The 504,285-nt window shown below is 41.7% G+C and overlaps 2 protein-coding genes across 6 annotated transcripts; one reads left to right on the top strand and one right to left on the bottom strand.

Annotated features, from left to right (window-relative positions):
- Positions 1–224,419: 224,419 nt before the first annotated feature.
- NAV2 (neuron navigator 2) lies at positions 224,420–460,832 on the top strand. 5 transcript variants are annotated; one of them, XM_064452868.1, is made up of 38 exons: positions 224,420–225,362; positions 291,541–291,658; positions 298,617–298,669; positions 315,393–315,465; positions 324,128–324,383; positions 329,221–329,378; positions 346,595–347,693; positions 350,434–350,546; positions 353,971–354,079; positions 355,986–356,375; positions 370,938–371,060; positions 404,268–404,406; positions 409,612–409,903; positions 410,837–411,539; positions 415,413–415,880; positions 416,947–417,012; positions 418,251–418,295; positions 420,473–420,633; positions 422,828–423,016; positions 427,580–427,632; positions 429,698–429,721; positions 429,842–429,916; positions 434,324–434,407; positions 435,010–435,121; positions 435,622–435,770; positions 438,302–438,474; positions 441,192–441,345; positions 441,880–442,039; positions 442,533–442,633; positions 444,420–444,515; positions 444,672–444,840; positions 446,850–447,085; positions 448,332–448,486; positions 448,966–449,037; positions 449,522–449,718; positions 450,176–450,294; positions 455,812–456,015; positions 457,101–460,832. In XM_064452868.1, exons 1-38 carry the CDS (start codon positions 225,105–225,107, stop codon positions 457,224–457,226), a joined length of 7,272 nt encoding a protein of 2,423 aa, XP_064308938.1. In that variant the 5' UTR covers positions 224,420–225,104; the 3' UTR covers positions 457,227–460,832. The 5 variants fall into 5 exon arrangements, with proteins under 5 accessions (XP_064308938.1, XP_064308934.1, XP_064308935.1 ...); XM_064452864.1 differs by lacking the exons at positions 416,947–417,012; positions 418,251–418,295 and having other exon boundaries at positions 224,425–225,362; XM_064452865.1 differs by lacking the exons at positions 224,420–225,362; positions 416,947–417,012; positions 418,251–418,295 and adding an exon at positions 262,980–263,159.
- An 11,338-nt stretch (positions 460,833–472,170) lies between these two features.
- On the bottom strand, positions 472,171–476,956 carry DBX1 (developing brain homeobox 1). Its single transcript, XM_064453338.1, has 4 exons — positions 476,421–476,956; positions 475,843–475,944; positions 473,972–474,174; positions 472,171–473,589 (listed from the first exon to the last, which is right to left on the bottom strand). Exons 1-4 carry the CDS (start codon positions 476,770–476,772, stop codon positions 473,215–473,217), a joined length of 1,032 nt encoding a protein of 343 aa, XP_064309408.1. The 5' UTR covers positions 476,773–476,956; the 3' UTR covers positions 472,171–473,214.
- Positions 476,957–504,285: the final 27,329 nt, after the last annotated feature.

Raw genomic sequence — 504,285 nt, 5'->3', positions numbered from 1 at the left:
CCCGGTGCCGATTTGAATTCAACCCGCTGAGCCGTCGCGGGAGGGGGGGGGGGGCGGCCTAGCCAATCACCTCGCAGCTCTCCGCCCCGCGCAGCCAATCGGAGCGCGGCGTTCCCCGGCCGTTCCCTCCTCCCGCCGGCGTGCAGCCGCCGCTGCCGGAGCGGGGAAGTCGGGTCTCGCGCCGGGCGGGGGCTTTGGCGGGTCGGAGGCGCGGGAACCGGGGCGCGCGGAGAGGGCGCGCGCTGCCTCCCCCTCTCTCCCCCGTCCCAACGGCTGCCGGCCTGAGGGGGAGCGGCGGGAGCTTGGGCGAGGGCCGCTAATCGCTCTAACGGAGCTAATTATCTGCCGCCGCTTCTCCCTGGTTGTGAGGGGCCGAGCTCGTCGGTTCTCCCTCACGGCCGCCGCCTGCGTTCGCGGGGTCCCGTGGTCTTTGCACTCTTTAAAACAACGAAATACATCGCCGCGCCCCAGCCACCCTCTCCCACGGACCCGCTTTGGCTCTGGGGTACTGGGGGTGCCCCGCCGGCCTTCTAGACTGAGCTTAACCCCGGGCCCAGTAGCCCGAGGCTGGGACAGCCCGGGGAAGGCTGCTTCAGCGAACGCGGGTACATCCTGTGGCTGAAAACAGACTCGAGTAACCCCTGTGCTCTTAACCATGAGGAAAAGCACTTACTAAAAAGAAAAAAAAGCTTAATAACTCACTGATTTCATGGCTTATTGTGGGGTGGGATCACTGACTATTGACCTTCTGGCGAGGGGGTATTCTTAGTGCCCCCGAGATAAGATTCAGTAGCAGTCTGGTATCAAGACAGGCTGTATGGCTTATCCCAGGTGTTACAACACTTCTATTTTGCAGGTAGACATTTGGGATTCAAAACCACTTTACTTGGCATACATGTTTTTTAATAACAGAGCTAGGATTGCATAAAGACAAAACCTTTTAATGTAACTTTCTGAAAGGAAGTCTGAAAGCGTGTAAATTCAAATTGAAAAATTACCCAAGTAACCTTCACTCGTTGGTATCACCAGCCATGTAACAGCCACAGTGCATTATCTTGCAGTACGTACATGCCTCACGTTAAAAAGCGACGTTTGGGATTGGGTGGACATTTGCCTTTTTTTCCTTGTTTGTGCTTTGATATGATTACTGTATATTGGCTTCTTTTTGTAAAAGGTGCACTAGGAGGTGGTGTTGTTACACGTTCTGGTAACCCAGAATTGGTGCGTGACTCGCAAGAAGTACAATTTTAAATACTAAAAAATAGTGGCTTTACTTTTTTCCAGGGATGATCACATGCAATACCATGTTTGCTGGAGTTCGAGTTACTTAAATGAGGAGCAAATGCATTCATGTGTTTGAAAATCAGACTAGGAGGGGGGTGAAATCAGGCTTTTACATTCAAGCTGTAGCTTGATTACTTTTTTTTCATTTATGCTGAGCTTTGAAAATTACCCTTATCCCCTAATCAAGAAGCCATTATCTCTGTTCAAACACATCGTAGCAGTATCTCTCGTGCCCTTTGTTCAGGGGAGGTCTTTCCTGGTCTCAAAGTCAGCCTTACAATCTGTCTGTTTTGACAGCATCAGATACCTTAAAATAAAGGTTAAAAGAATTGCTGATGTTATTACAGTTATTGAAATAATTATTCCGTTGGTAACTTGTGTGCTTCTTGTGGTCTTCCTTACTGTGCTACTGCCTTTGCCTTTTTGAGGTGATACAAATACATGGAGCAGTCAGTCGGTGTGTTCAGCTGCAGTCATCAATTTAAACTGTATTTCCTTCTGCTTTTGCTTGAGTTGTTCTCTGTAGCCCTAGGTGTAAGAAGCAGCGCTGATGTTCTCTGCTATGTATCTTTTAAAGAGAAAAGTGTAAGGATTAAAAGTTATATGACCCTGACTGGGAACTAGAGGCACTAATACCAAGTTATGAATAGGTCTTTTAATGTATAACCTTGAAGCATTTGCATGATGATTCTCCTGTGGGATGTTTGCTAGTTTCAAGTGATGTGCTGAATCAAGAAACCACCTGATGCCAGAAATCCGCGCTGGCAAGTGAGATGTAGTTTTATCTATGCTAGGTCAGCTAAAGAGTTACTTGAAGCATCGCCACGTGGATTAAAGAGTATGTGTGATATATCCTAGTGGCTTAGCCAAATCCAGTGAGTGGTAAACTAGGATTATATGTAAGGTGGTAAATAAGTCAAGAATATGTAAATTGAAGTGCTTCTAGCGACTGTATTCTAGTTAACTATGTCTCCTTATCTTGTCTGTAGATATTTTCTTCTTCCAGCAACAGCATTAGCTATGCACTACGCTAAAGAAAGCACTAATCCAGTCTGCTTTGCATGCTCTGCTCAGGGTTGTACTTCTTGTATGAACACGCGTTGTCAATAATGGATTTGTTTTAGCGTGATGACAGGGCAGCAAAGTTCAACATCTTGTGCTTGTGTGCTTCGTGGATGCGATGCTGTACTTCTGTCAAGGGGGATTGTAATTAATGGCTCACATAAAACCAAACGTATAAAGGGTTTTACTGAAATCATTCTTATCAGGTAATTCCATGTGCAAGATCACTGATAGGTTGCCCAGGGAGGTGGTAGAGTCTCTGTCCTTGGAGATATTTAGAAGCCGTCAGGTTGCTGTCCTGAGCAAGGGGCTTTAGGTGGCCCTGCTTGAGCAGGGGTTTGCACAAGGTTCCTTCCAGCCTCAGCCGTTCTGTGATTCTGTGAGATGCATAGTGATCGCATCTCTGAATGTAATCTCTTGTCAAGTTCAACAAAAGCCACTGATGGTATGTGAATTTAAAGGGTTCTGTGGTTCATACAACCTTCAGAAAACGGAAATTTCCATTGCTTTCTGCCCCGCTGCCTGATTGCTTAGACTGTGTCAGGCTGCTTTCCTCAAGGAACTAGTTTGCGATTGCTCATTCTAGGACTGGAATTGTGAATATTTAAGCAAGAGGTGCCTGCCGGAGCTTTACAGGGAAGTGCCCTCAAGCATATCCGACTTCGTTGTTGAAATACTGCTTGTGGGAATCCTTGTGAGTGCTGCTATTGGTTGCATCCGCCTCTTTCAATCGTTTTCTTGTGATCTTCCTTTTATTCAAGTGAATTTTAAAGGCAATAGATAGCCCTATTTTTTTATACCTTAATTTTAATATTTGATGGGTATCGAGGAGAAACTGCAGCCTTCTGCAGGTATGTACTTAGAGTCAAGAAGTTCATGATATAAGCAGACCCTGAAATACCTCAGAAATATCTTGGTAGATGGGGTTAAATATTTGGTATACTTAAAATATAAGTATAGGTAATGAAATTATTTTATTTAATAAAAATGAAGAGAAGCCAGAAGTACAGAAGTTCAGAAGTACAATGTGGTAGTCAGAAGCCACAGCTTTTTTCCTTATTCAGATACTTCTGAAATGTTAATCTCTCCAGTCACTTCAAAATTCTGCAGTAATTTGGATCTTTCCTTCCGTTGTCCTTGTCTTTGCTCTGGGTTATGTTATAACAAAAATACATCTTCCTTTCAGAGCTATGAATTAAGTTTTCCAGAGCATGAAGGTAACTTAAGGCTCTGCCTCTCGCAGAAGTGGTGTAAGCACTTGGGTTCACTAGAGGTCAGACTTCTTTTGCTCCTTGGTATCTATGAGACGAGACTGCTGTTAAGTCATGGAGGTGTGCTGGCGGGCTGTATTCATGTCACATTATTTATCCAGCAAAATGACGTGTCTAATTTTGTACAGCCTCTAACGATAGTAAATGGCTTTTAAATTCTTAAAAAAAAAAACCCCACTTTTAAAGATTAAATATATACAGTAGGGAAATGATGGCAAATAAGGTGATATGTGGCAGACTAAAAACCCTGCGATATCTAAAAGTGATCTCATGTATTTTTGCCACCTGATATTTTCACAGACGGCAGTGTGGTGCCCGCGTAGGTGGGGCGGTCAGTAGGATCAGCTGTGCAATAGACGTAAGCGGCTTTAGCTGTGTGTTGATACCCAAAGGAATCACTGCTGCCCCTTGCCTGCCTGGGAACTGGTGTGATTGCAGGGAGAAATGATGGGGGAGAAATAACTGGCAGACCCAAATCCGGGTGCGGGAGCAGCGCTCGGTGGCACTGCCTGGCCCAGAAGGCGCTGCGGTGTGCTTTGCTCGAGCCTTACTTAATTTTGTATTCATTAGTCTGCATAAAATTAAATCATGTTAAGGCATATTATTGAATGAGTCGATTCAATTTAACTTCAGTTTATTTGCTTTCAGTTGTTACATTATCTTTTAGAATTAGGCAAATTAAATCAGCTGGTCAAACTGTGAGGTGAAGTCTGGGGAGGAAACAAAAAAGCTGTTATAGAAACGTGGATTCCTAAACAAACACATGCCTTTTTTTAGGCATGCTAATTTCAGAGAATGCTAATTAAAACTTGCATGCACCAGAAACTACACTCCAAGAATATTAATAGCATGGTACAAAGAGACATAGAGATGTAGTGTTTTGGTGTTTCACTTCTGTAGGTATATCCTTTCTGTTAAGAGGAATTATTAGGAAAAGAAGATAACGGCACAGAAATTTGTATATATTAAAGATCAAACACATCTGAGGTCCAGCAGGGCACTTTGTTAGCACTGGTGCTGAGCATATAGAGCAAAGAGTTTAGAGTACTCGGTGAAGAGCATGTTTCTACTTCAAATGCATTCTACTCTTTGTAGTCAAACGTCTTGCAGGTAATGGCATCGAAACTATTTTAGTGTATCGTAAATTTCGTTCTTTCAACCTCTCAGAGATAAGCCACCTCTCCTAAGAATTGAGACATGTGGCCCCTTGTGAATCAATATTTTTGAGAAATGAAGAGGAATTCTGCTTGCCAAAGAGAAACATTCAAGTCTTTCATTGAGATGTTTCCTGATCAAATTCTAAAGTGTAAGTTGGAGCAAAGGCCTGTTTGCTTGATGTCCTTGAACTAGAGGATTAGATCTATATTAACTGCTTTGTGTGCTTTCCACCCAACTTACTGAAGTCAGAAGTTCATGGGCCAGCTGAAACACAGGGTCAACTCTGTTCCTGAAAAGAGATTATTATAATAGTGACAGAACCCGCATTTTAGATATTTACATATATATAAAAAACAAAAAAAAATAGCATTTCTACAGAACATGCACATCCATTGCACGTTGCATGCCTCGCTCTTACGGGGATCTACACTGCAAGCTTCGGTGTCCATCGGCCCAAGCGTCTTTGTATTACATATTCTCCCAGCACTGCCTTGTGCTGATGATTGAAAGGAAGATGAGAAGATGAATGCTCGGAGAGGATGTGACAGGAGCAAAAAAGATGAGGGGCGGATAAATGTCTGAGATGAGAAGAGAAGCGTCAATAGTGCTTGTGTATGAACCAAGCAGTTACGAGGGGCTGTGATGGTATTCGCTCTCAATTCGGATCTATTGAAAAGAGGTGCTCTGTCGGTGCTACTTGGATAGCACCAGGCAGTGTTGTTACAGATAAGGTCACGAGCTCTGTTGTGATATCGCAGGGGTTACTGTGGCGTATGGGTCAAGCACACATGATAGTATTTAGTATCTGATATTACTCTTTGCCCCAAAACTTGGAATGATTGCACAATAAGGGAAGATAATTCCCTGCCAAAGTGTTTTATGTGATGGATTAAAAAAAAGCCTGCTATTAAATTGTTATTTGCAGGAGCCTTTGGAAGATCTTATTTCCCTAAGTAATTGTGCTACTGAAACCGCTTAATTTATTTTGTATTGCTTCTGTCATGTATTTATAGTGGAATCTAGTGTGGATTCTTAAAGCAGCATATGAAGCATTTTTCGTAAGATCTGATTTCACAAGGTTTTTGCCAACAAGCAGCATCTAAGTTCTTATTCAAAAGGAATCTTACTGCACAGACACCTCCAAAAGTTAATGTTTGTTCAGAATGCAGTGTCTTACACAAATTCCACCCCCACCAGTGCTTAGCTGAGAAATGACACATGTAATGTTAAATGGCACGTCTACAGCAGAATACTTTGTACTGTAGGATTAACAAAACAGTCTACCCTGACGTTGCGCAGACATACTTTACTCCTCTGGTTCAACTGAATAGATTAACAATATTCTTGTGTTGAATTGCTTGGCTTAACTCATTGAGTTGGAAGAATGTTGCATTCACACCAAGGAATAAATTTTCCTCTAGTGTAAACTGACTGGTTTCAGAGGAATTACATCAGGAATGAATTTGGTTCAAGAATACTAACAGTATTTTCTATTTGGAGATTTTTCTCCATTTTCATGAAATTCTCCTTTCCCTGAATTTTTGTCCCATATTATTTGAAAGCTGTTTCTTTGTGTTTGTTCTTCCCATGTCTTGCCTTAAACCTTCTGGCCAGCTTTGCCTTTCTAACTTGAGGCACCTTTTTATCTTAAGGTGCTCCTAGATCCCTAGGTACTCTCGCTCTAGCATTTGATAGCTCATTTGTTTCACATCAACTCTCTTTTAAGCCTGCTCTCGGGTAATCCCATCCACAAGAGGTGCATTCTTGCAGGCTGTCAGGTACCGCAGCCGTGGGCACATGATAGGCAGCGGGACATGTGTGCACTGTAATTATCTCTTTGTGATGTACTGACAAACACGTTGAACAGGGATTCAGCACTCCTCTTTCCTTCTTTCTGCCATCTTTGTAGCTGAAAGGATTACTTACTGAATGACCTGCAATCTGAGAAGTCTGCCTTTTTCAGAGGCACTCGGCACCATGCGCCCTGTACCCAGGCTTCCTTGAGGTAAGGATATCTGAAAGTCAGACTATTAGTTTGTCTGTGCTGTAGATTCCACATTGTGGAATGGGTAATAAAAACGCCTTACTTCTTGGAAATGGCATGCATTATAATGGCATAAAGGGAATAGGGGATTCGGAGTTTCTTCTGTGTGCAATTAAAAGCAAAATTCTGTTATGAGTTGAAAACAGACTTTTCTTTCCATTAGCTAGTTTTCCTGTGTCTTTTGTGTGTGGAAGGAGTTACTCAGCACTACACAGACAACCTTTTTCTTTCTTCTCCCCTAAGAGAATGTTGCTTGAGTGCGGTAAATCCATCACAAAGCCTGTAATATCTGAAATAAACTTTACTTACACCTGCCATCTTCTGTTCCAAATGCCATCTCTGTTGAAACGCTCCTCTATATTCTGGGTATAGCATCTTAACCAAGCTGAATTATTTCATCTGCCGCAAAGGGGGATTAAACATGTCAACAGTAATTATCTTTGCTGTATTCTCTGGCAGTTGTTTTTCCTTAGATATGCTCAGAGGTTCATTATAACTTTCTCACTAAATCTCTTGCTGCATAAATCTATCAAGGTATCATTTGCTGGCATAGCAAGCGCTGACACATGTGTCCAGTCTTGCAAACAGAAGACGGTCAGGAAGGTTTTACTCATAAATTCTAGTCTGTGGTGTTCCAGTTAAAATCCCAGCTGAGCTTATACTCTGCCTGGAAGCCTGTTAGGCTGCTGCTTGAAAGAGATTCTAACCTACGAGAGGACTTTGCATAGTTTTGTGTTATTAGTAGAAAATAGTGCTTTAAATTCTAATGGCAGTCAAGCTGTACTTTTAACTAGAACTGGCAGAGGTGAGTGAAGAGAGGAGAGCAAGCAAGAAGAATGACTACATTGATTCTTAAGTTTCATAGACTTTTCAAAGATATACCCCGCCCCTCCCCCAGCAACAGGCTCCTGAGCCCTGTGTGTTTCAGTTTATAAAATAACTGAATAATGTTTTGTAGACTAAGTATTTTGAGTGCTATTTTTCAAAAGCTAATTGTAATTCTTATTGTTAAAATAGATTTAATTTCATGCTGTGATTAACAATTTTTGTTACATAAAATAACTGTAAATTATCATTTACCAAAGCCTTACAATGAAGGTTTTGATTAAAATATCACAGAAGTCAAGAGAAATGAAAAATTTTGTTAGTACCAAGTTTTTAAGGGTGTTTTTTTTTCTAAAAGATTAAAGCCATGTTTCACTCTTTTGAACTATTTTTATTGGAAGAAAAGTATATAGTCAAATATACATTAACCTAAAACTGTATGAGAAAATAATTTACAGTCCTCTGTTATTGAAGGAAACTTGAGTTTAGTACCATTTCACTGTATTCCAGCTGAAAGCCTAGCAATTAAGGCTAATAAGTAGACAAATGCATTTAGGGTGCTCTCTGGGCATTATAATATTCCAGATGAGGCCGTTGGCATAGACAGGATAATGCAGTAATTCTCATGCTCCAAGAAAGCACAGAGGATAATAAATACACATTGCAGCATGCCCGTCAAAATAAAATCCAGTTTGCTTTGCTTGGCAGCTTCCACGATTCTTCACAGAAACAATAATTCTCTGAGGATATTTTCTTGTGAATATACAAAGGGGAAAAAAAGAAACTTAAATGCATTTGAATATTCGTTTCGTAGCTATCTTGTGTTTTGTTCCCCTCCTTCCTGCCTCAGAGAATGCAGGAAAACGTGTGGTGCTCTAACAAAGAGCCTTTTTTCTTCTAAATAATCTGACACGTGAAAATTTTGCATCCAGTGAAGATTATGATTAACTGGGGTTTTCATTGTGAATCCGTTCCTGGCTGTACTCCAAAACCTGGCCTGTCAGTCAGGTATACACGATTTGCAGAGTTTGCTCCTTTTTCCCCTGGAGGGACTGATAGAGTGTTTAGCCACAATGGAGAGCTGTCCATTAAAATGACAGGGGCTGGAAAGACGCAACGCACTCGTGAGATGGTATAATAGGCTGTTAAGAGTCATGTAGGCACCTTTTCCAAGGGCCATTTATCCTGAAGGAAGCTTGCCGCGCGTCCTCTCAAGTAAGGGACGCCTTTTTGTTGTTAGTTTAAAGAAGGGGAACCTCCTCTTTAGAGAGCTTTGTCATGTGAAATCCTCTTCAGCGGTGTGTGTACGTGCTCCTGGCAGGTCCAGCTCCTCCACAGCAGTGGGAGGCTCCTCTGTGGTGTTACATCCATTCGCTAGTGCTGTTTCTTGTCCGAATTACAGAGGAATCCAGGAGCATCAGCTGAAACAAAAACTCTATTTTGACGTTCTGTTCACAACCACAAAACACATGACGAAGGATTTTCCAGCGATTAGGGTGTTTGTTTGAAAACGGGGCTTAGATTTTTAAAACCCTTACTCAACTCACAGTTGATTGTAGACTTCAGATGCTGAGTCCCTTCCCTCTCGCCAAGCCTATTCCAGCTTCCTCAGGCGCCCAAATAGCTGCCTCTGGCTATGCCTGGGATTATTTAAATTTTATGCATGATGAATACTATAGATTTATTGGGCCAAAGAGGGGAAAAGAACCAGAATCTATCCCAGCATTTGCATCTGCGAGAAGGTTCTCCTAATGCCTCCAGTAAGTATCTCACACAAAATACCTGTATGTTGTTTGGTGTAGGGCAAGAATGGCAGGTGGATGCCCTCACTTTTCAATTGCAATGTCTGCCTTTCTCTGGCCTAATAAAAAGTCAGTTACACTCTACAAGTGAAAGAGCATCAACAGAAGAATTAGGAATATTCCCCTGGTGCTTAGGGCCATGCGAAGAAGATAGGACGCAGAGGTTCAAATCTCCCTGTGTTAAGAACAACTTCAAGCATCTTACTAGGGAGGGTTTCCAGATGAATTTTGTGGGATGGATGAGAGGTAGCTACTTAATGCTGGAAGATGGTGTAGACTAAAAAGCCTGAGGGAAAGAAGGTGCTACTTATCAAAATTAGAGGCCTGAGAGGGGTGAGGGTAAAGCTGTTTGAAGATGTTAAATGTTCAGCTTTTAACTGTCTCTTGAGTTTGTAGGCACAAGAATATGGCCCCTTTATGCATTTAGCCAGCACATCTGCTGCTTAGTCTAGTCAGATGGCTATCTTTATATTAAGTGAAGGTGAACCCTGGGGTCTTTTTTGTCTGGGGGAAAAAAGGCAAGGTTCCGACACATTCCCCCAGGTTCAAGAAACTTACGGAAAAATAGAAAAGCCAGCACTGCTGCTGTTTTTTATTTCACTTCTCGACAGCTGGATTTCATATGAAAGCATGACTGAAGACACGCCATCAGGTAAGTAAGGTTCAATATTTTTCCTTTAGAAATTACAGTATGCACAAACTAGCACTGACAGGCAAGTTTTAAGCAATTAAATACAGGCAAGGTCAGGTTCATTCAATTACGGAAAGACAAAGCCTCCCCATCTGGGGAATATTGGCATTGTTGTTAACAGAAGAGGGACGCGGCCCACAGAGACAATGGATTCGGACGATGGATGGGGCACTGGCATGGAAAGCTGCTGTTGATATTGGAACAGACACGATGGAAGCTTGTATGTACGGGAAAGCAGATCTCTGCAATGACCTTGGTGGCAGCGTGAGTAGTGCCCTAAGTGGCCTTTACGTACAGGCCAGATTGCTCTTGAAAATTTTGTTTTTCTTCACATAATTGCTTGCAAGAGGCTGAGGAGGTACAAAGCCAGTTCTCTGCTCTTGACAAGGGGATGGTTTGCTGGGATGACTGACAGTGTATTGGGTTGGAGATAAGCGCGTTTCTCCAGTTGTTTGCAGTAAGTCCTGCCTCATGTTAAGTCATTTATCTCTGTAATCAGTGAATCACAGATCGAGATAAACACTTGTGCAGAGTCAATAAACCTAATTTCTATTTTTATAATTGAATGTTAAGAGCCACCTGATTTTGCATTGAATCAAGACTATAATTTCAGCAGTAAACATCTGATATTGTAATGAAGAAGCTAAGAATGAATAGAGCCACATTTTTGATTAATTGGGATTTTGTTGCCAAGAAATTAATCTGTTTTCCCTTCTCTGTGGAAAAAAAAAAAAACCCTCTCTAAAATGAGTTTCTCAGCAGGCTTAATTATAGAAATGTTGAGTGAACTCCAGCAGCAGATCTATTTCAACATGTCTTTGTTTTCCTGGATTAAGGGGGCAAATGTAGAAAATAGATGGTCGTTAAATACTGAACATGGCTATTACTTTTCCTGAACATAAAGTAAGAAAAAAGCTAGCCCCAGACCTAAGACCTCCTGGTCACTAGCTATTTCTGGGTGAGATAAGAGAGGAAGTTTAACTCCAACTATAACAACTCAGACTATAGTCCCATAGAAATGGCTCCAGGGTGGAAGTCTATACTAGTTAGCTGTTGCTGTATCAACTGAGGAGCTGCTGTAGTAATACCTTATACGACTGTGCTTCCTTAGGCAATCCTTCGGACCGATTCCCATCTTCTTCTGAAGCAATGGGGGGTGATGCTGACAGAACTGACAAGCCCCAAAAATGAGTTAACTCTACTGCAGTAAACTTCACTGAAATCCTTGCGATTTATAGATGTGAATCCATTTGTGCATGTGGCAAGCTAATATGTAATTTCCGTGGGTATGAATAAATAGACCAACCACTTAGTATTTTTAAAGGTTGCTTTCTGTCATTACTTATGGCAGCAGGGGATGCATTTCATTTCTTCTAAGTTTAAAGGAAGAAATGCTTTTTCTTAGCTAAGAAAAGCTACCACACTTATGTGATTTGTAATAAGTAATGTGTCAGTTGTCATATTCCTGCTTTAATATGTCTCTTTAGGGTGCGGAAAGCTGTGTTCAAAATAATGATAACCAGACAGCATTAGAAAATTCAAAAGGATACTGCCTCTATATCAGAAGCAGGGATCCAAATGCCGCAGTTCAGACTCATCAATATCAGTAAGTGTTTTAGATGTGAGTAATTGAAACTTGCCGCTACTGCGTGCTTCTAGCAAAGTGTGAAATCGAGGAACCAGAAGGCAATACCCAAGCACGTGGATGCATGACTGCATTTTGAGTGCTTTCCTTGTGGGTGACTGAAGCATTTTATTGTCTACTTACCTCAGAGTAGAGAGTACAGAAAGACTTTGTGTTGAGAGCACTTTGGGTCCTAACCTCACTTCTTCATTTTACTGTCCACACACAAAAAAGCCCCAACCCCAAAGCCCTGTGTAAGACTCATTAATGGTATAATAAGCAGTTAAGTCTTGCTATTAGCATAGTTGACACTGTACTGATGATATTTTTAAATTACGTTCTCTGGAAGACATGTAGTGTAACTTCTCTTGTACGAGTGATGACATATACCGATTAAAAACTCGACTACAATGATATGGGCTATTCCCTAAGAAAATATTTGGGTTATTTTGTTCTCCAGCTCATGCTAAGCAGTGGCTGAAGAGCTCTTCCCACACAGAGGAACTTCTTTTAGGAAATTGTCTCCTGTATTAATTATCTCCCCAGTTGTAGGGAGAGGGATGAAGGAGTACCTTGTCCCTTTAAAAGCCATGTAAAATAGCACTAAATAAGTTTGCTCAATAACAGAGTTCCTGTCAATAAGATATTAGTTCTTGTGCACTAGGTTCTTAAATAATGGATGGAAAATCTAGTATCTGTATTAAATGGTAGTAAACTGTTTTGTGTTAGTAAGGTGCTCATATAAAACTCAAAAAATGAAAACTGTTTCCTGAAAGCGACTCAGTGTGCAGAGCCCTTTCTAACTGGGAGAATCAGTTCAGCAGTCCTTATGTCAGCATGATGAAAGAGGAGGAGAGTGAAGAGAGGGTGTAGCTGAGCTGGGTGGTATCTGATCTTCCAGCTATTCAGGGTAGAAGACTCTGAATTAGAGCAACGTGGTGTGAAGTTACCCCCAAAGACAATTTATAGCTTGCCTATTTGAACAAGCAGACTATGGTATATTTTGAGCTAAAATTTTTTGTGTAAACCCAACTTCGTATCCTTGTAGGATAGGCATAGCTATTTTTTAACCTGTCTGGGGAAAAAAGGTCCATTTATGTCTCATGATTGTATAGCTGTTATTTAAATTAAAGTACCTCAATATATACATTTTTCACTAACATGAATTACAGAATTACTTTTTAAAAGAGAATAAAATGTTGTACACGTATGAGAAATTTTAGCCAAAGAGTCTTTTCACTTTGAGAGGAAGCAGTGAACACAGAGAATGCAAATTTCTTTGGGCTTCTTTTCTGGAGAGAGAGAGAGTCAGTTGAAAATTCAGGTATTCCACTCGAATCCATAGGCTCCCTTAAGTCTGAAACCTTGTAATAGCCAGTTAGGAAGTGAAACAAACAGTAGGTTGAGCTTGACTGCTAACTCACGGATATATTCTTTCTTTCTTGCCTTGATTAGTATCCTATTTGTTAAACAGTGCTGCAAACACCACTGTGACTATTTTTATAGGAACTATATTATGAAAGAATGTCAGATTGTGGGTGAGGAGAACTTTTGTATAAATCATTTCCCTTTGCAATGCTATTTTTCTCTTCCGGAAAATTGGTAAAAATACTATATTTATCTGCTACTAATAAAATTTGTAAAGTAAAGGAATTCTTTTACTCTAGGCAGTGACATTTAATCTACCAGCCCTCAAAACAGGGAAAAAACCAAAGTATCAGAAGCTTGAACTGGCATCCTTTCTGGCTGCTTCTTCCCCACTTTCATCATAGATATGGGCTTTAACTTCTCCAGTGCTAATATTGAAACTGCTATTTCTGGTTTAAAAAAACCAGAAGATACTTTCGGGCTATTAGAGTGTTAAAGTATCATTTCATTTCACAGTCTACCTCCTTAAAAGGTTGTCACAGCAGCAGTAAACCAGAGATTAGTTAAAAGCCATGACAAAACTGTAATTTTATTCTTAACATTCCTATATATAAGAAAACAGGTGACAAAAGATTTCCACCTCACTGAAAATTCCTCTTCTCTTACATCTTCTTAACTGACACTTAGTGCTTGGATAATAGTGAGAACATAGGAAAAAAGATTATAGCTTTATGTTAGTGTCACTAGAGTTAAGGCTGAAGAGGTGCTTTCATTCCAAGCCTTCATTTTCAAGCACTTACAGCTTTCTGAATATATTACCCTTTGGGCTCCCATTACACATGCTTGCTTTCATCCCAAAAGGTGGTTTGTGGCTTTTTTGTTTAGTCTTTTTCTTTATCCTTTCATTAGATATTTCTTGGCTGTTTATTTGAGACCTAAATATATGGAAAAATATCTTAATTATTTCATCAGTAGTTCAGATTTGGTTTTTTCTGCACATTGGTGTTGGTGCTTCTGCAGAACTTCTGCCTTTGATACAGGAGAGGAAATTTCTTTTACAGATATCTGTCCAAAGTTCTTAAAACCTGCCTGCTCTGTTTAGGTTTTTACTTCTTGAAATAACCAGGGAATTCTTCCTTAAAAAAGAATCCTAAAGTGTGATATCATGGTTAAAAATGGAACGACGTACTAACTTATTCATGAAATTGCTCTGTGTGAATAGTGTCTACACGTATCTGAGTAATAAGAATAGATGATTTCTGATGGTTTAGAGCAGGATTCCACTCTCCTTTATGATGTGATGGGAAAAAGCGTCTGTTTCAGCAACAAATGCCACAAATAAAAGCCAGACTTTCATACACTGCTTCAGTTGTGACTTTCCTAACACTCATGGACAATAAAACCCCCTTTGTTTATGTACAGTTTAGATTAGCAGACTTGACGTGGGAAAATGATGAGGAACCAGGAAAGTCAAATCCACTGCCACGGCTTCCTGATGGAGCCCCTAACTGTCAGCCCACAACAATAATAATTCCAGTCTCTTGGCTTTCAGTGTAAATGGATTAACTCAAAAGATGAATGAACATTGAAGGTTTTGTATTTCAGTGAGAAACTACTCTGCGTGCCTGTGCACATGCACAAAAAGAATGAAAGATCAGCAAAAAGAACCAAAGATCTTTAAAACCAAGCAAAATCCAAATCCTGGGTGGGAATTTTGTCTAACACAGCCATTCTTAAGTTATTTAAGATGGTGAACGTTGTTCATTTGAGATTAAGGGCATATAGGTACTTTATGATTTTAAGTACCATTAGGTGCAAATCCAAGAGTGTATCAATGTTGTCCTTTGTAATTCTGAAACGAAAGGGGTTTTGTGGAGAAAAAACAACTTTAGAAAGCAAACAGTTACTACGTGCACTATCTGTGTGCCTAGAGCCAACCTTGCTCTGGTGCACAGCTGTACCAGCTGGTACTGCTAGTAGCATCTCGAAGTAACACAAAACTGTACCCCGGCAAGGTGGTGCTCACCCTCAGAGTCTCTCTGAGTCCAGAATTTCACAGTGAAATTGGTCCTGGTAATGCTGGCTGCTGCTGATCTCATCAGGACTGGGACTATGTCACGGGTTTTTTTCCCTTAGCTTTTTTAAAATAAACTTGTGTAGATTTCAGAATTCAAACAGTGGCTTTTTACTGAAAAGGTAGAGCCCCTGAAGAAGGACATAAACTGATACTAAGATTACAGAAATACTGTCTTGTTTTTCAAAGCTACTGTAGGACATTATAAGGAGAGACAGCTCAGGGAAAATCCGAGGCTATGTAGCACTGCATGCTGTGAGCAAAAATCCTGCAGTCATAAGCCTAAGTGTGCCGGCTGACTGCCGCTAAAAACAAGCTGCTTTTTTGGATCAAGGGTTAGTTACTGTAGAGATGCATAAAAATGATGGCCTTGGAAATATGTGGTTTTCTTTTAAAGGAAGTAAAGTATGAATCTAAGGCACAGTTTCATCCTTTCTCTTCCTTCTTCTCCATCTTTTTTCCCCTTTCCCCTCCCTCAAATCTCTCACAAAAGCTTGGTCAACAGCATTTTCTTGCTTCATTGGTTTTGAAAAGGACTTGCTGTTCCCTGCTGTTAGATTATTTCCAGGAGACTGTCTCAGGTCAATAGTCATAACATTCTTTGCTCAACTCCCTCGTTCCCCCACCCAGACCAAAAAAAACCCCAAAACATAAATAAATAAATGTTGGGAGGGGGAAGCATGGTTTTATTTACGTGACTGATCCAGAGTATTTTTGGTATGGAACTTTCTTTTTCTTCACAGGTACCTGGTCTCTGCATGCAATTCCCATAGAGAAATTTCTGTTATGCAAGGCATAAGCAGGAGCAGCTAGATTTCAGGTGAAATTACTGGAAAATGTAGGGGCCTTTTATTAGTATTAATTTTATTGCAATTTTCAAAAGAAGATTAATTGCTCCAAGAAGTCTAGGAGACATTGACTGTAAAGAAGAAACTACCCAAAATAACGTGATCCAGTTGTGTTTACCTTGGATATTGGTTCTTCAAGTCTTGTTTCTGCTCTCCTTCAGCTTTATTTTAACAGTTTACAAAAAGGTGTTCACCTGAGGTGCGCGTTGCCACCAAACTGATGCCTCTCTGGGCTCACCCGCAGCAGCCAAGTGCTGCAGACCAGCGGGGCTGGCTCACGCTGTTTCTTGCCTCGTTCGTTCAGTGGTTATGGTAACAGCAAAGGTGTGAGGTGCAGACGTTGCAGCTGTGGTTCATCTGCAACCGTTCTTCCCCGTCTTCTCCTTCCCCTGAAAATATTGTACGTATTTAAAGGTGTCAGGTTAGGACTGCCAAAACCATTGGGTTTAGTTTGCACTCCAGTAAATGTCGGCTAATGTTAGGATGGATTCTAATTTTCTGTAACTGCTTAAACTGATTAAATTAGCATGAGAGCAGATACTTGCAAACAAAGTAAAGACAGTTCCTGTTAGCTGCGATGAAAATTTGTTTGTGTGATGTTTAAATAGGACAATATGCGATAATTAGCAACTGTTGACAGTTTTACAGAGTACAAAATGGAGAGAGACCATAGCAGGTTGCTTTGACAACGGTAGTGAAGAAGACAAATCAATATTGTGCAAACCTGTCTTGGGAACAAACATGTTTCCTGTATTCCTCATGGGGTGTTTGTAAATCTGATTAAAACTCTCTTCCGTGTGCATCTGACACTGCTATTATTTTTCACGTGCCACCGTAGAGTCATGCAGTTAGCCAGTGGCCAGGCCACGTGCCTCCCTGAGACCCTGAATGCCTCTGTTTGGACTGAGAACCACCTGAATTCTAATCTTAGCTTTATTCTTACTTTTCTTGAGTTTGCTTGGCCAATGTGGGGCACCCAAGCAGAAGAGGAACTTGTAGTGTCAGGTGTATTTTAGGACTAGTATTTGAATGAATACTTAGTAGTGTCAGTGTCATGGAAATAATTAAATTATAATAGAACATTAGCTCTCTGCTTGAATAGTACAAGCAAAGCCAGTCCATGTTCATCAGCTCCCTAAAAGTATGGGCTAACAATGAAGCCAATCTTAGTAATAAACAGAAGCATAAACTGTGGAGTTAGAGCTTGATTTTGAATGTGTTACGCAAGATACGCTGTTTTTAATCTGGAATTCTGATCTTCCCAGTGTCTGAACGTTTGGATTTGGGAATTTGGTTTAAACTCCTTTTTAATAATGTAATACAGGAAGAACATGTTGCACTTTGTCAGAGGAGACACTGACTTCTTGGATAGAAGTAGCTTCTGTCAAGCAGGACATATTCAGCCATCCTTAGGCTTCCCTACATATTTTTTTTAATAGACGTTTTTCAGTTTAGATGCATGGTTTAAATGCATTTGCTTCAGTGCTTGAGGGGAGAGACTTTGAAAGTGGAAAACATAGGCAAGGGGACAGCTTGTCAGAAAGTAAGAATTTAGCACTGAAACACTCCAGAGGCATTTCCATGTATGAGAACAAACCAACTACAGTTGAGATCTAAGAGTCTTCTACTTTTAATGTTTTTCAGCTCTGGATGAAAGAGCCTTCCTGAGCTGATGGGGGGGTCTGAGTTCTGTTGGCATGGAATAAGCGGCATCTTGACCAAAACTTTTGGGTACTGAAACGTAAAATGCAGTGGCACATGTACAGCATATAAAGAACATTGAGAGCGCCCTGAATTCTATAGGAGTTTGCAAACCGACTGCCTCTGCTTTTCAAAAGGAAAGAACTATATGTATCTTGATGCTGCACATCATTATAGACTTTGGGTTAGAAAGTAAAATTCTGCCGTTCATCCAGATGCATTAATATTAACTGTAATAAATGCCACCTCTTAATAGCTAAGCCATGGAGAAGATAAGGGCTGTTGCTACTCATAGAAGATAAAATAACCTTCAAATGAGAGAAGCCTGTGCTGAGAAACCAGAGGTTTAAGCTCTTAATCTGATGTGTGCATGAAGATTTTTGAGATGAAGCCCAGACTGGGAGCTTGAATTTTGCAGACCTGTTAAATGCCTCAATGCCTTCTTTCTGAGATGCATGACCCCTTGTTTTGGCTACTTATATAGCGCAGAACCAGCGAGGTTGTTTTGATCTTGTATTTGTTACCAGTCATTAAAACTGTTCAAGTTTTCACTTTTACTTTGGAGCTGAAAAATTCAGGTTCTGTTGATGAAAGACTGTTAGAGACAAGCACCTGTGACTCAAAAGGATAAAAAAAAATACATATTTTTGCTGGGACAGTCCCTATTTTAAAGTTAGCAGCACTCTTGCTGTTGACTTATATGGGAGCTTGCTCATACAAGACAACTAACGATACTGTATAATTGTCTTATCCATATATTGAGGGAATGTCTTAGGCATTCTCCATAGCTTAACAGTTAAGTGTACGTGACTCCTTCTGGTCTGCAGCAGACAGTTATTCATATAGAATACTAGAGTCTGGGCTATAGAAGATGAAGTTTCATGTCATGCTTCAAGCCAGGAAGAACAGAAATCCTTTGGGTCTGGATCTTTTGCAATACACTACTAGCTAATCAAGGGTATTTCACACAATCACAGAGCGTCTGAGGTTGGAAGGTATCTCTGGAGATCACCTAGTTGAACCCCCTGCTCAAGCAGGGTCAGCGACAGCAGGTTGTCCAGGATTGTGTCCAAGGATGGAGACTACACAACCTCTCTCGGCAACCTGTTCCAATTTATCACCCTTCAACTGAAAAATAAATTAAACCTGAATAAACACAAACCTCTAAAAATGTTTAAACAGAATTTCCCGTATTTCACCTCATGCCAATTCTTCCTGTCCTTTCACTAGACATCATGGAGAAGGGCGTGCCTTTGTCTTCTACCTGCATCCCTGTGGGAATTCATACACAGTTTTACCTATTTAGCACAAACAGATGAGGAAATTGTGTGGGATTCTGGGGTGCCCGTGATTGCCCAGGTGTTCATCTTCAGAGGAAGACTTGGGAGTCTCTTCTAATACAAGAGCTAGACGGCAGCACCTGGCTCAGGCTCATGCCACAAATTGCTGGAAGCATACAGTACAGAAATACAACTCCGTGCTTGGTTTGTTCTCACATCTTTTCACAGAATTTAGTTATCGAGCGCTGTTAGGGAGAGGATATTGAAATAAACTGGTTTTTGGCATGACTTGGTACATCTGCTTTTACTTTCTAAGACCTTAGAGTAGTTTTAGAGGGATAGATGCAGCTGGCTTGCTACATTACTGCTATTCTTGGTTAATCTGCCCAGTCATGTTGATTTTGGGGTTGGACATCTTTTCAGCTTGCCATACTCTCTGAAGAGGCAGAGATATGCAGCAGCACAAGGGGAGGATGACCTTTAAATGATGCTGCTTTTTTGAGCCAAATGGCTGGTGACCAAAGCGACTCAGCAGCCCTTGTAGTTGAATGCTTAGAATAGCACCCTCCTGCAGGGAAAATTACTCCTAGGTGTTTGTCTTGAAGTTTGATTATCATCATTGTAAATAAAGGCTGATATGCATGTATTATAACTCGGGTCTTGTTTTCTTTTTATAGACTGTGAAATGAGCTTCCACTTGTAATTGCAGGTTTTCTTGATTGATATGAAGGTACTTTCTCTGTAAGCAGATAATTCTCTGTTTCTAGCTCTGTTCAAAGTATAAATAATCAATTACAAAAAAACCTGGAAAAGAAATAAAATTGCAAAGAGGGTCATCTCCTAATGCCCCAGGACAGCAAGAACTTCTGAGCTAGGCTATTACATGCCCTTAACATGACTGTTGACTCTTCCACTGAATGGAAGCTCTACATCAAGAGAGAGAGATCTCATTACATGATTACAGCACATATTCTTCCTGGAAGATACACGGCACTTTCCCTCTGGGTCTTGCTTATGAATTTTTGCAGCTTGGAGAACTGCAAATATGCTTGAGAGGAAAGTGTATCTGTGACCAATGGAAACATAAAAGGGGAGGAGAAGCTGCAAGACTTCACAGCATACCTGCTGACCTCCTGAAATGCTGTGTCCCCATGCATCAAAGGCTTTGCTTCCTTTCTGAAAGATACTGTTTTTATCATTCCACACGATAGTGCATCCTTTGGGATGAATTCTGCTAACTATCAATAAATTATTTATATACAAAACATGTCAGGTTAGCAAAGGCATGGGAATTTGGCTCGTCATTACAGATGTAAGTGCACTTTAATGTATTGTATACTGGGCTTTTTCCTTGCCTCTGTTCCAGCGAGTGCCAAGACTCCTTCCTTCTGCTGTGGCCTCTGTGTTCAGACACTGCATTTGACTCTGAGCAGAGCATTCTCTAACTACTGTCTTAGTTAAGTTATTTCATACAGTCCTGAATGGTGTAATTTGTAAAGCAAATCTGTTTCAATGCAGAAGTATTCTGTAAGATCTTTTACCTCTATAGGTTGAAATTAAGTTTAACATGTTAAAAACAACCCATGTTTTTTGCAATCTGATCTATTCCCTGTTTATTTTGCTACTACTGTTGTCATTGTATCCAAGCTACCTGTGTGTAAGCAGTTGTAAACACTTCTTAACAATTTTTCCATTACTGTAAAGTGCCTTGAAGGCACAGGATATAAATGAAGAGGAAAGTAGCAGATTTTCCATATGGTCTAAGAACTGTATGAAATCTTAGGAATGCTGTTTGCCATTTATATCCATTCACCTCTTTGAATTTCAATCTTTAAATCATTACCTTTTCTCTCAGGACTGCTGTGAGGCTTAATTCATTAATGTCCGTAAAGTGCTTTGAAATCCTTAGATGAAAGAGATTATGGAAGTGCAAAATATTAATATTAAAGCAAAAATGTGAACCCACTGCCTCTCTCCTTCTCTCCCTTAGCTCACCTGTTTATGAAGAACTTTGTAATCATATAAACTTACCTTAGAATCGAGGCAAATACTTTTTCCTTTGATGTACAGATAACGTGAGGTTGTAAATGCCCATTTTTTAAAAGAATCTTTCTCATATTAACAAAGTGAATGTAACAATTTCTTAGCAGTGTTTTTAATCTTCTATTCACAGTCTTTGGGCTTCCCCAATTAAAAGGTGGTCCTGGTTAAATCCAGCTGAATCTTGTAGGACTGCATCATCGTTGAAAGATTCATACTGTTCTCTATCAGATTTGAGTAACTTCAGACTGTAAAATAACTGGCATAAGAGAATCTTTTCAAAATGCATCATTTGTTTTCTAGAGGGGAACCATCTTCTATGTCCTAACATCTGCATCGGTTTCTGTAAAGCATATTCTCTCTTTTTGTAGGATGATAGGATAATTCAGGTTGGAATGACTTCAGGAGATCTCTAGTCCAACCTTCTGCTCAAAGCAAGGTCAGCTATGAGATCAGACCAGGTTTCTTTGGGCTTTATCCAGTTGGAGAATACCTTAGCCTACTAGCTTCTATCTGGAGCCGCTAGATCATCCATGAACCCATCTGCTTCTCTTTCCATTACAATCTAAAACCTATGGAAGCCTTTACTAATGTTACTGAAATTAATGCCCCAAAATCCAACACCCCAGAATAGCCTTCACAGAAAGTGATGCGGATGTTACTATTGGGACACAAGGATTTTTTTTTTAATCTTAACAATTTATCTCTGTAGCCACAAGATTGTCTAAGGACCTTCCCAGTAACTTTTTTTGCTGCGAAGAAAATCAGAGAGGGGATAAGAACTGCAAATGAGTCTGTGGGAAATAACCCGACAGCCTTTCCAAGACGTTGGAGTGCTGCATATTTAAGGACAGAGTTAGAGTAAGGAAATTAGGGCTGCCTTCTCAGCTTCCTCGTTTGGATATGGAAAGTCCCCCTTTCCTGGCCTGCTAAGATAAGAAATTCCCCTCTGCTGTAACCACTAATTAAAATCTGTAGAAAGTTGCTTTTCTTGGGCATTCATGATTGCCCTCTTAATCCATACTGGGCATCCCGTACTGTCTTTCAATGTCTCCAAGGGGAAAGGCTCAGTTTCCTGACGTCTCAGTCAGTGTGAAAAGACTGACCTTCTGCAGAAGGTTTCCGTTTTCTCTCCAGTGCTGGTCTTAAGGCTCTCAGCTGGGTAATGCTTTGTGTTATTGCAGTCTTTACTGACACTGACAAGTAGGATGGAGAACTCCTACCAGTGGGGAAAGCCCCCACTAAGCCTGTATTCAAGGCTCAGTTACAGCATACATGATGTCCAGATCATCCAAGACAGAACAGCTAGTCATGTTTTTAAAAAGATACCATTGTAGTGCCTCTCATCATCCCACCTGAGTTCAGGTGAACCTTTCTGACAACAGCCGGTTTAGTTCGGAACTAGCTCTTTCTGCCCTGCCATTATCCTGCTCTTCCAGTTCAGCCATTTAACGCCAGCAGAAAACTCTAGTGATCTCTTTATTTGCCGACAGGGCAGATATCTACAACCCAATTGTGGAGAGTTGCTAATTTGAATCTGTATTTAAATATTCAAATTAGCACATGTTTATTCAGATTTCTCTTTAAAGTTTAGGCTCTGAAAGTTTCTCCTATAGTACATATGCATGTGTTGATATAATCTGCAATTTTTAGTTGATTGTAATATTGTTACTAGATGTTAGACTAGAGCCGTTTTACAACCACTTCTTCCTCAAAGGAGAATTAATCACTGACTTGACTAGAATGCTAATATGAGTGATTGTGTTCTTATACATATGTTGATTTATTTCATTTTTTCAGCCTTCTAGGTCCCTTTTGAAAACGAGCTTAGCCAACCAAACTTAACAAGCTTTTACTTGAGTGTGTATAAATGTTAAGTAAACAAAATATTTTTGCTGCTTATGCTTGCAGTATTCAGCTTCATTAAACATGTTTATATGCAGTCTATAACCTTTTACAGTATACATGACTAACTTGTAAGACAGATTCCGTTCAGATAAGAGAAGACGTGGAAAATGTGTTTTAGAGAACTTGGTTGAATGTAGATCTCCCGAGACACTCTCAAGGTGTCCTGTTCAAGCAAAGCACTGATCTCAAATCTTGAACATTGTGAGGTGTGTAGCAGGTCAGGTTGGCATCTCTTAGATGGCCTTTCCACCAAATGCCAATGAATAACCATTTCACACCGTGAGGTCGCCCCTGGTTAACAGCGTCCCTACTGCCAAGTAGGAATCCTCCGGTTACACCGCAGTCGCGGGCTGAGGCGAGCATGGTGTGAGGGTTAGTACATTCCACTTCCTTTGGCAGCCTGAGAAAGGGTTTGTTTCCAATTAGGTGGCCGGGCTGCAGAAGCCGAGGAGACAATAACAGCAGGGATAATTTTAAGAATGCCACCACATCTGGCAGATGTTCGGGGAAGTCCTTGGGAATACAGACAAGCAACTGAGGTCTGCTCTTAGCCTCACCTGCCAAAGCAAGGATTAAACAAGTGTGATCAAATTGCTTCTTCCTGCCTCTGTTTTATCTTAAAGCCATCTTGGTAAGTCAATACCAAGATTTTGATGCCATTACGCGAAGTAAGTACTTGCTTGTTCTGAGGATAATGCCATCGATAGTGATGGAATCGTAGTGTAGCAAGATGCCACTTACTAAGATATCCAGTATCCTGAGAGAACAAATATACTGGTTAAAGGAGAGAGCAGGTTGCTTTGGCAGTATGGGGTACTGGTAAAATCTCGGGGTGATGGCTCGCTGCAATCCTAACTAACCCTTGCAAAGGTTTTTTATCGTAATAATGAGGGACCATGGAAGACACTGGCTGTCCATGGATACAAGCCATGGATGAAGTCAGCTACTTCGAGGAGACATGTATTCTAGCCATGGAAGCAGAGTGACAAATCTGAGGATGAAAGAGATGCTAGCTAACAATAACAAAAGTTGATAGAGGGTAGTCTTAGAATATTTACACTGTAAATATAAGGCACTGTGAAGCAAATCCTTAGTTCAGGTAAACTGCTGTAGAGACGTGGTTTTGTGACGTCTTACTCCATCTAAGCAGCTGTCCTTACGAGCCATGAGCGAGGGATCTACGTATTTCTCACCAAAGAGGTAGGGGTACCCCTTTTAGCGAGTACAGGGTGGACATAATTCTTAGAGAACAGCCGAGCTGTCCCTTTTCTTTCAAAACTGTCACTTCAATGTAGCATTTGAACTTTCTCTTTAGTCTAATGGTTTTCAGATCACAGGAGAGGTAAATGGGTGAAGCAGCTTCTAAGAGATTATATACATGTCTTGTCCCATTGATCAAATGAACAGTTGATGTCATCTTCCAAAACTAAATTTTCTTTAAAGAAATCTTTGGTATTTAATAAACAAAACAATCCCCACCCCCACTCCCCCTGCCAAAGAATACAACGAAGAATGACAGCATCTGGCTGTCCTAGAGGAAGCCTATTAGCTATCTCAGAAGTTAATCTTTCAAAGATTATATTGGATTTTATAGAGGTAAATAGATTCTCAAGATGCATTCTATCCCCAAAAGCAACAGCTTTTCTTAATGTACATGCATTACACAATAACCTCTTAAAAATGCAAAATAAGACATTTTTAAGAATTCATTGCCTGCAGTCAGAACTTATATGAACATTCAATTCGATTAGCTACAGCCAAAAGCTAAAAGGTACATAACAGAGCCTGAAAAATTAATGAAAGCTTTGCTATTTTAGTTTAACATCCCTGTTATTCTGCTCTCTGAACACTCCTACCATTGCAGCCATCAGTTTCATAACAGAATATTTTACCAGACCCTGCAGCAGACACGCAGACAAATGAACTCAAGATTGTCCTGAAAAGTCTGTGAAAACACCTCAGGAAATGTTGACTCTTACAGTCTAAGGATCAAAGCTGAATTATCTGAAGCTAAATGATTTAAAGTCTTTAGATAATGAATTGCATGTAGCCGTTTATGAATGTTTTGTTTTCTAATTATGAAACTTTTCACTTACTATCAAATATAGTTCTTTAAGATTATGAATAATATTCAGTATATTTAGGCATCTTTTACTGTTTGAGAACTGAACTTTCTGTGACATTTTGTAGTGTCAGAAAATAGGCACTTGCAAAGGAAGCTTCATGTTTTCTAATGCTTATGGCAAAGAGTGTGATTATGGCATTGTGGCTTTCACAGCATTTCAGTAGCCTTGTATTGCAGCGGTAATTAAAATGCATCGGGCCAGATCCTGCTGTCCTCGCTGAGATCACAACTCCAAAGCATGTTCAGTATTAGCATGCCCTTTATTATTGTGGGCTTGGTACCTAGGACTTCCAGCTAAGATCAAGGACTCATTTTGTTAGAATTGCTATGGAATTTGTGGTAAAAGGAAATCTTTGATTTAAGCCATTTACAATGCATGGCTGGCATTTAGATTTTACCCTGTTGGAATCCGGTGTGCTGCCACAGTAGCTGGTGCGGGCTTAGCTGGCAGAAAACCGACAGATTCAGGAGTCCTGAGTCCCAGGCTGGCGCTCCTACCCTAGCATTGTTTCATTTCTGTGAACGTACTAAATGGCTTTTTCATAGGAATTGCGTTGGGATTTGAATGACATTATCCCTAGGATAAAGGTGTGCGTTTCAAGTGTTTCATTACTGATTTTTATAGGACAATGACTGCTACCTGTTGTTCCATAAGGACTCTTAGATAAGAGAGTTATTACTGTGTTAATGTCCAATGAAGTCACCAAATTGCTCCCTGTGTCAGTTCTCATCACTGAGATGAGAATTTGGTCTTTGATCATTATCTTTTTAGAGTCCAAGCCTGTAACTTAACACATTATTACTTTTACCTAGCTAACAGGCTGGAACACACCAAAAGGATAAGAACCCACAAGAACAGGAATAGCTTGTGGTTAAGATGCTGATGTTAGTTGGGAGACCTGATTTTGGCAAATTCCTCTTATCAGCTCTGTGCCATAGCTCTCTGTTTCTAAAATAGAGATGAAAATGCTGTTGTTTTTTCTCTTGCCTTTTATCTGTCTAGATTGTAAGCACTGGCGAGGGTACGTAAGTGCAACACCTTGTATGCTAGTGCTTCTTGCTACAACCGTATCGTTTAATAAAAATATACCTTATGCTTCTTTGATTTGTAAAATTATGAATGTCTCACTAATCTGAACTAGAGAGGAACATGTACTTGCAGATGACCTTTAACTGGGAAGAGTAGAAGATCACTGTCCTTGCCTTTCAGTTGAGGAGTATGAAACCAGTAATGCAAATTTTCAGGCTCTCGGCATGCAAATAAGCAGAAGAGGTGGCGGTATACCTGTCTTTTCAAAGCTCAAAGCATCGCATGTGCACAGGAAAAAAAATTAAAAGGTTACACTTCTGTAGTTCTCTACAGTCAAGCATTCTTTCAAAGGGAAAATCCATCGCTTTGAAGAATTTACAGAAGAAAACCTCCACAGCAACCAAAGCTGCAGGCAAACGAGTGAAAGGCAAAATGCAACTGCTGAGGAAAATAAATAAGGGCCTTTACAGCAGTCCCACTGAATCCGAATTTTCCTTTATTACAGACTAGGCTATTGTAATCTTCTTTTCTACCTCTAACATATTTTAAAAGAAGATTTTCTAAATATAAAAATGTTACAGCAGAAGCAGAGATTCTTAATAATGTATTATAAACCATCTCTTTCTGTACTAAAACGCCACCTGAATTTGCCAAAGAACCGATTTGGCTTCATTTCTTGTCCCTGTTGTCTGCATGAGAAACATGGATCAGATATGGAAAATGGCAGTTGAGTTACAGAGCGACAGAAATGTCATTTTCCGCAGGAGCTGGCATTCGGGAAGCGCACCGAATGCTTGCAAAGGCCTTTGAGCACAGGCGAGACTGAGTGTCGCAGCGAAGCCTTCTGCAAGCCACGATGTCCTTAAAGGTCCCAAGAGCCGCAGCAGCCCAGGCGTTTGTGGCAGCTCATTCTTCCAGTAAGTTTAAACGAAACCTCAGGCAACCAAAGTTCATAGGCTTCTTTTTACAGAAGCCACATATTTTAACAATTTAAATTAAAAGAAATAGTCTAAATGAGATATAAATTTTATTCACTGGTGTTTCATGTTAGCAGATGACCGAATACTGGGCTGAAAGCTGTAGCTCTGATGCATCAACAACCTTGAGGATAAAGCTAAAAGCAAGGTCAGGCTGTAGTTGTAATTTTATTTGGGGGGAATTAAATTTTCTTTCCCAATGAATGAGGTGCCACAGAAAGAATCACGTATAGGACTCATGGAAGTTCAGACAGAGAATGAGGAAAATGCCTTGAAATCCTCGGCTGGTGGTGGGATAGGAAGGGTAAAGGCTGGTGCTGCTCCCAGACACATCCTCCTGAGGAACAAGGACCATTTCTCTTCACGCTGGCCTCGCTCGAAAGGTGGTAGGCAGTAGCCTTCCTGGGTTTCTTGGACCGTAGACAGAGCAGGCAGTGAGCCGTGACCAGCTGATTGCCTTCAGAAATCCATGGTTGCTTGACACCACCTACTTCTGTGGCCTCCAGCCAGCCTTGACTTTGACAGTTATGTTCTGCTCTAAACGCAGTGTGTTAGAGCACTGTGTCTCACTATTAAAAGCGTGTTTCAGTTTGAGGTTAAATCTTTCTGCTCCCAGTAACCAATTTTTTTTTCTGTTCTAGTTTTGCATCCATGAGGACATTTGGCAGAGTTTTCTTTTGCTTCCTCACAGAAGTTGTGTGTGGGTCAGGCAGGGCTAGCTCAGATCTAGGGTGACTGAAGCAATACGTTGCTGCTTGAGGCCTGCTGGCGCCCAGGTGTGTGCCAGCACAGCTACCGGCACAGGCTTCTGCCGAGCCACCTGGAGCGCATCCATACTTCATTTCCAGAACCGGTGTTGAGCTGCCTAAGTGGTTCTTCAAGGAGTCAACTTAGATCCAGCCTGCCTTGTTAGCGCTGACCTGTTAAACCTTGCGAGGCTCCAGCGCAGGCTGGCTCTGTCCCAAGTAACTCCAGCCTCTGCACCCATAGGAGGCTGATACCGTGTTGATACTGTGTTTTTGGAACACATACCTCATCAAGACGCATATGGTACCAACAACACACTGCACTAATAACGCTGTGTGAGCGATGCTGCCCGTGCGTCACCTCTTGCGCGGCGCCCCCCGCACGTGCGTGCCTGTTTCCCATTGCTGGTCCCGCAGCGATGGTTCCTACGTCCCAAGGCACGCTCTGACCCCGCGGGCTGGGGGACAGGACGGGGACGTGACACCGTCTGTCCCAAACCCCACCGCCCAGCTGTACACGGTGATGTTCTGAGGGGTTCTGAGGGCGGGTCACGCGAGGCAGCCCAAGGGTGCTGGTACCGGTGCCTGCTTGTCCTCGGGCGACCGGCCCGGCCCGGCAGCGCACCCTCCCGCCGCAGGCAGGTGGCCGGGGACCGCCCGCCGCCATCTTCCGCCGCGGAGCCGCGAGGCAGGCGGGGCGGGGCGGGGCGGGGCGGGGCGGGGCGCGGCGGGGCGCGGTCCGGCCACCGCCCTCCCGCTGAGGGCCGCTTCCCGCCGGGGCGGGGCGGGGCGGGGCCGCCGGGGAGCGGCTCTTCATTGACTTTCGCCGGCCGCAGGCCCCGCCTCCTCTTCGGTCTCCCATTGGTCCTCCGGTCCCACGTGTGCACGGCGGGCCCCCTCGTGGTTGGCCGGCGGGGGCGGTGTTGTGAGAAGGGCGGGGGTAAGGCGAGGGGGCGGGAGGCAGTTGCCCGGCAACGGGAGAGTGAGTAGTGGCGGCGGCGGCGGCGGCGGCGCGGAGCCGAGCCCAGCGGAGCCGAGCTTAGCCGAGCCGAGCCGAGCCGAGCCGGGCGTTCAGGGCGGCCGCTCGCCCTGCCCCGGGCGCATGGGCCGCCGGCCTGCGGGAGGACCAGCGCGCCCCGCCGCCACCGCAGCAGCAGCAGGTACCGGCGGGGACGTGCCGCCTCACGGGTGAGCCCGCCCGGCCGGCGGGAGGGGTGCCGAAGTTTGTCCCGGCGGGAGAGCCGCGGAGCCCGGGCGGGAGGGAGGGATGGGACCCCGCGCCGTGCCGGCGCCCAGGCGGGCCCCGCTGGTGAGGGGGCTCCTGCCGCCGGGCGACGGGGGAGCTCCCGGTGGGGCTGAGCCGAGGCGGGAGCGGCTCCTCCGCTCTCCCTCTCGCCGGAGCGGGGCGGGGGCCGGCGGTGGGTCCCCAGCCCCTCTCCCGCGGCGCCGGGCTGAGCCCCCGCGGGGGCGGGAGCGGGAGCGGGAGCCTCCCCAGCTCCGAGCCCGCCGCTGCCCGCCGGCGGGGTCCTGCCGCCGCCGCCGGCCTCTCAGCGTCGTTATCGTTATTATTATTGGTTTTATATTTTATTGTCTGCCGGGGCAGGGGGTGCTCGCCCCTCCCGGGGAGCCCACGCGAGCCGCGGGCGGCGGTGTCCCCGCGGGGGTTTGTCTTTCACCTCGGGCTGTGTTAGAGACTGGGGAAACTTATCGCTGTGCTTTTATTTTCGTTTTTTTTTTTAAAAAAAAGCCCAAACACCCCCCCCCCCCCCCCCCGAAAAAAAAGACAGAAAGGAAAAAAAAAAAAGGACTTGTGGAGAAAGACCCGCGAGTACATTTTGGTTTATTTTTTTGCTCTAACATATAGTCAGTTACAGCAGTGAGGAATTTCCGATGCTGTGAGGTTGTGTATATTTTTTAATAAGGAAAAATTAAAGTTATGTTTGTTTATTGGCTCTGCTTTTCACGAAAGGATAGGGACCAGGAGGCGTTGCTGGGGATGCCCTTGCCTAGCGGGGTGTTCCTGGGTGGTGTGTTGCGCAGGTGTGGAGCGTCCTGGGGCTGCGAGTGAGGAGGGACCCCGCTCGGACACCTCCGGTTACAGCCCTTAAGGCTTAAAGCTAAGAATATACATTCATCTGCGGTTCATTGAGATTGGTCGTATGCTTAAGCCGTGGTCAGGTTTAGGCTCTGGGCTCTTAAAGCTGGTGTCTCGTGCTGGTGTACGTAGCCCGGTGGGATCCGGAGCCTGACTTGGGGCCTCTGGATGTTGCGGTGGTAGGAAAATGAGATAACAGGGATTTTTGATCACTTGGCATTTTGCTGGTCTTAGCGTGTGTGATGGCTGTGTGGTGAAGTCCCCAGCAAAGCTTGCGTTTTTTCTTATTGTTTCTATTTCACTTTAAATTCCAGTTTACTGTTAACGAATCCATCTCTGCACTTAGGAATGCACAGAGATGAAAAGTGAAACTTCTTTTTGTTGGAGAACAAAAGAAATAAATCGATCTAGGTGCTTAAAATATTTGTTTTGTGGCTGATTTGAAATAAATGGTTCTTCAAGCTTCAGGATACTTCTTTTTTTTTTCCCTTGTTGATGTAATTTGTTTTATGTGAATATATAACGCAGCTAACTCATGCAGTGACGCTAAATGCCCGGTAAGGCATGCTTTAAGGTTGCAGGCATATACTACTGCTCTATGCAAATAGAAATTTGCATGTTTCCCCAGAGAGTCTGTTTCCACAATGGTTAAAGCCGTAACAGAGGAAGTTCCAGAGAGATTGCACTTTTTCCTCTTCTTTTCAATTTTTTTCTTCTGGTTCAGGGGACTTCTTGTGCAGTGAGACGTTGTCCTTAGTTGCACTGGTTATGTCATGCTATTCCAGCGTGGCATTACACGATGTGACTGATGCAGTCTCATGTGTCACATCACAGCGAAATCACTGGAGGGAAAAAGTTTTTGTCGCTGGGACTTAAGGATATTTATAAAAGTTGGCTGCTTTTTTTCGTGTGATACTTAGTAAAGGGTCTTTGACCCTAGCAACGCCTTCGAGCTCCCTTTATGGTTTCTGTGGATATCAGCAGGTGTGAAACCACAGGTCAGGAGGAGATTGTCCTTCAAAATAAAATTTGAAACCTCTTGTTTCCCGATGAAATGGGTTAGGTGTGGTTTTTTGGTTATTTTCAAATGGCAGAGCATGGCAGCGTCATGGCAATCAGTCATATTCTTTCCTGTGCTCGGCAGAAGGAAGAACCCGATTAATGACCTGCTCCATAGTGAGGAGCAGGAAGAGAGCGTTCGAAGCCACAGGCAAGAGTGGGATTTCCACCTGTGGTCTTGTCAGTTTTGCCTTGGACTAACGAGGCACCTCGGCACACAGAACAAACCTGCTCATGCGTTTGACCAGAAATCTGCCTTGTATCTGACTTGGGTATTTGATGGAGGTATTCGGTTCAGGTGGAGCTGAAACTCTGTAGAAAGATGCGAGTGGGGTACAGATATCCAGTTTCTATTACGTTTATGGAAAACCTGTTTTTCGTGCTACACATCCTTTAGTGATGGGAGAATGTCTGATTCTTAGGATGATTTTTGTTATTTTCTTTGTTTACGAGTGGTGCTTGTCTCCTGACCAGAGCTTATAGCAAAAACATGCAGCTAAATATGTGTTCTTATGCCATGCTAAGCTAAGGTCTCTAAAACGGATTTAATATTTAGCTTTTTTAGATCTGGAATCCAGCTTAATAAATGTGCTTTTTCTGGTGCCTGCATATTGAAGCCTGCTGGTATTGATCCTACCTTACAAATTCACTCGGGAAACGATTTGTCTCTATTGTAGTAAACTTGCGCTTCTCGGTACGAAAAGAACAGCATTATAAGGTGGTTGGGTTGTGAACCCGCGATTTCAGGTGCCGCTTTCTTTTCCAAGTAATAACGTAACCTGCTCGTTCACTTATTCTTGTCCCCAGGAATTTAGGAGGTGGCACACAATAACCTTATAAACCATGGAGAAAGGTCCCTAGAAGCATAATGAATTTGGCTTTAGATCCAGGACTTGAATCCCGGAAGACTGAGTTTTGAGTTGATCCTTGCAGGCTTCAGTCGGCGTCGAGTAGGCTCGGTTCCGATGTACATCGCTGTCGTTCTGGGGTGTTTTTATGCAAGAAACCCCAAAGGCGGGGTAGCGCACTAAACAGGCATCAGAGCATTTCGATGGCCTTAGATGAAGGGTGTAGTATGTACAAAATACATAATTATTGTATCGGTTCTGGCTTGCGGCTCGTGGTGGTGGGCAAAGAATATCAGTGGCGATGTTTTCTTTCAAGCTGGTAAAAATGGCTTTTTATTTTTTTACCCCCCCTTTTAGGTATTTGTTTGAATACACAGAAGATGATGACAAGCGTGCATGGATGATTTTACGTAATTAACACCTGCTAGATTTGCAAAAGGCAATTATCGCTGAGAAGTGTTTACATTGATTTATGGGAGGAAGGTGGCCCAAGAGAGGGATGCTGATAATATCAACACAGTGGATTAAATGCACATTTACACCTTTATTGACGTATAAATTATCTGTGCCAGGAATGCACTGAAAAGGCTGCTGATGGAGCAATAATGTGGCACAAACTACTGGGTTTGGATTCAGCTCTATCATCCTTCTCTAAGGCACGTAAATGGAAACCTACATCTGAGCTAAAATAGGATATAGAGGCTCACAGAATGGCTGCTTGTTAAGATAATGAGCAGTGATGGCAAACAAGAATTTGGAAGGATGATAAACATGGACGAGGTTTGAAGGAATTCGCTTGCCTTTTTTAAATTATTTTTTTGATTTTTGTTGTTGTTCGTACTATGGATTCTTAGAGGAAGCTTAAAGAGGCTGGAAGAGTCTTTGTAGCTGGGAAATGGAATCTGGCTCTGAATCCAGCCAACATCAGAAAAGAAAGCCTGTGACACATGGACTGGAAGATCAAAAAAGGGTAAGTGACAAAAAGCGGAATCACTTTCTGCTTAAATTGCTGGATGAAGTGGCAGAAGAGCTCCTTATGATGCTTTCATCAGTTGCGGTTGCTGCTCGCTATGCTAAGCCAGCTGTAGATCTTGTCTCCTGGTTATATATTTATTAAAAAAAAAAGCTTGTCTTTCTCTTCAGGCTTGTTGCAATGTATGGAGCAAAGAGCTGAGGGAAGGGAAAAATTGTCACATGAGTCAAAGAACGGCAAAATCCCCAGGATTTTGGATAGTTGTTGATGAAGAGACTTACAGCGGCAGCAAAGTATACTGACTCCTACTGAGTCTGGCCAGATTATTGATTTGTTGGAACTTTAACTTTCTCATTGATATCATTAGAGCGGTTAAAAAATTGCTTTCTTGGCGTTTGGTGAATAAATTTGCTGAAAACGTTGTACGTTTGTCAGTAGCCTCATTGTCCCGATGGCAGCGTTCGCATTTTACTGTAGTTTCCAGATGTGACTTTGACTTGAAACATAACAAAAGGCACGGTGGAATGTGCTTAATGTCAGCTGGTGGACCTTGTCCTGTACAGGTGCTTTGTGGAAGCTCTCGGCGTCGTGGTAGTATTGTACTGGTTAATCCTAATGGATCGGCGCGTTAAGTTGACCTAAATGAAGTTGCCGTCTCAGACAAACTGTGGCTTGTGAACAACTGGGACTTTAAAGCTGTTTTCTTGGCACCAGTCAAGCAAACTGTAAAACTTGACATGTTTCTGCTGCATAAATCATTTATATCGTTTTCCATGCAGATTTGATGGGTGATAGAAAACACTGTGTGTTCAGCTTTGTGTGGAGAGATCCTTTTTCCTGTAGCTTTTACATATGATTTCTATTTCAGTTGAATAGTGAGTTGGAAAAAAAAAATTGACCGTCAGCTATTAATTTGCTGTTGAACAGCGCTGTCTAATTTCAGAGAGAGGGAGGCTTGTGTCACAATTTCATCACGCCTGCTGAAGAACAAAAGTGGTTCTCCTGTCACACCATTAGAAATGTAAGCAGCCTAGAAAACTTTCAGAAATTGGAAAAAATGCGAGTGTTTCCCTCCAGAGAATGGACATTTAGGGAACCAAATAGAGGTCCTATGTACATTTTAATTGCACCAGGTGTGATATATTAACTGATAAGCCGTCCAAGGTCTTCCTCCTGCTTTTTTCAAGGAAGCATTTGGGACTGAAGTAAATCAGTAAGGGTTGAAACAAAATCCTTCTATTGACTCGATTTCTGGAGGCTGCTAGTACGCTCTTCTTCTCCGTAAGTGCAGAACACTATACATCATATAGGGCATGATGGGAATAACATTTGGGACCTGTGACACCGAAGTACACTATAATTGTTTTGATGCACCAAAATTAATATGCAATTATGTCTGTGTCTCCTTGCTGATAGGTATAGAAGCCTACATCTCCCATCTGCTCCTGGCGCTGGGTATTTGGTGCACATGTAGTGTGGGGCCTCTGAATGTATAATGTAACCCCAAGTGAGGCTCAGTGGCAGCTGGGATAACATCAATTGGTCATGCTCTGCCGACACTCATTTTAACTTGAACTCTAGCCGTCATGGAGATTATTAAATTTATAATGATATATGTAAGATCCATTTTAATGACTCCGCATGCTTGGGTGATCTCTCTCACTTCTGTTTGCAAAACAAGTCTTAATAGAGTATTACATTTCATTTCCTATTGAATTTTCCAGGGGAAGGTTCCTGACGAGAGCTTTGCTTAGACTTACGTTTACTGGGAAAAATCTATTTGGAATAGAAACGTTGATGCAACTTGGTTATTGTGTTGTTGAATAGTAATATCAACTTTGGTGTTCTCAAGCTTAAAATTCTGAGGCTTCTGATTGGGAAAAGTGGGTATGTGATCAAAGGCCATTAAAATTAATCATCAGTAGACACTTTTGTTACTGGAAATGAGGCTTGGGCTGGAAGAAATAAGACCAAGCTCATTTTAAATTGGGCGAGAGCATTCTCCTTTTTATAACAACATATTTTATGGACATAAAATCAACCGTTGTTTAGTGGTTTTGAAGCAAGAAGAAATCAGTATGTATATGTACACCAATCAATGACGCATCTGGCGTGTCTTGCCCAAGTAAAATAATAGAATGCTAGCTTTGCATTTGTGGTGGAGAAATAAAGCTTAATTTGGCTCTTTTTTTTTCCTTCCTCTGGTAAGTGTATTTCTAGGTATCTACTTAGTAGCTATATTGATTAAAGCAAGACAAGATTTATTATTTGTGCTTATTTTTACATGGTATAAGGTTTTGCTTTTTTAATTTTGGCTGATCTTCAGGAACTAGAAACTGGGCTGCGTCTGACATTGCTGAGATCGGTAGAAGCAGGTTCTTCTCACTCGTTGCTGCGTTAGCTTTCCAGGCCGAATTTAAGAGGACTCTAGTATAAACGTTCGGGATAGCATCGCACCTACCTGCATAAGTCATGTTAGCTCTAGGGGGGATTACGTGGCCAAATTCCACACAACCTGTAACACAGGAGTGAAAAATTTGGTCGGGTTTAAGAACCATGTAAGTGGACCAGGTGAAGGTAGTAGGGTTACTAACATGGGTACTAATGTGGATAAAGTGAGCCAGCTTTATGCCAATATACGACCTAGGCACCAGTTCTTTAACTAGCAGAGTAGCGTGGGTGATACTGTAGACTTACTGTGTTTGCGTGTAGGTTATTATTTTGATACCAAAAGTGGATGGTTGCTCATGACTAATCAATTAACAGATTTTTCTTGAAGAGGACATTTGAGGAAGTCACTGTAAAGCAGGAAAAAAGTGCTGCTAAAATTACCTAGTTGGGCACATTTCCAGTGTCCTGTGTCATGAAAAATTTAGTACTGCCCTGTGTTCTGACTAAACACGTTTTCTGCCAGTGAGTGAAATGGAGTATTTCTCCAGTTGATTTCCATCCTTCATTCCTCTTCTTCCTGATTTCTCATTCAGATGAGTAGCTCTAAGTTACTGGGACACAGTAAAGAAATGTGTATGTGTAATAGTGACAGAAGTGTCTTCTGCTCTTCCTGAATGGGACCTCTTTGACTGACAATGAGTGAAATATAATTGCAAAATGATTTTAGGCTTTGGAAGGATCTCTGTAAATGTGTATTTTATATGCTTATAAATGCTCTGTTGTCCAGCTAAACCTTTGGCTCCAATAAAAACTGAAAATTGCAAGATAAGCAGAGGTTTATTTGTGCCTCTCTGGTGTATTAGGCTAGTAGGTTTTTGGAAGAACTGTCGTCGCCGCCAGCGGCACAGAAAGCAGCATGCCCATATTGCACCTCATAGGCTTTTAGGTGTTGCTTTTGTAGGGGGGCTTGTGGGGTTTTTTTGACTGCAGAAAAAATTGTCACCCTGGACTTTGAGGTGTCAGTTCAAGCTACCTGCACGTGCTCCCACAGAAGCACAGCAGGTCTGACCCTGGACCTTGTAAAGCCAAACTGATGGTGGTCTTCAGTAGTGGGTTTTTCTTTTCCCCCTCTCTACTTGATAGAAAACTCTCATCTTTTTTTGTTGTTGTTTTTGAGTGAAGAATGTGTGAGTTGCAGTTTTATAGTGTCAAAAGCAGACTAACACTTTTTCATGGGGCGTCTTCTCTCTTGACTTGTTTTTATTGGCTGAAGCCATATGCTATAAGCTTTCTCTTTGGTTTGTGTTATGTTTTTCCTGGGTTGTTATTGATACACTTCAGGTTTCCTTGAGGATGCTTTGCTGCTACATTTCTATCAAAGTCAGTTTACAGAGCATAAGTGATCTCGCATGTATTGACCCTCTCATACTGAGAACTTGTGTTGTTTAAAGTGGGGTAATGATGGCTAAGTACCATATTTATTAGTAGATTTTTTTTTGTGCTGAGACATTAATGCAGTTGATGGGTGCTGTGCCGCTGAACCAGTGTGAAAGCACTCAAGTATAACCACTTATAAATTCCAGCAAGTCTTACCTTACAAAATTACAGCAAGCTGCTATGTGATGTTTTAATAATGTAGCAAACTGGGCTTTTATGGATGAAGGAATGCGATAATAATCCACTAAGCAAGAGAACTGAGAAAATGTCATAACCCTCCTTCTTTTTGGAAATAGATAAAACCTCCTGTAAACATAACAACCTCTGTAATATGTTAGTTCCTAGCTAAGGGGTGTATGCTTTTATTCTTGTAATTAAGATTGTTAATAAATCTACTTTAAACCTGACATTCACAGAATCAGATGTGGGAGACTTAGATGAGCCGTGGTGATCTGTCCAAGGCTTGGCTTCTGCTTTAAGGTCATACGTCGTCTGCTTTTAAGATGCTCCTGAAACCCATTTTGTGGGTGTGCTGTCTGTGACTATTTTAAACCACACCGTTAAGAAATAGGCTCAAAGGAACAGGTAGTTCTCCTCATTTCAGCAATGCAGATGTGAACCTTGAGGATTGTTATGAGGTGTTCTGTTCTTTGTTTTCCATCTATTTTCTTTCTGTAATGGTTTTAATGAGAGAGTTGTTTGACTGGGAGATGACTCGCAATAATGAAATCATGCTCTCTCAGACTTTGGTCTTAAGGAAATTTCCTGGGTGAAGAAACAGGGCTAGCTAGGATTGTCTGAAATATTTATATAAGGTAGACAGTGAATCTTACCCGTTGAGCTGATGTCTGTTGTAAAATTTGTCTGGTTAAAGGAATTTTGCAAGCTTTTTTTAAAATTATGGCTTGATATTTCTTTTTTCCCCAACTTGTGCAAGTTTACATTAGGATGTGATACAAAGGGTCTGTGGTGATGTAGGCCAATGGAGGATTAGACTGCGTGAAGTTCTTGTGCTTGAGGTCTCCGTGGTATAGTCTCATCTAGAATTGACTCGAGTGTGATACTGAGGCTTTCCATCTTTTTGCCCTGTCCTTTTCGCCCAAGTCTGTGTTACTGTAGAATGAATAAAGCTTGTGTGTGATTTCTTGAGGTCTTACACTTGCACAGATTGTTGGGTTTTACCCTTGTTCTGCTTCATGGAAGTAAGTAAATGGTGAACAGCGTACATACGTATGTTATGACTTGTTAAGCATTTATGTGTATGGTTCCGAAAACAGAGAGATGGAATATGGATGGATGGGATTTGTAAGGGAGGTGTGCTGGGCTATTTCTGTTCCTATTGGTTGTCAGCTTAACGTTAAGACCTCTCAGGTGAAGGTTTCTGTGGCCATGCAGGTAGCTCTTTGTATCTGGTGTTTGGTGATCCATGTGAGAAATGAAATGCCAGCTTCATTTGTAGTTGAACCGGAGCAGATCTCTTTGTGTTCATGGACTAGGAGTGCTGGCATACAAAGCCTGAAAATAAGGCTAAGGAACAACAGTGACTTCCACTTGTGTCTTAGTGATGTAGGTGTTTACTTGGGATGTGTGAAGTATAACCTTGACTTAAATTTTTGATCTGCATTCTCCCATTTCACAGGAGAGTGTCCAGATAGGCCTATTTTGTCATAATCGTGGCTTGTGAACCTGCCTCATATTAAATATTTTTTCCTCTATCTGTGACTGCAGTTAAACTTTGGCGAAATTCTTCATACAAACTGTCTGTTCTCTCCCAGTGAGTGAGGCTACTTTTGCGACAATGTCGGGACCTATTCAATCTTCTATACTGGGTATGATTATTTTTTTCAGTTGTTACTGTTCTTGAGCCCCCTTCCAAACAATTGTCCCTGAAGGAATCCATCCCATGACATCCTAGATGATGTGAACTGTACGATACCATTGGGATACCTCAGTGTAGATAACAAAGTTCAAATCCTGATTTCTGCCTGGTCGGGAGGGCCTATCTCACACCTGTCAGTTGTCTGTATTGCTAGGTTATGCAGTTTCGGTTGAATGACGTGTAAATCAAGCTGTAAAACGTTTTTCCATGTTGAGTAATTCCAGAGTAGCTGTATTAGCATGTTTCTATCCTCTCTTGGACTGGGAATGCTAAATTCGACTCTTAATTCAAGTTGGTTGATCCAAGATAACACTTCTTTTTTTCTTATCGAACAAGAAAAAAACAATGAACAAAAAGTCCTGTAGTCACTGGCTCACCTATAGCTCTTCCTAATCTCAAGTGAAGTTTGTTATCTCGGAAATAAGCTCTTTAGTCAAGACTAAGTTATCTGAAGTTCGAAGGATGTAAGGAATACCCATGTATAAGCATGGTGGCATTGCAAGACAACGTACCGTACCTTCCTAAATCATTTGGGCGTGCTTTCAAAATTCTGGCCTCACAGATGGGTTAGGTGATGGACGACAATATTGGCTTTCCTCATTAACAGCAACTTCAAGCCTCTGTTCGATGGAAAGAAGTAAAGTTGATCGGGGGGCGCAACCAAGCGGGCAATGACATTCAGAAACAACTGCTGCTTGTGCTGTGGCTATGTATTAATGGAATAAATATGAGCGAGGCATTACACTGCAAAGGATGAGGCTTTGGAAGCAGCTATTAAAAATGTTTATAATGCTTTTTATGAACTTGCTGATGGCGCTGTTTTAGCAGAGTGCCTCATTCTGGGTCTTTACCTTAACCAAAAAAAGTAGGGGATGAATTACATCATGTTCAGAAGAGCCTGACCCCACCCCACCCCTCCCAACACACATGCAAAAAAGCAGAAAAATTCTTCTTAGTTATTTTTGTAGGTTTACTCTGGAAACCTAGAAAGCATGCCTCTGAAAATGCTTGTACAGAAGAGTATTTACAGAGTAGATGAGCACAGATGTAATTTAAAATGGAGCTGCACAAAGTCAGGTAGAAATGATTTCTGTGTGCTGAAACTGTGTTGGACAATATGGAAGAGTTGACGATTTGCAGTCCCAAGGGAGTAAAAGTTAATGCTGACGAGTAGTTTTATAAAAAAGCCACCTCTAACACTGCTCTTGCCTGCAAGAGCTTCCCTGCCTGCATGTGTTCCCATCTACGTAGCACCTCGTTTTAAATGGGCTTTTTTCCCCTCTTCTCTGGTAGATTAAGAATACACTGGTGTGACCTACCCGCGCAAATCCTACAACAGGCTGTCTGGTGTGCTGCATCGCCTGTGGCACTGATCAATATCTGATATTTCAGAGCTGGAGAGGAACCCAACAGTATGATGCATCAGCTGGTTGCCTTGTGTGTAGGGAAGAAATGCAGCTCCGGCTCCTGCTGACCACAGGCTTTAAGCCCTAAGGCATTAGGTATGGTTGTCGTTCATGTCTTGGATGGCTACAAGTATTAAGGGTCTCAAGTTAGCTGGGGTATTTTAAAATTCAGCCAGGCACCTTGATCAGGAAAATCTCCGGCCAGCAGTGGATTGTGTGGCGAGGTGGTGCTCTGCACTGAACGCCGTCCTCTTTGGTGGGCTCCCGGGTTCCTTGTCGGGGCTGGCGAGCGCGGGCTGAAGAGCGGAAGCTCCGAGCCTGGACTCGGTGCTCCAGCCCTCACCCAGCGCGTTAGTGAGGCTGTTACTTGGGTTCTGCACATCTTGTGGTATGAGTGAGGATTTGCTAGCTAAGATCCTAGAAGCTTCATCCATCTAATTTCAACGGTGATGAAACCAAAAGGCTCAAGCAGTAAGTGCTATGCAGTATCGTGTATAACCTGGATAGCATAAAGAACAAAAATCAAGTGAGTTTCAAACGTTGCAGAGGAAAAGCCTGCTACATTTCTATCAAACACGGGCTGTAGGATGCTGTGGCAAAATCCCTGCCTAATAAGAAATTTTCTTCCATGCTGGGCAGATTGTAAGAAACTTACCTCTGACTTGCCAGATTCCAAATTGTTCTTGGAAACGTTTCTCCAGCGGTGAAATGCACCTCACTTATCCTTCCCTGCTTTTACAGTGATTTAGCAGAAATGGCTGTATTTCCTTCACTCTTTCTGTGATTGAGATGTAGCAAACCCGTGTTTTCTGTGCCGGAGGATGCGTTTCCCTAGGTGCACAGCTTCAGAAGCCAGCCCACCCCTGCAGTCCTTAGACATGTGAACAGTCCAGTGTAAACTACTGAATTTTTTCAAGTGACTCGGTATTGCAAAAATTACTCCTATATGTTTTTGTTTGTTTAATAGGACAGGTGTTTCTCAGTCTGCTACATAAAATGTACAAGTAGGTAAACATTAGAGGTTGTGTTCTTAATTGTTTTTATAAAGCAAGTGTGACTTTCAGGCAAGATACCCTAGAACTCATTAGCCTGTAGTTTCCTGCACACCTCTTCAGAAAAATGTTCATTATTATGCAAATGGATAGCCTCTGGCTTTGGAGTAATTGTCATAAAGTAGGGGCCGTGATATTAAATTCTTCAAAACCTAAATAGCTGGGAAATTCATACTGGACAGTCAGATATTGCCTCTCATGATGTCTGTGCCTGGAAGCAAATTTGATATCCCCGAGGTCCACTATTTTGATATTACTGGTGAAGGGAGTGGTAGGAAAGGGAATGGGGAAAAAAGGGGAAGGCGTTTAAAGGAAATAGTCTCTGATAATTCTGACTGACTTACTAATTTTAGGGCATATTGCAAAGCTAAGAGTACCTCAAGGGTTTGGCAGGAAGGGAGGCATTAGGGAGAGACAGACATGCATTTGTCAGTATTTATTTTTAGGCACTCAGTGTTAGGGTTTTTTCTGCTTGATTATAGTCTAGTTTGACAGATGTGGTGTAGATGCTTGCATACTACAGCAATTCATAACAACTCTGAGAAACATCAGTGGCAAATTCCAGTAGCAGTAAAGCTATGGTATATTCCTTAACAAAGAAATTAGATTAGATTAGATTTTGTTAAGGTGTAGATCCAGTACTACAGGCAACTTAAAATATATTTACTGGTGCGCTTCGTGGCTCTATAATAGGTTTCAGTGCAGATGAAGGAGCTTTTAGTGAATAGGAGAAATACGTGTGTTTCCTAGCTATGTGTTTCTCTTTTCAAAGCATTACATGTCTGTGTATACTTTCAAGTTCATATGTTATTTTTCAAAGGATTGCTAAAAGGAGTATTTAGAACATAACAGAACCTGACAGTAAAATAAATGTTACAGATGAAAGCTGATATTTCTTCTAAAATTGTTCAATGTTACGTTGGTCTAACTCTAATATAACTTAGTCCGGCAGTCGCCTACCAGCTATCTTAACTTCTTCTCCCAGCCTGAAGCCCCCTTGTAGTGCAGCATTTTACTCTTCTTTGTTTTCTAGATCAAGTCATAATTTCCTTTTCCTTTGCAGAGGAAAACTGGAAGGGATATTACATCTACGAGTTTCTTGCCTTTCTTGCGCTGAGCTTTTTGCCCCTCGGACAGTTGGCTCTAGTCCCGCTTTTTTTCTGGCGACACGCAGTAACCTGGAGGTAGGATATGAGAGAGAACTGTTGTGTGAGGTGGAAATGTTTTGTGTATAGCATTACAGGGGAGATGAAGCTGGTGTAGATACGCAGACCTTTCTCCTGATCCTCAGGTGCTCGCTGCGGCTTCTGATGGGAACCAGACCTGTCTTTGGGAGTCTACCGAGAGGCTCCTGCAACGCTGCCATGGCAGGAAGGTGGTTGAGAGGATGGTCTTTGTGTTTTGGTTTTTTTTTTTTCCTTTGCACAAGACTGTCTTTCATCCTGTAGAAAGGAATGATCTGGCTTACAAATTAGCTTGTCCTCGCAGCATTAGGGAAAAACAGCATGGTATTGAAGACTGATTCCTTTTCTTGCTAACAGAATATGATGCGTGGATGTCTCTTGAGGCTATCGCACATTGATGGTAGTAAATATGTACTCAGACTTGTGTAGCTATTTTTCAAGTGTTCTGCACTAAAAAAAGGAGTTGTATTTGAGGGAGCTGAGGGGCAGGGGAGTAACTTCTGAGGTCTGATAATTAAGTAAGCTGAGAAGTCGTTGGAGACAAGGTAAGCTTGTTATGAAAAATCTCATTTGTACGTGGAAAATGAGAGCTCTGTGTGCTGCAAGTGTTCAGCTTGCAGTTTATTTTCTAAAGTCTTTCAGTTCTTCATTGTGATGACAGTAGTGACTATCAGATCTTCAGTAACTCGGAGGATTTGTTTTGGATAAACAACATGCATCTGACTACTCCAAAAATGTAACAAGGCAGATGGAATTGCCTGTATTACTGGAGTGTCTCTCTGAATTTTTCCAATGTACATGACTAGTTTTCTTCATTGTTTTTTTTCTGTTTTTTTCTCTATCGCGTCAAACAAGGTAATTTTTAAAATGCTTTGAATTTAATACTGTGATAGTCAAAATTTCTAAGCAAATCCCGTGAACGCAGTAGAAGTGAGAGAGGTTAGAAACTAGACAGATCACAGAATTGCTAGACTTGGGGTAAGGGAAGTTGGATTGTAGTTAAATTTTCTGTGAGACGGGCAGGAACTGTGCTTCGGTTCATTGTTGTTCCATTGGTCTACAACATGAATGTTAAAACAAGCAAACAAAACCTAGACAGCGTTAGTTCTGTTATCAAAAGAACAGAGTCTTCTGCCTATCAGTCTTGGTCAAAGTCAATATAAGATATTGGAAATGAGTGAAAGCTGCATTGGCTGTTAGTTGCTTAAAGTAGTGCTTTAATGTTGTGTTATTTAGGCTGATAGCTTACATCTCAGTCAGTGGGAAACCCGTCATCAAACAGCAGAAGAGACCTTTCTTTCAAACGTTGATTTTAGCAGCTTTTAAGTGCTTACTGCACTCCACTGTTGCAAAACTCATGTTAATCTCACGTGCTGGGTTTTTTTTTTTGTTGGTAGCGTGTGGTTTTTTGGTTTGGGTTTTTTTAAATTGGCCTTTGAAACCTGTATCATTTCATTTAATACACTGACTTCTGGAGCTCAGGCTTGGCTATAGGAGTAGCCTGTCTTCAAACTCTTCTTTTCCTTTAAGATGCCTGACTAAATAAAAGGAAGATTAGTTACAGCATGTATGTGTTAGGAATGGATAAAATCTTCATAAATATTTATCAGGAGGGAAAAATAAATACACGGATGCATCATTTTAAAACTCAAATGATACGGCATAACAGACCAGCTGGTAGAGGATGAAAGTTGCGTATGGGGGAGAGTTTCCACCTTGTATAAACTACATGTGAACTTCGAGTGCAGTACAGCACGCTGACGTGCTAAAAGAGGTGGAAGCATGTACAGACAAGGGTCTTCCTAGATAGGCAGATGCTTGCTTTTGTAAGAGCTTGGAACTTCAAATCTTGATGGTGCATGGTCCAGAGTCGTTCATTGTATTTGCAGTAGCTGAATCTGAAGTGAAGGTGTTCAGTGCTTTGACAGAATCAAAATGAGCCAGAAGATGCATAGTGCGTTATGATAGTGTCAGAACTTGTCGCTCATGTTGTTTGGGGAGGCCATATTGGTGACAGATAAGGGCTAAATACAAATCTACATAGTTCTCCTTGCTCACCTAGCCCTCAACATGTTTTTGTGGGGGAAGTTCATAAGATAATGTGAAACACTTCTGTCTCTTGGAGCTTCCTATCTGTAACATGGGGAAATAGTCACTTTACAAAGCATTTTGGGACCTCCAGATGATGGAGTTGAGTGATATTAGCAGAAAATCCAGTTTTTTTCAACATACCTTGTAATGACTTAAACACAATGTCTTGTTGATAGTCTTCTGTACTTATATTACCTGCAAGTCAGATAAAGACAGATATTTTCGGCTTGTAGACGTAGCTCTTAGATTTTTCTCTCTGTATAAGCATCTCTCTGTATAGAGCAGAATATTAGTTTCTGGCAATCAGAAAGAATAGGAGGAAAGATGTAACTCTTGTTCAGGAGCGGTATGTAAATTGCTGAGGTGTAAAAGCAAAACCTAGCTCCCTCGCTCGCTGCGCCGTTATCACAGGATCTGAACTTCAAGCACTGCAGTCAGACTGTAGCAACCAGATCAACCTGTGTGTGTTCCAACAGCAAGAGGCATCTCTGGAGCTTTACTAAAATATTCAAACAAAAAAACCCTCTTAAGAAGCTGAGCGTGTGTAACATGGGTTGGACTGCTCGTTTTGCTGCTGCCTTGCTGCCACAGATTTGCATTTCAAGGGCTAACATGTCCTTTGCTCTACATGGATGAGAATATCTGACACACACAGCCCCCAGGATTGGATTTCCCCTTGGATTAAGACACTTTTTTTTTTTTTTTGGAGGGGGGCATTATTTTCAAATGAATCTGTCTGGCAGCATGGCTTTTAGGCAATGCGGCTTCAAGGTCCTCAGCTGATCTTGGGTCAGGGAGAATGGGAATGGGATGGAGGATGGGGAGGTGGAGAACTGTGGCTTGTTCTTGCTTTTCCTCTTGTTCCTGCAAGTTCTTGGAGTGCTGGTTTTGGTTTTTTTTGTTTGGGTTTTTTTTAGCTGTTGCTATAAATAAAATGGAAGTTAGAAATGGATAATCTTTATGAATGATGACAAATACTTTGTCCTGGTTTCAGCTGGGATAGAGTTAATTTTCTTCCTAGTAGCTGGTGTAGTGCTGTGTTTTGGATTTAGGATGAGAGTCATGTTGATAACACACTGACATTTAAGGCACTGCTGAGCAGCGCTTACACGAAGTCAGGGACTTTTCAGCTTCTTGTGCTGATGGAGAAGGCTGGAGATGCACAAGTGGGGAGGGGGCACGGCCAGGACAGCTGACCCCAGCTGGCCAAAGGGATATTCCGTACCATACGGTGTCATGCTCAGCATATAGATTGGGGGAGAGCTGGCTGGGGGGTGGCTGCTCGGGGACGGGCTGCGTGTCAGTCGGCAGGTGGTGAGCAATTGCATCGTGCACCACTTGCTTTGCATATTCTATTAATACTATTACTATTTTATTTCAATTCTTAAGCTGTCTTTATCTCAACCCAGGAGTTTTCTCACTTTCACTCTTCTGGGGGGGAGTGACTGGCTCTGTGATGGTTCTTTGCTGGCTGGGGTTAAACCATGATGTACTTGTTCTAGTCTTGCAGACTAGAACACAAGGTAAGCAACATGAAAGCAAATATAATGCAAGCATTCACCTCATATGACGAAATCTGCTTAAAAATTGTCCTTATTTCTTGAAAAACCAAAACCAAAAAACCAAAACCCACCCAACAAAAAAACCCAAACCAAAAAACCAAACCCAAACCCTGAAATACTCTCTATATAGACTGTAAATGATTGTTACTGTTCCATAGGTGGCTTTGCATTTGTGTGTTGAAGTACAGACACTTCCTGTATGTACAAAGTTTTGGGTGTTCTGAAAATAGCGACAGGGCGATGGATGCATTGAGGGAAATGTCCTGCAGAACCAGGGACCTGTGCAGATATGGAGGTGAGCCCGCTCTCGCTGCCCTGTGCTCTTGGGGAGCAAGGACAGCTGAAAAACTGCCTCTAATCTGCATCAGTTGTACGCGTTGTCAGAGATGATGAAACAGTAACTGCTCTCCCTCCCTCCTTCTCTCTTCCCTTTCATTTCTTCTGCCCTAAGGTGATGTTTCAGGACTAACAATGTTTGCTGTGCAATGAAAGCTAGTGACTGTGAAGCGCAGGAGGACTTCTTTGTGATCAAGGCTTTGGTCCAAGATGTTTTGAATGTCTTTGAAGAGGTGCATGTATGAAGCAATTAAACATGCTAATTAGCTTATCTTACTAGGTGCCTTCAAAGTAAGCCTGTAATTTATTTAATGGATTTCATGATTTTGGATGGGGGAGTAGCGCGAAGGTCTCTGGCGTCCTGCCTCTACGAACAGCACTAGTGGCTACAATTGCAACTTTTGTAGGCAGCCTTTTCGCTAGGTGTGCTTAAAATATTCAGAGCAGAGAAAAGTTACTGTTTTTCACAGTGTATTTTGTCTGAGGGGGAGGGTATCAGCTAGAGAACGGTTAGAGGGGGCAGAGTCTATTCTTCCTCACCCCTGGCAAGTACTGCGTGCGCCGCAGTCAATGCTAGTAGATGTTTTACTTCCCTTACCTAGTAGTTTATTGGGCTTGCATCTGCTTCTGGGGTCCTGGGAAACCAGTCAGGATTCAGCAATTTCCCTGAACAGGGGACAAGGGAAGTAATCCCTCTGTCCTTGCCACAGCGCGTGCTGAATGCGGGAAGACGGGCCCCCGTCCCTGGTGAACCGCAGTATATACTATTAACAACCTCACGCAGCATGAAGTGCTCCAGAGTGTATTGTAACGGCTGCCCTAGCTGACCGGCTGGGGATGTGCCTTTTGAAGAGAGGTAATACAAAGACTGTTAGTGTGGTCCTTGGAGGATACAACAGGATGCAATTATGTTCCCTTAAAGCTTGCACGTGTTTTTAGCAAACTTAAAGGATGTCCAGATATCATGCCCAGATTCTTCTGGGAGTTTGGAATGACCAATTTCCTTCTGAAAGAGAAGAGTATGCTGAAGTTATTTTATTGCAAGTCAATTCCTAAAATGAACCTTAATGATGTCTTTTGTTGGCAATTAAATATCCTCATCTAGAGTGCTTTTTACATTATTACAGCCAATTTCTATTCCTATATAAGTTCTTACGAGACTAGAATGTGGATTTCAACTTGAGACTTTTGTGGCATCTAAACAATGAAAACAGTCAATCTTGATTTCTATTTAATGGCTGGATGAAGACTGTTCTTTAGTTGGAATATAGTGTCTTCTCCTTTGCAGATAATGTCAAAGATAACATAAAACAACATCGTGATGTTTAATAGCTTAGTTTCAACCTTAACTCATGAGAGGAAAACATGACCGTGCGCTTCAGCATGTTGTTCAAAATCAAGTCTTAGACTCCACTATCTTAATTATAGTGTTAAGCATGTTGTCAGTCATAACGCGTTGCCACATATGGTATGTTAGCAGAGAGCGTCGTGCAGCTAAACCCTTTTGAAACCAAGGCTTTCATGAGGCAGTATGTCAGATGTTTGAGTATTGAACTTTGGAAGCCAACAATTATACATAACCATTGATGATAACTTAATATCCATGGTCTTTTTTTTCTGTTTGGCCACTGGCCCAGATTCGGTAACGATGAGTAGTTATCTCTGCAACCTTTCACATTGTTGACAGTGATTAATAACGTGTTGTGCACACTTCCATTGCATCAAATATCAATTTCTTGGGTAACGGGAAAAGAATATCTAATTAGGAAACGAATGTAATTCACTTCACATGTGATAATTCGAGTATTGCTTTTGGAAAAGCAAGGATGTGAGGAATAGTTCACATCCTGATTTTTTTTTTTAATGTAGTTATGGGAGTTAAGTATTAGTCACTTAGGTTCACTTCTCTCAGTTTCCTGGTATATAGTGACTGAAACATGATAATATGAACATAGAAGCATATTTTTAAGACTTTACTGTGAGGAAGAAAATCATCCCTTAAATCACTAGATGCCTCATACCCTTTTTAATGTTGAATCATAAAGTGATAAAGATACCCAATGCTTGTAAAACTGAGATGATCATAGCTCTGAAATCTTGTTTTTATAGGCAAAACGGCTTGAAATTGCCAGTGTGTGCACTGGCAAAGCACCCAATACTAGACAATCGTGTCTCAGGCATTGTGTAAAACTGATGACTGGAAGCTAAAAGATGGGTTCTATTCTCATACGTGTGCACCTTTCATCTAATTAAACTTCCTTCAGTTGCTGTAATTTTTTTTTACTGATGGCCTTTAACCTGAACCTGAACTCTTCCCTTTCTGATAGTACTGAAGTAGATTGTGCCTCAGCGTATCCACTCAAGATAAACTGAACTGTAAGTTAGGTCACCTATGCTGATTTTTCTGCATCAATTTTTATCCTGAAATGAGGTTAACAGTAGCTGTTCTGCTGTTGTGTTACGCTCCTCTACCTTTTGGGATCCAAGGGGTTTTTTTTGTGTTGTTACAGCTGCACTACTTACTAATGCGGAGCCTGTAGTTATTTCATTATTTAGATAATATCTATGCATATATATTAATTTCTATTGATGTGGCTAAGGCCTGACATATTTAACTTGTATTTTATCTAGTTTGTGTCATGGTTACTTCATTAACAGTGTTGAATTACGCTATAAACATTTGCAGGAGCCCAGTCTTTGTAGTAATTCTCTGTGGGGAATTTGCATTGAAACTGATGGGGGATCAGAGTGTGGGAAAGCCATCAGAGTGGGCATCATCTGCTCTTCCAGGCAGGCAAGCTTAGGTGGTGGAACATATGTATTTTTAACTGCTAACGTACTGTTAGGGCAATCAAGGGGATGATTCCTTTGGTGGTATAAGAGAGGGGTGTAAGGGAGGGGGGGATCTATTCACGCGGAAACAATGGAGATGTATATCTAGAAAAGCTCTGGATAAAAGCGGGGGCCAACAGAAAAGACGCAGGAATATTCCAGTAAAATTAAGTAATGTGGGATGATGACGGAAGGGATGCAAGTACAATGAAACAGGATTGTGGCTGCATAAAAACCTTTCATTTGCTCCTTTGTCTTAAGTCTTTTGAGCCTATTATGAAAATTGTGCTGCAGCTACCACGTTCTAAAAGTTTGCTCTAGAGTCGCTGTATGCTGGGTTATGAGCTTCTGTAGAGCTACAGGAACAGAGGCAATTATTTTTGAAAATAGATCTAAACAAAACTCACACCACTGCAAAACTTTTTTGTATAAAGAAATGCAAATGATAAGGAAGAACAATATAAATTTGCTCCCTTCTCTCGCTGCAGCCTTGGAAAAGAAAGGTTAAATAACAAATCTTGTGCCACAGGGAGAAGAAACATAGTTGGAGCAAATTAGTTTTGTAGAGAGACAATAACAGCAGAGGAGTAATACAGTGGTCTCATTAAAAAGGATACAAATTGTTATTTACTCTTACATTGACTATGCGGCTCTAACCTGTGTTTTGAAAAGCATACACACAAGGAGAATAAAAACCGGTATTAAATTGCTGAACAGTCAACCTAAGAGCCTGCATGTGCGTTCCGTTACATCTTACAACCTTCATCCTTACGCTTGTCTAAATAGATGGAAAGACCTCTGGGACAGAGGTTCTGTTATTTCCATGTGGAAAGGTACATAGCAAACTTAAACCAGAAATAAAAGGTGGTGGTTTTGCCTGGATCTTTCTGCCCATAAAGATGCAGTAAAATTTTCTTGTAACAGGAATTGTCTCAGTTCCTTCCCTCTCCATTGAGGCTATGAAAAAGGAGGAGCAAGAAGCTTGGTGCAGAACAGCTTTGTGATGGCTTCCTGTATTTGTGGGTGTACTCCTTCCCATTTTCAGGTCAGGTAGGTGAGCTGTGTTTATACCGCACTACCTCAGCGGCCCATCCAAGGCTCAATGACGAAGCACAGTAACTAGTGACAAAAATGAAAGAGGCAGGGGAATTGTTGTTTTAGTTGGTTTTCGGTGGAGGAAAGGGGTTTATAGTCTTTTTTCACACTCTAGCTTGCATTTTATTGGAGACTGTCAGTAGGGATATTGAGGCCTGTGTTATTTCTGGGGGTACTTGGAATTCATATGTCCGAGTTAGACCCCACCTGCTCCGCTGTGAGTTTCCCTGTTGTAATCAATAGAAGAATTTTTTGTTTAACAAAAGTCAAGTCTTGCGATTATGCTAATATACTCTAAAGAAAAATGTGTTTTTTTTCTCCTTTGAGGCCTTGTGTAAGAACTTTATCTCGCTCTTTGTTCTTTTTATACTGGTACTTGAAGCATCCTTGCCACTTTAGACCCAGGGTAAGATCCTATAGTATATGTAGAGAATACTGAGGAAGGTGATGCACAGTAATCGGTGCACGTGCTTGAAGACCAGCTAGTATGCAAATAGGAAAAACATTTTCCATCAAACACTAGGTTTTTCCAGTCCTGTATTTCCAAAGATTTACTTGCCCCAGCAGTTCTGTCATGTGCAATTAAGAGCTTAGAGGCAAGGAGTGAAGTGCAGAATAACATGAAAAGTCCTGTGAATATCAGCCATGAAACAGTGCATTTCTCTTCCATCAGAAATACTTAGATTTTCGCTGAAGTGCTTACAGATGAGTACTGTTGTGCATGGGAACAAGTCTGAAAGTGGTGTGGAAACCAGAATTGGCCTATTGCACCCTATTAGCAGATTACACGATGGTCACATTGCTTTGAATGTGATGCTAGAGGCTTGGTATTCTTAGCCTCGTCAAGTTAATAGCTTAGTCTGAAATACTCAAACTCAGCTGAAAAGATTCCTTATCAGATAGGGAATTGCTAATTTGTGATACTGATTCTGACAGTTTTTTTTTAAAAATCTTTTCTTTCGTAGTGAATCGGAGGAGTGGGTGTGATGCTACTGGAAAATGATCCAATTTGAGCATTCAGGTGGTTGTACTTGAGGCAACTTTCTTAGGAGAGAAGCTTATGTGCATTATTGTTCATATTATTTCACCACATAAAGGAATCCCTTTTAGTACTATCAGTTCATTTAAAATATACACTGGTGAGAGTGTATTGGAAAAGCCAGTAGAGAGAATCAAGTCTTTTCTACTTGCTTAACTTGTGTGGTTGGTAGCTGAAATACCTGTCTTAGGCAAGAACAACCTGTATGACTTGTCCTTGAACATGCATTTCGAAAATTAGCCTAAAAGTTTAATCAATTAAGGTATGTTTTGATCATGTACTGTCATCAGGCTCCCCATCAGCTTCTTGTGGCTATTCTCTCCTGCTTTAACATGCAGTCCTTGCACTTCTGTTGTTTAGTTTTCAGACATAGTATAGTCATAGGGCCAGGGGTTGTAGGCTGCTAGGAGAACACCGGGAAAGGTAGTTTCTGGGCTGTCTGTTACACTGCTTGATGCAGACTTTGAATATTTTGAGATTAGATTAAAACCTTCACCCCTCAGATTCTTTCCTAATTGTATTTTGGTTTTATTGGATCCTCATTCTAGACCTTTGAGTGATGAGAATGAATATTTAACTAAGTAGCATGGAAAATACTAGGATAATGTATCCATAGGACCATATCTAGAATTACCTTATGTGTGATTGCTGCTGCTCAGGTTCACAGTGTAACCATTACTACAAGGTTGGAGCCTATAAATAGTCTGAAATAAGGTTTTTGAGGTACCTCTGATTTCCATGGGTCAGTTGATCCTGTAATTCCATGGTTAGGTAACGGCAAGGGGAAACCCCATCAGACGGTAAATGGCACATCTCTTTGTACATCCTTTCATTTAAGCCCGGTAGACGCTTTGTATGTGTCAGGGTCCTGCGTTCAAGAGGGCAGGCTCGTAAGTGCGCTGAGCCTGGTTTCATAACGAAAGTCTAATTGGTGCGCTTGTGGACTGATGGGCAGCATTCCCTTAATCTTTGCATCAAGTAAGCTCAGCAGAATTCGGAAGTGTTCACAGATAAGTTGTCTTCTAGATCGAAAGAAAAGGTGCCTTGCCTATGCAAAAGGCACCTTCAGCCAGAGGTCTACCTTGTACACACTAGAAATGTTAACCCCGAAATATGAATGAGTGGGAAACTGAATGACTGTAGTTCCTCTGCTCATGAATGTTAATACAAATAGAGTTTTGGTATGTTGTGAAAACAATGTGGCTGAAGGCTCAGCTTCTGTGAATGAGGGGGTGGGGTTGGGGTTGGAAGCAGCTCTCCTGACCAGTCGAACTCTCCCCTGACCTTCAGTCTGACCATGACCTGAACCTACCTTTGCATAATTTAGTGCCACCTGAAGGAAAGTTCTGGCCTCCACAAGAAACATCTGTAAAGCTATTTGGGGTGCTATAAAGGGACTCATTCTTTCCAGAGATGACTTAGTGCTTCCAGCTGAAGTGAAAAAGGTTGGCTTGTTGGATGAGTTAATGCTAGGCTAAGTTCAAAGTTCTGAGGATGAATTTACTTAAAATGGGTCACAATCCACTTAACAGTTTCGTCTTTGAAATGCCTTTTCTCAAAACTGGATGCTCTCAAAGAATTATTTCTCATCTAAATAGGGGTGGAAATTATTTGGGCTTTGGGGCGAAAGATACCTTTTATCAGTAAAGTAGTTCGTCTCCATTTTCTCCACTTTTGTCATTTACAGAAATTGGGGGAGGAGGGGGGAAGTGAGTGAGCACAGAAGCAGGGGAAGCAAAGGAGGGAACCCAACAAACTGTTCCAAAATCTTGTGTTGTAAGACCAAGCTGAAAAACAGAGCAGTACTTTGGAAAAGGAAGTGCAACAGTCTGAGCCCTTGGGAATATTCACCTTGTCAGGTTTCATCGGAAACACTAATGCTGATCTTAGTTTTAAGCACAAGGGACACTCATGTCTTGTGAGCATCAGTACTTGGAGAGGCTGTGTGCTTTAACGGCCTGTCCTACTGTCCCCCAGCTCTCTTCTGTGTCCTCTAACGATGTGAGCTCTGTTCTGGCCATTCTGGGGTGACTGGCCAAGCAGCACACGCTGCTATTGCCTTCTGTTGGCATCTGTCCTAGGTCTTTGTTTTGGCAGTGAAACTCAAGCCTCTTAGTGGTTGGTATGGTTTTTCTGGTGGGGTTTTTTGGTGTGTTTTGTTCTTTTTTGAGGCTCTTGTTTTTTTCTTTTTGTTAAAATTGAACTGAGGGGTTAAACTTTTTCAGGGAAGGAAGGGGGGTGATCTAGGCTGAGTACATGCTTACAGAAGTTGTCTTTCTGCAAGAAATAATTGGCGAAGTCTTGGTGGTACATCCAAGTCAGTCAAACCTTTTTCAATACTCATCCGAACTAATGAGACGAGACCAGGAATTCCAGAATGAACCATATGTTATTAGCAATACTGTGTTTTCCTTGATTGGTGTGACAAGGATGTATTCCTGGAGGGAATGTTGTTGAAGAAATATTTCTTTCAGTGGACTTCTAAGAGCAGGAAAACATTGTACTTGTGATGTTCCACTGAAGGATGAGCCCCTAGTGTTTCAGTTCATATCTAAGATAACCGTGATAGGCCTCCACAGTGGGGATGGTGCCTCTCTGGGTCGGAGTTGGGAGTTGAGGGACTGTAGAAGGATGTGGGTGTGCGGGTACCCGCGGACGTGGCTGGCGGGCTGTACCCTGAAATGCAGCTTTGCCTGGGCACGCCTGCAGAAGCATGCATGGGTCATAAAGATGGATCACAGAATCATAGAGTGGTTTGGGTTGGAAGGGGCCTTTAAAGGTCATCTAGTCCAACCCCCTGCAGTGGGCAGGGACATCTCCAACTAGACCAGGTTGCTCAGAGTTAAATACAGGAGTATAAAATGAAGGGGATATGTTTATGGCACGCTGACCTGATGTGAGTGGTGTGTGTGTATACCCAAATACATTAATTGCACCATTTGGAAACATAAAATCCCCTATTCTTTTATAAATGTGTGTACGTTTCAGCCTTTCATTTTGGTTTAAAGGATGTAATCTACCGTGGCAAATAGACTTTTTTTTTTTTAGCCCTTGACAGACCTTGCCAAATGATTACTTTCACCAGCTGTTCTAACCACTGGAAGAAATAATGAGCTTTAAAAAAAAAACCAAATAAAATCGTAGCATGTTGCTTCCTCATTCAAGTGTCACTAGAAGATTTGGACAGCTGCTCTGTAATTAAGCACCTTCTTACTTTAAAGGTTATAGTTGCAGTGAAAATAATATTTGCCATTTCAGTTTGTACTTCAAAATATCTTGCATCCTTCTTTTGAGGGAAGACAGTCATCTCAGTCATGTAAACCACATGTACAGTTAAGAGACAAATATGTGCTAAAAATACAAAAATTTACCCCACCCCCAATTTAACAAGATCTAGTATTCTTAATGATAGTTTTCATATGTTTCTGCTGTGCAGTCTGTTTCCTGAGGCTTTGTTTCTATTAATTTTAGTGAAGATCTAAGGATCTGTCCTAAAAGCATATGTGAATAGAGCCCACCTTTGTGAAGAAACGCAGTGATGTTGTGCTGTGACCTTTTCTTAGCTTGTACTTGTAATTTAGAGACTCTGGTGGGGTGTTTGGGTTGTGGCTTCCCAAAAGTTTGTGGCTTTCTGAAACTTCCTTCCGTACTAAATTAACCCCTTACTTTAAATATTAACACCAGCTGTATTACTGTTCATTGAGAACATCACCGAGTGTAATTGGAAGCTTATTTGGCTGCCACAATGCTTGCTTTCTGGTTGCAGTTATATGCGTGTGTTTGCAGTGTGCTTATTCATAGTTCCTTTTTTAATGGTGTGTGTCATAAACGCCTGTAGTAGCTTACACTTATTTCAGCCCCCAGCAAGGTGTAAGACTTTTGTCTTGCCCCTTCTGTGGAGAATTTCCCCCTCCTAGGGGAAAATAAGACATCTATTCCTCCCTGGATATCTCTCTCACCTGAAACTGCCACTCCTGATAACTAACTGTACAACTGTGATTGTGGAACGGGGACTGGCCTTGACGACAATTGAAGGATCCAAGTTTTATCTAAAATGTTTCTTCGGTGAGAGAGACTCCTAGTCAGACCTGGACTGGTGCATTTGTTGTGTATTTTTTCATCCTCTTTCCAATATGGGCTGAATTATGAATTTGGAGCACATTTAGTATTCCTCTTTGTGCAACAGTGGTTTTAAAGTAGGGTAAGTGCCCGACTTCTGTCTTTTTATGCTTATTTAAGATGAATTGTGCTTCAGTCTGGCATAATGGTGGACCTGAAGATCAAATACACTGATTCAAGAAACCTTTGCAGCTGCTCTTAAACTTGGTAACTGTAGTCACTCCAACTGTCAAACTAAAATAATTATTTCTCCTCACAGGAGTTAAAATAGCTTTGCTGGTAGAAAAACTATGAGCAAGAGCAATATAATTGGTTTGGCACCCTGAGGTCTTTTATTTAGCGAGCTTTCCCAGTTATGCCTCTGCAGTAAGGCTTATCTGTTAGATCCTGAATGTGGAATGAATAGTCTTTTGTGTAAACACAAATAGATAAAATTTTATCATGGAGTACAGCGATTTTCATGTAGGGAGTTGTGTCTGAAATCCAGAAAGACTGATTAAGGAGAAGATAATTTTGAAGATGTTAGCAATAGCTTATGTGTAAAAACGTTAACAGAACACTGTCGTAGTCAAGGACTGTAAATAATAAGAGGGTTTAGAACTAAACATTAACGTAAAAAGAAATGGGAAACAAGGGACCTGGTAATAATATTGGAAACACATAGCCTTGCTGCATTCTGTTACGTGTTGTGCGTGATGGGACCCTGGGAGTCCCGCTTTTCCCATCCTAAATATACCTTTAGTGATGTTGCTGTCCTTTACTCTCTCTTCATGGCGTTTGAACCTATCACGCTTGCAATTTTAAGATGCTGCCTCCATGTTTGACTTGTTTTTCTGTTGTGGAGTGGCCGTATACCTGAAGAAGGAAGTGGTGTAATCTCCTCCACTGTGGAGAGGTCGGTATGGGTTCCCATCATTGGAAGATCCTGCCTGGTGGTGCAAAGGAGAGCATGATCAATCACAGTATAGCCCTGGATCGCTATGATTCTGTTGGCAGCCAGTGGAAGATGTATTTCCTGGGGTAAAAGGTGGCAGGATATGGGACTATCAATGTTCTTTGAATATGTAAAATCAAAGTATCTTGTGCATGTTTACCCCAGAACAGAGATGTGCAGGCATATGGCTACTGGTACTGATGGTAGGGGAAAGATAGTCACTGCTTTGAGATGATTTTCAAGGGGCTGCGGTGGTTGTAGTTCACAGGTCTGGATGAAGGGACCCCTTTCTCACCACAGAACAGCTCCTCCCAGTCCTTTTTCTAACCTTACCCCCATCAGCCCCAAATAATCTTAAAGCACATGCATTTTAGTCAAAGTGTAAACAAGCATTAGTTTGAGAAACACATTTCTTAAAGCTATTTCATGCTGCTTTGGTTCTGTCTTGGCTGTGATGAGGCAGGTAAATGGATGGGTGCAAGTTCGCCAAATACTGGTACTTCTTGGCCTTTACCATGGTCCTTCCTAACCTGGCTCCCCACTCGTGATTGACACCTGGCAAAGGAAGAACCTTAGAATGTCTCAGCATTTGAAAAAACTTACGAGTGTTTTGAGGCATTCTGTAGCTGGTGCGAAGTTGCTGATGAGGATATGTGTCCAGAAGCTGGACTTGGCACTGGGGATACTCCATATGAGTTAAGTTAGTGCGAGTGCCTAGTAGTATCCACTAATCCACTACCTGACGGCGTGGACACCTGGGCTAGTGTTTGAGGTGGAGGTGCTTCTGGGTAACAGAGCTTTTTCTCCGATTTACTGCTGTGTTAGCTTGTGTATTTCAGATGTGTACATAGGTATTCCCCACTGAACTGGGAATTTACAGCCCTGCAGAAATATTTATAAAGCACTTGAATTCACTGCTCTCCTAACAGCTTGGCACAAGCTCCAGGGAAGTACTGCTGCTTGGAGCAGGAGGCTGCCTCCTTTCTCGGATTTAGAGTGATTCACTAAATGTCTCAAATCGATGTTGATTGTATTAATAGAAATGAAAATAGCAATCCTACCTGCCTTCAAAAGTTTTTTTCTCTCCTGTTGGTCTCGTAAATACCACTGCCTGCTTCCTGTGGGTCAAGCAAAACAGCAATCCTGGCTCTGTACAAGAAATTATTCTCCAAGTCCTTTCTCTTGTTGCTGTCTAGATGTGTACTGATTTGTTGGAAAGTCTGTGGGTCTTCCTAATATTTTAGACAAAAAATCTGGGTGTTTTTTCTGCCTTTAGCTAATTTTTTTTTTAGAAAACAATGCTTTGCACTTTCAGAGCACTTAAAAGAATGAAGGTGAGAGTTACCCGATGTTTCAGATGTCCCAAGCTTTCCTGCTACACATGTGTGTAAAAGCAGCACCTTGCCCTTCTGAGGGGAAGAAATTAGTAAAGATGTGGGTAAGTCCAATGGTACTAATTATATCTGAGGTTACATGGGGATGGAGGTTAGACCAGTGATGAATTGATCTCTGGCTTGTGAGCCCCGATTGCTTGATTTAATTGTGTGTGTTTAGAAAATATATATACAAATCCTCATTTAGAATAAACAAGATACACCTGCTTTTAAAAACTAAACCCCAGATGTGTTTCTTTCCCACCAGATGGTACTTTTGTGTGACTTCTCCCTCTGCAAAGAAGGGCCTCGAGCCTGTCTATATCTCGGAGCTCTCTGTGCGGGACCTTGCCTTCCCTCTTGCGTGCCATCTCTCCTCTTCATGCTGCCCTTGCTTCGAAGGAGGAGCCCTGCCTGAGTAGCCTCGCAGTGCTATTAGCGCGACTGACTTGACTCTTCTTTTGTGTTTTGCTGCCAGCTGGATAAGTCAGTATGTCTCTCAGGAGGACACAGAAACCTCTTGGTCCGAGTTGCAAAGGTTGCAACAACATACCTCTCACTTTAACCCAGGCAATACTTAAGCTGAAATTTGGTCCTACTCTGAGGTCTTGCTATAGGTGGGAGTTATAGTTGTTTTGTTGTGGTAATACGCTGCTTATTCTTGCTTTACTGTGATAAAGGGTGACTATGAATTCAAAGTGACTTGTTTCAGTACCTTTTGGATATTAATCTTATCAAGATAGATAGTGCTTGCTATCAGTCCGCTATATTGCATTATTGAAAACAAACCCAGTTGTACCAGACTGCCCTACCAGTAATTTGGAACAAGCAATTTTGTCTGGTTTGGGTTTGGTTTTTTTTTCTGTTGTGTGTGTGGGTATTTTTGGGTGTGCTTTGTTGGTTTTTTATTTTTATTTTTTTTTAGGTGGTGGGAGGTTAGCATCCTCTCCTTGCACTGCATTGCGAAGTGTTCTCCTTTGCCTTTCAGTAAGATAAACCGAGCAACTCTAGGGGAGATCCTTCACATGGAAGTATTTCTAACACATTTCTTGTGCTTTGGGGTTTTTTCCCAATCCTAGGCTGATCTCGTTATTACCAACTTGCTCACGCTGTCTTTTTTTTTAGTAGGGAAATCACTTATTCCTCTTTCCCATGTTGGTAAAAGTGTGAGATTACAGGTTCTCTTTCATCGGAACCAGTAATCAATTAGCTGTAGATCAGATACATAGCAATAAGGGCGTGAAGACTGTACCACTCAAAGTAATGTGGCTTAATTTTTTTTCCTAGTTGCTTTGTAATAGTCCTTCCAGAATAATTCTTGTCTTTGGAAGAAAGGTGTGGGGGTTTTGGTGTGGGTTTTTTTTTTAACTTTAAATCAATATCTTTTCACTCAGATTTTTTCTTTTGCATTCAAAAGACTATTTTGGGAAGTATACCCTCTTGGTTTAATACCATGTACAATATACAATCTTCTATGGGTAAGTAAAAAGGCTTTATATAGAAAAAAATCCAGCTTTTCAGATACCTGTGCTTACAGTAATTCCTTGTAAAGAGAAATAAGGAAAGGCCTTCCAAAGAATTATTGTTACTGAGATGCTCACTGAAGCCTTCACTGAAGGTTTGAGAGAGCTAAACCCTGATGACTTCACGTGGCTCCCAGTAAGGCAGGTGGCAAACTTTCTGTTCTAGTGGGATTTGGTTTGCACCCCTGGGTTGTGTTTCATGGCATGTTTTTAAAAAACAAACGAACCACACAGCCCCCAAAGAAACAAAACCCCCCAAATCCAAACCACCAAATCTTCATTCTCTTCATTCTTCAAGCACTTGGTTTTGGTCATGCGAAAAGAGGGGCTTTCATATATCATTTGTAAGACTAAATACTTACCGGGTCAAAGCATGGACAATAACTGCTGTCTTTGTTTTTTTCCAAGGCATAGAGCAAAGAAAAGTTATTTTGCATCCAGGAGATTTCAGTAACAAGTTTCATGCATGTACTATATTTCTTCTTGAACTGAATGTTGGAGTGAATATGAAAGGAATGATGTGACTTTGAGATATTCAGCATCTTCTTTTGAAAGGATGCTTTTTTGAAGAAGTAGTAGTAGTTTGGTGTTGATGATTCTTTGCTAGGTGGAAATGCAGTCACTGTTTCTTCCTATTAAAAGTAAATATTGGGGAATTGGTAGGCAAAATGTAGTGAAGTGCCTGTTACTTCATCCCAGTTGTGCAATGATCTGGTTTTGCTGCTGGAAGCAAACTTAGTCTTACTTATAGCAACTTCTGGAAGAAAGTAAGCAGAAATGACACAGAAATCTCATGTCATAAAATTTATGGTCGTCTTTTGGTCTATACTTCTGTTATGAACTGGACTCAAACATGTTTAAATCAGGGGGGGAATAAAAAGGAAATAAACACAATCTTCTGGACAAAACTGTCCTAGCAGCTGTTGCTTACTGATTAGTGGCTTCAAAAATGCAAACTTCATTATCAGTAATGATAACTGCTGAAAATTGCTCGTTCTCAAAATAACAGTTACCACTTAGAGATATCGGCAAAGAGATACAAGCTAGCTGTTTAAGATCAAAATAGCACTTAATGGGTTTAAGTAATCAATAGTCCCAAAGACTTCTGAAGATCTTAGCACATAAAATATTAATAGTTTATATTTGTCTCTTAAGAATCTACTCTGCATTGTTAACACATTACAAAGTGCTAAGATGGCAAAGTGCTTCTATTAAATGATGTTAAAATGCTTACAACAAGCACAAGATGCTTGTTTTATGTATCGATGTAAATAAATGCTATTTCCAGTCTGTTCAAGTACAGAGTTACTTTGAAGTTCAATGCTGAGTTTGATTTGCTGACAGGCTCGTTTTACTACAGGATGGAAAGGTACATCTTCAAAAATGTCCTTTATCTGCAGTCTTTATATTTGAAACTACATCATATTTCTCGCCTAAAAGAATTTCTTTAGTGCACTTACTGGGCACGTTCACAGAAAATACCTGTTCAACTCAATTTTATTTAATCAAGGGGCGTGAGGAAGGTGAACAGTGAATACCCGTGGCTGGATGAGGCACTAGGAGCTGAGTAGAGGGAGAAGTGTTAGCTGGAGTGCAGGTGGATGGATATTGAGGTACGCTTCTGAAATCCCACAGCAACTCAGAATTAGTAACTTCTTCCAGCTACCAAACATTTCAAAGGAAATGAGAATTTCAAGCGGAATTTAGGAATCCACTTGATTTTGGCAGATAATGGGTGATGCTGTGCCTGCCCCTTTGATGCTAGAAGCGACAGCCACACCGGAGGGCTGTGGTACACGTCAGGGGACCGTGGCACCCCACTGCTGGCAGGCAGCTCACTTAGTCTGACTTCGCAGAGTCCACTCCTCAGCATTATTTGGCGTGGTAACAGTCTGCTGTTACAACTTCTTTTGCTGTATTCGGCGGTTATTTAACCAAAGCTGAATGGTATGTGCCTGGCATGTAAGTAAACAGAAGAAAGAACCAAATTGTTCTGAAATTCCCTGTCTGTGTATGAAAAGAAAACCGGTAAGTGGTATAGAACTGCTACAAAGGAATGGGCAAATCTTAACTACAGCGAGGAGGCTTTTAAGAAACAAATGTAGAGTGGCCCCTGTTACGGTTCAGGTGTATTTGTGCATTTTCATTTGGAAAGGTAGATCCCAAAATGCATTTAAGGGGGGGGGGGAAAAGAAACTCAGGACTTGACTGTAAAGGAATATGTATGGGTCTCAACCTAATTGTCTTACGGAGTCAGTGTGACGGGTCATCGTCTCAGATCTTATGACAATGAACTCAAACACTTTCAAATCCCTTTTAGCATTCCATGTCTAGTAAATGAGACTGTTTACACGCTACTGAAATGAAATAGCCTGTTTTCTCTACTGGAGACTGAGCATCTCAAAGAAGGGTGTTCTTGTTAAAAACAGACATGCATAAACATTCAAGGGGAAATTGCTATTGATCAAGAGCAAGATGTTCTATCTGGTCAGCTTTCTGCATGACTACAACAGCTATTTTAGTCTCATTGGCAATTTTAATTTAATTGGCTTCTTAATCTTCATGCTGTGTACAGTAAATGAATGTGATTATGAATTTTTTTCACGGATATTCAACTGCTTTCAAGGTGGAACTGGGGATGGGGGGAAAAAAAAAGATAATTCTCAGCTCCTGCCAGACATGGCTTGACTGCGGGAGTATTTGAAGACCTTTACTTGGAGCATATGGTATGAAATTGCTGCTGATCTGGATGTCTTGAGTTTAAGCATAGAAACAGTCGGGTACTGTCAGTCAGTACCTGCTGAAAATGGAAACGGAATGAAGCAAGCTTTAACTTGCATACCCAGTGAGTACCTGCCTCTCAAATGTCACCTGCGTACAAGATGAAAGATTTTTTTTTTCCTAGTGGCAGATATGTAGTGAAATCCAGTAGACCCTTTAAGCTTCACATTTTTCCCTCTTCAGGCAATTGAATAATATTATTTATATTAAATTGCACTTGGATGGGAAGAGTAAGGGAGGGGAGCTGACAGACTGTCCCGTCCGTCTTCTGAGGGTAGCCTATTTTGAAAGGCAGTCTGATGTTTTAAAACAAGGTCACTTGGCTCTGCAGCAGTCATGATGCCAAGTTACTTCTGAACAGCTGTTTCTAGGAAACTTTAAAGGCACCAGTCAATTTTTGTTTAATCTGTCTGCTCTCCCCACCCCTTAATAAGGCAAAAAACCCCAGTTATAGTCTGCCAGCTGAATTTCTGTGCTGTAACGCTTCCCTTGCTGCTCCAGATTGTAAGCACCAGGGTTCCTGTTATCTCCTTCCTGCTGGCAGTGCCATTAGAGAGGTTTTACATAGCACCAGCGAGATGCTGGCTGCTGTCGAGATTCAGAAGCCTGTTATGACTGTAAACTGTGAACCGTGAAATATTGGAGGTTGGAGGTTGAGAGAATATTCTGCTTATCTACCTTGGATCTGGCTTTCCCTTTGCCTTGGAAGAAAAAGGCTGGCTCTTCTAGTTGGAAAAAGGTGTGTGTGGGGAGAAGGGAGAGGAAAAACCATGCATGTGTGCGATATAGAAGCAGATTAAATAAAGCCTCTAACAAATTTCTTGTGTACTAGTGCATTTCTGAGTGACGTAAAGAGCAAACATAATTTTCTGAGCATAGCTGTAAGCACTGCAACCTGTTCTGTTGGTGTCCAGGAGCAGGACTCTTATAAAACAGTTATATTTTATAACCTGGCCCACCCTTCCTATTTTATGTGCTCAAAGGAGGTCCCTTCCTTCCTAGCTGTTGTTGTGGTTTGCCTGTCTGTACCTGTAGGGAGATAATTTAATAACACTGTGTGGAGGCCTTAGCTCTTATTTCTGCTGAGAAAATAATAGAATGATAGAATGTCCTGAGCTGGAAGGGACCCACAAGGATCAAGTCCAACTCCTGCCCCTGCACAGGACAGCCCCAAATTTACACCATCTTCTGTTCTCTTTTAGGAGGATCTATGCAAAAGGCTTAGGCTTGTCTTATTAAATGTTTTCATTTTTAAACTCTGATTTAGCTGGATAACTGTACATCCCCAATGATGTAAAAATTTTTTTAACCATTTGTGGTTTTCTTGATAGCGCTGTGTATTGCACTTTGGCTGCTTTTCTGGTGTTTTTTAATGCAGAGAGAAGCAGTTGTTAGTGCCTCTGCTCTGCTGTCAAGTCTTTCCGCCAACCCGTCTGGCTGATGAGAATCTCCTTCAAACCAGCTCGGTGTTTGTAAACAGGCTTGATGTAAGTCATGTCATAGTAAAAATAATGAAAACCCCTGTATTAAGTGCTGTGCCAGTCCAGTGATCCTGGTAAGATTGGTTAATCCCTACATCAATGCAACTCAGAGAAATAGCTGCATTGTGAATGGAATTTAAACCAGAAGTCTCCACAGAAAAAAGGATAGTTAAATTAAAATGATGTTTAAATGACAATAGCACGGAGAAGGCATGGAATATAAATCAACTACATTAATGGAAAACAAAGTTAATTTTGTGAAGCATGGCGTAAATGAGAATGTCCTGCTTTGGTTTTGTTTGTACCTATGCATTTGTAATATGTTGATAGTTTAATTTTTTTCCCCATGTGAACTTGATGTCAAGATAAATAACAGCACATCTTTTTAAGTGTCAGAAGTCAATTTAACCACAAAAGTGAAATTTAAGAACTACTATAGTGCAAACAGAGGAGGGGGAAAAAATATATACACTAAGAGTTAGGCAAAGAAACTAGAGAATCTTTAATTCTGTAATATTTTCATTTCTTATTTTTCTTATTCAGGTATTTTTATCTGAGCAGAGAGGTGACATGAATTGTTTGGGTTGTGAAATAAGTCTGTACTGTATCTTTAAGATAATATGATTCCCTGATAAGGAACAGGGATTTGTCTTGGTTGTATTGAAGCCAAGTGAGACAGAGGGATTAGAAAGATAGGTGGAAAATATCTGCAGCAAGAGAAAGTGTCCCTTGTGTCTGCCGTGACACGCAGCTTGCAGCTGCGCATCGCTAGTGAAGAAGGATGTGAGGAAGGACTGCTTTGATAGTGTGGACCACCCAGACAGCTTCTGCTTGTCCCTCTGAAGCCCTGGTCATAGCTTCTAACTTTATCTGAGGGGATCACTATCACTGCACATCAATTCCTGCCTCTGCTATGTTCATGGAAAGCTTCCTCTCCACTCGCTGGTTGAAATGGCTTGAGCTAAACAACGTACATTAACCAACAAAACTTGCCATTGACATTTTTGGCCTGGTTGTTTTAAACACAAAGTTCAAGCCAAGCAGGTGGAGCTCCAGCTCGTTACTGATCAAGTCTTGTCTTGGAAGAGCCTAGAAATGCTGGGCTGCTGCTCCTGTTGTGCTGGAGAAGGAAGGCTACTTTGCACAGCTCGGGGGTCTCCGGGGTGCCACTGGAGGCGCTCGGCTCGCCTTATGAGCCTGCATTATCCTGACTTGCAAAAATATCTTTAGGACTGGTCTTTAGACTTCATCTTGCAAGTGGTATGGGATCAACACTTAGGACAGAAGACACACTGTACGCTGAGGGAACAGGGTGTTTTTGTTCCTTTATTCCTTTCCCGCTGTTTGTTGCCCTATGGCATGAGTTATTAGATATACAGTACCTTACTGACTGGGGGGAGGAAGGGAAAGAATGATCAGGTATAAAGATAAATGGTAAAATTAATAATCTGTGTGTAATCAATGCCGAACTCTCCTATGGTTGATTAGATATCCAAAGGCTGAGCTTGAATTTTACACATACTTGATCTACTATGGAAATGCAATGCAATTGGATCAGAAATGCAAATGAAGTGTAATTGCAGCTGAAGAGCTCTGACCTTGGAGACTGAATATACTGTCTTGAGTCCTTTCTCATCAGGTGAGAGCTGAGGTTTCTTAGTTTACCAGTCAGGTGACATTTCGCTTTGGAAACCTGGCTCTAGACTTGGTATGCTCTAGGTTTAATGGTGCATCAAGCTAATATTTTGTACTGTGGCTGATCAGAAGCATAACTTCTCAGCTGGATATCAATATTTCAGTGAATAACAGTTTAAGGCACTCCAGGAATCTTTTGGTATCCTGTTGGCTCAAAAGGATTTTATCTAGCCTGCTTTAAAAGCTTTTTTTTTACTTTGTGATTTGTAGTAGAAACTTCAGTTAGAAATATTTGTGCTTTTAAAAATAAAAATATTAAAAGCAAACGGCCATCCCAGGACTCTCCAACGTCCTTCAAGCCGGTTACTGGTTTATCTATCTCGGTACATTCACGGCTTTTTATCCTTAGTTCAGTTTCACTCATTTCTGTGCTCCCATCTTCTCCTGATGGTATAGGGTCATCAGTACCTTCCTGTAGGGAAAACTTGCTCTATTGGTGCCAGTCTCTAGATGGTCAGAGGGGCCACTGCTAAGCACTGGTGCAAAACACCTTCCCAAGGACTCCAGGTCTCCTTATGCTTGAGCCTCCGTGTGCGTGAGGCTTTACCGTGAGGTGATGTGTGAAAGACTGTGGAAAGCTTTGGTGCTTTTAGAGGAGAAAATAAGGAATAAATACTTGTCAAATGTACCCTTCTGTAAGTTAAGACTGAAACTCACGCCTCAAGAAATGACTGTGTCCCTAAGAAGCCTCAATGGCATCCTTGTCTGTCTGGCGCAAGGCAGGAGAACGACCTGAACTACCAGTAGGAGGCTCTGATAGATTTTACTATTCTTTCAGTACAGTGTTTAAAACGAAAGCAATTTAAGAATCCAAATCTGCCTTACCTGAGTCTGAAGGACCCTAAAAGTCTTAATCGCCAAAGCCAAGAGTGGGCACTGAGGCTCACAAGCTGGTGGCAGCTAGAGGCAGCTGGCAGCAACTTCTAGAAGGACATTGGCAACTTGGAGTCCTCATTCATCTTTGGACACTTAACCTGTTCCTTTGGTGAAGAACAGAGATGTGGCTGCAGAGGATATTTATAATCATCAGCCTGTCAGAGTTTTCATGCCACCCTGCACAAAGGCTGAAATCTGGATGCTAGCAACTCGCTGCCCTGGGAACAAATAGATAATGAATGAGCTGATCCTTCATTTGTACTTAGGTGTTTTGTTTATTCATGAGGACTTAATTTCTCACTTCAGACTACATCTAGGGAATGAATCCCAAATGCCCAGCCTCTGGCAAAACAGCTGAGGTGGCCCTGCTCTGGGTGAGGAGAGGTTTTTGTGCCAGTCTTCGGGTGTTCAGTCCACTTTAGTTTAAATGAAATCTAGTGACACCTTTCCTAGAGCACCTCATGGTGTACTCGTGAGTCCAAACATAGGAGTTTCTGGGGAAAGTGTACTATTTTTTTCTGGGCATTCCTCTATGATGTATTTCCCATTAATATGCCCTTTTAGATAACCACAAATATTGCCATATGTTGCCATCTTAATATTTTACACTTTCATATGGTTATGGATCAGTAACGTTCATTATTCACTCAAACTGTAGAAGTCACTGCAGTAAGTTTGAACGCTTGCTGTTGGACCTTCACTTACTTCTTTTTGGAGGTCTCCACAAGTTTTCTGATGCTGACTTTGAGTTCTTTGAATTTTTAAAGCCTTGCCAGCATCCTTTATGTTCTTGTACACTTGCTTTACTGTGTTTTTCTACGATTCAATCAATGGATTTTTTTTAAAGTAAGAGAATGCTTAAATTAATTTAAGCTATTAAGACAAAAAATAAGCGGTAAAAATGAACGAAAAGTACCTTAGGCCTTCCAGGATCCCAAGATCTTTTCCACTGAGATTGTGATGTGGGTTGTGTTTAAAAACGCACAAGTAGCTTTCTGAAGGAGCAATCCCTGAAGTTCTGCCTTGCTGTGATGTACTCGCTTCCTAGAAGCGTTGAATGAGCTTTTCCTGGTCATTTTTATGTGTAGTGGAATATAGAGTCGAAACAGTGAGTAGCTTAACTCTCTAGAGCTGTTACATAAACTTGCTGTCCTGAGTAACCTGATGGAAGAAGCGTGAGAGATACGAAACTAAATATGGGAGTATCTGAGTGTTTGTGCTCATGTTTTGTAGCCCTCGCCGCAACCCTTCCTTCTTCATTTTTGGGAATTCACTGTTTATAAACAGTGTGTGTTTCCATGCACTGGAGAGTAGGGACTATATCTTGGCAGAAATGGTTGGGAGCTGTTGTTGGAGGTCAGGCTTTAAACTCCTCTCTGGCTGCAAAGATAATTGCTATTGGTGTGGATAGTGTTTTGAGCCCATGTATTCCTGAAAAGCTCTAACCAAGCTTCTGCAAAATAATCCAGCAGGATTTTCACTTTACCTCTGCGGTGCATGCTGAAGGAGCGCTCGGGAGTGGAATTTAGGGAGAAATAAAATGCATTAAGTGTAGTAAGTGTGCTTCAGTTGAGGTGTCACTTAGTCACAGTTGTTTCTGCCTTTCTCCTTTTTGATTTCTGAAAATTTGGAGGAGAAAAATTCATGTAGTTAAGAACATGACTCAGTCGTTCAGTTGTCCAAGGCTTTTAAACTTAGGTTAATTGAATTTGGGATTTTTGAGCCTTGGTCAAGTGTTCTTTTCCTCTGACTATGACAGTCAGAATGAGAACCTTGCTTACTTTGCTTTGTTCTACTTAAAGAGGAATTTAAAGTCTCTCTTATAGTCACAAGAACCTAGAGACAGTGATCTTAAGAGAAGCCAAATACTTCCTTCAACAAAACTATGAGATTTAGGGGGAAACTGGGTGTACTAAAAGTCAAAAACCCCTCATTCTCACGTGACTATAATACAGGTGCAATTGAAAACTATCCTGATGTTAATTTGAACCTTTTCTTTCGGATTACTTCTGCCAAAATTCCTGCCTGAGGAGCAAGGCAGAGCTGGCATGGCAGTAGAGAGCTTGGGCGGGCTGACAGAGCAGTGGAGGAGAGGATGCAGGCAGCTAACATAACTTATGCCAAAATAGGTTCCCAGGGGACAAATCCTCAGCTGGTATGAATTATCATAGCTTCATTAGTGCTAGTGAGGGATGTCAGGCAGTACCCAGCTGATGATCCGGCCTCATGGCTGCGAGGCCTCTGGTGTACAATATGGCTTAGCGTTTGTGTGTTCGTGCATGTGTCACGTATTAGACATGGGAGTTATAGACTTTCTGTGTTTTGGACTGCCCTTCTGTGATGGTACAGAGTTTTTTTGTGAGCATGGCTTTAAGGCAGAGCAGAAAGGCTGCTGCATGTGCCTTTTCTTGAAGCTCTGGCCTGGCTGGTGTGCTCAGGCCCTTCTCCAAAAGGTCCAGTGCTGCAACAGGGAAGAGCCTAAGGTTATAGTGCTTCCTGAAGCCTATGTTTCAGGCTGGATGCTATAGGAGTTGCTATATATGCCTACCCTTTGACAGCACCCCATGCATACTTTTGACTTGCTGTTGTGATAAACTGCTAATGGCTTTGACTTGCACCACAAAAACCCAAACTCAGGTTGTGGGGTGACTTCAGCTGTCCCAAATGGGACATACCTTCCTTGCTACATGCCGGTAGATACTGCTGAAGGAGCAGCAGGCCGAGACCTAATCTGGCTGGAGCTGAAATGCTTTGATGAACCGTTTCCCTAGAGATGGCAAGCTAATGGTTTGCCCACAAAGCCATGCAGCTTTTCCCATTTCTTTTGGAAATGAATAGAGCTGGAATGGAATCATATGCTGCATTGTGATAGCCTAATGCTCTTACAGAGCTCTGTGTTATTACCCAAGCTGCTTTAGTGGACAAATTAGACATGCAGAATTTCCAGATTTTGCCTTATTCAGATTTTAATTAACTCAGTGTAATAAGCTGTAAGCACATTAATATCAACAAACTACTTTGTACTGTATCTGTTAATATTCAGATGACAAAGCCAGAAGTAATTTTTCATACAAAGACCGGTGCAGCTAGAAATAACGGGGATCTTCTTAAGGAACTTTGAATGTGTTTTTGAAATACTGCATTTTCAGTGGCCGACCTCAAATAATAGCTGTTCAGTGGAAGGTGCTTGTATGGGAATTTTAATATCACATGCATGGTTTTTTAAGTTTATATTTTAAAAATTGATAGATTCATTTGCATTCACAAGCCTGGACAGATGGCATGATCAGTAACAAAATACTCAACAGCATACTAAAAAGGATCATTTCAGCACCTATCCCCTGCAAGCAGCTTTCATCCAAATAATGAGGGTAAGCTTTTAAAATACCACATCCTCACAGAGGCCTTCCTAAGGTAAGCAGGTTACCTGAGCGATCACAGGTGGACATGTGCAGTGGTTCTGCATAAGCTGGTGTTCAGGCTGCAGCCACCCACCCCGGTCCCTGCCCTCTGCCATCCGCACATGCACATTTGCAACTGCTTGGGCATCGTTATTTGGAAAGGTTTGAAAATACTACCTGAAAAAGAGCCTGCTCCTGCATTTGTTGAAAAGAAAAAAAAAAAATAAAATATTGGGAATACAGAGTTCCTCACCTGCCACGGGGATCGCTTCCAGATCCGGTTAACCCTGTGGCAGGAGATGCTGCAGTGCGCTGCTGTGTGCAGAAATTAGTAACTGAGAGGGATCAGGGCTTCCTAAACTGCTTCGAGGCACTGTACACCAGTGTGGGTAGCTATGCTCCATCTTATATCCTGATGGGAACATGGCCATCCTTTGATCAGGTATTTTGGCTGTGTGTATAAAGCTAATTTTATGGAAATGCTATAAAAGTCCAGCGTATTTTTTTATTTAAAAACATCACCTTCCTGTTCTGATTAAAAGATAAGCGAAAAAAAGTAATTGTTGTGCTTTCTACCATCTATTTACTCTAGCATGGTTTAGTGGTTCTTAACATTTAGAGACCTTGGAATAATTAAGTCTGGAACTGGTCTTCATTCTGTCTCATTTGTGTTGTCTTTATCTTACATAAAGACCAGGAAAGCCTGAACATCAGAGGATTTTTGACGAAAAACTCTTTGGAGAGGACATTTATTTTAGCAATAATGGGAACTTATTTTAGTAAAAATACTACTGGAATTCTACTAAACAGGACATCTGTGGTTGCAAATTAGGGGGAAAAAAGTGTTTCAGATACTGCCAGTTGAGCAAAGCTGCAATATGTTCTGAAAGTCAAGCTGTGTTTCCTCATCTTTGCACATCATAACCAGTAATAAATGTCTTCGGGGCTAAATTAGGTTCTCTGTTTCACTTCTGAAACCTCAGTTGCTTTCCTATTGTCAGCAGCAGCACCACTGCAAACCAGCCTAGAGAAAACAAGATTTCGCCAAGGTTCAATGCAGAGATAATTACAGAATCACTTGGAAAAGTCCCAGCAGTACAGCAGTGTTTCTTAAGGGTGACTTTACTCCTCCAAAAATGCTTCTTACCACATTGCAAGCAGAAAAAGACCTTTAAGGTCTCAAAGTGTTCTCTTAAAGAAATGCATTGTTTATTATTAAGGTATAAATCACCCCTGGAAAACTGCGTGCTCACACAAATATACATTTTCGGCATCAGGTGGGGTGTTTTTTTGTGAGGAGCGGTGGGTTAGTCCCCAAATATTTGTTGTGCCACTATTTGAGGAGAATTGGCAGCTGTCGCTCATCTTCCAGTTCAGCCTGGCATTTACGCTGCTAAACAAGGCGTGTCATGATGTGCACCCTGAAGGTTTGTGTGGTGCTGGATCCGTATGCAGGGAGGGTTATATAGGTGAGCTGCCCAGTTCAGCTGGAGCAGCCTATGGCACATGTGTTTGAATGGAGAAATGATGGCCAGGTTGTTGCTGCTGCTCCGGCTTGGCTGGTGGTTTTTTGTTAGTTTGTTGGTGGTTTTTTTTTTTTGACTACATGATTCTAAAAATAGTGGTAAGCTTTGTGTTTTCCAGCTAAGTAATCCTAACCAAAAACGAAGGCTGCGATTACGCAGATCCTGGGGGCCTTTCAGATAGGAAAATTACAAGATCATTAAATGGGGTTGTTGTTTAAGTTCTGTAGTTAGCAGACCAGGATTTCTTAGTGGTAGCTTGAGATCAGAAATGTTTTACTTCATTAGGAAGGAATTGTCTTCGTGCAGGAATAAATACTTCGTGCAGGATAGTTAGTAGTTATTAACCTATCCATTTAGCTTGCCTGAATAACTGCTAATGGGAATGTAACTGCCTGCAGTTTTGAGCAGAAATACTGAGGGTTGGGAAACAATTGTTCTATGGATGTACAGTTCCATTACAAAACAAAGCATTTAGGTTTAGGAGGGAGATCTGGAGAAGTAGTTTATTCTTTTTAATTTTCAGGAATGTGGGTGCAAAAACTGAGGAAGAAGCTAACATTGAGCAGTGATTTGGGTTGGTATTTGAAAAGTAGTTCCACATGTATAGAGGTATGACACTTAATGATTGTTTTGAATGATGTAATTTTGGAGTCTTAATTCTGGTCCTGAAGTTGACTCTGTTTGTAGCATGGGTGCTTCATAGATTTGAGGACTTAAAGCGATTGTATCCTAACAAGAAAGTGATGATAGCTTTTGCCGTTCTGCAGGCTCGTGCTCTCTATCTCTTGCTTTCTCTGGTTGTAAGTTGGAGCTTGAGCCACTTGGTTGATCCACAGGTTCCTGCTTGTATGCTTTAATTTTAATGAAGTGCTTTGGCAACTGAAACACTTAAGTCAGTGCTAGGTACTAATTTATTATGCAGATGTCATCAGCTTGCTGTACGTGCAAATATAAAAATTAATCTTGCCCTTGCTGTGCAAAGACCAAAATCGCAAGGCTTGTCCCAGGATATTCAGTGCTGTGTGGCTGCTCTAGGGCTTGTCCATGCTCCTCAAAAGCCAGTCTTATCATAGAATCATTTAGGTTGGAAAAGACGTTTAATATAATGGAGTCCAACTCTTCATCACACTAGTCTAGCTTCATGTAGCTTGAACTTTTTTTTTTGTGACATGGTGTTCATCAACTGTTAAAAATCTAATAAAGAGTCTCCTTTCTCTTCTTTTTTCTAAGAAAGGATGTTTTTGTAAACGAGGATGATAAAGATGGTCTCTTGAGTCTCTGCTGGCTGGCCCTGGTATGTAGGGACTGTTGTGAAGTTTCATGCGCTGTGGATTTGTTTCTAGGGTCCCTATACTTTGTCAAATTGCCTTTTTATCTAGGAAAAATACATTTTTGTGAGATAATCTCACATTAAAGTATCATTCTAATAAGTTACAGAATATGAAGCGATCCAGTTTTTGCCCAGTTCTGAGTCCTCAGCTTCAGTTTGGCTGAACCAGTTTCTGTAAACACACGCATTACCTTCACGTCTGATGCCCAGAACGGTTCTTCAGGCTTTAAGACTGGGACCAAAACTCAGAGTAGAAATTACATCTAAATATAAACTTTCTTTTTTGAAACACCTCATAGCCTCATATGAAAGATGACAGCTATATTAATGATATTCCATAAAGATGAAAGGGGGGCATTGGTCATGCTATTGAAACTAGATTGTATTAAGCATTTGGACTGTTCAGTTCATTAATCGTTTGGTCAATGAAATCTTTGATTAATTGATTGCTGAGTTCAGTTGAGTTGCGTAAGCTATAAGAATATTTGTTTTAAACATAAATATCTAATTTTTTCCTATTCAAATCTTGTACTTGTATTCAGTTTGATGTAAGAAACTTGAGAACTCAGCATCTGTCCCAGTGTTTTCAGTGTTAGGGTTCGGGCAGTGGACGCGGGCTCCGGGTATCTGAGTGCATTTGCTCCTTCTGTTGCAGACTTCTTGTATGACCGACCGAAGTGCTTTATCCTTCTGCACTTCAGTTCCCAGTAAGCAAGCCACATACCATAACACTGACTTTCCTGTGCTTCTATGCATTTTGACATATTGTGAGATGTTTGGCTGGGGTTTATTTTGCCACCGTTGGATTACCAGTAGCTGATCCCTTCTGGCCCCGATCTGAGACCCCTTCAGCCTCTGGCCTTCAGTATAGCCAGTAGTAGGAAACAAATATGAAAAACAGAAATCTACAATCTTCATCTGCTCTAGTACTGTCTAGAGTGCTTTTAGGCTACTGTTAATGATTTCTTATAATATTAATAATATTTATTAAGTTGGCTATTTCTGGTTCTTTTCTTGGGCAAGCACATGGCTTTTCTTTTTCTGTCTTCTCCTCAAAAGATGCATGTTTCACTGTTGCTTCACCTGTGTGATGTTGCTGATATAATCTGTCTTTGAGTTTTGACACAATTCTGGCTCACAGTATAAACCAGTTTATTTCTTTTTCAGAGTATCTCCTTGGTAATAGATTTGCTAATCATTTGGTGGTACATTTCCAGATGAACATATTGAACAGCTCTTAATTTGAAAGCCCATCTAGGTCATCTGTCATCTACCGCTGATACATGCATCAATTTTCTTTTTTTTTTCTTTTGTCCTTTTAATAGTTGCAGCTGCAGCTCCTGAGAAGCACAGTCAGCTAAAGGTTTCAGTGTTGCCTCATGCCACCCAAGAGTAATAATTTCAGACTGGTACAGCAAGCCATAGAAGAGCCTCCCTGCTAGGGGAGGAGAGGCTCAACATTGAATTTAGCCTAATATAAAGGCAGAACAACTTCTCAGCTTTTGAAACGGTGTATCTGCAGATAGAAGCATCAAGTTATTGACCATAGCTTTGTTCTTTAGTGGTTGAACTGGCTTTATGTTGAAGTGGTAGGTGGTTCATGTGTTCGTGAGTGGGCTGGTGAGTGTCAGATGTGGTGATCTCCTGCTGGTTGCCATCGTGGCTGCTGCCCTGGAGAGGCAGGCAGCTCAGCCCTGCCAGCTCCCAGGTTGATGACAAGGCTACTACTGAGCCATAGTGTCATTTACTGTGCCTGACTGTGACTGAGGTGACACCGGCTTATTACTGTAGCATATTATTATAGCAATAATAACCTGGTGATTTTGCCATTGAATGCTGTGGGATTAGTACTTCATGTGAAGAAGGGCTATCGTGTTAACAAAGTTTTATAAAGTCATGGTTAGGCTTACAGTTTCCTCCCCTGAAGGGAAGGAGGCAACTATACTGTAGCCTGGAAGCATGTGAAAACCTGTAACTCCCACCCAAGTACACCTAGATTAATTACACTGTCCTATTACGATTGGAAATAAGAATCCTGTATGCATTGACTAAACAACATGTCAAAGATGGGACTGGCTTCTTGCCTTCTCAAACTCTAAATCACTGAGGTAATTCTGCTTTATCCTCTGGTTTCTGTGTTACTTTTCTCCTCTGCAAGCGCTCAGCAAGGAAGGTCTTCGTGTATGTCGACTTTATTCCTGGCTTCTCTGCAAAATGCACTGTGGGAAGTAAGAGATGCTCGGTGCCCTGTAAAGCTTGCCAGGGTCAAAAATCGATGGTAATAAATTATCAGTTGACTTAATGGATATACCAGTCAGGCAATTCGGGATCTTTAACTTCTAATTAGTGACCCTGATCCAAAAGGGAACATCTAGGTTAAAATGAAACAAAACATCTGTGCTTTTCCTTTCTTAACATAGGCAGAGTTTGTTTCTCCCCCCATTCAGCAATACAGAAAATGTACATGTCGGGCTAAAACGCCTTCAGAGGAGCTGGGATGAACGCGGTATTACACTTGCTAGTAGCAGCAGAGCATAAAGACTGATTCGGGCAGTTATTCAAGATGGATTCAGATTATTAAGTAATATATGGAACAAACATCAACAAAAATAAGATGGATATCTATAGGAATATCCTGACAGTGATTTATTAGACCTTCAAGTGTAGGAGACTGCTATTAATCTCCCACGGGGTGGTGGACTGATCCCTCTTTAGAACATTAGCAGGTGGGTCAGTGACAGCATCAGCAATTGTGCTGGAGATCTCGTGCCCTTGTGTCTGCTTGCCAATGTACCTTAACTCTAAGCATCATCCTGACGTTAAATGGGGTGCTGGTAATAATAATAAATATTTTAACTATTTTTCCATAACTGTTGTCATCAAGGTGAAAGTAGCCCCGCAGATGGCACAGGTGATGCAACCACAGGGCTAAGTTTGCTTCTTCAGGAGATCTAAAGGATGCCTAAAACATGCTCTCTGAACCTTCAGTAAAAATTAAGCATAACTTGAATAACATTTTAAACAATACATTCACTTGAATTCTCACTGGCTTTGAAAAATTAGAGTTTAGAAGGGTGGTTTACATGGCAATCCTCAAAATGAGTGAGGCCTCCTAGTATGGATTATAATAATTCTGAATTGTAACCACAGCAGGGATTTTTGTTTTGGTTTTAAATATTTACTTTTATTATTTTTCTCAGGAGAAGACCTAGAATGTAAAAGGTGTTTTCACTGCAGTCCATATCATAAGCATCAGAGTTTGTGCAAGCATAAAAATATCTTGTGTTTATTTATCCATGGTAGTTAATTCTTTTTGGATTAAACCTTTCAAGATCTTGGTGTTTGTGGAATGCAGTGTTTTGGGTTGTCAGAAGAAAAGCGAGAAACGCATCCTATTCTTGAAGAAACAGCAAGGTATTTTCCAGATCCTAGGTTCTTCTTGTTATCAGTAAGACCCTTCTGTAGTTTGAAGCTCTAGTAACTAGTATCGGTGTTCCTTCTATAGAGGATGGTGTGGGAATCGAAAAACACCTATTTAAAGAGTGAACCCCTTCTAAACCTCCCTCGCTGCCGCATGTATTAGCAAGGACTAATGGGGAGATGGACTAATAGATACTCAAAGTTGGGCATAAGTCTTACTGGTGAATTAAAGTCATGGTTGTGATACTGTAGAAGGTGTTTTTAGCAAGCCTGAGGCTGTCTGTGGATTTAGAAAAGCTGGAGTATCTCTAGACTGGAGCATCGGGTGCATGTGTGTGGGTAGCAGAGCCTGCTGTTGGGAGATTTTGAAAATCATACAACTGTAGAATCACCTTCAGCTCTGTTTTGGAAGGCATGGTTGACCTTGTCTCATCAGTACGGGCAGTAAGCTCTGTTCATCTAACTTGGGCACAGCCAGGGGTGCCGCGGCTGCGAAGTGTGGGGTTGGTATTTTTTTCCCAGTAGAAGGTTTGTGGTTTGAGACTTGAGGTTTGGGTTGTTGCAAAGAAAAGAATTAGTAAAATCAAGCTTTAACAAACGCTGAATCTTGGAATGTAATACAGATTTTTCTTCTGCTGGTGCTTTTCTGTCAAGGACATTCTAGTAGTGAGTATAAAATTTGATTCCATGCAATGTAGCTGTTCCCTCTTTCGGTTAAGTTCAGTAAGACAGTGCTTTTCTAGTGTGTGTTCCTGGGTTTTGCTATCTTCTTTTTCTTTTCCCCACCCCTGCAGTGTGTGTGTGTCAGAATTAGGAAGAATTTTCCTATCTAGCCCTTCTTTTCCCCAGTACCCCATCTGAACCTGCTTTCATTGGACTCTAATGTAGTCCTGAGGCATCAAAGTCCTCTGTAGCTACTAGTGAGGGAAATGGCATCACTTCCAGTAACATGGTGTTTTATATGTAGTTTTGCTGACTCCTAACAATTTCTGTGAACTAGATTATAGCTAGTTACTGTATTTGATAAATCCCTCAGTTTTCAGTAACTAAAAAAACAAGCCAAACAAAATCAAACAACGAAACCGTATCCAAACAAAAAAGATTTAGTCTGTTTTCCTTCACAAAATGTGGCTTAATTCAGAGCCAGATACTTGCTATGTTGCATGCTGTATTTATTGCTAATTCAACCCATCCAGGAAACCAACGTGAGGTGCAGGGTCCGATTCCGGTTATCTTAATTTTAATGTTACTCTTGGGGATGTGGTTACTTCTGTGGCTAAATACAGCCCATCAGAAAAGAAAATGTTCGCCGTGTGTGGGCGAACGGCAAAAGCTGTGCTTTTGCATGGCTGTAATTAGTTGGGGGTGAGTGAATTCCTGAAGTAAATAACATTTCAGAGGGAGAAATGCAAAATAAGTCGTCTGTCTTGTACAGAAGAGTATGGCCCATCTACCCATGGGCTCGCTGAGAGCTGGGGAGGAACCTGGACCTGCAGGAGTTCTGTTACCTCTAGCAGAGTTGACAGCCTCTAACCTTTAATTCCCCCCATCTCCTGTAATGTGCTTTTATTCTCTTCCTGCTGGCAATGTAGATTTTCAATTTTTTTAGCTAAATCTGTCTTGCAAAACATGATGGTTGGGTAAGATGCAATTTTGCTTTAATTATGATTAAATTACTTTATGAATTAACCGGAGGATCTCATGGGACTGGAATCTTTTGACACATGAGAAAATTGCCTTTCTTTAACAAGCTGCTTCAAGCATGCAAGGTAATATTAGCATTTTTCAGTTATAGCTTCAGGGGATTAAATAATAAGGGGAAGTATTGTACCTGCAATTATATCATGTGCATGTGTGTGTAAAAGTCTTAAAACCAAGTAGGCACTGAAGAAATCAGTTGAACTGCTGAACCTGTGACATTTTGCGGTGTGAGTAGGGTGGTTTTTTTTCCTTTATGAAATGGCTTTTTAAGAAAACCTGCAGGTCTCTGAATAATTTCATTTCGTAGACTTGCAAAGGTTGGTTGTCATTTGAATACATATGGCAAAAAAGAGGCATCCTGAACTCGATACACCTGTTTCTCCTTAAGGATAATGACCTGAATGCAACTTTCAAGGGAGCGAATGGTAATTTTCATACAAGTTACTTTGTTTTGCTTAGTGGAGGTAGCAATTATGCTGAAGTCAGTAATTTGTTAAAAGATGTATTGCACGATTAAGCTTCTCGTGAAGTATATGTAATAGTGCACGCTATCCATACAGGTCTATAAATAACATAGGATGCATGTGATGTAGTCTCCAAACTACTATATTCTTTGGTTTTAATGCCTCAAAATCCATGCTTGAAGTTAAGCACGTTTTTAGATATGCTGTGTCTGATGAGGTGAAATTGTTCAAGACTCTGCAGAAATCGAAGGTGTCAATTTAAAAAAAAAAAAAAAGGGGGGGCGGGGGGAAGAAATAGTAGCAAATTGAGAAGGAATGGGACAAGTTAAATTTTATGACCTCTGTGTATGTTGTATTCAACGTGGGCTTGCACCTGCATGACCCTCTTCGGTTTCAGAGGGTTGCCGCAGGCTTGTGGTATCAAATCCAATGAAGTGGGAAATTGACAATAGGGGATTTAAGCTATTGTCACTGCCCCAGCTGTTTGGTGGTTGTTTTGATGACAGGATTCATTTGTGTTATACATAAATCCATACGTTAACAGTAATTAGTGGGATGCATAGAAGTTGGCAGGGATTATACAAGGATATGAAACCATATAGCAAACAGAAATTGCCGAAGTGTGGCAGCAGTCCTGTTCTACAAAGAAGGTATATGCCTAATACGTACCTTATACATTGATAAACATGCACTGGAAAAGGCAAATAGTGCTATTTAAAAACAGTCAGTGAAGAAACCCAATCTCTAGATTTATTTGAAATAGAACCCTGCCCATGCAATAACAACCAAAACTAATGCTTGTGTGCAAATGCTCTCAGTAAGGCAGGAATTTTTCTCACATAAATTTGTTAGGTCTTATTTTGATCTAAGATTAAATGCATGCTAGCTGTTACGACTATTGTACCATAATATAACTAGCCTCACTACATTCACAGTCCAGAAACTAAACGTGGTTGCTAATTTTAAACCGAAGCCCATTCTGAGCTGACAGAAGGGTACAGTAGGCAATGCTCGCAAGACAGTGTAAATTACAAGCTTAGGCAGGCAAAATCAATTCGGTGTTGCTCATCTCTTGATTGCATGTGGCGGACATTCATAAAAATTTTAGAAATTGTTTAGAAGAAAGGCATGTTGTCTGATGTAATTTTTTTATGGTAACTGTAGAGATTACTGAGATAATTCATATGGAGGAAGAACAAAGCCCTGTGCTATGGTTGTAATGTAAAACAATTGTTTCCCTTTCTTGTTTAGTTGTTTTCTTGAGAATTTCCTTCCATTTGTTGGTTGCCACTAAAGATTTGCTTGATGCTGAAGGGACCTTTATGTTTTGTACAGATTCAACCAAGAGCTCCAGAAATTTACAATCAACAAAGCAAATAATCTGTTACCTTGGATAAATATTAGCTCTGACAAATTAAAAATGCATTTTTCTGGTGTACGTTACACTCCTATCTCACAAAATGGTAATTGTTACTGTTATTGATCTTGCTTGTCATGAGGCATCTGTTTGTCATCTAATTGCTAGCATTCAAATCCCAGTCAGTTCAAAATAACTTCTCAGGATTTTAAGATAACGTATCCAAAACATCACAGGCACTCCTGATTCATACTTTTGGGGTTTACTTTTTGATGCAATTGCATTTAAAAAAAAAAAAATATGCGGTGCTTGGGCTGAGATTGGTTGTGCTTCGTGCTGTAATGAAAGGCAGTACTCCACTGAAATAAAAAAAGATGGCAAGGTGGTTCAGCTGGTGACCATCAGTGACTATTCAACCTCGGAGCCTGGCTATAGGTTATGGAACCTGGAATCCACCACTGCCCCTTGATAGTCACTTGAGGCTGCAAATGTGTTAAATGACTTTATACACTCTGACATGGCTTTGCATGATTTACGAGCGACCAACTATTTGTCTTTCTGCCTCTTTGACAGTTCGTCTTGATTATTTTTTCAAGCTGGAATAATCATCTTCCTTCATGCTTGTCCCCTGCAGCTGGTCCTGCTGCTCTGCTTCTCCATGTCCCTTGGCTGTTGTTTTAGAAATCATCTTCAGGGTTTCAAGACTCTGTACAACCAGTTGGGAGCTGTATCTTTTCTCAGTCCTCCTCGAAGACCAAATTCACGCACCTACTGAGAATGTAATGATGATACAAACACCAAGGCACCAATTTTCCTGGATTCTCTGGAAATGAGCATGGGGATTTTTAAACTTCCATTAGTGTAATCTTTTTTTCCCCTCATTTCCCATCAATAAAACAAGAAAATGTGAAACATAAGTAATAAAATTCCCATTAGAAGAGATGAAAACATTTCTAATACCCAGATGAGAAACACTGGGGAGCATGGGGGGTGGCGGTGGCGGTGCATGTGTGTGTCTGCCCAGAATGAAGGGTTTGTGTCTTTATTTAGACATTTTCCAGTGATAACGTACTGACTGTAGTGAAACTGCTTGTCAGTTTTCTCTCCAGGGGATGGAGGATCCTGTTCAGAGATGGTTCCTACACAGCTTCTGGAGGACACCCCGTGGTCTCTGCAGCTCTGGCTTGAATCTGCAACTTGGCTGCAGGGTGGTCGCCTCGCTTGCTGCGAACCCTTTGGGTTGCCTGTTACCCGCAGCAGTCCTGATGCTCTGACTTTATTCTCATGCCTGCCACGTGCTCCTCTTCACATTTCCCTGCTGCTTTTGCGTTCCTACCAGGCCAGTTGTAATCTCTTATGCTCTCGTCTGTTTATTCATTAAGTACTCCAAGTCGATTCTGGTCTAGCTCTGGCTATTTCCTTGGAAGGGGCAGGCAAGGATGCACGGTCTCACTTAAAAGAAAAATGCTTTCAAAATGCCACATTAAGCCTCGGTTCTCTTAATATGGACTCGTCTGAGTAACGTGCATTCTGGTGCAGCAGAACAGTGTTTTGGTTGGCAGGTGGTTGCAATGGTGCCTTGAGCAGTTTTCCATAGCCATCGCTTGACGTGTATGTTGTTACTGCTTTAGGATGTTTGTTCCTAGAGATACATTAAACTCCATGTGACCTTATGGGAAAACTTTTACATGTATTAAAATTTATACTGAAAATATGACTAACTTAGTGTGTGTGCGCGGGAAGGCATGCATACATGTGCATTTGTTTGTGTTAATGATGCATTGTGAGAGATGAAAGAGGGAGCAGTGGATTGCCAGGCCTTGAGAGCAGGATTTCTGTGGTAGCTGGCTTTCCAGTGCTGGTGAAAGCCTCTTAGTGTGAGCCTAACGGTTGACAGAAGTTGGTGAGAGTTTTCTCTCACAGGTGAGAAGTAACATGTTCTCTATAAACATGTATTCCTTGTCCATTCCAGTAAGGCTGCCCGCCAGGATGCTGGAGAAAAAATAGATTTTAACTGTTTGGTAATGACTACTCTGAAAGCACTCGCCCACATCACTTGTTACGTTTACCCCTTAATAGTCCTGTGACTGAGGCTAGGGCAGAAATTCAGTTATTGCAAAACCTTTTCTGTCCTTGAACTGTCCTTTTCTTAATGTTTTTGTGCTACTATTGACTTAGTTGGAACTATTAGCATGAAGTATTTTGTTTCCAGTAGGAATTTTACAGTTGGGGGGAAAAAAACAAAAGGAATTGAGGGATAAGACTTCAATTTTAGTTCATGCTAAGAACTTATGGACCTCTTTTGGAATTATGTAGGAAATCTGCAACAGCTCTTTCCATCTTCATATGCAGCAGCCAGCAACACATGGGGTGTATCTAATGGGGGTGTCACGACCTCCAGTACTGGCCAACATAATCCTTCAATAGATTTTGTTCTTTCCTTCCCTTGATACTGGTTTAAGCATAGAATCATTAAGGTTGGAAATGACCTTAAAGATCAAGTCCAGCCCTTAACCTAGCACTGCCAAGTCCACCTCTAAACCATGTCCCAAAGCACAAGGTCTACATGTCTTTTAAATACCTCCAGGGATGGAGACTCAACCACTTCCCTGGGCAGCCTGTGCCAATCTCTGACAACCCTTTCTGTGAAGAAATTTTTCCTAATATTCAGTCTATCCCCTGGTGCAACTTGAGGCTGTTTCCTCTTGTCCTATCGCTCGTTACTTGGGAAAAGAAGCTAACATCCACGTCACTACAACCTCCTTCCAGGCAGTTGCAGAGGGTGATAAGGTCTACCCTCAGCTTCCTCTTCTCCAGGCTAAACACCCCCAGCCCCCTCAGCCGCTCCTCATCAGACCTGCTGTCCAGACCCTTCCCCAGCTCCGTTGCCCTTCTCTGGACACGCTCCAGCCCCTCAAGGCCCTTCTTGTCCTGAGGGGCCCAAAACTGAGCCCAGCATTCGAGGTGGGGCCTCACCAGTGCCGAGCACAGGGGCACCATCCCTGACCTGCTCCTGCTGGCCACACCAGTGCTGATACAAGCTGGGGTGCTGGTGGCCTCTTTGGCCACCTGGGCACATGCTGGCTCATGCTCAGCCGGCTGTTGACCAGCACCCCCAGGGCCTTCTGCAGTAGGCAGCTCTTCAGCCACTCTTCCCCAAGCCTGTAGCGTTGTCTGGGGCTGTTGTGACCCAAGGGCAGGACCCGAGCAGTACCGATTATGCACCTTAGCAGAGAAGTCTTAAGAATTTGGTAAGCATGTTCCTGAATTAATAGCTGATACAAATATAAGCTGTGAATTATTTCATAAAAGGAGTAGCAATTGGTTTTGATCTGAAGAAAATGGGGACTGTTCTCTCCTTACCTGTGTGCTGTATGATGGTAGACTATTGAAGAATTTCAACATTTCCATCTCCCCTAGTGGAAGCTAAGAAATACAGATGAAATGCCCTGTGTATTAGTTCTCTGAGTATGGAACAGAAGATGGCTTTTGTATCGGCAGTAAGATATTGGCCAGTGATAGATGTAAATACTCATCCAAAGTTCACTGGATGCCGCAGTTGAGCTCTGTTGGCTTTAAATCAGGTCAGAGGGGATAAATCACTTCTTCATTGCAATTATTTTCATGGCTGTTAAGTGTACAGGCAGGCTGCTAAATCTGCGTACAGAATGACAAATTGCCAGGAAGTGCCAGAAACACTTTATTAGCCAATGTGTGTTTCCAGTGCTAGAGCAATTGGCTTATTTGGCAAACAGCCGCTTGAAGTGAGGGCTGGACAACTCTCGGATGTGATGTGACTTAGTTTCTTCTTCCATCGGTTTCATATGCTTCTGGAAGGAACCGTGAAATTCCATCTATACTCTAAGCTCACATAAACTTAATTAACCTTCCTTACCCTCAAAATGTTTTTAACCTGGGTGAATTCACGGATCTAATTTGCTTTTCAGCTGTGTAACGCAGAAAAGGAAAAGGCGTGAGTAGCAGCAACAAACACACGGCAATATTAGCAAGGGTAGGCTGCTCCCTTTGATGGCTATGCTAGCTTTTGCTGCCTTAGACTTGTAGGAATGTATGGCAATACTCGCAGCTTGCTGTTCGTATGGGACCGTATTCTATGAGACGCAGTTCTGAGGTTGCATAAGGGATTCTTGAAATTTCTGTATGAAGAAACCAGAAGCACTGCTTAAGAGCTATCAGGCATCAGACACTTGTAAAACAGGTCCTGGCCCTGTGGAAGGTGTCTTTCATTTGGATATTGAGAGCAGTTTCGTGGTAATTCCATGGGGTGTATCAGTGATAAAAAAGGCTCGAACTGTAGCATGATGTATAGAACTGTATGCGAAGAGCCCTCGCCATTAGTACTTGAGACAGAACTGACCTACGTCAGAGCAGTGTTCGGTGTACACTTGTAACGTGGGTGTTGTTTCCCAAGACACTTTCTAGTGTTGGACAAATTAACGTGTTTTTAGTGTTTGTAGTGCCTTGGATTCTGGTGGTCAGAGAAAGACTGCCTAGAGCTTCTGCCATAGCACCTAATAACTGTGTGTTTCCATTTTAGACTTAGTCCAAACCATCTAACAAACCACAACTTGCATTTTCAGACTAATCATGGTCACTGCCAAGTAATGACTCATGTGCTGTTTTACCTGTGCCTGAAGGAGCTCTTCCCTCCTTGGGTTAATCATCGAATTAGATTAATTATGCTGATAAGACACCAACCCTGATTCAAGTAACTCATCACTTCCATTGTAGCTGTCTGGAATGGGATGATCAAACCCTTTCCAAGCTCAGCTGGAACAAGTTGAGGTCTTGCAGCAGCAGTCACTACCACCCTTGAAAACTGCCTGCAGCTGTAAAATTTTGCTGAAGAAAAACACGGTATGTATAAGCCCTGTGTATTGATTTTTCCAAGGTATGTCTCTCCTATTGCCACTTTTCTCTATTACACCAGTTTAATCAAATTGCTTTCTTCCTACCTGACTGTGGTTATGGTGCTTGGTCCTGGTCAGGCTTTGATGTTTCTGGCCCTGGGTTGGTTTTGAATCCCTGTACAAGAACGACACCTACAAGCCTGCTTGGACAAACAGATTTGGGTTGTTTGGGGTTTTTTTTGCCCCCAGCCTATGCATGGAAGTGTTTTTCAATTTAAGTTTGTTTGAATGAAGGCTCTTGAAAACCAATCCCTGAATTTCCAAGTGGAAGTCCCCAAGATCCAGTAAAATGTGTGTTGCGTTGTGACTGGCACCGGCGGAGGTGCTTCTGCTCTGTCCTGCTGCCGGGCTGGCTGCCACCCCCCTCGCGGGGGCACAAGCCACCCTTTGGGGGCATATGGAGAGCTGGTCTTTGTTCTTGTTCTCAGCCTGTCTGCATGAACGTTGGTGTTCAAAGGGTGGGAGGAGCAGGAATGAGCAGCTGAGGGCTCCAGTAGCTCCCTGTGGCTTTTGCACCCTTGGAAGACTTTGTGCCAAAAAAAAGTATTGCTGATGCCAGGTTTCTGAAAACGACTGTTTAGAGCATGTGGTGTATCTCCCTGTTTTTCAAGACTACTGCACGGTACTGAAATGTTACTTAAAAAGAAAAAAAAAAACAACCCCCAACAAAAACACTGAAGCATCCAGAGGTCTTTCTGTTTGCCTTCCAAATCGTGAATCACAGGAATCCTGTGTGTACCTTCAGGGTATGAGCTGGTGCCAGGAGGCCTGTCAGCCTGGCTCCTTGCTCTGCCCCTGGGTGAAATCTGGTGTGTTCTCAGGATTTTTTAAAAAAAAAAAAAAAAAAAGGGGGGTGGGGGTGGGGGGGCGGGTGGAGTGTAGAATTTGTGAACCCTCTAAATGTGGCAGGACTTGCACTTAAAATCGGGAGACTCAATGCTAAAGTAAGCAAATAAGGAAGCAAGCATATTCCCTAGATTTTTCTGTGGATTCTCTTCCCTTCCATGGACACATTCCTTCTAGAACTAAAAATCCTCTGTTAAAAAGGAAAACCAATATATGTTTCAAAAATCAGTTCTTCACATATATCAAGGTGTGCATATGTAATATCTAAACTGGATTCAGGTTATACTATAAAGCTTTCATATATCTAAATCACTGTAGGAAGAAAGCAGAGAGAAACTATGAAATAGCCATATCTTCACAGATGAACAGGTGTCCAAAGTGCAGTTTGGTGTCTGCTTTGTTTGGTTGCTTTAGCTTGCGTGGAAGGTTTATTTACTCCAATTCCTACCTGATCATCTGTTTCAGTCTCTTACTGAATTAAGTTTTGATAGTCTTGTATCTTGTCATCTTAGTCTCGTTTTAAGTCTGGAGGAATGGAGCCCTAATAAAAGGTACCTTGAAATAACGGCGTTATGTGTGTTTGCCCTAATTATTCACAGTAAAACATATGCCAGATTTCTCTGGGTAAATGTGCCAGACAGGCACAGACTGTTGTTATTTGCACACAGGATAGTATCGGGGTGTAGCAGGCTGCGTGACTGCTGATCCATTGCTTGTCCAAAAAAGGTTACTTTTCTCTTTGTGTCTGTGCCTTGGATACCCTGGGAAGTGTAATTAATCCAACTTGCATTATCTGCTTTGCTGTAAGTTGATATTCCTTAACGTCAAGTAACGAAGAGCAGCCGTTCATCTGAGGGATGAAGTAGATCCGGGGGGAAAGGTTTAAGCTTGGAGTGTGGGCATAAATACGGGATAGTGGGAAGGAGTGGGAAACGTTTCTGCTCAGGGAATGTCACCAGCTGATGGGCACCACCTTAGGGACTGCTGAAAAGGCAATTGTCTCAGCTTTTCTCAGAGGTTTTGGCTAGTAATTCCCCAGCTCCGAAAAGAGATGCTAAAACTGCAAGCCCCTCGCTCTGTTCCACAAATGTGAGGCGTAAGTAATATTTATATTCATTAAGATAGTGCAGCAATGTCTCTTCACTTACCTCAAGTGTGTGTATTGGATGGCAAGTTACGTTTTACATTTTGATTTTCTGTTAGGTTATTTTTTTACACTCATGTTCCTCTTCCTAAAATCTCTATTTTCTAATCTGAGGTTGTTTTACTGCTGTGTGGCAGACGGATGTTTATTTCTTCAGTAGATAGCAGCATTGTGTTTTTACAGTTCATAGTCTCTTGCTATTCAAGTCCATAAAGCAGAGGAACAGCAGAAACCATCCATCTGGCCTGATGCCAAAGGCTGGTGTCCAAGGATTGGCATCCTCGCTTGGGAACACATGGAACAGGAGCACGTTTGCTCCGCAGCTATGGAAAACGCTGCCAAGAGAGCAGCGGTGATGTGGCTGGCAAAAGCAGATTTACCAGATGAGGGCAGCTACGAGGGCTGGAGCAGTGGTATCGCTGGGAGCGGAGTACCAATACCTACGTATACCATATGCTGTGGTTCAGCTGTGGGGAGGCGGAGCGTAAGGAAGGTACTGCTTGCAAGGGAGTGGAGCAGTTTAAGCAGATAAGCCTTGTTTCCTCTGGGGATGCTTAGGTGACTGACTACATAAGAACATGCCATTTAAGTTGTGGAAGGACTTCTGTGCTCTGCTCATGAGGTTTGGTGCAACATGAAATATCACATAAAACTGTGTTCTTATCCTGCCTCTTGCTCTCTTACTTCTTTGTTAGGTGTCATTTGGGGTGTGATTTTAGGTTTTTGGTCTGATTTAGATTAGGAGGCCTTACCTGAGGTAAGGATATCTGTGGATGCTGTAGGCGCTGTTGCTCTACAGCACTTGATGAGTGACAGATGCAAAATATATTTTCTTTCTCTTTAGAAAAGATAAACAAAAAGCCAGCAATGAGTTGTTGTCCTTCCCAGTGTTTGTTTCAATACAAACATGGCTTCAAGGCCATAAGCTTCCCTTAATATCTGTGGGGAAGTTAGTACCTGACAGCTAGATATTAATTAGTCAAATAGAATTTATAATGACTTTCAGATGGTTTAACTGTTAAGGTAAAAAGAGTGAGGGGAAAGAATTGGCTGCAGTCCTTCAAAAAACAACTACCAGCTCGGTAGCTCTTTGAACTAATGTCTATAACATTGCTGCTCAATAATCCGTAGCATCCTATTTGAACGTTCGCTGCTGGTGCTTGGGGTATCCCTTCCTTGGGTGGAGGCAGTTGCTCACTGCCATGAATGAATGGCATAGACCCTGGAGCTGCAGGGATCCCAAGTAGGGTTGTTCTGGGGTTTTTTCTCCCTATTTGGAGGCAGTTACAGTATTCTGTATTAAGTTATTTTGTGATCAAGGTGCTTTCTGTAAAGTCCAAAAGGTAGAGACAGGTGATTAATTGCTAACCGAACATCTACAAGAATCATCAGTCCAGACTCAGCAGTGTAAAAGAGCACAAAGAATGAGTGGTGTTATACTGATATATTGTAACAAAAGGAAGGACAAAGAAGATGGTTGCTCTTAACTGTAAACACAGTTTCTGTGTATTGCTTACATCCTTCTTTTTGTCTTCTGTGGTGCTTTGGAAATGATGCAGATGTGTACATGGATCATACCTAATTCTGTGATAGCTAATCCTATGATAGCTAATCCTGCTAGCTTGATATGAATTCAAGAATGGAGCAGATTTATTTATAAAACACAAACCTTTTTTCTTTAGGGAAAATAACTATTTTAGATTCCCAAGATAATAAATTAGCTTTTAGGTCCAATGTTCATAGGTCTGAAAGTTAGTCCTGCAGCTCAAGGACTGAGTACTTCTGAGGCTTCCCCCTGTCATTGTTTTGCCTTTTCTTTTCCTTCAGTTCTTAATTGCTGCTTCATCTCATTTACTTTGGTATAAATCAAGAGCAAGTCTTCTGAAATTGGCAGGCTGAGGCTGGTGTAAGACTTGGCTAGGAAATGTTTTAATCAGGGTAGGATATGTTGCCTCTAATGGGAGCCCTGATAGTAATAGGGGAGGAGCAGCTGGGACCTCAGGGAATCTGGTGGCCTGCTCTCCTGCCAGCTGAGCAGTTAATCTGGCAGCAAGAAATCTGCCTATTGGAAATGACTGTGAGAGAGGGTAAAGGAGGGTGATGAGTGGGCCAGGTGTGTTTCTAACGGTCTGCATTGAATTTTTCATGTCAAATGATTCCTTTCTGCTTGAACACCAAAAGTATTTGGGCTTTGCATAGGAGTAGTACTAGAGCCATACTTAAGAGATGTAAAATAACTGACGAAGATGATCAGGAATAAAGACTGGTAGTAAGGGCTGAGGTTTCTAGGGTCGTTGTAGCTGGAGACTGAGTGGCACTCCTGTGGCTGGTCAGGAAGGGAAGTGCTCTCCCGACTGAAGCCCCTTGTAGACACAAAGGGGACCAGCTCTGCTTTCTGTGGTGGTACAAGAGCCAGAGAAGTCCTCTTCAGCTTGGCTTCCTCCACCACCTGCCTCACTCAAGCTCTAAACCCCACCTGTGCACATATTCCTGCTGCTTCAGCACCTGATTCCATTCATGGGTAATTCTGTGCTTTCTCCCTTCTCTTCCACTCCATTTCTGCACTTGCTGTATGTCTGTCCTAGGGCACATCTTACCCCTACTCCTTCACTGCCCTTGTATGCTCATCCTTACGCTCCAGACCCCTACAGTCAGAGCTCCTTTTCCCACGCACATCACCTTGCTCCTCCCTGTCGTGCGTTCTCCTGCAGAAGAGCATCTCTTTGGCAGAACTGGCACCTCTTATCCCTGTGGTCTCAGGAAAGCTATGAGAAGGCTGTTCTGGGCATGATGTTTTTGTCTTCATTGTAGTGTACTCTGGAAGGAAAGAGTACAAACTTGCACTTCAGTGATGGAAGAAATTATTTCCAGTTCTAAGCATAAGGTTTGTGTCAGTGGCCAGGAGCAGACTAGGGGCTGGATGAAGCCCTGGCTTGTTGTGTCACACGGCTGGGATCTTCCAGCCCTTAAGTATGGGATTTGGTACCCTGATCAAGAGAGGTGTGATGCTGCAATGGCTCCGTTCAATCTCAGTCTTTAGAGCTGTAGGCCAAAGAATTAAGGACACCTTGTGTGCACTTTTTTGGCTTTTAAAAAAAAAAAGGGCAACTGATCTCCTCAGCATGCTTTCATCTTGCTGTGTTATGTTCCAGTGATCTTGCGTTCAAGATGTGGGCTTCGAGCTTCCAAAACGTGAGCAAAGTATGGATATTGCCTTTGGCTTTCTAAGTGCTTACTTTAGAGACGTGCTTCCTGGGTGTGGAGTGCTCAGTCTTGTAAACAATGAGTCCCAAAGCCATTTCTACAGGCATTAGGAAATAGTTCGGCCTTTTGAGAAAAAAAAAAAAAAAAGAAAACGACCCCCCCCACACACACAAAAAACAAACCCCCAAAAACCCACAACCCCCAAAACAAAAAAGCTCCAACTCCATAACAGCTGAGTTAGATCTTTTCTTCTAATCCCCCTCCCACTGGCCTTTGTGGGCTTTGTTTGGAGTTTGCTGCGCTGGTGACATAAGATCAACTTATTCAGGAGGTCCCAAACCCAGCTGGTCTTTAGATGATGCCGTAGCAATACCATGTGCATACTGAGGGCATAGTAAAACTAGTCATTCGTACCTACCTTTGCTTTTAAGTCGGCTTGATTTTCTAACTTTCAAGTCTGAAGGATGAAGCCCCATGGAGAACTCTTCTGCTGGGGTAGTGGCTCGGGCGAAGTTTGGAAGAGCGCTGGTCCTCACACGAGACGGAGTTGGGAGGCTGCAGCTGCGAAGTGGGTGGGCGGGCAGTGAGCCCTAACCCTTTTGACGGCAGTAAGATACTGGATCTAAGACCACTCTTAATAGCATAAGAAGGTGGTTAGGCCTTCTCCTCTTCAACTACATGATCCCATGGTGTTCCCTGGGCCACAGCTAGAACCTGTGTGCTGTTAAAATCCACGTGGGATCTTACAGTGACTTCAGCTGCTTAAGAATCAACTCTTAGCTGGATTTTGAAAGTACAGCTGAACTGACCTAGTGGCAGGCAGCTGCCAAAAATGCTGGTATTGATCTTTTCCCCCTGGCTAAAGACTCCTCATGAAGGTTTTTAGCTCCCGAGTAAAAATCTGAAGCCTTGGGCTGGTTTAGTTGCTTAGGCTTGGCACCCATAAGGGGTCAGGTGAGTGCCCGTGCTGGCATAGGAGAGGATGTGAAGGTGTAGCTGGGGTTGTGGGAACAGGACAGCCTCTTCTGGCAGCACCCACCTGTGTGTTTGTATGAGAATTTGATTTCCTACCCCTTTAGCCAGGTGCCTTAATTTGACTTTACGGGACAGTTCCATTAAAAGTGGTTGGCTGGTTTCTTTTTCACTTTCAGATCTGGCTCCTTCCATGGAGCTGCCTTGCTGGAGCATTAAGGTTAGGGGCTTTTGTGCTGTAGCCTTCCTTGCAGGCAGGGTAGGGGATAGATGGAGAGGCTTTTCATTCTGTGGTTGCGTTGCTGCTCTTTGAGGCATTTGTGATAGAGCACGTGCGTGAAATTAGGAAGAATTCAGAAACTGTACATATGCAAATTCCCTCAATCACTTATCTGTGATTTTATTGTTTTAGTGTTGTGATCTCATGGCTGAAAATCCATTTTCCCCTGTCAGTATGGTTTTTCCTCCATGTCAAATGCCACTTCTGTGTGGCAGAAGGCCACTAATGCGAGTTAGATATACTGAACCTGTGAAGAGATAGTATTTCAGGCAAAGCAGCTTAACGTTTATTGGCTTTGTTCTTTTTAGAAACCTTATTATTATTTTTCTCTAGAGCTGTCGAAGAGAAAGTGAAAGATTCTGTGCAGCTTCCATGAGCACGGTCATGCTGAGAGCAGATGGTCCGTTCCTGGAAACAGTGCCAAACGATGGATTACTCATCTGATGCAGAATGATACACCAGAAAATTGCAGATTCATTGGGATCAGTCTTTGACTCCCTTAAAGCTTTGATTCTTTTAACTTCTCAGTTTTACTTGTCTGCCTGTTTCATTGCTCAAAAACACTAAAATAAGTTCAGCCAGACTTTTCTTTTTAATTTAAAAATAAACAATACAATGGATCTGAATTGAGGGGAGGGAAGATTTCAGTATAGTTTCTTGTATTGTGGGGTTTAAAACAAAACGATCTATTTCAGTTAGAGTTGCCAGTGGAAAAGAAGCCACGCACGAGTATAATAGACTTCTTTTGCACTTGTAGTATCACTTACTAATATTTCACTTACTCGAACCGACCGTCAGGATCATTTGTTATGTAGGCATTATTTCATGTTTGCATGTGATCCTCGCTTTTAAGTCATGTTAACAGAAAATTACGTGTTTGATGAATCCTGATACTGGATTAAGGAATAAAAGAAAAAAGCCATAAGAAGCTGAGAAGCTGATTATTATTCGTTGTAAATGTATTCAGCGAACCAATCGTTTTTGGAAGGTGGTGGCTCAGGGTGTTGCAGACACTAATCTGGTAGGAGTGTTTCTAGCAAAGTCCCTGACTGATGCTGAAGGATATTTTTTTTTTTTTTTTTTTCCTCCCTGCCTATTGCTCTCCTTTGTCACACTGGTTCTCAGTATTTCCTTCTCTGCAGACAGCCCCGTACCTAGAGCTCACCGTGCAGCTGCCAGTAAAGCGTCCCCTAATCCACCTCGGAGAGCGAAGAGCTCCCTTTGTCAGCCACTCTGGTGTCACTAAGCGATGTAAATGGGTGTCTTCAGCCAGATGGAATTACTCCTTCAGAGTACATTGGGTTTCCACTGGCCTAGGAGGGCAGGGGTAAGGTTTTTATGAAAACCTGATGAAATCACAGTTTCATGCCAGCATTAGGCGGTGGAAGGAGACGTGTAACTTAATATTCTCTGCAGTCCAGCCTTTGCTGTCCTGTGGTTTGATTGCGCTGCTAATACTCCTGTGGAGTTGTTTAGAGGGTGACATTCTTAATGTGCTGAGCAGTGGATGGGAGCCAGGGTCCTGTGCCCTGCTTGAACACCGTCCATGCAAGAGGGGTCTCAGCTGTTGGGGACCCTGTCCCACAGGGGATGGTGTGAGCAGGGCAAGAGTTAGTAAGGTTTTGGTCCCACTGCCTTCACACCTGTCTCCTCAAACCATTTTATTGATTTATTCAAAGGTATGAAAAGACTAATGGTGATCTGGAATTGTTCAGTGTTGGTTTTCTTTTCTTGCTTCCCCATTCATTTAATTGCTCTCACCTTCTTCATCTTTGGAGACTGCTTTACAAGAGGGATTTTACTGGCTTTCCTGAAAACATCTTGTTTTCCCTGGAGCTGGGCAGTTGAATAGTTTCTGTTAGTGTTGGGACGCAGGCTTTGTTGTGCCGGCACAAACACAAGCGAATGGGCCTCATTTTACTTTGATGTACCCCAATTTAACTCCATTAACTACAAGAGAATTGACTCTTTCTTCCCTCTTTGTCAGAAACAGATTTAACTTTACTACTTGTAATCCAGTGAGAAATTGCCCTGAAGAGTTAATGTGTGAATACCACTGTTCGTAAATGTAAGACGCAGGAGCAGAACAGGTTGAAATGAGTTAATTATCTTTAGCTGTAAATGTTCACAAACACGTTTTAAAATGAGCTACAATGTTGTTTGAAGCTGTAGCTTCCTGTTAATCTGTACCATTCTTTCTAGTATACTACAGGAGAGGTTGAGGCATGTGGGTTTGTACGTTGTATGCGTACATTTTAAAATTCTGTATATGAAGGAAATGAACTTTTCAGTCTCTTCTAGTTCTTGTTGTTAATATCTCGGTTGGCTGTGGCGCAGGAAGGGATTGCTCTCACTTAACTGAGTTCCTAAATGTTTATGTAGAGCTAATTTGGTAAATGGGTTTGAAGTCTTAAAGTTGACTTCTTGAAAGACCACGGTTTCCAGCTAACAGACTAGTAGTGGGACAAGAGCCGGGACGACTACGCATCCTGCAAACCGTGAGGCTTGTATTGCAGTGCCTCCACTCGTTTAACCTAAAAGAATTTTAGTTGTTAAGTCACGGGGGGTAAGGTGTTGGGGAAGTAATCGGGCATGTATCTTACTGGCCGCTGTTTAGAATTATCAGTTTACATGCCACAAACAGAAGTTTGTGAAGGGCATGTATTTGAACAAACATTATAATTACTTGGATATTTTAGTAAGACCTTTATGAGAATTTTTCCTTTTTTTGAGCTTTTGCTCTATACCTTCTTAATAACATATCCAGAAATCGTCTTATTATAATCAATCACATGCTTGTGCCCTTGGCAAGAATTGAAGGATGGTGAGGGCAAGGCTATTTTTCAGGACTAGGGTTTGAACGAATTTCATCGTTAATGTTTGAATCTATACTGTATGAGATGATGCATATTGCATGAGGTTATATTACACTGTGTTCATACCGTGCTAGATGCAGAATAAAAAACCCTGTAGGACTATTGGAGGAAAGCAAAGCTATGCTCATACCTAGCAATGAAGTTTACTCATTGGCATGAGTTAGTAAAATGACAACTCGCCATCTTTCGTAGCGGCCCTGCCCCTTCTGCAAACCTGATCAAATATTTTTACCTTTCTTTCATATTGAATAACTTTAAGGTAAGTCAGATCCATTATATAGCCATTTTTCTTCAATTAATTTCCAGTTCATTAGCTGCAGGAGGAAGCTGAGCTGACTCAGGGACTTGTGTGCATATGATCGCTACAGAGGGAATGGTAACGGTGTAGGTGACTTGGAGCAAGGGCAAAACTCTTGGGTTTTTTGGTGGCGGCACAGTACCATATCTTAAAAAATAGTTATGCACTCTAACAGTTGAAGTCATCCAACCCTGGGGGCAGGGCGGGGAGGAACATGCAATATTCCGATTGAATTAACAAATTTGGTTGAATTTTTGTTACTTGTAATAACCAATACTTTTAGGAAATGCTTATAGTTCAGATAGGATCTGTGGTGGTGTTATCCACAAACTGTGGATAAGCTAAAATCTGCTCTTGCTAACTTTGAAATGTATGTTATAAATTATTTATGCCACATTATTCATCCAGCTTCTGTGAGTGAGAAAAGTCATCCCAATATTTAATTCCTTTTGTTCATACTGCTTAACTCATCACCATATTTAATAAAACTGGAAACATTGGTTTTCCATGCTTTCATTAATTCTAGCCAATATAAGTGCAAATAAAATGAGCAGTATTTAATGTTTCCTCATATGCGCTTATAATTGTTTGGTTGAGATGTAGTGGGATGCTCCTATCCTGTTCTGTGCAGCTCAGTGCTGCGGGCTGCTGGGCTTTTTCATCTAAAAAAGAAAAAGTGGATAACCAAGATCAGCAGAGAGGAAAGATTGGAATTTATGAAGTATGTATTGCAAGTGGCTTTTGAACCGGTTTAGATGTGGGGCTGCATAGTTACATTAGCATTTTAGGCCTTGATATTTATAGAATTTTTCTCTCCTTAAAAAAAAATAAAACAAAATCTTTGTATGTTACCACCCAGTTTTCTGAGGGATAATTTGTTGAAGGTTTATTTCCCCGAAGGAACTATTGAACACAAAGTGGTAAAGCACAATTCTTTTTGTTCAGAAATGTCTCGTGCCTGGACTTTTTGATCCATGAAGTGGGCTCTGTGCCCTGCTACTGACATTGGCTTGTTCTTGGGGTTTTTTTGTCTTTTCATTGTTAAACCCAGAAGATATGTCTCCTTTCACACTAGAGTGAGGGAGATTGTGACAGCTGAACTACAGTAAAGAAATGTGATGGGGAAACACGATAGGATGTATATAAATGTATAATTTCACTTCAGGGAGTAAATGTCACTTACGTCTCTACTGAAGTTGGTTACAAAAACTAATATATATTAATATAAGTCTGCCTGCTGAAGGAAACGTTGTTATAGGTCAGGTTTGGACATAGACAGGTTTTAGACTAGACATAAGGAAGAAATGTTTTACAGTGAGGGTGGTGAAACACTGGCCCAGGTTGCCCAGAGAGGCGGTCGATGTCCCGTCCCTGGAAACATCCAAGGCCAGGCTGGACGGGGCTCTGAGCAGCCTGATCTGGCTGGGGATGTCCCCGCTCACTGCAGCGGGGTTGGGCTGGATGGGCTTTAAAGGTCCCTCCAACCCAAACCATTCTGTGATTCTACATCTGTGTCTTGGATCTGTGGTATATCCACAACAGGTAGTAAACTGAAGTGTTCTCCAGGGCTGATTTTGGGGGATGTGTGAGGGCAGGGTTGTACCTGCCCATTCCCCTGATGACTGTAAGGCGAGGGAGGGACCCTGCTCCTCCACAAACACAACCAAAGAGCACCCTGTCTTCTCTAGCTTCCCTCCAGCACCCTTTAGGACACCCTCAAAACCAGGAGCATCTGCCTTTCTTGGCATGTTGCTGCTGCAGATCTTGGACTCAGAAAGACAGCGGACGGCATCGTTGCATAGACCAGTGGGAAGCATTCAGCATTCAGAGAGTATTCTTCTGAGTACTGCAGGGAAATCTGTGTGTTGGAAGTGGGACTGAGGGGTTCTCTTTTAGCTGGTAGTGAAGTCAAAAGATTTGGCATTGACAAGATACATATGTGTTTACTATTCATTTCTATTGCTGTGCAGAATAGATTCAGTGACATTAGCAATATTGGCTGAGTTTTTCTTCAGTCTCTGATATATATGATGACATGGACTGTCATTAAAAAAGGCACAAATGAACTGCATTAAAAGTTGGTGTTTTGCCTTTTTTTTTTTTACACCTTGAAATGATGATTTGTTGCAGCAAATTCCTTTGTTAACAGTAACACAGACTTCTCTGCTTTCCTAACCTGGTGGGTTTTTTTTTCTTTACGATTATCTTATGCTTAGACACAGGCAGAAACATTGCTGATAGTTACTTGCTTTTTTTCGTCTGCTGGATGTGCTTCCCTTGTCAGACCAGCAATTCTCACTTAGCTGTAATGTCATCTTTAAAAATGAGATTATGAAATGAGGTAATGACACTGGTGACCAAGGCAGAAGAGGAGGATTTTGTTTGGGTTAAAAAGAATTGTTTTTAATTACAGCCAAGTGCACATTCTCAGAAAAAAATTCATATTAAAACCGGTAGTGATTGTGAGGTTATTAAATTCAACTGCAAGTCAGCATCGACAGTCAAGTCTTTAAATAAGTGGGAAGGAAATCAGAGATATCATGTTTGCTGATTATTTTAAACTAAGCCATAAATAAAACCTTGTGTCTCCTTTCAGCTATACTATTTACTTCTCTCCTGATGGGTATAAATTGAAGTCGCTGAATCCCTGCCTGAGCCCAAGTGAGCGTGCTTCTTTGTAAGATGCTAAACTGGCCAGTCCTAATATTTTCTAGGGCTGTTACTTGTAATGGATGTGGACTTCACATTATTTTCTTCCATGGCGAAGTATGTTTCCATTTGTGTAAGACAACTGCATCTTTCTATGGCTCAGTTGTTTCCATGTCCTAAGTGGAAGAGGAATAATAACAAAAAAATGTCTGCTTTAATCAATATCATCAGACATTATGGGAATTTAATTCTACCTTGCTGCTAATATACTAGGTATATTTTGCTTTATCTTCTCTTGCAGAATTGATTTGCCGCTATTCAGTTTGCTTGGCCGTTGTCATGCAAATTGTGGCATTTCTCCCCCATTGACTGCACAAACCGAGATTAGATTTGAAAATCGAGTCTCACTGACCAGCTGCTGTGTTATTTTTCATTTGGTTTCTCCCTGCTTCCTTTACCAGTCCCGTTCCCTTGTTTTCACCTTCTCGGCTGGCAAGGCGCTGATAATGCGGTCTCCGGGGAGCGGGGTGGGAAGCGGCTGTGTGCAGCTGGGGCTGAAGCCCGAGAGCAAGCCCAGGCGGGTGCTGGGATGTGCTCCCTGCAGTGGGATCCGCTGCTCTTTTGAAGTAGCTCTTGCTCATGTGCCTCTAAAGTTTGAGGTAAGGGGAGAGGAGAAAGTATAATTGTTCTTTGTATTGCAGTGGAGCGTAGAGGGTATTCAGGATGGTAGGCTAGGTGGTGAGCGGTGCATTTTATTTTGTCTCTGCACATGGAGGTAGAGTGAAGACTTGGAAGAGCTTGTTCTCTTCCCTGTATGACCTGGCATGTCAAGCAGATAATTTTAAATCAGTAATAAATTGAAATTGTGGATGCCCCCTCCTTGGAAGTGATTGAGGCCAGGTTGGATGAGGCTTTGAGCAGCCTATGATCTAGTGGAAGGTGTATCTGCTCTTGGCAGGGGGAACTAGATGATCTTTATGGTCCCAACCCGAACCATCCTATGAGTCTAAATTAAGACAGGGATAGCTGAATGCAAAATAGCATCACAACAGTGTCCGTGCTTATAAAGCTTTATTGTATTTTGACTGCTTTGTCAGAACATCGATGGCAGTGTTTAATATCAATGTTCTCACCTAGTGGTTACTGACATTTAGAGTAGATGGCAAATAAAATATTTGGCCACAATTACCATAGGCTGAGTTTGCCATGACCTAAGCTTTCATTAGCTCTAGAAAGCAGCGGTCAGTGTTTTAGTGGCATGTGATGGTAGATCTTGTTTCCAATGCGTGAGGCCAGGGAAGGGAGAGAAACCAGGTGTGTTTCTTTAGTTATATGCATGTTACTGAGGTTGTTGCTTCAAGAGAAATGTTAGAATAAAGTAACTTGAGGAAAGGGGTGGGGAGGAAGAGGGAATTGAAACGAAAGAAACAAAAGGGCAGATGAGAAGAGCAAGCAGGACAACACTTCTCATTGTGCTGATGAATGCTACTTTTCGCTTTAGCTGTGTTTGGTCACTTACTGTAAAATCTGAACACTGCAGAACCCTTTGTGTGTGTGTTCTTAGTGTTTCTGCAGGGCAGGGAAAGAAATACTTTTTTTTTTTTAAAAAAGAGGGACGCTAAGGTTGTGTGAACTGGGGCCAAATTACTTGCTTTCCCCCCCCCAAAAATACAAATATTGTAAGTCTGTAGCGATTGTAGACTTAAAAATACTTACATTAATACCAAGCCCTAGTGGAGACAAAGCACAGATTGTTTGTACTTGAATTGTAGCTGCTATAGTTGTAGTTGCTTGTAATGTTATCGTTGGTGAACTTAGAAGTGTAATGTATTTTGTATCGTCTTGGGTTTTAATGCAGAGTAGCGAAGTTGTGTTGGTTCGTTCTGTGTACTGTGCTTCCTGGCATTGAAGGTACAGTCTAAGTAACTTGACGGACACCTGAAGGCAAGAATAGCAGGCAGAAGCATATCTGCATCTCGGTGTGTTCCCTCTTGCTGGCGCAGCCTTCAGGCAAGCTGGCTGGGGACACCCACTTCACGTAGGAGAGCTGGATGCAGCAATACCTGCAACGGCGCTTTGCTGCCCTTTTTGTACCTCCTTTTCTGCTTCTCAAGCGAAGTGGGACTCTGGTGGCAATGTATTGACTCCGATCTGAAGGAGGAGTTCAGTAAGACGTGGTACTCACCCTGGTGATTCCCCGACCCCAGTTTCAGCAATAGCTACTTGAGGAGTTAGGGTCGTGGCTTGAACACTCTTCATCAGCATGCGTCTTGGCCTTGGTACTTCACTGTCTGGCACTACTTGTTTTTAGCCCTTAATATTTGTAGTCTCAAAATTCAGCTGATGTACAGAACACTCTTTTACTGTTGGTTTTTTTTTCTTTTTCGTTATGGCATAGGTAGCAGCATGACCAGTTGTAAGAAGTGGAAAGAATGTCTTCTTTCACTGGTGAAAACATTTCACATGGGAACAGATTTGAGATCTAATACTAAATTTCATAGAAGGCGTCTCCTAAAATGCTGTTAATCATGAGTTTCTTTGTAAATTAAAAGAAAGCACACTCAGTACACACATAGTAACTGTTGCCATTTAGATGAGAGTGTATTTTTCTTATATAAAAAATAGATTGGATCTCTGCATAAAGTACAATATAATTCATTCTTCTACTGAGGGCAGAGCAACGCATGCTTTTTGCAAGGGAAATAGTAACTGCATGTAAGGTGCTACTGCTCTACGTCCACTTTGAGATAAGTCATGTGTCCCCTGGCTCATTCTTGGATTCCCTTCCAGCAAACAGGTACCTGCGGTGCCGCACACAAATTAAACGAATGAACAAGTCTGTGTGGGTGCAGGCTACGCAAACCCTTGCGACTCAGAAGGAAAGAGTCATCTTGACCCAGAGAGGCCAATGCCCTGCTTGCAGCATTGGCAACTACTTGGCTTAAAAAAACCTGGGCTCCAGTTAGTCTTAGACCAGTGTTTGTTTACCCTTCTTTCTCCCCAGGAAAGGGTCACCCTGTAGATGTTGAAGGCAAAGTGACTGGCACCACCGTCTCCCCTGGACTCTCTGCTCCTGAATTAACAGTCCAGAAGTTGCTTTTCACTTTAAAAGATGCTCATTCAGGTTTCTAGGCAACAGAGCCCATTTTCACTTCCCCCCACTGAGAGATAAGAGCTGACTCCTCACGCAGGGAGGCGCGACCATGATGGATTTCGGCAGCCTTTCATTTGAGCTGAAAATAAAATGTAGCCCTTGAATGTCGGAGCAAGTCAGCTTTAACAAAAAAAAAAAGAACAAATAACAACAACCCCTCACCCCAACCAAACAACAGCAAAAACCAACCCAACAGTGGGCTGGGAGTGATAAGGAACAAACCGCCACTGCTAATTAAGCAGCGGTAGGAGGTACCTACAGGACCGGTGCCTTTGAGCAGAAGCTCGAAGAAGGGCTGTCGTGTCTTAGCTCAGGTGTCCAAGGGAGGTCGGAAGAGAGCCATTTCTTTCCAGTTGGACGTTTCTCAGCTGGCATTTGGATCAAACAAAGGTGACTTTCCTCCCCGTCCCCGCGGTCTGGTGGCCAACTGCTGGTGCTCCCTTGTTTCCCATTCACCCATGCAGAAAATGCTAAAACCTGGCCTGCCATGGCATCGCAGATCAAACAGGCCATGCTTTTTATAAAACACAACAAAACCTTACTTATGGCAGGATGAAAGAGGAGTTTGAGAAGACCTGGACATCTCACAGCAGCATGTGGGCAGTGGCGTGATAGATGTTTAAGTAGCTTCTAACAGTCGAGTTTGGAAGAGGAGATTTGGCACTGTCCCTTCCTTAGGGAGTTTTGCAGGCCAAATGGTTAGTGTAATCGACGTTGGAGGTGATAGCAATTTTACTCTTGGGGACGTTAAGGCAATTCAACACTTAACCAAACTTTTGCCTGTTCTGGACTCTGTCCTGTGTACTGATGCTTCACCCTTAATTGCCGTCAGTCTGAGAATTTCCTTATAATATTGTGGTCTTTGTACTTGTCCTGAATTTTACAAATTCTGCTGTGTCTCTGTTGATGAAGGGAAACTGGACTGGCTGTCTGGCCTGCCTTCTACCCAGCAATTGTTTCTAGGTAAATGAATTTATAATCTCAAACTAGTAGCCGCATATGTTCAGTTAATGTCCTGCATATTTTATAAATCCTTCCTTAACAAGGACTTCTTTTATCCGTGGCAACTGCTGTGTAATACAGCTGCGGCGGTGACAGATATTGGCTTGGTGCTAGCAAGCAGATTTTTTGTTATTTATTTTTTTTTTAAAGTGCAGTGCCCTGCCTGGCTGCTGCGGAGGGAGAGCAGATGAGCCGCAGGCGCAGGTGCGGTGGCTCTGTCGGCTTTAACTCTTCCCCGGTAGCTTTCGCCTGCTGCTTAAAGACTTCTGATTCCGTGGCTTCTCCTGTAGTCTGGAAGACAAAGAGGGATTGATGCTATTAGGGGCAGGGGGTTTGTTGTTCTGTCTGGGCTTGTGTTTGTCCTGGTTTATTGACATATTGGTATTCATTTAATGTCTTAGAGAGTCTAAATTGAGGGCAGAGGGTTAAATGTTATCACAAATTGTAGCTGTGTTCCAGTATTCATCACCCTTCTGAGTTCCTCCTCCACCCGCCCTCTTCAGCTCCTGCCGTTGTGTGCATCCCTTCGCTAGTATTCCTCTGGATGCATCTCGTTTTATTTGTCTGGGCTGGATGTTCTTCCCTCTAATGAGAAAATGGTATTTTGGTGTTGCCCAAAACGAATGGTTTAAATTCACTTTGGCCCTACAAGATGCAGCAAGACACAAATAGCTGTGAATAGCATCAATATTAACTTAGTGCATTTGTAAGTCTTGCGTTCCCTTGTACCTGCAGACAAAGGAATTGTAGCTGATATTCTTGTGTAGTTGAATTTTTATTGACAAGTGTTTTAGTTACTGTAGCTTTGGAATTAACTGAGTCAGCTACCTTTTTTTTTTTAGATCCTCATGTGTTTGTTTTTGATGCTGTGCTGCCAGTCTAATTGCCAAAACATTCACAGAAAGATAGGCTATCTTTGTTAGAGAAGTTGTTTTTACTGTGATGTCTCTTCTTGGCTTTAATGTGGACTATATCACAGTTTTTGAAGCTAAACGAAGCCACCCTTTTTCCCCTTTATCAGTCAATATTTCATTATGTCTCAGGTAAACAACTTTCTTGTTTTAGCCTTAGCCCTTAACTTTTACTGAAATTTGAAATGTAATTCCTACATAACTTTGTTTTTCCAAGGATACATTGAATAACTGAGTGAAAAGCATTGAATCTGATACAGTAGTAATATTGAAATAAGATCTTAAAAGTAGAATTCTCATGTTAGCACAGATAGAGGAGTCTATTAGTCTATTTAAATTTTCACAGCAGGAAAGCAAATGGAGTTAGGAAGTGGATTGTGCAGAAAGACCGGTAGACAAAATTGGGCAATTAAATGCTATGTGTGGGAATTGCTTTTTACTTACCTGTTTTGTAAGTTAGTTTTGTTTCATATCACTATGAAGCTGGGAAAAAGTAATGCAGAGGGAACCAGTGTAAGATAGCGCAATGATATTTCAAATTACATTTGATATTCAAGATCACACTGTAGGAATAAATAATTTTTCTTATATTTCAGTACGGTTTTATGCTGTTGTCAGTGGTTTTGGTATTGAATGAACTTGAAACTGTGTGTTTGGCAGTTGGAGTGACTTTTAGATATGTATTTCAGATTGGTAGGTTTAATTATTTATACTTACATCTCTCGTATGTACACTAAATCATTATGACAGCGGAACTCTTGATTTCCAGTATTACTTTATTAATCTTAGAGTAAGAACACAAGAAGTGCAACTTACTGAGACACAAAACTTAATGAATAGCCCTTACATCTTACATCTGGACTTGTGGGCAGATGCCAGCCCAAGATGCTCCCCTGAATGCGAAGTTTGCAGAAAAAGACAGACTGCTGGGGTTTGTGTCAGATATGTGGAAAGCAGGTTGAAAAAAAAAATCCACCCATAGCTCATTATGACACAAATTCTGATTTATCAGAATCGCGGGGTTCTTGCTGATGCTGTTGGACTGCAGTGGAGATCGGATGACGCCCAGGCACAAGGCTGAAAAGGGCTCAGCTTCCTGGCAGCACCTGTATCTGCCGGCTTCTCTGATTCTTGACGCTGATGTTTTGGTTGCTTGCATTTTTTTTTTTTCTTAGCTGCCAAATAGGGCAAGTAGTTGCGTGGGAGACTTCGGAGTCCTTTCGGGCAGCATCACGGGGGCTGCGCCAAAGCCACAGCTCCATTGACTTCTATAGGAATACGAAGTTTTGCGCTTTTGCAAGTTGACAAGCTCAAATAGTTGTGCTACAAAATGTCTACAAAATAGAATTCTGTTTTTCTGCGGGCCTAGCAAGCATATATAATCATGGTGAAAACTGCTTGTTCTTTCAGTTTGTCTCTTCCGCAAAAGATGCAGCTCTGCCAGTGCCTGTGTTCTGTTGTGTAGCTTCAGTGTAGATCAAGTTACTGAACACACTGTTTCTGATGTGCTTATATCTGTAGGCATTTTGCTTGGTCATATATATGCACGCTTGTATTAAGTTTGATTTCATTAATCTCCTATTAAATTTAATATAATTTAATGCTGTACGTGTGGCCATATAGCAACGACTGATGCTGATGTTGCACTGGTGATGTGATTGTAGCCCTTTCTGAAAAGGACTGAGATGCCATTTGATCCAGCAGAGGGGATGGGCAGGTCTGTATTATTGGTGTGCAAACCATATTAGTATTTTAAAATTCTATTTCTGTTCACACTTTCTTCCATTTCTACCTTTTATTAGTACCTTTCCCCTTCCCTGATCACAGCTATTAAATGATGGGAGTTGGAGGTAATACATCAATATCCTAGAAATACTTCCTTACTCCTCCCCTCTTCAAGTAAACAGAGTGGAATAATACTGAGACAGGGTTTCTTGTGTTTTATCCCCTTCCTTAGGGTTTTTTTTTCCTCTCCAGGAGTGGTAAATATACACTGTTGCTTTGCTGTTTGAGATCTCAGACCCACTTTTCAAAGCTTTGCCCGGAGGTAAGCACTGAGTGCACCTCTCATACACTTGCTACTGCTAGTGACAAGATTGGCAACAAGACTTCTGAAAATTACCCATTTTTATTTACAGCTACAAGTACCTACTGTTGCAGTGAAAAATTTTATACGGTGTTTCTTTCATGTGGGATTCACGTCACGTTCACGAGAGAGCAATCTCAAAGGCAGTGACCGAAAAATGGGTGCACGGAAGTTTGTACTTTCTCCTGCCGTTTTATTAGTGTTGGGGGAAAATATGCTTTCAGCATCTACTATTCTTCAATTTTCCCCAGCTTTATTAGGTAGGAGGTGATAATTCAAGGCTTTTCTTTTGACAAAAAGCTGGACTGTATTCTGTACTTATGATGCAAATGTCCTTTTTTTCCCCTTTCTCTGGGCAGAGAAAAGCGCGTGGGTTGGTAACGCAACGCATTCAGCGAAGACTGCAAATCCTATCTGCACACAATGATAAAACATATCCCTAAAAATGTAAATTAGCCCTCTTAGTCTCTAAGCTAATTTTCATGTGTATAGTGGAAACAAAAACATAATAAGGAAAGATGTAGCTGTTTAACCAGATTATCTTTAAAAAGTGACAGAGATATATGCTGGCTAATAGCCAGCTCCTGGTGAAATGCCTGCCTTACAAAGCACATTAAGGCCTTTCGTTCTCAGAACAGCACTGTGCTTTGTAATCAGGGAAAGACCAAGAGTTTAATTCTGTTTTGTTATGCTGTGATAAACTGGACTGTAGGATTTAGCCACCCCGTTCTTCAGATGCCTCCAGGGGCCATTTGGCTGCTTGTATAGGAGCTAGAAGAGGTCTTACCGTGTCAGGACCTCTGCTTACAGTGGAGTTAACAAAGGTTATGATTGACTGCTCTTCTTCTTGGACAACAGTTTCTCTTCATTCCCTATTAATCAAGGTATTTCTAGATGTTTAAAATATAAAAAGGACTTAAGAGTTTACCTTGGCTGTGGGCTTTACTGACTGAAAAGAACACTTAATATTTTCTTTGTTAATGAGGCTGTGACAACTTCTAAGGCAATTTTGCTTGGATAGGTATAGCTGTATTGCTTCTGGTGGGGATGATGGAGGGATTCTTTGTGTTGACTAGAAGAAAGGAGTCTCCTCCTTGTTGTAGTGCCCTTTGCTTACAGCTAAAGCGTTATGTTCCAAAAAGGGCCCATCCCCAGTGCCGGCCTAGCCAGGCCTGACTCAGCAAGCATTTGCGCACCGCTGTAGTGGGGAACAGCGTTCCTCTAACTTGGTTGCCTTCTTATGGAGACTTTGCAGCACGGAGTGAACAAACTCACTTGACTGATAACTCAATACATGCATTGCCTTATGCACGTCACGTGCTATTTAAGTATAGCATGCAGGTATTAGTAATTAACTTAGGCTTATCTAAGAGTAAGTAAGTGTGTAAGGGTACTTTGTCCCACAAGAAGGCAGTCTTTACTTAGAGATACTATTATCATGGCGCTTGCAGCCAGCTACAAAAACTGGCCAGTGTCTGCTCCAGAACATCAGCAGTGGTCAGCCTACAGCCATTTTATGTAAGGGGAGGCAGAAGAAAACTTTCCTGATCTAAATCATGCAGAGTAGGGACCAGGACCAGATTCTGCCTGTTAGAGTTGTTAGCTCTGAGGCTCCAGCCATGAGTATTTAATTGTTCTGGCTGGTGGGTAATGTATTTTGGATCACGTATGTTTTAATGAGGCTGGAACAGGAGAAGTACAGGTATGGAAAAGAGTTGATATGAAGTGACTGTTGTAGAAATAATTAATACCTGCTAGAGCCCCGAACTGTAGAGAGTTACCTAAAACCACTTGTATCTGAAGATCTCTATTTTTTGCAGGCTTTGTACTACTGGCATTAATGCGTTGCTGACATCTTCTTTCCTCCGCATCTCGCAGGGTACCAAGGGTAGAGGACAGAGCTATTAGGATCCTCAGTCCTTAATTGCACACAATTGTCAGAATTGTGCTAGACAAGGGAAAGCTCACATATCGTATCCCTTTATTTGCTACTTTTCAGCACAACCAATGCTTTGCCTAGGGGTTTCTTTTTAGCTAATCAAATTGGTTAAAATATATTTTCGGTATGTTGTTTGTTCAGATGAATTGTTAGTTGATTTGGTAGTTTCTGGGTATTTGTGGACTGGTTTCATTTCGGTCATTGCTAGTTTGGGTGTCTTCATGTCCTACTGGATGCCAGAATGACAAACCTGGTTAAATTGAAGCAGGGGTAGAAAAAACCCCAAAACTTCATACTCTTAATCCTCTGAATCTGACATATCCCTATCTTGCTAATTTTGACATGAGCACCCTTACTTTCATTTCTGTAGTTCCATATCAAACTGACCTCATTTTAGATGTGTTTTTCTAGCTTTGTTATGGTAGATGATTTTTGAACCAGAAGTGGAATAAAGGTTTTGGAAGGGTGTTCAGGAGAATGTTGATCTGTAACAGTGTGAAGGTACTATTAATGCTAACTTGTATACAAAATATTTTAAATGCTTGTTACATCTTGCAGATTTTGCACTGTTTGCAAATTCTGCTCCTTTTAGGCTATCCATAATATTTTCCTTGCAAAGCAGGCCCTACCTGACTAATCATCTCTGTAGATCATGAACTCATGACTCAATATTACCTAAAAAAAGGTCTAAGCTATTAATGTGCTTGTACATTACCCACATTTATAAACCGGGGAGTGTCAGTCTTTCAGCCTTTGATAGGCTCAGCTTAGATTTGCTTAAAAATAGGAAAATTAACGTACTGGAACAATTTTGAAAGGCCCGTAAATAATGAGCTGAGGACCAAAAGCTTTAAACATATCTAAGGTTATGTTAATTATGATAAATGACTTTGAGAGGTTTGTTAGAAGCCTTTTAGCAGCTATGAACCATAATAATTGCACATCACTGAAAGCACAGAGGCTACAAGCGATGTGTATCTTCCTGCGGAAGGTTTATCCTTGCAACTTTTGTGGTAATGTGTCTTAAATACGGTACATAAACACCTAGTTCTTGGCTATATTGTGTCATTTGGCATATATACTCTCATAGGAAGACTTTCATAATTGACTATGAGAAGTGGATCCAGCCGCGTCTAACGTGTAGTGGTAGATGTACGTGACAGCTGCTGGTCGAAGACCTTGCAGTCCAAAGACCAAATCCAGCCTGGTGATGCTTCACTTTGATCTGTTGTCTGCCTCCTCAGAGTAAACTGAAAGGAGTTGGTTTTTGTGTTGGTTTTCTTTTTTCCTCCCTTATTTTTTTGAGGCCATTAATGTGCACCTCGTGTGTGTGTGTGTTTCAATATGGCACAAAAGCTGTGACCCCACGAGAAAACTACAGAATATCAAAACTGCGACTGGGTTCCCGTGATTATGGATGTTAGGGTGGTCTTGAACAGGAGGGGAGGAAGAATAATCTGGTTTTTCTGAGTTGTGAGCCAGCACACCCTGCAGCTGCCAGAGCGAACGGGCTCACGTTCAGTCAGCTTGACTTGAGGAAAGCCAGCTTTTCATAGCCGGCTTCATCTCTGCAGAGACTTCACTTCCCCAAGCTGCGCTATTCTCTTCTTAACTAAAGGCAAGGCACTGTGCCAGAGACCGTCAGGAAGACATAGAAGAAAAAAGATTCAGAGCTGTCATTCATTATTTAAATAGCAGTAACTCCAATCCACATGTATGAAGAGCAAGAGGTGTTGTGTTTTTTTCCCTTTTACACCAGTGTTTTTTAATCTTCATCCTCACCAGGGAGTTGCTCTGGTTTAACTGGATTGGTTCTTTTAAACCAATTGAGTTAAATTGGTGCAAAACTGTTTATTGTTAAGTCCTCTTTACGTCACAGAAAGGAGCCATATAGAAACTGAAAAGAAGGGAGATTAGATTGGATGTAATTTATGGTGGTGCAGGAGTTGAGTCGTATAAAAATGCTAAATTGTACCTGAAAAGCAGATTACCGGAGTCTTAAAATTTACCGCTACTAAAAATGTAATTCCCGCATGTAAAATGTTCAGCCACGGATTAAAGTAATCCCACTACCAGCTCGTGAAATGCTGTCTTTTCTGCAGTGCCAGCGCACCTTTCGGGGATGCGGCTGTGCATGGTATCGAGGAATCAGCTGTTCAACACCTCGTGCTCTCCCAGCAGAGGGGGTGATGAACTACGTGATCTGGTGGAGGAAAAAGGGGTAGATGAGGGCAGGTCAGACATCTCTCATACTGGTGTTGCTGCTAAGCTCTTTGTGATGAGAACCTGTGGCTTAACATGCGGTTTTGGGTGTAGTTTTACTGTAACTGAGTTTAAAATAAATGCTGCTATTGCATACTTACCACAAACAAGATGGTTATAAAGCAGCCCTGTGGTGAAATGATATTCTGCTCAAAGAAAAGTACGAGTATTATTATATTTTGTTCCATTAAAGCTTCTGTTTAGAGGTGCCTATAACCAAAAAAGCAAGTAAGATGTGAAGTTGCGGGAGGTGGAATAGAGCACTTAGTGTTTCCTGGGCTGTTGTGTGGACGGGTGATGAAGCTTTGTCTGGAGTTGGATGCTCGTTATTGCATGTGTCTCAGAAAACAGCTAGAAAGGGTAAAGAAGAGTTGAAGAGAATAATCGAAGACATGAAAAATCTCTTCAGAAGGAAACTGCTGAAGGCTGGGATGCTTCTGTTTGCAAAGCTGGAAATGAGAGAGTCGGGGAAAGGTCTGTGAGGCACCTATAGAGAAAGTAAACTTAGTAACCCTGGTTCTCCCTCTCACAACACGGGTCCAAAGGAGGATACGATGAAATAAAATGGTGGCATCTTCAGAACAAATACAGGGAGGAAGCTTTTTTTGCAGCCAGTTATGAGGCTTGAGGAATTCATGTTAAGCTCAGAAAAATAACACTACAAGAGACTATCTGCCCCAGGAGGCTTTTCTATCGGGTGCGTTGCCTTGAGTAATTCAGAATGGCTGTTCAATTCCAGTCCAAGCAATAAAATACTCCTAGGCTGCTGCTTTCTGGGTCCAGATAGAGGGACCTTGGTTTCTTTCTCTGTCTAGAAATCTGCGGAATTCTGTAACGTAGAAGAGGGATATAAAATACCAGAAAATATTTCCATGTTATTTTCATCAGGGTAATATAGGGCATCTACCATAGCATTTCCTTTCTTCTTCAGTTTGAACAGTATTGATGCTTTTATTTGAGCATACTTTATTCTCTTCATATTGCTGGTGAAGGTAGTGAATTTGAGTGAAGGTGACTACAACAGAATTAAGAAAATTATGCAATTAATTGCTTATTTTTCTTAGTGTCATACTGTAGGACTTTTTTGACACTATGACAAAAGGCTAAATATTAAAGTCAGAATACGTGACTTCACAAATGAAAAGTAACGGAAAGCTTAAACTTCTCCAAGTACAGTGTTATAGACTACTGGTCTGTTATCAGAAATGTCATGCATAGATACTAATGTTTCCCTCAGCCTAGTGGGATGATGGGGGTCAGGAAGGAAAACAAGTTTCCTTTTAAGCTTGGCTGTGTATTTAAATGCTGGGTTGAATGCAAAATAAAGTGTACAGTATAGAAGGGGAAAAAAAACCTGCTAAAGGAGGTTTTCTACCCCAGCTGTTGTGCTTTTCGTGAGAAGGTGGCCCAGAAATTGTCTCTTGGTGACTGTGGCAAAATTCTGCTTGGTCAAAAGGGAGTTAGGATGCCTGGATTCATTGGTGTTGTCAGGACAAAAGAACTAGGGTTCATAAAGTGCTTTGACTTCTTCCACATAAAAAAATACATTATGGCAGAAAAAAAATAATAAAAGGTGGTATTTTCTGTTGAGAAGTAAAGACTGAGAAGCCAGATATTCTGCATTTAGAATTTACCTACTGAGCTTTTGTTTCTATAAAAAAGGATTAGCTGAGTTAATTGAGTTGGGATCTAAAACTTTTTTCCACCAAAATTAATGGTAACCTTTTAAGTTTTGCTTCTGATGGTGGATTTGCTCTTACAAGCTTGTTTCAGCCAGGTGTCTTTGTGATCTGTAAGTAATTCCCATTAATGTTAATGGGACTTAAATGAGTGAATCCCTTGGCAACCGATGGGGTTACAGGTGATCTAGTCACATGCTATTTGCTAGCCTGTGATATGAAAAATTAGGGATTGAGAGCAGCCCTGTGGAGAAGGGTCTGGGTGTACTGGTGAACAGAAAGCTGGACACGAGCCGGCAATGTGTGCTCGCAGCCCCGAAGGCCAACCGTGCCCTGGGCTGCATCCCCAGCAGCGTGGGCAGCAGGGCGAGGGGGGGGATTCTGCCCCTCTGCTCCCTCTGGGGAGACCCCCCTGCAGCGCCGCCTCCAGCTCTGGGGCCCTCAGCGCAGGAGGGACGTGGAGCTGTTGGAGCGGGGCCAGAGGGGGCACAGAAATGCTCCGAGGGCTGGAGCCCCTCTGCTGCGAGGCCGGGCTGGGAGAGCTGGGGCTGTTCAGCCTGGGGAGGAGAAGGCTGCGGGGAGACCTTATTGCGGCCTTTCAGTGCTCAAAGGGGGGCTATGGGAAAGATGGGGGTGACCTTTTCAGCTAGGCCTATTGTGACAGGATAAGGGGTGATGGTTTTAAACTAAAGATGGGGAGATGTACACTGGATATAAGGAAAAAAATTTTTACTATGCCGGTGGTGAAGCGCTGGCCCAGGTTGCCCCGAGAGGTGGTCGATGCCCCATCCCTGGAAACATTCCAGTTCAGGCTGGACGGGGCTCTGAGCGCCCTGATCTGGCTGGGGATGTCCCTGCTCACTGCGGGGGGGTTGGGCTGGATGGGCTCTAAAGGTCCCTCAGACCCAAACCGTTCTGTGATTCCGTGACGGCGTTTCTGATGGTGTTAGGTAGTCCCTTTAAATGAGTGCACCAAATGATGACTGCAGTGCTCTTTGACAAGGTGTCCCCTCTCCTGTGGACAAGCAGAATGCAGAGGTGCCTAGTGGTGGCCCGTGCTGCCTTTGCAGCTTGGCTTGGCAAGGGCTGTTCTGCCAGACACCCAGCAACAGTGGCTTCATGTGACAGCGGGAGCCTCGAGGCAACGCATCTGAACCCAGGGTGGGAGTCCTCCAAAACTTAGTTTTGTTGGCACCATGAGAGAGAATGTGATATTTCACAATACCATGAGGTTGGGAGACTGCTGGGTGATGGAGGCTATGGAGGAGATGATCTGCACCATTATCCACTGCAGGATGCACTGAACTTAAACGGGTTAGTTTGGCAAAAGGAGAGGGAAGCGCATCGTTGTCAAAACAACAATTCCCTGAATTGTATTATAAGTAATACATTATCATCACCTCCACATGTATATATACATGCGTGTGTATGTGTGTGTATATATTCTCCTGTTGAACCTAATTCAGTGTACTTACAGTAGGGTTGCTATGGTGACCCAAGGTGACAGCTGTTATTTTGTGCTTTTTGGAGGTCTGTGTGATAATGATGGTCATTTTCCCAAGGGGAACATTGGTTGGTATTAGAAAGAAATCTGAAAAGAAATGAACAGGTAGCGTGTAAAAATTCATTCTCATTAGCAGTAATTAAACAAGCCCTATGGGATTCTAATGGGGGGGGGGGAAAGCCAGTTTTAGATAAAAAACATCTTGTACTCCATGAATCTGAACGAGCATTGCATTTCTTGTGAGGAGGATGCAAAAACCTTCATGTTTCATTATGGTAATTTTCTGCTTATACTTGACTGCCCAGTCCCAGTGTAGGGAACGTTTCTCCTTGGGCTGAATCCTGAGGCATTCAGAAGAACACATTGTCCTTTCTGATGAGGTTGACTGAAAGAAAGATTTTTTTTTTTTCTTAATATAGATCTACTATTTTTGAGCTATAAATACATATACATAGACTTGCAAACTTTTATCTGCTTCTCAGATATCACTGAAACCCGAGTGTAGAAATCCCCAAACATCACAAGACTGATGACTGAAAGCACTGTCACTAGTTGCTGTGACTGCTTGATGTCCTCCTCCTGAAGGAAACCTAAATATTCTTGTTACCTGGTTCTTGGTCTTCCTGCTGTTGATTAAGCATGTATGAACTTCTGAGTCGAGAAGAATCTCTTACTGGGGCTGGTAGCAAGGAAATGTTTGATGCTGTAAGTAGCTGTAATCTCAACAAGAAACCCTGTAGTGTTGCTTGTCTGTGTTATCTCGTCATGCACAGTCGTTCTGCATCATCTGCTCGTGGGTTGTCCTGCCTTGTAGTGATGCTGCATCCCCCAGTTAGCTCAAGCAGAGCTACAGAAGTACCTGTTTTGCCGCCTCTGTTTTAACTTTACAGCTATATCCAGCTCCAGCCTTGCCTACAGGCTTTCACGTTTTTCCTAGCTGTGTGATTCTGGCAATAGGGTTGTCCCCTCTTTATTTCTCTTAGCAAAATGAACTCTGGCAGGCTAGAGGCCACCCTGGCTAACCTGGTGCTGCTCCTCCTTTCTTGGCCATCACCATTCAACTTGGCAAGGAGATGTAAATGAAGGGTGTGTAGAAGTTGAAAATACCTTTTCACAGAATCATAGACTGGTTTGGGTTGGAAGGGACCTTAAAGATCATCCAGTTCCAACCCCCCTGCCATGAGCAGGGACACCTTCCACTAGATCAGGTGGCTCAAAGCCCCGTCCAACCTGGCCTTGAACACTTACAGGCAGAGTGCATCCACAATTTCTCTGGACAAACCTGTTTTAGTGCCTTACCACACTCGAGTAGATTTTCTTCCTAATATCTAATTGAAATCTAAATTTTCCTTCCCTACTGGTACTTGTAGAAGGTCAACAGGGCCAGGGAAGTGACTGAGGTCTGCAGGTGGGCATTTCATTGCACTTCTGCTATGTGGGTCGGTTTATTGTTTCCTGCTGGTTGTTCTTTTTTTCCCTTGCTGCAGTTTCAGGCAAGTAATTTATATGGGGTTTCAGTTTCTTTGTGTTTTGGAGCTTTTCTGCCTATAGATCAGCTGTTTTGGGTGTGTTTTGCTGTATTGGAGAACTTTTAATTACTTGTAACTGAACTGGCTTATTTTTAAAAGCTGCTGTGTAAATGTGGTTGTAATTTAATTATCTATTGAAAGCTTGCAACCAAAACTATGAGGAAACATTTGAAACCACCTGTCAGCTGTTGTATATAGATGCAAACTGAACAAAACAGCTACAGCAAAACAAAACCAAAGAGATCTTTTGGAATGAAAGCAAATAGGGGAATTATGCCTTTACCTTGCAAGATTTAAACTCATTTTATACAGAGATTAAATTCAGTTTTCAGTTAGTTCCCAGTGAATATCAGCCCATTTTCTGTATTAAAGTGCTAACAAATTTTGACTCCTCATTTTAAAAGATATAAAACTAATTTTGCTGTAATGCAGGTGCCACATACGCGCCCTTATGTATCCTAAAGCAGAACTGGTTTGTCATGGCTGTAACTTGAATCCAGGGAAAGTTTTGTCCCCGTCAGGTGGCATTAGGGTGAACTGGGCAGAATTTAAGCATTGTACCTTACTCCATCAGTGACTTCCATGAATCAGCTAGGTGGTAAGGCAATTCTCACTCTCCATAGTGTTCTGGTAATGTAATGATTTAATTAATTCCATGTTGCGACTCTCTGCTGAGATATGCTACCATTTTATAGAGGTGGGCTGGTGTCTTGTTTGGTGTAAGCCATGACAGTGTTGCTGTAGCTCTCGCTTCAGCTTTTCTGGGTGCAGAGGTTGTCACTAAGGTACCTGTTTATCAGATATCCTCAGTGCTACCAACTAGAGCACTAAAATCTGCCGAATAAAGCCCTGGGGGCTCGGGACTTCAGTGTAAACTGGAGATCTGCAGTGCTGTTTGGTAATAAGTTTTGGTCATCACTGTCCTGTCAATGGAAACACCAGATGCCCGCTTCTATCTTGCCTGTGCTTTAATTAATGAATGACATCATCTAATGGTGAGAGGAGCAGTTTAAGCTTGATGTCCCAGCTAGCACGTAGATGTTTGAAGTTATGAGTTCATTTATGAAATCTAGACTTGCAGGACAGGCTAAACCAATAAACAGATTACTGTTGTGCCTCCTTGTCATCTCAGCAGGATTTCTTTCTAGCTGTTTTACAAAGGTTGTTATATATTGCGTCATGGCTTCTTGGCTATTACAGTGTGTGGAAGTCCTGAGTGACTTCCTAGCCAAGTACTACTGATACCCAATGCTTGCTTAGGCTTCAGGATGAAATAAAACTGTGCACCTTGCTTGATGTGTTAAGAGGCATCCAGAAGCAGGGCTGCAAAAGCTAGATGGGTTACTTTCCTGTGATTCATGACAGAGGTGAACAGCCATCAGTGTGATGACTTCTGGAATAACCTGTGTTAGTGAGGCTGCTGAACAGGAGAGGAGGTCAAGGGGATCATGGAATCACAGAATGGTTTGGGTTGGAGGGACCTTTAGAGCCCATCCAGCCCAACCCCCCTGCAGTGAGCAGCAACGTCTTCAACTAGACCAGGCTGCTCAGAGCCCCGTCCAGCCTGAACTGGAATGTTTCCAGGGACGGGGCATCGACCACCTCTCGGGGCAACCTGGGCCAGCGCTTCACCATCCTCACTGTAAAACATATCTTCCTTATACCTAGCCTAAATCTACCCTCTTTTAGTTTAAAACCATTATCCCTTGATCTATCATAGCAGGCCCTACTAAAAGTCTGTCCCCATCTTTCTTATCAGTATTAAGAGGCCACAGTAAGGTCGCCCCGCAGCCTTCTCTTCTCGAGGCTGAACAGCCCCAACTCTCTCAGCCTGTTCTCACAGGAGAGGTCTTCCATCCCTCTGATCATCTTTGTGGCCTCCTCTGGACCTGCTCCAACAGGTCTATGTCTGTCTTGTACTGATCTCGTCACCTTTGCACATTACCCTGATGTTAGGTGGCTTGGTGCGGTGTGAGTGGAAGCATTGCTTGGAGCTGCTGTAGTGCTGTGATCCCACCGTCAGCATTGCTGCTGCTCTCCCAGGTGTGTCCCGCCTGTGCCTGGGATGAAGAACTGTTTCCACGAAGGTGGTTTTCATAGCTCCATCAGACTCCTTAGCGTCTGAGACATTTGGTATGTCACCTTGTATAAATGGCTAATAAAAAGACTAAGGTTTATATTTATCTGAATTGGAGCTGGGAAGCTTACAGGTCTAATAAAATATTACTGTACCCAGTTCTTGTCCCCCACAGCTTGTGTTCCTGTGCAATCCAAGGTGTGAATGAACGTTTGATTGTAACCAGTTAACCTTCATTTATCATTATGAGTATTGTTAAATATTTTATGTGAACAGCGATGTCAGAGATACTGGTTTACTGTGGAGTTGGTATTTTATGTGAACAACAATGTCAGAGATACTGGTTTACTGTGAAGTTGGTAAAAGCTTCAGTGTGATCACGATAAAAAAGAATATGTTAATTTTAGGCCAAAATATGTAGACCTTCAGATTTAAGTTATGCAAATAACACAGTGGTTATCTCTGTTGAGCGAGATGAGATAAACTATTCTTCTCTATCTAACCTGTGAAGTTTTCAGTTGATGCTGGGGATGAAGTGATGGTTGTGGATTGTTTTGACAGGTAGATTTGATGTTCTGCCTATCAAAATGAATAAATAAAGGTGGCTTGATTACAGTATACTAATAACTTCACTGTGAGAAAGCACTGAATAGCAGAAAAGCTATAACAAATATCAACCCCTGGAAGCTGAAGCCAGGTAATCCAAGTGTGAAATGAAGAATGTTTTCAAAAGCGAGGGTGTTAAACATGGCAAAGTCTTGTCAAAATTTGCAGCACTCTCTTGGTGCCCTTAATTCAATACTTGGTTGGTTTTGAGAGAGTTAGCTTTAATCAATTAGAAGTTACTGGTCTCAGCTTGAAACTTAGTGGCCAATGTTTGAGAGGGGAAACAGAAAGGCCAGTGATCCCTTCTGTCCTTTAACTCTGGGCAGCCCCCTCTCATTTCAGTTTTATGCCCCATACTGAGAGTCACAGCGTGGTTTTGAGCTTTAGGTTTTTGCTCAGTACGGAGTACGCTCTTTTCTGCTGAAATTCATGCTTTCGGCATCTGCTGGCATCCTGTTTCTAAACGATGGAGGGAAACTGTGCTGAGCTTCGTTCTCTTCAGAAAGGGGAGCAACTACTCACAGGAGGTTGTTGCTCAAATATTGTAAAGATGGTGTTCGCTACATGCTTGTGAAACAGGAAGTTCTTGGTGCTATTTAAAAACAAACAAACGAAAAAAACCACCCCAAACCCCTGTAATGAAGCCTATGAAAATGAGCAAAATAATCATGCTACAAATGCTAAGGCCAAAATCAAGTGGGAGAAGTTACTGTTGTCTCCTGGGATGCAACTGCTTGCAGTCGGTGATGTTCTTGATAACGTATTTACATCCTGACTCATGGCTATTACGCTGGTGTGGGGGCTTTTGCCTCAAAAAGCACAATTGTTTGAGGTCATAACTTCTCGATACCTACCCTAGCACTAAAGGAATTCTGGGATAACACAACACCATGAAACATATATTTGAGACACAAGCTGTAATGCAGAGTTCTAACTTTATTTTGGTAAGGTAGATGAAAAGCCAAAATCACTGACCTTTTTTTTTTGCTATTCTTTCTTAGATTAATTTCGTTGAGACCGCTCAACAAGTTTGAGTATTAAATGCCTTCTATTAAGTTAGGGAATAGTGTTTCAATTAAAAAAAATAATTCACAATCAGCTGTGAAGTCTGTAAGGTGTAATGTAGCGTCATCAGTCTATAGCACTGTCTTAAATACTTGTGATGGATGATCAACACCACCAGAGAGTCTTTTCTTTGAGTATAACCCAGAGCTTCTAGAGAAAATGGGGGTTCCTTATGGCTGAGGAGCAAGGCCATCTGATGGCAGGTGGGGTTCATGCAGCAGCAGTCTATTTATGTGGCATTCTCCTCAACTTTCATTTCTGGACAAGAAGTTGACAAACGTCCTGCTTAACTACTTACCAGCACCTCTGTAAAACACTTTGCTCATCAGTTTTAATCCCATGAATAATATCAAACCAAAACAAACAAGTAATTTATTTGGCATTTTAGAAGCAATAAAACACTGACGTAATACTTTAAAGGAGAAATGCTACTGCTTGGCAGTGTGGGCGCCTTAAGGTTCGGTTCCATGCATTATAGGCTTTTGACTTTGGAGGATCTTTCTCCCTTTATGGCACTCACAGTTCCACTGTAATCTTAATTAGATGTTGTCCCCGTTGATTTTCAGTTAACCAGGGGCACCTGTTTCTCTAGCTGAGAGACAATTTACAAGGGCAGCCAAAAACCTTTTTAAACATGTGGAATTTGCCTGTTAGGCAGCAGCTGCCTGTGAGGAGCTATCCTGAAATCCGTAGGTGGCAACTTCATAAGTGAGCATTTTATGCTTTATTACAATTCAGTGCTTTATTGAGCAATTTAAACTACCTATTTGGTATTTCGCTTGGTTTCATACCTAAGAGCTTGCAGCTAATGGGCAGAGCTAAAATAAAAAGTAAAAATAAAATTTCACCCTTGTCTCAGTGTGCAGAATCAGTCACTGGAAGCATAAGAATTTCCTTCATCGGGGATGAATAACTATATTTTTTTTTTTAATAATTACTGATTAGGCGCTTTGGGAATGAATAGGTACAAAATTTTCTGGAAGATGAAATAAACAATTAGAAGAGGCTGAATTGCAGTGGATAGCTTTTGATTTAAGAACTAAAGGGTTCGTCAGTGCCAAAGAGGGTTTTTGTGTGTTTTATTTGTATATAAAAAAGGAAGTTAACTGCAATGTACACTAGTGTAAAAACTTAACAGGAAACTATGAGAAACTGCAAAGCTTGTGATATACAAGGGTTCCTCTAGCAAGTTTTATCATTGTCTATGTTGCATGCACATTCAGGAAATTATGGGAAAATTAAGTTGCATGGCATAGTGCATGAGGTATGTAACAGGCATGATTAAAGTTCCTCCAAGAGCTTCACAGTTCTAATGTTTTAACTTCTCTGTGCCTAATTTCTTCATGTTAATGTTGACTAATGTACGTTATTTTGTAAGTATCTGTGACAAGAGGTTTGTATCAATCATTATCTTTAATTGTCTTGAAGTATTATGTAAATCAGTAAAGCTTGCATTGTAAATGCTGCAGTTGTTTATAATGCTTTACTGATTTACAATTATTAAATGATACTGCCAGGGGAGGAAAAGGTTTTCATTCTTCTCAACATCTGACTTCAGTAAATGTGCAATTGTGTGTGGAGTGGAGCACTTGATCCTTTGCCGAGGGAATACCTTGAATTTTCAGAGATTTCAAGGGACTGTGCATCATTTAGGGTGCTGCGAATATTTCAGAATGCATTGCATGAGTAAATGTCTTTTCTGGAAATACACAAAATAACTGTTACTGCTAATTTTCCCAGACCTAATTTGATGTGTTCTTTTTTTTTTTAATAGTAGCTAAACCTCCGTCTACGTCAGTGTGAACTGAGGAGTCTGTCAAAATGTTTTGGCTGTTCCTGCTTGGCCACGGATAGTATGAAAATATTTTGGTTTTTTACATGTGCTAGCTTTTTGTGGTTAAATCAATACGTATCTTCAAACAGTGATTTACAATCTAATTTTTTGAGAATTGTCATACATGGTGATCATACCTACCGTATGTCTTAGGGCTTAATCCTGCCAATAATAATGTTATCCAGCTGCACTTTCCTTATCGTAATAAGGCAATTCTTGAAGAGAAAAGCCAGTTGATCAAGATGGGTACAGTGTTCCCGGTCGCTCATGGGCTATGTCTGGCCGCTAACTACAGGGGTGGGCGGCTCAAGCGGCAGCGGCCGCGGTCTCTCTGTTTCATTGCTCATCTGTTGATTGTGGCCAAAGGACAATTTTATAGATCCCAGGGTACCTGCTTTATGAAGTACCAGCACATAGACGGAAAACAGAAGATCCGAAGAAACGTCTTGTGTTGGGAGAAAGAAATAGGTACGCCCCAACTCTTTAGGAAAAATCCTGCTCGCTTCTTTGAGTCGCAAATGCTGTTGAACGTGACGGTGAACACTGCCTACTCTTTGACTGGATGGGTGGTAAATAAGATCAGTGGCCCATGAGGAAGGGGCTCAGATGCAAAGCCAAGCTATGCTGTATTCCTGTATTCATCTCAGAGGAGAGAGAAGGCAAGGGGCTGTGAGCTACCGCACTGGTTTAAAATGGACATGGGATTTATCTTTTCAAGCAGTGTTGAGACAATATTGTGCAGAGACCAAACAAGGGTCAGTTCTTTTTTTTTTATATATATAATAGGCAGAAAATGTCCACAGGAATATCCATGTTTCTATGGTTACAGGATTGTGTCCTCTTGCGGACTGTAAGGATGATGATAAATGAATATGATGATCCAGTACGACACCTGAAATGCCATAAGGGAAGCTGGAACGTGTTATGGGTTTACAAAATCCTGGGTGCCTTGGACCAGGGAGCACCTTTAGCCCTCCCTGCTGTTCCTGGACTACTTTAAAGTACGAGGTTTTTCATAAAGGATGTAAATAACTAGAAAAAAACCCCACATAAATAGAAAAAGCTAATAAATGCATTCTTTCTAAAAGGTTACAGTTTTGGTAACTAAATAAAAAAAGTTGAGGTTATTTTGTTTGCTATTAGCTTAAGTGAAATTAAGAAAAATCACTAGAAAAAATGATGGAAATGTGATCAAAACCTTGGAAAACTTAAGTTTACCTCCTTCATATATCTTGTACTGGTTTCTTAGCCTTCCAAAGATGAATGTATTGGCTGCAGTCTACTTAATGCCCTTTTTTCTTCTTTCTTCCTTCTGGGAGTGGCAGAAGGAATTAGCAGTTAAAGCTTATTATTTTGATTTCTGCTTGGTGGCTGCAATGTTTCAGGGCTTGGGAATACACTGTTGCATGTTCCAGTCAGGTACAGTCCATCAGTTAGCTCTGCACAATACATTAGCTGATTTTTCATGCCTGAAATTCAAATGTTATTTGTTAAGCTTCCCATTAATGAAGTCTTGCCAACGATAGAGTTCACCGCTTGAATATATACTTTTTCCATTTGGCTTGGAACAACAGGATTAGAGCCGGGACACTTAAATGTCATAAGATAGTCACAAACAGCGTAACACTGTGTGTGGGTACCCAGTCCTGTAATGCTCTGAGGGAACGTTGGTTGGATGGCAGCCTGGTGCAGATGACGACGTTAGCGGTGTAACCTGGTTCAGGAGGGTTTGGGTAGCTGCTGTGTCCACGTAGCAGAAATTCAGAGAATCTGGTGTCGTGCCTACTTAAAGCTGTGTCTTGCCCTGCCCAAGCGTGGTTCAGGTAAAGAAGGCGACCTCACAGCACAAATCCATAGATGATTTCCTTCAAAATTACCAGGATTATGCACAAACAGTAGTAATGCGTCAACAGCTGTGTAGCTGGGAAACTGTACCATGGGGTATTTGCTTTATGGGCTATTTACTACTTCCATAAAAATAGGGCGTGGAGGAAGAAAGAAGAAAAATAGCTAGAAAAAGAAACCCAGTTGCAGGTCTCTGGCTCTGGGGAGTATCTTTACAGTTTCCTCCAGTATAACCCAACTGAATTTTTTTTTTCTCAGCTAAATTAGAGGTGTCAACCAAACTACATTACTGTCTTAATTACACCAGGTATTTTATTTCCTTAGAAACAGCTGGATAAGTTGAGTTTCTCTTTTTACCCCATGTAAGATGAAGGTATGTGGAAGATACAGTTGGTCTGTCTAACGTGGTTAAGACAATTGAAGGTGAATCTGGAAAAAAACCTGGGTCAAGGGTAGGAATTAAAATTTTTCCTGAAGTGGGAAGTAGTGCCGCTCTTCGCCAGAATGAAATATTACAGGGTTACCGTGTTGACAGAGGGAGTTGACATGATGCTGCTGAGGTTGATTGGATTATAAAGGGATTAAGTAGTAATGGGATTGGAAGATACTTCTTGAATGAAAAGACAGCTGTAGAGGATTTTGAAAGGAAGATTTATAGGGTTGAGCAAGTTCAGTCTTGTGGTCATAGCCTTGCCTTGAATCAGGGGGCTGTACGGAGGCAGGAAGCCCAGAGCTTTTAAAGCCTGAGAAGTAGAAATACAAGTAGAATCGGAAGCCGAGCCCTTCATTCAGGGGGTTACATGGACCTTAGCAGAAACGCTTTGATATAAATGCTTAATTTAAAAAAAGCCTGGCCTATGAAGTTCTGTTTTCTAATCAAGTGTGAGAATGTGAAATGTCATACAGTAATGTTTTGGAGAAGGTCCGTGGTAATGATATATTATCCCGCTTTCACCTTTGTAATTGCTAAACATTTGTAGTAATATAAAAAAAGTTTATTCCTACAACTAGACCATAACTAAATGCAGTTAACCAAGAAAAAATTAATCTCCAAAATATATGCACCATGTACATGCCCTTTCTCTGGAAAGGTTTGAGTGGGGCAGAAAAAAGCCTTGAAAACGGGAGGTGAAACTCCTTTTAATCTAACCCTGCACTTGCAGTAATCCCAAATGTGTCTGACTGGACTGAATTTTAAGAGAAAAGGAGGAAATGGTGTAGGGGCCAGGTTTTCAAGCACCGTGAAGAACTAAAATTCACGGTTTCTGAACATGGTCCAGATGGTGGGATGTGGAAGAACTGGTAGACTATTTGACTGTGTGGATAGACACCTTTAATTGTGCCTGGAACCGAACAGCATCAGCCAGATGATAAAACACGTGTGAGATTATACATCCTAACCCAGGAGAAAGATGGACAATTGCAGTGTGGAGGAGACCTTCCAAAGGGAAATAGATGTCGCCTTCTGTACTTGGCAATGGTCAATGTTATGACCAGTAGGAGAAAAAATAAAGTATTTTAAAATATTTTGAGCTGTTAGAGGCCTCAGTCTGTTGAAAATGTGAACACTTAGCAGATACGTGGATACATGCCCTAATTCCTGTTAACAGCTGTTAACCTTTCTTATTCTTCTCTGTTTTCTCCTTTGGACCATCTGGCATGGACTGAGTTTGTTACTGGCCCGTATCCTTGTTGGTTGGTATTATAAGCTTAATAGATGCCAAAATACCATGGGTATCCTCATTCAGGGAGGTGCTTACATGATTTTGAAGGAACCTGTCGCTGTCAGTTCTCTTTGGGTAACTGACAATGTGAGGTTCAATTTTTCAAGTGATTTATTGCATTCTACTTGAATCATAGCTTGAAACCACGTGCAATTTTTGTCCACTGGAGACACAAGGTATCTCCTTTCCAAGGCCAGTGCTCTTTTTAAAATTGCTCCAGATTGGATTGATTTTTCAATATCAAATAGGAGATCACACTAGAATGGGAAAAGTGGTCATCTTCCACATTAGCTGGAGGCTGTGGTAACCGAATTAGCCTTCTGTAAAGAAAACTCTGCTGAACAGGCACCTAGGTTCCTGCGTGATAAATCTCTGAAAAGTCGTGTTTCTGTTGCTTATGTACTTCCTTACACCCATGTTACCAGAACTTGATAATACAAAATACTTCAGGAACCTAATTTCCAGTGATAAATGTCCTACTAAGCACAATTCAAGGAATTCTGTCATATAGTATTCCTACTAGTTCAAGTTAGCTAATTAATTATGTGCCATAAATGCTTTTTTTTTCTTAATAGAGGTAAATCTACTGAATTGAGCTTGGGAGATGATAAAATTTGGCACTGTATATCAAGTTTTTGATCTTGGTGACCCACTGTGGAGAGCAGTACTGTAGGTGGGATCTGTTGTTTAAAATCTCGCGTTAATTTTCACTTTTATGGTCTTTGAACTTTACCAAATGTCCTTCTGTATATTATAAGAGGGTGAATGGTGGCACTACATTCTGTACACAAGATGCTGTGTATGTTCTCATCGTTCGCTTCTTTATTTTCTGTTTCTCATAAGGAAGTTCACTCTTTCAGAAACAGTTTTGGAAAATTGACTTTACATATACAATGCTATGATAAGTTAGAGAAAACATCGCGTGCGAGCCCAACTGTGATATGCAGCCAGGGTTTTGGAGTGATCAGGGCTGAAATTCCTACCGCTGAACCACAGCTGTAGCTTGGACACCATCGTCCACATACTCTGACTTATTTTTGGTTTAGATGTGCCGTCATTTTGAATAATAAAAATACGTTGATCTGTTAGTAGTTCTTTAGTGATGTGTCCTTATATTACAGAAGATAAGGTTACTGGGGTGTCATATAGGATGACCTAAAAATAGCAGAGGAGGTGTCTACCTGACAGCCATCGTTGCTATTAGCTCAAGGAGACGAAACAATGATGTCTTGTGGTTGTTTAATTGACAATTGAATCTTTGGCAGCGCTGGCAAGATGGCGATGAAACAGAAGGAGAGAATAGCTAAAGCCCCCTGCTAAATGCAAGGTTTAAGTAATACAGTTGGTTTAATCAAGTACAGTTGCATCCGTGTGTCTGTTCTCTTTTAATGTTTCTCGGAATATATCCTTACCTCATTTAATTAGTGTGGTGAGGTTTGGGTTTTTTAAAAGAAAAAGAAGCCTGTAGCCTTACACAAAATGACATTTAGGAATCTTTTGCTTATACTCCCCCTGTGTGCGTTAGGGGCTTGGTTTTTTGTTTTAACAAACATATTCAATACCTGGAACAGGGGGTTGCAGGCTAATTGTGACTTAACTGAAGGGTTTGAAATTATGATTATTTCTGTACAAATCCAGAGTGTGTGGATGGAAAAGGGATGAAAAAATGTTTGCCACCTTTCTGACAGATTGATGCATGTCTCACGTAACCTTTAGGCCAGACAGCTTGGAAGTCTAATGAGCCTGAATTATTCAGAAGCCAGTGAAGATTAGTTTGATAGTGAGAGTATGTATTGATCTGCCAGCATTTTCTGCAGTGTTGAGCTTCCAAAATATTTAACAACTTTAAAAATAGATTTTTATTTTTACAAGAAAAGAAAAAAAGGCTGGCATTTTTGTAGAAAAATTGCAGTTCTTAAATCTTTGCTACATGCTCATCTTCAAAAAACAAACCAAACAAAAACCCACCAAAAAACCCCAAACCACAAAAGCATCAGTTATCAGAGCGGCTAACAATACATCTGACACTGTCTTATGTCCTTCCGCAACAAGATCCATTTCTTTCAGGCAATTACCGGCTTCTCTTTCAGATAAGATATAGGTTTATTGAGTTTCCCACTGCGCAATTACAGTTCTCAGGAACAGATTACTATGTACAAGCAGCCTGGATGATGGACTTGATTGCAGTGGAAAGTAGAAGAAAGTGTGGTGGGGTATTTTTGGTAGTAATCTGGAATATATAGGGATAAACTTCAGTGTTGTTACTGATTGATATTACTACATGGCCAGACAGAGACAACCTAATTCTGGCACAAACTAGTGATGTGTGGAGCTGCAAAATGAATTTCTTTCTTTAATATGGAAAAGACGAAGACCCACACTTTCAAATTTCCAGCCCGTAATGAGAAAGACAAATAATATCCATTTCTACAGTGCTTTTTGCAAAATAAATTTTTATTGCATAAACTGCTGACATTTGAGAAAATGTGTTTTAGACTTCAGCAGCGTTGGACAAAATGCTCTTGCTCATTGCATTTATCAAAGATTATTAAATGTTAGGGACCCAAAGAGGGGCTCATTCATATGCAGACACTGTGCTTCCAGGATTAGCATTCCATTCCCAACACCAACTGCCTTGTGGGATTGTTGCGTTTTGGAAGGTGAGGACTATTATTTTAAAGCGTCTAGCAGGCTTATATATTTTTTTTTTAAACTCTGTCAGCTTAAATGACTTCTCAGGACACGTATCTTTTTATAATTAATATGTAGCTTTGTGTTTTAGAAGAACTGTCTCGCTGAGAACTGCTTTGTATTCCCATGCTTCACCCATATTATGCTTGCTCAAGTTACAGGCTTATGCAAATATTTTTCATTCTGTCATTACTCTGCAAGGCTGATGATTTAGTCAGGCTTTGGAAGCCCAGCTTAGCTGGTTGTATGGGAGGTATGCCTCCGCTATGCGTAACAGCAAATTCCAGGGCAAAACACATTTTTATATGCAACGTTTTCTTGTAATTTCAGTTTATGCTATGATGGAGTATAGTTGTACGTGCTGTCTTTACAGAAGGAAAGAAAAAAAGTGTCTCTCCCAGCAAAAGGGTGCTGCAAAAGGAGTCTAATGCCATTACGTTATGTAATATGAATCTCTTAGAGCCAAATGGCCTTAAATTAATGGGCATTTTTGCTAGTAAAATAAGCAAGACTGGATAGTTTGGGAAGATGGATATTGTTGCACAGAAGTCAGCTGTACTGTGCTTTAATTAAAAATAAGGCTGTCGAACAATTTTATCATGTGTTGGCACCCTTATTATTTCTATGTTGTTGAAGCGTTAAATAGGTACAAAATTACTGCTTACCCCTACTCCAGGGTAGGCAATATTGCCAATAAAGCTGTAAATGTGACTCTAGTCAATTATAAATGTCAAATATAATGACTTTTACATCTACGATATTTCAGGCATTTTAAAAATGAAGCATAAATGTTAAATTTATATAGCTTGTTCAATATTAATAAAGCAGGTTGTTTTCCATTGATCATGTTTTGTTGTCCGCAGTTCTAGTTGAGCCCAGTTGGATGTTAATGCCTACGCAGCCAAGCATGCTGTACTATCTGTGGTGGGTTGGCCCTGGCTGGACACCAGGTGCCCACCCAAGCTGCTTTGTCCCTCCCCTCCTCAGCTGGACGGGGGAGGGAAAGTATAACAGAAGGCTTGGGGGTTGAGATAAGGGCAAGGAGAGATCACTCACCAATTACTGTCACGGGCAAAACAGACCCGACTTGAGGAAATTTAGTTTTCTTTATTACGAATCGAATGGGAGTAGGGTAATGAGGAATAAAACCAAATCTTAAAACACCTTTCCCCCCACCTGTCCCTTCTTCCCACGCCCAACTTCACTCCTGAAGTTGGGAGTCACAGCCTCCTTCAGATACCCGCCTGCTCTGGTGTGGACCCCCCCACGGGCTGCAGGTGGATATCTGCTCCCCCGTTAACCTCCCTGGGCTGCAGGGGCACAGCCTGCCTCACCATGGTCTTCACCACGGGCTGCAGGGGCATCTCTGCTCCAGTGCCTGGAGCACCTCCTCCCCCTCCTTCACTGACCCTGGTGTCTGCAGGGCTGTTCCTCTCACATGTTCTCATTTCTCTCTTTTGACTGCTGCTGGGGTAAACAGGTTTTTTCCCCCCTTCTCAAATATGTTATCCCAGAGGCGCTGCCACCACTGCTGATGGGCCCGGCCTTGGCCAGTGGTGGGTCCATCTTGGAGCCGGCTGGTGTTTGCTCTATCAGACTTAGAGGAGGCGGCTAGCAGCTTTGCACAGAAGCCACCCCAGTATCCCCGCCACTACCAAAACCTTGTCGCACAAACCCAATGTATGTCTTAAAGTAACTTTTCTCTGCAAGGGAAACTTGTAGACATGGACATGACATGTCATCATTACTGCAGATCTATATATCAACTGGGTATGGTATGACCAGTCTTGGCTTTCTTGTCGTATTTGAAAAATGTCTTGTTTTCAATAATTTCCAAATCTTGCACTGTCATGAGGTCCTGGCGATCAGCGGTGGTCACAGTGCAGGTCTCTTCTACTTCCAGCTGCGTTTTACAGCTGCCCCGCAGGCACGGGCAGGTGTCCCATTAGCCAGGCAGTTCCTTATCAAGCATAAGGGTATGTTTCCCATCCATCACCCATAGGACTTCCTTTATTTTGCCCCTCAGAAGGTTTGCTGCACTGGCCTGTGTCCCTCACCACCTCCCTACTGCTGTCCATCGGTTTGAAGAGGAAGATTCTTCCAAGTGGTTTGCACAGCTTGTTCTGTCAGCCACATGAAAAATGTGAGTGGCAAGTTTCTTTCCTTGAAAATAAAGCCCACACACGTTGTTGATATTGGGTTGAGTATGAAGTCAGTGTTGAAATGTCATCGTAACATAATATATTTGTGCGCTTTTTTTTTAAAGAGGAGAAATTATCTCAAGTACAGGAGGTTGTCATTGTTTCTCCTCACTTTCTGGCCCAATTGCTCTACTCAATAGTAAGAGAACTGATGAAAACTGTAGGTCTGAATCATGGTATAATTCAATTCAACTTCAATACTACTTAAACACTAATCAATCAATTTATCATCTTGTTAATGCCAAGGCTGGCACTTCTGTAGAGCAGCTCTTGTGTGTTGTAACCCTGAAGATCCCCATTATCTTTTTGTAAATACGAATTCAGTGAACAGTTTTAGAAGCTGGTAAATACTGTTTGTGTTTCCACTAAACTTACTCTGTTTAAAGATTATTTTTTTAAACATGTATCCTCTGTATATAGGCTAATATTGGCTACCTAGCAATGATTCTATGCCTCTCGACTAAGAAATATTATCATCTATATGAGCCGTGGCATTTTCAGTGTGAGCTGCAAAGAGGCACAGCAGTGGTGGTTTGGTGATTAGTCTCTAATTCAGCAGAAGGCAAAGTCTCCTGGGGGCTAGTGTTTTTGTTAAAAGTATGTCCTGCTGCAGAATTCTTTATGGAATTAGTTCCAATACAAGGGAAAGAAACTTAATATTAGTCCACTATGTATGCTTTTTTGTCTACTTGGTTCCACTGAAGTGTTTCAAAACACCTATGGGTACCCATGTGGTTTTTAAACCATCCTGGGCTGAGAGAGAGCTCACTGCAATTGTCAGGGAATTTCTTTGGGTTCTGGTGTTTGGTTTGTTGTTTGTTTTTTTTTTTATTGTGTATTGATGATTTTTTTCCCAACTTTGTTCTGAATTGTTGGGGCTCAGTGTCTCCATGGAAATACCTTAACATGAAATCAACATACAAGATGCCCATCTTGGTTTCTGTGGAGGAGTGTTAAGACTGACCAGATGAACAATTGCCTTTATGAAATAGCATAGTGCTTAAAATTAGATGCAGGCCTAATGTCTCAGTCAGTCAATACCTGGTTGGTGGAATTCAAATCAATACATAAGTTTTTCCTGAAATAGGCAGTATATGTGGTTGGACTTGTTTTCCCCTCAAAGTGCTATGTTTCAGTGAATATTGAGATATCTGCTGCTGCTCTGAATGCACGTAGTGCCCTTGTTAATCACTGACAAGTGCTGCTGAAATTGGAGGGATTTATCCTGTAAAACTAGGTGCCCAACTACAAACTTTCCTGAGTTGGCAGTCTGGATGCCACAAAAATGGAGAAGAGACTTCAGTAGGTCTTAGCAAGTTTGCAGCAATTAGAGCTGGCTCTGTGAACCTTTCTACTTCAGGATGGAAAAATGGGCGTTGTTGAAATCTCTAATGTAAATCACTTCTATATTGCTCTGGTAGACAAAACTTTCTTCTACATGTAGACAACACAGCGATGTGATCTTCTGACCATTTAGCACTGCTGGCATGCCCTAAGCATACAGCTTCATCAACTTCTGAGAAATTTTTCCAGTTTCCATAATGAAAACACATAATTATTTTAAATAATTTTGCTGCTTTTGGAAGCAGATTCTTTCATGAGTTAATGATTTTTTGACCATAAGTAGAATATGTGAATGCAGAATAAATTGTTGTCTGATCTATCAAAAAGGATAGAAGTGATACAGCTGAAAAAATAGACATCATGCACCGTCGTGTGAGATCCACAAAGAGCCCAGTGGAGGGAAGTTAGTGGGTGTGCGAGGGCAGCGTGTCAAATGGGCTCTGCTAGTATTCTCCATGGATAGTATGGAATTGTCTGAACTGCTGTAGATGCTTTGTATTTTTAGGTTCAGCACAAGCCACCTGACGACTCTGCTGCTGACAAATCAAGCATGTAGGTGGTGTTTTAAATGTTAACTGCACTGAAGCTGCCGATCAGGCCATTTGTGTTTGGCTATGTGTTCCTAATTATATAGATAATCATTTGAACATTGCTGAAAGTTTTATTTTGGGAATTTGGCTCTTACAAGCCCCATTTTATAATTAGTTTATTTGCATTCTCTTTATTCCTTATTAATAAATCATGGTTCAGTGTTTTCAGCCGACTACTTTGATCGCAGTGTCTGGTGATTCACAAACAGTTTCATTCCCTGTTGGCATTTAAAATGCAGCGTTGTGGCAATGCGAACAAGCACGCGTGGCTACAGTTTGAAGAATTAGCAATTCTGCGTATCGTAACATCCTAATGAATGACTCGCTCCTGGTCATATGTGGTTGTTCATTAAGTGAGTGAGGTGAGGTCATTAGTTGGCAAATCCCTGGTGGCATGACCTCATGGTAGAACTCTGGTGGTGGATATCAGTGCTTTATGGCATCTGTTAACAGTTATTTATTGAACTCCAGGAAAGATATTTCAACCAAAGAAGAAGGAAACAAACATTTTGCTTCTAGGAAACTGCAATTTGGGAGGTGCTTTTCTAATGAGGGAAAAATATAAAAAAAAACAAACAGGGAATTAATGAGAATCAAAGAACTTAATGAGAAACATCGATTATTGTTGAATAAGTTGACATAGGCTTTGACTTTTTTCTGGGTATGTATGTGAGCACTGAAATTTCAGCCTCTTCTTTTGGACCCGTCTTCTTTCCTTAAGGTTAGCTGACCTGAGGTGCTTCTTGTCGTCTGCAATGGGTAGGATTGAAACCTCCTCTGAAGAGAACTGGTTGCAGTGGAAATAGGGTGCCTTATACTACTGCAAGTTCCTTTGCTATCCGTTTTGGTCCCACAGAAATGCCAGGTACATGGTTGAAACATCCCTCCCTTCAGCTGTAGGCAGAGGGGCCCATCTTCTCAGTAAGCATACTGCAATAACGGCAGTAGAAATGAATTCTTTTCTTTTCCTTAGATTCAACTACCACCACTTCTACTGGAAGAAATGGCTCCAGTCAAAAGGTCTCTGTAGCTTGAGGGAGTTTAAGGCCTGTAAATCCTTTAGGGGTCAGGTTCATTTATCTGAATATACTCCATACTTAATAAGAATTGCTTCATAACACTTGCACTTGAGGCAGGAGGAACATGTAGGCCTCTCTCAGCTACATCAATGAACTTCTGCCTGACCTTTGATGTAATCTTTCTTTGCTATAGCTTCATCATATATGGAATAGGGAAAAATGTCAAGTGCTGCATCTCATTCACGGAAGCACTTTGAAGTTAAATTCCCCATTATAAAACATTTTTAGATCCCTAAAGGGAAGACAGTAGAACTGCAAGCTGCTAGTCGCTTATATATTGCATACATGAAGGAGAAGTAAAGTTACATATACATTGTAGTATAATATACTTAATCCTATGGACTGAGTCTAAATATAATAGGTGAACAAAGATGTGCTAGCTCATTAGGGTTCAATGGTATAAAACCGGCTTTGAAGTAGGTATTTTTCTGAAAGAATTTGAAATAAAAATACTTCTGAAAGAGATGTTGATCAAATAAAAGGCCTGAAACAAGTGCAGAATGGTTTGTATGTGCGGACACACAGGACGTGCCTTTCGTGTTACGTGTTCTATGTCAAAACTATTTTCTGCAAACAAGTTCACAAACCCTGTAACTGTATCCGGGTGCCTAAAACCCTGGCTACAAATATTCTCAAAAGGCGGGGACTGCATTTCACATTTTCAGTGTGGCAGCTAAGGTTTATCAAGGGATTAGGGCAGTAAGCAGAAATGAAGCCTGCTTCTTCCTTGTTCTGAGACTGTGCTGTCTGATTTTTGTGCAAATTGGGTAACCTGAAAGCCAAGAGAATATCTGAAAAGTGATGTCTCCCGTACGGTTATTGCAAGGCTCTGTCGTCTGACTTCAGCAGTAAAATGTAGGCAGTTGTGCTTACCATCCCTCTTAACTTCTGCATCCCCATGAGCCAGTCATAGCCACGGCTGGAGGGGTGGGAGAAACGTCAAATTTCAATTAAGTTTATGCAAGTTCTGTACATTGGTGGCTTGACAGAAGAAGTAGACCCAAATCAGCCCCTCTGTTGAAGAAAGGCAGGGAGAGTGCAGCTGCCATTCATTTTGTCTGTACTGATGGAGCAGAAATCAAGGGTTTGGGCTTGCCTGTAATGACACGTGTGTGTAGCTGCAGATGATGGTGCCTGTTGGAGGATACAAGGAAGACAAGGTGAAAAGGCAAGGGCATGTTTAGCACAAATCCGAGCAGGTAATGTGATTTGTACAGTTAATCAAATTCACATTTAAAATCACTGAATAGCACGTTCTGTGCAAGGAGGAGGTTTTGTAATATCTGTAGCTGAGCAGGAACAAAAGAAATAGTGCAGCCTTGTTTTAATCTCCTTCCCTCGTTCCTGCCTGTATCCTAATGGCTTTGAGCAGCTTCATATGTTAATGCTAAAATGAGCAATGGAGCAGTATGAACAACTTAAATTTAAATCACTTAAATGATTAATGTTTAATTTGTTCTTGCAATTAACTCATTCCCAGTGGCAGTGGCAATGGTTCTGAGATAAGACTTGTTTGTATCATTGAACTGTTGGTGTTTGTTGCCATAAAATGCAATAAGAGCTGATGTGTTCTTGAGTAGAAAAAGATTAGCTAGACTCTGCATACTGAGAAAGTTCAGTACAATTGCAATATTATTTTCTAAACAGGAACTAGCTCTCAGAACTTCTGTTAGCTATTTAATGGATTTATTGTCAGGGAATAACAAAATTAAAATACTGACTAGCATGTATAATCTCCAAATAATGACCTTTTTTTCAGTAGCAATCAATTCAGGGCTTTTTTTTCCTCAGTCTGATTTCACTGGGACTACTTAAGGAAACAAATTATCTGGTGATAGAAAGTTCCCCTTTGGAGACAGTATGAGTGTGAGTCACTGGTAGAACTAAGGTACTGAAATTTGCTCCAAACCAGGCCTTGCTGCCCTGCCACGTAGCAAGACGACCCTCTTTCTGTACTGATTTAATAATTTTTTTAGATTAAGGAGTAAGTCTGCTTTTTTTTCTCTTTACATCAAATTCTATATCTGTTCTTTCCAGTCTGTATCAGGAAAATCTTAGTAGTGCCAGCAGCCGTTACCTACACCAGTGACGAGCCGGTTGACCCCCGCAAAGTGAGGGATGTAATACCCTGATCGTTAGCTCTGGATATTGGTGCAAAGGTAAATTGTGGCCTATGATATTTTTTTTTCCTCATCTGATTCTCAGTCAGCTTCTACCAACCTTAAAATTTCTGGAAAGGGCTTTAAGACCCTTTCAGTTTGACTTATTTGTGCTGTACCTTGGCATGAATTTTTCAATTTGTAGATACGCATGAAATTTTTCAGGCTATTTGAGCAACTGCCCATCCCTTTATAGCAGAGACACATAAAACTTTGAAGCATTTCATATTACGTGCCTCCAGCAAAGAGGGATTTCATAGCCACGGAAGCAAGAGAGAACTACATTATTGAAGGATCATCTACTTTCCTGGAAAGTAGAGGGGCAGACTATGAAATGTGCCTGTATATGTAAGTATCCTGGGAATTTAAGCACATGATGTATATATTGTATCTCTGAGAATTTCAGCTGGTACACAGGAAGGGCAGTTGTCAGCTTTTTTCATATTTGTAAATGAAATTAAAAAGCAGACATGCTGTAATGATGGAAGAAATTCGTTAAACGTCCAATTTGGTCATTTGTTTGGAGATGGCGAAAAGAAGCCATAACAAATATGCATAATACGTTTACTCGCAAATTTGTAGGTGCTTTCAGCAGATGAGTATCATCTGTTCTCATGCAGGAACGGGATGGCAGGTTCATAGTAACATTTGTATGGACTTAAAATGCAGAACATGCCGGAAGAAAACATGTCCTTCTGATTTGTGGTGCCCATGGGAGCCATTTTCTTCAGTGGGTCATTTTATTTTGTAATAATTGGATGCTATCATTGATTTGAGCTGCAAGCCACCTGGTATCTTACTTAAGGACCATGTTTACTGTCTTAGATGACACAATCCTTCCCAGTTGGGCTGGTTAGCTTATGCGAGAAAGCATTGCTTATATAAAATGCCTTTGCAGCTTAGTGTTCTCCTAACAAAATTGTCTTACATAAAAAATATAAACTGTATGGCTTTAGTCATTCTTGGAATGTTTTCCCTCTACACAGAAATACTATTCTTGCTGTAATAGAATATTAAAAGAAAAAAAAAACCTGTCCTCATATTAAAGGTCTGTGAGAAATTAATATGGCTTACGCTGGTCAAACACTTTCTCCACAGATATCAGGCCTCTTTAGTTTATCCTTGCACAGTACCCTTTTTCTGAAAAAGAGTAGAAATAAAGAATTTAAAGAAATACTGAAATCAGTGGATTTTGTCATGGAATGAAATGCATGTCGCCTCACTTGATTTGGTCTGTAGACCAATAAATGACTTGCTCTTTGAAACTATGATGATAGATGTGGAAAGTGATTAGCCAGCTAATTAACAAGCCGTCATACTTATTAATCACAGAAGGACTTAGTAAGTCACCAAAAGGTTGGCTTCATGCTGCTTATGAAAAACAGCATGGTACATTTTTAAAACATTTCTTTAATTGATGAAGAGTAGGATTAATGTATGTAGGCTGAAGCAGTGGACAGCCACAGATCTCTCTCTCTCACAGCTGACTAGTTGGGTAGCTGTCGTGGCAGTCGAGTTGCCAGATTTATGTGGATCTAAACAATTTCAGATATGGCCAAATGAAAACTTAATAATAAAAAGGAATTCAGCTGTGAAATGAACTTCCAGAAATGAGCTAAGCTACAGTTTCCCTGCCTTCAAGTCCGTGCTGCAGCAACCAGCGCTTCTCTTTGTGTGATAAATCCTTATTTATGGATTTCCAAGATAGAGGCAAGAGTTGATGACCCAAACGTGCACATGGATTAGAGGATTTTTCTTTGCTTTGCTTTTTTTAATTTCATCTCGTGCAATAATTTCAGGAAATATAAAGAAATAAAATTTAAAAGGCAAGAAACAAACATATACCTTTTACAGGTGTTCTCTTTTAACGTGCGTATGGCATGAAGCAGTGTTCGGTCACTGAAATAGAAACCCCTGTGAGCAGAACCAAAAGGAATTACTGGTTTTGTTTTGTGTAGCACAAACCAAAAGCTTTGTCACTTCTGGTGTGCTACAAAGTAAAAGAAATATAATTATAAAATTGTCTAGGCATTTTGCTGAGCTGAGACATGGCACTTACCCAATCTTATACTTAAAGCGACTCCTTCCTGTGGCTCCTGCAGGCTTTCAAGGTCAGCTGCATTCATTTGATGTTAATGGGCTTTGGAAACCGATGCAATCAATATTAGTTCACATGCTTATCTCCTGCCAAGGAGTACCCTATGCAATTTCCATTCCATTTTACTTTTCCTGAGCTAGTTGAATGCAAACCCAATACATATTGTGGAAAAGCGGATGCATAAAGAAACAGTCACTGACTAATTCAGTAGTTATCTGTCTATTGTTTACCATTCTGATAGCAATCATCTGTTTAACAATATACACAGCACCACCGTATACAAAGAACAAAACCAAGCAGTTGATGGTGCCAGACTAATTTATGTTAGTAATGTTACTTTTTCAAGGTACCTGGAAATTGGTGAAGACAGACTTCATTAAAAGTGCCCTGCATCTTTTTAAAAATACATGTTTAATGACCTCAGATACTCAAGGCCAAGATCATTCTCCTGACCTGATGCTCTGCCAGCAGGAGAGGGCTAACCTATTTAAAACCTCCCAGGGAGTGTTTTACCTGGTTCCTTAGAGACCGAGGCCCCTCAGAACAAGTCAGGCATGAGATATTTTGCAGGGAGACTGAAGATCCAGAGCCTGGCCAGTAAAATGCCTGAGGCACTGGCCAACTCAGAGTAAGGCTTTCCAGGGAGCTTTATCCTGGTGTGGTTGGGAAGATCCAGTTCCCACCATGGGGTTTTGGGGTTTTGTATGTGTACAGCAGTTCCTAACTGTGGCTCTTTTCAAAGGGAAGGACGAGGTGACAAGAGCAGTGGGTGCTTATCTCTGCCTACCCCTGCCTCCTGTGCTGGGTGCACGTGTGGGTGTCCTTGCCTGGGGTGCTGGCCAGAGTGAGTCAGGGGACTAGAGAGCTGCTTACTGCCCTAGGTCCTTGTGCAGAGTACCTTCATAGAGACCTCCAGCCTCAGCCCCAGGCTCTCTGTTTTCCTTTCCACAGCAGAGTGAATTAATTATCAATTCCAAAGGGTTAAATTGGACTGGGTTCCTTATAAAAGGAACAATAAATGACCAGAGTTAAGTTGTTCAGCCTCGAGAAGAGAAGGCTGCAGGGAGACCTTATTGTGGCCTTTCAATACTTAAAGGGGGACTATAGGAAAGATGGGAACAGACTTTTTAGCAGGGTTTGCTGTGATAGGACAAGGAATTATGATTTTAAACTAAAAGAGTGTAGATTCGGACTAGACATAAGGAAGAAATATTTTTATGATGAGGGTGGTGAAACACTGGCCCAGGTTCCCCAGAGAGGTGGTCGATGCCCCGTCCCTGGGAACATTCAAGGTCTGGCTGGACGGGGCTCTGAGCAGCCTGGTCTAGTTGCTAACAAATAATACAGATCAACTCCTGGTTACGTGGCTGGTGTCAACGTGAGGGTTTTGGCTTTTATGACAACAGGATGTTCTTCAACAACCATATGCTTCTAGGGAGGGATGGACTCCACCGGTCAGCAAGGGGCAAGGGCAGCTTTGGCAGAAGACTGGCAAACTTGGTGAGGTGGGCTTTAAACCGAGGAACTCGGGGGGAGGGGGACAAACTGGCAATGCTAATGCCATCACACACAATGGGGGAATAAGACAGGACAACCTGAGCAGTGATAAAGGTGCCGTGGCAGCCTCATGCGATGGCAACCAGGAGACCAACCACCTCAAGGGTGTGCATGGCTGTAGTGGGTCCTTGTACACATCTGTGGGGAAACCTGTGTGCTCAAGCACCTTTCTGAAGTGCCTGTACATCAACGCACGCAGCATGGGGAATAAACAGGAGGAACTAGAGGTCTGTGTGCGGTGGCAGGGCCATGATCTCATTGCAATCACAGAGACATGGTGGGACAGCTCGCATGACTGGAATGTGGTGGACAACAAGCTGACCATGAGCCAGCACTGTGCCCTTGTGGCCAAGAAGGCCAACAGTATCCTGGGCTGCATTAAAAGGAGTGTGGCCAGCAGGTCATGGGAGGTTATCCTCCCCCTCTACTCTGCCCTAGTGAGACCACATCTGGAGTGCTGTGTCCAGTTTTGGGCCCCCCAGTTTAAGAAGGACAGGGAACTGCTTGAGCAAGTCCAGCGGAGAGCTTCCAAGATGATTGGGGGCTGGAGCATCTCCCTTATGAGGAAAGGCTGAGGCACCTGGGTATGTTTAGCCTGGGCAAGAGAAGACTGAGGGGGGATCTCAACAATACCTATAAATCTGAAGAGTGGGTGTCAGGACAATGGGACTGGACTCTTTTCAGTGGTGCCCAACGACAGGCCAAGGGGCAACGGGCACAAGCTGGAGAACACAGGAAGTTCCACCTGAATATGAGAAAAAAACTCCTTTGCTGTGCGGGTGCCAGAGCAGGGGCACAGGCTGCCCAGAGAGGCTGTGGGGTCCCTTCCCTGGGGACATTCACACCCTGCCTGGACGCGGCCCTGTGCCCCTGCTCTGGCTGTGCCTGCTCCAGCAGGGGGTGGGACGGGATGATCTCCAGAGGTTCCTGCCAACCCCCACCTTTCTGGGATCCTGTGAAGGTGTCCCTGTTCATTGCAGGGGGGTTGGACTAGATCTCTAAAGGTCCCTTCCAACCAGAACCACTCTGATTCTATTAAAAGCTGTGTGACCAAAGGCAGCCAGTGGATGTGTCTGGCATGGGTCCCTGGCTGGAGGAAGTAATGTGTGAAATCTGGTACTGCTACCAAAGGTAGATTAGTTTTATGCACTCTGGATGTTGTATTGCAGTACGATTTTTAAGTCCTAAATCTGTTAAAATCCTAAAGGTCAGGTATTGACTACTAGACTAATTTGAGGGTGGTGTGAGGAACATCTTGTTGCAGTACAATGCTGTGTCTGTCGTCTGCCTTGCAACACGGGTTATTTCAGAAAGCTGCCTAACCTTTTGAAAGGCCTAGGTAGTAAGGAATCTGAAAGAATATCTGTTTCCATCCGTGCTATCAGTACATAGGCATTTTAGAGGATATTACATGGTGGGGACAGATTTTGGGTTTATCAAATAAAATCAGACTGACTATATGATTTGCTCACCTGTCAGTTTTACACAGCATTGCTCTTTTGCAGCAAGCCATTTCCTATGGAAAACTGCTTCTTGACTGAATTAGTTCTATCTGCAAGAGCTGAAAGATTTGGCTGCTGTAGAGGTTAGAAGATAATTTTATCCTGAAGGATTTGCTGGTATGCCTACGTGGATATACTACTGTAAAAGCTTCCTTATAACTCTTTGTAATCCATGTCTTAAAGATGTTTGACTCAAGGATGCAACACATACTGACGTCATGCGTGGACATTTGGTCACTGCTCGGAGGGAAGCGTGCCATCTGCTGAAGCAAAAACAATTTCTCCAGGTTTTCTTGATGGTCTGTCATGCACGTAATAGTTGAGTCCAACTCTACTTAGTACAGCAGATCTAATGGGATCTGCGGGTCATAGCCTGTAGCAATCTTCCAAACCCATGTAATTAAAAACTAAACATTTGTGTTGTCTGTAGTTTCTAGTTGCAACTGAGGTGTCACATTTTCCTTTTCCCTGGACTGTCATCTCTGGCAGTTTGGAAGAATGTCCTAGCCAGCCTAATTAAATAATCAAAACTGCTGCTTCCCTTTCCATAGCTTGTTCTCATTGCTTTAGCTGGTATTTTCTAGAACTTAACAAAGCAGTAAAAACAGTAATTAGGGCTCTAATTGGTTATAAATAATAATATAACAGACTTACTGTCAAAATAACAACCACAAAGCAATCTGCTCTTTGCGAATCTTTCAAATTCCCAGCACTAAGGCATTCAAAGTAGTAAATTATATTACAGTAATTTGCTTCAAAAAAAATATACCCTGTAAATTTATTTTATCCTGACAGCTGTGACAAGCTGCACTCCAAAGTACGTATCTGTTTCAGGGCCGGTTGCTCATATCTATTCTCCTGATCTCTAGTGCTGACTAAATGATTGTGTCTTCTCCTAATTTTCTATTTTTACTATTTCCTATGTATCAAATTCATAAGCTCTGTGTTGATGTTTTGGTTTTGGTTTTTTTTTAATTTTCTTTTTTTAATTTCTTTTCTAATACTACCACCACCTTTACAATCCTGGCAAAAATCTTATCAGCCCCAATGTAGTGTTACTAGACTGTTTTCTTTGTCTCTTGCAGCTGGTAAATTATTAATGAAGCCGCTAAAGGGGAGCGGGGTGGTCAGGCGGAGCGAATGGGGTTGCTGGTAGGAAGAGATGGGCAGGGGGAAGTTGGGGGAGCCGCAGGCAGCTGTCGTGGGGTGCAGATGGTAGGAACACACAGTTCAGTGACCACCAGGTTTCCCCACGTTGATTTTATTTTTCTTTTTTTTTTTTTTCTGCCTGAGGGCAGGACAAAAGGGTACTTTCCAACAGCAATGACGGAAAGAAAACAGATGGATGGAATATGTGAGAAGAGCTTGTGGCAGTGAGAATTCACACTTTATTGATATCGGTAGCTTAGCATTCATAATCTTTTTATTCTTACTTAAGCTCCAGAAGATGGTTTAAAATGTTATTTGGAGTCTCCCCATAGAAAATTAATAGAAAAGCAGTGGGGAAACACATCTACTGTTTAATGCTTGCATGCTAGTTTAGATGCTGTGTAGTGCTAATGTCTTTTATTGACATGCACCGTTCTCTGTGATTCATGAGTAATGATGAGGTAATCTAGAGACAGGTCTCTTTCCACCCGCCCAAAAGTGATAAATACAACCTTTGGCAGAATCCTCAGCTTGCTCATTTGCCATAAAACCCTCGAGAAATCTCTCATGTATGAGAGACGCAGCTGCAACAAACACCAATATTCACTACATATTTTTTTGTATTTTCTTTTTTTTTAGAGAGAGGGTGACAGTGCTTACTGAATTATTTAATGCTGTAGGGGTCTTATAAATTTATAGACCTTTCTGGTAAGCTGATAAGATTTGATAATGTGTTTGAAGGGTGGTATTAGTCTAAAAGTGTCATAGCATATCATGCAATCTACTAGGAAAGGGGAGGCTTTTTTCCTCCCTCATCTCTTGTAGGTGCTAGCACGGAATCTCTGGTCATTTTGGCTATTACATGGGGAGGGGAATAATGCAGTCGGCAGTAAGTCATAGCTAAAAGGCGTAATCTCAGGTTAGAGCTGTTTCTTTTTCTGAAATATACTGATTCAGGAAGAAATGTGCCCAGGAAGGTTGACTCAGCTCTTCTTTCTTCCAAGGCAAGATACCCCAGAGGGTATGCCACCACAATAGGATTTTATTCTCAGTATTGAAACTAAGATTTTTGTTTGCTCAACATAATTATTGCGACTGTCTTGGCGTGCTTCCCAAGGCTTCTCGAAGCTGGAGTCAAAATGTTCTGACTTGTCTGCTGAAGCATGTGCTATCACTTTCTCCCCCAGCCCTGGTAGTGGCTGCGTTTCAGTAACGCTGCAGGTATTTGCAGATACTTTGGCATCTTTTTTTTTTTTAAATTAAATTTATTTTTATTTTGTTAAAAAAAAAGCAAGTTATTTCTTTTTGGAATTTGTATGCAAAGACTTAACTGAGCATTTTTACAAAACTTTTTTTGTCAAAGTTTAGAAACTGCATTTGAAATTGTAGAATAAATATTAGCTCAGGAAGAGGGTGCTCGCTGCATGGTACTGACGCTGGGAGGATGACCCAGGCACCCAAAATAGAGAGATCTAGAGTGGCAGATTTGATCCAGTGGATTTGTAAAACACCTTTGTATTTTCTGTGCGATGCTTTTTCTCGATAACACTGTTCTCAGGATGTTCAGTGCTTTTATACATGCACAAACGGCTCAATAAAGGCAAAGCGTAGTGAGCAGCATGTGTCAGAGGGAAGGTATATGACAGGTAACTTGAACAGGCTGGATGAAGTCGCCCCTCTTGGTGTATTTGCTTTCCTCATGTCGTAGTACACAGGCTGTAGCATATGAGGCATTGCTGAGATAGGTGGATGCCTCCTTAGACAGATGAATGCCGCAAAGGTGGCTGTGAGGAGATGAGCAGGGCTCTTTAAAGCATTGATTCTCTTTGCTGTCACCATGTACTCACCCTATGCGTATCTAACCAGAGGTAGTCTTTCCTATAAAATACGTTAGCTGCCTAATGAATGCTAAAAATGCTTTAACTGTGGTTGTGTATGTCAAAGATGATCCCTTCTTGCTAAAGGTGATGGGGCAGGGAAGTGTGTATATCCTCCGTCCTCTCCCCCTCCAGCATTCTTGTTGAAAAGGATAATTAGCGAATGTATTTACAGTTAGAATTTGGATGTATCGTTTGTCCGTGTATCAGAGCTGAATCGTATGGTTAACTGCATTTGTAGTTATTTGCTTGGTTTGACTCTCAAGCCCATTGAAGTGGGTTGATGATAAGCAGTTGTCTTGTAAATTGGTTAGAACGTAGCTCCGGGTGGATATTGAGCTACAAAAGGAAATTTTAAATTGCTAGCTTTTTTTGCAGTCCCTGCTGAGGTGTGTGTATGCTGATCTGCGTGGTGAGGACATTTTCTATCTGAATCACAGGAGACGGTGCTCAATAGGATTTCGTTGCTGTTTGGAAGGACAGAACCTGCCCTCTGCTGGGTTGTGCAAGTATTAAGAAACTGATAGTTTACAGATCCTCACATAAGGCCAGTAAATTGAATTTGGAGCTTTAATACACTTTTGCTAGTCTGTCCCAAAGCTACCAAGTTGTTCCTCCTGTGTTTCAGCACGCTGACTCTTTTAAAAACGTATTAAACTACCTCACTGAATATAAGCAGGCAAAATAAAGGGACCATGTGCCTCAAAGCTCTTATAAATTGAAGATTAAACCCGGATATTTGAGCTTTAACTAGAATGCATTGGTGGCAACTTGAGAGAGCAGTCAGTGGTGAGCTTTTAATGTGGTTTTGGATTGAAAGGTGTTGTATAAAGCTGGAGTTAAGAGTCTCTTAAGAATTTATACAAACCAAAACCAAACCAAAGGAGTGGATATGCAGAGCCTGACATACAAATGAAGCGTTAGGAGCAAAGAGCCAGTTGGAAGTAGATCTGGTGATTGTCCCATCCTGCGGCGTTATCTGACCAGTAAGGCGTTTGTGTGAGCAGGCTTCTATTTATTACATGAAAAGGAGGGTTAGGCTCATTGCTGAAAGCCACAGAGGCCGTTGAAAAGTGAAAGGGGGTTAAAAGGGGTAGACTGGACAAAGGCTTGAAGAGCAAATAATCTCTATGGGAAAGAGGTTTTCTCTTCAGGAAGAAACCTGGGCATGGCTCCCCTGTCTCCTTGAGTGCTGCTTTTCCAGAGGTGGCTGATTCACATTGCTCACTTGGCTTCTAAGCAGAAATCTTTGACCTTTTAAAGTCAAACAGAAGAAATAACTTTTGGCTGCTAAATCCAGCCTGGTTTGATATAGTATCATCAGTATAGGATGGCTCTCGAGGCATGCCACTTGGCAGAGTGATGCAGAGCTTGAATCTTCCTCCTCTGCTACATCATATATGAAAATTTTAACTCAAATCAATAAAACAATTTTTAAATGGCTTCTATAACCTCATACACAATGTTGCCCTCCTTGGCCTTTCATAAATGAGCTCCGTAGTGCTTGTTCAACAGAAATCCTGGGAAGCGACCCAGGGCTTTATCCAAAAGACGAGTGCTCTGGCTGTGGTCTAGCTAAACCCGAGGACCTCTGTATGGCAAAGCTTAAGCATGTCCTTGCGTGATCCTCTTGATGGGTCGGAAGATGTGGCACCTTAGAGAAGAAAGCTTTGTTTGTGAAATGTGGTAAATTTAAGCTCCTGGAGAGTTACAGAAGGTTATGGGTGGCTGGAGGATTGAGTTGGGAGGCAGTTGACTGGTCAGGGATGCCAGGATGTAGCGGGTTTCCTCAGTGATTTAATTGCGTGTCACGGGTCACATCACATCTGAGGTGAATTGCAATTGTTCAAACTCAACCATAGATTTTTACGAAGACTTGAAATCCCAGTGGTGCTGGATGCTAAGAATTTTCAGGGTTTTTTCCCCCCCCTTGTGTATTACTAGAGGGAAAACAACGAAGCAAACAGTGCTACACAACCGGCTGATGTCTGTGGCTAGCTGTGTGACTTATGGTATCACATATTAAGACTTCTATTTACATAGATGATGGGAAGAATTAGGGGCTTTCCTGAATGCATGGTACCTTTTTCTGCTCCCCGAACAGCACTGTTTGTTTTTAGTTTTAGTTCAGCTGATCTTGGAAGAGATCATCTAAGCAATTCATTACATCAGTGTCTCTTTACAACGCCATTATAATTACTTTAAATGTATGTGCACTGTTTATGTACTTCTGACCCTGCATCTTTATGGTTAGATGCCTCAATCTTTGCATTGGTCCACGCAGATGTTTGACTGGTTGAGGATGAATGCTCGTCTCTACAGGACTGAGGCAGCATTTGCTAATAGCAGCGCAAATGTTTCTTGTATCTAGCTGTGGGGAGAGATAATAACGAGGCAGTCATTTCCTCTGCTTGCTTCTGTGTTATTCCCAGGACAGAAGTTAATGACTAGCAAACAGCATTGCGGGGGAAAGGGAATGTAGAAGTCCTGCCTGTGTGTATCTGTTGGGAATCCCATCTAAAGCTATTCTGTTGAGTTAATTCCATAAATACTTTAGGAAATTACAGTTGGGAAATTACAGTATACTTAATGCCTCTGCGTAACACACAACGAGCTGGGTTTGACTCTTTGTCTGTCTTTGGTGGCTACAGGAGCAAAAATGTGCCCTCGGTCTGGTTTCCTTTCCCTTTACTGAAGCGGCTCAGAAACGCGATTGAAGGGCCTGCCAGGCAAGCTGGCGTTAGAAATATTTAAAAAGAATATCGAAGTATAGATGAAAACATTGAGGGAAGGTTTTGAACAAGTAAATTAATAAATATATTGGGTTAATATACTTCTAATCAAAACCAACCTATCACCTGGAAATACCCGATGGTTAGATTTCTGAAATGGTTAGATTTTGTCCTGGACTCACAGGATTACTGGAGTGGTAGACGTAGATCACAAAGTGTAATAACAGGAGGTTTGGAACCAGCTTTAAAATCTATTTTGATTTTACATTATGGTTCCTGTACGCTCCCCATCCTGGAAGCTGTAATGTGTGCTTTGCTTGCCTACAGTGAATTTGAGTGAAACCTATGGTGAGTCAATGTATCTGCTAATGGAACCGGGCCTAAGCGTGCGTTGTAGCTCTGGGGCCTTGCCTCTGGGAGGGAGGCAGGCAGGAGGGAATGCAGCTCCTTCACGACTGAGCCACCCTCATCACTAGTCTCGAAGGAAATGGTAACTCTTTGTCCATCCGCACACTCCTTGCAGAGGCACTTTTGCTTGTCCAACCCATCATAGGAAGTTAAACGGGCAGAAAATGAGCTGCAAAATGCAGCTGCGGGAGCGGGAGCTTGAGGCTGGGCCAGAGGCAGCCGCTGGGCCAGTGCTGCCTCTGGAAACTGTTAACTCGGCTTAGTTGGGTTGTAAAACTGCTGCCAAAGTGTTAAAATGTCACTTTTTTGGCTTTAACTGGTGTGGAAACAGAGATTTCTTCAAGTCCTGATTTGCATGTGTTAGCGGTGGTGTGTTAAACTAAGTTAAAGGAGTGGTAGCGGTGATCTTAATGTCAGTGTATGTGATGCATGAGAAACCTTATAGGAACCAGCAACACAATTTCAAAACTGATTTTTTTTCCTCTAACAATGTGCAAATGAATGCAGCCAACGAATTGGTTTTCAGCAAACAAAATCAGAGGTGTCTCTTTCTCATTCCCTACTTAACGGTGTTGTCGTTCACCTTTTCAGTCCGAGTGTCTGAAAAAAGAAAACCCAGGCAGGGACTTGTGTGAATGCTTTCTTGCCAGATTCATAATGCAGATTTTAGGGCAATGCAGATTTTAGAGCAATTCAGGTATTTTGCAATTAAAGGTAAGGATTGCCTGTAATTAAGGGATATCTGCTAAATCCTCCTCCTTCATAAACCCTCCTCTTCCTCTGCAGCAGCTTCCCAAAGTTAAGCTTATAGGGAAAGGTTAATGTTTATTACTGGTATCAGGCACAGTTTGCTAAATGCATGTTTTACAATAGGCAAACGAGCAATGCGACAGAGCGGGATTATTGAGGAGCTCTTGCCTGTTATGCTGTGGATGTTTCCTAAATGTGCATGGAAAAGAGTATATTAGCTAAAAACATATAGAGGAGAAGAATCCTCAGTCCTTATTCAAACAGTGGACTCGAACATAAATGTACAGATCCCATCTCCACTCTCTTTTCTGGTCAGTGAACTGGAAGGTGCTTCGCCTCTGTCTCCTGCCAGGGTTTATTCGAGATGGGGAAATAAACACCACAACTGCTACTGAATTCCGGATGTTCAGAAGGGAAAAATTATATGCAATGCTTAGAGCAATAGTTTTCATATTTATGAACCCTTTAATAGAACAGGCAAAGCCAAAATATGCTTCTTGATGATACTTCAGATTACTCCTGTTCTCACGTTAGAAAACATTAAAACTCAGAATAAGTTGTTTAAAAGCAGATATTCATAGATGAATAGAAAGTAGGTATTGGTAACTCCTCCAATGTGATTTCATTTTGTTTAATTTTCTAGGATTGTGGTGGTTCTTGTTTTTTGCTAGGTACAGTTTCACAAACAAAATCAAAAGTCACTGGTCAAAGGGCAACTAGTGAGGGTGTTTGTAAATAAATATACGGAGATATTAGTCCCGCTCTGGAGCACGCGCAGGATTTCACAGCAAGGAATTCCAGTGGCTTTAAAATAATATATTGGTAAAATTTAGAAGTGTTTGCAGAGAATGGAGGTTGAATACTGAAAGTAAAATAACTTGCAACCGCTTCCAAGGTGGAGGAATGGTAGCTGAGGGGAAAAAAAAAACCACCTGCAATATAGATTCTGGGGCCACAAACAAGCCTTGATTTTTAAGATAGATATAACTGATTTTTGAAGGCTCAAGTGGGCTATAAAGTCTCTCTCCGTTTGCACCACCTGAAAGCCACAGCTATCCCCAAACCACGTAGTGTAAGCTGCTTGCAATTCATCTGCTCTGTCCTGGAGAGGAGAAGGGCACGTTGACCCCACTGGCATTTAAACCTGTGGAGTTAAGGAACATTTTACTCAAGATTAGACCACTAAGCCATTCTTTCTGGCTATTTATACAATTTTATTCTAAGGAGGACACGGGAGTGCAACTATTATTGTTAACTGTACTTGGAGGTAGAAACTGTGTGTTTCTGTTGCTGGCGGGTGTGTTTGGTTTTGAAGGGATAGCAATGTGTTGGTCAGGAGTGCCTTACGGCTGCTGTGAACTAAGATTTCCATTATTCCTTTTCTGTTGGACCATTTTTACTGCCAAAAAGTCTTATTTTCCCTCTTGGTTATCATCTTCTCCCCCAGGTGCTGGGGAAGGTCGAAGTAGCTCAGAAGCTCCGCAGGCAAGAGAAGCCTGGGAAGCTTCCTGCGTTGTACTAATGGGTGCAGATCTCTCTTTAATCTCCTCACCACAAGTTGGCTACAGCAAATTTGCATGATTTTGTGATATGGACAATATCAGCCACAGATTGTTGCATTGATTTCACTTATCGAAACTGGGATATAAGCTCATGTTGTAGCTAAGGAACTAAATGGCTGAACTCATAGCATTGGTCTTTGCCTTATTCGGTATAAGCATTCAGAGGTAAAGGAAAAGAAAAGGCTTCTCAACCTTGATGAAACTTCTCTTTAATTCCTTCAAACATTTTTTTTTCCCTTCCTGGAGCAGCTAGTCTTTTTTAATATCCAAAACACTGTCCATTTGTATACATTTGGTTTTATATTCCAGGTAATATTTTCCAAAAACAATAATATACTGAGCAGAGAAAATAAACTGCCTCAGGCATGCAGATAATAATTCAGGAACGTTTTTCACTATGTGGCAACATATTCCTAAAATACCTTGGTGGCATGCTGCCTTTTGTTTTAAATAATTCTTGATATTTCAGTCATTCGGATCCTGCTGTTTGCCTGTTGCTGCAGGGTACGAGTTGTAATTTGCTGACAACAGGGGGCAGAGTGAGTTTATGTTTTAAAGGAAGAGAAATCGCTGTCAGAGGAGTCAATGATTTTTTTTTTCTTTCCCTCAAATGTAAGCGTCATCTTATTGAAAGAGATAATAGCAAGTACTTTGTTTAAATCTGCTGTGCAGAACTTGTGGATGCCTAAGCATTTCAAGGGTTCGGTTGCTGTCTTAGATTCTCTTTTATAAAGCAGATAAGGCAGTTAATCTATAAGTTTGTATTTATTTAGGTTGATTCAAAATCTTTTTTATTAACTGTTTATTTAATTTTAGCCACCCAATATGGCTCTGGCAAGCTCTCAGCATACTTCTGGCTGCCTTGACTGTCTAAAGAGACTTTTGGCAGGGTCTTAGGTCTGGGATTTGCACGCTTTTTCCATCCTAACAAGCATGCTTGAGGCGCCTAACCATACTTAGAAAATAAAAAAGGAACAAACTTCACTTAACCATGAAAGGAGTAGGAAGGGAATCTGTTGCTGCTGTTATTACCTCCGCACGCCTTGATCTAATTTGGACTTTGATGCTGAAGAAGTGGCAACCTGACTTCTGTTGCACATAAAGAAAGGCACAAAAGCATCCTAAACGGTCTTTGCAATTACTGCTTTCTTTTATTTAAGGTAGTAAAGCGGAGCTTTGAGGGTAGAGTTGTAATATTTTTCAAATGGCTGTAGTTATCTGACAAGGTAGCTTCAGGAACAGACTGCAATCCTAACTGCATATTTTAAGGCTTTTTCTAAAATTGTTAGTTGTTTACTGTGGAGTCAGTGCTATTGACCCGAGTTTCATATTAATACGTATATGAACTACCACCTACGGAAGGTATTTGCAGGTCCCATCAGAGCTGTAAATAACAGCTCACAGGTAACTCAGTACTTAATAGTACATGGTCTTGAGTTTTCTTTCTCTTCATGTTGGAATTGGGTTTCTCGATACACCTGACATACAGTCAGAATGTAGACTTTGTTTTGAGCTGACCCCAAGCGAATTATTAGGGGCATTGTTAAGCCAATGGCTAAGGGCAGTCTCCATTTAGAATAAGACATTGGAAATTCCATGTACGTTCTTTATATGGAAATGTTTATACAATATAAACTTCTGCTTTGTAAAGCAACTCTTTTTCATCTGGACAGTCTCTCCATACAATGCATCATGCCAGACAATGGATGAAGTGTTTTAATGGTGGTAAGCAGTGTGTGTGCGTGTATGTATATACATGTTAAAAATATGTATTTATAAATATTGAACCACATGTGAAATGTCCTTTCATTTCCTGCCTTTTAAGGGGAGATTGTATCGCATAGCTACCTACCCCCAGTAGGATGTTTAGCTCCCACATTTGAATGCCTCAGAGCTCATTTTTTGAACTGGGAGAGAGACAAATTACCTACATGTTCTGAACAGACCAATCTATCCCTTAGAAATTGTAACTAAAATCCACAGGTTTAGCTACGTGTTGCAAAAACCACAGGGAAATCACTTCGAAACGGTGATAGCGTGTGTAGTAGCTGTTAAAAATACTGCTACTAATAATAAATTCGAGAAGACAATATTCATCTAATGCATAAACTTTTGCATGGTCTCTGTGTAGTGGCGGAGACACAGTGTTTCCCAAAATAAGTTTTACTGTTTCAAATGACTGCAAATAAAAATGGCAAACATCTTTGTCATTTGTGCTTACGGACACGTGATCGAAAAAATCTATTCTAAAGCTATTTATCGTACAGTTGCTTTTGGGGATGAAAGGAAAGCGAAGGCAGGGCAACAGAATGCTCTTTCTGTAATATTTACAACTGTGATGTAAATAATTTAGTCTAGATTATAGTCTAATATTTCCTTCTCGCTTTAAAGGAGAAATGGAAACAGCGTATGCCCCTTACCTACCGCATGCACTGTCCAAATGTGGAATCTCTTTATTTAACCGTCAAGTATCCAGCTCTCCGTTTCCCATGTTATGAGACGGCCGCCTTTCTGCATTTCACATCACCGATGTACCCAGGTACTTCAGATCCCACATGAACCTTCATTAAACCAGTGCAACATGCATTGATTTGAGCAGTTGGACCGGCTCCTGCAGCTCAGATACGCAAAAAACCCACTGAAGTATTTGAAATAAATATATGCTGAAGTGTCACTGACTTTGGCATGACTTAGTATGTGCTTAAGGATTTCCCTGGATAGGAACGTTTCTCTAAAGTAGGCAAAGTTATCATGTAAGGGACAGCAATAGCTAGGCTAGAGCTGAAGTGGCTACAGACGAGCAAAGCCACCCTGGCTATTCAATGCCTAGGTAAGAGCTGCTTGTCCCGCAGTTCTCTTTCAGCTTTCACTCCAATATTAATTTTGTCCAGAAAATGCTTTCCAGTTTTATACTGTTTTACTGATGCACTGACACACTGAAAATTCAAACGTGGCTTAAAGACATATACTGTATTACACTGTAAGCTTAAATTGTCAGAATTGGTTCTATAGGGCCATAGCCATTAGCTTGTATCTTTGACGGGCGTGCATTCAGCTCTGATTGTTTTTAGTTCAAAGACAGTGCTAGGTGAAAAGGTTTCTTATTAATTTCTCACCAAATATTAACGGACTTAGCTGTGAATTTTGAATGTGTGCCTTTCCAAACAATTTAGAAATGCAATGTCTTTTTTTGACTTTTGAAATAGAAATGCCAAATGCAACTAGAGGAAAAGGATGGCTTGATTTCTAGATGCACAGTGCTGCTGCTCACAAGCTTCCTTCTGAGGAAGACTAGAAGAGTTCTCAGCAAGTTGTAGCAGGACTGGGCGATGGTAGCTTTTGTTTCTGCTGTTGATCTCGTAATAACTAAAGTCATAGATTTGGTTGTGTCTCATAACCTCATGTTATGATTTGAAGCAAGAGGGACATTGAGGTGCTGGAGCGTGTCCAGAGAAGCTGGTAAAGGGTCTGGAGAGCAGGTCTGATGAGGAGCGGCTGAGGGAGCTGGGGGGGTTTAATCTGGAGAAGAGGAGGCTGAGGGGAGACCTTATCGCTCTCTGCAACTACCTGAAAGGAGGTTGTGGTGAGGTGGGGGCTGGTCTCTTCTCCCAAGTTACTAGCGACAGGACGAGAGGAAATGGCCTCAAGCTGCATCAGGGGAGGTGTAGATTGGATATTAGGAAAGGTTTCCTTACTGACAGAGTAGTCAGGCATTGGCACAGGCTGCCCAGAGAGGTGGCGGAGTCACCATCCCTGGGGGTGTTCAAAAAACATGTAGATGTGGCACTTTTTGACGTGGTTTAGGAGGCCTGGGGGTGTCGGGTTCACAGTTGGACTTGATGATCCTAGAGGTCTTTTCCAACCTTAATGATTCTGACTCCATGTTGGGGTAGTTTGAAAAAATGAAGGGCCAACGGAGTCACAGGTGAAGTCAATTGCCCATGGTTTTGGTAAGACCTGGTCATGTATTTGTGAGTTTTAAGTGGATGCACAACTTGCTGCGCTGGTTACTGTGTGTGGCTGGTAAATGAGTAAAACTCCTCTGGGCTTCATATGCATTTTGTTATTGCATTGTCTTGTGAAGACGCAGCTGAATGTGGATAATACTGACCTGAAAACAAGCAAATGAGATGGCAGTGTTGTGTCATGGTGTTTGAGTGGCCCTTGGGCCCATCATGCCCCTGAACAGAACGGAGCAGATGCCTTGCAGACACACACACACACACACGAAAAAGGATTGACACTATGTGTAACTGCAAAAAATTGATGTCATCATTATGAAATCTTTACCAAAACTGAGCCTGAGCTTTTTTCTTCCCAATTTTCCTTCCACATACTCTTAAGCTAAACAATTTTTACCTTCCTCATGACTTGGATGCCATTTCATTAGTTATTTCCTTGGTCTTTCTGCAGTGGCATGTTGGAAGCTGTGGCTCTCTGCACCTAGGATTTTATGAGAAAATACGTTGAGGTTTAGGAATAACTTAGTAGGGTTGATCTCAGTCTGTGGGCAAACTGGACAGGCTGAAGGGTTGGGAGGGATGTTTCCACAGCTTCGTTTAGCAGCTTCTGATGAGTTGGCACAGTCCTTTCTTGAAAGAAGTAACTATCTTCATCTGGGATGGAAAACTAGCAAAGGCCACTTTTGTGTCCGACCAGAGCACGTGGTGTACGTTGTATAATACAAAATGTCTCATTCATAATGCTGGGCCTTTCCAAAAATATATTTTATTTCAGACAGTGTTTATTGATGCAGATGTAAGTGAAACTCATGGAATCTGTTTTCACAGAATCTCAAAACAAATACTCAGAATGACTGCCTCTTAAAATATTACCTATTTTCTTGTGCATGTCTGCATACAGTACTTTCACAGTCAGTAGGTGGTATATTTTATGCACTTAATTTTCTCTTGCAATATGAAGGCACCTTGCCATTTCTCTTCCACAGAAGTAAATCTTGCTGTTGCTCATGGAAGGCGTACTGGATTCACCATTTTCATTTTTACCTTTAAAAAGTCAATGTTAAAAAAAGAGAGGCAAAAATAATCTCTTTTGGTTGCCTGATATGGGCATGGATATTATTTAATTGGCAAAATAAGTAATTTAGTTTCAGATAAAGTAAGCACCTGTTTCGCTGTCCCTGTACTGCTGGGTTGGGTTTCTTTTCCTGTTTTAATTCTTTCCCCTCAGAGGGCCTGACTGCCAACAAAAGTAGCCTAAAAGGGTATTAATGTTCTTCATAAGCTATCATAGCCACAAATGTGTTTTATTTGAAATGAATAAGTTTGCCTAACGAAGCTCTTGGGCTGTAACAGAGACCAGAGCACATACATGGGTTTTATTGTGCATCTCAAAGGTAGGTATACGTGTAGTTTATTTTGACCTGCTCATTCTGGGAGCAAAGTGAATGGGAGAGCTATGTAAGGCAAAGTCTCAGCAATAGGCCTTCTGTCAAGGGGAGTTCGCTTGCTTTGGAGCTGGACCAGCCATCAGTATAAACTGCAGTATGTGAGTGCAGCAGAGGAAAAAATGCATCGCCTCTGCCAGATCTCCTGCTGCACCGAGAGGAATATTTCCCCTCTTCTGTGCCTTGCTCCATGTTCTATCTTCTTAACAGCTTCATTTCCTTTCTTTTCAACATATCTATCAACAAAATGCTTTCCATCATTTCAGGCTATTTTTGTCCTCTTATCATAGTTATTTCCTTGGGTAAATAGTTTCCTGGCGTTGCTGCTGGAGTATGCTGCCGGGAGCTGGAACGTGCGTTGTGGTACAGTAGGTACGGGCTGTGTGGGAGGTGAGAGGCAGCGCTACAGCAATCCTTTTCTTTTTGTGCCTGCTTCAAATGAAACGGCTCCCACATCAGCAGCATGGTGCCTTGAAGGAAGGAAAAAGGAAAAAAAAGGGAAAAAAAGAAAAAAAATTGAAAAAAAAATCCCAAAACAAACAACAAACCCCCCAAACCCAACCCAAACCCAGAAGACCTATTAAATTTTATGGATGTAAAATATATTCAAGGAGTCAAAAGGCAGAATAACTAATTTTTCTAGTTTGCCTGGGTGTGCAATCAACTGTGTGCTCTTTGCTGGTTTTTAGATATATTTCCCCCCCGCAGTTGATTTAGAGTGACAGTGCCTCTTATCTAAGTACCTGGAGGGAGGAGGTTGCAGGGCATGGGTGGAGGCGGTAGCATGGACCTTTGATTACTATGTTTAGAGATCCTGGTATTTTGTCTAAAAAACAAATCTGTGTAAACAAGTGGGGCTCGAAAATCTCCACTATGCGCAGCAGGAGCACGGAAACATGGCACCTGTTGTTCAAGCTCTTAAAGCATGTGATCCCTGTAAGTGCCTTTTTATGTGCTGTTTGTCATGAGCATATTCCGACGTGGCCTTTTTCAGTTTAATTCTTTTGAGGGTTCTTGCATGCTGTCTCATCTAGAAGAAAAGTAGTTCTCTTCCCACGTACCTTTTTTGGGGGATTTTTATCAAGATTCCCTGGCAGCATTTGTTCTGTGTTCTTACTGATGTTTACTGAATTTATAATCCCTCGAAATTTAGTAGGGGCGTGGAGGAGAGAATTACATGTGTCTCTGCACATCACTGGAATGAGCAGTTCTTGAAGCCTTGACAGCTTTTTCTAGAAAATGCCATCATTTTTTTCCCTAGATTTTATCCAAACTCAGTACATTAAGTAGTAGCAGAGCAGGGTACTGATTTAAAAGAATGCATATCATATGTCAAACTACTATTCAAAGGGAAGAAAAATACATAAGCACTTTTTTAGTGTCTTAAAAAAACCCCTCACTTTGTTAAGGCTTAAGGTAGCACAGAAATGCATTAGCTGTATGACTTCTTAGCATTCAGTTAAAGACATTTTACCCACTTCGGTTACTGGATCATTTCTTGTGTGAGCTATATTAAAAATTTTAAATTTAAAATATTAAAAAACTTCTTGACTTCCTTAAACACACAGGAGATGACCCGAAGAAATACTTACTGATAAGCTTCCTTAAGACAGAAGCAAGTTTTTTAGGTTGTCTGTTGTTGAAAAGGGTTGCCTTGAAGTGACTATAGACTCCTACGTAATACAGGCGTTAAAATTGTTGAATTAGAAATCCAACCTTTGTTGTGTTTTGAATCAGTCTTGTGGTTATTCAACCAATCTTGATATTTCTTTTTTTCACCCCCTATGTTCCTAGGAAAAAAAAGAAAAGAAAGAAAACATCCTGGGCCAATTGAAAAACAGATGAGGCAAATGCTTTCTAGAACTTGCCTGGTAACTTCCTTGGAGCTGCAAGATACATCATATTTGTTATTAAGTGCTGTCTGTGAGAAATGAGTTTCCAAACTAGAAGACATGAATCCGAGTGAGATCACAGGAGCTAGGAGTGGTGGTGTGAATCTGACAGAAGTTAACTTGATTGTGGTAGTGTTTGAAGGTCATTTGAAATAACCTGACCGCAGATAAAGTTACTCTTGAGAGAAATTGAAAATTAGATCTCTAATATATATTAACTTCAGTGAGAGTTTTGTTATTCAGCAAAACGTGGCTGCACTAGTGTGGTAGTGAGATATTGCTTCTCCATGACAATAGTCAACTGTATCCATATTTAAACTGCAACTTCCGTTTTGTTACTACTTTAATTTGTAACTTGACGTTAACTTTGGAAATGTTACGTCATTAACCTAAGGAGCTGGTATGACATCACTGCAGTTCACACAGAATCCCAGGCTGGAAGGGACCTCAGGGACCATCTAGCCCAACCTTTCTAGGCAGAGCACAGTCTAGACAAGATGGCCCAGCACCCTGTCCAGACGGCTCTTGAAGGTGTCCAATGTCAACCCCTTCCCTGGGGAGATTATTCCAACAGTGACTGTCCTCACTGTGAAAAATGTTCCTCTCGTGTCCAATCGGAATCTCCCCGAGAGCAACTTGTGTCCGTTCCCCCTTGTCCTCTCCATGGGACTCCGTGTAAAAAGGGAGTCTCCGTCTTCTTTGTAACTGCCCCTTAAGTACTGGTACATGGGGATGAGATCCCCTCTGAGCTTCCTTTTCTCAAGGCTGAACAAACCCAGCTCTCCCAGCCTACCCTCATATGGCAGCTTCCCAGTCCTTTGGTCATCTTGGTGGCCCTTCTCTGGACCCCTTCCAGCCTGGCCACATCCTTCTTGTATAGCGGGGACCAGAACTGCACACAGCGCTCCAGGTGTGGCCTGACAAGCGCTGGGTAGAGTTCCCCCATTTTCAGGGTTCAGCCTGGTCTATCCCCACAGTGCAAAAAAATCCATTGCTGTTCGTTTTTAATTTCTTCCCCTTGATTCATGCCTTTGAGTTATGCCATGCTTTTACTATCCAAAATTAAGACTAAAAGCTCCCTTTTATCTTTGATCGCAGCATTCTCATATCCATTTTGTGCTTCTTTTTTAATTGGATTTTTAACAATAGGTTTCACTTACTAATTTTGTCTTCTATTCTTCTAGATATAATAGCATGGATTACCTGGCTTGACTTAATGAAATAATGATCATTACCTAAAAATAACTCTGCAGTGGAAATGTCTAGGTATCACTTCTTTGCCTTTAGGCTCACTAACATTTGGTGCCTTTTTTTTTGGAGGGGGGGGCGGGTGGGGGTGGGTATGTGGCATTCCAGTATTAATATGTTAGAAATACAAGCCATAGAGTTGTCCTTGCCTGTTTTTGATTGCAACAGGATTATGGCTTTGAAGGATTATTACTTGTAAAGTTAGGCTGCTCTAATTGGCAGATGCTATTAATTAATAGCGAGCGTTCAAAGTAGGAGGATCCTCGGTCTGTACCGTTGTGTTCGGTTCACAAAACCTCTTCAGGTAGGTTGGGGCAAGTCTGTTTTCCCTATTGATCTCTTCCTAGTGCAAGTACTGGTAAGGAAAATGAAGGCTTCCTTGTCTTTTGCTGCCTCTTAGGGCTTCAGCAGCACGTAACTGCTTTGGGAACTCAAAGCTTTTATTTTAAATCCTTAAGCAGGTACTGCTATACTCTTCCTAGATCAAGCCTGTAGGATATTATGGATCTTCAAATCAAATGTGTGATACTCAATGGCAAGAAACCACAGCAGGGTTGTTCAAATTGCTTTTAATTAAGACTTTCCCCCTCTTTCTCAAGCAGGACAAATCAATTTTAGACAAATTTGAACCAACCACTGAATGAGCTTCAATCTGTAGCAAGAATTTTGGATATTGTAGGGCTTCTCATTGCATTGAGTACCAGGTCACCACGCACGTCCTAGCCCTGGGTGAAATAAAAAATGATTTCGAAATGCTGTTGTGTACGCTGCATCTGAAGGTCTGCCCCTTGCTCAGTATGACTAACCTTCAAATATCAGTGGTTTTCTTCTGTCAGGTGACTAAAAGCTTTGCTTGTATTTTTACCTTTTTACTGATACTCTGGTGCTTTGTCATGTGGACTAGTTTGTATCTCATACCACAAAAAAAATCTCTGCAAATGATATTTGACCTGAAAGCGTTACTAAAGGGAGCTGTTACACCTTAAAATGCATCCTACAACTCACAGCGGTCACCCACGTTTTGACATCACCAAACACGCCAAGCTGAAGTGTGGTAAGAATCAAATTAATTAGCAAAACTATGAGGAAACTGGATGTTTCTATGCTTTTTATTTTAATTTCGGCATTAATCCTACTCCAAAACTCTAATTATGCCAGTGCTTGAGTCTAATGGAGGCTCACTTGCCAACTTTATCACTGTTTTGCACTAGCACGTGTCTCTTATTTAGAGCGTGAAAAACAACGCTTGTTTGGAAGAAAGCTGACCACCTTTGTACCATGGGGTATCAAATAAAGCAGATTCTTTTAGAACTGCTTTGTGTCAAGTGAGGGAGGGCAGGGGACAAAGAGAAAACAAGATTCAGCTTTCTCTTTGTTAAATACATTGCCTTAATTCCACCTCAGAGATCTAAACAAATGGTGGTATAACCACCGTTTTTCGTAAAAAAGCAGTGAGGTGGAACAGGAGATTGCCAGTCACCACTCTAGCAGTTAAGATGCTTACCCAACATGCGAGAGAAGCTGGTTTGGCGCCCCATCCTCAGGTGATGAGGTACGAACCCACATCTCGTACTGGAATGGCCCAAGAGCATTCGGATGCAGTATTTAGCATTGGGTTACCTCAGCCTCTTCTCCTCTACAGCCCTGTAAAACAAACAAAAATCCGAGGTGCTCCTTGGCACGAGAACTTACCGCCTCGCCTCTGGGTGAATGCCATAGCCAGCGGACGCACGAGTCACTCGCTGCCTTCTGCCCAAGGCCTGGGTAGGCATTGTGTACAAAATGAAATACTGCCAACAGAAGAGGAGCCGCCTTGGCTTGCTGTAAGAGCTCGTGATTGCAGCATTCAGCAGGCTTGTGCAAGGACTCGGTTCGAATAACGGATTGGGATGGGGTCAGCAGAGAATTTGAACCACGATGCTGCTGTGAAGTCCCAAACTGCCTCTGCCTCACTTTTCCTTTTCTAGATTTGCCCGTGAAAAAACATGGGTTTTAATTTATGTGATTTAGTATATTCAATTCAAACTCATTACCAGGGATGGCTTAAGCAAAATTAGGTTTTAATGGATAATTTATTTGCTGAAAAAATCATGCAGCTTTGATAATTGGAATTTTCCAGTGATTATGAGGTAACATGTTTGTGGCAATGAGAAGGTCTGTGCAATGACAGTTTGTCTTTCTGGCACTGATGTTGGCTAATGTTTTTGCACTTATCAGAAAATCTGCATGTATCACAGCTGTGGGGTGAAAGAGCAGCACTGTGTACGAGGTTTGCAACTCGAGTCTTTCTATTAAAAACTTGTCAAGAAAGCATGGATAAATAGAAAATCCTGTTGTAAATGGAGCATGTTGGTGTATCCGGTGTTCTTAACTTCTTAGCACTCCAGGAAACGCTACAGAAAAGAATATCAGTGTTTAGTAGAAAAACGTCTGCCAGTACCTGAATTGCTATATTTAGTATTTAACATTACGAAGAGACAAAGTTTTGTGGTTCAAGACCAAACTGCTGATTTGCAAGCAAAAATTATCTGTACATCCTATGATCTCCCTTTGTAGCCAAATGAGTGATATTGTTATGAAGCTACTACAGAAGCACTGAGTGGGGTTCTTTTGCCTTTGTTTATTGGCAGCAAATTGTGGAAAATCAAATAAGCAAGAATTCTGCTTTGGATAAGAAATTAGTTTGGAAGTAGGTAGGTAAAGAATAGTAATTTTAGCCAAGTTATTATGAGTGATTTCAATCTCCTGTGTGACTTCCAAGCAAAATACCGTGTAAAGGAAGCATTACAGTTACGTGATAGAGGTTCTGAAGGTTCCGTACCAGACCAAAGGGAGTAATAGAGGACTTACACAAATGTGCTGTAATATTAAAAATGGAAATGGTGATCCTCCGGTATGTGTTTTCAACACTTAATTGACAACTCTCATTTGATTTGGAATATATTAGCAGTGTTGAATCCCAGGTACAATCTAACAAGAAAGATGGCAAACAAGTTATTAAAGTTGCTGGTTGCCATCAGTGTATTTATTTTCAAAGTAGGTCTCTTAGTCTGTTTCCCATCATGATGTCCTGAGAAGACCTCGCTCTAGGTCTGTGTTTTTGTTTTGTTTTGTTTTAAAAGCTTTGGTATGTGTTCTTTGCACAACACATAGAATTATTTCCATTAGAGTCAATCAATCACCACCAAATAACAAATGCTTTTACCATTAATGGGAGCAATGGGTGTGCGAGGAGGACAGAACCGTGCGTGTAAAGGCAGCATAAAGAACAGGAGGAAGCGCTGTGGGGTGTTTGCTGCTTGATAATACCCCAGGCAGATCTCGTGTTGGATTTGTATGGTTGCCTTTTGAGATGGAGCCAGATTAGGGGTCATAAAATATGCGGCTTGTTTGCCAGTTGTGGACTTTGCCAGATAATGGGAGTGGGAACAGGGTACTGCTTAAAATATATAGGGATGGGAGGAAGAGAAAAAAATAATTTGTTTAAGAAACATCCCATCTTTTTGCATTTATCAATATAACATACCAGATGCATGTTTTCAGCACGCTCCACCTGGAGGCATTCTGCAGTACTTGGTAGTTTAAACAGCAATGTCCGCTTTTCATGTGGCAGCGGTCAGCTCTAGTGTATTTGCGTATCTCTAATTTAAGCACAAGGAGGTGTGTAATTAGCTGGTAACACTACCTACCTTTTTGAGTAAACCTGTCAATGATAAAAGGCCATGACACATGGAGACCAATAAGTGCCTGTCTTGAAGTGAAGTTCAAGGCCGAGGGAACCCTACCTGTCATGTTTTTAACTTGGTCTGTCTTTTAGCTTTTGAGGCTGTCTCAGCTAGCTGCAGGGTTCGAGGCGAGAGGCAGGGATGGTTGTGTATTTCTCATGTCGCTCCGGCATGCGGCTCACCGCTGAAGACACGGGCATTTGCCGTAGCTGCGCCTTGGCAGTTCACTGTATGTGGCCCTCTTGGTTTGCTTCCTTCATGGCAGGGGAAAGGGGCGATGGGTAGAGCCAAATAACTGTTATATATATTATTCTATTAAAAAAAGTGTGAGGAAACCATACACCCAGCATGCTGTCCGATACGCCCGGCTTGACACATGGAGGCCAGCGTAGGCGAGATGTTTGCTGTATACTTGGCAGACCTGGTGGGTGCATGAAGTCATGCAGAGCTCCTGTTGCCACCACAACTAACTCTTGCTGCATGATGTTTAGTGGTATGAGCGTACGTGGGTCTTGCCACGGTAAGAGATGACTTAAAATATGTAATTTATGAATCTGTGGTGTTCCGCACGAGCAGGGACGGGAAACCGGTGAGTTGTGTGTTGACAGCTCTGAGTGATGGCCCGTTTCATCTGCTGCTTTGTACCCATGCCTCCTTCCACCAAAGCCCAGGCAGTGGGCCCTCACAGGGTAGGTGTGGGAGAGGGTCAGCCCCATGAGGAGGGGTTTATGCATCTTATGCCTTGCATACAGTGGGTTATTTTTCCAGTCATGTAATTTTGTTCTATTTTCTTTTAGCTGAGAGACTCCCTTCAATACAGTTTGAATTAGTGGGCACTTCAGCTTTTCTTTGACAGTGGTGAGGTGCAAGCTTAAAAGCAGCTAATTACATGTCCTTGGGATTAGAGGACTTGTATATACAATTATATTGCCATTTAGTCCCCTCAGAGTTTGGCCTCTTTCCTCCAGTACGATTCCTAAACGGCCATCCCTGACAAAGTATATGTGCATTTTGCTTAGCCTAATTTATAGCCGGTTCCTCAGCGTCGTTGGTGCGCAAAGGAAAAATGAATTGGTGTTCAGACAGTGAATGTTTTATTTTTTCAATTGTTATTGCAGCATTCAAACAAGTCCCTGTCATTTTATTTATACCAAAGTGTTTTGTTTTATTAAGTATTCTTTCAAAGAGGTAATAAACTTAGCGATATAGTATGTATATTTTTTAAAATTATCTCAAGCTAATGCATTTTTTGTTTAAAAAAATGTGACCTTAAGAAACAAATATGTATATTAAGAACTTGTTTCTTGAGTTTCGCTATGTAATATTTTGTCTTGGGGAAGAAAACTCTGCAAGATTAGACCACATCTTTTAACTATATAACCCCCAGTTTTAAAAAGTTACAGCAAGTACTGGCTTTTTTTAAAGGAACTACTATTTCCCATTATAATGAGGGTAATTTTATTAATATATTTCACTGTGAAATTTTATTGATTAATTCAATTGACCAGGTGAATAAGAGTCTTTTCTTAGTTATTTAATTCCTGTCTCAAATGAGGGAAAGATTTCCTGTGGAGCTCTTTTTGATTCAGGTTAAGCTGAAACCGCATCTGAATTTCAGGTCCTTTCCTATTAAGTAAACACTTGTGCATTGTTTCATTGGTATAGTTTTGCCCTGAACCGTCCATGACCTATGCATGGATGACTTGAACAGAAATCTCACACACGATAAATATCTGTTAAAGATTGTAAGGAGGTCCTCTATGATCTTAAGTAGCAAATTCTTAGAATGGGATATACTGTATGACGAAAAAAAGTCACTGGCTGAGTCAAGGATGACAGTGTGGCCACTAATATTTTAACTAAATTCACAAAAGAGCCCTTTCCAATTTATTTGCATTAAAAGGAGTGTGGCCAACAGATTGAGAGAGAGGTTATCCTCCCCCTCTACTCTGTCGCAGTGAGACCACATCTGGAGTGCTGTGTCCAGTTTTGGGCCCCCCAGTTCAAGAAGGACAGGGAACTGCTTGAGCAAGTCCAGCAGAGAGCTACCAAGATGATTGGGGGCTGGAGCATCTCCCTTGTGAGGAAAGGCTGAGAGACCTGGGTCTGTTCAGCCTGGGCAAGAGAAGACTGAGGGGGGATCTCAACAATACCTATAAATATCTGAAGGGCGGGTGTCAGGAGGGTGGGACTGGACTCTCTTCAGTGGTGCCCAACGCCAGGCCAAGGGGCAACGGGCACAAGCTGGAACACGGGAAGTTCCACCTGAACATGAGGACAAACCCCTTCCCTATGCGGGTGCCCGAGCAGGGGCACAGGCTGCCCAGGGGGGCTGTGGGGTCCCTTCCCTGGAGACATTCACACCCCGCCTGGACGCGGCCCTGTGCCCCTGCTCTGGCTGTGCCTGCTCAAGCAGGGGGTGGGACGGGGTGAGCTCCAGAGGTCCCTTCCAACCCCCACCATTCTGTGATTCTATAACTGGTTTCTGTGATTCTGTTTCACAGACAGATACTGATATTTTGTGCAGTTCACAGCAAATGAAACATGGGTCTAGAAAGGTTTTTCACTTGGCAGAAAAGCAAACATTTAGAAAAATGAATTGTATTTAAAAGACCCAACAAGGCAACTGGAAAACGACACCCCTCTGCCCCTAAACTGGGGAGATCTTATTAAGCACAAAAATCTGGCTGCTGTTGAGAGTTTTTTTTCAGTAACCTTAAATGATATAGGTTCAAAAGATATGCTGTGGGCTTTGGTGAATGTTTTGTAAATTTATCACAGGTTAAATTTTCTGTGAGTAGTTCAGATTTACTTGGGGATTTTTTCGTTCTTGGGACAATAATTCCCGATGGGATAGAGCCCCATTATTAATACTTTCAGAGGCGTATGTTGGCTTTACCAGGCTTCCAGGTGAGTGTGAAGGAAGAAGGGATGAAAATCTCTTCTCTTTTCCTGTTTTCTTCGTGCTTAACAGGCTACATACATTTCAAATCAGGTTTGCAGATGTGAGTTTAAAGAAAAATATACATTCAGAGTATTCCTCAAGTGTAATTAATAACAAACATGAGTCAATTATTGTTTGCAAAGGCATTGAGACATTTATTAGTGTCACATTTTACTAAGGATTTAAGAAAGAATAAGTTAATAGCTCTGAGTTATGACCCATAGGTACTATTGACTCCTTTAGTATTTTGTAATGTTGACTTGAGTGTACTTACGTAGTGTTAAATGCTCTGGCCTGGATCTGATATAATCTTCACACACGTGCTTAATTTGGGAAGTTATGAAGAGGCTTATTCCTATTCACACATTTGTGATTGCTGCGTTTGCTGTGGGGCATCATGCAGTCATAATTGGAAGCATGTTCATTAAGCATATTTCATTAATATATAACGCGCACCATAAATACAGTGACCTTTGAGATAATTGTCATTTACATGTTTCGATTCATTACTGCATTTTCCTCTTGTTTATTCATCAGGCATGAAAATGTATGAATTTCTTAGCTACCTGATGCCTAGCAATATATCATGTGTTTTATGATAACTTGTAAGGGATTTTATAGAGAATCTCCTGCTAGCTCTGATTTAAAAACAAGAAATGACAGAAGCACTTCAATTAGTGTAGCAGTGACTACCCAACACTTCGTCTTTATGAATTTAAATGTAAATATGTAAACAGACTTTCTATTCCTTACAGACACGTAGATTCATGTAGACATACCCCAGCCTAACCTGATGCTCTGTAGCTCTCCCACTGCTTCATGAAGAGCACTGCCAGCAGAAGGCTCACAGCATCTCTGCCGCTGCTGGGGTGAATATGGTGGCCCAAGCTTATCTTTGTGCTGCTGATTGCTACCGCGCTGGTTTAAAGCCAGTTTGGGCATGTCTGCATGAGCTGTCGTCACAGCTGATTGCCAAGGCAGACGTTGTACGTAATTCCCTGTTTAACTTGGCAGATGTGTATACTGTTGCATATACTGAGAAAAAAAAAAAGGCAAATCAATATTTCTAATACTTAAATTTATAAAATAACAGCTGAGGTATGATACTTTCAGTTTAAATCATCCTCAAGCCATTTGCAAAGCTGGTTTATTTTTCTATAGCTTTCTTTTCACGACTCACTAAATGCAGAGTCTTCTAAAGATTTTGAGGTCAAGTTTAATTTTACAGTATGAAAATAATTTAAGGATAATATTAAATTTTGTTTTTGTTTTCTGATGGGGGTTAGAGACGACATAAAATAGTTGAAGAACAAGGTCTGTCAGGTACCTGAGGAATGTACCTAGTTCATTTGGAGTAAACGTTCAGTTGTGATAGGAATGTTTCCATCCATAAGCAATACGCAGTTGCTTCCTCTTAAACATCAAATTATGATGAAACAAACCTCAAGGACGTGTTGTTCAATTTGCTGTTATAATGGCCTGAGTTATAAAACGAAACTTCCATTTTCTTTTTTAGACCTTTTTGTATTAAGCTTATGTGTACCCAAAGCAGGGAAATGTTTTAATCGAAAGACCAAGAGGCCTTTTTATTTCCACTACCCCAACAACTTGAATCGTTTCCAAGCTATTGATTGATAGTAGATCTTTGTTAAATCACCATGTTGACTTCTTCTAATGGAGAAACTACCCTCCTGATGCTCTGATTCAGCAGCCGCGTCTAATGCACACGCATTCCTTTGATTTAATTTCTCTGAAATAAAAGGGCAGCTCTGTCGGTGAAGGTTTTATGTCTGTCACTGTGGTCTTGTACTGATGAGCTCTATGAGCAACTTCAGCTCACAGAGTCCTTTGAAATAATCCCTGGAAGTTGTGCTTCCCTTGTTACATGAAGTGCTTTGCTGAGCAAAAAAGTGGGGTGTGATCTGTTTTTATCTGTAATGCACCCGTAAAACTCATCTAGAGGAGCAGTGTCAAGCTGTTAAGGACACCTTCAGTCTGTTCTCTGCTTGCTTGTGGCTGAGCAGAACCCTAGTCTCCATGTGTACAGCTTCTGGAAAGGACCTTCAGCCTTTTGAAGATCTTGTGGAGTTCAACTTATTACACCAAGGAAGCAATCACAGGAACGAGAATCAAGAGGGTGTTGTTGATTCTTATTGTGTTTTTTAATAGAGTATATGGCTAAAATGTTAAGAGACAGCATATTGAAGTCTGATGTACCATGAATGAGAAAAACCCAGAATGAGAAAAAGGGATGCAGAGGGACAGAGTCCACCACAGAGCTGGATACCTTTCTTAAGTCTCCAATCATATTTTTCACTGTATATATGTACCTAAAGTAAGTTCTTGCAGTCTTACTGGCTGCCCTTTCCCTCTATTACCCTTCCCCCCCCCCAAAAAAAACAACCCACAAAACCACAGAGCTTTTTTGTTTTTAGTTCCCCCACTATAGCAGCCTTTCCTTTCTTTCATTTTGTTTCTTGTGAGCCTTAATCTGAAAATCCGTCCCACTGAGCCCTTTGAAGCGTCTCTTAGAGAACAGTAATTATGGGGTTTATGATAATCTGTTCCAATATTAGTAAGTTCCATTGCAAGAAATGAAGGTGATATTTTGACTCGTAAGACCAAACCCTGACAGGCAAATGGGTTCAGATTGGCCTTTAATCTGAATACAGTTTTCTGCGTTGTCTGGCCCCTTCGTTCTTACCCTACGTTGGTGACTAAGACAGTGATTCCACTTTTAGTGGGAATAACAAACTTTTCTCAACAGCAATGACTTCAGAGATATTCCAAGAATACTGTTTTTGTGCGGTTGTTTTTTTTTTTTTTAATGTCATTTTATCTACGAGAAGGTCTGAATTTTCAGGAAATGATAATTAAAATGATGTTCACTTTGTGCCTTCCTTAAAGTGCTGATTCATACCCAGACTTAATGAGAGTCTGGATGCAATAAATGGTCAGAAAACTGCTGGAAGCTCTAAGTGATGAGGTGGACTAGCCTAGCCTAGAGTTTTCTGCAGTAAGAAGAGAATTTTCTGTCTGAATCAAGGAGGAAGAGAAATACGAGCGAGGGGATACATTGCATCCTTTATAGAGGAAGACTTGGAATTAAATCCCATTTTAAAAACTCAGTTTACGACACAGTATCAGGCTACTCCATATCCCTTCTAGGATTTTGCATCTCGTGAAGGTAAATGTTGACTTTTTCTTTGTTTTTGAAAGTCTGTATTCTTGGATCAACTTTAGCATGTGTTCTCACACAACAGCAGGTTTCAGTGCCTCAGAACAAAGCCTAATGGTATTTTTTAACTGCTGGTGATAGTATTTACCAGACAGAATTGATTTAGAAGTCTAGAGCAGATATGAATTGTTTTGAATCTGAGTATCTTTCCATCAGAAATTTTTATACCTTAAAGCTATTCCTATGCTAATCTATAATCTATTGGTACACAAATAATACGATATTTTTTCACACCATCATTATTGAAGTTTCTGTCAGTGTTTTATGGTTGATGGAAAACTGGCAGAGCTAGATCTGGCATAGCTAGGCTAGTTTAAACGATTATCAGTTTGCATGTTTGGCATTCTTGGCCTGTTAAGTGTTGTTTTTTACTCTTAATGCTTCAAGATTAGCATGATAGATTTGTGTGCTTAGTTAAATGTTTTTACAATTTATGCTCTTATTAACTGTTCTGTTGATCCTAGGAAATGTGTCTTTTTCTTTTTCTTGATGGATGTCACACCACAGTAATACCTCAGCTTGTAAATCAGGCATTGCTTTATGCTGTGGTGATGTTGGGTTAGAATCAGTTTCAGATTAAAAGTACTGAGAGATGCATGTATATCTAAACATCAAGAAGGGCAAAAAAATCCTTCTGCGGACTTGTGATATAAATTCACAAACTGCTGTCATCTGCCTTGCAAACTTTGTTACCATAATGTTATCTACAGGCATGATTAAGCTGAAAATTAAGGAGCCTGCAAGTCCAAGAGGCATCAGAGTTCAAAACACACCAAGAGCTCAGGCATCCTTATGCTTAACACCAGGATGTTTGAAACTCAAGATCATGAACAAGCAGGGCTGTAGAAGGGTACAAAGCTTCTGTTTAACTCTCAACCTAAAGGCTGTACATGATCCCGTAAATATATGCATACAATATGTGAGGGTTTGGGTGCTATCTAGGATACTATACACAAGAATAAATTCTGAGATATATACATACATACACACTATGCAACATCTGTGTTTCTTTTTCAGTCCAGATATTGGAATATAGTGTCCCTTGGAAAGCAGCTGGAGACAGTGAGAGAATTTTGGATGGTATTTCCTTCAGATTTTTTTCCTGGATGCTCTGGATTCCTCAGTTTCTTCTCATGCCAACGATCTCTCTCATTACTGCTAGTCAAGTGATAGAATCACAGAATCACAGGATGGAGAGAGATATATATAAAATATCCACAAGGATGTATTTGTGTTGTTCAGAAAACTAAAGGCTGTGCTCCACCTTGATCTTTTAATATGGTCACTAAAATTTCAATTCTCTTCCAATAAAAAAGGTCATCAAATCTTTATTGCCAACCATCTGTATAAATTACTTATTTAGTTACGTATTTCGTGATTTTTCAGAGATAACCTTTGGCTTGTTTTACCCCAGCTCTGAGCTGATTAAGCATGAGGCAGATGCAACCCAAAACTTACGTATAGCTGCATAGGCGTATTATTGTACCTGAGCTAGTTAGCCAAGGCTCTTAGCTTTGAAATTCAGCTGGCACAGGCAGATATGGCTCTAAACATAAGCTGAATATGAAATGCAAACACTGATAGTATAAATCTCACCCTGTGGGACCTCGGATCACTCTACTCTTTTAAGTGCCAAGCACACAACATTTTTATGTCCTTCAAAAAATCCTTTTTTAACCAGCCCTGATTCCAACCTTCACCTCAAAAAGAATATTACCAAATACAAGTTAAACAGTAGTTCTGAGCATGAAGTAGAATAGGAAACATTGGTTGCTGAGCTTGTCTTTTGAAACGGAATTATTGAATGATTAATTGCTGTTCTGCACTAATAATTATGGATTTATTAATATCTTTAACAGAAGACAACTCTACAGATTTTCTTGTGAAAATCTGTAGCGGGTAGCTTATAGTTAGAAAAGAGTGGTAGGAGTCTGTGGATCTCCTTGTTCTACATGTTCGACACCTTGTTGTTAGATGTCTAGAAGCTGTCACTGGCACCTGAAGAGGCTCCATTAGAACCTCACTGATACCCAGGCTAACTTTGCTTATTCTCTACTGTGTAGAAAGAAATGTTAGTTGAGATTTATACTAGATCTCTCCGAGACACTTTCAAAATAACCCAAACAGTTCCCATAAATATATTTTTTCTCTTTCTCTAGCAGTGATTTTTTTTTTGTTAACTAAAAATAGATTTTGATGTCAATATCTTTCTCAGACTGAGGAACTAAAGATCTTATTTACAAGGTTAGGTCCTTAGAAGGAGTAGATAAATCCTCTAAGTGCTGTGTCGGGTAGGTATTTGTAAGCTACTTTTTCAAATATCACAGTGAGGGGTTTTGTGGAATTGTATACTGTAGTTTTCTTTGCTCTCTCCATTCTGTTTGCCCTCCTCCTTTCCATTCTCCTAAACAGTAATTAGTGCCTAGGATCAGCATGGTTGCTGCTGCCATGAGAATATACTGCAGGAGGAACAAAAGAATGACGTACATTTTGAAAAGGAGCCAGATAGTGAAAAATGATTACAGCCGCCTTAATTACGGGCTTTTCAGAGCAGCAGGTTTAGTTATGCATCACTTCAAAAACTAATCGTTTCATGGCTTTTTAAAAACAAGATAACAAAAAAAAAATATTCTGATGTACACTATAAAAAGAATAGCAATTTTTTTTTAGTGTAATATCTGGAAAAGTTTAGGCTGCAGAATGGCTTTAAGTAAATAATTTCAGAATAAGAAACAAATATCACTTAAAAATACAGACTCTGTGATTCACCATTTCCACTCAGCTAGAGGTGTTTGTCGGAGACGGGTCCCTTCCTGCTGTCGCAGCCATTACCTTTAATTTCAGTGGGAGCAATGGCAGGCTGGGTTGGGGCAGCAGCGTTTACCTACACCTATGGTCTTTGGTCCTCACCACCTTATTTAGCGAAGGGGCAATGTTCGTGCTTGGGAGGGGAGGTTCTCCATCTTCTGAGGTCTGTGCCTGCTCATCAGGCAGTGCACAGGGTGGCTGCTCACCGCATCCCTCTTGTGCTCAGGTTTACATAGGGTTTGCACGGTCTCCATTTCTATTGGAGCACAGCTGTCGGAGGGCTGCTAGGGCATCGTACCCAGCCGATATAAGTTACAGCAGTTGCCCATCTTCCCTGCATTTCAGGGACGCTCAGCTGCCCTGTGGCTTGTGTACAGAGAGCCTGTCCGGAGCAGGACCAACTTCAGCTCAAGGAGAGCCCACCTCTCCCAGCCGTGCCTGTGTTAGGAGCAGCTGCCATCCCTCCACTGCTGCCAGTGCCTCTTGGCTTGTGCTGCCTCCTCCTCCCAGAAATAAACTTGCCTTTAGACTCACAGATGGAGCAGGAGATGACTTCTCAGCTGCCTACCAGATACTCTTCCCAAGTGCTTAGTCGTCATCGTACCCAAAAGACATACCAGCATGTGCATTAAGCTTGCTAGAAAATTGCTTTCCAGATTAGAAATGCAAAAGAGGGGAAAAAACAGTACAATTCTTGAAGTATAATGGTTCCCAGGTAGAGCTATGCTGTTCAGCTGGATCAGAGATTGTATCTCATCATTGTTGAACTTGTGTAACCTAATCTTCTTGAGGTGGGCTCGTAGGCATTCACATGTAAGCCCTTGTTCCGAGTCCAACATCAAAGCCATGAGCTGGCAATTTTTGCCTTGCCCTAATGGAGCAGATGTCAGCAGGATAATGCTGAACACGCACACACACATACACCAAATATGCACCCACTGGGGTTTTGTGTGCACGTAGTATAACTGATCAACCTAAACGTGACTTCGTAAGTGAGGTGCGCCTTTTAGAAATACCCTGGTTTTTATTTTTAAAACCAGTTGTTGACTTGGAACATCTTCAGTTATCCTCTCTGTCCTGTTAAGAAATGTTAAGCCTTATTGTTATCCGAATATGGGTTTTAACAAGTCTTGCCTTTGCTAATATCTGAATCCTAAGGTAGCATTTGTCTTCTATTAAAAAAGACTAATGAACCGCTCTCACTGTCATCAAAAGCTGAACTTCTATGTTTCACACACCTTGCTTGGAGGTCTGCAGGCAAGCATATCAAGTATGAAACTACTGCTTTTTCTGTTAGTAATACCATTTTAATATTGATTACCTGATCAGATTGATTGTGTGCACCATGACCTAAACCAAATAGGGTGTATTTCAGACATGAGTTGGTTCCAAATTTGTTCTAAAAATGATGGAAATAAAATTATCTGAGAGTTGATAGGGTCCTTATTTTGATAGCTGTTTTAATTGAGGGATTTTCTCCTATTTAGTATTAGCATCTGAAGAACACTTTACTAAAGGTTGGATGAGTATGGAGGCAGTTCAGTTTGTATTTGGTAACTTGCCTCAAGGCTTTTCAGGAAAAGTTTCTGTTAAGAAGGTTTCAAGGGAAAAAGTAGGTGGGCTAGACTTCCAATACCTGATATTTCTGTGGTAAGGGATGAGAGGGGGAAAAACCTAGCCAAGTATCTCAGCCTTACTCCTTAAATATCATGAGAAGAATAAAATTGCAGCATTTGTCCTGTGCCTCTGATGCTTTTTTTTATTATTCTAGACTTTGATTTTAATAGCTCTGCATCTTGTTACCTACTTTTGTCAGCATCCAGCATGTTTTCATGTATAGGGAAGCCCCAATTTTCCTTGTACTGTGCAAAAACGCTTATTTACACTGAGCTTATGTTAGGTGATTATCATGATAGTACTAAGGCACTTCCACACTAGTTCTAAAATGGCAGGTCAATTTGCATGTTTATTTTTATAACAGTGAGAGAAAAAATAGTTAAATACCACTTTTATATGCAAGAAGAGACTACGTATGCTTCGGTTTGTCATGTGAAAGTCCTTAAATTGCTTTTGGCAAGTAGGTAACTTAGAAAGAAATTGCTTTAGTGATAGAAGTGTTTTGAAAATAAACCTTGAAAGTGAGAATATGAAACCTGTAATTATCTAATGGAAGACTCAAATGGTTTTTAAAAGCAAAACAAAATGTAAACACTAGAGTTGCTGCAGTTATCTGACCTCTCCACATGCTGTGCCATATCTATATATCGTAGATATGTAGGGCATGATTTTCCAGATTCCCGTTATCTGCAAAATGTTTTGGGTGAGGCACTGAGGTCATGCAAACAGCAGAGAGCACTCGTGCAGGAAACATGTTTGCTTTGTGGGTAGCAGTGTTGTGGAGGCAGAGATGAATTTAGTAATTTCTTTCTGAATTTCTTTATTGCTTCTGTATTTTTTAGGTTTTGGCCCTACCCATTGCCTTTCTGCCAGGGATCGAGGCATGTATTTCATGTCAGAGCCTAATGCGTTGTTGTACGCAAGGGTTTTAGTGCGGCTAAATGCACACTGAGCGCTCGGCCTTGGCCTGGGACAAGCTGTGGCTGCTGGTAGGACTTGGCATGCTAGCGTCAAACCCATGTTCTTCACACGGCTGGCTAACGGTAGAGTTTCGGTCTTGTTCAAAGTGGGTCACAAAAGATCTTTCTAATGAGAAGAGTTTGGGTCACAATTAAAGGAAGGTAAAGGTCACTGAGATCTCTAGGGCTCCGGTGTCAGAAGAGACCTCCCACAGCCCGCCCATCCTCTTCTTTGACACTTTGGCTGCAAACTTCCAGTCCTTTCTTGTTTTTCACGGCTGTGGCTCACCGGTATGCAACATTAGCACTGCAAGTGATGAGTATTTGCCTCTTTATGCATGAGAAACTGTTATTTTGTACAAATAACGTGTGACCTTTGACTTGGATCCTTGGAAAACTTTGGTAAGAAAAAGAATTAGAAAGGGAAAATGTTTGGTGGATCCTGGTTTTGTTCATGTCCAGTGTAATTTGGCGTTTTTTTGAAGCTGCAAATGTCACTCTCGACTGCAACTGAGACTAGATGATGACCTTGCCTCCCTGTTTCTGCCACCTAAAAAAACTTACGTCAATCTGAGGAAACACAAAATGTGTCTTCGCTGTTGCAGCACAAGGTTTACACTCATTGCTATGGCAGTTCAGCAAACGTGCCTATTTCTGTGGGCATCTAGCTACATCATGACAAGTTGAGGTCACGGTGTCAGTACGGCTGCAGGGGAGTGGCTCTTGCGTACGTATCTGCATAGGAAATACTAGTGTCAGGAAGCTGAGTAAATCCTTATTTGAACTGATATATAGCTTTAAAAATGACTCTGTCTTATGTTGCTGAGGAAAATGGTAAGAATTTTTGGCCTGTGAAAGACATGAATTTCTTTACTTCCAAAATGCCACTGATTCAGCTAGAGATAGGCAGCTACCAGTGATTGCAATGATAGAGTATGGCAACACCCAGAATAAAATGTAGATGAGACACAAAGAACCTTGTTAATCTGTTTTGTAGTCCTATCCAGGGTAAGGCTGGGATCAGTTTCTGCTGCTACTCTGATGCCAGATTAATCCTTTTGAACAGTTAGCTAACAGCTCTGAGATGCTGCTGTCATGCTTAATATGGTATGAAGGGTCCTTTTTGGTATTGGAAGTAATTTAAAAAGTAGCTGGGAAAATTTGCTGTTCATCCTCAAGGCATCCTACCGAGGAAGTTGTATGGAACATAAGACTGACGATGATGGCACATCTGACTTTAGAGTAACTCAAGGGAGGAGGACTCCAATGGGTTATTTTTTATTAAACTTTGACTTTTGTATTCTTTTGGCTAAAATAATAGTAGAAAAGCAAACAGACACATAACAAATAATACTTCAACTTGCAATTATTATGGCCCTGAATGATAGTTGCTTTTAACTGGCATAAGTTGGCATTGTGGCCAAGAGAAACAGTCCCACCTTCCCCTGGCAGCCTGTTCACATTCTTCCACTGTTGCCTCCTCCTCTGTGCCAGCGCAAGGGTATGCGCAGCTGTGCATTGACATGGGCTGAGGAACCGGCACAAGGTAACGTTAATCTAAGAGAAATTGCTGCATTTTTGTTTTTTGGTTTTATCTCAGATGAGTTAGCTGCTCCAGCTTGCCGCCTGGCTCCGCGTGTGCCGGTGCAATGGGAGGAACAGCACAGGGCAGGAGCAAGGGACAGAGAAGAGCAAGTTCTGCTCTTTGATGACAGTGTGGCACCACAGGAGGGTTGTGCTGGCCTAAGTGAGGGGAGAATAAAGAATTAAAAGGTGAAGTTCCTGGATTTATCACCTTTTAAGTCTCATGTTTCACAGGACAGTGAAGGGTAGTAGCGACCAATGCACAAACTGCCGTGGTGCAAGGGAGTGAAGCATTATTGTTTTTCTGTATTTGAGTCATCAGCTCTCAATGACGTTATAATGCTCCACAAAGGTCTTGTAACTTATCATTGGATGAAACAGCCTTTAATGTCCCACTTCTGGGTAGGTGCTGTACGTGGGATCCTATTATACTGCAAACTCAATAAAACTTCTCTGTTTTATAGAGGTTTTTTTTTTCCACAGGTTTCTTCTGGTTTTATGTTGGTGTATAATTCTCTGTAAAAGTACTTTTTTAAATGCTTCTGCAAAGTAGTTGATGTGCTACTTTTAACTGCAAATATGTACAGATGTCATCTAAAGATCTTGATTTAGTCGAGCAAAGATTAATACTATCTCTGAAGCTGTTTTCTCCTTGGTCAAAGAGAAAACAAAGTGAATTATGTGTGAGTGGGTGTAGAGAAGCTACGGAGAACTTTCTGATAGGCCCCTGTATATGTGTTGGATGATGTTTGCTTCCTTGTGCAACCCTACTGACTCTCATCCAATTTTTTTTTTATCATGAAGTGAACTTGTACAGGCATATATTTATTTATCATAAACAACTTAGAAGCTTTAAAATCTCTTTTCTATCTGTCATCTATTTGAATGAAGTATCCTTTCATAAACAACTGTGCGGTCTTCAATACATGGTGTCATAATCTGCGTATGCAGCTGAATTGAGGACAAAAATGTCTTTCAACACATTTAGGATGAATGGAGAATGCAGCTTTATTGTCCTTATGAACCCACCCTCTGGTTTTTCTCAACAGCATTAAAAAGAAATGCATTGGTAAAATATTAATTAGTAGAGGTGCTCCTGTCTTCAGTTCCTACTGTTGATGATGATGGCAGCTTCTGCCCTGTTCCTGGACATCCCATGTATGCAGAAGGATGCTTGTCTTCATCCTTTTTCCTTCTTTCTTCTGATGTCCTGGGCACAGCCTTCCTAAAGGGGCTGGTGCAACCTCCTTTTCCACCTGGAGGCAAAATATTGTGGGGTCTCTGGGTCCCCTGCAGCCCCTCTCACAACAGCTCTGGGTCTCTTGGCAGCAGCCCTGGACTCTGTGCACCTCCAGGGTGCCTCGTCCCTCCTCACTGCTGCTCTTGTGATCCCCTTCTTCTGCCAGAGGTGCTTTCCAGAAGCAAGAACAGGAAGGAAAGACGGGGAATAGAGTTGGAGGGATGTTTTGTGGGGTGTGGAGGAGCAGTTTCTTAATAGGAAAAAAGAAGATAAATCATCCCACTCTCACAAACTGGGGTCCCAGCCTCACCCGTTGGGTCCTCCAACATCTGCTGTGTTACCAGCTCTGATCTCCTTATCTCCAAGGGACTTTATTTCATTTCTTTGACCAGTGTTGGAAGAGTCAGTCGGGCCATTACCTAGTTTTGGCAGACACTTTGGAAAACAGCGAGGGAACCTTGGAGCTGGGAATTCCTCTTATTTGCAGGAATAAGCTACGGCCAGTCAAGTCTTAATGCCTGTTTTAACCTCATTGCCCAGCTGAGAGTCAGGGGTTGCTACAACTTCCACCCAGCACAAGCAGAGCACGTTGCAGTGCTCCGCACAGTCAGTGCGAGTGTTACAGCTCAGGAACTGTGGTTTGTAACGTTCCTGGGAAAAGAGAATGCTAAGTTGGGTTCTGAGGGGGCTAAAGAGATGCTCATGGCTTCTTCCCAGCCATAATCCTCTCTGGAATAGAGGTAACTCCCAGTGCCTGCTCCTGCATCTGCAGAACTGCCTACATCGACAATAAATTTTCTAAACAGTTATGAGGATAAACGCAACAAAAATCAAAACACAGAATGAGTCTTAGTCTGTAACTTGAGAAAAATCAAGGTTTGAGATCTTTTTGTGGTTTACGTCCGTTTAATTTAAAATTAACTGTTAAAAATTGATCTTAACTGTACTGGAAGCATCTTCTCTCACAGCAGATGTTCAATAAAATATAAGCTGGGCTTTCAACATCTACATTTCTACTTGAGATGTCTTTGTTGTGAAAAGTTGTCGTCGGTCTGAACACATCATTTGGCGAGCCACCTGCCTTTCTTTTTCTCTTCTCTTACCCACTCCTTTCCTTTTGAGGCTGATACTGAAAAGCATAAACCTGAAGAAGGCCTCCCTTCTAAAAATTTGCTTCTCTCATTGTGTTCTCCTGCTAATGCTTATTTTATTAGCCCCCTTCTTACTCTGGCAGTGAATACAATGACGTAGCATTCAGGGCACTTTTCCAAACTCTGAAATTTTACAAGCAGTACACAGTGGAAACATTTACAAATCTGTTCCAAGATACATATACGCTGGGTGTATATATCACAATGTAAATATCCAAATCTGTTTGTTAAATTTTCGTTTTGCTAACTGGTTAAAGGTTTATATTCGTGTGTCCGTGCAGAAGCTTTTCTTTTGTGGTCAAAATGACAGCAGGTTCCCTAGGGGGAAAAACAGCCGTTTTCTTATCTTGATGTTCCCCACAGCTTATCTGGAATCCCCAAGCATCCACGTACTGGATGTTGACAATGAGAGAACTGGCAGCTCGACCAGTGATCTATTTGAAGTGATGGGTTGCCACAGGTTTGAGGTGCCAACTTGGGTATTGAGCCTTTTTCATCTCTGAATGAGACTGTTGCTGCCATTTTGGTAAATTATAACTTTTTCTGAAGGGTTGGGGTTCTCCTGAAGTCCATCGCTTGCTGGATGGAAAGCTATAGCTCTTAGGTTCTTCAGAACAGGAGGCAGTGACATTCGTTACGATAACTAACGCTCTGTCCTCCACAAGGGAAAAATGATACCGTTTTTCCCTCTACTAGGTTAGGGAAATCTTTATTGTTTAAAATTTAGGCTTTATTGCTTGCTCTGATTGAACTATTCACACAGAATCACGGAATCCCAGGTTGGAAGGGACCTCAGGGATCACCTAGTCCAACCTTTCCAGGAAGAGCGCAGTCTAGACAAGATGGCCCAGCACCCTGTCCAGATGACTCTTTTCTAAATTGCAAGTGAGATGTTGACATGTAGGCAAAATCCACTTATGATAGTTAGTAGGTGGTCCTTAAAAATGTCATCTTCCAGTATGTAAATTCCATGGCTGATCAAAGACAGTGATTAAAACCTGTGTCTGAAGAAAACCCAAATTTTGCGAAACTTCAACATCATTAATGATTTGCATCTAGATTTGATTTAAATAGATTTTTGTAAAAGCAAACATCTCCTTCAAATACTGTAACCAAAAGTTCATCATTTGGTAAATTTCTGGTCATGTTTTTCATTCTTAGGTTTATTCCCATTCCTAAGACTTAGTATGGGAGAAATTCTTAACGTTGAGTATCTGGTATAAACCCTTTTGATTTTAATCATCTACCAGGGAACGTCCCATCAAATGACAGTGAAGACAGAAGTACAATCTTTGAGACAAATGTCTTGGTTTAATGATTTTTATTTTTTAAATTTAACAATCATTTAATTCAAATCCACCAGTGGTAAGGAGATAAATCTTGCAGCATCTAAATAAATGTTTCTTATCAGAAACCCCCTAATCGATGTTGACATGCTTTTCTGCTTAAAGTCGTTACCTGTTCTGTGCCAGTAAGTCTGTGCTTTAATGTTACAGTAAATTCAAAATCAGATAAACTTTGAAAGATTTAGAAGTTACATTAACAATGCTTAGCATGTTTGTGCAGTAACTGTTTCTCAATTTCTGTTTTATATGCTGAATTTAATTTGGTAATGCATTTCAAACATGCTGCGAAGTGTTTGGGGGTGGTGGTTCGATAACGGGATGCTACGTGATGTTGCCTGCTTCTCAGGAGGAAAAGCTTGGCCATCCAGCATCAGTCCCTAGGTCTGTGGTTTCATAGTTGGGGTGAGCCAGGCTAAGTGCATGGGTTGCCTTTGAAGAAGGTCATCTGGTCCCCGGTGAGATGCTTGTGCTACCTCTGGTGATAGTGTGAGCAAACTGAAGAATAACCTCCCCTTGCTAGGCCGCATTTCAGCTGGATGTAGTGCTCTTTAGTGCTCATTGCGTGTGATGCCCAGTTCTTGGTAAAAGCCCTAAAGAGGGGCTGGGATCACAGGATTTGTCTCTTCATGACAACCTGCACTGATGTAGACTTAAAATGCTTGTGAAACCTGAGAACCATTGGGTTTAAAACTCCCTGAGGGCAGGATTATCCTTCCATGTTCTGGGATGATACAGGGCCTGTCATGGCAGTGCTCCGCTTACACCCCTCCGTGCTACCAGCATATGTTGTATGTGTCTTAATAACACTAACGTTATTTTTCAGATTACTATATCTGAATCTTATGATATTAGACTAATATCTGAAATATATCTGCAATTACAATGGCAATGGCACCTTACAGAAGTTTGCAGGTATGCTAAGTTTGTATTCCAGCTCTTCACTTTATTAAATTTTTAAGTGCAATTGCCTGAAAAAATATTTGGTACCAGTGTAGCAAAAGAGCATGAAAAGGACCAAACCTGACCTTTGTCAGGTTGGCTGAACCTGGGGAGGAAATATTACCCATGCTTGATGAAGCACGTGTCTGCGCCCTTTGCTTCCTCTTGACTGAATTGGTATTTGAGTATATACTTAAAAGTAAGCATGTGCTCAAATACATTCCTGAATTGTGGCCTCACCTCTGCCTCAGAAAGAGGAGCGTGCTCTCTTCTTGCCTATCGACCTTTCTAACCATCGCAGAAATGCTACACCTAACTCTGAAAAAGCAATATTTGGCTTTTCTGCCTGGCAGGCAGGTGAATCTTAAAGGTATTTCTTGGAGAAGCTGTTTTGGAGAACAGTGGGATGAGGCAGAGCCCGGAGCCCGTATGTTTGGCCAGACATCCAGTTGGACACGCTATTCTTGAGACACAACTGTGTTGCAAAATGTTTGCGTAATTTATCCAGCTGTAAGCAAGATCTACTTTTTCTTACTCTTTTCCTAATGTTACATGCTGTTATTGGTCATGTATTAACTCTTACTGCAAATACAGCTGGTGGAGGACACTATTAGAAGGATTTGATGGAGAAGAAACTACAAATGAGTAGGAACAGAACAAGTCAGTAAAAAAAAAAAAATATGAGGCAGTATTTTTTACATCAAAGACAAGTTATGTAGAAACACAGCGGTCTGGTGACCCAAGTAGCCCAGCTATCTTAGCTTCAGTTTTCCTATGTAACTGCTATTTGAACTGCATAATACTTTGTAGTAAGCTTTGGAAATGTTAGTAAATCATTTGCAGATGGATAGGAATAATATGTCATTAGGTTAGTAGGATTCAAGTTGAGCCTCCCCAATTCAGTATGAAACACAGTGAAAAATTAAATTCTCTGTCTGGGTTACTGTCCCTTTACCTGAATAGTAACAGTTGCATTTTGTTTCATATGAACAAGTAAAACGAGCTGGGAAGTACTGGATTTTGCAAAGTGAATCGCTGTAGTTGCCACAGAAATGAGGAGATATTAGGATTATGAGGAGCTACCGAGAAACAATTTCTACTGAATTCATCTGTGTATGACTAGCATACAGTCATGGCAAAGAACATGAATTTACCATTTTCTTAGTTAACAATTCTCAGCTATAACTTAGGTAGTTTTATACAAAGGAGTAAAATATTTTTGCTTTTATCAGATTCAGTTCTCAGTAAAATCTTTTTTCCTAGCTGGCTTCTGTTCCTCTGAAATGGCTGTAATGCCTAACTGTAAAACTGCTGCTTCTGATGCGCAAATCAATAGTGTCTTATTAGTGTGCTCTGTTGCCTCTCTGTTGCCGTCCCTGCTGCAGTGCCCTTCCTTTGGTGAAGGAATGCTGGGACATCGTGTTCCCAACGTCCTCTGATTTGTGGCTAGTCTGGTAGGAAGGTGAAAAGGGATACAGGATCTGAATAGCTCAAATATCCTTTGAAAACAAGCCCTTCTGTGAGCAGCAGAGCAATGAAAGCCTGGTTCCCCCTGGATTCGCCTCGTGTTTAGATTTTCTGGTGCCAAATAAGCCATCGGTTTCAGCTTTGCTGTTTTTGAAGCCTTCACAACTGGTGAGGGTGGCGGGTACCGGTGGGCTCCAGTGGCAGCCCTGTCCTCGGTGGGAGTGTTACTCTGGTCCATGAACCCTGTTGGAACTTGGTATGTTTGAGACTTTGCTAATACAGCAGCTAAGCCTAGCTGATGGCGTTCAAAGTTGTTAGAGAGGAAACAAATACACAAAGTGAGTGGTAAGATTCGCCTTTTCTTTTTCTTCTTAATTGAGGCAGACATTCAGGAGCTGGCAAACCGCTGCGTATATTAGGGAATACTGGTCCCAGCCAGGCTGGTACCAGCGCTAACACAGCTGTTTTCAAAAGTTACAGCAAGTTTTGTTTTTATATAAATTTAAGAAAAAAATGTTGAATTTTAGATACAGATCACTTGGGGTCAGGCTACCATAACAAATAGCAGAGTATGCTACCCCACTGTGCCAGATAACAGAAGATATATCTACTGGAAACACCAACAAAAAATACTCCTAATAAAACCAGAAACAATAGTCCTTTCTGATAATCCACGTGATCCTAAAGTTCATCTATTCAAAAGAAAAACACATCACCACTTGTAAACAAAGTGAGTCTTAAAATGTCTTTATCAGACCTTTACCTTTTAATGAATAGCTTCTAAATATAGCATCACACAAATACTCGAGCAGAGCATTTGTGTTCCACAGCGGTGTTGCAAACTTCAGCCTCCTGTTCCTTCATGCAACCTGTGTTTTTGGTCTGTGCAAAACGTGTTACTAATAACAATGCTTTTTATTTATGAGATGTTCTTCAGGCTGGTCGTTTGGCTCCATTGGTATCAAATTATAATCTCATTTTTCCAGGTGCTGCAGTAAAAGATGCGGCTCATGGAGTATTGCAGGCTCTGCAGATAAACTACCGTTAGTCTTGATTGTTGGCAAATTGTTTAAACCGTCCTCCAGGTACAGCGTCGTTGGCACAGTCTGTGGATGTTATTACCAAAACAGGGATAATGGGGTGGGGAGATGCACCAGAAGGTGGAGGCTGATGTTTAAAACCAGAATTTTCTGCATAGGATTGTACGTTTTAATAGCTTTTGTCTCAGAACTCACTAGTTTCATAAGGGTGCAAATGTTTCTGAATGCAAATACTAGCATTTAATTACATATTAAGTAATTTAAAAGGAAAACAGTAAAAAAAAAAATCTAGGGGATGTGAAATTATGAAGTCAGCAGATAAGAGTTTTAAAATAATGAGGAGATGATTTTTAGCCACAATATGTGGTTAAACTCAGGAACTCCTTGCCAGATGATGCAGCAGAAAACTCTTCAGGATTATTATGTGAGTAGCAAATACCTCCGTGAGCTACAAATCCTGGTGAGCCGGGGAGGTGTGACTGTGCTTGTCCTGCTCTTAGAGTCTTCTCTGGGCAGCTGCGCGTGGCACCGTTTGGGACAGGAGATGGGACTGAAGTGACCCGTGCTCTAACGTGGTATGCCAGCTCTGTATTATGTGCAGTTCTCACTTTAGAGAATGGGAAACACTGAAATGGAGGGGACGTGTTTTTAGCTGATAACTGCCTTAAGACTAATTAGGGAATGAAAATAGAGCATTTGTAGTCAGCCCTGGGTTACTGCCAGGGCTATTCTACGTTGTGTAGAAGATAGAGGTGACTGTAGCCCACCAACAACATGATTACAATATGAATTCCACACACTTACCTTAAATTTCTCCTCCTTCAGTCATCTTCCATTACAGCTGAGGCAGCTGGGATCCAAAAAAAAAAGGTACCCAAAAAGAATCCTGTTAGTAGTGCTCTTTCAAGGGGTATTTACCCAGTTCTATAGGGAATTTTCAGTGTACTAAAAAGATGGGCTGAATTATGCTCTGGGTTGTCGTAAAACTCCTGAGATTTTCTTCTTTTTTCCCCTCTCTCAGATGATGAGTCATCATGTTTATCAAAATCATACATCACTGCCTAGAAATCATATAATTTATTTAGAAATGCTGACTTCCATGTTTTATCTGCTAAACTAAGCAAGTACTAACCTGGCCTTGATCGATGTACTTCAGTCAAGGGTGCTGGCAATTTGCTGGCTCTGACCTTCCTTGCATGTTTAAAGAGCCTAAAAGACAAGGAAGGTTAATGGCAATTACACCATTTAAGAAATTCATGGAAAGTTAGGCAGCTAAATAACTCCAAGGATTTAGACCAAAGCTTGATTTATTTCTTCTTTTTTTTTTTTTTTAAATATCAATATTATCACTTAGCAGCCAAAGGTTCATTCATTTGTGGTGGATGAATAAGCTAGATCTAGCAGTAGTGAGTTCAGATAAATTAACTTTGCCTTTATGCTTCTGAAAAATAGACTTTTTGGCTCTCTAGAGAATGTTAATAAAAATAATTACCTAGTCACTCTGAAACCGTTAAAAGATCCACATAACACTAGTACAGGCTGCGATACTGGTCCTCATGTATTGGACCAGCCTAATAAAATGTAATCGTATTTTGTCAGTCCAAAACTCTAATAATGTCTAATAATGTTGGATGTTTTCATTTCTGAGTGTCTAATCTGAGATGCTTTTAAAAGTCATAATATCAAGAGTGCGCTCTACATGTGGCCTGGAACTGCATTTTCAAGGTATTTCAAGCTGAAAAATCAGAACCAGAAGGAACCAAACTTCGTTAATTATGTTGTCCCCTAAGGTACGTGAGATGCCCTTAGAATTCAAAGCGTTGCTGGTTTTCAACATGAAATGAAGGAATCCTTCCAAATGCTTTGCTCATCGGTGGGGGGTGTCCTGGGGGATTCCTCAAGACAAAGGACACAATATGGAGAAGAGTTGATGGGACAAAATTGTTGCCAGTTTTGTAACTGACACTGTCAAAGAACTGAAGCCAAACGGTCCTGGGCAGGCTTTTTCTGTTTCAACCTTGTGATATATACACATCCAGGCCAATCAATGCAGTGCACCATGACAGAAATAAAATTAAATCCTGTTTCAGCAGCTAGAGTAATTTTTTTTTCTTAAGCCTCTTGGCAAAAGATCACTTTCTACTTTTTCCTTACCTGCACCGTGTATCTGCCGTGTACTCAATTCTTAGGTGTAAATATTGTGTATAACTGTACATCATGAAGAATTTTGGTATCTCTAGTCAGACTTTAGTTTAAAAACCATTATTTTGCAGTCAGGCAGAAATTGCCTTGTAGGGGTAACATCAGGATGGTTGCTACTTTTGCCAAGTCACTATGGTATTAGCTAAAAATCAACATTTTGTCATCGGAAGTGCTGAGTTAAACGCACATCTTTGTGTGTGGCTGGCACTGTCACACGTAACTGAGGCAGCGGCATGTAATGCGATGGCATTTTGAACTGTAAGGCATTATTTGCCATGGGGTAGCTGCTGGCGTGGGCGTTGTGTCGTCTCCCGCCTTCTCCGTGCTCCCCAGCGATGACAAACTGAAAAAGACAGTCATTATCTTCCACTCTCCGGTTCACAGAACGGAGCAGGATTTACAGTCTGGTATTTCTCTAAGATGCCTTTGTTCACTCGAAGGACTTTCATCGTCTGAATATTCATTTATGCATCAAATTCACATTTCTTGAGAAAGATGAGGATTGAAGCTTTTCAGTGCTGATTCAAAAATGACTCATAATCACTTGAAGAACTCTGTCTTTACATTCCCCTATTGCAGTTGCTGTAAGAACATGTATTTAAACAACCATCATTGGTGTTTTCTAACGTAGGCCACACTTACCACAGTGAAACTGTGGCCACCTCTATGAAGGAGATGTACAAGAAAAAAATGTTAAACATAATTTGAGGTGCTGCCCTTCTACTATGTAATTTCTTTGAGGTTTACATTTGCAGTGGGATCTTCAGGAGCGAGGAGGACCTGGGGTTTATGTTTGTTATTAGGAACTGTACTGGGGCATCGCCTTCAAATACCTCATTAAAACATGGTTTAATTTAAGTTTTTTTTTAAATTTTTAGTTATGTCGTTACAGACTTTCTGTATCTGGTCAGTCGTAGAGATATATAAATGGATCTTTGCATTCCTAATACTGGCTTTATTTGTATGAGCAGTTACAGTCCCATGCCAACATCTAGCTTTTATCTCGAGCCTAGATACCTTAGGGAAACTCAAGATAAAGACAGTGAGAGTGTTTTTTCCTCACAAAACATACAGCACAATAACTTCTAAGTCCCGGGGCCGGTACTGCTTAGCCTCTTCTGATGTCCTTGAGGTCTGAACCCAGGTGTTGGTGGTGTCAGGGTTGGTACCAGAGGTGAAGCCCTTTGGGCAGGGTCACACGGTGGAGGCTCAGAGGCAGAGTTCAGGACCCACCCTGTGGTGGAGGTTATGCAGATGGTGCCCTTCTCTCTAACAGCTTCTCTGCAATAAACTTTCAATTTTTCTCATACCAAATGAAAATATAAGTATCTGGTCCGGACATCTGGGACTACAGTTTTGTTGTGCACGTGTTCCGTTTAACTACGCTGTGAACACTATTGAAATTTCTATGGAAATAGTTCTACTGTGGAAGTAATTGACTGTAGTCTGGAATGAGTGTGCATATGTATGAAGAATGTGCCATCACTGGAAAGACACGTTCTTTGTATGATGAATCCTATGGCTTTTTTGAAAGGTATGATGAAGATGAGGCAGAATTATTCTGCTCTTATTTGCTTCTTCTGTTAGTGCCATGAATGCATCTTTCTTTTATTAAAATGCCAAAAGTGAGTTCTAATAAATCAATTTCATGGATGCAGAATACTCTCTAGCGGACACCTGTTAATGTATGGAAAATAATTCACTTCAGTATACGCGTGCTTTGGAAAATTATGGGTGTAAAGTGGTGCAGAAGTAAAACCAACTTGCACAGTTACCTGTGAACATCAAAAACATCTCGGTGAACTGAGAAAGTAACTTAAATGGAGCTTTGATCCCAATAATTTACTTCCGATGGGAAATAACCTGCAAGACAGTTAATTTCAGGTGATGGTTAAAGTTACTGAAGAAATGGGTGTGCCTGGCCTGGCAAATATTTGATTGGCATCTTTTCTGGTAGGCACGGTGGAAAACTGCGCAGAGACAGTTTTGTCTCAAGCCTGTGAGGTTCACGGCCTGCAGGTGGTGAGTTTTTACAGTGAATACAGGTGGGGGAGAGAAGTGGAAGCAGGAATCTGCTGTAGGAAGGAGATGATTTGCAGGACATCAATAACGTGAGTGCATATCAAAGACACTCCATTTAAGGAGGGAAGATATAGAAAAGCATTATTGGTATATATTTGAGAAAACCAAAACTTGTTTTTGTTGTTTTGGGTTTTTTAAAATTTAATTCTATTTTTCCATGAGAGAGACGTAACTTTGTCCCAAAGAGCTTTTCTTCCATTCATTTCCAGATGCCAGTTGTCCTCTGGCCTGCTGGCTGTTGAGCTGGATGGTATTTTGGGATTTTTTTGGTATTTCTTAAGTAGCGTGTTTATTGCTTTTTGCATTCAACTTGAAACGGTAACAAGGGCATAAACATTTAGGTCAGGTTCAGGCTGAGGTCTTTTATTACTTCTTAATATTCTGCCTCGAGTAGATGCATTCTGCTTTTGTGTGCTGCCTCGGAGGAACCTCTTGTTGGTGGGAATGAAAGTGAAGCAAAGCCAACGGGTTTTTTAAAGGAGGCTGATTAGACTTAGACAAGAGAACTGCTTTGGGAACCCTAGAGAGAAAGGATTTAAATTCTGTTGTCTTATACTGGAATTCAGTAGCAAAGCCACGGAGAGACGATAGGAGTATTGAATCCTCTTCAGTTCTTGTAGCCACATGAAGGAAAGCTTTACATCTCAAAGCTTGGAGGCTAACATTTAATATGCTGCTCTGTTGAGTGACATCCCAGTTCCAAGAAGCAGTATGCCAACTGACAAATTTTGAGAGAGAAATTAGTTCAGCCTATTAATAATCATGATTTAGAAGACATTTTTCTGTACTCTTTATGGATTGTAGTCATCAGTGACACATGGTTTTGATATGTCTCCTTTAGCTTTCTCCATGACAGCCTTTTCTTCCTTCCAAAGACATGCATTTTCATCTAGGAAAGTGGGACTTGCACAATTTATTTCAGTCCGGTGGTCTTTTCCCCTGCTTGCCTACCCTTTCCAGCCTCATTGCCCCAGTCCTCTTCACAGCTTCTGAATCTTCTGACCTATTTCAACCATTATCTTGGTGGTGGGCTGTAAGGTTCTTGCAAGTTTTGTGAATATTGCCACCCAGATGGAAGAGATAAATTGGATTAGTTCTTTCGCCAACAAAAAATTTACAGTAGGAGCCCATTCTCTCCTAAACCTGCAAAGGAAGAAATGCTGTCGATGCCTCTACCACACACACAAAAAATAAAAAATTCAGAGGAAGCTCATGTTTTACTAAACTCCAGTGATTCCAACCACTAGACAAAAATCTATAGGAAACCAGCTTCATTAGTGCTTCATTAGCTTTACTGAACAGACTCAAAGGGAAATGAGCACTATACACAAGATGTGAATACTGTTCAAATGTTCCAGATTATTTTCTAACTTGTATTTCTCATGAGCTGCTTAAATTGGCCAACATCTGCGAAGATATTATAACATGTTTCTGCTACTGGAAAATTAGAATATTCCCCTTCCGCAACCTGCTTCATTGCTTCTCTTCTCTTCTGCCCTGCTGAGCCTGCTTCCATCTGCTTTTAGGTGACGTTAGCACAATTCAAACTCTGTGAAACTGCTGAAGTTTGTCATACGTGGTAATCAGTATGAGCAAGACGTTCTTTTGAGTTGAAAGTATTTATATATATATATGTTTATATATATATATAGCTTATACCAGAACCGTTGGATAGGCACATAACATGGTGGTTTTTCCCCCTGCTAAGACTCTTGCATATTTATGGTTGTTCTTAGCTATATTTCGTTTGTGTGATCGAGTTCGTTCAATTTAAACAAGTGTTTAGAAAGAAAATATTCCAAAGTGGGCCATGTGCTTTCCTCTTGTATGGTATTTTTGTTCGATTATACGGCAGCTGGTGACAGGTATGTAAAGAAAATATACATTACAAGCTCCAGTGGGTATTGATTTAGGCAGCAATGCTAATACTTAACAAGTGCCTTTCCTGGTTACAAGTAAATAGGACTCAGGAATTTTGGAGATCTGTGTGTAGTTTACAACTGCAGAATATATGTGATAGTGCCCCTTTGTCCTACACTGAATTTTTGTAAAGAAAGGAGCTGTGGCTTTTTCAAGGAAAGACATAATGAATTCTGGTACTTAATTTTATATTTTTAGATCACAAGGGATAATTTACGTGCCCTTTTCTTATGGCTTTTGTCAGAATTCATGTTGCTTAATCTCCTTGCTCTGCTATTAAAACTCACCTTTGTATTTTCCACAGGCTAGGAGAGACTAATCTTCGCTGCTGGTAATTAGTGCTAATTTAGTTCTTTGTGCTCTGTGAGTGGGCAACAAAGGCATAATACAGAATGTGCATATTTTACCTTCACAGTAAGCTAACAATCCAATCAATGGGAAGACTTTTATTTTTTTCTCCATAATTCCTACCTTGCCTCTTTTTCGCCCCCCCCCCCCCCCCCCCCCCCCCCCATCATATAAACCTGTGGATGTATTGAGGTAATAACGCTAAGAATCAATTTAACCATGCTACTGTAGCAACAGCAAGGAGCAAGAATCAAGAGCAAGAGTACGTCTGCAGAGGCTGAGCAGAAGGTTGACAAAAATGTGTTTTGAAGGAACAGTGTTTTCATCTGTTGCCAGAACGTAGCTGTTTCCAGGGCTGTATTTAGCAGCTGCTAATGCAACAGGGAAAGCCACCTCCCGGGATGGCATCTGAAGAGTGCATCCCCACGGAATGAAGACAGAGCTTGGACTCTTGCCTCTGACAGCCCTCTCTCCCCCACAACCCCAGCCACATCAATAGCCTTCCTGCTTTTCAGAAGCAGGCATTTTAGAAACACAACCCTCAGAAAGAATACACTCCTTCCTTTAGGTTAGCGTGTTAAACTGGTGATGCCTCCACTGGATGAAGCCACCAGTCTCACTTCTGTGCTCGCAGAAGTCTCCCATCTCTTCTGGCTGATGACTGTTCAATGATCAGATTGAAAATAGCTTGATATAGCCTGCCTAGCAAAACAAGCTGCTGTTGGGGAACTTGTGGTGCTATATAGGGATATATACGGACCGCAGGCTTATAACCAAGTTTAGTGCACCCTAAAGGTAGAGCGGATTCACGTGAATTCCTGTATTATGTAAGTCAATGTGGTGGGACCATTTTTACCTATATAAATTCTTAATTTAAGAGGCGGAGCTGGGGATCAAAGTGAGAAGTAAACAGTTGATGCAATCTGGGGATACATTTAAAGTAGTAAGTTTACTGTGTTCTAAGGCATGATGTTCAGTTTGCTGCTGCATTCGATGTTAGATGTAGATCTAAACCATAGGTAGTTAGTTTTAAGAAAGATGTGCAGGACCCCAGCTTTAATCCCAGACAGCAGTTATCAAACATCAGTAATGGCTTCCTGCCATTAACAGGGAAGAATTTCTGCTGTGGTTTTCTGCCTTGGAGTTCAAAGCCTGAACGCCTGTGCTCTGAAGTCAAACGGACGGGGAAAGCGACGAGCGCTCCAGGAGAGACTCTGCTTAATTTTTGAATTTCATTTCCCTTTCCTGTACTGCTGTGAACGCCCAAAAACGTTCCCATTGTTTTAATGGGTTTCGGTTTTCAATGCCGGCAAAGGCTGAACTGTTTCCTGAGGTGACTCCAGTACTGCCTTTGGATCCCACAACCGAGGTATCTGCTAGTGCACAGAATCCCACAGACAGACAAGTAGCAGATAAGCCCTTGTATTTTACTTGCCAGTAAGCAAAGAATGGAAATGGCACTCTCGCCCTTCTCTTATCGGCAGTTGCATTTTGTGATGTGAAACAGGTTCAAGAGCTCGACTTCCTACTAATACGGCACTTTGGCAAAGATTTACGGGATGCCAGGTTGTGGGATCTCATGAGCCCTCTCCTCGGGTAAAAATCCTCTCCTCAATTCATAGGCACAATTGTAAAGACTAAAAAAAGCCATGTAAGATAGGCCCAGTCCACTGTTGCAGAACAAAGAGGCTTCAACGACAAAAAAGCGGCAGAACAAGCTGAATATTTCGTGGGAAAAACCTGCAAAGTTAGTCATTGCAAATACTGATATTGAGTGTTTCTGGGTTTTGCATGCATGGAAGTACAGCAACACCTTGCTAAATCTGGCAGAATAAGGTGGGAACCATAGTGTTTGGGCAGTCGATTTGAAATATCAGAAAATATTGTTTCTGAGAACATCTCAGTTCTTCCTAGGCCTGCACCCAGGGAGTCCCCCTTCTCCTGTTGTGTTTTTCTTATACTGGGAAGTGCTGTGTTACTGCCTCGCTCTCCCTTTGTGTATTTAAGCTACTTTCCTAAGGAACTGAAATGTTTTTAATAATTCTGTTGGTCCTTTTGTCTGCTAGTTCACCTTTTCTCCTCCAGCTCCTTCCAGTGCCTTTTGAACCCATTTACCAAATTCAAATCCATCCGAAGGAACAGCAGATGCATTGAATCTCTCTAAATGGCTTGGTGAGATTAATGAAGATGGCTAGCTGTCTAGAGGGAAGGCATTCAAACTCATCTCATGGAGGGAAATGCAACCTCAAGCTGTGGTGAGGACACGGGAGGTTGTTCGAGAGCATATGGAAGAAACTGTATAGTTTAGGGGAAATAAAGATACTGCCAGGGAGGGGGATGGCAACAGGAGTTAGAAAGGTAGTAGCGAAGCGTAAGTGTTCGGGGACTTGGGGGAAATGGGGTACGTGGTGGTGCGAGTGATTACTGGGAATATGTCACTGAGAAGGGCAAGGAGCGCGGGCTGTTCATGATGGATGGAGGTGCGGGTACGGGATGTAGGGCACAAACCCACAGGAGACACTTTCTTGTTCCAGCGTGGGCAGGAGAACTTTTTTCTGGTGGCACCCAATTAATTGTGGTTCTGTTTGATAAATGTTAATATATTCCTATCTCATAAAACTGCTGTGTTAGCATGTGTCTGGCTGCCATTTGTGAATTCAAGCCAGCAGTTTTGCTGTGCAAGTAGGTCTGCTTTTCAAAGGATGGTAAGTGAACTTGCGCTGACTTTTTCACTGCAGGTCAGCCTGCGGCTGCACTCGTACAAAAGCATTATGTCGGCAAATCAAGAAATTATTTCTCTCCCTAAACAGTTCACTACCACAAAGAAAAAAGGGTTTGGACATAGCTGTTTTTAGGATGGAAGATTTCTAAAATAAATACATTTTTCCCTGGATTTATTTCAGGTACTGCATCATCCTCATAGGTTGTACAATTCCATTTCTATATATGTTTTCATGGCAGTGGCTGCTTTGGCTGCTAAATATTGATTAAAGCTTTTCGACATGAAGGTGAGCTGCCAGCGAATCTTCTGTATGCAAAAATTAAGTATAATTAAGCTTAACTGTATGAAGTGAAGGTGGCCGTACTCAGTCAACCTACGTTTACAGACTAACCGTGCTGCAGTACATATCTCTAGAATGTGCTCACTTCGTTTCATAGTGCAGTAAAAAAAGTATCATTTGGTGATGGCTTAAATAATTTAATCTTGCAGATTTGATAAATCTTTATTAATGGTACTACTTTGAAGCTTCTTTCGTTGACTTTGTCAGTCAAAAGCAAAAATAGGGCAAACAGGACTTGCAGATTTCAAGCTGCAAGTCATTAAGTAGTCGGTGCACATAATTGATGGACAAATGGGAAAAGCATATATCTGATAAATAATATATGCCTAGAAACTGAGCCTGCCTACAAAGAACCATGAAACAGAACTGAATAAGCAAAATTGGAAATATATTCAGCGTTACTTGAATTATTTTTGTGAGCATCCAAGCTCCGTAAGGGTACAAACTAGAGATTACAGCATTACATTAGTAGTAATAGAATGTCCTTCAGTTTATATTTAAAAGTAGTTGCCATATGCTTACTTCTGAGTCCTGCTGTGAATCTGGTTTTGATGAAGCATATGTTTCTGCTCCCTATCTCCTTTGCTTAAGCATGTAGCAAACCGTACTTGTTTCCTAGCAGCTGGGTGTGTCTCACTGGTATCTCAGCAGGGTGTCGTGCCCAAGGACTCGTTATATTACCTGATGGAAACCTCTTAGTTGTTCACAGTTCTCTTTGGTGTGAGCGTTCTTTTGAATATCTGAGTGTTTCTGCATCAGGTGAGGAGACCACAAAGGTATTCTTTGCTTGGGTGCATTACTCTGTTCACAGTTCTTGTGCCCCTCATACGCCTTTCCATTCAGTGACCTTCTTCCAGCTCTTCTGCCCAAGGGACAGGTGAACACAGCTCGTTCCAGAGTTCGTTAGCACTGCTCCAAGCATCAAACAGTAGCCAAATAAGAACACAGTAGTAGTTGTAGTGGGATAGCGGTACTTGTGCAAAGAGAATAATTTTCATCCACCCTCAGGGACAAGACAAATTGCCTCTAAAATCTTCCACTATAAACTCGGAGAGATGAAAGCACTGATCTCCACCGTACCAGCATGTACTGCAGTAACTAAATCACCTGCTTAGTCTAGGCTGTCGTATCTGTAACGGTTAAGCAAGAGTAGGCTGCGGAGGCCCTGAGTACTATTGTAAAAGAAAACAACAACAAAAAAACCCTCTGACAAACCTGGCCTCCAAATAAAGAACACAGATACAGAGCTGCGGCGTTATTTTCCAAATGCAAGTGAAGAGCCCTGTAGTTAAATTCCTGCATTTGAAGTAGTATTGGATGTGAAAGCTCGTGCAGCTGAGTACAGGAGGAGTCTGACTGACTGTCAGCTTTCGTTTATCAGTCAAAGGATATTTCTCTATTCATGTAGTATAGATCAGAGTGGCTGCAACCCAGGGGGCCCGCTTTAAATCAGCCTGGGTATTCATGACAGTATGAGAGTGTGCTGTGGAGGAATGCTTTTGTTCAGCACGCGATGTGGGTTGGTGCCAACCACTGGGTGGGGGGAGTCGCCCTGGGTCTCCTCTCACTAACAACACGGTAAAAGTGTTCAGAGGATGAACTTGGGTGTAAATATCTGAAAGTTACGGTACTGGACATATAAAATGCAAGTTCTTTTGGATGGTGTTTTGGGTCATGCTTGCTTTCTGGCAAACACTAGCATGAATGGTTGGTTCTTCCATTGACGTGAACTTTTCAAGGTCAATGGTTTTCAGATGGCTTTTCTGCACATCTCAAGTCACTGTATTTCTCGGTGTCTCAGTTCCTTGTCTGTATAACAGGGACGTGTATCTTGCATTTCCATCCCTTGTCTCTTGTATCTGTCTATATGGCATGCTGTTTGTGGCAGATGCAATCTCTTGTGAGTATGTGCAAGACCCACCTGGATCTCCAGGTGTGACTGGGGCCTGGAGATGCTGCTGAACACTACTAAAAGGGCAGAGCAAAACCATTTCTATACTTAGGGTTGAGGCTGTGATCATGTGAATTCCCCTTTGAAAGTCTGCTTTCTATAAAGAAACTGGACTGTCTTAGTAAAAACAGGCAAACCCCTGCGAAAGATGATGCCCAAAAATGTAAATGTGGTTATTTATCAGTTTTGGTTCCTTTTCAGAAGACCTTACAGAGAGTTCCGAATAGCTGTCAACACAAATACAGTTATGGACAAACAGCCAACTCCAGTTCCCCCAACCCATAAATAAATTATTTATAAATAAATTCCAGTCCTTCTGGAACACAGTGAGATGCTGAACAGGAGGAAACTGAATCCCATGTGCTACTTTGTGGGGTTTCTTTGGTTTTGTTCTTTTTTTCAAAAAAGATACATCCTAATTTTATGTACTAACAAATGTAGGGGAAAAAAAAGAGTTGTCCCCAACATACAGGAGACTGGGGATTAAGAGGCGCTCTAGTCTCAGCTCATTAATTGTGCAGTCTAAGGATATACAAGCAGTGTTTTTGTATCTTGCCTTCCCCATGCTGTGGACTGAAAGAGCCCCAATCTACAGTATGTGGCAGGTGTTGCAGACATTCTTTAATATTTGTAATATGCATAGAAATCTTGGGCAAATTACGCCTCAGAAATGCCGAACATCTTACGGTATTTCAATGAAAATTTAAATCAATTGAAATTGTTCGTGTGGTTTGGAAGGTGATGGTCTTGATTGTAAGGAGAGATAGGTACAGTACTTTCATCAAGTAGATTACTGCACTACCACGCTTGCTTGTTTGTTGGCAAGAATTAAGAATTATATGTGAGCATACTTAAAAATTAAAAATGCATCAATTAATCAGAAGTGATAAAATATTTAACGACTGTACTGCAGAGTGCAGATTGTTCAGACTAAGGCAATAAATGTGCTCCCAATTTTTAGTTTTCATACCCTGCTGAGGATATCGGGAGGACCTCCATGCCAGGCTAGTCCTGCCTCAGCACCTTGCGGGGGGTAGGTGTTCAAGCTGGGCTTTGGCTGTGGGCCATTTCTCTGCTCCCATGTGTGAAGAGCAACCCCTGCTCCTTTCCTTGTTAGAGTAATGCTTTCTCCCTTTTCACAGCAGAAAAAGCAGCTCAGCACAACAAACCTCATCCCCACCCCAGTAAGGCAGTGGCCCCTGGTGACCTCCCTTCCCAGGGTCTGCGGCGGAGGAGCTGGATGGTTGTGGAGGTGAGGTGTGGGAGGAAGAGGCAGCCTGAGCCAGAGAAGTGGGTTAATGCAGCTTTCCCAGGGAATGGCTGAGACGGCCGGCGTGCTGCAGGTGCTACGGTCGCGGCAGCAGCACCGTGCCTGAAGGCTGCCCCGGTTTTCTCCTACCACTTGCTTTTACAGTGAAGGATCATGTTCTGCTGAAAACCAGCATGTAATTACTTCAGCTATAAAAAGAAGAAAATGATATTGTTAATATAAGATGTAGAGCAATAAAATAGTAAATACTATACATAGAAAAAACTGTAGTAAATAGAGATGATGGAGGTAATAATAATAATGTATTCCTGTGTTGCATCAGGAATTTTTAAAAATTACTAACCTGTTTTGTAACCGGTCAGGAAAGTCAAATATCTGATCTCTGTCACTGCCATGCAGTGAAATGCCTAATTATTAATTGCAGGAAAGTTTTTGATGGCTCACATTCAAAAAACCTTTTGTGTTTTGCCAGTCATGGTGTGGGCTTTTAATACCACAATCACGTCAGTCCTAACAAGTTCCCTGGAAAGCGTTAGCCTTTCTGTAAGACTGAGCTTTGCCTTATAAGCTCTCCATGAGTTGTGATGCAGCCTGTTGACCATAGCTGTCAGGGTGCCCCAATTTACTTGTGTATCAGTTGGCTGTATCCAAGCACCATCTGCTTGAAACCTTCTGCTGCAAAGGGAATTTTACACTTGAAATGGTACTAGATCAGATCAACACGTTGCTGTGCGTCTTGATCGTTAAGTAGTTAGGAAGCAGAAGGAAAAATAGTGGGATATTTTATTTTTGGATGCAGGTTTGCAGGTAGATTAATATTAGTCTTCCGAAAAAAGCATTTTTTGCATATATAGGCTAAAATACTATGTCTCTCTTTCTCAACACCCTAAATGTTTGTCTTTTATTATATACTATAATAATTTTTAACTCAGAAATATCTGAGATTTTGAAACTATATTCTAGGCTATGCTGACTGTGGATTAGCCAAAACCAGTGAGAGGAATTGTGCAGCAAAGCCAATTAATCTTCACTTTTTGCTGAGTGGTTTAAAATAAAAACCCCAAACTTTCCCATGATCTTGAAGAAAAATTCTCCCACATGAGGGACTTCAGAAGGAAAACTCTTATTGTTAGCTCACAGCGGGGGATCAACTCCCAGCAAGCCAGGAGGATAATACTATTGGTAAATTGAGCAAACGTCCTTGCCTCTCCAGTCAGCTAGTATTTGAAGGGTATTATCCTTGCTAAACTTGTCATCCACTTTAAATGGAAGTTGGACTGCAAATGTACTCTACTTAACATGACTTTTGAAGAGTTGCCTCTGCAGTTTAGGGGTTAGATTTAATTCTTGAAAGATGTAACTCTGCTGCAGCTTTAGTTGATCTCTTTTTATTTGCTTTACCATTCTCCAGTTTATAATCTAGTCAGTGTGTAAGGAAGCTGCTGATGAATAAGGAAAGTAAATATGAAACATCTTGGAGGAAAAAAAAAGCTGAAAAGCTGAACATCAGTCAGGTTCAGTAAATTTCTATCTTGGAGTAATCAGAAGATAACTGGCACTACTGTATGTCAAGTCGCAGAAATAACCTTTTTGACATGGAATAGAAAGAGTGATATAATATTTAGTGAAATTGTGGGTCGTCCTCTCTAGCCAATGCATTCCACGTAATTAGAGCTTGAACTGTGAAAGCTTTGTTTGTTGTTGCTGTTGGTTGCCCATTTGACTCCTCTATTTTGTCCAACTGTAATCATTTTAAAGCTAGATGAACCCAAATATTTGTTAGTGTCAAACACCGTTGCTTCCTCATCTGAAGACTTGGCTATCCAAATCTCTTGCAGTCATTAAATAGGAACCACAGTCTTCAACAGCTTTAGCTGAAGTCAACCGATTCAGCATACGAGGCACATTTTCCCCTTTTAACGTGTATATAATAAGCCTAACTCTAAGTATGTAAATATATACATTATATATATATATCTCATGTGAGTGGAGGGAGAATGTGAGATGTGTACGTGTGTGCTGAAACGATCTGATGCTTTGATGTAGTTGTTGTAACAGACCAGAAAATTATTTCTTCGTGAAGTCTTTTATTTTACCATTCTATTGACATTTCCCTAAAACGCAGGTGGAGACATCTAAAGATCAAAAGCACGACGCGGAGCCTGCTGTGGGCGTACTGCATGGTGCAGGGGTAGTGTCTTAGATTTGCTTGTGGTTCCTTATTGCTCATTTCGCAACTCTAGGATATCAGCTCTCTTTCTCTTCTAGCAAAACACATGCATATTTGATCAGTTTGCATCAGGAATTCATCCTTTCTACTTCAGTATGCATAGAAAGACTGGCAGCTGGGGATTTCCACCTATGGCCTGTCTTCCCACCTAACCGTGCATTACAGATCGGCAGTTTATCACGAGGTATTGCAGTATAAAACTGCAGCTTTATGAACCAGAAAGCAGCGTACATCTGAACCGCAGGTGATTTACTGAATTAGTACATAGTGCTCCTCAGTTTCAAAGTAAAAATGAGATTCTGTGAAAGAACTGACTTAAACTGAGCTAAAGAAATTTACCTGTTTAATAACTCAACTGCACACCTGCAAACATGTCACTCTGGGTTTCATCGTGTTGCCGTTAGCAGGCTGGACAGGATGAAAGCCCAAAGCTTTCAGTGGCTGCTGGAAGTGGGGCAAGTGCTTAACCATGGTCTGTTCTTCTTAAGATATGAAGGGAACCAATATCACAGCTGGAAATAGAGACAGTGACATTTTGCTTTCCTAGAGCATCAGTTCTGACCAGGTACAGTATTTCTCTTTACTTTGCATTTCAAGTTGTGGAACCCTCGAGGAAGACGTGGATTATTACACAGCTGTTGAACATCATTCTGGAAATGGTCCTGTATCACTTAGGGCGTTTCTGGGAGTGAATGGAGAGCTAAGGAGAGAGAAGGGAAACCAAACAATTGTTAGAATTTCTTCTCTAAAATCTCACGTGCCAGTTCTAAAGGACTAAGATACTAACAAAATATCTTTGGCTAGTCTTTTGAATCAGAAAGTAAAATAAATTTTTAATAGCTATTCTTCCCTTCCTAGTAGAATGTGACTGACTTTGTCTCCTACCAAAAGATCTTTGACAGTGCTCATGTATTAGTGAGTATTTTTATTGCTCTTTGTACGTGAGGTGATTAATAATTCCCATGTTTCCAAACAGAAGCCTGAGTAAAATCAACCCTGACACGAAATACTGTCTGAGCTCTCCCTATCAAGGGATCAGCCTCCCTTGAAACTGATATTTAGCTCTGACAAGGTTGTCTCTGGTGTTCTTTGCATGTGTAGGATGATCATAATGATCCAAACCTCTAAATATATCATCATACTAAACTCCACTAAAGGAAGAGTCTGTTCTTCAGCATTTTCAAATCTTCGGACTTAGCAGGTGAGAGGCAATAATGGACAGAAAGAAATGATGAGAAACACTTGAGAAATGTCCTAGCTTTTAAGAAACAATCTCCTAATATTTCCAGGTGGCTCAGCAAAAGACATGAAATGTTAATTTTCTTCTTTGGGATTTGGGAATTTGTGCTTTGTGGAGAACTGGAATGATAATCTAAACTGACTGGAGTCTGGTGCCATGCACTGATTATGATAAATTAATGAAGTAGCTAAAAGGGAAGTCCAATTTTAAAAATGAACAAAGGAATTATCTCTAAATCCTGCACATAGTGTTGTTTTTTTCTCTTCAGGGAGGACGAGTCCGATGCTGCTGTGGGAATCGCATCATTAGGCATGACACCTACAATGAGGGCTTTTGCCCATTAGTTTAATCTACTTTAAAAGGAAGAGAAGGGAAAATAAAAATTATGGCAATATCGTAAATATTATGTTGTTTATATCTGTCATGCTGTCAGTTCAGCTGTAGGGGTGGATGTAGTGTCTGTTGAAGGCAGTGCTGAGGAACTGGCGTTTTCACCTTGTTCTACGGCAGCACTGTTGCTTTGGTGGTCTGTCGGCCTGGCTTGCTTGCGCGAGGACAGTGTCAAGCGGACACTATAGCACGGGCCACTAATTTCTTAGTTTCTCATTGTCAGAGCAAGGGGGATATGGTTCAGGGTATGAACAAACATTTACAGACCCATATAAAATATGTAACTCTATGTGAGGTTTTATTAAAAAAAAAAATCTATCAATACACTTTTTATTAAAAGTAGTTATATCTTTATGTGAAACCAATGGTTCTCTAAAGCAACAGACGACAGGAGAGGTTTATTGTGGGGATGTCTGACACGTTAACTGTATTGAGTCTTGTGAAAATATACCCAAAGGGCAGTACTGGAGACCTAGTGACCTAGAAATTGTAGCCGCTATCCTTTGACAAAGTCAGCAAGTACAGCACTGTACAGCAAAGGGCTTTGGGGCTTTTAAATAAAAAGTGATTGAAACGGACTTGCCCTCAGACGACCTGGCTAACAATGTGTTCAGAAGTCCCCGTCGCTCCATGAGAAAACACGTCCTATTTCTGGCGCTGCGGATGGAGGGAGCGAAGCGTGCAGCTGCGACAGCGTGCCCGCTCTCTAGGAAGCGTGTTCGCTTGCTCTGCTGTTCGTGCCTGTGGCAAAGGGAGGTATTAATCGGGTGACTAAATTTCACACTTAGTACCGCTGAAAACAGGCTCAGCTTAATACAGTTACTGCCATTCAGACAATCTTAAGGACTTTGTGAAGGTATTTAATTCAGCCGTTGTAGGCACTGGCTGAAATAAAGGTGCAGCCGTCTGGGAGGACGCCTCAGCCTGCCTGTGTGAACCACAGAAGGGGGGGGGGGGCATTATGAACCTGCAAGAGTCGTCTGATAATCCAAATAATTCTTTCCAAAAATATTTCAGCAATGTGCACCTTGCAAGTGTGCTTTTGATAGAACGGAGACCCTCAGGCTGCGTTTTCTTAACCAGGTCTAGAGAGCTATGATACAGCTATTATACATAGCTATTTTTATAGCTATAGCTGTTGTGTTTCTCCCAACAAACAGCAGAAATGCACAGTGCTGTGTGGAAAATGAGTTCATAACATGAAGTGGATTTTGGAAAATATCAGTTGAAGAAGAGTTTGGTCTTTGGAAGGAGAGTGTTATAAAGACAATTCTCAGGTAAAGTGTTGGCACTGGATGGCTTACCGTGAAGTTAAAAGTTAACTGCCTGATTGAACCAACAAGGAAAGACATATTGGAGAGAATATTGTGTGAGGCACTCTCGCTGTCACAGTGCTCAAGCAGTTGAACAGCAAGATGCAAGAAGATGCCCAATTACAGACCTCTCAGTCCAGTACAGAGATTTGAGTTGGGCTTTGTGGTTGGTCTTCTACAGTTGGCAAAGTTACGCTCACTCCTCCTCCATGTAATCTGAATACATGATCACTCCGAACAGTCTGGATGATGTCCTAGAAGATTTTATCTCTTGATATTGCAAGAAAAGACTTTCACATTTCTCTCATTGCAGGTAATACTTGTACTGCAACAGTTTGGGAGTCTTTTACTTGATGGAGCCCATGTTTACATGGGGAGATTTTGGTTAATTTAGTTTGCAGCACATAAAACAGTGAGCTCCTTCTGGTGAACGTGTACTGCTCCCACTTGTACAAGCACTGCGATCCAGAAGCAGTGCTTGGTTTATATAGGCAGTACATGTCTTCTGAGCATCTCAAGTGTCAAACGTGGCTGTCACCCACCACGCGCTCTAGGGTGGTTTTCAGGAGCAAGTTAACTTCCATGCACCTGCGTAATTGCAATATGCTCCGGTCACAAATAGGTCCCTGTGACATTTAAGCAGGATTGTTTTTCTTTATAGTTAGGTGCTTGGCTGAGAGTGACTAATTCAGTATGTTACCGCGTGATCTCTTGCTTCTAGAGTGGGTGGATTTAAACTCATGTTAAAAAAGAGAGGAATCAATTAGTATTCAAAATTATTGTGTCAGCCTCTTCGCAGCGGAGTGATGGCTGATCAAAGTACAACACTGACAGTCTTAGGTCTAAGTTTGAAAACTTGGAAGTGTTCCTGGGGAGGCAGTTGTTACTGCTGGAGGCTTTTTTTTATATAACTCTACTGTTTTGGTTGCGGGTCAACTCCATTCTCTGTTTGAAGTCCCAAGATTGAACGCTGAGCTGAAAGAAAACAGTTTGCATACCACCTTGGGATTGTTGAAAGGAAGCGCTCTCCTTCTCCGACAGTTGCATTTTATAAATATTGCACTGAGGTCAAACATAGGCAAGCATGCTGTAAAAATATATGGCAAAGATTTAGAGATTTCCTGGCAATAATTTCAACATGTCCTGTTTTATTAGTTCTCATGTAGCTGATTCTCGAGAGAATGCTTCATTCATGCAGTACTAGTTTTCTACAGATACAGAATTAATTAGGCGAGAGCAGTGTAGGGAGGCTGTGTGTGACTTGCTCTTAGGAATTCGTTTTCCTCCAAAATCCCATTATAATACTGCTTTCCTGCTCTAAGGCTTTACATACTCCTTTTAGTCTGCATAAAAAGACTTACTGATGTGAACGGTTAGGAGGATGCATCAGTAGGTTTCTTCCTTTCTCTTTCAGTTCATGTTCACTGAAACCTAGGAGTTAAGCAAAAACACAGTTTGCCCTTCTGGCTTTATTTGAAATAGGAATAAACTAGTCAGCTTCAGAACAGGAGGAAATACAGTCAGTAATTTTTTCCCTTTTATGATATGAAAGCTGATTCAGTTGATTATTTCTTGCAGGGAGGGGTTGTTGTCACCTCATGTTTTTGAGACTGTTCTTGATGTGTCTTTAAGTAGCTGAATGAGACCCTGTAACTGAAATTAAACCGAGGCATCGGGCGAGGCTTTCTCTACAATGGGAGCTACTTACTTAACCCAGCAAGCAAAAGTAACTTTGGGGTTTGGGGCGCGAGGTGTTGATTCAGAAGCCAGGTTTTCATGGCTGACTGTCACCTTTTCGCTTGTGGGACTTGGTGTCCCCACATCCACCAGCTCTTATCTTCAGACACAGTACTCTGGGGAAACGGTCTGGTTTTTTGCGCTCATTTAGGCTACGTTTATACTGCTAAATAAGATTAAGGGAGTGAGCTCAGCTATGGTACTGCCGATTGTCCATCCCCTCTGTTAGCAGGTCCTGGGGCAGTTTATTCCTCCCATGTGCTGGGGCAACATACGCCAGGGACCGTTCTTCCTTGGCTCCCATCGTTCCACACTGTCGTCTAGCACTATCTCGATGCGTTTTGAAATCTCAGGCAGCCCCTGATGCCCTTTATGCCAGGGCACGAAACACACATCCCGAAATTCCCTGCCATAAAACTTACTGGCTGCAATGCAGTCATCGCGTTATTTCAGGCACTTAACGGCCAGCGAATGATTCCTGGCCCTGTTTTATTTAACTGTAGTCAAGGAGACTAGAAGGATTGGGCCGTGATTCATGAGTGGAGATAAAGCTGGCAGGATCTGGTTTTCCCTCGTCCCCAGGGAAACAGAAAGCAGCTTAAAGTGAATGGGCAATTTCTGCTCAACATGGAAGTTCATTGGTACTTAAAAACGCAGCATTGCTGAGTGCTGGTCACTAATGCTGGGCACTGACCTTCAATCCCTGCGTTGCAGTCAGGGCTTCCACGCTTCCACCGTGGCCCTTTGCACGGCAGCGACAGTCACGGCTTTTTCCAAATCATGTTCTACCACAACAGAAGTTCACACCATTTTGGAGGGTTGGCAGTGATTTCTACGAGCAGCCCACAGCAAGCTGGGTTTGGAAGAGCTTGAAATAGAAATAGGAGCTTATTGCTTTGTAGCCCATGCAGATGTCAGGGAAATCTCACCTCTGTTTCCTTGCCTAGTGTCGGTGTGCTCTCCTGCTAGCCGCTGCCTGGGAATTCCTGGGAACAGGGGCTTTGTGTGATGTGACTGAACTTGGCCGAGGCTCCCCAAATCCTGACTGCCCGGTACAGCAAAATGTCCCTGTCTCTGCTCTGTCAGACCCTGCAATGAGAGAGCTAGACTTTCCATTTGTCTGTGTGTGACATAATTTTTAACGCTGGTAAAAGAGAAGATATTCTGGTCAGTTCATAGTCTATTGTTTTGAGGGAATGCAAGCCTCTTCCACCCTTTCCTTCCTCCCCCGAGTAGGAAAGCTTAAAGCAAACTGCTTAAGGTGAGACAGGTCCATAGAAGGGAAAAGTCCTTGCTCATGGTGGAGATTTGAGCAGATCCCCAGGCCGAGCTTAGTTAGCAAGCCTGACTTGATATCTGTAGGCTGACTTGTCAGAAGGCTGCTGGTGGCCGTTCATCATTTCAAGGTTAATGCTTTTGATCTGCAGAGGCTGGATGCTTTTCCCTCGTGCAGCATGACAAGTCCTGTGCGTTTGATGAAAACGAAAGCCTGCGCTGCCTGTCGGCGCGGTGACTCCTCGATGAGTCAGAGGATTTGCTGGTTAACTGACAAACCGAGTGCGTGCTTCTCAGATGTTTCCAGTTCAGTTTCTGTCTCAATAGCCTTCCTGAATAATTGTTTACTTTTGAATTACAGGAATATGCTTTAGCATCCAAAAAGTAGTAGAGAGGGGCAGAGTTGCTGGGAATTAACCAAGCACATGCAGTCAATGCAGTGTATTTTTTTTTTTCTTCTTAGTAGTATTTTTTAATTATGCTGGTACTTAGGAAATTTAATGCTTGTGAGAGTTACCAGGCTTGGAAGCTCTGCAAACTGGTTTGAAATATGCAGCACAAGCAGCAGCAATGTTCTCTTCATGTTCCTTGGCCTTGCTGTAGAGCAAAGTGCCTCAAGTTGGGTTCTGTTCACTTCTTAAGCTTTAATCAGTCTGTAATTATCGTGAGGTGGGCAGTTTTTCATTAAGAACTGAATTTTTCTTGAAGAAATAGTCAACAGCTTTCTAGAATGTTGTCTTATTTTCTCCTTTAAGACTTCTATTTGTTATTTATTTTGGGAGAGTGAAAATGGTAACTTCTCTGTGAGAATTTCCCTTTGCTAGAATCAAGTCATCTGGTTCCTTGTATATTGGCCATTGCCCTTTTTGTACAGTAATGCTGTGATAACTTAATTTTTTTAAACATGGAGGGAGGGACTGGATAGCTATTTGTATTATCAAAAAAGTGGACCCTGTTTCCAGTCTCAGTGTAGTAATTTCCTCAGATCTCTCACCACTGCATGATTTTAAGGAACATTCTGTGGTTCTGCATAGAATCTCTTTTAATGAGAAATTAATTCATCTTTCTTTAGTGTAGACATATACATTTGAACCGATTGCCTTAGGCTCCTTTTATAGCTGAAGGGCAGAAATAAGTGTTTTTAGGATGTGATTCACCTGAACCGTTTCAGGTATACACTGTGGGATGAGCTCAAGTATGTTGTAGCAGTGCTGTTTCTCCCCTTTGATGGCAGAGCGGGTTCTGGCTGGTCCTGGCTTTCAGCATATCATCGTCGTTCTTCCTGTGTACAGCATATGCCTCATATGGATTTCTGTAACGTGCAAGGTGATCTTTTGTCAAGCTAACTTCTTGACTGACACAGCCTTCAAACATCTTGAGCATCTATTGTGCTTGCAAATACGGTTAAGACTGTGCTATTTTTCTTCTTTTAATACTTTTTATTACTTTTCTGCTTTTCACACTTGTATTCTCCTTCAGCAATAGGAGGATTATAGACCAGCTCAGTCTGCTTTGTATGACTGAACCCTGCCAGTTCCTTCAAACCACTGAAATTCTAGTGTGGGGTTGCCTTGGAAATAGCAGATAGAGAATGATGTGTAGAAACTGCAGAAAATATGTAGAGGAAAATGTCTTGAGCGGTTGAAAGTAGTAGTCATGCCAATAAAAAATACGGGAAGAAATTAAGTATCTATGGTGCTTTTTCATTTTTAGTGTCAGTTTTGCCTAGTAACAGCTGATGGTAGGTGAGATGAAATCATGTGTCTGCCTGGGCTGTTGCAGATTTCCTGTCTTAATTAACCTGCTAGATTCTCCTCAAGGAAACAGTGTATTTTTAAATAGGGCTGCCCAGCTGCTTCCCTGTAGGCTGGGCCATCAGAGTCTCTCTGACACTCGTCTAAGTAGACCAGAAGATCTTATCATGCCCATAAAACTCTGAAAAACACTGTAATTGGTACAAAGAGGTGGCCCAGTAAGGCTGTTTACATTGTATTGCAAAACTTAGGTTGGGTTTTGATGGTGGGTTGGTTGTTTTTTTCAAATCCATGTCTCATGGAGCTCTCCATTTGTTTCTTTGTAGAAGGGAACATCTGTACAGCTAGAAATGATAGGCAGGCTTCTAACTCTGCCTAGTAAAGATGAGTGAAGAGGCTTTGTGGTCTCAGAATAACTGAAGTGTTTGGTTTGGCTTTAATAATCTGCATATCTAAATGCTGATATCATAAAATGGAAAGAATGATGATAAGAAAATGTCTTCTCTGCATGAATGTGCAAGGAAAAAAATGGTTTGCTTTTGATCTGTTGCTTTCCTAGCGAGACTGACAGCTGGCTGAGAATCGTTGGATGTGCTGCATCGCCACTCTTCATTTTCTTCATCTGGAACATGCAGACATGTTTATGCAGGAACATGTTTCTTCTTCAAACACAGTGGACATCAGTGTTTCTTCTCCTTAGAGGGATAGTTCATTGTTATATCCCAAAGGCTATAAATATGCTACAGTCTACAGCATATTGGCTTAAGCCTTGATTTAGTTGCTGGTAAGCAAGTCAGTCATCCCTGATGTCCACATAAGACTCTGGATAACTGAAGGAGTAAGGCTGTGACCTGTATTCTGAAACTGGAAGAGAAATTAAACGGTGATCTTAATAATCCATTGGCTCGGGTCTGGGCTCAGCTCCCTTTGGCAGAGCAAGGAAACACCGTACCTTACCTCATACCCACCAGGTGACTGCAAGAGTGTATGTCACTCCTTTGACATACCTGCTCCTACCAGAGCCCAGCAGCTCCCCAGGGGTGAAACTACCAAGGAGCTACTGTTAGTTTTGCCTGAGATTTGATCCTTATCTTTTGTTTGGACTGACTTTTGCTGTTGTGTATTTTGAACAGGATTAGTTTTAGTCCAGCTGCATTTACTGATGACAAAAGCAGAACTCCCTTTAGCCTGTAATCACTCTTAAACGCTAGTTGCTTCAGATACCCCTCTGCGTTTTAACATGTAGGTAACATTATGGAGCTCAGTGGATGTAGAGAAGCTGTCAGTCCTAAACTCAGAAAACCTGTATTTTTTTTTTTTCCTGGCTCAGACACAAACCTCGGTGACTTTTGGAGGGTGGAGGGCAGTATCCATTCTCTCTTCTGCTCTCTATTTCAAATTAATAGCTCCACGCTATTGGCTTAATATAGCTCAGTTTTTATCACCGCACAATCCCAGAATGTCTTCGGGTATTGTCCGCCACGAACACAGGAAATAATCCCTCATTAGGCTGAATTATCTAGACGCAGCACAGGCTAGCTAGGCTGGTGCTTAAATAGTATTGTATTGACAAGGGCTTCCTGTTTAGTACAGAAAGTCGAGGCACCCAAGATTAAACAGCAGCAGAAGATCCAAATTTCATCTCGACGGGTGTAAGGAGCCAACATAGAACTCCCAATCCAACAAAAAAACCCCACCAGCTTGTGGCCACTGGCAAGAGTTTCTCTTAAGAAAGGTATCTGGCGAGCTGCTCTTTACATGGCATGTAATATTTTCAGCCTATTGGGGTTTCTGAGAGGGAAAATGATAGGCTTAAAGATTTCTTCTGCTTTTACTTAACAGCACAGGCGGGACATTTAGTGTTGAGTAAAATGCGTTAAGAACATTTGCAAGGTGCAGTTAAACAGAGGTCGGGGTGTTTTGATGAAGCGGTGATGTTAAGCATGCAGAGATGAGAGAGCAGCACTTGGCGAGAAGCTTGTGCCCGATGCTGATGCCTGGCCTCTCCGTTGTCACCTGTGGGGCGGCTTCGCGTGGCGCTGCGTCCCTGCACCCCGAGCCCCGGGGCGGTGGCTGTGGCGAGCCAGGCCAGAAGGCATCTCTGAGGAGATGAAAAGCAGGCAGAGCCGAGGCCAACAGGCAGGGTTTAGCACGTCTGAGGGATACAGCTTTTCCTAGAGGTAGGAAGAGTAAGAAGACACGTGTTTCACACGACTCTGTGTATCACTTCTCCTGTCGCTACCACTGCGGACTTTGCATCTGGTGTTCAGTTAGTAGCACATTTCCATCAAATAAATCAAATACGGAGCATAATGTTTAAAGGTGGCTGATCCTGTGCAGCAGTAACAAGATCGAGATGTTCTGTATCCCAAGATGTGTGTGGCACTTCAGTCTGGAAAATTGGAGCGAAAAATGAAGATCATTTCTTGAAGAAACGAGCGTCTCTGGGGCAATATTCTGTCATGTGCAGTTCACTGTGTGGGATGTGCTCTGATGCAGGTAAGTCTGTAGTTTTGGATTATAACTCTATAAATTCGGTGAATTTCTCAATTCTCTGAAAGAGGGTTAGTTTTCAGCCCGCCATTAAACATCCAGGGGGGATACCGGCCGTACTCGGCCGCTCCTCACAGAGACCCCCGCTGCCAGCACCTCACCAGGGACGCCCCGTACAGACTGTGTACAAAATCCTGGCGCAGTTGCTTTCTGGTGGATTATGCCATTCTCTCTCTCCTTTACCCTATTTGTTTCGTGTACTTAGAGTCCAATGGTTTGAGGCAGGATCGTTTATCATTTTCTGGCGGGTGGGCATAACCTTCAGCAGTCCTCTGTGTCAGCTCAGCTCTGTCTCTGCTGGCAGTCGGCAGCTGAGGTAGTGGAAATGGGGATGGATGGATGTTTTCTGCTGTGCTCTGAGCGTGGCTTTACGTGTACTTCAGCGATGGTTACTCGTGGCAAATGGTTGCACTGAAGAGAGTGAACCTGGGGGCCTGACTGAATTTGGCACCAGTTTATACTTTCTGTGGGGTCTGTGGTTTTTTTTTTTTTAAGATGCGATTTTGTTTTGGCTCTTTTCATATGAGACATTTTACGTGGAAACTCACCATCTGAAATCTACCCATTCCCTTTAAAATGTATTCTTTAGGTCATGTACAAACTTGCCAGTAAAAGAGAAATACAAGCGCTTCTAGGTGAATGAATCCCAACCCCTGTGAGATGCCTGTCAGCGCTCTCCTGTGCTCCCTTTTCTGACCAAGAGGAAATCTGGAATTTGAGGCACTTAAGCGGAGCTGCTATAACTTTTAGAGTGTGTTGGGGGCAGAATCGGGGGATTTTTGGGCAGGGCCCAAAGCACAGAGGTGGTTGCAAGGGTCAGGAACTAGGAGGGGTGCCTACACCTGGCAGGATGCCTTAGCTCGGGTGCCCAGTGCTGTCCAAGGGCATCAACAGGAGCTGGCATCACCGAGCACTAACACTGGGTAACTTTACATAGCGTCGTATTATGAAATGGGCATTTTCCCTATCCTGCCTCCTTGGTGGAATCGGCTTTTGGTGAAGAAATTTCTTTAAAGCCTTTATAACTGAAATAGGCTCTCAGTGTAATGGCACTTTTGTACCATTCACCTGCATAGCTGGACTTACAAGTTCCCATTACATTGAGCTGACCTTAGGTTAGACGTTGACAGGCCAGCAAGAGACGCTTTAACTTCTTGCTCTCCCATTCTGTCATTTAAGAGTGGTGCAATAAGTATGTCCTTGATGTTTCTGTATGTGTTAGAAATTATTGTGTACTGTTGGGTGCTAGAAAAAATATTCAACACAATCCATTTATCAAGACTATATCCATTTTTTTTCTTAGTCTCTGCGAAGTCACCATCTCTAACCTGAGAAGATGAAAAAATATTCCTTACTGATGCTAAACATAAGCCCTGTGCATAAGCAAAATTATCATGTTTAAGCATCTAATCCCATACATATCCATAGATATCACTGGTATCCAAGGAATCTGTTTTTATTTTCTTGGCTCTTGCATTATTTATATGCTGCAGAGGTCTCCTGGACAATTAATTCCATATGGCTAGGTAGTAACCCACTTGGGATAAATCACCACAGTTTTGTTATATATAAATTACTTCTGTTTTAAAGTCTAGGATTGTCCACATGTTTTTCTGTTGCTGCTTAGTTCAAATTTATCCATCCCCCAGATCCTTGTGATCCCCCTTAAGGTACTTATACAGCACAAGAAGATCCCCCCTGTAGCCTTCTCATCTCCAAATACATTCGCTTAAGCGTCTCATCCTGTCATCTTAGCAAAGGCCCTCCCTACTTTTGGCCAGACTCGTATCTCTCTTGCGGATTTTCTCTAGAATGTTTATGTTGCTAATGAAGATAAGATGTGCCCAACTCCAGCTTATGCCCCAAAATGGCTATTTATAATGGCATAGTCTTTTTTTGTTTGTTTGTTTTTAATGTTTAGAAGCCATGCTTTCCTAAGTTGTAGAAACTAGGGCATTGCTCTTCCCCTGGAAGGAGCGTGCTCCAAGCCTGGCTCGGAGGAGCGCGATGCGGGGAAGCTTTGCTCGTGTGGCTGTTGGGGAGGAAGGAGAAGTCCTGGTTTTGTCGTGTCATGTCGATGAGAGCAATCGACTGACAGAGGTACTGCTGTGACACGGGGCACAAGATCAGCTAGCTTCTCAGCAGAGGTTGAGTTACGGTGTAGAAGGTACCTGCTGAGAGCAACGTAAATATCTGGCCAGGCCCAAAATATATGGTCTGCAGTGAGGGTGGTGGAGAGGAGACACAGTTTTTGCAAAACTCTAGCAGTAAGTGGTTTTCATGCTGTTGCTTTCAGCTTGGGTGCAAAAATTACCGGTATTGAAACGTTTCCTTACAGTATTTGCAGCCTGATGTTTGAATTACTTCAGTATTCGTGTTTGCCAGGAAGTGAAACTGGGAAGCCTGTTTCCTTTGGGCAAGCCTGGGGAAAATGCACTGAGAAATAAAAGGACAAATAGTGATGGAGTCTGTAAAGGTGTAATTTGTATTATTGCAGGCCAGAAAAAAACCAGAAATGTTAACCCAGCCTCATGCCATTTGTTAATGACAGCATGGGGTGAGGATCAGAGATTTATCTGGGGATTATGAAGTAAGAGCAAAAGGACTAGAGGTAGGAATAGACAAACCTGTGTGCTCTGGTAGAGTACTGTGGGGTTGAGCTGAATGTATGAAAGGGGGCTATGTGTATATTTCTTACTTGTGCCATTTTCAGTCATTTCAGTACTGTGAGACTATTCCTCAGCATAACATTTGATTTAAAAGTATGATTTTTTTTTTAAAAAAAAAAAAAAGCTTATAACTTGGATTTTTTGTCCTTTGGTTCTTGCGCCTTTTTTAAAAATACCTTTTGCCTTTGCGGGAGGAAAGAATTGGTCCCGTGCAATATCTCGTCTCCTTTGGTATCTCTCATGTTGTTCCTGCACTTACCTGATGATATAGCTAGATGTCAGTCTCAGATGTGAATCAGGGGCTTGTCAGTCAGAATCAGATTTATTTTTGCTCCTCATCTCAGTACTGTGAGACTGCTGCGAAAGCATGATAATTGTGACTCACCTCCTTCCCAAAAGCCCAGCCTAGGGGTTTAATTATTAAATTTAACAGAGCCGTTGGTAAGGATTTCCTTTTGACAGACTCAGAGGAGTACTGTGCTCATAGTAAAGTTTGGCTTTCTGCTGGCTTTTCTGCAGAGTCTGGGGGACTTTTTATTCTGCAGGTGATGCCCCCTGCCCATAAAGCTCTGCTCACAACCCCTTCTCCAAATGCCTTCCCTCAGTAATGTCACCTTAATGGGTGCCAAAAGCTTCAACACCGGCTCTGCACAGGCTGAGGCAAGGACAGTTTCAGACGTGGGACAATGACAGCAGCAAGTGTGCTGGAAAACGGGTGATTCAGCTATTCCAGTAACTCGTCACGGTGACCTGGCAGCCTCATAAAACAGCAGGTCACGTTTTGCCAGATTTGGGGACGTACCAGCTAACAGAGGGTTGTGACTCATGGGGTGACTTATGCTGGGAGCAGCAGAGGGTCACGACTGCAGGACTGACTTGGAGCAGAGAGGAAGAGGCTGGACCACTACACTTAAGAGCAGCTCGTTCAGCTTGGAGCGGCACAGCTCCTCAATACATAGGTCTGCAGGCTAGATACGGTGACGTACCCTAAAATTAATATCTTGGAAAGAAAACGTCCCGAATTATAGGTTCTCAAGTTTAATGGAACTCATCGCTAAACTAGGTTGAAGCTTTTTGCCTTTTCGCCTCCACTGAATTACTGGAGTCCCAGTGCCATCTTCCAAATCATAAGAAAACAACAAAATGCAAATCCCTAGATGAGCGCTTGTTGCCCAGTGAGCTGGAAATGTTAGCTCTTAGTTTGCCGGTGACATTGCCCATGCCTTTTGTTGCACTGTTGCTTCTTGCCTTCCCGTTAATTTCAGCTGCTTGTCTGCTCACAGGTGATTTCTATTCCTGCTTTTGTTGCCTGCCAAACTGAGGGCAAGGAAAAGCAGCAGGTGTAAACACAGCGCTGTCAGCAGAACAAACTCATGGGTGGTGTTTTGAATGCTTAGATGACTTGCTGTAGGAACAGGCATATTTTATAATTATTATTTTTGTTTTGGGAGAGGTGCTTTTCTTTTGGTTTCTCTGCCTTTCACAAGACAGAGAGTTGCACTCCTGACTGGGAGGCAAAGTTTTGGGCTCTGTGGCTTAATTACTAAGGTCCTAAAATAATTTGTGTCGGAAGGGACATTTGGAGGCCATCTGGGAGTGGGAGTGTGCGTGGGAGTGGACTTGCAGGGTGCCAGGGCTGTCCCCTGGAAGGGTACAGCCTTCCACCCCTGCTCTGCACAGGTGGCTGGGACATGGGCATGCAATCTGGTCGTGGCATTGCCACCTCCTTCCCTTTCGCCACGACCTTGGGCTACTTGGTGCTGCTCCAGGGCGGCAGCAGCTAGAACTCTCTAGTCACTGTAATTTAGGAATCTCAGCAGAGGTCAACCCCTTCATAACAGGTACACAGAATATAAGACTTCTGTCACTCCATCACTCAGTACTTGCTATACTGCATGAAGGACATCTCTGAGAAGAACAATTACTTTGCAGATACTGAGCCATCCTGGTGAAATGCTTCCACAGACTGAGCTGAAAGAACTACTGGAAGCACAATGGTCTCGATTTAGGTTTCCTGTACATCCTCATTCAAATCTGCGAGTTACTACCCAAGGATCTTGTCTCCTGTTACTTATATTTTAAAATATTTTATCCCAGGGGAAATGTATTTCCCCTAGCTCTTGAGAGTCAGTCCCATTTGCCCAGCCTCATTTGGCCTGTGAGGTAAGCTAGCATGCCAACATTTTCTGTTTTTCTTGAAGACGTAAGCAGACCATACTTTGCCCATCAGTAGCTTTATGGCTAGTAGTCACATTTTGCCATGTGTCCTTATGCATTTCTGGCATATTGTAGCAGCTACTTGATAGTTGGCACCAGTTTTAGATGTTCATTCGTGGCTAAGGCAACTCCACACAGTATAAATGAAAATAACCACTGGGCTATGTGGGAAATAACCGTATCAAAATATCCAAACCCAGAGTAATGTAAAAAACGGTTATTTCTCTCCCACTCAGTGGCTTCTTACGTACTGGAAGTAACGAATGCAGACAATTCTCTTACAGAATGCTTTGGATTATTAATAATATGTAATAGGGGCGGAGGTAACGTTGACAAGTGACAACATTTAATTTTCAGTGGATATGCTTTGAACACCTAGCTTTGTGTTAGCATTGCTACTGAGTAACATTTGCTGCAATGTCATAGAGTTAAACCAGGACAGAAAACATCTATCCTCGTCTGCATTGGTTCACAAATACTGGAGGGGTGGTTGATTGTGTATCTGGTAGCAAAAGTGAAGTCAGGTGAGGATGAGGGCAGTCCTTGGATAACAGAAGTGGACGGGAAATGCACAGAAGTAGGAGGTTTGGCAATGTCACTCTTGCTTCTGAGTCACTGGTGAGCTAAAAATCCGGGCAGAGTGTGAGGGGGTGTATTGACAGGGTAAGCTAATTGCTATCACAACAGTTGCCTCTAATCTTATTTTCATGTATTTATAGTGTGCGAGATAACGTTTTCTCTCAAGTGAGCCCTCTTGCAGGCCCCTTGGCAAAAAGGGCCCATTTCCTATCAGCATCTTATGAAGCAATACTCTGATTACTCAAAAGGGGCCATTATTGCTGCCTTGCCAGGTTTTGCTGAGTACATCTTCAGGTTGAATTCAAGAGCTCTAACGGCCTTGATTACAGACTAGTAACGAGCTTTGGTGCCATGCTTAAACCCTGAATGGGAAGAATAGCAAGCAAAGAGGGAGCTGAAATATGGGACCACTGGGACAGTTTCCAGCTTCGACTTGTGATCTTCCTTTGTGCTCCCAGGCTTTACCCTGTCCATGACTCAATTACTTATACAAGTATGAAAGATTGCTCTAGTGTGGCTGGTCCTTTGTTTCCGAGGTCTGTTTTCAGCCGATGTTCTTAGCAATTGAATTTGCTTCCACATTGTTATATTCAGAAATGCTTTTTATTTGCCATAATTATCTGCTGCTCGCACAGCTCTGGCACACAAAGGTTTGTGCGTGTGTGCCTGTATCCACACACACGTAGTGGAAACCGCTGCCCTTTGTGCTCTGACTCCAGGTGGTAAAGCGTAATATGGAAAGGAGAATGAACAGTTTGTGGGTTTTTTTTGATCAGGGGAACAGAACTAAGTTTTCCAAGTTGCAAATAGCGTTAGAGTTCCCTCACCTTCCTGTTTACGGGACAGAGAATCAAAATACTGAGAGGAAAAGGAAAGATAAACAGCATCTTCCTTTATTTCTGCCTTCCCTCAGCAATGTTATCTGCATAACCCTCTCCACTTTTCATCTGATTTGTTTGGGACTTGGTAGTGCCATAAACATGAAATCAAAACAGATATTTGCATCAAAAGAGAAAGCTGTTATTTTATATTGCTTTATATATATTTTTATATCTATAACCTATTTGTTACACTTTATTTATTTACTTCTACTCTTCACTAGCTTGCTTACACATCCCAAAGTTTTTTTCCAATGGTTTTGTCTTTTCCATTTGACAAATTTTGGCTCTCTATCCCCACTTCCAACTGCTCCCCTGTTGTGATTTATACAGGTTTGGAAATAATTCCAGCGGTTTTGTTTAACTGCTGCTGCATCCACATGTGTCAGTCCCTAGATATGTCAAAGAACCCTTGTTTGTAGACTAGCCTGGAGAACTGAAGTTAGCTGTACCCTTCAGGAAATACAAAATGAATTGCGGTGCTCTGGGTTTTTTAGTTTTTGTCTTGCTAAGGAGCGCAAAACATGACCAGTTTAAACTTTTACTGTTTGTTTCCTAATTCCAGTTGAGGCTGGTATAAGATGACAATTTAATAGTCTCTGTTGTTTACTGGGAGAATGCTTGCTGCCTTTACCTTCCTTTAGGGTTTGCCCATGTATCAGGAAAGGCATCTCCATGTCCCATTTAGCACAGAGGAGCCTGGCTTTAGGAATGTTACACAAATGTAGATCAGCATTAACTACACAGTAGAGATGACGTCCATGTTTAAATGAAATCTCTATCTGGTAACATCTCAATATCTGAGGGCCTCCTGCTAACATAGCTGTCACATTTCCCTGGACAGTGTGAAGACTTTTTTTTATCTGGTTTTACAGTTCATAAAAAGAAAACCAAGAAATACATTTCCAAAGCAGCAACTAATTTTACTTGTTTCTATTTTGGGAAGCCCAATTTGAGGCCTTGCCAAGCTGTCAGGCCAACTTGCCTACGTTTGCAGGGGAGCTCGGCGGCAGCGCTGGGCGCTCATCCCATGCTCTTGACTTCCAGCATCACAACTCTCCTGCAATATAAAGTGCTTTTCCTTTTTCCTGAACTGGTCAGACCTGTCTTGCCCCGTCCTCATTTTGAAGTTCACGTTGAGTAAGTGTGGCTCGTGTCCTGGCTGCAGAGCCTTAAAACACTTCTTGAGCTCTGCAGCCTGGCCGGTCGCAAGGGCTGCCCTTGGACAAGAGCAGCTTGCTCACCTTGCAGCGCGGCTGGGGAGGCACTGTAGATGGCATGGAGCACGTCAGTGTCGTCAAGACCACTGTGATTAAATTGTTGTGGAGATAGGGAAAGCCATCTGCTATTTGTTCCCCCTGCCTGCTCGCTATTCAGAAAGCCGGTGCCAGACGTGACTGCCAAGCCTGGCTGACTAGATGCCAGGCTGTCATGTGGAGCACGCCTGGCTGCTGCTGGGACTGGGTCAGAGGTTTGGTGACCCATTTGCAGGTGACATTGTACGTACGTGTGGAAAAGGCTTGACTGTCGGTTGACGGAGGGAAGTTGCGGCGAAGGGTGTGATGGTCGCTGGAGCGCGCCTTTTACAGCTGGTGTCTTTGCACCGCTGGGTGGTGATCCTAGCCGAGCTGATAATATGTTCTCGCTCTCTTCAGATATATGGCTGTGAGAGTTGGTCTTGTGCCTGCTCCTTCCCTGGAGAAAGAGAGGTGTGAGGGACTTATCCCAGCATCGCTGTAAGATGATGACCTTAGGGTTGCTGGTGCAGCTATGGTGGGATGGTTATCAGAGTGGGGTGTGCATCTCGTCTATGCTGAAAGGCTGCGGGGGTGTTTGTGCGGGGCGCAGGGATGGGGCGCGTGGGCTCTGTGCTGTTCTGGTGACTGCCCAGGTAACGAGTAGTCACTGCGAATCTTCTGTGCAAGTGTCTGAAGTTCTTTGATATGCTATCTAATATACACTGGGAAACAATATCAAATTCCTTGAATGAAACAACAAAAAAAGACATGTTAAAAGAATATTAGGGTTGCTGAAAATACTAAGATTAAGTTTAGGAAATGCCAGAAGCAAGATGTCCTAGGCGTCTACTTTTTACATTTTGTGATATAAAGTCTTTTTGTCATGATGACACAGTTTGTAAGGGCGTGTTCATATACTGTTTTTTTCTCTATGTTTGCCTTATACAGCAGTGAGGTAGCAAACAGTTATTTAATAGTATGTTTTATTAAAAAAGAACACGCGTGCTGATCACTATAATACCTGAATACTGAACTGGCAGTAATGTACCTTCACCTCATTTCTGGATGAGATTCGGTGGATTATGGGGATGGTATAACCTCTACTATGTAGATAAAGGGACTGAAACACTGGGAAAGTAAAAAGTGACTATTTTACTACTTTTGTGCATAAAATATGAACCTGATTTTGTGGCCTATGCTGTGTAGTATTTTATAGGTTCAGAATTTCCATATCCTAATCCTATCTCTTGTCTATGCCTGGATGTTCATCCCAGTCCTATTCCCATTGTTGGCTCCACTCTTTGGACCTTCCTCTTTGGAACAGTTTCCATCTCTGTGTTTTTCCAGTATAGTCCATGCTCTCAGCCCCACTTCTTTCCTCCATTATGTTCCCCTTTCATTAGATTCTTCCTTTTGCTCTAGCTTGCTCATTCTGCTGTGGTCCAGCTCAGCCTTTGACTTAGACACAGGTAGTATTGTCTTTCATAGCCCTTGTCCACTAAGAGGAATGTCGCTGGTGCTACTGGAAGGAGAGGGTTTTTTCTATACAGCTACTCAAAATACCAGTTACAGAGAAGTGTGTTTCTTCTGGTCCCTCTGGGCTGGGGAGCGCTCAGTTCAGCTGTGGGTCCGGCACCTGAGCAGCACCCTCACCTGTGGGCAGAGGGGGGAAGCGTTCAGGAGGATGGACTCAGCTGATCTCAGCTGCTGAATTTAAATGTTCTTATGGAGCATGTGTGAAATGAAGTGACCTTTAAATCGGCTGTGTTGTGTGCGTTTTCAGAGGAACCACGTTAAACTTATTTCTGGCACAAACGTCACTTTCTTGCCTAATTGCGAGTTCCTTGTTCAAAGCTCTGGAGCGCCAGAGCTTGTTAAAGCAAAGGTTACTGGTGCTTTTGTACCTGGTTGAGTCATGAGGTATTGTTCTACCTTGGTTCTGGCATTTTGGCTAAAACGTTCCAAAACTTGCAGCCTGAGGTGGGCTCTGGCGCTGGGCACTTCATACCAGATTGTTAAAGTTCGACAAAATGATCAGCAGCTGAGAACGAGGTATTAGAGTGGCAAATCTCAGTCAGCTTTAATACAATCATGATGGCATTTATAAAAATTACACCTGATATTTAATTATCACCTGACAGGGTTTGAAGCTTCCTACGAGCAGCACGAGTGGTGGAGGCACCGCTCTGCCTATCCCAGCGCTCCCAGTGTGTTTGAGCAGCAAGTGCTCGTCGTGGGCTTACAGTGACGAGTTCTCATTGATCTTTGCTAATGCGAGGTTAAAGCTTTGGTATTTGCTTGTGCTCTGATTTTTATACGGTATGCTAATTACTCTTTTGAATTGGAAATGCTTGCTCGGCACAGTGTAAGAGAAATCGGAATTGGCTTCGGGATGCTGTGTTGCAAATCGTGTCGAGCCTTTTCCTGTTTATGTAGAAATGCTGTTCAGGTTTTCGCAGGCCAAATTAGACACCACCGCATTTTTATTCGGCTCACAATACGTGTGCGTGGTCACCCATGTATATACATACACAGTTGTAATTTTTTATTGTTGTCCTAGCAGCGATACTGACCCGGAGAATTTTTTTTCCTAACATCACGGTGGAAACATGATGATGATTTTGGAAGCAGATGCAGCTGTCTGAAAATGAAAAAATAGAAACTCGAGTCTTCTGTGTCTGTGCAGAGGGACTGAGAGGTAATTAGCCAAGGATAAATACACGAGTTTATTTTGAAACACCCAAAATGGTGACCCAAAATGGTTTCAAAGGTTTTCTGTATGATGGCATTTCTGTGTTCAAAGTTTCAGCCCAGGAATCCTCAGATGAAACTGATAATTGTTGGCAGGGGAGGACAAAGGAAAGTTATGCCTGAGATAGGAAATCATCTGACTTTTAAAGGTGAGCATTGCTATTTCAGTTTTTAATTCTGATAATTAGCAGTAGCAGCTCATCCTCAAATTGCTCTTCTAACACTAGGTGGTCCAGAATTGCATGAGGCAACTTAATATACCGTTTTATCCTGAGTCTGTAATTGGAAAGAGACAGGAACAGCTACCTGCTATTAATTGCACAAGCTATTTACAGCAAAGAAAATTTTGTTTCTCATTTATATACATATAGAACAGTGTTAGCGCTGCTGCAAAGCGATGCACTTCAAAGGCTTTGCTTTAATATTGTGTATCAAATACTCATTTCTGTTACTGAAAGTCTGTCTCGGCCTGTACTTTATACGCACCTAGCCAGAGCACCTCTCTTCCGTGTTCTCCTCGACTCTCAAGTGGATATGGCAGACTCTTCGGGTACAACCTCTAGTACCTCGCTGCATTCTTGCCAGCTTCTCTGGTGGCCACCGATCTGTGGAAGGTACTTCTGTGTTTCCTGTCTCATGGTGTGCCAGCTCTCTCTCTGCACTCTGCAGATGAAATTGGGATACCTTAAGAATACAACTGAGAATGCAGCGGGTAGCAGAGATGTCCTGGTGCTGCATTTTACACATACGTTATAACCTAGGGTGAAAAAATACGTTGTGGTTCACATTTTGTGTCAAAATCACTTTTAGTGCAGGCTGGGTTAATGTAAATTGCAAATGCAAGCATCTGTTCACATAATTCAAAGTGATAATGCATGTGTGTTTGCGAGAGATGTGGGAGAACTGAAAGAGAAATTACATTTAAGCATGTGCTGTAATTTTCCTCCTACAATTTGATCTACTGGTACCTTCTGCTGGGCCTCCTGCCTAAGCATTTTCTTGTGATGGACTGGATTATTGTTCATAGCTGATTTCCACTTTAGGTTCCTCCAGTGGATCCTGATGGATTTTTAAAATTATTATTTTATCTTTTATTCTACCTTTTATTTTACTCAGGAACCATTGGGATAATTCAGATTAGAAGGGCCCTCAGGAGGTCTCCAGTCTAACCTTCTGCTCCAAGCAGGGTCAGCTGTGAGATCAGGCCATGTTACTCAAGGCTTTGTCCAGCTGTGTCTTGAAGACCTCGGAGGACAGAGACTGCACAACCTCTCTGGGCAACCTGTCCCACCGCCTGACTGTCCTCGCAGTGAAAGGTTCTTCTCGTGTCCAGTCCGAACCTCTTGTTGCAATTTATGCCTGTTGTCCCTTGCCCTCCCATCGGGTACTGCTGCGTAAAGCCTGGTTCTGTCTTCTCGGTAACCTCCCCACCGGTAGCAGGGGCTGCTGTTACGTGCCCCCGAAGCCATCTCTTCTCCAGCCTGGATGAGCCCCATTCCTCAGCCTCTTCTCCCAGGGTAAGGGCTCCAGGCCCAGCCATCCTGCTGCCCTCCGCTGAGCTCACTCCAGTTGGTATAGAGAAAGCAGAATAGAGTAGTTTCTTCTCAATTAAAATGAACGTTGTTTCACTTTCTTAGAAATACAGTTGTCATCTCCTATACTTGACAGGCTCATTAACAACTCCTTGCCACCGTGCTGCCAGTGGGGGTGTCTGTCGGACATCCTTCTGTTAACAAACGGGCTTGGTGTATGGCTCCATACTGGATCGTGTTGGGAGTGGGGTAGTATATGCTCTTTTCGGGGGGGTGACAAGGTTGAATAGATAGGTGCCCAGTGATGTTTTCCTAGACAAACTCTGACAGTGAGGTAAGGAGATACAGAGGTGGTTATGACTAAGGTCAGGACTTGGCAGGATTCTTCAGAGGTGCAGAGCCTCGAGGTATAACTGAAGGTGGAACAGATGTTACACGTGTATTGAAACTTCGTTGTGGATTGCTATCTGAAAAGGTTTATAATTTGACAGTTATTTTCCAGATGATCTTTTTTAATGTGCTGAGGTAGCAGATGTGTTTGTTATATCCAACTCTTTAAAGTCATTTTAGGAAGTTAAACAGATGGATGCATTTTGATACTCAGCAGCATCTCTTTCAGCATCTGTAACATCGTCGTTTCATGTGCCAACCGGGATAGAAGGAAGCAGAGCATCTGATAAGTACTTTGCCTATGACAAGCTGACCCGTTTGCCAACAGCCAATAATATACTAATGTTGTGACAGGAATGATTGACTACTACTGCTTTTACAGCAGGGTGATTTGAGTTTCCAGGCAGTTGTCTTTATTTAATTTTTTTTTCCAATCTTGGACTGCCTTGAATACAGGTTTTTTTTACAGCTGGAATAAACAAAGCTCATGTTAATTCTCATACCGGAGATGATTGTGTCTCCAGAACGCAGAACATCATTCCATCAATTTGAGTCCATCTATCTTAAAAAAAAGGTTGTATATTACAATAATCTTACTACTGAAATGGCAAGAGGAAATATGAAACACAGAAAAATTATCTCTCAGTGCTACACCTTCTGTTTCGTGTTTGTTTTCCAATGATAAGCATCAGCCAGATCTTCCCTTGGGTGATGCAGCGTGTTTAGCGCTGTGTGGTATTTTGCCACCTTCCCAAAATATTCCAAACACTGAGAGAAGCATTATTAAAAACCATATGATGGGGTGTGTAAGATAAATGCAATGCTGTCAGCTCTTTATACTTGTCATGGTTTTAGCTTTAAACAGTGTGAGTTCTATACAGATTCATGGGTGAAATCCAGGATGGCAGGAAACCTTAGGATGGAGTAATATCCTGGCACCTTAAAAAAAGTAAAATTGATTAAATGTTGGGGTATCAAAGCTGTTCAAGGCAACAAACATGTCATTGATCATTACACTGGGAACCTCCTTTGTTTTGCTATAAAAAAAAATATTAGGACAACATTGAGCTGGTTTTGCATGTCATTTTTGGGTGGCTGATATTACAGAGGCTTGAGAAAATCCATATTAAAACAGTAGGAAGGTTAGTTGTCAGTTCGCTAATGGGACAATGAGAGAACAAAGGAAATTTAAGAAAATTTGAGAAGGGAACCTTGACACTGCCACGCATGAGGCTGCGTCGTGGCCCTGCAGCACGTCAGTGGCGAGTATTCTGTGTTAGATGAACAGGGAGATTAAAGAATAACTGCTTCCTTGCAAAGTGATCTTTGAAGCTTTCTGGTTTAAAACTGAGTGTGATGTTTGCCAGGTGCAAATAAACCTCTCCTTCAAATATACAAGTGATTTTAAAACATAAAATTAATCAGTACTTCCTGTTGTTTTTCAGCGGGTTATGGAGTAATCCTCCTCCAGTTGCCTTGTGATGGATCATCACATTGGAGATGGAGGTGGCAAATTGAGGGTTTTTTTGGACGTTGACTCTCAAGAATGGTCACGGCTGTTGGGCTGAAGGTTGACTTCAGTTATGTCTGTGTAAACCTGAAGTTTCACGGAGATTTTTGACTTAAGAATTTCCGTAGGACCATTAACGTACCCCAGATTTTAGCTTCTGAGGTTGTGCTTTTATTTTCCATAAACATCAAATCAGGATTAGTCTTTCTTCAAAGGATCTGTGGAAGTAGGCAACATTCGTATCGGGGCATTGTGTTAAGCACTTTATGTTTCCTTTTATACCATTATGAACGGTCTAGGTTTATATATTTATTTTTTTTCTGCTAGCGCATTCAGAAATAGCTGGCGTTTGTAACATTGCAATTAATCATTGTGACATTATGGTGCATTGCAGGTGACCTCCAGCAGCGAACCGCTCCTGAATGGTTGCCCTGTGGGAATGCTCTCTTTCTTTTGGCTTCTAGGGAAGAGCGGCTGCCTGCAGACTTTGGTTGTGAAGTGTGCTTGGCAAAGCCTGCTAGTGTGGGGTGAGATCTGTTGTTCTCTGGTTTCTAGTTGGCAGTTGGTGAGCACCACAAGCACCGCTTCCACAGCTCCAGAACCGCCCTGTGCATCAACTGAGCTGGATGCGTGGGCTCAGTATACAAGAGGATTGTTTTAATATAAACTGATTGGTAATGGGTACTGATGGGAAGGGAGATAATGTGAGTTAGGGAAGGATTGGAATAGTTATCTAAAGAAGATTTTGATAAATACTTCCAATTTGGAAGTCAAATTCTGGTGCTGGCTGTAGAAAACCTACATTGATTGAGAGCAGGTGAGAACGTGACTTTCACCATTTAGTTTGAATAGTGATGCTGTGCCCTTCACAAAATAGCTGAAGTTGCTGAATGATAATTTGGCCAATTCGTGTTTGTTTAGAACTGCTGATGTGGGAGAGATTGATGGCAGCTAAGGCTGGGTTGGAATGCTTAAGCAGATACAGTTTAAACAGAGAATTTGAAATACAGCCTTTTCTTCCAATATGCTTCTCAGATGGTTTCTACCTTTAGGCTGACAGCTCTTTCAGATGACGGAGCAGGTGTGTTGGAAAAGTGCCAGTAAGGGACAGCAAGGTTACAGAAGGTGAGTACCTGATGATGTGAGATTGTTAGCTTCTAAGTAGCAGATTTTGTTCCCTGACACTTCTTGAGAAGGTAGGGAGAAGAGCGGCACAAGGAAGAGAACATTTTTTTAGGTCATCCTCTTCATATTTCATCTTAACTTCACAGTTCTTAAAGTCGAGAGTAGTTTGTGGTATTTGGATCGTCGTCACCTTCCTTCTGTGATATTCCCATTAGTGTTTTTCCAGTCACAGATGTTTTCTGAGCTTTCCCAATACATGAAGCCATAGGCAATGTCAAATCAGGCATAAAATAATATAGGAGCTAGTACTATTAACCTTGTGGAAACAAAGGACACATGAATAGATTAAGAATACCCAGAAGCGCATCTCTGTTGGGAAGACGCGATTTACAAGGATCTGTCTAAAACAGTATTGAAATATTTATTCCAGGTGATGTTAGTGTCATGGAATGATGATGTGTCTTCTTATGATCACAGATGTTAAGAGAGAAATAAGTTGAGGTGAGCTATAGGTTGGCATGACAAAGCTAGTCTTTTAGGATCGTAAAGATTATTCATGCGTATATGTATTACACAGTGGTCACTGCTGTGACTACAGTATAGACATAAAATATGCAGCTAAATCTTACAGCACTGCAGAAAGCATTAACTGAAATAAGCTCTTGCATTCCTCCTCCCTTTCACTCTTGTTCCTGATGAGTTTAAGTCTAAGGAATGAACTTAACATGCAAAGTCAGAGAGATGGACCTTTTCAAAGTCAATCACAGAACCCCTCTCAGTATGTTTGTCTCCAGCCAGCTGAGCCCAATTTTTGTTAGATTCTGAAAAAAACCTGATATGGCCACAGATCCGAAGCAATGGAAACATAATGAAATCAAAGATGTGGATGTTGATCAAAATGCATTTGCTATGGCAATAGAAACTTCTGTAGCTTTTGAGTGAAGCACTACCAGAGTTAGATTTATGTAAAATGGCCACGTAGTCCATTGGTAAATGCATCATGAAATTAAAAAAAAAAAACCAGTCTGGAAGGAGGTACGCGAATTATTTCAGTGCAGTCACGATGCCAGCTCCTACTCTGCATAGTTACGTTACAAAACCATGAAACGTTCTGGTACAGAAACAGGATTAAATGCGAGCATTGTTCAGAAGATGCTCATTTAAAATGGTGCCACCATGCAAAAGTGTCTGCCTGTATCGCTAGTGTGGCTAGTGAAACTCACTGTGGGTCTTCTAAAAATGAGTGTAATGGGTGTTCTTGTCCAGGTGAACTTAGCTTGTGTATTTGTTAAAACATGACACTGTTACAAAATGAGGTGGAATTAAACCCAGTGAATTAGAAACATGTCAGGGGATTACAAAAGGGATTTTAGATCAGAATTACTGTATTGCAGACAAGATTTCTGTGAAAAGAACTGGGAACAGAACCAAGGTTTCCTCCTTTTCTCACTGCTCTATATAAAGAACTCACATGTACAGATTATAATTGCTGTGGAGAGAGGATGCCAAATTATATAACGCTTCTACCCACATTCCTCTTTTCTAATCGCTACCATTCCGCTTGTGAGCAGACAACAAAAAAATTAGGAGCTTGATCCCATGTACACCTTTATGGGTCCTTCTGTGAAAAGGTAACGGCAATCTGCAGGCAGGGTCAGGCTTTTACATATTCGATACTCTGATCAGGGACAAAAGATGGATGTGAATGTGCAAATGTCGGCAGTACCAAAAATAGGTCCATTTTTATTCCTGTCATAATTCACTTCAGTTGATGAAGTTGTGCCAGGGCTGAATATGCCCACAGTCTATAGGACAGCTGGCTGCCTGGCAGTAGTGAGGTTCGATGAGGATGCTTTTGTACGAACAATCAAGCCTTCCGATGTTGACAGTACGTGGTGATGTTTCAGGAATGTTCACCTAGGCTCAAAACGAATTTCTGGGAGATTTTTGATACATCTGTATTGCCTAAAAGACAAGGATAGCATCGATCAAGGTATTTTCAAGCCTTGAGTTTAGTTCCATCAGCAGTTCTGAATCACCCGACCAGTTAACAAGGTGTTCTAATTGATATAATAATTCTACATAGTTTTTCCACTTACACTAATGTAACATTTGGCTTCACCGAGGATGGGTATTAACCACAAGTTGAAAGGAAGGTCTGATTCTCTGATCCTTTGCTACATTTCATAAAGCTTTTAATTTTACTTGCAATACCCACATGCAATCCATACAGGCATTTTCTTTCTATTTGGGTCTAGAGACCGTGTTCAGCTGTTAATCGATAGTATACGAGCAATGAAGGCAGCTTCAATAGTTTTACTGTTCCAGAAACTTTCATCTCATTCATAAAGATCAGCTGTTCAAGAGCAGTTGACCCTGGATTTTGTTCTGTTTACTGGCTTTGTTTTGGGCAATGTGCTGACTTGCCTACAAGCTCTTCAACTACAGAGTGTTCAGATAGTTTCCACTGATGTGTTAAGGTCTCTGGTTCGCATGAGTCTGCCCACTAAAATTTTATTTTAAGATGTATCTCTTTATATTAGAGAATACTAAGCCAGTTCTCAACACCAGATTTGTGGTGCTTGAGATGATGCTACCTGGTGCTAAATAGCTGCAGCTTGAATCCTGAGCAATGGCATCTCCTAAGCTTAAAAATCAGTCCTAAAAGCCAAGTCACTAGGGGTTTTTGGGTTTTGTGCATTTTTTTTTTTTTCCTAACAGGGAAGTAAAGTGCTTGTTTGTAGCATTTTTCCCTCCATATTCCCCCATTTGGGAAGTAGGTGGGTGCTCGCTGGACTACGGGCAGATAAAGGAGGATGTTGGGATCACTCAGGCAAAGATACTCATCAGACTTAAAGCTGCAAGGGAATGTTCCCCTAGTTAGTGACTCATCTGACATTTGTGGCAGGAAGGAATGAAGCTCTTGCTTTTTGTTTAGATAATTTGCCTGCTTTTTAATATGACTTACTCATCTTGAAGCTTAGAGATAGAAATTCGGGTTATTCAAAACAGGGGAAGGGAAAACTGGTTGGGCTTTTCAAAGAAGATAAGGAAGATGGACAGTCAGTGTGATCTGAGAACCTAAGAGAAGTAGTTTCTTTTAAAAATCCTAGCCTTAAAAACAGGTAAAATAAATTATATTTTTAAAAAAAGAACAACCCAAAACAACAAACTAGTCACTTCCAAAGGCAGAACAAAATCGGTGTTGCTCATCTTTGCAGATGTAGCCTGTAATGTGATGTGTTAACAATTTATGACCTCATGGTACGGCTGCACTGCCACTGGATACAGCACGTTGCATTTCAGTGGCATAGTGCTGTAGTGTTTGGACGTGTAAAGGGAAATACGCATAATATTAAAAAACCCTAGCTATTAGATGACAATGGATTATTAATGCAAACTTGTCTCTTAAATACCTGTTTTTTACTGAACGTATAAGAGAAACAGTAATTCTAGGCCACTCTTCAAATGAATTACCAGGAATTCACGTTAAGCCTTGGTAGAGAAGGGGTCTGTGTAATTGATTGGGCAAAATAGCTGGCAGGAGCATAGATTGAGTGTATTCAGAAGACATCATCTTCACTTCAGTAGGCAGGACTGCGCACCAAGAAATAAAGTAGTTTCCTCTAGCTGTGGGGAATATTCAGTCCACCATCATCAAAGGATCAGACTCAGTAATTGTCAAAGGAGCAATGAAAGGAATCGTTTTCTTTTGCTCAAATGAACTTTGTGTCTGTTTTGGTATCCTGTAACCTCGCCAGTTTTCCAAGATGAAAACAGAACAACAAAAACTGGCAAGTTGTGTGCATCTGGGATTGGTGGCCTGAACCTCATAAAACATGTAAGTGAAGAACAGAACATAAAGCTGTCAATTAGCTCTTCTAATAGCTTTTAAACATTACTATATTTTATTACAGATCTAAAATTAGCCTTGTTTTCAGACTTGGATCTTTTTCAAGTTTTTCATACTTCAGCCCAACCTTCTTTTAGCTAGCAAGGCTGAGTTTTCAGCACTGAACAATGGAAATGGTACCAGAGCATTTCACACGTTTGTGCTCCCATAACTACCAGCCCTTTCATATGGTAAATCTGACTTTCTTCATCGAGCTGTTGGGCTTTGAAATTTTATAGATAGTTGTGTTTAAGCTGACACTGTGCCTGGGTTATGACAGGGGAGTAAACATTAGTTTACTGTCTCAGTGAGATGAACGAAGAGAGATGTGTGGTTTCCAATCAGAGATTAGTGGATAAAGAGAGTAGAGTGAAAGTTACTCATAAAAACAACAACGGAAAATTGCCCTCTTCGACTTAATACAAAGCAGCAGAGTCAGTGTATGTGAAAACCGATGTGCTGAAAAATCCCAGCAACAACCAAACCTCTAGTTAACACGTGAGCTACATGTGTACTGTGGGAACTTGAATTATGCAATCGGGGGGCAGTGCTAGGCGGGGGAGATGGCCAGCTGCAGTGATAGCATGTCCAGGCTTTGCTTTTGGTTTTAAATAACCTAGTTAATGTGAGATAACTCAAAAAAAAAAAAAAAAAGGCAAATAAAAAAATCCACAAAAATCCACCCAGAACAGCTAATGTCTAATGAAACTGTGTTCTGTTAATGGAGACAAATGTTTTACATTGTAATGTTGAGGAAGAACAGTACTCTATAATGAGTGGAACACAAATTCTGACTTTAATTTCCAGTTCTGCCACTTACTCACTATGTAACCCTGGTTAAGTCATTTAAGGTGACATCCATAGAAGGATCCAGCATGCAGGTCTCACCTGACTTTCATTTCCATTTCCTAAAATGCTGTCCTAATGCTGGAGACAGCTACAATCCAGAAATGCATCATTTTTCTATCTGAAAGAGTCTCAGATATAAAAACCTGGATTTTTGCACATTTGAAACTTTCCCAAAAGTCAGGGTGTCAGATAAGCAGGACCAAGCTCCCCTTGAAATGGGTCACGGAGCGTGCTTCAGCCTCCCGTCTCTGAGCACGCCCTGCAGCCTAAATGGGGCAGGGCGGTGGGGCTGCGCTCCGTCTGTCCTGCCGAGTAGCTCCATGGGTTGGACACAAACCCAGCGCGTATTTCAAATATTTCAAGGGTAGGTTCATTGCTTCTCTCTGCTTGCTGGGATCGCTCTCGTCCTTGCCACCCAGGCGGTGGGTGGTATAGGGACTCGGTCTTCAGGCAATGGGCGAGGTGAGAATAAGGAGCCAAGGAAGTGCCCCTGCTTGGGAAACAATTCGATACCTGGGGCTGTGATGAGGATGTGATTTAAAATGCACCTGACTCTTCCATGTCTCGTGTTGGCTTTGTGAATATTATTCTGAGGCACCTTCCCCTCCTTGTGTATAATGTAAGGAGCCCATGTGGTAACTCAAAGCCTTTGGCTGTCTGAAAATTAAGTGTTGTGGCACTGTAAATCCCGGTGCTAAGACCCCCTTATGAGTCTGAAGGCATCTCTCCGTGCCTTGAGTTTCCATGCTGGCCATCCTCTGCGGTCCAGGATGGTGCTCCTGGCCTGTAAAGGGATTTGTGCAGCTCTGAAATGTGTCATGCTGAGCAGGAGCGAGGGATCTGGCGGCTGGGACGGAGCTCGGTATCTGCAGAGCAGCATGGGGAGGAACCTGCGACACCGAAGGACAGACTCCTAAAAGCAAAGTGCCAAGTGTTGCTATAATAGGGCTGGATTACTCACTGTGCTTATTCAAATTCCTGTTGATGCTGGCAGCGGGAGTTTTCCCGAATAGCAACGAACAATGAGTCATCTCCAGGTGTTTTTATTTGAAAGCGTGGTTTGGCTGCTTTTTTTTTTTTTTTTTTTTTTTAAATTTCAAAAAGAAACCGGTTCGAAACTCCCTCCGTGCCGCCCCGAGAGCATCTCTCCTCCTCCTCCTCCTCCTCCCCCGGAGCCCCGGGGCGGCGCATCCCCCGCCGAGCCCCCTGCCCGCCGCAGGACGCGACGCCACTCCTCCCCCTGCAGAAAGAGGGTTTGTTTTTTTGGTGTGGTTTTTTTTTTTCTTTTTGTTTTGTTCCTGCTACCAGCAGGCAGGGCCAAGCCGGGGGCCGCCCTGCCTGCACCGTGCCGGCCGGGCAGCCGCCGCCCCCGGTCCCCCCCGGTCCCCCCCGGTCCCCCCGCGGCAGCAGCCCGGGAGGATGCGCTGAGCAGCGCCGGGCGGGAGCCCGCTCCACTGCGGGAGGGGAAGATGAGCTGGCGGCCGCTTTCCCTTTCCGTCTGACAGCTGAATGACCTTTTATTTTATTTTATTTTATTTTCCTCCAGGTTTTCATCACCAGCACTGGGGGAGCCGGGAAATTTTGTGGCTGCTGGCATATTTTTATTTAAAATTGCTGTCAGTGGACATTTCTCCTCCTCCTCCAGCATCGTCATCCTGTTCACAGCTATTAAGGCTTAAGAAGCTTGATTCTCTAAGGCTCGTATCCAAGGGCATCAGTCATTAACACACTGAGCTACATCTGCTTCTTGGCTAAGACTGAAGAAAGACATCTTAAGCTGGAAATCCTGCTCGCTCGCTCGCCTGCTCTCTAGTGCAGACGGAAGGGGAAGCATATGCAGCAGCAGGTTCCTTTTTTATTTTTTTTATTCCAAAAGGCTGCCTCAGTTTGGAGATGCGGTGACAAGATAATGGAGTGAAAGTCTCCTATTTCCAGGGAAGAAAATTACAGGAGTCAGCCAGAGAAAGGAAGGAGCGAGTTAAATAACCGCAGAAATAGGAAGGAGGACAGTGGTGAAGAACTGAAAATAAAATTAGAGGAAACAGGTGGAAGGCTGGCATAAAGCTGAGAGATATTTTGAGGCTGAAAGTGGCTTGGGGTTGTGTTTTTCTTTTTCTCTTGCCTTTTTTTTTTTTCCTTCTTTTTATTATTGGTTTTAAATTCTAAGCTGGTTTTGGAGATCCCTGCAGTAAACCAGGCTGCTTTAGAGTAGAGCAGCTTCCCCAACGTGTCCTTTTCTCTCTCTCTGCCTGCTGTCTCTGCTGTTGCTGCTGCTGACAGAAACGTGTTAGGAAAGCAGAAAGAGAAAATGCCAGCCATCCTGGTAGCCTCCAAAATGAAATCGGGACTACCTAAACCCGTACACAGCGCTGCTCCAATCCTGCATGTCCCAACAGCCAGGACCATCCCACAGCCCTGTTACCTGAAGTTTGGGAACAAGGTGGAGGTGACGAAGCCATTATATTCCAGCCAGATTCCTCTCAAATCTCCTAATGGACAAGAAAACACAGGAGATGGACTCCCACCAAGGAAGAGTAGCTCAGTAGAAAATGGATTTGACACACAGGTTAGAAGGCACCAAACGCTGGGGAGGTGTATGCGGGAATTTATTTCTGTATTGAATGTGTGCAGCAGGTTTTCTGAGGTAGATAGTGGCACGAACAGCAGTGAGAGAAGGGAGGTACGCGTGTGTGTGCAATGACATCTGTCTGCAGTGGTGGGATGTTTTATATTCCGCATAGTGGCATGTGTTACCAAGGATGGCTTTGTAATTCTGTCAGCATGGTAGAGCTGATGGTGGGGTGGTGAGGGATGGTGCGGCGCGTGCTGTTTGCCTGTGTTCCCTCCTCTAGTGCCTTTGCTTGAACTCGGGGGGGGTTTGTGGAAGGGAGATGCTGTTTATGGGGTGTCCTCTTTGTGTTCTTTCTGTGGGTGCTAATTGTAATGGCTGGGTTGGGTGCCTGGGTTGGGGAAAGCTTGCTGGTTGTCATTAATGTGTTTTGTGTTTGGTCATGTACTGTACCGGAGCGTTAGCTGTGTGAACGGTTTGTATTTGTAGTTGTGTGGGGAGTGAATGGGAGGCAGTGCATGATGCTAAATTACATTATGCGTGTCATTCTCAGTGCAGCTAAATTAAATAGATTATGCAGGAAACAAATAGTCAAGTGGAATTGTCTGTTTTAATGCTCTACGTGCACGATCTCATAGACGCAGCACATGATCAATATGCATCTTCTAGATTTCCCTTCAGTATGTTTCAGTTTTGTAACGTGTTTTTATATATGCTGCTTCCTGTATAGGGAAGAGCAATGTACGTTCTTCAGCTCGTTTAATTTTTGTCGGCATAGTGCCGTTTTCAGCACGGCTCGGATCGCCTCGTGCTGCTGATGCCCCAGCGTGCTCAACAGCACTGTAAGCAGATAGTATGTGTTAGCGTGCGACGGTGTGGGCAAAGCAGATGGTCTGCTGCAGCAAGCAGAATTCATTAACGTTATATAGAGATTGCTGTATAGCAGTGTGATGTATTTTGGCAACAGCCATATACATTACAAGCTGCTTCTACCGATACCTGAGCCCCAGGAGAAGGCGACAGTGTTGTACTGGCGTATGGAAATGATGACAGATACTTACCTTTTTTCTTCTCTTTTCCTTCCTCAAGGAATAATGGGTCATCCCTACCATCTAGCTTTTGAAATCTGTGGCCTCGTAACCCTGCTCTCTTAAGACAAGTGCGACTACTGATTGGGCGTGTTTGGCCCCGTGCCCTGAATTTTAGGATATTGCTGCACTTTGGTTGCTGGTAGACGGGATGACGTATTGGGCTGCTCAGGCCAGAGGAATATAACTGTAGCAGTTCCCGAGGGACTGAGAGCAGGAAAAGGAGACAGACGTGTATTGGTGGCAGGGTGGTGGCAGCAGACAGACCGACCTGCACATCTTGCTCTTAAGGGAGAGAAATAAGTACTCTTATTTTTTTTTTCCCTTGCACTAGAATCTGTCCTTGTGATTATGAAATCTCAGCAAAATTTCATTCTGTGCTGCTCTTTCTCTCAGGCACGCCTTGGTTTCTGCATAGAAATTTACATTCCTGCAGAAGTGGTTGTTATTCATAAATACTTTCTGGTCTTATCATAGGTTATAATCAGAGAGATCCTGCCAGTGGTAGCCGTTTGCAGCAGGAAGGGGAATACTAGGGTGGTTTTAACCCTTATACATATGTGAAACAAACCCCATTTTTTTAATATCCTGATGATGAAAGGGACTTCATGCTACCTTCTTATATTTAAACAGGGAGTGATTTTGGCCAAAGGAATTTCAGATAATTTTGAGTTTTGAATAACTTCAGCAGTGGGAGAAACCCTAAGCTTTGTCTTTCTCAGTAACCTCATTTGGGTAGCAGTCTTAGCAGATGCCCAGCACCTTTTAAGGTGTGAAGCAGTGAGGCTTATTTTACTATCCATTATCTTGAATAAACACAGACCTTTTTTGTTATTCTTATTGATCCAGCTTTGATCCCTCTGCCCGCATAAGCATGCAGGTTTTTGCCATTCAAGGTAGTAATTTGGAATGTCAGCCTATATCTAAAGGGAGATGTTTCCAGAACAGTTGTATCAAGGGCAATGTTCTTTTCTTTTTCTACCATCCCTCCCTCCCAAGGGAGGAGGAACCGGATGGATGGACAGCTGTCAGATGGTATGGCAGCAGCTGAAGCATTTTTATCTTGGAAAACCTTCAGCTACATTCAGGTATAGAAGTGCTTTCTGATAATAAGCTTAGTAAGGTTTAGTCTTAAACACTGCACTAGGACTATCTCAAGAATCATAGACAAGTCCTATGAGGGTGTTCACTTGCTTCTCTCGGTATTTTATCTTAAGCACCAATGTGGCCCTCACCATTTTACTGTGCAGGCACCTGGCATCCCCTGCGAGGGTGGGGAGTTATGTTCTTATTGTGGCATTTAGAGTTTAGATCCACAAGTAGGACTGATACCAAATGCTTTGACGCCTGTCTTTTGTAGACCTCGGTCCCCACATGGAGTCTGCAGCCCACAGGGAAGGACATAGTACCTTCCTGTGTGGGTGGAGGGAGAATTAAAAAGAGCTTGTGATGCTTGAACCAAAAACTGAGGAGGAGAAATAAAAATGACCGGAACCTATTTAACTTGTGCTGTAATCTTTGCTGAGGCTTGACCTGGAATTTTCAGCCCCAAACTCTCTCTTGGAGTTAGAAGCGTAAGCTATTTCCATCAAAACCCACGGTGATATCAGGCGACTTCCAACATGAGTGGCAGAGAAGCATTGCTTTTGTACAGCTGCTCAGCAGTTAGAGCATTCACTCAGAAGGTGGGATATCTGAGTTCGGTTTCTATTTCAACACAAGGGAGTTCAAATTCCTATCATATCTCTGGAGGGTTTCATAATCAACAAGCCACAGGATGTTCTGGGAGTATTTTAGGGAGGCGCTCTTAATCCTGCTGAAGTTGGTCCTCTTTGCACTGTATAACACAAAATTCAGTCGCGTGTACAGGATAAGGACCGAGAGCAACTTGACCTCACCTTTAGGACATCTGCTTACAGGGAAAGAGATCGTGGGAGGGATGAAGCAGATAGATTACCTACCTTTAACTATTTGTGTATATGAATTTTTCTCTCTCATCATGGTGTATATATACTTTCACTTTGAATCTCTATGCAGCTTTTTCCCTGCGCTTAGTTAGATTATTCTGGAGAAGAGGCTGTGTCTAGTGCATGGAGCAGAAGTCACAATGTGAAGATACCAGACCATGTTCTAATGCTGTTTTACCATGTTTCTAGCCACCAGTGCTAGGTTCATGAGCTTTTTTGGTGCCAGGTGGTACCTATCTTGAGCCTGGTTCTTCAGAGAACATGGGCACTGCAGATGGTTTTCATTAAAGTACTCATTTAACAAAAAAAAAAAAAAGCTGAAAATCAAGGTGTCCCACTCGAGAAATGTGGTATCAGAGAAAACCTATATATTTTCTTCTTTTTTTTTTAATTTTTTGGTTGTTCTTCTTGATATTGTTTTACATGTGTAAGCTGGATTTTACAGTGACTGGAAGTTTTGTGCCTTAAGGCCATATAAGGGCAGTGTGTTATTTAAAATGCTGTGCAATTTATAAAAAGCATTCTTCAGAGTGGTTCAGAGGTGCTTTCCAAAGAAAGGTCTGAGGGTTTTAGCATCAAGCCCATTGTAAATGCTAGTCGGAAATCTTCAGTCGATGAATCACGGCAGTATCATTCCTGTTTTATTGTTCCTGATATACGCACTCCATTCATTTTTCCATATTAAATTCCCTGTGTTGTGCACAACAGTATCCTACTGTTGCACTGGTGCTTATTTTGTCTAATTTGAAAACACCGCCAATAAATTGTACCCGTATTTAGAGAGCGTTGTTTTGGAAATATTTAACTTTGTTACCAGAGAAACTTCTGTCAAGCAGATAACAAGATAGTTACCTCTCATACACAAAACGGTATTTATTAGTTGTTCTGAAAAAGTAATAAGTATTTGGCTACTAAATTTGCATTACTTTTTAAAGACAGAAGCCATTGCCAATTAAAAGTCCGTGGGCACGGTAAAATTGTTCACACAGGGTGCAAGAAGAAAGATACCGTTCCAGGAATATAGTCTGTTGCTGTGTTATTGTGAAAGCCACCGAAGGAGGTGGTGGATTTAATTACTGTGTTTATTCCTGGTATGTTGTATTCTTTAGCTTCTTGATTTTCATTCTCTGGAGAATCTGAAAAATAATTACTGTTTGCATCTTAAGTAACTGTAGCAGTCCTAAAAGCACTGGGACCTTACTAAGGCGTTGGTCCCACCCTTCCACTAAAACACTTCAAGTTGACAGGCATCTGTTTAACCTGGTCTTAAAGTATGTGTATTCAGCAATTACCCACAACTGGCCTTAATGTTTGGCTGGGAGAGGTTGGGGTGGGATTTGTTATTTCTTTGCAAATGTCTTTGCGGTATTCATCTGCTGAAAGTTAGGCAGTTTATCCTCTTCTGGTGGGCATGGAAGGCAGATGCTTACTAGGTGTTACCATGTTCTCCCTCGCTTTTCTTCCTCTATGCTAGGCAAACCTAATTCTTTTAACCTTATCTCTCAGAATTTCTAGAACTCTTACAACCCCTTGTGCTATCTACTGAACTCTTTTCAGTTTGCCTAGACCTTGTTTTAAGAATTCAGTTCAAAACTAGATAGATATTATTGTCTGCAGTAAAACCACCCTGTTCAGCTATATTTTTCTTCACATTGCTTTCCCAATTTGTGACGATCATGATGAGCAGGGCATCCACGATCTGGGGCGTCTACCATCTGGGGCATTTGAGATCTCCCCATTTTCTAGTCTTACACTAGATTTTTCTTCTGGTGATGTAGTTGTCCTTTCCTAATTTGTGAAGATCATCTACATCTGGGTTTTCTTGAACTGGGGTACACTCCAAAAACATTTGCGATACCCATCGAGGTTAGAAATGTCCCTGGGTTTTTCTCATTAGCCATTCTGTAGTCCAAGTCAATGACTATGGTATGGAATGGGATTGCTGGAGGAGCTCCATTACAGATCCCTGCAAAAAAAATCCATTGGATAGCTAATGGTTGATAGTACGCTACTGAAAAAAAATTCAGGGAGTTTTTCAGTCAGTTGTGTGCTGCCTTGATGTACTCTAGCTGCTCACAAATTGATTACTTAATAAGTTGCTCCAGTATTTTTCTGCACTTCAAATTTAGGCTCACATCAACTGTTTCATGAGCCACATGTGACTTGCAGTCTGTTGGCTGGCTATTGGCTAGCCTTCTCTGCCTCGCTACGCCTGTTCCCATGCCATTAGCAATCCAAATGAAGCCATGGAGTTCAGATATTAGTAATTACTTTGCTATATTTTAATTAACTTTATCAGAAGTCGTTTATACCTCCATATCACTGTCTTGCTAATGTGAAGCTTCATAGAGAGAAAGATTAATAAAGCATACTGCAGAGAAATTATGCCTTCCTTTCTTACATGCATTAGCCATTTTTATGGCTTCACAGTTTTACTACAGAGCCTTCTTGCAGAAGGAATAGGAATTGAGCAAGTCTTTATCTGGACCCAATTTTAAGTCAGATGTACATCAGCTGGTCTCAGTGCCATTATGTGAGCTGCCTCAGTGGTATAACATTGGGTCTCGCTGCCACTGCTTAGCTAATTATAGAAGAAATTATGAGAAATGTGGCCAATAATACTGATAACCATGAAGAATAGATTTTGCAATGTTGGAAGAAACCAAATGAGGTCACATTTGGGATGTCTGCAAAGGAGACATTTTACTGAAGAGTTGGGAAAATCTAAGTCAAACTATAGATTCAGGCTATCAAAAAGATAATACAAAAATAATTTTAAATTGGCATTAATTTTAATGAGCTTGCTTATGTAATTTTAGTTACATACTTAACTACATTCCTACCAAAAACCCATTGCTGTATCTTGCTTTCTGATGGATTATATTTTTTTGACACACTGTAAGCAATCTGAGGCAATTAAGTAGCCAAATTCCTCTTCTATTTATGATTGCAATGGTTTTGATAATATGTTTACAGGTATATATGGGTAAATAGTAATTTGTTAGGAGGTTGTTCCAAATGAAATGTTACCAGATAGAAAACAAATCATGAGTTTTTTTATTGTGATTATTAACATGGAGCTTTCAGTGATCTGTCTTTTAATATAAAAAGCTACTTTGTTGTAGTGCCCTGCATTTGAACAAAAGATGTGAGATGGCACTATAAACACAGGAGGTTCTTTCATCGTTGGGTTTTCTTTTAGAGTGTGCAAAGGGTCACTTGGAATTCAAACTTCCATTCACTTATTAATTATACTGGATAAAGAGTGAAAATGTTTTTTGATCTCATTTCAGTTTGTGACAGTTCTTGAATAAAAGAGCAATTCGGTCATCGTGTAATGTTCCTTCCCGAGTTCAGTGCCTTCACTGTTGAATTGTCCAGGATGGGATTTCCAAGAATTGGATATTCAAGATGGGATGTTGTTGAGTTAATAATGCTGCTGTTAAATTCACTCAAGCTTGTACTACCCATGATTAGTTATTTGAAACACTCATTTAATATGACCTTTTTTCCTGCATCCAATTTATTTTATTTTTTATGCTATTTCTCTGGTCTCTGATAATAGGTAATATCTAAGGGGCTTCCAAATTTTAATATTCTTAACCTAAGAGCACTCCTTAGAGGTAGGGATATTGTTCTTGTTTTATAAATTAATGTCTAAGGCACAAAGAGACTTACCCAAGGTCATAAAGTCTGTAGCGCTATAGAAAATTACTAGCTAGTCCCCTGACTATTATATTATCTTTCTCATTTGCTGCTACTTGTTAATCAGTTCAAAATGCTTATGCATATGGTGTCCATGTGTTCTCCCTCCGTCCTTGAAACTGTTAGCTTACTCCATAAAATTCTTTCTTCAGTGCACACTCTTCAACAGAGAAGCATTAAGTCTTTCTACCTATCCAACCACCAGCTGATAGAATCATAGAATCATTTAGGTTGGAAAAGTCCTTTAAGATCATTGAGTCCAACTGTAGAATGAACACTGCCAAGTCTGCCACTAAACCATGTCCCTAAGCACCACGTCTATACACATTTTAAATGCCTCCAGGGATGGTGACTCCACCACCGCTCAGGGCAGCCTGTTCCAATGCCTGACAACCCTTCCAGTAAAGTAATATTTCCTCCCGTGGTGCAACTTCAGGCCATTTCCTCTCACTTCTTACCTGGGAGAAGAGACCAACACCCACCTCACTACAACCTCCTCTCAGGTAGTTGCAGAGAGCGATAAGGTCTCCTCTCAGCCTCCTCTTCTCCAGGCTAAACACCCCAGCTCCTTCAGGGCACCATCCCTGCCCGGCTCCTGCTGGCCACACCAGTGCTGACACAAGCCCGGGGGCTGGTGGCCTCCTTGGCCACCCGGGCACTGCTGGCTCATGCCCAGCCGGCTGTCAGCCAGCACCCCCAGGGCCTTCTCCGCCGGGCACTTCCCAGCCCCTCTGCCCCAGGCCTGGGGCGTTGCCTGGGGTTGGTGTGACCCAAGGGCAGGACCCGGCACTTGGCCTTGTTAAACCTCGTACAATTGGCCTTGGCCCTATGATCCAGCCTGTCCAGATCCCTCTGCAGAGCCTTTCTGCCCTCGAGCAGATCAACACGCCCACCCAATTTGATGTCATCTGCAAACTTACTGAGGATGCATATTGGCATGCTTTATGGAGCTCATCGTAAAGCAATATTCTCTAGTCTTCTGCAAAATACTCCTATCAAAAATCAGGCAGTGTGAAATACCAAACGTATCCTAAAGGAATCTCCCGGACATGCAGAGAGATACAAGCATATTAGTAGAGGAGAACAACAGATACTGCTTTTAAAAAGTCCTGGCACTAAACCTGAGCTGTACTTCTCAAAAAGAAAAAAAAATTATAACGAAGGGGTCTGGTAAACAAAACATGAACCCTTCCTAAGTTTCAAGTACCTGACAAGTACCAAAAAGAAAGAAAATTATGAGACCACCACCACCACCTGTGCTCTTTTTGTCTTGTCAGAGGGCATCAGAAAAGAAAGCCTTTATTTTATTGAGATAGGAAGGGTGGATTCAGTTCTTGGTTTTGGAAATTCAGGGCTGGTTTTGGCTATTTTTGATTTCTTTTCAAGAGTCCTTTGAGAAACATTGTCTACTCTGTAATTCCAATTTCCAGATTATCTCATCACTAGATTTAAATCTGTTTAATTTCTAGAGTATTTTAATGCTTTTAGCCTACAACTCCCTTTATCCTCCCGAAGTGGAAGAACTTAAGGAGGGTTTTAAATCAGTAACGATTTGGTTGGAACTCTGCAAGCTTGCAACATGGAATAAATATTATAAGTGCTGTTTAAGAAGATACCGTTTTGAATAAAGTGATACCTGGGCCTTTAATGGAAGGATGTGCTTTCTGTCCTTCCATTTTTTTCTCCAATCCTTTCTGCTCATTTAAACTTTGGGGCTAAACTTTTTACTTGTGTTCTGGTATAAATCAGGAGATGGTCTTAAAATTTAACCCATTCGTTTATTTTTCCCTTGCAGCAAACTATAGAATCACAACCAAACTCAGATTCATTCTCCTGAGAAGTTTACCTGGCTAAATATACCTTTCTTGACTATTATTTTTAGAAACATCTATATCTGAAGTATATAAATGGTCAGATTTAATGTGTATTATTAGACATGAACTGTTGGTACATTTTGTAACAGGAAGCTGCGGGTTTTCCATTCACCAAGAATTCAGTCAAAAACTTGGCACTTGTATGCCTCTAATTTTATCTGTAAATTGTTCTTTCTGAAATAGTTTGTGGAAACATTCTCAGTTTCTTCAGTTTTGTGAAGCATAGGCATGGAAATAACTGCTAAAACTTAAAACAAATAAACCATTTATCAAAATAAATAATTGAGAAAACAGGTCACTTCTTATTTTAAAGTAGGCTGACATCTGAAATGTTACTTTGAGTCCACCTTTTTTTTCCTCTCAAAAATATTTTTAGGTGTGTTATCCTTGGATTATTTTTCATTTTACTTTGGGGTTATTTTAGAATTGGAAGCAGTGTGTGGGAAAACAATACATGAAAGGAAAAAATATCTAACTTCTGGATTTCAAACTACAATTTTACCAGGACTTTTGCCCCTATGCATGTTCAGTTTTGGACTCTAATATCATCATATTTTGACAACGTCTTGTTACTCCCATGGCCTCTTCTTAAATTTTACCCTGTGTTCATCGTTTGTCTTGAATATTTCCTTAAGTCCTTCCCCTATTCTCAGCTTGTGGGGGTTCTTTCCTCTACAGTTATGGCTAGAAGTTGCCATATTCTCTCTCTCATAGCTGGAAGGAGTCCTAAATTGCCTTATTTTTCCTGTCCTGTCACTGATATTGGTCCATTTCTTCTGTCTTGTCCTTTACGTAATGACCACCATGGTATAATCCAAAAGTGTGTAGTGGTGAATTAACGTTCACGGTGTAGGCCTCAGGACTGCCTGCAGGTAGCAGACCAGAGCAAGGCTGTATTGGAGGAACTAGCAGCTGTAAAGAGGGTCCGTGGGCTATTCTCCAATAGCAGGCATTGAGGTTTAATTTTACACAAGCAAGAAAGAAAACTTAGAAACTAGGGATTGGCAGGTATTGGTTTGGTAGCAATAGTGCTATGCTTCACAAGAAAACATGGTCAGGTCTCTGAGACATGAATTCTTGGGCAATAAGTTGATAGCTCCATTGGTGTTTTCTCTGAAAGTGGAAGTTGGTCTATTCATAAAAGTACTAAATACTCTTAGTCCTTCCTTCAAGCTGTGGGAGCTCACAGGAGTGGAGGCCAAGGTACTTGACTTGCTGCTCCCTCCATGCCGTGAGTGGGGGAAGGACAGGTTCTTAGACACGATGGTCCCAGAGGGACAGGGGACTGGGCTGTAAAGCCTTCTTGGAGAAACCCAGAGATGTTTGTTTCACCTGCCTGACAAGGAAGTTATCTAATTATACACAGCCAGGCTTTCTCATGTTATATAAACAAAACAAAATGCAAACAGAAAACCCAACCCTTGACAGGCTGGCTGACTTACACAGCTGCAGAAGTACCTGTTCTCAGTGCTGGGATCTTGTTGATTTGGTCAGGCTTTCTTCAAATAAAAGGACCCAACTAACTTTCTCAATCCTTTCCATGTTCCTCTTCCTCTCCCTAATAATGCTGTAGAAGCCGACAAGGCCTTTTTGCTAACAGGCAACTACTTTTTTCAGAGTCGCATAGGAAGAAAACCTCCAAGATGGCTGGCTGAGGATACCCGTGCTTTGTTTTTGGGAGAAGTGGAAAAGGTGTATGATAGTCTGGAATTGTAATTGGTTTTGTATTCAGCACTTTGTAGTGTGTTTTAAGTCTCTGACAGAGCTCTTTGGAGGCTGTTCTTCAAACTAATGGGATATTGAATACGGTAGTCTCATTGCCACAAGATGTGGGGGTCTGTAATATTTCCTAAAGTCTGAGCCTCCTCATAATCCATTTGAATGCTCTGCCATTTGGACAGCTGGGAGACATTCTCAGTTGTAAAGACTGTTGTAGTAATATCTTTTTGTTTCACTTAATGAGGTGAATCTTCCCTGATAGGATCACCCATCATCTACTGAAAGTGCTGCCCAGACGTTATTTCTCTGCCACCTATTAATTCCATGTACTTGCTCATTGGTAGAACAAAATTAATACCCTGGTAGGATTTCATGTTGTTGATCTAGCTTGTGTGCTGACATTTTATGGTGAACATGGATACTGAGACTTTGTTACACCTGTATATCTTGAAACAAATCTTTAGAAGTGGATTGCTTTTTCTTCAGCCATGCCCACTTGAACCATGTCCACTGTTAGAAACGACAGGTAACTTTAGTACTGATAAGCTAAATACTGGATTTGTACAAGTATTTTTAAAAGACTGCAACAGCTGTCTTTCCACGTCATATCTATTTTAGTTGTTTCTCAGATTATGACATTAATTACTTGTGCGAGGGGTCTAGCAAATTTGCCTTCCCTGGCAGATAGGCAACTATCAGGCATAGTAATGTGAGGTCAAGCAACACAAAGATTCATGTCGTGTTTTTTGGAGTCAGAAATCGTCCTTACCCAACGTATCATGATTCAAAGTTGTATTTTACTAGAGAAATGTGATGTGAGAACAGCATCTGTACATGTGTGTTGGAGGTTAAAGACCTGGAACAGATGCAGAGGACACATTTGCACCCACAAAGATCAGTGTGCAACGTTGAATATAGCTGGTGGAAACAATAATGGATTGTTCTGGTAAGACAAATTTGATTCTGTTATAAATTATTCTTCATTTTAGAGAGTCTTATGGATATTTAAGTCTTCAGAAAGAATTTTTAAAATGTCACGTGTGTTTCAAGATCAAATGTGCGTAGGCCATTTGAAGCAATAGCTTAGGAACGGGCTTCTCTGTTTTTTGCTCGATAATCATGGGTCAGTCTGCTTCTCAGGACGGCCATCCGTATTCCAAACTTGTCCGTGGCTTAACGGGGACGGATTATTTTGGGAAGGAGCATTGCTACATCTTACTCCTCTGAGATGGGCTCTGGAGCACCCAGGGGTCTGATCCTCCAGGGTAATGTGCCAAACAAGCACTGCCAAGGAAAGCTGGCAAAAAGGTGCCTGTCCTCTAGCGTGGAGCTGGAAAGAGGAGGCAGCAGAGTCCTATTTATCCCTACACGACCGTGCCAGGGGAATTCTAATGAATTTGCTTTAATTTACAAAACAAAACCACTTCTGCTTTTCAAGAGGGAAGAGCAGCGGTTGCCTAGGATCCCGTTTCCAAGCAGTCAGATACAAACTTCCCTCCCTGCAGCACTGGAAATTTTCCTTTCGGTCGCCTGTAACACTTAGCCTTTTGGCCTTTTACCTGGTAGGGTTTGGGCCACATGGAGTGATTTGTTTTGAGGATTTAATACTTAAGATTCCAAACCACTGAATGGAAATCTAGTTGCCGTACAGAGCAGAAATATTTGGAAGAGGATCTGTTTGTGAATGAAAATGTCACATACTTTAATAATGGAAGCACCTTCTGCAAGTGAGACTTACCCAGGATTTCCTCCTTTCCCTGTGGTCACTCCTCACAGTGCCCCCAGGCAGTGGGAAACACTGTGAATATTGGGACAGATTTGGAGGTTCAGTGCCTCTCTGCGAGATGTTTGCCTCTGGGATCCACCGGCCAAGCTGTGGTAGATGCCTGCAGCAGAGGAAAGCACAGAGAGACCCCAGACTCTCTGGGCACCCCAGGCCATGAAGGGAACCCAGCCAGCCCTGTGTGCGGCTGCCTTTGGATGGAGGAGCAGGTACCAAGGGGGCCTGCAAGGTGAGGGGAGCTGGGCCTGGCTGCTGTGTCCTGTCCTTGCCACCAGGTCTCCAAGCCTTGGGTGTTGGGGGTCAGCGAGGGTCCTGCGATGGGCTTTCAGCTGCCTCTGCCACAGGTTGCTTTTGGGATCCTGGAGAAGATGTTCCTCTTGTGGGTGTATTTTGGCTTAAAGGCATTATGGTGGTGAGACTTGGAAGACCAACCGTGTTGGAAGTTTATGGAGTTGTGGTGCATGTACAGTATTGAGCACAGGGATGTAATGCCTGTGGGTCATACCCACCGGTGGTTTGGTTTATCAGGTTGGATAGCGAGGTGGCTCTATCTTATTTTTAACACAAGAATCAATTCCAGCTTCCCCTCGTTGATCAGGTTACTTGCCGCAGTAGGCACTTTAAAAGGGAGAAAAAAAGAAAGAAGGAAAATAAAAGGGGGAAAAAAAGGCATATGAAAGAACCTGGAATCAAAAAAACAGTTGACAAAGCTCCTAGACTACTTAGGAACAGATCCTTCACTCTCTTATACACAGGTTCAGATTTGCGCTGGAACTTAATCTGTTGGCTACCACAACGTGAACTACGTAAGATTTAGTCCTTTTTATTGCTGCCTGAGCTCTCTGAGATTCAGCAGAAGAGGGGGTTGCATTGAACAAACACAAATTTTTATCTACTGTCTTCACAGCCTGAGAAATGTCCATTGGTGTGAGACATTATGGTGGGGACCGATGCCACCCTCGGCTGCTGTGTCAGCATTTCTGAGCCGATGGCCCACCAGATCCACTCAGTGTTTATTATGCAGCATTAGGCAAAGAGAGATTTGAAAGTTCAGTGTTCCACTGGCAAATCATTTAATTTTAGATAACTTTGCAGTGGTTCTTAGCAGCTTATATAAATGGATTTTCAAAAAATAAAAGCCTTGGTCTTTCTGTGCATGTGTGCACATTTTGGACATATGAACAGTGCCTGTGGTGGAAGGAGTCTCTTGTAAACCATCTTGTGAATAGCTGCAGCATCGCTCGGTGCCGTTACCCTCCCTCCTCCTTTCTTCTCTGACAGCAGCTGAAATGGCAGGGCTTGGTTTGGCCAGTACTTTGCATCATTTATAGCAATGCTCTTAAATGCTGGCTGAAATGGATGGTAGCTCGGCTAATTTGCATGATTTAAAATGCCAGCTCGGTTTAATGTAGAGCAGCTGGTATATGCTTAACTCCTTCAGGAGAAAACTTAATACCAGCAGATCGCATTATCCGGGGCTACACTACTTTTATTTATTTATTTATTCTCTCTCTTCGCTGCTTCCCAGAACATTTGTAGAGATTGTCTACGCATTGCTGGAGAAGGGCTTTGCTCTCTGTTGAAATTTCTGTATCTCACAGAGTTCACAAAGGAAGAAATTGGTCCTGCCACGTGACAAATGCTTGTTGCAACTTCCTGAGCATCCGCTTACACTGACCTTAGCAGATAGGGCTCTGAATTAAGATGTGACATGATGAAGGATGGCGAGATTAGTTGGAAGAGGGACAGGTGTAGAGGCCTGGATTACATGGATTACTGCATACTCAATTTCTTAGGGTTAAATTTCAAGGTTGAAAATGGCTAATTCCACAATTACGGAATTAGGACGTGCCGTGCTGTTCCTCTTGGTGCTGTGCCGGCAGCCAGAGTCACCTTGTGAGGGACAGAAGAGTTGGAGGATCAAAGAATCCTTTTGCTCCCCTGAAATAATTAGCACAGCCTCAGTGAGAGGATGGAGGGAGCATAATCTTTTAATACCAACCCTTCTCAAAATTGACCTTGTCTCAGGCAGATTCAGCTTCTTGCAGAGGAACAGATGTGTGATAGAGTCACTCTTACTGCGTCAGAAATGCTGGCAGAGGATTTCATCCTCTGCCAAAATTCTCTTGCCTTTCCATAGGCAATGAGCCTCTTGTGCTGAAGAGCTCTGAATGTGCCTTTGGACAAACTGCGAGATATTGTGCAATGAAAACAAGACTTTACGAAGTCACGGCTTTCTTAAGGCAGTTACAATGGAGCTGGAAATTGTTTATTTCTCTCAAGTCACGACTTGAGCTGAGGTTTCTCAGGAAAGAGTAGTTTCAAATGGTCAGTTCTGAAGACCCTTACTAGTTTCAAGCACAAGTCATTAAGCTAGAGAGAAAACATATCTGTCAGGTTCTTTTGACACCCTTAAATCCTTCAATATTGCATCTGAAGCTTAAGCATTTCTATTACGCTTTTTAAACCTTTGTGTTAGAAGATACCGTGTAGTAATTCAATTGCCATCAGGGCTGTATTTGGTGTATACGATATGAATGTCACATTGGTACAACAGAAAGGACAAGTCTTCCCTAATGAAAACTGATTATCGTTGTCTTTGTTGTGAAAGGGAAGCCACTAAGAAGATGACGTCCTATAATCTTCTTCCATAAATGTAGACAAGATAAATTGCCCTCAGTGATGAAATACTTCATTATTTCATCTCATGTTGTCCATGTGTAAGATCATTAGCGTGCCTGCATGCTGTGGAAGATGATAGCCCTGTATTACGGAATCAAATTATTTCTGTTGTAGTGTATGTATACTACAACTCAGTTGAACCCCTGAATGTTTTTGATGTATAACGTGGAAATAATTTCAGCCGTTTGAGGAAAAGGCTTGCTCATGGTTACTTCTAAAGGCAGTGAGTTTAGTTAAGCAACATATATCCATCCTTTAAACAGAAACCGTTTTGTGACAGTTTAGAAGGTGCCATTATAGCTGAGGTAAAATAGTGCGGGTTAGTAATTGGTTGTCGGGGACCAGGTCAAAACTTTTAAAAAATAATGCTATTTGTGGTTTTCAAGTCTGACTCTAGGGTTCTGGAACGGGAGCAAATTAGTCAACTTTTCATTTACGCTGTGTATGAGAGCTGACTGCGAGTTAGTAAGTCCTCACCAACCATGTCACTTGGGTGTTTTAAGTATTATTTGTTTTCTATTTATAACTAAGGGATAAATTTGTTTCTTTTAATGCTTTTCCATTGGTTAATACAAACTTTTCAGGGATCCAGGCTTGACCTCTAATGCTATTTCATTCCTTACTATTTTCCACCGCAGATATTTTTAACTTGCTGTTTTTAGGACTTTTCCAACTGGTCAAAAGGTTAGGAAAGCCAGTTCCACCAGACTGGACATGCTGTGAAAAAGCTTGAAAGAACGATAAGACTAGTTTTTATGGCACCTTCAGTTTGAGCTGTGCCTCCCTGCCAGGAAGGGTTTCGGTCCTTAAAGGGCAGGGAGGATACAGTGGTGAGCGTGTGAGCCCTGAAGACCCAAGGCCATCAGTGTAGCTTCAGACTGGTCACCTGAGTCACCTCATTATTGCCTGCTGCTGTTTGTCAACAGCAACTTTCTTATCTCACAGGTGTTCTGCAGAGATAAATCCATTATAATTCCAAGCAGCTCAGGTAAAGCGATACCTGGAGCCATGAAATTACCTTAAATAGCAGCGTGACTCTCAAGCCTTCGTGCTTCAGTATGATCTGCTTTTTCCTTATCATTGGGTTTTTTTTTTCCCTTAAGGTAATACTGGAATCAAAGCAAGAGATACTTGATGTAAAATCCTTTCCACTAATGATTTATGGATTTTAATAAAACTTGTGAAGATACAAGGCACATCATTACGTCTTTGTTAGGAGAAGGTTCTCAACTATAAACAGACACCATTATTTTTGGCTGTGTCTTCTGAAAACAACAATCTACCCTTTAATGCTGAAAATAATTTAAAGAGAAGATAAGAATCAAAGAGCTGCATACACTATTTCAAATTATAATGAGGAGTTTGTGGGCTGTGGGTTACCATCTGCACTCTGCTTCCTTGCCATCTGCCCACAAGGAGAAAATCACTAGCGGAGAAAATAGTAGGATGTCCTGCAATTACGAAGCCACATAACCACCAGTTTCACATGAAGACCTTGTGAGATTTGTAATGAAACCCAAGCCTTTGATAGCGCTGCCGTGAAAAGGAAAAGAATGTAAAAAAGGCCGTTGAGATTTTGGAGGACTGAAAAAGGGGGTTTTAAGCCCCATGAATTGCATGATTGACCACATTAGCAGAAGCAAGGAATCTGCAGGGTGTTAATTCATAGCATGTAGCATGGTCAGCTGAGAACTATCTGTGAGGGCTGGAATTATGCTAATTTATGCAGTTCACATTGCTACTGCAGTTTAAAAATAGCTTCGTTTCTAGAGAACTAGAGCTACCGTATTGCTGTATGCAGCAGGTTGACTTTGCTTTTAGCTTTGCAAATCTTACCAGCTTGAACACAGAGCAAAAAACCTACCTATGTGGTCTTTTCTTGTGGAGGTCTGGCCGGTTCTACCGCGTTGCATCGCTTCCATTTGAGAGACTGAAAGGAAAATGTTTATCCTCTGGCTTAGAAATGGCACAGAGGTACTAGTGGATGCTGTGAATAGCTGCAGTATTAGGCCTGAGGCTTGAACGCCCAGAAGAATAGTTCAGATTAAAGTATGTTTTGGATTTCTTGGTATCTGGTTTTGTTTTCCAGAGCTTGACACCTGTCGCTCAGATGTGTGGTGCTTTGGAGTACCTTCAGGAGGTATTTGACTCGCTTTCTGCCACTCTACACAACATCGGTTTTGGTGCTTGTGGGATATACGAGAGGGGAAAAAAACCCTCCATGTATTAGTTTTGATTAAAACCAATTGTCAAGTTGTCATATTGCAACTGAATTTCCAATGAGCGTGGGTGAAAGTGTGAAATAACAAGCATGTCGCAGCTGGAGTCAGGGAGTAATTTCATATTCTGATTTGTTTTAAATTCTGAAGGAGCTAGAATATATTTTGCAGTTAAAGTAATAATTTAGCTTTATGAATAAAGTTGCAGACAATATGGGAACTGGTTTTAAAGACTAGAGTAACTCAGGACAAGAAGTCCTGGTGCGTAACTTGCATTTGAACAGCTGTTCCTCTGACGAGAAGGTGGCAATGGGTTTTGCCTGCCAGCACATAATCTTTCTAGTGGCTTTACTGCTGCATAGATAAATCCTTTGCACCCTAAGGATGAATGCGCTCAGTTTTAGAAGTCTACAGTGATGGGTGGAAGCCAAGAAAATAGAATTCCTTTTCTTCCTCTGCCTTCTGTTGTCTTCAGTCACATTTCCTTTCCCAGTCTTGGGATAAGACTTTTTCAAAAGTGTTAATGCTTCAAGCCCTCCCCCAGTTAGTGGATGTGCCTTAACATTTTGCAGCTGGCTGCTTCTCGTCCCCTCCCAGTCATTTAACTCAGCCCTTCCTGATTAAGCTGGGGGGGAACTGGCTGCTGTTGCTAATGAGCCTTAAGAAGCTGCACATGAGCTGGGTGCTTCCCTTCTGCTTCCTAGTGCATCTCCATAGCAGGGAAAGTCAGAGTAGAGCATGGGCTTCTGCTGGAAAAATTGGGAGGCTTCAGGCAGCTGTTGCTTCCAGAGGGGGACCAAGGTATGATCTAGATCTCTGTGCTGGACAGAACTGGCAGGGGTTTATGGTTTACCATATGCATCTATATTGGTTAATATCTTGTAGGTGAAACAACGCACAGGAGAGAGATTGCGTAGGTCAGATATTAAATGATAATTTTAAATTGGCTCATGTTTTGTTAAAACACTTTCTCTAATTCAGCTCAGGAATGATTGCTAACCTCTAGTGAGGATCTGTAGTTCGTGCAGAAAGAGAGGTGGGTGTTAATCCAGCTCACGTAGCAGAAAAATCTTAACAGAGAACAAATGGTTACAATGCAAATTATTCAGGGTCTGCTTTAGGATTGTATGAAATGTCTTTTGGTCGGGTCAGTGAGTTCATCCATGCAGGCCAGAAGCGCGACTGCAAGGGAGAGAGTGCACTGCTGATCTTTGTGGTGCTGGGGTTGGGAGTTACTGGTAGTGTGAAGTCATTCGGCATGGGGTCAGCCTGGAAGTAAGCCTGAAAAGCAGGTGTAGATCCATGACTCTGATTTTTGCCTACCTTATTGTAATTCTAAATGGGATACTGGTGAGGTCAGATCAGAGATGTAACTTTGGATATGAATTTACCTAGGAATATATTCTTCCTACAACTCAGTTTAAAAAAAAAAAAAAAACAAAAAACACTAAAACAAAAAACACCACCACCACCACCCCAAAATAAATCAAAACAAAAGAAAAAAAACCAAAGCAAACCACCCACAGATTTGTTTATTAAACCGCCCGAGAAGTTTAGAAGCTGTGGTCCTGGGATACTGGAGAAGCCCAGATCACTTTTTGACTTGCAGCCTCATAATCCAGTGTGGTGCCTGCAACTGTACTTGTGTTTGCAGTGGGAATTAATTTCCCTACACCAAGCCACCTCAGCCTCTTGGTCAAACTTAAACAAAATAACGGGTAAAATAAGACCATCAGGCCCTAACCCACTTATGCAGAAAACTCACTGAAAGCTGAGGAATATAAGCACCCTTTTTGATTTAGCTTTCTGTCCAAATACAGGCCTGGTGTATTTCTGTTCCACGAAGTAACAAAAACAGAAGCGATGGTGCCCTGTGCTAGCGGAAAATAAGTGGCCTACAGGTAATGGGTGATTCAGGGCTGCATCGTTCCCTCCCTGAACCGAAATTCCCTGAAAGGGGGTGGATTTGCAGCGGTAGGCGAATGTGGCAGATAGCCTGCATGAGGCAGCTCTGCCTTCCGTGCAGAAAGAGCAGGATTTGCAAGGTTGGAAGTGATCGTTGGTGGATTCTTGAGAGCTACTTAGGTTTTACCCAATCTTTGGACTCTCTCATTAAATAGGCATAGCTGTGGGCGTTCTTTGTATTATACATGGTTAGTCTGACACTGAATTTATCTACTGGCAAATAAAAAAAGCTTAGGATAGGGCTGAGTGAAAAGAAAAAGGGTATGAGCAGTTCCTACAGCAGGCTTGCTGTCGGACGGGTTAGCTGGGCTGCTATTGCCACCTGGTGGTGTGAACAAAACCAAGCAAGACCTCATTTTTTTCAGCGTCCTCAGATTAGTCGCAAGGGAATTAAGTAGCTATTGGTTATCAGTTAGAATTATTGTAGATACCCACAGATCATTCTTTCAATGAGGAAAAAAAAATCCCCTGTATTTTTATGGACAACATTTATTTTGGGCATAGGCAATGCTGTAACATAAAAAAAAAAAAAAAAAGAATTGAACCTTTCTTTGAGCATCATCAAATTCTGAATAGCGGCAAGTTTGGGGGGAGCTGGTTGCAATGTGTGAGAGGTGGTTGGTGTGGGTAGCCCTCCAGGTGGAGAGTATCTGCTCCTGGTAGGACCTGAGCTGCCCACGTCTGTATTTGGTGGGGGAAGCTCTGCCTTGTTTGTGCAGAGACACTTTGCTCCGAGCAAGGTGGGCAGTAGCTACCAGTCCATAGGTTTTCACATGGGCTGGGTAACATATAGTATGTATAGCTGCCATCGCTCTGGTGCAGCTAAGGCAGCGGCCGGCCAGTGGGTAGAATCTGAATTTCTCTTAATTGATCCTCACACTTAATTGTATCAGGTTCAGTGCTGGTGGTTGGCTTCAGCAAGCACCTGGTTTCCTTTGGATTGCCAGCCACAAGCACTTGTCTGGCTGGAAACCCATCAAATAAGTAAGATTTGTGAATCCGGAATGTGCCTTTCCTAATACCGGGTGGCATGGCAGACATCGAACAGGAGGTAACGTGATGTCCTCCGAGCGCCTCTGTTAGAAACATGCTGCAATTTGGTGGCATATGGAAGCAGAGTTAATGAATGTCTCTGAATTGCTTCAGCATGGTCCAGTCACTGCATTACCAGTGCAAATTTGATTTCCGTAAGTGATTAGTGTCTTATCTTGCCGAAATTAGAGGATCATTATCAAATTATGACTTCTTTCACTTAACATTGTGACTTAATTGCCCTTTCATTATATAGCGTTTTATCGCAATCCTTTTAGTAGGGGAACACTGTTTAAGTTGTAGTTACAAAGGAAAAGGAGATCCCTGTTCAACCCCTCCTGTTTGGTGACAAAGCCGCACTCTGTAGCTTAATCTGTAGATTCCCTGTCTCTGCAAAACATCTGCACCTGCTGGAGTATTTCAGAGCTTGGTAATGTTTCCCAGTGAAGTACTGGCATAGGTTATTTGCTATGAATCTTTCAGGCAGCGCTTAAGAGTTAAGGTCATCTTTGTTGTGTATGGAAATGGGGTCTGACCTGCGGTCGGGGTTAGCGGTCTGACCTAAATGTCTTTCCCTCTGCTGTAGCTGCCATTTACTATGCTACAAAACCTTTATTTTGGGGAAAAATGTAAATCCATTGAAGTCACAAGCATTTCCTCAGGATTTTGGCTGAGAAATTCCATGTGCTGTTAGATCTTTCAGGATGAAAGAAAACTACTTGAGATTGGGGGGGAAATGCTTTTGAAGCAACTATACTGCCCTTGTGCCATCTTTGGGTTGCCAAAGAAGCATCCCAGGACTCCCCACGTTTCAGAGGCATCAGGTCCATAACGATATCGGAACGGAGAGTACCAGCCCATCGGCCCAAGGCACCCAAGAGCGCTGCCCGGTAGCAACGGAGCAAACCTCCGCTGGCAGCAGACCAGATGTAGGAAATCGGACTTAATGTATAGACTCCCAAGACAGTTATATGGGCCACTTGTAGTAATTTTTACTTCTCCCATTAGCAAGTCCTTTCCCCTTTTGTTTTTACCAATACGGTTAATAAGGCAGAGTGAGCTGATTTTACAGGACCTGAAATATGCCTAAATGATTCGCCTCATGTACGAAGTCACTCGCCTCACAAATGTCAAATGCAGATTTCACTCTGGTCTTTCAAGCATTTTTGGCTTGATTTCGGCTTTCAAGTATTTTCAGCTGCAGGAGACCATTCTGACTAGAAAGCAGAGTTATTTTGTAACTTGCTGTTCTGTATTTTTACTAAGGCTTATTTGATTTGTAGGCTTATTAGCAGGAATCATAGTTCGGCCTAGAAGCAGTTAAACCAGCAGGAAGCAGAACAGTCTTTTTGTCTGTCAGTTGTTAACAATTTCAGTTATTAATATTCCCTGAAATGGAAGCCAGACCTTATTTCTCATGTGTGATGGTTGGGGTTTTTTTCTCTCTGGTTCGTATGTGCCTAATCCTTGCAGTACTTGGAAAATGAATTAGATCACAGTGGTACGGCACACGCTGCTTACAGTGATCCTAGATTGTAACATGCAATAAAAATGGACAAAAGGAAATATATTGAGTTTGCGCTGTCTTTTCTTTAGCAAAGATTTTTTTTTTTTGTTACTGGACACTCCTGGTCCATTCTGTGGTTCTGCTAGAGTGCCAGAGGGCCTTTGAAGAGCATCGCCCTTCCCAACCCTCCTGTGAGCACCTTCCTTCTCTCTTTCATCCCGGGTTCTGTTCCCGCTGGATGCAGCAGGCAAAAGGTGGTGGCACGAAGGTGGCTGGGTGCAGCCTGGGTTTTTAGGTGGCTGTTACTGCCCCTGTGAGCGTGTGGCTTCTCAGTTGAAAGGCAGGCAGCGAGTGGAGTACCGGCACCCCCAGGGCGAGTTAGAGTTGTCCTGGTGCTATTAGGCCATGCTCAGAGGATGCCAGAAGCCCAAGCTGAAGTGTTTAGCTGAGCTGTCTGTTAGTAACAGGTAAAAGTAGGTTGAAATGAACTTATTTAAGGACACTTCTGTTGTGCTTGCCTTTTAGATTTAAGACCACTCAATGAAATCTTAAGGGAACAATATCTGACCGGAATGTTTCAAATGTAGACTGAAGGTAGCAGGATGACAAAGCCTGGATTCCTTAGCCTATGTAATCTTACCTGCACGTTTCAGTTTACCCAAAGAGAACCCTAACTTTTTATTGTCCAGGAATGCTCTTTGTCTATGAGAGAAGCCATAGACAAACCATAAGAGTAGAACACCTAAGTTTTGGAAGGCATCCCGAGGCAGGTGTCCCTTTTTACCTAGCTCTCTTCCCTACTCCTCTCATTCCAGTTCTTGGACTACAGTGAACCACAACTCAAGGTTTCCAAAACCTTGGTAGCACTGTGGTGCTGTTTGCAAGAATGCTTCCCATGTAGCTGTGGGTTTGGGAGAGCTGTGCTGTGTCGTGCTGGAGAGGGGCTCTGTGTTGCTGAGCAAGGGTTGGTGGAATGCTGCTGCTTCTGGGATAAGAACTTCGAGAGTAAACCAAGCACCATTAATAATATTTATCTGCAGAGGAAAACTAACAATAGCTCATTCTCAGGTTCATTTCTTTTTACTACTCCCACCAGTGAAGTGCTGAACTGTAACAGCAGCAAATCTTCCTGGTTTTCTGTTGGTCCACGATTTGACCTCTGTAGCTACCCTAAAGGTTGGAAATTAACCTTGTTTTCAGAGGCTGGTTGCCTGCTCCTAGGTTGTGCAGAGGAAGCATGCTAACTTACAGCACGAGAGGTACGCGTTAATGTGGTTTGTCTCACATCCGTGAGATGTTAACGCACGAATAGAAATTAATTCTGCTCATTTTGTGAACAAACTGTGTCTTGTGAGTGGACTACTTGGCCTCTTCCCACCAGAACTTTCAGGGTGAGGCATCTGTTGTGTCACCAGCATGTAGCCTTTGTCCCAAGCACAGATGATGTTCCTGTTGCTTCAATGGGAAGAAATACAGAGTTAAAACTTTTTCTCAAACGTAAGCAGGATAAAGGAAAAGGGATAAATCAGGCATAAAATACGTACTTCAAACCTCACCCTTAAAATCACTTATGACTAGCTTAGTATTCTCTAATATTTTAGGTGCTGTTACGCAGCACCAGGAGACTCATCAGCTGCATCAGTGACTTTACACGGTCACTTACGAAAATCTGTTCACAGTGAATCGCAGGCTCAAGGTTACAGGCGTGCAGTGCTTCGTGAAGCTCTTTCTGGGCAGGTTGATGTTCCCCTCTGAAGTAAACCTGAAAGGAAAATATATTTCCAGCCTTTCTGGTAATAAAGCTAGCTTTCAGTGCCAACTGCTGCAGTCATATTTTTACGGGAACGAGGAATGTACCATTCAAGCCATAGCCCACAGGGCTGGGTGGAATATTTGCTTTGTTTTATTTCCACAGGTGACCTTTTCCAAGAGAGAGGTACAAAATGTAAATGCTGACTTGGACTTTCTGAGTTTAAAAAGTTAACCAAACAAATAATTAGTCTCTTTTATACCTCATTAGTGGCCTCATTCTGTACCATCACCATAATGGGTTTATCGGCAAGAAGTGTACCAGAGAAGAGGAATGTGTCTGAGCACTTTATGAAGGTATATTTTTACCAGCAGCATTGCGTAAATGATGAGCGGCACCACTAAAATCGATGTAAACCTTGTCTTAATAATGTTGGATTCTGAAAACATTTCAGTGGGAATATTCCTGCTAGGCAGTCAGGTTTCATCTCGGTTATTTTCATTTAGACAATTGTGTTGAGACCCTTCAAGGTTCTCAGGTGTGACGTCAACCGAAAAAAACACCGGAGCACAAAGATAATGCTGAGATCCCTCCAAAAAGCTATGTGTTGCCTTCAAGTTGGGAGCTAAAGCTTTTGCTTTATTTTCAATATCAGAACAGGGAACCAGCCTCTTAAAAGTTAACTCATCAATCACATGAAGCCACCTCTTGTTGGAAATACTAAACTGTGCTGCTGCGGCATTAGACTTTTGTCTTTGCAGGAACAAATTCCTGCATTCCTTGATTTGTATTCTGCTTACTGGGTTCCTTGCATTCAGTTTCATCCTTGTTACTGTCTAGGCAAGAGTGCCTGACAGTAAAAGACTTGAGGAGTGGGGAACCTGAGCTCGTCTCATGATTTCTACATGGAGTTTATATTACCTCTGCTTAGTCTTTTGGGTGGGTGAAAGATTCATGTTGTATGGAAAACAAAGCTTTGCTGGGTGAAAAAACACTGAGTCGAAGAAACATCCTTTCACTGAGGCAGAGATGACTACAGAAATTAGGTCCAACTTGGTGTTTGAATCTGCAGGCACCGACCTTGTTGTTTTGCCAAGTTTTTGCCGGCATAATATAGAGTCTTTTGGGTAGACAGGTTTGCTTAGTGTAAGCCTAAAGATCTGTTTCTTCCTTCCTCTCACAATAAACACCGCTGTAGCATAAAAGGCTCAGGAATGAGCCTAAGGTTTATTATTTATCTGACTTCAAATATAACTTAAAAAAATAATATTGTGGTCACAGCTGGCACATTCTGGGATATTCAAAGCACAGTTTGACACTGTTTTAAAATCTTTTAAATACCTTAAAAGTAGTATTAGAATCTCCTCCTTAGGGCATGGCCGGACATCAGTGAAGGAATGTTTAATAAAAATAAGAAATGTTTAATTTTATGTAATAAATCAGGTGTGATTCTTTTCTGCCTTGCAGCTTGTGTCATTGCTGGTTACACAAGTTGAATCTGAAGTTCAAATGCTAAGTTACGTGGTCAGACTTCAAGGCAAATAAGAGTCACATCCAATGTATCTTAATTGGTAGGTTTTTTTTTAAATCATCATATTAAGGTACACTCAGAACAGACCAGTAATAATTTTGATACTAAAGGATATAGCTAATTAGACATGCAAGCAATGTGAAATGATGCAATTAGGTGGGAAAAAAATCGCCTTGTATTCTAATGTGACTTCATAACTAAAAACCTTTTAACTCTTTAAGTGAACCCCAGACAAAATGCTGATGTTACGTTCTTGGAGAGGTATCTCAGTGGGGTGTGATAAGTTATCTCAGCAAAGGCTAATGACTTTGTTAAAATTAGGCTAGGCTGGAAATCGTAGTCTAGGTATGGCCGATGTGGGGAGTGGATTAAAGTAATTAGCACTTTCTTTGCCACTGTCATGTCAGTATAGGCCAACTCATTTTAAAGTGATTTGAAGTAGGCTGAAAACAGTAATAAAACTCCTTTCAGCATTCATGGGGTCAGGACATGCTCTCTTCACAAGCGCAATATAAAATGAACTCAGCAAAAAGCTTTGGCTGTTTACAGTGGGGCATGCTGTGCTTTGTATTTATTCACTTCATCATATTTTGAGACACAGAAAAATAACAATGCAAGTAAGCCGTGGGAGTAATCCTTAATGTTGATAATAGATGGGAAAATAAGATTATATTTAAAACCTATAGTCATAGCTCTCTGCTGTTTTAATAATCCATCAAAAACATAAACCACGTTGATTAACTTCTGCAGTAGAATTTTTGTGTTTATTTTCAAGCAAGTGATAATCCCTGTGGAATACGAGAAGCATTAATTCAGCATCAGTTTCAGTGACTAGAAAAGCTTTGCTCAGATAAAAGTTATTTTCAGGACCCCTACCTAGGTAGCTCATCGTTTGTTTACCCTTTAGAGAAATCTCCCCCTTTTAAAGTAGTAGGAATATGTTGAGATTTGGACGTATGCATCCAGCATCATGAAGTAGAATTTGCATTTCTATTTGATATAGCCTAGAGCACTCTTTTTCATGATAAATATCATCATCTTCATTTCTTTCTTTGCCATTAGCATTTCTGCTTCTGTCCTCAATACCGTTCCCTAAACGTACGCAATTCAGCCTGCAGAGAGAGAGCAGCCAAATAATGTCTTTGGTTGATTTGTAGTCTGCTGCAAACTTTTTTGAGCTTGTAGCTATGTCAACATTTCCTTAATTGACAAGTTTGAGGATATGGCAGTATGTACGCAGAATGAAAATTGAGACAGAAGTTGAAAGCAAGTGGCAAGCATGAATTTCAAATATTCTCAGAAAAGAGAGAAGTGTGGAAATCAAGCAAAATCTGTTTCCCAGTCATTGGACTTAATCTGTGATGTATTTTTTTAAAAAAAATCTCAAAAAATGAACTTGAGGAATAGGGAAAAGCATGCGGTAAGTACTAATTCCTTGTCACTTCTGCTATGATCAAGCTGCCCCTCCGTGTGAGCAGTGGTACGGCGAGAAAAATTCCAGCTACCTAGAAGAGCAGTGAGCCAAGGGGAGGCTGGCAGAGGAGGTGAGAGCAAAACAGCTGGAAGGGAGACGTGAAAGAGCAGAAGTATCCCAGATGCTTAAAGAGAGAAGTTTTTGCTTTAACAGGCTAATCTTTTAGGATGTTGAAATACTATGGAAGTATAATGTGTTTCACTACCCTTTGAAACTTTCAGTTACTGCACATCTTGCGTGCAGGTTTCAACACCACTTTTATCTTTGGAGTTCAAGAGATTATCGAAGGAGACATGCATTGTGCTCTGTCATTAAGGCTCTACTTATTTAATTCCTTGTGTCTTTGTTTTGTAATGTCAAATTAACACACGTCTGACTGCAGCCTGCCATACCACCATGACATGCACGACTAGTATTTCTCTGTGTAAAGAGAAAGAATCGGTGCATTCAACGCTGAATGCTCTGGGTATGGGGAGGACAAGGAAATGATTACCGCTATGCATGAACGTATCAAGTAATTGTGTTTTTCACAACAGTATTCCATGTGTTAAAAAAAAAACCCAGGTGTTTCTCAGCTTCTCACTATAGTCTAATTTCTTAGCTCAGGTAGAAGTTTCCCTGAGGGTACAGAAAGCTTATGGGAACTTTTTAAAATCCTTTTTGGTTGGGCTGCTGGATGAAGTGGGAATTTATTGAGGAGAGAGAGGAGGGCCACAGCATCCTGGTTGCCAATTTAAGCATCCCTGGCACAGGACCAGGGTTTTTAATCTGTTCCTATATGTCCAGTTATGTATGATGTGTGGGTTTTCAAAACCAAATGTTGTGCAGCAGCTGGGAATGTGCCTTCCTCTAGTTACGAGCCTGGACCAAGAGCTTTCCCTCATCATGTGACTTGACATTCTGGGTAAGAGATGAGATCTACCCCAACTCTGCTGTCCTTGACAGTGTTGGTCCTTGACCAGCACTCTTCCAAAGAAGTAGTATTTTTCCATTGAAATGCAGACTGCTTTTCATAGCCTGTGCTTATATCTCCAGATTATTGTCTTCAGGGAACTGATTACGGCTAATGACTGCAACGGAGATGATGCATCCCTGAAGATATGTCATCTGTGCCTTAGAGGCTGGGGAAGAGGGTGAATGGAGGGCAATTCTGTGGGGCTAGCAGCAGCTCTGCCCCATCTCTTAGCTGAGCAGGGGAGGCAAGGGGAAGTGTCCAAGGCTGCCCATGGTGACGGCAGCTGCCAACTCTGAGCCACGCAATGAGGAAAGCAGGATAATGCTCAGAGCTTTCAAAGATAATGCTCTAATGAAGAACCAAAATTTAATGGGATGGCCTTATTCATCCATTAATGTTGTTCCGTGGCATCGTCAACAAGTTTGGAACAAGCCTGGGCATTGTGCTTAATTGTTTAGTGTTGAAGATGCAGGTTCAGAAGGCAGTGATGGAAACTTAAGTGTGAAGAATACAGCTCCACCCAGAAACTTCTGTGGACACTGGTAATACTACTTTGAAATCAAATTAGTTTGGAAGACTGTGATTATTGCACTTCCTTCAATAGTAAATTGGCTACAACATTTACAGGCAAACTACTCTGTGGATTCAACTCTATATGCAGCCTTTTAGTTAGTACAAGTCACTACAGATATATGTATTTCTACATATGTATGCATATAGAATTCAGAATATACATTTCTGCTCAAATGTACCATAGAGGCCGTTTTGTTCACAGAATTTTGTGCTCTTGAGTTATCAACTGCTTCATTTAAGTTAATGGAGAGTATAAAGAGAAAGATTTTGGCAAAGAGGAACTGGTGGGTGCCAGTTGTTATAAAGTGTTCCAGGTAGCTAACCAAGGCTTGGAGGAACAGCTATTTTTTAATTACATCTCAGTGTGCATTCTTTCCTGAGACAGGTTTCAGAAGTTTAGGTGAGGGATCTTTTGATAGTACTGAGTGGCTTTATCTACAGACTGTAACTTAAACACCCTTTCAGACTGTTGTGCATCTGCTTAGGAAGGATTGCTGATTTAATTTTAAATTATTGTTAGTGTTAAGGGCACTTGGCAAAAACTCAGCAGAAATGGAGCAAATAACCCTTTTCTGGCTCTATTTTAATCTTTCTATTAAAATAACCTGAATCAAGAATTAGTCTTAAATATAGTAAGTCAGTCTATTTTTGCTTTATATCATTATTGAGGTTTTTTGTTTTTTCCTATGGAAATGCTTGCCAGTAGTTTTTACACTTTATAAAGGGATGCTTGCATGTGAGTTTAATTGAGTGTTACCTGCTGGGAAAGAAAGCTGGATAGAAGAAAGCGCTTAGTCACTAAATGACTTTCTGTGCACTGTAGCACGTCATGGTATGTACAGCTTCTGGATATAGAATGTTCTATTATAGATATGACCGCACATAAAGCAGATGGACCTCTGTCTATCAGCTGGACAAGGTTCTCTTCACAAATGCTGTCTGTATCTTCAAGAATATTATTTTTTTTCTTCTGCCGTCCCTGATCTGAGAAGGAAAGCAGAGGTTTCATTGCATTTGTGAAATGGCAAAAAGCTCAAACAACATTGCGCTTCACTAGTACGATTTCCCACTGGTCTTTTTTAGAGTACATGATAGTTATGTCTTTGCATCTTCCTTCATAAATACAGTTTCACTGATGAGTTTTAGTTCTGTATCTCACCTAGTTCAAGTGGCCGCACAAAATACTTGAAGATTTTTAATCCTGTGTAAGTAACCCACCCTCTTATAGCCAGGTCTCTGGCCTTTGGATGCGACCACAGGGAGTTACCAGAGGAGGAGGGGGAGAGGTCCTTGGCCTTTTTTTTTTTTTTTAGGCCAGTAGTTGGATGGATGGATGGATGGATGGATGGATTGTGCATATGATTCATGAAAAGACAAGGAATTACGAGATCTAAACATTTTTGGTGTATTATATCACCTGTAGAATAGTGTCTTTGGGAGGAGCTGCCTGTTGATACTGTTCTTCAGTATCCTATTCCTTCAATTGTTGAAACCTCATCAAATCTCTAAAATATGGTAATTATTCTGTGCTTTTACATGTTGGGAAACCGGCTACAGGGCATCTCAGGTCACAGAGCTGGGAGCATAAACTGGGATTACATTCAGAATGTCATAATCCAAAGATAATGCTGCCCTAAGAGACTTTCTGGAGTAGGAGCCATAGAAGGTTTCCTTGGCAAAGCTGACACCTCGATTATTGTCCTCTTCAGACCACTATGAGATCAGTTTCTAATGGCAGTATTTTTCAGTTGCTGTGCTTCTCTAGCAGTGTTGCATTACGGCAAAAGCTAGCAACAAAGCTACCCTTTTTCATTTATCACATTTGTTTTTTTCTTCAGATGTTGTGAGGAAACAAATACCTGCCTTGATTAAAGGGAATAACCCTTGAAGGATGAATAGTGAGCGGCCTTAGGGATTTGTTAACATTTGTAGAATAGCATAAGGTCTTTGGCAATGTTAGTGGTTGAGTAAGAGGTTTTCTCCTTTGCTCTCATATACCTGACCACAGCGGGTAAACCTGAACTGCTTATTTATCTCCCCTGCTCAGGGGCTGGGCCCTGCTGGATGCTCACTGAGACTGAATTGCGTGAGTGATATTGGAGACAGAGAGCATATCCTGTGAACAAAATATCCTGTCTGGAAACTCCTACAAGTAGACAAATGCTGTTGTAAACCGTGTCTTCACTTGTCCTCTTGCGTAGTGAGCAGAAGAGAGGGGAATGTGGAGAGCCAGGGCCATGAGACGAGGATGGTTGGAAGAGGCTCCTTTCAGTCGCTGACTCGTTCGTGGTGCCTGTGGCACTCGGCTCCCTCAGACCATGGTGGGAAGGGAGTGCTATCCCTCAAGCTAAGGAAGTGTGGGTTGGATGAGTGGACAGTGAGGTGGACAGAGAACTGACTCAACAACAGAATTCAGAGGGTCATGATCAATTGTGCAGAGTCTGGCTGGAGGCCTGTCACTAGTGGTGTTCCCCAGGGGTCTGTGCTGGGTCCAGTCCTGTTCAACATATTCATCCATGACTGGGATGAGGGATAGAGTGTAACCTCAGCAAGTTCACTGATGATACCGAGCTGGGAGGAGTGGCTGATCCACCAGAAGGCTGTGCTGCCGTCCAGTGAGACCTGGACAGGCTGGAGAGCTGGGCCGAGGGGAACCTCATGAAATTCAACGGGAGCAAGTGCAAGGTCCTTCACCTGGGGAGGAACCACCCCCTGCACCAGTACAGGCTGGGGGCTGAACTACTGGGAAGTGGCTCTGTGAGAAGGACCTGGGAGTGCTGGCGGGAAACGAGGTGACCCTGAGCCAGCATCGGGCCCTTGTGGCCACAAGGCCAACAGTATCCCGGGGTGCATTAAAAGGAGTGTGGGCAGCAGATCGAGAGAGGTTATCCTCCCCCTCTGCTCTGCTTTGCCCTAGTGAGACCACATTTGGAGTGCTGTGTCCAGTTTTGGGCCCCCCAGTTCAAGAAGGACACGGAACTGCTTGAGCAAGTCCAGCAGAGAGCTACCAAGATGGTCAGGGGGCTGGAGCATCTCCCTTGTGAGGAAAGGCTGAGAGACCTGGGTTTGTTCAGCCTGGGCAAGAGAAGACTGAGGGGGGATCTCATCAATGCCTATAAATATCTGAAGGGCGGATGTCAGGATGATGGGACTGTGGACTCTTTTCAATAGTGCCCAACGCCAGGACAAAGGACAACGGGCACAAGCTGGAACACAGGAAGTTCCACTTACATATGAGGAAAAAAAACCCTTCCCTATGCGGGTGCCCGAGCAGAGGCACAGGCTGCCCAGAGAGGCTGTGGGGTCCCTTCCCTGGGGACATTCACCCCCCGCCTGGACGCGGCCCTGTGCCCCTGCTCTGGGTGTGCCTGCTCCAGCAGGGGGTGGGACGGGATGATCTCCAGAGGTCCCTTCCAACCCCTGCCGTTCTGGGTATCTGTGAATTTATTGCTTTCCATCACTGGGCAGCCTAGTTAATAATGTCAGCGTTGCTTAACTGGTGGTTATTCAGTGTACTGTTATTTTTGTTACTTTATTTAGCAGCTTTTTCCATCACATCGTGTACTGAATCAAGAAATTAATACTAAACCACAAACCCCACCTATTTCTTGGTGCACTGGTGGTTTGTTGAGTACAATCAGGCTGGAACTTGAGATGGAGCATGAGCAGCTTTCCACTACTTTTATGTTCCGTTTAATCCTTGAAGGCTGCTGGGTCTTAGATTGGGTTTCTGGCAGGAGCCAGGTGATAGTATAGGTTCTAGCAGCATTTATGTTGCTTTAGCTTTTGGTGGTACATGCAAGGGTAGGAAGGGAGGGCAAAATTAGTTAAAAACATTTAGTGATCTGGCCCTAATAGTGTAGAGTTCTCAAGCAGACCTCAAAAGCTAACTAAATTGGTGACACCTAATTTTAAAAATGTTTTTCTTTGTATGGGAGAGTAGGGTCTGATATATTCCAGAGTTTGTTAAATGCATACAGAGAAGTGCATCCTTTTTTCTAGCTTCCCTTCTCTACAGGAGTTACGGTTGTAGCAGTGCTTTCTCGTAAAGCCTCCTGTTCCTCAAGGGGCTTAAAATTTGCTTTGAAACATATTATCATATGAGAAATTGAGCTGCAAGGTAGGTTATTGCGTTGTGTGTTCCCTCTCAGAGGTGATCTCAGTCTTAACTGATCATGGGGTCAGTGGTTTCTTCTGCCAGTAAGACTTAGTGCTGTAACACTATTTGTGCTTACACCACCTTGAGTCTTCCTGAAACCGGTGAGCTACAAATATGCGTAAAGACTGGCAGAACAGATCTGTAGCTAACTGATGCACTTCCACTGGGAATTTAGAAATAGCCTTTGATGATAAAGTAAGTCAACAATAAATGTGATAATTCACTCCAACTTCCTCCGTAAAAGAGTCCACATGACTTCTCCTGAATTACTTTCATATTTTAATTAGTTCATGTTATGATCTCATATTTGCCCTTACCCTTCTCTGACAAATGAAATGGATCTTTTTTTCTTGTCCTGTGATAGGCATTTTCCAGTCCATAAGTCAGCCTTGTGGCTCTTCTCTGAAGCCTCTCCAAAGGTTAACAAACCTGTTGAACTGTTGCGCACAAGCCAGTATTAAAAACAGCAGGTAATAAAGCCTATTATATGATAACCACCTGTTCTTATGTACAAGAATTGCATTACCCCATGACCACAGAACAAACATCACAGCATCGTGATGGTGCATCATGTCGATGGTGCTCTTTCCAGATCCCCAAGTGTTTCAGATTCACCGAATTCATGGAGAGTCCTTTGCTCTGTGACATCCCTGGTTTCTCACTGTTACAAGATTATATTTGCTGTATTGAAACACCTTTTCATGGCTCTAGGCAGCATATATGAGCTTCTTTTACTTTGATCTTAGTCTTTCTTATCATTTACTCCTCCCATTACTGATGTGCCATCTGCAAATCTCCTGTTCTGTGCCTTCTTCTAGGGCTTGCTCAGAAAAGTAAGGCTGAAAATGATTCCTGTGAAACACAATCAAGCTGTATATTTTCTCAATGATCATTTCCCATTTATCATGTATTTTTAAACCAGTTAGCTCATTTTGAGACCAGCTGACATATGGTAGGTTGATATATCATTATTGTGGTTTTCAACATGTTGGGAGACACAAAGGCAAGAGCCTCCTCGCAGAATCACATCTGTGTTATCATTTTCGTAACCTTCTGTAAACTCAGCAGAAAATACCAGTTTAACAAGACATGTTTTCCAGAGGGGATGCTCGTTTGCCAGTAATAATACTATCTGCTTCAGCTGTTGATTAATTGAGCTTCTATCCCTCATTTTGTACTTCTGTCTGGGACTGGTGGGAGGCTGATAGGCCTGTGACTATCAAGGCCACCTCATTCTCACTCTTTGAACTCTGGTACCCAGCACAAGCTGTCTCTCTGACCTCCAGAACCTCCCAACAACTGCTGAAAACCAAGATTAACCCTTTGGGTGGCTCCTTGGTTGGGTCCCCTAACACTACTCAATACAGGGTGTCTTATCTGCTGCTTTAGCAAGTGTTTAATTCAGAGGCTGCTGTTCAACACCATTTTGAGAGCTTTTTTTGAATGAAAACTATTGTTTAGCATCTCTTATGGTTCTGTGAGCTAGTTTCCCCGTCTCTCCACATCGTGCATAGCAAAATATTGTTATTGACAACTTTGAGATTCTAAACTGTTTTTTTAATTTTGTAGATATTTCCACTTTGTAAAGCATGAAAGGAAAACCTAATCGGTTCTTGGCATTTAGTAAAAATAAGTAAAAAACCAGCTTTCAGTAAACAGAAAATTTTAGTATTTTTGACCAAAATGCATTGAAGAGCAGTAATAACATTTTCTAATAATATGCTCCCTTTTCCCAATAAAAGCCATAACAAAGTGTTATGTGATTAAAAAGCAAAAGTAATGGTCAAGTACAAGAGTGTGACTTTGTTGAATGACTGCGGAGCAAGCTGTTAGCACACATATTTTTCATAGGCAAACAATGGGTTATTAGTGAACGGATTTCCCCAAGCTTTCTTTATAGTAAATGTTGCACAGACAATGACTGTATGCGCTGAGTTCATTCATAATGTCTCCAACACCTGCTTCCTCCTGTTTTTCCAACAGTTTTATCTGGAAAATGTTGGGAACTGGAATGATGTCTCATTAGAGTGCGGGGTACGCTGGGGACACACGTGTTTCTCTGTCATTGAAGACTTGCTGGTGAATAACAAGCGTATTGTTTAGCACTCTAATAGGGATGTTTAGATGCCCATTAGAGCTGTAAATACTGTCCTTTTCTGCAGGTTCAACTTAATATCATCTCCATGTCATCATGTACATGTTGTCAAATTTCATAATAAAGCTTTCTAGAGAGCTCTAATGCTTTATGGTTCAAGAATTCAAATACAAATATGCTGTCCTTGTTCTCTTCTGAAATTGGGCATTGTAAGTGAAAGGCATCTCCCGGATCTGTCAGCAAAGCCGGGGCGCAGCAATCAGGGAAGAACTCCCGCCGCGATGCTGCCGGGGGGCAAGAGGTCATGCACGGATTTTACCAACTTCAATCCCAATCTTATCTCTTTCGCTCACTCAAGGGAGCCTAACAGAGAGATAGGAGGATGAAAGGCAGCTCCAAAGTCTTGCTTTTTGATGGAAGAAACAAATTCTGGTTACACCTGGCAACCGTATCAGAACTCTGGGGATCTTCATGGCTAATCAAGGCTGGCTTAGGAAAAATCTATTAAATAAAAGCTGCTAAAAGCAACACAGGTTTTAATTAAGAATATTAATTAATTTTAAAAGTGGTTGGGAGGCACAGAACTTACACTTTAACCTCAGGAGCTTTGGTTCGTTAATATTTCAGACGGACTATGTGCGTCTGTCTCTACCCATGTTTAGCATGCTGAGTTGGCCCATAAGGGATAAGATGAGAAAATACCCCAAATCTGAGCCACGCTTCAGTTAATGTAAAAAGAGACGGCAAACTACATTCAAAGAAATAGGACTGGTAGGCTGAAGAGTAATTATAGCCAATGTCCTTCCATCCATATCTGGTCTTTTAATCTGCCTCTTTGAGGGGCGGGTTTGGCTCTACCCTGTTCCCTGGGCACTAAAGCAGCACGAGAAGGTCCCCAAGACAGAGTTTTCCCCTGCGACGGTAGGCAAGAACCTGCCATTTTCTGAGACCTCTCCTTTGCTTCTCGCAATCCCTGGTTTTGTCACCAGGTTGAGGGTTGAATGAAAACATTTGGCTGCTCAAAGTGGCAGGGCAGATCATCAACAACCTTTTAAGAGGCTTAGGCGATGTCTGAGGCTACACTGACTTGTGCTGTGGGTTGTCTTGCCCCTTTGTATGGGCTGTAATCCTGCAACTGTAAAGCTCCTTGTGTCTCAGCTCCTTTGTTTTTTTTGTCTGAAGTTGGTGTGTGTTTTGGAAGCAGAGCACAATCTTTGACTCATGATATTTAGCCAGATGCCAGCACGTCGGTGGGAAGGCCTTGTGATGTTTCCACTGTGTCAGCAGCAGGGAAGGAACAAATTTAAGCTCAGCGAGGAGCATGCACTACAGGCACCGGCAGCTCCTCTGAGGTGCTGGTAAGATGCTCTTACAAAATCCTTTTGGTGTCACACCCAGGCTTCTCCCTCCGAGTGCATTCATTCATTCGTCCATTCATGGGTCTGTCAGCAGGTTATTGTGCCTGCCTGTGACCCTCCTGAAGACCATACATCTTACGTTCAAGCCCTCAAATGGGCTATGACCTTCTCCTCTTTTGAATGTTGTAGGAGTGACCTTTCAGCAGGGTACTTGCTTATGTAGAGGGCTGACTGGGAAGATTTGGCTCTGCTAGGGCCTTGGTCCACGTTGGCCTGAAGTGGAAGAACAAGAGTTCTTTATTCTCAGGAAGGGATTCAAATTTTATTTTTATGGTTCACATGTAACCTGTATGTATGAAATCTTTAAATGCAGTTCTTGCTCTATGCGTAGCTATTCAAACTACCAAAATCAGTAGGGGAATTCTTCTTACAGTAAAGGAAAATTATTATTGCTTCTTTCAATTACTTTTTTAAGTAATAAGAAGGAATAATTAGAACAGGATAAAAATTACAAGACTTAAGGAACAAAATCCAAGTCATAGGATCATAACTTAGGGAAAAGACTGAAGTAAGGAGATGCATGCATTTTTTTTTCTTATGGAAATGTGTATATGCAGAATTTCAAATGCTGATTTACTGATTTATTGTGCACTGAATGGGTATGTGAAACAGCCTAGCCAGTAAAATCATACAATAGGGAGTTTTTAGCTAAGAAAGTGATCCGTTTGGGTACAGTTTGGTCCCTTTTTTTTTTTTTTAAATGGCTTAACTCTACTGTGGGAACAAATCCATTATATTTACTCCTTTTGGCCCCCGAAGCCAGCTGCAGGCCTTTTAGAAGCATCACAGATTCAAGTTTTGCAGGCATAAACCGCGTCCTGAGAAAGAGGCTCGGGCGCTTTAGCTAAGAAGTTTAAGGCCGGAACCTCCAATGCTTCAGTGGCAGAAGGAGCGCTGGGTGCTTTTGTATGACTGTATCTTTCCACAGGAATATTAAAGTGGTTAACACTTAGGAAATAACGGCAAGCTGACAGGAGCTGCTCACGGGCTGCTGGTCCTTTAGCTGTGGGCTGTGCCTGTGGTCATTTCTTGCCTCCCTTCCTGCAGCCAGCCAGCAAAGTTATCTTTGTGTGACTCACAATTTATATTTGGAGAGAAGGTGGGAGAAGGACGGGAATTGGAGAGCGCTGGACAGGGATGCACGTGTGCTGCGAGCTGCTGGCGTGCATGGAGCTGCTGCGGTCTCTCGCCCGCCCCATGGGCCCCTCTTGATCAGGTATAGCACCTTCGCCAGAGCAGGAGCCAAGTGCGTGGTGTGAGGCTCCTTTCCCGCTGGTGATTTCATGGGACCTTGGGCAAGATCGGGCATGAATCTTCCCACAGTTGAGTATCTTGTCTGGACTGCTATGCAGGGCAAGATGCTTCAGGGGAACAGACGAGAGGTTTCAGAAGGATACAAGAGCGAAGCTGTGGAAGTCTGGCATTTATATAGATCTTTAATAGCTGTATGTTGAATGCAGACAATGTGGCAAACTGATCATTATTACCATTAAATACAGCCATTCTGGATATTCTAAATACTCTTACTAATCTCTTGAAACGCAGAGTTGATGTTCCTGAAGCTGATCCCTGATGTTCCACCTCTTGAATCACGTTTGAGACAGTATTTTCTTCTCCCTTTTCCCCTTTCCCTTTCAGCGAGGGCAAGTCTGGTCCTTTCCCAGGCAGAGGACTGAAGTACGGATGAAAAGCTGAAGTGGAAGCCACCTAGATTGCACTAAATGCTGATAAAACAAGCCAGCTTTAGAAGCTGAGCTCTTAACAGGTTGTCAAACCCGGGAGAAACCCTCTGTAATTTACTGGTTTGCTGTAAAACGCGCCCGGTACCCTTGGCATCTTCCTAAAGCACGGCTCGGGTGGAATTCTATCCATTTGTATTTTCCAATATTTCTTTGCAAAGTATTCCCTTTCACCTTCGCTCCCCGGTTATGTCCCTATCCTCCCCCAGCTGCTTCTTTTAAAAACCCTCCGTGTTGTCTCGCTCGGTCCAGCGGGAGCGGAGGGACACCCCCCGCCCCCCGAAGGGGTTAAAGGCGGTCCTCGCCCCGCAGCCGCCGTGGGCGCGGAGCCCGCCCGCCGCCTCCCGCTCCTGCCGCCGCGGGGCTCGGGGGCCGCCCCGGCCCTTCTCCCCCCGCCGAGGGCGAAGCCGGCGGCCCGGGCTGAGCCCCCCGGGCTGAGCGGCCGCCAGGCGGGCTGAGGAGCCGGCAGCCATGGCGTTGTAGCGGCGGCAGGTGCTCGGCGGGGACCATGAGCGTGATGCTGTGGCGGTGGGAGCAGAACAACACCGCCATGAAGCTGGTAGGGGTTTCGCAGCAAAAACCCTGGGTAAAACCGCGTCGCGCTGAGGGATGGAAAAGGCGTTTGCGCGGCGCTTTGTTTTCCCTGCGCTGTTTCTCTTGAGCGAAGGGGAGGTTTTGTCGGAAGGAGGGACAGAAATACCCAATAAACAGTGAAATCGGCGGGCTGGAAGGGGTGATGCTGGAACGATGTTCCCTCCGAGTGGAATGCTGTTTTGCAACAGAATTTCAGCCGGATCTGTTACTCATTAGTTCATCTTTTGGACTGCTGTAGTTTGTTCTGCGTGCTGTTTCATCTCCGTAGTTAAGCCCGGTTACAAGTAAGACTGGAAACCGGGAGGATGTGAATAGCTCGCTTCTTACCTTTATTTATTGTCTCGCTCACTTTCTCTTCTTGGAAACCGTTTTCTCTCTTTTAGGCTTGCTAGAATAACTTTGTCAGCTGGGAGCATTTTGGGGTTTCGTTTGCTCAACAGTTTGTTTTTAAATTCATCCTCCCCCCCCCTTTTTTTTTTCCTTCCCAGAAAAGTAAAAAAAAAAAACCAAACCCCTCTGTTCCTTGTAAGTGTGTGGCTGCTTCATTCCTCCAGCATAAATAAGATCGGGAAACCCACGTATCTGCCTGTCTGTTTGAATTACCGTCCGTACCAGGATTTAAACTCTGGTCAAAACTTAGAGACACTTCTCGTGCGCAGCTTTTTTTCTTTCTTCTTCTGTCTCTGATTTTTTTTTTTTCTTAAAGCTATTTGATGTAAAGAATATCAAGACAGCGGCTGTCTGAAAAGCTTTAAATCTATTTTTTCTGTCTCTGGCAGATTATTTAAACAAAGAAAATTACATTTCTATGCAGTTTTTCCATGAAAGATTTCTTTTCCTGAGAAAGTCGTAATCCAAACCAACGATTTCCTACGGGTCTATTCCTTTTAGCCTTTATATGTGAAAACTTTGTTGAAATCCATGTGGGAGTGAAAGGTACCCAGCACCTCCTCGTATCAGGCTCTGTGATCACAGAAATCTATAGTGCGTCTAGTAATTTAACAATCTCTGTTTTTACATACTTTCCTCGCAAGGAATGAGGTGATAAACACGTGTTATTTAAGGAGTATTCTATTCTAGATAGAAAAGCAGCTCTTCACGTGGGATCAGATAGTTTGGGATATTTCATGCATGAGTAGCCGCTGGAATAATGAATTTGTGTGCTGGCGGCTTAGTGTGGGGGTTGCCCAAGTGTGGTTCCAGCTGAAGCCAAGTATTTGGGAAGGGGAGGTTCAAGTGAGCCCTCTCTCCCTTTTCATATGCAAAGGTCTCTTTGGGAAGCAGAAGGAGCTATGTACACAGGTGTATTAAAAAGTCTTTGCATATACATTGGCTTTTAAACCACCCTGTGAATGGACTTTACAAACAGAATAAGCACCTGCAAGAAGGGAGCATATTAAATCAAGCAGGGAAAAGCAGGTGTGAGCTGAGCAATGAAGTAGCTGGTAGTATTCAAGGCAGGACAAAATCTAACCAAGTAACGCTCAGACTGCTAGGAAAGTGCTGGATTTACCAGCTCCTTTGGCAGGAGGAGCAAAGCATAAACCTTCACCCTGGGCTTTACTCTCTCGCCCTGTAAACAGGTGGACATAAATTGTGGAGACTGCTGTGGCGGGGCTGCCTCCTGCGTGGCAGTGGTTTGCTGGGTGCTGGGGCAGGCAGAGCTGTGGGTGCTCCCCAGGCTCCGTGGGGCTGGCAGGGCTCTGCCTAGGGCGCTCACATGAGCTGAGCTTTGGGCAGAGCTCTTCTGTAGGGTTTGGCTGGTCTGCAGTGATAAAGTAGATCAAAGGAAGTCAGCTTTATAATAATGATAATATATAAAAAAAGGAAGAATCCTCAGCTAAGTGAATATCAGGGTAAATAGACCAGATGATGCCTGCTGAAAATCTCTTAGGCATCTGAAAATACAAAAAAGACAGTTTTAATTGGCAACAATGAAAAAGAGGGACTCAATACAGGAATAAACAATTGAAAATAAATAAATAACAGCATATCTTGCAGGAAATAAGGTGGAATGAGACATGCTCAGCTGTTTGTCATGGTACTTAGCTGCAAATGAAAATTAGCCTTTTATAACAGTCAGTGAAGCCGTACTTCTCTGTTTTTTCTCTGGCCATGAAGTTTTACATGACATAAATCTACAGAATACACAATTTCTTACAGTTGTCCCTCTTTCTTTGGCATAACTTTTTAAAGGACTTCAAAGTACTTCACCAGCAGTTCCCAGCATCTTAAAACAATTTCCACTGGATCCCTGTGACTGAGAAAGACGTCAGATCGCCTCACCTTACCGTGGAAAGGCAGGCACGGGCTCTGTCAACATTTAGGAGCGGGCAACAGGGCGTTTGCAATAGCTGAGGTCAGGAGCTGAATCAACATTGTGCTGGGCTGGAGTCAGAGGTGGAGGGTGTTGGAGTTACCAGTGGAGCTGGTGAGGACTTAAAGGGCCTGAAGGATGCCCACCGAGCACCATGCCCTACCGATTCTCCCTCCTCTCCCCAGTGCTTTCTCTCCCTCCTTCTCCCTTTGGCCCAGCGAAGTTTCTGTGGAAGAAAGAGAAAATGCTTGTCAGCGTTTGCTTTGGGTGAGCTGATTAAGGCTAATATACCAAAAATAACCACGTATATAGTGTTGAGAGTTTTGGGTGGTGACAGCAAGCATCACTTTGTGGTTGAAAGGGTAAGATTGAGTGTGGAAGTTTAGGTTTATTCTAATTTGTAATACAGGGCTTTTTAGGCGGCCAGGGATCAACGCCTTTGCCAGCTGTTGTCGCAGCATTGCCAAATATCAGATCCTGCAAGACTTACTCAGTTAAGTTTGTAAAAAGTAAGATGTTGCTGTAAAAGTGCACTGCAAAAATAGGCATCTAACTTTGCGTGCAAATCAGTGTTGGTAGCACCTCCTCCAGCATATTGCCCTTGAATACTTTTGGGAGGTAGTAGCCTGATTTCTATCATGTACCGCTATATTATCCATTTAGCACCCATTGGGCTTTTTTTGTGTGTGCGCGTTTGCTTTCCCTTTATGAAAAATATGTCAGGGAGATTCTGATGTTTAAGGCACATTGTCATTACTTGCAGCCAAGGGGTCTTAACATAAACTACTTAGGAATACAGTTGTAGCGGATTAGCAAGTCTACTATGGGTCCAACTCTGATTAGGCTATTGAAAGCTTGGGTTTGCTACTGCTGTGGGCATAGAAATAGATTCTAAATACAGCAGCATAAAAAACAGAGTGTGAAGAGGGTATAGGTGACTTCTGCAAGAGTCCTTTGTTGAGATACTGCCATAAGCCTTTGACTGTTTTTATTTCTGGGGGGCCTGGTTTGCATAATACAAAACTGTACTGCAGCATCTATATGAGGGGGTTTTAGTCTTATTTTGGAGTGATGCCGCTCGTGTAGTACGATTGTCTTGAGTGTTGGTGGCTTGGTTGTTAATGCTTGTGTTAGACTTTCCACCACTTCAGTGTTTTTCTGTTAGGTACTTATCATACCACTCTTTAAGATTTAAGAAAATAATTTTAAATATTTGGAAACAATTTCTTTCAGAAATATTTGAAAATCATTGCTATTTTGGATATAGTATTGTACACTATTGAGTTGTGGGTAAACCAACCAGACGTAAGGCGTTATGTAAATCGTGTCATCTTCAAACCAGAGTTTAATTTTAGACATTTTATCTGTTAATTTAGCTTGGGAACCAAGTTGATGATGTCTTCTGAAAGACAAACTTAGAAGGCAAGTCATGTTTTTGTTAAGGAAGTGTAACCAGTATCTGGAGATGACTGTCTGATTCCTACAGAGTCCGTAAGATAAACTTTAACTATCCCAGCTATTTTTATAACTAGATTCACAAAATAATTTGGGTTGGAAGGGACCTCTGGAAGTGATCTAGGCCAATCCCTTGCTCCAAGTAGAGTCACTTCACAGTAGAGTTCACTTCAAAGAAACATGAGATTGCTGTGGGCCAACTGATTTTGCCAGGCTCCAAAAAGGCATGGCTTCTGTCCCAGTGTTTCACCACTTCCACTGGAAGATAATTTTAATCCTTATATCTACCCAGAAATTACCCTCAGTTCAACCAGTGATGCTTGCTCGTCTCTTGGTGCGCAGCTGTCTTCAGCCACCCTCCCTAGATGTTTGAAGACAGGGGCGGAGGCTGCCACCTTAGCCTCTTGTGTTTCAGAGGCTGAACAAATTCGGCTCCCTCTCCTCCTGGCAGTTTTCCCCTCTTGCTTGCACTGCTCGTAACCGAGCGAGAACTGGCATCTAGTTCCTGAAACGTTCTAGACTTGATTCCGGAAAAGTTTGAAAATCTTAGTTTTGATGTTAGTCATCTGTTTAGGAGAGCTGGAAAAGCCTGGACAAAATGTTTGTAAAATCTGTTTGTCATCCAGAATTACCTGTATGATACAGGTTGCTTTTATTGTTAGATATTTATCCTGGGCAACCACGACAGGCTGCTTGCCAGTGTTTCTGGAGCATGTTGTTGTTATTCCTGGGCATTCAGAGGAGTGGCCAGACAGTAACCAAGATACCTTTTCTGCCGAACAGACCGTGCCTTCTTTCTAAGGTATTGCTGACTCTCAGGAGCAAAAGACTGAGTTTGAGTAGCTTGCTCCTTTTCATGGTGGGTGACTTGCGAGGCTGTTAACCTACCTAGTTTGACACCAGAGTTCCTTATTCCTGGGCTTTTAAAACCAGATGTTTAATTCTGATTTGCTTTCTGTTTTCCATTTGAGTCTAGCAGAACAAAATTTCAACGTATAGTGTAAAACCTTCCCCCCGCCTTTTTTTTATTTAACTGTTATGAGTCAGCTACACACCTTATGCAAACACCTTTTTTAATGTAATCAAAACAAGGAACTTTCTCACCGTTTTATGGCTTTGGGAATTTGCAAGGGCTAACATACTGTTTTTGTGAAGATTGAAGGTTGTTGTGAAAAGTATGTCATCCTTTTTCTTCATGCAAGCTTTAAATTGTCCTGGTTTTGAGCAGCCCCCAGCCTTGTAGCATGTGGATACAACTGTGAAATCAGAGGAGATTTCAGCCTTCTACAAGATTTTCCCTACTATTATATCAATAGAAACATGGTAACTAACCTATCTGGATATAACTGGCAGCAGATAACCTCTTTAGTTGGATTTTTGTGTGTGTGTATGTTTGGGGTTGTGGGTTTTTTTGAGCCTGCAAGCAACTAATAAATGAAAATGGTATGTATGTCTTCTCAAGAAGAAATATTCTGGGTCTGACATGGAATAATAAATGACCCCAGGATAAGCCTGTATTAAAAGTTTTGATTCTTTAGATGGAATAAAATAAACCAGAGTGAAGAGCCCTATTGATGTCAACAGGAGCTAGCATTTTATTGTGCAATGTGTCAAACAACAGTGTTTCAAAAACAGTTTTCAGATGCACAAACATTTCAGCTTGTTAGGATTTTATTTAATGTGGCTTGTGTGTAACTTTTTTTTTTAGGAAAGGAGTAGCTTTTGTCTTTTCTTGGTTGGAATTAGGCTTATGGAGGGAAAACAGCCGGAGAAAACTGAACAGAAGGCTGCCAGCTTCCCCTGTTCACATCTATTCTTTCTATTTTCGGTTTCTAAAACTTGAATGGTACTTACTATTAAGCGTGTAGAATTCTGGTTTGATTTTTCTCTCCCTGTAATTCTTTCCTGTTTCAATTTTACCATGTTGAAGAATGTGAGAGAGAATAAATGTGCATCTTTGCATAAGCACTTTATGTATAGACACCTTTAACTTATGAATAGGCCCGTATTCTCATTTTCATAGCAGCAAACAGACTCTTGGTGTGGATATGCCTTAGCGTGCGTCCAGCCGCAATCTCATCCTTATTGTGAAGATAATGATGCAAGGACTATTTGCACTTGCTCAAGCATGAGGGGGGAGGGAGGTTCTCCCAGCCTTGCCCTTGCACCAGAAAAGACCCTGAGCTGCAGGGAGTGGGAGACTTGGTCCTACTGAGATCACCGCTGAGGGTCAGGAGGCGCAGGAAGGAGTTGGGCCGTGTCTTCATCCCGTACCCCTGTGGCTGGTAGAAAATGCTGCTCCGTATGGGCTAGGTAAGAAGGAATGATGTCTCCTGCTCATGCAGTGTAGCTCAGCACCAGTCCGAATCTGTGCCAGCAGGTGAATGGTGCCAACTAGACCAGTACAGCTTTGCAGAAGTTAATAGGCCATACCACTGGATTTTTTAAAAAAGAAAGTTCTTTCATATATCAAAAAAGTTGTTCTTGTAAAATTGTGAATTAATTCAGAATTTTCCTTGTGAAGAGGGTGTTAAAAGATTTATCATTATATATACAATTTCTGTCCTGGTTTACACATGGCTTCTCTTTCTATTAAACATTTCCCTTTAATGCTCTTATCTCAGTGTGCCTGCTGGACTAATGTGTAGCATATGGCAAAAAAAACATACATATTTGGGAGAAACACTTCATTCTGGAAGAGCTTTTCAAGTGCTTAACTTAAAAACTGCAACAGAAGGATTGACTGGGATGATAAGGGTTTTGAAAAGTTATGGTTTGATAGACCTATTTTTGTTAGCTGACTTAGCTATACTTTTCATTAAGTAAGGGAAAGAATCACGGCAGTTCCCTGAGCTTTTGCCATCTATATTAGTGACTTATAAGCAGTTTATTTGAATTGTCACAGCATTAGCTTGCAGCTGATAATTGACTTGATGTTGAAATCGGATCACGGCCTATTACAGAGCTTTTCCAAGCCGAAAAGTTTGGAATCTCAGCCAGTTGTTAGATGTCTAGATCGAAGGCTTAGTCGCCGGCACTCTACTAAGATTAAAATAAATAGCAAAGTACAATTCTGTGTTTCATAGGTTAGGAAACTTCTGAAAGACGCTATTGCATATAATCATATATTTCCCACCCTTCCATTTAATCGCAGTTAAGGGAATGTTCTTTTGACACAGAAGCCTGTGAGCGTGCAGCATGATAAAAGGGCGCACATGTCTCTTTCCTGAGGAGGATCAGTCAGGAGAGGACACCGCGACTGTGAAATGCAGCGTCGAAAGGCTGTGAAAAAGGCAAATTTGTTCCTGAGAGGTTTCAGGAAAGGTAGAGAAAACGAAGTATGAATGCAGTGAAACTACCGGGGCCAGGAGAAACCTTGTACAGAACTTAGACGCAGTTGTGGTATAGTTTATGAAAGATCAGTTCAAAGGAAACAAGGTCTGTTGTGTCGACTGAGAGAAAGAAAAATCTGTTTCTATGACACTCATAACCAGGAAAACAAGGATAATGTGGGCATATGAGTATTGTCTGTAAAGACGTCAAAATACAGCAGTTTTTCTAATCACAGCAGGCAGGTACTGAAACAGGCTCTTTCTCAAAGAGGTAAACTTTAACATACCTTTTAGGAGAGACTTTGATCAATTTATGACAGCAGTTGTATCATATAGTTAGTTAAATTGCTAGATACAGGTACTTTCTAGGCTGTGTTCCTCTTTGAACTCCAGGAGCTCTGGATTCGGTAACTGGAGTGTGTGTGTGTGTGCTGGGACTGGCTGGGGCCGAGTTCACTTTGTTCATAGCAACCCGCGGGCCTAGCTGCGGGCCTAGCTGCTGCCCAGGGTCAACCCACCACAGTGTGTGTTTGTCCTAGACAATATATAGGTGTTTAAATATTGTATAAATGTTAAATATCTAAAATGGGATTAAGGAGAGATCTTTAAGTAAGGAGTTGACGTCATTACAGAAATGAAAGAAACTAGAAAAGAATTTTAATAATGTGTAAATGCTTTAGCGTGAGTATTCAGTCGTTTGTATCTCAGTGTAAATAAACACCGTATTGTAACTTTTATAAGCTGTATGTGACATTTCAGTGCGGATATCATTATAAAAAAATACACTTCTATAAGGAACTTAAGAAGTGCAAATCTAAAAATGTATGTAGGTGCTATACGTTTCCTGTTTTTAGGCTTTCTGAAATATTCCAGATTAATCTATCGGCCTGAATTTAGGATTCAGGTGTCGAGATTTGAGCCTCATGTAATTCTGTTCTGTCCTTAGGGTGGTAAATGGTGACTGGAAATGGATTTGAGGTAGGCTGTCTTTGAAAAAACATTCCTGTTCTGGTACAGGATGCCTTTTGGGAGTGCAACTTGATTTTAGTTAACTTCTGTCCCTCACAGGACGCTGAGGGAAGATTAAAAATTATATACGCTGTTCTAAAAACCTTATTATTTCTTTTACTCCCCATGGCATGGGGTTTTGTGCTAACTCTATTGTAGAGCACGGAGGGATAGATGCAGATGGTGACTATTTAATAGCTTGTGAGATAGAGGGATTTTTTTTGTTTATCAATGTCAGACTTTACTGTTACAATGTACTGATTAACGTATTGACATCACCGTGTTCATGGATAAAAAAAAAATCTTAAAACTAATTGGCTTGCATTCTGTTACTCTTTGTGGCAGGCTGCCCCAAAAGTTTCCTTCAGCCTCATCTGCTTTGACATACGCGTAGCCTGTTCATATCCTTTTGAGGGGAGGTGCCAGCATGTCTGTCTGTGGTTCTGATCCTCTTCCCCAGTGTTCCTAGGCAAAGAACAACTTGAACCCAATTCTTATTCTTTTGCAAGACAGTTTCTTAATTTCCCAAGTCCTTTTGTGTGCCGTTTCTAGCCTGAAAACCTCCATGAATGTAGGTGGCAAGAACTGTACAAGATTTTTCAGGTGAAGCCTTACCAGGGCATTGTACAAGGCCTTTAATATGTCTTAATTTTCATAAAATATTTACATGTGAGTAAGCATTCAGTCTTTCTGCCAACCAATATGTGCATTTTTTATTAGCAGGTAGTTCATGATTAGGGTCATGATGGTGAGGCTGTGACTGCTCAGATGTTTCTGTCTTACTTCAAATATTCACCATTCCCTTTTGATAAGCATATTTATTGTCATAATGGATCTGCTTTTTAATTTTGAAACGTGCACAGCTTTATTTGACGAACATAAATTCCTTATAGATTATCTGGGCAGTTACTAGATTTTTAAAATAATGATCCTAATCTGGTACTCCAAGGAAAATGACCCTACATAACTTTGTTAACTATTTCTCCAGGGTAATTACTGTGAAAGTGAAGGAGGGAGGATGATTTTGGGGCGGAAGGGCATTGTACTTCAAAGAGGCTTCTGAAGAAAGAAGTAGTTGTGTATCTTATTTTGTCAGTATCATTTTAAAGGAAGTACTAGAGAACTTCAAGAGCGCTCCTGAGTATCCATTTCAATTAGCTGGGTGCGTATCGTGGTTCGAGCATCTTATACCATCATGCCTACATTGTAACGTGCTCGACAGTCACCTGTGAAATAGCTGGGTGTTATAAAGCACGTTGGTTTTCTGCTCTGTGCTTCCCATGGCAGCCATTCAGAGATTTGCCAAACTCTTTTTAATGGCTGTTTCCTTTTTTTTTGTTTTAAAAAAAAACCTTTAGAAGTTTTTTTTTTAAGGACCAAAACAATAATAAATAATCTGGGCTCAGACTACCACTGGATTCAATACAGGGCATATGAAAAGATCAGCATTTTCAAAGAATTATCTGAATTCTGGCTGGGTTTTGGCAGAGGTTTCCAAAACTCCGCAGGTGCTACCTCGTTCTCCTGAGCTCTAAGTGTTTTAGAATTTAGAAGGTAGAAATATTTGTTGTTTGATTTTTTTGTTTAAGCCATTCTTGCGGAAAATTTACACGAGGAGAGGATCCACAATACAGGATACCAAGATTTCTAAGGGTGTGATGTCTTGGGAATGAGTCTGTTCTTGCCTTCTGTAAAAACACTTTATTTTCATAACTAAGAGTGGATTTAGGAGGCAAATTTTTTGGCCTTTTGAAGAACATAATTTAAATCTTGAGATTGCCGGATTAATTTACTAAGATCACAGCCATGTTGTACGAGGTGCTACTGAAATGTAAAGTGGCAGCTCTTGTCCTGCAGGCATGTAGTATAAATATGTCTAAGAAGTATTATCTAAATAAGACAGACAAGGCGACGGGGGCAGTGACAGGTGTATAGAGAAGTAAAGAGATTTACTCAGGGCTGAAAACTTTATTTTCAAGGAATAAGAAGTGGAAATACACCTGCCACTCCGGGCACATTAGTCTCATGCAGATGTGGTTCTTTTCCTGTCATTTCAACAAGCTACGTTTAAAATATTGAAAATATTGCCTGGTTGGCTTTTTCCTTTGTTGAGAGAGAATGACTGTATGTAATTAGGTACCCTGCCCCCACATCAGCATGCGACTATATCTCTTTGTCCCCAGATAACCTGTTGTTAACTGATTAACAGCTACAGCACTGAGTAGCCTTTGCTTCCAGGAGAGAAAGCCATCAGGCTTCTTGCTTTTTTTAATGCATCTATATTGCATCGTCTTCGATTCTTCTTCTCCGGAGTCATCTGTTGCTGGGCCCAATCCTGTTTCCACTGAGATCCATGGCAAGGCTGAGGAATGCGTGAGCTCCTGGGGGAGGTGCATGTTGACATGGGTGTTGGTGGGACAATCTGAAATCTTTGTTTTGGGAGAAGCAAGCTTAAAGATACTTTTAAGCCTGACGTCATTAGGTCACTTTGGGACCCACCCATACTTCTAAGCCCAGCTAATTTTCACATGAGAGTTGTGGGACCTGAGGAGAGTTGCTTTATCTCGCACCTGAGATCACATCCTCCCTTGGGCTCTTCAAGGTATGTGATGCGTGTGTTGTGGCTCTCGGCCATTTAGTGCTTTTGAGCTGTAGCTCTTCAGGTGAGGAATGATGGCTGCTTCAGCATTAGAAGGTCTGACTAAGATGGTACCTTCAACTGTTGTTCCTTAGATGTGTGTACAAATAACCTATTTTGAAGACTGGAATTAATGGGGGGACAACACTGTACCACTGTACACGTAACTTATTTCCTCATCGAGGGAAACAACCTGACCCTACAAAGCAGCCAGGAAATTTAATACAGACTTGAGTGGGTGCTTGGGAGGCCTTCCTGTAAAATTATACATTTTGTACACAAATAGAATTATATAGAACTATATTCAGGGTCACTTTGAGCTAAAGAGAAAATACTTAATAAATACAGTTTGTAGTCAGAGGTAAAACAGTACCTTGAATCCAAACTACATAAAAGCAATAGCTTATTTTTTATGATGGTACTTAAGATTAGGTTTACTGTCCATTCTCAAGCAAATTTTTTTGTTTTATAAAATAAAGATCCTTTAATGTAATTTTGAAGGTAAAGCGATTGGAGGATTGGCCACATGTGTTTAACAATAATGTGCATGGGGCCATGTGTTGGGTTCAATTTGGTGTCAGCTGTTCATTGCTGATCTTCAACTGGTTAATTTAATGTTCCCTGACATTTGCTCAACAAGCTTTTTTGTTGTGTGGTTTTTTTTCTTTTTGCTAACAAGGGATTGCTTATGAATTGACTGATTAGAGAATAAGGGAGTCTCGAGACAGCATAAAGCAACATGCAACACACTTTGGGGACCAATGGATCATTTGCTAAATATTGGAAAGGAGAGGGTCCTTTTTAATCCCGTGTAAAAGTTATAGGTTTATTAGTTTGTTAGACATCTGCTTTACTGGTTAAACACAACTGGTGCTAATTGTGTTTAATCCTTCTGTGGGGTGGAGGCTGGTCCCAGGGCCAGTAAATACTTTTATGAGTTCTATCAGTCTTAGCTGCACCCATGGAAATACCAGTCTGCTCATCTGATCTTTGGGTTATTTGCTTTTTGAGACAAGCATCTGCAAAGAGTTGGAAAAATAAAATGTCGGCAGCATGAAGCAGGTGTCCCCGAAGCAGTTGTGAAGCCCTCCCTTATCCTTATCCCTTACCCAAGCGTTGTCACATGATAGTTTATAAAGTGTAAAGGATGATACTGACGAGATGTGTTAAAGACACTACAAAGACTAACTCGTGTAGATTGTCAAATTACCTTAATGTACTATTTACTACTAGTTCTACTAAAAAAGGAAAAAGTGATAATGTAGAAATACAGAAACAGATGTGCTAAATGCAGTTATATCATACCTAAATGCTTCATGCAGAATTGTATTGATAAAAGCTCATTTTCTGCAGTGTTGGTTTGCAAAACACTGGAGAAATGTGAGCATATATAACTGCACAGACCTTGTCTCTTATACAGCAGGCAACTACTAACAACTTCTCCTTCAGGCTGTGGTCTGGCTTTACTAGCTAATGAGTTAATGGAGATGGGTTAAGTCTGATTTAGGGTAATCATTCCATGCCATGTTTTATAGCACATAAAGTCTTGGGTTTTTTCATTTTCTGGCTACAGTCGCAGCATTGCTTGATTTTTAAAGTAATCCCAGTTACTTTAATCTTACCGGTTACTGCTTAAGATAGTTTATATTCAATAATTGTTTCTTAGGTCAACTGTGTTGTAGTAATAGTAAATTTTTGCCTTATGCACTAATGAAATGAAGTTTGAGGACTTAACGCCACATGCCAAAACATGTATCCATCCTTCAAAACCTCTAGGAACTTTTGGACAGAGCCCGTATCACTGTAGTAAAGAGATCTGTTTCTTTTGTAGGCACTGTTGTACCAGCTTATCAGTATTCTTTACAGCATATGTTGGGAAATATTAGCTTCTGCTGTTGCGGCATGCTCTTCAGAACTACATCTGCGTGCCTGCTCTGAATTTGGCTATGGACTTCAGCATGAACGTATTTAAGTGCAGAAAAATAGTCCTTTAGGGAGTAAAGCCTGGTCATCATCACTGCAAATGAGCTGTTTAGTGTACCTTTTCAATCTGAATGGTGGAGGCTAGTTTTCCTAGTCAACCTGTAGAAGACAGTTTCACCAGAGTACTGGAACATCTAGTGAGCATGAAGGTGCCCTTCAGCTGCTCCTGGTGTTACGGCACTAACCTGAAAGGTTGGTGGTCTCATGAAATTTTGAGAGCACTTAACGTAAAACCTGTATTGATTTGCTGCTTTATATCTTGAATGGAATTACTGCTAAAGCTGATAAAGTGTTGATGTGTTTTGAGTTATTTAATGAAATCTGAAGTTTGGCCAATCTATTTTGCAGGGCATTATATATAAGAAGTCATTAAGAGTGCTGTTGGATTTAGATGCTTCTTACATTTTAAAAATGAGACTGTGCTCTGATTTACTTAAGGGTTTCTTCTAGAATCTTTGAGGTCTCCTAGATAGTGTTGGGGCCAGAGTGGGTGAACTGAAACCAATTTCTGTAAGGATCCATTTTTCCCAACTCCTACTCTAAATATAAACTTGCCCTGTGGAGCAGAGCAGCTGCTGCCTTTGTCAGCTCTTATATAGTTCAGTGGCATTTCTTTTCTTTATTGGTCTTTGTGTCAGAATGGCCCTGATAGGGACAAGCATGTGCTCCTTTAATGCATGCCTGTAAGTGTCACTCACCTCTATGAGGTCCTTAGAATGATGCCCATGTCTGAGTTGCAACAGGTCTGGCCCGTAACCACACACTAATTATCAATTGCCCAAAGTTATCTTTCTGGTTGTCACTGCGTGTCACCAGGTTATATTCTTTGAAATGTGTTTGTCGTCTTGGTGAGGCTGCCGTACGTGTTATAGTGGTCAATACAATCAAGAGTGAAAGTCTAATGCCAAGCAGTCTCGCTCTTCAAGAACAGTGATGGCTCAGGAGAAACCCTGCTAGAGATATCTGGGAGGTTATTTGTAGAGATAAAAATGGATAATCCATAGCATCCTAGGGATTAAGAGATTGCACACAAAAAAAACACTTGGAACAAAAGTGTTGCCAAAGGTGTTTAAAAATGACTGTGCAGAAGTGATAGCGCTAGGGAGTTCTGCGGTGGAATCGCCACTGTTTTTTTAAACAAAACAAAAAAACAATGAGCTGCCCTTTTCTTTTAGGTTGATTTAATAGAAAGTTTAGATTTCATTCACAACTCTACCATCCCACTATGGTTTAATTTATTTGCTACAATTCCCAGTTTTAGACAGGGCTCTTGGCATGACTTTTGCAAAAAATGGCCTGTAACCTAAAATCCCAACATTGTGCTACAACAGCAATTGCTACTCTTTCTTTTCTCTTTTTTCTTACCTATTTTTAAAGCGTTATGATTATGCTGATTGAACTGTAGTTGACAAAGAATTGGAGAAAGTAATGCTATGAGTCAAGTTTGAGCAGGAAAATAGACAACCAGTCTTGATAGCTTCCCCCCAGTATTGATATCTCTGTGGTTAATTTCTGAGTTAAGGTTTTAGGATATACATATATACGCACACCCTCCTTTTTTTTTTTAAACTAGCAGCACGCTCTTTGTTCTACATTCCTCCAACCCTTGCTCCAGGCAAAAAAGAATAACTGATTTTGCCAATGTCCATAAGCCTTGTTTCTATGCCAGTACACTCTGTCCTCCCAAATGATTACCCGTAAATTGCTCTGATTTTATCTACAGCGAAGCCAATATTCTTATCTGATGTTACTGTAAACCATACTCAGTTTTCACCTACATCCTGTGTGAACATTTGCCCACATCTATAGCATGGATCAAAGTAAATATTTTTGTCTGAAGGAAAACGAAGACTTCATAAAGGTTTTAAAATGAAAAAAAAAAATCAAATGTTTAATATCTGTGGACCCCAGAAAAATGACCACAGCGGATTAGTTACAGGGGTTTATTCCCTGTAAATTCCATATTATTCTTCTTCTCGTTAAACCTGTCAGCTAATTTTAGGAACATAAGTTTGCTGGAGTAACACTTCCCGAGGTGTAGGTGTTCAGGCAGAAGCAGGATTTAAGGAGGGAACCTAAATGCAGGATCTCAAACTGAGAAAGGGATTATGTGGGTGTGCATAAAATGACACAGGAATCGGAGTGACGGAGGCCCCTGCGAGCATGGTCTGCTGACATTGCGATGTGATTCCTGAATCTTCCCGAGCTTGCTGGTCTTCTGATCAAGCTCCTTGCAGCCATATAATTGTTAAAAGAGTATTAATAATAACAGAAATATTTCAACTGTCCACATTATAAAAAGGTATGTATCAACAGAGATCATAAGGGACTAAATCAATAAAGTCTTAGCCTGGTAGGTCATGCTGTTCAAGACTTAGCAATTCCCATTAAACATCTTCATGTTAAAACCCTTTGAGCTGAAAATAGATGAAATCTACAATTGATCTGCCTCATGACAGTACGATTAAAGGACTGGTCTATATATATTGCTGAATAAAGCTTCAGAAGCAGTGCAAAAATTATATCCTTTGCTTGAATGATAATTTTCAGGAAGGTGCAGAAGGCCTTTAAGTGGCTGCTGGCTATGGAAGGAAGCTCTCGGGAGGAGATGCCTGAACCCCCTATGCCTGTGGGAATTGTGCCTGTACTTTCATTTCTTGATCAGCCATAAAATATTGGATTAAATTATTAATCATTAGCCTGCTATACGTTTCACTTTACTGGATTTTTTTTTTTCTTTTTGTAGAAGGCTATGTCGGAGGTTCAGTATCAGAAATTTTAGTAAAACCCTACAGCACTGATTTTTAATCACCAAATCAATAAAAGCATAGGCTGGTGTCACTTTAGTGAACCACTCTAATTAGGAGCATAGGTTTTGCCATCGCCGATCACGCCGATGGTCTGCTGGGTCTCGCATCTTGCCTCCAGCAGCGCCCACGCTGGCTGTGCTGCCTGATGCACGTATGCCTCCCCCCTCCCTTTTTCCCCAGTAAATGCATACGGTCAGCAGGGAATGAAGAAGCAGAATTTTCCTCCTATATCGTGCAGAGGATCATTCTTCATCCCAAAGACAGTGCATTGGTAACTGGGGTCTTGGCCAGCATGTCTGTAAATGGCCTTTGGGGATAAAAATACTCATCCTTTTATATAGCCGTAAACTCTAATTACTTACAGAGGCTAGCTGCCTCCCATGGGGAGGGGTATTTCTTAAATTCTTCATAAATATACAAATACATTTGACTTAAAAGGTCTCTGGTTTTGTGACACAGACTATAGTGGAGAAAGGAAACTACAGAGTTTTCAGGATAGCCTCTGTACTTTAATACTTCTTTTTCCTGTATTCCCTTAGTCTGCGTCATAGGCGGGGACGTTGCCCTTCTCTGCACGTTTGACTTTGATCTGGTGCCAAATGTGCAGCATTAACCCTTCCCAATTGTCTTGTAACTATGTAATTGGCACATAGATCATTATATAGAAAACACTCCAAACCCTTAAAATGGAAGCGGGAGGAACTAAGCTGAAAGCAGGGTCAGCAGAGGCAATTTAATTTAGAAAGTTATCAGGCAGTAGAAGATCCAGTTAGATTCATATCTGTGAAACAGATGGCCAACTGCAAGATGATTACATTAGGTTCATTGTGTTTGTGGAAATTAATTCAGCACTTGTTTATTTGTTTGTTTTGGTTTTTTGGGGAAAAAAAAACCCCCGACTTGGATGATTTGGAAACTGCTTAGCAGGAACAATTTATGAAGACCACCTTATTCTTTTCTGTAAAATATGGCAAAACCCTGGTGATCCCTGGGTATGCAGAAAGCTTTTTGCTGTAGCCTCATTTCTAGGATGTGTAGCAATACAGTAAATGACATAACAAAACCAGAAATGCTGCTACCTATGGATAAATGGTTATTAGGATTTTCAAATGCAAAAAATTTCGTCTCAAGATTTCATTAGCAAAACGTTTCGTGCCAGACACCTGCGTGGACTGTGTGTCCCCACCCGTCAATGCAAAGATACACACGTATATTCCTTTTTCCCCTCTTACTCATCAAAAAGTGAAGATCCGATTGTAAAATGCTGGAAATCTAGTGCTTTTTCAGGTTTTTAAAAAGCGTCTGAAAATTTGTCTGTTTATTTTGATGGCTGCGTGGAAGATGAGCTCTTGTGGTAATCTGGCTCTAATTGGGTTGCTGAACCCTTCCGAGATTCTTAGCCTTTTTGTGCGTCTTTGGGATCGAGTCTTTGCCACGCAAATTAATGCTCAGCTGTCAGAAGGTATTTTTCACTATCTTAAAAATGCAGCTTAAAATAAAAATAGGTCTTTTGAAAGTAGGTCACACCTAAGATTTGTCTAGCCAACTGTCCCACTTCTGACAGTGCCCAAGAGCAGGAGGAGCATTAGAAGAGCGTTAGAAATAGAAGCATGGGTAAAATGTACAAAAAACTTTTTAGAAGGATAATTGGCCCCTTCTTATTCTTACTCTTTAGAAATAATGGAATTAATATGTAATTCTCTAAGTAATTGAGACTTGAGTACATGCTTGAAGCGAGTGTGTAGTTAAACACATCCTCAAGTTTGGGTCTTGTTTTCTCCTCCTTTTGTTCCTTCCGTCTCCAGATTTTGCATTCATCGTGCGTGGCAGGTAGAGCGATGAATAGATTGTTGGCCTTCATAACTCGGTTGCACTGATTTTTTTCATCCATGGCTTTGTTACATATTGCTGTATGTCCTTCGAAGTTTTAGAGAGCACTGCCTCTTGTCAACTCTTGGCAATTTCAGAAGCATTGCCCCTTGTGAAAAATCTTCGACCCTGAACTAAATTACATTTTACAGAGTGAGAAAGGCAGCGCGGATGATTCATTGTTTTTCGAGTGGCATTAGACATCTTGTTCATGGGAGCGGAGGATAGTTTGCTGGTGACTTCAGAGCATTGGTATGGACTGAACCTACCCAGCCCCTGTTTTGAAGACTCAATTTTTTCCATCAAGCACTAAGCAGACCCAAAAGGGAACGCTGCCTTGTCCTTCTTGGCTAGAAGAGGGCTAGGATTTGGTCTCTCGGGCGAGACGAAGGCCAATTTCTGTGATTCCCTAATCCCCACAACAAATTGCTTTTGTTAAAAATTAGGAAAAGCCTTTGTAATGTTTCTGGCCTCGCTATTTGGATCTGAAAACTTTCATCTTCACACATCACTAGGAGTTGAAATGGTTCAGAGTCTCGTGCCTTTGAGACCAGTTTTACTTTCTTTTGGAGTTGCTTCACAACTGTGAACGTTGTTTTGGTGAATTAATCTTCTGAGCAATCAAGAAAAAAAGGAATAGAGAGTTTGCACTTAAGATGCTACATGGCAAGTCGGGTTTCATTTCCAGCCCTTTTCAGATTGTTATTATCTCTTGGAGTATTTTCCTTACCCTTTCTTTCTCGGAGTCCAGTGCAGCAGTGATAGTTTCTCTTTTGATCCCGCCTGTGGCCGTGGCTGTCGGCCCAGAGGAGATGGTACTGAAGCCATACAGATTTGTGACCCCCAGGTGAAAAATGCCAATGAAATGGTAGCAGCAGTTTGGAACAGGCTGTTACACCTTTCCCAAAGAGAAAGAGTCTCTCTTAATAGAAAATCCAGATGAATTATTTGGTGTCACAGGCCAAACGTGCCAAAGTTACATTGGATTTTGGTAGCTGACCGGGTTGGGTATTGTAGCATTGGATGCGTAGTGCAGAAAGCTGTATTTAAGACTGTAGCAGCCTGAAGGTAGATTTCTCTTCTTTCCTCAGCTGTCAGGGTTTTGCAGGGGATGGGGGGGAACATGTGCAAACCTCCCCCTTCTCACACTCAATCCGGTACCTGCCTTTGCATTAGCAGAGCTGTCACTCGTAGTGCCATCGGGTGTCCCTGGGCACATCAGAGGCACGGCACCTAGTACTATGTAGGTACAGCAGCTACTTCGTGGCTTTGATTGTCAGGATACGTTATGTTCTCTTCAAACTTGATCAAAGCCCTCTTGGTGCCCCACCTCCCCAAAACAAACACACACCTCGGCGGGCGGTGAGTGGGCTTTGCTGGAGGGGAGAGCTGATGTGGAGACTGTGTGGCTACCGAGTTATTTACTTTTCATGGAGCAGTTAAAAGGCCCGTATAGATTTTTTTTTTTTTTTTTTTTTCTGGCAGAAGTGTGCCTTTTGAAAAATAAGCCATTAAAATGTCAGGCATCAATCCTTCAGCTTGGCAAGGGGGGAGGTGAAGCAGTCATCGCTTCTCATCTTCTCAACATTGGCAACATTATTTTTTTAATATAAAAAATGGAAGCAAAGCAGCTTACAAGGGCCAATGCTCTGTACTTTTAAGGAGTGCCAGTGACCTGGTCAGACTGAGGGATTTGGGGTGACTTGTATGTGGTGGGGTCATGCCGGAGGACAGGCAGCCCTTGCTGTCTGTACCAGGCCTTGCTCGGGAGGATAGGCAGGTTGTGCAGGTGTCCGCTTGAGGTCTAATTCAGCCTTACGCTTCTTAGCTTGCGTTTGTGATAGAGACACCCTTCAGACATTTGATCAATATTGTGAATGTTCTAAATTTTGAAAAAGGATAGATCTGGATTTTTGTTTGGCCTGTTGGAAGTATGGGGGCAGCATGCAAAATTTTGGGTTTTTGTTCAGAGCATGAATTTCCACAGATATTGGGAGCACTCTGGTGAAGGGTGTTGCCTCTACGGTAGGTAGAAAGTCTTCTGATTGTGTAAAAAAAAACCCAAAACCCAAAACAACAAGAAAAAAAAAAATCACAATTTTTAAAGTAATTGTCTTTTAATGCCTACAGTGTCTAACACAAAAGACCTGCCAAACTTTGCTTGCTGTGAATAGCTTAGTTATTTAAAAGCTTGTATAAAAATACTGATCCTGTACGAAATTGATGTTAAATATTGAAACTTGATGTTGGAGACAGTAGTAAGGGAGCAGTGTGTGTGTAAGCGAGAGCTGCAGGAGGGGGTGGGAGTTGTAAAATGTGACAGTGTAAGAAATCTGAGCACCGTGCATGCGTGACTTCAGCTAAAATTAACTGTCCAAGCTTCACATGCCAGTGTATATATCACCATTTAACTGTGGATGCCTTGAGAAGGAAGAGCAAGCTGGAGTCGAGCAGTATATGTTCACGTTAAATATGCCAATAAGTAGTATGACCTTTCAGGTCCCTGCTCGTGGGAGAAGTAAATTTTCCTGTGACCATTATAAAACAGTAAGCGGCTCTTGGCTCCTTGATAATGGCAGCAGTGCTGTTGAACAGTAACTAACTTCAGCCTCAGAAGTGATTTTTGGTTTTTTTGCTGTTGTTTTCCCCATTTTTCTGCAGCTTGCAGCTTCTTAAGATTTTCTGTGGTTTCTCTCCGGAGTAGAAATGTATCATCTTGTCAGATAAGCCCTTTTCCGTTGCTATTCATGTGTGATAGTAGATGTAAATGGGTTTATTTCATGTATGAGAACTGTGATATTTGAAAATAATTTGCTGTGCGCTTTAGGTAACTTTTTAGAAAATGCTGAAAAAAAAAAATAGTACATTTGCTTCTCTTGTTCTCTGAGATCAATTATATTTTGTTGCCGTGAGATCAAATCGGTTGATTCGCCGTGGCCAGATGTGACTTGGGTTTTGGTGATCAGCTCAGAAAACTCTATTTCACTTTTGGATATTCAAGGAAATTGATGCAGGCATGAATGTAATCTCATTTCTATTCAGGACTTTAAATGTTTTGCAAGGGGGAATAAGAGAGCGGCCACCTGCTTGGCTTAGTGTGTGGTTCCAGCTTGAAGGGGATTTGTGTATGGCAAACGTGTATAATGGGAGCATTGAGAGCGGGGCTTGCCGGATACCGGCACAATTCTGGCCTCGCTTCACCTTCTAGCTGGTGCATAAGAAAATGTTGCTTTCGTATGAAATCTTTACCCCTCTGTACAGGCAGTGCCTGTCAGTAACGGGCAATTGGGGGGAAAAAAAAAATATCTCTTTTCTCCTCTTTTATATTAAATGTAGTAAAATATTTGGTGGGATAAGAGTAAGAAAGGTGCTGGCTGGGCAATTTAAAGTGTATTACTTGTTTAGCGTCCAGCAAAGGCTTGCTTTCCACAAACTCAGAGGCAGCAGTGCCTGCCCTGAAGTGGGGACTGTCTGAGGCTCTATTGCTGGAAAGGCTCGCAAGCATGCTAAATCTTACACACATGCCTGGCTGCATGTGCTGTGAGTCAGCCCATTGCTTTTGAAAAGTAGTCATATGCATGAGAATAGCTCTCCCCAGTCGGGAATAAGGCTTTAAAGAGAAAGAAATAAATAGTCCCGGTGGTGTTTGTTTAAATTACCCATTTCTCTGTTTAACTTGCGAAGGGTAGTTAATGTATGTAAGTGCCCAGTAAAACGTAATTCAGTGGAATACCTCCCACCAACTGACTAATAATTTAAAGCTGTTCCAACAAACACTTGCACATGTGAGTAGAACAAATAATTTTTGTTTCGTTGCAGTTAATAAATAATAAAAAGCATAGTTTCCCCAGAGAAGTGGGAACCAAACCCTCGGCGGGTTACAGCTGCATTCCCAATAGTTGATGATAACTGGAAAGTTCCTGCACTTTGAGATAATTGATGGTATTTTATTGGCATCATATTCGATGCTAATTAGTAGCTAATTATCATGACAACTATTTTTAGGGGATTACAAATGTATGCATTTGCTTCAGGAAGGTCATTCTACCATCTCACCTGCCTATCAGAAGGAATCCACCTGCAATCCAGCCCGTCGCCACCTCAGACTTGGAGTTTTTGGTGGTTTCCTCCCTTTTTGCTGGTACCGGTGCCAAGATGCTGGCAGGATGGAGTAAACAAGTCCCTGGACTCCCATCCTCACTTTCAGGGCGCTCCCAGTATCTCTGAGCAGAGAGGAGACAAACGTAAACTAAGGCTGAAACGTTCACGCCGGTTTAACCATTCACTGCCTACCCCGTGTGTCCACCCCTCCCTCTGAGCTGGGGGTCACTGGGGGCTCGTGGGCATCCCCAATGACGGTGTTTTACGCTGCATCCTACTCTCTACATACCTCAGCCATGTTGGGCACCTTAAAGAGTTGTCTGGACAGGGTGCTGGGCCATCTTGTCCAGACCGTGCTCTTCCTAGAGAGGTTGGACTAGATGGTCCCTGATTTCCCTTCCAGCCTGGGATTCTGGGATTCTGTGATACCTTTATCTGTATTCTTACAGAAAAGGAGCGGGCAGAACTCCTTCCTCAAAGCCCACTAATACCTTTTATTTAACATGGAGAAGCGTGGGCACGCGTTATCTGTTCTGTGCCCTGCTTTTTCAGCATTGTTTTTTCTTTTGCAAGAAGTTACATTGGGAGAAACCCTCAAATAATCTTTTGGATACTCATTCTAGAAGAGCCAGTACTGCCCTTTAAGTGGGATTTGTGTCGTGGTACATCTGTACAGATACAGACTTCCTACAGGATTTAAGAATCACCTGGGGGCAAGTAAGGCCACAAATTGTAAGAAACCTCTGAAAAAGAGGTCTGTGACAAATGCTGTTAAACTTTATAATTTATTTTTTTCTTTATTGTGTGCTGCTTAGTTGTCCTTTTGCCAGTAACTCAGCAAAATATCAGCCACATTATTGGCAGAGCCATAATATCTATGTGCTTTCAAAAAAGCTGTTAGCCTTAGTGTGCTCCCTTGGAGGCAGAGATGCTTCCGAGGGATGAGTTTTTCAGCTAAACCTTTGGCTTTAGCTATTTACCTCTGGGCTTCGCACTGTGATATCTATTAATAAGATCACTGTGTTGGAGCGTAGCGTGGATCAGCATGAGACTGCAATTAATGTTAGCAGTCAAAAATTGTGATTTCATGACTCTCCATGTGTAAACCCCATTCCACTGGGCAGTGATGAGTATCTGACGGGCTCTCCTCCCCCCCATAGCATTGTAACAACTGCAGGCATTCCCATTAGGATCATCTCAACATATTTTGTCTATTTTTAGGTTTCGGGGGTTTTCATTCCCCTGTGAACTTCAGTGGGCAGTGTGGTTTGATCAGCAGCAACATAGGCATTGCATTGTAATGGGTGTTCTGGTGTTCATCCGTGTGACTAACCCTGCTATTCAATCATGAAAAAAGCCTTGCTCTGTTCTGATTATGCTACATGATGTCAGAAAGATGCTCTTCAGCTGTTAGCAAGTTCACAAGAACCTGATTCACGATAATTATGGAAGAAAACAATGAGAGTGATTAGTTAGGAACTGACATGGTGAGGGAGGGAAAGAAAAGTTAGAGGATGTACTTGGGCAGTTATTATAAGTAGGGTGTTTTTGTTTTAGTGGAAATGAGTAGTAAGGAACGAGGTTCAGGCATATTTTCTACTTACTTAGGTAGAAGAGGGAAATTAGTTATAAGTAGTTTTGTGTGAACCCTTTCCTTTAAATAATGAGAGTATTTCAGAATACCAAGGGGGAGGCAGAAAACATTGGGTAGTTCTTGTGTTCCCACTTGGGTGTGAATTCCATTTAAAGGAGACCCTGGAGTACATGATAATACCTGGCATCTTAGTCTAATTGCAGCTCCATGGATGTAGTGGGTCTCCTTTATGATCTCTAAAAGGTCTTCCTGGATTCATTGCTCTCGTGGCTTTATTCACGCTCTCTTTCCTGGGTTTGGCTGACTATGGGAACAGAGGAATATAGTTCTACAGATGCTGTGCTTGGCCCTAATCTGCCAGCAGATGAAGAACCCTCCCATCTTTATGGGCATCTCTGAGCACCCAGGTATCAGCCTATTGCCTCCAAAATGGTGTCTGTGTTCTGAGATGCCAACTTCAGACTGTTATGGCCAGCTAGGTAAGCTCTAGTTTATTTGGCTTTCTGGTTGATTTTTTCCAAGGCTAAAAAGGCTGTATGAATTACTTCTAAATGGACAGAAGCTTCAGGGTTTTTGCTTTTAACTGGTCGATGTGTTCCCCAGCCCTCCCCAAGTGCTTAGTGGAGGCTGTGTGGTCTCGAAGAAATGACCTGTTCTGTGAAAGGCACCTTTTCTGCTGATTCAGTATTCAAATATGGTGCAGGTGGTCTGGGGTGTGCTCTGGGTGTGATAGATGTGGTCTCTCAGAATTGTCACTCGAGACTCTAAGTGACAAGGAAGTGCAGAAGTCTCCCAGCTGGGAAGAAAGATTTCTCTGCCCTTCAGACCTCTCTCTCTCTCATCTGAAACGTGCTTTAAACAAGCTGGCATAATGCTAAGGAAAGGGGAGGAGGGAGAAACCCCACTAAATTCCAAAACGCAGGGTTCTTGCTGACTGAAGACTTAGTGATCTTCAGGCCTTTTTCTTTACCGACAACTTTCAAAAGCCTTAGAATTTTGGGGTTTTTGCTCAAAACCATGCTACTTTGTGTAATAGTGTTTTAGCTATGACTCAGAGTGTACTGAATATTTCCAAAATCAATATTTACCTGTAATGCCCTTAATTCAAACCTGGTGGAATCAGTCTTTACCTCTAACACTCTTAATTCAAACCTGATGGATTGGTAGATTGGGGGGGGGGGGGGGGGGGGGGCGGGGGGGGGAAGAGAAGAAAAAATCTTTCACATTTCTTTTCAATTTGTTCCCAGATAATTGGATTCCTAAGATCACACACTACAGAGGGGGGAAAAAAAGCTACCAAACAGCTGAGTCCACCTTTAACAAAAGCCAGAACTTGGACCTGAGTTAAACATTAAACTGGCTGGTCTCAGGCACAAAGACCTGCTTATGGTGATAATGCCCAAATCATGTTGTTCGCTTGATTTTGGTAACTAAAATAGTGACGCTGCCTCCCATGATTTTCACACTATGTGACTGTGAGAAGTTTAAAAAGCCCATACTGGGAAATGTAATAAGGCAGTATCTGTTTGGTTGTAGTGGGTCAAATATTTCATATAGCAAGACTGTGTATTTTTTAATTAGGTGACTGTTCGGCTTATTTTCATGTGAATATTCAAACATGTGACTTTGTAACCTACTTGCTGAAAATACCTGAGGGACACTCAAAATTCATGTGCAGAGATAGGCATATATGAATGGAAAGTTTCTCAGCAGTGTTTTCCTTGTTCTTTTATTATTGTTTTCCCAATTAATTGCCTGTTTTTGAACATTTGAAAACACTCTGTGCTTTGAAACATTTTTCATGTGTCTAGAAATAGCAACCATTGTACACTTATATTTTTTTCACTTGTTTGTATGGAAAAGGAAAAGAAACATTAGGAATCATATTTGCGTAGTACATTACAAAGACTTGCAACAAACAGGTTTTGAAAACATCCTGGAAAGTTTCCATAATTAGCTTAATATATGCCATAAAAATGAGCAGTGACCATAAAGAGCTACTGTGATATGCTTGGGTAATATTGCAGCCATAAGAATGCTTCAGAGCTTGTAAATATATAGCCCAGTCAGTTTAAAAGAAAAACATTTGCACGTTATGCATGTTGCAAAGCAATGTGGTGTAATAAAGTTGTTGAAAGAGAAGCGCAGATTTATTATATCAGTATTTTCCTGCAAAGGGCTTTCCTGATCAACTATTTGAATGAAATAATATTCCACAACCTTTAACTACCCTAGAAACAGATACTTTCCCCATACTGGTATGCATTATTGATGCTTTTAATTGAATATTTTATAATGAGCATAAAAGGTCTACGTGCAATTCGGATACCAATCACAGACATTGACTTCAGCACACAAAGTAGGAGTTGAAAGAATAATTTCCCAACAGAGGGAGTTTCTTTGTGTTATTGGAGACGGTGAATCAGACAGCTGGTATTTGGGGGTGTTTCAAGTTGTTTCCTTTACCAGGAGGATTTGTTACAGGAGCAATAAATTTCTTTCATGCAGTTCTGTTTATTTACAGGGTATGAATGTAAGGTTTAGTGCTCTTAGATGCAGTGGGAATTAGTATAGTAGGAAACAGCTACCAAATAGCAATTTTGCAGTGCCAGCCATGCACTCTCACACTGTTATTTGACTTAAAAATCAATCCTAACTAGCTCTCAAGGTCTTGCTGATGCTGTAATTTCAGGCTTTGCCAGGAGGGGTCTGCGCTGCCTCTGTTCTGTGTTGTCTCAACTCTCAGGCTGATCCCAGCATTTGTTTGATTGCATGATGATCTGCGTCGTGGAAATGAGCCAGGCTGGAACTGATGCATCAAAGTATAATCTTTTATTTGCTGAAAGTTCTTCTGTGATTAAACTAGGACATTCATCACAGCCCTCCCATTAAACGAAACTTAGTTACTGTGTTTGGTAAGTTGCTTGTCAGCCGAACCACAGTAGCGGTGTAGGAGTGTGCGTGGACCCTTGCGCTTGTGAAGTAAGTAGTTTTCAGCCTGTTTCCTGATATGTCTTTACTTGTAGATAAGCAAGCCAGAACCGTGTGGCAGAAAAATAGGTGAAGTCAGTCCCAGCTCCTTGAAGTCGTTGGATCTTTAAAAATATCTTCCCGTTCAAGGGGCTAAGGAACACAACAGCTGGTTTGTGCGGAGTGTGGGTTTTTTTTCCCCCTTTTCTTTTTTTGGGTCAGCTGGGGAAATCACTCGTGTGTACTCAGCCTTTATTTCATGAGAAGTTTTTCAGCTGTTTTTTTCATGGAGGTGTTCCAGTGTGTTTTTCTGTTCAAGTCCATGATGATGTTGGTGTAGGAAATGCACATCTCGCTGCTCTGAAGATAGAAGTAAAGGATAAATGATGGAAAATAGGGACATATGTTTCAGATATTGTGATTTGTTCATTGCTGCTACCGGTAGTGTTTTACAGGTTTTAAAAAGATACAAGTGAAGACTTGACAAACAAAATAACTCTAGTCAAAATATCTGTTCTTCATTTTATCATATTAACATTGAATCGGGAAGTACAAAAGGAGCATGAAATTACAAGCCTTACATTATTTCCAGGTTGCTCCGTCCCATGTGACAAATACTCGGCTCTTAGACTTGGGAGTTGGCTTTTGACTCCCGTGAAAGAGAAGGACGTAAGCCTTGCATTTTCAATGAGATGCTGAAGATGCTTCTGAAATTAGAAGCCATGGCTATGCCTAGTGATATTAGTCTGTAATGTGAAGGATCTATGTTGATACAGGGTGATATGGGATGGGGTTGCATAGCTCAGGAGCAGGGTGGTGGAGGGGGAATGGCTCTAAACCCATGGTTTGCTTCAACAATGTTTTGCCAGCAGACAGAATCTGATTTTAGTGGCCATCATTTACATCTGCTTCCCTAAGGCTGAGGATAGGAATCCTCTTAGCCCAGTGATCACAGCCCTGAGTGCTAGGGCCCTTCTCCTTGTCCTCTTTTCTTTCTAATTCTCAGTAGGTGTGAAGGAAAACAGCAGTTCCTGGGCAATGCAGCCTGGACCATGCACAGGGAGAGCTTTCTCTGTGCTTCTGGGGACTGAGTACTCCTGTGCAGATGTTTCCCTCCATGTCAGCAATTCACCCACTTGTGTGAGGCATTTGTCACCTGCATAGCACTTTAAATTAAAAAAACCAACCAAACAAAAAAACCCAGTACATGGGGGTTTATAGGGACTGTGGAGGATTGGCATGGGTCGTGCTCTAGAAAGCACGTTGAATCTATACCTGCATACTGATAGACTGAAGTGGGATAAATGTATTTCTAATATGCTAGACACTCATGAGCCTTCGTGTTTGGGTATTTAAAAGATAAAATCCTGACATTTTGTTGTTTTTACTTTATTTCTTTGGAATATAACTCGATCTCGTTGAAAAGTCTTCCCTTAAATTTTGTCCTGTACAAAGAACAAGAAACGTTATTTAATTCATATGCAGAAATTCCTAATCATGTATTTTTCCTTCTTTTTCATAACCTAGCATGAAAAGATTTTATAAGTTTTCTGGTGATCTTGGATAAGTTGTGTTAGCATGTGGTGAGCAGTGCTTAATGCAAATTGAAGAGAGATTTTAACTGCTTTGTTTGCTTAGTTTTCAGAGAATACGCTTTAGAATAAATACCAATAGTTAGAAGTTTGCATGAGAGAGATTAAAATCAATTTATTAGGCCTACTTAATCTGTGAGGTAGAATTTATCAGAATTGGTAGATTTTTAAGACCTTTAAAGGCCTATCGGGTAAGATAACAAAGGAGTTTGCTCAAAATGGAATTACTATATCGCTAATATCTACCAGAAGTGGTTCTTGGAAAAGAATCTTCCAAATATCTCAAAAGCAGATATAGAGAAGGAATGTCGAAGGGAAAATTCAAAAAAAACCCACTTGGGTGGAAATTGAAACCTCTTCTACACACTTGTTACTGCCGTAGAACATTTAGTTGACTGCCTGATGATCTGTTCAAGGCGTAACGTGTTCGGGAGTTCACTGTCATCTTCTCCGAGCTTTGATGCCAGATTTCTGAATAGGAAAAGCCATACTATAGTATGGCTGAATACTTGAGCTGGAAAATGCCTTCAATTTCCATGTTGTTGACTTGTTTCAAAGAGCAAAAAAGGAGCGATCTTAAATCAGCCTTTCAGATACTGAGAGAAACAAAGAACTCTCATTTTTAAGGCTGATAGTTATAACTAACAATTTCTTTTTGTTTATCTTTCTCCTAACAGATTTATACGGATTGGGCCAATCACTATCTGGCAAAATCTGGTCACAAGAGGTTGATAAAGGATCTACAGCAAGATGTGACTGATGGAGTCTTGTTAGCTGAAATAATCCAGGTTGTAGGTGAGTGACTTTCTCTCTTAGCACCAGGTATCTACCAACTCACTCAGAAATTCACCATCTTTATCTTCTACATAAACACAGGGGAAGAAATCCATCAAACTGCATGGAATTATGCAGATAATTTTCCTTCAGAGACGTTGCTAATTAATTCGATAAAGCCTTGTCTAAAAGCATACTGGAAAAATATTTGATGTTGCTGATAAGATCTCCTGACACGGCAATATCACTCCACACAGCTGAATGTTAAAAAAGCAACTGACGAGGGAATTTTTTTTTTCTGCTAGGCTGCTGTTAGCATTCAATATCTCTGTTTCGGATACCTTTTGGGGATTGGTCTGAACATAATTCACAGTGATACTGGCCTGCTGTGTTGAACCACCGGCTTTCAGCTGGATTTGGAAAATCCATGTATGCAGCTAGGAAAGAAAAAGGAGTATAATTTTTATGTGGCAGGAAAAAAAATATCTTTCGTAATGAGTTTTCAAATGAGGAAAATAATTTATCATTAGGACAAATGTCAAATATAGGCTCAGTTCTACAAAGCCTTTAGTTCCCTCGGCACTAATATTCGTAAATAATGAAGGTTCTAAACAATTTTCTCCATTGGCCCCAAGTAAAGCTGCATATTCTCCCTCTTCCCTTGGGCCTGGATCCTTCATTAGTTCCTTCAGAGGCTCATCCATCTGGTACTTGGGATGCCACAAAACACATGCGGGGGCCAGTGGAGACTGATGGAATTCGAAAGCCTGATAATGGGAATTAGGACAACTATTGTTAGAAGCAAACTGACAGATTTGAGATGCAAATGAAGAAGACAGCAGCGAAAGTAACAAGACATCAGTGCATGCATATTTATATGTGCTTGAGATGCTGTAAATGATCTAGTGCCTTGATTTATTAAGGTACAAATCTGCAAGCCCTGTTTTCTGATGAAATTGCGAGGCATCATTCCAATGACTCCACTGGAGCTGCGCTGGAATACATCAAAAAAGATTTTGTCTCTGTGTTGTAGAGCAACTTTACGTCTCAGTAGCGTTCTGCGGGCCTGCCATGCAGCTACAGATGTATAAAAACAGGCCATGAATTCCTTGTGTGTTGACAGGCATTCACTGTGAACAACGCTTCATCCTGTACCTGTTTCCTTTAATAGGGAAAGTTTTTGGGAGCCCAGGGACAGCTAGGTGTTGATTCCTTTCGTACATGCCTAGCTACCCTGCGTTAACACTGTGGTAGAGACCTGCTGTGTGAGAATACCAGATGTGAACTGGGTTGTACCAAATATTTAAAGGAAGCGGTTTAAGTATTGATTTGTGAAAACTCTTCTGAAATTCAGATTACTCACTCTAAAATACACAGAAATAATGTTGCTTACTGTATTTTGCTTTGATTCACCTTTGCATTTCTTTCAGCTATTCTTGAAGCTGCCTTTTGGCTAATATTTGAGATTAGGTCTGCAAGCTTTCAAAAGTTAAAGTACAAGGTGAAAGATTTAATTTTCAGATAATGTTTTCCATGTGAAATGAAGTTCATATTTAAACATTCTCAGTTTAATCTTCCAAATTAACAGTGAAAAGGCATTTATATCTGCTGTGTACAGCCTAGGCGTGCTGCATCTCGTTGTCACAAAGATGGTGATAACTTTCACACCTAGAAGCAGCTTTAACCGTAGCCTGCAAAATACAAGCTTTTTTCCCTCACAGACAAGGCTGCATACTAAGAAAGCTTCTATGTGCACCGTAGGAGGAGGTTTTCTTTTTTATGTTATCATGTGCTATGTGTAAAAGCAGCCATGAAGATCCTTATCGCTTTTTGTCATGTCCCTGCAGTATCTGGAGATTTTCCAAAGTCATCGAAATTGATTCAGGTTGAATTAATAGTAATACAATCTTTCTTTTGTTCACCATCTGAGCCTTACATCGCAGATACTGATTCTTCAAATACTACCTAATATCAAGAACTGGAAAAAGAATAAATGGGATTTTTTTTTTTAAATGAAGACTGCATAAGAGTTAATGGTTATACAGAGGCAGCGATCGCAATCCTTTCTGCCTACCTTTCTTCAGTGAAAGAGCTGCATATTTAGGAAAACAAAATTTTAAAATTAGTAAGAACTAGGTAGTTCTTTTACCTCAGCATCCAAACCAGGAGCAAATTTTAAAAGACATGAAACCTGACATCATTGTATTTTACATTAGAGGATATAATCTTCAGACCTGCTATACGTTAACATAGAAGCGTTATATGGTGACAGTTTTTTCTATCTGCAAGTCAATTAAGATGCATTCATAGCATTCTGGTTTATTTCAGTTCAAAATTTATGTGTCCGTAAAAGAATACATAAGTAATATATGCCTTAGTAATGCCTTATAAACATAGTAGCTATATTTAAATTCATGAATGCGGATATACTGGGTCTGTGCATGCTCTGAAATGGGTAATATATCAAATTGTCAGTTGGTTCCCTGTGAGAACCTTCAATTTTCAAGACAGAATCAATGCGAAAATGAAACTTTAACCCCGTCTGATAGGACTTCTCCTACTGATGCCTGTGATATTTTGTGGAATATTTTAATTGATCGGATACAACCAAAGTCAGATCACGTACAAAAGTTGTGGCTTTATGAATGGGGATGCCGACATTGCATTAGCGTTAAATACTTATTCAGCTGAATAAAAGTTTCAGTAAGAAGTGAAATATGCACATCATATTGTGCGCGTTATGCTGGGCAATCAGTACACCATTTTAGGAGGCGATGGGCACGTTGTTTAGTGCAGATGCTTCGGATCTGCCAAGGCAGCCTGTCTTAAAAGTATATTTGAATGTTCTGGGTAACTTGTGTTCTGCTTGAAATTAATTGCATTGACTTAAACAGAATAGATCTTTGCTCTAATTTAAAAAGTCATTTGCAATTACTCCAGATAACTCTTCCAGATCAAATTCATACTGTGACTTATCTCAGTATAGCTTTTGTCTGCTGTCATGAAAATTGGAATGTTACACTGGCAGGGGAAGGTTTCAGGTTTATATTTCAAAGCAGACTCTGGGGATCAAGCCTAGCAGTACTCTCTAGTGATAACTCCTATCATATTTTGGGTGGGACATTACACAAAAGTTCATTTTACTAATATTTGAGTGCTGCAGGTGACAATTGCTACGCAAACGTAGGAATTATATTGAGCAATATTCATTCAAGGTTCAAGAAAAAGTAATCTGATGTCCAAGGGTACGCCTAAAGTACTGAATGGTGCAGAATAGCTGCTAACCTTGTGACAGAAGGCGTAATTCATTATCAAGAAGTGCATGGACTTTTTTTATATGGGTGGTTTAACTATCCGTACATAGCCAGTTTTGTTCTATATAATGCTTATTGAAACACTTCTGATTTGCTCTGTTTATAATTTTTCACGTCCTCAATGGAATGCCATTTGCTGAAATTTTTTTCACCAGGAACGCCTACCTGTACTTATACAAATGGGACACTGACAGCTGACTGGCCGATGGGTTTAAAGAAGTCTTTGTAACTTTTGATGCTAGAGTTTCCTTCTCACTTGTGTTTTCATATAATTTTGGCTTGCAGTTTCATAATATGCCTCCTGTCAAAATACATAAACCCAAATATTCTTTCAGGTACCATTTTCCAAGCTTTGATTCAGACCCAGCTAACGAAAGCACGATGTCGCTCATTGCTGCTTTTCATTATAGAGCACAGCTGGTTTCTCCTGTCTGCCTTAGTACACCCCTCAATCTCTGTTAAAATGGGAAAAGTTTGCAAACACTTAAAAGCATTTGAACTAAATCTGCTGTATTCGCAGTGAAGGAAGAAAAAGGTGGGGGGGGGCAGCTCTTCGGACTTGCAGTCAGTTTGGGAAAAATCCTCTGCGTTTCACATCGTGGTTGCGAATTTACGTCTTGCTCAAGGCTGAGATAGAATTGAAAGCCTTTATGATTGCCTGTGACTTGCAGTTTACGCGAACGGATGTAGCATTCCTACGTGGCAAATAAAACAGTGGCTGAGAGTTGCCCGTTTTTCTCAGCCAGAAAGCTGTGCTTTTGCAGCTGTGAAATTGGACATGTTTCCAAGATCCCCTCGCATTCAGTGACTTGTGCTGTGAACTGTAGCATCGCGCTGCCCGTGGGCACACCACGTTATCATCTCTTTCCCTGCTGTCTCTTTCTTTCCAGTCATCTCCACAAGACAGGCAACTTACCTTCTACCTGTTCAAGCACTGCTCCTTGGAGCCCGGAGGAAGGGTCAAAGATAGGGTCCAGCTTATGGCCAAGGAATGGGAGCATCAATCCAGTTGCCTGGTGAATTAGGGAGATTCCTGCAAAGTGCCAAATATGCCTGTTGGGCCACTTTGATGCACCTTCCCAGCCTAGGTTGAATCTCTGAGGTCTTGCCTTGCTGGGTTCAATAGACAGGTATGAGTTAAAGTTCAACCCAGCTGCCAGTTTGTCTCATCACCGGCTTTTCTGGTTGCTCTCTATTCCACCTGCTTTTCATAGCACTTGCACCAGCAGGGAAGGGATGATAATTGCATTAATCTAGTGAAAGGAGTAACCAAGAGCCATAGGTGAATTGAGAGTGGATTAGAAGGTGAAAAGGTGAGGCATAAACCTGCTCAGGGAAAGGTGATTGCCCAGGGGTAAGCAGAAATAGCACCTGATGGACCAGAAACTCCAGTTCTTGTTGCTCTACTGATTCCCACCAACTATTTCTGGTCATCTATGTCCTAAATCACTTGTGTCAGAGAAGGCCAACAGCATAAAAGGAAGTGATGGGTAATTGGGAACTGATGAAGAATCATCAACTGGTGGACAAAAAACTAGAGGCTCACAAGTGGGAGGGAAAGTTGCCTTGGTGTAACATAGCTTTTGAGAGGAAGTAAAAACAACTCTTGAAAAACAAATCAAAATTCTAGAGCGCTGGAAAATGCAGGAAACTGATAGTATTGAAATAAAGAAGCTACAAATCAGTGGAGGTTGATCAGAAGAGTACAAGGATAGCTGATGACATCTTGCAAGCTGATAGAAAGGTACGAGGACAAAAGGAATGGTTTTTAGGTGGGAATGGTAATATAACCTCAGTGTAAAAGAGGAAGGGGATGAAGAGGGAACATCCCAAAGAGTTGGTGTGTTGGATATAAAGTTCTTCCGACAGAAAAATTTGAGGCAGCTTACGTTTTCATTTGCCATTAATTTTTTCCATGTTACGGAACGGTGTATTTGTTAGTTTATAGGGTTTATGGGGGTAACCTTTGGGTACAGCGCTAGACCCAAGCTTGTCCTCCAAGCCTGTAGCAATACCCACAAAGTGTTGAGGAAATACTTTGGTTCTATATTTGCACAGTAAAAGAAATTCAGAAAAAGTCAGGTGCTATATTGCAGCAGAATCTTGGAAACAAATTTCTAACAGTTTAGGCAGTTTCAAGCAGGTGAGTCTCGGTAGTTTGCATACAACAGCTTAAGAACAGCAGGTAATAAACTTTATGGTTTGCTAACATTGGTTTTAAATGCGTCGTGTAACGTATCAAAAGTTCTGCGGGACCAGGGAAAAACCTACTGTTTTTTAAGGAAGATAAACAAAATTACCTGGATTATCAGAGTTATCTCTGTACACGTGTCCCAAACAAGAGGAAGCTCATTGAAAAGGTAATTGGTCTCCTTTCAAGTAATAATTACGAACAGTGCAAATTTATAGGACTATAGCTTTTTAAAGTATTGTAACTTTTGTTCATAAAGGTGTTGCATGACACTAAACTGAGAGATAGTAAATATTAAAAGATGGGGGCACAGGATTTGTAAATGGGATATAAAGAAATAATTTTTGTTTCTGTATGACCAAATCAGAGATCACACGCCTGAAAGAAATGTGTGCTCTTTGTGTGTAGAGGCTGATAGACCACTCTGGGGATCAGTAGAGTGGATTTAGCTGCAATCTTTTTCAGATTAGCATCGATTCTTAAATGCATTGTTGTGGCATAAAGGTGTACTGGGACGCTTTGGTGTGTAAAAGGGGGAATACCAGCCAAGAGTGAAGTTATGTTACTTCTTTGTTTGTCGTTGTTATGACTGCTGTTGGGATACGGTGCCAAATCTGATACTCCTAACTGAAGAAAGACATGAAATGAGATGGAGTTCTGACTGACGCCCTGAGAACACGGGACTGGTAGAAAATACAGCTTTTAATATAAGAATCGATGGGAGGCAAATCTGTTTGATTCATCAAATGGCGTGTGAACGTCTACCTTTATTACAGTGAAAAAACTGTGAGAAGCCAAATTTTGGATATATATCAAACTGGTTCTTCAGTCTAGCACATCAGTTGTTTCAGGGTCCAAGACTGGAATGTGAAACTGAGCAAACTGAGACTCTAAGGCAAACTTTTAACCACCTCAACAACTTCATTATTTCACTTGGGACTTTAAAACTTGAAACTATATCTTTTTCTGCAAGCTGCGTTGCACGTTAAGCCATGGACAAGAAGCTTGAAAAGTAGTCTTGTGCTTTGTGCTTTAAGGAAAAAAGAAAATAAAAGATAGTTATTGATCATAAATTCCCCATCTAGATTTAAAATATATATTCATTCTACAAGCAAATCAATTGACATGCAACCATCTATACATATGTCGTGTTCGCTTTTCCACCCAGCTGCGATGCGGTTTCCAGAGCTTAAATCTTTTTCGTAGTTTAAAGGAGTTACCCGTCACTGTACAAGATGTTGTCACACCAGTTGCTTTCTGCCCCCAGCTGTCTCTGGAGGCATGACCCACTAGAAAACTCCAGCTGCTTTTTTTTTGATGGGTCTCAGTGTTTCATATGTTCACTTTGACTGGACAACTATAGTCTGAAACCTCTTCATTTAGCTAGCAGCAAGTGCTCTGGAAATAACTGGAATAAACATCCTTGATATAGTTTTTTGCTTTATCTCCTCTTTTTTTTTTTTTTGCTTTTCAGCAAATGAAAAGATTGAAGACATCAATGGCTGCCCAAAAAATAGGTCTCAAATGGTAAGTAGTAAAGTGGTCTGTTGTTTGTGCGTACGTGGCTGATTATCGAGTTGAGTGAGTGTGAACTCAGTGCCTGAGACTTTTAATAACAATTTTTAATTAGTTTTTCACAGTAGTGAGAGCAAAAGTATAATCTGAAGAATATTAATACTGCAGTTCTTGCCCTGTTGTACTCCACAGTAGTTGAATTAGGCCTTATAATTTATCACATACTTAAAACCAATGTTATTCTTAGATTGGTATTTCATATTTCTGAAATATCACATAGATACAGGCACGTATAAAAATAAAATTCTGTTCCTCTCTATAGACTGTGGTATTGCAAAAGCAGAATTAGATGTTTATTTTAAAGTTGGACTAATCAGAGGATGCCTATATCCTTAAAAAAACCCCAACCAAATATATGAGTAAAATGCACTAAACGTGATATTTCGAATTTCAAATTGCAGACTTCAAGAAGTTTTACATAAGCAACTTGGTTTTGACTGATAGGTTTTGGTTTCTAAAAGTTGTTTTATATCTTGCTTGTGCATAATATTTAAAACTGAAGAGCCAAATATTAGTGCAGTAAAGTTAAAAGCATGTAGTACCTCAAGAGTATGTCTTCTGTGAGTATTGGTGAAGCTAAAATTATAGGCAGAACTGTGCTAAGAACACAGATGAGAAGAAACTGATTTTTAAAATGCATCCTAGAAGTGTTTAGATTTATGATTTTTTTAAAGAAGCTTATTCTGTATCTTGAGAAAAAAATATAATATAAATTCTAAATCTCCCCTTTCTCCCCTTTGCATTGCAAATGCTGTCTTTGGGATACATGAATATCCGCTATTTCAATGGTTTTGATTTTTAAGACCCAACTGCCCCTACCTCCACAACTGCAACTTGAGCACAGCCACTCACGTGGTTAAAGGAGAGATTAAAGATTTGATGGGAGTTTGCCATCTTAAGTCAGAAACCAGACTGCGTTCTGCTATTCTGTTTTGGCTTTTTGTGGTTTCTTGGAAGTTAGCAATCTTACTTAAACCCGTGGAGCAAGCGCTCAGTAACAAGAAAGCCATCTAAAAGATTTATCATTGCTACTTTTTACTGCTTTGAAGAGGTTGGTTGCTATTCTTGCTGCAGCCACAGCAGCTGTCTAGAGTATAAATAATTGAGGAAATTTTGACAATTACTATAATTTAATGTTCCACAAGTGTATCGTAAACTGAATTTCATTCAGGACTGGAGTCTGTAACAAATTCCAGGCCATTGTAGCTAAAAGTCACTTTAAGTCATTATTCTCAATGAAGGAACAGTTTTCTGTTGGATAGGCAGATGCACGCTGTAGGTTGCTTATAGAAGTCAGATCTGGTTATAACCAGGGGCATGCAGAGGGCACGTGCTGGGTCAGGAGTTGTGAAGAGTGCTGGAAAGAAGTGTTTGCTCTGTACGGCCTCCTCTGAGGCTCTGATGTTGCTCCACCCTCCTGAATGAGCAGCCGGAATGAGTGGGACTGTGTTCCCCGCTCATGAGACGTAGTGCGTCAGTCATAGCTAGGCATCCCCAGCGGTTTTCCTCACATGAGAAAAGCTAGGATTATGCTTATAGCTTGCTGTCATTGAGTGCACATGCTTACAGAGCTCTTTATCATTTTACAGTAAAGATCCTAGGGCAAGAAGATAAGTATCATAAGTATCGTGACAGAGGTTGTGTTCGCACAATAGCTTGTAGTGTTTAAGGAGACAACCCTTCTCCAGGGCTCCTGCGTTCCAGGAAAAATGCTTTTGTTACAGTGGGATTTTTTTGGTGTTGGGTTTGGTTTTTTGTTTTGTTTTTTAAAGATATGGCAGTCTTCATCCTCTGTGTTTTAATGCACTTTCCTCTTAGTATAGCTTACGACCATTTTCCAGAATGTGGGAACTGGTGTTTTGTGTCTGGTACTTCTGTTTCAGAGAGGTGGCTGCTGCAAGGCTATCCAGTCAGTTCAAACGCTCAACCAGGTGATGTCTAGTCTTATTTTTTCAAATGAATCTTTCAGTTACAGGTGTCCACATGTATATTATAGTGTCTGTAAGGTGGGCATCACAGATGAGTAGATTTGGGGCAGGGTGGATGGGAAGGCACCGTAAATGAAGATTTTTAACTTTGCTGATTAACTAGAAATACAACAGAGTTTAGAGGGAAGCTTTCTACTATCATCTTTCCCCCTGTGGCAGTTACCTCATCTGTAGACTCACGATGCCATGAGCAGACACACGTGAATTGTCTCTGGAGCTGGATTGTGAAGAGCCAGCTCACGTCCAGCCAGATGTATCAGCTTAGAAAGCTGGAGCAAATCCGTGTCTTCCAAGCCCATTAAAGGGGGTGTGAAAGCAAGTATATTTGCTTCCATGTGGCACAGTCCGAAGCCAGTAAAGCCCGCCAAACCTTAGAGAGCTCAACAGAGAGCCAGATCAGGTCTCTTTGCATTGTTGTTCCCATTGCTACAGTGTTGGAGAGCATCATACAAATTTGCCCAAATTAAGCATTAGAGACAGCTTGGGTCTGTCAGGCTCAAAGCCAGTGCTAATAAGCCTTGTCAAATTAAGTTTAGTACTGCAGAACCATTTGGGACCATCAGTGCTTATCAACCTAGTCCCAGTGCCAGAAATGACATGACAAGGCCTCCAACTGGCTCCATGAAAAATTACTTAGGTGAGAACCTATCCCCCCTCGTCATCTTGTCTGGGTTTCTCTGCTGTGGGGAGTATCCCTCTCTTCCTTTGCTCCAGATAAGAGTTGGCTGGCTTTTGTACAATCAATTATAGACTATTCTATATCTTGTCCTGTGCATAAGACCTGTTTCAGGGTGTGTTTTTTTTTCTCCAAACCTCTATGTTTTTATACTGTAGATAGTCCTCCAAACAAAAGCCTGTAATTGTGCTGATTAGTTCCAGCTGGCATGCAGAAAATCCTGTGGTTAGCAGAGGATATGGTCATATGGAACACCGGCTCTGGGACCAAGAAGGTTTGGAGTCCGTCACCACAACTGCGTTTAGGTTTATAGAAAGAAGCACAAGAAAATATTGGCATGCTTCTTGAGAACAGGACAAAGGAGGGTAAACCAAGACCGGTTTCCTCTCCTACATGTTCCTGAAGAAAAGACGGAGGTTGATAAACCCAAGTAGGGCTATCTGTCTCTGCTAGTATTGTTTGGTTATAGGAAAACGGGGATCTTTTTCTTTCTTTCTGTCTTTCTTTCTTTCTTTGAATTTGCCTCTTGTTTGGGGGATGATTAATATTTGGCATCCTGCAGACTCTAGACTATATAGGAGGTTGTTTAGTCCATGCCCTTCTGGGTAGTGTAGGTGATTCTTACTCATGTGGGTACCTTTGCAAGTGCTGAATGTTACTTATCGTAAAAGGGTTCATATCACTTATATTTGTAAAATGATAAAGTAAACGAACAAAAAATAGAGTTGTATATCAGGTCTGGCTGTAACGGCAGTCTAGAAGCCTTGTCCTATAGGGGCTGTGGTCTGTCTGTGAGGAAATATGTTGTGTAAAATGCTCACAGTTTTTGAAGGAAGTTTCACAGCAGTGTTTCAGCACAAGTGCGAGAGCTGAGCATTTTACTATCTTGTACATTAATGTATGCTTTTTGCATAGCACTGCAACGAGGGGGAGAGAGGGAGGTTGTTGTGTTACCTATTACATGCAAGTGATAAATCATAACAGATGAGATAATGGTAAAGATCAGATGATACAAAAAGAAGGCAAAGGACAAGATGTTTGGAAGGTCAGAGCATTGAAGTGGAGAGCGAGGTGAACGAAAGAGAATTTCCATATCAGCTAAACTAGAAGTGACTGGGGAGAGAACAGAGTGAAGAAAGTTGATTTTTAAAAACATGGGCTTAAAGAGAAAGAAGAGAGAAGATATTGCCAGTGAAGGGCTGTGATGGCAGACACAGGCATTAGCTGAAACACAACTGGAGATGGGACTGGAAGAAGGGATAGAAGAAGTAGCAGCGAGGTGTCTGACAGGAGAGGTAGAGGTTTTCTCCCACCTTGAATGGAAAGGTAAGAAATACTGAATGTGGCAGTGGGAAGAGATAAGACGTATCTATGTATGGATGTAAGTATGAAAAAGGACTGATGAGAAAATAAAATTATTTTTTCCAAGGTTAAACATTAAAAAAAACCCCAACCAACCAACAATCACAGATTATGATACTCTAGAAAGAAGTAAAATGTTAAGTGTGAAAGTCTGAGAAGCGATAGTGCGTTACCCTCGTTGCTGAAGCCTAAAGGAGTGGAGCGGTAGCAAAGCTGTCAGTGCGGATGGAGAGAGGATGGGGGAATCTGTAGGTGGGTAAAGCAGGCTCTCATCTTTCCATGCTAAGCCTGGGGAAGTTGTGGGACATCCAAGACAAGAATTTGGAGCAAAAGAAAGCAATGCAGGCTGAACTAAGGCCACAGTTCCCTCCTATAAATAGGGTAGGAAATAACTGTGGTTCTCGTGCGGGTTTGTGGTTGGGTTTTATTATTTTTAAGGATGATCACTTTGTGTATATAAGTATCTGTGTTATCAAATAACAAAAGAGGAGGGTTTTTTGTCTGTGTGTGTTGACCAGAAGTTTTTGAAGAATCATCCCTTTCTGATGCAGATAACAGCTGTACTAGTAAAATAATACTATTTAGTCTTTCTGCTACTGTTTGTCTTGCAAATGTGAAGAATCTTGTAGTGCAGCATGGGTCAGAGCCTGCATTTCTCCCCCAGGACTGTATGAAAGTTGAGATGAAGGCCATGTTTTCAATATGTTCACTTTGTTTGCAAGATCAATATTTGACCAATTTCTTTTATTCCGAAAATGAGCTGTTCTGTAATGTATGTGACACCCAAAGTCAAAGAACAGCTTGTATGAAAATTCTCCAGCCTGGTAGGGACCCTGGTTTTGAAATGAGCAGCACTGGGAGTTTGAATTAAGTTGTTAGAGCCAGGTGTCCACTTCCCTCCTCAGAGTGACTCTTGCTGGCTCCATTCCCTGCTTAATGAATCTTTTTTTTACTGGAGAAAAGAGCGTGAGATGTTGAAGTCTTCATTACTGTTTGTGTGCATGGCACATGCTGTACATATTTCTGTGGGTTTCTTCTTCAAAGAATTGAGATAACAGATGTGAATGCTGCTGTGATATGGCCCATACTTAAGGGGTATAGCTGGGTACACATCAGTGAATCAGCTGGCAGGAATAATATGAGCTGAAACCATCTGTATCACCTGAGCAGCTAACTCTGTGTGTAATATCCACAAAGCGGGTGAGCTGATGTGTTTTGTAGGACTGCTATAAAAAAAAATAATTCTTAGTTACTTGTATTTTTCTCATGAAAAATAATTTTATCTTTGCTCTTCAAGGAGCAGGCGTCCACTTTAACCTGCTCCTCTAAACATTTTGAGCATTTCTATATGTTGGTGTTGGGTGTTGTCTAACCATCGCCGTAGGTAGCCGCAGTAAATCTGCAAGGCGGGTGCTCCAAACCCCTCCGGGTTGCTGGGGCTGAAGTCTGGTTGATTGGCCGCCCGTCCCCCAAAGCAGGAGGGCTCTGCTGCTTGGGCATGTGCTGCTGATTCAGGGGAGCAGCTCCGCCAGGAAGATCAAAAGCATCACAAGCATTCCCCCCCCCCCCCCCCGCAAATTCCTGGCATAGGATTTTTGGAAACGTATCCCAGTGGCTAAATATAGCCATATGCTTTCAAGTTATCCTACCCTGAGCTTGTTCTGAGAAGTGTAGTAAAGGAAACTTGTCCGTCCTCTGGTAAGCCTTCCCCTTGCCTCACTTGGGGAGTTTGTATCTTGCTGTCAGTATATGTTTAGAAATTTAATCTGGTTTAATGTTACTACAGTAACAAATGGGTACCTCTTGGCCTTAACCCGTGGTATGTTTCCTCACAGCTGAAGGTTAGCTGGAGGGGAAGACGTTACGCGGAGCCCTGCCAGACTGGCCAGTGGCAGGCACCAGCTTAGCTCCTTCAGCTGCCTCTGGAGGCGCTTGGCCAAATATTGAGTTTAGGCATGTTTAAAGCCTTTTCTCTACGCATCCTGTGTTTCTTTTGGTCGTGTATGAACCCACGTTGTCACATAGACAAGAATGATTTACAGAGGTGATCTGCCAGGCTGCTTGTACTTAGATGTCCTTCCTCCTCACTTTATGATGACTGTTGCTCCTAGATAAAATTCATTCTAGTGTCTCAATTTTTTTCCAGAGACACAGACTGTTGTTACGCTATTATGCTTACCATTTGTGTATTGTTATCAGTGAGACAGGCGTGGTTGGGTCATAGATTTCTGTGTTGCAGAGCTTGTAGTCTAAATAAAACCATAAGCCGCCCCCTTACCCGCTCCGTAGAAAATAACATGATAAATAGAGCTAGGCTGGATTGGGAAAGGCCAATATATACATCTCCCTGCCATAAGGCATGATCAAGTGTCACTAAGCAGATATTTGTTTAATTTCTGGAGAGAAAGGCTTCCAAAATTCTTGCACTTGCGGAGATGGGAGATAAAGCAGTATGTGCGTGCTTTTCTGTCCGTTGGGTGGATGTATGTGGTACCTTTGGAGACATGGCTGATGACAGTCTGTCATTCCCATAAGGGATCGTCTTTGTGGTCCCTGAGGGTTCTTTTGCCTTATACAGCGATGCAAGGACTTGGACATCATGTGTCTCTTAAACAGGGTGAGGTTTGATAAAGAGCAACAGAGAGCTGACTTAAAAAGTAACTTTTATGGAAAAACTGGAAGATGTGAGCTTAACTATAAAGACAGAATTAGATTCTATTTGATCATTTATTTAATTGTTAATTTAAGCTGAACTAACGCTTTGTGAATACCTGTGGTTCTACCCCCGGTGTGGACTGCATATATGAAGCAGCAAATGCATTAAGGGGCCAGGGTCATTTCGCATGCGTATGTGGAGATCTCCACATCTTTCATTTATGTATTTACAGCTGCACCAAAGCCTAGAAAAATAATTATTTTTTGCCACGCTTAAGATATATGTAAAATTATTGTACAAACATACCTTTTATGCAATACTCTGCAAATACATAGTTTCTCGCTGTGTTTTGCATAAATGGGGAAAAATGGGAATTATGGATGACAGTCTTCAACTTCCCACACTTGCGTATTGGGGCACATGCAACGTATGAAACTGGACTCTTGGTGAGGCTGCGTTAGGGGCAGTGGATTGTATTAACTTCACCAAGACTCTGTTGGTGTTGAATTCAGTACCAATAGCAAAAACTGCGCTCAGACTAAATTTTGCGTGGAGTCTGTCATAGATAAGTTATGGTTTTTATTGAGGATTAACTTTATCTGAGCCTTTTCTAACCAAGGAAAAAATGGCTAAGTTGATTTGAGGACAGGTGGAAGTGAAAATTCAATTATTATTCTCCTTTCTGGGAAATTAATTCTTTTTCTGAACCTTGGCTGTGAAGAAAATTTTGTAGTCTTCCAAAATGTCAGCAAATTCACACTAATCCAAGTTTAAAGCTTAGGTTGATAACAAAAGGTATCCACACGTGCTTACATAGATTAACTCTTGTTTCTGAGTTGTGCATTGTTTCTCAACAGAAACCCCACTGGTTGCTGCACTGCTTAAAAACGGTACAGTGAAACTTCACATTAAACAAGAATGTTTTAAATTTCTCTGTCAGGTTTGTGACGTAAGAATTAAAGCTGTTTGTGTGGCAGTTTCTTCTAGTGCCTAGGTCTTTGTTCCTTTTTACAGGGCGTGCGGTACTAAGCTCTTCACTATTGCATGTCTGGAACAGATTGTAGCTTTTACAAAGGATTGCACAGCCCAGAGAAATGAACTTTTTGTCCATGTCCGTGTGTCTTGTCATAAATCTTTGATTTCAGCCATTCTTTATACACTGTAACTGTGCGATAATTGTTATTTTAATTAAGTAGTCTGTGAAAGTAATACATATCCAGAAAAGTTTCTTCTTCTGCTTTTTACGTAGGATTATTTTTATATATTTAATGCCTGAGCTAAACAGCACTATTGCTCTCGTTCTAAGCAATTGTGCAGGAGCATTTCAGTAGGAGATGTTATCCAGGATCCAGGCGCAAGGAAGGAGAGGGCACATATGTGTTGGTGTCCCTCCAGCCACCAAAATAAATCCGTTGGGAACAGGTGAAGCTGTGACCCTGGGGTCCTGAGACATAAGTATGCACGTCGGCCAAAGGGAGAGGGTACGCTGCGCCTGGGAACGGGCTGCCTTGGTAGCTCCCTTCCCGGGGGTCTTTTTTAGAAATGAACAACTGTCAATGACTACATTGCAAGAGGTCCTTCACGTGACACAGCTGTGAGATGACCATTACTACTTCTTAAGTTGTGTGTGTTTGAATAAACGAAACCAGATCATTTGCTGGTGTACTATCATCCCACTCACAGTAACTGAGCACCTGTAATTTACTTGCATTACTGAAAATCAATTTTTGATTGGTAGGTTATTTTATTTTTATAATTAATCATTTAATAGAGTGCAGCAGTATAAATACAAAACTTTTCACCTGAGGTAAAAGCTCTGTTGGTGATAAAATGTTCTGTGTAGTTCTTTCTACACAAGTTTTATTAAATTCTGGATTACTGCTGCAAGTTCAGGTTAATGATACACAGAGCCTTCAACACTCGAGGTAGTATTTGAGGAGATACAGCTGTGTACAAGACCCAGTGCTTACTGCAATGAGTGGTTTTCGTGTCAGTCCTTTTTAAGCATTTATGCTCCTTTAGAAATATTGGTTTATGTAGAATTCAAGGATGTTTTGGGAAGAAATCCACATTAACTAGCTATCAATCTTATTTTACATTTAATCCCAACAGCAGAGCACTAGAAACATAACTCTCAGTCTGGAAGCCCTGGATGGAAAAGGGTCCCCAGTGAGCAGGGAAGGTGGAAATGAAGCGTTCATGGGACCTGCTGCCCCCTTCGTTATGTATTTACCGAGCACAGCCATGGCTTCTCCCCATCTGTTCCTGTCTTCAGTTATACATAAGCAGAGATTTAGTGCCAATAACATACAGTTGGTGTGGTATGTGCTAAAATCTAGTCAAGTATCTATTGAGACCAGTGAAGAGTTTCATCTATATCCTAAATGAATGATTCTCCAGAGGCAGGATACTCTGTTGATATCTCTTTTGCAAAGTTGAACGTGTTGCTGAACAAATTGTGATTTAGGACGTCTCAAGATTTCAAATTATCCACTTCAACTTTTCAAATGTATTTAAGGCCTGATGCTGAAAAGGTGATCCAAAAATAATATTTCCTGGGATATTTTTCAAAGTGATTACCCTTTACTTTTTTTCCCTTATAGGAAAGTTTCAGTTTTGTATAAATAAACCTAAAAAAAAAAAAACCATTAAAAGCTAAATTTCAAAATAAACTAGGAAAATTTCTACAACCCTTCCATCTGCCTCTCCCAGACCAGATGAGCTTTGGCAAGCCCTGAGAGTCGCACGGGATTGCCTGAAACCGTTTACAATAAAAGAATGTCCTTTAGATGCTCCGATGCGATTAGCAATCTCGGCCATCACAAATCGCAGCTTTCTCTGTGGTACTTACTGCCCCCGTTTATATTGGGCATCTTGTGAGTGAATATTGAATATTAACAGCATATCATAAAGTAGAGAGGTGGTATTTGTCCCATTATTTCCGGAGGAAGAGCTGAGGCACAGGGAAGCTATTGTTTTACCCAGGGTCACAAAGAAGGGGGTGCAAGAGGTGAGGCTGAGGCTAGTTCTCCAGCCTTAGGTCAGTGCCCAAACAGTCCTTTTCTTTAAAAAGCCAAAATAATGTAATTGTAACAGAGAGGGTCAACGCTTCACGTAGATGTGCAAACTGTGTGCCTGTGGTAATAGATTTTTGTTTCTGTGTCTAGATGTGTTACAACCTGGCTTCAGAAGATGGATTAACTTCATTTGCCCTTACCTTATATCTGTTACTTCGCTTCTGAGATATCCACCAAGTTCTGTTGAAATCCTGAAACTTAAATTTGAGAGACATTTTATCCAAATAGTCAGGAGCAGCGTATGAACACTTGAAGCAATGTATGATTTTCTTTTAAAAAAAGATACATTTTGATTAGGAGAACTGCAAATGAAGTTGTATTTTAAACAAACCAGTAATAGTTAATAGTTATATCCTTCTGGGGAAAATTGAATTTGCAATTTTGCCTTGGCATTTCTTATATATATATATATATATAAAAAATTATGTTTAGGGAATAGTACCAACGTTGATGTTATTTGAGGGGAGGACCCTCCCTCCCCCAAAACTCCAGGGTTTTGAGGATTGTCAATGCAATAACTTAAGATTTTAAGGCTCTTCCTACACTTTGACATAAAAATACTGAGTACAAAATCTTGATCTGAAAATACAGACAAGGAATACATTTTGTCTTAAACAGCTTGCTGTAAACAGCTTGTGTTAGGCTCTTCCCTAGTTTCTACATTATATTTGAAGTCTGCTGGAATATCGCGTAGGGGTTTGTGGAACTTAAAAATTTCATGTTAAATCAATCTTCTTTTTCCATCTTTGAAAATTAATATACTGGACATAACATGGAGCCTCAAGTTCAATGGAAAGCACTGGTTTCAATATAAGTAGTGGGTTTTCTGCATAAGCTCATAAGAATGTCACGTCTATCACTGTAAAATTCAGGAGCGGAGGTTTTGCATCATAACATGAGAAACTTCCTGTGGTTTCTAAGTGAAGGAACCTAAAATAAGTAAATCTGATTTTTGTTGAGAAAAACAGCTGTATCTGCCACAAGGGCAGCGCTAGTTATAATTTACTTTGTGTATTTGACTTGGCATAGTTGGACGTACAGCTTTGGCTGTGGACAGTTTCCATATTCAAGTCTTTGTCTATTATACTCAACGTTGAACATATATTGTTGTCCATGTATGGGTTTCCATTTACAGGCTACATGCCCTGTTTGGTTTTGGGGTGGTTTTTTTCCGGTGTGTCCTATTCTGCTCATACAGGCCAGGACATGTTTCCTGACTCCTTTTCTTTCAAGCACTGACAAGAATAGAAATTGAGATTTCACTTATATGACATGCAAAAACTCGTGCAAGTCTGGCAGCTAGAGTTGTCGGAAATGCGTGATTACTGTAAGGTACTTTTAAGAATAGAGGGAAATCTGAGTAATATACCTGGGAATGTTACAGTGAAATTAGAATTAAGTAAACGTATTCTGGTCCACACATAGAAACTCAGTGGAGCAGTTAAATTTGTGCGTACTCGAGTTTCATGTGTGGAGAAGCTAGGAAGGAACAAGAAGCGTGCAGGTCTGGTGGGAACGAAAACAATGACGTGCAATGACATCCTTCACAAAAGTACTTAGAAATCACTAAATATGTGCGACCACTAGTTTTTAATCCTGCTTTTCCACCAAGAGGCTGATGGTCTTACAGGTGTAACAAAGCAACTGCTGCTTCCACAGGCTGGTCTGGTGTTTCAAAGTTACATGTGTGCAATACTCGTTAGCCATGACGCCTTCTGCTCCCGTCTTGTCAGGTAACAAATGCCACCCAGAGATTCATGTTAAGAAGTTTTCAAGTAGCTGACTGAAAATGCATTTTGCTTCTATGAACATGAGGATGGGAGCTGTGGCACTTGATATATTATGTCTGAACAGAAGGTTATTTCTATGGGTTTTTATTTTTTCATATCACCTCCTAATTATAAGAAAGGAGGAGGAGCCCCTGGAGGTGGGCAGCCCCTCGAGTTGTGGGTTCAGCTGTCGTCCCTGCACGCCAACCAAGATTTCAGAATGAATACCTATCGTATAGGGTGTGGGACTGATAATGCGCTTCCATAGTTGACTATACCTGAAACAGTTTATATATGGCAGTTTGAAATTGCAAATTCATTTGATGCTTTTGGCCAGGAAGTATAACAAGGCAAGGCTTGGTTTTAGACACTACTGGTAATGTGTGTGGGTGAGATAATCACTGTGGATGTCTGTCCTAGGTTTTCCTTCTCCTTTTGCACAGCTTTCTCTTATTTTGGGTAGGTGGGAAATGAAAGCGTCCAACTGCCATCTTTCCTGCTTTTCTTCTGCTGCGTTAAACATTGCTGGCAAAGCAAATGAGAAATCAGAGTTGTCAGCCAAAAAAGAATTGTAGCTCACAGTGAAAAAGAAAATATACACGCCCCTTTGGCAAATCCAGCCTTTTCACATCTGCTTAAAGGGTTTAAGCAATACATGCACTTGGCCAAGAAAGGGCCCGTAGAGTCTCAGTGACTATTTGCTGCTGCATACTGTACTTTGAAGGAGGCAGCTGTACTTTGTGTTGGAAGTCACCAAGATGCAGGGTCATTAGGTCTTTCCTCAGCTGAGATCTGTCCACGAACTTCACTTCTATCCTAGGTTCATACATCTAAATGGTCTAACTACCGTGCTGCTACTTCAGAATAGCTTGCTATCTCCAACCCTATATGTACTGGGGGACCTTTTTCCATAAAACAATATTTGCAGATTATAAATAGCTAGTTCTTAGGTTAATGTAGCAAGTGATAGAGACAGGATCCTTCCTTGGAGCTATTACAGGTGAAATTCATTAAATGTTACACTGTTGGAAACGCTTCTCTAGACAAGCAACATGATTTGTGATGCATTAGATCATTTCAACTAAACTTAAGGTTCTTCACTCAGGTCAGTGGCCAGAAAATAGTAGTCACACCTTAAGCTGTTTGACATCTGAAGATTTCAGTACCTTTCTTATTTTGGGGTTTTTACAACAGGAAAAACCAGCGATTGCACCCCTCACATCAGAACACCACTGCTTTCATTCTCGGCACTCATTGGGGCAGAAGACGGGTCCCTGGTAGAGCATTCAAGGCTTTTGCCTCTTATGAGGCTCCAGAATGCCAAGTGAGCGTGAGCCCTTTCACACTGGAGCTGGGCACAAATCACAGGATCCCAGAACGGTGGGGGTTGGAAGGGCCCTCTGGAGATCATCCCGTCCCACCCCCTGCTGGAGCAGGCACAGCCAGAGCAGGGGCACAGGGCCGCGTCCAGGCGGGGGGTGAATGTCCCCAGGGAAGGGACCCCACAGCCTCTCTGGGCAGCCTGTGCCCCTGCTTTGGCACCCGCACAGGGAAGGTTTTTTTTTCCTCATATGTAAGTGGAACTTCCTGTGTTCCAGCTTGTGCCCGTTGTCCTTTGTCCTGGCGTTGGGCACTATTGAAGAGAGTCCACAGTCCCATCATCCTGACATCCGCCCTTCAGATATTTGTAAGCATTGATGGGATCCCCCCTCAGTCTTCTCTTGCCCAGGCTGAACAAACCCAGGTCTCTCAGCCTTTCCTCACAAGGGAGATGCTCCAGTCCCCTGACCATCTTGGTAGCTCTCTGCTGGACTTGCTCAAGCAGTTCCACATCCCTCTTAAACTGGGGGGTCCAAAACTGGACACAGCACTCCAAATGTGGTCTCACTAGGGCAGAGCAGAGGGGGAGGATAACCTCCCATGACCTGCTGCCCACACTCCTTTTAATGCAGCCCAGGATACCATTGGCCTTCTTGGCCACAAGGGCACGGTGCTGGCTCAGGGTCAGCCTGCTGTTTGCCAGCACTCCCAGGTCCTTTGCAGCAGAGCTGCTTTCCAGTAGTTTCACTAAATCACTTTTATCACATAAATCACTTTTATGTGAGAAGCACCCTGAATTTCTATCAACACTAAGCTTTAATTATTTCAGCTATAGACCTGAATTCTGCATTTCACTTTCTTCTTGAATTTCCCCAGATTTCTTTCTGTTTTCCTTTTTTGGGGTCTGTATTTCCTTCAAAATCAACCAATTGCTCACATTCCTGTCATTCTGCCATGTAACGTTATTAGTATCACAGATGATACTGCGTCAATGTTAACAGAATCACTGATGCTTTTTTGTCTTTCAGTTTTGTTTTCTTAGTGAGTTCCTTGTACGTGCAGTGCTGTGCAACCCCACAGGATCTGACTGTAGTACTTTATTTTCTGAATGTAAGCTGTTTGCTTTTGCAAGCCTTTGCTGTTACCTCTTTATTTTATCGTATGTGGTTTTAAGTAGTGAAATAGGACATTTTCCTGTTTCTGTAATGTTTTGATTCTTAAGAATTCTTGACTGCAAAATCATATGTAAAATAATAATATGTAATAATATAAATCTCTGTACAATAATAGATTTTTGGTAGTCCACTTCCTGCAATCTTCTCTTTGCATTTTATATTGCTGTGTATTTTTTCCCCCCTCATTCTAATTTTTGTATCAGTATAGCACCAAAACGTGCCTGCTTCTTACAGCCTTTAGCCGGGCATTACAACTGACACGGCAAGGGTAGCCTGAGGCAGCGACATCCAGTTCGCTCAACCCGTGTTCCAGATACACACCTCAAACACTAGTGCTCTGCTGGGGAGTCATCCACCAGTCTGGGGGTGGGAGCCATATGTCTCAATTAGGTGGCTAAAATGCTCTGTAAAAACTGTGGCTTTGTCCCAGGGAAGAGGTGGTTGTGATTTTAAAGGGGCCTTCTTAAATCTGAATCAGCTCTGCAATGAGCATGAGATTAGGAAGTCAGCAAGGACGACTGTGTAGCACCAAGAATGAGGGCACCATTGAGGAACTTGTTACCCAGCAGTAAACCTTAATCCTGTGGTCACTCTGTCCTAAAGGAGAGTTTGAGCAAAGATGAAGGATCTGGGAAGAGAAGCAAGGCAGGATTGAAGGAGCTATTTTGAGTTTCTACAACTGCAGATCTGGAGATGAGATACTGCTTGTCTTTACTCACTAACCTAAGTAATCCTTATTAGGAGAAGAGAAATCTGTCCACAGCTGCAGAAGACTGGAAATGTTCTTGAAATGATGAAGACTTGATAAGTGCAGGTGGTAGAAATGGATTGAAGCTCTTGTGTGGTGTTTATTTTTGAAAAGGTAAACTTTGGCTTCCCGGCAAAGTCCCAAATCACCTCAATAAAAGAGCCATGTTGAAAACTTGAAAGGGTTGTTGAGCACTGAGGAAAGAAACAGGTAGATACTGACTGTCATATCATACTGAACTGTGGATAAATGAACCTTTGAACTGTACTCCATTACAAGCTTTAAGGTCTGAAATTTATAGAAATTTATTCTTTGGTATCTGCCTGGGTTTGGAAGTATATAGTATCCTCAAAGTATACCATATACTCTTTATATTTTGGTGGAATATGTCTCAAAGTATAATGAGGTTGATAAAAATTTTGAGTATGTTAGTGTTTATAATTGTTGAAATCACAATTAGGTAATGCCCATAACTTACACAACCCCCCCAATAAAAGTGAATGTTTTTATTGTTATAGACAATAAATGAAAGTACCTTGTGAGCAATCCATGCTGGAGGTTTTCTGGCACCTTCCCACGTACTTTTTTTATTACCTTGAGAGGGTCGGGAAGCACAGGTCAGGTGCTGGGAGCTCAGCCCCCAGAATGCCATCCAGCCCTCGCTTGTATATGTTTTTGAGGGCAGGCAGGATCTGACAGGGAAGCTGGATCTTTCATGTTTACTTTTCATGTCTCTGAACTTCACAGAAGAAAGGTAGTTATGTGACAGCAAGTGTGGGCCTTGGTGTCCATCTGCTTTCTTACCTGTAAAGTGAAAGCAGTGTTTGCTTGCAATGTTTTGGGAATTAATAAGTCAACTTTTGCAAGATGTTCAAACATGGGGACCCTATTTTATCACTTACTGATTACCATGAAAAAAAGCAAAATTTGCTTAGTGGTATTACCCAAAAGTCTTCCGTGTAACCACACGTGAAACGCATGATACTTCCTAAAATGTTTTTCCTTGCAGCTTCTCAAGGTATCTAAGAGTAGGCTTTGGCACAGAAGTGCTGTGGTCTGGCGGGGCTGGCATCTCTCTGCATCTTCTGAATGTGACAGCAGAGCTTTGGTGGGAAACTAGGTGTGAAGCTACTGCAAAACCTCTGCTGTGATGTTGAGATACAGGGGAAAAAAATGCCTAATTCGGCCAACCTTTCTGGAGTTGACTTTGCTAGGTAGTATTTGAATGCAGTCTGCATATAGCAGCTGTAGTCACCAACAGTCAGAGTCATTGGGCAGAAGACCTTACCTCGTCAAAATTCACGTTATCCTGTGCAGTTTAATGCCATTGTACCATCTCTCTGAGGGGCAGGAGTTTGCCCCGCAGTGAGCTACCAGAGCTGCCTGTCGTTTCTGACACACGGAGGATGTCGCGAGTGACCATTCTTTGGATTCCAGCTGAGGTTTCCAGTTACAGTTTTTATATTCGACTGCTTTTGTGGCTGGAAACTTTTGCCAGCTGTCAACTCTAGAGCAAGTGGCAATCTGCCTTCTCAAGCAAATGTGGCCTCCGTGTTTATTTTCAGTTTCATGTTTGTTATACGTATTGTTGGTTAAAAATCCTGGCATAACATCCTTGACCCTTTAGTAAGATACATAGTGATCCTCTTTCATGGTTAGAGCGTTAAATAACTTGCTTCATGCAAGTACAGATAACAGGAAGTCCTGACCCACGTCATACTCGATCAATTTAGGACCTTAATAACTGAGGAGGTTTCATATTATGGTTTCCGCATAATGAGCAAAGCGACTTTTTATGTGATACAAAGACTGAGTGCAATAAAGGGTGATGAGAGATGAAAGTAAACGATGAATACAATGCATTTACTTTTTGTCTCTTTTTTTTTTGGTTTGTTCTTGAACAGATTGAAAACATAGATGCATGCCTGAGTTTCTTGGCTGCTAAGGGAATTAACATACAGGGGCTGTCAGCAGAAGGTGAGTCAACTGGTTGTTTAAAATTTCATTTTAAATTAGGAACCTGAATTACTGCTTGTGATTGAAACCAGCACATGAAGTGTAATGGAAGATTAATATGGATAATTAAACTTTTGACAGTCTCTACTCCTTTTTTGCCTACCTCAGTATGAAAGGTAGGTAAAAATATATACCTAATTGCCACACAGCTAACTTGTAAAAATAATCAATGAGAGGGAATTAGAATTCAGTCACTGCTTTGTTTTTTTGTTAAAAAACAGAAATTTCTCATGTAAGTTCTGTAATTGCCACATTGACCAGAGTGGAGATTTTTACTGGTATTTGAAATGAACTGCTGGCTGTTGTTTGCCTTTTGAGAGAGAGATTTATTTCCTCGTTTTTCAATTATTCTCTTACCAGAAGTAGTATATGGCTTTCTTTTCTTTTTTAAAGAAAGATTTTGTTTTTTAAAGTTTGTTTCAAAAATGCACGAATCAATAAAATCCAAATGTTTTGAACAAAAAACAGAAAAAGGCATTTTGACCTCTAATTAGTCACTCTGCTTTTGAAGAGCACCAGAATTTTTCTGAAACCCAAACATGCCTCAGCATACTATACTCCTTTATGCCAGTGCATGATATATGTCAGGATGTATGGTACTGTTTGGCTTAGAAGGTGTTTAACTGCTGTCTTATTAAGAGATCAAACAGTTTTCTGTCGTCAGCACCAGCTTTCACCTACACTTTCATTTAAATAAGCTGGAAAACAATTGGGTTCGGTAGCTGCTAAGGCAAATTTTGAATATATTATATGACATCTCCTTCAGAGCTTCACAGAACAAATAATTGGATGTGTGGCATCAGGTGAGATTTTAAGTTAGATTTGGTGACAGAGTCTCTTTGCAAACAGTTTTGAGGAGGAGGTTATATCATCAAATCATGTACGTTTACTTGTGTGCGAATAACTTAATTGCCTGTACGTTTAAAGCTGTGTTTTCTTCCACTGAAGGAATCTTATAGTTCAAGCAAAGAAAGCAAGAAAGTATGTGTAGGTGTGGTGGGCTGACCCCGGCTGGGCAGCTAAGCACTGGAGAGAATAGGAAGAGCAAAAGTGAGAAAATGCATGGGTCAAGATAGAGATAGTTTAATGAGTGAAGGAAAGAGGAAGAGAGAAACAAAACAAGCGATGCAAAGGCAATCACTCACCACCTCCCCCAAGCCCAGCCAGTTTCCGAGCAATGGCTACCTCCCCAACAACCTCCTGCCCCACACCTCAGTTCTTATTACTGAGCATGCCGCCATATGGTGTGGGACATCCCTTTGGTCAGCTGGGGTCAGCTGTCCTGGCCGTGTCCCCTCCCAGATCTTACCCAGCCCCGCACTGGGGGAAGGCGGTACAGGGGGTGGAAGAGAAGGCCTTGACACTGTGCTCAGCAATAGGCAAAACACTAGCACCGTATCAACACCGTTTTAAGTCACAACTCCAAAACCCAGCACCACGTGCTTTATAATCATGTTTTGAAATCTTAGCTGAAACACGCTTTTCCTTACTGATGGTAAATGATGTTTATGAAATACATTCCAGATAACCACTGTGGATGAACTTCATGGTGAAACCATCGTTTACGCAAGTGTTATATATACACATTATACTTAAAAAATATTACAAAGATATAAAAACTTTCATAAAATTACTATAAAATTAAAGCTATTATTGTAAAAAAAACTTGTTAAAAATCACAATTTTAAATTACATTCTGACAATTTGGAAAATAGCTTAAAGAGTTCTTTGCTGTCCTTGAAAGGAAGACCCTCTACTTCATCCCAGTCTATGAGATCTTACAAGCTACTTGAAAACATGTGTTTGAAATGTAATCTCACTAAGTTTGAGGTGATTTGTAAGCACGGAGATCAAAGTAGCACATTTTTCTAACCTGCTGTTACCACAACTAGTAGGAGAAGTGGGGGCTGAAGGTTAGCTGCCTTTTCTGTGATGTATCCTTAAGCTGGGTTATAACACCAATAACAAATATTTTCCTCCAAGGAGAAGCTTTAGTATGGTCAGCCCAAGTACTGTGCCTGCCTTATATGCCTTGATAGCTCAGTTATAATGCTGGCTGAACATGAGCCAGCAGTGCCCAGGTGGCCAAGGAGGCCCACAGCACCCAGGCTTGTGTCAGCACTGGTGTGGCCAGCAGGAGCAGGGCAGGGATGGGGCCCCTGTGCTTGGCACTGGTGAGGCCCCACCTCGAATGCTGGGCTCAGTTTTGGGCCCCTCGGGACAAGAAGGACCTTGAGGGGCTGGAGTGTGTCCAGAGAAGGGCAACGGAGCTGGGGAAGGGTCTGGAGAGCAAGTCTGATGGGGAGCAGCTGAGGGGGCTGGGGGGGTTTAGCCTGGAGAAGAGGGGGCTGAGGGGAAGCCTTATCGCTCTCTGCAGCTGCCTGAAAGGAGGTTGTAGTGGGGTAGGGGGTGGTCTCTTCTCCAAAGTCACTAGTGAAAGGATGAGAGGAAATGGCCCCAAGTTGCACCAGGGGAGGTTTAGATTGGATATAAGGAAAAATTTCTTTACTGAAAGAGTGGTCAGGCATTGGAACCGGCTGCCCAGAGAGGTGGGGGAGTCACCATCCCTGGGGGTGTTCAAAAAACATATAGATGTGGCACTTTGTGACATGGTTTAGGAGTCCTGGGGGTGTTGGGTTGACGGTTGGACTTGGTGATCTTAGAGGTCTTTTCCAACCTTAATGATTCTATGATAATCAGAAAGATTCTCATGTCAAGAAAAGAAAGTATGAGCGAAAACTTCTAATAGCAGAAACTTCGTTTACCAGGAAATGGTTAAAAAGAAAATGCAACCAAGTCCCTAGTAAAAGTCAATTTCGACGTTTACATGATATATAAGTATTGTAAAAATGTAGTAAATTTCACATTATTTACCTGTCTTGATATAATGCAAAATCTAGGAAAAATAGCAGATGAGTTGATGGGGAGACTGCCTCAGTGTGCAAAGTTGGCAGCGTAGTGTTGTTCACACTGGGGAAGGGACAACATGATTAATGTTCATTGCTCTCCCGCCAAATCACAAGTCAGACCCAGCAGGATATAGGTTATCCCATGGCTTCTGCTGATTTTGTATTTCTTCCTTTCTTTTACACTGCTGTTGTCATGGTTTAACCCCGGCCAGCAACTCAGCCCTGCACAGCCGCTCACTCACGCCCCCACCCCTGGTGGGATGGGGGAGGGAATCGGAGGGATATAAATGAGAAAACCTGTGGGTTGAGATAAAGACAGTTTAACAGGTAAAGCAAAAGCCGCACACGCAAGCAAAGCAAAACAAGGAATTCGTTCACTACTTCCCATGGGCAGGCAGGTGCTCAGCCATCTCCAGGAAAGCAGGGCTCTGTCACACGTAACGTAACGGTGACTTGGGAAGACAAACACCATTGTTCCCAACGTCACCCCCTTCCTCCTTCTTCCCCCAGCTCTATACACTGAGCATGGCGTCATATGGTGTGGGACGTCCCTGGGGTCAGTTGGGGTCAGCTGTCCCGGCCGTGTCCCTTCCGAATTCCTTGTGCCCCCCCCAGCCCCTCACCGGTGGAGTGGGGTGAGGGGCAGAAAAGGCCTTGACGCTGTGTAAGCCCAGCTCAGCAGCAATGAAAGCATCCCTGTGTTGTCAACACAGCCCTATAGTAGCTACTATGAAGAAAATTAACCCCATCCCAGCCAAAAACAGCACAACTGTCTAGTAATTAACATAGTAAATCATACAGAAGCTAAGAAGAGGCAAGTATTGTTTGCTGCCAACATATGAATAAGAAAATTTACTGGCTCCGCCACTAACATTGAAGGAAAAGAGTGACAGCTAGAGAAGGGGAGGGAAGGAACTTTTTTTATAAAATGAAGTTAAAAGACTTGAATTCAACAATAAATTCAGTTTCTGTTCTTAGTCACTCCTTAACTGTGCTGAGAAAGGAGGCTGAACAAGAGAGAACACAGAATCACTTAAAATTAACCGGAACCAAACAAGCCAGTGTTTCTGCGCAAGTTGCCAAGACCTGCTAGGTCAACTGCAAATAACTTTGTTTACTTCGCTGGCAGATCCTCATCTAGGAGGAAGGAGAAGATAGTGATTGCTTCCAAATGGGAATAAACATTGAAGTCTCTCCTGGGTTGCTTGAGAACATGTATTTTTCAATAGTGCTGTTGTAGTGCGGAGGAAAGTTGATGATTCAGTACTAGAATTTGGATGACTCCTAAATGTTGAAATTAGTGACTTATGTGTCATATCCTTCTAGTATTAACAAGTCCTGCTTTGATACGTCCATGCCACTTAGACATAGTCTTTTTTTATGGTTTAATACAGTGAAGGTGGTAAGGATCTGCGAACACTAATGATGACCATACTATGCTAGAGACAGTTCCCCTTCCGCAGCAATGTGGAGCCAAAAAGGCATTTCCTTCTCTAAGATTCTTAAATCCTAAAATCTCCATTTGTAGTTACTAAAGAAAAATATGAGGATGCTGGAAAATTCTCTTCTTGCTGCAGTTTTGTATCGTTCATCACTTTGAGCTATCTCTCCATACCCCCACTCTTAAACTTGTTTCCACACTGAGCTGGGTTTTAGATTCCTGGAATTGCAGCTGCCCAGCTAAGCCTGCCCTCCTTCACACAATATCTCCTCGCTGCCAAGATACTGAAGATTAGGGAGAACATAAATGTGTAGTAGAAACTCAATGCACAGATAGCAGCTACACCTCTTCTGAGTAACAGATTGGCTGGATAACCATCAGCTGAGCAAATCATGAAACCATAAAGCAATGAAAGAAAGCGTCTTGCTAGACTTTGGAACAGCCACAATTCAGCTTAGACTTTTGCCTCTGAAGGGACCTTCACACTTCTGTAGGTACGTGAATTTTGGTGTGCACACTCTGCAGTACTTCCGTTCATCTGGTTTAGGTCCTTTCCAGTGTCACAGTGGGATTTTTTTGATTCCACAGCACAAGTATCCCACAGCGCTATTTTAAGCATACCTGAGTAGTGTGCCTACCACGCTACTGAATTTTGATGATACCCCACTGAGTACAGTTGTGTACAGTCTTCAAAAAATAACTCTAATTATCAAAAAATGCCTGCAGATCTAGCATTTGTGGTGGGAATTAATTCCTTCTTGCATTTCCCGTCCTCATTTCTGTGAAATTCCCAGCATTGTTCATATTCAAATCACATTCCTCAGCCGAGTCTGCAAAGTTCATCCCAAAGCTGGTTTGGTAGCTTTGGATCCCTAAAGTCAGCTTAGAGGCCAGCCAGCCTAGAGCATGTACTGACTGAGGTTGGGTCTGTCTGTACTTTGTGAGGCGTCCTGGATCAGCTGTGAAGTATATCTGCTTCTCAACATTTTCTCTTAAAGTCAGACCTGCTCGTAGTCATTTTGGCCCTTTCTCTCTTCTCCCATCATCCACAGTGGACAGAATTTCCTGATTCTTTTCATTTTGTTCTGTTCAGAAGACCATCTTGTCTTGCCTCTTAAATGAACTAAGAAGAACTGATGGGAACTGCATGCAGAATCCCTCGGTGGTCAGCTCTAGGAGGCTAGTGCAAAGCGACAGAAGCAGACACCTGCTGTCTTTAGGGGTGAATAGAACATGTATGTGACAGCCCTATTTTCTGGCAGGATAGGTGCAAGCTAAGGATCGTGCAGTGACTCTTAATTCATAGTCCTGCTAGCCAGTTTGGCTAACCGGTCTAGGACATGTAAACTAGTTCTGTTTTTTTCTAGTCCCACATACTTTACGGGGTCAGATACAAAATAAGCTTTGCAGATGCAAACAAGCTTGACTGACTAAGTGATAAACCATTTTTTTTTCTTCTTAATTGGTTTGCTTTGATCTGTATTCTGTACATAATGAGTAATTTATGATTTGCAGAAATTTTATTCTTTACCTTTTCTTTGTCCTGCACTTCCTTCCCCCCCCCCCCCCCCCCCCCCCCCCAATTTCCACTGAGTCCGGTGTATTTTTGTGAAGACAGAGAAGGATGATTGACAAGCTACAGTGGTGGAAGTTCCAGCTGCAGGTGAAACAAGCATCAACGTTGATATTCCAGTATGGAGATTTCCAAAGGGTACAATTGTGTGGGTTCTCTGAAAACCAAACTCCAGTTTCCTCTGAAATGCCTAGAGTGTTTGTTTCAAATATACAAGACGAGTCATTTGGGGCTCCAAATTTAAAATGGGTGGGTGACATGCCTGTCCTTATCTAAGTTAATATGCATATTTAAGCTGACCCATGGACTAGAGGGGACCTAAAGCAGGAAGCAGTTGAGACTGCATTGACGGGAAGAGTGCAGTGAGGTTGAAGTACTCTTTGAAATACTCTTTTCTTGTTTAACACTTGAAATGTCCTTTCGCACAAAGTGCAGGGGCAAACTGCCAGGTGAATTACCTCAGTCCGTCTTCAAGATAAGAGAAACAGAACTACCTCTGAAAGTCCCGTTTGAAATATTTTGCTTAAAACCCAGAGGGAGACTGCTTCTTTTGAAACTCATTAAAGGTGTTTTGCTTTTGATGATTATTTTTTTGGTTACCTTAGGAAAATATCAAAAGCAGGTTCTTCTGATAAATACAGCAGAAGACAGACAGACCTAGAAAGCAACAGGTTTTAGGTGGGGTTATTGTTATAATCACCTCTCACTTCACATTGAAATCAAGTCCAATTGTATATAGCTTTGCTAAGTTTAAACATGCAGACCCATGGTAATTTCTTTTATCTTCTGGCCCGTATTTGTGCAGTTAAGCTTCCCAGTGCCTCTGGCTCTGTTTAGTTATGCTTTGGCCTGTGATTAAGTGCTACTTTCCTTACAATTCCCATGAGTAATTTGAAGATAAGGAGATCCTTTTTACTCTGCTTTGCTGTCTTTTGTGTCTGTTTTACTTTATTGTCTACCTTCTATCGGTGTCCTCCCTAGCTAAACACAGGCAGATTAGAGGAGGAACCTGCCTGCTGCAGATGCTGATGGCAGTGGGAGGAGGCAGGGTTTGTGGCATGACACTGCACGGGAGCAGGAGGGGACTGGGAAAAGAGGAAACAGGCAGGATTCATTGGGACCCCACCGTCTAGGAAGATACTAAAATTGGATAAGAAAACAAAGGAAGACAGAAAATGGCTGCCCAAGGGCCTCGGGCTTGATAATCATTTAAACAAGGGAAAAGGGGCAGTGATGGGAAGGAGCACTGGTGGAGGGGCCAGACTGCAGGGAACAAAAAAATGGGTAAGGCAATCTAGTCAAGAAGTAGGAGAGGAAAGGAGAGGAATATTCTGGGTCTGGTTTAAGACCAGCACCACTTCGATAAGGTCTAGGGGTTGCTGAGGAGATGGGCATGGGCCAAAACAAAATTAAGGAAGAAAGTAAATTAGATTAGTGGATAGGAAGAAAAGGTAGATTGAGGCACAGGTGGACAAAGAGACCAAGGCTGGAAGCTGGTATAGAAAAGGGAGCAAAATTTTTAAGGTGTGAACCTGAGATTTGCTGGGTGAAGGGCTTGGGGTTAAGAACAGAAGATTGTTACCCAGCAGAGATGGGCGATGTGAGCAGAAATGTGTCTGGGAGAGGGAATAAAGGGAAGAGCAGGGACCATTACAAAGTCAGAGCAACCTTTCAGCCAGAACTGGAAGCAGAAATTAAAACTCTCTTCTCACTTTTGTTCTTGGACACAGTCTTGCCACGTGTCCTTCTCTTCCCCTCTTGCACTAATCTGTGTAGAGGGATTTAAAAGCAATAGGGCAAGAGTAAGTTTTGTTAGTTCAAGTGGTCTATATAGTGTATGCAAAAGTTTGGCTGTTTGACGTAGCTTTTTTAATTCACTTTTTAAATTTAGGAAGTTAAACTTGCTAAATAATTAAGTCATGGCACATTATTAAGGTTGTCCGCAAGACTGAATTGGTGCTTTTGCATATTAATCACGATACAGCTGTTAACTGCATGTTCTGGTACGTCTTTATCTTTTTATTTCTGTTTGATTTTACGTTTTTTGCGTTTGATATTGCATAGAAGAACAGGATGACTTTTAGGAATTGAGATGTTTATTCATTCACTGTTACGCTATCTTTAGGTACCTCGGGTATCCATTGTTATTCAGCTTGTGATAGTATCAAACTGGTAATTATCTGTTTTAATACAGCTATTTCACCCAGTAATCATATTTTCTAGTGCAAAACTTGCATCAGATTTTCTTAGTGGAAACAGTCTGATATTCCAGAAATTATATAATACCATGTGCTAATTGAGTAGCTTCTCCTTGTGCAAATTTAGGACTGAGAAATCATTTACAGTGTGATGCTGTTAATACACTTGTTGTTGCGGGGTCTTGTTTTGGTCATTTTTGTTTCTTCAGTTTAAAGGAACTATTTAAAGAACTATCTTTTTAAACACGCCTGCGTCAATACGCAGACTATAGCAGAAATGGAAGACATCGTGCGGTCACCGCGGGGAAGAAATTAGTTATTTGCTTGTGGTTGGTGCTCAGTGGTAATCAGCTGTAATGCCGATTAGATGTGCAGAAAGCCTGTCATATCCTAAAGGAAATGAGTTCAGACCGTGTTACGAAGAGTGCAGTGGCTGACCTGCTGTACTGTCGGATGGAAACAAGTGGTGGCTGACAAGTGACTTCTGAATGTTGCCTTACAGAAATCAGGAATGGGAATCTGAAGGCCATCTTGGGCCTTTTCTTCAGTTTATCTCGGTACAAGCAACAGCAACAGCAGCCACAGAAACAGCAACCACAACACTATCCGTCCCAGCAACCTCCTCCAGTGTCCCAGCAAGCAGGGCCTCCATCCCAGTGCCAGGTCGGGGTACCGCAGCAGCAGCAGGTGCCAGCTTCGCTCCAGACTCCGTGCCAACAGCCCCCGCAGTTCAAAGCACAACCAGAAATGCAGTCAAGGTGGGGAAATTTCCTTTAAGTTTTTTTTCTATTGTTTATTTCTTTTTTTTTTTCTTGTTGTTAGAGGTCTTCAAAAGCCAAAGAAAGTTCTTTTAGTTTTACTCTAGAATAAAGAGTGTCTGGGAAACTGAGTGCTGGGTAGAATTGACTTCACGCCTTTGGAAATCAAAACAGATGTGCTTAAATATGTTCTCTGCGCTTGAAATATGCCGTTCGGTAGGTTTAAAAGACCTGCTAGACCAAGGAACCACCATATTTTATGAGGACATTTTCTCATTATTCCTTTTGCTTCTTTCTACTTGCAAAGCATGTATATACTTGTCATTATACAATACGTACTTTGGGCATGTGAAAACCAACTTTGGTTCTCAGTTTACAAGAATTTCAGCCCTAAGAAGTGGAAGGCTCTGACAATGGTAAAAGAAATAGAGCTCATCATGGCTGGTGACCGTCAAAATCAAATCTAGGCTTATGGGCCGAAATTATTTTCACAATTGGTGTTTGTTGCTGCTCCTAGATCAGAATATCAGAATAGAATATTAGATCAGAATAGAATAGAATAGATCTGAAGAATACAGGTAAGTAGAGAGAGTCTTTGTCCCTTGAATGTCTTTAATCCTTGGGGTGCTCTTTTCAGGTTAGAACAAAAGCAATTTATGAAGGCAGTACTGCTGTGAATGCACATACAGCCTTCTGCTTGTCTGACCCTTCCACTGCTAAGAGAGTGAGGGTTTTAGTGGGGATAAGTGGGCAGGATTAAAGGCTAAAGCCATATTTGCACAATTAGTTAAGTATGAAGGCTTTTTTTCTTCTTTTTTAATATCTCAAATTAAGTTAAGGCTTATTTGTGTTAAAATAACACACATTAAGGTGAATCCTAGCTTAAGTGCTGCTTTATAAGGAATATAAACAGTTTAAATGAGGCCTTCCAAGTGAGGCTACTGAGAGCTTACTTGGTTTTGGCTCATGTCTTTCTTCATGAATCATGCTTATTTTGGGTGGAAACAATATTTTTGTATAATTGAAAAATGTAGTGTTGCTACAGTATGTATAAACTTGTACAGGAAATAATGACTGTAAAACAAAGAGGTATTTGAACATATTTCTGTGACTATTCTGTCAAAAACATGCAGAGAATATTGCCTTAATATTTTTAGTCTGTTGTGTGGATTGTGCTGGGTTTCAAATAATTGAAAAATATCTAACCCGAAGGTCTTAAATGTCATGTTTTCTTAGTATATGCTAAAGTGAAATTGCTCAGATTCTGCAGAAAAACACACATAAGAAAAGACTGAGGAAAAAAGAGTAACAAAGTTGGGGTTTGCACGCAGAATTGCATGTTCATTACTCTATAAAAATGAATTCATTTCCAATTTCAGGAGTTTTGACATAAGGTTATACTTAAGCAAGAAGCTGCCTTTTTTTTCTGTAGAATTCATAAAAACTCTTTCCTCCCTAAAACTAGTTACTAAGTTCAGTGGCTTTAAAAAAAGTATCTTTGTTCAATGTTATCTTCCACTTTTTTCTTTCCTGTCATACAGTGCATCTCCCAGGGACTCATCTCAAAGCAAAATCATCCGATTCACTCTTGGTCAGAAAAAGTCTTCTAGGTTAGCATTTCTCCATCTTCTGCAAAGCATGAATAATCCTTTTGCAATATTTCTGGATGCATGTTTAGGGTTCCCGTTGAAAATATTTACCTCCTTGTTTGTAACTAAGCTTTTTACAAACAGCTAGAACATGGAAGTGTTAGGCAGATTTTTTTTTTTCCTTTTATTTTTTTTTTCAAGGTGTGGAATGCATTTTGGTCCGCCAGAAAATAAGTTGGTTTTCTTGTCCATATGAGCTTTTGCTTTTGAGAACAAAACATGGTTCTGGGAGTTCTCTCCCCCCCCTACACATCTGTACTACTTGTATTTTGATCTGCATTATTGAAACTAGCATCAGGCTAGTGTCTTTGCTAGTCAGGAGAGCATAATGTGCACCAGGTGAGCCCAAACAGCCCCATGTGGGACTGCCTCATCAGAGCTCCTGCACTCCCCGGTGCTCTGAAGCTGAGCACATCGAACCTCCCCAGAAATGATTAATAGGTATTTTAGTGAAATTTTTTTCTGAATCCCAGCATGACTTGCATGCCAGCTCGTATGACCATCTCATCTCAGTGATCATAACGGTTGGGGTGTTATTAAAATGGTTATTAATCATGTTTATGTTTACTACTGTTATATATTCAAGTGTTTTATTAGGAATTTTTATATAGTTATACATTGGTAGACTATACCATTTTTGCTAAGCTTGTGAACTGTTATGATTTTTATTCAGCTTGGCAAGTTTGTATAGATTGTTAGTTCTGCTGTATAATTTGGATTTATTTCCCCCATCTTACGTCGTCTTTGACAACAGTGAAGGTCTGCAGTATAACCCCTGTTAAAATGTCCCACGTTTCCTTTTCATGTTCTCTCTCAGTCATAGTTATGGCTTGACAGATTGTGTTTGCATAGAAGAGGTGCTGATGTGCAGTAATGGAGGGTATTCTCTGGGCTCAGTACCTTGTCTCTAATAGCAAGAAGCTGGAAATGTCTCCCTGAACCTCTCTTCTTTCCCTAGATTTCACAGGCGCTGCTGTGAAATATCTTGGCCCAATACCAAAAGCAGGGGCTTAAAATCAGTCAGTTACACTAAGGCGGGGGGGGAGTCTAAAAGAAATGATATCTTCTTGAAGAGTGATTTTAGCACGTATGTTTTTTATTCTCGGTATGTTTTTACTGGCGGTGACAATACTGACTTGAATCAAAACCTTGTCACTTCTTGAGTGGTCACATGGTTTGAGTAGCTTTGAAATGTGACAGATTTGCAAAGCCTGTGTGGGCGTGTGTGGGGAGCCTTTTCTTACCCATCGGTACAAGAACATTATCCCTTCCCTCCTGCCAAGCCCTGCTAGAAAACTCCCCTCCCAGTACTGGGGGTCTAGTAGCCTTCCTGCTAATGGTGATTGGCCCGTACTCGCAATTTTTATCGCTGGTTGGTAAATTTCAGGTGAGGTATATGTGCATCCTTCCTACCTGTAGGAAACCTAGCTCATTTCCTATTAAGCAAAACAAATTCTTAATGAATTTCCTTGTCTTGGTGACTTCCAAGTTCTCAAGAACAGTGTTTATCCCTGGTTTGCCTCTGCTTCTTCCCACGTAGTGTCCTCTGCAGTAGGTGAAGCATCTCTGGGGTGTTCTTATTTACACCTTACTGCGATGATGAGTATGTACTAGTTTCTAGCACCCCGCAGTGTTGAAAAAGGCTGGATAAATTGAGGGGCTCATCTGAAAGGCTTCAGTAAAGTCAACCTCAGAACCATGATGTGCTGTGCTGGATCTGTGGTGGTTTCAGTTTGTAAATTAATTTTTGGTTTTGTATTTGAATGATGCCCTTATGTCTTATCCTCTTTTGAGCTTTGCAAGCATGTGCATGCAGCTGCTGGCACTTTTGCTCTTTTCTTTCATGTTTCTTTCATATTTCCTATTTCCTCACTAGTCTTGGAGAAGTCAGTTTATTTAGGAAGCCCTGCCAGAGTCCCTCCCAGCTTCTCTTCCTTCCCAGAGGCATAACGGTGATTTGGTCAGTTGCATCCCCTGCTTTCTCTGACCACTGGGACTTCTTCATTTTAGTGTATTATTGGCATGAGTTGGTTAAGACAATTAGATTTTTGTGTTTTATTTAAAGACCTTTTCAAGAGATTCTACCATATGGAAAATGCAAAGATGGCAAAGAGTGGTCCCTTTCGTTGCTACTGTAGGTGGCATGAACTGGTTCTATCTTTTAGATTTTAATGTGATGTCCTTGCTTTTCAAAACAATCAGCTGTTTCACTAACATTCTTCAGTATGCATTTTGAGCAACTACCAAATCTTTTTGTTTTGGATACTTCATGTATCTGGAATGCAGAAATGTGTGGTCATTAATGATTAGTGCACAAAATACAGTGCAAACACAGAAACGTTAGGTATGAACTTCGACTTTGAAGGACTCAAACAGACCTGTTGTCCTGAGATGTGATGCCAGTGGCTTTGCTGATTCTGTCAGGCTTTGTAGAAAAATCTTCCCCCTCCCCTTTTGCCTGAAAAGCATGAAAGTAGTATCCTTCCCTATCTACTTACTCCAGAATCCTAATTACATTTTTTTTCTAGGTAAACAGCTAAATCTTGTAAATACAGGCTACGGTAAGGAAATGCTGCGTGAGACTGACCCAGTTTAAACCAGAGGCTTACGCCAGTTCACAGATAATGTGGTTGCCCTAAGAGGGCAACACAGCTTTGTGTGATTTTTATAGGCTCAAATGATTAAACCAAGTTCAAGTTTCGCTGGGCTTGGCTGCTAGGCTTTGTCGCTTTCAGAGCAGAGATATGATGTGCTCTCTACAAGGGAAAAGGCAGCCATGGTCTGTCTCATTGTTATTTCCAAAATAAGGGTAGCCCTTTTATGTCCAGCAATCTGGTTTAAGGACAGTGGCGTCTCACTTAGTCTTAACCTTGTACTGGTGTTATTGCTGCACTGAATTTACGTGCAGCTATTTCTGATTTATGAGATTTATGGCAAACGGCCATTAATTTTCGTTTGGGGGGGAGTGGGGGTGGGGTGGTCCTGGTATAAAACAATCCAGGCTGTAGCTTGTTTGCCAAATATTTTTCATCTAGGATGATTTCTTGGTTTTATAAAAGAACAAAGATTCTTGTGAGTATATATTTGTGGTATTGATCCTTTTCTTTTCAGCTTATGCATGATATTCCATGGTTCCTTTCCCAGAGTGCTTTAAAATATATTTAATCATATTGTAATTCTTTCATCAGACTTCCAGGCCCCACCACGAGGGTGTCCGCTGCAGGCAGCGAGGCCAAAGCTCGTGGTTCTATTAGTGCCAACAATCGACGCAGCCAGAGCTTTAACAATTACGACAAATCTAAGCCTGGACTTCCCCCTCCAACACCAACAAGTAGCAATGATAAAGGTAAGCACCTGACATTTTGGCATCCTCAGATTTTTCTTAACAGTGGCTTTGTTTGGGGGAAATTGACTTTTCCGCTAAGCTCCAGAAGTCGTAAGACTATGTCAGAGCTATATGTTGTAAACATGACTTTCAAAATCCAAGAACCAGCTGGTTGTTCTTGAAAAAGGTATAGCCCTCCTTTACTATGACCGAAGTTGTGGCTTACTGTCTTGAAGGTACATGAAAAAAATAGCTTCAAGAAAAACGGGCACTGGTAAACACGTTTTTTTTTTCAGTTTGCTTCGAGCAAATAAGACCTTTTGATGAGTAGTTTGACAGGAATGGAAAATGACCACTAAAGATTTCTGCAATGTTTTGATATGATAAATAGTACCCTGGTCTGTCTGAAGAGCTGCTTTTTTGAATGACATTGACTGACTTTGTGTCCATTCACTAAGCTAGTAATCTGACAGCGTTCATTAGCTTGAGTTGGTAGCTCTGAGCCCTATAACGCAGCATTTACCAGCGGAGTTTTGGGGGATGTGACTGGTGAGAACTGAGTGGTTTCACTCTAGTCCGATACAGTCAAATTGTTGGTGTAGGCTGGCAGCTAATTCTATATCCTTAACAAAATGGTTGTGCTTACAAAGATAGATCAGCACTGGATTTCAGTACGATCTTCTTGCAGTGACTTGGCAGTCATGCCCTTTAGGCTCAAGTCTCCTTGTTGTATGTGCATAACTTCTGTTAACAGTAATGAGGATTTTGCTTGAGGGGAAAATACTGGTCTGGATCATCTTGCCTGTGGTCCTCGTTGTTGTTTCTTTTCCGGAAATGATATTTTTTCTTCTCTAGAAACTGTTGTCCAATGACATAGATTTTGGAATATCACCCCATCTAGCCATTACAGCCCAAAACCTCATCTTGTGATGATGGCAATGGAGGGTCCTTGGCATCCTCCAGGGACATTCTGAGTCATGCTGATGAGACCTTGTATAAGACAACAATTACATTCACAGCTGAATATATTATTATTATAATATATGCACGTAGTATGCTAATAAATTGGCAACATACTGCCTTGGTAAACTTGTGCTTACTGTTTTAGAAGGTACAGTAATATTTACATCTTGTAATATTGCAGTTGTAATATTTACACTTTTACATATTATTACATAATTACAACATTACAATTGTAATATCTACAATTGTAATAAAAATTACATACAGTAATAGTTAACTGTAACATCAGCGTGTAATAGTCATTTCTAAACCTGAATTAGATCTGACTTTCAGGTAAAAGAACAAGCTGACAGGTTATGGCCTGAGCGGCAGAACCGATGAAACCCACTTTTCCTGTGTAGTATCTCCCCAGTACGCCTCCGCCTCCTCCTCATCAATACTCTCCCCTTTTGCTCATGTCCCGTAACTGCCAGCCTGGGGAGAGACAGTGTGGGATGTGCCTCGTCCTGTCGTGTGTGTTGGTTGGCTAGATGATCCTTCTGCGTATGGATGGTGTGCTGTCAGGCTGCGTTGAAGAGAGAACTTGAGCTATCTTGGCTTTTTCTCAGTTTACCAAGATTACTAAATAAGGAAAAATAAGAAAGGGAAAAAAAGAAGTCTTTACACATGCAGAGATATAACAATAATTTGTCAACTGAGTACCTTAAATATCAACTGCTTTTAGGCAGACAGTTCTATGAACCCTCATTCCTCATTGTGACCCATCTCTTCAGGAAGATAAACCGGTTGCTGAAGAACCATACAAGATCATCTGCTTCCTATGAATGTTACAAATGACTGAGAGAAAAAAGGTTGGTTTTTAGGTTGACAGCCTACATAAGTTGCATTAAATACTCAGAATTTTGCTCTGGTCAAAATTTCCAGTCATAAATTATGGACTTCAAAAAGAGATCGTGAGGGCTTATGTAAGTTGAACTTGAACTTTACTTACAAATACAGTCATGACACAAAGTTGGTCTGCATCCATGAGAAACAAAAGCAGTTGATCTGACAACTTTTTGGCTTATTTTAAGTTAATTGTAACGTTGCCAGACAAAGTTTATTGTCAAAGTGCTAAGACAATTCAGGTTTTCTGACCCATATCCTATATTTTGCCTAAGGAAGTGAGGCTTACGTGACCGTGTTGTGTGCCAGTCTTGGTAAGTTTTCATCTCTTTACCCGGTACTAACTCTGTTGTGTGTTTTTGGAGAAGGAAATGGGAGAAAGAGAAATCTGCCTGTTTTGGCAGACTGTTTTGGCACGAGCGCTCACTTTGTGATAGAAGGTAGCCTTTCAGTGTATTCCATTTGAATCATTTCTTACAAAGTAGGTTGTAATTTTCGGCTTTTATTAATCTGTGGCCGTTCCCTCCAAATGTGAATTGTCTTGTTAGTCAGTCGTCTGTGTCTTGTGGCGATGAAAGTGCGTTAATTGAAACAGAATACATCAGAAATGAGAAGGACAGTAAATGGAGCATGGAGGAATAGCTAGCTACTGGAAAATAAATAACCTAGATTTTTTTGAAAGATTCCATGAGTCAGTTAATTATGAGACCGCTGGTTTTCTAGAAATCTTGGGGAGAGGGTTTATGTAACACTGAAAATGATTACACTGTTGCACAAAAATCAGAGATTCTTGGATGCACGCACGTTTGTTGTGCGATGCATTCGTCCTCCTAGCAAAGGGGAGCGCACATAGAGATGCGAGTCTCACTTCCCCACAGCTTACGTTGTCTTCAGTATTTTATTTTGCTTTCTCAGTCTTCGCCTGCTGTCTGGCACCAGTTCCGAGATGTGGAGAAGGGATACGTTTTCTCTAGTTGGGATGACTAAGACACCTAGTTCAGTCGGATGAACACCTCCTTTGAGGTTAGAGCATTGTAGGTTTAACTTGCTTTCTGGAGTTAGCCCCACAGTTTATATGCAGAATTCCCTACAACCTTTCAGGAATATCAGTGCCCTCCTTTCTCACATCATAAAACAGTAACATGGCACGGTACGTTACTTACTGTCACAGTGATTAGCCGTTTATAATTGCAGCAGCATTCTAGGCAGGGTATTTTACTGTGTGTAATTGCTGTTACAGGCTTTTTTTTTTTAAGTGAAATGCAATTAAGGTCTAATTGCATTTTTGGATTGTGGGGAAATGATGAGCCGCTCAGGCTTGTGATTTTTGATGTCATCATAAACGCTTCATACAATTGGAGCCTTTTAATTCACTTCTGAGTTGTCGCCGTTACTTAGCCCATGCATATGTATACCTTTGGTTTACTTTCTTGTCCTGTAATACTGTTTAACACTGCAAACATACTGTAGTATGAAAAGCATCAGCCACCTCCCAAGGTCACTACTGAACGCATCTAAATTATCAAAAATACTTCTAAGGAATGTAAAGAGGCAAATGCGGTTGTATTTCTATGCTGGTATGAAAACTATTAGTTACTAGTTATCTTGAGGCTCCACGGTACCATGTTCTTCTGATTGTCTAATATGATTACCAATAAAAAATAGCCAAAATTTTATTTGCATGTGTAATTTAGAATAATTTTTTTAAAAAATCTATTTTTTTGTACATGGCAAGAAGGAGCAGAACTGTCCTAGGTTGTATCAAGAATGAAACTTAAATATTGAAGCATACAACTTCAGTAAACACTCTGATACAGTATATTTTCTCACTATTTTTTTTCAGTGCTTTGCTTAGCTATGCAGTGAGAGTCTTCTGAGACATGCTTTGAAAGCAGTCTACAGTTCTGAAAACCAGTGGGTCTTTCTGAGTACTTCTGTTACACCCTCAAGTATCCCCTGTCTTCACTGATCTTCAGGCACTCGGTTTTCATTTTGCAGTCTCAAAAATCTGGTAACGTTGTATGGGAATATTCTGTTTATTACTTCCCAATTTGTATCCACAGTCTATAAATTCCCGAACCTTATGAAGCTCTAGGAAACATCAGCTTAATATGCCATCTCCAGTATGTTTATGAAGTGATATAGTAATGTGACAGGCTTACATGCTTTCTTTTTAGTTTCTTCTTTTACTTTGGTCCTAATATTTTCTGTAAAATAATCCTACAGAGGGCAGTAGAAGTCTGCTGGAAAAATGACGCTTCTCCTTTGGATTGAAGTTAGGTAAAATGTCAGCAGAAAAAAAAGTACTACCAGCCTTTGACCATTTCCACATGAGATCAAAGCAAATGTTTATTGTTCAGATTTATGAAGAAGGCAGTGCTAATAATGTCAGGTTTTTCTTAAATAGGTAGTACTAGAAAAAAGGGAATACATGCATACAGATTCATGCACTCAGATGAAATAAATGTTTCAGTAGCAGTGTTCTTGCAGATTCACTTGGTAAAAGTCTCATGAGAGGGCTGTGAAACCAGATCCTGTTGACTCAGCCGTAATCTTAGCTCTGCATGTCTCCATTTCCAGGTATGGATATACCATACAGGCAGGAGAGTAAGAAAAGTTTGTGCTACTCTGGTTGATGCTCATTTTCTTTTATTTCTTTCAGATTTTGGGTACTCCCTTTATCTTGCAAGGCAGTATATATTTAAACATTCCCTTTTAATATGTAGAGGATGCATGGTGACAGGACAAGAGGCAATGGGCACAAGTTCCTTTAGGGGAATTTCTGTCTTGCAATAGGAATAAAATTCTTCGCCATGAGGAGAATTAAATATTGGAGAAGTTTGTCCAGGGAAGCGGTGGAATCTTCCTTTCTGGAAGTATTCAGGACTTCCCTTGACGGAGCCCTGGATAACCTCATCTAAGGCTCTGCTTTCAGCTGGAGGTTGGAAGGAATGATCTCTAGAGGTTTCTTCCTAGCCTGTTCTATGATTTCTACAATTTAAATATAAGGTAACTTTCTTAGAGTGTTAGAAGTATACTGGACATTCACTAAACTGTTATCAGTCACTTATTTAAGGGACTCAGGGTCAGGGAGAGGAGGAAGGCAAAGCAAAACTGAAGTGTGCTTCAGGTCTGATAGTTCTACCTATTAAGATAAATATCTAATATTTTCCAAGTGTTCTACATGCCTGCCTTATTTAAATGTTCCATGTTTTCTCCTCTTCTATGTTGATGCTGAGGTCTGGTCTGTTGTGCAAAGCTGTGTGTATTGCAATGTGATGCAGTGACACTCAAACTGGTCCGCATTACACCCATTACAGACATATTTACCCTGCTGACACAGCTAAAATACTTCCAGTACAGAGGGGTGGCACAGAGACAGAAGGAGGTATGGCAACCTGCAGATCCCAGAGAGACAGGGTCTCATTGCAGTGACAATTTTGCATGAATCAGACCTGTATGGAGCCAGCACTAAGGGGCTAATATAACTTGAGTCCAGCTCTGAGCTCTGGCAGGTATAAAATTACCACACTTTGATACCGTTAAATATTATTTCCTTTTAAAGTTTTTATTGAGTATAGACTAGTTAAGTAGGAAGAGGTATTAAGGTGTCTTAAAGGTCAGTTAAGGAATTTCTTTCCTATAACTTCTTAACTTTGTGTTATCAAAATAGGAATGACTACCAAGTAAGTGAAATATTAGCAAGGAAATGTTATCTCCACTCCACTGAGCAAATCAGTCTTATTGGTGTATGGTTACCTACACCAAATGTGTGCTAAAAATGTGTGCACTTTATGTGTAGGCAGTTATATTTATCGGTGCAGTTCAAGAGGGCATGGCATGTCTTGTCACGGCTTTAGTAGGAATGACCCTTCGAAGTTAAATCTATAGAGCTGCAATGAGATTTTCACAACTAGACCTATGAGAATCCACGTGATACTGATTCGTGGAGGTGCGCTGCTCAGAAGGCCACTCCCAGTTCTTGTGGGTAGTATTGTGAAGGCTAAAATTTTCAGCAGCATTGAAATGTGCTTTGAAAAAGACGGATGCCAATAAAACATAGAGAAGAGCACTGCACAGTTAGAGGTTTGGAAAAACGCCTTTGCACTTAGGTATTTAAAAGGTTAATTTATGTTCTTTGTCTAAAAGAACCACTATCTGCAGGATACCTGTAGGGAGCGAGATTTATAGTAATAAGGATTCTTTATTATCTCAATAGATAGCGTACGTGTATCCATTTGTTTGGAATTTGAAATTAGCCCAATTCAGACCACAAACTGGATACAAATTTTAAAAATGAGGATGATTAGCCATTGAAAGACTAAATTGGACATAATGAGTCGAAATTTAATATCTGCCCAGTGCTGGTATTCTCACAGAGGTTACAGTTTTGGCTTAGAAATTCCTGAGTGAACTCTTTGAACCATTTTATCTTTAAGATCAACTCAGATCATCCTAGTAGTTTTCTTGAATGAAAAATCTTTCATTTAAGCATATGAAAATGGAGGACAAGCCCTTTTCTGTAGCTGCACATAAAATCGGATGAAGTGTTTCATGTTCTGAAAGGCTGGGTTTGGCTCCTGTACCAAGTACAGGATGGTCAAGTGATGTTGCACAAGCTTCCTCACTGGCACTGTTACGTTCTGTTTAACCTCATGCACTTTTTCCACTCCAAATAAATCAATAAGAATAAACAGAGACAAAACCCAGGCTTTTGCCTTTGTGCCAAGTAACAGTATAAGAATTTAAAAAAAAAAAAAAGTGGCAAAAAAAAGAGCTCTGAGACTTGTAAAGCATGACAGAAACTCCTGTTGGAGAGTTAGCTTTTTTTTTTTACCCATTTATAGTAGCGTTTGGAGTAGAAGCCTGAATGTGAAAGCAAAGGCCTTTTCTGGGTGCAGGTACAGGGATAGTTGTCATGACAGCTGTGGCAGGGGAGCTGAGATATGAGATTCAGTTCCTGGGGCGTTGAGCCAGCTTGACTCGGGGCTGGCAGAAGGGTTCTGGGATGGCTGAACAGGCAGTCTCTTCCAAGTGGAAGCTATATGTATGGCCAGCCTATCCCAATGCTCAGTGCTGCCTCGTCTTCCCCCTTTCCTGGCCAAAGGAAAAGCCATTCCTTTCGATATTTAATGGTTGAGACGATCAGGATACCAAGTGTTACCTTTAAAGCAAACAAAACCACTAGCAGTTTCCATTCGGTGGTGATCAAGTCATCAGCTACAGTGTGAACCTTTCAGTGCTGGGACATATTAATGACCAACCTGGGCTGGTGTGAACCAATTTCAAATGACTGTTGTCCTCCAGAAGAAAAAACTTTAAATAAATAAATTCTATTGTCCCCAATTCATACCAGCTCAGTTTGTTTCTACAGCCCATAACCACCTTATAAAATTTTCATCCAACTGTAGGAGAAAAGAATAACACCCCAGTGTTGGTAAATGAATCTCTTTGGGCCTAAAATAACTGTTGTCCTCTGTGGTGTTGTCCATTTTAGTAATCAGGCAAGAGGAGTTACTAGGCAGGATTGTTTGGCTGAATAAGAAGAGTTGAAATAAAAGCAGGACCTCTAGATTTGGTCTTGCAGGCGGCTTACTGCAGAGCCTGGGTTGTTCTTGGTTTTTAAGCACTGAAGAAAGTTCTTTTATTGGTATCGTACTGAATAACTCCAGTTTTTGAGGTTCATCAGGGTCTGTGGTCGAGTACTCTCTCGAGTTCAGAAACTATCTTGAAGTAACGAAGGGCCCTTTTTGGAGAGCCCAGTGGGGCCATTTTCTGTAAACCAATCTCAAAACCACCTGCGATGTCCTCCTGGTCTGTTTAAAAAGTCATTGTAATGTTGGTAGCTCATAGATGCTACCAACAATATAACAACATATTTTACAGTTGTTATATATATAATAATTACTACGTATATATGTGTGTGTGCGTGTATATGTAAGTTGTTATAAGTCTTGGCACTCTGAGTGACATCTTTTACTAATCAAAGACTTAATAGTCCTGAAGTAGTCAGGTGTGTGGTATCTTACAGAAGAGAGCATTACTATAAACCCACAAAGTTAATTTGCGGCTGGCAGGAATCCCTGTTTTTACAGTGCTCCCTGTTGCGTCGCTCGCTGGTGGCACGCAGGCGTGTTGCTAAATAAGGCAGAAATGTGAAATTAAGCCTGGTCTCTCGACCAACGTCCTGTATAGGCAGTGTGCTGCTGCGACTTCCGACTGAGGACTCCGATACACTTCAGCTGATATTGAGAAGGCGTCGGCCCTTTTCGTGCAAACTGCCAGGTCGTCACTGACTTGGTTTCAGCTGTGCCGGTGGACTAGCGCTGAGCCCAGCTCTGCAAGGCTGCTGAGAGAGGGTGCGAGAGGGCTGAGTGAGGAAGGCTTTTGGAACCACGAGCAGCAGAAAGATGTAACAGTTCGCGACAGGCTAGCATTAATAAGCCAAGCTCCTGAAATGGAAAGATTCCTCTCCTTACTGATGAACAGTGTATGGATGTCAGAGAGCTGGGAAGTGGTTTTATAGAATGACACAGTTGGCTCATGCAACAGATAGCAGTAAGTTAAAGACCTTTTTTTTTATTATTATTTTGGCAGTTATAACTTTCTTCATGACTGAAAAATGTGTCCCTATGGATTTAGAAAAAACTTCCTTCATTTGACTTTTTGGAGCAGTTACTTTCACTGCTGTTCTATATCCATGTCATTTTTAGTTTTCTTATTAGTTTTCTCTTTCTTTAGAAAATTGAATGAATCTAATGTTTACTTCTGAAGTATTGACTCGATACGACTGTGCAAAAGTAACGAAGATTGAAACAACTGCAAAAGTGGAAAAGGTTTTATTTTTTAAAGAAGCATAGGTCCATAAAGTTTGAAGTCAATTTACCCACACTATTGGATTTTCACTGGGAAATAAATGCGATGGGCTCAACAAAATGAGAGTATGATAATTTCATAAATTTCAGTCATTAGCACCTTTAAAATGTACAGGTGCTTCATCTTGGTCAGGTATGAAGCAAACAGCATATTCTGCTTACTGTTCGGGATGCTGCCTCTGTGCTCCCTTGTGCTGGCAGCCGAGAGGCGCTCTCTGTTTTTACCGATTGACTGTGTTCCCTGTAAGTCAGACTGATGGTAAAATAAATTTACATAATTTGTCCCAACAAATCCATAACTAGAGTAGCTGGTATTTTCTGGTATTTTCTATCTATATTTTTATCTATATTTTTATTTATCTATATTTTTATCTATATTATCTATAATTTCTGCTGTATGCACTACCAAAATGCAGACGCTGGAATAACCCCATCCAGTTTTCTAAATATAACTTGCATTGAAGGTATTTACCAAGTGTTCAATATGTAACTCCTGTTTCTTTTCTGCAGTAGTGCTGCAGAGCTGATTGATTGATGCTTTAGATTTAGGCATTCAGTTTCTCCTTTCTAAGCACAGAACTTTTCAGTCAGCCTCATGAATGTAATCTTATTGACTCAGTCTCTTTCTCCAACTTACCAAATATATTAATGCCTCTGTATTCCCCAAACTTAAGGTTACTGGCTTATGTCATAAAGTCATATGTCATACATCGTGAGAGGTATTAGCGTCAAACAAAATACTCATCAGACAGGGAGAGAGATCCTGGGGTATTGCTTGCACCCTTTCACTTCTTTAATCAAATGGTTTGGTATTTTTTGAAAGGTTGGCTCATCTTAGTGAATCTTTAGCGACATATTTATGTTGGGTGTGTGCCCATAAAACAACTTAAAGACTGTCAGAATATAACAAGCAGTATGGCACGTTTATAGGACAAGATACAAGTATGCAGTAAATCATATTCATGGTTAATTTTACAAATGTTCAACTGGCTGAATTTGACATTAAAAAATACGTCCTCCTTTACCTAAACAAAAGCTGGCAGAAGGCTTAATTGCAGCTGGAGTGGAGCTTTACAAGACCACAGAACTTTGCCATAGTTGGTATAAGCTTTAGGAATATCTAAAACAAGCCAAAAATGTATTTAAATAAAGTTTTGGGGGGAAAAAAAATTAAAAAGTTAGCCAATGACACCTTCTTAACTGTATAGTTCATGAGGATAAAAATCCTGAGCTTTGAGGCAAGATGTAACCTTGAGAAGCAGCTTCTTGCCCAGTGTACATCTGCATAGCTGCATTGGAGACAGTGGAACCGTATTAATTTATACCAGCTGAAGGGCTGGCCCAGCATTTCATGGCCTTTACAGTTCCTAGATGTTTCCTTTTAAAATAAATATTTACTGTTTCTTGTAAATTTATTGTTGGGTGAATTGTGCCAGAAGAACAGCTATGGAAATGAAAGTTCACTATTAAACCACAGGAAAGCAAACAGCAGTGGTGCTGTGTCCCAGACTTCTGTAAGTGCCAGCATGTTTCTACCACACGTGTAGAAGCCTCCTCTCCCTGGGTAAGATCATCAGCCAGCCACTCTGGTCCCTTCCATTTGTGGCTTCTCTCCTGAGCCTTTTGCCTGTTCCTCATCCATACCCAAATATACCTAAAGAATCTGTGACTCGTGCCAGAGAACTGCCACCACCTCTGAAGCAGCTGATGAGCATAAAGCTGTGGCCCAACCCTTCGTTACTGTCATGTAAAGTAGATTGTTACTTGCACGTTGGCCGGGTTTGAAAGATCTCCTGCTACAGATTGTAGAGTAGTTTCATTGACCAGAGAGAGGAAATTAAGAAGACCCCAGTATAAAAAGTAATATGTGTCTGTCAGCTGGTTTTGATCCAAAAATGTAACAGATTTCTCCATATTTATGTATGTTCGTATATAGGTGTAAATATAGATGATGGTAAAGTATTGGTATTTCTATATGGTTTGACTTGACTCTTCTGTTTAAACATAGATTGTCCACGTTCATGAGTGCATTGGTATTTGCCACTTCACAGCTGAAGAGTTGTATGACTTCTCACTGAGCAGAGGAAGACCTTTCAGAGTTAAAAAGTAGTTTAGCTTGGCATATTGACTGATCAGTGGGAGTTTTCTTTGGTATTTTTTCCTATTGCCTGTCCCTTCTCTGTTAAAAATCTGCTTCCATTTCTACCTCTGTGATCATTCCAAGCCCAGATTGCGGCCACTACTAATAATCCAAATAGGCCAATGGACAATATTCCCTAAGTGCAATTCTCAGGCCGCTAACAAGTATATGGTGTATTTCATATAACTGACCTGTAGGAGAGAGGTGTTAGATCAGGGCTGCTAAGTGGACATGTTGTCCACTCCAGCTATGTATAAAATCTAATGAAAGACTCTGCAACAGCTTCCTGTCTGGAATTCATTAATGCTGTTGAATAGCTCTGTTATGAGAAATCTTGGGGGATTTGATTGTACAAATAATGGGAAGAAAATAGAGAGTAATGAACAAGAATGGTATTTGTCTAGTATTTAATGGAGAGTCAACTTGTTTTGAATGGCACAGTAAACTTGGCTTCATTATTTTTATGATCATCTAACCAGTATGTGGTCGATAGAGGTCCCTCCAACCTCTTTCTTAGGCAGTCATGTGGACAGCATTTTGAATTTTACAGTAACTAAACAAAAACAACAAGGAATTCAAGTGTCTCAGTCGATTATGTCAAGACAATGAGAAAAGGATCGCCCGTGCTCCAGTTTTACTTGCCGTCACCTCAGCGAAAGTGCTGAGCCTTGGCAACGTAAACCAGTCAACAGCAGAACTGTTGTTTCATGTACTGGAGCTCTGTGTGAACGAAGGGGACTTTACAGAAAGGTGGAAGTTGAGTTGCTGACATACCCACGGGCTTCGGTACGGGTTTTCAGAGGTACAACAGCTTCCTGTGAATACATGGAACTGCTATTGAAGATACAGGGATTACAACAGTGGGATTGAAGAAGTAAATATGATGGAAGGATAGAAAAATACCTAGAGGTAAAGGTAATTTTCATCTCATATTACAATGAATTAAGTCACCCCTAAAGGGAAAGCCAGTGGACAGAAGCTGAAGGAACCAATTCTGCTCAGCTTGGTGTAGTTTTTGTCCTCGGCAAAGCAAAACGTTTCCTATCCAGGCTTTTCTCAGGTTACGCAGAAGTTCCCTACCTGGCAATCTCTGCTTTAAGAAAACATTTTTGTTGCTTTTTGTTGTGGCCCAGAGTAGAAGAGACAACACAAAGCTTCAGTCGGCTTACGGGTGGAGGCCATGCCTCTTGCCCACCCGGAGCTGGTAAATCAGCCAGTCCTTTCCACCCAGCTGTAGTTCTCTCCAGCCAACAGCGATACAATCGAAATAGAAACTTCTGCGGGCCAGAAGAGTTGTGCTTATTTTGAGGAAGGGCTGTATGCCAGGTTGCTCCTGTTGGCAACATTCCGCTCTACCTGCTTGTGGTTCGGATTATGGAAAGATTGTGATTTTTATAGCCAGGTCCTGGCAGAAATGCAGGCATTTCCATACTTCAGGGGTTTGCTGAGCATGATAAATCATTACCGAAGAAGAGAATAGCTCAGCTAAAAAGCTCTTCTCTGTAGGACTCTTTATTTGTAGTACTTTGAAGGAGGGTCTGCTGGTGGGTGGACGGGAAGGGTCAAAACTCACCAGTTATTCCTCTAGATGGGAAATGAAGAAACTGCTGCTGTGGTTTCTGCAGTTCTGACACTGTAGTGTCATAGAGCAGATCTGCTTTTATTCCCAAACTAGAATTTGGTTGTGGACTTGCTTTTAACTCCGTTATCTAATCTTTGGGCTGGACTAAAAGATATTTCTCTTCATGAGAACTTCTTATTTTTCCCATAGCTGTGAAATAAAAAATGACAGCTTGTTCATTCTAAAATGAATAAAAATGCTGTTAAGTTCTTGACCCTCCTAAGGAGAAGTAGCTATGAGAACGTCCTTTGTCTTTGTGTTGCCTTTCATGCTTATAATGATTGTTTTTGAAAGTTTTCAGCTATAGCAAATCAAAGCCCGCTTGCTTAGAGTGAACATGACAAATGATGGGAAATTGTATATATTTTCTCCTGACCTCCTTACAACGTAAGCTCTCAAAGACTTCAGTGGAAGAATTAAATCATAAGCCTTCAGACTATTTTTTTTTTCCTTCCCCCATCACAAATGGGTAGGTTTACAGATGCAGTTAAGACTTTGCAGGAGCAGCTGAAATCAGATTTACCCATGCTACAGTGCGTATTGGCATTGGAACTAGACCACCAACATCTTTTTTTAACAGGAATGCTAGGAACAAAATAGATTTCAGGCCAAGATTTGACTCTGAAAAGAGGAAAGCGATCGTTATTTATTGTAGGCTGTAGCTTGGGTTTGAAAACATTTCTTTTATAGTCAGTTTTAGTTAATGCAGGTTGCTGAAGAAAGAAAATATCTCCCTCACAAAGGAACACATGGGAAATAATAAGCTTATTAATCGAATGCATGAAACCTGCCCTCCTTTTCATGAAAGAAGGGCCTATGCTACGCTGAATAAAACTTTCCCCTTTGCATGCTGATGTGTTATCCATGTATTGATGTTACTGCTTCATTAGGAAACCTAGCATTTGAATCTACATTCTGGCAGCAGAACCTTTTTCGTTTACCAAGATCGGTCTGAGGAGTAAAAGAGCCAGCAGACTTGTTTCTAAGAAAGGAACAGAGACTCTTAAAAAGGCAGAAGTTCTCTTAAACTGAGGCCATTTTTTATGAGTGTGTTTTACAGTGAACTTTTTATTTCTTGCATTAACTTTGCATGGTGCAATGTAACAAAAAGTTGAGGACTATGAATTTCCAGTCTCGCTGTATTTTACCTGAGTATGACTCAAAATCCACTGTACTTCTGTAAGAAAACTTCTTTCCTTTCCCAAAGCTTAACATGTATATTTAAGAGTTTCTGAATATTTTTCATTGATATCAGATGGATAGCATCCAACATTCGTAGGATTTACTTCCTGGAAAATATCAGGTAGAAACTCTGAGAATTACATTAACGTCCCCATATATTAATTCTTTTAAATGTTACAGTCATCGTATTCTTGTCCTAATTCTGCTTTCTCTGAATGTCTGTAAATGAGGAGCAACTCTGTAAGCGGAGTTACATTGTACTCATCCTACGCCACTGGCAACTGAAGCACAATTAACTTCCAATTAGGAGGGTGTATGTGGGGGAGTTGGGGACAAAGCAAACACTGTGTTTAAAAAGCCAACAAACCCAAAAAAAAATATATTTTGGTCAGTGACCAAACAGAATTTAAAAAAAAAAAAAAAGTCTTGAAAACACTCAGAGACTCAGAGAAAGGAGAAATTTCAAAGTTCTGGATTTTTTTGGAAATAAATTTTGAGAAATGCTGTTGGTATTTGATTTTTAAAAAAGCTAAAACATTTCACTTGATCCAAGCGAAGCCTTTTGCCCCAAAGTCCGCAGACTGGAGCACTCACCTGGGCCGTTAGGATGAAGTTGATGTCCCAAATGAACCGACGCCTTCCATTCACTTCCAGGAAACCATCGTAGAGCTCTTGGAAGCGTGTTTTGATGTGGGCTGCCTCCGGTTTCTGCTCCCACAGCTGATCCGCAGTGCGTTAACAGCTAGCTCAGTGTTTGAGATGGAGTGAGACTTTGCAGCTAGGTTATGGACCGCAGCCTGGTACTCGGGTAACTCTTACCTCAGGCACGTGCCTCAGCCTGTGGGTCACAGCTCACGCAAGGACTCCGCAGGCTCTGAGCTCCTGTGAACGCAAGAGGACTTTGTTCATACCAATACACGCATTGCCTGTATTTTTTTCAAGCTGCTGTTAAGAACCTTTCTGAGAAGACAGATTTCTTTTCCAAGCCTGTTCAGTTGCCTGCATGCTCTGACTGAACGCCGTTTCACCCTGAGCTAGGTTTGTGTTGCTGCCTATGTTGTACTAGCTGAGTGTGCAACCATCTCTTCCCCACCTCATGCTGCCTTCTCCATATGTATGTAAAGCAATAAGCACTACTTTGTAGACGGATCCCTTTCCAGTAATTTTCAATTTGTCACCCTTATGTTGTCCCAGTCCCGTTACTCCTTGCAACTCAGATTTTCTGAGAAAGTAAAAGGTTCCCTGCCCATATTGATGAGTACAGTAGGTTCATCCTTGGACCCAGTTGTAAATTGGTCCTAGGTATGTTCATGAATCACAGACAGCTCTGGTGATTTATGGGCATGGTATGCTTTATGCTGAGATTTTTGTTGTTGTTGTTTGTTTAACGTGATTAGGCCAGAATGCGTTTAGATTAGGAACTTAGTGTTGGAAGTACTGGGAATCCCCAGTTTCTGTAGAAGTATCCTGATACCAAGATGGGTAATTATTAGTTTTCTAAAAGAAGCTAAACAAATTAATTGTAAATTATGCACAATTGGGAGTTTTGTGAAGCTTACATTACATTGCTTGGGTGTCTTCTGTGCAAGGCAGGCTGAGACAAAGGCTTGCTTGTTCTGAGTTCTTTTGTAACCTCGGCATGGTGCAGGGTTGCAATGGGAGGTAGATTTGGATGGGTAGGAGGACTTCAGGAAATAAAAATAATAACAAAGCAGCGGTGTATGGTAAGAGGCATGAAGGTAAAAGCAATGGTGCGCAGCTTTGAAAGCAGAGGGAGTAACATTTCCAACAGTTTCGGAATTAGTTGTGACCTTCCTTCCTTTCTCCTTCTGCGGGCAGGGCGCTGTGATGGTGGGTCACTGCTCCCCGGTGCACTGGGAGTCGCGGTGACTCCTACGCTATGACTTCTTCATTCTCCTTAACCCATCGGATTGAATTTAGCAGGCTTGAGCAGAGCAACCAGAGGACCAGGTGGCATTGCCGTTTGGGACGTTCAGCAGCTTGATTTTTCTTCTGTACCAGAGTAAAACAGGAGTAATGCCCTGGAAGTCAGCAGGCTGGCCCTAGCTTACAATTCCTTTCTGTGTCTGTAATCCTGTCTGTTCTTGCTTCCTTCCATCTCCGTGTGGGTAGTTTGCCATAGGAAAAGGACTAGCAAAACCAGCCAACGTAATAGTTATTGGTTAATAACAGAGTCCTGGAAATCTTCTGACTTCAGTAATATTTTTTTAAAGTATCATTGATTCCTGCTATTCTACTTTGTCCGTAACCATGTGAAATGACTGAGTTTATTATTAAGGAGTGTCTAATACTCTTAGAAACCCGATTCTATGCTAAGTCAGGAAGATGTATGTGCTTTAAATCTTCAGTAGACCTGGTTTGGATCAGAGGAGGGAGGCTAACAGAGCCGTATCTTCACTGAGCAGCTGAAAGTGAAGTAAAACAGTCCCTGTGTGGTTGCAGCAGCTCATGATTTACAGGGCTGAATTCACAGGGCTGCTCCTGCTGCCGAAAACGCACGCTCTCAACTGCTGTTGATTTTTGAATTAAAAAAATGCAGCTCTATACACAGTTTACTTTATTGCTAGAGGGCAGGGAAATATAGGTAAGAGCCGTTAATCCCCAGCAGGCTGCTGGGCAGGCGAACAGACATAGATGACAAAAGTTAATTGGAAACATGAGCAGTTTAACAGAAAACATATTTGTGATAATTGAGAGAGTAACGTCTCCAGAAAGGAAACTCTGCAAAGAGAAACTTCAGAGGAGAAGTGGCCACTGGTAGGTGAGTGTGATTTTTCAAGCTCTCTTTAAGCTCTGAACTAATTTCTTAACAAGAACAGATACCATTAAAAGGAAATATATATATCTATATATAAAAAAGATTTTCTTTCTCTGAGGGAGGAGGGCTGTACAGTTACTGCCACTAGTTTCTCTTACAGCTGGATTAAGATATGTGGTAATACTTAATTTAGGTTCATTGCATAAGGACACAACTGGTTTTGTTTTTGTACATGGAGTTTTCTTCTGTCTTTGCATATGAAGATCTCATCCCTGCCCCAATAACTGAAAGGACTTCAGTTTAAATTTTCTCCTTACTCTTGCATTTTTTTTTAATATATATATTTGAGGTTTTTCTAAGAATCAGATTTGGACAGCAAATATTTTGCCAAAAGCAGAAGGAACCATGAGTTAGAAAATAGTGCTGCGTTTTTGCTAATGAAAAAAGTATTTTGAACTTAATAAGGGAGAACACATCACAAAACACATTTTGGTTTGAATTGGAGGAGGGTTTTGTTGTTTGCTTGTTTTGTGTTTGGTTTTTTTTCCTTGAAAGAGCAAGTAAATGTAAATTACATAGTAGGAGCTTGTTGCTGTTCTGCTGGGTAGGAAAAGAAAAATGGCTTTTATTTTCTTTAAGTGATACTGATGTTGAGAATAGTGATATGTGTCTATCTTCCTAATGTTATTAGTGTAAAGTTCCTAATGTTTCATTACAGAAAGAATTTCAGACTAGTCATAATATCAGGTACTACTGTGTTGGTTTTTTGGGTTGTTTTTTGTTTTTTTCCAGAGCCTGCAGACAGTACAGCCTCCCAGCCCACAGGAATGAATGAAAATGTCTCATCCTCAGTTCAAAGCTGCAGCAGTACTGTTAGTTGCAATAACTCATCAGCCATCCCTCAGCCCAGCTCTGCTATTAAACCTTGGCGCAGCAAGTCCCTTAGTGCTAAGCACACAGCTACGTCTTCCATGTTATCTGTAAAGCAGCCCGTATCGGAGCCTCCAAAGCCACCGTCGGAAATCACCAAAACAACTCCCAACGGTCAGAAATCCATGCTTGAAAAATTAAAACTCTTCAATAGCAAAGGAGGCTCCAAAGCAGGAGGGACAACGCTTGAGTGTCTGGGGTCTCGGGACAACAGTTGTGAAAAGCTAGAGATGCTTCTCAGCTTTGAGGAAAGTGAAGAAATTGATGCCACGAATCAGAATGTGAACAATCCGGGATCGATGTCCAGTAGTCCCAAAATTGCACTTAAGGGAATTGCACAAAGGACTTTCAGCCGGGCGCTAACTAATAAGAAAAGTTCTCCAAAGGGTAATGAGAAGGACAAAGAGAAACAGAAGGAGAAAGAAAAGGATAAAAGTAAAGACGTTGCAAAGAGAACATCTGTCACTGAAAAGCTGGATGTGAAAGAGGAACCAAAAGAAGAACAGACAGCACTAGTAACAACAGAGATGCCAAAAAAGTCCTCCAAGATCGCAAGCTTTATCCCTAAAGGAGGAAAGCTGAATAGTGCCAAGAAGGAGGCCTCTGCCCCTTCGCACAGTGGAATACCAAAACCAGGAATGAAAACCACCACAGGGAAATCCTTAAGTGCCCCCGTTCCTGCAAAGGAAGGTGAGAGAGGCCGCAGCGGGAAAGCTGGCTCGGGGCTCTCTCATCAGAAGTCTCAGCTGGACAGCAGGCATTCCAGCTCCTCATCCAGCCTAGCCTCTTCTGAAGGAAAAGGCGTAGGAGGCCTCAACAGCAGCAGCAGCAGCCAAGCTGTCAACGGACCCGCCGCGACGACACACACCACAGGGAGCAATACTGTGAGTGTTCAGCTACCTCATCCCCAACAGCAATACAGCCACCCGAACACTGCCACGGTAGCTCCCTTCATGTACAGGTATGGTGAACTTCTCCAATGGACTGTTACGAACACGACGCGTAGATAGGAAGATTCATTTTGGGCAATCTTTCAGGGGGGCGAGGCAGCAAGGTGAATGCCATGTCATGTAAAAGTCTCTTGCCATAAGAGAGTAGACAGTTTATACGTTTACATGAAAACTGTTGGTGAAGGCCATCAGACCAACGTGTATAAAAAGTTGTGATAGATAGGAGGGTGAATAATTGTTGTATCTGACCCTACTAACGGTTAAGATGAGAATACTAACACCTTCTTGACCAGGTACTGCTCTTAGCTGGTTTTGTACCATGTAGATTAGGTTTGGTTTATGCAGCATAGCTTTAAAAGTTGTAACAATGCCAATTTGTGACATAGACAGACTCATGCTCTTCAGTGTGGCTAACAGTGGTGGAGCTGCCTCACTATAAGCAGTAATGGGAAATCTTAAAAAAATATTATAAAAACCCCTTAGTACAGGTAAGGCCAAGCACAAAGTCTGCCGTTCTGTGCTGAATGAGATAAGCAAAAGATCAGCCGTATGGGGTCACAACTAACCTCCATCTAGTCCAGCATCTTCTGTTTGACATTCGCAGTAGAGGATACATAGGGAAGAGGGAAATCAACAACAAAGCTTCTTAAGGACATGTTCCCCGGCCTGACCATGATGCAAGAAATTCCTCAGTCAGGTGGTGGGATTTCTGGTTTTGGCAGCCATCTCCTAGTTTTCCTTGACACCGCTTAATTCTTTTGTAGGAAGAGAGTGCAAGCGGTGGTTCCGTCTTCATCATCATCTTGCTGCTCATGATTTGAGAGGCCTCTATCATGTCCTTCCCTCCCTTAAAATGTGTCTTTCCTAGGCTAAGGTGCCCCAGTCTGTTTAGGTTTTACTTGTAGAGATGCTGTTCATAACCTTTGGTCATCTTTGTTGCCCTTTCCCATATTTGTTTTTTTTATGCCTACTATAGGCATTTTTGCCTTTGAACTCTTGGCAGATGTAGCGCAAGAAATGGTTGGCCACATTTTTTTAAACAAAAGTGGATGTAAATGGAATCAACCTGAAGGAGAGGGATGCCAAAGACCTATGTAGGAATGCAAAATGGGAAGAGCGACCCCTTGAGTCTTCTGACCCCTTGAGGGTTCTCTCTGTGTGTATGGGATAAAATGCCAGGTGTCCTTCTGAGATGTGGTCACGTGAAAATGAACCAGTTGGGAAAAATTTATCTTACTAAAACTTGTATTAACAGTCCATGTTCTGGATTTCCCTTGCTTTTGCATTCGCCTACGTACATCAGCATTGTTGTTGCATCTTTGCCTGAGGGTGGGATCTACTACTGGTAATTTTTGGAGATTTGTTGTGAGTTAAATGTTCCCAGTGCAGTTTGAGCTTTTTTAATCCATAATTTAGCAGAAAATTGTGATTGCAAACTGACTGTTTTATTGTTTGTCCCTCGTAACGGGCAAAAAAGTGTTCATGATGCTTTGGGTTGTTAAGTTTATCACTACAATGTCTTGTCAAAAGATAAAGTAAAAAGCTCTCTACTTGGTGTTCATCTTAGTTTTGAATGTAGATGTCATCATCTAAAGTGTGAAAGTGGATGCAATCCCTATGTTTCCTATAATCCAAACATACTGATAAACTCTAGGCAGAATTTATTTCACTTTTTACAAAAAGCAGTAATGAAACTGCCTGTTGGCTGATGGACAAAATGCTGAGAAATTGAAAAAGTAGTCTTGTCTTTTCAGCATTGTAGGAAAAAAGGCTGAACTGGATAACCTTGCTGGCTTTAAAAGGAAAGAGAAAAGTCAAATTGTATTGATTTGCAAAGCAAACATAGCATAATTATAGACTTACTATCCAGATACTTTTTTGAATCTGCAAAATGCACTTGTTAATGCATTGCAGTATTAGTCTCCGGTCTTTTCTGCTATCAGTTAAAATTTCTTTCATCTAGACTTTTCAGCTGCCTATAGACTTATTTTCTGCTTGGCTTGGGTTTTTTTTTTAAATAAAAGACGTGAGAAATTGCGCTGTGTTTCATAGAGGGTCAACTGAAAATAAGACTATTGGAATAGTAATTCCCTGCTGCTGCTTCCCTTTTGTACAGCACTTACCCTTTGGTCAGGAGAACTTCCAGCCGCTTGTTGATGCGGCTCTACAAGCAAAACACAGGCGACTAGTAAAATGAAATGAGGCAAGATCTGTTCCTCGAATCTGACAATAGATCCTCATGACATCACATTTCATTACCTGACAGCACAACGCCAGACAATGAATTGGAGTTCGAAGTTGGTTCTACCAGTTTTTTTAGTTCAGAATACAAATGAGGAGCGATATTGCTAGTCGTTGACGGGTAGTTAGCAGGAGTATAAATGCCATCGCACCCTACCTGCTCGATGTATATGTAGTATAGACTTCATTAGAGGTGATCAGATTAGCCACAGCAAACAATGTTATTGATAATTGAAGTTTAGCTGGAAATCCAAGTGTCTGAAGAGTCTGACTGAAGAGCTGTGAAGCCTATCTTTGACTATGAATTTTTTATTTTTTACAGCTGAGTGCTTGTTTCCATTTCTAGGACATAGTTCACCATGGGACTAATGAATTATGTAAAATCAGTCTGCTGGTTATTCTGGCGAGAGGGACAGAGCAGCTGATGGCGGGTGCAGTTGTCTAGTTGTTATACTTGAGATACTGTTGATGGAGAGTGGCTGCACTTCTCTATTTTGTTTGGCATTCCAGATCGCAGACAGACAATGAGGGGAACGTAACAGCCGAGGCCAGCACAGGAGGGGTCAGCATGGATTCTGCTCTTTATGTCAAAACTGGACAGCCTGCTCTCGAAGACCTCTCAGGTATGTCTTGCAATACGACTTACTGACTGTGGTCTGGTTAAATAAGAATGGGCTAAAGCAAGTTTGAGGGCAGGAGCTCCCTCTTTAGGGGGGATTGAATTTGATTTATTCCTAAGGCATTATTTCTTATTAGTAAGGATATTTCTTTCAGCTCTTTAGCAATGGAAACAGGGTGTCAGTAATCTGAGAAGCTCAAGTTCTACACAATCGTGTACCCCCCCCCAGATTTCTTCAAATCATTAGGAATTCTGCGTACTGGATGTTTTCCTAGGAGATGTGCAGCACCTTTTATCGTTAAGCTTTTATAAGGATCCTAAGTATTCCCACACATTTGACATTTGCTTCAGAGTTTACAAGAGAGATTAACTTCCCTGATGTTTTGGTTCATTTATAGGTTTGGAGGAATCTCAGTATTCACTCACATGAATCTGATCAGCTTGAGAAAGGGGTCTTTGCAGCAATAAGAGACCAAAATCCAACTTCAGTTTACTGTGTCCAACATACAGAAGCTGAAACTGATTGTTGTTAGACAGTAGCAGTCTAAATTCAAAAGCACTTCATATGTTTATCTGGAATTCCTGCTGCTGTAAGAATTATATGATAATTAGCAATATTTTTTAAGCTAATGAATATAACAAAGCAATTTTTAGCAACCTTATTCTACTAAAGATCTAAAATGTGGTTTTAAAGTCGCAGTCAAGTCTCCTCCTATTCCAATTTCAGCAATGTCTGACTTGCTTACTGCCCGCTATTGCAGTGTGTCTGATCAGTAGAACATCTCAGTTTTTTTCGTCTACTTAGTCTTGGTGTCTTCCAGTTTAATGTAAGTTTTGAAACTGATTATCCTGCTTGGAATCAGGTGCTAAAAGTTTCACAACTGGATTAAATTCATACTGCGTTACATATTCTGTCAATGCCGCGATTATACCTGTGTGTGCGTATGCTGACGGCAAAGGCAAGAGGCAGAGTCATTGGTGAGGAAAAGGGCTGCAGGAATGCATAAATGACCGTATCTGTGTGTATGATTTATATGTAGGCGGATTAAATATTTAAAAGACAAATGAAACAAGGGATAAAATCCTTGAGAACATTTTTGGGTTTATATTTAAATGTGAGAGCCAGTTCAAAGTAAGAAACACAGTGTCCAGCTGCTTAAACTTTTTCAGTATTACCTCTTAATCACCCTGTTGGTGGCCTAGGTGGATTTCAGCCCTGTAAACTGAGAAGTGTTCATAGATCACAAAAGGTCTTTAGTCTTTAATGACCGATGTTATGTAAATACAAACTACTATTCAAGGAGAATATGTAAGTTTGGGGATCCAGAAATGAAGGTGGCTGACAGCCTCAGACAACGGAGATGCAAAACCCAGCTGCGTGCAGCCAAACCCCGCAGACAGCAGCAGCCCGTAAAGGGGCCTTTGGTGGAATGGATAAATAAAACTAAATGGTCCCTCAACCCAAATATATTAGAAGAAATAAGGGACAGATTTCTTCCCTCCCTATGTAGCAGTTATTGATGCTTTTAATTTAATAACACATATTTAAAAAAGATAGGAAGGGAAAACTGGAAGCTGAATAATTTAATGATACTGCTTATTTATGAAGAGCTAAGTGATTTAATAATTAAGGTCCAATGGCACTATCCAATGTCTTTCTTTTAAGTATACTCATAATTTAAGCAGTTGAGTGTCATTTAAGTAAGAATTTTGTATCAATTCAGGCATTAAGAGTGATCTCAGTAGAAACTAGTTTACCTAGTCTCATGTATGTTCCCCTAAAAAGTTCTCTACTGTTTGCCTTCATATCTATGAGAGAAATGATCTGTAAAAGAGCACTGTGACCTTTGTTAGGCTAAAGGCCTATAAATATTTTATGTTCTTTACTACAAAAAGTTGTAGATCCGCGAATGCAGAAAATATTTTCTGTCCCAGAGACCCATTGGCTCGAGGAGTTGGTCTTGTTAGGCGGCTATTTCCAATCCAGCCAGATCATAATTGTTGGACCATTTGGCCTAAGTGAGTTGTATTTCAGGGAGATGATTTCCCAGGGAGACCCATTTAAAAAAAATGGCTAACGTGAGCCATTGTTGTTTGTCTCGGAAAGGCTAATGACGGTATAAGCATTTAAGTCTACCTTCCCCTCCCTAGATAGCTCCCTGTAGCCGGGGCTCCAGTACTTCGGCGAGTAGCTCGTGCTACTGCTGCTTTGCAGGAAAGAGTATGTGACCTGGTTTTTCTGTGCTACCAACCTGGTATCTTTCAGAAACATGAAGTTTAGAGCAAAGAATGTGGGAAGTTCCACAGCTTATTTATCTGGTCCTTAACACTTCCGATTTGCGTAATATATAGCTAGCCAGCCAAACTAGCGATCGTATGGATGACCGGTGTCCTGGCAGCTTAAGAATGCACCACTTGTGCAGAAAAGGTGGATACAAAATTTGAAAAGTTTTAAATTTCCTGCAGTATTTTTCTTTAGTCATGAGTTGTAAACCCTCTAGAATGAAATCATTTCCTTCTGTGTCCAACAGAAGTTTTGTGACAGCTTTTTGGAGGTTTTCTGTTTCAGTATTCAGCTTACAAAGAATATGTTGGCACTACTAGAAATTCACTTCTCTTTAACCTCTTAGAAGTTTTAACTATATAAAGCTCAGCTGAGTTAGCAACCAAAGTGTTTCCTAATTGACAGCTGAGAGCAAGTAAATAAACTATGCTGAGGAATGAGGAGGACTTTTTAAATGTATATAAACTCTGCTTTTAGAGTTAAAGAACAGGACATAAATGTGTTTTATAATGGCATATTTAAAGAACAGGATTTCTAAATGCCAGGGAAAGTAAAAGTCATCCCCCAACTTTGTGTCATGTCACACACTTAAGTAACGGTAACTGTGTCGTGCTGTGGACAAGCAAGAACTTTTGCTAATTTACCTGAAACGTCACTCAGCATGGGAGCACCCAGTCAACACAATTTAGTTTACTGGAAAGCTGCTGTTGTAGAAGGAGATCTATTTAAAATGGGGAAAAGAAGGTCTAGTGAAAATATAGCATTGGAGAAATTGGCTGTGTCGGGTTGATGCTAATTGTGTCAATATGTGAGATGGAAAGGGGGGTATTGATGGAGTATATCTTCTAATGAGATTGAAAGTTAACCAGGATTTAAATTGGGTCATATGGGGAAATGACAATATAGGAACATCTGGTGCAAAGGCAGCCTGTGAAATAAAGTTAACAGTACAGAGCTCATTCTCAGTCCGGCTGCAGCAACGGCAGGTGCCTGCCGTAGGGGAACGGTATCTGCATCGTAATCAGTTTAGTGTGTTAAATAACAGAAAGGAAAAATGCGTTAGAGACCGATTCAGGCAGAGGTAACAGCTCAGTTCTGTGGTGTTCCCTGCCTGATCCTTTCTAATGGTTTGCTTTCCCTGTAGGAGAGGATCCAGAAACTCGGCGGTTACGAACTGTGAAAAACATTGCCGATCTGCGACAGAACTTAGAGGAAACGATGTCCAGTTTACGGGGAACCCAGGTCACTCACAGGTAATGGCATGACTTGGTTTATAAGAAAATGGAAATCGTGCTCTTGCTTTACATCTCTTAGATCTGGCTGGGTTGCATCCTTGAAAAACGATTTCACACTACAGTGGGAGATACTGATCTTGTACTTTTTGTCTTTAAAGCACAGACGCTGAACTGGGTTCAGTGTTTATTAAGACGTACGATCAGTAATTGGTGACGGCGGGTTGTATACAGAATCAAAGGTGGAGAATAATCAGTGCTTGTTAGACGGGTGATGTTTGAATATAGGTTACAGTTTAAAATGTTTCTTCATCTTACTCTTGAACAACTTCAGTGCATTACACCCCTCTCTCCCTATGTGCAATATTTTGTTTAAATAAGCAGGTGAACTGTGCTTGACCCACTTGATAAAGTGCATAGCTTGAATTCCTGGCCAGTTTTTGGACAAACAAATTTTTCTAATATTATTAGTCATCCACATACATAACTGCTTCTTCTTTGTAAAGCAGAGCTTATAAATCTTCAGTAATGTTTAAAATATGCTCTAAATAAACAAAGGCTGTTACATTTAAACATTCTGTGACTCAGATCTTTTCAGTGTTGAATGGGAGGGTCCTAATGAGGTCGGGGTCCTACTTAGTGCCCAGTGCCTTATGGACTGCAGCCCTAAATTAGTTCATGGGGGAACACTTGGTGGTTTGGCTTTGTACCTAAAATTGAGGCAGAACTTGCAAAGATGAACTCCCAGTGCTATTTTTCTTTTCAAATTGCAATTAATGTGACAGCTTATTATGATTTAATTACTGAAACTGTGGGATGAATAGGGGTTTGCAGCGTGTACGTGACATTGTCTTGCAAATAGTACAATGCTGCCTTTTTAAACAAATACCCATCATAAAAAAAGCACCAACACTCCGTTAGTTGAGCAGGAAAGGAAAAGGGGCATTCATGTGGGTAAAAGAAGTTGCCGCTACAGATTAGCTGCAGCTAAACTGCGAGTGTTCGGAGTTGTAGTCCTGCAATCTGTACCCATCGCCTGAAATGTCATGGTGTAGCAGTTCCATTTTGAAGGTTCCGTATAGCAGTTTACGTTTAATCAAATGCATTTATTTTTTTAAGCACGCTGGAAACTACTTTTGACACCAATGGCATCACCGAGATAAGTGGTCACAGCATTCTCCTACTGTACTAGGATTTATTTTCACACACTTGGACACAGAGAATGAAAGATGTAACAAAGCTGCCACTTACTGAAAACTAGATTTACAGGCTGTGACCTAAAATGCTTTTGTACCCAGAGTGCTGTATAAATATTATCAATATTTTGAAAAATATATTCACTTAATGAATACATGAAATAGATTTTGAAAAACAAATTTGTTTTTCCTTTCTTCTTACTTTTTAATTTAATCCTTTGCTCAGTGTAGAAATAGCTACCGTCTTGGTGCTGGACACGTCTCCACGTGATTAGGGCTTTCATGAATGCAGCCAAAAAAAGAAAATGTATCAGAAAAATAATACTTCAGTTGGTTTTCCTTGAGTCAGCTTAATATCCCACCCCCTTGCCTAGACTGGCAAAACTGTGGTATAATAGAGTTATATATGATGGAGGATGAAAAAGTTATGCTTTGATACTGTGGATAATCCATTAAAAAGTTCCTGCTTAAGTCTCTCACATACATGTTGAACACTTGGTAGCCTGAGTGTGAGTATCACTATTTAAGAACGGTGTTGGAGGAGTGGACCAAACTCTCTTAAGGCGTTGTAGCAGGTAAATTCTGTTAATATTGTTACTAACAGTTTGTATGTGGTGACTGTTCAGGATGTAGGGTCTTGTGATCGCCTGAAATCCCACCATGCTCTGTACAGCAGGCCCCGTTTAATCTTTTAATTTTTTTATTTTTTATCTGTTCTTTATTCTTTTAAGCACGTTGGAAACTACGTTTGACACCAACGTCACTACCGAGATAAGCGGCCGCAGCATCCTCAGCCTGACGGGACGACCGACCCCCTTATCGTGGAGACTGGGGCAGTCCAGCCCCCGCCTGCAGGCAGGCGACGCACCGTCGATGGGAAATGGATATCCTCCGCGAGGGAATGCCAGCCGCTTCATCAACACAGAGTCGGGACGTTACATGTATTCAGCACCTCTGCGGAGGCAACTCACGTCCCGCGGTAGCGGTGTCTGCCACGTTGACGTCTCGGACAAGGGAAGCGATGAAATCGATCTGGAAGACATCGCCATGGATGCCACTGGCTATATGAGCGATGGGGATGTGCTGGGCAAGAATATCAGAGCTGATGACATCACAAGCGGGTCAGTGCCTTTACTTTTCTTCCTAAATACTACACTTTATGTGATTCCTGCATTGTGTTTAATGACTGTATTCCTGTGATTATTTGGAAAAAGGAAAAAAACCCAAAGACATTGTACTAGCTTTAAGAAGCGTCTGGAGAGACAGCTCATTATCCCAGTGAATTTAGTCAGTGGGATTAAAGCACATGATTTAAGTTTTAAGTGCACATTAAGAAAATGTTCCTATATATGAACATACTCTTGCACATGATTAAATGTTTTCCCGAGTCTGGGTTCATTGTGGTCGTCAAACACATGCTGCAACGTTCACTTATGCCCACAAGATGGAGAGAGTGAGGCATTTTCTGTGCTTTTACTGAACCCTTTTGCTGTCTGAGCTTTGAGGGGACAGTTCCCTGGAAGTAAGTGAGTTTACATCTCTCTGGAGGGTAAAATAGTTGTACACGCAAAAGAAAGTCAAAAGAACAAGTGCAGCAATATGAACTGATAGTCGATTGTTAACAAGGTTTTACATCAACTGTTTACCTCTCCTTGACTGGGAAAAGCGTTTGTTTTTTGCTCCAAAGGCACCATTCACTTCACTATGTCCGTTTTCAGTTCCTTCTAGGAAGTACAGTCATTTTTGCTTAGTTCAAGTACGGCAGCATGAGACTGGTGTTAAAACTGATCTTCGAGGAGTAAATGGCATATTTAATTTTGTGGCAGCCTCTTCCCTGTCTGGCTATCTCACATCCTTGGCTTTTCTGTAATTTTTTCTAAGTGACCTTTCTTGTAGCACTGGCTCGTTTGGAAGATTTAGTGTCTCTTACTGAAACGGAAAGCTGGAATCCAGCTGCTGCTTTGTCGCTACCTTAACCAGTTAAGTTATGCGATCTGGAAACCTCCATTAATTCTGTCCGTTGTGAATATTTGGATGTTTTCATACTGTCCTTTTTTGAAAAGTCAGACACTTCATTTTTAATTCTTTGTTAGGGAAGCATATAGTAAAGAAGCTGATGCAAAAACTAGTATAAAACTCGATATCAGATAAAGCACCGGTAGCTGTTGCTGCATTAATAATGCATTGCATCACTAAAGCGCCTGTGTTTTCCTCAAATAAATCAGCTTATACCTGAGTTTCGCAATGTTTCTTGTAGTAAGTTATTGCTTTTCCTCTGGACTGTGACTTTTATTCAAACTCGTGGCTGTAATTTTGGTCTAGAAGTGAGGAAAATAAATTCTGAGTAGCGCCATGGTTTCTATAAAACACCTAGAGCATGAGCTGAGAAGTGTCCCCGGCAGAACTGTGTCAGTTCAGGTGTCTGCTGCTCGTATCCTAGAGGAGCCCCAGTCTCTGCAGATCTTTACTTTATACACAAAGTTCAGATTCCAGGTTGAGGAAAAGGAAAGAATAAGAAAGCTGTTGAGTTTATGAATGATATTTCCAGAGAAATCTGTGCCATCGCTCATTTCTGTGTATCGTTTCCTTTTCTGTGTCTATCTGGTCATCCTGTAGGGTAAAAAAATGGAAGTCTCTATATTCTGAAAAGCCAGGAGTGGTCTTTAGATCTGGGTCTAAGGCCACCAATAAAGTCATAATATGGTTTTCCCAGTTGGTACATCTGTCACCAAAGCAGTGAGTTATATAACATTAATAATACCAAGAATGATGAATATAACATTGTGGCATAAGAGTTATATATTCTACAACACCTCACTCCTAGCCTCGAGTGTTAGAACATCTTTAACTGGGTACCTGACTCTTATTTCCCACTAGTTTTTAAAAGAGGGAGTTGACTTTCAGTTTTTACTCATATAACCAGCCATAGACTGATAAATGAGATCTCAATTTAAAGTTCTTAGGACAAGAATTATGTGTACAAATGTCTTTTCTTGTCCACATCTTTTGCCTTTAGCTACAAAAGCCTATTTTGCTGAATGATGTGAGTTGGTTTATTGATTTATATAGTACCATTGGAGTCACTGGCTAAGTTCCATGGGTAGAATCTCTGTTGTAGGTCAATCCCCTGTCAGAAAGATCCAGCTCTATTTGCAGGTTGTGGGCAGGGTTTGGAGGTCCTCTTGTTGCTGCACTGGTGGGCCTTTGGAGGGAGCGTTCCTGGATGCAGCCCCACAGTGTTGGGGTTACATAGTCTGTGGAGCGTAATCGCATGTGCGGATTCCCCGAGAAGGGAGTGTTGCAGTATTGAATTGCAATAGCAGCATTGGATATAATCTCAATGTCAATGGAGAGATTAAAAAAATGAGGGTGTTACCTTTGGTGAATCTCACTGACACCTAATAATGCCGGATTACCATCTCCAGTATGAACAGATGTGTTGGTAGCCCGTTTCATAAGTTATCTTTCCCAATGTCAGTTTATTCCCAATAATAAAAAAACAGGATAGCACTGTGTCTGTGGGAGAGGAATAATCCACCGCTTAGAAATCGGAGAGGTCGCTTGTACAGAAAGTATCCGTGTGACTTGCTGCAGAACAAATCGCTGAGATCAATGTTAGGGTGAACAGGCCCAATATTTCCAGAAGCTGAGTTACAGTGTGTGGAAAGCAGCACAAGAGGGCATTTATCGCATGAATAGCTCTTTATTAGCTGGTATGTGTTTCACTTTGTCATTTTTCAGAATTGCTACAATCCTGTAGTCTGAAAATCTTGGATCTGTGTTTTTATTGGCAAACTGAAAGGGAAGGAAGCCAAAATATTTGTTACAACCAAAATAAATCCAATAGCCAAGATAAACTATTTCAGCCCTGTGATCCTGATGCTTTCTCTGAAATGTACTGGGTCATGGGAAGTTTCGTTTGGCCTCCTTTAATAAGCCTGCTCAAGCCGAGCTCTGGCAGACACCAGGGTTGCTTTCATAGGGTTAGAAAGAGTATCTTTTCCAAATGGGCAGCAAATATCCCTTACGCTAGGAAAGTCTCCAGGGACTGGATCAAAGGTAAGATGTTGTCTTGCTGTGGGAGCTAAAACGTCAACCGAATGGCAGCGAAACAGGTCTCGGGTTTGTGTGAGGCGGGGAGCGAGCACCCACCCCACCTCCTTCAGTGGCGGCCTGAGCTCGAGGCTTCAGAGCCCTATCAGAAAGTGGCACCCCAAAGCCCAGAGTTGTCTCACCTGTCCCCACCCCAAAGTGTCCCTGGTGGGGGTGTTAACTCTCATGGGGTTTTTGGGTTTGTTCAGAAGGTTTTGTCCGCTCCAGTCTCCCTCTAGCTGCTAACACACACTCCTACCTCTTTTTGTCCTTTCCCCCGAGTTGTCTCTAATGAGATGTAGAGTTAATTTCCTTTTTATCTGTCCTTGGAATGGAGCAACAGAGCTGTTGTCAGAACGGTCTTTTAAAAGTCTTTTCTTTTAATTTAATTAATCCTCTGCCCCTGTTTTCATTACCCTAGTGCGCAGCTTTCTGTGCAGAATTAACAGCGTGGATATCCCAATTAGTGCTGGTCACAAATTATCTCAGGAAATGGCTTTGGGTCTGCAAATGCAGCTTGTCAAAACAATTTTTTGCAGAAGCATGGCTGTTCCAGCTACGTTCCAACAAAATGTAGGTTTGACGATTTGACAGCTCAGCCGCCCTAGAGCCTGAACTTCGAGGCAGGGCAGATGTGAGCAGCCCTCTGCCTGGGCCATGGGTTTGCTGCGTGCCAGGCTGGCCTTTGGGGCATGCCCAGCTCACTCTTCTGAGTGTATCTCATTAAGAAATATTAGCTGGTGACTCTCTCATACTTCACTTAGCCAGCCTAGCAGCGAACTGCTCCCTCAGCTATGAGGTGAGGACAGAAGGGCTCGGCCTGCCTGTGAGGTTCAGGGACCCTATGCTAAAATTCTCCTTGCAGCGACCTCCTGCAGGTGCAGCGGCTGTGGGGGGGAGGTGGGGGGAGGCAGACTTACTGTTTTATTAACCTCCCCATTTATTTAATGCTTTGGGACCGATGCAAGGTTGCAGAAATAGAGATCTGGAATCAAAATATAATGTGTTTGTGTGCGTGATGCTCATGGGATTATGATTCCTTCTTGTTTATTCAAGCCTTCGTGCTCCCCGGGGATCTTTCTACACACACTACAAGCAGGTGAACTGAGAACATGGATGAAAGGATGCTAAAAGGGAGAGCAGGCCATTCTGGGCTGGGGAATCAGGCTTTATACCCTGCTTCTGCTCAGTGAGTCAATCCAACCTACGCAAAAGCATTGTGCCCTAGGTAGAAATCATCTCTGTGGTGCAAAGGTCTGTCTACCCTTGAGTAATGCGGACCAAAACCATCACTTGAACAGAGTTCTGTTGTAGGCTGAAATGTAGGAGTTCTATCTATGAGGAGGCAAAGAAGAGTTTGATATGAAGAGCTGAAATTGAAGGCTGATTTCATTGAACGGTGAAGTGTAATGGATATTAGTAGGATTCTTGCGGCTCAGTTGCTTTGATTTTGTTGTATTTATTAGTCAGTCAGCGATGTGTCTTTTTCAGATGTCGGGCTCATACGTGGTGTAACAGACCTTCACCTGGGCTAAGGTTTTAGAGACAGAAAAGGAGGGCTATGCTAATAAAATTTGTTCTTGCTAACAGTGTGTAAGAGAAACCATTTCCTTCAAAGCTGTCTGTAACAGGAATGGTTGTTGCTGCAGGTAACGCCTGGCTAGCTAGAAATCAAGAGTGGCTGACCTAATCACGGTCTGAAAGAGAACCTCTTCACCCTGTACACTGATTCAATGCTAGCTATAGCCTCTTCTGACCTATTTTTTGTCATGGTGATTGCCACTGTATTTTTTCTGTATGCTTAGAGTTACAGTGGGTTAGTCATTTTACAGGGCATTGCTCTTTAAATGGTATGATTTTAGTTGTAAGATTTCATCTAAATACAGTGGATGGGTAAAACTGCATTCCTTATATGGCTATAACACTTCAACATGACTAAGAATCATCAGGAGGTTTATTTTATTTTTCTTCTCTGTTTGAGCAGAGTGTTTATTTGAACTGCCTTCTGTCTTGCTAGGACTGGCTTCTATGTTTTGATCTGTTCAACACTGCAGAAGAGTAGCTATATATGGTAAATAGATAATTAACACAAATAATGAAGGGGACAGGCAGGCAAACTCAAAATTTTGACTTTTATAAGAAGGTATTAGAAAACCTTGACTTCGGACTTAGTAAATTGTGTTGAAACTGGTTCAGAACTAGCTTTTGGATTTAAAATCATAGATGTCCTGGTGCTGTGAGAATGAAAAAAAAAATATGGCAGTGTTTAAATCAAAATAGCATTCTTATTCCAAGAACTCTAGTTAAAGATCTTTACAGGAGACATGACTAGAATATTATATAAGCATTTTCAATGTGATTAATGTTGTACATTATTTAGATATTCTTAAATATTGCACTCAGCTATGGAATAGTTCTGGTGTCGGCTTCATCGATAAAACAGTGTGTGGTCATTTATCACAAACGATGGATAACGTGCTCTCATAGAACTTCTACTGCATGTAGGATTCAGTGTAGGACATCATCGTATGCCTGTAAGTCATAACCTCATAACCTTAGACATCAGTGGGAATCAAGCTTTTCATTCAGTATACTGCTAAAAAGTGCCACACTAGGTCATATGTAGTGTTTGTCAGTAAAATGAAGTCACAAGTTGTGGTGTGTTGTATTATTTGCTTACTTGTACACCCTGTCCTATTATCAATGACTACCAAAATACCATTTAATAGCTGTTATCCCACTCTGGGCTTGTTTCTGTAATAAACACCTCAGCAGTGTTTGAACTGCTGCTTCAGTCCCAGCAGGTTTTTTGTAATTTGAGCAAAAGCACAGCTTCTAGTGGACAAAATACGGTCCCACTCTGGGGCTAGCCAGTAGAGGGAGATGCAGTCATACACACTTGGTCGATGTGGATCATCTGCAGGAAAGGAGTAGGCATGAGGGAGCTGAAAGCCACTGTGGAGTAACTCTTCCTCCGCCGCTGACCCTGCTGAGAACCTGCGGAGAAGCAGCACTCCCTCGTTACTTCTCTTTGGTCACACATCGTTCCTCTCCCAAACAAAATTAAAGAGGGCAATGCAAAATGGGTCACTTATTCTATAGCTTATTTCTATGATTTTCATTGTAAGAGATTCTGAGAAAGGATTTAAATCAAAACTGGCATAGCAAACCCCCATTGAACAGCTGCCTGATTCTGGTGGATCTTCAGCTTTCCTCAGGCCGGCAGCTTGTCCTCTCTCAAGTAATGAGTTTCCACCCATGTTTCACTGGGGTCCGGAGTGGCGTTTGCACACCTGAAAGAATTGACCTCTTGGGTGTTCTCCAGTCTTGTCAGGTTACCTTCTCTCATCTTCTCTCCCAAGGTGGGGTCATTCACTTTATGTTAGTGAATGACTGGGTAAATTTCAGAAACCAGCTGGGAATTGGAACCCCAGGGCTTAGTCCTTTCTCCTTCCAAACACTGGAATGGCTGTGCTGTAATTTACTCTCCCTCCTACGGGTGAGCCTTCCAGCATGGTGACCCGTTGGGGTTTCACTGCCCACTGGCCCAACTCCAGTAGGGTGGATGACTGATGCCCTTTTTCATCCTCTGGAGAGCATTTAGTCTGGCATTAGTGTTAGGTTAGTCTGGTTGTCAGATGAATTCTTCTGTGAGATGAGTAATGGGGACTTTAATCCGCTCAGACAGAGAAGGGACCAGTTTTTTTTAATTACCCTCTTGTGCTGCTCACCTTTAATCTGGGTATGCTGGACATAGATTTGGGCTAGAGAGGCTTTGCTCTCGATCCCAGTCTTAACATCTGCTAGGGCCTGACTGCTGCATACAGGCAATGCTCATGGCTCTGAGCCATGGCCTCTAAGTCACACAGTTTAGGATGAACTAGATGGCCTCACCGGATTGAACTAAATCTGCTCAGAATTAAAGACATAGGTTGAGAAGAATGTGGGAAATGGCAATAAATATAGTTAAGTGATATTGCATCTTAAAAATAATTAAGCTTTTACTGGTCATTTGGTTACAAGAGGAAAAATTCTTCTAAGCCTAATGAAGTCCTGATGCTCTAAAGAAGCCCTCACCTCCTCTCCTAGCAAAGTCATTGAAGAGTCGCTGCCCAAACTCGTCTCTGAAACCTGGGGAGGATCTGTCCTGGTCTCTTCCCATGAGTTTTCTCAGGTCTTGCTATCGTCTTGTACACATGTTAATCACCTGGCTTCTTTGAAGCCTGCTTTGGGGGCTGTTAATAGTTAATATTGGCGTTTGAAGTAGCAAGAGTTCTCCTTCAAGATACAGTGCTCCATTCATTACTGAAGGGCCATTCAACTCCAAGATAGATGAAGAGGAATAAGTAAAGCTTTAACCTGTCCCTTTCTTCTCATAAACAGCCTAAAGAAAGGGGGAGAAATGGAGGCAAGCAAGGAGAACATAAAATAATATTCATATTTAATATAAAAATATTAATATAATTTTATCTACTAACTATAGCTTTTTAAACTCAAGTTACCTTAAATGGATGCTTTTCAGTGCCTAATCTGCATCATCATCTTGGGTAGGCTGACTAGATTTGTAGAGAGAATTTTAAAAATGGCTGTGGAGCAAGCCTCTTCCTTGAGAAGAAGGTGAATTTAAGCTTAAGGGGCATTTGGCAAGCAGGTTGAGTGAGTGTTGGAGAGGATCATATACTAGAAGAGTCTCCTTTGAAACAGGAATGGATGTAGTGATGTGAGAGAGGCTTTCTTTCAGTCTAATATTCTTCTCTTATATACTGACGGTTTCTCTGAAACCATACCTATCTCAGACTGCTAACGCCACAGGAAACTGCTTTCTTGAGAAGCTGGATGAGAAGCCAGTGCCCTGGAGGCAGCAGATGTGGGGATATGTATGGGATTTGACCTACAGTGGCAGCAGCCCCCCAAGTCCCTTACAGGCTATACTGTCCTTTGAATTCCTTCCCTTAGGAAATGAAAGGTTTAGAGTAACAAGCCTGCAGACTTCTTGAAAGGGAGACCCAGCTGAGAACACATGTAGAAATAAATTTAGCCCTGGGCAGCAGTGACCAAAAATTGTTATCTGATGGCTGCTGAATGACTTATGTGCCAGGCAGTCTTAAAACATCTCCACATAGAGAAGTATTGATTTCACAGAAGGCACTTCTTTCTGTAGATTTCTTCCCCCTCCCTGCCCCCCACCCCTGCCCAGGAAAAAGGTCTGAGGATTAAGTAGTTAATGGGGGTGAACTTGTTTTGCTTCTAAACTGGTTTGGACAGTCTGAATAATCAGTTACCGTTCATGTTATGAATGACTTACAGGTGAAAGGTTTCTCCAAGTAAACTATGAAACTAAAATGTACTTATGAGTTTTTGCATCATCTCATTTTTCCTGGCTTCCCCATTAGTGGAAGAGGCATCTCCTCCTTCCCAGCAGTGATTAGGATTTTTGAGAGTGCAAGTCATTTACTGTTTGGGTTGGTTTTTTTCTGGTTTACTCCATGTTTGGGTTTGAGCATCTTCAAAACATAATTTTGAAGTTCATTTCATGAACTATGAAGTTTCATAGTTCATTCATTAGTTTAATTGCAAACCGTTACTGATTATTAGTGAAAGTATATTATAAATTTATACATTATAGACTGCCTTAAATATAAAATTAAATTTTAAATGAAGTGAGCAATAGGTTTGTGCTTGTATGAACCTGAAAGGTAATATTTGGTCTAACGTTAGGGATTTGGGCAATGTATTAGCAGTCCCTACCTGAAAGTGCAGGACCTAATCCTGTTCCTGAATGCCTTTGTTGAAATTCCTGTGGATCAAAGAATGGAATTTAAAACAGACGCAGGCTTATAGACAGGCTATATGTTCAACCCTTTGGTTAGAGAGATGAGGTGCTGTGCTGATGTGGTGAGCATTACAGCAAAGAGTGGTTGGGCAAGAATAATGGATGGAAGGACTAGGGGGGAACATGGTGTTGTGGTTCAGCCCCAGAGAGCAACTAAACACCACCCCAGCTGCTCCCCACCCCTGTGGGACGGGGGAGAGAATCGGAAGGGCCAAAGAAAGAAAACTAGTGGGTTGAGATAAGAACAGTGTAACAATTAAAATAAAACAGTAATAGCAATAACTATAATAAAATAATGAAAAGGAAAATAATGAGAGAGGCGAAACCCTGGGGGGCAGGAAAAACCAAACAATAAGCGATGCAATCGCTCACCACCCGCTGACTGACACTGCTGGTCCCCGAGCTGCGATCGCTGCTTCCCCCAGCCAGCTCCCCTCGGTTAATATACTGGGCATGACGTTACATGACATGGAATATCCCCCTGACCAGTTTGAATCCACTGTCTTAGCTGTGCCCCCTCCCCTCCTGGCTTCTTGTGCACCCAGTAGAGCACGGGAAGCTGGAAAAGTCCTTGACTAGTGTAAGCACTGCTTAGCAACAACTAAACCATCGGTGTGTTATCAATGTTATTCTCATACCAAGTCCAAAACACAGCACTAAACCAGCTACGGTGAAGAAAATTAACTCTATCCCAGCTAAAACCACGACACGGGAAAGATCATATGGTCTAATTCCAATGTCATGATGGAAGAGGCAGACCAAATTCGTACTAACCTGAGAAGTTTGCTGGGGTTGTTATCGTCCTGCTGTTAGGCTAAGATTTCTTTTTAAGTCTGATTTAGAACAAATTCTTGGTTGCAATGACAGGATCATTTTGATGACATTTCTCATACTTCAGAAACAGCAGTGGAGAATTTTCTGCTGTTGGTGGTTTTTAGCGACTGGCAAGGTAGACTCCTCCTTTGATTCTCAAACCTTGTTAAGTCTCTTGGTCTCCTTTGACTTTAATAACGAGGCAGATGAAGCCTAGTGAAAATAAACATTTAAAGGAAACATTAAGCGTAACAGTGTGTTATTGCTGCAGCTGAAAGAGAACACTTCTGAGTGGCAAAGTGGATGCTGACATGTGGAATAATCCAAAAGCTGCAATTCCTACAAGCTTTTTGTTTCTTCAGGTTTCAAGCACTTGGGTGGCTGGGCAAGTCTTCTGCCAGGAGGCTGCTATTTCCAAACTAACCTTGAATCCAAAGCACCAAGAGGAAGGCAGGAGGACCTGGGCTGCCAGAGTCAGCTCCAGTTTTGGGGCACATTGCTGGTCTCCTGCTTGTGGGTTTGGGATTACGGAGCTGTGCGATGATGAGCAGACCAGGGTAGGCTTGCCCAGTCTGTTGTGCATGGCTGACTTACCTGCTGCTCCTTCTCTTCCTAATACTTGAGTGAAGAATGCCTGTCCCTTGGCTGTCTATTTTCAAAATTGGAAAATTCATGTTCATACATTGAGTGAAATGAATATATATGAAGTGGTAGAGTTGTCAGACTGTAAAAGTAGGTGTGCTGTTGGCTGTGTACATGGGTAAGTAGAGAGTGTGGACAGAAGTCAAGTGACTCAGACCGCTGGATTTTACTGATCCCTGGCATAACCCGTTCCTGTTTCCTCTGCGCGTCTTTCAGGAAAGGGAAATAAATCACTTCAGCATCAGAAAAACCCTAAAAATATTGCACTTGGAAGGACTTATTACAGCATTCAGCATTTCAGAGGCACAGAAAGGGTGTATTTGGCTAAAGAAAAGAGAAGCTTAAAGGTCCAGGTTGTCCAGGGAACTCCAAAGCAAATTACTTTAGGCCTGTAATACAGGGCAGGGAGCCACTTTCTTATAGAAAAAAAGTGTCACCTAGAAAGTGTGCTGTAAGTTCCAGTTGTGCGTCAGAAATGCATAATATTGCTCTTGTTTAGCCCGAGTCTTCTGATATTCTAAGAAGTTTTGTTAATTTTGTTTCCTTGCTGATGAAGAGTGAAACTAGGGAGGTGAGTATTAAGCATTAATTCCTGAAAAGATTAGAAACTTCTTTTAGCCAATATCATCATCATCATCTCACTGTCCATTCATTAAGTAGTATTATATTCAACTTCATTAAAGGCGTTCAGTCCCCATTGGCTGTTGGTACCATCCCTAAAGCATGTGAGCTATTAAATTTTTTTAATATGTGGAAATTACCCATCTGTATAAAAGTCACAGATTCTGGATACTACCCTTTTTCCCAGATCATGTATTTAAACTTTTTCTTATTTTGGGGCAGGTAGAAAAATGCTTCAAAGCGCTTGTTTTTGCAGTGAGTGCGCTTGCAGAGTTCTTAGCATTCATAAATCTAGCAAGGCATCTAGTGTAAATTTGTCATGTTTTTTAATAAGAAAAGGTGAAGGAATTACACCTAGTTGATAACTGGCCTAATACAGTTGTTTGGACTGCAGTGGGTGACTGCAGAGGAGAGGCTAGTCTGCTGGCATTCCATATTGTGTAAATGTAGGATATGGCAAAAAAAAATCAGTTAATGCTTAGTGCTGTTGGAATTATACACGTGCAGGATAGTATTGCCTGGTTTTATTCCTCCCTGAGTGAAACCATGTAAGATTGACTTTAGAAAAATATACCTGCCTTATAGTCTCCTTTCTCATAAAGCAAAAAGCTGCTGCAATAATAATGTTGTATGCATAAAGGCAAGATGGTTTCTGAGAGCCAAGACAGTTTTAAGTTTGAAGGGATGGAAAGGAAGGAAAAGAAAGCAACGGCTGGAGGTTTGTGGCACCAGTAACTTTAATCTCCTCCGTTCTAACCAATAGTAGAGAATTTAATTTTTTCATTTATTTTAAAGTGTATTTATTGTAAATACATTTTTCTCCACAGGATTTAGAAGCTAGTACCTGTCCTTATTCTTTTACCTCACTGTTGCGTGCAGGACTTTAGGCATTGTTGGTTTTGGCATGTTTTTGAAATGAAACATTCCTGTGTAGGGGACATTGTGTGTAATAATAATAATAATAATAATAATAATAATAATAAATATATATATAAAGCTTTCAATCTGTGGTTACACAAACCTGTTTTGAAATACAAAAACCTATCTTGTGTTGTTCTGGCATGTAAGAAACTTGTCGTATTGGTAGAGTGGGTAAACGTTGTCATCTGTGTCTGAGCTTTTTTACAGGGCCTTGCTTAGAAAATCTCATGATCTAGTCATTAAAGATGCCAAAGGCATCCGTTGACTTACGTAAGACTTATGAGTGCATAAAGCCAATCAAAATCTGACTGTTAGTTTTCAGTTTGATGTAACTGCAGATTTACCCTAATCTGTCAGCTTGCTGAGCTTCTGTATAGAGGCTGAAATCTGTTGATGCTAACAAAAAGGCTTTCCAATGATTTCAGCAAGTCTATCTCTTAAGAGTAATACATTCTATTTCATGTGTTCTAAACAGTAAGTATGGAGAACAGTCTGCTTCAGCTGTAGTTGATAATTTTTTATCAAAGGCCTAGTCGTATGCCAGAAATCTGACAGCAAAGCCAAAAGCTGCATTTTCCAGTACGTGTACAGCGGGTATTCATACTGAAACATGTTTCATGTGCAGACAAGTATCTGCAATAAACGAATTAGCGTATGTACATGAGGTGTTTTTGCAAAACACTGTTTGCATGTTTGTATAACGATATAGTCTTAAGCTCCGCTTTTCTTTCCCTTTCTTTTATTTTAGTAGCTTAAGGAAAAAAGATATTCGTCCACAATAAAATATTTATAAACTATGTCAAACAGAAGTTAGAATGCTAGACCTAAGGCGAATTTCACACGAGTTACAGTGCTCCTCTTGCTTTTTACAGTCTTTGTTTATGAGTTTGGAGAATCGTGTCCCTGCAGATTTGCTGAACAGGGAATACTCTTGTGTCTGACTTGATGGGCTTAGCAACCGCTTTGTTAGACTCCCCGGAGAGACTCCTCAGTCGTTCCTGGGAAGGCCCTGTACCAATTTATATATCTAACTGAAATGCTGAGCAGCAGATTGTGCAAGGCTTCTTGACTCTTTACCATCCCATTTTTGTAAATGTAGTAGTAATCGAATTTGACTTGGGTAAAGTACATCTGTTGCAGTAACATCTCGCCAGCAGAGGCATTGCTGGCTGCAGCTAGGAGCATCTGTCCTCTCTTGCTGCGGATGGGGGTGTCTCGCTGTTAGGGGAAGAGCTCTGTGCCTTGTTAAGCAAGAGGAAGGTGTCCTGTGTCTCTGGACCTTATTCTGTGGGCTGCTGTCATTTCGCTACGAGTGCCTAAAGGATTAAGAGGATTCAATCCTGTCAACTCTGAACTCAGCGAGGTATGTTACATGTCCAACGGTATGCCAGGGACAGCGGCCGTGTTGCTGGAGTTGTTAGAGTTATTTCTGCCTCAGGTGTGTGAAAATCTTTACGGTGTGTTGACACAAGTGTCAGCGCTGCTCCTGTAGATGTACCTGGGCTGATGAACTGATTGTGGTAGCACAGAGCTCACTCCAGGTCAGCGTCTTGAGAGGTGAGTGGGACTTGCCTTCCCAGTTCAAAGCCAGCTCACATATATCTGCAGTCAGAAATACTTTTAGAAATGAAGCTAAACCAAGAGAAAAATCCGCCTGGTTTATTTTGACACTTTGAACTTGTTTACGTACTACTGTTGTGAAAGGCCACAGAATATTTTAAAACGTTATTGAGATATTGATGTAGGGCCACTCTTTGAGAAGCTACTAAAGAGAAGACTGGAGTAACTTCTTAATATCAGCATTAATATATTAAAATATTTTATTCATAAGCAGAGCCAAAGCGGTAGGTGGTTGTACAGGTTTTAAAACTTTCTTTTCTCGAAAGTTTCACATCCTGAAGTTACATTATGTGATGGCTGTTAACTGCATCGGTACAGACTTCAGCAAAAATGCAGCCTGCATTACTGTGAGGAATTGTTCCTGGTGATCAACAACATCTGTCTATTCTTGTCCACCAAGTGTCATCTCTGTTCACTTTAAGATTCCTTTTTCATTTGTCTAAACTAGAAAATAAGAAATGTGCTATCCCAGCAATTTGTGAAGTATCATATATACACCCGACCCTTTAATATCTAAGAAGAGTAATTGTTTTTAAATGCAGATGTCTCTAGGGCACAGTTGCAGACAGAGTACAAGGTAGGAGCCAAAACAAGGTTGGATAAAAAGCTTTTCTTGCCGCAACTTTGATTTCTCACAATAAACCTTGAGATACTCGTTGTGCAAGGACCATTGACAAAATCTAGGTTGGCTTCAATGTCATTTTTGCAGTGAACTTGTAAAAGCATTACAATTTCCATCATGCTGTTTTAGCCCGCATAGAAGAGTTCAGGATGGTATAAACTATGCATTTTTTGGACAGGAAGGGATAATTAGTGATAGCATTCACAAATATTAAATGACTTCCATCTAGGCATCCTTAGAGAAAGTTAAGTATTATTCCTTTGTCACAGTTATGCTGAAGTTCAGTTCTTACTGGTGAGAGGAGTGCAAGATGTAATGGAGAAGAATGAGAGGCAAAAAATATCTCTGATCTAATAAAGAATGACATTTTTCTTGCTTCATATTCTGAGTAATATTTGTAACTTAAGAGAGGGGAAATTGCAATATACAGTTAAAAACATGCAGAAGACAGGAGCCACAGTAATAGCTAAAAGTTCTATTGTTTTACTAAGCATGACATTTTGTTTTGCTGTTTTGAAGGTATATGACTGATGGCGGTCTGGGCCTCTATACTCGAAGGTTAAACCGGCTGCCTGATGGCATGGCTGCAGTGCGGGAGACGATGCAGCGTAATACTTCACTGGGACTCGGAGATGCTGACAGGTAAGGTCGCATCCAGCAAATGCTCACATATAATGGCGTGTTCGATTCACACTGTGTCTAATGGATATTGGATCTCTAAATAGCTTTGGGAATTCAGATGATGTATCTGTGGATATAAGCTTCTCCAGGGTGTTTTAGGTTATACCTTCACAGAGGTGTCAGGATAAATGCTGACTTCATGTCTTCTGATTGTGTTGCTGAAATCTCATCTGGGTTTCTGTGCACAGGATGCAACTCAAGAAAATGTAAAACTTGTCTTTTTAGTTGCGCTTGAAATAAAAAAGACCTAATTCTCTTCTCAATTCCACTGATTCTTCTAAGTCCAGTGTTTCGGTGCGAGTGGTCAAGGCCAAAGATCAAGAATTAGGGAACTAAAAATCCATAATTTATGGGAGTGCAATCATAAAGGAAGCCGGGAAGATGGATAGCAATGAGACCCGTATTCTGTTAGAGTTGAGAAAAATGGGTTAAATACTTGTGCTTTTAATGGCACCAGCCTATAGCTGCTTCTTTCCTTTCCAAACCTAAAGCCTGATGAGCGTTACTGTTGATGTAGTAAGTGAACCGTATCCTTTTTCTTCCATGAGGGGCCCCAGAGTATGAAACACGGATTTTGAGTTACAGGTTGGAACAAATTTCTGAGCTAAAAGTTTTTTCACTTTTTTGTTTTGTTATCAGTAAGTTTTTCCTGGGACATAATGCAGTTGACTGAGTCTGATACGACTGGTACTTTCTTGATAGTGACGCATGGATTACTAAGGAAAGAGAAGTGATAGAGAACGTAGCCTTGCTTTCGAAGAAAGGCATGCTAAATTTGCTTTGGTGTTCTCTTGGTATCGGTAAAGAGCAAGAAGGTAAAGCTAAACAAAAGAAATAAACCCCCTCAGAGAATCTTAGTTCAGTTTCACTTACTAAGTCAACATATGCTTGCCAGTTGTAAAATACGCCTGGATTTTTCAGGAGCTCATACCTGTTTCTGAAATTTGCAACCTGAAACCCACCCTCGGCCAGCAGCGCTCACTCCTGGCTGGCCGTGGCTGAAGGTGTTGCCACCTGGTGATGCAACTGAAGACTAAGCAAGTATCATCCTCGCCTGTTGCTGTGGCTTCTGGATGTTGCCACGTTAACAGAAACTATATGTTTACAGCAGAGAATTCATCTAATATAAATTATATTATTGTTTAAATAACAGCCTTCTGGAGAGCTAGTGATACATTTCTCGTCATTGATTTCTTCCCCTGTCTAGTATTTTCTGTGCTTGCGACACTTTTTCTTGGCACGTAAATTATTCTCACGTTTCATTGGCTAGGCTCCTTCCCTGAAGACACCACACAGGAGGACCAATTACGTACTCTTGACAAGAGAGGTTGTTTGCGCGGTTAAATATATTCCGCTTCGAATGGGACTGCAGCACACTGAAATGCAATCCCTAGTTTATGCCAGTTGTTTCTGCTTTGGAAATCATTTTTTCAGTTTACATGGAGGGGACGGACTTTACACACAATAAAGACTCTGTATGGCTGGCAATTTAGCTGCAACACGGGATCACAGAAAAATCACCCTTGTTCCCAGAGTTGGTGACGTTGTTATGTGTTGGTCTGGTTTAGTGTTTCCCATTTAGAATGGAAGCCCACTCTCTTTATACAGGAGATCAGAGTTTTCTGACAATAGGGCAGTGATTTAAAAATAGCTCCTCTTTGGTTGCTGGGTGATCGTGATGTGCGGTTTAAACAAAAAACTTATCTTAGTTTGAGCGGCACTTTTCCAGGGTGAAAATTGGCATAAGGAAAAAGGAGTTGAATAAAACGGTGCAGTAATGAATCGCTTTCTTCATCCTGTGAATGGAGGCAAGCAGGCGTTCTGCCTTATTGGTACACCTATAAAATGTACGAAGATTAAATTTAACTTGTTCAAAGCAGATGTTAATTGAATGCATGGGAGGAGGAGTGTGGAAGGCTATGAACCTTTGAGTATAAGGTTAATCATTAAAAAGTTATCAGAGGAATTTTGCAATTTGCTTACTTGTTTAGTTTCTTGTGGTATTAATTGTAGAAGTCTAGTTGTGAAGCTTTTGCTTGCTGGCTCTGGTAATATAAAGCACAGACCTTAGAAGGTACATTTTCCCCTGCAGCAGGGAAATAGAAACAAGGCAATTTAATTTAATGCTTGATTGCAAGGTTAATGGAATCATTGCACAACACAGCTGAGCTTATTTATTCACTTTAAGACAATTTGTGTTTGCAGAGAACAAAGGCATTTTTAATGAAAAAAAAGGCATTTAAAATGCCTTTTTATTTCGTTTGTGATTTTTTTTTTTAAAGGTTGCAAATTAGCCACCTATGGTTTTGCCTCTTCTCTGTACACGGACTTAGTGGGTACCATCTGGTGATTTAAGTTGATTTCACATTGTCAGGCACAGCTGCTTGATCTGAGACTTGATTCTGCCCTTACTTTCGTATATGTAAGTTGCATTTATGAATATGTATAGATAAGAGGGAAGAGATTTGGAACTTAGATTTGAGTAAATCTTTCTGTAATTGCTTGCTTGTATAACCTATTATTTAGATAAAATAATCCAGACCTGTGCTGATGTATTATTGCCTTGTGAATAGGACAGGAGACTGCATGAATGAAGGTGAGCTTGTCAAGTGTAACTTTAATGCTGTTATTAGGGAAATGTCTATGTGACATCTTAAAAAAACCCTCAGCGATGAAGTGCTTAAATAACTAGTTCCGACCGTGATTAACTTGGATTGTTTCACGTTTACATTTTAATTGGAGGTTGCGTGAATCGCATGTCTTTGCATAAAAGCGTAGGGCATAAAAAGGTCTTCCCAGCTTTTGGCTCTAAGGACCTGTCTCAGCAGACAGCAGATTATGTTGTCTTGCTAATTCCAGTGGCTGTAGCACTGGTGGCCTGTAGGAAAAATACAGCTCAAGTGTTGAGCATGCTCTTCAGCAGTGTTTCAGTATCATGGTTCAGATCTATGATGACTACAGTGACGGTCTTGTCATGCTGTTAGTTAAAAACAAGACCACGTTCAGTTTAACTCTCAGAAGGACTCACAGCTGAAGCTGGCTGCTGGCCGCGGGTGGCATTTCGGTTGCGTTTCCTGCTTTTGGCAAGATTTTTGGGTGATCCCAGAGGAGGTTGTGGAACCAGCCGAGGAGATGGACCGGAAAGAAGAATTGGAAGTGAAGCAGAAACCAAGCAGAAAGCCAGAGGACACTGCACACAGAGCATGGATATACCACTATTAATAAGAATGTCACTGAGTGCAGATTTTTTCAGATGCTGTGATTTATCGTAATTTCTACAAACGGTAAAATTTTTTTTTAACCTTTCTAAAAGCTGAAGAGTGTAGTAATTTGCTGTTATTCTGCATTTTATAAAATTTTAATTTTATAAAAACTGAATAAGATTATTTATATGTTCCTTGGCTCAGGTAGTAGCCAACACTTCACATTCATTCGTGGAGTAAAACCCTTTGACCGGAGATGTTTAAATTCACTAACTGCAATTTAATTTCTTTAATTCTGTTGCAATGATGAGATTACTAAAATGATGGGTTAGTGTTCAGTGCTGGAGGGAGATTGCTGGACTGCCTTCATAACCATGGGAACTTGGATCACGCTTCAGAAGAGCTGAAAAGCAAGTTGAAGCAAGTCATCAAGTTGGGGGCAATTTTGGCCTGTTCTGAAAACCGGGGAGAGCAGGAGATGTCGCTGCTTTTGGAAGGAGGCAAATTCCACTGAAAGCAGAATTACAGACATGGTGCTGATGGGTATTACATAAGAAGCTGCATCAAATTTTCTTCTTTTATAGGTGCTACTTTATTGTAGACAATGGAAAAATGTTACCACATAAGAAAAAAGAAAAATAAAAAAAAAGGAAATTTTTGTTAAGTAGTTTTATAGTAGGATAAGTCAGCTTTAGGTCCAGAACACGTGTTTTCAGTTTTTCCTTCTTAACTGAGACATTGCAGCTGAAATTAAATGACAGTGTCTGCAGTTCCTGGCTTTGCAGATGAGGAGTTAAGTCCTCCATTCACAGAGAATATCCATTAGCAATACTAGCCCATTGCTACCCATCTCATCATTACTGTAGTTTTGCTACTCTAGCAGTGGTAGCGTGATGCATAAGGAAAGGGGAAAACCAGAGAAAATGTGTCTGGAATAGACACATAGGCAGGATAGTCTTTGTCTTAAACTGTTAAAACATGACAGGGTTACATCTTAAACTTCAGATGGACCCAACTGTTGTAAAAATACATAGAAATAGATATTCCTGCGTTGTAATGGTAGTGGAATTCCCATCATCTCCTTTCCCCACAGCATCCCCTGCTCCTGCAACGTTCCCTCAGGAGTGTTGACATAAGTGTTTGTGGAGTTTCACAGTAAATTAACTTGCAGGGAGATTCATCTGGTAGTTTATGTGAACGGGTTTGTGGAGGGAGGACGTCCTTTCTGTCAGGAGCCCGAGTAACTCTATCCATCGAAATTATCTACATGCCTCAGGAGAACTCAGCTAAGAAAGCTGCTGCCAAGCTGTTACCACTCTACCAGGAAGATCTCATGCCATCAGTTCACAGTTGCTTCACCTCCAGAAAGCCCTGGCAATTGTACTTTCATTCAGTCGTTACGATTAAAATAATTTATAAGTTCTACTTTTCCCACTTTTTTTTTCTTTGCTAGGACAGTGGAACACCCTACATAAGGATCCTATACACTCAGTAAGCATAGTTTTCTGGAAAATAATTTTAAAGTCTCTAAATTGTTTTAAGATAATATAGATCAAAAAGTAAGGGCCAACACCCAAACATTCATTGCTCACTGTATCTGTACTCTGAGTCACTGAAATTTGTAAATGTGTGCCCATGTATAGTTCCTTAACAGCAAAGTCCCAGGACTGGTGAAATTATTCATACCTAACAGATCTTCTGCTCTGCTTGACTATCTGTTTGGATTTTATCGCTAAGTTAGAAAAAATACCACTGCCTCTAAATATGCAAGTTGTACCTTGGTTCCTATAGATCCCTATCTCTGTCTTTGAAAGATCCCACGTTTATCTTGAAAACTGACTCGCAGAAACAGAGAAATTCACATTGCAAAGATTCTTTGAAGTTTATGGCCTTGGGATCGGCTGATTAGAATCACAATACCATATACTCTTATTTTCCAAGGAATCTTTTTACAAGCTGTAATCCAAAGTGGGTTTAGGTTACATAAAGTAATTGCAAAGTTAAGCAACAAATAGTAGTTGAAAGCAAAGGTATCGTAGCTATACCTGAGGGCTGAAATTCGCAGTACCAAAAGGGGGGGGGGAAAAAAGGGACATTCTACTGTCAAAGCAAGCAGGGTTAGTCAAGGGAAGCAATATCTTCTGGCAGATCCATTCCGGTGGGCTGAGGAGGACAAACTTCTGGGCATGTAAGCATTTCTTCAGGTGTAAAACAGAAGCAAGAATTTTCATTACTAAATACAAGTTGAAGAACAGTTGCTCTATATTTACCTGGATGTATTAGTAGTTTAGACTAACTCTTGAAGGTAGATAATACCTTAGAAGCGGAGGAATATTTAGCAAGGAAAGGCATGATGTGATGTTTTTGTGCTGTAGGAAAGAGAGAGGGGGATGGCTTATCACCCGTGTAACATGGAGGGGTTAACTGGAGAGAGGGAGCAAATTATTACAGGCTGTAAAGGCTGTCTCTTTATTGAATCTATGGGTTTTAATATCCACCAGAGTTATTATTTTAATACTCTGGTTTATTCTTTGAAGATGCTTTATAGAACTCCCTTGAAGATGAGAAAGAAGAGGTCAGAGATGAAGTGGCTGTGTGAGAATTGCCCTCTTCGGGTAACCTGGTTCTTCTCAAATTTGTGGCTTGCATGTGAATTCATTCAGTGGGCATAGTAATACTTGCTTTTTGATTTTTTTTTCCCCTCCTTTTTTTCCACACACATATGGTGTGCTGGATTAAGTATACCACATTCTGGGAAGCACTTACGTAGAGTCTGGTGATAGTGTCAATTCTGTTTAAAGAGGCATGATGGAATGGAGATACATTGGAAAGTTTTGTTTGTTTCTCAGGCTTGGTCTAGTATTACTCATTGCATGATGGTCAGCAAAGAGTTTGCTTCCAACAATCAACTTAGTGAGGCTGGGAGCTGTTTGAAGGCTAGAAAGAGTTTTGAGGAGGGGACGACTTTAGGAGGTAGATCATTTTTCAGCAGCGGTTGTATTTGTTGAAAAATTTCTATCCAGGCTCTAGATTATTACGTCATGTAGCAATAGCAGAAGAATGATTGACATAAGGGGGGTTTGGTACTTGAAGCACTTTTGTGCCCATTAGTTAACTGACTTTTTGTAAAAACAGAGCTTGTTCTCCTGCGTGAGAGTCCCTTTTCCTTGTATCCATGGCAACAAAAAAAGAATCAGATTTTACTGCAGTTAGGACCTAAGTGCGCCCAAGAGCCAAGAATTATTCTATTCTTCTCTTTAACTAATACCTGGTTTAGTAGCTCCACAGGTTGACAAGGCAGTTGAGAGCAGTTCTTTGCCTTTTTCAGGGACTTTCTTCCAATGAGGAGGTACATTTCTGCCACTCGACACTAAAACCAAACCAATCCAACAAACAAACCACCCCACAATTGAAGCCGTTCCCTCCAAAACTAGTAGGTCAGACAATCTTTATGTGCTTGACTGTCACTAAAGTTTTAAAACCCTTCTTTAGAATTGCTTTTTTTTGCTTAGATATAAACACTGCAGAGAGAGGCTGGGTCTAGGCTTTAGGAACTGCATTTCTTGTTGAAACTTTTTCCCTCGTGTCACACCCTTTGCTTTTGTTGCTGTGATTCAGATTCTGCATTCCTTTATATTTTGGGGAGTATTTCCACCTCTGCTCTAGTGTCTAGTTAAAATGCTTAAGCCAGGACCTGAAGCTCACTGCAAAGCTAATGGAAGGTGGCAGGTGCCCTCAAGGGAGCAACTCATCATGGCTAAGTAAGGACTTTCTTTTTGCACATACATTCCACTGTGGACAGTTTGTCACTTCCCCAGAAGGTTGCACTGCTGCGTGTGTACAGCTGAAAGGATCTTACCTTTTTCAGAATTGTGGATACTGATTCAGAAGAAAGAGGAAAAACTACGTAATTTAAGCAGCTGAAAAATTTGCGTCTAGGGGTGGCAAAATCATGATCCGACACCACTAGAACTGGATTTTCCTGAAGTGACATTTCCTTTCATACACACCCACTTCATGTGTATAAGTATAAAGTTGATCTAACTGTTGATTTGGAGGCTCTTCTGAAACTCTTGATATTTCTGGTTCCATTGCCAGAGATTAGCACTGTCTTTTCTGTTGTATGAAGTGGCTTTTAAAACACTTTAGGCATGTGGGAAATTAAGCTTGTATTCCAAGGGTAAACAAGATTGTAGATACAAAGGCCATTTTGAACTGTATCAGGGTCTTTGTGCTTTGCATGACAAACCGAAGAATGTGAAACGCTTGCTGACATAGTGCAGACTTTGTTATTTGGTTTTCCATGTTGAATGGCAAGAGAGTCAACATAGTCTCACAACTGACCTACGCCAGTAACCTCTGAGTTTGGGATTTGGAGATTGAATAGATAAAACTAATGGCAGACAGCTGTCAGACTCCAAAAGAAGAATCCCAGTTTTGGGCTGTTTGACGAGCGTGGAAGCTCATTGTGGCTGTAAAGCAAATTTCAAGACAAGATGGTTTTTTTCAAATATTGTGTGCTTTTCTAAATATCCCATTACCAGAAAACCTAAAGATTCTCCTTTTTGTCTTCGTTTGCCCTTCTTAGATAGTTTGTTGGTGCTCTGGAGTTGTTCATAACTGTACTTTTCATTAGGTTTTTTTGCTTCTGTTCTACAGCTGTGTAGTCTCTTGTCATAATAATATTCTATTAGTATTAGCTTACATGTTAGTAGAAACATTAATGTTAATGGCGAGGATCTAAGCTTCCTGTTTCATGGCTGAGAGTTTAATGTAATTGTATTGTTTGGAAAACTGTATCAAAATTCTGAGTCCAAGTGTGAGATGCACGTATCTTCCTGCATGCTCTTCTGAGCTTTGCTGTTTTTTTTTTTTGTTTGTTTCTTTTTCTTTATTGGTTAGGTTTATTGAATATTCAGTCATTTATTCTCAGTCTCGTCCCCTCCAGTGAAGGGCTTTCAAATACGGTACTGCAGATGGGGTGAGGGGGCACCCTCTATATCATCAATGAGAAGCCTCCAAGGAATGAAGGATATCCACATGCTTTGAAGGATCCATTGCCTATATAGGGAAATGAGATTCCCTAATCTGGGTGACTAACAAATACGTTTAAAACTGGATGGTACTCACAGTGCTGTATATCCACACACATCTGTATCTGCACCGCAGTGGGAGAAGCTGTAAGGTATCCACAACTGTGGGCTCATATTTAAAATGCTGCGTATTAAGAAGGTAATGAAGTAAGGGGGATACTTTTGGGCTGACTGGTGTCAAAAGAAACTGGAGTGTCACTGACCTAGTACTCACCAAGGTGCAGTCTCTTCCCTCCTCTCGCAGACCTTGTCTACCAACTGTAGCTGGCTCTTCATAAAGAAAGCAATGTCTCATTTCCCACGTACATCTACACAGCGTTTGCTGTTCCCTGGGTACAGAGTGACCCCTGAAAGCTGGTGGGCAGACAGAAGTGCAGAAGTTGGGGCATATGGACCATGTAGAATGAACGCCTGTCTCCAGTGGGAGGACTTCCCAGCTCTGGAGAGCAGCTGTGCTGCATTTTGCAGCAGGAGTGCTGAGCAGGTGACGGGGACAAACATGCATAATTATATTTTAGCTGCCCTGAGATTCTTGGAACTACTGCATTTATATAGGCCATTCCTTGGTGTCATGATAACTTCCTTGGTGGCCAACAAGCTATTCCATATTCGGGGTCAGTACCCTTCTTATCTCTAAGTCCTATTTTGCTCTTCTCCATTCCTCCTGGTATAGGGATTTTCCAACAGTATGATAAGGTGACTTTGTGACCGGTTTATGACAGCTAATAGGATACACAGTAAAGTTGAGACTCCACAGAAGAAGTAGTCCTGATCTTTCCAAGATGAGCCCCAACATCCTGAGGCTTAAAAGGCCCAGTGTTAATGCAGCTGCCTGGGGCTTAAAAATGCTCTACTATTATACAAACAGGCATTCAGGCTTTCACGTGATAGTTATATGTTGCTTAAGTATATACAGTTAAATATTCACATGGCCAGGATAAATAATTGCGTATTCTACAGAGGAAACACTCGGAGCTACATTGTGCTGTTACGGCAGTATTATGAGAATGTGTGTAATTTGCTTTTATTAAGAAAAGTTTTTGATATGCTCACTAAGAATAAAACATCTAATTTTATTAACACTGATTGCTGCAATTTGAGACTAATTAATTTGACGTAAGTAGTACTGGAACAGCGCGAAACCTGTGTGCATAGTTAGCACAGGGAGCCTGAGCAACTACCGCGTTGCTAGAGGCTGTGTTTAAGTGTGTCCAGGTATATATGGTCAATAAGTAGCCAGAGGATCAGCACTAAACATTGGAAGTCTGATTAGTGCCCGAGCAAAGTCCAAAGGCTGAGATCAGCTCTTTTTAACTATATGATTTTTTTTGTTGTTGTTTCTTAACTGACAAAGGCTCAGCTCAGCAGCTACTGTGGAGTTACCGTGTGCTCGCATCAGCCCCAAGTAATATTTTTATCTTTTTAATCTAATTTTAACTTTAAAGTTTATCTTCTCTGATTATGTTGTTAGTTCAAGTTAATTTTCATATATATCAACTAATTCATTCGTTTTGGTTTGGGGGAAATGAGGAAACCACCTTGAGTGTTCAAAAAGGTTTTATTCCCTCTTTCATGTTCAGAGTCAAGATTGATTTATTCTTGTTATGAAACTTGCAGCTAGAAACACTCTTCGTAACATGACTTAATGCCTTAAACATCTCTTTGAAACTGTTGATGTTATTTGATACTATCTGATATGCACATGCATAGTTTTATGTTGCATTTGCATTTTTATGCAAAGATTTCATTTTTATATTCCAAGATGATTGAAACATAATGTTGCATTTGCAAAACTAGGACTGTTTTGAATGCAGAAGGGAAGAATGGAATATTATCAGAAAATAGCTAGAATGTATTCATAGACAGCTGTATATCTCTGTGGAAAGTGAGGAAGGGGAAAGGAGAAGGAAGAATCATCAGCGCGAGCCTCTGGGAAAGAGATATGACTATCCTGTGCCAACTGAGGTTCACAGAGGTTATGTTGATCGAGGAAAGGCTTATACTCCACTTAATCCATATTTTGGGACTATGTGTATTCGCTGTTTCGGCCTAGGTAGAGAATTCATCCATCTGTGCTTTTAGAGCATTTCTGAACCGATGGATCAGGAGGTGGCAAGAAATCTGCTTTCATACATATCTGATGTCTTAAATGTGCATGCAAAAGAAAGACTCAAATGTTTTGAAATCAGAAGACTGTATTTCAAACTGAAGTCAGGATCTGAGTTCAGTGCTCTCATTTCTGTTGAAATTCTTTGTTGGCTTCTAACAATAACCACTAAGCCATCTTTTTGTTGATATAGATTAAAAGCAAATATGCCATATGGCAACATCAGGTTGATTGTCGTTGCTTTTGGTCAAAGCATGCTGGTGGTTTGGTCTCCAACACCAACATCCAGAGGGTAGAATTAGAGGTGTCTCCCACGCTGTGCCTTAAGAGTTTGGGTCCCTTTCTGCAATCGCTTCTGACTGATCCTCAGTTTTTAGCAACATTCTGCTTCTCTCTCTCACCATGTTTTTATGGGCTGACCTTACGTTAGCTGTAATGAGTTAAACATGTGACTGATAAAATAATCATTCCTTCCTGTGAGTCATACCATATGTTTTCCCCTCTCTCCGCCACCACAATTCCAGTCATACTTGACCCAGTTATTTTACCTTTCCTACATCATCCCCTCTCTGCTACCGAATTGTTTTCTCTTGCAGCCGTTTATCTCTTTGCAAGCAATGCGTTGTGCTTTCAGTGCTGGGCTTTCATCATGTCTACCTTTGTCCTCAAGGAATTACTGAAACCCAACTTCGTCCTTGAAACGTGTTTGAGTCTTGAAGTTGTTCCCCACTTTGGATACATTCTCCTTTTATTTAATGACATCAGTCTCTGATTTCACTTTTAGATTTTAACACCATTGGAATGAGCGATCTCGCAATACATGGCGATGCAGTTAAGTTTATTATGGCAAGGTATATGTTATCCAATCATTTAGGAACAAGGGATTATTTTAGAAAGAAAAAAGCAAGAGCCAAAGGTAACTTAGGACTTGGCTAAGCAAGGCTGGGTGTGATCGTGGGAGGAGAACAAAATTTTCTTTGGACATTTTCAGGAATATTAGCGAATTGTAGCTATAACTTAAGTAGGATGGATTCAAGTGAGACAAAGAAAACGGAGAGTAATTATAAAGAAAGCCTCTCTGGCATTTACTAACTTGTAAACTAGTCTCTGGGAAGTCTGTCCTTTGGGTCTTTAAAAATGTACAAACCCAAGCACAATCACACATTAGAGGGAAAGTGGTGTGAACAACCAAAGAGGGTATTTCCAAATGAATCTTTGTTTATTTCATTGTTAATACTGAAGGTGAGCACTTTCCTCGTAGTTTGTTAGGTGTGCCTGTTATGATGCAAAATATGAATGCTTGCATTAATCCAGCTAGTAATCTGGGGGGGTGGAGGGTGTGTGGGTGTTTCTTTCTTTCTTTCCTTGGGGGGGGGAGAGGGTACTTCTAGTGATTTTAATCCTTTCATTTTACTATCCCTTGTGCAGTTAATTTCATTACAGTCTCTAAACAAAGATATCCAATGACCACTGCTTAATTCTAGAGCAATTCACAGAACTAGAGCTTCTTTATCAGCAGTTTATGTTAAGTCTCTGATAGCAAAGTGAGGCACCATTTCACAGCTCAGCCTTAACAAAATGGCCACATTCTGCCAATGTTGAAATAGGACAGAGAAGTAAGAGGCTGGTTTACAATTATTTTCATCGTATTATTGCACTGGGATAAAACAGAAGATAAGGGTTGGGGTTTTGTTCTTGTTTTTCCCTTACAGAGTAGCGATGCGGTGATTAAGGCTCTAATCTAAAAAGTCAGGTTGAGGTCTCTGCTGTGCCTGACTGGAGCAGGGATCTCAGTTTTGGCCTCCTCTGTTAGGGTTGTTTCTTTAAGAATATTTCTCTCTGTCTCTCCTGCCAAATTATTTGCTGGAAATAATATCAACACAAGATACTGAAAGGTGTTAATTGGACTCTTGGCTATTGAGGAGCTATCAAGTCACGGAAGTGGGATGGAAAGAATTAAGGTTGAAGTCCTTGAACTCCCACATCCCCCCCTGGATGGTTTAACTATGAAAATTAACAGAGGGTCCAAGGGAGTCTTCTTAGTGTTGTGAAGAGTTACATTTTATTATAAACCACCAGGAAATTTTATTACATTTAATCGAAAAATTCCAAACCATCTCTAAAGCATTGCAGTAGCAGAAGTGGAACTGGCAGTTTGAGAGTTTTACCTAAAGCTTGCTAAAGTAGAGGCGGGGAGAGTGTGCCTTAAAACCTCTTTTTAACATCATAAATTTCTAGCTGAATTCCAGTTAATGCTTCTAAGCTGCTTTTGTATCACCACTGTGGTGTAAAGGTGTCGGGTTTGGTTAGAAGGTAGGCGTACAAAGTTCTCAGGATGAGTGGTAGGGAACAATTTGGGCCTATATACGTATTGCATATTGATAGAGTTAGAAAAATGGCATTAACAGAAAATTTAGGTTGTGCTTAGTCCATCTGCTGCAAGAAGCAGGCAGGGGTTCCCCAGGTAACAGCCGTCATCACGGTAGAGCAGTGTTCCACCTCTGCAGCAGATCTGCCTCCCGCAGTCAAATAGGAGTCATAAAAAAATTTTTAAAAAATCCCCTCATGAAAGGATATATCAAAATGTGTTTTTACAAACAATGTCAGTTCCAATATTTCCCTTCCAATTTGTCCCACACCTATTTTTTCCTTCCTCAGGCCCACTTGAGGCTTCTTGTCCCCATTCTGTTGCTCTTGTGCAGCAGGTCCCAGCCTTTGACTTTGGAGTTTCCATCCAAATTTGTTTTCCCTTTCCTTTTCTTTTTTCTACTTGTTCCCTGCATACAGTCTCGAATCCCTTCTTGACTTATTGTCCCTGTCCTCCAGGGCCCTCCAGAACCAAATAAAACATTTCTCTTGCAAGACAAGGTTTCTCAGGGAAGATCAATATGACTTAATAGTAAAATCATGTATATTTTCTAAGGACACTCAGGAATTGTGCTGTTTTTAACTGAGACCAACGTCCATCCTTAGGTTGGCATGCAGCTTGGAAACCTTCAGGCCAAAACAGCTGAATTTTGGCAAAACGATAAGTAATTGAAATCATTCCCCCTGCTAATTATTTCATTACTGTAACACAGCCATCTCTGAAGCAGAGGGTGTAGCCTCAGAGAGAACAAGCATGCGGCGTAAAACCCATCAGGGCTGGGGCTGGGGAAGGAATTACTGGGCAAGGATCAGTTTTGCAAGTTTTTGCTTTACAGGAATGCTAGGAAAGGTTAAAAGAGTCCTGCAGAGACCCTGGGACCTCAGGACTTCGGCAGGGTAGGGAGTGGAGGGGGGAGACAGTGCCAGCATCAGTGACACAAACCTGATCCAGCAAGAAAGCTTTGCTCAGACCTACTGAAAAAAAGAGTAAAATTGTGCTTTTCTGTTACGTTTCGTGGTTGGAATGATTAAAAGCTTAAAGTGATCTGAAGTACGATACGAGAAGGGTGGCATGACATTAAAAAGGCTTATGACTTTGCACAGTTGAGCTTTTGTTTTTTCCCACTTCATTATCGTTTTATTCCTTTAAAAAAAACCAAAACCAAGAAAACCACCCCAAACCAGAAAAAGAAGTCCTACTGCTTTTAACTTGTTATCAGTTAAGAATTAGAGAGAGATAATGTGGGTGAAGTTGCATATATTTAAGGATCATTTAAACAGCCTGCAGTTCAGTGATGATGGGGGTGGGAGGGGAATTTAGCACCATAGGAGAGGCTCCGCTGAGCTTTGAACTGGATCAGATGCTCGAGGACAATTAAACACACAAGATTTCCCCCTTTAAACAAAGGCACAGAAGGGAGTCTCCCTGTTTTCTGTGCTGTTAATCATCAAGAGGAGAGAAGAATGTGTAAACGAAGAAAGAAAAGATGGTGCTGTTTAAAGGAAGGATGTTAGACCCCAGCAGGATGCCTGCTTGAGTTGCATCTCAATAAATAATAAGCACTTGTTATGCTAATAGTCGCTATTTTCAATAACATGATTTGCATACAGATCATATGCATGTTAATTACACTTTGCATATAGCCAGTAATGCACATCTTAGGTTTCGACCTTAGCGTTTTCATTTGTAAAATGATGCATCACGTTAATGAATATTGCAAAGCTTTCGAGTGCAAATAAATAGCTGATACAATGAACAGCAGCATACTGCGCTGGATACACCCTGAAGATAACCACACATACCAGAGACGTTTATGGAAGAAGCCCAGGATTAGTGTCACTTCTGGCACTGACAACATCTGTCGTTGCACCTGATTATAATGAAAATAAAGTGAAACAAAAGGGTGCGTGAATGCAATGATGCATGGTAATAGTTAACCCCCTGTTGGCTAATTACTGGGTGCATGCTTGTGTGTATATTGCTGTGCCTTTATACCAGAGCACAAAGTTCAGTAGTTTTCTACTGACTTTATACCACCTGGGGGAGGATATAGGTGGGACCTGGCTCTGTGGAGAGGAAGAACCGTGAGGGCACGGTTACTGCTTGAAAGATTTTTGAACATGTCCGTCAGGGCCCTGTTTACATGAGATCAGTGCGTTGTGCCTTGTGACCGTAGTGTTTCTGACCATTAGGAAGCCTGGAGTTCTGGTGAGCTGGGTCTGAAAGGCAGCTCTACATATTCTTTCTTCTCTTCCCTCCTTTCCCACACATCTCTGGATGCCTAGCATTTCTCCTTTCATTATGTCTAATGGAAATTTCCCACTTGTCCTCCTGACCTACTAACTTAAATGAATAAATGAGCAGAAATTGGCCCATAGGATGAGAGTCCTTAGCAGTAGAAATGAATGGCACCCTATAAAATGTAATGATGTGACAGCTGAGGTTGTGTCATGCTGAATCTGCATTGCATCCAGACCCACTTTAGTATCTTCAGATGTGCATCTGTAAAGCATAATGCAGCACCAGTTCAGGAATCTCTTGAACCATGTTTCATAACACTGTGTAGCTATGCCTTCTGTATTAATAGCTGTGCTGATTTTTTCTGATAGTATTTTGACACCACGGAGCTCTGCTTTCAGCTTATTACTTACAATGAAATTAAAAAAAAAAAAAAGTATCTTGCAGAAAGATCTAAGAGTTGTTATCTGGCATTCCAGACTAAATATTTAACATAGTGCATAAGGTATATAATACAAATATTTACTTGTTAGGAAACTGTAAGAATATGATTTACAAGTTATTACCAGATTAATTTTTCAGGTATCAGATAACAATATCGGGTATCAGATAATCTGGGCCCTATAAGGCACAGATGTTTGGAATTAGTAGTTCAGTTTCAAAGGAAAATAACTGTTAAATGCAATAGCTGACTACATCAATATTCATTTGTTATTGCCGTTGGTGTTCCCACATCCCGTTGCAGCTCACTCTGCATGTTTCATAGTTATCGGAGTTTCTATAGCAATTAAAAGGATTTGCTCTTCCAGAGAAAAATGAATGGGTTTAATAATTTTGGAGAGGCCCTGCTCGCTCAAGGTCACTCAGCATAGATGGAACAATTCTGCAGCTTCTGGTTCCTCACCAGCCTGCTGCCCGCAGGGAGCAGCGAGGGGGGGACGTGCCCCTCTGCAGAAGCTTGGGTGGAGTTGCGTGCAGGCAGCCTGTGGGAGCTTCCACGCTCGCTCCGTTGCGTGCGGTCCTTACGCCGTGCTGTCACCGCCGCAGCTGAGCACTCAGGAGCCGAAGGAAGTGTTGTTACACCAGCCCCCTTCTGCACCCATTGAACTTCGCTGCTCCTTCTGCAGATCCTCTGCTTCCCGAGTCCCACGTTCTTCTGTGCTGGAATTGCAGTAGCCGACTGTGGCTGCATTGAACTCCATCCCTGGCATCGAAACTGTGAACTGAATTTGCTCTGTGGTGTACTGGTTGTAATCTCTGCTCCGAGTAGCTTGCGGTGGGCAGGAATCCATATGTCCCTCACCAGTAGGCTCATGGTCACTACCGTTATTCTGAGGTAGCTTCTGCCGAGCATCTGGGAAAGGACAGAGATTTAGGTAGCACTGAGCTAGCAGAGTCGTCGACGCTGGGGAGCGTAGGCAACAATGGCAAAGCCAACTGGTGCACTGCCGAGTCTAAACAATGTCTCAACTCTCATCTTGTCCATTTTGGTAGCATAAAAGCAGAACATTTCAGCCGTAGAGGCTTTCTGTGTTTGCAAGGAGAAGAGTGTTTCCTAAGTGAATAAGTTTTGAGCAATGGAAATAAGTTTTCAGTTTACTGATGCTGCAGCTAGAATGTTGACTTTTTGGTAAGAGCAAGCCTACCGGCTGAAATTTCCTCCAGTCGAGCTTCCATTAAGCTGCTACCTTAGCTACCTGCAACATACGCTGCAATACTCCAATCTGTAGGATCATGCACCTTCTCAGGTGCTCAACACCTATGGTCTTGTCAGGGTTTAGTGAAGGTCAGAAGTTCATGTGGGCAAGTTGCCGTTTTCACAGGTGTTTATGATGTAATTAAGGAGTTTCAGGGAGGGAGTACTTCTCATCAGCTGCCGTTTTCAAGTATTAGTTTAAATTCAGTGTTACAAGCTTGGGGTTTTCTTACTGCTTGCTTAAGAACATCTATCTCTGAACGAGCAAAAACGTTGAGTCCCTAAGAGTTGCCGGCATTATTCACATAACCATAAAATGTAGAGCTAGGACAGGCTTTTGTTTAAGAGTACGCACCAGTTAGAGCTGCTGTCTCGTAGGCAAGTGGTTTGATTCAGTTACCTTTTGTGTTGGGAAGATTATAAATTTAAAGACAACTTAGTAATTTTCTTAACCAGGCATAGATAACAGTGGCAGGGAGTAGAAATGTCTGCAATTTTATATTCCATTCTATATTGCATAGTCTACTGTGACCTTGGAAATGGCAAGTTAGTCTGTTTGACAGAACCAGTAAGATAAAGAAAAAAAGCAATTCATGTGGAAAAGCACGTTCAGAAGAGTGGAAAGATTTTGCAAGGCAACCTGAGAAAGAGGCGTGTCTTTTGGCTCAGATACAATCTTTGGAACATCCTTGTGTTGTACCGGGTGAAGTAGACCCTTTTATTAGAAAAATGCAGATGGACTTTCAAAGTAAAGGAAAATATTTGTTGAAATTGAGAATTTGCATCTTTATTCTTTGCTCATTACTCAGTTGAAGTGTTTATGTGGTTTGAATGTTTATAGACTCAGTAATACAATGGATTTGCAAATACTGAAGATCCAGCTATAATGATGCTAGCCTGGTTTAATAGTTCTACTTTAATTAGGATAAATGAGTTTACATTTCTAGTGGGATGTATTAGCTTTTTAACAGCCACAGCAACAATAAACAACTGTAAATGCAGAGATTCATCTAATTAGGGGGAGGCCAAAGCAATTAAGACGGGCAAACTCTATTGATCATAACTGGATTTGTCTGAGATACATATAGTTGACAGCAGTGCCTTTATAACGGGTGCCATGAGATGGTTAATGACTGCTATTGACGAAGCAGTAATGATTTTAGTAGTTTGGCAGGGGTGTGTGGGAGGGTAAGTCAAGTTTTACAGACCTTTTCAAAACCATTCAACAGCTGCTTGGGAGAGCTGCTTTTTCAACCAGAAGTATCCAAGCGTAGTTCTGTAGATGTTACGCTCGGCATATCCTTCTTGGGCCTGAACACATCATCTGCCATAGTCCCCTTGTCCTGCTGGCTAAAAGAGAACCTGTAATTCAAATGTTATCTCTTTCTGAGCTGTTTGCTACCTCATTGGCGATAAAGAACTTTACTCCTAGACTATGGATTTGTATAGCTTCTGTCATAGCTGATGTTTCTGTTTTGTACTCTATTGATGGTTGACAAAGACCTTATGTTAGGAAGCAAACCATAAATCATATATGGACATCTGTCATGTATTCATCCCAAAGCATTTTTTCCGGAGTCCTGAGAAGAAAGCAATCGTTCCAGCTGTACTACTTTTATAACTTCATATGTTAGGGGTCAGGGTGAAAATCTTAGTTGTTGCAGAAGACAAGAAAGTCTTATTGCAATGTAGAAGTAAACTGTTATTCTATCCAGCAGTTCAGATTGGAAGAATGACATTTTCCTCCTTGGTCAATGGCATGTGTGTTAAAATCTGTGCTCGGCAGCGTTACGTTCCTTGGAAAGAGGACTGATTTTTATGGTTTGGAGAAGGACGCAAAGAAAACTGCATTTAAAACAATGGGAATAATATTTCATTCTTGTGTTTCACTACATTAACTGTTTGTGTTTTAAGATCAGATTTTTCCCCATTTTATGTTGGTTGTTCTCACTAACAACCTATTTGCCCTGTTATATATTTTTGGTCCGTTTTGATTATTTGCTATATCCAAAAAAAATTAGCATAGAAACATGGATACAAAAGCATATACGTGTGTATATATTAAATACATTGATAACATTTTTTTATTCAAGAAGTTTGAGACTTGGTAATCTGTTTGAATTTAGTAACAAATATTTGGATCGTCCAAGTATAACCCCTGGATTCAGCATTCATTTGGAATTCCTCTCGGATAATAGCGTGCAAGCTGCATCGCTGCTCAGCCACCCTCCGTTTTTATTGGATTATCTCCAGTTGCCTGCCTTTTTCTTTCTCCACTGCTGCTAGAAAGTAGCCGTTTGTGTTTATTCACTCTGATGTGCTTATTCATTTGAAGTGGGTATAGTGAAAAGTACGCCTCCCATTTGTGTCAACACAAGTGCTCCATGTAGGCTACCGGTGTTTTTTAAACAATCTTTGAAGTAAATATAAAATGTTATAACCATTTTTATCATATATTACACATAGGTAAATAGTCTTTTCTTCTCCATCAGGCATGCACATCATCTTGTTGGAGGACACTATGGTTTTCTTGAATATCAGTGAAAAGAAATTCCTAGGAGTTACATGCCAAGTCTGTCTTATGCTATTTTCCTCACACATTATCAATGCAATAATCATTAATCTTACTCCATGATTGGCTTTTCTGTGTATGCACCATCTTTTCAGGGACAAAATCCCTTCTCTTCAAGTCAGATGAAGTTTTGCCGTTGACGTAAGTGGCGCCTTGGGACTGGAAATATCTCACCATCTTTCCCTAAACGTGTGACTGGCCGGTTCCTATGCATTGTATAGGTACCCATACAATAGGAGACGCTGATGATTCCTTTTTACATTCTCTGTACAATACTACCTATATGAGTAATTTTAACAAAATCCTAAAATATTCCATGCTTGATGTGATCACTTCTATAAATAAATAAATAAATCCAGATGGCACCACCATAATATAATTGTCTGTTCTCAGGGAACTCTCTAAGGCAAGAGAGGACTCGTACCCTTGAGGTTTAAGAATGTAAAGAGAAGTATTTCGTAGCATATAAACTTTATCAGTCTGCAAACTTAGTGCCTCTCTCATTGAGCAGAAGGAGGGGAATTAAAAAAGGGATCTTCATTTTTCTAGACCCGCTTCTCCTGGCTCCCAAGCTTCCTTTGGAACCACACTGAAAAACCACAACTTCACAGGGCTGTAGCAGCTAGGGTCTGTTTTCTACCGTATCTCTTATTGTGGGTATATGTTGCTTCCCGTGTTCCTCTGGTTTTAACTACAAATACCTTCCCAGGACTGACAATTACATAGGACTACAACAAGGTGGGGTTTTTTAAAATTTACTTTACCTCAAAACATAGTTCATTTAAGTTGATAGATAGACTTTTAGCCCTGTAGCGTGATGCACAATAGTTGTAATGGTGCAGCAGTGTTGCTGTGTTCCTGCTTTTATTTTCCCATGTATATATTTAATCAACGAAAGTGCTTTAAAAGGGTATATTCTTGTTTAATGTGCTCAACTTAGAAGTGTGTTCAAAAGCATGTTTGAGTCTGTTCAGAATCTGTTTTGGCTTTACAAATACATTTTTCTTCATTTAAATAATTTTAGTGTTCTTTAGGAGGAAAGGAAGAAAAAAGCGGCTTAAAAATTACTGTTGAGATTATTTTAAGATATCAGTTTATCCAGTTGTAATGGAGTCTCTTCCAGGCTGAAATCTGGCAGACACTTCGTACCACACATTGTAAAACAGCTTACAAAGACTGTGAAACGCAGTGTCTCTACGGTCTCTACTCCTTGCATTACTTTTATAATCACTGCAGTCATCAGATGCAGACGTTTTATAAGCTCCTAGCTGATATATCTCAGCTAATGAGAAAAAAATACAAGGGAAATTAACATATTGCAGTAAAGCCCCAATTTTCAGGCGTTACGGCGTTCTCTAAGGGAGAGAGTGAAATTCAGCAAGATTCGTGCTGCTTTAACCTCGAATGCAAACCTGTAATTATGGTTTTGGGCCTTTTCAAATAAGAATCAAACCACACATTTCTTTGATAAGTCTTTTTTTGTTGCCTACAGTTTTAGCTCAGTTCAGCCCATGAACACAAGTCTTACTGAGGTTAATGGGAATAGCACACGAGTGTGCGGAGAGAGAACGAGCAATTGGAGGTGCAATGATTTTATTACGCTGAGTATGAGGGCACTTTGCAGCCTTTTCTAAGCAGCTGTTCTTTAGGTAAATTAATACCTGGGGTCTCTTTACTTCTCCCCAACTTTAACTACCATAAAAGAACTTAATGTAAAGCTGTTTGCAGCTTATCTCACCCGATTGCTATGTGAAACTTCTAACACAAATGCTTTTATAAACTGCAGCCATAACACACTAATCTTCTGAACTTCCTGACCCATAAAACTATGATTATTACTACATGTAAAATTCATCTGGAAATATCCCTCTGTATTTAGTGTTATGGGTATTATGTTGCAAAATCCCTCCTCCTTTGCAGCGTAAGGGCTGCCAGGAAAGCGAAGGACAATGGGGCTGTAGGTTGGTGGATGGAGAGTAACACCATACCTTAATCTTGTGATTTTGGTTTTATTTGGAGCTGGTGATTCAACAGATGGGATGTTCAGATACTTCTTTTCCCCTAGGTTACAGTTTCAGGTTTGGTTATTTTTGGAATTAGAATATTTCTGGCTGTTCTTATTTAGCATGAGCTACAGGTCAGTCACTAATTTCCTATACGACTGTGTGAGCAGATAATTAAGAAACATGTTTGTGGGAGCCGTTTTGATGAAGACAGGAAGGATGTTAGAGATTAGAAGAAGCTTTGCTATTCCAGTTGTGATTCTTTTAAGTATCTGTAATATCTGAGAGTTCTCTCTAGTGACTAGTCTGTGATTAAAGTAAGGAATGAGAAGCAGTTTATGGGATTTGTTAATAAAGGATGCCAGTTAAACTCAGCAGAGGCAACAAAGGATTAATAATAGTCGATGAGTATCTTTATACTCACTTCTCTCACTGTCATTATGGGTAATACATACTTTTTATTAAAAAAAAGCTATGTGATTCTTGCCTAATCTTCAGCAGAGATAATGACATCTGCAGCTTTGCATTTATGCACAAGCACATCATGAGGGGGATGCGTTGACTGCACTCTAGGGTGCAGGCATACCGAAAAGCACGGGAGTCATGTTCCTATCTTTTGTGCACCACTAGACTAACTTTATATAGATAATCGTCCAGCTGGGAAAAAAAAAAAACAAAACGAAAAAAAAAACACAACAAAAAAACCTAAATGAACAGTCTTTTTTCATTTTAAAACACAAACATTTGTGTTAAATGATGCTTTTCCCAAGCCGCTTTTATTATTAGTATTGTTCTAAATTGCAAGTTGTCACATTTACCAGCCTCTAAATTACCAGTCCTCTGTGTTGCTATAGTAACACCGTGGCCACTAAAATATAGACTCCGGCATAGAAAGGCAAGCTCAGACTGCGACTCATTTATTTGAAGGTTTTGGCAGCAGAGTATCTCCACAAAGTCTTTATTTTATAACCTTTGAATACTTGCATTTTAACTCTTTCAACCAAAAATACAGCATTGGGCTAAAAGACACGTTTTATTTAAGATAGGATACCCAAACTGAACAGAGTGAATAAATACATGGGTATAGCTGGCTTCTGACTACTCTGTCCCTCTCTTTGGTTTTGGTCCGAGTGGTTGATGGTTTTCTTGAGGTGAGGCTAAGGGGACAGCGCAGTATTGTCTCTCCACTTCCTCCATCTGAAAGGCTGCCCATCTTTTCTTGGCGCGATCCCTCGTAAGTAACCTGGACAACGGAAATCTACACGGGTTGCATTAGAAATGCAGGTCCTTCCTGTAATAAAGGGAATGGACTTGTGTATTCCTATTGGCCTGGAAGTTAGTGTGTTGGTCAATGCTAGTAACTGTATAAACTACAGCAAGGGTCAGTGTTTTGTGTGTGTTCCCATTTAAATGACAAAATATGATAAAGATTATAGGCTCTATCTTGAAGTTAATCCCTTCTTCTTGAGCATATATACTATAATACTCTTAATTTCATGAGCTCAGGCTTTTTTTCCCTTTATGTTTTCTCCATTTTGCAGTTCAATTCCCTGACTTTCAACTGTTTGCCAAGTTCATCTTACCTTCTCACCATGGCTTTACATCTGATGGTTGTCTCTTTTCAGCCCCAGACAACCTTCCCAGACCTCACCCCTAACCTCAGTTTCCCTGCTCCAACTCCTTGTCCCCAGACTCTTCACACACCTGCTTGTAGCGTTTCTCCCACTGACTCCGTTCTGCTCGCAGTGACCTTGAACCAGTTCTTCATCCATCCATGGGCTCCCTGACCTCTCGCAGCAGTCTTCTACTTCAAGCACTGGAGCGCAGCCTTCCGTGCCCAACTAGTCATGGCTATCCAACACCGCTCTGCTTTCCATCATCTATCTTATTATTACCATTCCTCTTCTATTTCTGGCATTTTGATTTTTTTGGGGTACATGTATCGTTTCCTGCCCTGTGTCCGAGGCTCCGTGAGTCCACATGGGCTGTAAGTGACCAGCTTTTCCAGTTCTCACTGTCTTAGAGGTTTCTAACGTTTACAGGTTATGTTTGTGCAGCATCTAGCATAAGGGTCATCAGGGCCTCTGAGCACAGTAGCGCTTATACTACCCACCATAAACAGAGCTGGTGTGATTTCCCATATTAGAATAAAAAAATCCCACAGGTATGGCAGAATGCAGAAATCTGGGAAGAATCCTGTCAGAAAGTATTTACATTAGGCTGAAATAAGAGTTTTGAATGCTAACAACCAGAAATTTTTATCAACCAAATACGTATAAATGCCCCTTTCTATTCTACTTCAAATAAAGGGAAGTAATAAGCCCCTTCCTTTAGAACGGTGAATAAGGCTTACTGTGTTTAATCCCTACTCAGAGAAATCTTACATATCTTGTCCCATTTCATAAGGTCTTTTTTGGGGATACCAGTGGATAAATTAGTATTTTAAGTACCATTTATGTTGCAAATGTTTTTCTACCCCACCCCAAAAAAACCCAAAGAATTTTGTATTTTACCAGTATTCCAAATATTTAATCTTAAAACATTTGGGGTCTGTCTCCTGTTACGTTCTCGTAAAACTATAGTTGTTTCAGCAGTCATGTTGTTGAAATCCCATTGTAAAAGCAGAGTAGGAAATACGCTTTTAGAGGCTGTAGTCTTTTAGCTGAGATCAACTACTGTCATTTAGTACCTTCAAGTACAGGGTTGCTGACATGAGCTTTTACTTCATACGATACGGTAGGTGATCTGGAGGCGCCCAGTCTGCCTGCTTCACTGCCATCAGGTTACAGCTTTTCACAGATGACCTAGTCCCAGCAGAAAGTCTTGACCTCTCACTTTTTCAGCACTTCAGAGGTTAATTTTGTTGAGGGATCAGATTTCTTTCTAGGGGAAGTTTCTGATGATCACCTTCCAGCTAGGCTTTACTTTCCAGTGTCTTTCAGAGCTGCTGAATGGTGAGGGCTCTCTGGAAAACAACCTTGCTCCAACTTTTTTTTCACGTCTCTCCCTAGACAGTCAGGTTACAAGCTGTTTTATTTAGGGGGGTGTTGGATGGTAGCCTAATGAAGGTATCAACCTGCAAAATAAATCTAAGCCCCTTCTCTGGAATTCTTCATGGGCAACAAGGTGGAGAAGTGCATTGGCCTGGGAATATTGCAAGGTAAGAGATTTTCTGCGCTTTTGGAAGCAGGGAAGTGTGTTGTGTTACACCTTTGTGTAAGTAGGTTTAGCTTTGTAAATGCTGGCAGCAATGGGAGCACATTAGATGATGGAGTAAATCTGGGAAGTTTTCTCCCTGCACTATTTCAATTGAATTGCTGTATACTACATGAAATCAATATATTTTTAGTAGATTACAAATACTCGAATATCACAATAGGAAATTCCTCCCGTGAGAACTGACAGCTATTACTGTATTCGGGTTTCTTTCTGCTTTTACTTCAGGATTCTGTGAGATTTGTCCATAATGATCAGCGTCTCATAGGTTGCAATCTACCCGGCTCTCTTTCCACCGGTGTCACAGGCTTTTAGCCTCAGAAAACTATGGGGCTTTGTTACGCTGTAGCATTGTAAGTTTGCTTTCTGTGCAAAGGAGGAACCTCTATGGGAATGAGCTCACTCTGCGGGGAAACAAAGGCGTGTGTGAGGCTCGGAGGCCGTATCGCAGCCCGGAGTGCACTTGCCTTTTAGCACATAACATGCAGCTCTTATTCTCACTCCCGTGCAAATTTCTGTCGGCTTCCCCATTTGTCTGGGTAAGGTTTAGAAGATCCTTTTCCTTTTTACAGTTTCTTTCAAATCAACCTCATTTTAAAGGCTGGCCTAAACCGGGATTTATTGGTACTACTTAGGATGTTGCAGTTCTGCTAGGAGCAAACCTGCTTTCAGAATTGATAGTGGCTGACATCTTCCACACAACTCCATATTACGAAGAACAAAGTATTTCACTCGGTGCTGTCTCTGTCCTCTAAATGACTGGTGTGATACTGACGGTTGGTTTTCAGCGGGTTAGCTTCCTGAGGGACAGCGCTGCGCCCTGGGATCCAATTAACACCTTTTACTGCCAAGTTCAGCTTTATTTTAAGCCGTACGTCAGCAGGCTGTAATGTGTTCGGAAAGAAAATTTTGTGGGTTTCTCCTTTTTTCTGGTGGGGAAAAGAGCGTGCGTTATCTTTGTCCCCATGTGCTTAAGCTGCAGCTGATACTGCTGTGGGAGCGAGGAGCAGTTCTCCTGTGTGAAATCTGTGTTTTGCTGTGCACAGGGCTTTTTTGCCTTGATCCATTTACGTAGAAGCTTTACTACGGTGTATCCTGAATAAACGAAGAACTCGAGCAGTGACTGTGAATTGCTTCAAGTCTTCATGCATATGTATCACTTCTTCGTTTTGCGCCTGCAGACCTTGAAAGCTTTGCATTGGTGTCACTAGTGGAGTTACAGCATCAGGAGGGATTAAAACAAGACTGGGAAGCAAAGGAGCCGTACTCTACCTGCCAGCTGCGGGAGGCTTTGGCTCAGTGGATGTGTTTAGTAGCCGCCTTTCCCTGGGTGAGGCTGCCCAGTGGTCCCAGTTGGCCATTTGTGCTGGGGGAGAGGGTGGGCGAGTGGCCACAGGGGCAGGTGGGTCCAGGCCGGTGAAGCTTTTGAAAGCCCACTCAGCAGCAGGGAATTGAATGCCTCTTGCATAGTTTTGTTTCCTTACTATCCTCCATTCCTTTCCTTCAACGTTGTAGTTGGGTCAGCAGCTAACCTCTTCTTTTTCTTCTTGGCGATTAAGCCTGTTTTTATTGTGTTTTGGAGGCTTTGGTGAAGCAGGCTGCCTGGCAGGCAGCAGTAACTGCTGGTGAGCCGCTGAGCCTCGCCAGCTCAGCGCCGTGCTGGGGGAGCGTGCAGGTGGGAGATGGGCGTCAGTAGCCATGTCAGTGTTCTCAGTGAGTGCCGCCCCTTCTTTAAGTCGTAACTTAAATAGTGCCGTTGTATGAGGAGGTGATGTCATCCCAAAGGGATCTGCTTTTGGGGGAGAAGAAAGTATTAACTGTTCAGTAAGGCAGGGGAAAGAAGGAGGCACAATCTTGGGTTTGGTTGTGGTAACTCTCCAGCCCCTGGGCAGGGCACCTTCTCTGCCTGCCTGGAGGGAGGGAGGTGTTAGGGCTAGGGCCTGCCCAGGAGGGAGGAGAACGTGTATTCCAGAGGCGATCCACATCTAGATCTTTGCCAGGGAACTCCATCCCCACTCCCAGCTCCAGGGGGGCGCAGGGAGCTGGGGGTGTCCATCGCAGCATCCCCAGTGGCTTTGGCTTGACCTCTGTGGACTTGTTGAGTCCGTCGCTGTCACTTGCAGGCTGTACCCTTCACAGGGATTTATTTTCTTGGCACCAGAAGCTTTGTACATAAACAAGATTTCAGACTTCCATTAGAAGACTTTTCTCAACACTTCTAACATCTTGGAAACAAAGCGATAACAAAGCATGTTCTTTTACATAATAACAGCTAAAAACTTAGTGCTGATGTTATTGTGATATGAAGACACTGATTTTTGTTTCGACATTTCACTGGTGTAAATCAATTGCAGTCACTGGAGTCGCACAGAAATGATCGGGGATGGGTATCGGTCCCACGGCCAGGGAGGTGAGGGTGCCACTGGCAGCGGGGGCACTCTGAGCACCCAGTGGAGGGCTGGTTTGTAAACTGGTTTATAAACACACTAAGTCCTCAGACAGAACAGTAAGTGGGGAACACCAAAAATACGGTGCGTAGGTCGTGAGTCCAGGAGAAAAGGGGTTGGTAGCTGGTTGGAGCATTTTACGCTAAATTTTTCACACCTAGGTGGGAGTTTGTGTTCCTCCAGCAGTTGGGTCAAAGGCAGTGCCTTGTTTTGGTTTCTCACCTTCCCCCGAGGCTGTGCAATGCCAGAGGAACCACTGTTTTCACAACAGTGGCCAAAAAAACAAGTTCCACCAGTCAAGCATTTTGCAACTGAATACAGTTGTGCTGGCTGCTGTCTTTAGTGACTCCAGGCAGTGAAGGACTGAAGGGCCTCTGAGCAAAATGTGTGTGGGTGAAGAAGGTGCCATTGGAATTTCTGCTTTAGAGCAGATGAGTTTGGGTAGAAGGTCAGATTGCTTTTGTGAAGCTTTTGGGTGTTTCAAATGGTAAACTCCCTGAGATTAGCTGGCTTCGGCTGCTCCAGCGTGTGCGTGCGCTCAGCTGTGTTTATTTCAAGTTTGATAATGGCTTGGTCAAATTGCTGGTTAGATTTAAAGGGACAAAATAAAACCCAGTGTTATTTTTATAAGGCTATTAGCACTGATGTCAAAAGATTAAATTGAAAGAGCATGTGCAGTTTTCTAGCTTCTACAAATCTTTCTTACCCAACTTTTTCAACACTGATTGATACTTTTCATGCATGAGTTATTCTCTTTTACAAATAGGTAGCTTAAATGTAAATCCTGAAATGTTATCTTGGATGAATTCTAAACGGAGCTTGACAGGGTGCTGCATTTCAGCTGGTTGGTGGTAAACCGAATAGTCACTAAACACGAAAATGGTCTGAGTAGCTCACAGCACACTTAGAGCAGTTTAACTTTGCACCAAAAAAAAAGGTCATTAAATGGATTAGATTCTGCTCCAGAAAGAACAGCTGGGAATGGTCTCTATTCATTTTGCCTGGTTTGATTTTCACTTCTCGTGGTCTGGCCTTCCAAAGTGTTTCAAGGTTAACAGTGCTGTCCCTGGGCTCCACCTTTGGTTAGGAACAAAGTGGTTTATTTTAAAATACCTATAATGAGATGTAATAAGAAGAGAGTAGCTGAAGGCATGGAGAAGGTGGGTGATTAATAACCATGTAAAATAACGTTAATTAAATTCACTTCTCTTGAAGTAGATTTCCACCCATTCCTTTTTTTGCAAACGGCTCTTTGTCACCTTTCGTAACAATTTGAAAGGAAAACTGCGCAAGGGTCTGTGTATGGTTTTTGGATTTCTGACACAGTGATGTCAGTATTGTAGGAGATCCCAGAAGAATACAGTGGAAACTGCAGTATTTAGTATCTTGTGATAGAGCACATTTACATTTATCTGGCTTTTTTATTTTTCCTTTGAATTCTTTGAGGAAGCTGTGAAGTTGCAATCATTTTGCACCTTAACTCTTTTTTTTTTTTTTTTTTTTTAATTGTTCTCCTATCAACTCATAAATAATTAAATTTTTAGGTCGAAGAGGATAATCACCATGTTTCCACTTGAAATATTGTAAAGCCCCAAGGCCCTGTCTTGGACAAATGTATTTTTCAGCAGCTCATTGTACTTTTGGTTTTGACTGAAGATCCAGCAAAGTTAAAATCCACACCCATCCATAGAGAAGGGTGCATTTTCAGCCTTTAACAATAGCTTTATTTAGTAAGATTTTAATGACTCCTTTGCTTTGGACTTGCAAAGGGGGAAGGTTGCTGCAGTGAGAGGGGGCTGTCCTGAGGATTGCAGGATGGTTTCCCTGCGTGGGGCGGTCCAAGTTGACAAAGAAGAGCCAATTCCGTGGATGATGATTATGCAAGATGGAAAAGTGCTGATAGACTGCGGAAAAATACAAGTCTGAGCCTAACCGCTTCGCAAACCTGTTTCAGAAAGCAGCTTTGATTAGATGACCTGGTGCGGTATGTGGGCGATCTATAGCAGCAACATCGTTAGTCGCATCAAGGCACGCAGGCTGAGATGGGGAGGTAGAGGAGGGTGCTTAGGGTGCTTCGTTTCATAGAGAGAAGGAAGGAGCTTTGTGGGAGTTTTTAAGTGATGGTGGTGGTGTATTTAAGTGGGTGGTTGTATAATTTTCATATATAGCACGCTTTTAAAGTTTTTTTTTGTTGTTAAATTTTCAGTAATCAAAGTAAAGTTTCAGGTGATTGATCAAATAGAGAAAAGAAAGCCCAGACATTTCAGCTTCAAGTTATGGTTGAGTAGACTTTTGCTGACATCAGAAACTATTAATTGCACCAGCTAAATTACAAAGATGTTATCTTGGCTCTGGGAGCCAAGAACACCGTAATTAGGGGTGTTAGATTCCCCATTCTGCTTCCTTGCTTTTGACTTTAACTATCAAGGCACTGGATCAAGGTAAAAGTGAACTAGTTTATGTGGAGGGTTTGGGGTTGTTTCAAGAACAATGTGAAATAGAGATACCTCAATTTGTTAACAGATGCTGTCCTCTTGAGAAGCTGCAATCTTCACCCGCCTGCACATACAGACATGGAGCCGCATGTCCTATACTGTTGTCTGTCACACCAAATATGGTGTTATGGGCTTCTGGGGGGGAAGAGCTTTTAGTGTAATGGATCATTGACAGCAGGTTAAACAGTATAAGGGCTTTAATTGCATTACTTTTTAGCAGTACATGTTGTATGCTCGTGAAGTTGCTTGCATTGGCATCTAATTTACAGAGGTCAGCGAATTCTATACACATCTCACTTGCGTTGAAACCATCTCTAGTGTTACTCGGAAGGATGGCATCAATAATTGTTTATGTAGGTTTTCAAAATTATTTTAAATTTCTTAAGATGTTGTATTTTCTTGTTCTCTTACATCCTCTTGTTGTCCTAGCTAGAGACCAAACCCTCCCACGCCCCTACAGAAGCGATTTTTAAAAATAAAGCTAACCCTGAGATGTCTGGTTTTAGCTGACATGGCATCTTACCTTGTCAGAACAGCCGTGTGCTCAGTATCATCTCTTGGTGTCACCAGCATGCCTACAAGAGCTGTGTTGCTTAGCTTCTGGCAGCCAAAACGCTAGACATCTAGCCTTGGACCTCAGAATAGCTAATCTATTTTAATTTGGTACCAGGTTAGTAAATTGAAGAGTTTGTGTTGTTCATAATTCCTATCAGAACATAAAAGACTTAAAGCCCAGGATATACTTAAGGGGAAGCCGCAACTGTCAATGTATTCAGGTGCATGTTTCTACCTTTGTCCTCGGGCACGTGTCCCGGTTCAGAAGGGCACTGAAATATTTCCATAATGCCTTAGATTGCCCAGCTGAAGTCAACAGGACTGGTTGATGCCAGTAAAACTACTGGTGATTAACATGAGACACATTCTTTAGATGCTGATGACGTGGGGCCTGTGATAGTTTAAGAATGGCGGGCAGTTGGAAATGTAATGTTTCTGTACATTCAAGATGGAACTAAGAGTCACACAGAAGTACATGATTGTACTGGGGGAGCATTGCCATATCTCCATAAGAAGGAAATTGAACTGTTAAACATGGAAAACATTGCTGATATTATTATTATTAGGAATTTATTGTAGGTTCAGAAATAGAAAAGGTATTAGTTGCTACACAAAATTTTGGAAAATGAGGATATTCTTTTATGCAGTCATTTTAATAACTGCTTTGTAACTGTATTTATAGACTTGTAAAATCTAGGACTTGTAATTGCTTTATATTATAGGTTTTGAAATAGAAGTAAAAAGAAGTAAATATTACAGGGCCTGTTTGTAAAAACTGAAATTTAAAAGAAATAGAACTTTCAATATCTTGCATTATAATATTTAATTGCCTACTCTTAAAAAAACCAGATGCTTCAGAGAAGTCTCTCAATTCTTTTCCAACTTTTCCATTTTTCCATTCTAGCCCCTGGGAAAGGGGAGTAAGGTTTTTGGGGGGTTTTTTTCCCCCTTTTCTCCCCCTCCTTCCATGGATTTCTTTGTATGGTCAGCACATCTTTCATTCAGTTACGTGGAAGATAGCAAATAAAACTGTTGTGTCAAATCTGGCTGGCTGACTTTCTCAGACTCAACGGGTCTCATGTTGTATATGGAGTTTTATTTTAACATGTACTTCTGTTTTACATTACAGTGAATTCTTCTTTAAAAATATCTAGATGAAGGCAAATCTAAGGGGGGAAAAAAACCCCAGATATCTTCCTTTAAATTGCAGCATCACCAACATTGTAGACTATGCCATTTCTTTCCAACAAGGAGTGTCTGTGGACTTATCAAGTAGCGTTTGGAAAATCTTTCTGCAAGCCAGGGCCTTGCCTGTAACTGGGATGCTCCTGGAAGTCAGTCAGAACCGGCAGGCGTGTGTTTTTGTAAGCTGGAGGATGCCAGATGAAGGGCCGCCTCAAGGCTCCATGAAACGGAGCCTGCAGCTGACAGGGTCAGCCGTTTGTCCTGGTGTCTGTCCCTGTCCATCCCTGTCCTCTGCCAGCGGAACAGCGTGGCTGAGCACTCCCAAACTTCCTGAAGGCAAAATCAATCCGGCTTGGTGAAACTGTTGATCTGAGCTTCCCAGCTGGCCTTGTCTGCAGTGACACAGGGAGCACTGGCGCAAATGATGGTGCTGGCAGATTGATGAGGACCATAACTGGGAACAAAGCAGTAGCAAAGAGCAGCTGCGAGCAATAACCCTTTCTGCAGGCATGCAGAGGAGCGGGTCCCTATGGCCACTGCTGTTCAGGTGGTTCAGCAAATCGTGCTGCTGGTTAGGCTGTCCTTGATTCCCTGAAAGGCCTACATAGATATGGGTGAAAAAAAATAGTCCCAAGAAAGCAAAAAGCAAGTAAAAATTATTAAAGCACTGTTAAAACCCATATGGGTGGCTGTTTTGAAATGCTAAGTGAGAAAAATGAAATGCTTTTCTTTTCAAAGTTACTAAAGGTTATAGAGTAAGTCAGTGGTGAAGCTGTGAATAAAACTCAAGGAAGCAGACGTAGTCTGCCTTTGTTTACATAGGTCAATGGCATAACATGCAGTTCAATTTTAAATGCATATACTAAATATCCAGTATATCAATTTGTGAATGGCTTCCGCTCCACTGTCAAAAAACTGATTGCGATCTCTTCGTTACAAGTTTGTAAAGCAAACAGAAACGCAATAGGGAAGAGAGTCTGGAGCTCCCAAAATCCAAGGCTGTGGAGATAAATAGCTAGAGAGCTGCCAGGACATGAGCTCTTGCCGCTAGATTTCGCAAATGATCTATGAAACATGTATTTATGCATGTCCAGCGGTAGCTATCCATCAGTGGACTGAAATGCTACTTACAGGACAGTGCTTCAATCCCAGCTTTATTGTTCTTGGAGATGGAGCGCTTGTAAGCCAGTTTATAAATCTCTTCCTTAAGCAGCTTATTTTTAAGGGCATTTAGGAGCGGAGCATCTGGCTTGACTCAGATTCTGTCTATTCTCACACTCAAAGCGCTTCAGACATGGACATTTTTTGTTGGTGCTTTCAGTTTCCTAAACTTCCAGTTACGTGTTTCTCATTTACTAAAAAATATTGAAGCTATCACGCTGGAGGAACGTAGTCCCGAATAGTAAGCTGTTAATATGTGTCCTTGAAAAGGATGTGTTGTACGGCTCAGGAGGGTTACGTGCCATCTGAATAACTAGACTTTCAATTACTAAAAATTACAGAGGTAGGTGATGCTGTCGATTGTAGATCCAGGTTATTGCCCAGGTGCCTGTAACAACCCAGGTACAAAAGATTGCATCAGGATGAGTTTTTTCCTTTGATTTAAGATCCATCTCTGCTTTACGGCTTAGCAAGTCAGTGCTAGGCCTACTTGGAGATGCCTTCTTACCACCGCCTTCCCCTGCTCTGCGACCGCAGGCATACATTTCGAGGGTCGCTGTAAAGTTTGTTTACTCATACAGACTTTCAGCTGAGTCGGTAAGAGCTGCATCATTGGTGCTACCGGCTTAGTGATGGTATACGCCACGCTGTGTGGCAACCATGTAGTCAGTTCATTTAGACTTGAAGTGCAGTAAAGAAAAGTTAGAAAAAGGAGCATACCGCTTTCAACCGCAAGTAGGATAAGGCTTGTAGAAATAGTACTTTTCCTGTTGAATGATGTTTTGTCTTTTGATCCTTGTTTTCTAACTTTCTTGTGCTTTTTCTCCAGCTGGGATGACAGCAGCTCCGTCAGCAGTGGGATCAGTGACACCATAGATAACCTCAGTACTGATGACATTAACACTAGCTCCTCTATCAGCTCCTATGCCAACACACCTGCCTCCTCCCGCAAAAACTTAGATGCACAGGTAAGATTTCTGGTTTAGACAGGTAACACTGATACTTGTTATTTTCGCTGTGCAATAGGTATAATTGTTTAAGTTGGATGAACTTGAACACACAGGCAGCCTTCAGTACGGACGGTATTGCTGGAAAGGCAATGTCAAGCAACAGTAACCACCTTATCGTAGGTGGCATTCATGAATATTTCCTCTATGCGTGGAATCCGTGGCATCTCTGCTGCGGTGATGTGGCAACAAATGGCTTCTGCTTTCTAGCAGCACTGCTGTTCAGAAAATATGCATCAGTAGATGGGATTGTAAAATTTCTATTTTTAGCTCTAGAAAAGTTATTCTGTTTTTTCATAAAGAATAGAATTGAATGAAGTCAACATGAAAGTTTAAAGATTATTTACACTTCCCTCGGAAATGTAAGCATGCCAGGCAAATGAAATAGATTATTTTAAACTTCCAGGGCTGCGTGTTACTGCAGGCTTTCGATTTTTGGCAGCATCTCATAGGAGGATAAATTTTACATCCATCAGCAGGATACGTGTACATTTTGTGCTCAGGCACGACACATCCAAAGAGGGTAAAACAAGTGAAGGTATCCAACAGTTTTTCATTCGTCAATTAGACTGCATAGTACACGGATTTGCAGTAATATAAACTGATTTTTCCCCCCAGTTGTATAGAATTTTGTTTGGAAAAGTGCAGGACTAAGAAGTCCAGCTTTGGTCTTTGTAGAGCCACCTGCTCGAGGGACTCGTTTGTCAAAGCAACCAGGATGCAGTAGCTTGGCATTGCAGCAGGTAGAGGAGGGGGATGTAGGTATGACCTTCTCTGTTTCTTTCCTCTTTTATTCTTCTCCAGTCCTTTTCATGACTGGACCTTAAATCTGGTTCTAATATCAGTTTTAATGTAGATGTGTGGTTGCTGTGAAGTGTTACTCTGCCTACAGGACTGTAGCGCAAGCATACATTACTCTTTGTTCCCTTGCCACGAAGTGCATATTTGAGCCTACATTAAAGATTTCCAGTTAGCCTCTGGTTGTGCATCAGTGATTGCATGTGCGCTGGAAGCTGCTAATACAAGTCCCGTGCAAGTTGAGAGGAGTTAAGATCTATGAAGTGTGTTTTTCAGTACCTAACAGAGAGAGTAACACAGACACCTAGAAGTGCTTTTCTGACAGTTGTTACTGTCTCAATACTGTAATACTGTTGGGAAAAAAGGGAGCAAAAGGGAGACATGACTAAACATTAACCTAAGGAAAAAAAGTATAAACTCATTTGACTTCTATCTTCCAATGGATCAGATTCTTGGAAACACCTCTGAGAGATCAAAATCTGTGTTGACAATCTCCTCTTCCTCCTCCACAACTCTTGCACCATCCAAGAGAGTGCAGGCGTACACCAGAAGAAAAGCAGCTGAAGCTTATGCAGACAGTAGAGCATAGTATTAGAAGATGAAGCTGGGAGCTAAGATATACAAGTGGTGTTTGCAGTTTTCTGATGTGTGCCTGTGACTTGCTTCTCCGTTTTAATGGCTGACTATTCATTCTAGGTATTACTGTTATCTGCAAATTATTATCCATAAAATACCTTGTTTTCATTTGAACAGAATATCTTAATCTTGCCAACCCAAGGAAATGAAAATGGCTGGGAGTGATGGAACCATGTGTAGCTTGCAGGGTTGATTTTTGTTGCTGCCCAAAGCACAGCTCATGAAGCAGAGAATGCTGCATATATGCCATTTCTGTCTTACCCGGAGTACCGTATGATGGTCTGTGCCCAGGTTTGTGTTCCCCTTTGTGGTGAGCCACAACAGACCAGCAGGTGCCTGCATAGGCATGTAGACTTCTCAGGGTATCCACTGCTTTGGTTCTCCCAAATAGTAGGCAGTTAACTTTTAAGCTGCTGTCATTCTGCCACATCTTTTTGAGACGGTGCAGAAGTTGGAATTCAGATAATTAAAGAGGGAGCTTGAAGCTAATACACGTGCAGCTCAGAGTCCAGACAAATAATACAGCAACATCAAAGGGAGAGAGCCCCAACATGTCCGTGTCTGCTGATAAAATCAGTAACTTATGCAGAATCATCGCTGCAAAGGAAGAAGACGTGCTTGCAGTAGGAGAAAAGTCTCTGCTAAGAAATTGTTTTTCAGAGCTGCCGAGTAGCCCGTACTCAAGAAGCTGTAGTTTCTCTGAGAAGCAGGACTTAAGTGTGATATTGACTCTACCTTCATGGACATAGTTGTAGCCCCTTTTTGTGACAGTTGTAAGAGGATGTTCACAAGTTGGTTCTGAACAAGCTAGGGATGAGAACTGGCATTTGCCTTACCATATTCCCACGTCTTGCTCTGGTAGTTGGCATACCAACTACCAAACCACTTAATGCAGCTACGTGACTTTTGGGGCCTGAGTATTTTTCCCGTATATTGCACAGACTTATCTAAGTTACCTTTTAACACAGCACTGCATATAGAATGCCTTTAAAGTCATGCCATACATATGTTTTAAGGACAAATTAAGACCTGGTGGGCATTTGAAAATAACTTATTTAACTCTGAAATAAGATGGAAGAGGGGAAGAGATCCAGTAATAAACTTGCTCATGTAATGCTAAAAAGATCAGAAGACGGAAAGGAAACCGTTCTGTTATATAGAAAACAGCAGCATCTTTAAGCTGTTGGATCAAGACAACTTCTCAGTTGAAACTTCCAGTTTGATGGGAACAAAGATGGGTTTGGTCTGTTCACAGCTTCATGAACAGCTTTACAGAACTGTAGCAGTAAGATGAGAAATCCTCGTGGTTACCGCTACTCCCAGCTCAATCGATGGCAGCCCTTGCTCCCAGCTCACGCTCGCTACATCTTGCCATGACCTCCAGCAAACCATATTTCCACTTTCACCCACTCCAGGCCTTTAGGGCGGGTGGAGTTTCAGCTGCAATCCCGAAGCCAGGTTTCACTATGTTTTGGTTTTGATTCCTTAGTCATGTTTCTGTGCTGTTCTCAGTGTTTACCATTAAACAGAAACATCTCTGGCCAGAGGGCTTCAAGGGTAAATGTGCAGCATTTCAAAAGCTGTGGAAGGAGTTGGGCCAAGGGTCTGGTAATGGAATGAAATGGAAGAGAGCAAAGATATAGGACTTCTTGTAATGCTGTTCTCTGTGTTGAGACTGTACTATTCTGACAGGTGTGAAGTGGGGAAATAGAAGGTACAGGAACGTTTCATAGCTAACCAAAACTAGAATAAGCCCTTTTTCATCAAGTAGGTGTATTTCTTGCTCTCGAATGCTAACAGCATCAATAAACAATTCCAGACAAGGTACTTGAAGCAAGTTACTAATGAGAACACATGAGGGATGATGTTGAGGTGGTTTTGTTGGTCAGTTATTTGTTACTTCTCGCCTGAGCTCTCTTCCAAGATCTGTAAACTTAGGAGATGTTTGCATGAAATGATTATTTTAAAGAAACACAGGGCATAGAAACAGTCACACTGTGAATTTATTGCACACCTACCAATGGTCATAAATAGAAAGGTAACCATCCCCAAACCTTGCAGCCATACGAAAGAAGGAAGTTAGAAAGCAGTGTTTCATTCAAGCCTATGCTGAGTTGCTCTCTTTGAATGGAGAGGCAGGGAAAGGACATTTGCATAGCACAAGGAGAATACAACAAGAAAATAACACCAAAATCTATAATTCAGTGAATGCTTTTTAGTTTTATGGCTCAATATACAGACAAATAACCCAGGCTCGAACTACTTCACGTGACAAAGAAAGACCAATTTGATGAGTGGTGTCAACTTTCACCTACTGATCACTTAGACTAGTTTTTCAGGCTTTTAAGAAAAAAGTAATTACAGTAAAAAGCAGAGGAAATTAAACCACAATCCCCCTAGATTCTTTAATATTAATGGTGTGATCTGGCAAGAAGAGAAAAGTCATAAAATTGAAACATACTTTAGGAACTTAAAAATAAAAGCACTTTGCTGAAAGCATGGTAAACGATCATGCATTTTTCCTTTTCTGTGCTGTGCTTTTTTGATTATCCAAAGGGAGTAAAAGCTTGTGGGCTTTATAATGCTTTGGGGTATTTAAAATAATTTCCTTTTAAGTCATATTGCCATTAGACAACTGCACAGTGCTGGGCATATTTGTCTTCTGCTGAGACTGCACTCAATGTCTTACCAAAATGCACCAACTCTCACTTGGGAGCTTCATGACAAGTGTTGAATTGTCAGATTCTTCCGTCATACTGTGATGGTTGGAGAACACTTCAACTATGCATATTTTTATCCGGATCAGGGTCAAATGTGGACGTTGTCATTTGTGCCTGATCACAAAATAGTTGGTTGTGGTGTTACAGAATTTGCCCAAATTAATCAGCAGCATTTGACAGGAGAAGTACAATTCTGCAAGAGTAAGCATTAGCAGTAGAAAATGCTAATGTATGGGGAATATATATGTAGGGTAGTAGTTTTAATTCAAGCATTTCTGCGAACGTGGCAAAGGCTTGGTAATAAGAAAATTCTGTATTTGATGTTGATCTTTGCAAAATTCTCTGTAAGTGACTGGCAGCACAATCGGTCTGTGCAAAGAATAAGGAAAAACAGTTTGTAAGAGTTGAATGCAAATTAAAAACTGATGTCATTTGTATACTTAAGTCAGACTTGAGTATTATTAGAAAGTTGTTGGGATTAATTTTTCTTCAGTTCTTGGGTGTCCTAATGTTAGATGAGAATGAACAGCATTCCATATCTTCAGATCTGTTCAAAAAGCTGCCTCCTCATGCTCTGCAGATCAGATTGCCAGACAAGAGATAGGAAAGCAGCACGAACAAAGGAAAGCTGGCTGCACAGGTTTGAAACCTTTTTTTGGCATTGCAGTAAAAGGGTTCATCAGAAATTTGAGATGGAGGATTATAAATGTCATGGAGCTGAATATGTCCTTTATAAATGAAGTGCTTTTCTTTCCCTTTTTTTTTTTTCTCCCCCCCCCTTCATTCTAAGGGGTATGACTGTTATGGGTTTTGTATTTATTTTTCCCTAGCGCATTAAATTGCTGGGGTTCATTTCTTGCAGTGACATTTCTTTATCAAAGGCATGTTATGTTTGTTGGTACATGGAGATGACGGCTGAGCTTATTAATCAGTTTGACGGTTCTCATTTGTGAAGCTTCTTAGAAGAAAGGCTTGCTCTGAAGGTTGTATTACAATTCCTTATCTGTCCTAGACTGATGCAGAAAAGCATTCCCAGGTTGAGCGGAATTCCTTATGGTCCGGTGATGAAGTCAAGAAATCAGACGGAGGATCCGATAGCGGCATAAAAATGGAGCCAGGATCTAAATGGAGGCGGAATCCTTCTGATGTGTCGGATGAATCTGATAAAAGCACTTCTGGTAGGAAGAACACTGTTATTTCGCAGACGGGTTCCTGGCGACGGGGCATGTCAGCTCAGGTTGGCATTACCACACCAAGGACTAAACCTTCAACCACCTCAGGCACATTAAAGACACCTGGAACAGGTGAGAAAAGGTGTAAGATATAAACAAGCCAAAAAGTGTGTTTGGTATGAAAACAGTTTAGATACTTTCCAGAGGCAGAACCTGAACTTCAGGTAATCCTGTCTTTATTTTTAGGTATTGTTTTAACCTATGCAGCAGCTCCTATGTCCACATTTCTACTTCTGTTCACTTGAAAATGCATATTTTGGATTAGTACAGCGTGAAAGTTGTTTTCATGACAACTCTAGTCTTAAGCCAAGCTATTCATTGGGCATAGTATTGCCATATGAAGAATAAATAATATAATTTCAGCTTTTGAAGTCACTGTTAACTTTAAGAACATACAGTACGTGTGGTTGAGGAGATTTCTCTACCACCCCACCCCACCCCCCCATACTAAACCGGCATGTTAACTTATACTGAACACTATTTAGTTCTGGATTTTCTTATAAATGTATTAGTGATTTTAGCACTTGCAGATGTGTGAATGAAAAGTGATTGAATTTGCATAATCAAGTAGTATAAGTTAATACGTCTCCTCTTATTTGATCGTGTACACAATTGTACATGAAAAAGTTGAAGTTAGACACTTTCTTGAACAATGCTTTTTAGGAAAATTATACTAATGGCTTAACACTACTTCTGCCTAATGATAAAAAAGGATCAATCAGTGGTAGCTACAGAGGGAAACATATTTTTTTCTTATCTGTCACTATTACGTAAGACTGTTCTGCTTTTCATATTCTCGAGGGCAAACACACCACATACTTTCTCTGGCAAGTCTGCATGTATAACTCACTAGAGTGGCATGTTAGTTCAGTGCAGACTAGAGCATAATTTTTAACCGCACTCTGATGGCTAACACGCTTTTGCTTTTCATGCTGCTTTGAGTTTCATCATTTGCTTGATGTTTTCAAGTCATTAAATATTAGAATTCTTTTTCTATTTTTGTAGGGAAAACTGATGACGCCAAGGTATCAGAAAAGGGTAGACTATCTCCTAAAGCTGGACATGTTAAACGTTCCCCATCAGATGCAGGACGCAGCAGTGGTGATGAATCCAAAAAGCTTCCCACAAGTAACTCTAGAGCAACTGCTGCTAATGCTAATGCATTTGGATTTAAGAAACAGAGCGGGTCAGCCGTAGGCATGACTATAATCACTGCCAGTGGGGCAACTATCACCAGTAGATCGGCTACCCTGGGAAAAATCCCAAAGTCATCTGGACTCATGGGTAGGACCACTGGTCGGAAGACTAGTGTTGATGGCTCACAGAACCAGGATGATGGCTACTTAGCACTTAGTGCCCGAACTAATCTTCAGTATCGTAGTTTACCCCGGCCCAGTAAATCCAGTAGCAGAAGTGGAGCTGGGAATAGATCTAGCACAAGTAGCATAGACTCCAACATAAGCAGCAAGTCAGCCGGGTTGCCTGTCCCTAAAATGCGAGAGCCTGCCAAGGTAATCCTTGGAAACTCTCTGCCAGGATTAGTCAATCAGACTGATAAAGAGAAAGGGATCTCGTCTGACAACGAAAGCGTGGCCTCATGTAATTCTGTTAAAGTGAACCCTGCATCACAGACTGCTTCTAGCGGAGCTCAAAGTACTCACCAGCAAGGAGCCAAGTACCCCGATGTGGCCTCTCCCACTTTGCGCAGGTAGGCAATAAATTCATTGATTGTGCAATGATGTTAGTCGGAGCTGAATGATCAGGACTCATCGAGCCAGGCCTGGCTGTGTTTTGTGGAGCACTTACTATTTAGTGTCCTGCATCAGGGTCTTTGTATTTACATTTAATTTCACATAAACAGGTTGGCCAGTGTTGTAAATACTCAGTACATCACGCGACAGCAGCAAAAATTTAGCATTTGGAAAAAACAACTGTCTGGCAGAAAGTTTGGCAATTGTGATACGAGTCTCTCTGTTACAAAAAACATACGTGAAGGCTTTATCCATGCAGATATCGCAGGAATAAGTTTTCTTACCCGAAGGTTACTGAAGAGTTCTTGCACTAATTTCAGTGTAAGATACCTGGAAATACTGCAATGGTGGATCAAATTATAAACTGACAACAGAAGAGTTATTTCAGATTTTCATTACAACAGATGCATAATTTGACCTGTCATACACAGATTCACATGCCGAACCCAAACCAATCTTTCAGTTGTGTGAATTAGGCCCATGTGTTGCGAGACTCATAACATCAGGTTATTCAACTGTGTAGAAGAGCCCTAAGTGGAGTCACTGTCTAAGCTGGGTTGAATTATTTTAATAATTTTTTTAAACGAGAACCTTATCTGTCTTCTCTTTCTTCACCATTGCCCCGCACATGCTTTTAACATTAATATTGAGTTGGTCAGGACTTAATTTGTTGATGCAGTTTGCATCAAAGCCTTGATATTGGTGAAAGGTTCCGTTAATATTATTTTTCAATTTGATTTGACATTGAGTAGCTTGTCTGTTTCAAGTTGCGGTGTTTTGCATTTCATTTTGTCTTGACGCCCATAATACCCATACGGTTATGCTACATCATCCTGCTTCCAGTGATGTGAGAAAGCCACATTCCATCTGAAGCACCAGTGCAAGCATAATGGCTGTGATGGCAGCTTAGGCTGATGCTGTAAAGAGTTGTAAACTGTTTCTTTTTAGATGGGTGGTTTTATTGGAAGAACCTATGTGAGGATAATTCAAGATACTTCCTTTATTTTATTCCTGGTTACCATTAGATAAGCCGTGTCCTTTAGAACATTTAATTTTCATCAGTGGCTACTTAAAAAGAACTCTGATAGACCTTTCATTTCTGTAGTATACACCATGAGAAATGCAGGTTTTCAGTGTTGCAAGCCTCAGGCACATTAATCTCAAAATTTGATTGGAAACGTTTTTAGATTACTAGAAAGCCACACTGCTAGCTGTGTAATTGAAGTACTACTTTAGAAAGACATGAAACTTCAAAGAGAAGACAGCGGGGCTCTATTAAACTATTTCCTCATTTGATTTACAATTTCACTCTTGAATTTTCACCAGACTATCTAAACAGTCATGTATTGAAATGCGTCAGGGTGTGGAATTTGGCCTCATCTGCTTATCAGTGATTTCTAGAATGATAAATAAGAAGATTTTGAGCTTGATTCTCATAATCAGTTGAGATGAGATGCACCAGTTGTTTTTTTTTATTTCCTCTCAGCCCTGTAATTTTTTAATATTATACAATAAATTACAATCCATACCTTTGTAATGATGTAGATTTGCCTGCAAATCACAAACATATGCAACTTCTATGCTGTCATAAACAGTGAAATTGTAAAATTCTACGATAACGGCCCTCCCTGTCTCTGTCCTCTCAGTAGTCCCTTTAGCTCTGGTATTATGTATCCAGCATGTCTCTTCAGCAAAATCATTGTTTTTCTCGATAAATTTTATTATTCAGTTGGGCCTTCATGCTTTGCAGTATACAATACACTGCTTTCCTGATAATGGGAGACACGCACGACCCAAGAGCCAGCTTGTAGTAGTAGTGGATAGGAGTAAACAGATGTCCTTCCTTGTAGGGCATGTCCTTCCAGAGTTAATCTCTGTATTGATGTGACTCTGTTGCTGGGCTGGACTTTCTCTGGACTGAAAGGAATGCTCTCCAGACCGCATCCTCTTCTGAAGGCGTTTGTTGTGAGGCTGTGGTTTGACCAGACTCCGCCTTTGGCAGCGGCGCGTTTCTGTCTGCGCTGCAGCGCAGCGTCCTTAGTTGTATCAGAGGTGCTGTGAAACCGTGTGGGGAAGACTTAGTAGCATATAAACAGTTTGTAAAACTGTTTGGTGGGTGGTTGGGTTTTGTTTTAAGCTCTGGGATACTATGTCTAAGAGTACAGTTCCCCCAGTACAACAGAGGAGGTGGTTTGCAGTGGCACAGGAGCAGGAATACCCTAAGCTGGTGTTGCTGCCGCAGGCCGCCTACCATTGCAGAATGGTTTGACATTTTTCTTCATACTTGCTCTAATAACATTAACTCTAAATAAAACCTAAAATGTCTCTAGATCCCTGTAGGAATGGGTTTTATCATTTGAAGCCTTTTGCATGTCCAAGTCAGTGTCTCCTAATTGGTGAGGTTGGGTGTGGAGTCCCGGCAAACCGGGTTTGCCAGCCCTGTGCTGGTTCGTGGATGTCCGCATTGCTCGCTCTATATCAGGTGCTGAGGGGATCATGGCACGTATATTAAAACAATGCTGGGTTATGAGACAGATGTAGATGGGCATCTTTGCCTGATCCAGCATTGTCTGGGTGCTTGGGGGCAAGTCTGCAGCAGCGGCCGTCCAGCTGCGACGTGTTCCAGCTACGCTGGAGCTGCAGGGAGCACCCGTGCGGTAAGCACAGTGCTTCTGGGCATCGCTGCACTTGCTGCCCGCGCGCTGTAGGGTGCCCAGCTACGTTAGCCTGCCTTCCTGTGTTTCTGGGAAGTGTTGGGCAAAGTGACTTAGTGTGTATGTGTTGTACAGGCAACCTGGGCATAACCAGCAGCAGAGAAAAATCTGGTCAGTTCCCGCCCACCCATAAGACTTTAGGAGCTCTGGTATAGGAGCGCTGTAGTCTTCTATTCTGAGGACTACAGTCTGACAGAAACCCACGTTGAAAGATGTCATCCCTAGTACTCCACACTGTTGATAAGAAAAAAAGCTAATCCGTATAGGTATATGAGAGGAAAATTAAGGTTCCAAGGCAGTTACAGGAGCTAAGTGGTAGAAACAGAAGCAGTGTGTTGGGATAGACGTTTGAAGCTGGAGTCAAAAGCTATACTTCCTTCATAATTTTAAGGATCGGTTTTAGAATGATTGATAATCTGCTCTTAAGCATGTTTACTTCCCAGACATTTTTGCACTTTTGGTAAAAATCATGCAAATTGGAGAAGCTGCAGGCATCCTCCTCCAACCGTGCTTTTAGATCCCTTCCCTTGCACTAGTTCTGGCACTCAGCTAGTCTTTCACTGAGCCAGTTCCAGGTGCCAAACCAGGTAAAATCTCATACTCCACTCCAAAAAAATAGTTTCCAGCTATCTTGGCTCCTGAAATGAGACAAACCTACATTTGTTGATACCAGTAGGTATTTTTCCTCTTATATCCCAGCAAATGCTGCTTCTTGCAGAGCATTTGGTGATTTGCACAGAATTTACCCGGGCAACAAGCTTTGAACCTCTAATATTCCATGCTTCGGATTAATCAAAGCAGTGTTTCTTTGGTATTTCTTTTTCCTTAAGGAGCAGAAGACAATATGGCTGTATTTTAGCTTTGTGCAAGTATTATTTGATGATTCAGAGAAGAAACACCTAAGATAGATTTGAAGCTATTGTAACTACCTCTGGACTTTATTGAAGGTGGCGTGAACACAAGGCAGTTCATAAATTTGCAGTTGTTTATGTCCAGTCTAGGAACATTTACTTAATATTGGTTTTCTGAAGCTAAGATAATATGTGGTCTAGATATAAAATATCCTTGCAGTTAATATTCCATGTTACGTATGTTTCATGTTGTCTTTTTTTACAGACTTTTCGGTGGCAAGCCTAGTAAACAAGTTCCCATCACAACAGCTGAAAATATGAAAAATTCAGTAGTCATCTCCAATCCTCACGCTACGATGAACCAGCAGGGTAATCTTGATTCACCATCTGGCAGCGGTATGCTGAGCAGTGGGGGCAGCAGTCCTCTCTATAGTAAAAACACAGATATGAATCAATCTCCACTAGCTTCTAGTCCCAGTTCAGCACATTCAGCTCCTTCCAACAGCTTAACATGGGGTACCAACGCAAGTAGCTCTTCTGCTGTTAGCAAGGATGGCATTGGATACCAGTCTGTCAGCAGCCTTCATACCAGCTGTGAATCCATTGATATCTCTCTGAGCAGTGGAGGTGGGCTGAGCCACAACTCCTCCAGTGGCTTGATTCCAACCTCTAAAGATGATTCTCTGACTCCCTTTGTCCGAACCAACAGTGTTAAGACTACATTGTCCGAAAGGTTAGTAGGTTTTTCTCTTGTTTCCGTTAAGCTTGTATTACGTACAAATTCTCAGATGTGAATGAGGTCCTGGCAGCAGCAACCAACACTGCAGGTACAAATCAAGTTGTGCTTCTTTAAAAGAGAATACTGAATAGTATTACTAGAATATATATAGAAGCCGTTCCAGGCAAGGAGCCCAATTCAGAGAAGAGGATGGATTTGGGTGAGATTTTTAATTTGCTGTGGTAGCCAATGCGACAACTTTTCTTGCTACAGTATTATGCCTAATACTTGAGTTTTGCATCATCTATTATCCTTCCAAAGATCTCCTGTTAGTTGATTTGATACTGATATTCAAAAAACCCTCCATCGCTATTATAATTTTGATTTGAGAAGCCAACTGTTTCTTGTTAAACTTGTTTATAACATTTGACAAGCTTTTAAACTGGAGGTCATGCTGAAAAGAGACGTCCCTGTCTCCCTAGTCGCTTGATCCCTCCTCGGCCTCTCCCTGCTGCCCCGTCCCATCTCTAGCTGCCTGCCTACAGTGTTTCGGTACAGGCATTCGTGTGAATGCTCAGTGAACCCAACTGGGAGATGGATGCAACTAAAAAATGATCACCTGAATCGTATTTCAGACTGATCGGTGCCCTCATCAGCTCCTTAGACGATCAGATTCATCGGTATCTGTGTGGGCACAGAGCAGGGAGCTGGGAACAGACTGAGCAGGGAGGAGGGGATGGGACTGCTTTTGCAGCACCAGAGCTGTATTAACGGCACGCTGAGCAAACATCGGGATAAATCAGACAATGCCTTGCAGTGCATGCTCTCTGAGTGACCTTTTTGTAGAAGGCAGTGGTACCCCTGCAAGCATTGGAAATCAGCTATATCCTGGTGTGTAATTATGTAGTCAGGTAGCAAAATTTTTGTAGTTGCATCTCAATGGAGAAAATTACCACTGAATAGAATGTTCTGACCGTTTGGGTTTCTGTTTGTGTTTTATTATGACTCCTTGCTGTTCTCTCCTCCTTTCATTCTAATATTCCTTCTCTTGTTTTCTGTCTCGTTGGCCTGATTCTTCTAGCCCTCTTTCTTCCCCTGCTGCTAGCCCCAAATTCTGCCGAAATACTTTGCCCAGGAGACAGGACAGGTAATGCTGTCTCGGGACAGGACGAGGCTGTAGGGTTTGTTGCCCATCTCGGTGAAGCAAATTGTTTTGTGACAGACTGTGCTCAGTCCTCTGCTGTGTTCATTGTCCAGGTGTGAACTGACACAACGACATGCCAGTGAGAGTCCCCTCAAACACCCCATCTACCTACCTAAATCAATCTGGAGAATGGCATACGGCAGAGTGGGCATGTTTTTGGTGTTGCTCTTGTTACTGGGAATATCTTTTGGTTTGTGGGGGTATTTTTTTTTCCTCATTTCTTTGCCAAAGGCAATTTTAAAAATCTTGCCATTTTTTCCTACCAACCTAAACTCTCACTAGCATTTCAGCATTCCTCTGGCATGCTGCTTTTCCCACTGCCTTTCAGGCCTGTCTTTTTTGTCGTGAAGTCCCCGTGTCGTTCAGTGTCGTCAGTCTTTTATTGCAGTTTGGCTCATGAGTGTTTTGCAGAGACTTGGGTACATCCATCCTTGTAAAGGCAAACGCTAAAGTTAGGAAAAGGTGACCCGAATCTAAACATTTGAGCTCACTTTTGCTCACTGCTGTGTAACTATAATCGCTTTCACACTGTAATTTAGCTATAAGGATTGTCATTAAATAATTCATTTAAACACGTGGATATGTTCTTTAAAAATGAATTAACAGACTGCTCAGTTACAAGTTCATCAGTTGTGAAAATATAAACTTAAATATTTGGGTTTTGGATGATTAATAGATTCATTTTACTTTGCTAACGGAATTGAAGCTAAGATTTGAAAATTTAAGGATTCTGTGCTCAATACTTTTGCTGGTATACATTGCAGCTGCATAACGGTAAATAGCTGCATTCCCTAAATGGTGTCTGCGGAAAGAAATGGCAGGAAGGTGGTTTGCTTTGGACTTGAAGATTCTTATCAGTTTTCACACAGAGTCTGCCTCACGCCTCCTGAAAAACATATTTTTAAGCATCCGTTTGACGTCTAACGAGCCATTTTTGTTCATTGTGGGTAGGGAAAATGGCAAAACCACGTTGTGAACAGATGAGATACATTGGCATGGTACGAGATGCATGTTTGTGCAAATCCACAGCCGGGCAAGGAGGTTTTTGCATGTCTCTGTAGGAAGGCCCCAGCACCTTTTCCTCTGAAAAGGTGATGCAGATGTTTGTACATCCTTCGTCCTGATCTTATTCCTTCCCTTTTGTTCTTCTCTGAAGTTCTTTTCTTTTAACTTTTCTGCAGCGACCCACATCTTGATAGGAACACTTTGCCTAAGAAGGGACTCAGGTATTGGTGTTTCCACGCAGTTTAAAGCTTTTGTTGTGGCTTTGGAGTTTGCTTTGTGTTTCTGTTGTGGCTGGTGGTGATGGTGGCAGTTTGCTAGAGGTGGCAACAATATTGTTTCTTTCTCTTTCTTTCTTTCTTTCTTTCTTTTCTTTCTTTCTTTCTTTAATCCTCAAAGAAGGCCATTGACCACTGTGCTTTTTTTCATCCAGTGGCTTCTCCGCTTGAGCGAGAGCTGTGGCTTTTGCTGGCTGAATTGCTGAAAAGCATCTCATAAACCATCACTGGGCTTGACTTGAAAACAATAATTTTGCAGCTTCTATGGCTATTACATGGCATGACGTGAGATCATTTTCACCCCGGGAACCTTGGTGTTGATATACAAATAGGAAAGATTTTCAATATCATGCCAAACCATTTAGGATGAGATTGGACATACTCATTTAAAAAAAAAAACATTTCCTTCAGAATACTGAAATATATAGGGCTCTTAGACATAACTTCTTCTAGAAAAGAACAAAAAAAACCCTAAATGAACTGTTGTCAATTGTATTCCCATATATTTTATATATCTGTGATTTTTATAACATGAAAAACTGCACCGAAAAAGATTTTGCCATTGATACAAGCAATTCTAGCAAGATAATGTTAGGTGTATTAATTAAATGTTTTACGTGTTATGGAATTTACGGGAGATATCTTAGACAATTCAGCAAACTGCAGCTTCAGAATTGCTTAATGCAGCTTCTAGGATCACGGAATCGATGCCCTGAAATTTCAGCTGCAGTTTATTCTGTGTATGCGCATTGTTCTTCACAGCAGCTTTGTCCCATGAAGCCGAGTGCTAAAAGCCTTTCTTAAAATGGCATTTTGTTTAAAACGTTTGTGTAGTTCTCAAGCATGTCTCTAATAAATAGACTCTCTTTCAAGATCGAAACATTTGAGTGCTGAAGAGGTAGGTATTAACGCTGAAAAAAAAAAATTCCTTAGTGTGTTAAAGTAAAATGACTGTTAAAAGCCCCTTTCTTAATCAACTGATATATGTGCAAAGTTTAAGCGATGCAGATAGTCAGGGACAGTTGTCTAAGTGTTGAGGCATAAACAGAAGAATGAGTGTATTTTTTGAAAGTAGTTTGAGTTTTTGTAATGTTAATTATTGTAGCGCTTTGATTAAAAACAGCCTTAATAAGTGATAACTTACTGTAGAGTATTTAGTTGGAGAGTATCTAATTAAATAGATAATATTGACTAATAATAGGCTTCAACTGTTTAGATTTTGGAAGGAGAGCTAGTAACTCATAAATATTTCTGAAAAGCAGATGGCGTAGCATAAGACGGACACTAAAATCCATCAGCAAAGTGTTTCCATGATGCTCTTTCTGCTGATACCTGTATCATGTCACGTATTTCACATAACACCTGCAGAAACATACCTATTCTTCAGGCATATACAGAAGCAGAGTTAAAACCGTTTAAGCTGAAGCCAGCGGGTGTTTTGCCATTGATGTTGGCATAGACAACATTTCTGCTATTTTTCTTTGCCTTCAGAAAAGGCTAAACAGTCTCCTTTATGATGATTTAATGCTGTTAGTTTTGAACGAAATGGGATACATCTCCCACAGACCTTTGTATTAGTGTCTCTGCAATATGAATTACTGGGTCACAATTTGCTTAAAAATCTGGTAATGGCTTAGGTGACTTGAATTTGGTTGTAATATGACAAAAAGCCAGCTAAGCCTAGTGATGCACCAAAATATTAAGGTAGTGGCAGAATAACCGAAGGAAAGGAAAGGATTTCCAAGTTGTGGTTTTATTTTTCAATCATACATACGTAACACACACTATATTTTATTCTACAGTACACAACTTCTATCTGTAGCTTTTTGCTTACTACTAGTTTGGGTACTGCTGAAGCCGAAGGAAAGGAAATTTGGGTTTTTTTCTCCCAAACAGAAGCAGAATGAATTAGGAACAGCTTAGAACTGCTTGGAACAGCTCCGTAATTCAGAATTGCGTTGGTTTTATATCGTTTGAATCCTTACATTTCATATGAGAGTTCTTCCATCTTTCTTTTCCTCTCTCCCTCCCTCCCCACGTCTTGTGGTGTTTCATGGTTGTTTTTTTCTTTAATTTCAAAGAAATGTCAAAGTTCACTTTGGAAAAACTGTTTGGTTTTGCAGGTATACTCCATCCTCCCAACTCCGTAATCAAGAAGAGGCGAAAGAATGGCTGCGGTCCCATTCAGCAGGAGGACTCCAGGATACTGCTGGCAATTCTCCGTTTTCATCTGGATCCAGTATAACATCACCCTCTGGAACTAGATTTAACTTTTCACAGCTTGGTGAGTAATTATCTGCTTGAATAATCATATCAGTACACTGTGTGTCTTGAAAATAGCATATTACACAATATAATTTTCTTTGAGCAGCTCTAAGTTCCACATTCAACCTCAGGAAGCACTTTTACTGAAATGAGCTTGACTAATTAGCATTATTATCTCCTACACCCAAAGGTGGCATACATGCAGTAACTCTCTGAAAATACATCCTGTTGCCTACCTGTTTAGTAATAGTGCTTTAAAATCCAAGCATATTACTACATGTGCCAGTCTTATCAGTTCAAGGTATTTTATCTTTGTACGTATTTCTCAGGTGGCTTGTTGGAAAATTGCATAAAGCTCAGTCTGAAATAATATATAAAAATCAGAAAAAATGCCATTCCTTCATTTAATTACATTGATGAAAGTATAGGTAAATGAAGGAAACGGTAAAAGTTGATTGACAGGATCCACAAAGCATTGCAGATTTTAGTTGACCCTATCAGCAGTTGAAATAACCTAATTTAAAGTGGTACTAGTGCTTGTGCCTGGTGTGCTGATTAAATATTACTTAGTTGCCTTTGCAATTTATTTAGGTATGTAAATCAATCCTAACGGAACGTATATTGTCTTTAAGTTAAGTGACGTTTGGAAAGTACTATGTCGAACAGATGTTTTCGGTTTCTTTTTGACTTCCAGAAGCGCTTCCTTCTTCTCCTAGAACAATAAAGAGCTAATACACAAAATAGTTAAGCCTGTGCTTGTGAACTTCTTGTGTTACGTGGATCTGCAGCAGCTTTATGCGGTCATTATTTCTAGTGGAGTTTTGAGTTGCAGCAGTGACATTTTAGAGCCTTTCTTTGAGTGAGCTGAGGAGGGTTAAATGAACAGCTTTTAATAAACCGACACTTAACAAAATTTCAGCTGAACGTGCGCACAGTGTAACTACATTGCCGACAGGTAGCAAACTGTCATGAAAGTTCATGAAGTACCATAATGGTCAAAAAGGAGGAAAAAAAAGGTGTAGTCTTAGGCCCAGAAAGTTAACTTTTCATGGAGAATATTGAAGATTATTTACAAACATTGGACCAGGCTTCCCAGGGAGGTGGTGGAGTCTCCATCCCTGGAGGTATTTAAAAGAAGGGTAGACGTGGTGCTTGAGGATATGGTTTAGTGGTGGACTTGGCAGTGATGGGTTAGTGGTTGGGCTCGATGGTCTTAAGGGTCTTTTCCAACCTTAACAATTCTATGATTCTGTGATTCTATGATTTAATAAGCTTCAAAAGCTATTTGGTCGCAAGCAATTAACAAAAAGAAGATATTTTTCTGTGTTCTTAAGAAAAGAGCTTAGAGATACTGGATTCAAGAGAAGTCACTGCATTTAATTTAATAGCAAATGTTAATATGAAAGTTAAGCACCTTTCAACTGAATTATTGTATTTTCTACAATGGTCTGTGTCAGTTGATGGTGTATATGGAAACAGGCAATGACACCACACCAAGAGGGACCTGCCAGTTGAACAGCAATTTTGTTGTTCTCTTTTATCCACAAACCAACTATTTCTTAGTAAATAGCAGGTATAATTTTAGCACAAAAGTTCTTTAAAAAAATGTGAAACCAGAGCGGATGTTTTGTACTCTAAACTCCAGCTGGGAGATTATTGGCTTTTGAGGCAAAATTGATATTTTGTAATTCTTAGGACCTCATAGTGGAGAGGAACAATTCTTAAATATACAACTATTAGGAAACTAAAGCTCTTAAAATATGTGACTTAAATGCGTAGAAAAATGTCATTTTCTGAGACCCCGAAGGCTGTGAAGGAGATAGTTCAAGGCTTGTTCTAAACAGGTGAAGTAGTAGTTTAAATTCCTTCAGGCGTTTTAGTCCTTTTTGAGGAAGGACTGTTCCAAATTAAGTGAGGATTAATTAGTTCATGCCTACAAGGTGTTAGTGAGTTGACTAGCTTGCCTCTAGAAGCATAAGCGTATCATCCAGTGTTTAAAACGTCCTTGTTTACTTGAGTTTTCTTATTCACTACCTCGAAGTGCATACATCTTATTTGAATTCATTGACTTTAGAAAAATAATGAAGCCTGGAGAGAATGACATAAAAATTAGTGTCTTAGGAAAAAAAAAATTTTTTTGGTAGTTGCACAAAAATTAGGTATGAAAATTTGTGGTCGCACAAATAAACTGGTGTTTATTTTTCACTTTATAGCAAGCCCAACCACTGCCGCCCAGATGAGCTTGTCCAATCCAACCATGCTACGGACCCACAGCCTTTCCAATGCAGATGGCCCTTATGACCCCTATAGTGATACGCGCTTCAGGAACAGCTCGATGTCCCTGGATGAGAAAAGCAGAACAATGAGCCGGTCTGGCTCTTTCCGTGATGGCTTTGAAGAAGGTCAGTAAAGTGTTTGATGGTGCTGAAAATGATCATTCTCATATAAGCCAAATATAAATTTGCTGCTTTTCAGTCCAGCATAGGCGTCATTTCAGAGCAGTTCTCTCTGTGTGGAGCTCTCAGTGTTAGATAAAACTTTAGTCCTAGCCATTGCTGGTCTGATGATATTCATTCAGTGATCCTTCTGGCCAGACAGAGGAAAACATGTTAAGTGTTGTACCTAGACCATCACTGAAATGATATAGACATATCCTGTCCTTCAAATTTAGTGATCTCAAAATGACTCCAGTTCATGCTTAGAGTTATATTAAAGTGTTTCCTTGAATAGGACTGTTGTCCTGTTTACAGGAGACTACCTGAGGGAGTCTAAATTCCCTCTAAAAGAGGCCCAAGGCTGAGGATCTTCATTAGGGGTTGAAAATTATTAGAAGAATGACGTAGGGCTGAAAACCAGGTCATTGCAGGAATTAACCTTTGTTTGTGCCGTGCTCTCAGAAAGCAAGATGGTCATGAACAGTCCAAGGCTGCCTGATACTTAGTCGAATTTCGTTCTGAGATGAACAGTCCTGCAGTAAGAGTTCCTGAATATAATCTGTGAAGGAGTTAAAACTGCTGTATGTGTGTTACCATTAGATTTACTGAAAGAGCTACTACAGGAAAACTTACCCAGGCTTTATTGAAGACTTCCTCAAAAATTGTAGCCTTAGTCCATTAAGTGTGCTTACTGTTGCAGCAAATCCGTTTTGGCATGTTTGAGGTTAAAATATCTCTTATAATTCAGAAATTCTTGTCCAGGAGAGAGGCTAGTTTGGAAGAATATTAAGTAAGTATTACGTGTTTGCGGATGAACCATTTAGAAAAAAGAAAAGGAAAAGGGAAGAGTTAGGTGAAGTGTTCTAGAACGTGCTTTTCATTCATTTAACAACAAAAAAAAAATACGTCCAAGAAAACTCTACCAAGTTATGGACTTGAAAGCAGTGGAAAAAGATCACTTTTGTAAATGAGGAGGGAATTCAACCCTACAGCAGACATGCTGAAGAAGTCCCTTTCAGATTTTCGTAAACTTTTTGGCACCTAAAAGAATAATAATATTTTATCAGATGGGGTGAGTGTTTAGGTGCAGTCTCTCTATTTCTGTCTTTGGGTTAAAGGTCTTCTGACATTTCTCCGGCCATACAGAAGGCAGTGCTAGCCTGCTCCTGTGTGTTTCTCAGGGAATCACAAGTTGCAAGTAAGCAGGCGGTTCTGGATATGGCATGTACGGTGTCCTGTGCTTTCAAACCTGTGGATCTAATTCACCTTCGCAGAATGAGAGAATAGATCAAAAAGTATGAATACGTCATTCACCTTCACCTTGAGAGAATAGATCAGAAAGTATGATAGAAATTAAATTTGTGGTTAATGAACAAATTGATTTTATACAATCAGCCGGTGTCAATGAAGCATAAATCCAGGTCTTAAATAAAACTTACCGATATACTTAATTATTTATTAGCACATAAAATTACAAGACATTTTATTGTCATTAACTTCAGCAGGGCCAGGATTTAGTCTTAAAAGCCTTTTTGGCTTTTGTCTCCAGAGTGTGAAGTACAGTCACTCTCTCGCACAGCACAGCATGTAGGTCAGGACGTTAATCAGCCTTGAGTACGTAACTCTTTGGATAGGAAGGGTTTCAGGACTGCAGAGATGCCAGCAGGAGCAGCCTCCAAACTACCCAGAACTTCAGGGGAAAAAGGCAGCCTAAGTGGTGTCTTGGCTACCCCGTTTCCCTGCTTCCCTGGACACCAGCCTTCCCCAGGGGCTGTGCTGCCGCTGGCTCCGTCCTGGTACTTCCACCTCCTACAGAGAAAGGAACTAAATTCATTGTCACAGAGGTATAAATTTTTATTCCTTTTTGTCCTACTGACTGCAATACCTGTTGTTCTTTCTGCTCTTTGGACAGCTGATCACGGCTAGATCGTTTCTTTGCTAACATTAAAAGTGATGCATGCTTGCATATGCATTTATAGTGCTGTAAAATAACAGCTCCAAAACAATTTGGGTTTGTAGCCTGCGTGCAGATGCATGTTAACTGCAAAAAGCCAGGAATCACATCAAGAGCATAACTGCCTTCAGGCTCCTAATTAAATAGCCTTAAAGTAGCCATCTGCAGATACTTTAAAAAGAAATTGTGCAAAAATATTAACTCCTTAGTTGTCCTTGAAACTAGAAATGTCAAACAGACATTCAAATGATGCAGTAGTGACGTTTTACGAGGCAGGAGTGGGATTCCCAGGGTTATGTGCTCTTTTTTCATTTTGGGTCATCTTTCCTCCTTTAAAGTCCCGATGAGATCTTAAAAATCTCAGCTGATGCAAATTCTGAAATGCCTGTGTCCCAATCCGTTTGGAGGAGATCTGTTTCTTCTCTGGCCAGTTGGTATGGTTGCTTTCTTGAATACATCTCTATTAGTAAAAACTGCACAAAGGAGGACTATAGGGATGCAAACCAGAACACAATATTATACTCTGTATGAGCTCATGGATGGCCTTGTGCAATATTGCCTGCGCTTTGGGCTTTCCATCTTTAAAAATGTGATTTTAAGGGTAAAATGCAGGTAAAAAGAAAAGTGACAAGGAGTTCTTAAGTGCCTCTAACATCTATGGTATGAAGAGAGTTAAAATAGATCAGGAATCTTCAGCTTGGAGAAATGATGTCTGAAGGGAGGTGATAATAGATAATTTAGTGCCTTATAAAGAATATCATTCTCCATTACTTTTCGTATCACAGGGACGTGGAGGCACTCAATGAACTTATTGACTGGTTCAGCAGCAGGTCTAAAACAACCACAAAGAATTGAATTTCTAAACAGAAGAAGTGTTTTTTGTTGCAGACAAAAACATCTCGGTGGATTCAGGAGTACTTAAGCAAGTTAATGGTAGATAGGTCACAGGGACCATGGAAAATAATGGTCCGACTGCAGTTTCCATCTCAGGAATTTCCATCTCTGCTGATTCCCAGAAGATGCAAAGGTGTACCTGGGGAGAAATCACTGGCTATCTGCCTCCTCCCTGCATTCTTTTCCCTAAACATGCATTGCCATTGCGGCCAGAGATGGAGCACTTGATTAGACAGACCCTGGGTCTGACTCACACTGGTTATTTTTGTGTTCTTAATGCAGTACAGCCCTTAACATCTAACTATAAAGATCATTTTAATTGAAAATATGATTAACCAGAAAAAGCAAATGGGTGTGAGTTTTGGTTTTGGTTCTTTTTTTTACTTTCTTGTGGGTTTTTAAAATTGTCTTAAATTCCTCCAGAAGCCAACTTAGACTTTGTTTACTTCTCTTTCCAGCCTTGCCTTAGGATATAATGTCAATGGGAAAGCAAAGCCCATTTATTATGAATGTAGAACTCCAGTAGGTAATTAGAGCAAAATGGCAGCTTTTCTAAACTTATTTTTCTTTTGGCTAGAGGATTTAGATGAAAGAAAAAGTGATTTAACACAATTTCATATGATTAGTATCAAGTTACCTGAAGTTTGAATGAAAGTTTCAGTTAAATGCTTTTAGTTTCTAAAAATAAAAATAAAGGAAAGGTAATTTTGCATGTTTCAGTAACAGAAAGAATAGCTTCAGGTAGTCTTTTTAATAGCATAATAAAGAGTAAAATTATGCTATATGTAAATCCTAACGTTGGGGTGATGGTAACAACCTTGCGAATCAACATATATGTGTATCTTTTACTGAATGTATATTTAAATGCAAAAACTGTCTGAAATACATTCTTTTCCAGAAAAGGTTTTGTAGCCATGTTTTTACTCCAGTAATTTTTCTGTGGGAGAACAAACTGTGGCTCGTTAAAGAAATGTCGGTGCTTTAAAGAAAGACCAAAAATCCCTGCAGGGGTAGGGAATGTTCAGCTCATCGACGCCCCCAGTACAACTCCCTTGTAGTCAGCAGAAGGAAGATACAGCTGCGTTCAGAGGACAATTCAGAGCCCTGGAATCAGACAGTGGTTTCTGCCCTGGGTGCTCCACTTCGCCTGGAGCATCTGGTTACGTACCGGAGCTAGGTATCATGGTCTTCTCAGGAAATCTCCATCGTGGTCTGCTGCTTAAGGAAAATACCACCACCCCTCCCCAGTCTCATCTAAAACTGAAGATGAAGCAATAGATTTGCTTTTGTAATCTCTCCTGGATTTCAGTTAATTTGTTGCTTTTTTTTATCCCCAGTAAGTCCTTTTTGCAAGAGTCTTAAAATAAGCTGCCCAGAGAAATATTTATTTCTGAACAAACCTTCATCAGAATGTTCTTGACCACACCTTATTCCCCCTGAAAAAGTATTATTAAATTGTTAGAACAGCTTTACCAAATCAAAGTCTATGGACTGTATTGCCTGGCCATGTGTTCTTCAAACTGTACATTATTGGTGCAATAATATAATTAAGTTTATGATGGATGATGAAATTTGTGAAAGTATTTCTTCAGTAGGCTGGCAGTTGGCAGTAGATGGTCTGCGATGATTACACTATGTGGTTACTGTATCTATATTCAGTCTGTTTATTTTCTTCCCTTTAGTGCATGGTTCTTCTCTCTCTTTGGTGTCCAGTACGTCATCTATTTATTCGACAGTGAGTATAATGACATGAACAACTTGGGCTTACTAATCAAAATGATTGAATTGGCAGGTCTTATTGTGCTAATTATTTTTGCGTCGGCGGGGGGGGGGGGGGGGGGGGAGTTGTTTTCACTTGATTGTGTTCTGAAAGCTAGCTACGAAAGAAACATTTATATTCATAAAGATACCTCTGGATATTTAGCAGTATCCTCATTAAACACAGATGTTTATGGCCTAAAAGCAGCAATTTGTTTTTTGAGTCAGTATTTTACAACTATGCTAAATAAGTTTTGCTACAATAGACCTCAGTAAATCTGAGGAGGTTTGAACTTCACTACCTAAAGCACCCAAAATCTGCTGAATAAAGTCATTCCAGCCTTGTATTAAAGATTTGCTATTAAAGAAGTTTAAGTTCTTAATGCACAGATTTAAATAATTTTAAAGAAACTATTTGTTCGCTATGCCAGTAATATTTTCTCCAAAAGTATTCATTTAGGTTATCTGGTCCTAAGATAAGGCTTACTGGAGTTTGAAAATACAGGGTTTTTAAATGTGTGTTGCATTTGCTTATTCTAATAGTCTCGCAAAGAATTTTCCATTTAAAACACATACTGTGGAAGACCTTGTAAGTTAAAACTATACCTGCGTTACAACGGGGAGGTGAGGCTGCAACATGCAGACCCTGTCTTGCCTAGCTCTTCTCTAGGTCGTTGGGGTGTTCAGTGCAGGTTCCAGGCCACAAAAGACCATACAGAAGTATTTGGCACTGATGGTTAATTCCCGATGTCTTCACTGCTGTTAATATCCAAGCTAGCCAGACTACAGGTGGCTCATATATTCCTGGCATGCTACGATCACAGTTTTGGGGGTTTCTTAAAGCACAACCCTTTTAAAAACCAGTGGATAGTAATTACTTCTTAAAGACATGATGATTAAGAAGGATCTTAAATTTCAAATTCCTAGGCAAGTATGATGCAGCTCCACACTTGCCACGCATCCACAGCTGTAACAATCATGTGTGTTACAAGACTACGTGGAAGAACTTGCTCTTGGAAGATCACATATAACTGTCTATGAAGTCTGTCAAGCCAGCGTAGTGTTATTAAGTGTTATTTCACATACATGTTTCACTGTTAGGAAGCTACATGTGTAACATGGCCTTAAGACCTTGATAATAAATTGAAAACACTGCCTTTTATTATTGTCCTTGCCTCAAGCAAGGTCCATATGCAGCCAAAACAGATAGTGTATTGGAAGGATGGAAAACAGACCTATTCCTCCGGACTGTTGTTTCTAGCCGTGAGAGCCACAGGGAGAGTACTCAGCAGCTGCTCCCTAAGCTTCTGGTTTACATGCTTGCTGCCCGAGCACCAGCGGCTCTTAATGGTGTGGTTTGATGGGTATAATTTTCATGGTGGCTGGTAGTGGACATGTTTACGTAAGGACAGTGGAGTGTGTAACTTCCTGCTATAGACTTCTCTTTAGCTGATAACTTTGGTTAGGAACAAGCCATAGTAGCCACAATTTTATCATGCAGACCGCAATGGACGGTCAGTACATCCACTTTGCATCCTCATAAAACTAGTTGTGTGTCCTCAGTTTTTCATCACCACCATCCCAAGGCAGCACCCAACTAGGACTGATTTTTTTTTTTCCCCACATCACTTTGGAATGCAAAAACGTGATCCCCATCCCATGGAGAGCTGAGCACGGGAGGAAGGGAATTGCCTAGGATCAGCCATGTTCTGTGACAGTCCTGGCTCTTCAGAGCCTCATGCTCGGAGCCAGGACTTCACCCTTCCACAGCTCAGACTCAGAGGTGCACTGGTCATCATGCTGGGAAGCAGAGCCCAAATCCCTTCCTGCAGGAAGAAGTACCGTACAAGCAGCCTGTTTGTTTTTTCCTGAAGAGTAAATAAATCAGATTATCTTAGATTGACTATGGATGTGGGAATCCAAAATAAGAAATTCACATTAAAATTTTTGAAGCAAAAAACCCACAATTGATAAATTTGATGAATTTGTCAGGCATGTTATGTTGTAATACACTGATATTTTCCTCTGTTTTCCTTTTATAGCCTGAAGAGAAGTGCCAGTCAGAGGTAAGAGCACATCGTGTTTGACAGGCATAAACGTTCTGTCAAGACACCTCTTCATTTCGTGTCTTGCTATTTTATTTCTCTGTGTTACGGTGCAGTAAAGTGCTCTCTTAAAATATATAGATTCGCAAGCTACGAAGAGAGTTGGATGCATCCCAAGAAAAAGTGTCAGCTCTGACAACTCAGTTGACTGCCAATGTGAGTACAACTTGGAGAGCAAACGCTAACGGGGAATGTATTTAATGCGCCGACTGCCACCCCAGTTTTGCAAAGTGGCCAAAAGATTTCATGTGTCTTAACATTTGGTTCACATTACCTGTGTGCTTGAAAAAATAACTACATGCATGTGGGACTTTTATAGTGGCTTGTTTTGTCGTTTGGGTGGGTTGAGATACAGATGAAGGTTGTAACTGGTAGGAGTAAAAACTGGTGGAAATGTGGGTTGAAATGCATTATACTTCGCTATTGCATAAAGATGTGGGCTAATGGCATGATAGGTGACAGTGGCATAAAGCGTTTCTGAGAACTTATTTACAGTGACAGAGTGGACATAGCTGATTTTTATCAGTGTGGGCAATACTTCTACTTGTTTCCTCTGAGGAATTTGATAAGTAAGTAATGTAAAGCACTTGTCAAAAAAAGATTGTAAAGCCAGGAGGTGTTGAGGCAACACTGTGTGTGACCCTGAGCGAGTTTATTTGTGTGTTCTGCGCTGAAGTCACAGATAGCAGAAAACTGCAAAACAAGCTTGCTAGAAAAATAAGTAATTCTAGAGTAAATAAGCTACAGGCGAATAGTCATCAGATTGGATCATACCGACATCCTAGTTTGTGGGAATGAATAAACACCAGAACACATGCTACTGAAGAGGACATTCCTGTCCATCAGCTGTGTGAATAGGTGGAATAGGACACTTGGCACAGTAGAGCACAGCTTTCATCTGAGCAGTTACACCTATCACAAGAAGGATTCAGGGAGAGATCTGCTGTGGTGTTCACTGCAGGCATTGCAGTGCTTCATCCAGCTTGCGAAATGGAAAAGGAAAACCAAGAGCGCAGTTAATAGAGGAGTGAAATAAAAGGGCTTTGACTGCATGTAACCACTCAGTCACTTTCCCAAGAGGAAAAGAAAATATTTTTTAAATATTCCAAAAATTAAATCTTATGTTTGCCTTCCAAATACAAAGAGGATGGGATACATGAGTCGGTTTTCATCCAGAAGCTTCTCTTACATGTGAGAAAGTAAGAACCAGATTCTCTTGCATACATTTTTTTCCATGTTGCTAAATAACCCAGCTTGTGTCCTTCAACAAAGAGCTCGTCAGCTATGCAACTCACCTAGCCTTGCCTTAGTTTTGTTGCATTCTTCTTCACACAGTGTTTGGATTCAGTAGGCTGCTACTCAACGCAGGAGGTAGTAGCCTGTCTCCAAGAGCAGTGAGTAGCACAGGCTGCTGTGTGCCTGCCCCAGCTGCCGTTAATTTGCCCGAGAATTTGTGTGTGGTTACTACAACTGTCTTTGCAGGGAATAGCTTTTAACAGGTGCTGCTGCTGTAAGATTTTGTTTGTTTGGGGTCGTTTGGGTTTTCTTTGTAGTTGCTGTTTGGGTGCCTCCCCCCCCCAAAAAAAAAAAAAGGTTAGCATCATTTATTTTGATAATATTCCAATTTTGTTTTATTCACTTTGCTAAAATTTTGGGTGTTTTTTAATTCATGTGGTTTAAACTTTTACCTGCCTCTTATTTGTCCGTAAATCAGGTACAGTCTGCTGCAAAAATGTTGCTATAACTGTCTTAGCAATATATTTCACTCTCTAGCCACCTCTTTTCACAGAACATACTCTTTTTCCATGTAGATGGCCAGATCTGTTGCCAAAAAAGTTAGGGCTAATAAATGCTGTTTGTTAAGACACTGCTTTATGGACATTTCCTTTACACAGGATTTTTTTTTAATGCTTTTAACTTAGGCAATTTGAATTCATCTGTTTAATTTATTAATATTTTCCTGAATTTTCTTGTGTACACACTGCAGCTTTTAGTGCTTCTGCAGGCCATCAGGAGTTTGAATTTTGAAAAGGTTTTCCTCCAACTGGAAGGGAAGGTAACCACTTTCCATAGCTCACTGAGCAGTTTCCAGAGAGGAATAATTTAAAGGTACCTGATCTGGTTTTGAAAAAGCAACTTTTTGTTAAGGTTCAGGTCAGAGAATTAAGGGTTTGTATCCCATTATTAATCCATGTGGTCCTGCTTGCCCATTTAGTTTTTGATTTTGCAAAGTATTGTTGAGGATTCCTGAGCATCAGCTTTGTTATTCCCTGTTCATCCTCCCCTGCAGAAACTTTGCAGTCTGTGTTTTTAAAATAAATATTTAGATTTTCAAACGTGTGTAGTGTGAGGATTTAAATTACTTTTTCCTATTTTCTCACAGCCTCAGCTCTGCTTACTTTCATAGGGGCTGGTGGGAATGAGGGATGCACATCCCTGTGTTATTGTACCACTCATGTTTGTTTTCACTGCGAACATGAGAACGCTTATTTAGGAGGAGTCAGTTGTGTGCTGATGATGAATAAGCCTGGATTAGCTCTGTGAATGGTTTTGCTATTCTGTATGCATTTAGGTGAGAGAATGGCCTTTTCCACTTTGAAAGTTATTGCAAAATTTTACTTGTCATTGTGTGTATAGAATTATTTTTAACAGAGAAATAAAATATTTACTATGGTTAGTGTAGATTATTACGGCTGATGAGACAAATATATTTTGACCTCTGCCTGTGTTCAGTTGCATATGCAACTGCATATAGATGTATAAATGATCTATATCTATAAATAGATGTACACATATCTATAAATAGATATACATGTATATCTATAAAACAATGCCATATCAACGCACTAGAAACCTAGTACCCTTTTATCAAGTTTTCTTTCCGTCTTCTCAATCTACTTTTCCTTCCTTTTACTTCTCAGTCATTTCAATTCTTAGCTGATGTCCTTAATATAATCGACACTGGGTCCTCAGTGCTTCGTGTGAAAAGAAGAAAGGGTAACTGGCCAAGCACCAGGAAGTTTTGGGTGATACTTAGCACACGGACCTTGGTTGCAAGCAAGATGCGCTCAAATATTGGAGAAGTCTTTGAGTTTAGGTGCAGGTGTATCAGCTGATAAAGCATCTGGCAGGCTGGGTACAGTGCTGCATCCTCATCCCTCTCTGCAGAGGAGGCGTGTGTGGACTGAAGTGACCGACTGGGCTTTCAGAGTTCTCCCGCGGGGAAGCACAGTGAGAATCTCCACCTCTGTGACTTCCAGGGTTGTCTTGCCTTAAATATCCACAGGGAAAATAGTGATCTAGTTGGAGGGAAGTTTTTGCCTGGCCTTCCTCTATCTAAAAACTTGCTTTATATTTTATTTACTGTTTACTATTTTATTTTACTTTTTAGGGTATCCTCCTAAAACTTAGGAGTGACGTTTTGGGGTTTTTGGTACTCTCTGGAAAAAGATCTACACTTTTTGTGAAAAGCTCTGTGGCAAGAGTTAACTACTTGAGAGTGTCTGAAAACTATCACTAAGTAACCTTTTATGTGTTAATAATGGCCCACATAAAAAGTCAAAGATTGAGTCTGGTTTCACAAATGAACAGCAGGATATGTTTGGGACCTCTCTATGTTTTGTGATAGGAGGTCTTTACATGTCATTGCTTGCAATAGCCTGGGGACGTGGCTAGATAGCCAAGGATATCCTTCCTTGCCTTTTTGGTATCAGGAATGCTTTCAGGTGACAAGGTGTATTCCCTTAAGCATCCCTTAAAAGCGTCTGTTACTTAATCTGTGAGATGTTAAAAAAAAAAAAATTGAATCTAGTGTGTCTTTCTGCTTCAACAAAGTGGTAAAATGTGTTTTCCATCTATTACAAAATCTAAGCAGCTTTAAACACCTGAGAAAAGTACACGAACTGGATTAGCTTGAGATGTGGCTCTTCAAAGGACCTTAACTCCTAGGGACCCAGGAGGTGGTTTTGTTCTCAGATGTATTCTGGGTGTAGGATTGCATGTTTTACAGAATAAATGAGAATTCCAAACCAGGAATAAATCCCACTTTGCTGCTTTGTTAGAGTATGTCTGAGATAACTGTCCTGGATATTGAAATCATGGTATCAAAGAAGTGGCTGGAGCAGCTGCCCTAGGAGCCACCTTCAGGAAATGCCCTACTGCTGTGCCAGGTCACAGCGTTACTCCTACATCTGTTTTCTAAAGCGTTTGGTAGCAGCTGCTGCTGAGCAAGGCAAGGTTTATAGCCTACAACTGCATCACTTCATAGTGTGCTGCTAGTGTAGCCATACCTGCAAGTGCTGTCATTTTCTAAAAATTCTGGAATTGGTCTGCTACCTTTGGCATTTCTGATTTTCCACAATTAAATTGTTCCCGGTAATTTGTTTGCAAACATTTTCTCAACATATGCTCTACTCGTTTGACCTTATCTAATCAGTGTTATTTTCTCCGTCTCATTTACGCAACAAGCAATGTCATGCAGAAGGTGGTCCATTTAAATACCCGCAGAAACATTCTTGTTTTGCGGGGAGATAACAAACTATTCCTGTACGGTTTAACTTTCAGGCTCACCTGGTGGCAGCATTTGAGCAGAGCCTGGGGAACATGACAATCAGACTGCAGAGCCTGACAATGACAGCGGAACAAAAGGCAAGCTTGAAAAGTATTTGGGGAAGTCTTAACTTCTGTTTCCAGCATTGTTGCTCCTGCTCCTTCTGTAGCTGGGGTGGGGGGATCATATACACCATTTGCCTTAGTTTCGTCAATTGTGGTGATGGTGTAAAATGTAATAAAAATATTGTATAAAATACTCATTTTCCTCACTAGGATGTTGTGGTGACTGATCAGGTTATAAATTGTTGCTTTGGACACAAGTCTTCAGTATTGCTTGTTTTTATAATGAATTTCTTCCCGATGCATCCACGCCTGTGCATGTTCAAGGGGAACACCAAGAAACATCCTTGCAAGGCAGGCAACATTGGGGTTTTGGCCAGTATACTCAAATATACGTTATTTCTGTATTACAGAGCACGTACATTTTTTTTGTATAATAACAACTAAGCTATTTTGCAGCCTCTTGAGAGAGTGTGCTTCCCCAGGTATACCAAAGCTCATTTTCATGTCCCTGTACCTGTATGTTCCATAAATTCTCTATCAACTACCAATGCTTAGACTGAAATGTGGCTTCTTTGGAGCAGTTAGATACCATCTGCATTTTCCAACATATCAAGGGGGTTTTTTTCTTTTTCAAGGACTCGGAACTGAACGAGTTAAGGAAGACTATCGAACTACTGAAGAAGCAAAATGCTGCTGCCCAGGCTGCCATCAATGGAGTCATCAACACACCTGAGCTCAACTGCAAAGGTGAGAAGCAAACACTACCTTTAGTGATTGTGCAGTGCTCATGGGATTTTATACCTCTTGGTGATACCTGATGGTGATACCATCATGGATCAGCTTTGTCTCATGACCATGCTCTAGGTCCTTGTTTTGGTGTCATGTGGGGAGGTGAAATGGGTATGTGTGTAACTAGTGCAGTCAGTTCTACAGAAGTAAATGGATGTGTTAGGTGCATGGGAAGGTATTTTAACAACGCTTTTCCACCTTCAGCATTAGCTTCCTGAATTTCCTATAAGCATTTCATAATTCACCCATCTAAACACTGATGTGAAGCAGCAGGGAGCGGAGATCCCTGTTCCAGAGCTGTCAGGCACTTGGCTTTATTTCCTGTGGTGTTTTCAGTAATTTCCAATATAAAGTCGGAATGCAGTCCGGCCTTCTCTCGCTTCTCTTATTTATCCCAGTAATTTGCACTTATATCAAATTTCTTACATAATTTTGGCACTGCCTCCATTCGTATTCAGGACCTGGAGCCGCTCAACAACCCGCAGACCTGCGGATCCGAAGGCAGCACTCTTCAGATAGCGTCTCCAGTATTAACAGTGCTACCAGTCACTCCAGTGTGGGAAGCAACATAGAGAGTGATTCAAAGAAAAAGAAGAGGAAGAACTGGGTGAGTGTATTTTAACAGATTGCATGAGGTTTATATAAAATTGTCCGAACATGCACAGTGAAACCTAGCTGCTCGGCTCCTCCCTCCTCCCCTCCTGCAACAGGTCAGCACAAGGACTGTGCGCTGTGTAAATCCTGTGTAAACTCTCTTTTGAAGGCTTAATTGAGTCGTATATGAGTGATGTATATGCTTGAGTTGACTCTGCCTAGGACTGAATTTTAGCTTAACAGCCAAAAGGCCAGTCTAAAATTAGAAATAGCTGTCAAAGATCAATTCTGGCTAAAAGTAATATGATGTCCAACCCCTTAGGGAAAACTCAACGTCTGTCATTAAAGTCAAACAAATCCACAATGAGAGATCATTGCTACTCTTTTTTTCCTTTTTTTGGCTCGTAGGGCTTTCTTTTAAGTGAACACGTTAAACACTAAGAACTCTGTTTTGAACATTACTGTGGAGTTCTACAACAAAAAAGACTCCCAATTTTTAAAAATTATATTATGATGGACATTTATTTTGCAAGATCTTGCAATACTTACATGTCATTTCCCATTTTTCCTTCTTTGCTTATCATGTACTGTGTACAAGGTACCCTGTACTGGAGGAAAGGTACATTATATTAAACTCCATTTTCAATTAGCCCATAAGTGCCTTAGTGACCTAGTCTGATTGTAGTTTGGACTAAAGTCCGTAGATCCTTTATCGTAGCCAGTAAAGCAATCCACCCCTTCCTTCCCACTGCATTGAAATCTCCCTGGATCTTTTGGGTGTACAGATAAATCTCTATAGATACAAAATGTGGTTTGAGCTGTTAAAAGCTTAATTCTCTCAGAAATGTTCATGAAACTCCTGAACTGTAAGAAGCATCTTCCTGAGCAGGTTCTTGTTTTTATTTCTCTCTTATCCCAGTGGTTTCATTGATATCTTGCCACCTCCTTCATAACAGCACTATTTCCACTCTGCCCCGTAAATAAGCGGTTGAATGGAAGGATTGTCATCTCCAAATCTTTCTTGTGCTGTGTTATACATCAGTTATGGACAGAGTAAATTGCTGTAATTTTAAATTGCTAGCGGCTCTTAATTTGTGACACAAACCTTTTGTAATCACTAAGCCTTAGCTAAGAAAAACACATTTTAAATTTTTGCCTTAGCTTCCCTTCTTTGTAATGGTAACCAAGTAGATATTATCCGACATCAGCCTATGCTTCTCATTCATCAGATGACTATTTTTAAAGAAGGTTAAGGAAACAGCTCCTTATTATAAAGAGAAATAAATAAAGTTCTCATGAAGTAGAAGAAGTTGAGTCTGATTCATACATTGTTTATTCCACAAAGACTGAGGAAGTTCTCAGCCAAGATCTTTTTGTTATATATTGAAACAACACAGCTGTCCATTCAGAGCTGAAACACCAGATTTTCAACATTTCTCACTGTAGGAGTCTTTGTGTAGTTTAAAAATAACCTTCAACTCGCACTAAGCCACTCTGATTACAACACGTAATTTGCCATAGCGTTAAATGGTGTTCATAGAGTATCCTGAGTTGGAAGGGACCCATGAGGATTATCAAGTGCAAACCCTGACTCCACACAGGGCAACCTAAAAGTTAAACCATATATCTAAGAGTGTTGTCCCAATGCTTCTCAGACACTAACTGTTGAACTGTAACTTTGGGGTAACATCAGTTTAATCATATGCATATTCATTATTTTTGTTGTTTGGAACACGACAGTCACATTAAAAAAAGGTTATTTTAGTTGCAGGTAGGTAGAGAAGGTTCAGTCTTTTCACCTGCTGAAATACCTGTTCCTGCAAGGAAAAACACAATGTGAACTTGGCTGTTAGCCAAAACATTCTGTCTGAGCTAAGGAGAAAATATAATTTAAATGATTAAGAGATTTGGGTCTGGTGTCTCCCTCAAGTAATGCAAAAAAATGAGCGTATGTTGTTTGAAACATCTGGTTTTGGAAAATACAGGGTTCCAGTTTTAAAGTAACTGTTGGTCTTTGTTGATTATTGGTTGTGTTTGTCTTAGCAATCCAAAGCTTTCCTTATCACTGGCTTTATCTGTTAAAACATGTCTTTTTTCCTTCCCCCACTTCCTTTTGCTTGCGCTTCTTCTGGCAGGTCAATGAGGTAAGGAAGACCTACTTTAAACTATGAGATACAAAGCTAACCCGTCCATTTTACATCACTAACCATTTCAGCATCATTAACCTTGTCTGAGCCACGTTACATTATAGCTGCAAGTTGTTAAAACGTCACTGTAAAGCTTGTTGCACTGAACGGAATTTGCTGTAAAATAGTTACCTTAAAAATAGGAAGCACTGATATCCAGTCCTATTGACCATATTAATCTCATAAAATAGTTAAGGGAAAAGCTTTCTTTAATTCTTTTTTACCTGTATTAAAATACATGTGAGTATGGCTGTATCATTTGGAGTATTTGCATGTTAGTTTTTACTCTGTGGCTTTTTTTTTTTTGCCTGGTTTCATTCTTAATGATGTGCCTACTGTCGTGGTCTTGTTTTTCCAGCTACGCAGCTCCTTCAAGCAAGCTTTTGGTAAAAAGAAATCTCCCAAGTCAGCGTCTTCTCATTCAGATATTGAGGAGATGACTGATTCTTCATTACCCTCTTCACCAAAGCTACCGCACCATAACTCCACTGTTTCGACACCATTGCTGAGAGCTTCCCATTCCAATTCTCTGTAAGTGTTGGGTTTTTTTAAAATTTTTAAATAGAAAATGGAGTGAAAGGCATCTTGGTGCATTGGTAGAGGAAAAGGGAAGTATCATGCTTCGGAGAGATCCAGTGTTTTCCGTGCTAGCTTAGAGGACATCTCTAGACCACTTTACAGAAAAAAGCAGAGGCAAAATGTTTCTTACCCCAGCCAGTCCCTTGGTTCCTCCGTCTAAGAACTGCACAGCTGTATAAGCTCTACAAGAGTCTGACAGCTGTTCAGTTCCATGCACTGCTAAAACCAGCTGTTCACCACGAGGCCACAGCAGAAGACACAGGGAGCCAGATGGGATTGTCCTGTAGATCGGGGCTGGTCTGTTGCCGCCGATCAGTCTCCCAAGCGTCACTTATATTATCCCCCGGAGAGGGGCTGTGTTTTGCCAAGTGCTTTGGGTAAAATCCTTAACCCTGGCAAAAGAATGAACAAAGATCACGCTTTCAACTGCTGCCTATTTTGAATGTTCTGTAGTAGAAGGAGGTCACAGGCAGAGGACAGAATAGTTGAATTTATATATACAGTGAATTAAAGATATGTAAGGTGATTCCCAACCCAGTACCTTTGTATTAGTGTCCAGCAAGCCAAAATCATTGCATCGTTGCTGTAGTATAATTTAATATCTCGTTGAGGTGCTCTCTCAGCAGAATATAGTGAGTATGAAGAATATTTATAACCAGGGTGACCTTGGAGTGCAGAATTAATTGGATCTCTTGCTGTTAATGAAACAAGCCAGGCCGAGTCTGGGATTTTGTTTTCTCTGTCAGCTAAAGAGAGCACATATTGCACTAATCTGCAACGATGAGTTCCCAGTTAAGTTTATATATTCAGGTAATAGTAGGGATTTACCAGAAATCAAACAGCATGGTGCAGCGATACAGCTGAACTCCTCTAACAGCGTGTGCCTGCTGAATGGAGATGACCAGCTCCTCCTCCTTTCTTCTGTACCTCCCCAGCCACCTGTGCCCATGCAGTGGCTCTGCTACTTCTCAGGCAACTCCACCAAGCCGACGCAACATGCTAAATTATGTGAATTTGACAGAAACGTGAACGGTTTTTCCCCCAGGTTGCTGGGTTGGCTTAGCTCACGGGCTCCGATCAGACTGTGATGGGCGCCAGGGCTGGTGTAAGCATGGGGGCATGACAGCAGCACAGCCCGGAGCAGGCTGGGGACGAGGAATGAGAAACAAATGTGTCCCTTGGGGAGTAGCAAGCTATAGTATAAGCTCATCTGTAGGACCAAACCATACCCTTCTGCCCATGTGTGTGAGAGAGAGACGTAGACCTGAAATTCAGGGCTTCTGCTCTACTGCTTAACTCATTTTATGTTTGTGGGAAGGCCACAGGCAATCTTGATGCTTCATTTTGGCCACCTGTGAAATAAAATTAAATTGCATTACCACACCGGTTTGAGTCTAAACTCAACATTTTAGAATGTGCTTGGAAAAATTTGTAAAACAGATTTTCTGTTAATTCTATCAGTAGCTTTGTCACTCGAGTAGGATAATAAATAAAGTTGTAAGAGGCAGTATTGTGAAACATAATTACCAGGCAGACTTACAACCTTGTAGACATCATGCAAAGCTTCCAGTGTGATTTCAGATCACATGCGTTTGAATAAGTACCCAGGCTTGAAGTTTTGCCCATCACTTGTTTTCACAAGAAGAAGGGAAAACAGTAGCAATAGTTTCCAGCCATATAATAACGATGAAATGTTAGTAGCAGAAGATAATCCCCCATGAATTTTTTTAAAGCTTCTCCAGCCTCTTGAACCTAACTCGGTGGGTTTCTGGTGACTACTGCAAATTATGCCTTAGAAATGTAAGGCCAGAAAATCATCAAATGATGATCCCGTCTATCGTCAGTCGAAATGCTTTGTGCATGCGTCTCATCTTGACGTGAAAGCCAAAAGGCTAAACATGAGAAGAGAGTAACTATGCAAACTGAGGGAAGGTTAGAGCATGAAAAAAACTTGTGTATTTTGGCTTATTGGCCTTTCGGTGGGAAAACATCTCTCGTTAACCTGATTTAGGGAGAAACATTTTAAATTAAATCTCCCTCAAAGCATGCAGCTGTGTGGTTGATCTTCATATAGATACATTTACGAATGTGCTGAAGTGTTACTCACCCTGAATCTTTTTTTGGGGGAGGAGGGAAGAAAAACGCCACCAAAAATTTTTTAAGCATGAGTGCTTTAAAGCGAGCAGGAATTTATCACGCTTCAATAGGTGTAGAGTGCTAAAGCCCTCCAGAACAGTTCAGGGAAACCCAGCTGCGCACACCTGGTGAGCTTTAAATCTGTCTGTAAACTCATCAATCTCCAACCAACTGCTGTTACTGCCTGCACCCCCTTAATTTATTTAGATTTTGGCTTTAGAAGTTTTCCTTTATGGCAACTGCCATGAAAAAAATGAAGACTATCCAATAGTAGGTGACTTCCAGAGTTCTGTTGCAGATGCTGATTAAAGAAAAACAACCCTCAGACATATTTATTTCACTAGTCTCTGATGTTTCCATGACCTATTTAGTATCTGATTTATGGTATCACTAATCCAATAAGCCAAAACTGTTGCCCGCTTGTCTCAGAATAAAAGGTTTTTTTCCCCTCCTTTACTAATAAATGGTGGGGTAGCACTATCTGAAAAGTAACAAATGGTCTTGTTCAATATCTGGTTTTCAATCTTCTCCAGTATTTCTGAATGCACGGACAGTGAAGCTGAAACGGTCATGCAGTTACGCAACGAGCTGAGAGACAAGGAGATGAAGTTGACGGATATTCGTCTAGAAGCCCTTAGCTCCGCTCATCAGCTTGATCAGCTTCGGGAGGCGATGAACAGAATGCAGGTAAGAAATAACCACCCCAAACAGTGCAGTCTGTGTTGACGTGTTAAAGATTGGCCAACCTGCCACACAGTGAAGACCTGATAAAAGGTACATCTGAAGTTTTTGAATGCTTACTAAAAGTTATGTCTAGCATTGTGCGAGTGTTAAACCTCGTGCCTTCATTAAAAGCTTGAACACGTGAATTCTGCTGCCCTCAACTCTGCAGCTGTAACTGTTTCAACCCTCGAAACCTGTGGGGAGGTCATTTTGTTGACTATCAGCAACCTCTTAAGATGTTCCCGTGCGCTCTGTCTTAAAGTAGCTGCATTTCAGTGGTTAGTGAATTCCCACATATTTATGTTTTCTAGGATACTTGAAAAGTTTCATGGAAGGGATGTTGTAACAATGAAAATAATTACTTTATTAAAATAAATTTAAATATTATGAAAATGGCATTTGTGCTAAACTAGTATTTATTATTAAGTTACTTATGTTGTTCTCTTTTTAAGTGTACATTTTCACTCTGCCTTCTAATGCCTGACTTGTCTTTTCAAGAGTGAGATTGAAAAATTAAAAGCAGAAAATGATCGGCTGAAATCTGAAAACCACGGCAGCTGTAGCAGGGCTCAGTCTCAGGTTTCCATTTCATCCTCTCCAAGACATTCAGTGGGTCTCTCTCAACACAGTTTGAACCTCACGGAGTCAACCAGTCTCGGTGAGTTTAATGAGAAAGGAGGTGGGCAGGTTTTATCCTGCGCTTGGAAGATTTGGTTCGGTTAGCCATGGAAAAATGAAAGCATGAAAATTATTAACAGTTGAGGTGTGGAAATATGTCAGGAGCTGGCGTAAAGCCTTCTTTTAAAATGTCGTCATAGGTCTGCTACACCCTAGATCGGAGTTGTCCAATTATGACCTCAGCTGTGAAGAGTCATGTTTCAAGCCATTTAATGGTGTGCGTTTGCCAGGGGATATATCATAGGAAGGAAAATACAGAGTAACTGCCTAATAATTTTCAGTGACCTTCACTTTTTAAGTGATGCTAATATTTGGTAGGGAAGTCAGTAAACCTGGTTCTTAAGTTTTACCTCTGGGCTTGCGAAGCCCAGATGTGTTGTGTTTCACTACAATAGACGTGATGGCATAAACCACAATAGTCTTCTGTGTTATTAAGATACAGCTGTGAAGCTGTGGATGTTTTCTGTTCACAGACATGCTGTTGGATGACACTGGAGATGGCTCTGCCCGGAAAGAAGGAGGCAGGCATGTCAAAATAGTTGTCAACTTTCAGGATGAGATGAAATGGAAGGAGGTGAGTTGTGTTTTATCCCCAGCTTTGAAATATAAGTGACTTTGGGATTCAAATCCAGTTTGTTTTGGAGGCTTTTATTTGCAGAAGATTTAAAAAATTTTCTCTGCAAAACAGTTCCTTGGTGTATCACTAGCGATTGGCAAGGCACTAAACCCCCACTTCCTTGGAAGTGCTGAGAGCCAACACCGCCAGTTCAGGGTGTCTCACGGACTCACCTGCAATAACTTTTTATTTTACAGTTTTTTGTTGGTGCCATCAGCGCTGGCCGTGAAGCATGTCAGTGACACAGGGCTGCTAGACTAAACCATGTGTCAGTGGTGTAGGTGTAGGCGATAACGTTACAATTTAAGCCTTTCAGTAGCATCTCTGTAAACCAGGCCGCTGTTCTGCCGTCAAGGAGGTTAGCAGACTAGACTGCGCTCTGGGGTAGCTTCTGTTTAAGACTGACATGTTAAAAGCTGTGCAAAACTCTTGGGCCTTTAAATAACTAACAATAACTTCCATTTTAACTAACAATGGAAATGACCCAGTGTGTAGATAGAAGGTGCACCGAAATGCTATAAGCACCAATATTCCGCAAGAACTTAAAGGATCCAGGCTGCAGATCTTATTGTTCTAGTTCAAGTTGTCCTCTCTGGTATGAGTTTCCCATTTTGAATGACGTCTTTCAGATGTTCTCCATTCTCAAGTAATTGAAAGAATCCTAAATACCCAAATAAATTTCAGATATTGTACAACTGCAGTCCCTCTCATGTGTGTAATTCATGCATGAATGTACTACGCTACCTGAATGTATCTCTACGAAGCACTGCCCTTGCTATCTCACGTTATGAGTACCTGTAAAAGTGTAATTAAGAAATAATTTCATGTCTTTTGTTAAGGGATGGGAACAAAAATTTGAGTAATCAGAAATAAAATTGACTCAGCAGATCTTTCCATTAAACACCAATTTTGCATTCATAAATTACAGCCCTGCATAAGCAAATTAACCGTAACACTAAACTGCTATTTCTATTGGACTCCGCTGTGCTCACAGTCAGTAAAGTTACCATGTTGAAAGGATTCCTTACGTTTTAGTTGAACTTGAAGCCTTATGATAGAAATTAGTTTTTCTTCAATGAATGTTTCACAGTGAGTGCAGCAATAGAAGAATAGAAAAATGAGGTGCATTCAGGGTTTTTTTATCTGCCTTAGAAATTGGAAACAAAATTATCAACTCAAGTGCTGTGATATACCAAACATAACACGAGTCATATATACCCAGATATAAAAAAACTCTACATATAACTATATGTACATACAACCATGTATAATTTTGATATAAATATTTAGATTTCTATGTCCATGGCAGCACTTCTAGAAGTAAATACGATAAACTTTGCAAATGCAACACATTTGATTGTGAAGTAATGGCAAAATGAACATGCCGTGAACTTTTCTGCCTAGAATTTTGCTAAGAGTCTGTCTTTTTGCGAAGCTGTAATCCCCTCAGAGGTTTTTTTTAATCGTTCCTGGATTGATTAATAAATACCTCTTACTTAACATCAGTACCACTTAAGTATCCTTTAGATTTGTGATTCCATCACTGTAGAAAATGTTTCATAGAAAAGAAGGATTTCATATAGCGTTCAGAATTTACCATGTAGAGTGGTAAAGGTGGACCATAATTAAAAAAAAAAAAAATTAAAAAAGAAAAAAACCCCAGCATTTCAACTACATTAGACAGACTTGTCTGATATGGCTAGGACTTACTTATTAACTTAAATCCACATTTTTTTGCTTGTAGGATTCAAGGCCTCGCACCTTCCTTATAGGCTGCATTGGAGTCAGTGGCAAGACCAAATGGGATGTTCTGGATGGGGTTGTAAGACGGTTGTTTAAGGTTAGTGAGTACAATCTGCTGCGTGCTTGAATTGTCCTATTGGATTTTGATGGTACCAAGCAATATTTAACTTCTGTGATTATTACTATTATAGCATAGAACAAAGTCACGGAGATTTCAGTGCCGCCTAACTTCTGCGTCCTTTTTTCACCCTAGGAGTATATCATTCACGTGGATCCCGTGAGCCAGCTGGGGCTGAATTCAGACAGTGTTCTCGGCTACAGCATTGGAGAAATCAAACGCACTAATAGTGCAGAGACACCGGAGCTGTTGCCCTGTGGCTATCTAGTTGGAGAAAACAACACTATTTCAGTTACCATCAAAGGTAGTTATCCTTGACCTGTCTGTTGGAGTTCTCACTAATTGCAGTTTTATCAAAGCTTGCTGTGTCAAGAAACTCAGAGGAGTAGAAACTTTTTATTGTGTTTCTTTTTCCCATCCCTGCCTTTTATTTACCAGTCGTCCTATTTTCATTTGATAAAGACAGCACCGGGAGTATGCTCGTCTATATAAATTCAGCAATTTTTCAACCTGCAACACTATGAATAATTACACACACAGCAGTTTTCTCCACGTCTTGAACTGATGCCTGGAGTTGTCCTGGAGACCCGAACCATAAGGGACGTAGTGGAGTTGTCTGAGCAGCAAAGTACCTTCCAGATGAATTAAGCCTCAGAATGTCATTACCTCTTTTTTAACAGCTATATTTGTTATTTTCTTCACGCAGAGTGAAAAAATTCTTCATTTAGCTTGCTTGATTGGTCTCGCTGAAGAGTCCCTCCTTAGGCACCAGTAAGGAGGGATCCCAGAATTCATGGGACACCTTAAAATCTGGATTTTTTTTCGAAATGCGTGGTTTTCAAAATTCTCGTAAATTTCATTATATCATACTGATAAGAATTTAATGCTTATTTCTCATATGGTTTCTCAGGGAACCATTTTTATATAAAAACTATACTATGAACCTTGATTTGAGGGACAAAACCCTCAACCGTTGCATTTTCAAGGTACATCAATTTGCTCAAAGTTACCCCAGTGAAATGTGGAGCATACATCTGCACACAGACAGTAGAGTGTTAGAGAGCATTGCCAAACACTCTTCAGCTCAACTTTGAAATTTGGCTGTGGCATTTGACTGAAAGTAGTTTGATTTTTGAATATTGGTGGAAAAACTCAGTTACCTCCGGTAGCAAATCAGTGGGTAGGAAGACAAAATAAGCCATGAAATACCTCAATTTACTGATTCTTGATGGGAACCCAGGGGATTATGCTGCTTAGAAGATGTTGTCCAATAGTAAATCCCAACTGAAGTCTTGCTCAGGGTCTAGCCATATCTGTAAAGCTGCAACCTGATTTTGTATTTAACTTGTGTTGGCTTGACTTGTACTCCGAAGGTTCATATGTGATATCAGTTTTCAATAAAATAGAAATGTATTTAATCAATTTATAGAAAGTCATGTACATATACCTTTGAGGTATAAAGCTGCCTATGTAAATATTTAATATTCCAAGTAACCATTGAGGTGCAAACGTTTCTCTGTGTGATCTGCCAACTTCCCTTTCTGCTGTTTATTTTGAAGCACTGTGTATTTTCCCCGAGCCAATTCTGCCTAAAGTGATCGCTGACATTGCGTAAATGCTTATCAGTAGGAGTTTTATGTTAGAAGAGATAACTATCAGCATACAGAGGAGTTTAATTACAAGCATTTGGGAAAGTAGGGGGAGTTGATGATAGCTAGGGTTTTTTTTTTGTCTAATGATTCAAAAGTAAACAGGTAGTTTCTGGATGAACGCATACCGTACTTGGAGAAATACTGCAAAATGGATGGTTTATGTGTGAAAAATGTGACCTGGAATCATTTGTACGGCAACTTTCACATGCCCTTAGACACTCTAGGATGCAGCTGAGTACTCTGAAGCCTGGGAGAGCTAAAGGAGGATCCGGGTGAAGCCCATAGGTCACCTGTGCACTTGTTTTAGCAGCTTTATATGTGCTCCTATCGACCATGGAGGATACCACAGTGGGGAAGGGATTTATCTCTGAGGTGAGAAACAGCTTGGTCAGGTCAGCTGTAAATCTGTTGGGTTTAAGTGTTATTTTGGGGTTTTCTCCTACTTTTACTGGGCCCAGGTACATTCACAGGTCACATTTTTCAGCTCTCTGGTTTTACTGTTTGGTCATTCCAACTAATCTTGATTTGTTCAAACTCCATTAACAGGATTGCTTTGCAGCATGACAACTACCTAGCACAGAAACCAAACCCTTTTAAAAATGCAGGTAATTTGGATAAAAATTGGGAATCCCTCTAAATGAGGAATCTTTTCCTGTTGCAGGTATCTGTGAGAACAGTTTGGACGGTCTGGTGTTTGAATCACTGATCCCTAAGCCTATACTGCAGCGTTACGTCTCTCTCCTGATGGAACATAGACGTATTATCTTATCTGGCCCCAGTGGCACTGGTAAAACATACCTAGCTAACCGTCTGTCTGAGTATATGGTCCTTAGAGAGGGCAGGGAGCTGGCCGATGGCATTATTGCAACCTTCAATGTGGACCATAAATCCAGTAAGGTAAGGAAATGTAAATCATCCTTGCACAATCAATGCTACCGTATATAAAAAGTGAGACTCCTCCCTTATTAATCCATCAAAAGCTGATTTTAAACTTACCTTTCTTAGAGCGTTACGTTATTCCTGAAGGGAATAATATTTAAGATTTTCAAAACTGCAGATTCACCTGATTATGCGCCTGAAATAGCAGGCTTCCAGGTGTACATTTAAACACCTAAAGGTGTCATGATTCTCAAGTGGTTAGGAGCCTGAGAATGGTTGAGGAAGTTAAACACCTGCATAAAATTCCCAGCAAGTTAAGCAATCGCTATTGCATGTAGGCATTTTTCCAAAAACCCTCAAATGCATCTCTAGGCTGTCAGGAGTTTCTGCAGCTGCAAGTATCGGCAGTGGTAATCTGCATGTGCTGGGTTTGGAGTGACTGTTGTCCAGACACATTCCTGTGCCAGTAAAGGATGTCTCTGCTTTTTTATGCGCTGCTGGTTTTGCTGAATGTAACTGCAGTGAAATGTCTAGGTTAAAGGAAAAAAAAGAAAAAAAAGGTGTATATTTGATGGCCTTAGGCACATTTTCCTCTGGAGGGAAGGGATGGTTGAAATTGTGGTTGTAGGCCACTGGTATAATTTGAGACACGCTATGGAATAAATGTTTTAAAGCTGCTGAGAGCATTTCAACCACACCTACCCACCTGGCAGCAGCCCCGCAAACTCATCCTTCTTTCACGGCGTTACTGAAGGCATCTGAATTTGGCCTCTGCTGGGGGATGTTTTATTTCAGATTAATTTTATTGCTGTATTTCAATAGACACGTATCTGCAAGAAGATATAACACACCTAGCTGGGATGCAGTATTTGGTTTGGTGTATGGAGAGTTGCATAGGTTCCTGAAAAGGAAGCAAAATACATTTCAGATCCCTGAGTGTCAGATTAGGACAGCATGAATGAAAAAACACAAACCAAGCAAGAACATCCTACCCACCCTTTAGGCCCTTATCTCACACGGTATTTCTGAGATAGTCTTTGAATCTTCAGCATAACCTACCAAAGAGAAAGAAACCCCTGCTATTCTGTTTTCTCAAGGAAAATGTGTGCATTTGTAAGATGGCAGGCTCCTTTGCTTTAGATTTCATGGCAGAGCCAGTAGCTTCTTTATCTTAACTGGATTTTCAAGGAATATGATGAAAACTCCTTTTTTTTTTTTTTTTTTTTTTTAATTCCTTCTTCTTTTATTTATATATGCTTTGCAGGAACTCCGCCAATACCTGTCCAACCTAGCAGACCAGTGTAACAGTGAAAATAACGCTGTGGATATGCCTCTTGTAATCATTTTGGATAATCTGCATCATGTTAGCTCCCTAGGAGAGATCTTTAATGGACTTCTAAACTGCAAGTACCACAAATGGTAAAGACATAATATTAGAACCCATTCCAAATTTCAATACCGCAGTCAGACCACCAATGTTGCAAAATGTGATCACGAAACCAAACTCTGGATTAAAGCGGACTGAGCTGGCCAAACCGTCCGTGTTGTGGACAGCACTTCAGAGGCTTTTTTTAATTCATAAAATGATCAGTTCCTCTGAAATCAGTAATTAAAAAAGTAGTAGAGGGTTTGGGTAATTTGCATTGACTTCATGCAGTAAATCTTCAGTACTAAAACCCCATTTGTAGTGAAAGTTCCTGCTTTGGGATTTCTGGTTTGCTCTCAGAATTTGGTGTTCTCGAAAGTCAGATTCTCAAGAGAGAATTTGGTTATAAGTAACTACAACATCCTTCTTTGACAAAAGAGGTTTAAATAACCTTTTTTGACATTGAGATCATACTAAAAAGTTGTTTTTCAAAATTTACAGCTATGATTTATTTGATTTTTTTTTCCCACAGTCCATATATCATTGGTACAATGAACCAAGCCACCTCCTCAACACCTAATCTTCAACTTCACCATAATTTCAGGTACTGTTTGTTCATGTTTCTTATTTATGTTTGTGGGCTGGCAAAGGAGTAATGGCGACTGAGTCATCTGAAATTGTTCTTATCAGCTGAAATAGCAACCTGAGAGAGAAATACCATTTGCTACTGGTTGCTGCCCTAACATGTGCAGCTTTGTTACGATGCTGGTATTAAAGTAACCATGGTTCATAAAGCTTTTCCTTTTCAGGGGATTGTTCAGATATTTGGTCCTCTAACAAATTTTAAATAAGATAAAAGGCAAAGCAGGTACTGAATGAGAAATAAGCTGAAACAATGCACAGTACAAATTGTTTCATCTCATGAACTCGTCATTCCAAAATAATTTTTGCTGTGAAACATATGGGACTGGGATAAGCCATTCTGATCATGATAATAATCTAGAAATAATAACAGAAATTTAGCCCAGAGTAGGTCTGTTTAGTAGCATGAAAGAGAAATAATGGACATTTCTGCTGTTCTCCCGAAGATGGGTGCTATGTGCTAACCACACTGAGCCGGTCAAAGGCTTTCTTGGCCGTTTCTTGAGAAGAAAACTAATTGAAACAGAGATCAGCGGCAGGATGAGAAATGCAGAGCTGGTTAAAATTATCGATTGGATTCCCAAGGTCTGGCAACACCTGAACAAATTCTTGGAGGCTCACAGCTCCTCTGATGTTACTATTGGTAAGTGCTCTGGCCATATGCCCAGGCTTATGTAAATGTATGTATTTTATTTCCTCGTATATCAGGTGCATCCTTGTACGTTTCCTTGGGCTATGTCAGGTAAAAAGGGTTTCTTTAAAGCCCTGCTTTTAGATGGCAGTGTACTCTGAGGCAAAGTACAAGAAGATTCTAAACTTCTGGGTGTTTTACTTTCTCTAAGAAAAAAGGACTCCTTTCTAAGTCCTGGATACAAACTGTGTTCTGAAATTTGGTTAATTGTTTTCACCTCGAAAGCTATGATTTCTCAAGTTGATTCAGAGGGGTTTTAAGCTCTCAGGAAGCGCAGTTCACCAGATAGCTCCATACGCCCTCTCATTCTTGGCTTCTTTCTCCACAGAAGTGCAAGTTGTTGCTTGATCCTGTTTCGGGGCATGTCATGGTCATGATTTGAGTGTAATACTTGAATTTCCCTTTCCAGGTCCACGGCTCTTCCTCTCCTGTCCGATAGATGTAGATGGTTCTAGAGTTTGGTTTACTGACTTGTGGAACTACTCCATCATCCCCTATCTTCTGGAGGCAGTTAGAGAAGGGCTACAGGTGAGCAGGCAAAAGTGAAAAAATCAGAGGTCCTGAGTGGTATCTGTTCAAAAAGCAACACAGCATCGGACAAAACTGAATAATGGCAACATTTTCTGTACATACAACTTTGCACGCTGAATACCTGCACGTCTGTGAAAATGTAGCCTAAATTGTTATTAATTTGAGGCAGAATTATTGTCTTCAAACAGTTTTGAAATACAGAATGAAAGGACTAAAAGTCCAGGTTAGTTTGGTTTTTTTTTTTAAAGGTGTTTAGATGCCAAACCACTGATGTTTTCAGCGCAGGGAGTTCGACGCACAAGTGTCTTTCAATAATCTGTTCCAGAAGCACACCTTAAAATTGTTCTGTGCATCTGAAAAACATGTTTGTGGTCATTAACTTGGTTCTGCAGGATTTTCCTTTGTAAATCAAGTCTTTCAGCAGAGGAGGAACAAAGCTGTATATGGAAAGAAACGTATTAATGAGTGACAGGATCAGTATCAGTGACATTTTGATTACTTCTCAGTCTACAGGAGGAATTTTTTAGTAGATTCCTTCATAATTCTTTCAGAGGCTGTAGTGAAATAATCATTGATTGCCTGTACTTAGTAACTGATTCATACTCTAGCAATTTGGATAGTTCTAACCATTACCACACAATTCTTGGCATCACTATGACAATAAAGCACATTGGAATCGGGAGAAGGGTTCAGTAGAGGATTGCTGTTGACTTGCCATGCAACTATGGAAAAAATGAGCTGCTTTTTTATTCTTCAGTCCTCTGTTCACAGAATAAGCATGGCAGCACAACATCTGAAAGACAGTTTCGGAGATAGCATAATCAAATATCAGTCAGTTCTGGGCATTGCATGCGTGAAAGCTAAACACGAGATCACGCGTGGAAATAAAAAGGTGGATCACAGTGAGAGTCTAGAAGACTAAAAGGGGTTAAAGGTAGATGGAGAACAGGAAATTATGGCAATGCATTGGGAGCCTGGGTTTTGGTAAGAGGATAAATGCCATTTTGAGGGCATAAACTATAATTATATCTGACAGAGGTAGGAAGAGAATAGTACTTCTGTATGTAAAAAGACTTACTAGAAAAATAAAGTGGAAAGGGTTCAGAAAAGAGCAGTGGGTATCATTAAGATACAGGAAGTACTATTCAGTGAGAGATATGGGAAGCTCAAACTATTTCGTTTATTCAAGAGGAAGCTAAAATATTACTTGGTCCATGGGAGTCTTCTGGTTTAGTCTTGCAGGGAAAAAATTCTAGTAGATGTTTGACAAGTTTGAACTAGAAAAATTCAAACTATAAGCAAGACGTGGCTTGTTATTACTCAGAATAATTAATAGTGATGAAATTTTACTTACAGAAGTAATAAGTTCTCCATCACATATGTCTTTGCGTCTGAAGTCTTTCTGAAACATGAAATAACTCCACGTGTGAGCTCCATGGAGCACCAGTTGTGTTGCAGAATGGTTCCTTCATGTTTGTGAAAAATAGTTCTCTCCATTCTGCTGCTGCTTTTAGGGCTCACCATTGCAGTGTTTGTCAGGATGCCTTGCCATTAAGATATGTGAAAAAAGTGGGAGAGGTTTCTTTTGGAGAATATTGGGATTTTGTTTTGACTTGCTTGTGTGTTATGTTTCGCTTCTTTTCTATGCAATACCCTTTCTGTATTAGGGGTTCAGCTCTCATCTTGCGTGGGAGTAGTTTGCAGAGAATGGAGAAAACATGAAGATGCACTGGTCTGAGTACTTGAAGTACTAAAAAAAAGTAAAAAAGGGATTTTACATTGTCCAGTTAACAACTAGCTTGGGTTTCATTTGTGATCTATATGGCAGAGATTTATAGATATTAACAGAGAGAGAGAGAGAGGACAACCCTGCCATAGAAAACAGCTTTTCCTAATGTATCCTTACAATTCTATGAAATACATGAATTCTTCGACAAGTTTGGTCAGAATTTGCGCAAACTGTGTTTTGCCATTTGAAATTTGTCGGTGCCTGGAGAGCTCATTTTCTTTGAGGCGATTGTGTTAAGCTCTTAGATATGGGGAGCATGGTAGGTCCTAAAATACAACACACACAGAACAACTTCACTAGAAATAGAACAGGAGAACCATTTATCATAAAACTTGCTATAAAGGAAGGTAGTGGGAGCCCGTAATCTTTTTGAGCTAAAGTAAGTGACAGGAGAGTGTGTGGCTTTGTTTCATCCTGGAGAGAACTGCTACGCACAGTGATGCTTGGGCTCCTTGTGCTGTGTTTGGAAGCTCTCCTACCAGCTGATCAGTAGGTGTGGAAAGCATTGAAAAACCAGTAACAGAAATGAAGAGAAAGAACAACAATTAACAAAACCATCTTTTTGCTCTCTTGTTTTGCCTGATATCTGCATCTTTCCTTAGGTTATTTGAATGGCTTGCACTCCAAGTAGAAGGATTTCATTTACTCTGTGCTGTAGATTCTGTATCCACTTTAGTGCCACTCCCCCAAACACCATTAATTCATTCCCATTTAAATAATGTCTCAATTTACTCTAGAATTTCTCTTTTGTTGAGTCTGTAGATAACAGTAAGACTTGAGTACTTGAAGAGTAGCCAGAGTTGTGCTAATTAACATGCTAATGCTAGAAATGTGTGTTTCATTTTGGGATCTTTTCTGTCCCCCACACCCACAAAGGCTCCTCCAAGAACACATCTTCCCTCATGAAATTGCCTGCCAGAAAGGAAGGGTGGACTGCTGATTTCACTCTGATCTCTGCAGATCTAAAAGAAACTATTTTTATATATCTGTTTCTCATTTGGAGAACTATTTTGGGTCAATGACAAGCAAGCCAAGAGTCCTTACAATAATTGCTCCCATTGGAGCTGAGATTTTTTGTTCTTCAAAACAGGGACGTGACAATTAGAGGGTTATGTAAAACCCCAGTTCTTCCTGCTTGGTGTATCGATACAGACTGCAGCACCAGCAAAAAGAGGACTCAAAATCCCTGCGGCTTCCTGCCACTGTCACTCGTACTCCAGTCATTTCTCTGTGGTGCTTCGTGAAGCAACCTGTTAGATTCCAGCCCCTTTAATTGCTCTGTATGAAACATGTGCGTGATGGACCATGACGGACAGAACTGGTGGCTGTGGAAGGGAATAGTGAGTTAGTCATCCAGTCTCATCTGCTGAAGATATGTGACGATTTCACATATTGAAATGGGAATTTTACTTATTAGCTATTTTTCGGAAATGAGCTACGATCCACATGGACCAGTTCTACATAGCAAGTTCTTGTGAAAACTATAAAATCCTCTCCACTTAGCAACTGACATGTATTGCTGTAAATTCAAGAACAAGATTAAAGTAGGAGATCTGGGTTACCACAGCTTGAAGACATTATGCTGGGTAAATAACATAGTGCAGCTCACGGATGAAGAAGAGGGCTGTGTTTAAGATTGCCTAGCACCATCTGCTGGGCACCTCTGCTCTGGCTGGGACTCACTCAGGTCTGCTTCAGAATAAAGAAGATTGTAGAATCAGAATCACGGAGTGGTTTGGGTTGGAGGGACCTTTAGAGCCCATCCAGCCCAACCCCCCTGCAGTGAGCAGGGACATCCCCAACTCGATCAGGTTGCTCAGAGCCCCGTCCAGCCTGGCCTGGAACGTTTCCAGGGACGGGGCATCGACCGCCTCTCTGGGCAACCTGGGTCAGTGTTTCACCACCCTCATTGTAAAAAATTTTTTCCTTATATCCAGTCTGAATCTACCCTCCTTTAGTTTAAAACCATCACCTCTTGTCCTGCCACAACAGGCCTTGCTAAAGAGGTCGCCCCCACCTTTCCCATAGCCCCCCTTTAAGCACTGGAAGGCCGCAATAAGGTCTCCCCGCAGCCTTCTCCTCCCCAGGCTGAACAACCCCAGCTCTCCCAGCCCGGCCTCGCAGCAGAGGGGCTCCAGCCCTCGGAGCATTTCTGTGCCCCCTCTGGCCCCACTCCAACAGCTCCACGTCCCTCCTGCGCTGAGGGCCCCAGAGCTGTTGGTGTTTAGTGCAATTTAATACTTTGTGATTTGTTGCATGGCATTTGGCTGCCATCTATGACAAAACTCGCGTTCACATCTATCATCTACGTTTCACCTAAATTTAAGTTTCTTGTAACCGTAACAGGGAGGCTGTAGTAGAATAAAGGAGTTCATTCGGCACGCGTAAATTAACACAGCCAAATTTTCAGAGAAAGGGATAGGCTGTGAACTACATGACATCATTTAGAGTGGAAGCCATTGTTACTTCATAATACTGCCTAGGAATCTCTGTCAAAGTGCCATTCTGACAGCGCTGGGATACCTGCAGAAACACTCTGCTACCATGCAGGAAGATCAGATTTGGGTTCATTAAGCGTGCATCTAGATGAAATCAGTCTTTTGCATTCTGTTTGGATGCAGGATTATGGGGACCTGGTTGCACTGGAAGCAGTGGTTTGCTTCTGTGGTGCAAGAGTGTTCCAGGGACTTCTGGCAAAGTGAAGAACAGCACTTAAAAGCTCAAAGGTTTTCTCTAACTGTTGCTGTTTGGCAATGGGGAAGATAACAAAATGGTTGTGTATGCCAAAAACAAAACCACCAAAAAACCCAAGAAGAAATAGTGATGAGGAAAGTGAGATAGTCTTAGATCTGTCAGAAAGCTGATGAATTTCTTTGTTAGTCCACTGCTTTTCCCCCCCATGCATTGTGCAGGAAGGGGAGAGTTCTCTGAATTCAAGTGACAAAATGCCCGTGATGAACTCCGGGTGCTGAAGGATGTTTAGGCTGAAATATATTAAGCGGAAGTAAACATTCTAAAGTCACTTGAAGTTGTGTTTATGCTTTTGAAAGTCATGTGGCATTAAAATGAATTTATTCTCTAATTAAGGCAAACTTAACCGAACATAACAAAAATACATTGGGATTCAGTAACAAAGTGTGTTCGAAACAGAAAAACCTTTTGAAATACAGCCTGCTTACTTGAAATAGGAACATGCACATGGCCAAATCCTGCTGGTGCATTTTCTTGACTGAGTACAAAGAAATTCCCCTGACTTGAAAACCATTTGCTATGACATCCATCATTATTGCCTGATGACAGGTCTTACGTTTCCTCCTACACATTCCTCTGACAGCGGTTTCCCAACAACAGCAAATGTAGATAAGGAGCTGCTGGTGCGATCTGGATGTCAGCATCGACGGCCTCTTTTGTGTATTGACTTTATTTAAGTTAACATTTCTGAAGTTAGGTTATTTTCCAGTCTCCCTTTCTTCAGCTGGTGCCAACAGAAGGGCACTGCAGTCTCCAAGGAGGTGGTCAGCTGCTTCCAAATCAGCTGCCATTAAAAATAGCTAAAGCTTTGGATGTCGTTAGGGTAAGAAAGATCTCACTTGTTTGTGTTCAGCCCTTCTTGCAAGTGTTACTCACAATCCAAGACTCATGGGCACATTCATTTTGGTTAGGTAGGCACTGAATGAAAGGGTAGGGTAATTAGGAATGGTTTATGTCTTTTTATGCTTTTCCAGTTGTATGGAAGGAGGGCGCCCTGGGAGGATCCTGCCAAATGGGTAATGGACACCTACCCGTGGGCGGCCACCCCACAGCACCACGAGTGGCCTCCTCTGCTACAGCTGCGGCCTGAAGACGTGGGCTTTGATGGCTACTCGATGTCACGGGAAGGCTCGACCAGCAAACAAGTTCCAGTGAGTGATGCTGAAGGAGATCCTTTGGTAAGCTCTCATTTTTGAAATGGCAGAACCACTTCATTTCCCCTGCTTCTAAGCATTAGAAAAAGGAACTAAAAAAGTAAAGGACCGCTGAGGAGCAATTAAAAGTTTTAGAATGAGAAAGCAGTGTTTCTTGGGAAGTCACCAAGTCAGCTCGGGGAGTGCATTCACAGAGAAAGCCCGTACAGTTTTGCAAGGAACAGTGGCAGAACCTTTTCAGATTTGTTTGTTGAGGATATTTTGAGGATTTAATTTTTGAGGAGTGACTGGGATGCATGTAATAAACTTAATTTCTACACAGTGGAATTAAATATGTGATGTTGTTAAACATACTGAATAACACAGTGGAACCACTTCATTTAGCCTGTTTTGCCACAATCACAGAATAGGCTTGTTGCTTTACTTTACATTGGTTTTAGACACTGAACGAAAATTGAGATTTTTCAAAGAATATATGAACTAATAGTCTCTGTGACTGTTCTCTACAGAAATACCATACAAGCATTTAGGGATACATTAAAATGTATTTGTGTAGAATGTATAAATTGAGCTTGATGATAATACTAAATACACATTTTCTTCCAATGGGAAGCAGTTACTGAAACTGCTGTGCAAACGATGAGTGACCTGAAGCTGTTCCATTGAGGTGTACGTTTTTCTGGGCAGTTGGGAGCAGAGAATGTGTAACAGTTTTTACTAGCTCATACGTACATATACAAATACCAAGCTAGATATTAGGACATTCAGATTTGCCTCTTTTGACCGATCGGTTGTATTTCCATGGGCCAGAGGAAGAGAAGGGTAGGGTGCTTGCAGAATCCTGTCAAGTACGGCTGTGGGCTAATCCCTTCAATCTTCTCATTTTCACCTTTACTGGAAAAGCATACTTTCCATGACTAACTTGCATGCTGCTATAATATGTTCTACAGTTAATATCTCCTTTCAAAGACAGTATTAATTACCCCGTTGTCTCTTCCTCTCTCCTTTGTTACCCACTGGCAAAGTGAAGGTCCCTGTAGCTTTCATATGGACTTGATAGAAATTTTACCCCAGAATACAAATAATCGTGAACTCCTGTGCCTTTGCAGATGAACATGCTAATGAGACTGCAAGAGGCGGCCAACTACTCAAGTCCCCAGAGTTACGACAGTGATTCTAACAGCAACAGCCATCACGATGACATCCTTGATTCATCTCTGGAGTCGACGCTGTGATCTTCCTCAGATAGAAGTACTTGTTTCCATTATCGCTCTCCCACTTCGCAAGAACCCTGATCACAGACTCATGAAAAGAACGTGTTCCCGGGCTGGGCTGGGACCTCAGTATTAGAGCTGCAAGAACAACAAGACACTAGGAGTCAGTCTTGAACCTGGGTGCAGGTAACCCAAGCAACCTTTGTATTGTTTTTCTTTTGACGATAACGAGAACTGCACTATTCCTTTGTTTTCTTCTGTTTAGTTGCTGTAAGCTCTCATGCCTAAGATACTGAAGATGTTAAAAATAAACATCATTACTAAAAGTTGAAGTGGCGGGTGGGGGGGACACGGGACGACTTCACAGCTACGAAGCAAACAGCTTTGTGCCATGTACTGTCCGGAAGGAGAGGGAGGAGGGAATTTTTGCCTATGCTGCTTCTGACCAAACACATATAGGTGAGGGCTGGACTTTTACCAATCAGCTTTGTGGATTAAACTCAGCTTCATATAGTTCTGGTGCTATAATATCGCTTGCCTTGGTAATAATACTCAGTAAAGGCAAAGCTGTAAAACAGGGAAGTTTGAATAAATATTAAAAAAGATAAAAGAAAAAAAATAAAAAAAAAAGAAAAAGCGCTGCTCTCCTTGCCAGTCTGAGACCTTGGCTTTCTTGCATTGTGTGTTTATAAAGATATATATATAAATAAGAATATATAAAAATATATATACAGTCTGAACAAATCAGGTTTTTTCAAACACTGTGTAACAATCAACCATACTACAAGTGAAAGATCAGGTAGCCCTTTGCTAGTCAGGGCCTGATTCTCTTCCCACTTACATCCACGTAACCAACTCGGTTGACTTCAGTGGCGTTACATCCGATTTATTTACGCTGAGGAGAGTGAATTTCCCTCCTCTGCAGAAGTCAGCGAAAGGGCCATGCCCGGTGAAGTCCTACAGCTCCAACAGACCTTCGGCAGTGCACAGGCGTTGTGAGCCCTGTACACGGAGCTGAGCTACAGCCCTGAAAAGGGATTAATTGGACTTTTCAGTTTTTAATTCTTGCTATGAAATGTTACAGCTGTTTTCTAAAAACTTTGGGTTTTGTTCAGAGGTTTCGTTCCAATCAGCACAACCATAAATGGGTTCATTAAAACTCACCTCTGTGACAGTTCCAGTGCTACTCTGGTGACAACATTTACTTCCAAGACTGATCTTTTTAATTGAAAAAAAAAAAAAAAATTAGTATTTTAGCAGTATTCAGGTCTGGAAAAAAAAGGAGGGAAGGTACTACGTCTTGTAGGTTTAGCTGGGCCATGCTTTTGAGTTTTGGCAGAGCTGTGAACCTGGTTTTATTTCTCCTCCTCTCTGAACGCACACACCTACACTATCAGTGTTAAGGCTCGTACTTCTGTTGGGGAACAAGAACACCTCCCAAAGAATTGCACTTTCCTTTTTACGGAAGCAAACGCTTACACCACCATCACCACAACGTCAGCTGTACCTCAGCAAAAATGTCACTCCTCGATCTTGATTTGTACTAGCCTTTCCAGCTATCTTTTGGTGCTGACCTTTAAAGCGATGCCTTATTTTGTACTAATTGTGTTTGATTAAATTAGTGCTGTATATTATGGGATTTTATTTAATGAAACAGGGCTAAAGTCATCTCTTGGAATATCATAAGTTGCTGTGAATATTGTTTGTATGAGATACTAGAATTTGTTTAAATGTGACAAAAAAGGAGGGAAATGAGATAACTTTTCAGGTTCATATCAATCCGCAGCTAATAAATCACTGAAGAGCTGTTTTATCCATGCAGGAGGGGGGGAAAAAAGGCTTTTCAACTATAATAAATGCTGTCATTAATAAATTACAGGAATACGCTGGTTTTTCAATGTACAGAGAAAACTTACTACAAACACTTTTTTAAGAGCTTGTGGGTTTAAAGTAATATAACAGACAAGTTCATGCTTCTGTGACTCAGCTTGAGAGGATCGTTTTATTATACCTCACGACTTTCTGTAACATAACTGTACTTTGTCTTACCGAGCTGGTCTTGAATCTGCTCCTGTTACAACTTTTAAGTGCTGATGACTTTTTTTTTTTTAAAGAAAAATATTGTAAAAGAAAAATTTAAATATTTTAATGATGGGGGGAAGAGCTTGATGTTGTTACTGTTTTAACCTTATGAACTCTATTTCATTATTTCGCTGAATGAAATACCAAGGGTTACTCCGCCCATGTTCCTAATCCAGTTCTTGGTACTGTAAAAATGGAATAAATCTGTACGGAATCAAATACATAGCATGCTGGTGATGAGTTTGAGAGAGGTTAATTTTTCCAGTAGTCTTGACAATTCTGCTTCCCAGCACTGACTTTTACCTGCTACTACTGTGAATTTTGGCACCTAATCCCCCAACTGAATCCATGCAGATAGAGCATGTGCCTGTAAAAAAATCCAGTTGCAGGGCTAGGGCTTTAAATGGACTTAATATCCTAGAAAATGTCTCAGTTTACCTTCAGCTGAGTGCTATAAGACATGATTAAAATGGTGTTTTATTTGTGGGGAACGGGGTATTTTTTTGTCTCATTTTTAATCCTGTGCTTAAGATCAGGAAGAAATTTCTGTTATCTTTTTTTTTCTTTTATTGACACTAGCTTGGATTACAGTGAGAGAGGCAATTTTGAGTAGGCTAGTCATTCTAAGCATCACAATATTCGGTGTCTTTTCTGAAACTTCGGGAAGCAGGGTTACCTGTTGTGCACACGTCTTAGTTTTTATCAAGACTTTTCATAGATTAAGTCTTTCTTTAAGTGACTTTGTTCTCATTTAAGGCTTTTCCAAAATGCTTCCTTGGTTTTATGCTTTTTTTTTCCCCTTACAAAGTTGGCTTGTTTTAAAAAAAAAAATCCAACAAGAAAGAAATGCAAGATTCTATGCAACATTCATGTTGAGTTATAAATTGAAAGTATAATCCATTTTCTTTCCTTCAGAACTGCCAAGAATGATACAGGCCATAAATGAGATGTGGTTTATTTGGGGAAGGGGAGGGAGGGGGTTGGCTAGCCTTTTTGTACATTTTGGAAGAATCAAACTGATATTTCATTGTGGATGCTTAACTTCGATATTATGTGTATGAAATCTTGTCTAAATGTGGCAATTTTCTTTCAAGAAAAAAAATACAAAAACAAAGCAAAAAAATCTTTCTTTGTCGATATTAAATGGAAGGTTGCTGTTTTGATCTAGTCGTTTCCAGTGGAACAGTTTATGAAATATGTTCTATAAGATGTACATTTTTTCATTGTAACATAGAAATGTAAATATTTGATTAAAAGTGCTGCATTTTGATGAATTTTTTCTAGCCATTTTTAAAGAGAAAAACTAGGAATTGAGTATTTTGTGTACGTTTATGATGTTTTCCATTTGCTCCTCTCCCTATTTAATTTTCAGTTCTCATTTAGGATTGGAATTTGTGAATGGTCTGTTTGAGATCATGCCTCCCTTTTCTCACCCTCCCCGTTTCTCCCCATTCCCCACCCCCTGTGTCATGGAGAATAAAGCTGATGATTGTACCAGTCTTAAATTATTCATGATTCAATAAAATTGATGCTTATTTATTCAGATTTGTGGCTTCCCAGAACTTTTTGTCCCTCCTTAATCAACATTTTCCATGGGTTTTTTGAAGATTGTGGGGTTCAGTTCTTGTTTTTGTTAGCTTCTTGTAAGTACTTGTGAAAAGATGCCAGCAGCCCTTACCCACATCCAGGAGGAAATTTAGCAGAGAGACTACACCAATTCGATTCTCTCCCACAGCTCATGTTTGCACACAGTGTCCATCAAGGTCTGCTCAGTCATCAAGACTGGCCTACCCATTTCAAGAGTCGCTGCGTAAAGCTGACAGTCAGTCATCCATGGCCAGCAGGCTGCGTGTATCTTGATACCAGCTGGTGCCAGCTTCTTTTTCAAGAGAAATAATCCCTGTTGGTCACATGGCAATCCCCAGGCTGCACATGGCCATGTGTGTTAGGCTTATTCTGACCGTGCTTTCCAGAATTAACTTCATAGAATCATAGGGTGGTTTGGGTTGGAAGTGACCTTTAGAGGTCATCTAGTCCAACCCCCCTGCAATGAGTAGCAACATCTTCAACTAGAGCAGGTTGCTCAGAGCCCTGTCCAGCCTGGCCTTCAATGTTTCCAGGGATGGGGAACTTCTAGGATTACTTAACTTGGTGACCCTGGGCAGATCAGACTGCTCACTTAAAATAAAACCATGACATTTTTTTTTCATGTGCAAAAAACACACGACAGAATTTTTCTGGTAACTTTGCAAAGGCAGAGTATTGTCGGCACCACTTTGATCTCCAAGACAGGCTCTAGATAGTGTGTGTGCCCCAGCATAAGTATGAGGCCATCTACAGGTCTTCACTTGCTCTTGTAGGTCTTACAAACTATTTTCATTATAATCTACTGGGAATTGATTTGCAGGAAGAAAACTTCAGAGCATTAAGCAATTCAGTTCAGTTCCATAGATTATTATAATTTCCCCTTCACCCATTGATAGAGACACTGTGATTATACAGCAATGAATTTACGTTGGTCAGTGAGAACATGTAGGGATGTGTTCTTTCTTTCAAATAAATGCTCTAACTCGGGGAGGGAAGTACTCTTTTCAGAAAGGATAAATCCAAAAACCTCTGCACTTAAAGCGTAAGGGATAATTCTCAACAGTAGCAATTTTTCTCCTGGAGAGTATTTTCTATTCATAATTCTGTTTTTTTGACAGTTCCTTGTAGTTATCTTGTCCTGTACTGACTCATTTGAAATATCAGTGTTGGTAGGACAGATTTACTTATAACAAAGAAAAAGTTTTGAAAGAGAAGAAATTCTGCTGAAAATTGATGATCTGTATTCAAGTTAATCTAAAAACAGTCTGCACTTTTAATATTGCAGCGGTGCAAACTGTAACGCGGAGCTGAACTTCTGTAATGTGGTCTTCCTCTGTCCCTCCACAGCAATTTTCAAGGCAGAATAGTTTTGGACAGGCTCAAGTGCTTTTTTCTGTGCTCTGTAAATTTCCTTTGATTCACAGAATTGCATGTTTTCGAATTGGCCCTGGAAAAAATGCTCCAGCCCTGATCCTGGCCAATGTTTGAATCAACACTGGACTGGCACCAAAACGCTTAATATGTCTCAGGAGCTCTTCTTCCCTTTCTTTCCTTTTTTGACTGCCCCATCCCTTCCCTATGTTCTTGTTCTCTGCTCTGTGGACTCTGTCTCGTACACTCACCTTCACATTTTTTTTCCTTTACCTCGTCTTCTCTTTAACCTTTATTGCCCTGCTTTTCTGTTTCCAACATCCTATTTCATTCTCATTTTATATCCTTCCTGGACCCACCTCATCATTTCTTAGTGCCGTAGGGTCAGTGCTGGCTTCCTTTCTGTAATGGAAAGGGAAATTCCCCGGAGTCATTTTATGAACTCAGCCTGCAGCCTGACACCCTTCGCTTTCTACTGACCTTTTCCACTGGTATCTTAAGTAGTCGCTTATGGTGTGGAGACATTTATTCTTCACTGGATTCTAGTATTTAATGTGGACAGTCTGGTTCTCTTTGCTCCGCTGTTTATAGCCCCCACTTGGCACAGGAAGGACCCACGTGAGGTTGCTTTTCGTAGCACGCCTTTGCAGTATGTCGGCAGGAGAGGAGCAGATGCCCACGGACCCCATAAGCTCACAGTCATTCCCACCCCCATCCTTGTTTATCAGAAAACTTTCGGGGGTTAGAGCAGAGCACAGCAGCGGAGGACAACTCCTCTCTCTGCCAATGGCAATGGGACTGACTGAAGGCAAATACTTCCCCATCAATGTCTCCGTTTGCTTAGCCACGCAAAGAAATCCATGTTCCTGTTCCCCTCCCCCGCCCCCCGTAAGAAGTTCACCCATGGCAATTAGGAGGTCTGAAGGTCCTTAACATAAGATGGGATCTACAGGCAGACGGGTAGAGGTCACATTTCCAGTGAGACCTTGTAGTAATCCTTACTGAAAGACCATTGTACATCAAGGAGTTGGTGATCCACAGAGCCGTTAACCCGAGTATGCCCAGGCCTGTGCTGTGCTGCCCTACGCTGTGAGACCAGCCTGGTGTTCAGGCCTAACAGTGATATAGACAAAGCAGAGACATTTAATGCTTTCTTTGCCTTGTTCTGCAACATCAGTGATGGGCTCTGGGACTCCCAGGGCACTGGGCTAGAGAACCATGACTGTGGGAATGATAAACTCCCAATCAACCCCAAATCTGTGTGGGACTTCTGCTCCAGCCGGATCCCTGTAAGTCGATGGGGCCTGATGGGACTCATCCAAGGGTACCTAAAGAGCTGGCTGATGTCATAGCGAGACCTCTCCCAATGATTTTTCAATGATTTGGGGAATCTGGAGAAGTGCCAGTTGACTGGAAGCTGGCAAACATTGTCCCAGTCTTCAAGAGGGCAAGAGGGATGACCCCAGTAACTACAGGCCCGTCAGTCTCACTTCTGTACCGTGCAAAATTATGTAGAATATTATTCTGGGAGCTATTGAAAAACACCTGAAACACAACACAGACCTTGGTCCTAGCCAGCAGGAGTGCCAGAGGGGAAAGTCCTGCTTAATAAACTTAATTTCTTTCTATGACAAGGTTATGCACCTAGTTGACCAAGGGAAGGCGGTTCATGTAATTTTTTTGGATTTCAGTAAAGCTTTTGATACTGTCTCTCACAGTAGCATCCTGGACAGAATGCCCAGCATACGGCTGGATAAACACGTAATGCAGTGGGTGAGCAGTTGGCTGATGGGTCAGGCTCAAAGGGTCATAGTAAACAGGTTTACATGGGGCTGGCGGCCAGTCACTAGTGGGGTTCCGCAGGGAACCACCTTGGGGCTGGTACTCTTTAATCGCTTCATAAATTACTTGGATGCAGGGCTTGAAGGAATACTAATTAAGTTTGCCGATGACACAGAATTGGGAGGAGGTGTTCATCTCGAGGGCAGAGAGGCCCTGCAGACGGATCTGGATGAATTAGAGAGCTGGGCAATCACCAACCATACGAAGTTTAACAAGGGCAAGTGCCGGATTTTTGACCTGGGGCACAGCAACCCTGGATGTACACGCAGCCTGGGGAATGAGAGGCTGGAGAGCAGCTCTGCAGAGGCACCTGGGGGTTCTGGGCGACGGCAGGTTGAACGTGAGGCAACACTGTGCCCTGGCAGCCCAGGGGGCCAACCGTGCCCTGGGGGGCACCGAGCCCTGCGAGGCGAGGGAGGGGATTGTCCCGCTCTGCTCCGCGCTGGGGCAGCCTCACCCCGAGTGCTGTGGGCAAGGTTGGGCGCCGCAGGACATTAAGGATATAAAGCCGCTAGAGAGGGTCCGGGGGTGGGGGGCACAAAGTTGGTGAAGGATTTAGAGGGGGAACCATATGAAGCACGGCTAAAGTCCCTTGGTTTGTTCAGCCTGGAGCAGAGAAGGCTGAGGGCAGCCCTCATCGTGGTCTGCAGCTTCCTCACAAGGAGAGGAAGAGGGGCAGGCACCAATCTCTTCTCTACGGCAACCAGTGACAGGACCCGAAGACATGGCAGGGAGATGTGCCAAGGGAGGGTTAGGTTGGGTATTAGGAGAAGGCTCTTCCCCCAGAGGGTGGTGGAGCCCTGGAACAGGCTCCCCAGGGAGGCATCACGGCACCAGCCTGGCGATATTCAAGAAGCCCTTGGACAAGGGCCTCAGACACATGGTGTGAATTTTGGGGTTGTCCTGTGCAGGGACAGGAGATGGACCTGATGGTCCTTGCAGGCCCCTTCAAACTCAGGCCATTCTATGATTCTGTGGTTCTATGTGTTGTGCTGCACAAAGCCCTTGTCTGCAGGATAAACTCAGCCAGCTCATTCTAACAGAGGAGGCCGCAGGCAACTCCTGCTGGGTTCCGGGGAATAAGCCACCTGTGTGTCCTTACCTCACCATGCATCAAAAAGTTCTCATGAGTACAATCTTTCTGTTTGACAGCAGAAATGATGAACAGAGTTGTTTTCTTGTGAGAAAAAGATCCTATAATAGTTCAAATGACCATACCTATGGATGGGGTGTGACCAGCATGCTGTGTGGGGGTTGGAGGCCCTTTCAGTGTTCTCCACTCAGGGTGCTCACCATCTAAAGGGACATTAGAGTACCTAGCCTATTCTAATCTTTCAGTGTTAGCTCTAATAAATAGCACTTTGATACCTCTCTGAATCCAAGTGCCTTTCTTCCCGGGATCATAATGAACCAGCACCACCCAGTGTAAAACAGATGTTAGGACACAAAGCTCAAACCCTGTGAGGGAGGGAAAAAAACCTCTTAAGCTCGTAAGCTTAGGTCTGGGTGAGCCACTAAACCTCATCCACAACAGTATTTCTGCCACTGTTGTTCCACTACTTTCTGCTTCCTGCTCTCTGCCCGCTCCCCTCATCAGGCTTGACTGTTAAATCAATCTATTTCTGCACAGTGGTGCACGAGTCATCCATCACGTTCCTGGAAGGCATTGAGGACTGCTTCCTGCTGCAGATGCTGGACATGCTGACTAGGACCAGTGCATTGCTAGATTAACTGCTTACAAATCGATAAGACTTACTTTATAACGTAACTATCAGTGGTAGCCTTGGTTACAGTGCTCATAATATTGTGGAGTTGAAGATGCTGCTAAGCACACTGAAGACCAACAGTAGGACAAAGACCCTGGATTTCAGAAGGGCCAACTTCATTATGCTCAGAGCCCAGCTGTGAAGGTCTGTGGGAAGCATCCAGGGAGGGCAAAGGAGCTTGTGGGTGCTGGGAGATACTCAGGAACCGCCACCTGGAAGCACAAGAACAGCCCATTCGCTACAAAGGGGAAGGAAGAAGGCAGAACAAGAGAATAACTTGGCTTAGCAATGAGCTTTCGAGTGTGCTTAAAAGTAAAGAAAAAGACACATACTTGCTGTGGGAAGGTGGCCAAATACCCATCGAGAACTACAAGAACCTTGCAGGGGCATGCAGAGCTGCAGTCAGGAAGGCTAAGGCTCAGCTAGACCTGAAATTGGCCAAAGGTGTCAAGAACAGCAAGAACATGTTCTTCAGCTACATGAGCAGTAAGCATAGGGAAGGCATAGGTCCACTGCTAACAAGGGCAGGGAAAGTACTTACAAACAATGCTGACAAGGCAGATGGTCTCAAGACTGTCTTTGCTGGCATAGCTGGACCCCAGATCACAGCCTTAAGTAGCTACAACAACATTATGTTTTGACTTACCAGTAGTGGAGGGAGAGCTGGTCTGTGACCCCTTGGAAGAGCTCAACCAACACAAATCTATGGGCCCGGGCAGAACCCATCTCAGGGTGTTAAGAAAAGTGGCTTCACTGGTGCAAGCCCACTGTCTAGAATCTTGGAAAAGTTGTGGACATCAGGGGATATCCCTGATGACTGGAAGAGGGTAGATGTCAAAACCATCTGCAGGAAGGGCCCAAAAGAGGACCCAGGAAACTGTGGGCCCATTAGTCATACTTCAGTTCCTGGGAAAGTAATGAAATGAGTCATCCTAGGAACTATTACAAACCAAATCAAGCAGGTGACTGGGAAAAGCCAGCATGGATTTACCAAAGACAAATCATGCCAGCCTTACATGATCACCTTCTACAACAAAAGAACATTTTCTGTCTACATGGGAGCCCAGTAGATGATGTTCACCTGGACTTCAGCAACGTTTGACACGGTTTCCCACAGCCCTCTCCTGGACAGACTGGCAAAATACAGATTGGTTGGGTGATCAGTTAGGAAATCGGCTAACAGGCAACACTCAGAGGGTGGTGGTCAATAGGTTTTACTCAGGCTGGCAGCCTGTTACAAGCGGGGTCCTCCAGGGATCTATACTGGTTCCCATGCTGTTCAACATCTGGATGATGGGATTGAAAGCGCCCTCACCAAGTGATGACACTAAACTGAGTGGTGAAGTGGACACATCAGAAAAGAAAGCCATCTTATAGACAGACCTGGGCAGGCTGGAAGAGTGGGCTAGCAAAAGCAGTGTGAAGCTTAACAAAGATGAATGCAAGGTCCTGCACCTGGGATGACATAACCAAAGAGCCTAGTAAAGGCTAGGAGCTGCGTGGCCAGGAAGCAGCCTTGCAGAAAGGGACCCGGAGGTCCTGGACAACAAGCTGAACATGAGTCAGCAGCACAACGAAGGCAAATAGGACCCCGGGCTGCAGCTGCAGGGGCACGACTAACAGAGGTAAGAGACATGATCACCCCACTCAGCACTTGTCAGGCCATAACTGGAGTACTGTGTCCAGTTGTGGTCCCCACAATTAAAAAACTATGAGGAGAGACTGTAAAGGGTCCAAAGGACGGCCATGAAGATGATCAAAGGGCTAGAGAACCTGTCCTATGAGGAAAAACCAAAGCAGTTAGGTTTCTTCTCACAGAGAAGAGAAGGCTCGGGGAGGGTCTCATCATTGTACCCCAGTACTTAAAGGACAGTTACAAAGAGGATAAAGGCTGTCTTTTCACAAGGAGCCACATGGAGGAGACAAGGGGCAATGGGTACAAGTTGCACTGGGAGAGGTTTTGTCTTGATATAAAATATTTTTACAGTGAGAACAATCGTTCACTGGAACAACCTCTCCAGGGACACAGTAGAGTCCCCATCACTGGAGGTTTTTCAAGATGTGATTGAACAGGGCAATAGTGCTCATCTAGGCTCCCTTTCCCGCAAAAGGTTGGACCAGAGGATCTTTCCAGATCCCTTCCAACCTGGGGTGTTCTATGATTTTATGAAGTATTTTAACCCTTTGCTGATTAGAAGACAGGTATAAACTAGTGAAAATCAGCACACCTAGCACTTGTGCAAGTTCAGTAAAGGCACTGCTGTGAGGTCCTGGCTACTCTGCTGGGCTTTCCCTGGTGTTATATCCCTTTCATGTGAGTTGGGAAAGTGATATTGATATGTTTTTTGGAGTTAGAAGGATTTTATTTATTTAGATCAAGTTCAATCATGGTTCAAAAATACAACAGTCCCAAAGATGTACATTTACGATCATTTAATAACAAAGGCTGGCAGAAGGGATGATCTTCTACACCTCTTTCCCATCCTTAGTGAGCGTTTCTGCCAAATGCACATCTGATGCACTGGCAAGCAGTTCCAGGTGCTTGACCATCTGAAATCATGGCAAATCAAGAAAACTGATTACTCTTATGTTCTTCAAACTGGTTACTTTGGGCCCAGCTATGAGCCAATGCGTGTGCATGGGTTGGGGCAGGGAAGGAGAGGAAACAAAACCAAGAGTGAGACTCTGCCTTGCTCCTCTTGACAAGAGTAGAGCCCATAGCTGTTGTGTCAAACTCTACCTTACACTTCCTGGGCAAAGATTTTTAAATGCCATTAATGTTTTTGAGGTCTGAAGTTGGGTGTCTTCAAAGAAGTCTGTTTTTTCCTAGGACGGGGGTTTAGCACTGGTGGGGGGGGGGGGTGATAGCCTTTTGTGAGCCTCAGCCTGCACTGGTTGCTTTGGGAAAATAGGGCCTTGCATCTTGGGGTCCATTTCTTTAAGGTGATTGTAATGTTCAAACTTTCCTGGAGGACAGGTGTTCGTCAAAAGAGGCAATTTAATTTTTAATTTTTCTGTGGCTCAGCTGTGTCATTCTCAGTACTGAAACACGGGGTGGCTGACGAGGACTTTTTGCTTACTGTTGTTAGGAAAGACAGTATTTCATACAGGTGGGGTAAGTGTGTTTTCCTGCATATAGTGTTACTGTCTGTGGCTTATTAGATGATTTCTACACATATGGATAACTGTTTTTCCAATGGGCACACAGCAGTATTGGCACACAGCAGTATTGGCACAGCACTCCTGGTATGGGGCTGTGCAGGAGGCTGCCCTCCGTGTCTGCCCTGGCTGTGGCACAGGTGAAAACATTTCCATCTCCCCCAGCTAGTGCAGGGTGGTGATTGAGCAGCCTTTCAGCCTGGGAGGGGGACCAGAGGGGTGTCACTGCAGCGCCCCGTGCATCCCAGGTACGCTCCGGGGCTGCCGGTGGAGGATGCTGCCATACAGCTCTGCAGGTAACAACAGCACAGACTTCCTGAGAAAGTGATTTCTTTTCTTTTCTTCCCCTGTCCAAAAGCCACTCTCCCACGCTGGGGGAGATCAGAGTTACAGCAGGCACAGCTGTTGAACCAGCTGGTTGCTTAAGGGATAAAATAATTGAGGATTTGCTGCCCTGAGCTCACAGTCACCAAAGATAAATCTCCTCTGCCTGTCCCGTTCCCTAGTGTCAGATATTTCCAACCTGGCTGTGAGAAGTAAGGCTAGACATACAAGACCACTCTGGACCACTGGGTCTTTAAAAAGAGCACTTTAATATCACAAAGCAGCAGTTGTTATGGGAGTGCATGACATGCAGGATTACTTTGTTCCAGAGTTTCAAAAACTGAGGATACGTGTAGTTGATATGGATATCTTTCCATCTCCACGGAGGCAGGAAAGGCTTCTTGTCACCTTTCCTCCTTTCCCAAAGCATACAGAGAGCTGCATTAATAAATAAATAAATAAAATGCAGGGTCAACAGTTTTTTATTGGCCTCGCCAAGATTAACAAGCTTCAGCTAACACAGGGAGGTAGCCCTGACACTCTATGTAACAGCAAATTATGAAATATTTCACTCTTAGAAATACACCCAAGCTGAACTCCCAGTGTCCTGCACACCAGGACAAGCCCAATTGCCATCAGGTCTCCTAAAGCAACTGGAATCTCACCACATTTGAGGTAAGCAAATAAGTTTATGCTTTTGACATAAGGCCACAAAAAGGGTAGCTACTTCTGCAGGACTTCCCCTGGCACAGCTGTCCCGCATGAGCCATCACTTGGTAGCTGTGAACTCTGGCTTCACCACCCAGAGTATAAAATGGAAGCCTTTGAAAGGGAGACTCTTTTCTTGCAAGCTACAGATGCAGTCTGACAGCTGTTGGTAAGTAAAAAAAAATAATAATTTCATATTAAGGTATCCCTGAATCTCAAATGGCAGTGCTCGGTAGTCATTTAATGTTCCTTTTGCTATAGGAAAGACCCTTGAAAGGAAAAAAACAAGGGGAATAAATTTCAGATTGATGAATGTCTCATTTTAGGTAAGGGTTCTCCCCTGTTAGGTGGCAGTTCCTGGGTGGTTGCATAGCAGAATAAGATGTAATAGCACTCATGCTGAAAGGAGTAGTCTGAAATAATTATCTTTGATAACATTCCAAATGCAGACAAGCTGTAAAGAGCAGAGCGTGTGAGATGAATATTAGCCTCTGTTGAACGCTGAGTCGCAAGGCATTAGGTATCACTGATAACTGCTCTTGTTCTGAACAAGTTCTATTCTTGAGTATTGTGGTATGTGTGGCGGTGCCTGTGGCTTCTGGAGTAGCCTATAAATTTTAAAACAAAACACGTGTTTTGAATTAAATCTGTCTTTATAAGTTACTTAATTGTGGTCTTATGTTTACTGGACTAGTAGAATTTGAGTTACAAATAATTGTCATGGGGTGCTCTATCACTTAAAGGGTCGGTAGATGGATAACTGTACATTCTCCGCTATATACACTGTTGATAATGCATGTAATAGCTCTTTAACTTGGGTCTGGATGAGCACTCAGGTAGATTGTGCCAGTTGTTGTTTAGTGTGCATTTGTGTGACCTTTTAGGTATGCTTGGGAGGTGTGCTGCTTTTTTTTTGGAAAAGCACTGGGGGGGCAGAACACAACAAGCCCTAATGCTGTTTCACTTTTATGTTCTGTGGGATAAATACTGTATGTGCCTTATTCTTTCTCTGCCCTGTCTCGGGTGTCTGTTACCAATTGCTAATGGCTGTACGGTGTTAGAGGGGTAGATGATGATTAAAGTGACAATGTGTCCTGGCTTAGGTGTGTCCAGTTACCTAATTGGAAAGTAGCTAAAGACCCAGAACAGGCTTCCTGGAGAGGTGGTCAATGCCCCATGCCTGGCAGGGTTTAGAAGGCTTTAGGACAATGCCCTTTAATAACATGCTTTAGCTTTTGGCCAGCCCTGAAGTGGTCAGGCAGTTGGACCAGATGATTGTTCTAGGTCCCTTCCAGCTGGAGTTATTTTTTTCTCCCTTTCAAGCCTTTTCTCATGGCTGTGGTAGCCCAGTGAAACAGAGTGTACAGGGATAGTTGCGTTCGGGTGACCTTTGCTGCATTTATTTCTTTTGGTTTGGCATGTTGTGAGTGGTGGTCATTAGTCAGAGTCTCTGAAGTAGAAAATAAGCTAATTTTGTGATGAAATGGCTGTTTCAGCCGAGCTCTGCTATCTGTATGCAAGGAGGAAAACACTGACATTTCTGTAGTGTATGTTTGTATCTAAAATTGTGTCCAGGTAATTACGGATTTGCCTTGCATTATAGAAGTGATCCTTGACTGGACTTAAGGCTGAAGAGTTATCTCAAGTCTATATCTTCCATTCTGTTTCTCTACCACATAAGGATATTCCAATGGCACGTTTTAAGTCTACAGACTGTACTATCTTAGCAGGGTGATGCAGGGCAGGTGTCGGCTCCATGACCTACCTGGGCAATAACTGGAAGGAAGCAGGAGATTCAGAAGGGCTTTAGAGGGGAGCACAGGGTAGCACCAGCAGAAATGCAGTTTCATAGAAATGCAAGGAGGGAGAACCTGTATTGATCTTAACTGCAGAAAATCGTTAATCCTTTGGCCGAGTTGCTCCCTAGTTAAAAGGCAGGTAGATGTTGTTGTCAAGTTACTTAATTTGAAGCTGATAAATACTTATTGAGTCACTATACGGTTGATAAAAAGCTAGTTTTCTTTTTTTGTTCGTATTTGGCCCCAGACATGACATTCACCAACCTGTGAACCAGAACCAGGTATTACTGAATGATCAGACTTGGAAATCTAGGGGTTTTTTTATTTAACAATCATTCACTTTATTATATATACATATTTAAAGTCTGTACATGGTAAAATACAAAATAAAAGTGTTTCTTTATAAGTTACACAATTAAACAGCTACATTTGTCTGTAGTTCAGCTGTCATTTAATTAAAAAAAGGAGAAATATTGTTGAGCCATCGCTATATTCATTCACAATAACCTTGGTATAAAACATCCATACAGAGTAAGTGTACAAAATAGTGTACAGTTCATATAAGCTGTGCAAAGACAGCAAAGTTCAGTCAAAAATCAAAGAGGCGTATCCGCTTTCCTCTGTCCACATCACGGATAGCAGAAGCCAAGTGGAAAATAACCATAGGCTAGTGGGCAAAAAGGTGGGTTAGACAGTGCTTCCAGTATAAAATTGATGCATAAATTAAAATGAAAACATAAATATATAAGGTCTTCATTACACAAGGCACACTTACATTATACCTTAGAAGCCATTGCAGGGATTTCAATGGGTCTGTTGCACAAGTATCGTGCTTTTCAGGGTGAGGAGGGAGGCAGCGTTTGGTCTGTGTCCCTCAGTAACTTTATTTTTGGAGGAAATTGTTGCTGGATCAAAAAACTCTTCAGGGTTTTGAAATGTTAATACTAGCTGGAAATTCACTTGAAAGGGAGTGGAAAAATGGCCACATCATGTATATTGTATTTTTTGTTGTTTCTTGTCTGGGGAAAAATGTTTCCCTCTCAACAGGATATACTTTCCTCCCTGCTACAAAGCAAGGAGCCGTCTGTTGCGTGCTTTCAGGACAAAGTAGCTAATTGAGCGAATGTCGATTGTTAAGCAGAGAGAGTTATGCAAAGGTTAGCAGTTGCTATGAATATGAGAACCTCTACACGGGGCCAAAAAATAAGGAACACGTCTAAGTAGGAAGGCTTACAGCTATTGTGATAGAGAACCTGCACTGGAGAAATATGTGGACGTTTGGGTGGGATATCACCTCCTCAATTTATAGCGCTCTGTTTTATTTACATCTTTGCAATGTCCCCATGTGACTGTAGGGGAAGGCAGGGTGATCTAAGAGACTGTTATCTCCTCCTCTTCCTCTTCCCCTTCATCATCATCTTCCTCTGAGTCTGAGAAGTCTGAGGGTTTGCTGGGGCTACTAGAATGGGATGGAGAAGGAGACATCTGGGAGTCCAGTCTGTCCCTCAAGTGTAGATGTTCTGGGGACTGGTGGTAGGTTAAGGGATGCCGGGGGCTGGGTGGGCACACGGGGGGAACTTCCTCCTCCTCCTCTTCTCCTGAACATTTCTTGCCTACATCGCTGAGGTCTGGATGAGGGTTGAACTTGGTGGGTAGGGTCTGTTCTCTGCAGCCACCAGAAGAGAGGAGCTCTCTTTCTTTGGAGTTCCTCCACTTCATCCTCCTGTTCTGGAACCAGATCTTTACCTGAGGTGGGGGGAAGCAATGCAGAAATGAAACTGTTCTAGTAAAACAGGAACCAGGAAAGGCCTTTTGCTTGCACCCTCAAAGCCCTGCTCATGCCAATACTGAAGCTAACAGAAACCACAGAACCTGGCCTTTGGGGGCCCTAGGAGGGGGGTCGGGGGCAATAAGGCTGTGGGCTGTCTTGTCCTACTCACCCAGCTGGGAATCATGCCACTGTCCTGGCTCCCTTGATGCCCTGTAGCTTGCTTTGGGCTTTCTCCTGGTTGTGGGCAGTTCTCCCTGCTCCTGTCCCCTTTTCCTCCCCTACCCTCAAACTGCGCCCAAGGGAGGGGAGCCTGGCTCCCTACACCCCTCTGCCCTCCCACCCTGTGCCCCTTCTCACCTGCGAGTCCTTGAGGCCCAGTTTGGCTGCCAGCTTCTTCCGATCAGGTTTGCTGATGTACTTCTGCTTCTGGAACATCTTCTCCAGCGCCTTGCGCTGCACGTCGGAGAAGACGGCGCGGCGCAGCATGCCACGGCGGGGCTTGCCACGGGCAGCCAGCGGCCAGGAGAAGGTGCCGGGGATGGGGACCACTGCCGAGGTGGCTGTGGGGGGGGACACACAGCACTGAGCAGAGTGGGACTGGCCCCCGCCGCCCCCCTCCCCGCCCCTCGGGTGGGCACCCATCAACCTGGGGCCCTGAAAGGAGCTTTAGGCTTAACTAAGCACCCCCCTTTCAGCCAGTGATCACTGGGATTAGATCTATCAACTCAAACGTGTAAAATGGATCAATAGTGGCCGGTTTTGTTGGGAGATTCAAAGGTCTCCGGCCTGAAAAGGCAAAGCGAGGCGTACTGGCTAAGATAGAGGTAAAATAAAAAAGCTTTCCCTCCCGCTCAGAAGCATTTGATTTTTTTTTTCAGACTCTTTTATCATTTCAGACGCTTTATTATGCTCGAGATGAAAATGAGGACTTCTCTGATTCCGAACAAAACCGTTCCTCTTCAGATGCAGTTTTGATCAATCAGTATTCATCTTTTTATATTAATCTCTCCCCCCCCCCCCCCAAAGTTGGAGAATTCAATCCGAAGACATGAAAAGTAACAGCTAATTAGCACATTGCCCAGTTCCCAATGGCATTGGTATGATAAAAAGGGCAGAGTTTTGCCTTAAAAAAAGGGGGGGGGGGGTGAACCCTCCCCAAGAGAGACAGAGATGCTAATGAAGCGTGAATCGTAATTGTGTAGTAATGAACTAACAGAAAAAGACTGAGGACAAGCAGCTAACGCCATATATTATTGGAACAAAAGAGATTTACACTTTCAAACTAAACACAACGGCATGCCAGGCTCCTCGGGAGAATACTGATGGCACAATCGTCTCTTTCCCCAAATCATTTTCATTAAATGGACATGAAAAGCTATTTATAAAGCTCAAGTTGTTTTTGTTAGGCTATTCACATGCTGGAGAAAGGAAGCAAATTCCATTATCCGGAGGATGAATGGAAGAGCTTGGGTTATTTTTTTTTCTCTCTCCCTTTCCCTGTTTTCTTTTGAAATTAATAGCTTGTTTGTGTAATTAGATTTTTTCAAATTGTTCTCTCTGCTTCATAACACTTCAGGGCTGTAAGAATCAAACCCCGGTAGCCTGCTTTCTCGCTGAGACCGCCTCATTTGGATACCAGTGACGGTCTGGACGAGAAGCCATGAGAGCCAAGGTGAAGGAGAGGGGGGTTAGCAGGCGGTGAAGGTGGAGGAGGGCAATCCCGGCCGTCCCGCGGTACGCTCCATCCGCCTGTGAAACGCCAGCAAGGTGGCGGGGGCGGAAAGGTGGTTTCGTTGGGGTTTTTTGGGGGGGGGGTGGTGGTACAGGGCGGAGAGCAGCTTTGCGGGGGCGCGGGCTGCCTCCCTCCGCTTGCGCGCAGCGTTGCGCGGGGGCTGCGCGCTGCTCTGCGCGGGCGGCGGGAGCTGACCGCTCCCCGATGGTGCTGAAAGCGGCGGCGGGAGGGGGGGCTGCCTGGGAGGAGGGGGACCCGCCTCGCCTTGGGACCGTGACAATCCCGGCTAATTTGGCGACCAGCGGGGGGAGCGGGTAGGGAATGTCAAGCAGTCGCTGCCTGTGCTAAATCGGGCATCAAATTGGCGCGACTGATGCTTGAATGTTGTACTCCCTCCAACCTCTGAACTGGAGCGTAACCCCGGGAGGATAGTACCGGGCTGAGCCTGGAGAGGGGCGGGAGGGGAGAGAGGGGGGGGGGACTTATAAAGACCTACCTGGGAAATAGGAGGATCTGATAAAGGGCTGGAAGGATCCTTCAAAGTACGGGAAGGAGAAAGTCTTTGGAGGGACGCTCTGAAGCAACGCAGGGGAAGTTTCTAGTAAATAAAATTCAATTAAGCAAAGGGTAGGACTCGACCGACAGCAGGACTGGGTCTGGGGTTGGTCCGGGGAGCGATACGGTACTTCTTCCCCTCTCCTCCCCACCCCCACTCTTTTCCCCTCCCTCAAAAAAGAGCCAAGCTAAGCTTGGGGAAGCCTGGGGAAAGCGGCCCTTGTGCTGCGGGGGCTTTACCAGCCCCGCGGCACTGGGGAGGCTGGAGCCTGGCAGGGGAGAGGCTGTGCCCCCGCTCCCCTCCACCGGCCGCTCCGGAGGCGGCGGAGCGGGACCAGCCGCCGGCCAGCGCTCCCCCTCGGCCTTAAATACCAGCGATGCCGGAGGGCTCTGCAGCTCGGGGCTAGGTCCTCCCTCCCTTGCCTAAACCCTCTCCCTCCCCTCCACCCCCCCCCCCCTCCCCGCAGGCAGTGGGAGCCCGGAGCGGGGGGCGTGGGGGGCCGGGAGCGGGCCGCTTACCGGCGCGGGGGGCGGAGGAGAGGATGGCGTTGACCCCAAACTTCAGGAAAGTGGAGTCGCTGCTGGAAGTCTGCGGCGAACAGATCCTCCTGGAGCCGGCGGTGGTGGAGCTGGTGAGCTCCGAAGTCCCCGAGTCCGTCCTGGCCGTCGAGGTTGGGGGGGACATGCTGGGCGGGGGGGCAGTCCTGGGCAGGTAACCGGTGGGCCTGCTGATCCGGATCAAATCTTCCACCAGGAAGCTGGAATGGCTGGAAAAAGCCGACTGCAGCGACTGAGGCAAGGTGAGGGTGGGAGTCGGCCGCAGGAGGCTGGGGTAGACGGCCGGCGGGGCGATGAGGCTAGGGAACATCATCGCAGGGGCCGTCCCGGAGCAGGGCTGGGGCCGCTCGTCCGTGTGTCTGTCTGTTTGCTTTTGTTTTCTGCTTTGCAAACCTCGTTTAGTAAAGATCCAGCTAGCGAGCCTGGCGGGGTTCTCTCTGCCCCTTCCTCCTGGACGATGGGTTTTATAGTGGTCAGCCCCGCTGAGGCTCTTTCAAAAGTGACAGCCCCAACAATGGGGTTCAACAAAGTTCTCCACTTGAGCTTCATTCAGGGCGAGCTCCGGGCTTCTCCATTGGTCCGGGGCTGCAATTTATGATTGGATTAGACTTCATAAGCAACCGGGGCACAATGGCCCCGCCACAAAGAAAGTGTAGTCATCAATTTTGCATATTGACCGCCTCTTTGGAATACAGCGCTCCAAAGGCTCCCAGCAGGGTTTTGTTCAGAGGCAACACACACAGGCTAATTAAATGCCTATTTAAAAGTTTCGAATGACATCTTGCCTCGTAGAAAGGGAATTATTTAAAGAAAGCACTAAATTTATTTGCCGCTCCCCTGCTGAGTTTAGGAAATAAATCAATAAATATTCATATAAACTTATCTGCGGGCTCTCAGAAAAGCAGGGGTTTTGTGGAATGGAAAATACAAATTAGAAAACGTGGAACTAAGCTCTACTGGGGAGTGGGGGGGAGGAATATATTCGGAGAGCGGATCCCATCACGGTTTGAGCGTGTTCTGCCCCCCGCTATTGGCATGCGGCAAAGTTTGTGCATAAACCCCAAATAACGTTGGGGTTAGTTGTCTGTCTGCGCGTCGAAGGTACCGTATACAGCGAATTTGCGGGGTTTAGCCTCTACCCTCAGGGTCCCACCTTGGCGAGGGTCTTGCGTACGTGGGCTCAGGCAAGAGGCTTGCCCGGATCGGACCGAAACGTGAGCCTTACTGTAGCCCGAAGAACTCTGCTCCCAGAAAATCTGAACTCTGGACATAGCAAAGATCTGAACAGCTTGGTGGGAGCGGAGCAGCCCCCTCGGGTTGTCAATCTGTTGGTCCTCTTAAGCTCATCTATATTAAAAATAGTGGAAATAGCTACCCTCCGACCGTGAAAATGAAGGCGATGTTGTAGCGGTTTGATCCTTTTTGGCTCAAGCAGCCTGAGCCGGTCTCGGGTTTATCGGTATCGGCGGCTCGAAGCTCTCTCGAAGCCGCTAAATTCACCTGAAATCGCTTTTTTACCTGCGGGCGTGGGATCGCTGGAGGTGTGGGCAGCTGCGTGCCGCAGGGCCGAAGGTCCCTAAGTTTCGCTGTGAGGGACAAATGGCATCGGCTACCGGAGAAGGAGAAAAATAGGGTTGCTTTTTTTTTTCTTCCAGCGGAGAAGTATTGTTTGTGGTGGCAACTAACTACACTTGCGTCTATCCCCATAATTTCCTTTGAGGCCGGGTGATGAAAGCAACTATTGAGAGTGGTTTTACCTGATTTCTCTGTTAAAGACTATAACAGATGTGTTAAATGTCCTATGTTTTAAAAGCACCCCATTCAGCCCTTTGGTGTGGCTGAACCTTTGCAAGCAGAAGTGTGCAGCTCAACCATGCAGCCTTTATCCTATTAACCATGAACTAACTGTCACCTTCAGCTGTTTTCCCTTTTTACTTTTTAACACAAAGCTTTCTCAAAAATCTTATTAACCAGCTTTATTTCTCTCGATGGTTTTTGTCCGGACGTTTTGTCTTGATTATCTCCATGTCGATGCTTTAACCATTCAATAAAAGTGCATCTGCGATTTATATCACATTAGGGAAGAAAGAAAGTCTGTTAAACCTCTCCCTTGATTCAAATCAAAAAGTTATTTATTAGAGAGGACGGAATCAGCCCTCGGAATTGTAGGATGCTGACAAGCTTTCCCGGTGCTCCACGCCGGCCTCCAGCAGATGAGCATCTGCAGAGGCTGACTTGGAAGATCCGTTGTCTGAAAGCATCACTTTGAAAGAAAAACCTCGCTGGAGTCTTTCCCGCCCCCCCCCCCCCCCCATCCCGCCCCCAAGTTTTGTTAATCTCGCTGCTTAGCAGGTAAAGCACAAAGGGGAGGAAGGCGCGGGCGGACCCCAAAGAGCTCGGGGGGTGCTGGCGGGGAGGGCGGCGGGTCCCCGGCACCTGCCCCCCGCTCCCGGGGAGGAAGAAATGGGGGGGGGGGGGGGGGGGGGTCGCGAACAGTGGGGGCTTGCCGCCTCCTGCTCCGGGTTTAGCTCCCCTCTCCCCCCGCACCCGCAGCGCGCCGGCGTTGCCTCAAGCCCGTTTATACGCGCGCCGGCTCTCAAGGTGTTATTTAGCAAGCGAGCGGGCCGGTAGCGAATGGAAAAAGCAAAGGGGGGGGTGTGGGGTGTGTGTGGTGTCCCCAATTAAAAATTTGATTGGCACCCCCTGGCCCGTCTCCCCCCCCCCCCCCCGGGCACTTCCCAAGGCGGCTCCGACGTCCCGGAGCAGCCCGGGCGGATCCAAGAACGCTTCGTTTTTTACAGTCATTATAGGTTTCCTTTGAGATGATTTACTCCTTTCTTTACATATACATTGGGGGCATTTTGCCTCACTATAGACCAACTGCTGCTAATTTCTCTGGTTTAAAAAAGAGGGTCTGACATTTTCTGGAAGGTTGGGTCAGACGCATGCTGGGGCACACGTGGACCCGGTTCCTTGTGATGCGTCTGAGCACACTCATAAAGAATTCCTTAAGCACCAAGGCAAAAGGGGCTAGACATCTATTGAAAGGGAAGATAGACCATAAGAAACCAAGAAATCAGACGAAAGAATCTTATTTTAAGTGATCTCCTTTGGAAGTTTCTTTTCAAAGGCAGTGATCATTTAAGAGAAAGGGAATTCTAATGTCTCAGGATAAAACCTGTGACTAATGCCGTTTGACCTATGCTCATGCCGTTTTGTGCTTCCTGCCATTCATTTTAATGTCGTTATCTTCAAATTTATTTCTTAAAAGTCACTCACGTTCTTTGTCGTTAAGAAAAAAAAAAAAAAAAAAAGAAAAAAAAAACCCACCCCAAAACCCCGACCCCAAACCCGCGGGGCGGGGGGTCGGGCTTGGAGCCCGCGTGTGTCCCGGTCCCGGGCTGGTAATCCGCATGAAATTGGGAGAGCCAGCACTTCAAATGCGGAGAGCAAAGCGCTCGCCTGGGCTGGGGCAGCGCCGTCCCTCCCGTCCCCGCGTCCCCGGACGTCTCAATCACCGCCGCGCCTCTGCCCGCGGGACGCGCCCCCCCCGACCCCCCCCGACCCCCGGCTGGGGGCGCCGGGCCGCTCCCTCTGCACCCCGCAACCAGGTGAAAACCAACCTGTCCCCCACGGGAGACCGCTCCGCAAGGAGCCAGGCGACACCCCCACCCCCCCACCCCAGCTCTGCAGCCCCCTGCGTGGGGAGCCCGTCCCAGCCCCACGGCTTCTCGTTCTCCAAAGCCACGGAGGAAGCGTGTGTGTACGCGTTTTCTTTTCTTTATTTTTTTTTTTCTTTTACTTTCCTCCCGGGGAGGGGGCGGCGGGAGGGATGCTCCGGCCCCGGCGTGTCCAAGCGCCCTAACGATGCTTATCCACCTCGTCGGGAGCTTGAATGGGGGCGGCGGGGGCGAAGCTGTATTAAGACACCTAAGGCTTCACCTTTAGAATTCAAGCACAAGGAACAGTAACCGTTGGTTCGTTCAAAGCTCTTCTAGATCCCCCCCCCTCCCTTTTCTTGAAAATCCTTCTATTGTGCCAATCAAGCAGATGGTTTGCAGGAAATATAGCTTGGCCCCAGTGACCGAAACTAATTTTAACTAGCTTTCCAAGCCTGGCACGTTTGTTTTGCTCTTACAAAATAGCTAAAAAAACAGCTGGCAAGGGTGAATTAAACCCATTAAAGACACATTTATAAGAAATTATATTCACATAGGTTGCTTGAAACCCCCCTAAGAGGGGAGAGATGAGCGTATTGAAATGAAAATGTCCCCGAACACACTACCCTCCTTAACATCGCCTGAGAGTCTCAAAACATTTTACTAAATAGATTAACTTGACTATTGTTTCGCATCACATTTATCAGCTTCATTAAGTGAATAGCTGAACAAATATATTACGCATGCATGAAAAGCTCTTTTGGGGGCTGCCTTATTGTGTCCTCAGCCCTGACAGGTGGTTAACTGTGTTTCTCTCTCCTCTCCCCCCCTCTCTCTCTGCGCAAAGAAAGAGGGATCTCGGACAGAGCGCACAGCCCAGACTTGGCAAAGGGACCTAGAGGGGAGAGTTACTTTCTTTTCCCTCGCCATTCATGCTGGCCAGCCTAGAGTGCACACAGCCTGAAATGCAACCAGATGATCTGATCATGTCAAAAGTAATTAACTTTAGTTTAGTCTCTGTGTCTTGCTTGCGCTTTACTAACTCCTTCCAAGCCTGTTTAATTTGCATCCTTTCTTCCAAATTTGATTATTTTTGTCCACTTCGTCCTTTTATCCTTTCCCAACCTCCACCTTTGTTTTAAAAAGAAAATAATCTGGGGTCGAACAATCCCTCTTCTTTCTTCTTCACTGCTCTGTCTAATAAACAACCAACCACACAACCTCCCTCAGAACAACTCCTTTCATGAGCTAAGACGTGCACATTTTGGAGAGCTAGCATTTGCAAAATGCAATATGGTGTTTTATTGTCGCTTTAATTTCACGATTATTTAGCGCGGTAGGAAATAGCTGGGAATTGGGTGGCGGCTGTTCAGACTCTCTGATATTGGAGGCCAAGGTCCTGCTTGTTTCAGCTGTGGTCTCTGCCCCAAGGGTTTCCAAGGCAGACTGTGCAGATGAAGCATGGAGGATGAGAGAACATGATACTTTCCGTTTGTTTTCTCCGGTACGTATTTCTCTCATCTTACCCAAGTAGGTAAGAAGAATTAAAAATCTTTTTGTCTTTCAAATCAGGTTTTAAATCTACTCCTACCTCCTGATCGCAAACCAAACTGGTGATCCTTCACTTAAAATGGTGGCAAATTTCTTTGCTCGCCGATTCACTGAAATCTCTAGGCAGTGCATGACTTTACGTGCTGGGAGTTGAGCATCCCATTACTTCTCCACTCATAAAGCCCCAGTTCTGCTCCCCGTTATCCAGGCTATGACAGGAAAGGCAAGCTGCTTTGGAGGAAAGGGCTCTGCTGGGGCAATTCAATGGGAGAATGAAGGTGTCCTGGGGTGGATTTCAGCAAATCTGACAGTTGGCTCTCACCTTAAACTGAGGGTCCTTGAGCCCATGTGCTCCCTCGATGCCTGCCGCAAGAGTGGACACGGTCTTTTAGAGGCTGCTCTCCGTCCCTCTGCCTGCTGGAGCAGTGCGTAGGGACCTCTGTGTCCCAGAGAAAGGACAGAATTAGTATTTAACTACACTGTAGGATTAAATCAGGACCTTCTCTTGTTTCCACACCTTTCCTTAAAAGGGCCAGACCATTAGCTCTCAATCCCTCGACTTCTACCATGCCAACCACCTGATACTATGCTTCCTTGGGACTTAAGTCTCTCTGGAAAGGTTTGAGAGAGGCTCAGGAGAGCCCCTGGGATGCTGATGAGAGCCTCTATACTTAGAATGACTTTGCTCAATGGAAAGTCTTCCCTAATGTATGTGCTGGTAGCCAGAGAGATGGTGATGGGCTGGGAGGCTCGCTTTGCTCCTTCTAGGTGAAAATACCTTCAGATGCTGCGATCTGGTGGGGGAAACAGCTGTCGTGGGGGTTTCCAGGTAGGTGGTAGAGAGGTTTTAACGAATCAGTCACCTGCACTGTGGTGTGTCACGCTGTCTGGAAAGTCATGCTGTCCCTCCTAGTGCAAATGCTTTGGCAATGCAGGTATCAGCTTCTGGGCACAAACTCATTGCTGCATGAATATTCCTGGTTTGAAGGTGTGGAGGTATCTTCAAAACTCAGTATTTTTCTCTTTTCGAGTTCTACGTGAATGTGCTGGAAGTTTTGTTGACAGCAATTAACCTATACATCTTTTGGTGGGACAAAAAGCCATGCGATAAGGAAAGACGAGAAATGCAAATACTCTGTAACAGTTACTGAGGAATAAAGAAGTGCAAAAAATCCTTGCTGGGATACTGCAATGCTCTTACAATTGAAATAGGGAAATCTCTTTAAAAAAAGAAAAATAGTAGAATAAAGCTTTTTGTGAGTTCTGGGGGTTTTTTGATCATCAAATTCCCTGGGCACGTAGTGATTTAATCCTGGAAGCATTACAGTGGTGGACTCTGTCCACTGAGGCAATGGATTTGCTGTTAAATGGTTCTGTTCCAGACCATGCCCTAACCATAGCTATATTCGTGTCTATAGGTCGCTGGCAAACTGCATTGCATCCCTAGAGGGAGAGACTATATGTGCAGGCCTCTTTGGAGAAGATGCAATGCTTGGTGTTTCCAGAAATAACAAAGCTATTCTTGTGGGTGTTCACATGGAGTATGTTTGATTTCTGGGGCTCTGACAGAAGAAGAAAGCTGACATTGTCCTTCAGGGTTTACCTTCACCTTGGTGTTCAGAGATGAAGGGTTCTTCCATTTTATCACCAGGAAAAGCTGATGAGGTTCCAATTTCACTTGCACTTGTAAAACTTTATTGAAATAGCAAAGACCAGAACCTTCCTGGTGGGAGCTTACCCAACCTGTATAAAGCATGTCCCCTCTCGAAAAATCGTGTTTCTTTCTGGAAAACAGTAAAAAATGCCTTCCTTGTTTTCCACCAGCCATGAGATTGGATAGAAACATAGTGGGATGCGTTGCCCATTTACGCCTTCAGCTTTCTGAAAGCAAAGTCTCTAAGACTAAGGAGAGTGCAAGCGTGTAAAGGAAGTTGCAGCAAAGCTTTCCCCCATGCCCTTGGCCTGAGAAGGTTGCTCGTTCTGTCAGGGCTGAAGTCAGGGGCAAAACCCATGCTAATTTCAATGCGGTGGGGTTAAGCCCTGGAAGAATTTGAATGTACTTGTCTCTTGTCAGTACTTTGTCAGCGGTGTTTTGATACTGCAGGGGAAATATCAAAGGCAACTGAAGTTTAGAATTAAGACAGCCAGGATGTTTGAATGGCATCTTCATAGTCTGAAACAGGTTTTCTCAGGTTTCTCGTCATTCCCGTACAAATGAGAGCTACTTAATGAAACTCACATTTTAGTGGTTGCGTTCACATTTTCAGCTCTCCTTGTGACGTGAATTTTGTCTTTTTTTTTCTCTCTCTTTTTCCGTTTCCATTATAAATGTAAGAGGGTGGAGAGCATCAAATCTTGTGTCTCTAGAAAGGTCTTCAGGGGAGTTGGATCAGATTTAGCAGATTTAAAATTCGACCTGAGGAAATCTGGTAAGGTCTGGTTGTCCTGGCACTGATAAGTATTGTTCTTGTGGCAGGGTGCAAGGGTGGGTCAGGGATGTGAACTGAGCCGTGTGTAGCCGTGTGAACTGCTGGCGTGTAGTCACGATGCTGGCAGAAGGGTTGTCCCCCTCGTGCGGATGGAGGGGCACAGGCTCCATCCCATTTACTCATCTGCAAACATGTTTGAAAATAGCCTGTAGCAGTTTATCTTTCAAGTGGCGATGTCACTCAGACATAGTGCACCTTGATTAGCCAAACTCAACAGTTTAGCATCACTTTGGATATGAACAAGAGATGAAATATGCTCTTTTTGAGGAGCCATGCGCTGGCTGCTACTCATCAGACCCAGAAAGGTCAGGAGAAAGGGGTTAATGTAGCTCTAAGCTACATTTGCATCCTCCAGATTCCTGGATGTCCTGGGATAAGGGGTGGTTCTCTAGTGCCTTTTTTAAATAAATCTGGTTTAGGTCTTAAATGAAAGCCTATTCTCTCACCTATCGACTTTCATCAAGCTTTCCCTAATGGTCTGTTTTTATATCCTTTTTTTGCTGAAAGTTTCCTGCTCCTACAGCAAAAAAGAAAAAGAATCAGCAGTGGGCAATGCACAGAGACAGGGCTAAATTGCTGCCTTGGGTCAGACCGTCTCTCGAGTGGCAGTTTAAGCAAAGAGGCTGAACTTCTGCGCGGGAGCAGTTAGTGTCTAGGCCTTTTCTCTGCTGCTGAGTTTATAGCAGAAGTAGGAGGCGGTAGGAGGGTTCCTGGAGAATGGAAAAGTTTTTGTGCACTGCTGCCTGTGACAGCTGTGCGTATGGCAAGTGTCTCCTGATTTGTGAAAGAAAGAATGGAGGATATCCTCTTGTTATCTTCTGCTATTTCTATGGCGTCCTTTAGCCAAATAACTTTTGGTCCTTTTGATCTCAGCTCTGATGCTCCAGCCCTAATATTTAAAAGGCTGTTTTAAGAAGGATGGAATAACATGGGATTTATGAGGTGTACTGATCTGAGCAGAAGGATCCAGTAATTGGATATCTTCCTTCAGAAAAATTGTTTCATACAAGGGTTTGCGTCTGGTTTCAGCCCCCACAGTACAAAACGGGACTGACTCTGGTCTGGACTGGGCTGAGATAAAAGTTCAAAACTAGGGTATTTGCACTCTGAGGAGGTGGAGCAGGGCTGTGAAACAGACTCGGTATTTCCCAGAAAAATATATAGGCTCTGTATGAAAGCTTTAGGAAGAACCTTGTGGCTTATTTTTCCATATCTATGCGAGTGTAAGCATTTCCCTTAAAGGAGCGGGTAAAGATGAGGTGCTCTGACGTGCTGCAGCTCCTTTTCACCCTGCTTTTAGTGTCTCCGGGAAGCCCGTACATTTCAAACTTGCTCTTTATGTTGGGGAACTGACTCCAGTACACAGCTAGACTGTCTGGCCACACGGAAAAATCCATGAAGAAAGACAACTAAAGTCATCCTCCTGGCCTGGGGACTTTTCAGCTCTCGTGGCAGGGATCCGGGATGTCCCCTGGGGCTGCAGCCATGTGGCCAAGAGGACGGTCCTCCTTCTCCTCCCCTAGCCTGTTCACTGCAAGGTATGTTCTTAGGGCAAAACTGGCATCTTTAACTCTCTATTGTAGATGTGTTTTAAGTCCTGCTTTCCTGAAAAGCTGCCATTAAATCATAGGGTTTGTTTTATGACTTATATTTTCAAATAAAGCTTTGTTTAAGCAAGACAGCCAAGTAATTACTTTTTTAAGAATGTGCACTTTGTTTTCTTTTCCTCTTAATTGACATTCCAGAGGGCGCAGGACTCACATTTTAAAGTAGATTTTAACCATGACTAGAGAAGCTTAGTTATCAGTTATGTGCTATAAACAATATGTGGCGGGGGGAGGGGGGGAAGATGTTTTGATCAGGGCTATTCAGTCCTCACTTGCTAATCTAATTACAAAGTGTAGGTTTCCTGACACAGAGCTGCTTGCATAGAAAAGGCTTTTCTCACACCTGGTGGATTGTTTAGCCAAGCTTTTTAAATGCTTACAGTTTTAAAGAAAAAAGTCTTTTTAAAAAACAAGTTCCTGTGCAGGGCAATAGAAAGAATTTAGTGGTTGTCAACATGAGTTTAGTATAAGGGTGCTGTGTAAAATGTGGGTTCACTTTACATTGACCTTTGGACGTAGTAGCCCAAAACATTGTTTTACACTTTTGTTTTAAGGGTTAAGGAGAGTACGAAAGATAACAGATGTTGGTGACTGTATTAAATTAAATGTGCGCACATGTGCGTGTATATATATGTACACAGACGGACACGATGCTCCTATGTTTTTGGATGTTTATTGTTCGTGCCTCAAGTGCTCCACAGCTCTGAAAGGGCAGCTTTGAATTGCAGCCCCAGCAAAACAGTATTTTTGTGCTGTTTCGTCCCCCAGTTCCTACAAACAAAATAAAATACCTTGTCGAATAAGGGCCATTGAGCAGGGATGATGGGTTAAGAGCGGGGGTCTGAGGTGGCGGCGTGGGTGCTTGTTTATCAGGGAGGAGTTGTCAGTTGTTGGCTGTGCTGGTGAAAGGAGGGACGCTAGAGTCTGATGGCTGGGGGAGCATTGATGTGAGGTAACGGGGTAATCGGATTGAAAGTTAGCCATGGTATTTATGTCAGTTCACATTTCGTCAAATGAATAATATGAGGTTGCTACCTAGCCCGGGCCTTGGCCCGGGGGTTGGGTTATAAAGAATCTAAGGCCTCATTTGATTCAAATATAAATTAATTCTCACTGGAGCGTTGGCTGATTAATCTATTTGCATAATAGTAGAAAAACTGCAGTGTGGTTACTTTTGCAGGGATTTGGACAAGAAAAGCTTTAAATTCATTTGAAAGAATAGTGTGTGAGAAGTCAGGGAAGCAAAAGCACCTCTATAGGGCTCCTGAAGCCATTTCTTTTTCGCCCCCGACCCTGATGTGCAAAACCGAAGGCCAAACTTGTTCACATGGAAGTCTGACACCCTCCTGAAAGAAAATTGTGTTCTGACGTCTAGTTACACTTACATTTTGGTATTTGATGTAAATAGTGTTGCTTTCAGTAGTTAGAACAATGGCATCCTTTATCATTTTTGGTATTTAATAAAAATGAGGCCCAAATAAAAAAGGCATCCTGCGTATGCAGAGAAATGTTGAACCGCGGCAAAGCTATGTGGGGAGATAAAGAACTAGGAGAACCAAATTCACTTGAAATGTAAATGCTATTTGTGTGTAAGCCTGTTTATCATTTGCTATAGGGGAATGAAAGATCATGGTTCTGCTGGCCACGCGTGTCTTACCTGTGCAGCGAGGCAGCGAGAACGAGTGGGTCTCGGTGCTTGCACTGAGCAGGGGCTCGAAGAGGAAAGGGCTTTTTTCCCCCCCAACAAGTCTCTCCAACATTTCACTTTTGGAGATGACACCTGAAGCATACCCTTACAGAGGACAACGTACGAGGGTGTATGTGCTGACACGCATGCACCGTCACGCAAGCACCTTATTCTATCATTTTTGCCTAAACTTTCAGGTAAAATACTGTACTTCTCTATCACCTGTTTAAAATGTTATGTAGGGTTTGGTTTTGGTATTTCCCCCTCACTATCCACATGACTGTAGTGTTTGACTGTTTGGAAAAGTATTTTATGTTTGCACACAGATATTGAGACAGTTTTGTGAATCACGTTTGGGTCCATTGAGTGGGCAGAATTCCGTAAAATTCACAAAACACAGCAGCAAGCAGTTAAAAAAAAAAAGTCCAAATGCTGATCTCGTTGCAGTCTGTAGCCATTTTGCTACAGTGAGGGAAAAAACCCATATTTTAATTCAGCAAAATGTAAACCTTCCAGCAAGGATGCTAGGACGCAGCTATAGCGAATCAGTGTGCATTTATATACTGGGAACCTCCGGGTCCGTATTCTCTCAAGTTTATTGAGTACTCACAGAAAAGTTGGGCTGTTACTTGGACTCAATTAAATTTCAAAGTATCCACTAAGATTAAAGATGTCAGGGTTTTGTAGTGAACGTGCCCCCACTGCAGACTACAAAAGTTCTCACTCTGGGTTTGGTTACTTCTGCTAATACCCAAAGACTTCAGACACAGACAGTGGGGATAGGGGATGTCCCACCTACCCCCTTCAGCTGAGGGCTGAGAAAGCTCGTAATGGCTATTCCCAGTGAAACCACTGAATCTAGATACCTGGGGAGAATCCACGTGTTGTTGCAGATTGTAGGTACGCTAAAGCAAATGATGCTCTAAAAATTGCTCGTGTCTTAGGCAGAAATATTGTAATTTGTGGATCATCTGTAAGTATGTCCACACAGGGGAAATGGGGGTTTTGTAGGAGTGTTGCCAGCTGCGCCTGAACTTCGGTATTTGTGGATGTCTCAGACGCGCAATTCGGACCAGATCTTGTGCCGAGGCTTCCTTGATGCCAGTGGTGTTGTACTGACTTACAGGGACATTTCCCATCAGGGCTCTGCAGCCAGTTAGGCAGCTGGCTGCTGCTGGACGGAGAAGGCAGAAGTTCCTCCTGCCTCATCCCCTGCTTGTTCCTGGCTGCCTAAGCCCATGGTCCTCTGTGTCAGCTCTGGTGTTTAACAGATCCTGCGCCAACCTGTCTCAGTGTCCCATCAGAAAACAAAGTAGTTTTCAGCCAGTGTAGGAAGCTGTAGCCGAGGGCAGGGTGCCCTGTGAGGGCTAAAGCCCGTGCAGTGGAGCGGGAAGGACTGCATGGCCAGCAGCAGCGGCAGGGATGTGGCAGGTTCATCAGCTTCTGTGTGCAAGACCTGATGCGAGCTTAGGCTGGGATGTGTAACTTCATATTTCTTAAATTCTTTGGTTACTGCTTCTAACTCTTGAGTTTTGTTTTGCCTCTTTTTCTTTTTATTCTTTTTTCTTTTTTTTTTCCCTTTTCTTTCCTTGGTTGGAAAGCCCACCAATACGACGCTTCTAGTGTAATTATTATTTTGACCTGGCTTTCACCCTGCTGATTGCTTTTCAGAGCAATTTGGGAAGGATGTGCTGTTCTTTAGTTGAATGCTGTCTTTTTTTTTTTCCTGAGCAGGGAATTAGGCAAAAGATCTTGACAAACTGCCATTGAAAAAGGAAGGATGGTGGTCAAAACCCCCTTATTTATGTTAAAAAAAAAAAAAAGTGCGATGGTGTCTGTATATTCACTGTTGCAAGACCAGTGTTTGAAAGCACAAAACAAATTGATCCTAGCCATGGTCATAAAGCAGCTACACTGCAGTATTTTTGTGGTTAATTCTTGTGGAAGGGGAATGTCTGGGATCTGCAGAAGGTTGGGCCATACAAACAAATGACATGCCTGATTAACAGAACGTTGTTACGAGATAATAGTGACTCCGCTGTCTTGCTCTGGTATTTATGAAGAATAAACAAGACCAAGAAAAAGCCAAGACATCTGCTTTCTGAACAGCAGCCCTCAGTCTGTTGACAACCTTCTAGTCCAATTACTCCATGTCTTTTAGAGCCAATGATTGATGTAGGTCCGATCGTTTAATCTGGGGGAAGTTGAAGGCAAATGAAATGGAGCCTCTGTGCTTGTCTGACTGACCTGGACAACGCACCCGCTTGAATTAGCTGTGAGTACTTAAGACAGCTACAAGACTTTACTCCCATTTGGTTGGACGCTGTGGAAGGAAGACATGCCTAACGCACCGAAGACAGTGCACGGCACCAAGGCTCCTGGGTTCTTTTTGTGGTCCTATCTGCAGAGTAAAATGATGTCAATTGATAAACTTCACTGAGCCTCTCCATTGCCAGACCTCATGGGTGGAATAAGTGTTCATAGCGCTTACTTTGAGAAGTTTTTTTTGAGACTTAATACATTGATCTGCTTCTGTTTTCCATACTTTGCCAGAAGACATTAAATTACTTATGTTCACAGCTTGAAGGAAAACTTTATCTTTGAATGTTTCTTGTTTCTCCATTGTACCTTTTGTGCTTGCTATATAATTTTCGCAGTTTAGATATTAACTGATTTTACTTCCAGTAACTCACATGGCCTGAAAGGGGGATAGCAGAAAAGAAAAATGACATATTTTTCTTTCTTTCCCTGCTGTCATGTCAAAAAGGTGAAATACCATTACATGTAACAAAAATAAGGACCAAAAAAAAAAAAAGCTGTTGGATGGGCACTGCTGATTCGTCAGAGCTGTTTCTTGTGTTTACAATAAACCTGTCTGTCCAGGTTGCACAAATGAAGGTGAAAGTGATGCTTAGAGGGTGCTGTTAGACAAAGGGGCTGAGCTCTGCCAGCAGCTTGCGGGTGTAGAGTCACTCCCCTATCTGTTTTGACCACGAGAGTCTATGGTTTCACTTGTGGCAGTTCTGGCACTTGTTTGACCTCTTTGTGAGCCGGTTTAGTTCACTAACTCAACAGGAAGTTCATCAAGAAAAAAAAAAAGGCAATTTTAAAAAACTGGGGTTTATGGTTGAACCAGAGGAATTAGTCCAGCTAGGCACATATTTATTCTTAATTTGATTCCTCTTTTCAGTTTAAATTATGGTGCAAGAGAGATGCATGTCAGGAAACTAAAAGAAAGAATCCCTCTCCAAGTTAGAATGGGGTGTGTCTGACCTTCTTTAACCAGACTTATCAGCCAGAAATATTTGGTCCAAGGTAAGCTTGAAAGCGTTGAGTTTCACATGATTTGTGGTTTTTTTTTTTTTTCTTTCTCACCCTTTATTCTTCTCTTCGTGTCCTTCTATCCCAGAGGTGTCACAGAGAGGGAGCGAGGCTCAGGTGGGTGCAGTAAATCCAGACTGAAGGGCCAGGTGGGCATTTCTGGGCTGGAAAGCCATGAGTATGGTCCCCATGAAAATCCTGTTTGTGTGCTGTACAAGCTGTTTGCTTGCAGCTGCCTTCAGTAAGGGCTTAGGCTGGGTAAGCAGGCAGGTCAGCTTATGAAACTGCAGAAGAAAAGGTGTCAGTTAGGTCTTCATGCTTCCTTCTGGAGCTTTTTGAATGTAGAAACACCATTACAAACTGTTTCAGCGCCAGGCTTCCTCGTCGGTCTCCGTCCACCCATACTCCTATGTTTCACATTGTTTGTTGGTTGGGGCTGAACAAGCCTCCATTTGACATTTCTAGCACAGTTCATTACTGGTAAAAAGGAAACAAGGAGCTTTTCGTGTCTGCTGGGTAAGTTGGATATATGACATGGAGAGAAATGATCTTCCTCTCAGAGCTGTAGAAAGTTGAACGGCAGAAGTAAATAACCAACAATGGGATATGCTCAACAATATTTATGTGAGCTTTGTGTTCTCAGATACACTTGGATGGCGGTGAATTGTCAGTTACTATATCAATCTGCCAACTATGAATAGCTCTCAAAGAGCTCGAACGTTCTCAGGTTAAGGCATCTGTAAAGCTGGTAGAGATCATGCATGATATTGATATGACCTCATTCTGAGGGCATATAAATTAAATCATTCCTAAGCAAGGGCATTGGCTCGCTCAGCAGTGTTCACATGGAAACATGAGGCATTTTGCGAGTAGGCAGATACCCTGGTACTTGCCGCTCAGATCAGGCGTGGTTCAGTTTGTCTTTATTGTTTTTGTACTGTGCTCATCGCCATGGCTGACACAGAGAGCTTTAGAGTTTTCACTGAATTTACTTTATTTTGACAGAGGATCTTGTTGGGAGGGAGTAGAATTTGTATCATACCTGTGGCATGATCTTATCTGAAATATTTTGCATGCACAAAATAGAAAAGTGCCGTTCACCACTTGAGGATGTAGAAACTAGAAAAGAGTGTAAGGGCTGTACAGATCACAGCCAAAGAGGAGGTTTTGGCAGTCGTTTGTTAATTGTGGCTAAACGGGAGTCTAAAGCTATAGCCACAGATTACAGATTATTTGTTTAGTCACAGATAATTATTTGAGTTCTAGGTGGATTATAGACTTCCCAGTTGAACCACATGGTGTTAATACATGATATTAATACTTTCCATATTTTCTGGTTGCCTTCTGTGGCAGGTTGATAGCTATTCCATATACTCATTTCAGAACCTTAAGTAGCTCTGATCAAGTCGATGGTGATCTTGATTCTCTGCCTGCCTTCAGTAAAATAGCCACAGCTGATCAAACTCACTTCTGAGAGAAGATCGTGCAGTAGTTCAGGAAACAGTGTGCAAACCTTTCCCTTCAGTGGAGAGGAAGGGAAAGATTTTCCAGCGTTGTTTTTTCTCGCTGACAAAAAGACAACCCTCCATGCTTGTTATCATCTAGGTATCTCCCACACCGTGCCTTCTGACAAGTAGCATACTTGCGGTGCTAACACGTTCTGTGTTATCATCCCGGTAGGCATCGGCTGGCAATTATTTGAATTTATTTTCAAGAAAATGCTATGTTTGCACCTCCGTGGCACATCAGAGCTTTGCACCAGTATAACTGAGCACATACTTTGTCTTTTTTCAAGTAGCCTTCATGCTCACAAGCAATATGCATTAAGATATGATATATTTATGAATTAACTGAGTGGTATGTTCCTGGCTTGTGAGCTGGATGGGGACCAGCAACAGGAAGCTCCAGGATGGTGTATTTAAGGTAACAGGTCTGCAGTTTATTATCTGAGGCTATTTTTTGGTTGCATTGTAAAGCTAGGCTGTTCTCCTTACACAGAAGACTGTGTGTTACCGTCTTGTGCTACCAGAAATTCACACGGATATCTGAATTCGCTGTTACGTGACATCCTCTCTTCAGGGCTCTGTGACCTCTCTGTTGACTTTGAGACACAAACTTCTGAAATTTCTGGGTTTGACCCCACGTGAGAAACTTCTTATCCCATGCAGACAGATGCTCAAAAGTTTTAGAAAAAAGAACTTAATAGGAGCTATATTTAGAATACTACTGCTGAATGTAATTTTTGTAGCATGTTAGTTGGCTAATGCCAATTTCCTTTGGGCTAGAAATAATGGGACAAAATATGTGATAAAATTATATTTGTAACTTTTTCACTGAGATAACCTATTTAAATCAGGTAAAAGTGTTTGTGTAGAGATATCTTGTGTGTTTTTTTTTCTTGGCAGGATGAAACGTCTGTTTTTAATGCAAGAGGTCTCTTAAAAATCTATAGGGTCAGGCAAGCTTTAATTTTAGCCATTGGAGCTCCTTTGCTTAGGGCATATCTTAACCAATCTAACCCTGTTGAAACTATACCTTTCCTCCTGGCGTATCCATGACCTGTATGAAGGTCTAGGTTCCGCCTTAGCTGTAGTGACCAATGATACATTACAACTGCCAAATCCATTAATTAGCAAATTCTTTGCCAAAACAAGACCTGCAAACCCCTTGTGAATAAATACCAGCCTTGGAGGATATTTTTCATATTCAGGTTAATAAATCTATGTTACACAGTTAGAAACTTGACGATATAAGACAGCAATCGGAAGCAAACAGGATCACAACACACAACTTAGTAGCCTGGAACTACTTATATCAGCTACTAAAAATACTTGCTGATTCTTAATGGTGTCTGATAAATTCCAGGTGCAGAAAAGGGAGAGGATGGAAAGAGAAGCAGAGGTCATATATCTCCAAACTGAATAGAGAAAGTTTCTGCTTGGTTCTTACAAAGTTATATAAGATATGAAGAAAGAGAAAGCAAAAGAAGCTTTCTCCCTCTGCATCGCTCTTTGACGTACACAGTACCATCATACTGGGGATGTTCTGTCCACCACCTCAGCCACCAGCCTTGACCGTCAAGGCAAATGTGGCGCGTGTGCTTGTTCTGCACCCTCAGTGCTCACATCTTAATATCGCAGTCTCCTCTGCTACGCGAAGAGCGTGTCAGAGGCCACGCCACAGGCTGTGTGGCACTCAACTGTGGGCTTTAGATGCTGTTAAAATAATCCAGTTTCAACAGGAGTATGCTTGGCCATGATTGACAAGGACATTGTAAGAAAACATGCTGTAGGAGGCTAGGTGATCAAACAAAAATGAACGAGGGTCCCCTTTCAGCAGTATGCATAAAACAACTTGAACTTACCCCACACACCAGTTCCTCCAGTGAGCAAGCGCTCCATTAAATGCATTCTTAGAGTATAGCACTGAAATCAGTTGTTTTACCTTGCAAGAGCAAGGGCTATCATTAGGACTAAAATGCATGAAGGTAGGTCCCGCGCTAACCTAGACCACGTCAAGTCCCGCTCATTAGAGCTGCCATTCACGGGATAAATTTCAAACCAGAATTGTTTTGGTGTGGTTGCAGGGTATTAAACCAGTAACTGTGGCTCAGGCAAAGGGAAGGGTGGCTCTGAGTCAATAGGAAAAGCTGCAGGAGGAAGAAGCCCACCTTTAACACAGCCTGGAGAACGGCCCGTTTAACTATATGCTGAAAACTCTGCTGTTTGCCAGAAAACACTTACCTCCCTGGGCTTAAAATCCTTCTGATTTGTCTGTCTAGTATAGTTCATTGCCAAGTACAAGGTAATTGATTTGCAGTCCCCCTGGCTCCATGGCTGTTCCTTTAGCATTTGTGGGGAGTCCAGGCTCCTGTGTGCAATTAACTCATCATTTAAAAACTCCCCTGACTCCCATTTGCTGTGTATTTATACAGCACCTGACACAGTGAACCATTACCTAATGGAGGCCTCCAGACTCCTCTTTCTTCCTTTTTCCTGCCCCTTCCCCATTTCCATGTGCAACTGGAGCGAAAGGAGTTTTTAACTCCTTTGATTTCTGTGGTCTGGTGTTTACTGAATGTTTGATGGTTACTCTTCACTGGCAGTGATATTTCTGATTCCCGCCCAGCGCTAACTAGCTTTCTGAATGAGCTAGAAGCAGCTCCCTTTGGTTACCCTTATTTTTAGGATTTTGTTTTGTTACTATGCAAAATAACATGTCAGAATGATTTTAAGTAATTTGCTTGTTACTAAAAAGGATGTTTTTATTAAAGGTGTTATTATTACATTATATGTTATTATTTTAATATTACTAAAAGCAAAGGAAAGGTGAAAAAGGCTTTGCTGTCATATAGAAGATAATAAAATTTGCTGTTAACTAATTTTCTAGTAAAATTACTTGGCAGTGACTTTACCCAATATAAAGCGCATTGCCTTGCCCACCAGCAGAAGGTGACCACAACACGATAGATGCTTCTGTTAAATGATCCTATATCACTGGATTCATTACAGTATGATTATAGCTGTGCTATTTCAGTGTCTTAACACAAGAGGCATCTCTCAAGCTGAATCAAAAATTGAAAATCGTCCACAGTGTTTATTTTCCTTTTACACTGGTGATGGTAATCTTTAAGTTACTTCTACGTTTTCCTAACAAGAAGTGATAAATTATTATAAACAGTGCAATAAAACCAATTCATCCATCTTCGCGCTTGGCTTGCCAGAAACAAGCCACACGGTTTATCCTGCTATTATATGAACCTGTTCGTTGAAGCAAACATTAACATTAAAACTTTCTAGTGAAAGGCGGCCCATGTAATATTGGGGGGTGGGGGGTGTTTGGTGCATAGCTATTATAAATAAAGCGTGATGATAAAATACAATTGAAAACCTAATGGCTTTGCATTAACAGTGAATAAAAAGGGAAGGAGACAGGAAGATGGGTGAAGCTGTGAGGTGGGTTAATTAATTTCTTTTACTTCCCCCCTTTTTATCATAGACTTTAACGCATAAAGGGCCATACTGCTGCTTTGGAATTTGATCCTGGTCAGTATGGCACACATCTCAGGGCAAAAAGGTCGGTAACAGCCCATTAGGACCTTTTGAACCCTGTCTGCTCTGCAAAAACATCCTCTGAAAAGAGGTGAGCCACTGTCTGACGTAGGGCAGTACTAAAGGTCTTGCTTGGCTAGTGATCTCTTTGCTAGCGGCGGCTCCAGTTGGTGCTGGGTGAATAGGAGGTGCTATTTCCAAACCCTTACTTGCCTTCTCACATTGAAGAAAAAGCCCAAGGACATATTAATTAATTAAACCTCATTTCCTCTTCCCACCCCAAGGAAGGTGGGTGCTTTTCTATCCCTTCAGGGCAACCAGTTAGTATAATTTAGCTACAAACAAACAACAACAAAAAAAGAACAAACTGTGAAGTGAGGCAAAACCCTGAGACATTTTCTCTCCTTTTTCCACCTTTCATTAATTGCTTGGATCCGTGAGGGAAAGGAGTCCAAGCCCGAGCTTTGCACAAAACTCATCCAAGAGTGAAGAGGGCAAGCCGAACACTGAGCCTCTCCAGCTGCTTGGAGTGAAAGGCTTTCTGAGGGCTATGAATGCTCGCTGTCTCTCCCCATACAATGTAGGTGTTACTGCTCACGAGGAGAAAAAAACAAAACAATAATCACTGGAAGGGGAGAGAAGGCTGTCCTGGGCTGGGGGGGAAGTGCTGTCTCTCCCAGGGATATAAAATCATACTGCCCTTGTTTTAGTAAGAGGGACTGGACACTAAAGGTGAGGCAGGGTGGTGCTCTCGGAGGCTGGGGGCACTTGGAAAGAAAGGTTCTGTTCTGAATAAAAGGGGTTAAAAAGTGTATTTTGCAGTGAAATAGCAAAAAAAACCACGCTCCCCAAACCCAAAAAGGTGAAGTAGCACATCTGAGGATGCATACTCTCGTCTGCACATTTTAATAATCAGTTTCTTCTGGCTTTCTGCATCTACCCGCACTGTTACGTCTCTGCGCGTGGCCTAGCAATTAGTTAATGAAATCACGGCCTTTGCTGTTTTCCTTCATTCGTAAAATTGAACACGAAATTCAATTGTTAGCGACTTTTCTGTAAGCGCCTGCTGCTTACGTGGAGAGGAAAGCAGCTAGTGACCACCAGGATAGCAACGCTTCTGTGCTTTCTAATAGCACTGCTGTACGTGCTGTACATACACCTGTACGTATGAGAGAGCTCGTTTGACCTGGGGAGAGATGGAGACGCAGAGGACGTGGCGTAACAGGGCTTTTTTTTTGCCTTCATCTTCCAGCGTTATTACATCTGGTTTCTTTTTAAGTGTTTGCTTTGCCCCGCTCATCTTCGTATTTAACATGCACCTTTGGGAGCAAGAGAAGAGAGCAAGCAAGGCAAGTTGGGCGAGATCAGATGCCTGCACTTTTAACTCTGATCTTGTTCCGTTTGTATTTAGACCTTCTGAAGGCCTTTTGCATTAGTTACTTTTGGTCCAAGCAGACCTTTACTCTTGTGTCAGCACAAAGGGGTTAGGTGCAGCGCTTTCTATGGCAAAAAGCCCTCGCTGGGGCTGAGCAAAATCTCAGCTTTTTCAGGAGCGGAGCAACACAAAAGATTTAAGGGGGGAAATTGTTAAAAGGGAAGCCCTTTTCTCTTTGGATTGAATGCAGTGGGGAGATTAAAACTTTCATTTGAGATTTTGCTGTATTCATAGTAGTGAGGCCATGAATAGGTCTAAGTCAGAGCCCACAGTGGTTGTGGTGTGCCCTTTTATTCTCTGGCACATCTTCAGACACAGGTTGTTTTGCACTTGAAAGAGGTGAAAGAGGGGAATGTGGGATTTTGACAGCTGATATTGGCCTCTGAGCTCTTGATGGGGATTTTCTAATTAACCCCAAGGGCCCATCAGGTGGTCAAAATGGAATGATTTCTGTCAGAAAGGGCAAAAAGTTGGAATTTTCTAGGTTTTTTTTTTTATTTTGGACATTACACCGGGGGTGATTTTTTAATGTCATATATATGACAAAACCAATTTTGAGGAGAGTTTTGAAAATTTTTAGGGCCTGAATACCCCATAAGCTCAAAATTTAAAGGAAAGCTTCCTTGCTTTTGAAGATTTCTTGGACTTAAACAATAATAATAATGCTTATCTAAGCAAATGCCTTTTGATCCCTGCATATTTCCCTCAAATTTGTAACAGTGAGACAGTCTGAGACGACACGGTCCCACCCTGTCCTCTCCAACTTTGGGGACAGGGAGCAGCAAGCCCTAGGAAATCGGCTACGGGCTCCTTACTGCACATATGCACTGGCAAAGCTTATTAGCAAAGCAGTCGTAAGGCAAAAAGATTGGACTCGAAGTGTGGTGTTTTGTCTACTGCTTAAAGCTTGCAAAACTTCCTCCTTATGTTTTAAGAAGCAAAATGTGAGCAAACCTGCATTTATGTGTTTACGCTGTTCTTGCGGTATTGCAGGTCGTATGATGCAGAAGCACGTGAAGTTTAAAGGCAGCCGCCCTTGTTATCTAGTCTCCTTCTGAATCTCCCATGCAGGGTGGAGGATTAAGATGCTAGGGGGAAAAAAAAGAATCTTGAGAGTTGTGATACTTGTGAGTTGGGGAAGCTAACAGAAAGGCATTTGATAGTCATTTTGTATGCTAGTAGTGCTGAAAGAAGACTGGAATTAAAGCTTCATGATATATGACTTTTGTACAGACATTTATATGGGATGGATGGATAGATTTGGGCTAAGAATTAGAGTAGAAATTCAAGTGAGTTGTCCAAGACAATAGTATTTTACTCTTTTCTGTTTGGGGTATTTGAGAGTTGTAAGGGAAAAACTATATAGCAAAGGAATGGAGAAAAAGGCAGAAGAACCATGAAGAAGGAGGGTGCAAAGAATCTTGATGAATTAATCTAGATGTAATAGCAAGTCCAGCTGGAATAGGAGATTTCTCTTTCTGTTCCTCCACTTGTCCAAGGCAAGCCACAAATTTTTAATGGAATTGAGAGCCAAGGCCAAGAATTTGTAATGGTTTCTCCTTCTAGCCATGGCACATACGGGACATCTCTGCTTTGCCGGTTATCTTGTCAAACCAGAGGCATGCCTCATCCACTGTTCCGTATCAATCAAGCCCAAATTTCATATGATTTGAAACTCAGTTGAAAGTAGAAGCCTGGACCAACCTTAGGTTTGTGCTGGACAGGAACATAGATGGACCCTGGAAAGGAGTAAGATAATGAAGCGGAATATACGTAAATAGTAAATTTATCAGAATACTGCCGGCAAAGAGTAGTTGGGGGGAGCAAACAGAAAATGTAAGGATTGCAGAACCAGACCAAATGTTTCAAAACAAAACTTAAAGCCAAGCAAAACTTGCTTTTGCTCACATTTGGCCACAAGATGTTTGGTACAGGTCCAAAAACTTCTTTTTTTCTTTTCTGGAATTCAGTGAGTGAGTTTTGAGTGAACAGAGCCAAAAGCTGTGGAAACCGAGCTGATTCTGGTCTTATCTAATGCTTGGAGGCAAATAGAGGTATACGTTAACTTCCACGAAGTAAAAGATATGCCTGTCTTCTGTTTTTACAGAACCATAGTTACTTCAGTGTGATGGGTGAAACGTTAACTTAGAAGCCTGCTACACAGGATGAGAACAATCCTATTTGACTATTGAGACTCAAGATCAATTTGTAAACTATGTAGGGCTAGTGTGTAGCAATTAAAATAGATGCTAAATAACTGCAAGAAAATAAATATGGAATCCAAAATATACTCAGAGCGTGAGCCTTTTGGAGAGGCTTGTCCCTCTAATCGTTTAAGTTAGAAAGAGGCAGCCACCCCAATGGAGATTTTTGGGTGTTTGGATAATGCCTGCCTAAACATTATTTAGTGGTCTTGAGAATATGAATGAATAGACTTGACTTAGGTCAGGAGTTTTATGCTCTGCTTAGCCAGGGATTATTCTGAGAAACCTGATGAGATAAAGACACTTATCCATCTTCGCTGAAGTTAAATGACTAGTATTACTTCTTGCCTAACACATGCTGGAAACAGACTGATTTTTCTTTTTTTTCCCCTCCAGTCCCTACCAGCATTGCAGTGTGGATGAACAAGACATTCATCTTGCTGACACATCTTGTTTCAGCTGTTGCTGTGACAAATTGTTTTTGCTATAGTTCAGCTGAAGTGCTTCAGAGTTGCTGGGAGTGACTACTGTATTCCAGTGGCTGTTCATAAGGGATTTTGATTTGTTTTTTGAGGACAGCTTTAAATCAAAATCAAAGTGAGTGTTGCCAAGCACTGTCATCCTTAGAGAGGGCTACTGCTAGAGGGACAAAAAAAAGTGCAAGGTGGTTCTTGGTCCTCATGAACCTACAAAACCTGCCGTTTCTCAGCAGTATTATGCACAATAATTTCTGCCAGAACATGTAAGAAAGGAATGTTTCCTCTTGTGAGGAGGATTTGGCTCCTGAAACAAAATCCCACTTCCAGTGCCTATCAATAAAATGCATTGTTTGGGAACTGGCCTATATATTTTATGAACATTCCAGCACTTCTCCACCAGTGATTACTTTGGATTATGAGATCAAATTTCATATGTTTTGGCAGGGGTGGAGAAAATAATTCTATCACAATGATGATGATGCTATGTGATATTAAAAACATCCACATGCTTGCTCTCAACTCACCAATTTTCTTCTCACGCTTGAGAAGAGTGGAAAGGCCATATCTCTACTTTGAATGATCTATTATGGTAGGGTTATCATCTTGAACCTAAAAGAGCTCTCCAAGGCACTCTGTGTTTATGGCTGCTTTCTTGCTCCTGGTGACCCTTGGTTCTGCAGTGGGGTCCTCCTCCAACTGACAGACCTTGTCACTCTTGGTAGACTTAATTCAGTTTTGAATTAGTAATCCATACGGAAAGCCATCCATCGGCTCACAGAATAACAGCACAGTATCAAAAAGGAAAGCTTGTTTTCTAGGGAGTAGTTGTTATGAGTTCTCTTCCATGTCCCACTGTGTCTGGATAAAGCCATGGACTCTTGTGATCCTGAACATTTGAATATGTCACGCTTGCCAATTAACAAGTTTAATTTCCTACACGAAAATTTGTCAACTGCTTTTGAAACGAACCGGGAAGAACTGAGACACTTTCTAATTCCTCTTCCATCCTTCTAGACCAGGGAAATTTCATTGAATTTACTGTCCATAGGCATCTGTTGTCTGTTTTCTCACACATTTGGAAAAGAAAGAACTCTAAGAAATCACAAACTTTACAGGCAGAAAAGTTTAAAAGGGAATTTTGAAGTGGAAACTCTTCCAGTTAACTTCCTGTGACTTTCGAGTTTTAAGTAATGACGGAATCAAAATGTGAACTATATCTACCTAGTGGTTTAAGAAGTAGAAGCTGTAATATCACTTTAGCAACTTTGTGAAGGTTCTTTTCTATGCATTAGTTTCACATGGGGATATAAATTAATGCACTTTCGTACTTGTTTTCTATGTGCATTTTTTTTCTTGGTAAGTGTCACATATCACAGGAGGATTGTGTGCTTATTGGTGAACAGTGTTTACTTATTTTCTTCTTTTGTGTGTACAGAGAGAAATGCAACAGCATCTGCTCTAGAAACAGTTGGGGAAAAATAGTTTCAATATATTCTCAGGTCACAGGACAGATGGAGAGAGTTTTTTGTCTAGTTCTGACAAGGTTATGGTTTTTTGGCTCCTCCTTTTTCTGGCACTCTGTCAATTTATAGCGATTATCAGTCTTCCTGAGTTAACTTAAATAGCTTTTAATAAGAACCAAAACCCCTCACAAATGAAACTGCATTTTTTTTCCTATATCCTGATGTTCTTTTTGTTGCTGAAACTAAGTTTATTTTATTCTTGGCTACCAGTATCTATGCCTCATGTGTACTAAGTGCCGTTCCTTACAACATCTTCTGATTATAAGAGCTTAACTGCACTTTCTAGCTTAATCACCAGGAGATTAAGGCTTGTCTCTAGAGTATTTAGTAAGCCAGCTAATTGCGGGTGAAATCAGCGGGCATTAGAGAAAGCTATATGGCTTTGAGGGCTGGGGCTTGAACGGCTTGGGACGAGGGAGAGTGGCAGTCACTGCCTGACCGTGTGTCCTGGGGCCCCTGGCTGCTACGGGCAGTCGGCATTTACTGGTCATACCCTTACAGATCAGAAGCTGTCCTGACTTTGTCAGGGTTTCCAATTTGCGGGTGTTCCCATGCTTGGACTAGATCTAAGGTAACTCACTGACATCAGTAAGAGAAGCTGTTAAATTCTCCTGCTGAGATACAGCAGTGGAGCAAAACCGTAAGATATATACAGACATATTTAATGTTCTATATAATGTAAGAATGACGGTGCTGTGTATGTGCATGGGTGGAAGCAGGTGAGGGCTGGGGCAGGGAGCGATGCTCGGAAGGCACACAGCGCAGCGAGGGAAACCCTCCCTCGCTGTGAGCAGAGCAGGGAAGTCGTGCTTTCGTGGTGCTTGGTCTGTGCTGGGGAGACGGCGAGGACTGTGACAACCTGAACAATTAATCCGGCCTTCAGCTTGCCCTCCTCCTCCTCCTCCCCCCATCAGAAAAGAGAGGCAGGCAGCAGAGCAAGGTTCAAATGTCACACAGGAGCCTGCGGGCTGTGAGCTGGACGCGGCTGTTTGAGGCCGGGAGCTTGCTTGTCACCGCCTCCTTCTGTGTCATTGGACTTTACGGTGATTAGGAATTTTAAGTTAAATATGTAAGCAAGTTAGAATTAACAGAATAAAAGCTCTTGCTGTGATGTATCACTCTTAGGGATAAAGCGCTGGTCTTAAACTTCCAAAAATACTTCTGTAATGACCGATCGGTCCTGAGTTGGTTGAGGTAGGTCCTGCTTTTTCATCAAAGCAGCCACGAGAGGGCAACATGAGCATGAGCACAACAAAGAGGTGATGCTAAGGCAGAAACCAGTAATGTAAAACATAACCTGTGATTCCTGCAGCATTTGTGCAGATTGCGTTGCCTTTTGCTTGTGTGCTTGGCGGCTGGGACAAGACTTCTCCCTGTTTGGCATTTTCCTGTCGCTTTGGGGAGCTACCTAATGCCTGGGGGAGGTAACGCATGACTGTGTTACGTGGTAAAGTTTCACTCCTGCTTTTTCCCAGTGCAAAGATGGTGTAAGGCCTTGGGAACTGGAATGGTGTTGCTGCTTCTCACAGATTGATGGTAGACCTTGAGAAGTGAGGTACATCTGCTTCTGAAGCTGTCTAAACAGATATGAATCTCAGCTTTTAAGAAAACAGCCTTGGTCCTCAGACCAGTGGAGAAAACCTTTAAGTGGTAACTTTTAACTAAAAAGCAAACAAAAAGGTTTTATGGTTTTAAAAGGGTGGCAGTATGATGGCAGCTGCCAGAAAATGAGCCCTATGTTTGCTTGGCTAGGAAGTCTGCGAGAATATCCCCAGCAAGGAAATCTCGGATGTGTCAGACTCGGGTGGCTGATTCTGGAGAGCGGATGAAAGCCAGGCCAGGGAAGAGCAGCTTTTGTTGCAGGGCTCATGCCAGCAGACCGAACGAGAAGTACGCTTGTGGCAAACTAGGTGCTGCCTTAAAACAAAACTGAATCTTAGGTTTGTGTAAGCCTGCAGCAGCTAAACCCACAGGGAAATTCAGTCATGCATTTACTTTCACATTAATGCATACGGTTTTGAGCTCCAGTGACAGAAAGTCTTGCTTTCAAATCCAAAGACAAGCCAAACCGTGGCAGGTTTGCTTTTGATTGTGTTTTCAGTAGTTGCAGCTGAGCTTTCTAGGGTCTGGGAGAGAGGTCTGTTAACGCACTGTTCCTTCCTAAATACTTGTATACCTCCTGCATGGATAGGACACATAAAAGATATGAGTGTTTTCTGTCTACCTGGGAAGAAGAGACCTTTGTAGAAGACCTGAAAGCTTGAAATTCATGTAAGATTGAAAAATTATGTATAAGCAACTACAGATTATTACCAGGATTTCAAAGAAATAGTTGGAAGCATTTCCTGCCCTGATAAATTGGACTTGAAGATAGTTTGGAAATTGTGTTAATATCAGGTTGCTTTTACATTTCTACCATGGTCACTGTGATTCTTTACAGCTGTTAGTTTAAAAACAGGGTGTGCCCTTTATGGACAGAATAATTTAAGAAAGAAAATGGGAGAGAAGAGATTTTCCCAGGGTACCCTTGGAGGAGGAGGTCCAGCCTATGAAACTGTCAGAAAAGAGCGTGGTAGGTATCCTTCTAGGGAAGCAATCCTATCCTTGGAGGGGAAGTATTTCTGTTTATGACTGAGTGCTCTAGATGACTGGTCTATGCTGAAAGCTAGGTGCAGGCTAGAAGGTGGTAGAGTTGTGGGCTTTGCTCTTTATCAGAGAAATGCCTGCTCCCAGAGAGGGGATGTTGCAGTGTCGGGAGCTAACGCACGCACTCGCAGGAAAATGAAGGCTGTGCTCCTTCATTCATGTGAGGAAGGGCTC

The sequence above is a fragment of the Phalacrocorax carbo genome, chromosome 5 (genome assembly GCF_963921805.1).
Source record: "Phalacrocorax carbo chromosome 5, bPhaCar2.1, whole genome shotgun sequence".
Classification (NCBI taxonomy): Eukaryota; Metazoa; Chordata; class Aves; order Suliformes; family Phalacrocoracidae; genus Phalacrocorax; species Phalacrocorax carbo.
Note: the sequence above shows the minus strand (reverse complement) of the source record. Positions and strands in the feature narration are given on the sequence as shown.

Excerpts from the sequence above, each read along its gene's own strand:
- DBX1 (XM_064453338.1), bottom strand. The coding sequence starts at position 476,772 with ATGATGTTCCCTAGCCTCATCGCCCCGCCGGCCGTCTACCCCAGCCTC. Across the intron at positions 474,175-475,842 it reads CAGATCCTCCTATTTCCCAG|CCACCTCGGCAGTGGTCCCC; the intron begins GTAGGTCTTTAT and ends CCCCCCCCACAG. Across the intron at positions 473,590-473,971 it reads TGGGCCTCAAGGACTCGCAG|GTAAAGATCTGGTTCCAGAA; the intron begins GTGAGAAGGGGC and ends CCCCCACCTCAG.
- NAV2 (XM_064452868.1), top strand. The coding sequence starts at position 225,105 with ATGCCAGCCATCCTGGTAGCCTCCAAAATGAAATCGGGACTACCTAAA. Across the intron at positions 225,363-291,540 it reads AAAATGGATTTGACACACAG|ATTTATACGGATTGGGCCAA; the intron begins GTTAGAAGGCAC and ends TTCTCCTAACAG. Across the intron at positions 429,917-434,323 it reads CAACTCAGTTGACTGCCAAT|GCTCACCTGGTGGCAGCATT; the intron begins GTGAGTACAACT and ends TTTAACTTTCAG.